The 576,716-nt window shown below is 41.9% G+C and overlaps 6 protein-coding genes across 31 annotated transcripts; 3 read left to right on the top strand and 3 right to left on the bottom strand.

The window, feature by feature from the left end:
• Window positions 1-35,527: 35,527 nt before the first annotated feature.
• Kcnk10 (potassium two pore domain channel subfamily K member 10) lies at window positions 35,528-161,988 on the bottom strand. The gene is made up of 7 exons (XM_038338114.1): window positions 161,937-161,988; window positions 107,795-108,129; window positions 90,648-90,765; window positions 81,369-81,529; window positions 42,102-42,288; window positions 38,102-38,244; window positions 35,528-36,148 (listed from the first exon to the last, which is right to left on the bottom strand). The coding sequence occupies exons 1-7, from the start codon at window positions 161,986-161,988 to the stop codon at window positions 35,528-35,530; spliced, it is 1,617 nt and encodes a 538-aa protein (XP_038194042.1).
• A 53,650-nt stretch (window positions 161,989-215,638) lies between these two features.
• Spata7 (spermatogenesis associated 7) lies at window positions 215,639-245,573 on the top strand. 5 transcript variants are annotated; one of them, XM_038337853.1, is made up of 12 exons: window positions 215,639-215,807; window positions 220,515-220,589; window positions 222,810-222,905; window positions 226,331-226,378; window positions 228,951-229,084; window positions 234,565-235,037; window positions 236,441-236,507; window positions 239,662-239,720; window positions 240,982-241,035; window positions 242,046-242,123; window positions 244,593-244,650; window positions 244,881-245,573. In XM_038337853.1, the coding sequence occupies exons 1-12, from the start codon at window positions 215,789-215,791 to the stop codon at window positions 245,445-245,447; spliced, it is 1,728 nt and encodes a 575-aa protein (XP_038193781.1). In that variant the 5' UTR covers window positions 215,639-215,788; the 3' UTR covers window positions 245,448-245,573. The 5 variants fall into 5 exon arrangements, with proteins under 5 accessions (XP_038193781.1, XP_038193780.1, XP_038193782.1 ...); XM_038337852.1 differs by having other exon boundaries at window positions 239,605-239,720; XM_038337854.1 differs by lacking the exon at window positions 220,515-220,589 and having other exon boundaries at window positions 239,605-239,720.
• Window positions 245,574-251,879: 6,306 nt separating this feature from the next.
• Ptpn21 (protein tyrosine phosphatase non-receptor type 21) lies at window positions 251,880-322,844 on the bottom strand. 6 transcript variants are annotated; one of them, XM_038336327.1, is made up of 20 exons: window positions 322,591-322,844; window positions 321,434-321,552; window positions 309,603-309,964; window positions 291,961-292,130; window positions 287,020-287,117; window positions 285,645-285,712; window positions 284,691-284,761; window positions 282,028-282,115; window positions 279,707-279,795; window positions 275,494-275,581; window positions 274,753-274,832; window positions 268,649-268,709; window positions 267,958-268,042; window positions 263,180-264,624; window positions 258,573-258,710; window positions 257,593-257,814; window positions 255,497-255,625; window positions 255,083-255,317; window positions 254,397-254,557; window positions 251,880-253,838 (listed from the first exon to the last, which is right to left on the bottom strand). In XM_038336327.1, the coding sequence occupies exons 3-20, from the start codon at window positions 309,780-309,782 to the stop codon at window positions 253,710-253,712; spliced, it is 3,537 nt and encodes a 1,178-aa protein (XP_038192255.1). In that variant the 5' UTR covers window positions 309,783-309,964; window positions 321,434-321,552; window positions 322,591-322,844; the 3' UTR covers window positions 251,880-253,709. The 6 variants fall into 6 exon arrangements, with proteins under 6 accessions (XP_038192255.1, XP_038192253.1, XP_038192256.1 ...); XM_038336325.1 differs by lacking the exons at window positions 321,434-321,552; window positions 322,591-322,844 and adding an exon at window positions 313,505-313,670; XM_038336328.1 differs by lacking the exons at window positions 321,434-321,552; window positions 322,591-322,844 and adding an exon at window positions 313,167-313,472.
• Window positions 322,845-323,003: 159 nt separating this feature from the next.
• Zc3h14 (zinc finger CCCH-type containing 14) lies at window positions 323,004-364,822 on the top strand. Of its 5 annotated transcripts, none has more exons than XM_038336090.1 (17): window positions 323,004-323,160; window positions 323,477-323,519; window positions 330,056-330,170; window positions 333,331-333,371; window positions 334,430-334,625; window positions 335,898-336,327; window positions 336,796-336,956; window positions 337,378-337,478; window positions 341,035-341,190; window positions 351,893-351,967; window positions 356,830-356,989; window positions 357,771-358,003; window positions 360,455-360,575; window positions 361,863-361,999; window positions 362,254-362,342; window positions 362,618-362,724; window positions 363,606-364,822. In XM_038336090.1, exons 1-17 carry the CDS (start codon window positions 323,125-323,127, stop codon window positions 363,610-363,612), a joined length of 2,208 nt encoding a protein of 735 aa, XP_038192018.1. In that variant the 5' UTR covers window positions 323,004-323,124; the 3' UTR covers window positions 363,613-364,822. The 5 variants fall into 5 exon arrangements, with proteins under 5 accessions (XP_038192018.1, XP_038192021.1, XP_038192017.1 ...); XM_038336089.1 differs by having other exon boundaries at window positions 323,005-323,160; window positions 362,251-362,342; XM_038336091.1 differs by lacking the exon at window positions 323,477-323,519 and having other exon boundaries at window positions 323,057-323,160; window positions 362,251-362,342.
• On the bottom strand, window positions 364,259-493,179 carry Eml5 (EMAP like 5). 12 transcript variants are annotated; one of them, XM_038336077.1, is made up of 44 exons: window positions 492,609-493,179; window positions 476,743-476,902; window positions 470,020-470,118; window positions 467,064-467,132; window positions 459,639-459,824; window positions 457,777-457,912; window positions 456,144-456,345; window positions 452,918-453,055; window positions 448,302-448,558; window positions 446,040-446,252; window positions 444,259-444,426; window positions 443,566-443,672; window positions 443,040-443,158; window positions 440,839-441,025; window positions 438,720-438,825; window positions 434,569-434,662; window positions 433,435-433,535; window positions 431,400-431,602; window positions 430,291-430,402; window positions 429,164-429,291; window positions 424,137-424,278; window positions 409,612-409,764; window positions 408,222-408,353; window positions 406,625-406,713; window positions 405,493-405,669; window positions 403,166-403,367; window positions 402,434-402,560; window positions 399,230-399,244; window positions 396,860-396,938; window positions 390,822-390,951; window positions 389,380-389,478; window positions 384,874-384,894; window positions 379,918-380,091; window positions 378,256-378,464; window positions 376,472-376,629; window positions 373,839-373,953; window positions 371,576-371,764; window positions 371,260-371,432; window positions 370,604-370,723; window positions 369,597-369,759; window positions 369,061-369,164; window positions 368,297-368,450; window positions 367,697-367,797; window positions 364,259-367,450 (listed from the first exon to the last, which is right to left on the bottom strand). In XM_038336077.1, exons 1-44 carry the CDS (start codon window positions 492,803-492,805, stop codon window positions 367,414-367,416), a joined length of 6,045 nt encoding a protein of 2,014 aa, XP_038192005.1. In that variant the 5' UTR covers window positions 492,806-493,179; the 3' UTR covers window positions 364,259-367,413. The 12 variants fall into 12 exon arrangements, 11 of the variants coding, with proteins under 11 accessions (XP_038192005.1, XP_038192008.1, XP_038192009.1 ...); XM_038336080.1 differs by having other exon boundaries at window positions 446,040-446,183; XM_038336081.2 differs by lacking the exon at window positions 370,604-370,723.
• Window positions 493,180-517,269: 24,090 nt separating this feature from the next.
• Ttc8 (tetratricopeptide repeat domain 8) lies at window positions 517,270-571,511 on the top strand. Of its 2 annotated transcripts, XM_038336806.1 has the most exons (14): window positions 517,270-517,474; window positions 537,687-537,807; window positions 538,771-538,834; window positions 538,929-539,088; window positions 539,300-539,389; window positions 539,986-540,030; window positions 547,129-547,214; window positions 551,263-551,350; window positions 553,357-553,467; window positions 563,435-563,574; window positions 565,145-565,319; window positions 565,617-565,739; window positions 568,152-568,235; window positions 570,789-571,511. In XM_038336806.1, exons 1-14 carry the CDS (start codon window positions 517,361-517,363, stop codon window positions 570,903-570,905), a joined length of 1,518 nt encoding a protein of 505 aa, XP_038192734.1. In that variant the 5' UTR covers window positions 517,270-517,360; the 3' UTR covers window positions 570,906-571,511. The 2 variants fall into 2 exon arrangements, with proteins under 2 accessions (XP_038192734.1, XP_038192735.1); XM_038336807.1 differs by lacking the exon at window positions 517,270-517,474 and having other exon boundaries at window positions 537,735-537,807; window positions 538,913-539,088.
• Window positions 571,512-576,716: the final 5,205 nt, after the last annotated feature.

The raw sequence follows: 576,716 nt of genomic DNA, 5'->3' as shown, positions 1-576,716 counted from the left end.
GCACCCAGAACGTTCCTTCTGATATCAGCTAAGTGACATCTCAGGAGCTCCCATCAACACTTTGGCAGCTGGCTGATGCCTTATGGGATCATTAAACATCCTCTGACGTGGAAAAGGGGGTGAAAGGCAGAGATTCAAGTCCGCACACATAAGGCAACAAGGGGCTCATAGACACACCAAAATTGTATGTTTTCCTTTCTTTTTTCTTGAAAAGGACAGTCCTCGATTCCAGCAATGCTCATGAGAATTAAACTGCTGTTAACCTTCACTGTTTAAGGTCCGTTCATTCCAGAGACGCTGGAGTCACTCTCTGGCTCTTCGGAGAAAACCAGAAACACACCATTTTCCTGTGTCCAAAATGGAAGGTCATTACCAGAAGCCATTTGATGCAGCCAGTGACCTTCAAGTTTTTGTCAACCTTATTTCAAAGGTATTTCCTCATCTTCCCTTGGATCCATCAATGCCAGACTCGCCAGTCCTTTGTTTCACTGTCTGCAAATTCTGGTGACCTAGTTATGGTACCCAAATCCATCATGGAGTGACAGTTTTATGAAAACCATCACCAATGTTGGTACCTATTTCCACCAGGAAGAAGTAATGCCGGAACAATCAGTTTCTAGGAGCCTTCTTTTTCTCACTTCCAAAATTTCCCTCCCCCAACCCCCAGGGAATGCTGGAGGCGCAGCCTGCTGTGACCAACAAGCCCAAGGAAACCCAAAAGTTATGGGACTAAAAATCCACTTTGTCTCTGAAAAGTAAATACAGTCAAGTGTACCTATGCAGCCCTCCACAGAGTGCATATAGAAGACCTTTACAGGGAAGAAATACCTGCCTGCAGACTGCCCGCTTAACCAGTTCTGATCATACTTGACTAGTCCCTTTCTCCATCTGTTCGTTGCCTTCTTCGTTGTGCCATGAAATCATTTGAATCACCTTTTTTGGTTCAACGACTCCCTCAGCTCTGGCTCGCATGTCCCTTCAGTGAAGGCCCTTGCAAGGATTGTTCTAACACTTTGACCGGAAGGGAATCTTCCTCACCCTGGCCAGTTAGCCAGATAGCCTCCTCATCTGCCACTTGCCGCCACAGATCTGGTTATGAAGGCTCACTTAGAAGCCGTCATAAGATTTTCAGGTATTTGAACTATTTGGGGAGGAGGAAAGAAACTTGAAGCAATATTATAGAGAAGTTTGTGCATATTTCACTATTTGAAATTTATGAAACTCAAACAGCACATCAGGTTGACCCACGTGTCTTTTCTTCTGTGACTGTGGGCAAAATAGATGTCCATATGCCACCTTTCAGTCCCAAATAACTGTGGCAAAAGAAGCCTCCAGGCCATCACTACACCATCACCAGGGGCAGCTCCCCTTGTCTGTGCATCCTCCAGATGGCTTGGCTGGCCAGACCTCATCCCAATAGTTGCTTCTTTCTCGGACAGCCTTAGTTGCTTAGGGTTACCACTGTGATGTCTGTGTAAAGGTGTTTCCTGGCCCTGCATGCAGCAGCACCTCGCTCAACCACCTACTCCCACCAAGGAGTAGGAGGACTCCCACGGGAGGACACTGGGGTGCTGCTCCCTGGTCCTTGGGTACTTATTTCCTTGAGGCATGCCTGGATCCCAGTCCTTCCCAGGAATCCTTCAAAATGGGAATCTAAGAAAAAAGTTATTGTTAATTGGGCAAGAAAATTGCATTTTGATTGGGTGTCTTCTAGCCCTCCAATGCAATTTTTGACCCCAACAAAATGTTGAATCCTTGGAATGGTGATGTTGTGTTCCCAACTGCGGTGTTTCCCTAGAGAGGAAGATAACTGGACTGGGAAGGGGAGAGCAGCGTGGGCCATGCTGTTGAACCCTTTCAGGACCCCGAGTTTTGTTAACTGTGGCACCCACCAACTCCTGTCTTCCCTTTTGAACTTGTGATGTAACTTTTCTTTTTACCCAGGAGGAGGCTCCCACATGATTTATCTTATGAAGAGGGAGAAAGGGAGGGAAGAATTGCATGTGGGAACCACGGGACCCAAAATTAGGTCCTGCTTTTGTGCATCTTGGTTGCCGAAACTCAGAGTCTCAGTTTAAACTTGGACCTAACAAAAACAGCAATAACAAAAGAAACCTTCAGGCCTATCACCATGCCAACAGTTAAAGCTTGTCAAAATCTGATGGGTCATTTTCCAGAGCTCTGGTTCGGCTTTCATGGGTTGAACATTGAAATCAGTAAAAGCCAAGGGTTCCTTCTGGGGCTTCATTACCTTCATCACCTCAAGAGCATAAGAAATACATGGGGCCTTTTCTAGGACCTACTGTGAGATTATTTTCATTACTCTAAATAAACCGAAATACCTATAAGTTCCTGTAAAACTTAATTAAGCAGCTACTAGGTACCTCCCTGGGTATGCTGGTACTTTATGGAACATCCTACATGGTGTGGTAAAAACAGGGATATTGATCAGGAATAGGAGACTTCCTAGCGGTCTAGAAAAACATACAAAGGCAGCAGTGTGATCGTTGTAAAAACGACCAACCTAAGCGTCAAGCTGAATCCAAAACTTCAGCAAGGAAGCACATACATAATTCGGCGAACCAACACTGAAGAACAAACAGCATTTATCAGAAAGGCAGTAGGTTTAGGCAAACTAACAATCCTGGATTTTCATCTTGATTTGATTTGGTTTGGTTCGGTTTTGCCATTGCGCTGTGAACAGATGTGGGTCTGCCTCAAAATCTGCTTTCTCTCGGTGCTTTCCCCAGCGCCTCTCACAGGGACACATTTCAACACTGTCCACATTGTCTCTTCCTGGTCAGAACCACGGCAGCGTTCCAAACAGGGGATTTCTCTGTCTTTAGGAACTGAGTATGGCTCTCTTAAGTTCAACAGGACAGAATCCTGGGTGTCAGGATAAGTATCCTGATGATAAGGGACCTAATTCTCAGTGGCACACCATAAATAGCAAGAGAGAAAAGTCAAATCTTATTGCAGATTCAGGACAAAAGGAAGCCCAAAATAGGACTCTTTGGAGAGTTATAAGTGCCCTTCCATTTACTGGCTTCTGTCGACTAACTTGGGAAAGTCACTGTTACCTGTGTGCCTAGCACTGAGGCTCCACCCACCAAGAGAGCACCATATATATATATATATATATATATATATATATATATATATATATATATGCGAAGACATTTTCAAACCACCAAGAAATAAACAGGAAGCAAGAACTGGAGAAAGGGGTCAGGTATGAGGTTGTAGAAGCCAGAACCCCAAAACTGAACAATTCCTCTCAACAGAAGGTCACACTCACAAAACTAAAGCCACTGACAACAGACCATTCTCCTTTCTGTTTGGGAATCCTCCCAGGCCATACTGAACTGAGTTCCTGAATCATCCGCTCTGTGATGTCCTCAAAACTGTCTGTTCAGATAATACAACCACCCCCACCAGTTAGCTGCTCCAGGGCAAAGATACTAAATCCAACAGAAGACCCACTAGCAATTTACCAGACCCTGCTACTGGCAGAGCTGCGATATGGGGGCACAGTCCCATGTCTCTGTTCCTTTTGCTCTGTTAAACACACTGACTATATTTGAGGAGGAAGAGGAGGAAAATGTTACTTAAAAACACTACTTTGTCTTTAAAAGGAGTGGTTTGCTCCACCTCTGATTAGGTAGGTGTAATTCATGTTCTTAAGTCAACTAAAAATGAGGCCATTAAACTAACAGGCATAGATTAAGCCAGAGAGTGCCGGAATACTTTTCCTTGTTTAGTAAATAAACCAGAATTTTGGACCTGTCTTCAGAGGCCACCATTGGCAGGGATGGTATGGGGTGCACTTGGGATCTCAAAAAATGTAGAAGAAATGGGCAGGCAGACAGCACCAAAGGCAGCAATGAGAGATCCAGGGAGAAGTGAGACCTAGGAAGACTCTCCATAGCTTGAAACAATGAACACATTTTTGTTTAATTCTATTCAAGTCTAAAATCTCTTCCATTAGCTCTAAATTTTAATCTCTACAAAGAGAATCAACCTTTCAAACTGAGGTTACAAAGAATTTTTTTTAAAAAAGGAAGAGTTATGAGAGGATGCGGAACCAGCAGCCAGCAAGGGGAATTCAGCATCCTCAGGAACATGAAGAAACAAAAACATTTATATATTCCAAATTCGTGAGAAAGGCCTTCATGTACTTGGGAGAAGAACTGGCTCTCGTCCTCCACAACTGAGATCCATAACCAGGTGACTTGTTACGAAGGTAACGCATCTCTCATCTCATGAGCATCATCACCTCTGCTTTCATTGGATCAAATCTCTCCAGGATTCACCAGAAGCCTGCTTGCTCACTACATTTCTCTAACAATGAATTTGTCCTACTCTCCCTCCCTGGCACTACCCTTATGCCTTCTTAAATCTAGATATCCTCATATCCTCACATCTCCATGTCTCTAGAGGGCCACTCCCTCCCCATTGGCTCCTTTTGTACTTGACTCTCTGGTTCTCTTAATAACGGGTTCCTTTCTTTCCTTCTTTTGAATCTACTCTCCTATCACTAGGGAAAACCAGAGCCTCCATGCACCGTGCTATGGCTTTCCTGTTCAAAGAAGTTCAATTAGGCAGGCTTTCTGTAAAGAAACCTGTGAGTTCCAACAGACTTACTAAGTAATGAAATCACAAAAGATGTGCCATCCAACGCTTTTAGATTTGTAGAGAACATTCTTGAGACAACCGCCCATCTTAGCTGTCCCGAAGCTCCATCCCCTTCCCCTGAGTGTCTGATATCCACGGAGTCTAACGACATAACAGACCTGTGGGGGCTCAAAGTCACCAATTTTCACAGGAAACTCACACCTTTGTTTCCAAATCCTTAATGTGTATTTTTATCATTATCTACTAGTGATATTCTAGGTAATACCTTTAAAGGAACCATTCTAAATATTCTGATCTATTTGAGAAGGCAGGGAAGAAATGGGTGCGCCAGTAAGTTCCAGAAGACAAATTGAAAAGCTGGTATTGCTCTCCAATGTTTTAATGCCCATTAGCTTCCCCAGTTCAGCCTCACGCAATAATCTTGTTGTTTTAGGCATGATGCAGAAACACAGCAAAGTTGTGATGACCAGGAGCTTGCCACTTCCTGTCCATATTTTCCTTAGGTAGGTCCGTTTGTCCCTCTCTTAACATTGATTTCCATTATCTTGAAAATGGAAATACTCAACTTGGCAACTTTCACCCTTGTTTCAGGTCCTCCCCTTCCCAGTTACTGTGTATGTCTGAGAAGAATGTGACATTTTAGTATGTGTGTACATAGTGAAATAGCTATTATAATTGAGAAAAATAACATTTCACTTAGTTAATGTGGTTTAGATCCTAATTGCCTCCCCAAATGTTCAGTTGATCAAAAGCTGTGTTTCCAATGCAGTCCTGTTTAAAGGTGGAAACTGCCTTTGGGGCTCTGACCTCATCAATGGATTAATCCATTTATGGATGCATGGTTTAATGCATTTGGAGAGAAAAGGCTTTGTTATAAAAAAGGACATGCTCCATTTTTATTTCTCAGGAAATTTTAAACGGATTTTTCTCCATTTTATTCTGCTCACCATGATACTCAATTACCTCACCATAGGCCCAAAGCAGCAGGACTCATGACTGTGGACGGAAACCTCTCAAACAATAAGCCAGAATAAATCTTTCCTCCTTCTAAGTTCTTTGTGGCAGGTGTACCGACACAGTGACAAGAAGGTCACACACACATACACACATATCCCCATGGTCACATGGTTCAAAAGCCTTTATTTAGAACTGGTAACAGAAAGCTGCAAAACTTGAGGCTTAGATTACTCTTAAGTAGAAATTAATGAGCAATTCTGGTGGAGCTCAGAAGACCATACTGCTTCCAGAAATGTCGAGAATAGTATGCTGATGATGGAAGTGAGTACTGAGGACTGAAGGAGGGGCCACTGGCATGGCATTCTGTTAAATAACATGTCTACATTTTGCCCATGCCCTGAGAATTTGTAGGGTCCTAAGCTTAAAGGTGACCGGCAAAGATGACAGAAAATTCCCAGGCAGCACAGGGCTCAGGCTGTGGTACAGGTGTTGCTGGATCCTCTTGTCCAGCGTTCCAGTGAAAACTGTGGAATATAAGCAAAAGTGGAAAGATTTGAAAAGCCTGCTCTTTGACATTTAAAGAGCACATGTAAAGTTGTGTCCAAAGAGGGTGTGGTTGCTGAGGAAACCAAATCATCCAAAGGAAGTCACGTATTTTGCACTGGGATAGTAAGAAGGACAGTTTTAGAATATCTTAGAACTGACAAGACCCTACCCATCTCAGGCCAAAGGGTGCAAACGTATAAACTGATTCAAAAGTCTTTTTTTATTAAGAGAGACCTAGAGCACTGTACGTGGGGTGGTCTTAGATGCATACCAATGCAAGAGCTATGAGATCATGCAGACTTCTATGATTTCAAAAGAAAACCTGGAAGGCCAGGCAGTGTGTGGCAGGGTCAGAATATGATTTCAGGTCCTGAGCGGGTAACACAGGTAGCTATAAGAGTAAAACGAAAGCAGACTTAGAGACCCCAGGAGGTTAAAGGTGCCAAATAAACGAAATACCTGCCAGGGGAAGCTGTAGGAAATAAACAGAGACAGACCATAAGGGAGACTATAGGTCCAGACTTTGATACATTTCCAGAGTTCAGAAATTGTTTAATGGGACTTTGATCTATTCTTGTGGCAGCTTTTAGAACTCAAATCCTTTCAGAATCATTTATAGAAAGATGAAACGTTAAGTACTTGCTTTTGGAAAGTGTCACAAGACTGATGAAAGCTGAAGGTCTATTCTAAACTACTAATGGAAAACCATTAGAGATCCTTACTAAGCATGCCAGGTCCAAGGTCTGTCTTGTGGTGTGCTTCTACTGATGCATAAATTTGATGGGCATATCAAGTTTATAATAATTTGATGCCCCACAGAAATTTTATTACTAGAGAAACTTGATGTTTTCCCCAAGTAAACCCACAGCCTTCAAAATAAGAACATGGTGAGCTACCTGACCAAGGTCAATTACCTTTTTCTTTTGGGATTCCTCCTGGTCATACAACTTCCCTTTATCCATTGGACATGGAAATAATTGTCTAACTTAGAGGAGAAAGTGATTATAAAGCAATTTTTTGTCTCCCCAAAACATCACATTCAACATCATCTTAGGAGATGAACTTGATGAGAGGAGACCAGTTTTGAGTTTTCAAGACACTCAATAATCACTAAGTTATCTGATCTTTAACCAATGGGAAGTGTGGAAATCTTACTCCAGCAACCCTGTCACCAGCACTGGAGTTACAATGGAATGTACTGCCATCAGAACTCCATGACGTCATGCCAACATGAAGTCAACATGATGCTTACACCTAAATTTTCCTTCAGAGAGTAAGCTAACCCAAACTCCAATTCTTTTCTTGAATCGTTTGACCGTAAATGGGTGGGGGCTTCTAAGGGGCAGGAAGGAGCACAACTCTAGACCCCAGCGAAGTCCTGGAAATGTAAATGTTGGTGAAAATTGGAAGAGTAAACTTATTAGTATAATTGCCCAACCAAATGAGAAATTGTTGACTGAGTTTTCCTAGGCAAATATGTCATAACCTTCATAAACGCAAGCTGAAGGAAGCACTCTTTGAGGAACCTAATAGGTCGATTCAATAAGCATTTATTGAGTGCCTTTTTTTTAACTTTGGCTTTGGGAATATGGGGGAGGGGTATAAATTAAACAAGGTTCATCTCGTGGCAGCTGTAGACTTTGATGAAAACAAGTATGCCAACAAATAGTGATAGTGGCATAAAATACATCCATTGAGTAGCAAAGCAGAGATAAAATAAAATAGATAAAAAAATACTCAGAAGAAGAAAATCCATAACCATATTCCTCATTCCACCCCCTCCAAAGGAAGCATCATAAATGTCAGCAGGTCACTTCAACAAAAGAAAGCAAGGGTGAAATCCCAGTGGATAAAGCAGTAGTACATATTTATAAAGTATAAGAGCTTCCACACAACCAAATACCAGAAGCAAGGGGGAACAGCAAGAACACAGAAGGCTGACTCCTTGAGCGGGGGTAAGGCCACAAAATTCTCTAGCACCTGTACCCAAGACAAAAGATCTAGTTCTGCAGGGAATGGAGAGCCACCCATGAATGCAGGCTGTTCTTTTCCATGCTTCAAAAATGCATCTGTCCATACTGAGTCTGCCTGCTCTGTGACCTTCAGGAAATAAGGGGTCTATTTGACTAGAGACTACTATTAACACAGAAGGAAGAGTTGTCAGAAAAATAGGCCAGAAGGAAGGAATAAGATGCATCACCTTATTGAAGTTTCAAGTAGCATCCCAAATAATTTGGATAAACTAATATCTGCACAGTTCAGATGATGCCTACATTAGCATATTATTCATCTACTTGTTCTTCCAGACAGTGTGAGTTCAAAGAAATCCACCAAGGTAAGGCTTGTCTCAGTGTGTTTGAACAACGGGACAAGAGCTGTGCCCTAGCCCCTCAGATATACCATTATAGAACCTAACCGCAGAGGAGTCCATGAGCACCTCTAAGGCTGGAAGAAGAACAGATCAGAGAAACTGGGCCCACTGTTCAGCTGACAGCCTGCTATCTATTTGCCTGCAGGCAGAGAAACCAGAGAGCGATGTCAAGTTCCCAGATGTTCCCTCTCACCCAGAAAGACTTATTGGCTAAGAAATGGAGTGGGAAGAAGCTTGAAAAGAGAGAGAAATGAATCGAGTGCTCTGGCTGCAGAGCTTTCCACAAAGACACTTGGATACAGGAATAGAGAATCTTAACTGTGGGTGCCGAAGACTCCACATCCATTGGCTATGTCTACAAGAGTTCAAGATTGCCAGAACTTGGAAGTCAGAAAAAAAATTCCCTTTCCTTAATCCCACAGGCATTTCCAAGTCCTTTTGGGTTTCTCTAGTGCCACCTAGAGGACATTTTCTATGCTTTCCACGATAATGCCTATCACTTTTCAGGAAAAGAGGGCCCCACGGGCCAATTTGTATCTGACAATGACCCCTGTGCACAGTTAGCCCTGTCCTACCCACCACAGGGTAGCTATTGCTAGGGTCCTTGGCTATAACCCCTGCACCTATAATGGGGCCTGTGTTGGCCAGGACTTTCGCTGAATTGACCTCAATTCTGCTGTCTCCAAAGAAGGTAGAACCTCCTTACGGAAATGCGTGTCTAAGGTAAGCTTGGACTTGGCAAGACATTAGAATTAATTATGCCTGTAGCTTGCTAGAAACAGGTTCCCTCAGGCCCTGTGACTCTGGGTGTCTAGAGCGATTTCATGGGTTAATCATCATGCATAAGGATTTAGTTCAATGAATTACTACTAATAAAAAGGCCCTGTTGTTAGACTTGTATCTATAGATGCTCTTCGCATGAAGTACTCACAGGGAAATTTCCTCTACACAGATTGTTCTCAAGTGCTTTAGTATACTCAACAGTTGTGTAAAATTATGAATGATCTATGCAGATATAAAGCAGAGTTAATCAGATGAAGCCCAAGTGGAGAGAAAGAGGACAGGAGGGAGGGATAGGGGAAAAGACAGACTTCTGACTTCCTGTCTTTTTTTCGCTCTGTAGATTCTTTACCACCTTCCGTTATTTTTGTGTGTAATGTGCTGCTCAACCCATCCCTAACATTCCAAAAAATGATGTATTTTTATTATGACTGGATACAACAGGTAAAGCAGATAGCATACCTCTTTGAGGACATAATACCAACTTTCTTATGCACTGTTACTAGCCATGGCTTATACAAGAAATTTAAAGTCTATGCCCACAAAAATAATGCCAAAGCAATTTACGAGGCTCCCAAGCTGCTTTGAAAGAAAGACCAAAAAGATGTTTCCTATAGTTCTTTTATCTTATAGGTTATTTGGCCTGTCTATGAAAAGAGCTACTTTTTCAAGTAGGGGTGTAGTTATACACATGGGCATATAGTCAAGTATACACATATGAGCACATATCTAGCAACTAAAGCCTATATGAGGATCATCACCTGGGAAATATCCGCCTGTGGCAGTGAGCATATTGAGTCAGGAATTTAGAAGCCTACATTGCTGCATAGAAAAGCTGAGTCTTAAGGATGTATGGGGATTTACAACTGGAAGACAAAAAGAAAGTTGCCCCATTGGAAGAGAAATTCTGCATGGAACTTCTGTAGAGTTACAGGACTATCCTCAGACATGTGAATGGATGCGTTTGGATGCAAGGTTCATGTGGACTGGTACCATGAGGTAAAGGTGGACTGGGAGGATGAGGGTCATGGTGTGTAGGGCCACATTTCAGATTTCTTGTGTGGGGACCTAGTAGTCACGCTCAAGTGGTCACCAAGGACACTCAACTGCAAGTGTGCCTGCATAAGCTTAGCTAGCATACCTGACAGTCTCTCAAAACTTCAGAATCACTCAGAGGCTGTCATATAAACGCAGAAATGAAAAGAGGTCGCCTCTCTAAGATCACAAAGAAAGCAAAGAACTTTCCATGAGCAAATTTCTGTACCCCTCCCTCTGCATGAACTTACATCATATAGATTTTTGCACTGGCCTTTTGTACCAGGTACTTCTAGAGACAGATGGAGAACAGGAGGTTGAGAAATCTGAGAATCTTGGGAAAATACAATTTCCAGAACCCCAAATTGTTTTTAAAACTGGTATGTGAGATTATTTAAGAGGTGGTGATTAAGAACTCCATGAAGAGCATAAGAGGAGAGAGGGAGAGGCCAAGCGTAAGACAGGGAAACAAGAAACTAGTCAAATGGCTTCCCTGTTGGACATGAAATGAGTCTACTGAGTCCCAGTGTTCTCGGGATTCTTGTTCATTTTCCTCCACCTCGATTTGACCCATGTCCGGTTATCTACCTTTCTCAGAGGACCTGTAATGCATGGACTGTGGCCACTGAGTGCAAACAGCATTATTTATGTGAGAAAATGCCGAGAGTGTAGTGCCCAGTAGGAAGATGTTTCTCGGAAACAGCTCTAAATATATATTCCTATTTCTTGACTTTGGAGGAGGAAGCTCAGTATGAGCGTAAATGTTATCTGGGGTAGACATGACTTCAGGGAATCTTGGCATTGCTCTTCTCTCCTTTAATGCAGTCCACATCTAATACTGAGCAGGTAATACTAAAACTTTGCATAAACTATTTTTATCAGCATAAGAATTTGGGGGGAGACAAGACCCAGGGAGTATAACTCCCATTACCAGAAATTTCCAAGCTTTTTGTCCTACTCCTAAGCAATGTGGCAACAGAAAGTCAAGAATTCCTGATTGGTTAAAGCTGGTTACCAGCCCTCCAGTTGGTACACAGGCATTTTGTAAGGAACCTCTCAGAACATAATTAGTCCAAACATTTCCACGAGCAAGTAAATTCATCTACCTAGAGCCAGATGGACAAAGATGGGTACCCACGAATGAGAAGAAGACACGTTAAAAAAAGAAAGCCAATGTAAATTTTAAATATTTAGAATTTCAAATAGAGTCCATGCTCAACATGCCCCATAAGTCTCTTGTAATCACTGTCTTCCTTGATGGCTGCCAGAGTGATGCGGGTTTCATGTGAAAAATAGATCACATTTTCTCCTTTCCCAAATCAGTGGCAGCTGCGGTGAACAACGCAGCCTGAGCCACTCCAGTGGAATACAAAGGCATCCTGGGAAAGTGTAGAGCCATGAGCTGTCCTCTTTCCAACCTGAGTCATCAACCCAAGTCTTCAGCAGAAACCACAGGTTAAGGTACCACTTGCCGCCAGAGGGCTACAAAACACACACTGTTAGTGTTCAACAATTGAAAAGCTTCTAGAACAACTTCCCACTTCTCACTGAAAACCTACTAGGAATTACCATCTGTGGGGTCACATTTTTTATTTTTAATTTTATATAATTGCGTCATTTCTCCCCTTCTGTCCTCAACGTCTCCCATAAAACACCCTGTTGTTTCAATTCAATTTCACAGCACCCTTTTTAATTATTAGTACATATATAATGAATAAATGAATATATAAGTACAACACACCAAGTCCACTCAGTGCTGCTTGTATGTATATGATTTCAGAGCTGACCATTTGGACAACAAATTAAGGAAATTGTCCCTCAGAAGACTAGGGCTCTGAAGTCATGAACTGTATAGCACTATGGTTTGCATGGCAAGTCTTAGGATGGAAACTGGGGTTATCAATCATATTTTTGTGCTCATCCACAGGCTTTCCTTTCCTTGAAGCCCCAGTTAAGTTCCTACGTGGCTGATAATAGGATGATAGGCATGCAGCATGCTAAGATGGTTGGAACATAGCCTCACGATGCTTCGACCTCTAGGCTTTTGGTGTCCTCTCTCAATGGTGTCTACTGTCCGCTGTCTGAATTATATTTTTTTAAAAGAACACAAAGCCTCTGTGCCAACTCACTACTCTTTCCCCCCTATACGCTCTTAGCATGATGTCTGACTCATGCTTTTCATACGTTAATGTGCATGAGAAGCACTTGGGGAGCCTGTGAAAAAGAAACCCTCTGGTCCTCGACTGGGCCCTATCATTCCTCCCAAATGATACTACCAGGTGTCCAGAATCCAACTTTAGGTACAGAGGACCTTGTCCTTTGCAGCCTTGCCATCCCATTGGCTGAGGTACTTCATTAAAACCACTTGTGCCTGATGGCAACCCAAGGTAAGGAAAATGTCACCCGACGATGAAGAGCTTGCCCCAAACCAGGAAATGCCGTGAAAGCAAACCGTGCTCTCTTGTGTCCCGAGCACTTATGAAAACAAAGAGGAAAAGAGTCAAGTGTGAGAGTCAGGAGGTGCGCAGGGAGGAAAAGCATCTCCAGATGCTCTAAAGCCCAGTCAAGAGGCGGGCAAAGCAGGTTCTGTAGGGCAACTTAAAGAAAACCATCCCCCTCCCCAAGAAGCAAATAAAGCTGAAACAGTTATTTCCTAGCCCAAGACCTTGAGGGAAAGCAGAAGGATGTTTCCACAGACAATGTGGGATCTTGTTACCTCTGTCTCTAGCTACAGAAGGCATTAGGCAACCACGAACGAACAAGAATGGTGCTGCCTTCCACGCTAAGAGACATCTGTATAAACGGGTGAGCCATGGAGCAGATGAATTAAATCATTTGCAGTGGTAAAAGTCTCCTTTCAGATTTCCACGGGTATAACGAGTACAGAAAGGAAGACACCTGGGGAGGAAAGTTTACGTCCTTCCTAAATGAAGCATTTGCAAGGAGCTTTCCTGACTCTATCAAAGATGCACATAACCTTTCTGTGTCCGTGAAATGGATAAGCACATGCCGGTGTCTGCATGCCACGACACGGAGAGACTCTCAGATCTATACAGTGAAGTTCGAAGGGGTTTATCTAAATCCAGCTCCCTATTTGAAGGACAACTCCCCTGGGACAAGAAAAAAAGAGTCCTTTATGGAAGGATTTCAGATGCCCTATTTATTCTAAACCTGTGGGTTCAGCTTGGCCCAGCCAGGGTGCTTCTTAATCCCTTTTCTCATCCCTCATTGTAGGGTTCACAGAAATAAACAAAGGCCAGAAGAAGAAATTTTAGCAGAATATGTGTTCCTCTTTCTTCACTGTTTACAGAAAATAGCAGATTCCCTGAAAGAGGCACAGAACCTTAGAATCCAGGAATGTATTTCAATTCAGGGGCAGAATAAGGAGCTCAACGAAGGACCAAGCACACCTATGTGATAGCTTAGAAACCTACTTCTGGTACCTGTGTGGAAGATTGTTCTTTCTAAAAGGATCATCTTTCTAGCTCCAAATCATCAAAGCCACAAGCAAAAAATAAAATAAATGGGCCTGCCCAGCTAGGCAGCCATTTACAAAATTTGAGGGAAATGTCTTCTTATTTATCGAAGGTCTGTAGCTCCCTCTAACTGTATGGATGACCTCTTTGAAAAACTTGAAAATAAAGAGAGGACAAAGGGATACATGACAAGGATCCTTAAATAAGAGGAGGGAAAGGACAATTTTGGATCCATTTTTCAATCCTCCTGATAACACACCTTGATAATGTGGATTTCTTACAGCGTCAAGATGCAGGGACGTGCAATTACAGTTAGTTGAGCAGTAAGCAGGTTCACTAAAAACCGACTGGAGTAGTCAACTCCAGTAGCCAGATTCCTCTCTAAAAACAGTACCACCTTTGAAATGTTAAAATCCCAAAACCTCATTTGGCCACTATCTGTTGCATCAGCTTCATTGATCCTAACTTCCCCAGCCTTCGCTGCCCACCAGTTTCCTGTCTCTGCTTCTTCCCTTCCTGTTATGGATTCATGGTGAATGAATCCCATTTCTATTCTTCCTTACACGATCTATGCAGCAAGCCCCTCTCTTCCAGCCCCATCTGGCCTATTACCAACCTTGGATCGGTCCAAACATTCTCCCCCTCCTACGCATCTGCCCCTGTGCTGCTGAGCACTGCTTGAGAAAGCCACTATACCAGGGGGCTCTTGCCTCCTAGAATCACAGGATTCCATGGCAACCTTCTCCCACATCCCACACCACAGCTGTCCCAAACCCTCGTCGTGGCTACCAAATCATCATCCCATCCCTGAGTCCTGTCCTCAGGAAATTGGCCTCACCTTTAGAGAAAAGTGAAGCCCTCAAAGAGACCAGACTAGATCCTCTATGCCTATGGATTAATCTAAATGTGCATCCATCCTTACCCCATCTCTTTCGAAGTACACTGCCTGTACTGGGGTTGAAAGCAACAGGCGAGCAATACTTTTTGCTCTTCCTTCCTCTCCATCTCCTCCAAAGATCCTGACAAATCCCTAGTGCTTTTGCTCTGTCCCTGTATCCTCAACTCCACACATCAAGCTATCTTTGTGTGGCTTGAAAATGTGCCCAGGTGCCTACCAAACTTATGGGGAAGGGTGGGGGTGGGGCCCCTTGATCTTCTGTTTTCTCGAGCAATTCCTCATCTGACCAAACTTGTGCCAGAGAGATCAGCTCTACTCTTCTCTTCATGGGCCTTCTTCCACTTGCCCCATCCAAAGGTCTTACTTCTTCACTGATAATAATCCGGCAGAGCACACAGGCTGCTTCTTACATATCAAAAGCAAGCTTAACAAATACCTTTGAATGTCTGCCTTTGGAGAATGCACTCTGCTAGTCCTTTCTTAAATTTCTCATCTTTTCTAGTCCAGGCTTCCAGCTTCTGACTCCATTCTGTTTTTCTGTCCTATCTCTGTTGCATTAACTTTACCTAGGTCTCCTTTGCTGGTTTTCCTCCTTTCTTGGGCATGCCCAAGATTCAAGTCTTTGAAGTCTACACGCTCAAGGAGAAGGCTCTTCCTCACTTTCATATTTCATGAATAAAATTGTGATCCCAAAGTAGTCCTACCTATTTTGATCCATCTCCTGAAGAATGCTGGTACCTCCTTCTCAGACTGAGTCTTCCTTTCCCACAACTCCAAGTCTCAATGAGGAACTTGCTAAGTTTGAGTACTTCCTTATAGGAAAGGTTTCAAGATTAAAAGACTGAAAATGGAGCTCTCAAGGTCCAGCGGAAGAGCAGAAGGAGGGACAATATGACCAAGGAAGTCAGGACCGTGAGGGGTCGGTCTACCCACTGAGACAGCATGTCTGAACTAATGGGAGCTCACCAAATCCAGCTGGTCTGGGACTGAACAAGCATGGGATCAAACTGGACTCTGAATGTGACTCACAATTTAGGCAGACTGAGAAGCCAACAATAATGGCACTGGGATTTGTCTCTACTGCACGTACTGGCTTTTGGGGATCCTATTCTATTTGGATGCAAAGCTTCCTAAGCCTGGATGAAGTGGGGAGGGCCTTGGACTTCCCACAGGACAGGGTACCCAGCCCTCTCTTAGGACTAGAGGAGGAGGGGGGAGGAGGAGTGGGGAATGGGGAGCAAGAGGGAAGTGGGAGGAGGGGAGGAAATAGAAATTTTGATTCCTATTATTTATAAGTAATAAAAAATCAGAGGAAAAAATAAGATATATGTAAAAAATAAAGACTAAAAATGAAAGAGGAAAAAGTATGTATAAACTCAGGAATGTGTAGTATTGAAGGCACACTTTTGAAGAATACAGTTTTGTACATTAAAAAAATAAGAGTTTCCAGCTCTTTTGAGGGAGGAAAGTGGTTTTTGATAAGTGCTACTTGGCATTTTTAGTAGCCTGGTTTTACGTCAGTAGTAGCGTTACGTTAGTAGCGGTGCAGGCTATTCTTCTTTTACAGAAGAGGGAAGACATACCCAATCAAGGCTCATTTTGGCCAAGTCACAAAGCTAGTAAGTACCAAAATCAAAAAGCAAGAAGATTCAAAATCAAACCAGCTTTCTCCAAACTCAGTTCTCCTGAGACAACAGGGAAATAAATGTGAGATCCTGGAAAGAAGTTAAGGAGAGGGACATTAAGACATCTGATAATCTTAGGAATACAGTGGAGATGAAGAGAAAATTGCCACAACATACAATAAACAAAAAAGCCTGGGGTAATATTTTTCTATGCCCAGTTTTCTTTTACTAGGCACCATAGAGTTCAGTATTACCTCTTTCAAGTAGCTTTGTATAAATATAGGTAGGTTTACTCTCACTTTTTTTCTAATCACCTTACTGAATTTTTTAAAAAGGAGATGAATGGGGAATCTCTAGGTGACTTTTGACTGGTTTTGTTCTGCCTCCACCCCTCCCTTTGCCAGAATTTTTCATGCTTAAATCCTGGTGCCATAACACCTAACGCTGTGGATGGCTAATTTCTGGGGGCTTGGATACATTTTACTAAGGCTTGATGGGTTCTCAAGGGAGGCGAATTAGAAGACGAATAAAACCTCCAGACAATTATTTCTTTCCTTGGATCTTTCTATAAACTTATTCTGATTCTCTATCAACCAAAATAATCTATTCTTCTATTTAGCTTCTTAGAGTATAGTATAAAGACTCGTAAGAACTACAGTGGCTGGTTCGGAGGAAGAATATGGGTATACATTGTGTGCGTGTGTATGTATGTATGTGTGTGAGTGCGTGTATGTGTATACATCTACAAAATTGTTACCTTTAAGAGAATCAAAAACTAAAGAGGCAGGTATTTTCTTTAAATGTTACATTAAGAAAAATAAAGTTAATCTGGTCAATAATAAAATCATAATGTTAGTCCAATGGCTGAAAATTTATTGCCAAATTTATCTCCTACTATTTATTCAAAAAAGGACTCAGTGGTGTAGGTCAAGACATTTTAAACCATGCCATAGTAACTAATGTTCTACTTCATTGTTTTTACATACATGCCTCTCTAATCTCTCAAGACTCTTGATGATTCACTGTGTGACAACTATGATCCTGGATCCCTCCAGGCCTTGCTCACCATCAATGAGATGCCTAGAAAAATCTAGAATTTCTCTAACCTCTTTAACTACTTTCTGCTCATGTGTGTTAAAGAACAAGCTACCTGTCTCTCTGGGATAACTTTGACCCTAATATCTTAGGAAAGTCACAGAGAAAGATAGAGAAAAATGGAGAAAACCCCATAAAAACCACATGCAGAGAAAAAAGTGACAGAGAGCTGAAGAAATTTAAAACTGGCTTTGAGATGTGAGGTGTCATCAGACAGGCAAAGACAATCTGATGCTGTGTCTCAGAGGGTGTGTGATTGATTGCGAGGAGCAGCCTAAGGGGCAGTTTAACTGAATGGAACTTTGGCAGAGGCAGGTTACTATAACAACCCCCTCTCCCCAGATTGGAGAGGGCTTTAGGGGCTTCAGGACTCAAACTGTCATTGCTCTCACATGACTCTGACCCAGCCAGCACTGACTCTGACAGTCACTACTCATCCCCACCTTGATTCCGGGCAACTTACTCATCCTAGGGCGTCCTCTAGGCAGAGCACAAAAGAGGCCCGCTATGGACATAGAACAAAGAGAAAATGGAAAGGTTGGGGTGGGGGAGGAAGGCAGAGAGGAAGGACAGGAAAAGAGAAAACTAAAATAAGCAGCAGGTTCTGTCTCAAGCAGACAGCTGAAAGATACATCCTCCATAAAATTGTAGAATGCCTGAAAACTCCAGTGGTCTCAGCATTCACGCTGAGGATGGACAAAGAGAACGCTTGAAAAGTGCGTCTGATGGACGTGAAGTTTGTCATCTCTATGGCTCTTCCCAGCTTCCACACGATGTGCCTTTGGGTACCTTCTATGGCAGGGAAATTTTCTCACTCCTTGCGTAGACCTGACAAAACAGAACATAAGCCTCTAACTTGGAGGCCAGAGAGAGGTAGAAGTGAGAAGTCGACTCTGAGAAGGGCAATTGCTATTCCAGCTAATGAAAGCTAGCGGATGCTTTGTTGAGAAGACTTGAGATTCAGCCTCTAGTTCCCTCCCAATTATCAGTACCGCTCCGCTCTCTCATTATTTCTCAGCTCTGGTTTCTCTCTAACCCAAGAGGAATCGCCGCCCTAACTCCCATTCTCAGACATATTTGCATTCTTTTTTCCTTTCTCTTCTGCTCTCACTGATCTGACAAAGAGATCCACTTGGTTGGTCTCTTCCCAAAGGATGAAAGGAGGCAGGAAAGCTTTCCTGTGCCCAAACTAGAAGACTCATACGTCAGGGACCCACGTGTTGAGACCGATGAGACAGGGTTGTTGTTTTTGTTTTTTTGTTTTTTTTTTACAATGAAGAATGGACCTTCAATTTATATGGAGGAGAAGAAGGGGATATGAGGGAGGGAGACAAACAGAGCTGAAGGAAAAGGACAACAGGGAAGAAAAAACAGGGAAGTGAGAGGACTAGAAGGGAGGGAGTAGAGAAGGAAGGGGAGATGGGAGACAGAGAAGAGAGAAAGTTGGGCTAGTGTAACTAAGAATCACATATACAGCTAGACCTGAAATGCAAACTAACAGTTTTCATCTCAAATCCACCACTAAACATCTCAGATTCTTGAGGAATAGCCAGCCTCTCTAAGAAGAGGCACTGAGACAGAGTTTTAAATAAGAAAATTGAGGTCTCAGACAGATAAGGTCCCTTCTACCTTGTTGTCAGATGACTTTCCTCCTGACAGGGCTGGGGGTGCACACGTCTTTGTACTGTCCCTCAAGGTGGTTCTGGGTTTGTGTTCCTAGACAGAGTCTTCATGTGGCCTCATCTACCTTCAGTGATTCCCCATGATCAAGAAGAATTCGTTGACACTGCATTTGAGGAGACCAGAGAGCCTGGTCATCTTCCATATGTCCGTCCCGGTTTTTCCTTTCTAGTAACACCGTGTAGCTCACTGTCCCTTGAGGCCACCCCAACTCATGGCATCTCTGTACTTTAGTTCATAGTACTGCTATGCCCGGGACTGTCACCCATCCCTAACCCCCAAAACAAGTGCATCCATGGCTCCTCACTTCTTCCTCTGCACGCGGCACCCTCACCCAAACCATACAATAGTCACATTCTGTGACTTTGATCAACACCATGGTTTTCATCCTTAATATACCATGGCCCCTCTGGGTAGAAAAGAAGTATCTTATCTCCACTCTGAGTCTACACTTAGCAACACCACTTGGCACACAGTAGACACTCAATAAATGTTTGTTGGGTAAATGGACATCAGTCACCTTCTCCCTCACGGCGCTTGAAACCCGGCTGTCCTTTACAAGGCTGCTCACTAAGTTTGAAACCACTTTGTGTGTCACTGCTCCCCTCCTGCCTCTTGACAGATGCACATTCTGTGCCCTTTCTCTCGCTGTACACCCTTTCTTCCGTCTCTCCTATTCATTCCGATTCATTCTCCTTTGCCACTTTAATGGTGCACTAAACCCCTGAGCAGCTCACACTGGTGGAACCCCAGCAACACTGATGCCACACACTCAAGAAAAAAAACTAACCCCTCAGGGTTGATCTTGGGTTAGCTGGGAGGTATCAAAAGTACAGACTTTTTATGAAAATGTCTTTCTGGGAACTCCTGGAAGAAGCGTACAAACAGCAGTTGGTTTACTATACACTATAGTACAGAGGCAGTTTGGGATGCTCAAGGAGGTTTGAATAAGTGACCCCCGGTGTCCTCTGCCTCTTTATTGGCAGGTGTCAGTCTTTGTGTTATTCTTGGAGAACCTGCAGGGAGTCTGTGAGTGGAGTCAGGGCCATATCACTGCACCCCTTTCTAATCCTAATCCTTCCTCAGTCAAAACTGAAAAGAATCCTAGCTGCCATTTGCCCTCCTCCAGACTCGCCTGGCCAGACTTGGAGAGCCCTCTCTTGGATTCTTCCACTGTCCACTCTGTGAAAACCAAAAGTGAGCATGACATTTAGAAAGACCAAATGATGGAGAAGCCACTTCCAGGTCTGTGTGTACCAGGCTTTATAGTACCTGGTAGGATACCCAAGGAGGTGTGCAGGGCAGAAGCAGGCTTTGTGGTAGTGCTGTTGATCCATGCCATAAGCACTTCCCTGACCTTGGCTTGTTCCAGCCCCAGAACCCTCTGCCAGCTTCCAGGGTTGACCCACCAGTGTGAACACTGGAAGCTGCCCAGGCCCGCCATCCAGAAGAGTGAGTGACAAAGACGTTGATGAGTACTGCATAGGAGAGTCATTCTGAGGTGACTCTCCGGACTATGACACAGAGCATCAGGGCACCGGCGCTAGAGGAGACTACTTCTGTAGTCCACTACAGTTTTCGCCATACAATTTTGCTGCTGTCAGACTTACCTGATAACAATGGCTAGCTCTTGAGAGCTATGAAGTTAAAGAGGAGCAATGATGGAGCATTCATGGAAGACAGGTCAAAAGATGAAGGTGGTAGCAGAAGCAGGAGCCTGCCACAACTGACGCAGGGTTCTTAGAGAGGTACCCTCGCAGGCAGCAAGAGGAAAAGGACCTGGCACTTGGCGGCAGTAACAGGGGACAAATGGCCCTGCTAAGGAGGCAGAACTACAAAGCATCAACTTGGATGTTTTGATTGTAATTACCCAATAGCTGGCAGGGAAAGGTTTCATTTGCCATGGGGGAAACCTCTGAAATAGGTCGTCCTTTTGGTACTTTGCCTGGTCTGGTAGGGGTGGGGCAGGAGTGTCATTTCTATGGAAGAAGGGGATATAGAATGGGAGGGCCCACTCTTTGGGGTCCCCAGCCCTTATCTTGCGTATGTATGCTCTACAACCATTACCTACCCTTTCCAAGTTCCTCAAGGCTCATGAAATGGGCCTTTTAAAAAAAAACTGAAAACTTTCACACCCAGAGAGTTAATTCTAAAGCACACACAAATCACAGTAATGTAATTTACTAAATAAAAATGCAGTTCCCATTCTCCAAATCTCTATTACACCAGCCTTACTCTGGAAGGAGCTCTTCCAGGGAGAACTGACCATGACATGGCAAGGCATCTTTTAAACAGACAGACCGTATACAGTGAAAACCTGGAGTTGAGACCAGTCTCTTACTATGCAGGAAAGTCATGAACACAGAGCTGGAGCAGAATATGCAAGAAAGGAGAACCAGAAGGGTCAGCGATGGGGAGGAGTCTCCCCTATCTCTGTCACAGTACAGAAAGAACCCCAGAATAAGAAGCTGCCCTCTTTCCTGGGGGTGTGGTTGAACCCTCCTTATAAAAGGCTCCTCGCTCTGACCTTTGCCCTTAGCTGCTGCTGAAAAGACGGGACCCTGGAAACAAGAGAGGGAAAGTCAAGGCTTCAGCTTTCCTCTCTCAACACACTAGCCAACGTGCGAGCAACTAGCCAGGGATTTGGTGACCTGGCCACCATGGTGACAGTACAGACAGCCCTTCTGAGGTGGGCCAAGCTGAAGGGCAGCCGCAGGGCACGGTGTGTTGCATCGGGCGGGCGCGCGGGGGGGGGGGAGGGGATCATTGCGTTGGCAAGGCCCCCAGCTTTTCTTCACCGCTGGTCATTGCATCGGCGGCATCTCAGCTTGGCTTCACTGAAAACTCGATGTGACTTAGCCTGCGATCCCGGAAGACCACACACCTGGAGCTCGCCACAGGCAGGTGGTGTCTTCCCGATGAAGAAAATAGTTTCTGAATTTATGGCTTGACAGCTTGCTCAATCCATTTAAAAAGTAATACAAGTGACATAGAGGTCAGGGAACTGGGACACTCTGGTTCTTCTGTTACCACCAAGGACAAAGGGGTGGCACCTGTGGAGCTTGCAGAGGCCTTGTCACCTTAGCTGTGCTGTAATTTGAATGTTGGGCATGGGGGGGGGGGGAATTAGCAGAAAAATGCCAACAAGAAGAATGAGAGAAATGGAGCTAAGCACAGGCTAGAGTTTTCTACCCAGTCCTGACATCACTGGTGATGGGTGGAATGCTGGGCAAGGCACTACCTTTTCCTGTATCAAGGACGTACCCTCAGCAAGTGGTCACTGAGGTTTGGTTGTATTCACCAGAGGGATGGTCAAACTTGAACCTCTCAATGGGTTTGATAAGTCAGTAGCTGCTAGAAGACTCTTCAGCTTCCTTTGTTGTAGAAAGATTAATACAGAGTTTTTTTTTTTTAAAAAAAAAAAAATCTTTGTTTTCTATCTCCATGTCTGGCCTCCAGTCTTCAAAGACTCACAGACAAAAGCCAAGTGAACTTCTACTCAGGTTTTCAAATATCTGTAATGGCCAAGCAATTAGCTGTGTGTTCATATTTTCCCCATGGCATCATACATGCATTATCACAGAGAATAAAAATAACCAGAGTAAAAGGGTATAAATGCCCGACATTAATAAGCATTTAATATTGACCATTAAATCGGTGCATGCTTGTACCTCGCACATACTTGGGGATTTCATACACACTATCTCTTGGAGATTCTAACCCTGAAAATTCTATCTGAATCTTTTAAAAATTCTTTTAGGAGGCCGCCTCCTTTTTTTGTCTAGTTGTTTTCTGCTGTCTTGGGGGGAATTCCTCTTGTTAGAAAATACCCAAGCGTGTAGGTTTAAAGATGCAGAAACCGAGGGGGGAACCCTCAACACCGTACGAACTGAGCCTTTGGTGGAGCTCCACATACTCTACTTGGCAGTTATCGTCCAGTTCTCTTCAGAACACAATACATGAAACCCCCACCATGGTGGGTACATAGGCAAAGGACCTGCTTTGTGATGTGGACAAAGTCACCAGACATTTCTCTGAACTGGTCTCCCTATTTGGTGGCTGCAAATACACTTGGCACCTCACTTTTGACAGATGGAGTCTGTTTGTGTGGCAGATATACTAAGCATGACTTATTTCTTGGGTTTAGCATGTAACTTAGTGCTGCTTGTGGCATCTGTCCTTACGATGCCTTGGAGCCGCTTGCGACAACTTGAAGTCAAGCACTTTTGGTATCTGGCCTCAGATCTTCAAGATGCTCCAGTAAGAGTCAAGCAGGCTTCCCATGAGTTTTCAAATATTGCCGGATAGGCTGTTTTGTCTCAGACACTGGGAAGGGCTGATGCTGCTGAGGCCACCTCCTTAGGTTGCTGGAAGCCCTGGCAGAAAACAAAGGTCACATGCATAAACCCACTTTACTCCTTGAAGGCACTCCTTAATCTCTTCAACAAAATTCCCTTTGGGTCCTTTAAACTGGCTGTGATTCGCCGCAGAGCGAGCCTTCCCACTTTAGAATCTAAATATGAAGATGCAATGGCTGCTAGGTTTTGTCCATGGTACTTGACACCAGCGTCAAGTCCGGCTTTCTTGAGTCCATCAGCTTTGCTTCTAAAACAGTTGTCCTTGCCAGCAAAATTCAGATGCTCGCTATCAAAATGGCATTTTAGTTTGTTTGGCTTCATGGACTCGGCTGAAAGAATGCCACAACAAATAACACATTACAGTTTCTCGATTTCTACTGTGATTATTGGTGTCAAACCATACTGTAAAAAGCCCTCGCTATATTTTCTTAACATCTCTCTACATGAGCCATTGTCATGGGATGGTTTTCTAATGAAAATAATATATAATAGCTTTAATAATAAAAAGGTGATGTATGGCAGAGTTCAATTAACAGTCCACTAACGTTTCTTATGATTTACTGGTTGTGTGTGTTGTGTGTGTGTGTCTGTCTGTCTGTGTGTCTGTGTGTGTGTATGTTTTAACATATCTGTTACTATCACAAGGGGGCAGTATTCACATCAACCACAGCTGAAGACCAATCAGCATACAGATTAAATTCCCACACTACAGATTTTGTGGGGGGGGGGGGATTGTCTGTCTGTTTTGGTTTTGTTTGGTTTGGGTCTTTTGGTAGTAGTAGTTGATTTTACAGTATGGTTTTACATTTGCCAAGTAATTACCATTCCTGCAGCGTTGTTTTACCTCCAACACTGCTACCTTCAACGGGGTAGTTGCTCTATACACAGGTGACATGTTTGTCTAAGAACATTAGGACATCACCCTATCACACCCTCCTGTATTTGTTCAGGGTTTATGGGGTGGATGATGTCATCACACCGGGTAGTTGTATGTGGGCGTATCTGCGTGGGGGCAGACCCAGCTGGAGACAGAAGCGCGGTGTCTCAGTTCCTAAGACCATGTGTTTTCTGGTGGTCTTAGGCAAACCCTGTGAAAGGGTAGGTTGCCCACAGGGCATTGAGACCCACAGGTTAAGGGCCTCTGCTTTAGATTGTTTCTAAAGTCATCTTTCCTAAATTTCTTAATTGCTGAGAACGTGGCCCTCCCTAGGCTTAAGGGCATTTTCTGATAATGCCTATTCTGTGCCTGGGTCAGAACAAAGTGAGCCATATTCTTATCCCTTTAGCTTGCTATCCAAGGAGTCCCGCTTTTTCCCTTTTCAGAGTCCATGCCCCTACCTGGGTGCCCTCTGATCTAATGCCCTGTGTGGGCCTCTCTCCTCTGGACTGCCCCTACCTTTTCCCTCATTTTTATCTGCCCAAGCTAAGAGAAATTTTTTGTCCTCCAGTATGCCTGGATTCCATGGTCTTTTTTTTTTTTTAGATGTTTTTGCCTGTATCCCATATCATATTCTCATTTTACTTTCATGCGGTTAGGATTCCCTCAAGGATCCAGGCACTCAAGAGAATAAAAAGGCAGAATTATTTTAGACTATTTCTGCTTTCCTTCCATTTGTGTCTGCTTCTCTTGCTTGAGTTAGGATCAGTAGGTAGATACAGGAAGTAGACTGTGAGGGGGGAAATAAGAAAAAAGAGAATCCAAGGAGAAAAGGGTTTTATGCTGTGTAATACTACCAGGCTCATTCAAATTGTGCAACCAAAATATTGTGACCTCCAAAGAGCCAACTTCTTCCCACATATAGACAGGAAGTTGGCCCTACTGGCTCTGCAGAGGTGAACGAGGGGAGGGAGCTTGCACAGGAGTAGAAACCGGTAGGTATCTGGCTCCCAGAGAGGAACCAGTCCTGCTGGGCCGGAAGACAGGCTTTTCAGCCTGGTTTGGTCATGCATCCGACTGGGTCCCCTTTCCCATCAGGGCAATCCCCAATTTCTCCCCCATCTCCCAGGAGGACACAAACTCTGCTCAGTCTCTGAGAAGTACACTCTCCTCTGCATCCTCCCAACTACCCACTAAGGCAGAAAGGTGTAAGACAGTAAGAGTTTATTGTGGATGTTCTTGGTGCCCAGTTACACGAAACTGCCTTTTCTGCCCCTTCTTTGAAGAAAGGTTTTTAGCTACTGAAATGGTTGATGCTCATATTCATAGTGTCCAGCCTGTCGACCCTCTCCTGCTTCTGCCTCAGAAAAACTATGATACAGATACAAGTCAAATAGAACAATTTAGAGCAGAAAGGAGAAAGTGGAAAAGTCCGTGTATGTGTGCAAGAAGTGGAAAAGTCTGTGTATGTGTGCAAGAAGTGGAAAAGTCTGTGTATGTGTGCAAGAAGTGGAAAAGTCTGTGTATGTGTGCAAGAAGTGGAAAAGTCTGTGTATGTGTGCAAGAAGTGGAAAAGTCTGTGTATGTGTGCAAGAAGTGGAAAAGTCTGTGTATGTGTGCAAGAAGTGGAAAAGTCTGTGTATGTGTGCAAGAAGTGGAAAAGTCTGTGTATGTGTGCAAGAAGTGGAAAAGCCCTTTCTGTAAATCGCACTTGTGCCTCCCAGAATGAGCTTTTTACCACGAATGGGAGACGGTGTGTGTGTAGGCAACCATCTCCGGCTGGGATCCCAGCTCTCCACTCAGCAGCATGGCCCTGACCCTCATTGCCATGGGCAACGAGGCATCCTCTCACTTTGTGGTACTGCGCAGAGTAGGGCCAAATTCTGTGCCCTGTCCTCCAACTTAAGGAGAAGAAGCCTGCTTCTCCCAGGGCTGTGCTTCAGTTCTCCCAATCACGGGAACTCCTCTGTATGTCTGGCATAAAGAGTCAGGATGACTCGAGCCACCATGTTCCTTTCTAGAGGAAATGAAAGCAGACCATGATATCTGCTTCGCTGGAGGCAGAAGAAGGGCATGGGGTGGAAGGGCAGAGAGAAGGAAAAACACTAATGTTTCTGTGTTCGTCAATCACATTTGCTTTCAGAAGGAGTTAGAATTCCTGTTGGAATCCATGGCCAGTAGTGCTGATCTTCTGTTTGCGTTTCACTTTGGCTTAGCATCTGTGATACATTTTCAGTCATTTGAAAGCTCACCACCGCCACCGTTGCCACCACGGCCACCGCCACCGCCACCGCCACCACCACCACAGGAAATGTCGTGTAGCGATAGAGAATACATTCACAGTATTCTCAGCACAGACACACTATGTAATTTTTTTTTAATTACACAGCGTTGGAGCTATTCAAGTTCCCCTGCTCCCTAAAGGGTACTGCCCCTACCTCTTCTGGAGAGCCTGCTTTGGTGCACTCTAAGCAGGGGGCTCTCTTAATTCCAGTCACTGGCATGCTCATTCTGTTTACTTTTGAACAGAATCACATCCCATTTTACTTCCTTCTGCTTCCCTCCCGAAAACACATGGCACAGGGTGGGTCAACTCTACCAGGTGAGAACTTGAAGATGTCCCTGTTCCCCCTCTCAAGGCCTAATCCAGAACAGGGCTCCATAAATGTCCAAAGACCAGATAGCTCCTGCATCTTTAACCAGTTACCACTGCTTTTAGTTAGTTCTCTTCCTCCCCCTTTGGGTAATAAGCAGAGAAATTTCTCTGGATTCATATCCACTTATGGAAATAAGAGTAGCTCATTATTTTCTTCCTTCTGTGGCCATAAATTTTTTTAAGAAGGAAGAGCAAGATAGTATAGATAAGAGCAAGATATATAGAGCATAAGCGAATGCTCTATATAAAAAATTGAAATGTAATAACAACTAATGCCAAAAAGAGCCATGACTTGAAAGAGAGCAAGGAGGGGTATATGAGAGAGTTTAGAAGAAGGGAAGATGTAATTATAATCTCAAAAATGAAAAGGAAAATAAATGTGCAGTTGTAAGCTGTGCTGGCACCATGTGCCGTCTTGTTTCTGCTCTAGTTACGGTTGGCGTTGGAGGTCAGCAGTCTCCAAAGTTCTCCATCATGTGAGTTCACGGATTTTGAAAGTCCTATTGTTTCCTACCTAAAGCACTGGCGAGTAATTCAAAAAGCCTATTGATGTAGGCAATTGATAAAGATGCCGGCGGCTATACTGGAAACGTCTGTAATTTCAGCACAAGTGAAGGAAGATTCTCACATATCCAAAATGACCCCAAATAATGGGAGATGGTCTTCCAAACTCATTCAGTAATGAGAGTGACTGTTCCATTGATGGGGAGAGAGAATGTGCTTTTTTTGTTTTGAAGTGTGTGAACTTTGGGTGACTTTTGGTATATAGGAAGAAAAATAATTGAAATAACAGAAATTTGAAGCATTTCAGACAAAGGCACTGAAAAGGTGGGGACTTGTCGGCCTTTCCAACTTCAAAAGATTCTGAAACAGCACACACTCGGATGTGCGCTAGCATTTTAAAACTAGTGTTTCTGTTGCAAACACTTTGCACTGTTTCGGCTCCCTTGGTTGATGCAAGTTCATAAATGTAACCAGGGCAATCCCGGCACAGTGGTCAGTATTCTGATTCCAGAAATTCTCCAGAGTTTGTTTGCCTGTCCTATTGCCCTTTGCCCCAGAGTCTTCACTCAAGGCTTCCTACATGGAATTCAGCCAAGTCTGAGCTCTCTTCTGCCAGAACTCTGCAGGTTCCTTTTGCTCAATGTTGTGGTTTATGGCATACATCTTTTTAACTCTCCCCTGCGTCCCAGACAACGTCCTTGAAAACCAGGGAAGGAGAGCTCCCTCTAGGAATTGTCGCTATATGGGGAAAAGAAAGGACAGGAGGCTGATGTGACCACGGCATCACCGGAAGGCTGTGAACAGGAGGCTGGTGTGACCACGACATCACCGGAAGGCTGTCTAATGTCCTTTAGAAGTTCCAGAGAAGCATCTAGAGAGCTTCCATAAGCAGTTTATTGAAGTGTTACAAGCAAATTCCCACTTCTCCTAAGGACAATATGAAGTGCCCACCAACACATTATTAACTGGAAAATGCCTCAACTAGTTACACAGGGGCCAAGAAACAACCTTGAGTTTCTCTCAGGAGCAACTGGGAAGGCCTGGAAGAACAGTTCTGTGGCCACAGCTGTGATCCATTACTATGAGGGCAAGCAGGAAGCCCTTTTTAATAGAATTACTACACGTGATACCTTCTATACTCTAAGAAATGCAGGCCCATTTTGCTGTCATTTTGGGAAAAAAAGGATGCTTATCAAAAGGTATCAGATTCCCTTGCCTGTGTGCTAAGACTCAGTTGTGGGGGGAAAATGAGGAAAAAAAGGCAAATACAGTCTTTGTAGTATGCTAGAAATGGTTCAGACCTCATGGAGCCCCTGAAAGCTTCTCAAGGACATACAAGAGTCCCTCCAGCATATTTTAGGAGTTCGCTACCTGGGAGTTGAATCTTAATGTGGAGTCTAACAATGTAGCCAGGTTAACAGGAATGGGAAGGTTGAGAAGGACGAGGACTTCAAGCACAGGAATGACCTGGGGTAGCAGATATCCCCGGGGAGCATAATCTCTTACTACATTCCCTGACTACATAGAGCTCCCAATTCTTTTTATAGTGATACTGGCTTTGAAATGGGCATTGCCAGTATCCAGTGATCTAAATGAGAGTTGCTCTTTGGGAAAGTCACCCTACCCATCTCATGTTTTCAACTGCTACTTGAGATTAAAAGTTTGGAATTATGTTTTTGTTTTTTGAGGTTGTGGAAAAAACTCATTTCTTTATAAGTGAACTTGATTTGATCGAGGTTTACTAAAATACTAAGGAGTTGGAGGTGAAAGGACTTGAGCCATCAGTCTTGTAGCATTCGCGTTCAAACTATCCCGCTCGCTTGTGTCTGTCCTGTTTTCAGTATCTTGTTCAGTGCAGAGGACAGGAATGGCCAACACAGTCCCTGCCCAAAGAGCACCTCATCTAAAACATGCAAGGGGAGCATCAGTGCAAATCCAGTCCAGCAAGCGAAATGGTTGAAGAAAGGTCAAGCTGGGCTGAAGGCAGAAAACTTGCTCAAGGGTTGGAGAAGCTCAAGAAAGGACTTCTTAGGGATAGCTCTTCTATTTTGCTGCAAAGAACTCAAGTTGGAATGGGACATAAGAAAATTTGACTCCTGGAAGGACCCTCGGTATAAATACATAGAATAAAAGAGCAGGCCATTTGATGAGCTCGAAAGTCACTCAAAACGGAGACAGAAGCCGGGTGGTGGTGGCGCACACCTTTAATCCCAGCACTCGGGAGGCAGAGGCAGGCGGATCTCTGTGAGTTCGAGGCCAGCCTGGTCTACAAGAGCTAGTTCCAGGACAGGCTCTAAAAAAAAAAAAAAAAAAAAAAAAAAAAGCTGCAGAGAAACCCTATCCAAAAAAAAAAAAAAAAAAAAAAAAAAAAAAAACAAAAAAAAAAAAACAAAAAAACGGAGACAGAAGAGATTAAGTTTAAGTCATGACTTAGAGCAGAGCCTGGTAGACCTTATTCTTGGATTTTATCTCAAAGGCCAAGGAGATCCACTGAACTATTTGTGTTGTTTTCAAAAAGTTGTTTTCAAACAATCTTTGTGAAATGCTAGCATGTGTTTCATACTGTGACAGGCCCAGTCGGGCAATAAAAACCTGAACCAGGACTGTCCCTTGTCAGCTGTACTCATGAAGACCGTGCAATACACTGATGAATGCGTGGTGACTTCATCATATGGAAGCAGCCTATCCTGTGGTCCTGAGCAGAGTGCCCAATCCCACCTTATGAACCACACACATCCCATAAAAGAAAGGCAAACAGGACAGGCATTAGATTGGATCTTCCAGAAGGTCTTTGTTGCAATGTTCTCCATCATTGGAAAAAAATATTACATCATCAAATAAGGACAATAGCAGCACAGCTTATTGAAATGTTACAAGCAAATTTCCACTTCTCCTCCTAAGAACAGTTTGAAGTACCCCGCAACACATTATTATTAACTGTAAAATGCCTTTAAAAAGAAGCACCATGAAATCCTACAAAGAGAAAAATAAGTAAAACATCTCCATACTTGGGTTTATCATCTGCCATCACTGGGTTCCTGCAGCTCGGGGACAGAAAAGGAACAAAGGTTTGCATACATGGTGACTTGCAGATCACTTCTAGGCATGCCTGCAGCTTCCCCCTTCCAGCCAGAGCACTAGCCACAGGGGCAAGACCATGCATCAGCCTGTGTAGCACAAGCCTACTGAGTTAATGGACTGGAAGTCTTCTCAAAAGGGCTTCTTTTGAACGCATAGGAAATTTTCACTTAAGGACAAAGAACAGAAGGGGGTCCCCAACTCAGGCACCTGTGAAAATGATAATCCCATCCAGGAGGTCAGAAACACCTCTCCTTCTCTATACCACTAAGCTGGTGTGTGCTCTACAAACATGAGGGGACCAAGAAGCACGCGGAGCCTGGAAAGGGTGATGAGATTGGCGTGGCTCCTGCACAAGGACACAATGCAGGATTCTAGAGCTTTGCCACTGTCGCAGCATATGCAGACTCAACAGCACCCGCAATGCTAAGTGAAAGTGTGACATCGCCAGTCTTCTTGGGGTCATCATTAACGAGTTTCTATGCTGTGCCAGGAGAGGCTTCCTATGTCCCCTCAGCCCCTGTCTCTGCACACAGCTGTATCCTAACAGTAAGAAAGACTGCCAGAGACGGAGCGTTGGCAAAACGCAGAGGACCACACTGCAGAAGGGTGCGGGCTCATTTTCTTTTACAGAGAGGCTCTGCAAGTTTGTTTTGCTTCAGGCCCCTTTGGTATCTTCGCTCTAATGCTGAAACTATTCTGCACACTGGATAGGTCACGTCCGTCCCCAGTTCAGTGAGCCACAACTACCTCCGTCAGAACCCTGGCACACATTTTCACTGATTCCCTCAAACCAAGCATACAGATCAATATGCAAATTGGACTTTTCCAGGAAATGACACCTCGGAAGAGGGGAAGGGGTTGTTTATTATTTCGTACAACTAGAACTTTCCACATGAAGTTATTCCCATGGAACCCAAAAAGTCATTTCCTACATGCATGTGTGCCTTTGTGTACTGGAAGGAGGGGAGGAGAAGGACATGAATCGACGTCTCAATCAAAGGGGACCTTTAGTAGAACTGAATGCAAATAGCAAAGGCTTACAATTCTTTGACTAGTCTTAACACCATGGCCCTGCCCCTAACCCACCCCACCCCCCAAAATTCCTGCATCCTGTGAGCTGTCAGGTGAAGGTGTGCCTACTAGGTCAGTGGGGATAGCCTATATGGGATGTGATCCTATTTTGGACACTGGTCCCTCAAATACATCTGGTCTCAACGACCATGCAAAAAAAAAAAAATGCCAAGGATAGGAGTGGGGCCGTTAATCAATATTCAGAGATCCAACTTAATAATTTTCTGATTAAACTTAACTCATGGATTGGGAGATGTTCTCTCAGCACACTACACAACTGGAAAAGGGTTTCGTCATAACCTGTGCTCAGTTCCATTGGTGTGCAGTTGAGGTGCGGGGAAGCAGTGTGCCCATGAGCATAGGCTGAAGTGTGGGAGAGCACAGTCATCCTAGATACCTGAATTATAGGCTAGTGATCCCTTTCACACCACACATACCACACACATACACACTGTACGGCCTTCCTTATTCCCAAACCGACAGACTGCCAGAGTGAAGCATTACTGAGTTAGGACTGGGTATGGAACACAGCCTCTCGAAACCTCCAGAAGAGAGAACAGTTCTGTCCCCAGCTGCCCAGCAAAGCACAAAATTTCCCGCTGAAGACACCAAACATGGGCCCTTGCCAAATGTAACATCCTTACATTTATTCTGGGCTTAAGATAGGCAGGGGGTACTGATGGGAAGGGGAGAGCCTGAGCTATTTGTAGAGAACACATAGCAGCTGTCTTATCGCTTATGTTCTATTGGTTATTTGCCTCCATCTTTACACGGGTAACATCCAAACAACCAATAACTACAGGCTTAGCATGTATACATGAAGAGAAATTAAATCTCTCATTCTTCAGCCTCTCCTTTGGAGAGTACTTCATAGTTTTTGAAACACCTTGCCCACATAAACTATCTTCATAGAGGGTCTTCTGTGACATCATTTAAAACCCGCATCCAACACTCAGGGAAGGGGTTATACACTCTCAGTCCAAGGTTATGCTTGATTCTCGGTATTACTGTGGTTTGATTCTCGTGAATACATCTATGCACACACCAACTCGCACACCTGTTCCATTTGATCGCTCGTGTATCTAAGACCTCTGAGCTGTCTTAATTCCTGCTGTATGAAGAGTTTCTGCATGAAAATCAAGTAAAGTGCAAAGGAGTGCTTTTGAGGGGCATTTCCAGCGGCACAGAAAAGGTGCTGTCTATGGCATCCCCAAGCCAAGAGCATACATGTATCTTCGAGGGCAACCTTAAAGGCCAGCTTTACCCCAAAATGTCATGCCCTTATAGGGATAAAAATGCTTGTCTTCTCCTCTATATCAACTGTGCTCATGAAACTTGTAAGATGTGTGCCTGCTCACACTTGCAACACACACAGCCACACACATGCATGCGCTCTCATTCACAAAGGCGCAGGAGGTGGACACTGCAGCAAAACTGCGACCAGACTCCACTGCCCTCTTGCTGTGTACTGCGGGTAAGCTCCTCCTCCTCCCTGAGTCTCTGTATCCTCATCTCTACAAAGGATTTGTAAATGCTTCCCACATGCTATGGTGAGGTTTCAGTGAGTGCCATAAAACATCCCATTCAGTGCCAATCCCATGAAAGGCACTGTGCAAACAGCAGGGAAGCTTCTTTACCAGATACAGATCCAGCGCCTGCAGTTTTAATACAACCATAAAGACAAAGCAAGGTGCCATACAGTGGAAACTTAAATGAATGAGAGCCACATGCAGTTTCATTGGGAAACTTGTCGGAATAAGAGAAATCCCATTTGTCTATCTGTCCTTTAGCACAATGAGCCAGTCATAGTAGAAGCCCAGCATCCACACCTGTATCACTGAGCCAATGTTCTGTTATGATGGAGAAGTTAGTCCAGACAAACCCTTGACAGAAAAGACCTCACCATAATGATTCTCATTTGACTTCTCAGCTCTCTAACAAGATCCTAAAGGTTTGGGATCTGGGAAACAGGGGCTTCTGGATTCCAAGAAGGGGACAGTTGTCAGCAGTGCATTTCAGAGAGATAGGCAGGGGTGATGGGTCTCCTATGGTACCAGTGGTCACGGAGGTGATGGGCATAAATTTTCCCTCAGAAATGATAGATGGTTTCTGGAAGTCTCCACTTGTGCTGTGATCTTTTGTTAAATACACTCTGTGTACTTAGTTACAGAAAATTACATGAAATCCCCAAAGGTGGTACTGAGTCTAGAAGACCCCTAGCCAGCAACTTCCTCACATTATAGAATCCTATGTTTAAGTGCAGGGTTCCAGAACACTAGCTAGCTGAACCAACACACCAACCAAATCTGATTAAAGCTGAAACGTACACATGTGAGAGAAAAAGCCTACTATGAATTTCTCCTTCCCAATAAAAATCTTTTGAAAATCATCCTCCCAAAACCTACAAGTGGGCCTTTCCTACAGTGTCCTTCTCTGAGCATTGTAACCAATAAGCAAGCATAGCTAGTGCATGTTGATCATTGTTTGCCTAGAGACAATGATAGGGGAGTTACCATTGAGTGAGTAGCAGGTGTGATATGAACAGACAAGGAAGGGTTATGTCCCCATAATAAAGGCATAAAGAAATGTAGGCATAAAATGAAATTGATAAAGACATGGCGAAATGCAAGAATGAAGTGGACTCTTAAATACTCCTTTTCAGTATTATTTTTAGATGGTATTAATGGCACTTAAGCTGCCAACAACTTAAACCATTTCAATCTTAATAGACCAGGATTGGGTGAGAGATTCGTTTTCCTCTTGTATGGAAATAGATTCTCATAGCTATGTCTACTCTAAGACACCCAAAAGGACAAAAAGCCCTGAGATGTAAAGATGCCAGGGTCCTCCTTGATGTGTCTCAAAAACACAAGATGTCTATTTTTACTTTTATTTCCAAAAAAAATAATAGGATCAGCTAGACAGAGCAGCAAGCCACTGGCATCATGCAAAAGGCAATAATTTTGGTATTTCTCCCGCCTATCAAAAGAAGTTAGAATGAAAGTGTTCCCGTAGAAAAGTGACTATGGACGCTCCAAAATCAGCTATTTTCACCTTCACACCCACTGAAGAAAATGCATGATTCGCCTTCCCACCAGGCAGTGGCTGAGGTGGTGCTTTCACCAATGCTTGCAAGCCTGCCTGAACTACCTATCCCAAGAAAAAGACAAAGTTCAGTGGGCTTCTCCCATTGGTTAAGGAGACTGCCACAGTGGGATGAGTCTGTGATTTTTTTTTTTAATGAGAAAAGCAATTGCACCTTTATCAAACGTGTGCTCTGATTAGCTTCCAACCAACTCCAGGTACCCTTGGGTCCCAAGGACATTCGTCTGGAGTAGGAGTTCTGTACCGTGGCCTGTCACAACTCAAGCTGAGGACATGCCAAAAATGCCACTTGAACCCTAGCTAGAGTGGCCGGGCCACCTGTGAACAGCTGCCCCCTTTGTGTGTAACCTATCACTAAAGGAAGGTTGAGGAATGGAGACTCCGTCCACAAGACAAGCCTGTCCTCTCAGAGGCTAGTCAAAGGAAGAGCTGCCCTTGTCTGCGTACCACGTCAGAGTGGCACTGTATGAGGGCTCTAGCCTGCCACTGGAGCTCCCCTCACAGGGACAGGCGACACCTGCTATGTGTGCAAAAGCTCCCCCTGTGTCCTGCCGCCACCATCTGAAATGAAGCTCTTATCTGATTTCTTTTGGCAGAGCAAGCTTTCAGTTGTGTATGGCACAGTGAAATATATTCTTCAATGTTATGTAATTTTGGACTAACGAGTCTATTTAAGGCACGTGTCTCAGTGTGAATATTTTTAAAAAAGAAAAACAAAACAAAAACAAAACAACAAAAACAAGACAACACTTAGTCCAACTCCAGTGTCTTTATCATTTACTCTCTGTCTTGAAGTAATGAGTTGTTCTCCAGCCCCTGGTCTTTGGTGTCCGTGGGTACCATTCCATTCTCCGTCTCAGCTTGCTGCTGTATACACTCCGTCAGCATGGCTGTGCTGGAGTTGTCTGAGTTACACATCTTTTCTGTCTCCTCCTCTTTCTTCTCTTCATCCAGAGAGTAATTCCGGAAGGTCTTATAGATTTTCTGAACATCCTCTGGTAAGGTCTTTTTGAGATCTTTGTTTTTCCTCTTGGTGAGTTTGGAGGTGGACCCAAACTTGTTGATGATGTTGTCCTCAGAAGCGCCTTGCCCATGCTTGTTGAGCTGTTCTGACCCCTTAAGGCGCAGGTTGTTGGGTCGGTTGTTGATGCTTTCCTGGGATGAAGCCTTGAAACGTCCTGTATCCAGGGCTGCAAAGACAGAACGCTTCTCTGGGGATAGCATGTCCAGAGAGTGGGCCCTCTGATCCAAGCCCAGCCTCCGGCGCTCCATACTGCGGATGGTGGCTGCTCGCTGCAGCTTGTCGTGGATCTCAACGCTGAGTCGCCTTCTGGTCTCCCGGAACTCGGCGGTGACGTTAGCTTTCCACTCGGCTGCATGGGCTTTGATCTCACCCACCTGGACAAGACAGAGGAGCAAGAACAAACTAAGAAATCCCTCTCCCTTCACGCTTCTCAGAATCCCACAGCCCTCTGGCATCCCAGGAGGGAGGTTATCTCTGGGGGAGACAGAGCAATGATAGTCTCCGAAGGAAAGAGAAAACACTTTGTCTTCTCTGGTACTGCCTGCCATCCAGTTAGTCACCCATGTCGACTGGCTGGGGATGGACTAATGAAGTAGAGAGAGCTTGGAAATTGTGACTGAATAGAGGCAGATAGCATCTAGAGGAGAGACCAGGATTTTGGTTCCACTTGCTCTCTCTATTTATTGTAAGGCCCCATTTTTTACACAAATCTGTCTCATGGAATTTCCATCCTAACATTAAAGACCACACCTCAGTCCTGGCCATAAAGTCAGTGCTCAACAAATCTTTGTCCTTTCCTGTCTTTGAAATACATCTGTCTGGGTAAGACGACCAGCCTGTCCCAGCTTCCTGAATTCCGAGCATTGAGGATAGAACTCCAGGGAAGAGCTCCTGCCTATCATGTGCAAGGCCCCAGGGTTCGATTCTGGGGTACTAAGAAAGAAAAAATATCCTGTGTCCTAGGATGTCCCCTAAGTCCTAGGCAAACTGTAATGGATGGTTAGCCACCCTCTATTAAAGTCACGCTCCAAGGGGCCTGATAACCACATTTCCATGGTTAAGATTCAGGAAAAGGGCATTTTTCACAAAGGCCATATAAAATGCTTTCTTAGAGAGTGAAGTTCTGCTGGAGACTCATTGCCAAATTCCTTGGTTGGTTAACTGACGAGGCATGAGGTACCCATATGCACCCTGCTTCCCTATACAGGTGAATGACTCGGGTTTACTATCTAGCAAAGTCTATATGGGTGTTGTCCCTTCTCTCTCTCTCTCTCTCTCTCTCTCTCTCTCTCTCTCTCTCTCTCTGTGTGTGTGTGTGTGTGTGTGTGTGTGTGTGTGTGTGTCTCTGTCTCTGTCTCTCTCTGTTAAAGCCAATATTCAGCGGGTCAGTCATCAGGGGAATCCACCTGGAAATGGGCCTGTCAGCCCATTACACAAGCTGGGAGCAATAATGGTAAGCCTAAGAACTGTGGGAGGGGGAGAGCTCCTTCAGCAACTGTCTCCCAGGTCACTTTAGACCAAGTGGATTGAGCAACTACCATTAAAGGAAGTGTCTGTCCCTCTCTTGTCCTTTTTAACTCCCTCTCCCAAATACTTATTTTCCTCTCCTCGCAGAGGAATGACATTTTGAATGTGTCTTTTCTTCTTGTCTTCCTTTTTGTGCCTTTGCCTAGATCAGTGGTTCTCGAATTGTGGGTTGCAACCTCTTGGGGAGTCAAACAAGGCTTTTCACCAGGGGTCACATATCAGATATCCTGCATATCAGATATTTACATTACAGTTTGTAACAGTAGAAAAATTACAATTATGAAGTAGCAATAAAATAATTTTATGGTTGGGGATCACCACAACATGAGGAACCATATTAAAGGGTTGCAGCATTAGGAAGGTTGAGAACCAGTAGTGTAGAGTTTCATATAAAAATCTAGGAGGAGTGAAGACTGTAGGTATCAGGAATAAAATCTGAGAATTTGACCATGGTGGGTCATGGGAAATATGGTCGTATGGCTGGCCACTGTCCAGTGACTTTCACCTCATGGAGGACAGGCCAGTTTCCCCAGGCTCCCTACAAGTCCACAGAGCCTCCCATGTGTCTGCTAACACAGACAACTGTGTTCCTCCTGCAGCAACCGCCCACCCTCATTGGCCATTTCCTTTTTTTTTTTAACATTTTTAAGAAGTTATTAAAGGTTCTAGAAATGACTACTGTCCACTCAACTTTGCTTCTAAATAGGCAGAAAGAGAATCCCTAAAATCCCCTCATGGAATCAGAAACAGGCATTTCTCAACAAGGGTTAATGGGATGCCACAGACATTTTGGGTCCTACCTCTTCTTTCGTCTTTTTGGATAAAACGCGCAGCCAGTCTCCGATCATACTAAGGACAGCTGCGAAGTAGGCAAGGCCAACAAGGATCCAAAACCACACCAACGGCTTGTACCACTCTCGGTAGTTGATGCCAGCATTTCCCCCTGAAAACAGCCAAATGGTACTTTAACATGGTCAGCAGTTGATCTTCACAGAGCCCATTCCAGTTCATGGAGAAAACTATCATTCCATAATCCAGCGAGAGCCATTAGGCTTACAGGATACAAAACACCACAAAAGCTGGAGGCTTGCTTGTAGCTTAATTTCTTTGATTCTTAACCACTAAAAATAAGCCTCAATTCTGCAACAGAGAAATGTCAGTAGCCGCTTGGCGTTATCTACTCTCACTGGCAAAGAATTGGATTTCACAGAAAAAGTATATCAGATGTCAGCCCACCTGTCATTTTGTTTTTACCAAACTTGTCTAAATTGACCTTAACACTGACTCTTGAAAGGAGAGAGGGAGGTGGGCAGCGGGAACAAGGAGAAGACAGAGTGGAAAGGAGTAGCAGGTGGAGGAAGGGGAGAGAACAGGGAAGAGGGAGAAGCCAGAAGGGGAGGGGAGAGGAGGGGAGAGGAAATAGTGGCGATGGAGAAGGAGAAGAAAGGGAGAGGAAGAGTAAGATTTCAAGCACTTGGAATTGTTTCCTTCGAAATTCTGCATGCATCTACCAAGAAAATGAGTGCGCAGAAAATGAAGTAGAATTAGATGTGACAACATTACTGAGACTTTGATCCATGAAGTAGCGATTTGCTACTAAAGCGAGAGGGATGGTGTTTACATGACGCTCATCCTGGGGTCAATTAGGCCAAGCAATTAGAATCACCATATTCTAGAGCTAAACAGTACCTATGAGACCAACTAGTTCAATCCCATCATCTCATAAATAAGGATTACAGTAAAAAAAAAAATCCATGAAAACAAATTGGCCAGTTGCCTGGCAGTATTGACTAGCTATTCCATTGAGAGAAATGGTCATTTATTCCAAATAATTAGCCAACTTATTCTAGCCTCCCTACTAGCACTGCTGAGGGCACCACTCACTCACCCAGAGAGCAGGCAGGGTGCCTCCAAGACAACTCACACGGGCGACACACTAGCAGTTAGGACACTGGGTGATGAAAGATTTCTAGCCTTTCCCCTTGGGTCATGGTTACCTCCATACCTGGCATCACCAAAGCTGTGCTGAGCTCTGTTGTTTCAAGAATACCTTGAAAAGCCTGGTGCACACCCACTGGGACTGATGGATCTTAATAAATTCAAACCTACTCTGCGACACAACCCATGAATTCTACAGCAACAAGAATATGTCTGGAGATGTGCCTGAGGGGTCCTCATGCAGAGAACCCACAGGTGAATGTAACTCACATTCCGGGGGATTTGACACCTTCTTTTCTGAAGGAAACCAGGTACATGCATTGTGCACATTTATAAGTACAGGAAAACATGATAGAAAAATAGGGAGGAAAAGGATTCCAAGCTCTGGCACAAGGGTCTGAGGTGTCTGGCATCTCTTTGCTTTGGTTCAGATGCCTTTTTCTCCCCTGCAGCCAACCTTCTTCAAAATTCATACTCATTTGATTTTCTTTGTGTGCTGGACTCATTTCTTTGTGCTCTTTCCATTTTGGATTAAGTAAATGTTTACCTTTGCAAGTCACTCAAACCCAGACAAGACTGTCACTGGGCACACACTAGCCAACAATACAGAGCACATCCTTCTGTGTAGACGTTCATCGGCCATGGCCAGAACTGCAAGCTCTGTGTGGACTCCCACTCAGAGTTGTGAACTACTGCGGTGCCATTAGGCTGTCCCAAAGTGGGTCAGCTGCAAAATGAAGCAACAATCAATCCTGAGCGGTTCGCGTTTCCAGTCGTATTCTAGTAGAGGTGATACCCAATAAGATCACAGTGATCACCAGCTCTTGGTCATGTATATCATTTGAATAGTCCAGCAATCCTCCTTGTTGGTCAGAATATTGACCCTCCCTATCCACATGTTGTCTGGGTGACTTCAACCAGAGGTGGACCAAAAATATCCAGAAAATTACAATGTCAGTATTAGACACGTGCGTGCCTTTTTCTTCTCATCAGTCACTAAACACTATAGCATGCTGACTGTTTGCATAGCATTCACATTGCATTAAGTAAAAGTCATCTGCATACAGATGGTTTCACATGCACAAGACAATGCGCATCAATTCTGGGTAAAAATTGTTTTTCATGAGGGGCCTGAGCATGTGCTGACTTTAGTGTCTACAGGATTCCCATAGCCAATCCTCTGAAGGTACCAAGTGCACATTACTAATAAATACACTGATGAAAACTCCCACTGAGTGCATTTTCCACAAATATTCAACAGGTCAATCCATGTGAGCTCTGGGAACTGGAATTTGGGGGAGACTGGAGGAATAGCCCAGCAATTTCAAAAGCACTTGCTGCTGCACAAGCATGAGAACCTGAGCTGGGATCCCAGCACCTGCCTCCCATGCTGGACATCCCGTGTATGCCTGTTAGCCCAGCTCCAGGCAGGACAGAGACAGAAACATTACTGGGGTTTGATAGCTTCTTGTCTAAACAAAAAAAAATCTGAGCCCCATATTTAGGGAAAGACCCTGCCTCAAAAGAGTGGACAGAGAATGACAGTCAAGGACACTCAATACCTGCACCCACACGCATGTGCTTATGCTCATACAGACACACATATTACATATGTATAAATTAAAGAACATGGTGCATTCCATCAGCATTATGCATGCTAAGAGACCTTAGTCTATGGAGGCCTCTGAAGAAATAGGAAGTACAGTTCTGTGATCTCTAGTAAGGAAGAGACCCACCCAAATGATAGAGGTCTGAGGATAAAGGGCCAGCATGTACCGAGACTTCAGTCCACAGCGGCTAGTAATAATAACCAAAAAGCATTAATGGGCTTCAAACTTTCCCTCAGCTCACCAGGCCACTCCCATTTTCAGGAGTGCTGTCTCTTAACAGTCAAGAGAAAAGCAGGGAGGAAAGGCAGAAACATCTGGCTAGTTCTCACAGTCGGAGCTGTCCTTTGTCCTGACTGACAGGTTGGCCAGAGCTATTGGTTTGAGATCAGGGTCTGTCACTAGCTTGCAAGCTATCTTTATTCCTCAGGTCAGTGATATTAGCCCAGACATCGTCAAAACACCAGCCCTTGCAAATGACTCTGAGAAGTGTTTGAAATTGGTGTGAAGCAGCTCTTTCTCCTCTGCTCTCACAGGTATTTCTTTTAGATTGGAACCTCATTTGACTTTCCCCAAGTACCGTCGTCTATGGATGATACAAAGGGGCGGCCTAAATATGCTTATATGCTGAAAGTTGTTTTTGTGGCTCGGTTTCTTCCTCAAGCTTTAGAACTCCATCCAGACCACTGTGGTTGGGTACTGTACACAAGAAATGACTGGGGGGATCCTGTATCTGGTCAGCAGGGACAGTGACTTTCACCTTGGTGTTAGGAGCTTTCCCCTGCCTGTTTCTACAGACCAACCTCCATGTCAACTGTTCTTGAGTCTGATCTTTGCCTTTGGCTAATTATAGCCTTTATCAAGTTGACTTGGGAAATCTTAATGCAGTTGAGAAATCAAAGATTCAGAAATTTGTTTGTCCCTTACAGAATTCAGGCAATGATGACAGCCAATAAGTTAGCATCCTAAGGAAGAGGATTAAATAAATAAATAAATAAATAGCTTGAAGCTGCTTATATCACACTGAGTTGACAAACACTGAGCCATTTCTACTTACCTCCTCTGCAAATACTTGTTAACATGATTTTGATTCTTCCCTAAGCTGTGGACCTGGACCAAAGGCCTTAGAAATGCTGGCCAACCAGATTAGAACAGGGCTAAATCCCAACCTCCTGGTACCATGATTTGGAAAAGGGCATCCAACAATGTTTTCCCCACCAAAGCTCAAGTGACTGGAAGAGTCCAGGTTGCTTACCTGCCACAAAGTCACCAAAGCCTACTGTAGTCAGAGTGACCACCACGAAGTAAATGGACTCCAAGGCTGTCCAGCCCTCGATGTATTTAAAAATGACAGCAGGGATTGTCACAAACACGATGCAGCCAGCCAAGATGAACAGAATAGTTGAGATGACCCGGATCTTGGTCTGACTCACTTGCTTCTTCTAGGATGACAAAGGAATAAGAGGAATAGACAAAGTCAGAGACAGTATCCTGGATTCAGAAGACAGACGCCCAGAAAGAAATGTTATTTCTACTGTTTTTAACTTTTCTCCAGTCATAACATGTGTATAGAAAAAAATGTGCACTCAGACATTTCCTGGTGGTCTATGAAGACCCCACATTTAAAGTTGGAGCCTATATGTGCTTTGCATGATCCCATTACTACAGCCCAATTCTGATCAGAGTCACTGGTGTAATTGCAATTATTTCCCAAGATCTTGCTGACATCGTTTTATGTGTTATTAATCTACCAGTGATCTGACATTCAGGGCTCCTCACACATTGGCAGGGTCAAGAATAATAGGTTAGGGGAGGGAGAAATGACATTGGTTTGCTAGAGGCAGTAAGATGGTCACCCACATTCTTCATGTCTCCCAACAAATGAGAGGAAACAAAAAAAATGGAGCCATAGCAGGAAAAAAAAACCCACCATCCCTCATTTATGGCAGGCTCCAACCAAGCTTTAGTATATCTCTTTATCCACTGTGAAATGTGTGTTACTCTAAGTACATGTTGAGTTGAGTTACTGCTGTGGTCATAATGTGTATTGGCTGCATCACCATACATAACAGGAGATGAGTCCAAATGAAAGGTCCTTTTCTAAAAGGTCAGTGAGACCCTCCTCCTGTGCCCACTGCTAAAGGAGCCATCATTTGGGTAGTAAAAATGCATGAAGACTGGAAATTATATTGATACAAATGAACCACACCAGCATGATCCAAGGTGGATATGCCTCACCCTTGGTAGGGCCCTCTGATGCACTGTGGTCTAACCTGCCTTGCCTCTCATGGAAATCTTCTCCGGACTCCCAGAACTGATGCTAGAGAAGATGACCCTGTCATTGAGGGACTTGAATGCCATTTAATGACATAAATATATGAAGCGGGTGCTTACCACCAGACTAGGTGGTCTGTCTACATTGCCCAGGTTATTTTTGGCAAGCAATTGGGGACAAAGTAGGAAATCTGCTTCCTGTTTGTTGCTCTCAGAGCATGGACAGGCCAGTTGCATTCATATTCTTCATTTGACTGATATAAAACAGACACCAAGAGGGGCCAAGGGACTTGCACAAAAGGATGCTGTAATGAGGGACAGAGCCAAGATTAGAATTCTGATGTAATTAAGTCTCAGCTCTGCACTTAATGATGGAAACAGCTCCCGGGTTATTCAACAATTGATCAGCTCAAAGAAAATTGCCAAAGAAAGTTGAACCTCTCTAACACAAGACATCAGATGCAATCCTTCCAAAGAACAGGCCATTTTGTGTACATTATGGGAAGACTATGGATGAAAACTAGTCAGTGTGTAAACTGTCTGGGAAAGGCTAAAGAAATACAAAGAAAGTCTTTCCCTCTGACTACTGGGAGGGCAGTTAGCATATGAAGTGGGAGCAGGCTGGGGGCAACAATTTAACCTATATGCCTGTCTCCCCATATCCTCAGGAGGGCCTTCTGGAAAAAAATGCTGATATTGATACAGCATGACCAATGAAAATATCATTCTTTCCTCAAAGTGTCACAGGAGAGATTGGTCACCTGAGAATCACAGAGGATGCCCTGCCCATTTTGTGAATTACTGTGTTGAATGACAGAGCACTGAGGGGAGGCAGCTGAGCCCCTCTGACAGTCCAGGAACTTACTAGTCTGGCTTAGTTTGTAACCCAGAGTCTAAAATGAGATTTTATGGCAGGTTATTATGTTCGTCTAATTGCTGGCAAGGGGAATTATCACCCCCCACTTTCTGTAGATCTTCCTCCTGAAATGCATAGTGAAATTAAAGTGAACTAAATGTTTATGTAATACTTGTCAAGTCCTAGATTAGAACGTGAGCACAACTCTCATCTGAATGAGAATGTGGTTGGCAAAGAATGGTGGTGAGTATGTGAGATGCTGGAGCACTATCCCATTTCCTGAAATGGGCAGGTGTGGGTTTGCTTGACGGAGGCGAAGGCAAGCATAAAGCAAAGGCTGGGTACTGGTGCTTGGTGGCATCGTCTGTTAGGGGGCTCACTGGCAAGGTAGACGTTTCTCCTCCTGCTTCCTGCCCACACCGACCAGACTGTTTCTGGACTCCCTGGAACTATGCTCAAAAAATATTTGGAACATTTGATTATTTGAGGAATGTGGAAGACTTAAGAAATATTTTTGCATGACTTTGACTATGTAGAGAAATAATGCATATATCCACATTGGATTATCAAAACAAGAGATGTGTGCCTCAAGTTGTAGGAATGTCTGTTATTCTGGACATTGTTTTAGTGCTCCACTAGATAGCAAGGGCAAATCATCAACTGCCTTCATTGAACATCAGCTGTCACTCTCAGACAGTCCAAACTCATGTTTTGACTCTACGAGAAAATGCTCCTGCTATAGAAGGACAGTCTAAGGATAGTCTACCTGAGCCACAACTTGTCCCTACTGAGTGGCCTCATGCAAGCTGCTCAACTTCAATAAAATGGAGATAGGAAAGTCTAGCTTGTGGAAGTGGTTTAGAAGATGAAACCTGTATAGGAGTCAGTGCAAGGTCTCCCAAGTACTCAGCGGTTGTGAACTGGCACCTTGGGCATGAAGGCTCAAGTCTTCCTTTAATGTAAGCAGTGCCAGACTTATTGCTTTGCTATGTTGATGAGAAATGTCTCCTCCTAGCTTAAGACGGCCTCCACTCTGGCTCAGGAGATCACTGTCCCTTGTCCCTTCCTAGATACATTACACCACACAATCACATTTTCAATATTTCCTTTTTCTTTGGTTTTTCAGTGTCAACCTTACCTGAGACTCTCAGAAAAATCTCAGCTCACAACATTGGTAGCAGGATTTTTGTTTGGTTGTTTCTTTGGTTGGTTGGTTTGGTTTGGTTTTTTTCATTTGCCTTTCTGTTCACTTCCTCATCAACTTTCTGAAACTGCTAAGAGCTGGCAATAGCATTTGGGCTGTGAGAAACAAGCTGCCAAACGGACCTGAGAGAGCCGAGTCTCACCCTTCCTGTGTTCGCAAACCCTGTGTCTCAGGCCACTTACAGAACGAAGCTGTTTCCCTGGTACCGTCCCTAGGCAAAATGATATGACGTATGCACCAGTGGTTGTCTGTCTGCATGCCATGTTGTAGCAGAAGTGAAAGGCTGTTGGGCATTTCTGTCCCACTCTTGTTCCCCACACTCTGTAGACTGGTTAGGACAGAGGACTTGCTCTTCAGCTCCTTCTGCAGAGACTGTTACAAAACACTAGAAAACACCGTTGGACCAAACTAGTTCTTGTATCAGCCGATGCTGACTATAGGAACTCTTGTAAAACTCAAAGTCCATCTCGTTGTGTGCAGCTCTGCTAAGAAACAGGAGCCTCATAGCATGAGGAAGGACCAGCTTGGATAAGAACGTGTGCTTGCAGCTCTGTTTACTTACTTCAGCCCTCGGGAGGCCAACCGTATGTCCAATTACTGTGGGCACCATCCCTTGCTTGTTTTGGTTTATAGAAACAATGTTATTTTAGAGAGCGTGCAGATATTTCTGTTCATTCACTGGCTATTTTTTCCATTTCATTTTTTTTACTCCTGTGTAATAATACCTGCTTTTCTCCTCATTTTTATGAGATTTCTTAGAATTTTGACATAGACTATCCAGATTGTTCTGTCTACCTTAAGAGTATTTTTAGTGTGTGTGTTTTACCCAGGACGTTGGGGATTTTATCCATAAGACATTGCAACAAAATTGCCAGAAATAGGAGCTAGACATGCCAAGCCCTCCTTTGTGGTGTAGCTGGGCTTTGTCGAGATTCACATATGTCACCATGGTAATACAATTGAGCTGAGAATAATTTCTCCCCAATGGAAAGACAATGGGCACTGTCTTGGTAAAGGTCGACTTTTATTTTCATTTTGTGTTTTCTGCCAATTTCGTCTGAAAGGTCTAAAACAATAGTTGCACCATGGCAGCAAAGAGCCACACAGCATAAGCAACCCTAGAGACTTAAAGAAGTCTGAACACCATTTTCCATAACCTCCATGGTGGCGATACTCCAAACACACATTAGTGAGCTCATGAAGAAGAACCTCCATGGAGACCACATACAACCCCTAAAGTTCAAATATGCAAATGGACTGAAAGGCCTCAAAAGGTTCCATTTCTGTGCTGGGCCCTTTTGGGACCTTGAACTATACCCCAGCCCCCAGGAAAAGCTGAAGGTCAAAGAAAAGATGAAGGCCGACACCCCAGTCCCCCAGAATAAGCTGAAGGCCTTGGGACCCCTCTTCAGGGGAAGTATTAGCTAATGGAGAAACCTAAGTTACACGAAGTTGCTGGCTGCAGCCTTTTCCCCTACCCGTAGTCATACAGAGAATGTTGACCACCCAAGTTTCCCTGTCAGCTAATATTTCAGACAGCCCCTGCGGTTAGCAAAGAGTCAGCAGATGCCCAGAAGATATAACTGGGGGACTGTTGCTATCTCCCTTAGACAATAATACCTATCAGGAACTAATAGCTGAGTTTCACCTAGTCTTTAGCCAATTATGATATAGGATACATAATTTTGTATTTTGAGACTATAACGTTGTGACTGTTTTGTGGTTTTTCTCTTTATAAACCCCTTACAATAGTAGACGGGGTCCTTCTCCCGGCATCTGCTGTGTCAGACTATGAGGCAGAGGACCCGTGCTAGCCCGTACTTTGATACAAAACCTTGCTTTTGCATTTAGGAAGTATGGCTCCATGTTGGTCTTCTTGGGGGGATTCTAGAACTCAGGTACAACAGACAATCTGTATATCAATGTACATACAGAGATAGAGATGAATAGATATAGACGTCTTACATCCAGCCTGATACATGTCATGGATTGGTCAACTCAGTACAGTTGAAACCCAAAGGGAAATGATGAAATAATATACTAATCCCTGTCCAGAGACTTCCAGGCTTTCTACCAAATGCCACAGATTTGAAGCTGGTACTGCCCCATTTTCTTTCTTAGTGTTTTGCCCAGATTGTGACCCCAAGGGAGACCACCAAAAACCAGAGACCGGACTGTAATTAGCAAGGTTTTATTTGTAAGCGTAAGACGAGCTAGCTTAGGAACTCATCTCCAACACCCCTTAACACCCCTTGCAGCAAGGTTGAGAGAAGTCTGAGCTCCTCTGTGGAGTTAGCTTTTAAAGGCAGGAGAAACACAAGCAGCCCTTCAGGGCGGTTAGCGGTGTTTGAAGGTCTTTGCTTTCTCTCCCAGCTTGTTTTTGTTCTTAGAGCAAGGCCACCCTGTTTCTGAGTCAGGCCATCTTTATCAGCCTGTACCAGGTGGCCGGCATAATTTATCAGGTGGGATGGGGGAAGGCCACTATCTTCCTGGGAACAAGGTAGTCTGGGTTTCTATTTTTAAAACATTCTGCTAGGAAATTTCTTCTCGAACCTTCGATTTCCAACAGCTGAGCACCAAGGGGCTGGTTTTATCTAAGATGTTAACTCCAGCTCTGGCCATCTTCATCTCCAGGAGTTTTGGGTTTATGCTAAACTATTCATGGTCTTGATGCACGCCTCTGGCCGCTCAGGTATCTTAACCTCTCTGGGTGGCTGCTACAGGTATTCTAATTTCTTAGAGAAATCTTGCCCTGGCCTGCTGGAGAGGTGAGGTTGCAGATTTGATTTGTAGTCACATTATCAAAGCAGCTGGAGTATCTCTTAACTCAGTTCTTACTTTCTAAAGATATGTTAATCAGAATATCCATTTCAACATCTCTGGGCTTCAAACTTCCGTGCAAACGATATTGCTCATTTTCACATTCACAGGCACTCCTTTGTGTTATATTTTAGAGATTGTTTTCTTTTTAAAAATAAATCTAGCTCAGCTTTAACTCATTTTTCTTCTTTCCTTGCACTAAAGTACACAGTCGAAGGTGTATTTTCTCAGTACAATCGTTGTGTGACATTTCCTAGAGAGCTAGGGCACAACAGCAAAGCAAAGTGACAGCTCCATACAAGTCTGGCTTAGCACACCAGAGTGTTCACTGGGGTTATGTACAGGAAAATAGGAGAGGAGTTACTTTTAGGACCGTGGATGATTCAGAAGAAACTGCATCACCAGAAAGCTCACCTCGGCACGGCTGGCAGATCAAGCTGTGTTCCTGGAGCAACCTGCAGGATGCTCTTCCAATTGCAGATGCTCCTATAACCCCTTTGGAGAAACTTTGTGAATCTTGTAACTTCCAAGAGCTTCCTGTGCCCTCAAGTTTCCCCAAAATTCTGATAGAGTTCAATTAATTAGGGTTTTCGAAGCCTCCCTCCTCCTTCTAGCAGGGAATGTTTTGATTCAGAGGAAATAGCTACATGTGTTCTTTTATATAATTTTCCTTATCCTCTTCAGACAATTTTTTTTCAACATTGGATTTTTCCTGCTTGATTTTTGTGGGACTTATTTATTTTTATAAAGCTAATGGGGGATTGCCAAGCTTGTGTAGTTGTCCTCACATCTTTGCACGATTTTCATACAGCCTATATTTTAGGTCCGTGCCTCCTCCAGCTGGGCATCAAAGTTATAATCATCCTTTTTTGAAGGACATAGGACCAGGACCACCAGTACAGGATTTCTTGGAAAACCTACTCCATTTACCGATTGCATGTGTGTCGGCTTCCTTATAAACTGAAATTTGACTGTCTTTCATCTGCACTCTCTTTACAAGAAGTTAAAGCAGGATGAAAGATCCCTGCTTTTTCCATCCGTAGTTGTATTATCGGTTTGGCAGCCACAATGTTTTCACGATGAACATATCGGAGAGCAGTGTTGCCCCTGGCGTCCCTGACATTTGAATCTGCACTATGTTCTAGCAGACTAGATCTTCTCCTCGCTGGTGTGTAGTCTAAGTGTGAGTAGTGTTGTTGTAGACTGTCACGTCCATGCAGCACCTTCTACTATGGAAGGTACCTGGTCTAGATTTCTCTAAGCACAATGGAACAAGCTCTTGTTATTTCTTATCCTGACCATTTCGCGTCAAGTGCATCCACCATCCTCCACTTGCAGAGGACCACCAGCTGGTGGATTGGCCTTCTCAACCCCACTCCTTCCTGCTGGGATATCCAGCGCAGCTCCTTCAGAGGTCCACTTCTCAGCTTCCTTTTTCCTATTTCCTTCATATTTGGGGCAGCATCCTGATCACAGCCTTTTTTTTTTTCCCCAATAGAAAAGCGTGGGCCTTCAGCTTTGGCACTTTTTCTTGTGAATCAGTCCAGCACAGCAACAGAGTAAGGGCTTTCTGCTAAGCCCCACCCACTGCTTCTGTGCTTTCTCCTTTTTCACTTTGACCTTGGCTGTGCCCTGACAGCAGACCACCATTTTGACGGGTGAAGCTAGAAATTCTCAGTGTGACCCTCTGGTCTGAACAAGAGGACTCTGACTTGTGTACTTCCAAAGCACACTCGGTGTGGCCTGCCCCACGCTTATGGTGGCCCTAGACAGGGTACTGGAAACCCCAGGCCACCTGCTGGAGTGCCAGCAGGGAGTTCTAGACAGAGAAAGTTCTGGGAAGAAGAAAGGCAGAGTCTCCAGCCAGATGTGGAGAAGGCAGGCTGGGGAAGATGGAGATGAGGCAACGGAGCCCATGGAAGAACGTAGATCTAAAACTATGGGCTAATTTAAGTTCTAAGAGCTAATTAGGAACGTGTCTGAACCAAAGCCAAGATTTCATAATTAATAAGTCTCTGTGTTATTTTTTTGTGAGCTGGCAGGGCCCAAAGGAAAATTCAACCTCACAACTCTGGGTATATATTAGGAAACCCGTCTGTTCACAGCTAAACCAGTATTCACCAAATGTTGAGACAACATTGAGCTTCAATTTCTGTTTGCTTGTTTGTTTTTCAAGACTGTGTAACAGCCCTGGCTGTGCTGTAACTCACTTTGTAGACCAGATTGGCCTCAAACTCACTGAGATCCGCCTGTCTCCCAAGTGCTGGGATTAAAAGTGTGTGCCACCACCGACCAGCTAAGCTTCAATTTCGATTACCATGATTTTTTATTGACTCTTTGGAAATTTTACATTATGCCTCACAACACACCCCGCTCTTTTCCCAGTCCCTCCGTATCTGCCCCTCACCCCTGTAGTGTCCCCTCCAAAAGAAAAAATTAAAAATATTAATTAAAAACAAAAACAAAAAAACCCACTTCAGCCCTCCACCTTTCTCCTCTCCAGCACCTCTTCACTTGCCTGGGAGGCAGTGGGAGCTGTGTTGTGTCGCGCAGTGTACCCTTTGGTCCACACAGCTTTGCTTGCACGAGTTCACTGAAATGAGTTGTTGGTCTGATTCTGACTCAAGGCCTCTGGTACGCCGTCAATACTAGACCCTCACCAAAACTCCCCTGAGATGTCCTGCAGCTGCCCTGGGTCACTCAGATCCTGCAGCTATGTTTCCTAAGGACCAGTCCCTTCACATATTCCAGCAGGTCATAGGTAGGATAGATGTTGGGGTGGGCCAACTCAAAGCCCTCAATGTGGGTCTGGATGATAGATGATTTGGTGGCCACTGGGACCACCCCCTTCAGGTGAGGGAAAGAGCCAGTTCTTCTATGCCCATGCCATTGGAGCCAGCTCTCCCACGAGGGGCAGAAACAGTTCTGTTGTAGTGGCCAACAAGGGGCAGCGCCAGCTCTCCCAGGGTCAGCAGAAGGGCAGTGCCGGATCAGAACAGTCCGGGTATTTCAATAATGCATGGTTTTTTTTTTTTTTTTTTTTTTTTTTTGAAAGAGGGTTTCTTGGTATAACAGCCCTGGCTGTCCTGGAACTAGCTCTTGTTAACCAGACAGGCCTCAAACTCACAGAGATAGACCTGTCTTTGCCTCCCAACAGGGGTTAAAGGCATGTGCTGCCACCCCCCCCCCCAGTTCACTATGCATGGTTCCTATGGCCCCCTGTGGTAACATGGGCCATGGAGACTAACGTGGACCCCAGCTGCGACAGGACCATGGACCCATGCATTGCCCTTGGCAGTACCTTAAGCCCAGATGTCAGCATGGCCGGACGTGGCAGTGCAGGTCATTCAGATTTATATGGTCCCTGTTGTCATGACTCAGCCATATAGTCTCAGGTAGCTGATCAGACCCTGGACATCTGCATAGCCCTTGGTGGTAAATGGAGTCACAAGCTTCAAGTTATTTTTAAAGATCTGTTTGTTTTATTTATTATTTTATTTATTTATCTATTATTTTAAGCATATGGATGTTTTGTCTACTGTTATTTGTAGTTTTTTTTTCTTTTTTTTTTTCACTCTTTACTCTTTGCTCTTTGGGGACCTGGTCACTCAGCTCTCAAACACAATGACTCTTAGTTTTCCTTAGAAATGTTCAACCTTAGCTTGGCTTGTTTCTAGTCAGCTTTTCTTAAATTATCCCATCTACCTTTTGCCTCTGGGCTTTTCATCTCTCTCTCTATTGCATTTCCCTTTCTTTACTTCTTGCTCTGTGGCTCACTATGTAGCTGGATGACTGGCCCCTGAGATCCTCTTATCCTTCTCCTCTTTTGACTCCTTGAGCCTCTCTTTCCAGATTCTGCCTCCTAACCTCTCTGCCTGCCAGCCCCACCCATTCCTCTCTCCTGCCTAGCTGTTAGCCATTCTGCTCATTATTAGACCAATCAGGTGTTTCAGACAGGCAAGGTAACACAGCTTCACAGAGTTAAACAAATGCAATGTAAAAGGGTGCAACACATTTTTGCTTCATTGAACAAATATTCCACAGCATAAACAAATGCAACACATCTTCTTCAACTAATATTCCACAACACTTATTAGTTTATACTTGCTGTAACAAAGAAGAAATGTGATTTATTGGGTTCTTTCAAAGACCACGTGCACCCCCAACTACCCTCTACCAGTACTCCCTGGTACCACCACACTTTGGGTTTTGAAAAACAGTGTCTCTGGCCCCTGACTCAAGAGTCGCCACATAGCCTACAGCAGATTGGCCAATTCAGTGCTCTCTTAGTTTTAACAATGCAAAATGTTTAAGTGTCTGGGGCTTGATAGTTGGCACAGTGGCTAAAGAGCAACTGACTGCTCTTCCGGAGGTTCTTCCTAGGTTCCATCCCCAGCACCCATGTGGCAGCTCACAACCACCTGTTAAGTCAGTCCCAGGGAATCTGATACCTTCTTCTGGCCTGCATGGGCACCAGGCACACAAACGGTGCACAGAATACATGCAGGCAAAACATTCCTCCACATAAAACTTAAAAAGAGAGCTTGAATTAGTCCACTATGAACTAGGAAATACATGGGAGCATCTGCTGTGCTGTGAGGTTTGGCTTCCTAAAGAGAAGCTACTTCCCCTCTTTAAATTGTGGGTGCTCACCATGAAGAAACAGTTATCATACTAGATCAGTTGCGAGCGAGGGTGCAACGGATCTTTGGATAAAGTAGGACTTGACAAAGCCTTGAGTCCTGGCAGAGCTGTGAGGTCAAACATCCACTCAATGGCTGTGAATTGTCTAGGAACTCTTTACTCTCTTCTTCGTCCATCTCTTACCCTGTGACTGGTCGCTGAAACCACTGAGAGGTCGGAAAGCAGTCGGAGGACCTACACACAACTCGGCCTGTGTGAGGTGTGGAAAGAAAGTGTGTGTGAGCTTCTGGTGGGCTGCCTGGAATCACCACTGATCACATGCCCAAGAGTCAAGGTAAGTAAGAAATGGGTCTGCTAGAAGACATGCAGGAAGCTTCCAGGATCAGTCAGATTAACAGTAAAACCAATAAAAGATGCCTTAGTGTTATCAGGAGATGATGCTCCACCAATTGTTTCTTTCTTCCCTTCCCTCTTTCTCACCCCTTCCCTTCCCTTTCTTCCTCCCCTCCCCTTCCTCTTTTCCCTTCCTTTTTTTTCCTTTCCTCTGTCCCTTCTCTCCCTCTCCTTCCCTTTTCTCTTTCCCTTCCCTTCCTTCTGTCCCTCTCCTTCCCTCCCCTTTCCCTTCCCTTCCCTCCCCTTCCCTTACCTCTGTCCCTTTTCCTCCCTTCCCCTTCCCTTCCCTCTTTCACTCCCCTTCATTTCCCTCTGTCCCTTCCCTCTTTTTTCCTTCCCCTTTCTGCTTTAGTTTCTTTTTTATAGACAACTATTCTTAGTATGAGCACATGAAGCTAACTGGGAACATAAAATTGTTCTTTTATAACCACTTCTTCACAGAAATTAGAAACAGAGATCCTTTAAGACAAAAGGAAAGGTATCAGGTCTTATGCTCATATCATGTTAGAACAGTTAGAACATGGCATTTGCCTGGCCTTAGCGAAGCTCAGCTTCAGATGACCGAGGGACAACCCCCAGTGCTGTACTAGACCCCAAGTCACATGGCCCCATGCTAGGATAGAAATGAGTTAATGGGTCTCTTTTATTCTTGTTGTTAACATTTTATTTGCATTCCCTTCTTTAGTCTGGTGAAAGGAATCCCCACCCAGGATAGAATCTAAACGGACCTGGAGTTAAGAACGGACTCAGCCAGTGATCAACATGGAACATGTAGGAGTTTCTATGGTGGGAAGGGCTGGGTGGCAACAGTGCACACACCATCTGGTGTTAAATAAGAAGAGCAAGGAGTTTCTCTCTGGGGCTGGTGGCCACAACAGTACTATTATGTCCCATTTCAGGGGAGTCCCCAGGATGCTTCTAAGCAGCAACACGACCACTGCCACCACCACCACCATCACCATCACCACTAACACCATAACTACCACTATTGTCACCATTACCACCATTAAAGGACTCTCTAAGAGGCCTGAGCATGACTGACATGGCACTGCCAAGTCTCGTCTTCTCCCCTCCCCTCTGCCTTGCTAACTGTTAGATTACATTAATAAAGCCAGCCCCCGAGGTCTGTTCCCTTATCAGCTACTTCCTTTTGCCTGACTCCAAAGTCCAACTATCAGAATACCAAGGTCCAGCAATCGAAATTCATTATTTGGCTACACTGGCTAGCCTGCCCAATCAGAACATACCAACTCACCCTAGTACAGTCTTCCCCTTTTTTCCTTAAAAAACATTCCTGCAGAAACGCCTGCTCTCTGATCCAGAGGCACCACCCCCACCTCCACCACTTGTCCCTCCGGGGTAATAAATCTCCTTTGTGCTGAGAATTTGGTGTTTGGGTATGTTCTGTGCCAATTCTGAGTCCCATTCCCCCAACCGTCATGACCACCATCACCACCACCACCAGACTGTGACTTTTGCTGAAACCAACCTTTTGACATCTCTTGAATCATTCTTCATGACTGGATAACCTTCCAAGTTTGGTTCTCCAGCTTTCCTGGGATTCAGCAGGTATCTAATACCTCTACTCAAGGGTGTTCCTTTATGGAACATACTTGTCTGTTACTCCCTTATCACAAAGGAAGAACTCACCAAGGATACAGTAATGTCAAATGTTTCAAAGACAAACTGGCCAGTGATATTATATGGGACCATCCCATTAAAATCATAGGCCGCCATTTCTGGAAATCAAGGGGGAATTTGGTTTCAGTCCCTTGGAGGCAGGCCAGGGACACAGCCCAATTAGATCTTTTGATGACAGGCCCACAGTTCTGCACTTCAAGAGCACCTACAGCTATAGCCAGGTGTGACACAGTCCCTGTGGGTAGCATAGGAATAGAGGAGATAAAGAAAATAGCATGTTCATGACCTTGCATATTTCTCCCAGAGACAATAACACAAAATGCCTTTGGAAATTACACACACTATCTGTCTTCTGCATAAGGGGTGATGGCTACACCCTTGAGAGAAGACTTGAAGTCTGTGCTTCCCACAGCACAGTGCCTGGGCCTTCGGAATCCTAGGGATATTTGCCAAAGGTGGCAGCAGAAGCCATGCGGACCTGATCTTCTTCCAACTCAGTAATTGCATCCTGCCTGCTCTGCTTGGTCACCTCCTCTTCCCGCGAAGTGGCAGTACCTCCTCCTGCGCAAACCTGATGGGGAAGCCCCGTGGCTGGCTTATGCGCACCTACAGATTCTCCTCACCCCAGCCTGTAATAGCAATGACTCTGCCCTCCACTCTCTAGAAATGCCTCCATGTTTGCTGTTACTCAAATGACACACCAGCGTGTGCTTTTGTTCGCTCTCTTATCCAAGACTGTTTTTTGTTTTAATATAGTGGTTTTGGGTTTCTGGGAAAATGGAGGGGAACGAACATCGATCCCCATGCCTCCACACATACAAAGCCTCTCCTGGTATCCCTACCAGAGTGGTACATCTGCTATAACTGATTGTTCTGCAGTGACTTCTCAGTTACCCAAAGGTCATTTATACCAGCGCTCACTCCTGTGCTGTGCAGTGTACAGTCATGGATAATGGCATGTATCCACCATTACAGTGTCACACAGGGTGCTTTGCCAGCCCCAAAATTCCTCGTTGTACCTCCCTCTCCACTCATCTTGTACTGACTTCCACTTGGTGATAGGCATGCATACCTCTTACACATCTCGCGGCTTCATCGAGTTGGGTTTTGTTTTGTTGCTTTGGCCCCTTGAAATTCTGTTCCATATGTAGGACACTGTTCATGTCTATCAGACTCCGGCTCATTCCTCAGAGCCTAGTTCTAGCCTTACCTCCTGCAGGAATGACCCTCTGCTACCCTCTCATTAAACTTAGCATTTCTTCCCTGCTGTGTTCTGTGCGTGCTCCCTGTCAGTGAGGCTGCTCAGTAGGCCTTGCTATCTGTCTCTTTCATCACCTTATTACACAATGCACACCTCCATCTCTGTGCCATCGGTGCCAGAACACTGGACTTATTTTTCTGCTTGTAGTTCCTAGCTTTATGTCAACCTGACACAAGCTAGAGCCATTTTAGAAGAGGGAACCTCAAGGGAATATTTACGGGCCAGCCCGTGGTGCATTTGTTTGATTAATGACTGATGTAGGTGGGCCCAGTTTACTGTGGGCAATGCCATTCCTGGGCAAGTGGTCCTGAGCGCTACAAGAAAGCAAGCTGAGCAAACCATGAGGAGCAAGCCAGTAAGCAGTGTTCCTCCATGGCTTCTGCTTCAGTTCCTGCCTCCAGGTTCCAGCTTGAGTTCCTGCCCTGGCTTCTCTCCATGATATACTACAATGTACATGTGAAATAATCCCTTTCCTCCCCAAGTTGTTTTGGTCATGGTGTTTTATCACAGCAATAAGAAACCCTAAGATGGGTATTTCCCTTCTAGTTTAGTTCCTGGAGAAATCGTGGAGATAAAATAATCTAAGAGAAATAAACCTATGCTTTTGATAAGAGATAAACTGTCGGGGCTGTGATGGAGGAGTGTCTATGTGTTACTTTCATTATTAATAAAGATACTGCCTTGGCCCTTTAAGAGACAGAAAATTAGGTAGGCAGAGTAGACAGAACAGAATTGTGGGAACAAGGAAGTAGAGTTGGGGAGACGCTTCAGGCAGTCGCCATAGTGAGTCTCCATGCTTCTCCTCTCCGAGATGGACGCAGGTTAAGATCTCTCCTGGTAAGCCACACCTCGTGGTGCTACACAGATTACTAAATATGGGTTAAAGGAAGATGTGAGAATTAGCCAATAAGAGGCTGAAACTATGGGCCAGGTAGTATTGAAATGAATACAGTTTCCGTGTAATTATTTTGGGCAAAGCTAGCCGGGTGGCGGGACACAGCCCGCCGTTCCTTCTACAGGGCTGGAGAGATGGCTCAGAGGTTAAGAGCACTGATTGCTCTTCCAGAGGTTCTGAGTCCAACTCCCAGCAATCACATGGTGGCTCACAGCCATCTATAATGAGATCTGGTGCCCTCTTCTGGCATGCAAGCATACATGGAAGGAATGTTGTATACATAATAAATAATTTTAAAAAAAGAGATAAACTGTCAAGACTTTATCATGTGGAGTTCTAGATAAATATATTTGATGGGGAGATACAGACACACATAATATCTGTTGATTAAGTGATACTAGCATAAGAGCTGCACCAAGGGGAGGCGACCTCAGTTGTCTGCAGGTAAACAGACACGTAGGCAAATTCCCAGATGGGGCACAAGGGCTTCCTAGAAGGTTCTTCTCCACCATCACTTAGACTGTGCCACCATAAGGGATGGCTTATAGGTCTGCTGGAGTGTTCGTGGTTGTCACAGCTATAGGTACAATCTATCACAAAGTATAACGTTACTACATTCCATAGATGTTCTGAGCACACCCCTGATAAAACTGTGTGGTCATCTGAGCCAACAACTCCACTCCCATGCAAACTTCTGCATTCCATGGGGAAGATGTTTTTTACAAGAGTATAATGTAGGTAAATTTGGGTTTGTGCGTGTGTATTCATGTGTGTACAAGTACACGTGTATACACAGGTGCACTTGCCCATGTGTGTGGAGAGCAGAGAACAAGTTCCGGTATTGTTCTTCAGGCCTTTGTGTGGGGGAATGAGGTAGTCTGGCTGTCCTGGAGCTCACTGAGTAGGACAGATTGGGGGACAGTGAATCCCCAGGGACCTCCTGACTCTGTTTCCCCACGTTTGGATTACAGTGCATTCTACCACATCCAGATTTCATTGAACCCAGGTCTTTGTGCTCACAAAACAAGTGCTTTATCAATTGAGCCTCTCCCCAGTCCCGAATCAAGGTAAAATTTGATAAGGTTGGATTTTAGTTAGTTAGATCTGGCTGGGAATTGTTCTGTTTTGAAAAAAACAAGTCACTAGGGAAAAAGAATAGAAATCCCTGGCAGTCTCCAAATTACCAGTCCAACCAAGAGGCAGTCTGCCTTGAAAGCAAATGCATTTGGAGGTTCCCCAGCCCTCTGCTTTCTCAATAGCTCACGATCAAGCACTTATTACTGAAACATAGATTTTACTCTAAGACATTTTCATTTTGCCTTCCTATTATAACAAGGAAATAATCATGGATTTTCACAATTATGTGTCTAGTAAGCTGTAATATCTATAGTATTCACTTCAGTGAACTAAAATTCTGTTATTTTCTGAAAAGGGGGATATCATGTGTTTCCAAACTACCAACAGAAAGCAAATTATATATTTTAAGAGAGTTGACAAGTCTGCAGAATTACACTTCTGTCACCTGAGGAGATGAAAGACTCACACGTAAATATTATTTGTTATAAGCATTATGAGATGGGGCCAGCTCCCCCAGATGAGCCATACTGTATGAGAACCAGCTATACTTCAAAAGCTAAGGTCTCTCTTCCTCTACTGGCAATATTTGCATCTGTTGTCATTTTCTATATAAAGATATGTGAGGTTAGATTTGGTAATGTTCTTTTTTCATTTATCCATCAAACTGTGGATTAAGAGTCTTCTGAGTGTCCAGCTTTGTGGCGGCTCCTGTTGATAAGGTGACAACCAGGGAGGAAACATGACATCGCCCTGCTCTCAAGCTGATAGGAATAGCAGGTGTCAATCACACAACTCCAAGAGTCTGTGTAGGCAAGGTGCACTGGGAGTTCGGGGCTAATGAACTGGGGGGCTGACACACTGAGAGTAGAAGGAGGGTGGGGATGAGTGGAGCACAGATATCACACGTCTTGAGACAGAGTTGGAATTCCACTGTAAAGACTAAGGCTCTTCAAACTGTCTGGGGTAAAGTGGCGCTCTTTCCCCAAACACAACCATCATGGCTCTTACTCTAAAAAAAAATGTATCACTGTAAAAAAAATTTAAAGAATTATCGATGGGGGTTTGAGAGAGATGGCTCAGCAGTTAAGAGAACTTGTTGCTCTTCTAGAGGACCCAGGTTTGCTTCACAGCTCCAACCTGACAGAGGACACACATTTGTAACTCCAGTTCCAGGGCATCTGATGCCCTCTGCTAGCTTCCATGGGTACCAGGTACTCAGATGGTACACAAATATGCATGTAGACAAAACACTCACATACTTAAAATAATTTTAAATTAAAAATTTTTATCAATACAAACTTTTCAAGAAATCTAGCTGGTGTGGTTTTTTGCTATTTAATAATCAAATGTAATAATTTAAGACATTTTTAGAAATAAAAACTAAAGATGAGGGATTGCTATAGGATAGAGAAAATGGGTTGGGAGGGCATGGTGAGGCAGGAGAATAGCAAACAAGGGAGGGAAAGTTCCAGAGACCAACAGATACGAGGTACCAGCAATGGGAAGAGCACTCTCTCACTTACTTACTTATTGGCTTGTTTGGGTTTTGTGCCAGCTACCTTTCTGTTGCTGTGATAAAATGCCATGACCACGACAACTCGAGGAAGGAGTCTATTTCAGCTTATAGTTCCAGAGTCCCATCACGGAGGGGAGGCATAACCGCCATCAGTAGGCATGGCAGTTGGAGTAGAAAGCCAAGACTTCAAATTCTTCACCAAGAACACACAGCCCAGTGAATCAACAGGAAGTGATGTGGAGGTTTTTAAGGCCCGCCCTTAGTGGGCAATACTTCCCCCAGCAAAGCTCTACTATCTAAACTTCCCCAAACAGTGCCACCAACTGGGGACCAAATGTTCAGATTCCTGAGACTACGAGTTATAGTTCTCATTCAAACCACCAATGGCTTCATTCAGCCAAAGGAGCATGCTCCAAAAAATCTCCACACTTAGGAAAGGCAAGTACTAAGTTAATGATCCGCAAAAGATCACTATAGGCAAAAGATCACCCCTTTTCCGCTTTTTGCCCTCTTAGAACCAGACCACAGGATATGACACACCTCCGAACTCCTCTGATTGCCCCAATAATCAACTATCACCCATTAAACTCCCCATGTGTCTCTACAGAATTTATTTTCAAGAGATGGCTGCCCTCTAGACTCAGACCTGTGCCAGTGACAATGGGGACAGGAAGAGAGCCCTGCACCCCAGAATCCAGATTGAGTCACCAGCTAAACTGTGAGAGTTGCCTACACAGAGACAATATTCCTTTTATTGAGATATGCGCCGGAAAAGAATGTTAGGACAGCATAAGTCACGCATAAGACTATGTAGGCTTTCTCCTTTCCAAGTTCTAAACCAATTTTATAGGAACATCTCTCTCTCTCTCTCTCTCTCTCTCTCTCTCTCTCTCTCTCTCTCACACACACACACACACACACACTCTCTCTCTCTCTCTCTCTCTCTCTCTACAATAAAAGTCATGCACTACCCTTGTACAACCCTCACCACCAATGGTTTTTTTCAGATTCCAATCCTATCCAAGACCTTTCTGGAACACCCTATTATTCCATGTATTTAAAAAAAGAAAAAAGAGAGAGAAAAATGGAAAAAATGAAGCATTTCAGATCTGACTTGAGAGGGAACAAAAGGTGTGTGTGTGTGTGTGTGTGTGTGTGTGTGTGTGTGTGTGTGTGTGATACTGCTGAGTGTGACTCCCCTGAGAAGCCCACAGCCACACATGAGTGTGGACCATCTTTCCATGAGTGTCTGTTTACTGCCAAGCTTAAAGCTATGCCAAGCTCTCTTCTCAATAATCTCTAGGCTTCATGTTGGCTCATTCCAGAATTCTTTTCCGTAGAAACATCAAGATGCTGCACTTGTGTTTTGGCTTCTGAAAAGTATTCTTCAGGCTACCTCAGTCCCTACCCCACTGCCACTGCTGTGAGTATCAAATAATGTTTTTTTTTTTTAAAAAAAAAAAAAAGAAAGAAAAGAAAAAGACAGGAAGGAACGGGAGCCCATTTTCTAGGCAGGAGACAATCCCGTCAATTCTTCAAACCATCTGATGGTGGCTCACAGAAGCAGATGTCACACGTTCCCACAGCCATCTGGATGGGTCTTCGTCCCTTTGTCCTTGAGGGAAAGGTTAACAAGCCTGCAAAGGGTTAGTAGGTGAGAGACCCGCCCCTATCTCAGGGCAGGACCGAAGGGCTCAGAGGAATGGAGACGTTTTTTTAGAGAGCAGCAGAGCTGCAGCGGCAAGAAGCAAGGAGCAGTGTCAGGATGGGTGCCAAGAAGGCAGGAACACCCTGCAAGCACACCATATGGCATTTATATGCCATGCACTTCATCCTAAATGTTGATATTTGCTTTCTGGTTCGCTCTTACTGCCAAATCTGTTACAGTACTTGGTAAAAAAATCTTTTTTCTTTTAAAGAAAACACACCAAAGCTTCTTGTACCCTATTTTTAAAACCAAACAGAAGTTCCTTTTCCTTTTTTAAAGTGGATGACACACATCCCTGTTTCTGTCTGAAGTAATCGGCAAAGCGATATCGGCACTAGAAGGAAAAGACTTATGGGAAATGTAAACACACAATACTTATGTGTACCCCGTCAGCAGAGCCAGGAGTAGATTCATAGACAGCCCAACACCAATGGCAATGACCCAATATCAGACCTTCAAACCACTGTCCAGGCTCATGGAGAGGAATGGTTGCTACTGCTCAGAGCAAAATTCCTTTCTGCCAAGGAATGGGGAAAGAGGTAAATGGGACATTGCTAAGTAGAGAATTGGTGGAAATTACACGAGAAAGATGGGAGACACATCATTTGACCTCAGCAAAATCCATCTTCCGGGTTCCTTGCTGAGGCGAGAAGGATCCACGATCCTTGTAGAAGAGACTTAGCTCTTCCTCTGGTGTCTTTTGGCACCATTTTTATAGTTGATAAAAATGCAAAGTGGCCTTATTTAATGCACAGCAAAAGCACAGACAAGCTGTGAGGCAATTGCCACATGATCCAAATTATCTACGCATCCCTTCCTCCACACTCCCAGAATCTCTTTTGATAGTAGGATTTCTGCAAAAACAGTTGGAGGCAATGAAGGACAGGTGAGTTTGGAGAATGCCACAATGACAGGGACATGATCTTTGGGGCCCATAGAAGTCAACTAACTCCACAACCAGCCATCTTTATTCTCCCTTTTGTATCTGACTTTGCAAAGAGCTCTCTGATCAAGGCTTTCTCAACTTCTCTTCCCAGGGCAGTGAATGACAACTGAAATTTTGCCCTACTCCCTGTCTGTCTCTTCTGTTGCTCCCTCTACTTCCCTATCACAGCACACACTCCTAGGAAGGGTTAGTCAGGGGAACCACAGCAAGCCTCTCCTCTCCCGTCAGTCTGCCAGGAAAATCACATACCCTACAAACCCTGGGTATCAAACCTGACTCATTTCCCTTTGTCCTCTAGTCAATTGAGCCTGTGTTCACACTGTGAACACACGCTGTTCATACCTCCAAACACACTGAGCTCAGCACCAAGCAGGTACTGAAGGATGCAACACAAGTCTGGTACAGCACAAAGCTCCAAAAGCCCTCTGCTTTAAGGATCCTAATCCACTAGCAAGGTAAGACATATGCAAGCGATACTCAGTCTAAACGCAAGAGTCCGCAAAACTTTCCTATGGTTTCCCGCAACTAACAGAGGCCTCTTCTGGCCTCTGTGGGCCCTGGATGCATATGGTGCACAGACATGTATGCAGGAAAACACTCAATCATATAAAAATAAAAGGATAAATCTTTTTAAACGTATATAGTGAACCAAGCGGTGGAACATGCTTTCAATACCAGTACTTGGGAGGCAGAGGCAAGGCAGATCTCTGTGAGTTTGAGGCCAGCCTGGTCTACAGAGCTAGTTCCAGGACAGCCAGGATTACACAGTAAAACCCTATCTCAAAGAAAAATAGTAAAGAAAGAAAGAAAATTATATGGTGGTTGCCAGAAATGGGAGGGAAGAAAAAGGTGGAAATTATTGCCAAATGAGCACAGCTTGATTTGGGGAAAGATTAAGTTTTGGAGATGGATAATGGCAATGATTGTGCAACAATGTGAATATAATTACTACCTTGGAACCAGACACTTGAGAATGGTTGAGGTGGAACAGTTCATACTGTGTTATATTATTACAATAAAAATAATAAAATAGAGCCGGGCGGCGGTGGCGCATGCCTTTAATCCCAGCGCTCAGGAGGCAGAGGCAGGCGGATCTCTGTGAGTTCGAGACCAGCCTGGTCTACAAGAGCTAGTTCCAGGACAGGCTCCAAAGCCACAGAGAAACCCTGTCTCAAAAAACCAAAATAATAATAATAATAATAATAAAATAGATATTCAACTAATGGCTGAGAAATTGTCAAGATTTATTTTTAATTTTAATTATGCATATGCATACGTGCCTGCATGTGGGTATGTGAAAATGAATGCCATGCCTGTGGAGGCTAGAAAGGGTGTCAGATCCCCTGGAGCTGGAGTTAACAGGTGGTTAAGGGTCACTCATCATAGGGGCTGGAAACTGAATTTAGTCAGGCCGCCTGCAAGGGAGGCCAATATGGACTCAACCTGTGAGCCATGTCTCATCAAAAAGCCTCTCCCAGAATGATTTTATCGGGAAATGGAACCTCCATGTACAGATGACTATGACCAAGACGGGGGTCAGCAAGGTGGTTCAGCAGATCAAGGTACTTTCCACCAAGCCTGACAACCTGACTTCCATCCCTAGGACCTATATGATTAAAGGAGAGAACCAACCCTGCAAGTTAGCCTCTTATCTGCACATTTGCATGTACAGGGAGTGCACAGGCACACACACACAATGTAATTTTAAAATGTTAATTTCATGAAGAAAAAAATGAACGATACAGAAACAGAGTACTGATTAGAAAAGCCAATGTACTTCAGCTTTTATCATATGAAAATACCTTCTGAATGTTAAAAAAAAAATCTATGATCCCCATAAAACATACATTTTGGTACCAGCTGACACTATGCTTTGAAGTGAATTCTTGATGAATGTTCTATTCATAATTGAAAAGAGGCAACACAATGTGAAGGAGTAACAAGAGAACTCTAGTTACTGAAAACTGCACCTCAGGCGCCTGAGGATCCACCACACACAGCTCAAGAACTATATAGCTGCATGCTAACAAAACCTAAACCTCAGCAGAAGGCATCTAAGACATGGCTAAAGCCATTAGGTCAAGCATGCTGTAATGCACAAATACAGCCCTTCTCAGGGTGTCAGAGCAAAGCATCGCCCGGAAATAGGAAGTGTCACCTTCACGGGACATACTCAAGTCCTAGGCAGGACTCAGTTCAAGAGATCAACAGTCCAGGGGTGAGGGAGATGGATCAGTCAAGAAAGAGCTTGAGTTTAGATTCCCAGCACCTACATAGAGCAGAGTATAGTGGGACACACCTATAATCCCAGTGCTTGGGGCAAAGGCAGGAGGACAGGAGAATCCTTGGTGCTCGATGGCCAGCCAGGTTATCTGAATTGGCAAACTCTAGGTTCAGAGAAGCTGCTTCAGAAAATAGAGTAAACGACGATTGTAAAATGCACCCAAAGATGACCTCTGACCTCCACACACTGGCACTCACACCCAGATGCACTTGCACATGCGTACACACATACACACACACACACACACACACATACAAAATATACACATATATGATGTGGGAGGTGATATATGCTGTGAATATGTTTTATTGTCATTGATTAATAAAGAAGTTGCTTTCGGCCAATGACTTAACAGAGTAAAGCCAGGCTGAAAGAGAGGGGGGGGGGGGAACAAGTCAGGGAGAAGCCATGTAGCCCCACTGGAGACAGACACCAGAAGCTGGACGCAACTTTACCAGGTAAGCCACAGCCACGTGGCGATACACAGATTAATGGAGATGGCTTAGTTTAGGATATAAGAGCTAACTAAAAATATGCTTACGCTGTTGATCAAATGTATTTCAAATAATAGAGTTTCTTTGCGATTATTTCTGGACTAAGCAGCCAGGAGCTAACACATAGTCTCACTCAACAAATCACATATGTGTTTATACACACATATGTACATTAAAAACGTTTAAAATGAGAGAAAGCCTTCTACTGGCAGTGCATCAATGTGACTGAATGTGCCTGTCATGCCATCACCTCCCAAGGGAGCAACAGTTCAGAAGTCAGTACCTCTCTCAGTAACAATGTCTACCCTCAGTAGTTTCCCTTCCCTAAGGCCCAAAAGCCCTAAAGCTATTCAGAATTCTTCAGTGGTTTCAGTCACGTGGGCATTGTCCGAGGTGCCGTGCTATTGTAAACACACAGATCACATGCCCAGCTCCAGTACAGGCAGCCTCAATAGCAGGGCTTGTCAGTTTGTAAGCTACACCAGTGAGCGGTTATTTTCTTATTTTCTTGGTGTACAGAAGTAGTATAGTATGCTTTCTGTCACTGTGACAAAATATTGGAGAAAAACGAAGAAGGAAAAACGCATTCTGACTTCCTCTTTGAGTCAGCCAGTCCCATTACTTTGGGTAAGAGGTGAACCAGAGCCTTACGTCAGGGAATGGGTGTCAAAGGAGGCTGCGTGCCTGACAGCATCAATGAGACAATGAGACAGCGCAAAGGAAGCCAAAGGGAACAAGACAACCTCTCCAAAGTCATAGCCCTAGTGACCTACTTTCTCAGCCTAGTCCTACTTCATAATAGTTCATTGAGTTATGAGTCTGTCGTGGTTAGGGTTTCTATTGCTGTGGAGAGACACCATGACTGTGGTAACTCTTATAAAGGAAAAACATTTCATTTGGGGGTCACTTTCAATTTCAGAAGTTTAGTCCATTATAATCACAGTGAGAAGCATGGCGGCTCACTGGCAGATATGGGGCTTAGGAAAGAGCTGAGAGTTCCACATCTGGATCCACAGGCAACAGGAAGTGAACACTGAGACACACTGGCAAACCTTTTGCTTATGAGACCTCAAAGCCCACCTCCACAGTGACACACTTCCTCCAACAAGGCCACACTTCCTATAATGCCATTCCCTATGAACCAAGTATTCATGAGTCCATGGGGGCCATACCTAGTCAAACCACCACAGATCCCATCTGTGAATTAATCCATTGATGAGTTTAAAACCCTAATAATCCAGTCATCTCTGAATACTACTGAATTGGCGACCAAGTCTTCAGTTTATGAACATCTGAAGAACATGTCAAACCCAAACCATAACAATTACCATGATGCTAATGTCAAACTATAAAAGAAAAAAGGAGAGTTGGAGAGATGTTTCAGTCTGTAAAAGGCTTGCTGAGCAAACATGACTCTCTCTCTCTCTCTCTCTCTCTCTCTCTCTATATATATATATATATATATATATATATATATATATATATCCTCAAGACCCAACCCATGTAAAAGCCAGATACAGCACTGAATCCCTACAATTCTAGAGTTCTAGAGCCTGGTTAGAAACAGTAAAATCCCTGGGGGCTCAACTGGTCAGGCAGTCTAGACAAATTGGCACACTCTAGGTTCAATAAAATACCTGTCTCAAAAAAAAAAAAAAAAAAAAAAAAAAAAAAAAAAAAAAAAAAAAAAAAAAAAACCTCACCAAGGACGACATCTGAGGATGTCAACTTCTGGGCTCCATAGCATGAACACATATACCCTCACACACAGAGAGAAGGAGTTTTCACATCAATAAATGTAATCTAAAATAAACAAAGAGTTTGATGGAGCAGCCAAGCATTACTACCCTACTACCCTACTAAGTCAGTTCCTTGCAGAAGAAGCAAAGCAGCCTATGAAAACTGGTGATAAGGGGAGAACACGGGACTCATCTGCCTATTAAGTTGATTTTACGATGTCAGTAAAAACGAGAGTGCTGTTAAAACACTCTCATTACATTACTAACTCAAGAGTTGCTGTTAATTCTAGATGCAGGGTACCGTGGGGGCAGAACTAATACACTCCTGGATTTCAAGTAGCCCCAAATTGGGACGATAGAAAACATTTTAGTGAATAGGACTCCTGTGGCTCTAAGAAGCTCTTCGGTGGACAAGACCTAGCAGACAATGAAATCCCACACAGTTTTCTAGATGGTGCCCTCTGCTGGACAATGCTTTTGGATAAACTCCTACAAGTCTCCCTTAGGGAGCCACAAACAAAGAAAGGGCATAGCTAAGGTGGTTCGCCGGCTTCCTTTTAGACCAGTGGCTTTAAGGATTACAACCTGGAGATCAAATCAGTTTGTAAAATTGTCATGGAATATCTTCTTTTGAACATGACACTCCAACCAACTTCACTGAGACAATGGGGTAGGTGTCACAGTGCTTCAGCTGGTAAGGACTTACCACAAGAGAGAGGACTTTAAAAACCACAAGGTCCGACCATGTATTCTACTTCCTGTAAGCAAATAGTCCACTAATGCTATTTTTTCCACATCATGATGAATCTTCTTTCTGGAATGGAAAAGAGGATTGCAAATGCCAGCAAAGCAGACAACAGCTGCTTATGGGAGTTCAGAAGCCTTGGGGAAGGCTAGCAAAATCTCACACAAACAGTTCTTGAAAGGAAGAAACATTTCAGCCTAGCAAAGCAGACCCTGGGGTTAGAACTAAGTCAAATCTCTAATGGGAACTAAAGTCTTCCTGTTGCTATCCTCCAACTCCATGACCTTCGAAACTCTTTTAGTGCAACGCTAAGGCTAGCAAACCAAAGAGTCTAGAACCTGGAGAATGCCTTTGGAAGGCAAGGCCAGATGTCTCAGCTCCCCAGGAGGCTTGGCTTTGAGCTGTGTCCTTCATTTTCTTCTGTAGAGTAGGTGGTACCAAGCACAGCAATGGACTGGAAGAAGAGAGTACAGGATATTCCCATCTATGAAGTACTTGGAAGAATAGCAGAACCAATCAGCTTTTGGAACTCTATAGGTCTCTTTTCTGTAAATCTAGCTTGTGTTGGTTGCATGGTGGTATCCAGTGGGAACAAGAGTTGTTCAAATCATAGATTAAACTCCACAATAGAGGAGATAAACATGGAGATACACACTAAACATAAACTACTTAGGGAGACACGATGGGTTCGTAAAGAGAAGCAGAAGCTATGATCCAATTCAACATAATGAGAGAATAAAATTAAACTCATTGAAAATGGATAAATGCAACACCAGTATCAACTTGCTCTCAAATGTCCGTATTATCTGTCCCCAGATCTTATGAAACCTCCCAGCATTTTTGGGCTGTCAGACACTAGTGACCCTTACAAGAGAAAAAGAGAAGAATTGGCTGTGTCTATGTGTGTACTCTCGGGTAAGGGGACATGGGCCAGCATCTTTTCTCTCTCAGTTATTGCCTGGGTAGACTGTGGATAGATCACAGAATCAGTCAATCTGTCCTGATCTCATTATATTGGAAGGATGGTGATGTTTTAGAGATACACCATTTATTTATTCTGGGTAAAGTAAGCAGCCCTGAGTCTAGCACACCATAAACGCTCAGAGCAGATGAACAACATTGGCACCAGTTCTGAAGTACCACAACACTCCTCCTGACCTCAGCCAATGGCAAACCCCAGACCCCCTGCAAGGGCCTCTACACACGAAGTTTCACGAGTGATTTCCCATCCTGAAGAACAAACAGATACCCCAGTAATATGCTGTCAAAGTTTGCCAGAGAGACAATGTTAAAGTTACCTTTAAAACATTGAAGAAGTTGAAGCTGGGGCAATGGCTCAGTAAGCACATCCTGTATAAGCATGAGGACCTGAGTTTTGATCCCCAGAATCCATAGAAAAAGCTGAACAAGGTGGCACATTACTGTAACCCCGTCACTGGGGAGACAGAGACAGGAAGATCCCCAAGGACCAGTGCTCCAGCCTTCATCAGTGAGTCTCAGGTCCCAGTGAAAGACCTATCTTAAAAATAAGACAGATTGCTCCAAAAGGATGACACCCAAGGTTAAGATCTGACTTCCATGTAAACATGGGTGTGAACACAAACACACACTCTCACACTCTCACACACTCACACAAAGAGAGAGATACACACAGAAAGACAGACATAAACACACACTGAGAGAGAGATAAACAAGCACACACAGGAGAGAGAGAGAGAGAGAGAGAGAGAGAGAGAGAGAGAGAGAGAGAGAGAGAGAGATACACAGAGAGAGAGACATAAACACACACTAAGAAAGAGATAAACAAGCACACACACACACACGGACACACACGGACACACGGAGGGGAGGAGAATGAGAGGAAGGGGTTGACCACTGTCTGAAAAGTGTTTTACTTAATTATACTTTTGTGAGGGTTTGATAACTCTGCTCTTTAAGATGCATTTTAAATCCATTAAAACCCCCTGAACTGATTTCAGACAACAACAGGAAATGCCAAGGGGACACCGGTCAGTTACTAAGGCTAAGCTGAGAAAATGGAAGACTATTCCATTAAATTAGTTCCCATCAGCTAAAGTGAAGGCTGAGACGTTTGCCTGCTGAAGAATCATAGCTGAGCCATCCATCTTTCCCTCTAACTGACTCATCAGAGCCAAGCCTCGGGGCATTCTCCTTTCTCAGTGAAAAATGACCTCATTGCCAGAGCATAAATCTTCAAAGTCCTCCTTTAGGACCCAGCTGAAACAGGAGTGTCCTTGGTAGTGTTGGTGGCACACTAAAGAAGCGGGTAGCACCATTGATTTAGACACTACAGCTCATGTGGAAGATTCCGACGAGAGGCCAGGATGCCCACCTTGTGGACTGTAAAGCAAATTGGCCCCTTCCTGTCCACTCGGGTCGTAACTGGGCAAGTTTATCTTACAATGGCATTAATTCTGTCTGGAGACACTGGGGCTGGTGCAACTATGGACAGGATGACACTGGCATCTAGTCAGTGGAAAAAGCCAGACCCACCTTATAAGACACAGAGAAACCTGTGCCAAAGAATTACACAGTCCCAAACACCAGTCATACTAAGATGAAGGTAGCCGAAGCAGCAGGGATGGGGACACACCTGCAGCCGTGTAAGGATTTCCCATAATCCCTTAGAAATCTGAACACAAACATACATGCACTAATATACAAAGGTTTTTAAAAAGAGTCACAGTTTATTAAAAGTCACTTTTCAAGTTGATTTTAAGTATGGGGATTATGAGAAAGGCACTCGAAAAGAAAGTAAGACAAACCCAAGTGTGGGTATGAGCTTCTCAAGAGGAAAATCACAATTAAGTGTCTAGATAGATAGATAGATAAATAGATAGATAGATAGATAGATAGATAGATAGATAGATAGATAGATAGATAGATAGATACAGATATAGAAGAAGGTAATTTTGGTGGCTCTCAGGATACATCTCAAAGGGCTACTAAGAAGATTCTTTATCTGTCTCTCTGTCTCTCTGCATCTCCCTCTGCATAGTTCTCTGTCTCTGTTTGTCTGTGTGTGTCTCTGTCTGTTTGTCTCTCATGTGTATGTGTGTGTTCTCTGTGTGTGTACTCTGTGTTTATGTGTGTGTGCATGCGCACGTGCTTTGTGTGTGTCTCTGTCTGTCTCTCTCTGTGTGTGCTCTGTGTGTGCTCTGTGTGTGTCTCTGTCTGTGTGTTTGTTTGTGTCCTCTCCTCTCTCTCTCTCTCTCTCTCTCTCTCTCTCTCTCTCTCTCTCTCTCTCTCTCTCTCTCTCTCTCTCTGTGTGTGTGTGTGTGTGTGTGTGTGTGTCTGTGTGTGTGTGTGTGTGTGTAGACTACAAAGTGGCTTTGGGACTGCCTTGGATGGGATGACAATCTACAAAGTTAAAAAACCAGGAGCCACTAGAGTGTGCAATGCATTTCTGGTGAAATTTCTAGAAAATTGCAGACGTGGGGAAAGATTCATGAGCAAGCACTAACTGTTGGGAGCTTTGCAGTCTAGACTCAGATCAGCACATGATGACCTGCCCAATGGGGTTCCTCAGGGCAAGGCACCTGTAGAAATGGACTCTTACTTGGCAAGGACCAATAATAGTCCATGAGACAGCACAGGAATTTGCAAAATTTGAGCAGCTTCCAGACTCTGTTCTCTCTCTTTATATTGGTGATCCTTTGGGTGATTTTTAGCTTTACTTTGTCAGTCACACACGCAACAGCTGTAATTTTTCCTGGAAATTCTGTTCTTTCTTGAATGTCTTCCCCTAAGATTCAACAGGGGGCTAATGTTTCTCGAATCTCTTATCTGGAATTACTAACTGCAACTCCTAATCCTGGGAACTTTTCTGACTCAATAGAGGTAGTTAGGTACATAGTCTAAAACAACACTTAGAACCTTTACAAGACCTTACAGTTCTGAAAAGAGGAGTAGGCATGCAGACACAAAATAGAGAAAAAGTCTCAGGAATACACATAGTACCAATGTTGAGAGTAAGCTCCCTGGACACCAAGCATAGAATCATTGGTAGGATCTGACATGTTCCAAGAGGAAAAAAACACAATGCAGAATGTGGATGGAGAGATCCATCTTTGCCGTACGTAGGAGCTTGTATTGGTGAAAGAAGTATGGTATAGTGAAATGGGCAAAGAGTGTCTTTATTAAAGTCTGCCTTTTACAGAGAGATTGAGACGCGGGACCCTCTTGTAGAAAAGGGAACTCTATTAAAGCCTATCTTGCAGACATTAAAGAATTGTCTGGGTTTGAATATTATTGCCCTTAAAGCATTGTACCCTTGTCTATTACTTTTTAACTTTGTAACTGGAAGTCGCTGCCAGCTGCCATCAGTGCTGTGAGAGCAGGATGTGTCTGGCTCGATATTTAGTCTAGCCTGCAAAAGTGCTGAATTTTCTGTGTCTGGAATGAGGTTATGTAGGGGGGAGGGAAGGTACATTTTGGGAAGCATAAAGGGTACCAATGATGGATTTCATAATGATTACAATGTATTCCTTAAATTATTCCTTAAATTTGACTTCTTAAAGTCAAAATTAAATGTCAATAATAAAACTGTTCATGTAACCAACCCTCGTAAGAAAAACTCTTAATAGAGTATTTTATAATCAAGTATAAATATAGATGGGGTCACTTGAGTGCAATCCACTTGGTGGTTAGAAGTTTTTCTTGCACTGATGTCCCTTCCGACCTCAGGACCTGAACCTGAGCCAAGACTGAACCCCGGCAATTAACTGTTGTGGATTTCTTGGTTCTCTGCTGGTAAGGGTTTCCAACCAGACTCCAGAGTGAGGGGCTCCTTTTCTTTCTCACAGCCCTATTATGTCCCCTGCCTTTCTATGCTGTCTCATAAGCGATCCTGTGTTAGAAGAAGAGAGGGAGGACTGCCATAGGAAAATTGCACCACTGACACTCATTAAGAGAAACCGTAGTCTGCTTCCTGATTGTCATTTCTGGGCCACTCCAAATGTACACTTTAGCCGACCATTAATGCTAGATAACATCCCTAAACTAATTGGGAAGAGATCTGGTTGGTAAGGCTTTAAAAATATTTGTCTTCCCTCTTCTTCATTTTAAAACCATTGCCTCCCACCTCCTTCCAGCCCCTTAGGGAAAGAAAAAGGTTCTTTACATACAACAGAATTTTCTCCCTGGTAAAAACAAACTCACACCAAGAAACATTAATCCTACATCTGCACTTGCCATGAATTTGTGAGTATTGTGTGCACTAGAGTAAGTGTGCCATCAGCACACAAACATGCCCACACACATGCAGAGGCCCTCTCACGCCAAGCTATACACTCAATTTACCAATATTACATCCTTTCTCTGCCACTGAACTTCAGTCTTTTCTTAGACTAAAAACTCAGCCCACCACTCTGCCCTCATCCCTGCCTACTGATGTACAAGGCTGGCACACTACCAACAAAAATTAGATGCTGTAATTGAACCTACAGAGCTGAAAAATAACAGATTCAGAAACAGTTTTTAGCTGCTTGACACAATAATCCTACATTAACTCATTTGCTGATGGGTGTCATGTCAAGAGATAGAAGCCTCCTGCCGAGTATGTTCTCCTAAGTGTTCCTTTGATTCGTGCCCCAGAATGTGATAAAACATTCTAGAACCCTGCCTCCCTCCACCTGTCCTTTCCTGCAACACACAGAGATGGACAAGCCTGGGTCATCATTAGAAGACTGTCATCAGATCCTCTGGGAATTTCACATCATGCACCCCCATCACACTCATGTCCCAGTGCCTCCAAGTTCACCCCAACCTTTGTAACCCCCCCCAAAAAAGGAAAAACTTAAACACACACATACATGTGCACACCCACACACACATACACACGCACACACACACATACGCATGTTCAATTTTTATTATCTGTATACTCACTTGAGTACCGTCAAAAATGAGTCCCTCCACTCCCACACCTCTGCTCCCCCTTTTCCAGAAGCCATACATTGTAGAGAGCTACCCTTCAGCATCCCCATCACACATTTCAAGAGTTCTCTTTGGTGACGTGCTGTCTATTACCTTTTTGGGGGTCTGTGAGTAGGGGTTGTCACAGAAGCCTTTCATGTCCTGCCCCCTCAACCATGCACCCATAGCCTCCTTACTCTTTATAGTCAGCTGGAGAACAACAGATCACGGGCCTCCACACGGGTACTGGTGAAAGCACAGACCACGAGCACGGCCCCTGTTTGTGGTAGGACCGCGGATCCAGACATGGCCTTGGGCAGCAGGACAAGTCCGGACATCACCATGGCCACAGGAGGCAGCAACCATCACCCTTTCTTAAGTATTTGGAAGGCCAGGAGTGTCCTCAAGTTTCACGGTGGTCGATCTAGGGCAACATATCATTTCTAAGCTGTGCCCAGACTCCTTTGCCTCAAAAGACAAACAAACATTTCCATTTTATCCTTGTGGGGTGGCAAGGCTAAGGAAGAAAAAGAGTGTCCTAGGTTTTAGAAGAAATATCAGAAAGCTTGCTGGTCTGATAAGAGAAGGGAAGTGCCTCCTCCAGAGGCCAAAGTCCAGCTCAAAGAAAAGTGTGGGATCCAATCCAAACCTCATTTGGCTTCACTAAACCATCTTATCAAGTGGCGGCCAACATTGCCCAGCAGAGCTGCAGGGGGAATGAGGTTGCTCACTTCTAAACCCTGCCTTGAGATCTAGCACTAGGTCTGCTCAACCTCAAATAATTATTCTTCCCTGCTAACCACCCAGATTTCCCTCTTTGGGATGGCAAGGGGAGCTTTTTTTCTCTTAACTAGCAAGGTATGCTAAAAGATCTCAAACTCCACATTGGCTTCATGATGTATTTAAAACACTACATCTGATAGTAAATATTTCTGGCTCACTCAGAAGAGGCCTAACAGGATTACTGGTTCAGAACTAGACTGTGCCACTAATTGAACTCATGGCTTGAGGGTGGCGGCTTCACAAAAGATGGGCTCAGTTTTCTTCGATGTGAAAAGATGAGTCACAAACACCAATAGTGTGTCCCAAAAATGGGGGCACAGGCCTTCTGTATCTAGATTCCTAGGATGTTTGCCATCCTAAAGGTGTCCCAGAGAGCAACCCAAGAAATATGCCAATATCAGTTTCCATATTCACAAATATTTCTATCTCCTTTGGGGAATGAGTGACCTTCTCAAGACAACGGCCTCTCCCTGGATGTCAAAACTCTTAAAAGCCAGTGTGATGTTTCCAGCTCTCCTCCTATATAGGCTTCAAACCTGGCTTGGGTAGGGGTAAGACAGGACTGTTTGTTCCTAGAGCATATGCCACCAGCCTGTCCTAGTTGATCCAAGGGTCTAAAGACCAGGCAATTTACAACAAACAGGAAAAAGAGAGAGTTTTCTGAAAAGTGACTCATGTGGCTTCCTGTTGACTGACACCAGTATATGCTGATACTTGCTTGTCCTGCCTTCTCGGCTCACAGAATTCCAATTCCAATCATTCAAACAAGGTGTTCAGTCCCAAGAGATGGGAGATAATTCCTCTACTTCTAGAGTTTTCAAATTGTAGATGGAGCGGCAGGCTGTGTCCTGCCACCCAGCTAGCTTTACCCAAAATAATTACACGGAAACTGTATTCTTTTAAACACTGCCTGGCCCATTAGTTTCAGCCTCTTATTGGTTGATTCTCACATCTTGCTTTAACCCATAATTAGTAATCTGTGTAGCACCACGAGGTGGTCGCTTACCAGGAGAGATCTTAACCTGAGTCTGTCTTGGAGAGGAGAAGCATGGCGACTGCCTATGGTGACTGCCTGAAGCATCTGCCTTCTCTCTCCCAGAATTCTGTTCTGTCTACTCCACCTACCTAATTTTCTGTCCTATTAAAGGGCCAAGGCAGTTTCTTTATTAACCAATGAAAGTAACACATAGACAAATGACTCTCCTCCATCACCAAATTCCAGCAAGCACCAGAATCACCTGGAGATCTTGATAAACACAGATCACTGGGCTTCAAGCCCTCCAAGAATATCCATGTCTAGCATGTTTCCAGAAGGTAATGATGATGCAGACTGCTCAGGGACCACACATCAAGAGTCACTCACTGGTCAAAGTCAATTCAATCGCCCTTTCTTGGATGCTTGCCTTCCTAACCCCTCTTACAGCTGGGAATGGTCAAGTGATCCATTTCTACTAGATGAGACAGAAAAAGAAAAAACTAAGCCACGCTTGTGTATGTGTATACACCTGCCTACACATGTACACACACAGTACATATGCAAACAATACAACGAACTTTATACCCTTTACAAAAATTAACTCAACATGTAACACAGACTTAAACTGGAACTATGTAACTAAGAAACACCCAGACAACAGAAGAAACCTAGCTGACCTCAGGCAGGACTCGTAATAACCTTTTGAATAAATACCAAAAGCACATGCATGAAGAAGTGGTCAATATGCTAGACTGTGTGAAAAGAAATCTGTCATGCAAAAGATGTAGTTAGGAGAATAAAATGACAAGTTATGCAGAATATTTTCTGAAGTCACATCTAATGAAGTCACATCTAATAATCAAAATATTTAAAACTCAACAATTTGAAAAAAAACAACTTGACTTAGATATGGGCCCAAGACATTAATAGAGCTCTATTAGCTGTCAGATCAGCATGTGAGAATATATCCCACGTCATATGTCATTTGGGAATGGCTAATTGAAATAAGGAGTGACCACAACGCACTGATTGGAAAGTATGCAGACAACACCAAATGTTGTCAGGGAAGTGAGGCAACAGGAAGGGCAAACTCTCATTTGTTCTTTATAGAAATGGAAAGCGGTGGTGGTTTGGGAAAACAGGGGGAGGTTTCTTAACATGAAGCATGCTCATAAATCCAGTGCCGAAGACAGAATGTCTACCATGCCTGCAGAAGATAAACTACTTCAGTGCCCAGGCCCTGTGACACAGTGACCTATTGCTCCCATAATTACATAATGTAATATGGCTGACCTTTCAGGCAGATTGGGGTCACTGGCTTAATCTAATCTGTGAATCTTCAAAAGCAGAGACCTTTCCCCCAGATGGGCCAGAGTGGAAGTCAAAGTATATCCAAAGTATTAGGAGGATGCAGAGCATCCTTGGTTTTGAAGCTGAGGGGGCCCGTGTAATAAAGCATTTGGGCAAAACTGAGAAAAGGGCTCTGTGATAGCCTGAATGTAATTGGCCCCCATAATTTCACAGGGAGTAGCACTATTAGGAGGTACGGCTTTGTTGGAATAGGTATAGCCTTGTTGGAGGAAATGTGTCACTGTGGGTCAGGCTTTAAGGTTTCCTATGCCAAGTGTCTCAGTAGACTTCCTGTGGCCTGCATATCAAGATGTAACCAACACCACATTTGCCTGCATGCCGCCATGCTTCTTGCTATGAGAATAATGGACTGAACCTCTGAAATCATAATCTAGCCCCCCAAATTAAATATTTTCTTTGTAAGAGTTGTTGTGATCATGGTGTCTCTTCATAACAATTAAAAACCCTAACTAAAACAGGTTGTACCAGAGACTGGGTGGGGTATTGCTGTGACAGACCTGACCATGTTTTTGTTTGGAGGAACTTGGACTTTGGTACCTTGGCTTATGAAAGCAGTGGACTGCTTTAAGCACTACTTAATAGACCACACTAGTAGGAACATGGAAGACAGAGGTGCTAAGTTATTTGAACTCTTGGAGGCTTACTCAAGAAATTTCAGAGAAAAACTTTAGTATATGGCCTAGAGATTTTTCTTGCAATACTTTGGTGAAGAAAGTGGCTGCCTTTTGCCCTTATCTGAAGAGTCTGCTTGAGGCTAAAGTGAAGAATTTTGGATTCAGCTTTGGATTAGTTCAATCGATAGTGGAAATCTCGAAACAAATTATTTATATTATATAGACTCTGTTATAGACTCTATTATAGACTCTGTCGCATGTGGTTTTTAGTGGTAGCTCTAATGAAGATTTATAAAGAAGAGGAGCAAGCTAAGCAGGGTAAATTATGAAATGAAAATTTTGAGGAGGAATGAGGACCAGGAAGTGGAATAAAGCTAAATCTTGTGTTCAAGAAGATGAACAGATTAAGAAATAAAATAAAGGGAATGGTGATCTCAGGGCAAGATCCCACCCAGCTACGTTTTCAACTTGTAAAAAGGAACTAAAGAAAAGTTTAGAGCTGGGTATGGTGGGGCACACCATGAATTCCAGCACTGGGAAGATGGGGGCTGGTAAATCTCTGAGTTTGAGGTAAGCCTAGTCCACAGAGAACGTTTCATCACAGCCAAGTTTAGGCAGTGAAGGACAGAACACTGGTAAAGATGTAACTGAATGAGGGGGCCATGTTCCAGCCCCAGGAAGCAGCAGAACTTGGCAGCTTTGGCCACGTGGTTCTGACTTTAGAGTCAAGCACAGAAGAAAGGAGTTATGGAATTTGCCTCCATCCCAAAGAAAGTCACCGAGACCAGGCATGTGCCAGAGGTGTCCCTGAATAGAGGCCCAGAGAAGACATTGAGTGAAGCTGTGGAGTTGAAGCCTGGACTGCCTTGGAGGACCTAAAATGTGAGAGATGCCAGTGTTGTGGGATACCTGCCGAGGAGAGCCGCTAACAGGGAGCCGAAACCGCCGAAGAGAAAGAAGTGTGCTCCAGTGAACAAAGCTGAATGGAGTTGGAGATTTGAAGAGCATTTTGGCATCAGACATGGAGATGCAGAGTTTAGAGTTTGCCCAGCTGGTTTTAGGTCTTGCTTTGGCCCAGTGTTTCCCCTCTATGATGCCTTCCCTGTGATTTGGAATGGTAATGCATATCCTGTGCCTTTATATATTAGAAATATGTGATTTTCTTTTTTATTTTGACTTTACAGTTAAGAGACTGTAAGAATCTCAGAAAAGACTTTGAACTTTGTACTTTTAAACATTGTTGAGAATGTGATCGACTAAGGGGACTTTTGAAAATGCACTAAACGTATTTTGCGTGATGATATTATTACAAATTTATGGGGGCCAGGGAGTGAGATGTGGTTAGTTTGAATGTAATTTGCCCTCACAATCTCATAGGGAGTGGCACCACTAGAAGACGTGGCTTTCTTGGAGTGGGAATGGCCTTCTTAGAGAAAGTGTGTCATTGTGGGGGCAGGCTTTGAGGTGTCCTATGCTCAGGATACAGCTGAGCATCTCAGTAGACGTCTTGTGGCCTGCATATCAAGATATAACCAATACCACATCTGCCTGCATGCTGCCATGCTCCCTGCCATGATGATAATGGACTGAACCTCTGACGTTGTCATTAACCCACCCCAATTAAATGTTTTCTTTATAAGAGTTCCTGTGGTCATGGTGCCTCTTCACAGCACAAAAAAAAGAAAGAAAAAAGAAAAACTAACTAAAGGCTCCTACTTACAAACCATCAAGGAAACGGGGTTTTCTGTCCTACAACCACAAAGAACCTTGTTTGTAGCTATTTCCTCCAGATGGAAGCATTGCCTTGTGGGAGATGCAGAGAGGATCGCAACTCATGAAATTCCCAGTATTTGTGAGGACCCTGCTGAGGTTTAATAATCAGTAAGCAACTCCTGAGAAGGAGACTCGTCGGTAGTCTAGCTACCCACAAACTGTGCAGGGAGCTCCACTGTGCAGCGTTTGTAAGTTGTCACCTTTAGAGGTTTTAGTAATGCAGGTGCCTGAGTCAGTCATGCTTCCATAAGTAACCCTTTGTGCACGCTCCTGTAAGCAACCCCAAACTCAGCTAGCCTTAGATGGAATCATTGCTTTGGTTTGAAATTACTTCCTCCATCTAAGTTGAATAGAAAGAGTACCCACCCCAGGAAAAGTAAGGCAGTAATTACTGTTTTCCGAATATGAATGCACGTGGAAGCAGGAGCTTCATCTGGCCCAACACCTTGACTTTGGCCTTGTTGATACCCTGACCATGGAAGACATGGCTGCTCACCTTCCTGAATAACTTCCTGTCTTTGGCGGTGCTGCAAGGACCTGAATGGGCCATCAGCATAAAAGTGTAATGTGGAAAGGCTCAGACCTGACCCCAGAGTCTACTGAAGGGCCTTCTGGAAACAACTCAAAAGAGAATAGCATGCTTCCACTTGTAGTCTAGACTGCACTACAGGAGAGTGCACTCCCACTTTGGTTGGCAAGCAGTAAAATGATTGCAATCTCTTGCCTGACGTAGAACACAATAACTAAATCTGCTCAGGGCGACTTAAAAGCTACAATTCAACCCTTTCTTCTATGACCAAGGAAAATGAAACCAACAAAAAGGGGAAATACCAAATCCGTCATTTCTCCATGGGAATGCTCTAAGAAGATTCTGTTTCTTCTGAGTCTTCAGCCACCGCGTCCATTTCTCCCTAACTCAAAGGGCTGTGCCGATGGCTAAGAATCACCTCTGAGGAGTTCAAAACAGCCCTTTGTAGACAAAGTCCCTGTGTCTGGAGTTAAGAAGACCTAAACCTGTGAGAAACTGAGCACCATGGTTTCCATGGTGACCGCTGAGGAGACAGGTGCACATTCTAATGAGGTTGGCTATTCAGCCAGCACCCAGGGAGCAAAGGCTGTGGGACATTCCAGAAAAATTCACAAATACACAAAATCTGAGTGAGTGGCTAGCCTGCCAGCGAACTCTCCTCTCAGAGGGGACAGCAGCTCTGAGCTCTGTTTCTGGTCCTGGGCCAAGTTTCTGCCAAGCCATTATTCCATTTAGCCATCACCAAAGCTTTCTAAAGTTGTTCTGTGCTCTGTTGCCTTTTGCTGATGAAGAAATGGAGGCAACTTCACAGGATGTTGGGTTTTTGAATGTGACTATGGCCCAGCTATGCATCTGATGAAGGACAGAAAGACATGAGAATGACATCAAAACCGAGTAAGAGCGCAGAAATGGCTAAGCTAACCACAAGTTTTATGAAATCAAATGACTAGGGATGAGTTAAAGGGCACTGGCAACCTTAGATCCCCCACATCTATCATGCATGCCTGCTACAGAGGTCAAACTTATCATCATTAGCAAATAAACTCCTTAAGTTAAAGTTCTGAAGAGGAAAATAGGTACTAAGATAATAGCAATGCTCCACGCCTTAGCATAAAGGAGAGAACTGGTGTCCTGTTGTTGAGGGAATGTTCAGCATTGAGAGGCAGAACAAGGAGGAGCCATGAAGCAAGAGACATGAAGCACAGAATAGAGGACAGAGAAGTTCAGAATCCAGGATCCCCCGGAGACACTGCAGAAATAAAACAAGTGAAGGCATTCTAACAATGAAACAAAATGCTTGTATTTCTCTGTATCATTTTTAAAACAGTAGGGAAACCATCTCCCGTCTTTTTCATTTGTTAAGTATTTGTATGTACATGAACACATGCACGTGCATATGTAAACATAACCCATAGGTGGAGGCTAATGTGATCTTTAAAGGCGAGGCCTTTAAGGGGTTAAGTCATGAGGGCTCCTCCACCAATAAAGTAATAGCCCTTACAAAAGAGTCATCCTCCAGTGTCAAACCCTTTTTCCTTTCCACCCATCCTCCACATGAGGTCTTAGAGCCCTTCTCTCTAGAGGTCACAGTGACAATTGCACCTTGAAAGGGGAGCGCGGCCTCTCACCAGGCACCTGAACCTAATCTTATACATCGAGTCTCCAATCTGTGGGAAGTAACTTTCTGCTGTTTAGGTGCCTTCCAGCCTCGGGCTTTTCATTAGAGCAACTTAAACAGACTAAGGCATTTAGTGTGCCTCCCCTCTACTGGGGATATCCGTGTTGGTAGCCCACACTTAACCTTCTTCGATTTTGTACTCACACACCACCACAAGTACTTATACCACCCACCACAAGGCAGGAAGTTATTCCAGAAAAAGACATTTAGGTACAGTCCTCTTTCTACAACTGGCCAAAAGATAAAACACAGTCATAGCATCCAGCTGTTTCATTTGGACAGAGCCCTTGCTGCTGCTTCTAAACCGTATTAGGCCAAAGCCAGCGAACCCGGTAATGAGAGTTTAAATTGGCGCAGTACTCACTCGGAAAACCTTTTCCACTCTTGCAATGCTTTTGCCAAAGATGGTTCCAAGTTGGTCTCCAATTCCAGCCAATAAGAAACCAAAGAGCGGAATCCCAAAGATGGCATATAAAATACAAAAGATTTTGCCTCCTTCAGTGCTTGGAGCAATGTTCCCATACCCTGGGGAGAGAGAGTGGAGAGAAAAAGAGGGAAGGCGGTGAGGTGGCAGAGAAAGTAGAGCGTTGACCAAAGAATCCTCAGAATTCATGTTCTCCAAAGCCCTTTACATTTCAAAGCAGTGCCCCCTCGCTTCTCGCTATATAAATAGTCTCCGTGTTTCTGAGAACTTAATATATTTAAGAAATGTGTGGTCAGCCTGAATTGCATTTCTAATGGAAAGTCATACTTTCCTCTTAAGAAATATCACACATCATGGACACAAAAAGTTTCACCTTTGCCTCTCTAGACAAAAGCCCTTTCTTATAGTATCATCCCTCAGGCATCCCCTTTGCCTGGTCTCACCGTGCTCAACATCAGCTCATGTAAAGCAATAGGTGTTGAACATTAAAGAAGAAATACGGTCTACTACAAACTCAGATGGGACAAAAGGCTTGTCTTTCCCTAGCCCAGAAAACCTGATGAGTAAGCAAAGGCTCTGTGTCTCTTTCCCCCATTGACAGTGAAGTCTAGTTGTGCCCAGCTCTCTTTACTAGAAATGGCACATAGTCCCCAGATCTCGTATCTCCACCCACTACCCTTGCACCCAGAACAATCAGAGCCAAATAAATGTTTGTGGATGGAATCGATGTTTGAACACAAAAGATTCTATCTATAGTCAGGCCAATTAAAATGAGTTTCACAGAGAATAGTTGTTCGAAAATATGAACATCGGCATTCTTAAGAGGCTTGCCATCATGTAAGTAATTCAAGTATCATGAGTATTAGACTTTGTAGTGGTTCGGAAGAAAATAACCCCCATACGCTCATAGGGAGTGGCACCATGAAGAGGTGAGGCCTGTCAGAGGAAGCATGTCACTGGGAGCAGGCTGTAAGGTCTCACTTAAGCCAGGCTCATTGTGACAAGTCACTTCCTGCTGCCTGAGGATCCAGATATAGAACTTTCCACTCCTTCTCCAGCACCAGCTGCCTGCAGGCCATGCTTCCTGCTATGATGATAATGGACTAAACCTCTGAAGCTGTAAGCCAGCCCCAATTAGATGTTATCCTTTGTAAGAGCTGCTGTGGTCCTGGTGTCTCTTCACAGCAATAGAAACCCTAACTAAGACAGCCTTATTCCGTATAAATGGGGCTTATAATATTAGTACAATTTACATAAGATGTAATTGGTATTCATTTTCTTGACAATTAGCCTTACATACTTAAAACGGCCAATTAATGTTCTCCCCCAATTCAGACAGCTTAAGTGAAGCCTGGTTTTGAATCCATGCAATGGATGAGGTATTGGTCCATGGCAAGAGACACATTAGAGAACATAGCAAAAAAAGAACAAAGTTTTCAACATGACGAGAAAAGAAAATACGTTCTTGGTTGTCCATCATTCATGCTCCCATAGGCCTGCAGAGTTCGCTGATAGACTCTACTTGGCATGAGTCACTTGGCTATTTTCCTTAACAATTTTCTGTTCAGAATCATTCAAACCTCTTACCACAACTTATTTAAATATCCCTTTCCATTTCTTAGATGAGTGTGCAGGCAAGACTTCCTAATCTTATTTTCTTTTGCTCACTATCATGTTGATTTAAATGTGCAACAAAGCTCCTGGGACTTTTTCTCTAATGCTTTCAGGAGTTTACACAAAACGATCTTGCCAAGCATACTCACCTAGATTAGTCTGATTTTCACGGACCTATTCTGTTAGAAAGAGAACGAGCATGCCTCTGCAGCTTCCCATCATAGGGGCTGGAGGTGAGCCTTGGAAACATTCTAGAAACTTGTAGAGACACTAATAATTTTAGCTTGACTGTCTCACAACAGCCTCGTTTCGGGGAATACAGATTTTCTTTTAGCCTGTCTCAGAAAAATATTGCAGACGTAGGCAAATTGAAGCCCTGACCCTGCTGAGTGTGCATTTATTCATCCAGACAAGCTCTACACATGTCCTGAGTGTGCTCACAGAGGATGCAGGCGTCACCCTAGAAGCACCAGCGAAAAGCAAGGAGGTTTCATATTCACCTCATAATACCCCCACTGTCCTTAGACCTGTGGAATCTCTCCAAGACTTAGGGTATTGAAAACATTAGAGGAAAATGTGAACTAGAAGAGTATTTGGTGGTAGCAGTAGTAGAACTGACCAATATTTCGCAGATTAGAATACCAGAGTAAAATAAAATTGAAGTTCTCCAGTAAGGGTGTTAATAAGGCAATATTCAAATATGTCATGCATGCACGTATGAATGTATTAATGTATACAGTAGATACAATGTGTGTGTGTGTTTGTTTGTGTGTGTGTGTGTGTGTGTGTGTGTGTGTGTGTGTGTGTGTACCATGAGCTGCATTAGCTCAATGACTTAAGTGGATCCATGATCATGGCAGCTAGGTGGTAAATGCAGTGCTTCTTAGGCAGCAAAATACCATTGAGGTTGAGAAATAGAGAGTTTACCTGCTGCTCGAAAAGAACCAAACTGGCACATCAGAAATAGACATAGGGAGAGCAAAGGCAGTCCAGAAGTCCCTCTACCAACTAGGGCTTCTGACTCTAAGCAAAGGATGTCCAGCTGAACAGGAACACAGAGAAACAACGAGGTTGTTGTAGCAGAGGACCAGATGGGTCTTGGTTCTGATCATCCCTGAGTAGAAAGCATCTCAATGTCCTTAAGGAAAAAGCAAGTGTTTTTTTTTAAAATATTTATTTATTTATTATGTATACAATATTCTGTCTCTGTGTATGCCTGAAGGCCAGAAGAGGGCACCAGACCTCATTACAGATGGTTGTGAGCCACCATGTGGTTGCTGGGAATTGAACTCAGGACCTTTGGAAGAGCAGGCAATGCTCTTAACTGCTGAGCTATCTCTCCAGCCCCCAAAAGCAAGTGTTTAAAGACATGATCCTGAGACACAAAGAACTTTCCACATGCTTCTTAGGTGCCCAGATCATATCTGTGCCACACCGTGACTGTGGAAGCCACCTGTCCACACCGGGATGTTCTATTGCATGCAGGAGCTGTGCAAGTCAAACAGGACCTCACACTCAGAAAGGCCCTGTGTTGAGGGCAAAAAAGTCTTTGTGCACATGGATAAACACTGGGGAAGCCAGGAAAAGCTAAACACATAATTTATTTTTTCAGTGGAATGAGGTATATAGCTGTTCTTCCTAGAATGCTGGGAATGGCTGTAGTTTACATCCTGGTGATTCTTGGTTGTCAGATGAGCCAGGCTCTGACCTTATTTCCCACAATTTATGCTTCAATTGTTCCAAACTTAAATCTTGAACATGACTTCCATTCCATAAAACTCATCCTTAGGAGTGATGTCACTAGAACTTTACAGCTAGGTGACTTCTATGTTATCTTAGGGTCAGGCCAATCTCCCTAGACCATAAATCTTGGGCACTATATCTGAATCAACAGTACTTGTCTTTGTGAAAAAAAGCAACATCTACTTTGCAAAGAATCTCAAGGTAAACACGTCTTAAATTTATTGCTTACTTGGGACTGAGTTAATTGTTATCAGAAAACATCTTTTCGAAATTGTTTTGTGCTTAAATATGGCTAAAGTAAATGATCTGGCGTCAGACTCTTGAAGTCCTGGACTCGCACCAGCTACCTAAATCAGATTGAATTGAGATTCATTCTTCTCTTGCCTGTATTATTTCCCTTACAGCTGTAAACCCTAAGAGACCTTCCATAGTCCTACGCTTGATTAAATGTTCTGATGCTACCATGTTGATATTCGTAATTACTTTTTAATAATGAAACACGTGCTTCCATTTTGCACCAAGCCCTGCTAGTCCTGGTAGGTGACACTGGGTGAATGACAGAAGACTCCACTGCTTATTTACTGTGACCTAATGGGTAAGTTAATTAACTCTTCTGGGTCTGATTCTTACCATTAGTAATAATGTGATCATTTCCTGCCTTTCTGGAAATGATGGTCCATGTGAAAGCATCCACACACAAGAGCAAACATCATCTCTCCAGCTTACAAAAGCTGGTTGCCATGGGTCCACCAGCAAAGGCAATAATCAAAGGCAAGAGGGGCTTCATATCAGAATCAGATATGAAGAAATAAATAGTTGCAAGGCACCTTTGATCCAGACCAGTCTTTTTTCTGGTTTGAACAGGTTCCTAAATGTATTTACTTTGCTGGATGACTATTCCCAGATGCGCAGCGGAGACCAGTTCCAGGAGCCCGTGCAGATAACAGAGTTCAAGGATATTCTATTCTCTTATATAAACACCATATTTGCATATAAACCTAAACACTTTCTCCCATATAATCTAAACTACTTACAATAGCTAATGCAATGTAAATGCTATGTAAATTGCTGTTAGACTGTATTGTTGAAGGGATGATGAATGGAAAAACAGTACAGTGTGCATACATTTTTTTCATTTGAATATTTTCAGTCCATAATTGGTGGACTCTATGACATGAAAACACAGATACAGAGGGCTAATGATACAAGCATAGTCTCTGCATATATCAGCATACAAAAGGCTCTTTTGAGAAGTGTATAGATACTGAGTAATAGGGTCACTTTTCAGAAAAGACCTTTCGTACATATGTAACTTCATGCTGCTCATGAGAGTCATGAGGAGAGCCCTGCAAAGTTCTGTGCCCTTTGACAGAGCAAAGGACTTTTCCCTTCTTTGAACCTTTCCCAAGGAAACAACTAATTTCCTGCCTAAAGGTTTGCACTGTGGTGTTAAGAGGGTCACAAAAGTAGAAACATATTAATCCCTCCACAACATGTGACTACAGTATGAAAAGTGAGCCCAAGGGGGCCATCGAAGACGGGCTTTGCAATGAACTCCAGAGCTCTAACATTGCTAATAAGGGAAGCGTGAACAATATTGGCTTGCAAACTATATGATCTGGAGCAAGCAGACCAGGATATGAACTGCCAGTTAATGAGATAAAACTTCCTGGGATAACTGTTCCACTTTCCTGACTCCTGGAGAGTGAGCAACTTCTCAGAAGCAGCTGAAGAATGACCACCCCTGAGATTACTTACAAGCCTCTTTGCAAGTCTTGAAATGAACTTACCATAAGTACATGGCTTTTTTGGCAGTTTGTTTTCTCACCTCATTCCTACTTACATTGCATCAAGACATTTCATCTTAACTGCTCTAGCTGTCTGGCTTTGTTATGACACTTTGGAATTAAATTTTACTCAGCTAAATAGTACTCAACTTAGAATTCATTATGTCTTAGTTAAAAGAAAGAAAGGGAAAAGTTACACAGGACAAGAACCCAGCCTGCTATAATCTTCGAGTGGTGGGTTATATTTTTGTTTAGTTTTGTTTTTATCCTTGCTTTGTAGTGGTTGCCTGCTGGTAGCCAGCATCTTTGTGATTTGGAATACGGGAGTGATCCTATATATACAACTGCTTAGACACAGTGGCCAGCCTATTTCCACAGAGGTAGCAGCCTCTCAAATAGCCAAGACGAGGACACATGAACCCAGGGGCTCATCTAACAGGGGAGCTCAGTCTAAGACTTAAAGCAAGATCATGTGGCCCAAAGATGGCAGCTACAGTAGCCAAAAGAATCAGTCACTTGTCATGGGGTCAAAAGATACTCATGGACCCTTTATCAACTCTCTTCTGTCTGTGTACATCGGTTAGAAATGTCTAGATTATAGAAAATCCAATGTAGACTAGCTTAAACCTAAACAAAGGGAAATCCCTCTGACTCTGGAAAAATAGAAAATTTAATGTTTCTTAGTACTTTTGCAAGTAGCCCCATTCAGAGCTCACAGGCCGTGAGCAGGATCCACTTACCTCTAGCCCTTTCCTTACCCCAGCAGGGTTAGCTCAAGTCTAGACAGAGTAACCTACCAAGGGAAGTGAGGGGCAGGGGCTTGGCTCTTCCTTCTCTGGGTTTGCCACCAGGGAGGAAGTAAGGAAGCCATTTCCTCTAAAGTTCAAGCGAAATCCCTAGAAGTTCTCATTGGCCATCTTTGAACTGATTATTCTGGCCACAGACAGAATTGCTTTGTATAGATATCATCATTCGTCTCCAGAGCTAGGGCTCATGAGTGGAAAGGGAAGATTGTAGATACTGTTGTTAGGACAAAGATGAATTTAAAAAATTTATGAGTGATGGGTGGTCAGAACACTGAGTGTCAATAAATACCATTAGTGCTTTTCTGAAAGCCATACCGATACTTCAGAGTCCAGCATAGATAAGGTCCTATCAATATCTCAGAAAAAACTCTAATTTAGCAATTTCATACAACAAAATGAATAGGGATTTTTCGTCTATTATATGTAATATCCCCTAAAATCTCATGGATCCAATACTGGCACTTGAGAGCCTTTTCCAAAGTAAATCTTTTGAAATGGCCAAGACTTTCTCAGTTTTAATTCTCTTACAAATCCTCTTAAAATACATGATGCCTTTCTTCATTCTAATAACCAGACTGTCAAACACATTCTAACATGACATCATTCTTTTCTGATGGATGACTACAGTGTCCTTGGATTCGCTGAAGTTCATAGCACATGAGGGTCCAGGCCACACGCTTTCTCTGTTGGGTGTAGGGAGTTTGTGAACTCCAATGGCCTATCCTGATTTGGAGGTCATAAAGGCTTCTAGGTGCAGATCTATATGCATAATGGACCCTTGGAACTCTGACAATAGCTGGTGTTAATGAGTTTAAGAATTGCAGATGTGAAGGTTCTATGGTGATATGCAAGATATTCATGAGTATGGCAATAGGATCTGGACATTTCTGGCACCCTCTCCTCAGCTGCCCAAGAAACTAGCTGGGGGCATCTTCCTGGACACCTAGGAACCCCTCTAGAGTCAAGTCTCTGCCAACCCTAGAATGGCTCCCTTAATTAAGATATATAATTCCTTGTTTTCATATCCACCCTTCCTATATCCCAACCATCCTATTCCCCCAAGCTCTTCCCATCCTCCACTTCACACTTTTCTCTCCCCATCCCCCCATCCCCCCATCCCACCCCACCCCCAAGTTCCCATTTTTTGTCCGGCAATCTTGTCTACTTCCAATATCCAGGAGGATAACTATATGTTTTTCTTTAGATTCACCTTCTTATATATCTTCTCTAGGATTTTTTTTTTTACAAATTATAGGCTCAATGTCCTTTATTTATGGCTAGAAACCATAAATTATGAGTGAGGACTGAGAAACCAAGGACAACGGTGATGAGCATGAACTCTACAGCATGGACGGGCTCACAGTGAGCCTTGTCAGTTTGGTTGCTCACCTTCCTGGACTTAGGGGGAGCTGGGAGGACCTTGGACTTAACGTAGGGAACCCTGATGGCTCTTTGGCTTGGAGGAGTGGGGATATGGGTGGAAGGGAGGGGAGGGAAGGGGGAGGAGGAGGGGAGGAGATAGAAATTTTTAATAAAAAAAGAGAAAAAAATAAAGAAAAAAAAGATGAACAAAACAAAAAAAAAAGAATTGCAGATGTGAAATAGCTTGCCATCTAATTAGATTAGAGAGTTGGTGGTTAATTTTAGGAGTTTACTTGCCTGGATTGTGACTACTCAGAAAACTGGTAAAGCATTATTACTGGATGTGTCTGCAAAAATGTTTCTAGATGTTTCCACAGGGCATTGTCATGTGAGTATATGGACTAAGTTTGGAAGATCCATCCTCATTGTGGGCAGGATCATTGGCTGAGGGCATTATAGAACAAAAAAGTGGAGGCATAGAAAAGATATCTATCTATCATCTATCTATCTATAATCTATCTATCGATCTATCGATCTATCTATCTATCATCTATCTATCTATCTATCATCTATCTATCGATCTATCTATCTATCATCTATCATCTATCTATCTATCTATATATCTATCTATCTATCATCTCTCTCTACCTCTCTCTGCCTGTGTCTCTCACATAAGCATATACAACTCAGAAACATTTTGCTTCTCCTACTCTTTGACATCAGAACTCCAACCTCTCTGACCTGTAGTCAATAGGATTTATACCACTGGCCTTGTGGATTTTCAGCCCTTTGGCCTCATTCTAAGAATTGTACCATCAATATCCCCGGATCTGAAACCTTTGAACTCAAATTAAACTACCCAAAAGCACCCCATGGCTTCTATTGCAAATAGCTTGCCAAATGGACCTGTCTTGGGATCCTGATTGCAGAAGCCAATTCCTCTGCCCCATGTCTATGCACATATCACTTAAAGTTGACAAATCACATGCTAGAAGCCACACTAATTGTGTTAAGGCAAACACTGAAAAGATGGTAAAATTGTGTCAGCTAAAATTGTGTGGTGGAGAAAGATGGGAAAGGGAAATGTCATCACTCATAATCAGGATCTATGCATACTGGCTAATAACTAGAACATAAGGTTATTATATACTATTATAAAATAACCGCTAAGACAAAATTCACAGTACTTGAGTATCAGAAAACAAAGAATGCATAAAATAATGCTGACACTGTCACAGAAAGACAGTAGTGACAGTTTCTATGAGGGTCAGCTGCAAAGAGCATGTGCAAGGGTCTGCTCCAGGCAAATACCCAGGTTTTTATGTAGTCAAACTATCCTAGGAAGATATCCACAAGGAAGTGGACCAGAAAGGAAGAAGGAGACCAATGCTTCCACTTGCACAGTGGGAAGCTCAAAAACAATCCCTAAAACTAAAAATTCTAGAAGTAGCAGTACCAGTTTGGTATTTAAGACCCCAGAGATGGGCACTGAAACCATCAGACAAAGAGATGGAAGTTATTTTCTCCAGAACAATAAAAAACTAAAGAGGGGGGGAAGGTGTTTTGTTCCCCCATACCCAACTTTGTAGAACGTTTTCATACCACTGTATGAATTCTACGAAGAAGTGCCATCTTTACAATGGAATCTGAGCACAGCAGAGCAATCTGAGTTCAACCGGTCAGGCCGTGCCTTCTCCCGTTGCCTTGGCATTAGGTTCCTTCGGTTGAAATGCTCTTCATTTGGAAATCTCTACCCTGCTCTGGTTTTTTACTAAAAGTACTCCAACAGCTGTGTTCACTGGGCCAAGTAGGGAGAATCTGGTACTACAGTTTAAGAAGACAAATTTTCTCTACCCACTCCTCAGAAGGGTCTGCAGAGGAAAAAATATTAGTAAATGGTTGGATACCTATGGTCGTGATGACAGTTCCAGCAAAGAAAAAGGCACTTCCGAGGTCCCAGTGGCTGCTGCTGTTGGAAGAGTTTCCTACCGGGCTGACTCCTGCATTGTCAGCATCGAGCGCATGCTGCAAAGAGAGGGAAAAGCACAAGTAAGCATCTGATAAACTGCCATGCTGCTCAAGAACCTGCGAGGAGCTAGACACTGGCGATGAAGCAGAAAAACGTACAGGCTTCAAGTGGCATACCATACACCCGTGAAAATCAGAAGAGGACGTTTAAGTGAGAGAAACATCTAAGATTTAGAGTATTTATATAAAACTTTACATAAGTTTATATAAGACTTACAAGCATGGGTGGCCTCAATTATATGAAATGCACACACACTGCTGTGTGTCTGGATAGATAGAATTGTAGACATCTGTCTACAAGTGCTCGTTTCTGGAAAGGCAGGCTAGAGGGTTCTTTTTCACTCACCCTTTTCTGTGTTGTTAAAGTGCTTTCCACTGAGTTTCTTCCAATAGTAGAGGAGTTTAAAACTCAGGCACCAGGTCAGATCAGCTTGGTTCTGCCTGTTATTAATACCAGAATCTTAGATATTTTACCTCAACCTCTCTAAGCCAAATTAATTTGCTTGCAAACTGAAGGTGAGACCTTCCCTTGCTATAAGGAATTTTTATTTTGTTTTTTTCCCCCCCAAGACAGGGTTTTTCCATAGGCTTGGAGCCTGACCTAGAACTACCGCCCTGTACACTAGGCTGGCCTTGAACTCACAGAGATCAGCCTGCCTCTGCCTCTCGAGTGCTGGGATTAAAGGCGTGCGCCACCACTACTCAGTAACATAGTTATAAGGCTTTAATGAGGTGGTCCCTTTAATATTCTCAGCCCATGACTGTCTTTGTTAGAATTTACCAAAGACAGCCATGTGATTCAGGGACATGGCTGTTCAATGTATAAACATCATAAAGTGGACCAACACAAACAAAAATTACTATGATATCAATAAGTTTACTAGGGCCACCATCATGTACGTGGCCCATTTTTGACTGCACTGTTATGCAGTGCGTGGCTATAACATCAGTTCCCTAGGTATCATTGTGGTGCTCACCCTCACCCCCATATATCACTATTTTATTACATTATTGAAATTGAAACTGTATTTGGGGAGAAGGGGTGTGCAGGCACCACAGTGCACAGATGGAGTGCAGAGAACAGCCTGTGGGAGTCAGGTCCCTCCTCCCAGCATACAGGTTCTTCTGAAGGAACTCAGATAATCAGGATTGGCAGGAAGCCCCTGTTACCCCAGGAGCCACCTCACCAGTCCTGCCCTCATTTTATTAATCAGCCTGGACCAACTCCTCAGTGACCACTGGAATCCCATACTCTGCCTCAGTATGGCCACTACATCCTCTACAATGATGACCCATCCTCATCAACCCGCAATGGAACTGTCGCCAGTCATTGGGGTGCTCTCTCACTCCCTCGTGCCTTTGATTACACTCTGCCACAAACTATGCCCACCAAACAGGTCTAATTAAGGTCCTGCGTCTCCCCAGTGCCTCAATCTACATATCACTGCTCCACATATTATACATATTATTACTCCCCTTCCTGAGTTTATGCTTGTGCACCAATTTCAACATAACCCTAAAATTCGTCCCCCACTTCAGCATGAGCAGAAGAAGATAAATCCTCTCGGGAGCCCTTCCTGAGCTGGTCCTGCCATCCTGCTTCAGGTTGGGTGCGGAGGAGTTGATATCATGCATCCCAGGCACCTGCAGTCCACAACTGTGAACTGTAACAAGAAGCCTTCCACCTAGGAGCTCCAAGGAGGAGGTGACAGGGGCATGAGCTGATTAGAGAGATTGAGACTCCATATTTTGGGCAAAGTTGGAACTGCCCAGTGTAGAGAGGGCAAGGCATAAACAATAAGACACATTTCTGTGTCCTCAACAGTGCCCGTTAAGCTTGGCTCAGACACACAGTGGTTGTCACACATTGGAGGACAACTAGAAAGTCCTTATTCTCTTCAGTATGAATGCTTAATGAGATCACTCAAGCTTTCTAGGACAGGGATAAGTGACCTGTTCTATAAACCGCCACACAATGAATATTTTATTTAGCCTTGGCGGGTTACATAGAGTTTCTGTTGTTTATTTTTTTTCTTTCTGTCCTCTTATAAATAACTGCTTAAATATGCAAAAATACCTTTCCTACTTCAGAGGTGGTATGAAAAGAAGCTGTCGGATAGATTTTGCATGTAAATAAAACTGAGTAGGTGACAGGGTAAAGACAGTCTCTGTTTTAGTCTTTAGTCCTCCTTGACCCTAAGGAAATGAAGCACTATGAAGGTTAGAGCTAGCGGTGGTTTCTGACATAAACGCAGGCACCCCAGAATTTAGCAGCAGCTGCATGGGCTGTGAAATGGCTTGAATCAGCGCCGGGTGACAGGACTACTTATTAACCCGGCGCTGCATTCGGATCTACTGTGCAGTGGTACACGTACACATGGGTGTGCATGTATGTGTGGCGGCCAGAGGTCACCGTTGGGTGTCGTCCTCTATCACTCACCAGCTTGTCTTAGAAACGAGATCTCTCACCGAGCCTGGAGCTCACCAACTGTCTAGACCAGCTGGCCAGCAAGCTCTGGGATCCACCTGTCTCCCCTTCCTCAACACAGGTATTGCACATGCATGCCATCACACCTGGTCGTTATGTGGCTGCTGTGGTCCTGATACTTGCACCTCAGGCTCTATGCCAACTAAGCCATCTCCCAGTCTCTCCTCTGTTTTTGAGGGAGACAGGCGGGGGAGTTCTTTCCAGTGCTAAACCTCACTTTCATTGTGCTGTGTGAGAGCTATCCAACCACGTCAGACAGTCTTAACCGAGGCTTAGATCCATCCTCACTATCTATCCACCTCCGAAGACGCCACTCACGAGTGATACCTCCAGGACAGTTCTAGGCCTCAGTCACTCGGGCTTCAAATCACACCACCAATACCTAACATTTCCATAGAACTTGAAAGAGAGTTTATGTTCAGCCGAGTCTCCCAGTGCTGAGAATTTCCCACAAACATCATAAAAAAAAAAACCCAGTGCCACACATAAAACATGGATTTGCAAGAAAGACAAATGGAAGTGATTATTGCTGCATCGAAAGATCTGAAGTAAGATGCCTCTTCAAGATTCACTTTTCTTGAATAATGCAGTTAATGGATATTTGATGTTTTTGCATGCAACCTTCAAAAGAAGTGTTTATCAACTGAAAGGGAAGGAAACTAACACTCTTCAAGCACCGGCATTGAGCCAGGCACATAAGAAGTACCACCAAGTTTACTCTCTACCCAAATCCCAAGAGGGTGCTATCGTTCCCACTTCAGCAATGCTGCAGCAGGCATGGGAATGTTAACTAATACATCTGAGGTCGCAAAGCCAGGAAGCAGTGAAGCCTTGACCCACACCCTGTCTAGCCCAAAGCGAATGGTTTGGCTCCATTCTCTACACACGATACCCAGAATGCACTCCTTTTCCCCATCCATCCCCATAACCATATGAAGATCAAACATGGCCATTGTCCTAGCACATAGGCAGGAGGGAACCTCACGGCGGTCAGTAGCTTGGGTACTTGCTAGGAGCACCTCCATCTGATAGTTTTATATCTGTGAAGTAAACGCCCTTCTTTCCCCTAAACCATATATGAAGTGGGCAATGTACACAAATGCCCAGGGAAGCCATTCTAAGGAAATTGTATAAAAGGGTTGCTTTGGGCCCACTGATAATTTGGACTAAAACCACTAGGAGCGAGACTTGGAAGTAGAAAGAAGGTGAAAATGTGCTTTTCAGCGAGCCCCCAAATTCTTGGTAAGGTTTTAGATACTTGATTCTATGTAAAATTAAAATGAGGTTAAAATGACCAGTAAACCTGGTTAAAACTGTTATCACTTGAATTTGGAGGATCAACTCTTTAAATTGTAGCTGATAAAAAAAATACTGCATTTCTGAGGTACCATGTATATGCTATACTTTGTGTAATATTCAAATACAGCAAACATACTTATACCCCCAAACAATTATTATTTACTTATAGAGAAACTACTTAAAATTTATCTAGCATTTTTAAATTATATATGATAGGCACATTGTTTTAACTAAATAGCAGTAATTCTGAATGAGTCTATGGTTTTAACATTAATTTGTATTTAAAATTAATTTTATTTAAAATTAACTTTATTAATTTTTAAAGTACTATCCAATGATTTTAATGGTCTGAGCTTGAGTAAACACTATATAATTAAATGAATTTTTAATGCTTTTATTATCTTTGTATTCATGCCACCAAAGTCAAGCTAAAGCTGGGTGTGGAAGTATGCACCTTTAATCCCAAAACTTAGGAAACTGAGGGAGAAAGAAGAGGAGTACAAGGCTACACATAGAATTCTAGGCCAACCTGGGCTTCACGACACTGTCTCAAGACAAAAAGCAGGAGGGATATAAGAAATCATCCAGGAGATCATGAACATTTGAGCAATGACTCAACAGTACTGTGTACATTGAGTTTAAAAGACATTACATGGGGCTGGGGCGACAGCTCAGAGGTAAAGCACTTGTCTCGAGGTTTAAGGCTTTAGCTAGATTCAACTCCAGAACCTCCAAAAAAAATAAATAAAGTTGTAGGTGGTGAAAATTCAACCAACATTTATATCAGTTTGGGTCACAGCCTCTGACTTGGTGAGCATGTTCTGTTCACCTACAAATTCAACCACAATCAAGTCCAAGAGGTCTTAGAGTAGACAGATGGCAAGGGATGGATAGATGATAGATGGCTGGGAAATGAGGTATTGAGAGATGAGAGATAGAGAGATCATAGGAGATGGTAGGCGATAGGTATGCTATTGATAGATGGTTCATAAGTAGAAAGATAGACAGATGATGGATGGATGGATGCATGAATGGGTGGATGGATGGATGGATGGATGGATGGATGGGGAGGGAGAGAGAAAGAGAGAGACTACTTATAAGAAGACATTACTTTGTATTCTAATTCCACTCTTTGTTGATATTCCTGTTTGGCCCCTGAGTTGGAATTCTAGCACCAACCCAGCTGCCTAGACTGGGTTGGGCGACTCAAGAGGGCACACTACAGCAAGTATTGAAATGAATGAACAAGCTAAGGTAAGGGACATAAGCGCACAATCTTTCCTGGGAGAGGAAAACATTTCTACTTCATAGTATATGAGATGGCCATTAAATAACAACCACCACCCCATAAATACATGCGTGGCCATGTGAAATGATTTTTAAAAAAAAAAAAAAAGAAGGAGGGGGGAAACAAAAACAAGAAAGGGAACTGACTTGGAGGAGGGCATAATCTAACAGAATCTGTATCTCTCTCCCGGCACCACTATATTTCTGCACCATGCAGCGAAACCACAGGGAAAGTATAAGAGAGAAGCTATAGCCTCCCAGAAAAAGCCTGCTGTGGGGTAAACAGGGGAGGGAGAGGTGACTCCTCCTTGCAGGACCCCTCGCCAGGCTCCTCTGTCGGGATGCTGGGATGTGTAAATCACACTTCCATACAACACAAGACGCCATCATGAGCGTTAGCACTGCACAGGGATAAATGATGGCCCACAGGGGATCCATAACTGTCTGGGGCTTTTCTTCTATGATCTGTGTGCTTGGTGAGATCATCTGTTTCTTTCTCTTCTTAGGAGGCACCATGAAGACAAACAACCCAAGAGCCGTAATCACCTGCTTGTCTTAGATTAGCTGAAGAAATCAACAGATTTGCGCCACACGCATGGGCGCAGATAGCTAGGGTAACCGTTGGATTTATTGTCCTAACCAGGACATTTCCAGAACAAAGACTGCATCTGTTAAAAATTAAACTAGAAACACAGCTCACGTGTAATCCTGGCCACAGTCATTTTGCTAATAATTTACACCACAGGAGAAAAAGAAAAGACCATATCTGAGGGTACACTCACAGCTCCCGGTCCCCAAGGTTCGTCCCTACAGGGTACCGTCAGTAAAGGAATTGATGAATTGGATATTTGGTCAGGGGGGTGAGGTGGCATGGTGTGTGAGTGTGGGAAGTGGCTTCATACGCATACTAAAAGTGAGCACGCACTCAGCTATGAATGGACAGAGAAGGAAAGCCCTAAGCCCAGTAAGAAAAGCACAGGAAACCGCATGCCTTACAGCCCAAAACACCCTCGGTGGTTCAAAACTCCAACAGTGGGGTGGTAACCCGCCCTCCTTCCTTTAACGATAGAGGTGAGAAGCAGAAAGATGATATTAATTTGTTTGCAAACCTCTTTCCTCCTTTCTCCTGCCTCAGAAGTACTCAACACATAAATATTTCACAAACTCAACAAGGAGTATGCTGGGGCTGGGGGAGGGGAATTTAGCTGAAACAGAAAATCAAACAGCAACGCTGAGAGCCAGAGGAAGTCTGGAGCCCTGCTCAGCTAGGCAGGCTGCCAGGGTCAGAGACGTCCCCGCCTCAGTACAGACAGGTAGAGACTGATAGAAATGTGACTCTTGCAAATATAAATAAAGCCACAAATATTTGGACTGTGCAAGTCACCCAGCTTCTGAACTTGTTTTCTCGTCTGTAAAATGAGGAAAGACTATCTCCCTTACGAGGTCGTTGTCAAGGCTTTTGGAAAATGTAGGAAACAAAGCCTGGTGGTGGTGGCGCACACCTTTAATCCCAGCACTCCGGAGGCAGAGGCAGGTGGATCTGAGTTCAAGGCCAGCCTGGTCTGCAGAGTGAGTTCCAGGACAGCCAAAGATACATAGAGAAACTCAGCCTTGAAAAACTTAAAAAAGAAAAAAAAAGTATGGAACAGTTCAGAGAGCAAACTCTCATTTGATGATGATGATGATGATGATGATGATGATGATGATGGAAATGAATCCCTTAAGTTCCTATGAGTGCACATATTAACCCAGCCCACACAATGACTGTGTCTCCACGGGACATGTGAGACTGAGAATAGTGAGGGACCTGGGCCACAGCTCACATTTGGAGGATGGCAAATCTAGCCAGTGATGCTGTTAGAATGGTCACCATGAAGAACATCGAGCCAGACTCTGGAAAGTTGGATCTGTCTATCCTGAGGTGTTTCTGATTCCCTCCCCATCTCAGATCACTCCGTTCACCACACCTGTCACACACCAGGTCTGGGACATCTCAACTGCTTGTGAGAGAACTAGAAGAACAGAAAGGAGGCTAAGATCATCTTCTGCTCAGGCAGAGGGTCAATGTGATGTTAGACCTCTGCTGGCCTGGGAGAATTTGACACAATTCAGAGGCCACCCTAACTGCACCACCTCAAAGCCCTCAACAGCCCACCCCACCCCACCCCATCTTCCTGAGATGTGCTCAGAAAGACAAAGGGAGAGGCACCCGTGGGCTATAGTGACTATCACCATGGGGTTTCTTTCCTGCTGCTTTGAATATTCAGTTATGTGCAAATATTAGCCTTTCCTCAGATCCCAGGAGAGGCGGGTAGCAAGCTTTCATCAGGACTTTATATCCTGACCATAAATCTAAAGCGAAAGCCACCTGCAGAAGGTAGATGAGCAGCAGATCTATTTATAGGATTAGAGAAACCCAGGATGAGCCAGCAGACATCCCTAGCCCACAGTCTTAAGACAACCTAGACTTTCTCATGATCCCAAGTAAATCATTTGATCAAGGGGGAGCGGGTTCTAAAGCTCAATTTATTAATGCCTGAATATAATGACTAATTTAGCTAGATATTGTCATGGAGAACCAAAGACATTGGGGGGAGCTTATTTAACTTCTTTCTAAATTGTGCCATATGACATTGTAAAATTTCTCCCCCCACCTGATTGTTCAGAAGAACAAAATAAACCACAATGAAAACACCAAGTCCACTAAGAAACTAAGAATATATGTGTCAACACTGATATGACCAATAAACTCTCAGACAAAATAAACATTACCCTTTCATCTTGGTTTGGGCTCAGTCTCTACAAACCAAGTAACACATTTTCAAGTAATGTTGAAAATTACCCTGGTCTCGAGGAGAATATCCAATGGATGCTCCACAGTCTGGCAAGATGGCTCAGCAGATTGAGGCACATGCTGCTAAACCTGACTGTCTGACCCCTGGGATCCACATGGTGAGAAAGGGGTGACTCTTGAAAGTGTTCTCTGATTGCCACAAAGGCTCGGCGACATGCGTGCCCCCCTCCACCAACACTCAATAAAAAATAGAATTAGGAGAATAAGAATAAAATAAATAATCAAATCACTGACTAGTCTACGTAAGCAATATGAGCATAGAGAGAGTATTAGAGAGAGCCTGAACTTAGTAGATGATTAAAACTATGCCTCCACAGAAGGAGAGAGAACATGAGCAAGGAAGTCAGGTCCGCGAGGGGTGCGCCCTCCCACTGTGATGGTGAGGCCGATCTAATGGGAACTCACCAAGGTCAGCTGGACTGGGTCTGATGGAGCATGTGATCAAACCAGACTCTCTGAACGTGGCTTACATGGAGCGCTGACTGAGAAGCCAAGGACAATGGCACTGGGTTTTGATTCTACTCCATGTACTGGCTTTGTGGGAACCTAGACTGTTTGGATGCTCACCTTCCTAGACCTTGGACTTCGCACAGGGCAGAGAACCCTGACTGCTCTTTGGACTGGAAAGGGAGGAGAAAGGGGAGTGGGGGGAGGGGGAAGGAAATGGGAGGAGGGGAGGAGGGGAAATTTGTATTAATAATAATAATAATAATAATAATAATAATAAACAACTATGCCTCCAGGGAGCTCCCTTGCTTTCACTGCACTTGACTCCATTGCTTGACTCCTTGTTCTTTATTGTTCAACCTTGACCACAGCCCAGTAAAGAATGAGCCTACACATACCCCCAGCTTGTCTCTGATAAGCACAGTCTGATTATGGGGAAATAAGTAAGTTGTGTAAATCAGAGACACTCCAAAGAAAGTTCTAGAATACCCTTAAAAGTAATGATAGTAGCCAGCATTTGCAATATGCTAGACTCTTTGGTTATCATAAAAGCTCTAGATAGCACGTCAAATTCTTTTCAATGAGAATACTCTCAAACGAGACCACAAAAAGCAGAAGTAATTTGTTTGGAGGTATGATAATTAATAAGGAGCAAGGCTAAAATGGCTTAAAGTCTTTAATGCTAGCCCTCTCCTGTCTTCTACAGGCAACTTTCTATTGAGTTTCTAAGCATTTTTCTAACCTTCATCTGCTCTTTCACTGCACAGGATGACACAGACAATTCAGAACTGACACAATCGTTCGCATTTTAAAGAACCCCTAAGGTCAATCTTGGGGGTCATCCCGAGCCCACAAGCTTCTGCCTCTTCTTCCTATTTCTGTTAAGAGAAAAAGAAATGTTCCCAACACAGACTGAAAATCTACCCTTAATGATAGCTTTTGTACTCTGAATTTCAGACAGAACGTACTGGCCTAGTCCTAATACCTATGTTTAGACACAAAATCATATTCCTGCAGAAGCCGGCTAACAACCAGTCATTATTGTCTACCCCACTCACGGGTGCATGACCCCATCGCAGGGGGCCTGGAGGTCAAGTCTGAGACTCTCCCTTCCCATGAATGGGAGCCTGAGTGCTTCCTAATCATTTAAACCAATCACATTGAACTCCATCCAAGCCAAGTCAGTCTCCTTAACCCAGAAATAGAGCATTGTGGTTAAAAAAGAAAAGTTTCTGGAGCCATGCAGTCTTGTCTGCATCTCAGTTCTTCCTCTGACCAAAGCCTGAGCGCACTGTCTGCTTTTCTGTCCCTTGGTTGCTTACCTCTCTGAGGATCCCCAGGGAGAATAGATAGATGAGGCACACTCCCAACACAGTGAGCAGCAAGCACCAAGCCTAGATGAGCGAGCCGTACAATTTCTGCTCAAGGCTCTTGAAGGACAGGCAGTGTTTGCTTCATACTTTTTAGAACTGCTAAAGTCTAACGTGGGATCTGCTTCGTGACAAGTAGTCAAATATTAATTATCCAAATGAAGAGCACGGATTAGAAAAAATAAGAACGACTCTACAAACCGCCATCAAAAATTCATTATTCCCCAATATATACAGCAACACCTTGAACAAAAGCCAACACCGGCACATTTGTGTAGAAAAGAGGGCTGGCTAGCATTTATTTCTGAGTTTGTGGTATTGTTTTTCTGGGAGGTTTTGGGTTTTGTTTTTGGAACACTGAATCTTTGTTTGCTACTTTCCAGGGCCATGCCAATTTCTATTAGCTCTTTAATATCTGGCCTAGAAGTTTGAGATCACAAAACAGTGGCAGAACCAACAACCCCAGGAGGTGGCGGGGGAGGGGGAGCAATAACAATAATGAAGTGGAGGCCTGCACAGGCAGGCCAGGGGCTGCAGGCCTGATCCTGCACACACTGAACAATTTTCTATGTGACTGATTTGCTGACGAAAGGGCAGCCCCTCTGACTGCTAGTCACCAGCCAGGGGGAATTATGTCATCCCTCAGAGCCATGTCCCTGGGCACTAAGAACCCAGCTGTCACTGTCAGAGGTCACCTGTCTGGGCTGGCTGGATGAGGAGCAGCCTAGGTTAAGGAAAACGCAGAGATGACCTGGTTTGGGACTCTGAAATCACAGCCTGGTGCATGCATATCTCAGAAGCCATGCGTGGTGGTTTGAAAGAAAATGGTCTCTATAGGCTCATAGGGAGTGGCACTATTAGGAGGTGTGGCCTTATTGGAGGAAGTGTGTCACTGGGGTGGCCTTTGAGGTTTCAAAAGCCCAAGTCAAACTCAGTGACTCACTCTGCCTGCTGCCTGCCAATCTGGATGCCGAGCTCTCAGATACCTCTCCAGCACCATGTCTGCCAACCAACTGCCATAATGGCCACCATGGTGCTAATAGACTAAATTTCTGAACTATAAGCCAGCCCCAACGAAACAATTTCCTTTATAAGAGTTGCCGTGGCCATGGTGTCTTCTCGCAGCAGTAGAACATCGACTAAGACACCACGCTTACCTTAAAACGGTTTCATTCCTAAACATGTGGAAACTCAGGGGGTTGCAGCACAAGCAAGACAGAAAGATCTTTGGGAGACGCACTACTGGCAACCAAACCAGAAATGAAGGACTTGCAGTTCCTAGCAACCAAAGAATTTTCTGGAACGGAGGACTCATCCTGCCTCGTCTGTTTTGAGGCCTTAGGTAGAACATCCAGTACAACAAAAATATAAGATTTTAAGAAGAGGATTTTCTGGCCAGGTAAGGTAGCACATGTCTATAGTCTCTGTACTTGGGGGAGAGAGAGGCAAGGGGTGCCCCAGGATCTTAGTTTCCCTTTTCACCCCGATTTTACTTGCAAATATGTATAAGATAATTAATATTCATAAGGCTTGCCTCTCCCTTTATCTACAAATATAACATGTTTAAAGCCAGGTGAATAACAAATAATTGCTCCAGACGTACAGAACTGGCCCAGTAGGTCATCTTAGTTATAAACCCCAAAGCCCAAAGATGCCATGGGTCTCTGAGCCGCCATACTACCCCCAGGATCTGGAATCATGTCCAGAACACAGTGACCGGCAACACAGTCACCAAATGAATGAATCAGTAAATGTAACCTGTAGCCTTAGAAAATCATGAGGACTGACCGTGCAATCACCCCACCTTTGATTCTAAAGGGACAGCTTTGTCATCTCTCATCCTCCTCGCATCCTTACAATAACAGCTGTGGCCACTGTGATCAAAATGCTCCCACCCAGTTCCCTCAGGCAGCTGCCACGTCTTAAATTCAATCCTCTGACTAAAGCATGGTGGGACCAAGGTCAAGAAGATAATTATTCAGAGATCAACTGTCCATCCCCAGGATCTTGTCATAGACATTGTGGTCAGAAGATTACAAGTCCATGAGGGAGGGAGGAGACAGTGGCACATGCCCAAAGCCAGGCACCTAGACTCACATAGAAGCTCCCCCGTCGAGCCATTAGAGTGAATTTCCCCTTAATGGGGAAGTGTTTCTCTTGATCTTGTACATATTCTACAGGCCCATAGTGGGGACCTAATTAAAAGAGCCTGACTCTGAAGTTTAAGAAGGCAAGATTCAAGTCCTGCCTGTTCTTATCCTACCACTACAGAGGCGCAAGAACTTTGCCCTTTATAAAATAGGACAGTGAGAATGGCTACCTACATGGGCATAGAAAGAGCCACATGCAGCCAGTAATACAGAAACACCCTAGCACTCAACCATACCACTAATATTCAAGGAAAGTGCCAAGTGGTACTCATCAAACATTGCTCATGGTCTAGGTTCTGAGTAAAGCACCTGAGACTCCACTTGGAAATATTAAAAATACATGCAAGATCATGAGTGGGTTGATATGTGGCTCAGTGGGTGATAATACCTGCTGGCCTTCCAGAGGACCCAGGCTCGGTACCCAGTAAACACAGACTCACAACCTCATGTAACTCCAGGTCCAGAGGATCTAAAACATTCTTCTGTTCCCCTCAAGTATAAACACACACACCACACACACACATACACACACACAAATATATACATGCATATAACACAAACACACACAATTACACACATGCATACATACACTCATATACATACACACATACACACATGCATACACACACTCATGTACATACATAAATGCATATACACGCATACACATACACAAATATACACATGCATACACACACACAAACACAAACCACCTAAAATTGAAAAAGAAAAATCATAAGGTAAGATCCAATAAGAAAGTTCCCATTTGCCAACAGAGTCACTGGACCAGCCATGGAGGGAAAGGAAAAGTAGGGTGAGCAGTGTCCCATACCCCACCACAGTCTGGACCAGGCCTCTGTTAGGCAAATGGACATTACGGGATTCTCAGTACGGAAAGGCAGCCACAAACAGAAGATGCCAGTGTTAAGGTCTATCTATCTTAGGCAGCAGTGGGGTGTCAAGAAAGTCAGTGTTCTGGCACTGAGGCAGCCCCTTTACACTTATTTTGCTGGGATAGAACCAACCTATACCCAAGAAATGTTTTCTAATAAGGGCAAAATAAATCCTTGTTACATTCAGGCACTTAGAATGGGAGAGGGGAGAATGTTCTCCCTGGTGGAGAACCTTATGTAGCTAGAAACATTCTCCTTTAAAACGCCTCCCCTTCTGAGTGTGTATCTATCAGAAGAAACATCTGCCAAGTGACCACATGAGTTCCACTAAGGACATAAAGCACCCAAGAACTCAGATCCTGATAAACAACTGCAGCAAATCATCGTCCATACTGCTGAAGCATCCTTCCTTCCCCCATGTCAGTCACTGCAGCCTCCCCATGAGTTTACGCTTTGTGGACTGCAGAAGATGAATGCTTTATGGCTTTCACCAGGGCTGGTCAGTGCAACGTGTCTGATGCAATTGCACTGGGAACGGGGAGATAAGCGATTGTGACAAGGGAGAGTGTCGGGGATAAAGAAATTCTCAGAACAAATGACTTTCACATCAAATCCATGGAAACTCAGTTCAAAAGCACGTTGGAGGTGCCTTACTCCACAGCCAAAGAAATGCATGAGCATGGTCGCCTTTGCTCATTCCATTACATTCCTTGCAAGCCACATTGGAGAGGCAAGGCAGAGAGTTGGTCGGGGAAAGAGACAGCAGTTCCTGAACGCCAGTGATATGACCATTCTCTAACCAAGCCCTGATCGCGTCCGTATTCTCTGGAATCTGGGAGAGGACCAATGACTATTCCTTTTACAATAAGGAGGAGCTTAGGTTCAGTGGGTAAAAGGGCAAATCCATCCAACGCTAGCACCCGTACTCTTTGCCCTCCTTTACATTACACGATGCTGCAATATTCTCCCCACTGGCCTTCCAACTTCTCTGTTCTCCAATCCATCCTCCTCTTCGGTAAAAGACTTACTTTTCTAGCATGAAATTTCTATCATGTCTCCGCTTCCTACAGTATAAATTCCAAACTCCTCTGAAAGGCATGGGAGGGGCCTTCCCAATCCCACCCAACTATTTCCCACGGATTCATCTCTGCCTGCCTCCACCCACCCATTCCAGTTCAAGCTGTGCTGACCATGGTAGCTTTCTCTCAAGTCACTGAGATGCCCTTCAACTATGATCTACATAAATGAACCCCTCTCGCTGGTGGAGGGTATGAGATGGGCGATCAGCGTGCCTACCAATAAATTCTGCATCGTTCACTTACCACCCAGGTAACTCAGAGCATGTAACTTCACCTCCTGATATCTGTTTCCTCATCTGTAGAGAGGCACCAAAGACAATCTTTATGGAATAGATAGCTGTGGGGATGAAAGGATGTAAATATCCATAGAGCATCCCTAGACTTCTGATTTCCTGGCTTTTGGGGGCCTAACACTTTCAAATAGTTCCGATTCAGAGAATTCAGATTATTGGTTGCATGCTTCTTCCTTCAGATCTTTCCAACTAATTTGTGTTAGACTAGACTACTCCTTATGCTGTATTTTGTAAGCTATTTAGTGGTCTCCCTGGTTTCTACCCACAAGATATCTATAGTATCTCTGCTGTATGACAACCGAAAATATCTCTACATACAGTCAAATGCTACCACGGAGGCAAATTCCATACTTCCATACCTCCCTTGGGAAATACCACTTTGAGCCTTGGGTTACAGCTCAGTGCTAGAACACTTGTCTACCATCTGCAAGACTGTGGGTTCAGTCTATCAATTCCAATACTGGCCCCATAGAAGAACTACTGTTTGCAGCTCCAAGCCAAATGAATGCATCCATCACCAGCCTCTTTGGAGTGTTCATCATGCCACAGTGTAAACCCTTCCTAGTGAATTACTACTTTTAGACTCCCAGCATCCAAAGGGCAGAAGAGTTTACATTTTTTTTTTTTTGATAATAAAAATTTGAGTTCAGGGAGGCTAGCAACTTCCTCAAGCTGTGTCTTGGTCTCGTCCTATCTAACTCCAGCACCCATTTCATAACTTGCTCCCAGAGGAGCTCCGTAGCAATTTCAAGAATGAATACATAGACTGATACACGAACCGAAGAAGTAATGAATGAGGCCATCTCCTTCATAATAACTATCATTTTCTGACTCTCGGGGACAGTGAACTATCAGTCTCTCAGACGTGCCACAGTATCAAAATGATTCAATTTATCAGAAAATCCATCCCAACTTTGGTTATTCCAAAGGATCTGGGCATTTTGTCAGAATTTTGCTGTTCAAATACTCTGTATTTGTTCTCAGTAATGTAAACTATGCCTTCGAGCTTTGATTTATCACATTTTCAAGTAATCTGCACTGAAATATAAATTTCTATCCACTGGTCACTCCTTTCCAACAGCAGTGAGATTTCTCCAAGAGATCACAACTCACAGAAAAACCTTTTAGTTATGAAGGAAAAATCACTTTTAAATATTATGCTTCTTAGAAGCTCTACATCCAGTGCTGGGCAGGGATGAAGTGTGCAGTTGTTGCACTAATCCACAGGTGTGGATGGTTGCATACACATGAAGTATCAAGATTTGAAGGGCAAACACAATGACCTGATTCTTTTTTGGCAACATTTGTAGTAACTAAAACTATTTAATGTGTATTGTGATAAATACTATAGATAGGCATGATAATAAGCCCTATGTCATAGCAGACAGACTAGAAAATATTCCAGGTCTAAGGCTGATACTCAATGAGTATGGAGGGAAGAAACAGAAAGTTCTTTCTGCTAAATGCAAGGCACTCCAGTACTTCGTAAGTAATGGAAAGGTTGAATGCAGGCACGTATTTGAGAGAGAGAATCAAGTTCATCATAGAACAAGATTTGTGGGTTCAGTGAATGACGCAGGATACTACCCCTTACTCTGAATCCCAGATAGCTGACACTCGGTGCTTAGGAAGTTACTCAGTCCTTTAGAATGTGTTCCTTCTAATAATGCCAATAATAAGGTCAATAATGCCGTCCTCGAACACTGTGTTAGTTTCAACACCACGAAAAGTATCTGAGGAGGTCAACTTAAAAGAAAAAAGAGTTGTTTTGGTCACTGTTTGGGAAGTGTTAACCATGTTTGCTTGGCTCCATTATTAAGGGCGTGTGTTGAGGCAGAACAGCATGAAAAGAAGCATGTAGCGGAGCAAAAGCTACTCATCTTATGGTTGCTAGGGAACTGGAAGACAGGGCAACAAGAGTCTGCCAGGACAAGATCTGCCCTGAGATAAGCAGGTCCCAACCAACCTCCTATTTCCATCAGACACCACCTCCTAGTTTTGCCTAGTAATGCCATCAAGGTATGAATTCACCAATGGATTCATCCACTGATGAGATTTGGTCCTCATGATACAGTCGCTCTTAAAAGTTCATCAGTTGTCAACCAAGCCTTCAGTGTTTAAGCCTTTTGAAATACATTATATCCAAACCACAGCAATCATTGTTGTAAAGATGGTATAAAATAATATATGTAAAGTGCCCACTTCCTAACAGATGTCTATAGCACTATGCCAATTATTACAACATCATCTTCGGTGTATACACAGCTCATGTAACAGAGGAATCATAGAGGTAAACAAACCATGACACAATCTCGCTCATATGTAGAATATAAGAGTTGATCTTAAGGGGTGGTGATATTAGCTTGATCATTAAAATGAGCTCCAACCCCATAATCCATGAAAAAAATAACAAAAAAAAACCAGGCATGGTGGTATACACTTATGATCTCAGCACTGGGGGGCAGTAAGGAAGATCCCTGGGGCTGACCAGGCAGCCAGACTCGCCTATTTGACTAGTGCAAGTCTAGTGAGAGACAATGTCTCAAAAATAAGGTATATGATTCCTGAAGAATGACAAAATCAGAGTAAATCAACATGTATTAGTGGACTTGTATTTGAAAAATCTAAAATCCTTTTGCCCGCTGCCACCTCTGGTCACCATATCTGAAAATGTATGATACATAACACAGCCTAATCTCATGTCATGGTCCCTCTACACCTACACTGGCAAGTCCCTCATTTGCTGGCTTCTTTGAAGTATAACACATGTGACTTCCGCAGAGAAGATTTCCCTGACCGACAAAGGCTATATCTGGCCACCATCCATTGCCAAAGGCTGCTGGATGTTAGACATACACTCCCAGCTCACCTGGATCAATGTCTCCAGCTCCTGCGGGCTCACACAGATGTGATCTCTCAAGAATTCTGCCTTCTCCAAGGCGATGGTGTTCTTCTGACTGCTCTCAAAGGGTTGCTCCAATGCCCGGAAGACAAGGCCACCTGTGACGAGGTAGACCACCACCACCACAAAGATGGCAACCACTGTTTTCCACTTCATAACTGTTTGCAGGCCTCCCTGGGAGGCTCCTTCCATCCTGGCTACCACCGTGGCTCGGGAGGAAATGGAGAGGCGGGGAACCGGATGGTGTCCGTTAGTGGCACTCTTGGGCTGGCACACTGGTGGAGCTGCTGCAGGCACGGCCACTGAGGAAGCAGGTAGAGAAGAGGAGAGAATTTGTTCATCAGTAGAATACACTAAACTCATCAGAAACAAAGAACATATGTCTTCCTTCAGCCGCCTTTCCAAATGTTAGGATGAAAAACTGGTTTACCAGGGCTGCAGGTGGAGAATTTGATCTGTTGTTAAGTACCTGGTTTTGGCTGTTAGTTTTTTAATGAGTTCTAGAAAGTGAGCATCAGGAGTCCTGATTCTAAAGGAAAAGACTAGTAGTGAGTTAGAAACACTTAGATTGTCCTACAAGGACCCAAACTGGAAAGTTATCTATATTTATTTATACCTCAACGCCTCTCTCGGCTCCCATGTTCAAGTATGTACAAATAATCATACTTGAAAAACAAACCTATTATTCAGACTGAAGAAAAGTAAACAGAAGAGAGATACACGGTTATTCTGTTCAAGTACAAAAACAGAGAAGAAATGGACATCTAGTGACTTTAACAGGCCTTGAACACTGGGAAAATGGTACTTGCAGGCATGAAGTCCAGAGTTTGAATCCCTGGCACCCATAAAAAGCCAGGTACAAGCCGGGCGGTGGTGGCGCACGCCTTTAATCCCAGCACTCGGGAGGGGCTGAAGCAGGCAGATCTCTGTGAATTCAAGGCCAGCCTGGTCTACAATGAGCTAGTTCCAGGACAAGCTCCAAAGCTACAACAAAATCCTGTCTCAAAAAAAAAGCCAGGTGAAGAAGCCCATCCCTGTGACCCTAGCACTGGGGTTGGAGACAGGCAAATGCCTGGTTTGGGTTAGTCAACCAGTCTATCCAACCATTGAGTTTCTGATTCATTGAGAGACTCTGATTCCAAGCAATAACATAACAATAGGAAACACCTGACTCTGACCTACACACACACACACACACACACACACACACACGCGCGCGCGCATGCATGCAAACAAATCCACATACAAACATATAATCATACATACATATGCCCCCCAAGCAAAACAAAAGATACACACAAACACAGAGAGGTAGGAGAGTGCATAATTAAAAGCCTCTCTTCTCACTAAGAAGGGAAGATGCTGATCCCAAGCTAAGGAAGAAGGATCAAAGGTCAGGCACAGTAGAGAGTTTGGGGACTTGCCAAGATAGGTGGCTATAATTGGGGAAGGAAGCAAGAGTGATGGTTTATGTCAATTAGCCCTCTTGCCTGAAAAAAAAATAAGAAGAATAAAATAGATCCCGAGTGCATTGCTTAATAGAAAATGCAATGACTTTGGTGTAACCACTCCTGAGCTATTAGCAATGGAATTTTTTTCTCTAGTTGTCATCCAATAAGATGCCACTGGAAATGAAATTTCCCCTGGTGCTCGGAACACAGAATTTGTTAAGGTCCCCAGGTCTCTATAAAGGCAATTTCATTACCGTAGAAATAAATACATTAAGCTGGCAGTTTCTCTGCCCGTGCAGGAGGTTAGAGGTAATGGCACACGCTACAGAGTTCTGTCTTGTGCGTCAATGAGCAGTCACGGCACGTAGATACATTCTAGTTTTCATTGTCCTGACTCTCATTATGGCCTCTGCTTGGGCAGCACCCGGGCTGTTGTGAAAATAAGGTATTAGCGCATACACGTGACAAATAATACCGCCCCAGTGGGGCCAGTCTGCACCACACCCAGACTGGTGTTGTCACGGTGATTCTGTCATGTCACTCTACGTTGAAAATAGGCCTGACCTGATCAGGATCACACCTGGCTAGAGGCGTGGTTGCTTAGAAAAATCTATTTCTATAAATATCTGCTTCCTTGGGCCCTAGAAATCCGTTTTTGTCTTTGAAACCATGATGATCATGCACCTTTTACTAGATATTACTCTGTTCAACAGTTACTCGATATTAAATTCTTCTTGGACTTAATGTGAAAACAATATTCTCTGTGGTCTCCACACTGCCTAGAAATCAGAATCATCCAGACAGGCATTCTTTTCTTTGGCCCTCCTCTAAAGGCATTGAACTTGGGCTCCCACTTGCCCTCGTAGACCCTCTGGATAGTCTTTTTGGTCTAGGACAGTTTGCTCCAGCACTTCTGCCTCTCCATCCATGACTACAGCCTCATGCAGGCTATCGGCAAGTCTTGTCTAGAACAACCTAGTAGGTTCGTAAGTCACTTCCCTATCCCCGCTTCTACCCAACTGAAACCTTACTTCTTGACGCACCTCTTCCCATTCACCCCAAGGTTGGCAGAAAAAAAATACCCACATCTTAACCCCAGCACCTGTGAAAACACTACCTTATATCACAAGATGTGAGCAAAGATGCTGAAGTGAGGAGATTATCCTAGACTGTGGGTGTGGTCACAGGACCACGGGACAGCAATGCAGGTGGAGAATAAAGGCAAAGGCATAGGTTGGAGTGAGTCATGCAGCTGTGAGCCAAGAGATACGGTCCCACTAGAAAATGGTTCTCCCCTACAGCCTCCAAAAGAAACCAGCTAATTATAAATTGCTGGTTGAGGCTGCTATGTTTGTGGTCCAAAGAAATAAACATACTCTGCTAGATTAGTCTCCCTGGCCCAGCACCGACTGCCCCAGGCTTCTAACATAACAGGCTCACCTCCCAGATTCCTTGTTAGACTAACAGATCTATAGTCAGGCATCGTATCAGCCCCCTCTCTTCTGTGTCCCCAGGAATCAGCATGGTGACTGACGCACAGTAGGCAGCCAATCAATGATGACCGGATAAGGCGTTAGAGAGGGAACGAAGGAGAGTTGGCACAGTGCAATCACACGCACAGTGCAGAATAAGCATTGTCAAACTAAAATTAATGATGAGGCACCAGTAGAGAAAAGCTGGCCCTTGCACACAGCAGCACCCTGTTCTAACCACCGCACAGCAGCCCCGAATCTGCAAACTCATACCCGCATGGTTCTCAGCCCAAGGTTGCTTCTTCCTCTGTGAAATCTTTCTGGTCTCTTCTGTGCAGAGTCACCATCCTGTCTCCACAGCCTGTCTTCCCACGAGTCTATGCTTTTGGAGTCAGAGATCATCACTCTTCCCTTGTCTTTCTTATTTACACAGCTGTGGTTTTACTATGTAGCACAGGTTATACTTAATCTTGAAATTCTGTCTCTGTCTCTTGAATGCTGGGATGAGAAGTGTGTGCCGTGACTCAGGGGAAAGTGCATCTTCGGTTCTTGGTATAGCGCCAAAGAAAGGGTGTTTGTTTCCTATTGCTGTTGTCAGTCATTGCTGAGACATCAGGCCTTACACTGGATCTTTTAATTTGCTTTGTGCCCTTGGCTTCTGTTCACTTGTGGATAGATATTAGCCAGGTTCTGAGTTCTAAAATTTCAAACAAGGCTGACTAAGGGATGCCAATCCTTGGCCACCATGATCACTTCCCACCAAGGGCAACTGGATCATCTGACATCCCTGATCCTAAATACCATATGTTCCACCTCTTCTTAGTGTCCCCTAGAGAGGAGCCCTGTAGTCCTTCCACTGATGTCCTTATAAAGCTCTGAAGCCACCAAAAGTAGTCATGGCACCATACTCCAAAGAACTGGATATGTTATGATTAAAACAAGTGTGTAAATTAAATATTAAAATGTTAAACTTTTTATTGATTTTTATTGAGCTCTACGTTTTTCTCTGCCCCCATCCCTGCCTCTTCCCTCCCCTTCAACCCTCTCCCAAGGTCCCCATGCTCCCAATTTACTCAGGAGAACTTGTCTTAAAATGTTAAACCTTTGAGTAAATGAATAATCTTGAAGTTGGACATGAGATAGACAAGCTAACCGGACAAGAAAAAGACATGACTATGAGAAAAATAAAAGCTTATGGTTAACTAGCTTTTGCGTGCATTTGGCCCCACATGTATTAAATCAATCTACTTTGTATATTACAAAATAAACTTCCAAAAGACTATAACATCACATAAACATTTTAAAGGCCAAATATATTGCACAGTATAAAGGTAAATTTTCATGTGCTATCTAAAGCCTTAATGTTGAAAACATCAGGAGCCTTTGTCTACACAGGCCATAGACCCTAAGGAAGAGCCTCCACTCTTAATCTACTACATAGACATCATATTAAACTGACTCTTAAAGACTAATTGTTCCAGAGTGCTGCATCTCTCAACCCCCATCAGAGAAACTTCTTTTTGCAGTAGATCCCATTAGCACAGGGATACACAGCATATCGAGGTGAGAGAATGAATGAGAGCAGAATTCTCTGCCCTAAATGGGATGACTACATCACAAGCCCTCTTCCCAAGTCTCAGGGATTGTTGTGAGAGAAGAGACACACACACAAGAGGATACAGGCAGCAGTAACAGAACTAGATAGACTTTTTTTTTTAAAAAAAAAAAAGGACGTAAGAGTTGGATGGAAAGTTAAGAAGCAGATCTTGCAGGAATTTGGGGAGGGGATGAATATGATCAAAATTCATTATGTATGAAATTCTCATGAAACTAATAAAAAGGAGAAAAGAGCAGATGCTGGAAGCAAGGAACCCTTCCCTTTTATCCTTCAGAAAGCTCTCTGACCAAGGAAGAAGGAAAACAGCAAGCATCTAAGGGCATTAACAATACTGTAGACAACAAGAAGGCAGACTATGAGGCCGCTATTGTTCATGCTATAGGATAAACATGCAGGCAGTGGGAACAGGAGGCCAGAAGCTCATCCAGGGAAAGGATGCAGGGGCTGCTCTACCCGGAACTCTGCCTTCAGGACTCCAGCTGACTGCCTTGGCTTCCCAGTGCTTTCTGCTGATTTCAGTGTCTTGGTGATGTCTCTCTGCTACTCTTTGTTCATTAACTCAGAAGCCTCATAAGAAGGGGCACACTGTTCTGCGCAGGACTCTCGCTGGGAACCCCCAGCTGGCTGCCTCCCATGGGCTTCCCCAAGCCAATTTCTGCTGAATGTTTGTAGCCCCAGCCCCAGTTTGATGATGTTACCTTTTTGTTTTCTGAATCAGGCTATGCCCATCATCTCTACTCGAAGTGTGAGCACCCGATTTGGTGATGTTTTCCTATCTAATTGCTATTTCTCTTTATCTGCTACTCCACATTGATTCTTCTACATTTGCTTGCTTACAAACTCATCCAAAACTATTGTAGGTAGATCTTTTTCCAGCCAGTACAGAACAGATGGTTCTAGAAATCCCAGCACTCCCAATGCTAGGTGGAACTAGACTTGAGAATGGTCTTTCAGGCTTTAAGCCAGTTCTTTGTACCAGTTTGCTAAGGACTGTCCCCAGGAATAGAGTCGGAATCAAATCTGAAAAATGGCTCAGTGTGCAAAGCATCGGAGCAGAAAAACAGTTTTATCCCCAAACCATCAACTGGGTGACCTTGAAACTGTCACTTAGCTTCCCTGTTTGCTTGTCTGCGAAATGTAAATAATCACATCACTTCTTTTTAACATTATAGGGCTCTCAAGACCAGCAAATGAGCTGCCCCGGTTTGCAGACTGGAGTATATCTGCAGATGTCAGGATTCCTGGCGGGGACTTCAGAACATTACAAAACCTTTTGTGCATTTGACTAAAAATGGAGTCGGCTGCTTTAGCAAATATGACTGCACGTTTCAGCAGCTAGAAATGGATTTGGAGTCTGCTTCCCCTTGAGGTCAAATAAATTTTCAGAGGGTATTTTCATTACTCTGTTTATTCTCAAAAGCTAGAGTAGCTCTCACTGTCGCAGGAAGTTGCCTAGTGACCTGAGATGAGTCATGATCGTCTCTGTCTTCTTTTACAAAGAAACGAACTTGAATAGGGTCATGGTGGTGGTGGTGGTGGTGGTGGTGGTGCTGGTGGTGCCGGCAGTGGTGGTGATGGTGGTGGTGCTGGTGGTGCTGGTGGTGCTGGTGGTGCTGGTGGTGCTGGTGGTGAGAGCCCCAGCCAATGCTTGCCACTCTAATAAACACTGTTAACACATTGCATTGAAAATTTCACACTAGCATTTAACACATGATGTGTGTCCAGATCCTCCCAGAAGCAATGCCAAAAGGGAGCTAAATGTGCTCATGAGAAAAGCATACATGAAAAGAAATGAGGGAGTGTCAGGTTATCTAGAGTAGCCAGCAGACACTGTTAGTTTACCCTTGAGTAAAGAAGGGGGGAATGGTTATAAGCATTCTAGGCCATCTGCAGTCTAAGAAAGATCTGGAAAATCTGTCAAAGAGTTCTTGAGCCAAAGTCAGCCATCCAGGAAGCTCTGGGTCTTGCAAGTTTCATCCAGGCTGAGAGGAGCTCACAGGAAGCACACCTTCTGTACAGCTCCGGCAATATTTCACAGAAGCTTCCAGCAGCTCTTGGTCGATTACACGCCCTCCAATGGGAGGCCTGAAAGTGCAGCTTAGGGCCATCACAGCTCCGCCACAAAGATAAAGACGTTGAGATCCGGACAGGCTGGATGACTAAACCAAGGTCAAGTGGCCGGGATGGCCCAGCCCGGACTGCAGCTAGAACAGTCTGACTTGGGAGTTACCTCAGCAGTGGAGCGTAGGAAAGGAACAATTAAGAAGCCAGGCCTTTCTGTTCAAAACTCAGAAAGGAATTTGTTTCAGACAGGCATAAAAAACGTTTTCTGGTCTGTGGGGGATTCTCTTTCTACTTCCTAGCAGTGATAGGTGTTGGAGTGCATCAATAACGAATAGGTCCTATAATGCAATGGCTTATCACACTTCACAGCTCCCAAAGAAAAGTATTCAGCAGTAAAAGGGCCACAGAGAACTGATGAGAAAGGAAACATTGGGAGGGAGGTGGATGTGGTCAAAATATATGCATACATGTATGAAATTCTCAAAGAATAAAGACAGTGTTGGGAGACAACTCCCTTTCCGTTCATTTTTAAATATTTTCTCATGAATATTCACAACGTGTCGTCATTACCTGTGCGGGGGAGGGGACTGGAAACAGGAGCACAGGTGGAAGTCAGACTTTGGACGGCTGAGTAACTTTCTAGTAATTTTATATTACTATATATATTACCCGCGTCCTGTAAACTTTACTGTATTGTTTATCCTTAAAACCAATCAACAAACATTTGAGCTTGCCTTGTACCATGCTTGGTACTGGGAATACGTAAACAAGTAAGACACATCCCTTGCCTTCAGAGTGAGCAGTAGAATTTGGCGCCCACCTGTGCACACATGGATCTCACTTACGGACACAAGGCTTTTCATGGAGAACAGTGACTCTAACCTATTTTCCTTTCACGGGTAAGGAAACTGAAGCCCAGAGAGACTATCTTGAGTGACCTTTTTGGTAACAGGGGCAGGCTCGACTCTGTCTCCAGATGCCTAGCCTTGAGGGCCTCCACTGTCACAGTGTTGGAAGATAACAGCATCCGAAGGTCTAAAGATCTATGGAGAACCTGAAACAGCTCCCTCAGAGCCTCCAGCCTCACCCAGCAAAGTGGGTTTGCCTGGTAATCCAGGTGGAGTGCAATTGTGACTGCTGGTGGACTCACCAGAAATGGCAATCCAGTCCCCCTACCTCCCTCTCTCATCTCCTTCTTTCCACCACCAAAGCCTGAAATCCTTCTCAAGACATTTGCACATCAGCCCCCACCAAGTATCCTACAAACCCCAGCCTAAAGCTCACCCAGACTCCCTAAAGGGCTTCCCCCAGACCCAGGGTGTTTAGAGGAGGGTAGGATTGGTGAAAGAAAACAAATCCACCCCCAGCACTCCAACCACACCTGTCCATAACTATTAAGGCAGTCAGCAGCCAGAAGCCAGCCATTAGAAGGGAGTGTGCCAGCCAAGGAGTCCAGATACCCCAGCAGCCGAACATTGCTTGTCGTGTTTCCATGTGTCTCCTGTGTGTGAAGGTTCCTTACTGTAAAGGCAATGGAGCTAGTCCTTTTGAGAAAGGCAATGCAGTCCACTCTGTATATACAATCAGCAAGCCCACAAAGGGACACTGGAAGGGGGGGCTATGACTTGGAGTTAAGCGCTGTTCTCTCTACCCCATCCTTCCCAAAGCTTCAGTAGCTTCTTACAGCTCCACTCACAACCGCTAGGCTATGGAAGCAACCTAGCAGTCCGTCAACAGAGAACTAGTTAAGGAAAACATGGGCTATGTACACATGGAGTTGTTTCCAGCCATAAAGAATGAAATTACATCACTGCAGAAAAATGGATGCAACTGGAGATAATTACATCAAGCTCATTAAGTCAACCTCAGAAAGACAAATATTACATGTTTTCTCTCATTTGTAGACCCTGGATTTTACAAAGGCATATATAAAATCGTGTACCTATAGATAGCAGGCAGGTAGACGTGAGACTGTCTAGAAGAACAGCGGGGACTAGAGGGTGGGAGAGGGGAGAGCAGTGGAATCCAATGGAAGGACCCAACGTATATTATAAGCAGGTATGAAAATAGCCATAAGTAACTCAACACAACAGAAATTTAAAAGATTTAAAACTCCAGCATTCCCACCCATCCTGAGGATTTAAAAGCAGTTATTAGTTGCTGGGGGAGGGGAAGATATCCTACTTAGTGCTGCAGCCACTGGTAAGTTGTCCAAGTTCCTGAAATAACCCCTTCTGCCCATGTCATGATGAAACTTATTGAGTCACAGAAAAGAAGGTCAAAGGGGAGGATAATTGACATGGTCGAAATATATGTATGGAAATGGCGAAGTGAAACGCATTATTATGTATAATTACTATGTAATAATAAAAACCTTTGAAAAATAAACTCAAGATAGAACAGACCAAGATCTAAGACTCTAAGGAGCCAACTGAAAGAGAAAGAAGTGGCTAAGAGCAGGCTGGCCCCCTGCCTCATCCCTGCCCTCTCCAGTCGCCTCAGCAAGATGCCCATTTTCCTCTCACCTGAATCACTGCCACAGATTCTAGCCCCCTCTCCTTTAGTTCCATCCTGAACACCACAGCTCCCTGGAGCTCTCCAGGGAAGCAGATCTGCTACAGGTAGCACAGGGCCGGGGTAAAGAGCAGACTCTCCATGACTTGCTCCAAGACTCCCATCCAGGACTTGGCACTTACCTATCTCCACGTCCACTATCACCCACTTCCACACCCCGTGAACAACCTTTGCTCCAAATAAATGCAAACCTGTCCACACTAAGCCACCTAGTGATACCACTATGGCCTTGTTTCCCCATTCCCTTCTTCTTACTCCGTTTTTGATAAACTTCTAGCAGCTCACATGTGTCACCACCACTGGGAAGTCCTCCTTGATCAGCCACCCCCCAGGAAGGTCACACACCCACCTCTCTGCCTCAAGGTAGAATTTATGAGTGCTTATAAGTTGGGAGTTCATGACTAGATTTTGTTCCACTCCTGAATTTATCCATTCATCCATACCAGCACTTATAATACTGAGTTCCTATATCTGCTTCAAAGAGAAGTTGATGTTGGTAAATCAGCATGTAAAAGCAGTTCTGGCTATTGTATGTTTTCAGGGGCAGACATCCAGACTTGAGTGCTAAAGCTCTCAGAAGACAAAATGATCTGAGGACCATAGGGTGCCTGGTTTCTAGGAAGGAGTAAGGAGACACCGCACTGCCTTCCAAACACTCGGTTCTCTCAATGGAGTGCTAGAACGCTGTTTTATTCATCTATATAGAATGACTTTTTTGATCAAAATGAATCTATATAGTATCACCAATCACTCGTAGGGATTCTTCTCTCATTCTAAACAGGAAAAGTTCCCCTCTGGTCTGCCTCCCTTCTGACTAAGAAACTTGGATTTGAAGACACCCAACACTGTGAGGCTCTTCTTGCCACGCTCCATTACTGCACACCCCACATAGGATGAGTATAAAGGAAATGGGCTCATTTGAGGCTTAATGGACCAGCAACTCCATTTGGAGGACTAGTAAGCACATGGTTTCTCCTGATCTTCCCAAGATCTTCTGCATCTATTAAAGCAAAGCCATAGCACAAAGCAACAGCAATAACAGGGTGAGAAGGAGCCCAGAGAATAAGGCTTTTAGGGCTCAAGAAATGGTCACCCAGTCTACCCCCTGCTATGAGTTTACAATACAATATAGCTCCATAGTTCATAAGAAGCATTATGGGAGGCAGAAAGCAAACACTCTGGAAAAAGAGAGATTAATTCCCCCATTTTGTTCTTCTGCAGACTCTGCTCCAAATACACCCCTTCCCTCAACACGGGAAGACAAGGGAGGAGAATGCTCTTCAGAAGGGTCCACACATGGAGGCAAGGCATGTTGCTACTCAATGAACATGAGCCTTCTACATCATCCAGAGTGGAAAGGACTGTAGGATCCATGCAAATAATACAGCAGGCGTGCAATAGCTGTGTTGGGTGGGGGTGTAAGGGTACCGGGGCAAGGAAATGCTTTAGAGAGAGGGTGTTCACCAATATAGAAAGAGGATCAGAAGTCTGTCATAGAGCAAGGCAGGGGAGAAAGGAAGGGAAACAAGCCACAGGTACAAACACACTAGACTGTGAGCCAGTCAGGGATACTTAAAACATAACCAGGTCTGTAGGCCAGGAGGCAGGATTTAAAGGCAAAGCTGGAAACAGAAGGAGGCATAGTGAGTTTAAGGCATAGTGAGCATGGGGAGCCATTAAGGCCAACAAAACAAGAAGAGCCACAAAATCCTATGTGGGGCAAGTGAGCTGTGTCTAGCAACAGTTGGAAAGAGTTGTGAAGGAGAGAATATGGTAGATGTTAGTGGGCTGGAAAGATGGCTCAGCTATTAAAAGCACTTGCTGCACAAACATGAGGACCAGAGTTCAGGTCCCAGCACCCATATAAAAGCTGTGTTTGGTCCTTTGTGTGTCTGTAACAGCAGATATGAAGGCAATGGAGATAGGAGGATGCTGGGGCTTGCTAGATGCCAGCATGGACAAAAACCGCAAGCTCCTGACTCAGCAGGAGACCCTTTCTCAAAATAACAAGGCATAGCGTGATAGAGGAGGATGCTTAATGCCATCCTCTGATCTCTTTGCCAAGCATGCACACCTATTCACATGTCTGCAGACACTACACATGCTCAAAAAAAAGGTAAGTTTGCTGGGTTACATTATGCCCTTAACTTAGGCAATCACAAAAAAAGACAAAGGGAGAGGAGAGAAACAAGGGCTGTTAAGTAAATAAAACCCACAGAACCCCATGATCAGTGGAAAAGCAGAAGTGTTGGAGGGGGCAGTCACAGAGCACAGTGTTCTGCAAGGAAGAAAATGCAGGAGACTTGGGTCTACTGTCCCACAGCACATCCAGAGGAGCTGTCCCAAAGACACCAAGCCCAAGGAACTGGAACTCAGTGGGGAATCCATCTGGACCCCTGGGTATGAGTGTGATGAGTGTCTACGTAGTAGGGAAGCTGCAAGACTGAAGGAAATAGTCCAGGGGGAGCCGTAAAGTGAGAAGAGAGTAAAAGATGAGCTCAAGGGAGCAGCATTTAAGGGACAATGAATGAGCATAATGCACAAAGGAGGCTGAGAACAGAGAGACAGTGGGGAGGGCAACTCAGAGGTAGCTTCTCAGACAGAGCGATGATGGCTCTTCTACCTGTGGCACATACAGCATCGTCCATTAGGCCTAGCCCACAAGTGCGGATCTGTGCCAGATGAATTTTTCCTGTCATAGATAATCATATGTCTGTCTTCACCATATCCCCTCCCTGATTACCGGAAACCCTTCTTCAATGGAATACCTGTTCTAGAACTTGTGGGTTTGCTAGAACCCTTGAAAGCGGATAGGTTGAATTTATCACTACCCCCCCCAATAAAGTAAACCCTCTCCCACCCACTCAGGCACAAAGAGCCTGGGACCCAGAGTAACTCCTGTATTTGCTGGGTTGGGGACCCAGTTATCCATTGTGCTCTCCTTTGTCCTGACCCCCAAGGTCAAGACTGTAGAGATGAACAGCCCCCACTGGGGGTTCTTGTGGTCTAACCCAAAATACTTCTGTAATATGTTTTGATTTATGCCCCCATGTTTTTCCCTCCACTATCTAAATTAACGAGAACACTTTCACAGGGAAAAATCATTCCCCATATTCTAGGATTAAAAATAATACACACAGTTGCATCGCCTAAAATATCTTCTTTCCCCTGGGATGGAGTGCTTGAAATCCTATTTTGAATACCACTGGCAGGGCCTTTCCTTTAAGTTAGAGGTTTCCCTCTCCCAGGAGTCTTATAAAAAACTGTTACCTCTCTTTACTGGGTCCCCCCCATCTAGTCTCCAGGCGACAGCCAGGAAATCCCGCTAGGAACCTTACCTTGCTGTTGCTCAAAACCCCACAGCACTTTCCAAGGCTTCCAGTGCCCATGTGCACTGGGCTCCCCTCGTTCCTCCAGCCTTCTTTCCCCTCTGCACGCTGCTCTCTCACTCTGTAAAATCTTCTTCAGACTCAAGTAGACCTTAAATAGCTGTCTGCTATCACCGACTTTCCTTACAGATCCATAGTGGGAAACAAGCTAAACCCCCCCTCCACCTGCTAAAATGTTTTTCAACCTATTATTAGGAGGAAAAACCCTACAACTTCAGTCTGTAACTCGTTCTCTTGTCTAGGAAATCTGTTCTTCACGTCTCGATCAATCACGCCAATATGGGTAGCTAAAGAACTGTCAACAAATGAGAGAAGCACACTGGTATTCATCATGGCCTGGACATTCAGTGTATTTGCCATTTATCATTCACTCGGTGGCTGTCTACTCTGCACCAGGTATGCTCCCTCGCACCCCATGTCCAGGCCACTACTCATGAGGAGGTTGCAAGAAGCATCCTTCAAAGTGCAAAGCCCCCAAAGAGCAATGCACCTAAAGAGCAGGTGTCTGTGAGTCTAGAGTTTGGGGGGAGGGTCATTGTTGTTGTTTTGTTTTGTCTCTTTACACAGCCCTGCCTGTCCTGGAGTTCACTGTGTTGAGCAGGCTGTGCTCAAACTCACAGAGACCTGCCCACCTCTGCCTCCTGAGTACCGGGATTAAAGTGTGCTCCGCCACACCTAGCTGACCCTGGAGTTTCAATCTCTCTTGCTCTCAGCTTCCTCCTCTCCTCTGATCCACCTTCCCATTGTCCCATCTCAGTCCATTCTGAAGAAGACCCATCCCCCACTCCAAGCCTCTGCTCAGAACTTTGACTATTTCTTCAGTCTCTTGGTGCATCTGCCTGCACATTTTCCTAGGACCCCCATACTCCACATGTGACTTTTGGGTAAATTATATTAATCTCCACAAGAGCAAGGCCACCCCTGCTCCTCTAAGACTCAGGCCTTCAGCCCCTCCATTCCTTATCTCCTTTGTGGACGTTAATGGTAGACATGAATTCTCTTCCTGATTCCCCATATCTTTTCATCCAGACCCCCTTTCCCCACCACTAACCCAACAACAAGCTACCCAACACCAAAGCCCCTCATGGCCTCTAGTTCACACCACTACCATCATTCCCCACCCCATTTCACCAGGGGCTTGTAATGGATCCTCAAAGCAGATCTGCTTGTGATTTAGAGCAACTTAATTGACTTAGAAGAGACCCAGGAAGAGAGTGGGAGAAGCAGGAAAGCAAGAAGTAAGTAAGGGAACAATTCCAAGTGAAGTTCCCGTCTTTGCCTGAGCCGGGCGGGGGCGGGGGGGGGGGGAACTCCAGAGTCAGAATTTCAACTTTGAAGCCTAGGAGCTGGGCTCTCACCTTGTTACTCAGTCAGTACTCGTATATGGGAGAACCTCTGGGGATGAAAACTCCTAGAGGCATCAAGAAAGAGTTCCTAGCAGACAAAGGAAGGCTATAGGTACAAGCCAGAGAGAAAGTACACACAGAACTAAAGATGCTGTACAGGGAAGAGCCGATCTGACAGACAACAACATCTATGTGAAGATGCAGGAAGAAGGCAGCCATCTAGGGACATTGGAACAGGCCCTCACAGGACACTGAGTCTGTCCTGACTTTGGACTTCTCAGACCCATGAGAAATAAATTTCTGTCCTTTCAAAGCCCATGGTATTCATTACAGTTGCCCAAGCTACTGAGATTAGCTTGAGCATCTTTTCCCTCCTACTCTCTCCCAGTTGGCCTCGGATTATATTTTGCCTCTGCTTTCTCCTCTGTTATGTCTCCCTGCACCCCCATCTCTTCTGCATCTGGCTTAGATTTCACGTTCAACGTTTCTCTTCAACCAATAGACTTTCTTTCCATTAATCCTCTACAATGTGATAACTAGCCTTCATTGTCATCTTAACCAGATTTAGAATCACCATAGAAACACACCTTTGTGCCTTTGAGGGTGTTTTCATAAAAGTGTTTAACAAAGCAAAGAGGCCCTACACTGAGTGTGGGCAGTACCATCCTAGGGCTGGGGCTTGAACTGACGAAAAGGGAAAGAAACCAAACACCAGGCACCCATCTCTCAGCTTCCACTCAACCACTCAAGCAACCACTGCAAGCCCCGGCTGTCCCAACTTCCCCTTGAACGGTGAGCCAGGATAGACCCACTATTTAGCTCTATCAGTTATTTCGTTGCAGCATTGAGAAAAGTAACTAGTGCATCCCAGAACATCTGGAAGTGCTCCTCTCAGAACTGCTTTCTTTCTGTCCTGCCTCTACAGGTGGGATGCTGAAGGCTTCAGGAGAAATGGCATCACCTTGGGAATGGCTGTCATTTTCAATCCGCAGGATCCTTCATCAGCTGGTCCTGTCCTGTTTCCCTGCTGTCATGATAAATGTTATGAAGACACCAGGTTAGTCTCACTCTAAGTAGACTTGATACAGATATAGACACTCTGCAAGATACCTATTTACAAAAGGATTTTCTGCAGAAAGTGTTAAATAGTGTACTCAGCGTACACCTAAACTGGACTTGGCTTGTATCTATATATTTTAAATAATAAACTATTTGTGTCAAATGAGGTGTGCCTTCCCCATTGCCCTCTTCCAGGTCACTGAGATGAAGGCTCAATGCCCCCAACAGATTCTGCTCTGCAAGCAATCCCAGCTAACCCCATTTGCCAGCCTGGTTGCTCAGGGCTCCCGGTTCATTGCAGCCACTTGAAACCACCTTCAGACAAACTTCAGTAGAAAAGAAATTGTTTAGATATGTCTTCCTTCACTGCGCCTACTAAGCTGCAAAAATAAACAAGAGCCGCCAAAGGGAGAAGACAGTTTGTACAAAACAACCTACAAGACGGCTTCACATTTTAGCATCGCCCTCTGGGTAATCGCCCCTATAAAAAGGTTCCTCTAAATGCACATCCGTACTGCTGACATCAGCACCATCTCTGTGCCTTACTGTGCTAATGCAGCTCTCAGAGGCGAGGAGTGGGTGTGGGTTGGAGGAAGAGAACGACTAGAAAGGAAAGGATGCCCACAGTGTTACTCGTGAGGCTGCGGAGACAGTGACGTCGGAGGCATACGAATCCATTCATCTTGGGAGTTTTGAGATAGTAATAGCTGTGATTAGGGAAGTCTTCAAGGAATCAAGAGACTAACTAAAAAACTTGAGGAACTAGATTCCCTGCCATAAGATGGCTCTGTGGATTCCCAGTAACAGCCGGGTCTGAAAGATAGTCTGGCCTCTGCTGAAGGCACGAGTCAGCACTGACTGGGAAATCTTGGGGCTGAACCAGCCTCCTAGGGAATTTTCCACACCAGCTGCTGAACACCTCATCCCATCCCCAAAATATCCTATCTGGATAGCAATTTCTTCTGCGGGGGGGGGGGGGGGGTAAACTCTCCTCAGGAGGCGCCTTAACAGTGGGCCCTTCACCTCTTCCCGGTTCTTCTCTCAGTGATCCCACTCTCAATGCACATAATATAAATGCCTCGGTTAAAAGTCCAAAATTGGAATTCCACAAAAGTTCACCAAGCGTCAGTTGTAACTGGGGCACCAGATGCACAAAGTTGAGCAACAGAGACCATGTTGCACAGGAGCTGAGCAACTGAGGTAGAAGTAATTACTTGACTGTAGGGAGTGGAGGGCAGTACCTTCACCTCTACCTCTGCGTGATGCAGAAAGGGCTCAGCCACTCACCCTAGGGCTCAGAGGTTACACACATTCTCGTGTGACTCTTACAGATAGCTGCCAAACTTCATGTAGCTCCTTATGCTCTTCCAGGGTAGCAGGTCCAAAAGCAAGCGCGGACAGAAGTTTGCTCCAGTGAATGACATTTTTCAAGAGCCAAATGCTTTCTCACCATAGCTCCTCAGACTCAAGACAGTTAACCAGGCAAAATCTCTATGACCAGTTAGATGCAACCGAATAGCTACTATAAGCATATTTACCTCCAAGGACCAGTGAGATTTATTATTTGAAAATCTAAATCAAATTATATGTTTAATAGTAACACATAGTAGTGTTAAGTAATTGGTGTAGAATAAAAGAACTCCCATGGGTTTAACTGAGTGTTAGCTGCTAATACATGATCCTTCAGTATAACACAACCAGGGGAAACCACAAGACAAAAAGGGCCATTTTCATAGAAAGTAAAATCTAACCTTCAGGTTCTCAGGTTCGAGCCAAGGAATAGAACGTTTGCAGAAAATCCTAGCTCATGTTTAATTCATCAGAATTTTTAATTCGCCTTGGGCTTCATGTCCTTGAATTGCCTCTAAAGAGGTCATCTGAAACAGGCTTGTGGTTATGCCTCCCCCACCTCATAGAGAAGAGGAGAAAAGAAAGGCAAAGAGATTGCCATACCCAATTAAAAGAGCAAATGACTCAGCCGGGCTCTTGCGGAATTTGTGGGCCCTTCTGAGAGTCCATTGCCACTTAAAGATGTTTGATGGCCCCTCAGAGGCCAGTTGCAGTTAGACCACCATGCTGAGAGGCGATCCACTCAACAGACATTTGCACCATGGACACGAGGTGTTTGATCCAACAAGCACATGTCGAAGTCCTCAACTTCTCTGTGTTATACGTATGTTATACAGTACAGGCTGGTCATTTCCATTCAGCTGCCAATATAAACCCATTTTCTTCATGGACATAAGTACATGGTACAGTTTTTTTTGTTCTCTCCTCCGCTCTCTTTCTCTCTCCTTTTTTTAAAGGTCAGGGTCTCAAGTATCCAGGCTAGCCTCAAACTGCTAATTAACCTAGAATGACCTCGAACATTCAGTCCTCTTGTTTCACGTCCTGAGTTCTAGGATTGCAGGTGTGCACTACTACTGGTAGCTGGCTTATGCGGCAGTGAAGAACCAACTCAGGACTTCAAGGGGTACTAGAAAAATACCCTACCAGCTGAGCTACAGCCTCAGACCACACTTCAGTTTCTATCAAACCAGCATTTGATGAGAACCTACTATGTGCTCAGCACCCTATGTGATGTTCTAAGAGAATTTAGTGTATGCATTAATTATCCCTAGAGCGGTGGGTAAAAATCACCATTTTAACCACTGAAGAGTGAGCATTCAAAGGTGAGCTTCCATGTTCAACAAAGAAGAATGCAGGGCAGCTAGTTAAATTTATGCTTTACTTAAATAACCACAACAAAAATTTAAGAGTATCCCAAGTTTTATCTGAAACACACTTATCTTAACTCTTCTTCTGTAATTCAAATTTCACTGGCTGTTTGGTATTTTATCTGCCAACCGCAAGTTACCGGACTAAAGAAGCACAATCATCAGCCGGGCGGTGGTGGCGCACGCCTTTAATCCCAGCACTCGGGAGGCAGAGGCAGGCGGATCTCTGTGAGTTCGAGGCCAGCCTGGTCTACAAGAGCTAGTTCCAGGACAGGCTCTAAAAAAGCTGCAGAGAAACCCTGTCTCGAAAAACCAAAAAAAAAAAAAAAAAAAAGAAGCACAATCATCAACCATGCAACTCACAAGACAAAAGCGAGCTAGTAGTACCATGCTCTGTGCTATGGTTTGAAGATGTTCCCCAAAGTTCATGTGCTGGCAACCTGATGGCCAAAGTGACAGAGCTGAAGAGTAGTGCCCATAGGAGGTGAGGAGCTTGGGAAGTGATTAGAGCATGTGCTTAGCACGTGTGGGGCCCTAGGTTCCATCCCCAGCATAAAACCCCGGAAGGTAATCTGACCACACACGATCTACCCTCATAAGTGAGCTAATCTCACTGGCCAGGGAGCAGGCCTTTTGTAAGAGTGGGTTTGCTGCAACAGCCTGTTTGGTCAGGCTTACATATGTAAATAAATGTCATTAGGTCATTACAATTTGAAGTATAAGGTACCACTATTGAGTAAATGGATTCTTCTAGAGTTAATGTCACCCTTTTATGATTAATGAAGAAACAATGAACATTCAGACTCGTGGTAGATAATGCGCTATCTCACGCGCAGCCTCTTAGTCACCCTTGTTTTATCGTCATGTGCATGAGTTGGCTAAAATGCAGTGACTACCTCTCTAAAAACCAACAGCGAAAGTAACTTGGTTAGGTTCCCTCTCCTCTCCTTCTCTCCTTTCCACTGTGGATAACACAGCAGGGAGGCCATAGATGCCAGAATCTTTTTTCTTTCTTATTGAAAATAGATGTTTTTCCATACAATATGTTCTGACTATGGTTTTCCCTCTCCCAACTCCTCCCAGATCCTCCCCCTTCCCCACCCATCCGAATCCACACCCTTTCTTTCTCTGTCCCATTAGAATACAAACATCTAAAAGTCATAAGAATAAGATAAAGTAGAAACAAACAAGGATAGGGACAAAACAAGCAAACAGAAGGAAAAGAGCCAAAAAGAAGCGCAAGAAACACATATAGACACAGAGACAGAGACACTGGTGCCAGCAGCTTGAGTTCAGACTTCTCGACTTCCATGACAGTGAGAAATAAATTCCTTCTCTCAAATAAAAACTGAGTCTGTGGTATTTTGTTATAGCAGCAGCAAATATACTAAGACATTGAGTGCCAATAATGGAAATGTGTAAAAACGAGCAAGCTTCCACTTCTGTCACACAACCAAACCTGCCTTTGTCAAAATATCCAAGACCTCCACATTATCAAGTCCTAGGGCCACTATCATGGTCACGAATGGCTCAGTCTCACAGCTGTAGCCATGAGAAGCCATCTAGAATAGCATCTGTACCCTTAGCATGACCAGCCTCATGGCTGTAGCCATGAGAAGCCATCTAGAACAGCATCCGTACCCATAGCATGACCAGCCTCATGGCTGTAGCCATTAGAAGCCATCTAGAATAGCATCTGTACCCTTAGCATGACCACCCTCATGGCTGTAGCCATGAGAAGCCATCTAGAATAGCATCTGTACCCTTAGCATGACCACCCTCATGGCTGTAGCCATGAGAAGCCATCTAGAACAGCATCCGTACACTTAGCATGACTCCAGAGTCTAGAAACAAGGCCTCTGCCTCCAGTTCTCCCTCCCCTCCCAATACTCCATCTCTCATTCTTTACCCCAGCCTTCATTCTGTTTATGTTCTTTTCTCTCTAGAAGGCCTTCCCTCAACCTTCTATGAATAGCCCCTTCCTTCCTTTTGGGTCTGTGTTTAAATGTTACCATGTCAGAGAGGTTTTTTTCTAGCCACTTTAAATAACCTCATTAATGTTGTGTTAACTTGGCCGGGTCCCATGATGCCCAGTTATCCATGCAAATGTTCCTTAGAAGGTGCTTGCTTTTAGACTAAATCAACAATGAATTCAGTGGACTGAGTAAAACAGTTCATCCTCCATTATGGGGCGGCCATGTCATCAGCTGCAGGACTGGAGAGAACCAGATGGCGAGGTTTTCTTAAGTAAGAAAACTTCCTTCAGCCTCCAGACTCATCTCCCAGTGAGAATTCTTGGGTTGACGTCCCTGGTTCTTGAGTCTTCAGACTTGAACTGGAACTAAACCACTGGCTCTCCTGGGCCTGCAGCTTGCTGACTCATTCTGCAGATCTTGAGACTTGCTCACCTCTACAGCCGTGCAGGCCAAATCCTTATAATTCAAAATACATTCACAAAAATCCCCTATGGGCTCTGTTTGTCGGAAGGACCTTGGCCACCTCATTGTTCTTTATTACGGCAAAGCTCACAGCAGTAAAAATACAATTTATAGCCTACGTTAAATATGCCATTATCCCCAGAACCTGCCCCACTAGATTACAACTCCCCATGGGGAGAGATTTTGTTTGCTGAGTTCACTCTTACACACTAAATGTACTTGACATAAGGGAACACTTAGTAAAATTAATACTTCAGTGATTAAACAAACCAAAATAAAGAAGTTTGTAGTTAAATAGTTATAGCAAAAACATAGTCATATAATAATCTACTTTAAAGACATTTTGGATAGCACCTAACCCAATTTCTTCAATCAGAAGATCTGAGTAACTTGCCCAAGGCAAATACCAGAACCCAGATACAAGGATAGCATTTATCCAGCTCTCAAGTACAAGCTCTATCAAGATATCTTATCATCTTTGAGTTCTGTTGCAAGGAATTCTGTGAAAGAGTTGCTGGGGCCATGCTGTCATTTATTTGGAAACTCGGCTTGAGTCTCTTAGTTTGGCACTAATAAGTCCTTCGGTCTCTTCAAGATCCGGTCTCTGGTGTTCAGGGTTGCACTTAGTGCTATGTGAGCAAAAGGAAACTAGCCAGACAATACCTCAGCATCTAAATGCTGAGGATTGGGGGCTCCTACTTTGGGAGACTATCCTAGGACAATCAGCACGCTGAACCAATCAGCTGCTGGTATGAAGGATAACTGCATCTACCCCAAGGATTCTATATAATACACTATATCAAAACATTCACATCATTTATTCCCAGGAATCCACTCAAGATTCCAGATGAAGCACCCTAGCTGAAAGGCACATGGAGGAATGACCCAGGAAATGACAGTATGTAAGATCTCTTTATTCTGATGACCTGGGAGCTTGGTATCAAGCTGTCCATGCTGAAGCAGCGATGGTGGCTGTGGTCCACAACCTCCCAATGGTGCTGCCATAGTGCATCATTCTAGAAAGTGCCATTTACACACAGATGCACACTATACAACCAGCGCAGCCATATGTGGGACTCCTCCCTGAAGGCTTGGTTCAGCTCAGTGCCAAGCTTATCTGGGACTGCATTACAAGTGTCCTTGCATCCGAAACTTCACATTTATTTTAATCCCAAATGAAGAGTTGCTATGCATCTATAGAACTCCACTACCTGCTCTAGGAAAGTGAGATTGTCATACTTTAAGATTATTTTTAATCTGTTCTTACCTAGCAAACTTTGCTGTGTAGAGATTAAGATCTCAGTCTGATTATTCTTTCTGGCATGTATTTATGTATACAGCTAATAGCGAAATCCTAACAGACATGTAATCAAGCTTAAATGTGTGTGTGAGGGGGGTATTATGTAGGTGTGGTATATGTTTTGGGGTATGTACACATGTGTATGTGGAGGTCAGAGGTCATTGTCAGGTATCCTTCTCTTTGCTCTCCATTCTTTTGGTTTTGAGACAAGGGTTCTCACTAAATCTACAGTTCATGGATTCAGCTAGACTGGCTGGCCAACAAGACTCGGGGATCCACCTGACTCCTTCACCTACTCCAACATACTTGTCTTAGTCAGGGTTATTATTGCTGTGATGGAAAACCATGGCCAAACAACTCGGGGAGAAAAGGACTTCTTCACTCACAGTTCTGTGTAACAGTTCCTCATCAAAATCATTGAGGGCAGGAAACTCAAGCAGGAACGGGCAGGAATGTGGAGGCAGGAGCTGATGCCGAGGCCACAGAATGGTGCTGCTTACTAGCTTACTCCCATAGCATTCTCAGCCTGATTTCTTATAGAACCAGGATTACCAGCCCCAGGGATGGTATCACCCTGGGTACTTAGCCTATTGAATAGCTATTCAAGCACTTAGTAATTGTCAGCTATAGCTGTGATTAATTAACGGGGAATGTCTATAGAATGGGAGATGTGCACCTGAACAGGGGCTACAATGCCAACTAAAGAGTTACCATTAAACTCATTTTCTGTCTTATTTTGACTAGTTTTAACTATCATGGGGGATTGTCAGCAGCCTCTGTCTCCCCAGAGGCCAGTTCATGGAAAGGCAAAGCATTTGTCTTTACCTGTTAGCTCGCCGACTCCCCATAGCTTCTCAATATACCCCCACAGCTATTAGCACAAACGCTTGCACAGTTCAGAATCCATACAACTGTCCTCGGTGTTCATTAAGTGAATGAAAGGTTACTGACTGTGACGACTCGGTCCTTGAATTCCAAAATAATTCACCTTAAGAGCACTTAAGACCTTTTAATTAATAAAAGACTACACCCTGACCTGAAGAAGACACCCTGATCTCAGAGCATGACTGGAATTTAGAAGTGTATTGAATTCTTTTCCTTAATATGTTTTTATTAATTCTTTGAGGATTTCATACAGTATGGTTTGATCACATTCACGCCCCTGCACGACTCCTCCAAGCTCCACCCCCCCCCCCCGCTACAGTACCCACTTTTCCTTGTGATCTGTCCTGCTGTCAACACATCTAGTCTATTGTGATGCCCATTGCTCTTGTGTGGGAAGTCTGTCCCGGGGCGGTTGATCTATTAGGAGTCACATCCTTTAACACAATTGACTTTCCTTCTCCCAGCAGCTAGCAAATGCCAAGAGATCCTCAACTATAGATGGGACTGCATGCTCACCTCCCCAAGGCCTTCATGCTGGGATATTAGGTGGTTTAAACTTGTGAAAGATTTTATACATGCCTTCACAATCGCTGTGAGTTCATATGTGCAAACGTCCTGTTATGTCTGGAAAACATGGTTTCCTTGATGTTTGGGGGATCATGTATTGGATTCTTTTGGTCAGGTGATCTCATAAATCACCTCCTGCTTAAGCTCTGGGCCCAATGCAGTTTTTCCAAAACAAAAAGACCACAAACATCTCTCCCCTGCTGTATTTATTTTAATTCTACCCAAGGGGATGTAGAATCTAGCTTACCTCTCCTTAAAGCTGAACAAGATATGACTAAGGTAGAAAAGACAGTCATGCCACATCTGTCTGGTTCTCCTGGGACACTAAGTATTGGACTTGATAGCCATGTTGTGAGGAAGTCCAAGGCAGCTCACGTGGAGAGCCACTAAAGGCGGATCCCCTGTAGATGTTCAGCCTCAGTCACACAAGCTGCAATGACTCCGATGATTCCAGCCTCCACTCTCCAGCATCCCACAAGTCCCCTTTGCTTTCATATCTTCCCTGGTGAAATCACAAACATCACGGAACACAAGCCATCCCCACTGTGCTGCCTAGATTTCTAAAGCCCTACATCTGTGACTATAATAAAGTGATTGTTTTCTGCCACTAAGTTGTTACAACAGCAACAAGAACAGATCAAAAAAAAAATTGAATCAGGCCAAAACCCGATAATAGAACCCAAGAATCCTATCTATTGGCTGGTAAACAAGCTGAAGCAGAGTTCTAAAGCAACACCACTGTGTGCTGCTCTTGCATCTATAAAGTATACCATATGGAGACAATAAAAACTGCTGTCATTCATGGAGTGCATTTATATTGCTGGCATCATTTCCAGTACTTTTCATGCATTGACTCATTTCAGTATCAAAGTTTCTTTCTGAAGTAAGCACAGTCGCTACTACATTTTACATATAGGCAGATTCTAGACATGCCTCTAGTAAGAGGCATGGCTTGGAATTGAACTTCGCCGTCTACCTCCAGAGCCTGACAGAGTATACTTGGGTGCTTCGGTCTTACGCTTCATGAATAATAAATGCGAGTCATCTAGCAAGTGCTTGGCAGACTGTCAACCCTCTATGAAAATGTTTCCTTCCTTCCTCAACATTGACATCACAGTTTAAATTGCCACGCTTCCTTTTGTTTTAAGACCTGGGGATGGTAGCTGTTGGTTTCTTGGTAAGTTTCAGGAATGTCTTTTAAGGCAGGATCTCACTATTTAGCTGTCCTTGAACTAAAATCCTCCTGCTTCAGTCTCCAAAGAGCTGTAAATACCAATGTGCACACTACAGCTCACTACCAGAGACTGCCAAATTTTTTTAAAGCAAAAAGTACCCCCCTCAGAAAGCAAAGTGTCTGTCTCTAACACTGGATTACATTTATTGTCTGTCCAATATATCTGTTCAGGTATCCAACTAGGTGCTCACATTAAACATGAGTAAATGAGAAATCTTGTTTGAGCTAACGCAGCATCCTCAAATCTGCTTCTTCCCCAAGACTTCTGTGCCTCGCTTAACGTTGCTGTCATTCTTCCAGGGACTCAGCCCGATCTTTAGTTGATTTTGACCCTCCTCTGCCTTGAGGCCCACAACTTATCAAGCAAACTCTGACACCAAAGAGATGTTGATTTCCACCACGTCTCTTTACCCCTGAATCCAACTGCCACAATCTAAGCCCCACAATCCAGTCAACACTTGAACCCAGTCCATCCACCACCTTGTTGAAAACCTCCATCCATGCACTCCAAGTACAAACAAACTCATCAGATTAGAGCTTCACGTCCTGGCTCTTGCCTATGTCTCCCACTTGGCCAGCTGCCACCTATGTGCCCCTCAGTGGCACGGGTTTCCAGTCTGTTCATCTTATCTCCAAGCACTGGGACAGTGCCCTTAAATCTTCATGTCTGACATTTCCCCCAGATCCTTACCAACAGGCTCCTTCCCAACACTCCCATCTCTTTGCCTCATGGCAAATGGCCAATCTCCCTACCATCCATTTTCGAGCCTGTATCCCAGTTTTAATTTCCCCACAGCTCTTTAGTTTCTTTCTGAAACTATACTCTGTGCTTGTTCATTCCGTGCCGCCTTACAAAAAAATAAATATTCCACCTAAAGAGGGGTTTTTTTTTTTGTCTGTTTTATTCGTTGCCTATATCCCAGTCTATAGATTAGTGTCTACTACATAGCTGATGGCCAATGAGCGTTGGTGGAGATGAATGGATAATAAACAGGCAGCATGTATACACAAAGGAATTTTATTCAGCCACAAAGAAAAATGAAATTATGAAATTGCGTGGAAATGGATGGTACTGGAAAATATTATATTCAATAAGGCAGTCCAGGGTCAGAAGCACAAATACCACACATTCTCTCTCCTATGCAGATCCTAGCTTCTAATTTTTATGAGTGTTTATTTATAAAGAGCGAGTGTTTGTCGAGGCCAGGAGACTAGAAATGAGCCCATGAGAGAAGAAATGAGGGCCGTCAAGCAAGTGGAAGAGGAACGGTAATACGACAAAATGTGACCTGAAGGTAGAAGGAGAGATATTGGGGTGGGAGGGAATAAGTAGGAACTGGGACAGGAGGATGAGGGAGAGGAGAAGGTGGGGAAGGACAAATCAAAAGTATGTTTGGAAAAGTTACAAGGAGGCCTGCTAATTTTAAAATAAAATTTTAAATAAAAATAAAAAACATCAAGACACACAAATTTGTTTTTAAATGTTGAGCACAATTAATGAATCCTCCAACCAGATCATAATTCCATGGATGTCAGAAACTAGCAATTGTGAGTCTCAAATTCCTAGTCAAATGTCTATCCCATGAAAGAGAAGGGAAGAGGGGAGGGAAGAAGGGAGGAGAAGACAAGACAGGACAGAGGAAACTGAGAGAGATAATAAAAAATAACACGTAAGAGAAGACTGCCGTTGTATAACTATGGATTTTTCTAATTTTTGGATTTTATAGATGAAAAGTCTAACAAACATTCAAGAATAAGTTACACATATTATTCATCTGATCAATCACCATTTTAAGAAAATCAAGGCTGTCCTTTTATTTTTTTTTCCTCATGGTTTATTTTTTTTATATTTAAAAATTTCCATCTCCTTCCCTCCTCCTCCCCCCTCCCTCCCCTCCTTCTCCCCCTTCTCTCCCCTCCTTCTCCCCCTTCCCTCCCCTCCCCTCCACCCATACCTCCCCTCCCTCCCTCTCAAGGCAATCACCATTTTAAGAAAATCAAGGCTGTCCTTTTAAAAAATCCAGAATGTACGGACTCTCACCCTTACGCAAATGTGTCTAAAATGCAATCATGCAGTCATACCCAAGATCAATGGTGTCACCAAAGGGGATGAGAGACAGACGCCAATCTTTGGAAATCTGAGAAAGAACACATCCCTACTATAGCTACTACTGTGTAAACAGCCCACCAAACTGCCAGGTAGCCCGTGGAAGCTGGGGTGGGGTGTTTTTTCCTCATGTCACCAGCCTCAGCACACTCAGGACAGAAGCCTCTGCAGCTTCTCTTCTCCCCCGGGCCCCGTCAGCCAGTCAGTCTCAGAATCCCAGCGAATCCCAGCTGGGGATGTAGCTCTTGAAATAACAATCCTGGGAGAAGGGAAGGGAAGGAGAGAGGAATAGGGAGAGAGAGAGAGAGAGAGAGAGAGAGAGAGAGAGAGAGAGAGAGAGAGAGAGAGAGAGAGAGAGAGAGAGAGAGAGACTCATAGTCTGGAGTCCAGCCTGCACCCCTGCCTTGACTTTCATGTAAAATTTTTGTTTCTATTACCAAAGGAGATCCTGTCCGGCAAGGAGACACAATGAGGCCTTAAAGAGTCAAACTCTGGAGCAGGAAAGATGGTTCTGCGGTGAGGATTCAGCTCCCAGCATTCAAATAGGTGGCTCTCAACTACCTGTAACTCCAGCTCCAGTGGATCTGACACCCTCTTCCAGCCTCCTCAAGTGCTTCCTGCGTGTGTGTGTGTGTGTGTGTGTGTGTGTGTGTGTGTGTGTGTTAGGTAAAATACATCTTTTTAAAAATTTATAAATGCACGTCAAATGCTGCCCTTTCCCTCTGACTCACCTGAATGAAACTTCTCTTCTGCCTTTGAGAACCACCACGTTCTTCAAATCGGGAATCACAAAAACAGCTTTGCACTGGGGTCTTTCTCTGCTATTCACACACTCCCCCGGGTAGAAAACAGACCCCATTATCACAGTGATAGATGAATTACATTCCATTCCTTTGAATGCAAGTCCACTATCGCCCAACTGTCAAGGACATGAAGGAGTGGCTTTGGACCCTCCCTGGCAACCTCTGCCCCCCACCACTCTGCCCACAGGCCCTCATCAAGGTGGCTCTGTGATCCGCTCTGCTTCGGCTGCTCAGTCTGCAGCTACTGTAAAGAAGGTTTACACCCTGTCTGCAAGAGGCAGAACATGCACAGCAGAATGATAAATTATACAAGCTAAACACTCAAACTAACTTCGTAATAGTAGTCTCCCGTGGGAGGGGGGTGTGTGTCCTCTCATCACTAAAATGGGATTTTTTTCTCTTACCCTCTTCTCTGCACCTTCATTCCCATCCTTGAAATGGAATCATTACCTTCCCCTCAGCACTGTGGTAGACTTCAGCAAGACACTTCCCAGCAAGTGCCTAGCCTAATGTCTTGCATAGTGCAAACACTCTCACACCTCAACTCCTCTGATTATTACTGTCACTGTCCTTACATATTTATTTGATGCAAGCCTTGTGACCAATTTCTTGTTCAATTTCTGTGACCACTTGAAGCAGAGAGGGCCAAACACAGGGTAGACACTTAAAAGATAATTTTTAAATAAAAATGTGGTACAGTAGGCAGAATAATAGATTCCCCCCCCCCAGATGTCTTTTTCAGCCTCTAGAACTGGTCAGCTTGTTACTTTACATGGTAAAGGGACTTTACAAATATATGATCGAGATGGCGGCATGGCTGCAGATTTTCTGAGTGGCCCCAGGGAATGGCAAGGGTCATTGAAAGAGGAAGAACAGGGGGCTGGAGAAATGGTTCATTGGGTCCTAGAACCCATGCAAGGTGGCTCCCAGCTTCAGAGGAGCTAGACGCGGCCTCCACAGGCACCTGCCTTCACATGCATGCACCCACACACACAAGCAGAGATACATAGCAAAAAATTATAGAGGAGGGAGACAGGAGGAGGGAGGGAGCAAAGGCAGAGCAGGGGAGCGAAGACCAAAAGGAAGGTCAGGGCACTAGAGCTAGGAGGAGGTGTGCTCCTTTGGGGAGTGAGGAGGTGTGTTCCATGTGGGGAGTGAGGAGGTGTGCTCCATGTGGGGAGTCAGGGGGTGTGCTCCATGTGGGGAGTCAGGGGGTGTGCTCCATGTGGGGAGTCAGGAGGTATGCTCCATGTGGGGAGTCAGGAAGTGTGCTCCATGTGGGGAGTCAGGGGATGTGCTCCATGTGGGGAGTCAGGGGGTGTGCTCCATGTGGGGAGTCAGGGGGTGTGCTCCATGTGGGGAGTCAGGGGGTGTGCTCCATGTGGGGAGTCAGGGGGTGTGCTCCATGTGGGGAGTCAGGGGGTATGCTCCATGTGGGGAGTCAGGAGGTGTGCTCCATGTGGGGAGTCAGGGGTTGTGCTCCATGTGGGGAGTCAGGAGGTGTGCTCCATGTGGGGAGTCAGGGGGTGTGCTCCATGTAGGGAGTTAAGAGTGTTGCTCCTTATAGGGAGTCCTCCCAACAGCTCCAGAATGGAACACAGCCTTGAGAACGCCTCAATTTCAGCCCCATAATGACTATTTAGATTAAGTGACCTGAAAAACCATGTGAAAATACAAACTCATGCTGTTTTAGTCACCCAGTTAGTAGTAGCTTGTTATAGCCAAGGGATGCCTGCTCCAGGCCAGCCCCACATTTCACATGAATGTTCTCCATATGCATGAAGAGTCCAGCCCTGAGGGTCAGCTCTTGCCACAGTTTAACAGAGGCTCAGAAAAGTTGGGCAACTGGCTTATTAATGCCTAGAGCTTGGGTCCCACTTGTCTCACGTTCTCAGACTTGAAATAGACATATGTCTATGTCTATGTCTAGTGTCTATTTACGCCTGTGAGTCTTGGGTCCCAAATGATTGAAATGCACAGACACTCTTACGCCACCACGTGCACAAAAGTTAATGAAAGATTCTGACTGGTCTCCACAGCGTTGATTTCAGCAACAACGAATGTATCGCTTTCAGGACCAATTCCTTACTGAAGCATGCAGGGTGTCTCTTCGTCTGCCTAGACTTGCATGCAACTTCAGGGATACTGACGGACTTTCTGCAGCATTCTTTCCTTAGAAAACATTTAAATGCAGTCACCTATGTCCTTTCAATAAACCTCTCATTATGCACTCACTAATATGCTAAATTAGAATACACCCATTTTCTTCATTGCATGTCCTGCATTGTATATGGGAAGTTCTAAAAGAGGGAATGGTGAGAGTTTGTAAACCTGTTTGTCACCCCACCAAGACAACATACAGCATGCAACAAATGCTTATTGGTGGCAATAATTATGATGACCAAAATGGTAAAAGCCCTACTCCACATATCATTAGAACGATGGTTTTTCTGATCATAGGTTAGAACTGTCCTTTAAATCTAATTACATATATATATATATACATATATGATATATACACCCACTGTTTTTCTCTGTCATATGAGTGGGTAGAAATTAGTGACAGGCTTAACTGGACAGCTTACAATCTGTCTTCGCTTCCAAATGTTACCTTTGGTATTTGAAATCTTACAGTCTTTGGTATAAATTTATCTGGGCTCTTCAAGTAGCTCATAGGAAATAATGCAGTGACTTTAAACAATGAAACAAAACATCTTACACTTCCTTAAGGTCCCTGTGATAGAAAATCTAAAGAAAATTCATCAGTAGAAAATATCTCCCCAAATATTTCAAAAGTAATTAAAATTGTTCATCAGCTTCAAGTATGGATTTTGAGCCCATTCTAAAGCAAGCTTCCCAAAAGATCCTGGGCTTTATTAATATGCCCAGGCACTGAATTCTGGAATCTTAGACACAATAGCATTTCTGGTTTTTGAATGTCTGAATAAAGTAACGAATTTTGTTTTGTTTTGTTGGTTTTTTCAGACAGGGTTTCACTGTGTAATAGCCTTGACTGTCCTGGAACTCCCTCTAGAGACCAGGCTGTCCTCAAACTCAGAGATCCTCCTGTCTCTGCCTCCCAAGTCCTGGGATTAAAGGCATGGGGCACCACTGCCCCACAAGTAACATATTCTTAGCTCACCAGGCAAGCAACTACTTCCCTGTCCTGTTAGCATGTTTTTGGTCTGGTCCATTCACCTAGACTCAAACACACAGAAATTACCTCACGACATCTGTAGAATCTTGCTCAGAAACCATGATTTTAGATCCTGAGGCTTATTCCGTATCATTCTTCCTAGTCTCCCTGCCAGCTTTTGGGGACCAAACAACTGGATGCAATGTCCACACATCTTATGAGATTTGGGGACACGGAGCAGCACAATGAATATGAAGTGGATGCTCCTGTCTGTACACCACAGTTAGAGCTCCGCTCTCACCATTTCCTGTGTACTGTCAGACAAGTCACCTGCCAGTTTCATGCATGAAGCAAGGCTAGAAATGGTGCTTATCAAATACCCAGCTTGTGGGATTTTTTTATTACTGAAAGTAATAGTGTCTTTGAGATGAGTAATGGTCGAACCTGGATAAAGTGATGTTGCTTCCCCTATGTTAGCTCTAGGCACTGCTGGGTACCCTCCCTGGCCTTGATCTCACTTGGTAATCTCCATCTCACACACCGCAGCCCTTGCTGCTGTTTCTCATTCTCCTTGCTGTTTGGTGCCTGACAGAGTCATGCTACATGGCTCACTTGAATTTATATAGCAAGTTAGAAAAGGAGAGAAGATGCAGGGATAGAAGATGCTGGAAAGTGTCTCTCAATCTTGCTGTTATTGTCTACACAGCAGGAACTGTTCATCTACCTTCTGTTTCTTCTCCCCTGGACCTGGACATCCACCCATCTGAGTTCTGGTGCCCTTTGACCTACCTCAACCCATAAAATCAGAGGCTCAGCAAATCAAGATATAATGCTGATCAAAGTATGGTGCCGGTCTAGTATTGTGCGAGTATTTCTTACCAAATCTAGCACAACATCAGTCACAAAATGTATCTTTTTTTGTAACTCAAGAAAATGTAAATGTCCAATTAATTTAATATCATTGATTTAAATATGTATATCCTATGGCTGAGAATATAACTCACACCTAGAGATTTTGCTTGTTGTGTATGAGACTCTAATTTCTACTCCTATCCCTGAAAATAATAAATAGACAAACAAATAGGTACATGGATTGCATTCTAATTTCAAAAGCATTAAATAGTCAAAATGGATTTTAGAATTAATTTTGGATAACAGAACATTTCGCTTGATGCAACATAAAATTATGAAATGTGGCTGCTCTCCTGACTTCTTAGACTCCTGTGTAGAACCCAGTAACCAACAAATAAATGTCCCCCTTAGTGAACTAATGTATATGTGAATACATGGATTTCCTATAGTCAGATTACTGTAAGTCACTGTTACCTAAAAAGAGGATTCTGGTGAAATAAGAGAATCAGATACTCATCACTTCACCAGCCATCCACTTAAAATGAATCTTTACAATAATAGTGGAATCCAACTCTACACAGTGTGTACCCACTACATTAAACCTTGGTCCAGTAATAAAACCTAAAACTTCAGTGTCTATTCAACAGACAATTTTAAAGACTATTAAAGGCTATTGTGTGTTTAAGTGCTCAATATCTGAGACTGTACGATGTAGGGTACTTATTTAGAAACATCTGGTGGCATCCTTGGAGTGTACTTGAGTTTCCTAGTAGCTAGGAGACAGCAACAGCATCTCTGCTGATTGAGAATGTAGATCCATTTAACAATGCCATCTCCCTTCTTTTGTACCACCAAATTAGCTGTAGACCCGCAGCTGTTTCCTGGCATTTAGCCAGTTCCTGCATGGTGATGGGGATAAGGACCAATGAGTCATGTTTCCCAAAGATGTTTCCATCAGAAGAACCCAGCCTCCGCTCTCTTCACAGAGTTACCTGCAAGAGTTGCTTTGTCCAATTCATTGCCATTAAAATGGGTACCTCTCATCTCAGGTGCTACAGGGATGGGTATCAGATGGAACAATTAAAAGATCAAGAAAAAATACCAGATGAAAATAGAATGAATTGAGAGATGAAGAAGGATATGGTATCTATGTTTCTGTGGATGGATGTGTGAAAACCAGAGGTAAACAGTGAGTCATGTGTCCTCCTTGATTACTTTCCACCTTAATTTTTGAGACAGGATCTCTTGCTGAACCTGGAGTTCTTGGATTCAACTAAACTGATTGGCCAATGAGCCATCCCACCCAGCACTGGTTTTACTCCACTATTCCCAGGCCTTCTGTGTATGGTAGGGATCTCAGCTCAGGGTGCAAATGAACCATCTCCCATTGCCTGGGTTTTAAGCATCCAAACATTCACAGAGTTCTCTGGAGAAACTTCTGTCTTACTCTTTGCTCTCCAGTGGGAATATCAAATCCCAGACAGAACATAACCGCCATATAGTTTTTTGCATCCACAGCCCCTCAATATCAGACCCTTGTCAGGTAGAAAACATGAGATAAAAACAGATAAAATTGCCACGTAATCGCCCATGACTATGAAGACATTTAAGAATAAATACCTACTTGATGGACAAAAATCATCTACTCAGGGGAGCTATATGCATGAACTCAAAGTGAGTGTGGATGAGTGTACAAGACCTTCAAAATCTCACCAGACAGAATCCCAGCACTGAAAGACAAGGTTGGTGTGAAGTCCCACCTCTAGCTGAGGAGCTATTGGCAATTAATAGCTACTGGGCAAGGAGGGGCCAGTTTTAAGGGTATGACCCCCAGTAGGTCAACTAAACACCAATAAATAAATAGTATGTAGGCAATACAAACTGAACTCGATGGTTTGGAAAAAATGACATGAAATCAGGGGAGCAGGGAATAGGGCTTGTCTGAGAATAGTTGGTGGGGGAATAAATATGATCAAAATACAATGTATAAAATTCTTAAGGCAAAAATATTTTAGATGTGTTATTCTTGAGATTTCTCACATAATGCAGTGGGCCAGCTTCACAGGGAAAGTTAACCTTGTTCAAGTTCAGAGCAATAATGCCTGTGTTCAGCTCACTATCTTGCCTCTTGGCCATGAAAATCTACGCAGAAATGATACTGCCACTTATCCTTGAGCATACTTAAAAATTAAATGGGAAATTAACCGCAGCCTGGACTGCCTCTGCTCTTTCACAGGAAGGCTAATCTGTGCGTCAGACCAACTGCCTGCCCCATTGTACACTAGAATTGCAATCATTGTCTCCGTACCAGACAATCACTGTCCCCACTACCCATCGCTCACAGATGACACTGAGCTCCTGGTAATTTAAGAGAAACAACTGCCTCTGCTCGGTTAGTCACCAGCCAATGTCCATTTCTCTACACTATATACACCTTTCTATTCCACTCTCCCCGGGGCCTCTCTAGCCTCAGACCTGGAGCCCAGTGACAGTTCACGGCCTCATTATTTCCCACCCAGGTGACTGCAGTTCCTTGCTGCTTTCTTTTCCTCTTATTTAGACAACATGCATGCACCCCATTGTTTCCAGAAGGTTAACTCATCACATGCGCTAGCCTTCCAAGGCTCCAAATTGTCCATTGAAATAAATCTATACTCAATCTAGTACCTCAGGGGTACACAAAGGCCACAAGAACCCAGCTGTCCCACCTGCTCTCATATCTCCACAAAACTGGAGAGTTTTGCTTTTTCAAAACTAGTACCTGTTTCCCTCTTTCGTGCCTGATTGATTCCCTTCCTTCTGCTGGGCACTCCCTCGATCATTGCATTTGCACCATCTCCTCCTTTAGAGTCCATCTGAAGTGCTACATCTCCCAGAGAGCCATTCCTGGGCAGTGAACTCTGTTTCCCCTAAACTTCAAGCATACACCAGTTGCGTCTCATCTGTGGTCCTATTCTACTCTGCCTCCCACTTCATCCTTTGGTTTCCAGTTTATTGCTCCATAAACCATGATAATCTCCTTCATATTCCCCAAAGCATCATGTAGTCCCTGGCAAATACTGGAGGAGTAAACTGAATTTGAAAAGAGGTTACCCAGCCCTGATTGCGGACTGAGAGCTCATGCAGTTTCTCCGTTGGAAGAGCTGTTGTCAAATGGCATACATAAGAACCACTATCCCATGCAGTTGGAATTGGGAGCATAAAGCCCATTCACATCTTACTTTCCTACTGATGTGATATGCTCCAGTCACTTAGTTCCAAATCCATTAAGACTAAAGGTTAAATGCATTCACATTTTCACTTTTTATAGCATGTGAGGTTGGACATACTAAGCATTTAATAAATGTAGGCTGAATACCACATATTTGGTTCCATTCTTGTTACAACGAGAGAGAGAGAGAGAGAGAAAGAGAGAGGAGAGAGAACAGAGAGAGAGAGAGAGAGAGAGAGAGAGAGAGAGAGAGAGAGAGAGAGAGAGAGAGAGAGAGAGAACACTTGAGTTAGTCACCTTTTCCATTACTGTGACAAAATATCTGAGAAAGGCACCTAAAGGGAAAGGTTGATTTCAGTTTGTGGTCTCAGGGGCTCCAATCTACATCTGGTTTCAATGTTCCAGAGTCTATGGTGAAACAGACAATTATGGTAGAAGGGTGCGGTGTAGCAATGCCCCTCACCTCGTGGTAGGATCAGAGAGAGTAACAGGAAGGGACAGGACCAAGACGAACCCTTCAAAGACACATACCAAGAAACCCACATCTTCCAATGAGGCCCTGCCTGTCATAGTTCTCAGCATCTCCAAAGGATCTGTTCAGATTTTAAAACCATCAATTTTATTAGGGCAGAACCTTGATGATCTAATCATCTCTGAAAATGGCTCTAGAGACAACTAATTGTCTAGGTTACCAATCCAATCAGGTTGGCACTTGAAGTTACCTGTCTCAGAACCGGAATTTAGTAAACAATAGTGGCTTCTGTAGCTCCAAAAGCACAGCATACGAGTATGCAAAATAATAGTAGGTGAAACACTACTACTATACAGCCCACTGGCCGCAGTCATTGGTTTATTTTACAGCAAACAATAGGAAAAATAGAGCAATAGAATGCCTGTGATCACATAGATGCTGTCATCTGAAATAAGACCATATTTGTTTGTTTTTTATATGGTTGAATAAATTTAAATAAAAGAATTAAGTACACATCATTGCTTAAAGGAAAGCTGATCTTTTAAGTCTTTAAAAGTGAAATCTAGCTAAGTGTGGTGGTACATCTGTAACCCCAGAATTTAGGAGTCTGAGGTAGGAAAATCAAGAGATTGAGGCCATCTTGGCTTTCATAGTGAGACCCAATCTCAAAATTCCTAATTAAATACAAAGTGATACGAGGTAATACTAGTGAAGGGAGGACAACAGAGAAGGAGGGAGAAGGAAGATTCTCGCTAAGGATGCTGGAAAAAGACATGGGACATCATATATATGTATATAAATATATCAAGTTATACTAATTATATAAGAAGTTATACTACTTGGACTGATTAAACCGTAGGTAATACTTCAAGAGCCATAGACTATAAAAACTCCAGTACCAGGCATGAAAAAAGAAACCTTTTGAATTTGTGCTCAGGCGAGTCCAAGAGATCCCCCAAATAATATAAGCTATTGCTATTGCCACTGGAGGTCTCCTAGTAGTTGAAGGTAGGTCTCTTGCTGAAGACACCATGTTCTTTGTACATAGGACTCCCAGAATTTGACCAGAACGTCTTCTTTCTGAGAAAAGCTCTCATAGGACCAGACGGTGATGTGCAAGTTACTAAGACTAGGGACCAATCAACAGTCCTACCAAGCTGTAACACCTATGGACCATAACAATGACCAGCATGACAAGCTATCCCTAAAGGGGCAGTAGTAGTATTTAGGTATTGGTGATAACCAATGGTTGTCTATATGGACTTACGGTCCACTGAACAGGATATCAATCATACCTGGTACTGTAAATCTAGCCAACTAAACCTGGCTATTGAGGTCATGAGTCTTGGAGGAGAACCCACTACCGCTACTTTCCTGAAACAAAAAAATTCCTAAGCACAGTCTAAACACCTACCCTTCTACCCACAGTGTGGGCATTGCCCTCATCAAAGAAGCTTCTTTCTACCATTGGCAGAAACCATTACAGAAAGGTACCACTAGTGAAAATACAGAGAACAGCTGACTTTTGGGTGCACATCACCAGTTGATAGATTTGCAATACAACTCCGGAACATAAAGCTCAAGGAACATTGTGGAATGGAAGACAGAAGGGTTATAAGGGTCAAAAGACCTGGAAGTATGGTGGTCTTGCTGAATTACCACACAATGGTAAGAGTGCATCTTTGGGATGTTACAATGAGAAGATGATCTCATTAGGGATTTCTCTTTTAATTTTTTTTTACTTTTTCTTTATTTTTTTAACAAAGTCTCACTCTGTAGCATGGGCTGACCTCGAACTCTTGATCCACTTGCCTCAGCCTCCTGAGTGTTAGTATTACAGACATGTGCCATCATGCCTTATTCCTCCCTAATACTTTTACAAAACTCAGCTATACCTGTCATTAATCAGGGTAGAAGCCAACAGTCAAGGAATTCTTGCCTGGAAACTAATTTTATTTACACATTTTTGAAATACAGTCAACCACATATCCTATCCTTCCCTTTCTTAATCTGCTAAGGGCTACTTTAATCACATGAACAAATATAGACCACATTTACAATGCTTGCTTTGGATTGACTCAGACCTAATGTAGATTCTCAACTACACTACTATTTACCAGAGTCTTGGGAGAAGTTCACAGAAAACACTCATTGAAAGTTCCTTGTACCAGACCCTATGACCAACCACCTGAAGTCTCAGTATAGACAAGGAGTAACTATATTTCCCCACAATGCAAACCTTGCCAAAACTAAGTGCTACAACATATGTAAAATATCTGGCACTGTTCCTGGTCCACAGTAACCATATGCATCAGTTGTCACTGTGGTCCCCATCATCATCATCATCATCACCATCCTTGCCGTCCTCATTATCTTCAATCTTTGCAAAAGCTTGAAATGCTGTTAGCTGTGTTTGCCTCCTTAAAAGTCGCTGCTCTCTCAATGTCAGGCAGATATCATTTTAGTGGTTTTAGTTTAGTAATTTCATTAGTTTCAGTTCATTAAGTTACCAAATAGAAGTTTTTTCAGGGAATGATAGGCCTGATAGAAAGAATAGTAACAGAAGGTGACTGGTGAGAGCGGGTGGCTAGAGTAAGCTCTCTGGGGATACGACATTTGGTCTGGGATTTCAGAGGCGAAGAGGAGCCGGTCACACAAAGACTGGATAGAAGAGAATTCCAGGAGGAAATGTGGGTTTTGGAAAGGTCTTTTAATAAGAAGATTTTGGAAAAGGAAGAGGTCCAGAGGAAACTGGGGAGAGGAGGTTCTGAACAAGGCTGTGGGCATGGGCAGGGTAGCAAAGTCACTCCACAAGTCTTTGCAGGCCGGCAGCAGGAGAGACTGCTTAGCTGAAGTGGTAGGCTAAGAACATCAGTGGCTAGGAACAGAAATGAATAGACCAATATGAAGGCTCTGTCAGCCATCCAACCAAAAGGACACACAACTAAGAGAGTGGGGTAAGAAAAAGACAGAAACAAAGATCCTAGGTGTGGTTTAGAGGTCCAATGGATAGGACCTGCTGGTGAATAAAATATATAAGGGTGAGAGGGGATCCAGGAAAGGAAGGACTTGTGGTCTGACTGGATTTTATAAGGTGGTACCATTGCCTAAGATAAAGCAATCTGGGGAAGAACAGCTTTAAAATGTGGAGTCTATAACTCTGTGATGGTCTTCTTGGTGAAAAGGGGCCTTAGGGCATGTGAGTAGAAACATCAAGGGGGCAACTAGCCAAACACACACACACACACACACACACACACAGAGAGAGAGAGAGAGAGAGAGAGAGAGAGAGAGAGAGAGAGAGAGAGAGACATTATGGCATTTATATGGCACTAAAGGGCAGCTAAGATCAGCCAGGAAGACTCTAGAGAACCAAATGAGAAGGACCTCGAGCCTAAGCATCCAATCACACAGAGATAAAGCAAAAGAGAAATAACCAATAGGAAAGCAGGGAGTAGCAAGATTAGTGAAGGGAAAACCAATCCTGTTGCAAACCATAATAAAATGCCTTCTTATTAGAAACATAAAAAAAATGCTTCAAAGTGTCCAGGAATGTGGGGCAGACATTGACTGAGACTTTTATTCTCACTTTCCTTCCTTTTTGCTAACATAACCAATTTTACTTAAAGATTGGCTAAATGGTAGCATATCAGCAAAGATGGGCCCCACTTACAGAAGCAAGGAATGGTCTTCATTGTTCTGTGTTAAGAAGGATAAAACAGTCCCCTTTGCTAGAGATGGGGTTTAGGGTTATATGCAAGAAGCATGTGAAGGACTTTCAGGAAAATGAAAAGTCCTTCAAGACAGAAGAAAAAGAACAAAGTGGGAGGGAGAGGAGAGGGAGAGGCAAGGGAGAAATAGGAAGCTAGAGATAGAAAGGAAAGAGGAGGTATGGTGATTTGAATAAGAATGGCCCCCATAGTTTCATACATTTATGCTTAGTCACCAGGGAGTTGTACCATTTGAAACGATTAGGAGATATGGATTTGTTAGAGTAGATGTGGCCTAGTAGAAGTGTGTCCCTGGGAGTGTGCCCAGGGTCTCAATCCCTGCAGATCAGGATGGAGCTCTCCACTGCTTCTCCAGCACCACACCTGCCTGCTGCCATGCTCACCACCATAATGAAAATGGACTGAGTCTCTGAAACTGTTCAGCCAGCCCCCATTTAAATGCTTTTTTTTTAATGAGTTGCCTTGGTTGTGGTGTCTCTTTACAGCAATAGAACAATGACTAAGACAGTAGGGAAGGAGAAGAGAAGGGGAAGAAAAGGGAAAGGGGAGGAGAAGAAAAAGAGAAAGGAAAAGAAAATCCCCAAGGAGAGGGAGAGGTAGAGCAGGAGCCTGTCACTTCCTCATTCCCTTCACTGCCTTTATGGTAAAATGGCCTCAGCAGCTCCAGGGTCTTTGTATTGTCATCTAGGACCTGTGCTGGTATGAAGCAAGGAAGCAGAATAGGAAACTGAGTGAGACAAGAAGCAGAAAGTTCTTGATGGCCTTAGAAAACAGCTGAGTCAATCTTGGAACAACTTCATTTGGTGAGAAGCTGTTTCTCCTAACAGTCAGTGCCCACGTTGTATCAGGAAATTCTAGCAGGGTCTTGGCCAAATGAAGCACTAAGTATCTTAAGGCATACTCAAAGAACCACACTGATGAAGAAATCCTCACTGTGAAAGCTGACCCTGGGAAGCGGTAGAAAGTGTGGTAAGTGAAGACAGGATCCTTAGACCACTCTCTCCAGAAATAAAATGACAGCTAGAGGAGATGGAGGGTCGAGGAGAAGGCATGTGATCCTGAAGCCCACTTAGACAGGGATGGGAATATTTAAGTGGAGAGGCTGATCTTAAAAGATATACTTGACTCATTAAGGAATGAGAGGGTCCAAGAGGGCACTGGGGCAGGGAGCCTGGCAGAGTCAATCACATCAGCAAGGTTGTTCTGACTATGGTTTCCCAATGATATGTAGAGTGTTCAAAATGCAAGCTGTCAAGACATAGCCAATGCATCCCTCCAAGTCCTCTGTGTTCCTCTCTTCTAGTTGTTTCTCTCTACTGTGTTATGTCATTGGATGTCTCCGGACCTCTCAAATGGACCCTTAAGGGCAAGGACCATCTCATAAATATATCAGTATCAATCATGGAGACTCGCACAGATGTTCATAATATATTAAACTGAAATCAAGTCTCAATGTGATAAGAAAGACAGTTGTCTCTTATTATTATTCACAAGTTCTATTTTCATCTATTCTTCTTTTTGAAAATTTTATCTGGATCCCTGAACAATCAACATTGTGGTGCTTTTATGGTCATTTGCAGACATGAGGTAAACAATGTGGGGGAGACATCCAGCCACAAGGCATACCTTCTGCTAAGATCAGCCAAGGTGTGCTCTGCCTTCTCATTTAAGCTTTCATAGTGTAAGCATCTGTGTATTTATGATTTCACCGCCTAAAATCTCCAAGCATACATGGAAGTGCTACCTAGAAAAATGGGGAATGGTGATGAAGGGCTTTAGAGGAAAGCTTCATCCAGGCGCATGTGGCAGGGCTGCAGCCAGGAGCTCAGTGTGAAATGAACCAACAGTACAAATTCAATAGGATGACAGTCTATCCTAATCACTTGATGAAAACGTTGTGACCAGAGGTTAGCAGGAACCTAACCCTGTGCTTCCCACAGTGGCAATGGTTTGCATTTGCTAATTCGGTATTTGTAGCAACTTCGTAGAACATGATAATTATTGTAAATAATAGAAATCAACTGCACTTCATTTCTCCCTCTGGTGAGAAGAAGAATTATAGGAACAAAGTGGTTTGATGAGGCTCAGATGAGCCTCATCGAGCCTCAGCTTATCCCATTCTTGTGGCTCATTTTCCAGAACCGGGACTCAAGGAATATGTCTTGGGGAGAGAGTGGCTTCTTAGGAATAGGCTATATTCTTTGAAAGCTGTTTGCCTTAGAGACAAATTAGGTATCCTGGGCTACTGCACCCTCTCCCCTCATTCCACCATCAAAGCTGGTGCCTGCTGCGTAAGGCAGAGACATGGGGGAGAAAAATGCTCACCATATGTCTTCCTTTGAGCTCCCCCAAGAAGCTGAACCTACAATAAGAATGTGTAGTTGTTTGGGAGGTGCAAAAAGCACCATTAGGGAATTAGAGAAGAGAGCCACAGATGGGAAGGTTGCTAAGAAACCAATTAAAGGTACAGCATCAAGTGAGTTATCACTGTGAGGAAACTGAGGACCTGTGCAAAACATACCCAATGCAGGGGGACTGGGGGGCGTTGATACACTGTCTCCTCCAAAGAATCAGTCATTATTTGAGGGTCACTCTTGATGTCCTAATTCCCCAGTCCTCTTCACCTTTCATGGGAACAGCAAAGACGATTCAAGCCCCAAAGGGACAAAAACATGCCAGAGTAACAGGCAGAAGACTGTCAAGAGCCAGATGTGGCAGTCCACACTTGTAATTCCAGGGGCCGAAGCCAGACGGTGGCAAATTCATTGACAGACAAGGCTACATAGAAAGACCCTCCCCATAAAAAGGGAGCGGTCAGGGAGTGCTGAGGTGGTAAAAGTAAGAGTATAAGGGTGGAGCTTGGCGGGCGTGTCCTGGATCGCACGGCAACGACAGTCATGCATCAACTATAACCAAGAGTGGGGTTATTTTTACGAGCAACCTGCTAACTTGGTTACGTTTTTCAAATACGTGGCAAAAAAAAAAAAAAAAAAACGGCGCTGCTAGAAACAGCATAAGGGGTGAGTTGGTCATGTTTGACTCCCTGTGATCCAAACACCTCCAGAAACAGCTTGTGGGAGGGAAGATTATCTGGGCTCTCGATTTCAGACAGATCTCCGCCCATCAGGGAGGAAAAACCGCAGAGAAGAAAGCCTGTGGCAGAGGCTCCTCCCATCACAGCGGACCAGGAAACAGAAGAGGGCGAGAACCAGGAGCCCGGCTAGCACTTCAGAAGTCCGACACCCTTCCTAACCTACTTCCACCAGGCAGACCCACCTCCTCAAGCTCCACAGCTTCCCAAAAGAGTGCTATCAGCTGGGGGGGGGGGGGGGGAGGCAGAAATAAGCCTATGAAGATCGGTGGAGACTCAACCCTTAGCAAGGACGAATTACTTGTTTCAGCTTATTGCCCCAGAGGGTCAAACCCATGCTTGTTTGTCTCCACGCACATGGGCAGGGCATTATGCAGCGGGAATATACAACAGAGGAAACTCAGGTTGAACAGAAAGCAGGCATGGTCTGAGGATCTGGGTTTATCCACATCTCCAGCAATGAAGTCCTCATGGTGCATTGAAATTATTTGACTAAACACCTGTCTCGATGACCAGATTCTGACTTCTCTAATTTCTCTGGGTGCTCAGAACTCAGGACTTTTTCACAGTCTGTATCCCAGTACCCAGCCCATTCCTGTTTCAGCTCACTTGAGAAGTGTTCAGAATCCCCAGATGGATAATACCAACCAAAGACATCCTACAGCCTATGGGAAACAGTGGTAAGTGTGAAAACCGGAACAAGGGACTTACAGAGCTACCCCAATCCAGCCCCCTGTGGCTGCTCTGTTCTGCGCTCTCTTATAACTGGAGCTGAATACGGAACTTATTGCCTGATAATCCGGCATTCATGTGCCTATAGAAGCTGTGTTCTCACCCTGCCAGAGAAAGGAATCAATGCGTCATAGTCTCTCATTAATTCAGGCTCAGAGGAGGACTTCTGAGCTGAGGCCACAAGGAAGGACAAGCAGGGAGGGGGTCCATTATAGTCAAAAGCAAAATACCACAATGTTACAATACCTCCGGTCACACCAGGAACAAAGCAACAGCCGGCATGGAGGGGATGCTGGCAGTCTTATTAGGCCTGTTATGTTGGACCGACAGCTGCATGCTTCCATGAATCATTTGAAGTTAGGAGAATATGGACACACCATAGCCTCCCATTTATTGATTTGTTCACTCCAAATGCATAAATTACCATAGAATCAAGGGCTGAGTGACAAAGCCAGAGAAAAGATTCTTTCAAGTAAGAAATTGAATATGCAACAGCCATCGCTCCCCAGCGCACCTCCCCTTTGCATAATTGGTTCGCATAACCAAAGATGTCATGAAAAGTATTTTTTTCCTCCAACTGTATGTTTTTCAGCTCCCATGAGTCCTATAAGGAGACCCAAATGTCTCAGTCAGGTCGAGTGCCCAGCACTATTCTGGCCACATAACAGCTATCCATAATAAACATTTGCTAAGTCTATTGTGCAGTTTGCAAGTGGTTTAAATAACCTTTAAAATAAACCATTAGCATCATCTTCCTGTGTCACACTATTCCTGGAGATCCCGTCATCCTTAATAAATAAACAAGCACCCCATCTATCACCTGCTATGCTGGTCATAATGTGACCACCATTGATGTCACCACGCTGAAGTCACCATAACACACATCAAAATCTCCTGACAAAAAAAGAGCAGTGTTTGAATGTACCCAGCCACGTTGGCTTTCCCTCTCCCTGGGGAACACATCCAAAGCTCTCAGCATCTCACCTGGCTGCCAGCGAAGCGGCATTGTCAACATCACAGAGCGAGAGCCACTGCTATCAGGAGCAGTTGGAATCACACCTGCGGCATGGGCACACCCAGCCTTAGGAAACTTTTCACAGTAGAAACAGAAATGCTGAGTGCATCATGCATATGTAGCACAGGCCGAGATCATAACAAAGCCACTGTGGATCCAGGAGCTGGAAACAGGGCTTCCAGAACCCTCCCGGTTCAATTCTCAGCATCTACATGGTAACTCATACGTAACAACAGTTTCAGGAAATCCGCCGTCTTCTTGCCTCCACAGGCACCGGGCATTCAGGCAGCAATGTACAGGTAAAAATATCCATACACACAAAATTAAAATTAATAGAAGAAAAGAAAATTGGGCCTCCAGGAGTGTACAGTTAAGAGAAAGTTAAAAGCAGCAGGGTAGGGCTGAGGGAGTGTTAGCATGAAAACAGCAGTGTCCGCTTACAAAACCAGTGTGATGCCATGCTGTGTAATCCCAGCACTGGGTGTCACAACAGGCAGATCCCTGGGGATCAAGGCCATCCATCCAAATCATTGAGCTCCAGGTGCAGTGAGAGATCCTACCTCCAAAAACAGGGGCAAGGACTATGGAAGAAGATACCCCTAATCTAATCTCTAGGCTCCAAATGTGTCTATACGAGAAAGCAATCACAGCTGTACACAGGTGCAAGCACACACACACACACACACACGTACACAGACACACACAGACACAAGCATCAATGGGACAAGAAGATGGCTCAGTGAGTAACGGGGCCTTACTACCAAGGTCTGACTACCTGACTTTGATCTCCAAAAGCCATGTCTAAGGAAAGAACCTAGTCCTACAAATGTTCCTCTCTCTCTCTCTCTCTCTCTCTCTCTCTCCTCTCTCTCTCTCTCTCTCTCTCTTCTCTCTCTTTCTCCATATGTATGTGTATATATCTACACACATAATATAATATATACATATGTATATATGACAAATAAATAAATACACTTTAATGTTAAAGTATCAAGGAGGAATCATCTATGGGGGCAGAGGGAGTTTCAGGTTGAAAGACCAGAGGGCAAAATAACAGACTGGGAGCGGGGTGGAGATTTTACAGAGTGATCATGCATGGGCATCCTGAGATTCCTTCAGCCCTTAGTTACCATGGCTACAGACAACATAAGAGCTGGCTCTAATACAAGACTGGAGCTTTAGGCTGCCTCACAGAATCCCCTCTCCCCCGCCTTTGACCCTTTGCTTGTCACTTTGTGTGAGGAATGATGTACTCCACCGTTCTCTAGTTCTTGGTCCTGCTCAAGTCACAGTGGCACTCCAAGGCACCATGCTCACACTGTCTGTGCAGAACACAGAAGAGCCGGACCTGCCTCAAATATAAATCGCATGAGGAAGGAACCAGGTGTGTGACGGGGGGGGGGGCGGGGGGGGAACGCATGGGAGCCCTGATGCAGCCTCCTTCCAGGAAACCGTTTATTCAAGATGACAGAGAAGATGCAACAGTTTGTCAAAGAAAAGCTGACTGGAAATATGACAGGGAGTGCCAACAGTCCTCCTCCACCAGCATGTCGCTGTGTGCCTGTCAGCCAGGCACACTGTCCCTGACATTTTAGGGAGCTCATGTTTAGTCACACGATTCAGATAGTGTGTCACTATTGACATGAACACCCAGTCCCTAACATTTGGATTGCTCACACGAGAGACCACCCTGCTTTTTCTGGCTTTATTCAGTGGGGTTTGTTTGGGTTTCCTGTTTTTTTGTTGTTGTTGTTGTTATTGTTGTTGCTGCTTGTTTGTTCTGAGGCTAGATCTCACTATGTAGCTCAGTCTAGCCCAAAACTCAAAGTCTCAAAGCCTCATCTTCCCAAGTGCTGGGATTACAGGTATAAGCCACCACATGTAGCCAAAGACTGGGCTTTCAGCCACTAAATATATAAAACAGGGTAGCTTATGAAGAATCTTCAAATAGGAAAATTTGAGTTTTCCCAATCAATCTCTAGCTTTCCCAGTGAGTTAAAAAAGAGTGTATTATATAGCCTTCTTTATTTTGGATAATCGTTGACAGAGCATCGTCATGGTTCTCATATAAATAGCTCAGTAGATACTTTCTTTTTAGATAGTTGTGGCAATGAAACCCAGGCCCTAACACACACAAGGCCTGTTCAACACTGGGATTATTTGGTGGCCAATGATACAGTAAACTACTCAGGGCCTATGAGGACTCTCCCAGAGGGACTGGACAAGCACCACTCTGCAAGATTATTTCGTGATAACCTGTCGTTCAAGTTGTTGCTGCTGTTGTTATTGCTTTTTGGTTTTAGTAATTAGACTAGTTTTGTTTTGTTTTGTTTTGTTTTTCAGTGTTTGGGATTGAACTTGGGGCCTTTTACATACTAGATATGCCAGGCAAGTGCTCTGCCACATGGTACATCCCCAGACAGGCCTGACTTCCCTTTTTCCTTCAGAGCATTTGTTGAAAAGACTGTATCTCAAAAAACAAAAACAGTTTTATAAATCATAGCTACATTTATCTCAACTGATCAACTCAATAGCTACAAAGTGTTATTGTAAGATGTGTTTTATCGTGGGGTGGGGGGGCACAACTAAGGCTTAAAGGGGTTAAGTGACTTTTCCAAGTCCACACACCGGTCTGGTGTTACTACAGCAACAAAACAGACTAAGACATTCAGCCAATAAAATCAGTAGGGCAAGAGCTCAAACTCAAACATTGTGATTGAAAACTCTATTTCATCTCTGATTTTTTTGAAAAAAATATCAGAATAGCATCATAAAACTGAACTAAGAGAATTACGACCCCAGGAGACTCCCAAGAGGGGTGTCCTGTCATGGACCACCTTCCCTGGAAACCTGGAGAGTGATCCAGATGTATCTCAGGAAGCTGGGAGCTGGAGCCTTCACACCGGCATAGGGCATCCATCATCTATGCAGTGCCTGGAAGAGTTCTGGATGCATCGTCTCACTTCATGTCATCTGCCTAACGAACCAAGGATGTGCTGGCTGTACTTTGTCCATCTTACAGGCAAAGAGACTAAGTCAAAACCAAGAAATCTCCTCCAGTCAGTTACCACTAAGCAATGCAGTTCAAATTAAGACCAAAGGGACTCAACTGATCAACAACTCCATTCTCTTCTTTTCTATAGGTGCAGCAGCAGAGACAGCCCTGGAACTCCAAACCAATCCTTCCACCCCCAGCTGCCATGATACACAAGGAGACTTCTTACCTTGAGCCTAAATTAAATGATTATAACGTGCATTTAATCTCTTCTCAAGCCGTTGTGACCTAAGTTCTTTCCATACATCTCAAACTCTGCAGTGAGAAATGAATGCTTTAGCCTAAAGCAACAATCTCAACTAGTAGGTTCAGGATATGGCTCAGGTTGGTCTGTGGTTAATATGGGTGAAAAATAAAGCATCTCCAATTGGCAAAGAAGGCAAATAAACTTTTTCTCTTTAATCTTTTCCTCTTGTCATTTATTTAAAAATTTACCTAACTTCTTTTCTCACATGACCAAGTTGGTGAATGTTCAATTGTCAAGTATCAAAACTGACACCCAGCACCCCTGTTTGGCCCACCAGGCTCATATCACATTAAAATGGATAAGTTATGGGGCTCAGTGAACTAGTTTCTCACTGTACTGAGTTCGGACCCCCAACATCTATGTAAAAACAACAGCACACATCTGTAACCCCAGAACTAGGACTGTGAAAATCCCTGAAGCTCCTGACCAGCCAGTCTGGCACAGATGACTTCCACTTACTGAGAGACCCTGTCTCCAAAAAAGTAAAGAGATTAGATAGATGACAGATAGATAGATGATAGATAGATAGATAGATAGATAGATAGATAGATGATAGATAGATAGATAGATGATAGATAGATAGATAGATAGATAGATAGATAGATAGATAGATAGATAGATAGATGATAGATTGATAGATAGATAGATAGATAAAATTAAGGAAGGAAGGATGGAAGAAGGAAGGAAGGAAGGAAGGAAGGAAGGAAGGAAGGAAGGAAGGAAGGAAAACCTGGATAATATCCCCTAACCTCCACACACATTCATACCCAATATCACATGCACAACATACACAGGTTAAATTACAATATTTATCTCTCTCCAACTGGAATACTTTGTGGTAGTTCAGGAGACCTCCAGTCTACTTATCTATATAAGAAGCTTATTTTCTGTGTGGTGTACTTGTTCCTGGCTTCTGGGTCATAATTACAAGAACTGGCACTTTAAGCTTATCTTCAAAGGCCTCAGTGAACTCAAAGTTCTCTTTCATCTGAAAAATAGTCTCACTGTGCCTTCTGCTATCTATTTAATAACTAAAACTCTCTATATTGAATAATTTAGGGAGGAAGTGAGACTATTATATAGAGGCAATAGCAACTGAGACCTGAACTCTGTAAGAACAGGGTGAGGACATAGGAAGGAAGGAAGAAGGGAGGAAGGAGAAGTTGCCTGTGATGGCTGCTTGTATGTGGTAGCAACAAACCCTGTAGACTCATACAGAAGCAAGAAGACCAAATTTACACTCAAAACTTCTATTTCAACACTTTCAGCCATTAATGTCCATAATTCTATGCTTACAACTATTAATGCCCTCTCCTCTCCCACCTCTCTAGGGCTGAAATGGCTAAGAAAGAGCATTCCCTTCATGGTCACCCCTTCTTTGTCCAGGCTGGGGTCCTCACACTTCTCCAGCCTCATGTAAAGTTGAGAAAGTCGGGCTTCATTGTCAACTCCATGGCACTCGGTTCTAGACACTTGGAAGAATAAACAGAAATCTCAAGTTTTGTTCATAAATCATGTTCTGCAGAGTAAATATGAGGTCTCTGCTTTACCCATTCTAGGTAACAGTGACATGTCTCACAGACAACACTAAGCTGCTGTGGAAGACCCAAAGAATCAGAGTCCAGAAGAGAAGGAGCCAGGTGGGTGTAAATCAACATAGTGACCTTACTCCCAATGCCACGTTTGGTTTCCATAACCAAGCCTGTGGATGGGCCCTAAGCAGATTTAACTCGGTGTGAGCCACCACGAAGTACCCTTCTTAACAAAATCTGCAAAGAGATCATCATTTTTATTCATGTTTCTGCTCTCTTCAAGGGACTAAACTGAAGCCTCTAAATTGGCAGTGGTCAAACTACTTCTTCCCGCTCTATCACTCAACTCTCTCTCTCTCTCTCTCTCTCTCTCTCTCTCTCTCTCTCTCTCTCTCTCTCTCTCTCTCTTTCTCTCTCTCTCTCTTTCTCTCTCTCTCTCTTTCTCTCTCTCTGTGTCTCTCTGTCTCTCTGTCTCTCTGTCTCTCTGTCTCTCTCTCTCTGTGTGTGTGTGTGTGCGTGTGTGTGTGTGTGTGTGTGTGTGTGTGTGTGTGCACAGATGTGTTAGAAATGAGATGAACGGCAAAGGTCCACATGCCCTGTCTTCATTCCACAAAGAAAGAACCAACCATGCTGTAAAGGAAGCTTGAACCAAATCTCAATCCAGAAAATCTCTGAAACACCATCCTGCTGTACTTTCCGAGCTAATTATGGTGATTTAGGCTCATTATTAATTGCATTTGGAATGCTGATCTTCTGAAAGTTGGATATTAAATCAGAAATAGATGATTCCCTTTCCAGAAAAACTAAACTGTGCGAATGTGTGTTTGGAAACATGCTAATGAAGGCAGCACTCGTGGGACCTTGCAGACTCAATATAGTTCCCATTCACCACAGACTGATATCTTCTCTTAGGCAGGATGGAAGGTAGGCTTCTACAGACCGACTGCAACAGGTCTGCCAGCCAATGCAGGTGCAAACTCCTGAAACAGCCCACAGCTGGAGTCCTACCCCTCTCTCAAAGAGATTTGTCAGTATGCTGTTGAGTAGGAAGCAGGGATGACCTTGGAAATGATAAAGACCCTGGAGGGAAGAACTGTGTCTGGGAAACTGCTCTGGTAGAGGCCGACGTCGGCTTGGGTCCGTCTCTGTTCTGCCTATTTGAAGTTTGGAGGCCCCAAATAAGCTGTTTATCCTTTTTCTAACATCCTGGCTTTCCCAGCAGTAAGACTGAACTCTAATATCTGCAAAAAATAGTTGCTTGAAGAATAAATGACATCATTTGTTAAAAGTGTTCTGTAAACTGAAAAGTGCGACACCAAACGTGAAGAAGGCCTTTCTGGAACTCTACACGGAAAGTGCAGCTTTTTAAAGAATCCAGCTCCCGTTCTGAGGTTTTACTCATTTCTCAGGTGTATTAAAGGGTCCGAAAACAGCCACAGCCCCATTATTAACTGAATACTGACCAGGTCTTTGTCTGGCTGGACACGCCCATCTGGCAACACTACCTCACACTCATACAGCCTTTCAGTTCCTGGAAAAGGGGAAAAGGAAGACAGCATACTACAGGCTTGAAAAATGGAAAGGAAAGGAATGTGGGTGTCGGTTCTGGGCCATGTTATCGAAGATAGTCTTCTTCTAGCCTTATTTGTATTTTGCGGTTTGCAACTTAGAGGCATCTAGAATTTCAAAATGCACAGAGCCTTGGGTCCCCTCCAACCCCGCCCACCCACCTGTCTGTCATTCATGCAAACGTCAATCTATCCATCTACCTATCTCTCCCTCTGCCTAGCTCCCCTCCCTCTTTCACCCATTCCTTTCTCCCTCTACCCATCCAATTCATCGTCCATTAAATCACGGGTTCATGAGTGACTAAGGTTTGCCAGGTACCTCCTGTGGCACTGGAGTACAAGAATGAACAAGATGTGGAAGAGCCCTGGTGAAGCTCACACGCTAGTGAAGGAAGCTAACATCCCATGTGATGGTATAAGGAAGCAAGATGGTTCTAAAGAGCAACAAGTGCCAGAAAGACCCCGAAGCAGATGACATCTTATAGAACTTGGCAGAGACAGGGAACTGGGTTCTCCAAATAGGCAAGAAAGCCCTCTCAACGGAGGTAACGTGTGTCCTGGGAGTCAAATGGGAGCAAGGAGCCCAGGTGTATGACTATTTACCACAAGCAGCTCTAGTACAGATGCAAAGGCCCTGGGACAAAAACAATCTGCTTTTTTTTTTTTTTTTCAGAAAAGGAGGAAGTGGGGAAGAGGAGAAGGATAAGCCACTGCCCAAGTACTCAACCATCAGAACTCGGAGGGCGGTGTGAAGAGAAAAGCTAGAGAGATAGACAAAGGTCATGTCAATGACTCTTCTCTGTATGGGAAGAAAGTAGGGCCTTAGAGAAGTCAAACGAATAGCCTGAAGTCACATGGCTACTAAATACTACAATTGCCTCCAAAACCTAATTCTTTTCCACCCCCAAACCTTGAGGTTTCTACACTATATTGATCCACTCGCCCTAAGCCATGAGAACATCCTGTGTTGATGCTTCTGGGGCTTAAAAGCCTTTAACATACTTTAACAGCAAGCAAATCCCAACTAGGCAGGAAAGCACCAGTAAATGATTCTGGCGACTCTGAATGCATACTGCCCCTCTTCTCGTCCCTGTACCTCTTCATTCTCTTTCTTCCTTTTTTCCCTCCTTCCAATGAGTTTTTCCAGTCCCTGACTGATGGAAGACTTGCCAGGCAAGAGTTTAATGTCCCAGTTGTTCATGATACACAGGCTAGAAGAATTCTTAAAGAGCCCAGACTCTAGTCCAGTCCCACCACCTACTAGCCATGCAACTCTGAGCAAGTTAATTGGCCTCTCTTTTTCTCGGACCCCTCACTTTTAAAAGTGGGATAATATTCTCCTTCTAAGATGTATGTCAACATGAAAGAAACTAATATGTAAAGTATTTCATCCATACCTGGCACTTAACTCTAAGACACACCCACTCTCCTGCCTCATAGCCAGACTCTGGACACCTGCATCTTCAGAAACTAGAGGTGCGACCAGATCCCTTCAGGGAAAGGCAGCTTCACAGTATCCTGGCAAAGGTCAAATAGGCCAGCAACATACCATCAAATAAAAGCTGGAGAAATGGAGCCTGGAGACTGACTGCTCTTCCAGAGGACCTGGGTTTAATTCCTGGCATTCACATGGCAACTGGATAATCATCTGTTGTTCCAGCTCCAAGAAGGATATGATGCCTATACTACCAGCCTCCATGGACACTGGTGCATGTAGAAAACAGATATACACAGGGAAAACAGCCATACACATAAGAGAAAATAGAGAAATTTTCAAATAATGAAAGCAAACCAGAAGGAGCGACCAGTGAGAAAGAGGGAGGAGGGCTGGGGGTGGATAGTTGGGGTGCAGGATATGAATATAAGTAAAGTATAATGATATATATGAATGAAGATGTCATCTGGAAACCCATTCCTCATACGATAACTAAATTTTTAATTAAAAAAGAGAAGTGTGAGGATAACTGAATGAAATAGTGAGCGTGAAGCACCTGGCACGCTGGGCTGGCTCATGAGATGCTGTTATTTTTATTGAGGTGTTTATTTTTAGCAGCCGTGTAACTGTAGAAGCTACTCGTGTGCTTTTCTTCCCCATATCAGACTGTGAAATACAGGGAATTTGTGAGAAGCACTTGTCGCTGGGGCACAAGAGGCTATTACAGAAATAAGTTTTCAAAGCCAAAGCCAGCATCAGAAAGACAGCCCCTCAATGCTCCTTCTAACAGAATTCCAGAAGCTACCTCCCCTCTTCCAGAAGCTACCTACACCTCCCAGTCAATGCCTGCCCCCTGGGGACGTCTCACCCTGGAGTGGGCTACTTCTTTCTCCACACCAGGCCTGCCCCCACCGCCACCCAGTCCTTCAGAAGTCGCACCTGGGTGCTTCTTTCACAAATCCTGTGGACTTCAGGTCAGCACAGCGAGTGGTCCCTCATCTCTCCATCCCCACAGCCACCGCCTTGGTTAGTGCACCACTGTATCTGGTCCCCACAGTCCCATTACATGGCAATGGTTTTGTAACTTAGTTCAGACCACATGGCTCCAGCTAAAACTTTTCAAGGCTTAAGATAAAGACCCGTCTACCTCCATCCCAAACCTGACTCTGTCATCACCACCACCACCAGAGTCAGGTTCCCCTAGCCACACCTCACAGCACCTGCTCCTTGCTTTCTCTCTCCTCTGGGCAGGGGATGCTACTTCCAGCTCATCAAATGCACGCAGTCCATCTGCTCTGCAACCTTTGCCCTACAGTTCCCCCATAGAAGGCAGACCCCCTTCTCACTGGCCAGTTAACTCCCACTCTAGGTGTCAGGCCAGCACAGTGTCTCACAAAACCCTCCTGGGCATCCCCTCCCTCGGCCTTTGTCAATCTGCTTTGTTTTGTTTCAGGCAGGCTAGAAGCCCAGGTTGACCTGGAACTCTCAATATAACCCCATGTTAGATTCAAACTCATGGAAATCCTGACTCAGCTGGCATTGCAGGCATGAACCACCACACCCAGCTTCAGTCTTTCCTATTAGACTTTCTACAATCCCCACGGTGCTCACAGAACATGCTACTCCTCCCTGCAGCCACTAATTTTGACCTGACACCCACACTGTAAATTCCAAGAAGATACATATTTTGTCTGTCCTGTTCTGACTTTATTTCCAGGACCAGGACTGCACCTGGTGGGAAGCATGTATTTGACAAATCAATATGACCTGTAAGAATTAAAAATAAAAGCCAAATGGCACTTCTTATTTCCAGAGATTTGGAGCCCAAAGAGAAGGCTGGGGCTGCACTGAACGTGTTTGCAAAATGAAGGGCAAGGTCTCTTCACTCGCTTGCCAGCCAGTCAGTTCATAAAGCACACACAGTCCACAAAAAACTTGCTTCTCTGGTTCCAGTTTGGGGAAAAGAAGAAACGTAGGCATAACGAAATTTAAACGGAGTGACTGAGCGGGAATTAGATATGATCAAAATGCATTGTATGAAATTGTCAAAGCCTAAATAAAAACATACTCTTTTTTAAAAAAAAATTTAAACACACAAAATTTTAACTCTAAGACCCACTCAAGCACTGACTGCCTGTGTATGAGCTAAGGGGTGATTGGACATACGGTTTCAACTTCTCCTGTTCCCATACAGGTCACTAAGAGCTGTAATAATATCTGTACATTAACATCAGAAGCAGTAGTCAAGGTCAGGGGTGTGGTGCAGTCGCACACCTGTCTTAATCCTTTTACAGGAAGGGAAAGTGACCCCCACTCTCCTAAAAGTGTACCAAGTCATTGTGTGAGTGGGTACACTGTAGATCCCTTCGTGAGCCCTTCCCAGACCCACCATTGTGGAGGAAAGGCACTCCCTACACTCTTTCTACAACCTGAGCCAAACTAGGGAGCAGGATTAGTAATAAAACAGAGCAAAGACTCCGCAGGCCCCGTGGGCTCCATTATTCTACATGCCCTACGAGAGAAGTGCCACCCCCAGGGACAGCTACTGCAGATCGCAGCCTCAGATGCTGCCAAGAAACCTGTCCCCCTGAGGATACCCGGGCAGTGTGGTGCAGTTCCAGGTCCGGTGAGAGGCACCCCACCCATCTGCCAGAGAGACAAAGATCACCAGAAACAAAGGACACACACACACACACACACGGACACACGGACACTCACAAAGTCAAAAGCGAATACCAACACTCGGTGATATTTCAAAACAAACAGCCAGCTTGGTATATCTTTAAATAGATTGTGAAACCATCCTAGAGGGACAACGATTATGTGACAGGCGCGATCTGAGCTCCGAACCCACGCTGCCTCCGCCCTCCTCCCACCCACGCTGCAGTTGCCAGGCGCATTTCCCAGCCTCAGGACGCGTGCTGCCGGGAGCAAGCTCATCCACGCCTGCCAGTGAGGGACCTGCAGGTGGAGGAGAGCCAGGGTAGCCCGAAGTAGGCAATACCAACCTTTAGGATCCCAGTTCACCTGCTTTCTTGGCGTCTCGATTGGAAATTTCATTGCTCCGTTGCCCACGGGGGGGAGGGGGATGAAATGAAAAGAATCAAAATAATAATAATAAAGTCTTCAAGATTTACAACTCTTCAGTTAAACAGACCAACAGAATAATTTGTTAGGATGGAGGAACATTGGAGTGGCTCGTGGGGAGCCCCAAAGAAAGGCAAGCGGGAAAATACTAGCTGAGGAAAGCACCGGGCACTGGCTTGGGTGTTTGCACCGGTTAAGGAGGTGGCCAGCTGCTGCCCTCGTGGGTGAAAGAAAAAGTAAGATCGGATGCTGAGGGTGGTTCCGAAAGGATGAAAGAGCGGGGTCGCTTCTGCAGAAGCGGTAGGAAGACGCAAAGCTGAGCAGCCACGGGGCTGACGCCGAAGAGAATCCCACCGCAGAGTGCCTCGGGTCCCCAAAGGCGTGTTCGTATCCCCTCTCTCGCTTACACACACACGCGCACACTACACACATACACACACACACACACACACACACAGGCGCGCACACACCCGGCCGCGCGCTCGGGCGGGCACGTCAGCCTCGCTCGGCTGATCACAGAGCACTTGCCCCACCCCAGCCGCGGCTCCTCGCCCCCGGGCGACGCCCCCCACTCCCCACCCGCTGAAAGCCATTGGATGGAAGGGTGGCGCGGCGCCCGGGGGAGCTAGCGGCCAAGGCGACCCTCCCCGTGGCACGCTGCAGGTGCCGCGCCACTGCGGGAGAAAGCGGGAAGCGTGTGGATCCGGACACCCGGGTCTGAACGCTGGGCGGTGGCAGACCTGTCCTCCCCGGGCTGCGGCGCAGCGGTAGCGAGCAGAGGGCGCGGCTGCTAGGCTGCTACTTACTGGCGCGGCCACAGCGTGCTCGGTGAAGTTGCAGCCGGAGACACGCTTGGCTGCCTGGAAGGCTCTGCAGGAGGCGGAGGAAAGGGCCTGCCGCGGCCCCACCGCAGACCTCGGCCTGGGAGGGTGACCTCCTTTCACCGCTCCCACCCGGGAACCTGCTCTCTCTCTTCTGTCAGTTCATTTTTGGTACTCCACTCCCTGCTCCCCAGCGAGGTTCTCTCGCCTGAGTCCCGAACCCATGTCCCCACTGCGCTACTGAGTTGAAGAGGCCAGCACTAGCCATGAGCCTTTTGTTCTGGGACCGCTTTGCATCTGCTGCTATCTCACTGCACCTAGTTCCCCAGACCCAGCTTGGTCCCTTCCCCAGCTACCTGCAGAGGGGACTGGGGCTCATGCTTGGAGGCTAGGGAGATGGGTTGGGGAGAGGCACTGAGTCCCTGGGGAAAGTCGAGTTGCTAAGGCTTGGTGACTCTGAGAAGCTGAGGAGGTGTCCCAGGGAACCCTTGAGAAACAGCACCAAGGGTGGGTGCAGGAAGACCTTAGCCATGTTCACAGAGAGTTAGGGCAACATCTCACCCCATAAAATCGAGGTGTCCAGAAAAGGCCAAAGGTACTAGGGTGATCTTGAAAGAGTCACCCAAGTATCAATATGAATTCTGCTTACTAGTCCCCTGAGATGCCTAGCGAGAGAGTCTTGCACATAATAGGTGCTCAAAAAAATGTTTGCTAAAGGAAGGTACGATTAGCACACTGTGGTGTTGGATAGGAAGTTCAACTCAGTACCCTTGTGTACCCTGCTCTATAAATTGCTAAAGTCACTGTTCTTGCAGAATACACATACTGAAGCCTTCTGTATACTATTACGGTGCCTGGTGCTGACCACCTGGCAAAGAGTAAGACTGAAGTGAACCTTTTCTTCACAGAAGGTCAGGTTGATTGCGATTGCCTTAACACATGAAGAGAAAGTGGTAACTGCCCTATTCCCAAGTCTGCCAACTATGGTCCTAAAACCATACAATAGCCTTGAGGTTCGTTGAAGTTCAGTTCATTTTATCATCCCCCCCACACCACACACACACACACCACACACACACAAACACCACACACACACACACACCACACACCACACACACCACACAACCATCAGCACATCCAAACCATGCACATACCACACACACACACACCACACATACCACACACACCACACACACATACCACACCACACACACACCACACACACACCACACACACAAAACTACACACATACCACACCACACACCACACACCACACACACACACACACACACCAAACCATGCACATAGACCAGACACACACACACACCACACATACACAAACACACCACACACACAGACCACACCACACACACACACCACACACACCAAACCACACACAGACCACACCACACCACCACACACACACACCAAACCACACACATACCCACACCACACACCACACACACACCACACACACAGACCACACCACACACACACCACACACACACCACACACACACCACCACACACACCACACACACACACCACACACCACACACACCACACACACCAAACCACACACATACCACACCACACACCACACACACACCCACACACACATACCACACCACACACACACCACACACACACACCGCACACACCAAACCACACACATACCACACCACACACCACACACACACCACACACACCAAACCACACACATACCACACACACATACCACACACGCATACCACACACACACATACCACACCACACACCACACACCACACACACACCCTGGTCTTTAAGTCCAAAAGCAAACTCTATGGAGATCACAGGGGCACTGGCTGGGAAGTGCTTTGTCCCTGACTTCATGAACAGCCCAAGCTGGAGCTTGAGTTCTCCGCAGAGCAGAGCAGGTTCGAGGAAAGCTGGCACCATGGTGAAGTGCTGCTCTGCCTCCTCAGCCCTTTGGATGGATTCCCCAGGCGCATCAGGGCTGCCTCCTCTGGGCTGTTTCCACACTTGCCCTCCTTGGACTGTGAGGACGAACAAGGCATGAAAAGAAGGCAAATTCAATGTCTGCATCCCCCAGTTGTGAGCCTCAGGGACTCTGGTGTGGATAGGAATTCCTTACCCAAGCCCCCAAAGCAGAGGCTTCCAAGCACTTCCAAGCCTCACTCTGTCCTCTCCTGCCTGCATCCCCTGGAAATCAGTGAGGAATAAACAGAAATGCACCTTCTCTCCAGATCCCTCCCAGGTGAGGAGGCAAAGCAGTTTACTTAATGCAACTTCACCTTCTCTTATCTCTTCCTTCATCAGCTTCCTCCATCTCTCAGAGGATGCCTTCCCTGGCCTCTTTTTACAGAGGAGAGACTTCTGCTCAGGGGGATAAAGAGATGCTCCCAAGGTCACAGAGGGGAAATCAAACCACAAGGGTACTTGACCCAAACACCCATAGTTTCTATACCAAAACCTTGGTGCCCAGGATCATGACTCTGATCAGAAGGTTCTTTTGAGTAATGACGATTCTAATATTGGACTACCCAACACTCCAACCTCCTCCCCTTTGTAGAATGGATAGGCTCTCCTTGTAGTCAGAAGTCAACATGAAGGAATCCTATCACTACCCAAAGTACCATTTTGTGGAACAAACTGCTATCTTCTGATGCATTAACATTCAGCCAATCAACAAACACAGAGCATTCCTTGGGTACAAAGTTGCAGGTCTTCTTTAGAAGTGATTTTGACCTCTGGGTAATGAAGGACCTCCCCACCCCAAGAGCATCAGGACAGCTGGAGGCTGGAAGACTTGGGGCAGACCCTGCTGGCCTGGGGAAACAGGCTGAGTGTTTAGCTCCTGATTGGGTTAAAGTCTTGCTCTGGTCACTGGCTTGGAGGACTATCTCTCTACTGAATCACTGGATTCCTTCCCTCTTCCCTTTCCCTGGCCACTCACCTCTGGGTCATTCCCTCATCCCCACTCTCATTCTCCCTTCAGGATGGGTTCAAAGACGAGTTTATGGAGGAGGGTGTGGAACAAAAAGAAATTCAAGTATCCTCCATTCAATGCATGTGAAATTAAATGCAGTTCTTCCAAAACTGAAGTGCAAGACCACCCCCCTCAACCTACTTAGCACATTAACCCCTTGTGTGCCTCCCCCGCCTCCCACGTTCCCCCACCCCCACCCCTCACTCCCCTCCCACCCATTCCAGCTTCCAACAAAGTCAATTCTTGCCCGTTGGTTGGTTATTTGCAGACTGATTCCACTTACCCAAAGGAGGAAGAAAGAAGTGGCTTAAGCAGGGAAAACACATCCACAAAAAAAGCAGCGCCGAGTGCTTGGCTCTCGCTCTGCGCCACAACAACTTCCATGGCTATCGCTGCTGCGGGCCAGTTAGGTCTGGTGGAAAGAGCCCGCCCGCCTCGGGTTTCTGCCGCAGGAAAACAAGGTATCTGGCGGAAAAACCGCCCTGCACTTGCTCTCGCCCAGGCTGACAGAGGCGGCATTCAGGGTGCATTGGGTCCTCCGTCCTGTCCCTGCAGCACAGAGTAGAGTTGCCTGCCGCACTCTTTGACGCTAGCTGAGTGGCCTGGCGTGGGAGGGCTGGGGAAACCCCAAAACCTCAATCATCTCTGGTAACGAAGTTTGCCTGAGTTGGCAAGCCCTTAGGCATCCCTCAGTCGCAGTCTGAGCTGACACAGTGTGACCTGAGGGGGCAGAGGGAAAACTGTTCAGCCAGAGAAGAGTTGAATTCTACTCAGGGGTGAGGCACAAAAATTTCCTGGGACAGCGGATCATTGGGGACAATAAAGCACCTAGGGGGATTCTGCTTAGCTAAAGGGAGAAGGGTGGTTCTGATCAAAATTGACTTTAAATACATGGGAATGGGTTCATGCACCCATTGGGTTTCCTCATTGCTTCCCCAAACACAGAAGAAATACCCCCCCCCCACCTCTTCAATACATGAGAGACACCGCCGGGTCCTCTTTTCAAAAGACTTGAACTTCATTTGCATGTTGTTTTATGAAGATATCACCTGGACACACAGACACACGCACGTGCGGGAGGGGGATAAGACACCCATTCATTAGGGAAAGGAAAGGTTAGCCACTGGCACTACTTTTTGTTTCCAAGACAGTGTCTCCACATAGTTCTCAGCATGGTTCTTAAGCCAGTCTTACGTTTCAGGTGCCAATCACCATCTGGGAAAACCTACCCTTAGGTATATGTTGCTCTAATCTTGAGCTGTCTTTTGGCGTGTAAAAGCCAGAGACATCCGCAACAAAAAGGGCAAAGGGTGTCAGATATCCCTGGTAACATGGATCTGGACTGCCCAGGAACAAGCCGTGTGCGCACATCCTGCAGACTTCGCTTGCTGACTCAAAGCTCTGGTTGGGAATTAATGAGAATGACATAGTATGAGCTCGCACGATGTTGTGATTAAAGCTTCCGTCTGACGGAGATAAGTCATAACCAGGCACAGTAGCCTTCCCTTGCAAGCGCTCTCTGTTTTAAATCTTAGCTGTAGGAGAATAATATGTACACTCCCATTTGGGCATTATGCCAAACATCTTCACCAAAATGAATAAGCCATAATCCCGCTTCTCATCTTACAGTTACTACCTTTCCCTGGGTTACTACCAAAACAGAAGCCTAAGGGTGTTGTGTTTTGTTTTGTTTGCTAAGAGCTTGAGCTGGAATTGTTTTTTCTTCATCTTTTTATTTTGAAAACTTTCAGGCAAGGCTATAACCTCAGTTACTTGGGAGGCTGAGGCAGAAGGACCTCAAGTTCAATGCATGCCAACCTGGATAACTTAGAGATACTATATTACAAAATAAAGTAATTTTAAAAGGGATATAACTCAGTCATAGAGCACCTGCCTAGCATGCATAAATTCAATCCTTATTACAACAAACCGAAAAGGAGGAGAAGAAGGAGGAGGGGGGAAAAAGGAAATGATAAAAGATTATAGTTCTTTGGTTAAAAAACAATCAGGGTTGTGGGCCTGCGGAGGTGGTTCATTGGGTGAAGAACAGGCCTGAAGACTGCTTACAGATCCATAGACCACACACAAAGTCAAAGCTGGTAGCACACTCCTGTAATCCCAGTTCTTGCTCTGAGAGAGGAAAGTTGTAATAGGCAACTCTTTGATGCTCTTGAGACAGCATATTTGATGAGACAAAAAGACTCTGTTTTAAGCAAAGTTGTTTTAAGCAACACTCACTAGAAATTGCCCTCTGACTTCCCTGCACAGACCCACATTCACACACACACACACAGAGAGAGAGAGAGAGAGAGAGAGAGAGAAAGAGAGAGAGAGAGAGCGCACATGTGTGTGTTTTAAGAATCAGTACTATGGTTTAAGTGTTTCTACCCCTCCAAAAATGTTAAAACATAATCCCTAATGTAATGGTACTAAGACCTGAGGCCATTAGAGGATAATTAATATGGGAGAGCTCCACCCTCATGAACAGGATTATACCCTTTACAAAAGGGCTTGCAGGTGCCAGGTTGGCCCTTTTTACCTTCAACCACATAAGAATGCAGCAAGAAGACACTATCCTGGAAACAGAGACAAGTACTTACAAACTATCAAACTTGCTGTCACCTTGGTCTTGCGTGTCTCAGCCTGTAGAACTGCAGAAATAATTTCTATTTGAAAATCATCCAGTATAAAATATTTTGTTATAGTGGTTCAAATGGACTAAAACAAGCAGGATATAATCATGACTGCATTTAGTCACCATGCCTACACATATTCCTTGATATCTACTGGGGATTGGTTCCAGGAACCCCATGGATACCAAACTCCAACGATGTTCAAATCTTACGTAAAATGTCAGATCATCTGCATAAAAAACTATACTCATTCTCCATTCTACTTTATCCTTTAAAGATTTAATTTTAGCTAATTTTATGTGTATGTGTGTCTGTGTTGCATGTATACTGTGTTTATGTCCTAAGATGTCAAAGAGGCCTTAAAGGTAGAGTTACAGGAGCTTATGAGCTGCCCAATGTGGGTGATGAGAAACTGGACTCAGGTCATCTGGAATAATAGCAAGTGCTCCTAACGAATGAGCCATCTCTCCAGAGCCTCTCTCTTCTACTTTAAACCATCTCTAGACTACTTACCTACCTAATACAAGGTAGGTGACACTGGGTAATTGCTAGACTGTATTGTTTAAGGAATAATGACAAGAAGGGAGTGGTGCGGGAGAATTGTCTGTATTCTGTCAATCATGTTTTAAATAAATGCTGATTGGCCAGGCAGGAAGTATAGGTGGGACAACCAGACAGGAAGTAAAGGTGGGGCAATGAGAACAGAAGAATTCTGGGAAGGAGGAAACCCATTCCTCTGCAGTCCTGCCCAGATCACCGAAGAAGCAGGGTGTGACCTGCCCTGCTGAAAAAGGTACTGAGCCATGTGGCTAACATACATAAGAATAGTGGGTTAATATGAGCTACAAGAGCTAATAAGAAGCCTGAGCTAATGGGCCAATCAGTTTATCATTAATATAGTTCTCTGTGTGATTTTCTTTGGGGCTTACCAGCTGTGGGAACTGGGCAGGACAGAAACCCCCACAAGCAGTCCCTCCTGCTACAGGGAGTGTGCACATACTCAATACAGATACAGTTCTTTAAATATGTTCTAAGGTTTGTTCAATCAGTGAATGTAGAGCCTACAGACAGGAAAGGCTAATATTTGATATGACCATATTCAAAAATAATTTCTTTACTTTTTTAGTACTAATAGTTTTTAAGTTTTAAGTTTGTTTGTTTGTTTGAGGATTTTATTTTTGTTTTTATTTTGTTTTGATGCAGTATCTTATTGTGTAGCCCAGGGTTGTCTGAAATGCACTAATGTAGCCCAGATTAGGCTCAAATTCATGGCAATCTTCTTGCCTCAACCTACTAAATGCTGAAGTAACAGGCATGAGCCACTATGCCCAGCATAATATTTAAGGATCTTAATTTTTTCCTAATAATTTGTTTATATTTATTATATGAGTATTGGTGTATTGCCTACATATATTTTTGTGCACCACACGGGTGCAGTGCCCACGGAGAGCATCAGATGCCCTGTCATTGAAATCATACACTGCTCGGGAGATGCCGTGTCTGTTCTGGGAACTGAACCTGGGTCTCTGCAAAAGTAACAAGTGCTCTTAGCCACTGAGACATCTCTCCAACCACAGTAGTATTGGTTCTTCAAAAGACCTTTCCAAAAATAAAGAGCCCAAATTTATTTCCTTTCTGCTGATTAAATGTCATACTGTATGAAAGAGAAAAACATATATTTCCAGACCAGCAAGTACTTAAAATGACTTAGTACTTTCTGAGATGGCCCCCCAAACTCCACCATAATATTCTCAGAAAATGACTGTATCTCTACTCACCAAGTTTCTACCCTCCTTACTTACAGAAGTTACCTTTGTTTTTTTTTTTTACTTTTTTTTAATATTTATTTATTTATTATGTATACAGTATTCTGTCTGTGTGTATGCCTGCAGGCCAGAAGAGGGCACCAGACCCCACTACAGATGGTTATGAGCCACCATGTGGTTGCTGGGAATTGAACTCAGGACCTTTGGAAGAGCAGGTAATGCTCTTAACCTCTGAGCCATCTCTCCAGCCCCTTACCTTTGTTTCATATCCCCCAAAGGCCAAGTTTCAATGATGGGTGTTTTCACACATGTACACCAAGATGACAGGCATGGCTGACATTTATTGAATTGAGAATAAGAGCCTTAGCAAGGTCACATAGTAAAAGAATATGCTGTTATTCGCGTCAACTGATATAGGATTTTCGTTTGAACTCAAACTTGAAGACAGACATGTTTTCAATACTTATTTGTATTTGGGCAAATCTTAGTCCCAGAGTCTTTAAGCTTGGCAGAATTAAGAATACTTTACAGAGACTTACCGCCTAGAGATGCTGGTAGAGTCTTCCTCCATAAGCCAACGACATAATCTGAAGAGTAGAAAAAAAATCTCCCCAGTAGCAATGGAATATCGCCTTAGCCTCTAGTGTGGCAGTTCTCAACCTGTGGGCTGTGACCCCTGTAAAGGGTCACATATCAGCTATCCTGCACATCACATTTACATTATATTCATAACAGTAGCAAAACTGCAGTTATAAAGTAGCAACAAAATAATTTTATGGATGGGGGTCATTATAACATGAGGAACTGTATTAAGGGGTCACAGCATTAGGAAGGTTGAGAACCACTGGTCTAGTGGGAAGAATGAGAAATAATTGTCATTTTTGCTGCTTCTAAAGCTAATACTTGCTGTCTTAGTTAGGGTTTCTATTGCTGTGACCATGACAACTCATTTAAAGGAAGAACATTTGAGTCGCTTATATTTTCGGTGGTTTAGTCTTTTATCATTGTGGTGTGACATGGTGGCATGCAGGCATATAGGGTGCTGGAGAAGGAGCTAAGAGTCTTAATATCTTGACCTGCGGACAATAGGTTGTAGTCTGTCTTAGGCATAGCTTGAGCTTAGGAGACCTTAAGCCCGGCCGATATAGTAGCACACTTCCTCCAACAAGGCCACACCTACTTCAGCAAGCCATGCCTTCTACTATTGCTACTCCCTATGAGCTTATGGAGGCCAATTACATTCAAACGACCACACTTGTTTAGTTCAAAATTCCTGGAATGGGGGCAGCAGCAGAATCACCCAGCCTATCCCTGCTGCAGGGCTCAGAGCAGCAGACGCCACTACAAGGAACCTATGGAGAGAAGCGGAACTGGAGATGTGATGGTGGTGACATATAAGAGACAGGACTGAAGTCGACATGCTGTTGTTGCCCAGTAGAATCTACAGGGTGGTGTGCAGCAGCCTGGAATGATGTAGGAGGTTCTTCTACTAAATCCATTTAAAAACCTGAGAGAATATAATTCTAAACACACAGGAAAAAAAAACAGTTTAGCACAGCTTTTTGCTATTTGCTGGTGGCATGCAATAAAGAGATTTTCCTGACTCAGTGATAGCATCAAAAAAAAAGCTGCACAGTTTTAAAACGCCGGCTTTCTGATGACCTCTGTGGGAGACAGAGCATTCAGATGGGGTTTGTGAGTAAAGTGCTATGGTGTGCCTGGAAGGGGGGCATTGCACACCCAAGGCTCAAAGACACAAGCATCTCCACTATGCTAGCGGTGCAGTGCACACAGCTCAGAGGCACAAGTGGCTCCGCCATGTTGGACTGGGCTGGCAAACAGGCAGTACCTGTATTTGGCCTGGGATTGTCACAGCTTAGATTCTTAAGAGCTTAACATTTTAAAAGCTCTTCAAGACAGTAGAGAATTAAAGACAATGCAATAAGACAGATTCAGACATAAAAGACATCTAAATAGGTCACAGTGTTGAATAAATGTATGTAGACTTGGGAGAGAAGAGAAAAAGAGTATAGAAAGTCATAAAATAAAGTTAATGCTTAAAAAAAGGGTAAAGTCTTTAAAAAGACAGAGTAAAGTAATGGAGTAAAAATAAGCCACATAAAAATGGAAAATTCACCAAGAGTATAGATTCTATATATTATTGTGTTTTCTTTAAAATTTTTGACTGTGAAGGAGCTAACTGCAGAGAGACATTTCATTATGTGTGCTGCTAAGCTAATACAAGATCTATATTATAAAGGTATCTTGACTTCAAAATTTGGGTCTAAGGGTAAGGTGCTTTGGAAAAAAGGTTTTTCTTTTGTTTTCACAGAAGATGAGCACCTGTGCATTGCTTCTAGACCAATATGGTATGATAGACCATGCCCTCCTGAAAGGTTGCTGTAAACACCCTCAAAAATTACTTCACTCAACTGCCAACTGAGATGAACCTAGCATACAGGATACACCATGAAAGACCTGATTAACAGCGCCCCCATACAGCACGAAGCAGTCTGAAGAGAAAACACTATGCCCATATTCCCAAATTTTGTTTATAAATGTTCTTTTACATTTAAAGGGAAATATGATATAGATATGAATAATTTGCATTGGTATGGATTTTGCTTTATTGATATAAATTTAAGGTCAATTTTGTTATATGTATATGTATTTCTGATCTTGATTAAGGTATTGTGATGGTGTAGCTCATTTAAAAATGTAATGTATAATTAGGAAATATAGGTTGTTAATGAATAATCATTGATAATAGTCAAATTTGTAGTCATGTTAGATTTTCTAGATGTGCATAGATATATTTCAGATAAGCATTCTTCATATCTTTCAAAGACTACAGAATATGGCATTTAAAATGTTTTTACTAACTTAGGGCTTTTCATGACAATGAGACATGTCTGCTTCTGGCAGTACCAATCTTCTTCAAGAGGAAGATGGGCATCAAAGAGGCTCCTTATGGAGTTGGTTGGCCATATGGGCAAGAAACTGCTCTTGCCTGGACTGATGCATAAACTGGACATGGGGAACCCATAGAGAGAGGACTGCTGAACCTGCCAAAAGGTGAGATGATCCTTCGGGGTTCCTGATTCATAAAAGAGTCTGTGAGACATTCTGCAGGACACAAAAGAAAGTGACTGAACTGTCTTTGAAATTTCCTGCTTCATGGAAAAGTTTTCTAGATACTATGGGCCTGTAGGCTAAAGATGGATACCCCAATGGTACAGAAGAACTTTGGGTGACTCTATAGGCAGTGAGATGTCTCTGTCATTTCTAGAGTTTTGGAAGTTGCTTACTTCTTGTTTACTTAGGTAATATTATATTCTCTAGAATCTTTGATGGAGTTGAAGAATTTATAGTTATAGTTTTCCTTAGTTATGATAAAAGATAAAGTAAATATAAATATTGTAACTGTAATTCGTGCTTGATAACTATTTTGTTGTATGTAATTTTACTATGTTAAAATGAAAGCCTTTCTTTTTTGTTTAAACAGAAAAAGGGGAAATTATGTAGGAGGTTTTTCTGTCTATGTATTGCTTTCATTGGTTGAATAAAGAAACTGCCTTGGCCTTTTGATAGGGCAGCCCTTAGGTGGGAGGAGTAGAAAGAACAGAATGCTGGGAAGAAGGGAAGTGTGGCAGATGTCATGAAGCTTCTGCCTGAGACTGACACTGGTTAGAGTCTTTCCCGGTAAGCCACAACCTCATGGTGATACACAGATTGGTAGAAATGGGTGAGATCAGGATGTGAGAGTTGGCCAAGAAGAGGCTAGATATAATGGGCTAGGCATTAATTTAATTAATACAATTTCTGTGTGATTATTTCGGGTGTAAGCTAGCTGGGCAGCTTGGATGACAAGCAGTCCTCTCATTCCTGGAGTTTAAGCAGGTGCAGACTCAACCCCAGAAAAAGCTTCATGGGATCGACTGGGCTCCTGGCAACAGCTGAGGTTCAAAGTAAGAAAAGGTTCACTCTCTGAATCTGATCACCCAGAAGAACCACCATAGTCCATGTTGCCACAGGAGGTCCTATTAGTATCTGTGGTCCATAGTGTGGCTTCAGGCCATGTTGAAACCTGAGATCCATGTGGATGTAAGCTGTCTCTACCGCTGACTGATGACTTGGTGATATCCTCCTGTTTTGCTGCCTGGGGGCCATGTTGATGTGATTGGCAAGTATAACCACTTAAGGCTATGATGATGCCCAAGGTTCATACAGCTGCTGAGAGCCATGAGCAGGACAGTGTTCCTGACATGACCAGAAGTCATATTGATGTTTGTGCTGTGTTACTACTGAAGACCAAGAGGATATCTGTGGTCTGGGCTGCTGCCTAAAGCCATGTTGATGTCTATGGGCCCTGATAAGCTACCCTGACACTTGCCAGCCACTTGTGGTGCCCAGAGTGGGCCTACTCCAATATCTACCTCATCTATGACCTGCTGGAGTGTGTGAAGGGACCTGTCCTGTGGAACCATAGCTGCAGAATCTCTATGACTCTGGGCAACAGCCAAATATCTGAGAAGAATCTCTGTGAGGGCCCAGTATTGATGTTGTAGCAGAAGCCAGAGAGAGACCTTCAACAAGGCCAAAGACTCATTGCAATGAACATTTACAGGTAAAACTGTATGGGCAAAAGGGTACACTGTGTGACACATTGCAGCTTTCAGTGTCGCTACAAAGAACAAATTACGTGATGTACAGGAAAGTCAGAGGAGCAGAGTGGCTCAATTTTCTTTCCTACTTCTCCAATTCTGTCCCAAGCATTCAAAGCTGCTGTATGGCATAAAGCCAAGGTGTGGTCATCATATACAGATTGCCTTTGTACATTAGCATAGTCTCCCTCTTGAAAAAGTTAGTCTTGAGAGATTTCCATACCTCTAGCCCTACCTCACTGTTTGATGGTCTTATCTTCATCTTTCCACCGGGTTCTCCATTGTAATTGAGGACCAGGCTCCAAGACTTCTCTAACCAAGTCTCTCCAGTCTTTAGGAATAATTCTATTACAAGTTGATCTTGAGTTTAACATCTGCTTCACAAAAGGTAATACATGACATATAAGATTATCACTTCCTTGAATCTTCTTAAATTTATTTTCATAGAAGTATATTCAACCCTTGCAGTCTTGGGGATATCTCTCATTTGGAAGTTGTTTCTGTAAGGTTACTGGATAAATTAAAGTTGGCTGTTTGAAAAATCTTAGTCTGTTTCTCTCTAACCCTAAAGTGCAATGCTGATAATGGCTCCCCTTTAAATTCCTCTGTCTGGATCTGAATATCTTTATAATCTGCTTTGATAAGTTTTTATACAGCCTGTATCTTGACACTCATATCAACCAATTTTTTTAAAGAATAACCCAAGAATTATCAAACCAACAATAAAGATTATCAAAATGATAATTAACATTATATCAATCCCAGTTAAATTGATTATCCATTCACTTAATTGTCTCAATTTTAGATCATCCATTGTGTAATCATAAAGAGACCTAACTCCCTCCATCATAATAATATTTCCCTTTTTTATTGTGGGAAAACCTTTTTTTACTTTTTAAACTAATTTCCCCCTTTAAGAATTCCAAGTTGTCTCACCAAATCTGCTGAGGATATCAGAGAAATGTGGAGCATGTCATGTCTGAACAGAAATCACAGGCAGTGCACAGCCTGGCTGAGAACAGCTGCAGCTGCTAGCATGTAGCTATGAGCTGAGAGGGGCAGCCCAAGGAGAGGGTGTCTAGGGGAAGCCCACAGCACATGGGGGAGAGTGAGCCACCTGTTGAAAAATGCACACAGGCTTGTGCAGAAGAAGCACGTGTGGTGGGAGCTGCCTGAAGGCAGAGTCAACCAGTCTAGGGTAGGTAAGTCCTGAGATGTTTGGATCCCAGGTGCTTCTGCAGTTTGGGTGGCAGCTGGAGACTGTTGTGAAAACAGAAAAATCCCAAACTAACTCAGAGTCTGGAGAAAAACGAAAAGAAAAACTAGTCTGTGGGGCGGTGACTCTGTTAGAGTACAAACAAGGTATCACCACAAATAGACTTTTCCAAAATATAACAAACACCAGTAAAGTAAAAATCTTTTCTTGCTGTTTTATTTTAAATCTCTTCAAGTTTTCCATTACATAGATTAAAAAGAACATTAGTATCTTTCCAATATTTTCATGTATTATAAGTTAAATTGTTCAGCATTCTCCTTGCATCTCATAATTCTTTTCACCCTTTACCAATAAATACAATCACATGGCCAAGTCATAATTTTGTGTTAGGAAGGTTGCATGTGCTCATGTGTATGAAGGTTGGAATTCAAGATTGAGTGACATTCTTTAGGCAGCATCTACCCACTTTTCTGAAACTAGGTTTGTCATTGGCCTGGAACTTACTTGTCTTTGTTGAGGGTTTCTATTGCTGTGAAGAGACACCATGATCACAGAAACTTAAAAAAAAAACTTAAAAAACAAAAAAACCTTTTAATTGGGTTAATTGGGACTGATTTACAGTTTCAGAGATTTAGGCCATTATGTTGACAAGATGGCAGACATAGTTCTGGAAAAGGAGCTGAGAGTTCTGCATCTTGATTTGCAGGCAACAGAAAGAGACTGTCCTGCTAGGTGTAGCTTGAGCATATGACACCTCAAAGACTGCCTCCACTGACACACGTCCTCAAACAAGGTCACACCTACTCCAACAAGGCCATACCTCCTAATAGTGCCACGCCCTACAGGCTAAGTACTCAAACACATGAGGCTATGGAGTCATTCCTATTCAAACTACCACATCATCAAATAGAGTAGAGATTGGCTAATCTCCTCCCCGGCACTGGGGTTATAAGTGTGTGCTACCACACCCAGTTTTTTCACAATGGTTCTAGGGATTCAGTTTAGGTTCTCATGTTTGCATAGCAAAGTTCTTTCTTTACCAACTGAGCACTTTCTCCAGCCCCCTATAAACTTTTCTGGAAAAAAAAAATCTTTTTCACTGTAAATTCCAGAAAAGAAAATTAGAATGTCTTAATTTCTTCTGGAAATCCTTTACTTATAAAATTGTGATCAGTAATTGACTATGAAGCATTTTGTCAACTTATACACACTTCAAACAACTACCCTCCACCGTCAGGAATGCAATCAAGTAAAGTGTTGAAAATTGCCCCACTTCTTCACATACAAAATGGGTAGTAGAGAGTGTGGCTGCCTCCACCTATAGGGTTATTGTAAAGACATAATGGATATAAAGGGGCTTTGCAAACTCTACAGAAATTTACAGATAAAAGTACTCATCTCCACGAGTCTTTGTTCTGTAGTTTCTTCTGAACCTCTGCCAGGCATATAACTATTGCTTTTCAAGAATGCTTCATTTATTTCTCATAACAGTCCTGGAAAATGAGTACTATTATTAGCATGATTGCATTTAACTGGGCACATAAATATTTATTGGGACAAAACTGGAGCCTGAAGCAGGAGTGTTCTGACCAAGTAAACACAGTCAGAGATAGAAAAGGAGAACAAACCACAATTATCTAGCTGAGGCCCAGGACCCACTAGTCTCTGAGCCAAACTCTATTCCCATGTGCTGCTGATCACATGAGGTTGTTTTTATAGAGTCAGTCTCAGTAATGCGGTTGAAACCATCTCAACACCTTTTCCATCAGATGGCCAACTCCCCACCACCAAGTACTGTCTGATTAGATGATTATCCTAAGAGAAATGTGTTTTCTGTCTCTTTGAGAACTAACAACCAAGCACACCTTCTGATCCCTGAGGTACCTGTGTTTTGATAGCAGGTGAACTTATAAGGCAAGATACTGAACAATAAATCCTAAATGATTGGATGTAATCAGAGAGAACTACTGGGGAGAAAGTAAACTGAGAGTAAGTAAGAACATCCACGCTGTGTCCTTGAAATGCCACTACTCCTGTAGCTACCTTCGAATACTTACATAAGCATCCTTGTTTAAATCTGACAGCTTTTCTTTCTCATTAGTTCTTTGATTAGTTCTTTTTATTAGTTCTTATAAATTTCTTCATACAATATTATTCAGAACATATTCATCCCCTTTACCAACACCTCCCTATCCTCCCAGCTTTGTGTCTTTTGGGTTTTAATTCTAAGCTCCTCAAATACAGTCTCTGCTAACTATATACTCTTGGATTTGTGGTCTTCCACAGGAGTATGGCCTATCTACCAGGGGCCATACCTATACGAAGATCTACTATCCCTCTCCCAGCCATTTATCAATTACCAATAGCTCCTCAGCTAGGAGTAGGACTTGGTGCCCACCTTCCTGCTCAGTGCTGGAATTTTATCTAGCTTAAGCTTGCACGCGTCGTAGGCATGCTATCACAACTTCTGGGAGTTCATACGTACATCTGCCCTGCTGCGTCTGGAAAGCATTATTTCCTGGTGAGTCATCTACAACCTCAGCCTCTCATAATCTTTCTGTGTCCTCTTGTGAAATTATCCGAGCCTTGGGGAAAGGACTCCGTTCTTCACAGTCTAGCCTGTTAGGCAAGATTACTGCTAGTTTATATGATAACTTGAGAAATGTACCCCCTTCAGGTCAAAAGCGCACAGTGGTGCCATCTTCATTTAAAGACAGTGCCTTTGTTCTGTTGTTCTGAGGAACAACCTTGAAGATGAAGGGTGGAGAGCCACAGGAAGGGCAAGCTGATATTAGGAAGCACAGCAGTATATCCAGAACTGGGTTCTAATCTCAGATCTCACTAATCCCCCCCCAGTCCAGTGCCTGTATCGGATACACAAAACTGTACAACTGTGTGCTCCAGCCATTCATCCATTCATATGAAGCATACTGGTGGGTACAGAGAGGAGAAATACATGATGAGTTCTCATCATTTGAGATCAAGGAAGGTTCACTTTATGTTGTAGACGAATTTAAACTAACTCTAGATTAGTTTTAGGGAAGAAAATACACATTTATGTTTGTCATTTCTGAACATTTTAAACTTTTTTCCTAATGTGAGTTTTTCTTTGTCTGAAAAACATCAAAATAGCTTAACTCTGCAACATCATAACAATGTTCCGCTTTAAAAACTAAGCTTAAACATAGTATAAAAACAATGCCTCTATTGCTTTAGAGACATGAATGATGGAAATAATAAATTTAATTCTGAACTACTAAGGAGATTCGTGTTCTGCCGCTGGTCACCTAGGGAACACACTATTTTCATGACAGCTACTGGAAGGACACGGAGCTCATACATTTGTGATGGTTTTTGCTTTGCTCTACCCTACCCCTGGGAGACAGCATCATCTATTATTTTCTGAGTTTGGTGATAGACAACTTTATTTGAAATATAAGCTCATTGGAGATAGGATATTTCTGGCAAATAGAATTTTAAAAGCTGACTACAGGGACTTCATCTATTGACTTTTGTATTTGAAGGGGAAGTAATTTGGAGTTAATGCATTTATCCAGTCCCTGTTCTTTCTCTATGGAAAACTAGAGAACTTTATAATGTTTCTACCACTCACAGAGATCCACAGTCCATAGAGATGAAATTTATTTATAAAATCTGTTTGGGTTTTATTTATTTATTTATTTATTTGGTTTTTGGAGACAGAGTTTCTCTGTGGCTTTGGAGCCTGTCCTGGAACTAGCTCTTGTAGACCATGCTGGCCTCGAACTCACAGAGATCCGCCTGCCTCTGCCTCCCTAGTGCTGGGATTAAAGGCGTGCGCCACCACTGCTCGGTTTCTGTTTGGGTTTTAATGGTGAATCATGAGATTTGACCATTAGGAAAGTTCATTGAATGGGAGATTTTAGACTAACAAAACACCCAAAGCTGAATAATTTCTAAAACATAGATCTTTATTTAGCTCATGATTCTGGGTAATAAAAAGGCCAAGAGCATCTCTGGCATCTGTTTGGCATTAGATGAGGGTCTTTTCAATTATGGAAACACCTTGTTTCTGTTTTATTATTAAGCAACTATTTATGATACACTTACTCATTTGTTGACCTCATTCTCCGACATCTCCCCAAATTCTGCTTGTGTGTGACCTCCTTGGCTCCCATCAGCAACTTCAGCAACTTCAAACTTATCCTTCCACTGTCTCTCTTATGCCTCTCAGGAAAAACGTACCCTCTCCTTAAAATCCATATTATGCCAGACATGTCAGCTGTGACGTGTGCTGTGAATCATCACTGTCGTCAAATATCAGACAGAAATAATACAGGAAGAAATGTGGGCTTGTGTTTTAGAGGGTCCGGTGGATGATCTCTTGTCCCATGAGCCTGCAGAGAAAGAACATTGTCATGGTGGAGTTTGTGACTGGAGAGGGCTGGCTCTGAAGGACCAGGAGTTTGGGAAAGGGAATGCTGGCACTGAGCTGGTTTACTCCTCTTTTCTTTTGTAGTCTCTCTGAACTGTCCATGAGCTGGCATTGCCCACACTCCAAGTGAGTCTTCCTCTCAGTAGATGTGAGAACGAACCCTCTTGATGCCTCACAATTCCATTTGTAGTTCTTAATCCAGTCAAGCTGAGCATCGAAGCCACCATTCTACAAGTCTCCCCAATATCATCCAGTCTATTTGTTCTTGTTCTAATTCTCTAGCTTTCTGTAGTTTATAACAAGTGTGTGCTTGCTGTTATGAATATTTATATTTTTGCACATGAGTTAGGAGTGTTGTGATAGAGATGGTAACAAGTGATTTTTTGGTCAGCCTTGCCACACACACTATGGGAATTGCGAAGTCACTTTAGCTTTCTGAGTCTTTTTTTAATTATTGTTTTTGTATGTGTGTGTGTGCGTGTGTGTGTGTGTGTGTGTGTATGCGTGTGTGTGTGTGTATGCGTGTGTGTGTGTGTGTGTGCGTGTGTGTGTGTGTGTGTATGCGTGTGTGTGTGTGTGCGTGTGTGTGTGTATGCGTGTGTGTGTGTGTGCGCGTGTGTGTGTGTGTGTGTGTGTGTGTGTGTGTGTGTGGTTTGATGTAGGTACTGGGAATCAAATCCAGGTTATCTGAAAGAACAACAAGCCCTCTTGACCACCAAGCCATCTCTCCAGACCTTCAAACTCTCTGAGCTTTTGCTAATCAGCAAAAAGTGTGATATTCTGAGTCCATTCTGTGTGTCTGCAGCATTTCTCTAAGAAAGAAATCATCTTTTCTAGTTTTTCTCTTTGTACTGGACCTATTTTTAATGTCACATAGACTCTCATTCAACAATGCTAAGACTCTCTTAGGTAGGACTGGTCTCCTTGCTCTGGGTTGACTCCCCACTTCCACCACAAATGGAACACGAGCTGCATATATGATGGGAGCAGATCTTTGAATTCAATGAAATCTAGATTTTTTTTTTAAAAAAGTGCAAACTGTGTATCTTTACAGTGTCTCCATTCCTTCTCATGATAGTGTACATCCTATCCCTAACTTCTCATATTTCCTACTGTGCCTTCTTTTCAGTTCCTTAAGACTCTAAGTATAGGACTTTGCATGCATCAAGTCACACTCTTTTTATTCTTAATGCCCTGGTCTAATAGTCTATTGCAGTTTCTATTTGTGGCTCATTATTTTACAAGCTATAGTTCAAGTAATATTGATTTATTTCTTTTGATATTGGTTAAAAAAACTTTGAAGTATTTAACAAATTATTACTATTAATAAGAAATCGGAAGTCAACATCAGAGCATTGGACTGAACTCCCAAAGTCCAGTTGAAGAGTGGGAGGAGTGAGAATATGAGCAAAGAGGTCAAGACCATGAGGGGTTCACCCACTGAAACAGTCTACCTGAGCTAATGGGAGCTCACCAACACCAGTCAGACTGGGAAGGAACAAGCATAGGACCAAACTAGTTCCTCTGAATGTGGTTGACAGTTGCATGGCTGGGGCAAACTGAGAGGCCACTAGCAGTAGCACCAGGATTTATCCCTACTGCATGTACTGGCATTTTGGAATCCTATTCTCTTTGGATGGATCCCTTGATCAGCCTAGATATAGTAGGGAGGGAGGGCCTTGGACCTTCCACAAGGCAATGTGCCTTACCCTCTCTGAGGATGGGATAAGTGGGGTGGGATGGTGTGTGGAGGGAATGGGAAGAGAGGAGGGAGCAGGAACTTGCATTGATATTTTTTTAATCTAATAATTTTTTTAAAAATCGGGAATCAGATAACAGGGTAAGAAGCTGAATGATCAGAGAAGCTGTAAAGCAGCCACCAGTGGCCTCCTACCTCTCTGTTCCTTCCTTCAAAAAAGCCAAGATCCTCTTTAAGCCCCGCCTTACTACTTCCTCAGTCCTCCAACCCTTCTACGGTTAATTTTGGTCAGCTTGGTGGCTAGCTCTGCCCTCTGATTCAAAACCAACTTTATTATTAGAATGCAATCAAAATATTACACAACAGCACGTGGTCTCATAGTCAAAACCAGAGTCACATGTATTTGTTTTTTCTTTTCAGAAAAGTAACTCTCAAAGCATCTACCCGCATCTCATGTGTACAATTGCTCTGCCCAGCCGGCTGAGTTGTATTTGAGTGGACCAGATTTAGATAATAATAAAAGGGCATCATGTGTGTATGTCAGGGGGCGGATAGCAAGTACCCATTTGATGGGAGAAAACGATTCTAAAGTCCAGAACAATACTTAACATCGTAGAACAAAATGTGTCTCACTTCAGGACCTTGGACAGTAAAGAGTACTTGGCCTGTAAACCCTGGCCTCTTTCAGAAGGAAGCTTGTGGCACATTTTAAAGTCTGACTTGCATCAGACACAACACTGCTGCTTTTTCAGATAAAGAAAAATTTTTAAAAACTGCCTATTCAAATATAAAGGATGACTATTTCTAGGCGTTCCACTCTGAACTCCTTTCTAACATAAATAAATGTAACAAAACTAATGTCTGAACATTCTATATGTCGGGTTAATTGAATGCCAAGATGAAACCTAATGATAAAAATATATATATCCCAGACAGTGGCAAATGAAAACTTCAGGGGCACATTTTGAAACTTGGGTTTTCATTGTTTCCAGACATGTATTTAAATTTTATATATATATATATATATGTGTGTGTGTGTGTGTGTGTGTGTGTGTGTGTGTGTGTGTGTGTGTGTAAAGTTTTAAAACTGATTATTGTAAATTTTCTGTGGCTCGCATTTTACTGGAGTTAAAATTCAGGATGGTAAAGTCTGTGAGGATGGAGGAGAGCAAGACACTTTAAGGCACTGAGTAAACTCAGGCAGTGATGACAGGGTTCTTTCACTTGGGTAGTAAGTGGCTTCCTTAACTGGTCTGTTCTTGTTCTTAAAGTTTAATTGATGACACACAGTTCTGAAGAACTTCATGTGAGCTGTGTCAGAAGGAAAAGAGTTCAGTATCAATGCCAACCAAGAAATATAAGTTAAGACACAGGGTGCTGTACCTCTTCTCTCAGACCGACAGAGATTAGAAAGAATTCCAAGGGTGTGGGGGACCAGGCATTTTCATGTGCCACCAGAGGGAAAACAGTTTGGTACAAGGAAGGCAATTTGGAATTATCAAAAGCCTAAAATAAAATGATGAGGCTGTATATGTAATAACATGCAAGCACATTCTCAGCTCATTGTTGGTGGAAATCAGCTTATTGATGTATACAAACATGTATTTATGAAAAGCAAACATATATCTGAAAGGACACATACCAAAATATCAATCTCAGAGGGTAGGATAGGAACATTTGCATTTTGTATATACAGCTTTCTAATGTATATATCCAACATAAATGAGCAGTTCTGTTTAAAATCTAACAGTTTTGGGCTGGCTAAATGGCTCAGAATGTAAAGGCATCTGCAGCCAAACCTGATGATGGGAATTCAATTCCCAGAATTGAATGGAAGGAGAGAACCAAATCCTTTAAGTTGTCCTCTGCCCTCCACAAGCATGCTGTATTCTGATCTTACACACACACACACACACACACACACGTAGTTAAAGAATAATTCAGCTAGAGCTAGGGACATGACCACCATGAACAAGATCCTGGGTTCAATCTCCAGCATGGTGGATAAACTAAATGATAATTTACCCAACCAATAGAATTCTAGAGGGAAGGACTGCTTGTTTCCACTCTTTCAGGATCCATATGTGACAAATAAACCTCCATCATGCTTAAGATACTAATGGAAGGGTGGTGGGGCTGTAAAGCTGTGGACAAGAAAGGAAATGGGCTCAGAGAAGCAGCAAAGGGGCAGCTCTGATGCCCCAAGAGAATCCATCTATTCTGGAAGGAAAGGACCACCATTTCAGAACAGAGCAAGGAAAGGGATATGATGAGATTTGTGAAAATTTTATTTAGCTGGTTTTAATTACTCTGTCTGTCTTCTGTGTGGAAAACAGAGTAGTGTGATGAAAAGTCAGGAGCTACTAAGACCATTAAAACCATCATATAATGTCAGTTCAGGGGGAAAAAGTAAAATAATGGGATTTAAATGTCAAAAATCATGATAGTAGGTCATTCACTTTCTTTTGTGTCCTGCTTGTCTAATTAGGACAGCATACTGTCAGCAGCAAAGGCAGGGGCTTTTTCTTGCCCAGTGGCTTACTTTTGCCATAAAGAAAGTAAACTCCTTGTGGAATTTCTTCAATGCCCATTATCTTCTCCGAAGTAGATTGGTACTACCAAGAGCAGACATGTCTCATTGTCATAAAAAGAACAACCTAGGTTATTAAAACATCTTAAATACCATATTCTGTAGATCTCTGAAGTGTTTGAAGATGACCTGTCTAACTTAAATATTTTTGTTTGACCTTGAAAACATGCTTAATGGGACTACAAATTTGATTATACTACATGACTAATTATTAACCTCCATTTCCTTATTATCCTAAACAATTGGTAATAATAACTTTCAAAGACTAGAAATTTGCATTACATTGTCAAATGGGTTATATATACCTTGAACATATACAATATAATATATGTTATATATACAATATATTTTATACAATATATCTATTATATATACAATTCCTTGAACAAGAGTAGAAATGTATGTCCAGTATGTTTTAACAAAATTAATCTCAAATTTGTATCAATATACAAAATTTGTATACAATATGCAAATGTACAATCCAATGTAAATTATTTAAAACTAGTAGTTGTTTTTAAAAATAGATTCAATATTCTAACTATTTATCTTATCATATCTATATCCTATGTTTTTTCTTTTCAGAGTAGATTCAATAATCTACTCTTTTTTCTTATCATATTTATATCTTCTTTTTTATTTTCAAAACAAGAACCTTGCAAATAATCTCCTTTGTTCAGCTTTTTTTCCTGACCATTACAATAAAAACTTATAACCAATACATGTCTTACAGCAGGATCTCAAGAAAGCATTTCCTCAACTGAGACTCCTTCCTCTCTGATGACTCTAGCTTGTATCAAGTTAACATACAAAAACCAGCCAGTACAACTGACCCCTTGTCAACTTGACATAAAACACATCACTCTTAAACCACATCCTGACCTTTCTTTTTTTTCCTTTTTTTTAATGTTTTTTTTTATTAAAGATTTCCATCTCCTTCCCTCCTCCTCCCCCTTCCCTCCCCTCCCCTCCACCCACACACCCACTCCACCCCTCTCCAAGACAAAGAGCCATCAGGGTTCCCTTCACTATGTTAAGTCCAAGGTCCTCCCAGCTCCCCCTAAGTCCAGGAAGGTGAGCAACCAAACTGACAAGGCTCACAGTGACCTTTCTTATTCGTCCCCAAGATTTAACATTAAAAATATAAATAACTTTAAAAGTCCCACAGTCTTTACAAATTCCAAGACATTAAAATTTCAGTCCCTTTAGAATAGCCGATCTTTTTTCAAATAAAAATTCTTTTAAAATTCAAAGTTTCTCAGCTGTGGGCTCCAGTAAAAATCCTTTCTTACTTCAAGAGGAGAAAAAAATCGGGGTTCAGTCACAATCATATCAAAGCAAAAGCAAATTCCAACCAATGGCTGGGATCCACTTACAATCTTCTGGACTCCTCCAAAGGTATTGGGTCATTTCTATGGCTCCACTCCACTGCTGCTGCTGTTCTTGATTCATCCCACGGTATGGGCATCTCCAAAACATTGGCATTTCCTGCTGCAACTGAGCTGGACTTTCACCAATAGCCTCTCATAGGTTCCCTTCATGATGTCAAGAGTCAACGTTTTTGCATGGCCCCTTCAGTCCTGTGCTCTCAACTGCCACTGAGGTTGTACCTTCACCAACGGCTTCCTGACCTCTTATCGTGCCAAGTCTCAGCTGTTCTCCATGAAACCTTTATGCCTTCAAAAACATTACCACCTGAATACCACTTACATGTTACCAAGCCCAGCTGCCCGCATGTGGTACAACCTTGACCACCTCTGGAAGATAGCTTCTCTGTGCTCTCAGGAAATTTTTCCCGGCAGATCTCACCTCAGTGATAATACTGGTCTCTTCTTCTTTTTTTTTTTTTTTTTTTTTTTTGGTTTTTCAAGACAGGGTTTCTCTGTAGCTTTGGAGCCTGTCCTGGAACTAGCTCTTGTAGACCAGGCTGGTCTCGAACTCACAGAGATCCGCCTGCCTCTGCCTCCCGAGTGCTGGGATTAAAGGCGTGCGCCACCGCCGCCCGGCTCTTCTTAATCACTGCTTACTCATTAGCTCCAGTCAACCAGCATCAATTGTTCCACAAAGGTTTTGCTCTAGTAGCTCTGGTATCTTGTTAATCACAACTGATTCTTCAGCCCCAGCTGACCAGAATCACAGACTCTTAAATCAAAATAACAAATGGTTCCGATAGAGTCTTCACACTTCCCTCCGACACTTCACAAGCCAGGCCTCCCTCCTCGGCACTGCTCTCAATATTATCTCCCAAATTCCACAGAACATCCCACAGAGCTCTTAACACTCAATGACTCTTCTAGCCCAAAGTTCCAAAGTCCTTCCACAATCCTCCCAAAACATGGCCAGGTCTATCACAACAATAAACCACTATGCAATACCCCAATTTGTTTTAGTTAGGGTTCCTATTGCCATGATGAAACACCATTACCAAAAATCAAGTTGGGGAAGAAATGACTTATTTGTCTTATCCTTCCAGCTCATAATCCATCATTGGAGAAGTCAGGACAGGAACTCAAGCAGGGCTGGAACCTAGAGGCAGGAGCTGATGCAGGTGCCGTACAGGGAAGCCGCTTACTACTGGCTGGTTTCCCCTGGCTTTCTCAGCCTGCTTTCTTATAGAACTCAGGACCCCCTGGCCAGGGATGGAACCACCCACCATGGTCTAGGCCCTCATCATTGATCATTAATTGAGAAAATGCCCTACGGCTAGATCTCATGGAGGCATTTCCTCAGCTGAGGCTCTTTCCTCTCTAACAACTCTAGCTTGTGTCAAGTTGATGCACAAAACCAGCCAGTACACTAACCAAACATTTGTACTGTGCTAATCTCATAAACAAGCCTGTCTTAATTACTGTTTTATGTATTGCTGTGAGGAGACAGCATGACCAAGACAATTCTTATAAAAAAAAAGAAATTAGTTGGGATCTTGCTTACAGTTTAGAGGGCTCGTCCATAAGCCTCATGACAGAGAGTATGCGAGCATGAGGAAGGTAGGCATTGTCCTGAGCTGTAGCTGAGAGCTTTTACATGCTGATCCATAGGCAGCAGCCAGAGATCAAGAGCCAGAGCCTGGCACTGGTCTTTAAAAGCCCAAAGTCCACCCTCAGCAACATACCTCCTCCAACAAGGCCACAGCTCTTAATCCTTCTATGGGATGTTTGGTGGAACTTGAGAGGTAATCTTGAGAGCAGTGCAAAAAATGGAGGCCTGGCTTGGGAAGTGTCAGAGGGAAGTGGGAAGACTCTATCCAGGCCATTTGTCATTTTAAGAGTCTGTGGCTCTGGTCAACTGGGGCTGAAGAATCAGCTGTGATTAACAAGATCCCAGCGCTACTAAAGCAAAACCTTTGTGTTACTGGGACAATTGGTGCTGGTCGGCTGGTGCTACTGAGTCAGAAGTTTCAAGCTTTCGAATACATGAGCCTTTGGGAGCCTTTCGCATTCAAACCGCCACAAAGCCATAAAGGAACATAACGCCCTTGGTCTAAAATTACAAAACTATTACCTAAGACAATATTCATGTTGTAGGGTTAAGGTTTGATTTAGAGCAATACCATTATCTTTCTTTGTGTATCACAGATAACACTGAAAATACCATGTGAGACGAATTTTTGCAACAGCTTGATGCTCATTGGATTTTCAGTGTGAGAAAACCCGACCCTAAGCATCTTAATGGTCCAAGAAATTTACAGGTGTAGGTTATTACAAAATAAGTAATAAAAACCAAGTCTCAATGATTTTAGCCATGGCTCGGTTCAAAGGGTTCAAAATGCTCCAAATCCCACTGTTTCTTAGCTTCACTGTCCTCATATACACATATTTAATTTTACTGGCCCCACTCCTTGCTGCAGACTGCACTGAGTAAGTGAACATAGGCAGTGCTGGAGAGCTCGCCTAGACAGTGATGGCAGAGGAAACTGGCAGGACTGACCAACCCAGCTACCACCCAGGCCTAGAACAAGGGCTGTGAGTTGACCAAGCCCAACATCCACCTCATCTATGAACAGTCGGGAGTGTGTGAAGGGGTATGAACCTACAGATCCAAAACAGCAGGATCTCCATGACACAGGACAACAAAACGATATCCAAGAGGTGTCCCAGTGAAAGACATTACCAGTGGTATAGCAGAAACCAAAGGCCTCAAGCCAGATCAATGACTGGAGGCAATGAATACTTACAAGTAAAGATGAATGGACTAACCGGTAAGCTGTGTTATTCAATGGCCCACACTACAGCTTCCATGGCAAGATTCTTCTGCTTTGTTTTTGTTTTTGTTTTGTTCCTTTGTTTTGTCTGGTTTGGGGGACAAAATTTTTAAATTTGGCTTAGATTTGAGGGGGAGGTTGCAAAGGGACAGGGCAGATGCGAGGGGACAGTGAGATAAGTGAGATGGGAATGCGTGATGTGAAATCCACAAAGAATCAATAAAAGTTAAAAGAGAAAGAAAAGAAACAGGAAAAATGTTATGTACTAGTATGACTGTGTGTGGAGATGGGAACATGCATGATGACCAGGGGATGACCTTGTAACACCCGTTCCCTTCTTCCGCCTTTGTGTGTGTGCTAGGGTTAGGCTTGCACAGTAAGTGCTCTTCCTGGCTGAGCCATTTCCCAGGCTGCTCTGCTTCATTTCTAACTTTGCTTTCCCCAGGATCAGCCCAAGGGCTGTGAGGCATCTACAGCAGTCACCTTCTCATCCTCAGACAGCCGAATTCTCCAGAGAAGGCTTCCTGGGAAATTCTTACATGGTCTGCTCACATGTCAGTGCTTCTGAGTCGGGTAGCATCCAAGGAATGCTATGCTCAGCTGGACAGGCCTGAACTGTTGGCTCAAGGCCTCAGATGAAGCTGATGGAACATGCCACACTATCAGTTGTACGTTTTTATTATTCTAGTAACTGATCGGATGCTACCACTAAAAGGAGTAGCATGTGCAACCAACAGTAGTGGCAGCCCTCCCCGGTATGTGGTGATCTTGGGGCAATTTTATCTCTGAATATTAGGAAGTTGCTAAACCAAAACTCAAGCCGAAGTTTTTAATTTTAAGTGAATCTCACTATAGACACCTTCCAAAATGAGAAGCATCATGGTTCATTCTAGCAAAGTCCAAACAAGATCACTATCTCTTTCTCTTTTTTTGGTCCTTATTTTCATATTCAGTCTTAATCCATCTAACAGTATGAAGAGACGAAAATAAAATGATCTCAAAGTTGTATTAAGTACATATATTTGTGGAGGCTGATTGTATATGATTCAGATTTTCTTCTCTTATTCTTTTGACTTCTTTTCTTTTACATTTATTTTTGGGTGTGAGTGTGTGTGTGTGTGTGTGTGTGTGTGTGCCTTATTTCATAGCACACATGTAGAGGTTAGAAGACACCTTGCAGGAGTCAGATCTTCCACAAGATGCATCCCAGGGACTGAACTCAGGACAGGTTAGGGCCCTGAGCAAGCACCCTTACCCACTGGGCCATCTCACCAGCTAGTCCTTCAGTCCTTAGACGGGTCTACCTTTCTTCTAGGTGATACAGTATGGCTCTACATATCCCCCTTGAGCTCCACGGAAGATGTTAGAACCTTTAACCAGGCAGTGTCTAGTAGAAGGAGATGCTGTGGGTCCCACCCCTTTCCTCTTTCTCTTTGCTTCCCACCCACCATTTGAGGGTCAGCTTTACCCCACCCTATGTTCCCCACCATGATAAAGTATCTTATCACACACCCAAAAGCAATGCGCCTTCCGAGGACTGAAACCTCCAAAACTGAGACTTAGATAGATTTTTCTTTTAAGTTATCTTGAGTATTTTATCACAGTGAATGGTAGTTAACTAACACAGTGTCATTAGAAACTTTCAGACTTTAATATACAGTAGTTGGAGGTGGATGGTAAACATCACACTTGAAAACATCAAAGTAAGGCCTACCATGAACTTGAACACTTAAGATTATACAGCATATAAGAAAACGAAGATACTACCCAGTACGAAAAATGAAATAAAACAAAACCCTCTTACCATTAAGGGAAGGATAGACGGCCATTTGTACACATGTAACACAAAAGACACTATTCAAGTGGCCAAGACACGGACAGGAAGATATTCAACTTTATTAGTCACCATTGAATTGCAAATTAAAGCCACTACCCAATTATTGAAAAGTAGCAAGTGTTGGGGAACATACACAGCAACCCAGACCTCTCATTCGCTACTACTGTGAGTGTAAATGGCAATCTTCTGGAAAGCTCCTTGACAGACCCATTAATTCGGGAACATGACACAGAAAGTATCACTCCTAGCTCTATCCCTAAACAATACGATCACAAATGCTCATTAGAAGCCGATTTGTCACAGTCCAAAACAGAAACCTGTCCAAGTATCTATCAACAGCAGAACAGATCCATAAATTGAGATAGATTTGTGCATTTTAATAATCTGCAGGAGATGAACAAGCAATAATTATGAATAGCAACAAGCGTCTCACAAAGATCAATTTGAATGAAGGACTCCAGACCCATGAAGACGTGGAATGTAGGCTGTATTATTCCATTTATGTAAAAGTCCAGTCTGGTTGAATGCATCTTTGCTCTTAAAGACTGGCTACCTTGGGGCAGAGGGTGAAGGGACAACTAGAGTCCCAAAGCAGGACTTGGCCACAGGCTATATCTCTGTCCTGGATGCTAGTTGTACAAGCGTGTTATGTTGGTGATATGGAGGGAGTTGGAACATGAATTTATTTCTTTAAATACATACGACACTTCCAAGGTTTAAAATAAGGAAGGAATCGGCTAAGTCTTCTTCCTGTCATTTCCTTTCCTTTCCAGTTCTCTGGCAGTTGAAGATGCCTTTCGCTGTTAAAATACTTGTTCTGTTTTAACAAGTCGTGGGTGGTTGCTATGATCGCTTGATAAATGGTTTACACAGGGTTTTGAGAAGTGCAACATGAATGTCAGTATTAAGCAGCTGGGGCACAGCACAATCTTCTTTTTTCATAGGGATCATGTTATTGAAACAAAGTATCCTTTTTTTTACTGTCTAAGGAAACAAAAGTTGGAGCATTTTTACTCAGCTTTCTCTGTATAGCAGAACATTGAGAAGCATTCCTAACTTCAAGCTACAGATCTGTTCCTGCGAAGGTCACAATTAGAGTCAGTACTTGAAGACAGGAATCAGATATAGCTTCCATTGTTGGCCCTGAAACCACTTTTGGAATAACAAAGCATACCAAATCTGTTTCCCAGTAGTGGCCTTTGCCTTGTAGAATAGCTAATGGTCAGAGATGAACCCCACCTTCTTCTGTGTGATCCCTCAGGTCTGATCAGCCTTCACTCTCCATCCCTGAAAATAAATACTGAGTATCAAAGCAGGCAGAATAGACCAGCATCCAAGGAAAAAGCTGGAATACCAGGTCAAGTACTCTGTTATTTAGAATAATTAAGTCCCTGGGCCATCCAAGAAATAAGAAATCCAAAGGAGTATAAAAAAATCAAAAAAAAAATAAAGTGAGGAGTCAATGGGTGGGCTTTCATGAAAGGCTAAAACAATGGAGGGCATGTGTTCAGCAGTAAATTGTTTTATTCTAAGGTTTTCATGCAAGGCAGGAGATTCACACTCATGTCAAATATTAGGAAATCAAAGCAAGTTGAAAATAATGATTTTTCTGTCTTTCAGAAGCTGCTATATCTTTCAACATACTAAGAAGATTCCCATTTTCTTAAAACAAAGTTCTTATGGTAATGTTTTTTCAAGATTTCTCAGAATTTGTAGATCCGCTTTCAAAATGAATCAGACACTAAAGTTTCTCAGCTTAAACTCTGAGGAGCTCTGTGGTGAGCTACATGGGGACAAGCAAGATACTCATCCTGCTGGAGGATGCGGTTCAGTGATAGAGTGTTTAACCATCAAGTGTGTGTTTAGCCATCATGCAACGTGCATGCATGTTCAAACCCATGGTGTCAAAAAAAAGAAAGAAAAGAAAAAAGACCTTCATGACTCCCCAATCCCAGGATGACTTAAAAGCACTCCACCATTTGTGTTTTCATAATTGACTTCCATCTGAGCTTTATTTGAGAAAAAATAATTAACCCATTTGAAAATAAAACAATGCATGCTTAGTAGAAAACTTATCTTCTGGTACAATTATCCTTGAAACTAAAAGGCTTGCAACCGAGGAAATGGAGACCATCAGATTAAGTGATTTCTATCTAATTCTATGGCTACTCAAAGAAGGGACTAGGCTAAGATCTTTTTCTCTAACCCTGACCTGAATGGACTCCCCAAATTCCTATGTGCCCATCACAGCGCTTGCAGTATAGTAGCTGGACATCTGGAGTCTGGAATGATTGCTTGCTTATCGATACAGCCTTTCTAGGTTTAGGTTATTCTTCATTTTTTTTAAGTTTCTTGGGACAGGGTTTCTCTGTGTAACCACCATAGCTGTCCTGGAACTTGCTTTGTAGACCAGGCTGGCCTCGAACTCATGGAAACCTGCCTGCCTCTGCCTCCCAAGAGCTGGGATTAAAGGAGTGAAGCACCACACCCGGCTTCTAGGTTCTTATACCTCTGTAGTTAAAGCTCTTGATGTCAGAAACCATCTGCATTCTGATAAGGCATAGCATGTTACATGAAGTAACATGGATAATAGAACCAAAGATAAACTATCAAGAGTCTACCTCCTGTCCACACCACAGTACTATTTGCGAAGAGAGAAAGGAAATCACTAGCTAAAAACATTGAATCGGTGACAATCTGGAATCCTTCAACAGAGCCAAAGCTGCCATGGGAACTAGATAGCTTATTTTTGGAGCTAATATAAACCTCTTTAAATATATATATTTCAGTTTTTTAAATATCAGTTCAAAAATGCCTATGTAATTAGATACTAGTTTTTTTTTTTATTTTTTTGAATGCCAGTTTAGTTTCTAAAAGAAATCTATTATGATTAATTTATTTACCTAGTTTGGTATCTAAAGGGTTAATTACAGATAGGAGCCTCTATTTTTAGCTGCTACTAGAGACAGGCTGACATTCTATCTAAAAATAGCCCTGTCTTTCGCACCATTTTTAACCCTGTGAAGAAAGACTCACGCCTAAGGATAAGCTTAAATAGCTCATCCTCAGTCAAAACCATGGCAACCGGTACACAATCCGCATCCATTATCTCAACCGGTAGTCCTTAAGATGCTTTAATCACAAGACAGGAAATCTGCCTTGTTTGGATGTCACATGAGGGTAGATTAATAGTACAGGACACTCAACCACTGACTTTTATTTGGAAAAGAAAAGACATTTATGATGGTATAAATTTTACTGTTAAGGAGAAACAAAAGCCATTTTTATTATTTACTCATTTATAAATGCAACTGCCTTACTTCATAAAAAAGAACCGTGGTCATGTTAGAGCCTTCAAAGGAGAGACAGAGAAAGTGAGAAGTAGTAGGGACAGACTTTCTCTAGTTGTGACTACATCAACAGCCATTTGGCTGTCCAGTTAAATAACACAAATAAAGCAGGATCCTGCGCAGTGGCAGGCAATACCTGAGTAACACTACTGTGTTAGGAAACTTGAAAGCACTTTTATTTGTCTTTCATTTCGGATCGAAATCTGTGGTTTTCTATTATTCTAAAATCAATACACACCCAGACAGATAACCCAAACATTTTAGAGGCCTACAAAGATAGGTTTTAGTTTTAGATTGCTCTAAATCATTCACAGGCAAATGACAAAATTGTGATATTGTCATTCTGGCATTCCTCTGGACACAAAGCATTTGGATGCTGTAATCATGTTACATACATGAGATAACACGTTACATTATTTACTCAGCCTGCTCTATTATATTCTCATGCATGAAAAGACCACATTTTATTTAACTTACCCTCTACTTGGGAATAGTTAAGATATTTCTAGAATTTTGCTATTGTGAGCAATACTACAGATATTGTGCAATAGGTGAATACCTCCATAGGTTAAATTCCTAGATGTGGAAGAATGCAAAGGAAAGTGGGGAAGAAGTGAAACTTTGGCCCCAACTCATTCAGATTGCACCCCACAAAGATTGCACCAATTTCTATCAAACAGCTAGACATGAGCATCAAGTTTCTTCACACCTGCACCAATGGTAATAATCTCTGGCTTTTTTTAATCTATTTACATCAAATAGATACAATGTCACTATATTTTAATTGCCTTCCCCCAACCAATTCCTAACTTCATGAAGGGGAAGGAGCACAATTAAGTTCAATGAGACCGCTTACCTAGATGACTTTGATAGGCACTTCTAAGCTGAGCATCCTACAGTTCTACAAAATGTTCTTTTTTTTTTTTTTTTTTTTTTTTTTTGGTTTTTCGAGACAGGGTTTCCCTGTAGTTTCTAGAACCTGTCCTGGAACTAGTTCTTGTAGACCAGGCTGGCCTCGAACTCAGAGATCCGCCTGCCTCTGCCTCCCGAGTGCTGGGATTAAAGGCGTGCGCCACCACCGCCCGGCTACAAAATGTTCTTAACCACCTTCTCATTAATCATAGACAAGGTCCAGGGGAGAGGGGCTACACTGGAGCGTTTAGTGGATATAAAGACAATCCTCTGAAATGACTTTTTTTTTTTTGGTTTTTCGAGACAGGGTTTCTCTGCAGCTTTAGAGCCTGTCCTGCCCCCAGCACTCGGGAGGCAGAGGCAGGCAGATCTCTGTGAGTTTGAAATGACTTTTTATACTCCTTTTATGGAGGAAAACTACAGGGCTCAGAGCTGTTTATGTGCAGAATCAGAGCACTTTGCCTGACTAGGAAGCTGAAGTTTTTCACACCATACCACAGTGTATCCCGTTGGGACTCTTGCCTTCAGGAACGTAGCCTCCTCTGAGGCAGGGTTGGGGATGGAGAAATGACCACAACCATACAGAAAGTAAATCCAGCCAGGAATAGTGGTGTGTGCCCTTAATCTCAGTACTCAGGAGGCAGAGGCATGTGGATCAATGTGAGCTGGAGGTGGGTCTGGTCTACATGGTGAGTTCCTGGTTAGCCAGGGCTACATAGTAAGACCTTTCCCCCACCAAAAAACTAATAAAAAGTAAAAATAAATGGTAATTCCAGTTGTATCTTCTGATTCCTAAGGTCAGGTCCTTTTCCTCAGTCACCCCACCTTGACAGCTATCCATTTTATGACACCACCAGTAATAGTTAATATTGATCACCAACTTAATAGGGTTTAGAATCACCTAGAAGGCACATGTCTGGGCATGTCTATAAGGACATTTCCAGAAATGTTTAACTGAAGGAGGAAGATCAATTTTGAATGTGGGTGGCACAATCCCGTGGGCAAGGCACAGCACTGATTAAAAATTAATAAAGCAATAGAGCATCTGTCTCTCCCTGCTTCTGAGTGGGGAAGCTCTGTGGTCACTCATTCTCTAGCTGCCATGCCTGCCACACCACGATGGACTGGGTTCCTTTGAACTGTGAGCCCTAATGAAGCTTTTCTCCTGTAAGCTGCTTTTTGTCAGGCGACAGGTCACAACAATGAGAAAAGTAACTAATATGCTGTCTTAAACTTGATGGATGCTCGATACTGCTCATGCTTTTGCCAATATGCCTGTCTCTGTGTGGCTAAAAAGGGGACAGTTTTCTTATTGTGGACAAAGCAGTGTCTATGTTTTGCACTATCTGATACTGTCCACACAGCTAGAAAGCTTTGAGCCTCAGGATTTGACATATACCAGAACTAATAACCCTGTGCCCTGCCAAGCCTAAACAGGTTAGTGCTATAAATCCTAAGAATCATACTATGTTTCCTAGATATAAAAGAACACTGGGTTCCAGGGTACAACTGAGGCAAGAAACATTTCTCAAGTTCTTCATTTACCCTTATATAAGTAAATTGTGGCATTTATTTATTTATGTGTGCATGCATGTGCACATGTGTGTGTGCACACATGTGTGCAAGCATGCATGTGCCACAGCACAGGTATGGAAGTCAGAGGCCAATTAGTGGAAGTTGGTTCCCTTCTTCAACCACGTGGGTCCTAGAGATAAAACATGGGTCATCAGATTTGGTCAAAATTACCTTTGCTTGCTGAGTCATCTCATCAGTTCTGATGAAATTATGACATGTTTCATCTTTGGCTTTTTCTCCCTAGACCTTTGATGTTTCTGAGTGTCTTTGGATTTCATGGAGATGATCACAGTCATTATGTTCACTAATGACAACATACTGAGGCTGCTTTAACAAAATACCATACACGTGGGCAGTTTATTAATAACAGAAATATATTTCTTACAGTTCTGAAGACCAAGATGTCCAACATCAGGGTGTTGGCAAAACAACGCAGTGAGGGTTCACTTCCTAGTTCACAGGCTGAACAGGGCTGCTCACTTTTGCTGTATCTTCACATGGTGAGGACACCTCTGGGGCCTCTGTTACAGAGGACTCTGCCCTCACGACCTAATCACCTCTCAGTGGCTACATTCTTACGATCATCAACCAGGCATTAGGGTTTAATGCATGAATTTTGAAAAAAAACAGAAATATTTAGACAATAGCGATGAGTAACTTATATTTTCAGTAGTTCAACATTGCTTTGAGATGACATGGTTTGGATCCTAATTTGTTTAGCTACTGAGTTATTAGAACTAATACACAGAACCAAGCAGTTACTGAGTTCTGGTTACATTCACTTGTGACCCAACAGGTCCAAATGTTGGTGGCTTGTGTGTGTCTGCAATGACCTAGGACTCTGGTTCTACATTAGCGCTCTTAAAAGATATTGTTTAATGCATGCCTAATATTTTACATAGTATGCATTAGCTTTTTCCAAATTAGTTTTATAAATATATGACACACTAAAATCCAATGGTCTCTGAAGGCAAAAATATCCCCTCAGAAACAGAAAGCAATACTATTCCATTGTAAAATTCATGAAAATCTTACTTATCAAATAAAACCAGACAACATTTCCACGTCCTGTCTATGTAGTTCTGTTCTTTGATTAAGCTGGGGAAAGGCTGATTTGAATATACCTGTGGGTTTTCCGGGTCCTAGACTACGACAAACTCTAGATTATGACTTACTTACTTATGAGGTTTCTTACTTTCTTTTTTAACTATTCAAAATATTTTTCATATATATATTTGATCTTGTTTTCCCCTCCCGCCACTTTCCCCCATCCTTCCCACCTCCCTACCACCCAACTTTATGTTCTCTTTCTCTCTCTTCCTCTATCCCTCTCTCTCATTCTCACACATTCTTTCCAAAACCACAAATGTGCCTTCCAGGCACAAGGGGACCGATGCACATATGACCTCATAGAGACAATGCAGCACACACGAGACCTGCACAGGGTCAAGCCAGATGGAGTCCCAACACTGACAGGGGCAGTCCCACCCCTAACCAAGAATCCATTGATGGCAAGGGGGAAATCTGTTTTCTCCAGAGGAATGTGTCACTGGGTATATCATCCATACTCCAGAGTATAGGCCTTATGTCCAGGAGTAGTGACCAACACAAAACTGACTCCATATTTGTTTGTCTGATTTGTTTTGGTGGGTTCTTCTTAGGTTATTTTCTATATAAAGGAGAACTCCTCCTGAGTGGTGACAGGTCATCAACTCAGGCTCTTCTTTGTATTTTTCCATCTCTTTTCTTCTATTCCAAAGGACTCAACAACAAAAAGTCTGACAAGATCCCACTGTGCTCATACTATGGAGCCTCGTAATGGCATGAAGTCATGAGTGCTGAGTGTGTTCTGGCTTGGGTTGGCATAAAGAGATCATTTCCAAGAAATAATCAGGATTTGTACGGTGGTATTAGAGATGCTTCCTGGCAGCTGAGGTTTAGTGGCACAAGGGCAGCTTTCTTTTCTTCTGGGCCCATTTTCCCCATGCATTTGTCACCAGTAATTTGCTCATGCAGAGGACAAAGCAGATGACACTACAGGGCTCTGGGGAAGAGGTGAGAGATGCTCTCTGAAGATGTGGAGTGGAAGGACCAGTTGTGGTTGTCAGGAATTCCACTTTAAGTTGTGACTGCAATGTTGATGTCTGAAGTCTGGCCTATTTCCTACAAATGATGTCCTGTTTGGGCATCAATAGACAAGCACTGGACTGAGCTCCCAAGGTCCAAATGAGGAGCAGAAGAAGAGAGAACATGAACAAGGAAGTCAGGACCGCGAGGGGTGCATCCATCCACCGAGACGGTGGGGCTGATCTAATGGGAGCTCACCAAGGCCAGCTGGACTGGGACTGGTGGAGCATGTGATCAAACCGGACTCTTTGAATGTGGCTGGTGGTGGGGGCTGACTGAGAAGCCAAGGACAATGGCACTGGGTTTTGATTCTACTGCATGGACGGGCTTTGTGGAAGCCTAGTCTGTTTGGATGCTCACCTTCCTGGACCTGGGTGGAGGGGGGAGGACCTTGGACTTCCCACAGGGCAGGGAACCCTGACTGGTCTTTGGAATGGAGAAGGAGGGGAGGGAAGTGGGAGGAGGGGAGGAGGTGGAAATTTTTAATAAAAAAAATTGACATGCAGATAATCAAACCAATAGCTTCTTCTTCCTATGCACACTGATAAACTCTATTCCTCAGCATCCCTTGAGTTTATAGTTAATGGAATATGAACATAGAATGACATGGGACATTTACAGGCCTGGCTCATGCAAACCTCCATGGAAGTCCTTGCTCTCACATACACCATCTGGGTGTCCATGCAAAGTCATGGATGAAAAACTGAGGAAGCTCCATATGCCATATCCTTGCAAGACTATGTGGAACTCGCTTGGGCCACACTATTACCCCTATTGATTGGCATTTGTATACAGAAAATTAATGTCGGTGTAAAGTGGTGGGGAAGTGGGTAGGGTTTTTATGTTAGCCAGTACTGACTTCTATAGCATGCAAGAGCCCTGGTTATAGATTTGGGGGAAGATTAGCATAGAGATGAATCGTCCTTCATGTAACATATCAGGAGGCACATGATTTCAACATGACATACAATCAGTGGTAACTCTAAATTATATATACATATATGTATATATATAACTATATACATAGTCATATATATCAGGCTAACCTCAAACTTTTCTGTGTAGCCAAGAATGATATGATATGATCCCCCTGCCTCATCCAATACCATGCCTAGTTTATGTGGTGTAAGGGACTAAACCAGGATGCTGTGCATGCTAAGTAAAGCACTCTACAGCTGAGCTATATCCCCAGCACAAGGTTTCTACATTACAGACTTATCTTTCCCATTTCTTAATCTACCCAATACAAGTATGCTATCTTTATTCTTCGGTGAGTTACATATTTGGATAATTTGCCCTTTACCAAGTATTTTACCGACTGACCCATCTCCAAGCCTCTGCTTAAGTAGTTCTATTATCAGTGTTAAAGTATCAGAGCACTGGCTTCTGCTGGTAGCAATACCAGTGACTTAGTCCCTATTATCCTAATAGATTTATGTCCTTTTAGGCTTTTGTAATTTCTAGTTTAGACTAAAGTCACTAAAGGACATTATGATACTAGGATCTTGTAAATAATAATTGTAATGATAGTGATAATGAAAACAGATAAAAGAAACCAACAACTTATGGGCTTGATGCAAGATGCTTCCCCTCCAGCCTGTGTTCCAAGGGAGCACCAACCAGAGTAGTTTACTTTCTCACTCCTAAACTCTTCATTTGTAATAAATCACCATGGTTTAAGACCATGAGTAATTTTCTAAGAACAGAATATCAGTGAACTCACCAACAGTGGGCCTGCCAGCTTCCATACAGCAGCCTCAGCTTGGGCTCTAAAATAACTCTGATATTTTAGAGTTCGGGCCTTTGTCAGAACGCAAGGAAAGGCTGAGCTTTAAATAAAACCACATTTTCTGTGGATCTGGAAAACTGAAATCACAGCTTTTTTAAGAGAATAGTTTCATTTTAAAACTTGGGACACTGATGCTCAGAGGGAATGCCATGCCCAAGTTAAACATCCAGCCAAGACCGTTTTAGCCCAAGGAACCCCGTCTCATAATTAATTTCATTCAGTAATGTTTCCATAATATTTCCAAACCCCAAGCCTTGTTTGAATAATTATTCTGGAAAACTCCAAGTGAAAAGAATGCAATTCTCTAATAAACGTGAATATCGCTTTGGTTCAGATCAAGTTGTATATCAAATTCCATCCCATGTGAAAATGCCAAAGGATAAGAATAAAATATTGTTAAATTTTCAGCCTAATCCAGGGTGGGCATATTGTATTGATTAAATACTCCAAGAGATCCATATAGTTAGTTTATAGGAAACTCTACTTTGATGGCATAACCTAAACAATATTAAAAAAAAGTCTGACAATGACTGGCCAGGATTATATATGAGTAATGGAAAATCCAAATGGTATTTCTCTTACAAAAGTCAAACCTGGGAGATTCACTGAACTGTGTAGTGAGGAGCTGTGGGCCTGCTTTTCATCCTGCCCTGCTCCCGGCCACTGGCTAGCTTATGTCCCGAAATAACAACACACAAACTGTATTCCTTTAAATACTGCCTGGCCCATTATTTTCAGCCTCTTTCTCACATCTTGACTAACCCATATCAAATAATCTATGTAACACCATGAGCGGTGTCTTACCGGGAAATATTCAGCATGTCTGACCTGGCGGCTGGCTTCATCGCATCTGTCTCCCTGAGGAGAGGCATGGCGGTCTATTAACTTAGGAGAGGCGTGGCATCTGACTGAGCCATCTACCTCACTTCCTTCTTTCTGTTCTGTCTACTCCACCCACCTAAGGGCTGGCCAAGGCAGTTTGTTTATTAGCCAGTGAGAATCCTCCATCAGAACTGCATGAAGCACCACAATGCCAGGGACTCAGATTCTCTGGTTTTTAACTGTGTTAAGGATTAGCCTCTTAAGGTTTAAGATATTGCTCTAAACCATGCCACTGAAACTGTTCCAGCCAGGAGAGAGGAAGATATATCCCTTCTATAAAGGGCATGCCCATAGTGTTACATGCAAATCTCCTATTTTATGCACTAAGCAGGGTTTGCTCTAGGTGCATCCTAGAAGCAAGGCAGAAAGAGAAATGTGCTTTTGACTCTGTTAGGCTCAACTGACAATTGGGAGTGCTGTAATTAAGCAGCGAAGTCGACACAGGTACCTGAAACAAGGAATAGTCTCCGTAACTTCTCAGAGGATCTCTATTTCTTCCATATAAATTCAAAGCAATATTCTCAATTGTTTAGAAAAGTGTGCTTTTGCTTAAATGATCATCTTTGGGTGGCCATTACTGAGCCTACTACAAGAAGACATGAGGTTGAGTAAGAAAAAGGTATTGTCTTTTGATGAAGATTCTCCCCCGCCCCCATGATCAAGAAGAGGATCTTCTTCTTAGAAACCAAGGAAGGTAGCCCCCGAAGGATCATCCATTGGTGGATTTGGAGGTGCCTAGAGCTGGGGCCTTCTGGTTCCTTCCTCTGTTTGCATATCTGTTATTACTCAGCCCATCTACCTACCTAACTAACCCCTTGATGATTCAGGCCTAGGGGAAGCATTCTAAAGAGACAGGGCACGATTGGGGAGGGGTCCTCAGGCAGAAGCTAGTCTCTTTCCATGCACCCTTCTGATTCCAGTCACCAAGAAGTGTGCACAAGGTTCACATCCCTGCAGGTCCGTGGCCTCCAATAGAGCCAGAGACTGTAACAGAAAGAGGTAAAAGGGCCAGTGCATTGCAGCAGTGGGGAACAATGGGGGCAGATGTGCTTCTTTTGGGGGCCAGGCCTTGTAACATAATGAAGGCAGAGGTTGCTGAGGGTGGAACTGCCACCATCTTACCAGAGTTATTAGAATCCGAGCCTGTGTCTGGCAGCCCTGACAAGCCAGACTCACCCACATATCCCTAGTAAATCAGTTAAAAGAGCCAAATTAACAGTGAGAATCAGAAAAGGGAGGTTTATTCAATGTGACCACACAGGAAAGAGGGCAGAGATCTGGTGACTTTCAGGTGTTTTTTCGGGGCTCTGACATATTAAGGAATGGGATTAAGAAGAAGGTCAGAGTGTGCATGGTTCAGCAGTCGGGTTCAGCAGTCCCAGTCAAGGCGTGATCCACTTATCACTGGCCAGGTCCAATCTCCACTGCAAGGTGGTCTAACAGATTGCAAACATTGTATTACCTCTCTTTTAGGGAGACACATTCCCTCTCTGGCTAGCACCAGGCTTCAGCCTTTTCCTTCTCCCAGCCTGAGATTCCTGGAAGATGCTCCAATTCCTCGAGGTGTCTTGTTTCAACAATCTGACAGTCAAAGGCAGGAACACAACTGTCTCTTTAGGGAATCGCCATGCCTGTTAGTATGGGGGCAATAAGCGGGTACATTGTAGACATCACTCGTTTACACTGAGCCGATAGACAAGAACAGTACCAACTACCCAGTAGGAAATAAGACACCGCGGCAAACACGGAGCCAGGCTATTCTTCCTTCTCCTTCCTCCCCTCCTTAGCACAGAGCAGCCATGCACAGGAGGAAAGATGGGTGCACAAAAGCAAACTCTGCTCTCTCCAGCCCACGCCTCTGGAGCTGTGGTGGTTTGATGAAATCACCACGGGCCCATAGCAAGTAGCACTATTAGGAGGTGTTGCCTTGTTGGAGGAAGGGTGTCGCTAAGGTTGGACCTTGAGGTTTCAAATGCTCAAGCTAGGCCCAGCATCACTCTCTCTTCCTGGTGCCTGTGGATCCCATGTAGAACCTTCAGCTACCTCTCCAGCACCTGCTTAGAGCTTTACTAGCAAGGGAGATGAGAGAAAGGCACGGAACTGTTTTAATAACAGTTAGGTCAGGACCCAAAGAACTGCAAAGAGACTAGCTTTCTCACAGGTGGGACTCAAAAGTTATTTGATGCTGTGACTGAGCAATTTCATATTAAATAACAAAACCTCAGATGAAAGGAAAAATGTTCTGAGTTGTTTAAAAAAAGCAGCCAGTAAATGCCTGCCTCCAACAGTAGCCCTTCACAACAACTCAGCTCAGGAATTTACTCTGGACACGATGCTATTAAAAGATGTCTCTCTTGGCGGTGGTGGCGCGCGCCTCTACTCCCAGCACTAAGGAGGAAGAGGCAGGAGGATGTCTGTGAGTTTGAGACCAGCCTGGTTTACAGAGCAAGTTCCAGGACAGTCTCCAAAGCTACAGAGAGGAACTCTACCTCAAAATAATAAATAAATAGAAGGTATCTTAGACCATGACGTACTATATCATTTACTATATAGTAAATGATTTATCAGGACTCTTATTGCTAATAACAACAAAAAATAAATTGGCTCACACAACTGTCTAAAGACGTAACTCACTTCAGCCAGAAGTATATTTGGGGAGGGGTAAAGCAATGTCTTCAAGGCTGCCCCTCCTTCCAACTCCTCCTCTTCCTCCTTCCCCTCTTCTTCTTTCCTACGGACAGCAAGATAGCTGTTAGTAGCCCAGAACTCATAGCTCCTAGTTATAAAGAAGAAAAAAATTCAGTGAGCAGTTCTAGCAACGATGTGCCAAGAAGGATGGGTGTGCTCTGGGGAAATGGGATGCTTACAGCTACAGTTCTGAGTGCACCTCTTATTTGGTCCCTGTAACCAGCGGGCTGGGGGTGTTCTGCTAGGCTAAGAACACATGGTCCCTTCCTGTGATTATGAATGGGTAGGAGAAGTGAGGTGCTGGGAAGGAAAGAAGGTGGGGCCCATATCCTCTAAAGGATACGAGATGGATTTCCCAGAGGAAGCAAAGGGAAAAGACGCTCCTCGGACAGATACAGCAGGTGCTCACGGCAAATACCTTTCCTGTGCCCGATCAACTGTAAAAGAACCTCAAAGGTCACTTCATAATAAAAATTTAAATATGAAGAGTAAATGTGTTTTGCATGGCCCCTGTTGCCAGGGCAACTGATGCTGTAAAGCTCTTGCTTCTCTGCTCATGGCACTTCCTCATGTACCACAGACAGACAGCACCCACACCTTACTACTAAGAACGTCCACTGATCACCAATGTCCTCTCTTCATCAGCCTGTCCACTAGGACCTGGCAGAAGGCCAGGGAACTAGCTGACCGAGGCTCTAACAGTCTGGTGATGAGCGTAGACAGCCCAGCTCCCTCTAGCCTGGCAAGGAAAATGCATTGATATGCTCTTTACTGTTGCCCGAGTTCCCTGGAGGATGGAATCCTATCTGCCAACAGTGGGAAGTTGCTCAATAGCAACGCTCCCCCCTCCGCCCATTTTATTTATTTTTCTGCTTTTTCTTCTTCTGTCACATGTTTGTGTCCTCATGCAGGCTTAGTGAGATCACATTCTACATGAATTACTGTAATTGAATCCTCAATCAAGGTCAGCTTCGGGAACAGCAAATCTGACAGTCAAGTACTATGTAAACCACATGTGTGTGCTGCCTCTCCCGTTAGTCTCATGGCCGTATTGTTGTTTTGTGGATGAAGGAGTCAGGTCCTTGATTAAGCTCAGGCAGACAATAACAACAAAGCCAGCATCAAAGTAAGTTGATTCCCATCTATGCTTAGGGCTTTTCTCTGCCACTTGCCATGTTATACAGTCTATCTCTATAGGCATCCAGGTCCTGGTGATCCTGCTCAAAGCAGCTAAAAGCTCTGAGATGACCTAAGAGGATGTAAATGAATGAGAGAGAATCCCATCGTGTTCTGAGGGAAACAAGTGAGCCAAAAAGCATGTGCCTTGCCCATAATTATTACTGAAATATGTGGCAATTTTTCAGTTTATGGGAGTCATTGATGTTATTTTTCCTACCTTTCCTAAAACAATAAATAAAAGCAAAAGAAAAGGAGCTTTCATTTCTGATACATATTTTTCCAGGGTAAAATAAATGTTTCTCATCTTAATGCCAGTGGCAGTCCTTCTTGGTTAGGGCAAAGTGATCACCTTAAGGGAGGGAGAGAAACTGGGCTCAACAGTGCCCTCTGTTATGTCGGAGAATAATGCACGCTGTTCTTTAGAAAAAAGAGTCTAGCTGTACAGGCTGGAGAGATGGCTCTATGGTTAACTGAGCTCAGTTCCCAGCACCCAAGTCAGTCAGAACACAGCTGCACTTAAGCCCCAAGGAATTGGAAGCCTTCTTCTGGCCTCCACCTGGCACCTGTAGTCACACACCCAATACATACACGTGCGAGCGCACACACAGGCATACACAAATGCATAATTATAAATAAAAAAGTCTTCTTTTAAGACTGTGACTCTGGGCCAGACATGGTAGTGTACACCTATAGCCCCAGGGTTTGGGAGGCAGAGGCAGGCTTTCTGTGAGTTTGAGGCCACCCTGGTCTACAGAGTGAGTTCTAAGTCAGTCAAACCTACATAGTCTCCAAGAAAACACTGTAACTCTAAACTATTTTTATCTCATTTATTGAGGACAGTTTTGGGACAGGTTTGTCCAAGATAAAACACTTAAGCAAATTCATCTCCATTTTGTGTGAACATAAGTGTTTATAGAAATCACTTTTAGGCTATTTGGGGTAGCTTGTGCTAAGGAAGTGAACATTATTAATCAAGACACTGGGATCCTTTGTCTTGCTGCCCATTCCCTGACTTAGTAGAATGAGCACGAAATCAGGAGTCAGAGAACAAGATTTGTAGGCTAGTTATTCACCTTCTCCAGTATCCTCCTGGCTTAGTGTTCGCTGGCTTCTTTCTCGCCCCTCTGAAAGCTTTCTTAAAGACAAATTATGACAGTCCTGTTCAGGCAGCGGCTTGCCATGTGGGACCCCTGCTGATGGGAAGACACCCATGGGCTCTTACAGGCAAAAGTGTCTCATTATGATGAACAAATGTGCAGTGAAGAAATAGAGAGGAGTGAAATGATTCATGTGCTGTGAAGAGAGACAGAAAGGAAGAAATGAAGGCGGTGAGGAGTAGGCTGATGGGGGAGGTCTGCTTGCCACCCTGGGCCATGGTGATGTCCAGGCCCAGGATGCTGCCAAGGGCCATGTCTGAGTCCCTGGTCCTACAGCATCCATGGTCTGAGTGGATGTCCAAGGCTCCTGTTGTAACCAAAGGTCATGTGGTTGCCCAGGGTCTGATCAGCCACTTGGGACCATGTTGGTGCCCAAGGGCCATGCCACAGCTGGGGCCATACAGATATGGATGGTACATACAACTACCTGGTGCCATGGCAACTCTGGGCCAGGGCTGCAGCTGGGGCCCATGCCTGGGTCCATTGACCTACTGGATCCAGGGTCTATCTTGATGTCTGACTCTTGTTGCCATAGAGGGCTGTGCTGAATTCCAATGATCTGGTAGGCCACCTGGGGCTGTGTGGGTGTCCAGGGGCCATGCTGCTGCTGGGGCTGTGTCAATCTGGGTGGCCTTCACCACTACCTGGGGCCATTGTGACAACAGAAAAGCTCAGCCATTCCCCAGGTGTGCTTCCCCATCACCCATGCCCACAGCCAGGCCTTGGGTTGGCTGGAGCTCACTGCAATGAACACTTGCTAGTAAAGCTGTTTGGACCAAAGGGTATGCTGTATGACACACCAAGGGTACCAATGCCACCAGGATGGATGAGGGGGTGTTGGAGAGGCAGGAAAGAAGAGGAAACCAAGAGTTGATTTTGTTTTTGGTTTTGGGTTTTTGGGGGAGGGTTTTGTTTTGTTCTTTCTTATTTTTGTTTGTTTTGTTTCTGTTTGATTTTTTAAAATTTTCTTTTGTGGGAAGGTGCTGCAGGGGTGAGAAGAGGATATGGGGGTACTGGGAAGTGAGCAGAACTGGGGTGCATAATATGAAACTCCCAAAGAATTGATAAAGAAATTAAATTTAAAAAAAGATATAGAGAGAAAGGAAAAGAAAAAAGAATAATAAAAACAAATTATGGACAGAGAGCTAGCTTGGTGGTTAAAGCACTGACTACTCTTCCAGGGGATCCAGGTTTGGGTCCCAGCAATGGCGGTTCACAACCGCCTATAGGCAACCCAGGGAACTTGAAACCCTTTTCTGACTTCCATGTGTACCAGGCATGCATATATCTGCATACAGGAAAAAAAACTCATACACATAAATCTTAGAAAAGACAATTTTATACTCTTGGATAATTTTGGTTTTGCTTTAAAACATAAAGACTAAGAACACTAATTGTTTACAGAAAAGACTTCAGAGCAAGCAAAAGAAAATAGGGTGAGTCAAGTATGAGACAGAATGATGTCTGAGGGGGTCAAGGGTCACATTCACCCACATTCTCTAAGCTTGTCTGCTTAAGTTCTAAAGGAATTATTTCTAAACTAGTTATGGTGTCTGAATATGAAATGTCCTCCCATTGCCTCAAGTATTTGGTCAGGTAACTGGTCTCTTTATGGTGGTGGTGTTTGGAGACAGTTATATAAGGTTTTGGACACAGACCTTGTTGGCAAACATAGAGCCAGAGGGCAGGCCTTATGGGTATAGCTTGGTCCAGTCCAAGCCCAAGCCCTCTGTCTCTTCATGCAATAAGGCATGGACAAGTAACCTCACGCTCGACATGGCCACAAGTTGTCATGAACCTATGAGCCGCACTATGCCTTCGCCATCGTGATGGGCTGTATCCTCCAGGTGTCTCTTGGAAGATATTTGGTCCCAGTGATGAGAAATGTAAACTCCAGACCCCCTTTCTTAAGCGGAATTATCTGGTTAGATGAACAACTTGGCTGTGCTTTTTGTTGTACTGTATTTGGAGGGGTGACGATGTCATTTGTAAACGGAGTAAAAATAACTGGCTCCTTGGGTTCAGCATCCTACTGACATGTTGTGACAATTGACTGGCAGAGGAAGAATATAAAAAATGCTCTTAAGCTAGAAGGACAGGTTACCTAGTAACCAACGAGTGAGTTCTCTTCACAGAGACTTGTTCTCTTAATTGGATGAGAAGATTTGAAGAACCCAGCTGGGAAGAAACAAAGACAGAGGACTGTGGCAATTATCAGCAGACCCGATGTCTGAAATCTTGGCAGCCTCAGACAAAAGGTCATAATACGGATCAATCTTTCATTGGTAGCAAGAAGCCAGTCAAACTGCCTACTGAGACACACTTTTGTGTTCTTTTTAAACACAGGAAAAATAAAAATGAATTGTGGAAATGAGCATATTAAAAAGTATAGGGAGGGATGAAGAGAGAGCTCAGCAGTTAGATGCCATCAGCTGCTCTCCCGAAGGACCTGGGTTTGAATCTCAGCACCTACATGGTGGCTCGTGGCCATGTGTAACTCCAGTTCTAGGGGACCCAACATCATCCCCTTCTGGCCTCTATAGATACAGAACATATGTTTCACAGACATACACATAAAATTAAAATAACTCCTTTTTTAAGTGCAGTGGAAATACTGTGGCTTAGTAATGTGTGGTGGCTCAGATCCATAATCCCAGCACTCAGAAGGTAGAGGCCCAAAACATCATGAGCTAGAATTCAGTTTAGGGAAACCTTGTCTCAAAGCAAACAAAAAACAAGGGCTGGGTATATCTTAGCAATAGAGTGCTTGCCTGTCTAGAAAACATAAGACCTAGAAGCTAATGTTCAAAACCCAACACCACAAAGATATATAAAACCTTATTTGGTTTCACAGCTCATGAAAACAATCAGGGCAAGATTCTGCTTGTGTTCAGGAATCAGTATTCTATTGCCTAGGAGAATTCAGAATGATCACTTGGGGTCAGTAGATATTATTACTCTGTCTGGTATACCTGTATTACCATTAGGCACATATTACTTCACAGAGAATTATAGACATTCCTACTCTCTCATGCTTTAAACAATAAAATTAAGAAAAATCAAATTATGGGTTGGCAAGGATGAAGATTGTTTTTATCCAGTGAGGACGTTTAGATAATAACATAAGCTTCCCCTGCTCTTGAAAAAGAACTTCTTGTTCTGCCTTTAACTAACCAAAACCCCGCCCCAGAGACATTTCTTACAGTGTCTGCACCTTACAGCCCCTGGGTAAGAGCTGTAGGTTGATATTGCTTGCACATGGCTCATTTTCCTCACGAGGATGAAGCTTAAACCTTTCCTAAAGCCCCCTCTAGTGACAAGCAGAGAATTAATCCATTTCAGATCAATACCAACACACTTTAAAGTTTCATCTTCTCTTGGCTTTTAAATGAATCACATTGATTGAGAAACGGCTGAAAAACTGTAGCATGGACTCTCAAGGCTTCATCCATTCCCAAAAGGGAAAGAACTTTGTACGGAACTGAGATCACACAAAGTTCTCACACGTCTTTGAATTCTATGTGTCTTTACTTGGTCCTGTGGATAACTCAAAAACATCTCATAATTTTTCTTCTCTTCTGTCCTTTAAGAACTTTAAGATTAAGATTAGTGGGGGGTGGCTGGAGAGGTGGCTCAGTGGCCAAGAGCACTGGCTACTCTTCCAGAGGACCTGGGTTCAAGTCCCAGCACCCACATGACAGCTCACAACTACCTAAAACTCCAGTGCCTGGGGATCTGATGCCTTTGTTCCTCCATGGGTACCAGGCAAGCACATGGTGCACAGACAGACACAGGAGAAGACAATAAAATTAAACAACGAAAGTGTATATTTAAGGTCAAGAGAGATAGTTCGGCAGGCAAAGTCACTTGCTACCAAACCTGCTGCCCCACACAGTGGAAGGAGAATACTGCTCTGTAACTCTGACACGCAAGCCATGATATGTGTGTGCTGACATGCATACATGCATACACAGAACAAATAAACACAATGTAATTTAAAATGTAAAATTATGATAATATTTTATAATATCTCAATAAAAACAAAGGTAAAGCCTGGACCTTTTGTCTCGTGTCTTTTTCTGCATTCATTGGATAATTTTCACTGATGCATCTAGGCATGTTTAAAGAGGAAAGCACCATTTATAGGAGGCTTATTTCCTGTTAAAAATAAGGGTTATCTAAAAAATAGAAAATAAATGTAAAATAATAAAGCATTTAAAATATAATAAACATAAACTACATGTTTTATTAGGTTGGGTGGTACTGACTGTTTATACATAATTTATTTTATGTTTCTCACTATCCCAAAGGCTTAGACATAATTCAATAAGAGAGATCTGATTAAACCATTAAAAAAAGAGAAGAGAATTGGCTCAACAGTTAGGACTATATGCTGTTCTTGCAGAGGGCCTGAGTTCAATCCCAGCACCCACATGTTGGCTCATAATTGCCTGTAATTCTAGTTCTAGGAGAGCCAAGTCCTCCTCTTGACTCTGAGGCACACACACAAATAAAAAATAAAAGTAGAATATTGAAAGCCATATTCTCAGTAAAGAGAACTAAAAAGATAAAAAAAGTAGCCTAAAATAATATCAAGTATAATACCAGTGTCAAATTGAACACAATTAAAATATCAAAACTGAACACAAATCAAAATTTTGAGCATCTTTTCAGCTCACACACACAAAATCAAACCATTGGCCTTCACCTGAAAATTCACTTAAGAGGATAACATATTTCTTTCAAAATCATAGATACACCAATTTCTGAATATAAATAACAAAAATACAGTACAGGAATAATTTTTGAAGATGAAGTCATGCTGATACATTCAGTAAAAGATCTTCACAATGATGCCTCCTCCCCAAGATCAATGCAACTGGTACTGATCCCCCAGTGTAAAGGAACACGTTGGAAGCTTACCCCTGCAATAAGTTCATACCAGCTGTATACCTGTGGCCAAGACTTGGATTGTCCCTGAGAAAAGGTATCCTCTTGTTCACATACACAGTGTAAAAGCCAAGGACAAATTAAATTTCACCGGCTGCAATATATTCACCACGAAACGGTAAATCATAGACCCTGTTGCACATTCATCCTTGAAAGAAATGGGACAACATAACTACTTTAAAGGAAAACTGAAGTGGCCCCAGAGAAAGTCAAACACCAGGCAATGCGGACTGCAGGGCCCTCTCCACTCTCCTGTCCTCCCCCAACCAAGAAGCCTCTTTCCTACTTCAAAGCAGAATATACTTTATCTTTTATTGAAAATAGATGTTTTCCCATATAATATATTCTGATTACAGTTTCCCCTCCCCTTTCTCCTCCCTGGTCCTCCCCACCTCCCTTCCACCCAGATTCCTATCCTTTCTCTCATTAGAAAACAAATAGGCATCTAAGGAACAATAATAAAATACAACAGACAAATGAAAAGCAAATGAGAATAATATAAAACAACCAAACTAGAAAAGGAACCAAACGAAAACCACATATAGATGCAGAGATCCATGTGTTTGCACACACAGGAATCCCATAAAAAAAGCTGGAAACCATAATATATAGGATAAGGACCTAAAGCAAAATACTTTTATACACAAGTCTGCTTTGATGTGAGGAGACAGCATCTCTTTCTAGTGAACCAAATCCTTATGTTACCTTCCTCAGTTCGCTTTAGTTAAATATAGCAAACGCTTACTGGGAACCTATTGTGCACAATATTATAAGGGTTGTGGATTTTTAAGCTGCTAATGGTGCAATAAATGCCTTGGGGATCTCAGCATTTTAACAATAAGTAGGAATAAAAGTTTGTGCTTTCTGCATAATATCCAATTGTGTCTTTTAAAAGTCGGTATTTTTATCTGTGAGGATGTGTGTGTGTGTGTGCGCGCGTGCGCGCGCGCGCACACGCGCGCGTGTGGGTGTGCACACACCAGTGCAGGTGTCCTTGGAAGCCAAACGTTTCCGATCCTCCGAAGCTTGAGTTACAGGTAGTTGTGAGCTATCTGATGTGGCAGCTGTGGACTGAATTGGGGTCCTCTGCAAGAGCAGAAGGTGATCTTGACGGCCGAGCCACAGCTCCAGTCCCCCTTGTCCCCTTGGTCTGTATCATCCTACATGTCTCAGATACAGAATCACCACATTTTAAGTCCAGTTTTTTTCTCCTCCCTATGTCTTAGAGAATCACCACTCTAGATGTTGTTATAACTGGGATTCTGGTTTTCCCCCCTTTTATTGTTATAGGATTTCTGATTTACTTCCCTAAGTCTCACTCTCCTCACTTGGCTCTTCTGAAACAGAAGTCTTAGAAAAGAAACCTGGTATCTGTTTAACACCACATTTTCTTGGTCAGCCACGATGCGTATCATAATACTTGAATCTACACAATTTCCACCATCCCTTTCATTTACAAAAACAGGGACCTGTGACTCAGCCAAGCTTAAAATTTAATTCATGAACAAAATTGTAAGTTGCCCTAGTTGGATTTCTACCGCTGTGGTTAAGCATTACGAGCAAAAGCCACTCGGGGATAAGTTTATTTCATCTTATAATTCACAGTTCATCATGAAGGGAAATCAGGACTGGAACTCAAGGCTGGAACCTACAGGCTGGCCATGGAAGAACACTACTTACAGACTTGCTCCTCGTGGCTTGCTCAATTTGCTTCTCTCTACAACCCAGAACCACCGGCCCAGGGATAGCACTGTCCAAAGTGGGCTGGGCTCTCACGCTCAATCATTAGGGGTGAAAATGCTCCCCCACACTTGCTTACAGGCAAACTGATGGAGGCACTGTCTCAATTGACCTCTTCCCGTTATCCCACCCCTTAAAGTCCATTCTCGAAAACAGTCTCCAGACGTCTGCTTGAATGAACTAGCAAACTCATTGAGTTCTTCAGTGGCATAGCATATCTCCTCACGGTCTACACTTTCATTCCCACCTCTGGGGTCTGCTTAACCTAGTCCTCAAGTTACAGGCCTAGAGGCAAGGACAGGTGGCTCCCGGGGGAAGTCAGCACTGTTCTTTCTGACATCTCCTTTAGACAAAGTCATCACCTGCTCTGCAAAAGAGGCAGGATCAGTTTCCTCAGGCAGAGACAGAGAGGGCAACGACGAAGGGGGTGGGACTAGAGTGGGGTGTGGCTTCTGCTAAGGGCTGGAAGGATTCCTCAGGCAGAGTGGGCCCAGCAGAATCTGAGGAGTCAACACCCTCCTCCTCCTTAGGGTCCTCTCCCACATTGCCATCCCCAGTCACAGGGTCCCACTTTCTTCCCAGTCAATGCCTCACTTGAACTGGTAACACACTCTGAGTCTAGGAAATAATTTTCACATTGTAAGTCAGCTAATCATATAATAGGGGCTGTGTCTGCCCTGAAACTCGAGCTCCAAGTACAAGATTCTCTATCAGGGTGCACTTAGGAACCTTGCGACTGTTTGTGTGCATCTGGAGCTGGTCAATTTTATCACAGCCTCTTTTCTTTTCTTTTTTTCTCTTTTCTAATTTTGTCCAAAGACGCTAAATGGAATCAGCCAGTAGCATCATTTTCCTTATTTTTCCACAAGCTCAAAGATTTTTATACAGTCATTAAATTCTTTATAGCTCACAGGAGGTGGTGGATTGAGAGCATCAAACGCACGTGTCTAAGTTCTTGGAACGGTTCACACCATGGACTATTAAGTGTTCTCCATGCTCCCGGAAGAGTCTTTAATAAGCTTAGCATTTCATCCAGTTGGAGAGCTACCTCCAGTTACTACCCTGACCACTAGAGAAACTCATGCCTACATTTCTGTTCCTCCAGAACCACTGCTGGTACCACAGTTTGTTTTAGTCGGGGTTGTCTAGAGGGACAGAACCAATGGTATGAGTGTGTGTCTGTGTGTGTGTCTGTGAACTTAAGTCAGCTTACATTAAAACAGCAAAATCAGCTGAGAGGCTGAGAGTACAGTTGTTTCTCTATCCTCAGGTGCCTCTGTAGCCCACAGTGACTCTCTCACTGGGAAGGCTGGCAATTCAGTTGATGCCTCAGCAGTCCCCATCTGGTGCCAAACCCTGAAAGACTCCTGGAAAGCTGCTGGTCCTTGGTTCCTGGTGGGAAACTGGTTCTGGCGTAAAAGGCTCCAACCATAGCAGCAACAGGGCACCATGAAGAAAAGCCAAGACAGCAAGACATGCTCTATCTTCCTTTTTTGCCATGACCTTAAAATCTAGACAGCTATAGAAGGTAGTATCCACATTCAGAGTGGGTCTTCCAAATCACTTAAGGCAATCAGAACAATTTCCCTATTCCAGAGATTGTAAATTATGGCAAGTTACCCTTAAAATCAACCATAATATAAAAAAGCTCAAAATTCAGATCTTACTCAGAATCCAGCAATTTTTTTTTCAATGATAACAGAGGTTCTCAGATAGGATGCAATTTCCTCCCCCAGGCAACCTTTGGTAATATCTAGCGAGATTTTTGATTGTCAGGAGTTTGGTTGCAATGAGTAGGTTGTTTGTTTTCTAGTGGGTAGAGTCCAGAACACAGAGTCCGGGAACTATATAACAACCAAGACTTACACATCCTGCCCAAAAGTTCAAGAACGGGTTGCTGAGAAACCCAGCGCGGCGGGATGCTTTCTGCACGCCCTCCACCCCATTCTGATCTTATTTCCAAGGATTCACAATGAACTACTGCAAAAATAAACAACTTGTAGAGAGCCGCGAACAGATTGACCTTTTTTCTCACAGCCCTCTTCCATTCAAAACGAAACGGGATTTGTAGCTTTGAGATAGAGAGAGAGCGAGGAGAGCAGGTAAGGGACACAGAATGCAGAAAGGAAAGTCAAAGTAACGTTTACAAACTAAGATACGGGTTGCTGGAGATGACTCCCTGGTCAAGAGCGCCTGAAAGTTTGAGGTCCTGATTCGAATCCCAGCCACCTATGTAAAAAGTGGGATGGTGACAGACACAGATGCGACGCTCCTTCCTGACAGCCGTTCACTCTGGGAGACTGAGAGAGCAACGGAGTGGCACCAGCGCCTCTTTTCCAGTCCGCTGCCTTCCGGCTGAAACCTGGAGAGCCTCGGGGAGCGGGCGGGGCGGGGCTTGGGGCACGCGTCCCCTTGGTGTGACGTCATAATCGGCCGCCTCAGAACCGACCCTTAGCAACCGACTTGGCAACGGTCTCTGTGGCTGCTGCGGCCCCCGCAGGCTAGTCTTTCCAAATCTCTACTGCGGGGGCCAGGCCGGGTTAAGAACCGAGGGGACGCAGAGCAGCCCCCTCGAAGGCTGCAGGAATACTAAGCATGGATGGCAGCCGGAGAGGTAAGGGAATGCGCGGGTTCAGGCCGCACCCTGGCCTTTCCGGTGGCCTGCCAGCTCCTTCTCCAGTGTCGCGGGGTGATGACTGGAGCTGGACAGGCCCGGGGTCCTGGGAGAGGCCCCGCTTGACCGTCTCATTGATCTGCTTTATGGCCTTGAGTTTGTCGCCTTGCATCCATCCCTTGATCTCGGGGTCCTGCAGCCTGTGTCACCTCGGTATCATCTAGACAGAAGACCAACCATGGCCTTTAAAGTCCGACCTGAGCCCCAGATTAGGCCGGCCTCTTTCCCAGAAACGACCCCCAGTTTCCTCATCTCGAACGTAGGGGAAAAATACCCACGCCACGGAGTTCCTGGGGATTAAGTGCAGATAATAATATAGCAAGCTCCTGGCTCATTCTAAGTACTTAGAGGTGCATGAAGTCTCCCCAGTCACTTCCCCAAGAACTGACTCACCCAGAGCTGGTTATATAGTTCGATCCTCCAAGGTGGTGAGCTGGGATACCTCATTTGTAATAATCTTACAATGTGTCTGGTTGGTGGACTGAATGTTTACTAGCCCAAGACTACCCATAATCTCAGTGTACACCTATTTACCTTGACTGATACTCTGAGACAAGTGGAGTGTGTGAAGTAGTTGGTGACCCCTATCCATAAATCTTTACAAATCAGCCCAATCGAAGTTGGAGCTCCACAGTCTAAGCAAGTATTTAAGAATCTATCTGCTGATGGTGTCTTGAATTAAGTCTCGCTTTCAACTTTATTTTAAAATAATAGGTCAAACTAACTTTAGTGTAGAAAGTCGGTTGACAGGATAATCAGATGCCACACTAACCTAAGTTCTAGAAGAAGCAAACCAAAATGCTCTAATGGTCTTCAGAAATGATTACAAAACAAACCTTTGCTATGTTCTACGCATAACCAAACACCTGTCTACTATACGCACACAAATCTTGTTAAATAGGTATTATTCATGTTTTGAAATAGAACAAAAGATTGTAAATAATCTCCCCAGTATCACAGTAGGTGACAGAACAAGCTTTGAACCCAGACTAAGAATGTAAAACCCCTGAGTTAATTCTTTTACTTGCGCAGTATGGTGGGGGCATTTGTACATTAATAGACTTAGTAAGTTTGGGGTATTTATTTTTAAGTGGCAAATGTAAAAGGGTTTATTCTTTATACCTTACCCAAGTGGCTTTACTCTTAGCTCATAATATATAGTAATATCATTGTTTCTAGTTTTGAACTTGTAAAATAAATGTTATACTCTTTATTTAATTTTTTTACTATTAAGTCCTTTTCATTTTAATTGTTTGGATAGGAATGTGGTATACATTTTTTTCCCACTCCCCTCCACCTTCCACCCTCCCTCCTGCCTTCTACACTGCCACTTTACTCTGGAGATCTTGTCTTCTTTCCTCTTCCTAGGAGGATCCATGTACGTCTCTCTTAGGGTCCTCTTTGTTACCTAGGTTCTTTGGGGTTGTGGCCTGTAGGCTGTTTGTCTTTTGTTTTATGTCTGTTATCTACTTATGACTAAGTACATATCATATTTGTCTTTCTGGGTCTGGGTTACCTCACTATAAATGTTATATTCAAGTACCTGGGCTAGTTTTCATATTCTATAAATAAGTAACTATAATTGTTATTAATCACATATTATTTTTAAGTAACCATTAATTTAGCTGAAGCTTAAATGCTTAATTTTAATTAAAAGTAAATGTCTTAACTTTCGTTAATTCCTTCAGGCATTTCAGAACATAAAATACTAAAGATACCCGAGGGAAAGTTCCTCACTTGCTTTCAGTAATCACATTTTTTTTGTAGGTTCAACCTTCAGAGTGGTGATGTAGCAAAAAGCCACCAGCTTGAAAAACAATAGGTCTTATTTCTAGTCTTTGATATCGGCTAATGAGATCTTCTTCTGCCAGTTACTTTACTTTCCCGAGCCTTAGTTGTTTGTAAAATGGGGAACTCGACTTGATATACTGTAAGGCTTTGTTACCAACGTCTAATGGGAGGAAGGAGGGAAGAAAATTAAGAATATTGGTCCACCGTCGTTTGTATTATCAGTAACCTGTGCTGGAAAAACAAGAGGAGACAGGTAACCTGTTAGGACAGCTAGCTGAAAAGGGACTAGGAAAGATTTCCTAATCTGTTGCTCACATGGAGATACTTTTATAAATGACCTATTCCTAAAGTTCCAGCAATTTGGGGGAAATACTGAAACATCTTTCCCCCCTCCCCCAGTGAGTTTTCTTCCACTTGTTAGTAAAATCAAATTATATAGGAAGCCGAGCTGAAGTATTTGACTTTCCTGAAAGACCATCAGTCTCATGCACCAATTTTTAGTATTAGTTCAGAGAATGTTCTTTTTCTGGCCATTTGGTTTGAGACTACTTTTGGATCATCCTGGGTCCAATCAGGATATAGAAACTGTGTCTGGAGTGATTTAAATGAGGAGTATAAAGAATTGTTAAACAGTTATAAAAGTAGTTATAGAAATAAAAAAGTTATGTATACTATTATAATATGTTTTATCTATTGAAAGCGGTAGATATAGTTACTACAGTATTATCTGCATAGTTGCATTGGGCAAAACAAAAGTCATGTAAAGAAACAGAAAAATACACCCCATTCAAGGGAGCAGCTCCTGAGAGGGCTCAGACGAAACAAGCCATCTGTTTCTCCCTTCCGCTCTGTGAGTTTGAACATGACATTTATCTGTTAGGAATGTTAGGAACCAATGAGTACACATCTTGATGTAAATAACTGAGCAAGAAATCACCCTGGTTTGATCCTTCGCACCACCACACCAGAAAAAGCTGCCTGGGGACACAGTATTTATTATGTTCTGCACACTAGCTACATTAACACTAAAACTATGTTTTGTTTGTTTTGTTTTAAAGATTTTTCTGTTTTTTGTTTTGTTTTTCAGAAAGGGTTTCTCTATGTAACAGCTCTGGCTGTCCTGGCTGAACTTTCTTTGTAGACCCGGCTGGCCTTGAACTCACAGATCCACCTGCCTCTTCCTCCTGAGTGCTGAGATTAAAGGCGTGTGCCACCACTGCCCTGCTGTGGTGAACATACAATTACATTTTGGAGAAATTATTTTGTGATGAGCTCTATGTAATTTTCTAATTTCATGCAGTCTCAAAGACCAGACATTATTTTTACATTACTGGAATTCTCTTTAAATATATCATTTAGTTGGGTACATTTGTGTGTACGTAATTCTGACTACCTAGAAGGCAGAAGCAGGATCAGGAATTCAAGACTAGCTTGGGTAGTATAGGAAGACCTAATCTCAAAGAAAAACTGATAAATATAACCTAAAATATGTATTACCTCAAAACAAAACATTTAATGGTTCGGTAGTGAACACAATAAAATCAGTATTTATCACATGACATAACTGATATATTATCACTTGACCTAGTAAAACTGAAGGCTCAGAGTTAACTGTTCTTAAAATAACTTAGTTTTAAAACAGTTCAGCGGTAGAGCACTTGCCCAGCTTGCAGCCCCATACAGAAAATACTCCACATGTATGCATATGTGTAGGTCTGAAGCTGAAGTCAGGCGTCTCTCCTCAGGGTTTCTCTACCCTTATTTTCTAAGACAGGGCCTCCCACTGCTTTAGTTCTATTTCTGTTGCTGTGATAAAATAGGGAAGCCACAGCAGGAGGAGCTTGAAGCACTAGTCACGGCCACAGTCAAGAGCAGAGAGAAGCAAGGGCATGTGTGTTTCCTGCTCAGCTCAGTTTCTCTTAGTTCACGGCCTGGCCCCTGAAATGGGACTGACTTCATTCAAGTCGGTCTTTTGTCTGCAGTTAACACAATTAAGAAAATTCCTTTGTGGCTGGAGAGATGGCTCAGCAGTTCAGAGCACTGTTCTTGCAGAGGACTCAAGAGTGATTCTCAGCATCTCCTTTCAGGCTCAAAACCCCCTTGAACTCCAGCTTGGGATCTGATGCTTCTGGCTTCCAAAGACACTAGTGTTGCAAGTGTACACATACACACACGTCTTTAAAAGTAATATTCCTCACAGGCATGGCCAGGCTAATGTGATCTAGGCATTCCTTCTTTGAGATGTTTCACAGGTAAATCTAAATTGTGTCAGGCTGACAATTAAAACCATCAGTTAGTGAACTTTTGAAGTTCATTGGTTCATCTAGTGTGGTTTGTCACTGCCAAGGAGCTGGCTATCTATGCCCACCCCTAGCCACTCCAAGGCTGGAGTTACAAGCATGTGCTGCCATGCCTGGCTTTTTATATGGATTCCAAAGTCAAGTCTTTGGTACTTCTGTGATGGCCACAATCTCCCCAGCTCTGTTTTATTTTCCCAAAAATGAAAAGGTTGAATCTCTGGTCATAGGATTTTTGTTTTTGATATGTTACTGCTGGTAGTAACATGGCTTGTGGTTTGGTTTGGTTTGGTTTGGTTTTGAGACATGGTCTTATTATATAGCCCTGGCTGGATCTGAACCCTGTGTAGACCCAGCTGTCCTGAAACTCACAGAGGTCTGCCTGCCTCTGCCTCCAAACCACTGGGTTTAAAGGTGTGCATCACCATGCCTATCTGAATAAAAGTTTTCACAACTTTGTTTAAAAATGAAGTGTGTTATTTTTAAAATATTCTATATTGTTCTTTGTGAACATTGTATTTCATGTGTCCTAATTCGTGGTTTTTATTGTTGTTGAAAGTCAGAGCAACCTCTGTCCTCCCCAGATACAGTCCACCATGCCTATTTACAGGACACTTGAGCACCAAGAGCAATGGTAAGTGAGCTACTTAAAACTGGCTGCATTGAAAGACTCACTGTTTTCTGTGCTGAGAAATCACACGACCTGATGAAAGAGTTCTCCTAATGAACGCTTGTACCTCACATTAGTAATTAGAATCAAATGCTGTAGGTGTTCTTTAGACACACTTAGGGGTCCTAATTTCAAACTCTTACTGTGCCCGGCCTGAATGTGGACTTAGCTGCCTCCTGCTTCCCGCCCTGCTACAGCCAGGCACTGCTTTTGCCAGCACCAGGTCTGGTTTAAGCCGTACCTGCCTTGGAAATGATGGTTATCAAGAACAAAGACAGCCCTAAAGAAAAGCTGTGTAGAGAAATCTTGGATAGAGTCTCAGCTAACATTTATGGGTTGCTGAGTCTCCATGGCCTGTGATGCTTTTACGTTTTAAGGTTTTCAGAGTAAAATTATAGCGTTAACTCTAAAATAATTTTTGTAATTATAACTTGAAAGCCTTTGTCATAGGTTTTAGGAAACCTATTGTTCTTATTTTCATGAAAAACCCTTCATACTGTCCCCTCTAAATATCAAGAAATGATAAAATTTTCAATTATTTCATTGTATTTCTTTGTACCACTGTGTATACATAGAAACAGGTATGAAAACTGATTTGAAAAAAAACAAATAAAAAGCCTTTGAAGCAATGTCTGGTGGCACAGACTTGGCATACCAGTATCTGGAAGGCTGAGGCAGGGGAATACCAAGTTTATGGCTTGCCTGGACTACAGAGTGAGGTCAGGGCCATTCTGGGAACTTAATGAGACCCTTTCTCAAAATAAAAAGTAAAAAGAGTACTGGGAATACCGCTCAGAGCAGAGTGTTTGCATAGTATGTGCAAGACCCTAGATTAATCTTCAAGAAAACACACGCACACTCTGAAACCAGACTTAAACATAGAGAGAAGAGCAGAGTGGAGAGTGCAGTGTGTTTGCTAACTCTAAGAAATGCACTTGCAGAGCCGGTCAGCACCGCACCCTTTGTGAGGAATGTGACACAGTTCTGTGCCTCAGTTTCCACTTTTATTCAAAGGGTTTTCCTGGCAGAGGAAGTGGAACAGTGCGGGCAAGTGCCCCTCCAGGCATGTCTCCCTCAGTAACATGCTTCTGTTATGCAGGCTCTCTAAAAGGATTGATTGAAGTACTAAAGGATAGATCTAGGAGGGGATCTAACTTTCAGTGTGGGAAGCCCCTTGTTTTTCAAGCCCTGTTCTATTTCATGGTTGAATTTTTTTTAAGCATAAGCTCGTATGACTTCTCGAAATCTTTTCAGGGGGCTGGACAGACAGCTCGCTGGACAGACAGCTAAAGCTCCTGCTGTGCGGATCTGAGAGCTGGGCTCCAGAGTCCATGTCAGTGCACGGTTGGGTGACAGCCGCCTGCCTGGAGACAGAGCCTTGTCAGCCAGTCTGCCTTCAAATGAAAGACCCTACTTAATAAATGAGATGAGAGTCATCAAGGAAGATTCCCGGCACCAACACACACACACACACACACACACACACCCTTGCATACCTATATGCACCCACACATTTGGAAATACACATATACATGCAAAAAAGTGTTAATGTTTAAAAACATGTCTGCATAGGACTTTATACTTATATTGGTGTTCGCTGTTTCTAAGAGTTCCTTTAAACAGTCTGAGCGGGGGTGGAAAAGTTGAACAGCATAGATTTTCTGTACCTGTGCTTAAAGCAGTCTGTGGATCTTGATCCCAGCTGTAGAGACAGAGATACGCCTCTCAGAGCAGAATTTTTGTAGATAGTGTTAGGATTTGAGGTTTGTTTGATTTCCTAAGCTCAGTCATCTGTTCATAGGCAAGCAAGTGACTAAAGACTTGTAGTTATAAAATAAAAACATATTGAATAGATAGTAACCAATTCTATTATTAGTAGATGAAAATTATCAATCTATTAATAGATTATAATCTAGATTATTTTAATTGATTATATTCTGGAATTTCTTTTCCAAATTCTCAAGCCTGTAAAGCTTAATTCTTGAGGTTTGAACCCAAATGATGAGTTGCCAATCAGTGTTAGCAGGGCAAGACGAGGGCTGGGTACAGCAGCCTGCACCTGTGCTCTCAGCCTCCTCCCGTGAACTCCAGGACACGACTAAGGATGACTTCCAGGAACTGTGTATTTTGTGATGTTGTATTAAAGTTTAAATATGTAATGATTAAATATGTTTTAATTTTTAGCTTTTTGCACTGACTCCTCTTCTCTCAGACTAACCACTCTCCAGCTGGTCAAGAATCACATGGCTGTTCACTATAATAAAATCCTTTCAGCCAAAGGTAAAAATGTGCAAATTTGAATTTTCTATGCCAATTTAAACCCCAGCTTCACTTCTCATTATGACAGACCTGTGGCCAAAGTTAATACATTATCTCAAAGAGGATTTGTTTCTTAAAGTGAGATGCCGACTACTGACTATGTCGATGACACATTTTATGTTAATATTACAACCACATAATGCCTAGACAGCTCATTTAGTGTTTTCTTCTAATATTATTTTGTTGTTAGTTATTGATAATTTTTCTATTTCTGTTTAAAATTTTATGAGTGTGTATTGGGGCATGTTTGTGTGTGTGAACAAGCATGTATTCAGATACATATGTGTATATATGTGCATATGCATATAGAAGCCAGAGGTCCACCTTAGGTGTTATGTGTTGAGAGCCGTCCACTCTATTTTAGAGAGTGTCTCTCACTGAGTCCTTGGATTTGTCATTACAAGGCTAGACTAGCTAGCCAGCAAGCCCCAGAGATCTTCCATCTCCATCTCCCCAGGGCTGGGAGTACAGCAGTGTGCTGCCATGCCTACTTTTTCTGTGGATGCTGGAGTCCTCATGTCCGGAGGTCCTTGTGCTTTCATAACTAACACATTAGTGACTGTGCTGTCCTAGGCCCTCTCTCTGTTTACATTTTTATAAAGCATGGTCTCAATATAAATCCCAGGCTGGCCTTACCTCACTGTTGTGCTTTGGGCTCCCATGATAGCAGAACATCATGCCATCATGCCCAGCTAGATACTGCATGTGTCATGCCACCATGCCCAGCTACATACTGCATGTGTCATGCCACCATGCCCAGCTAGATACTGCATGTGTCATGCCACCATGCCCAGCTAGATACTGCATGTGTCATGCCACCATGCCCAGCTACATACTGCATGTGTCATGCCACCATGCTCAGCTAGATACTGCATGTGTCATGCCACCATGCCCAGCTACATACTGCATGTGTCATGCCACCATGCTCAGCTAGATACTTGTCTTTAATATCAATTTATAGCCTGCTTTTCACTTGGGAAGTTATACAAAGATGGCTGCTATTTTTCCTTCCGTCGTTGATTTTATTAGGACATAACTTACGTAGACTAAAACACACTAGTTATAAGTATGCAGGGCAATCCTTTGAAAAGTCTATCTCTGTAAGTGCTACCATGTTCACAGTAAACTAGAGGCCATTTAACTGCATGTATGTCAGTCTTCCTGCCACTTGCTCTTGTTCAGTTCATGAGCAAAGACTGCTGTGCTTATTTCAAATTGATGCTTAAAACAATAAAAGGATGGTATTTGTAGCATTTGAAAATAGAATGATACTTGAATTTACTGTTCATAACACAGTCGTGTTCATTCTTTTTATACTGGCTATGGCAGCCTTTGGACTGAAATACAAAGTCAGCTAGTTGTGACCAGCTGTGTCAGTTGGCAAAGCAGAAGCATTTATTCTCTGCCCTACAATAAGTGTGCTAATCCTGGCATGGGACTTCTCCGCGATCTCAAAAAGCTCCCCCTCCTATCTCTACAATCAGTTCCTTCCCCTCAGATCCCCCAAGCTAATATCTACTCGCTTTTCCTATAGTCTTGCCTATTCTAGAATTTTATGTTAATGAATTATACGTAGTTATACTTTTGGTCTCACTTTTTTCAGTGTGCGTCATGCTTTGTTGCATCTGTGTTATGTTTATCAATATTTCTTTCTTATTTTTGGGATGGGGTCTGTGTGTGTGTGTGTGTGTGTGTGTGTGTGTGTGTGTGTGTAGAGGCCAGAGGATATCCTCAGATGTCCTTCCTTCTTTTTGAGACAGTCTTTTCCTGGCTTGAAGCCCACCCCTTAGGGTAGGCTCGCTGGCCATAAGCCCTGAGGATCTGCCTGTTTCCCCAGCACCAGGGTTCTTAGTGTGCATCACCATGCCTGACTTTTGTACATGTTTTAGGGTAGAACTCAGGTCCTATGCTTTATAACAAGTAATTTACTGACTGAGCCATCTCTATACCCTTAACTGTATTTATTTTTCTTTATAAATTATATTCTAACTGGCATTCCATGCCTTTAATGCCAACACTCAGCAGGCAGAGATCTCTGAGTTCTAGACCAGCCTGGTCTATGTAGTGAGTTCTAGGACAATCAGGGCTATATATAGAGATCCACCTCAAAATAACCAAAAAAAAAATTTTTTTAAAGTATTCCATTTAATGAATCTGGTGTAATTGATTGATTCATTCATGACTTGGTGAATATTTGGGTTGTTTTGACACGGTTTGAGCTTTAGGAAATGAAGTCATTGTAAGAGTTCACATACAGTTGTGAACATAGGTTCTGTTTCACATGAGTAAATTTATTTTGCTCGAATAGGTCTGTATGTTTATGTGTACATTTAGCTCATAAGCAAATCCCTTCCAGAGTGACTGCTGGTCCGTATTACCGTGGTGCTGCGTGCTCGTCAACACTCTCTGTTGCCAGTGTAGAGCAGCAGCTCTTTGTGAATATCTACAAGTTTAACTATAAACTTTACTTATTTCACTAATTTTTTTTTACTGACTTAACCTAATGTTTATTTACTTTTTTGTGACATGGGATCTCAACTGTGTGGCTTTATGAGCTAGAGTTTAAAATGTTTAGGTTATGTTTTAAACAATAAATAATTGAGGAAAATAGCATATCGTAGCATCAAAATCGTGTAAAGTTCAACTTTCAGATATTTTAAAATTTGTGTTTCTAGCAATGTGTTTAAGAAGTCATCCTCTAATCTTAGGGTTTCTAAATTTGTTTTCTCCTAGAAGCGTTCTACTTTTAGCTCTTCCACTTAAGTTTGTGGTCCATTTTGAGATTTCATACAGTATATGACAAAAAGGGTATTGGTTTTTGCTTACTTGTATATAAAATTTCTGTTATCAATTACTGAAGAGATTATCTTTTCCCTGCTGAATTGTCTTGGCATCGTTTAACCAGATGCATAAATAAGTCTTGAGATTTAACTTTTGATCTCCTTATCTACTTGTCTACCTTCCTGTCCACACCAACCTGCTTTGTGGTCTCTAGTATTGCATTAAGTCTTGAAGTAGGTAGTGTAATGCACCATTTTGTTCTTTTCTTTCCAGTTTGCTCTAAGATTCCACTCAAGTGCATTGATGTCTATGGTAAAAACATGGCATTAGGCCGTCCATGTTCTGTTCATTCTCTTTTTAGTCTTATATATTTTTTCTATGGTTTATCTTGTGATGTTTTCATCTTCACCAGTATTTTCTTCTGCATTATCTAAAGAGCCATTAATCCCACATAGTATTTTTTAGCTGTTCTTATTTTTGATCTCTAGAAATACAATAAAAAAGCAAAGAACTTCAAGTCTTCAGAGATTTTTGTGATTTCTACATTTGATGTTTCTCATTATTTATAAATATCAAAAACATCATTAAATTTCTTTCTCTTTCAGCTGCAGTGGACTGCTCAGTTCCATTAAGTGTGAATGCCAGCATCAAATGTAAGTAACTTTTGAATATAATATCACCTTAGAAAGATGATGATTTACCGTATTTCTAAGTGTTCACTTCAGTGACATTAAATACATGTGTGTTTAGGAGAGACAACATTATCATCCACCCACCCTCGGTCATGTGTGATTCCCTGGGAACCACGTGTCCACATGTGGTGTGGGCATACAGATATTCTGAGTATATACCCAGAAGTGAAGTCTGTGGAACACCTAGTAATTCTTTTTGTGCATTGTTGGGAACTTGCATGGGGTTTTCTCTAACATCTGCACCATTTGACATTTCACCAGTCACATGCAAGGCCTTCAGTTTCTTCAGATAAACACTTGGGAGTCTTGAGGTAGTTGGGTTGGTTGGTTTATTTTTGTTTTAGGGATTTTAAAATGCTAATGTTCACCAGGCAGTGGTGACACACGCCTTTAATCCCAGCACTCAGGAGACAGAGGCAGGTGGATCTCTGTGAATTTGAGGCTACACTGGTCTACAAGAGCTAGTTCCAGGCCAGGTTCTAAAGCTACAGAGAAACCCTATCTGAGAACCAACCACCCCCCAAATGCTCATGTTCTCCTTGTTTTCAAGAATAATTTATTTTAAAAAAAATCCAATAATAGAAGAAAAAAACAGCCATGTAAAGATGAAATATACACAGAGAGTCTAGTTTATGTATATTATTGTGTTTTCTTTGAATATTTTGACTGTGAAGGAGCTAAGGACATTTCATTGTATGGGCTGCTAAGCTAAACCAACCTATATATTTTAAAGGTATCATGACTTCAGAATTGGGTCTAAAGGTATGTTGTTTTGGAAAAGAGTTTCTACTTTTGTTTCCACAGAGGATGAGAACCTGTGGAATTCTTCGAGACTAATGTGGTTTGATGAACCAAAACAACCTGAAAGGTCTTCATGAATACCCCAAAAATTACTTCGCCCAATAAACAGCAGAAAGTAGTTTGGAGAGAACTTTGCCCAAATTCTCAAATATTGTTTATAAATGTTTATTTACATTTAAAGGGGGATATGATATAGAGGTTAATACTTTGCATTGATATGGATCTTGGTTTATTGATATAGATTTGGGCCAATTTTATTGTATGTATGTTCTGTTCTTGATTAAGGTATTGTATGTATGTTCTGTTCTTGATTAAGGTATTGTGTTTGTGTAGCTCATTTGGAAATGTAATGGAAATACAGGTTAATAGATAATCATCTATAATAGTCAAGCTTGTAGTCATGTTAGGTGTTCTAGATATATATGCAGATATATTTCAGTTAGATAGATATTCTTCAAACCTTTCAAAGACTACAGAATATGGCATTTAAAATGTTTTAAGAACTTGGATTTTTCATGATTGGTGCTTCTGGCAGCCAATCTACTTCTAGTTCAAGAAGATAACGTACATCAAAGAGACTTATGGAGTTTGTTAGCCATTTGGGCAAGAAATTGCTCTTGCCTGGAATGCTTGATTAACTGGACATGCAGGACCCAAAGAGAAATGACTGTTGAAATTGACTAAAGGTGAGACTGTCCTTCAGGGTTCCTGCTTCATGGAAGAGTCTGCTAGACATTCTGCAGGACACAGAAGAAAGTGACTGACAAACCACCAATATAGGTGGAACTGTCTTTGAAATTTCTGCTTCATAGAAAAGTCTGCTAGATACTATGGGCCTGTGGGCTGAACATGGATGCTCCAACATTACAGAAGAACTTAGGTGACTGTCCAGGCAGCAAGATGTCTCTAACAATTCTAGAGTATTAAAAGTAGCTTACAATGTACTTCCTGTTTACTTAGGTAATATTATATCCTTCCTGAGTCTTTGATAGAGGTGAAGAATAGTTATAGTTTTCCTTAGTTATGATAAAAAATAAAGTAGATATAAATATTGTAACTGTAATTCTTGCTTGATACCTGTTTTGTTATATGTTAAATTTTACTATGTTAAAGTTCAAACCTTCCTTTTTATTTAAACAGAAAAGGGGAAATGATATGGGAAGTCCTACTGTCTATGTGTTGCTTTTATCAGTTAATGGATAAATCTGTTTCTGTCAGTGGCTTAGCAGACTAGGGCAAGGCGGGAGTCAGGGAGAAGCCATAGAGCCACCAGAGGAGAAAGAACCTTGCTAGTAGGCCACAAGCCTCATGGTAAAATATAAAATAATGGAAATGGGTTAATTCTAGATGTAAGAGCTAGCTAGCAATACACTTGAGAGGTTGGATAAGCAGTGATTTAAATAATATAGGTTCTGTGTGATTATTTTGGGAGTCTGGGAGGCCAGAAATGAACAAGCGGCTTTATACAACAGATTTTAGTCTCTTATAGTAGTGTAAACATGTTTAGCAATAAAGATATACCAGCTGTGCATGGTGCTGTTGGCCTCATGTCCCACGCTGGAGTGAGAATCTTCCAGGCGAGAACTTCTAGACAGCCAGCCTATGTGATGAGAAGTGTCCAAAGAAAAAGGGCAGTGAAAGGGAGAAATCTTTGACTTTATTAATGTAACAAGACCAAAAAGTTAGTTTTTGTGTTTTGTTGCCAATTTCAAAGTTTTCCTTCCTTCCTTAGATGCAGATCAGCAGCGAAGAGAGAAACTAAAGAAAGAATTAGCACGATGTGAAAAGGAGGTTAAATTAAGTAAACCCACAATGCAGATCAGTTCTAAGATGAATTCCAAGTTCCTTTTTAACTCTCTACAGAAGGTAAGCTGATTCTTCTGCTCTCTAAAAGCAGATGTTTCTAAGGCACGTTGGTGCTGCAGCCTGGCTGGGGACCGTTTTCAGTAGCTTTGGGTCAGCAGATTGTGAGCATCAAGCACCAAGTGACTCTACTGCATGCTTTTCAGGCCCCATCTCCTCACAGCTGCCTGCCAGGGGGAAGCAGCCATGAGCAATTTCAGAAATAAATTCCTAGCTGTATTCCACACAGGCTCCACTAGCTAGAAAGGATGATGTCTCAGACTTGGGCTGCAGGCTGTAGTTGGCTGACCTGGACTATGGTTTTATTTTTTTTTTTTTTTGACTCTTCTCTAACATTTATTTGAAGAAGTGGTCTTTTGTTCTTAGTTTGATGAGAAGTGTTTGCAGTTTTCAGAGTCTCTCCCATGAATAGATCATTTTTTTTAATTAAAAACATTTTTGATAGAATGTTTTGATCTCAATGGGCAATTTTATCCAGTGTTCTTTTTGCATTTCTTGGCAATGATGATGTGATTTTCTGTTTCATCTGTTAATGTAGTGAATGACTTGTGTCCTTAATATAAACAGATCTGAGCTGTGATACATTTGCGTTTCCATCCTTCCTTCTTCCTTTTTTTTTTTTTTTGATGTTGTTGTTTATTTGGTTTTTTGTTCATCTTGTTTTGAGACTGGGTCTCTGTGTGCAGCCCTTGTCCTGGAACTCATTCTGTAGACCAGTCTAGCCTCAAACTTAGAGATCCGCCTGCCTCTGCTTCCTGAGTGCTGTGTTAAAACATTAAGGTATTCTATATTGCTGGATTCAGAGGCAAACGTTTGTTTAGGATTTTGACATCTGAACACTGTTGTTACTGGTGTACCTTTTTCTCTCTGTCTGGTTATGCTGGCTTCAGTGAACAGAGCACTGTTTCCTCTTTTTCTATATTCTAGTTTATAGAAGTTGGAAGTTATTTTTTATTTAAAAGTTTTTCATACATTTTGATCATATTCTTTACCCTCCCTTACCCACACAATTTCATGTTTTTTTTTCCCCTCTGTCTCTCAAAAAGAAGAAAGAACAAGATGAAAATCAAAGCAAACAAACAGAAAAGACAAAAAGTGCACAAAAACTAGTTCATTTTGTATTGACCAACTCCTAGGCCTGGGGCCTGCCCTGGAGTGTGGTTGATCCACCCAGTGCCACTCCTAAAAACAGATCTTCCCTTTCCCAGCAGCTGCCAGTTTCAAATGCCTTCTTAGTTAAAGGTGGGACTCTCCCCTTCTCCGTGCTGGGACTTTGGTTTGAACCTGTGCAGGTCTTGTGTGCTGTCACAGTCTCTCTGAGTTCATATGTATACTAACCCTGTTGTGTCTGAAAACGCTGTGTCTTTGGAATCATCCACTACCTACAGATAGTACCGTCTTTTCACCTCCTTTCCCCATAGTTCCTGAGCCTTGAGGGGAGGTGTCTGATAAATACAGTCCCTGCACATTGTCTCTCTGGGTTAATTACTGTCTCTTGCAAGACAAGCTTCTCTGCTGAGGGATGGGTAATAGATACACTGATCTGAAAATTTCATAACTTCATTTTTCTGAACAGCTGTTTTGATTTCCATGGAATTCAACACTAAAATGATCACTTTTGCAAACTTTAGTACTGTAGTGAGCCCACATGTCTTCATCAACCCGTGTGGCGTTATCCGCTCATTCCGGTGGTGGGTCTTTCATCTCTAACCCCAGCCATTGCCTCCAGCTCACAGTATTTTGCTATGATTGTCAGATTCTGTATTTTTTACCCACAACTTTAAACCACAGTCATGATACAGCCAGGCAAAGTAGTGCATGCCTCTAATTCCAGTTAGTGGCACACTAGGGGATGGTTAAGATAGGCTTAAGGCCACACGGGGCAACATAGTGAGCTTTTCTCAAAAAAATACACTGTTATTATGCTTAAAAAATAATAATTGTTTAATATCACCAAATACCATGCTATGATTTCATATACTGTCTTATTTTTGAGTTTATTGGAATTGAATTGGTATCTAGTTAACTTCAATTGATATTTTTTAATCCATTGTTTTCCTTCTCCCATGCCTTTTATCACTGTGTAGTTTATATATGGGGGAAATCTGAGTTAGTAATAAAGTTTGACTTAAATTTTGCAGAGTTCTAAATGATGTAAAATTTCTGCTGCAAACTTGTGTGGGGAACAAGGTTTCCAAAGGCCTGCAGTCTCTACTGAGTGCCCGGGTTCAAGATGGGCAAGTTTCGCAGTTGCAGAGTAGCCATTGAGAGCCCATGCTCTCGAGTATGAGTTCCAGCCCTGCCATCCATGGTATGGTTCAAAACAGAAAAGGAAAGGAAAGGAAGATGGGAGGGAGGGAAAGAAAGGAAAGAGAAGAGAGGAGAGGGAAGGCAGGCAAGCCTACTTGGCAGGACAGCTTCCCCGTTGCTTACCAAGCACCAGATACTGTCCTTTAACTCTTGGTCTTTTCAGTACACGGACACGGTATACAAGCAGGCAGTGAGAAGGACTCGGGCATTGGAGCCTTTCGGGCGGCTCTGGACTGTTTTCCTGCTTGAGAACTATGGAGGAACTAAAAGCAGTTTTTAGTTAGACAGTGACGTCATACCCTTTAGAACGACTACACTGGCTGCAGTGACCAGCAGACCAATTACAGGACGGCTGCAGTGATCTGGGAGAAAAAGTAAGAGCTGACCAGGGCATTATAAAGAACACCAGACATACGGGTACAGGCGGCTCATTATTTAGAAAGGAGAATTGCTAGGTCTTGGTATCTGACTTGATGATATGAAGAGAAAGGCAGAAGTGAGATTCCCTGGTTTGTGATAATAGGATAAGGAGCAGGTTTTCTTCTGGGGTAACATTGATAAGAGGCATGAGTTTACTTCTTTGGCATGTTCAATTCACAGTGCTTAGGAACATTGAATATATTCAGGAGACAGTTGGATAGAAGCATCTCATTCAGGAGCAAGACCTGGGAGTCGTGGGGTGGGGGCGGCAGGTAGGGTTGAGAGTGAGAGTCTCCTGCACTGTTCTGAAGACTACCTTTTAATCTCTCCATCCATGATGCACTCTCAGGTAGATTTCTCTTTTTTTCAATATTTATTTCATTGTATGTGTATGTATGAGTGCCTGCATATATGTTATGCTACCTGCCACATGCATGCAATGTGCCCTCAGAGGCCAAAAGAAGACATCAGATCCCCTAGAACTTGAGTTACAGATCGTTTTGAACTGCCATGTGGGCCCTAGGAGTCAAGCACAGGGCCTCTGCAAGAATAACAAATGTGCTTAATCTCTGGGCCATCTGTTCAGCCCCTATATTTTTATGATTATTATAATTGTTAGTAATTCTTTAATAATCTCTAACATTTTATGTACAAAGTAATAATTTTGAGATGAGTTTGTTGAAAATTTTAAATTATATATTTTAATATAATTTATGAATCACTTATAATAAAGTAAGATAAAATAAACATTTTAATATGTCTATTTTCCCTTTAGTATCTGTAATTCTGTATCTTGCCTGCCTCCATGACAATTCATTTATGCTTTTATTCCCTTTTTTATAATTCCATTTAGAAGTAATAGTAATCTTTATTTTGCCTACATTTTTAATAATCTTTAATAATTAATACTTTAAATACAGCCAAGTTATCTTAAATTATGAGTTTGGGTAGTATATTTTAATAATTGGGTTGATTTTATGGTTAACAATATTTATAATAATTATAAAATATTTTCATTGAAAAGATAGTTACAATTAATGATGCTGACTTTGCCTCTTAGTATTGTAGCAGTTTCTGCAGACACATGAGCTCATATTTCAGAACCCTGGATTCTCACTGCCTGGGCTTTCCCACTCATTTCCTTCTCTCACCCTGGATCATGTGATGCCAATTTTCAGGACTCTTCCAAGTGCGTCCCTTCTAGCTGCTGCAGTTTAGATCTTAGAACGCCACTTCTGCCTCTACCCCTGAGAAGGATGTATTCCTCACTTATTCTGTGCTTGGAAATTGGGTAGATGTTCTTGACATGAACTTTGCATAAATCCAAATCACAGAAACAGTTTATAGCAAATCACCTCACATACCAGCATAGTGGCATCAGAGCAGGTGGGCAGAACACCACCAGACTGCTTGTTCTAGAACTTTCCAATGGACTGTTTTTCTAGTTGGAGTGGTTTACCAAAGTGTTACCCATATTCAATGCAAATATCTTTTCAGGCTTTGCCATATTTAGAACTAAAGGAAACAACTATATAATCTTGTTAAAGCAGATCAGTAGTACAGTTAATTTTATACTACAGTCTCTTGATTTCCAAGGGGAGAGTAGAATACAAGGTAGGGTTTGAGATAGGAAAATAGACTTAAGTTTCATGCTTTCGATTAACTCAAAAGCAGTGTGCCAGCACATATCAGAAAAGAGTATTTCTTTTTCCTTATTTTTTTCCAGTGTTGGACATTAACATAGGACCTTGTGTATGCTAGGCAAATTTCTTTTTTGTCTGTTTGTTTACATTTACTAATTATGTGCTTGTGTGTGTCTGCATGTGTGTACATGTGAGAGAAAGACAGAGAGAGAGAGAAAACTTGCGGGAATTGGTTCCTCCCTCCCACCATGTGAGATCCAGGGATCACACTCAGGTTTTAGGCTTGGCAGCAATCACCTTTATCTACTTAGCCATCTCATTGACCCCCAGCTCTGTACTTCTGTCCTTAGCGGTTCTTTTTGGTTCGTTTTTGTAAAACATCACACTGATAAGGCTTATCGGGCAATCTAATGCTTTATGCATTTCTCCCTACTCTAAGCTTAGCTTATACCATTCCTCTGGATATAAATAATTCTTATGGTTATTAATTAATAGCCCTGTAAGATTCAGAAATATCTTTTCAAAGAGCCGAGCCTTTTGTACATCAGCTGTAATATGAACCCAGTTCGGAAGCGGTTTTTTAAAGCTAGTGTACTTTTGAGCAGTAACCCAAGGACTCACAATTTAATGCAGAATACTCACTTTATTTTGTGTTTTATTTTGGGAAAGAAAGGTTGGAAAGCTAATTGTGTGTCTGGATGTGTTTCCTTATTTAGATATATCCGTTTGTAAGTTAGCTGACCTGTACATTATCAAGAAAGGAATTCAGATCAATTTAAGATTCCTTGTGCTATAAACAAGATTTTAAATTAGTTTTTCAGGTGAACATAGTATATGGCATAGCAAAGAGCAGAGGCCCAGAGTCAGCTGAGTCTGTGACCCTGGCCCCCCTTTTCCTCTCGAAAGCAAGGGCAGGGCAGGAATGTAGCTCAGTGGTAGGAAACCTGCGTAGCAGCTCAAGGCCCTGAGTCCAGGCCCATCATGGGTTGGGGGGAGGTAATGGTCGTACTTTCTCACAGAGTTGGAGGCAGGGCACATGTATAAATTAATCTGAGACTCCCCAGTTCCATGAATTTGGTGTAAATGCTTACTGTCAATCAATGTTCTTAGCCCTCAGGGGAACCACAATGTCGGGGTGTGTTAATAGAAGAAGTGACAAGACATCCATCATTGTCGAAGTCACTGGTCCCTTCTTCAGATGAACTGCATCTGCGTCATCCTGAGCTGAATAAATTCCTCGTGAATGGCACCCAGAGGCATCCCAGCACCTCCCCGCTCAGCCTGGCTTACACAGGATCTGCTCCCAGGAGTCCGTGCTGCAGCCATGGCTGTGACAGGAGGCCTAGGAGTGCCTTCCCAAATGCCCACCGCTTCCGGCTGCTCATCTCCAAGTCCCCCAGTGGGGACCTTTTGGAAAAGCACTCTGACTTCTTCTCGAACAAGCAGCTGCCGTTCACCCCACGCACTTTAAAAACAGAAGCGAAGTCCTTCCTGTCACAGTATCGCTACTACACACCTGCCAGAAGAAGGAAGGGTTTTCCAGATGGGCAGACGGAAGCTGAAACCCAGACTGAACTAAGCAGGTTTGTATGGCGCGCCCACAGCTGAGAGCAAGGCCAGCAAGTCAGGGGAAATGATTAATAAGCAGTATTTCTTGCTTTGTTGTACACTTTATCTGCAACCTTGAGATCCAGCAGTGCCTTTCACGGGAATGAATGGTACAGCTGTCCAGTGCATCTTTAGAAGCAGCGCAGTAATCAGAAAACGTAGCTGTTAGATTTGTTAAGCTCCAATGAATGAGTGCTGCCTAAGTTGTTGTAAGCACAGCTCTCGAACTTCTGTGTGTTTCTAAATGTTGTTTTCAGAGGAGTCTTAAGACACATTATCAGACAGCATTGATGTAAATAAATATTCGTGTTAACGCTGGCAAACCAGTGAGGCCCAGGAGGGAAAATAAACATTGATCTGGTTCCCCGTGTCTCTCCTGGCACATGTCCACACCCTGGGTAGGAACAGCTGCAGGCGTGACTTAGACAGTTGAGGAGATATCTGGAAGTTAGAATTTGCCTTGATTTTGATTTCTGTAGTGGATGGTTCATGATATTCAGTATCTTTGCCAAGTGATTATAACTTATTCCATACTAGATTTTAGTTATTCAAAAATCAAACATTGCAAGACTAGTTTTATGAGTGGAGAAGAGGTGCACTGATGGCAAATGGATTTGATTTACAAAGGGAATTGGACCTGAAACAGAGGAGAAATGAAGACGTCATTGCTGGATTTGACAACACAGACACTAACATTGAAGTGAGACTGAAGGTGGCGTGGCTTCTGTGCAAGGGCGACACACACTAGGTGCAGTCCATGTTTGCACGAGGACGGGAAAGGGACAGCTAGGGAGGAAGGGGCTAGGGCAGAGTAAATAGAATGAACTATGGGTTTGCCTGAAATTGTCGAGAACAAGTTTAATCAGTAAAGAAGGAAAGAAAGAAATGAAGAGATTGTTTTATATCTTTTTAAATGTTAAAAGGATAGTCTCATTTCTCTTAGCCCATTGTATATTTAACTGAAGTCTATTTTTCAAGCAAGGAAAAGGAAGTATATGTGAATCAAATCATGTCTATTTCCAGATCTATAATTAAAAATTACACATTTTTGTAAGAGTAAATAGGTGAATTTCTTTCAGTTATACCATACCTTTTTTTCTTTTCTTTTTCCCTTTCCTTTTTTTTTTTTTTTTTTTTTTTTTTTTTTTTTTTTTTTTGAGGGGGCATGGTTTCTCTGTAGCTTTGGAGCCTGTCCTGGAACTCGCTCTTGTAGACCAGGCTGGCTTCACACTCACAAAGATCCACCTGCCTCTGCCTCCTGAGTTCTGGGATTAAAGGTGCATGCCACAACCGCCCAAATCTATACCTTTTTCTTAATAGTAAAGCTTGTCACTGTGTATATAAAGGAGTAACAATCATTTCTTTGTAAATGTTACAGCTTTAATTCTGAGTTTGGGACATCCGAGACAAAGAACTCAGAGGACTCAGAAGTGAACATAAAGCAGGTAGTAACCATGAGGTCTTTCTGTTGGTGCCTTCTGAGTTTCAGATGATTTGACTTATGTAGAATGTAGAGAGCTGTTTGGACTATCAAGAGTGAAATAGAATGTAGTCAGCATGCGAAGGCTTGCCTGTTTGCAGTTGTCGAATGTGCTCTCTGAATGGTCAGATGCATCCTACCAATTCTAGGGAGTCCTTTGTTATTAGCACCTGAGTGGTTCCCTGGCTGGCTGGTTGGCTAAACAGGTGGGTGAATAAAATATATTAATGACATTTTCAAAAGTACAGATTCTGAGAGCCAGGTATGGTGGCATTTGCCTATAATTCCAACACTTGGTAAAGGCAGGAGGATTATGACTAGGAGGCCATCTTGGACTATACAGCCAATTTAAGTGTGGCCTAAGCTGTCTAGCAAGACTGTGTCTCAAAACAACAAAGGACTGAACTATAGCTTGGTGTTAGAGAAACTGCTTAGCATTTGCAAGGCTGTGTTCAGTACCACAGCACCCACCCTGCAGCGGCACACACAGAAAAGTAGACAAGGTACTAAAGGTGCTGCCAAGGCTACCTATATAACAGTTTGCATTGGCAATGCCTATATTACAAATCATACATCATAAGGGAGTCAGTATATACCATTCTCTTACATTTGACTCTACTTTTATGAACTTTATTACATTGTATCTTAAATGTTTAGCAGTGATTTAATATATCTTAGCTTTAAATATGATTTCTCAAGCAAAGTCATTTAATTTGAGTCATTTCAACCATGGATTATGTCCTAACTTAAATGCATTAATTCTAAATATGGTTTGCATGTTTAAATGTCAAACACAGACTCAGGGATACAAAATTAAATATAATCACATTCAACTTCTTTTTTCTTTCTCAAAATGGGTAGGAACTTATGTTTTTACATCTCAGCCATTAATAGTTTTTTGACAGGGTTCCTGGAGAAAATAGCCTCTGAAAGCTAAGTGTCTTCCTGAAAGAATAACTAACTGCAGGGTCCTTGGGAGAAGGCACAGCAGGCATAGTTCTAGCCTGGGAAGGGCTTGATAAACGATGCCTATTTTCATCTTGAATTTTAGTGAAAAGAGTTAGCCCTGTAGATAACTAAGTAAGTTAACGCAGGGCAGGTGAGACTGCTCCCCAGATAAAAGTGCTTAGCACAGAAGAGTGACGCCCCAAGCTCCCTGGAGTCCTCTGCCGACAGAGAACACTGACTCCTAAACGTGTGTACCATGGTGTGCTCACGCCTGCACTCACACAAACATCATACATCATTCTCATCTTCATAACATTACTTATGGTGGCGACTGAAATTGGAAGAATCTCAGTTTATTACATTGCATTCTGAATGTTCATTCATAATCCTTCAAGAAAAATGGATGCTCACAGCAGTCTTGGACTTGAGAAAGCTGCAGTAGATCTATAGTTTAACCACACTTTTAAAACTGTAAAGCCTTTTGCATGAATCAGCTTTGTAGGACTGGGAATATAACTTACTTGATAGAGTACTTGCCTAGCATAAACAAAGCATGAATTGGTGTAGTAGTGCCTCTTTTTTTAAAAGTATTTATTTATTTTATATACATTGGTGTTTTGCCTGCACGTATGTCTGAGGGTGTCAGATCTTGGAGTTACAGACAGTTGTGAGCTGCCATGTGGGTGCTGGGAATGAACCTGGGTCCTTTAGAAGGGCAGCCTGTGCAATATTCTTAACCGCTGAGCCACCTCTTCAGCCCCAACAGTAGTACCTCTTGTTCCTTTCTTTCTTCCTTTCTATTTTTGTTGTTGTTTGTGTGGGTTCTGTTGGTTTTGTTTTGAGACAGTGTATATCTAAGTAGCCCTGGATATCCAGGAGCTCACTATGTAGACCAGGCTGGCCCACCTTTGCATCTGTGTGGTCACCTGCATCTATGTGTGCCATGTGTATGGCTGGTGCCCAAGGAGGTCAGGAGAGGGTGCTGGATCTGCTGGACTGGAGTTAAGGGGTTACAAGTAGCCAGGTCGGCACTGGGAACCAAGCCTTGGTCCTCTTAACCATGGAGCCGTCTCGCTAGCCCAGCAGTACATGATTGTAATTCCAGTGCTGAGATGTTAGAGGAGGATGGTCAGAAGTTCAGAGTCATCATCAGGCACAAAGGAATTTCAAGGCCAGCCTGAGCTACAGGAGACCTGTTTGAAAACAGAACATAATTTTGTAAAGATTAATGCAAATAAAATATTATTTGTGACACATCAGAAGAAATCTGTTCAAGTGATGTGCCATCGTTTTTTTTGTTAATAATGCCCATATGCCATTGCTACTACAGCTGCTTTCATGTGTGACATAGTGGGTATTTGAAACAGATGTGCTTTTGAATTTTTAATAATGTAGTCAATGAATTTTTCCCCAAAATTTACTTAAAAGCTGCAAATTTGTATCCCTTTCATGGGTTTCTGTCTTACTTTTGTTAGTTTTTGTTTTCTTATGTGGGTATGCACACGTTATGTGTAGGGGTGATGTCTCCCATCCAATTACTAACCAGACCGGCTCTGCTTCACTTCCAGGATCAGACAAGATGGGGCACTTTCAGGGTGGTGTGGCTAACCAGGCATGGTGGCACACACCTTTAATCCCAGCACTTGGAAGGCAGAAACAGGTGATCTCTGTGAGTTTGAGGACAGCCTGGCCTACATTAGCAAGTTCCAGGATAGTCAGAGCTGAATAGTGAGACTTTGTCTCAAATAAAGTAAAATAAAAATGTAAAAGGTGTATGGCTGTGGTGATGAGCCTCTCTCCCAGGTCCCCAGGTGACCTGTGAACTGTGACCTCATACTTCCTCCTTTCAGTACTGGGGTCACAGGTGCAGACTCCTCCACAGTCTGTTATTTATGATTTCCTAATGCCATTTAAAATGCTTCTTATTAACGTGGGTAAACTGCTGACTGGATAGGCTATTCTTTTTTTGTTAGTCTGTTTTAATATATCAGGTACTTTTTGTATTTATTTTTTATTAATATTTGCTGTTTTCTTTCAGAACATAGTTTTGAAACAAAATTAACTTTTTTTTTTTTTTTTTTTTTTTTTTTTTTTTTTTTTTGTACCACTTCCAGGCACTTAGTTCCATGGCAAATGGTGCTGAGGACAAAAACCTTCCTTTACCTTCACAGGGGCAAAACTTAGGATGGGACAGGATTAAAGATGGCACTCTGCAGCATTCCTCCCAAAAGTGAGTGGCACCTTATATCTTTGGGAGGCTTAAGGCCAACCTAGGTCTCAGAGTGAAGCCCTGCTTCCATTTGCTTTCCTGTGTAATACATACAGCATTTCCCCTAAGTACTGTTTTAATTCCATGTGCTAATGTATTTTAGTATTACACAATTCTGTGGCCTGTTAGTAAAGGTTAGACTCAGTTGTGCTAATGTGTTAGTAAAGGGGAAGGGACGCTAGTGTGCAGTAGTTGCTGTCTCTCCTCATATTAGAGAAGACTGTCCTCAAGGCCCATCCTCTGGCAATAACGTTAGCCAGTTTCTATGACACCAACCGTGCTGAAGAACCTGACCTCTGACCTCACCATCAGACGAGCTGTGCCACTTGGAGGCCACAGGCTGGCTCCCAAGTGAAAGTGCTTGCCATGCAAGCCTGATGAACAGCTTGCTCCCCAGCACCCGTGAGAGGAGGAGAGAAGTAACTCCTGAAAGTTGTCCATACACACACACACACACACACACAATAATTAATAAAATTTTCAAAAGCCTTGGGGGCTGGAGAGATGGCTCAGAGGTTAAGAGCACTGATTGTTCTTCCAGAGGTCCTGAGTTCCCAGCAACCACATGGTGGCTCACAACCATCTGTAATGAAATCTGGTGCCCTCTTCTGACCTGCCGGCACACATGCAGACAGAACACTATAAACAAAATAAATAAAAATCTTTTTAAAAAAATTTCAAGAGCCAAAATTTGTGCTGTGTAACATTCCCACATGCCAGTGTTTGTCTGCTCTCCTGTTGGGAGATGCTCTTTAACACTGCATCCCATGCCTAGTGACTGTGACATCACACCTAGCAAAAATGTGGGCCAGCAAGCTTTGGCTGTCAGTTGATTTCCAATGTAGGAGACTGGATATGAGTTGAGGGGAGAAGAATATTCACAAGGGGAGAATGAGGACATATTTTGGAGCAGACAGGAAGAAAATGCACAGACCCTTGAGGGCCCATCTTCTCCCTTAGCCCTTTACAAGGGACATCTTGATTTCTAAGACTATAGTAGGTTGAGTACCAACTCTGTCCTTGAAAGTCATTGCCCAAACAGCACATTAGCACATGTGCACACACACATGCATGCGCACTCCCACAGAACTAAATCACAGATAGAAAAATACTTAGAAATTTCAAAGCATATAACTACTAATGTAGACAGAATATCAATCCTGGAATCTGTGTATGCCTTTGTTTGCTGCTGTTAGAACATTCTCCCTTTCTCTTTTTCTAGGACACTCTGTGAGCTCTCTACACAGCTTTCTTCAGACAGTAAAATCTACCCTGAGTAAGATCACTCTGACCTCTTCTACCTGAGTGGGAAGCAGAATTAAGATTCAGGAAAGCCTGATCAGATAAATTAAGATGGGAACTCATCTTTCTACACCCAGCTCTGCAGTATTGATCATTTAATCCATGCTGATGGACAGAATGTTGGGCATCTTATCTTTAGTGAAAATGTGTCCCTAAGTTAATAATATCTACTAATAATTTCTAGTAATTGCTTATTTTTATAAATTAAACTAGTAAAGAACCCTACAGGAAAGGATTTGGAGCTCAGGGGCCTCTTGGGAGGTTTGTGGCCGCTCCGCTTCTTTGCAGACTGTGTCGTCTTTGCTTTCAGTGGTTACAGTACATTCTTAAGTTACAGCTTTTAGGAAAATAGTCTGCTTTATAGTTTCATTTATTTGTTCTTAAGCAAGTTCCTATGGATTGGTTTTTAACACGCCGGTTTACACAACCACCCGTCCCCAATTAGTCTCCAACTGAGTAAGTACTTGCCATTTCCATTCATTCCCGAGTTTGAGCTAACTAGAATCAATGACTGTAGTATCCTAACTTTCTTGTAATAGATACTAAAAGTTAGACATGAGGTAGTATATCATAAGAAATGTGTCCAATTAAAAAAATTACTATTACATTTTTCATCCATAAATTTGCCTATTAGAAATTCTTTTTTTATAAGGATTTTGAAACAAAAGAAAGCAGTCTTTCTAGTCAGTAAATTTCCCAGCTTGAACACAAGATGCTGAGCAGGGCTCGATAAGCATCACGTCCCTGCTCCCCTGGGGGGGGGAGGGCGGCTCTTTGTCTTTTTGCTGTTATGAGTGTTCCACAAAGATAAAATTTTACTCCATTGGGTGATATTTTCTCACTTCTATGTTTTCCTTTTTGAACATGAGAAAGCAGGTTTGTTTATAGTATTCATGGGCAGCAGTCCCTGTAGTGGTGATCTGGGTGCACCTGCCTGACCTCCCATCCATGTGATGTCTCTGATGCGCTTGTGTTCCTCTGCAGTGAAGAGGAGCTGCTCTACCTGGACTTCATGGAAAATGTGACAGATGAAATTTTGAAACTTGGTTTATTTTCCAACAGGTTAGAGATTTTTCTTTTAATGTGTGTGGGAAATGTACATTGAATATTTTTTATATAGTAAGATTTTTTAAGTTACTTATTAGGATATAAAAAGTTATGTTGCTTCTTATGATTATATTTTTATAATTGATTGTAAATTATAAAGACTTTCATCTATACACTACAGAAAACAATAGAGATTTTTTTCATTTAAGTATTATTATATCTTAGTTATATCAAACTGTATAATGAATTGAATTTTTGCTACCATTTTGGAAAACCTCCGTAATTCCACTTTGCTATCACAAACTCTTATGGGAATCAAAAACAAGCTTTCAAAATTTTATTACACTTATGTGTGTGTGTCTGTGTGTGTGGTCACACGCCACAGCATGCTGTAAGGGTCAAAAGACAACCTATGGGAGTCAGTTCTCTCTCCACCGTGTGGGTCCTGGAGATTGAACTCAGATCATCAGGCTTGCTGTCGAGGACCTCCACCTGGTGAGCCATCTTATCAACCAGCAACATGTAAGATCTAATAGAGACAAAAGAAAAGCTCTTTGTGTACTTATAGGAAATGGACAGTTTGAGAAACCAAATCAGCCGCTGTGTTGCTTTTGGAAGCTGTGTGCTGAGTGCAGCTCAAACACTGCTCTGTCTACAACCACTGAGCATTCGATTCCCCTTGATGTAGCAGAGCATAGGACTGCACAGCACACTACACACAACTGCAGCCATTGCGGTGGCGATTTATAGCCCTTTATAGGGTTTACTTTTTAATGAAGGAAGACATTTTGTTATTGGAATAAAAAGACCAGTGGCATTTGCCAATATTGTCATACCTCTTTTCATTTGAAAAAAAAAAAACGTTTAATGGGGGCTGGAAAAATGGCTCCGTGTTTAAAAGTACTTGCTATACAACCATGAGAACCCAAGTTCAAATCTCAGCAACCACATAATGAGCCAAGTGAGTCTCATGCAGGGCTATAACCCCAGGGCTGTTGAGGGTGGGGGAGTGGGCACAGACTGGGGGATTACTTGGGTGTTCTGCTCAGAAGAATCCTGCCACAGAGGAATAGACAGAGAATGTTAGACACTGATGCTGTCCTTGACCTTGAGTACACACAGGCATGCATGCTCACACATACACATACAAACTATTAATTTTAAGAGTTGCATAGGAGTTTTGTAGAATAGATATGTCGAGCATTACTGGACTACACATTTTAGAAGGCTAAAATGGTAACTTTTATGTTTTTTTTTTAACCACAAAACCAAAAAGTTTTACATAGCATTTACATTTTCCCTTAAACATTTATATTTTCCTTTAACTTTGGTTCATAAGACTAAACATAGAACCATCCTGAGAAAGAAACTAGAAGGTTCAAGAATAGGTATCCTCAGCCTGAAGGATTCTCGAAGTACATCTGTTGATCAGAGAGTGTATGTGTGTGCACGCGCATGCGTGTACCTGAATATGTATTACTTAATCCCACCTACATAAGCACAGGAAAAAGCCACGGTGCACATATTCCAGAATGTGAACAGTAGCTGTGAAGAGTAGGATACAAGTTTCTTGGTCTTTTAAAAATGACAGAATAATCCAGACCTCCTATTCTTCTGGTGGGCTCATCTCACTGAACACTATGAACCCTGGTAGCTTGAGTGACCAAGAAAATCAGTTGTTGTTTTCAGGAAACCTTTGGATAGGTTAGTGTGATTCTGGGCCTGGTGTAGAGAATACATTCCCTGAGGCTAGTCACGTCTGAGTTAAATTCTCTGAAGGGTTTGTGACTGACTTTAGGGAAAGGAATCTCATCCTAGAGATGTAATACAGTTTTTGCAGGGCCTTCATACCCTGGCTTTGGCAGGGAAATAGGTAACATTGTTTCTGTGAGCCAGGCCTGGTGGCACAGGCCTTTAGTTCCAGCAAGGAAGCAGACCTCTGAGTTCCAGGTCATCCTGATCTGCTTAGAGTTCCAGGCCAGCTAGAGCCTCATAGCAGACCATGTCAGGGACGGGCAGAGGCAGATTGTATGTCTAGCATAAGTACCTGGCACACATTTGGAGGTCATTGACCTATCATCAATGGAGTGTATACTTAAGGAACCATGGTGAACCAGCTCTATGAGAGCATTTTCTCTAGGGTGTGGGGAAGGAGCACAGGGAGCTTTTGGTGTCTGTCTTACAGAGAGAGCGCTCTGCAGGAAGTATTGTGTCTCACCTAAAACACTCACAGAAACAGAAACAGTACACAGTTCTTCAGACACACTGGTATCTATTATATAACTTAGATGTGTAACTGAAGGCAGGCTGCCTGCCGGGTTAGAGAAGTAGACAACAGGAAAGATTGGTCTCCAGCTGCACAGAGAAAATGATTCATCTGGAAACCACTTTCCAGCCTTTGTCAGCTTTTATATTATGTTCCTATTTTACATTGAATGGGTTATCTGATTTTAAGATGTTAATATTTTTCTTGATCATTTTTAGGTTTTTAGAACGACTGTTTGAACGACATATAAAACAAAATAAACATCATTTGGAGGAGGTTTGTCTTTCTTTAGAATTTTATGTTTTTGTAAAACATTGCATAGACCATAAAAGAGCTCATTTAAAATAGGTTCTTTCCCCTGCGTGCTTTTTTTGAGGGGAAGGGGCGCAGGGGCTGTGGAAATGTTAACCTCTGAGACTATCAGCACTGCACACAGACATGGTTTAGTTTATTAACTTAGCTGTATAATGATCCTCATAATTGCATATTCCTTTCCAAAATCCTAGGGGAAAATGCGCTACCTGCTACATGGCCTGAAGGTTGACTTAGGCTGCATATCTGAGGAAGAGCCAGCAAAGCCGCGTGATTTCAGAATGTTGAATCAACTTGATTTTCAAAAGGCTCTGATTTCAAAACCAAATGAAGGTACAAGCAATGATGATACAGTAATTGAGCAAGAACGTCAGCAGTTCCAGGAGGCTCTGGACATGCTGTCATCTGTGCCGAAGGATGAAAACAAGATGTTCTCTTTACCGGGTGAATTTCTAATACCTGTCCGTAAATTGGTGGATTCCGAAAGTGTTATAGTTCAACAGGTCAATGATGAGTCAGATCTTAAGGCCTCAGCCTTGGATGAAAACAATCCAAGTATTTCTGGCAGGTTGATAGACCAGGAAACCTCTGTGGATGTCATTGAAGGTGACAGTGACTCTGAAAGGGTTGAGACTTCCAGGGAATTATGTTGTCTTAGCACAGCACTGTCCCCATCTGTACAGTTCCCCAGCAAAGATGGCAGTAATCATGACAAGCAATTACCGACTCTAAAAATCATGGAAATGAGCATTGAAGACTAACCTTTGGATCTTCACTAATAAATACTCCATGTGGCCAGTAACTCAATATTACTTTTCTTGTTTTCCTTTTTTACATATTAAGATTTCTGTATTTTCAGTGCTGTATAATAAATTACCATAAATTTAGCATCTTGAAACACTACATATTTATTATTAATCCTATTGTCTGTGGTTCAAGAATTGAAACACAGGACTGATGTCTGCTCTACTCCGGGGCTCAAAAGCTACAATCTAGGGCTGTGATCTCATTGGGAGGCTTGGCCGAGGGGTTCTGCTTCCATGCTCAGTTGGCAGAATTCTTTTCCTTGCACCATAGATCTGAGGCTTCATTTGGTTTGGCTGGCTGGTGGGCAGATGACTGCTCGCCATCCCTGCCACGTGCACTCTCCTCAGGCAGGCCACAGCCTGGCTGCTTGTTGCTCTGTGAAGGTGGAGGAGAACCATAGAGACTGCTAGCAAGATGGGTGATTCGCCAGCACTTCCTTTTTTAGCTCTTGATTAGAAGCAAGCAAGACATGGGTCTCTTGCATATTCAGGGGTAAGGGGATGGCACACAAGGGTGCAGATGCCGGAGGGTGGGAACCACTGGGTTACCTGGGGCTCTTTGACCGCCACTTCTAAAGTTGCTTTTCAGAGGAACATGTTTGACCCAACACAGTGGCCTCATCGTCATTGGGAAATAGTTTATAATCTGGGATGGTCTTAAACATTACATCTTATACTGTACGGAGGCTGGAGGATTGAGAGTATCTGCCCTTTGGCATGCCAGACCATTTTTATGCTTTAACTCTGAATCCAGTTTTTTTGACTTTGGAGCCTTTATCCATTCTAATGTTTATACCTTTTAGGACATGTTAATAGTATTCTTTAGTTTCTCTTTAAATTTTGTTTTAAAAGATGAGTTAATATAATGAGGGGTGGTCTACACTTAGCTGTGGACATAAGGATGAGTATGTAGAATGCAGTTAAAGATACTGGTGTGGGAGTTTGAATGTAAGTTCTTAGGGGGTGACACTATGAGGAGGTTTGGCTTTATTGGAGTAGGTATGGCCTTGTTGGAGGAGCTAAGTATCTGTAGGGGTGGGCTTTGAGGTCTCTTTGGCTCAAGATACCCAGTGTTCCAGACCACTTCCTGTTGCCTGCAAGACGTAGAACTCTCTGCTACTTCTCCAGCACCATGTCTGCCTGCACACTGCCATGTCCCACCGTGATAATGGACTGAACCTCTGAACTGTCAGTGAGCCATCCCAATTAAATGTTTTTCTTTCTAAGAGTTGCCATGGTCATGGTGTCTCTTCACAGCAATAGAAAGCCTCTCTAAGACAACAGGCTTAAGGAAGTGGCAGTAGTAGGTCTTCCTCTAGGTTCTATGGCCGTGGGTAGTTGGCTAGATTTACATTACCAGGCGTGACTTACCTCCAATTGAGTGGGCCTTAGACTCAATTACACAGCTTGGTTACCCCCAAGATGTAAGTGCTGACCCACAGGTTCCTTTGCACTGCCTCCCCCAACCCACCCCACTTCATATCAACTTCCCACATCCATGAGGTATTAATATGAGATTTTGGGAATAATCACTAAAGGCTGTAGTTGAATAGTAATGTGTTTGTATGTCCCGTTGACAAGAGATCAATTGCTCTGGCCAGTTTTGTCAGCTTGACACAAACTACTCATTTGGGAAGAAAGAACCTTAAGAGAAAATAACCACGAGATTGTGGGCAAGCCTGTGGGGCTAATGATTGACGTTAGTGGGACTGTCCCACTGTGGGCTGTGCCACAGCTGGGCAAAGTAGCCCTGAGTTGTATAAGCAGCAGGCTGACCAAGCCATGTGGAACAAGCTAGTAAGCATGCCCTCCATGGCCTCTGCTTCACTGAATTCTGGTTCCTTCCCTGACTTCCCTCAGTGATGGAGTTGTAAACTGAAACGCGCCCCCACACACACACACAAATTCTAACTACCATTACTGTACCTTTGGAAATATCTTGCTGCTCTAGTCATTGTGGTTCATAGGTGTCACATCTGGATAGGACTATTGGTTGCTCTTCTTCCTTGGCAACTTTGCATGGCACCTTCTGGTACTCTGAAAGCTAGTCCAGGGAGAAGCTTCTAGCTCAACCACAGTTCAGTTCCTCCAAGTCCTGAATCTAAAGCTTGTGGTGTCATCAGCAATAGGGACTTATATTCAAACTCTGGGAGAGAAGCAAGGGCAATGGCAATAGCCTATATTGTTTGGGGGATGTCCAGAACTCCCCTAACCAACTCAAAGGGATGTTTCCGATGTTTAACTCTTAAATTACATAATAACTATTTTAAGCATGGTGGTTTGAATGAAAATGGCCTCATGGGCTAATGTTTAAATACTTGGTACCCAGTTGGTGACTGTTTTGGAATGATTAGAAGGTGGCCTTGTTGAAGGTAAAGTGTCATTGGGGGCAGGTGAGCTTGAGGTTTCAGTAGGCTCAGTGCCATTCTGGGTGCCTCTCTTTCTCTGCCTACTTGTAGATCAAGATGTGAGCCCTCAGTCGTACTTGCTACCATGCCTTTCTTTGCTCCATCATCACTGGCTGGTTTTGTTACTTTTTGTTACCATGATGAAGTACTGTGACCAAGCAACTGTTCTGGGAAGGATGAGGCAGCCTTTTGGAGGGACAGGCTTTGAGATTTCGAAAAGACTGCTATTCCCCGTTCTCTCTCTCCACCTGTTTGTGATGAAGATGTGAGCTCTCGGCCACTGCTCCAGCACCAATGCCTACCTGCTGCTGCTGTGCTTCCTGTATGATAGTCTAGCCCTTGGAAACTGTAAGCCCAATTAAATGTTTTTCCTTGGTCATGGTGTTTTGTCATGGTAATAGAAAAGTAACTGTAGTGCAATTTCTAATTGGTCTTAATAATAACAACCAGAGGCAGACATTGGGGGCGGGGTCAAAGCTGAAAGATCAGAGAAGCAGAGCAGCCAGCCACCACTTCTCATCTCTATACGAAATTCTCAGAACCAAGGGGGCAAGAGCCTGTCTCAACAAATCCTCAGCCTAAATGCAGTGAGCTCCTATCACCTCCCACCTTATATTCCTCTCTCCTCCCAGCCATATTCCTCCCTGTCTCCACCTCCCTAGTGCTGTGATTAAAGGTGTGAGCCACCACATCTGACGCTTCTCTTTTAGACTGGATCAATCTTGTGTAGACCAGGGTGGCCTTGAACTCAGATCTATCTGCCTCTGTCTCCCTCTGGAGTGCTGGGTTTAAAGGTGTTTGACACCATTGCCTGGCCTCTATGGTTGACTAGTGACTAGCTCTGCACTCTAATCTTCAGGCAAGCTTTATTTGTTAGATATCAAAATATCACCACATGTAACAAATACAGTAAGAAAGATTTGTGTTGGGCTGGAGAGATGGCTCAGAGGTTAAGAGCACTGACTGCTCTTCCAGAGGTCCTGAGTTCAATTCCCAGCAACCACATGGTGGCTCACAGCCACCTATAATGAGATCTGGTGCCCTCTTCTGGCATGCAAGCATACATGGAAGGAATGTTGTTGTATACATAATAAATAAATCTTTTAAAAAAAGAAAGATTTGTGTTGTTCAATGTCCATTAATTTCAAGTGATCACTAATCTTAGACAACAGTAACATGTGACGTTTGGACTTTACTAAAAGGTGGGCTGTGGTAGTTTGAATAGGAATGGCCCCATAGACTCCTGTGTTTGAATGCTTGGTCATAGGAGTAACACTATTAGAAGATGTGGCCTTGTTGGAGGAAGTGTGTCACTGTGGGGGCAGGCATTGAGGCCTCAGAAGCACAAGCTGCACCCAGTGTGGCACCCAGTGTCTTTCTGCTGCCTGCAGATCAAAATGTAGAAGTCTCACTTCCTTCTCCATCACCATGTCTGCCTGCATCCCGCAACGCTTCTTGCCATAGCAATGATGGATGTAATCTCTGAAACTGTAAGCATGTCTGATCACTACAATAATGCATAGTCTACTTTCAGGTTAAAAACTAAGGCTGGTATGAGAGACAGCTCAGTGGGTAAAGAGAAAACAGACGCTGCTTCAATAAGGTGGTCGGAGAAAACCGCCTCCTAAAAGCCAACCTCTCATCTCCATACACACTGTAGTGCACACAAACACAACACACACACGTGCACGAGCACCCACACTTTTAATATAGGATTTAAGATAGGGATCTGTTTTAATCATCAATATAATGAAAACTGTTCACTAACTCCAGATTATTAAAAGTACTTTATTTTGTAAGCACACATCACCGATCTAAATGGTTTTGGAATCTGTTCCGAAGACTTGATTTCGCTACACACACAAAATGATCTCCAGATGGCCTCTAGACGGCGCTGTTGCCTTGGTAATGCTGCTGGCTGGTGCTACAAACTTTTCTTCCCTTCTCAACCCTGGGACCACAAGAGGGAGGGAGGGTATGGTAGGTACATCCAATGGGAAAGGTAGACAGAATGCTTGGCCAAATCACCTCTCACCCCACCTCACAGCCACTTTCTCAAGCAGCATTCATACTTGCTTCATGATCAGTTCCGTGAAACTCAAGCCAATCTGCCTTCCATTCTGAGTCCCCACTGACTGGCAGAGCAGGGAGAACTCATTCTCTGATCTCACCACCAGGGGGCAGCAGGGACAACAGTCATTCTGTAAATTTGCTGAGGCTACAAGGTGGTGAGGTTACTTCCTACCTTACACAACCCAGCCCCAACCAGGCCCTCGCCTCACCCCAGTCCACCCCTCTCCTTGGCTCTGGGGACAAACTAAAAGAATTAACACATCCACTTACTGCATCATTTGCAAAAGTAAATGTGACTACCTCATTCGCATGCAATAAGCTTTTAGAATGTGTTTATTGAGGAGCAGACACACACACAGATGACGATGCCGCTTATGCAACCAGAGACCCTCAAGTGTCCCCTGAAATCCGCCATCCCACCCAAACTTGCAGACTCTGGACTTCACTCTCCTTCTTCTACACATAATTAAAGGTACCAGGACCAGAGCCCTTATCTGCAGGAATTTCTTAAGTTCCTTTAAGAGAGTTCCCTCAGCTGTCACTCAAAAAAGACCCATCTGAAGTTTAGAAATTTTTTAAATGAATTTCAAGTAAAAGATCATTTTAGTTTGTTTCATATGCTCTTTTCTTACTAAATTTATATACAAGAGAATTTTCTTTAAAAGCCTGGCGCTAAAAGCCTTAGTCCCAGCACTCAGGTGGCAGAGGCAAGCAGAGTAAGGAGTTTTCAAGACCAGCCGGGCCGACACTGTAGATTCCAGGCCATGACAGTAATGTGTGTGTGTGTGTGTGTGTGTGTTATATATATACTAAAAAAATTTACTTCTATCTCTACACCGCAATAGAAGAGGAAAAGATTAAAACAGTAACGTGTTTCCCTGTTTGCATTTATTCACATAACTCTCCAGTAACACGCCTGTACACTGCAGACCTCCAGCTCAATACATATGGTTATATTTTGTCGATTTCCTACGATATCAATCTATCTTCCTATCTGAAATGAATTTAGCCATGCCATGATACCATATAGTCCTATATCACAACCCTGTCCTCCACAGCTGGGTTCCTAGATAGACATTTCTCTTCCTGGAAGTTTTTTTTTTTAATGGTTTATTTATTTTTATTTTCTGTGCATTGTATTTTGTATGTGTGTGTGGGAGGGAGTCAGATCCCCTGGAACTGGAGTTACAGACAGTTGTGAGCTGCCATGTTGGTGCTGGGATTGAACCCAGATCTTCTGGAAGAGCATCCTGTACTCTTAACTGCTGAGCTATTTCTCCAGCTCTCTTTTCTGGAAGTTTCTAAAGAAGCACACCTGTTTAAAACATTAATTAAATTCTAGGGGTTTGTAGATGCTTCACAGTAGGAGTTCCTGAAGAAAACAACTGGTCACAATTTAACATTTTAGTTTATACTCTGAGTGCCTCCTAGGCTTAAAAACACAACTAGAAATTCCAACACAAGCCCCCAGGAAAATCCGGAATTTTCCCCCAAGAAAGCTGGTGCCAGAAATACCAAAGTTAACTGGTGGAAACATTGGTTTGCAACTGTTTGTGTGAAAATGTACATTTTGATATTTTTGATATGAAATCAATGCCATCAAGGAACTAAAAGCCTCGGTGATACACTGTATAAGTCTTACAGACAGACAGTAACATTCTCAACTCAGACTGCTCAGTAATATTTGAAATGGCCCTCAAAACTTACATTATTCCAAAATTCAATAATGTAGAGTGTTTTTACTCAGAAATTTTCTCATTTGCTAGCTGTAATTAAGTTTAAAATTAATGTTTCGTAGAAGTGATGTCTGTCAAGCATACAACATTTGAAGAGTGACAGGTTTACACAGTGTAATTTTGCCCTGAAGGAATTGGCTTATCACGGTATTGCAGCACGCACACAAACATGCCATATATTACTCTTTAATTAAAGTTTTGTTTTACAATATGTTCTTGTCGGTGGGATGTTTCCAGATGTCTAAGTGTGATAGAAAAGCATCTTCAAACAATGTACCATTGGAAGAAAAAGTTTCAGAAAACGTATATGTCCTTCATATGGAACATATACCACCCAAACCTCCAATCCCGTCCTGGGGCGCGCCTTCCATGTGAGTTTACTGGGTTTAGCTGGGCTGACACATGTCTGTCATGGAGGGTGAGGCTCACCACAGAGTGAAATCAGAATGATGGCAGAACATCATCATTTGGGAGCTAAACCTAGACCTGACATTCTACAAGGTCTACACAGTAAACCAAATTCGGGGGAAGGGGGCTCAGATAAAGGTGCCAACTTGTCCTCCACTTCTCATAAAGCAAGCTTAGCCTGGGCCAAGGACAGCACTCTGCCCTTCGAAGCTGACCTGGTTCTGACCAGCAGGATGTGCCCAAAGGGGATGGAAGAGGAGGACCAAGTACTTATAACTGATCCTGAGGTGAGGACAGGATTAAGGTGCTAAATTCAAGTACCCCTGAAAACCATAGCAATTTCTGGTGGCCCCATAAGTTTGGGCTGTGGTTTGGAGAAAGGAACCATTCATTAACTGTTCCCTTCTTTCAACCAAAAGAAAATCAAGCCTCTTCAAGGCTTCTTTAATGATAATATAAACCTGAACTTTTTTGTAGGGGGAAAATTATAAGGAACCCAAATAAACAAAGTACATCACTGACAATGGTAGACCTTGACTTCCCTGTAGCCCTCTGGGGCTCACCTCCAAGCTCCCAAGACCCCACTCTCCATCCCAGCGTGACTATAGATAATACTGCATTTCTGTACCGACCAAGCCATCCTGCGTGACCACCACAGGTACTTACTCTCGTCCTGGCCATCTTACATACTCATAGCCCTTCTCTTTGAATCAGTGTCCACTGTTTCAAATATAAAGCCGCATATATTAAATTCATTTTCAACAAAAAAGTGCTTAAAACCATCCAATGCAATTGTTCTTCATTTTCAACCAAGAAAATCAAACTCATTTATGCTTATTGATAATACTGAAAAAATAGTGAATATGATTCTTTGATTTTAAATAATGTGCCTTTATCCCCAACTTCACATTAACTGACTCAGTATTATAACAACGTGAGCTCTTATTTGGAAAATATAGAAGGTACAAATATATAGAACTTCTAGGATAAAAAAACATTCTGAATATAAAAATGCTTTCTATGTTTCAAAATAATACTTTTAGATTCTCTTTAGTTTTGGATTTGGTGAATAAACCACTTAGTTCCCTGTGGGTTTTGCTCTTAAACAAAAGCTAATAATGGTTTTAAATACAGTTAGTCAAGATCCACTCAGTCTGTGGATTGCCCCACAGAAAAGTTCAGTCTAACTAAAAAAACAAAACTATTTAGTCATAAAATTACATTATCAAAAACTAGCTTAAGATAGAAATCTGTGTGCCTTAATGATTGCCAGAACTGCCCAGTGCAGCTCAGTAAGACAGAGAACCGTCTAGGAAATACCGTCCCCGAACGTGTGCAAGCACCGCAAACAGGGCGGGCGAGGCCAGGGCACCACACCTGTCCCGAGTCCCGCGCTCCCCTCAGCCCTTCACGCCACGCCTCCTGTTCAAACAGGAGCTGCACAAGAGCTTCTCTCTCTCTCTCTCTCTCTCTCTCTCTCTCTCTCTCTCTCTCTCTCTCTCTCTCTCTCTCTCTCTCTTCTCTTCCCTTCTTTCTTTTTTTAAGCTGTAAACACTTCACATGATTGGGTCCCCATATGAACATGTGGGAGCTTAAATGAGCCTGGAGCTTCTGAGGAACTGCATGAGAACTCTGTACACAAACGTGTACTGGCCGAGCGTCTGCACCAGCATCATTCTCTGCTGTCTCAGCGTGTCCAGCACTCTGGGGATGTCCAGCACCTATGGAGAGAAACTGTGATGAAGAGAACATTCTGAGGGGCAACAATACTGCCAGGCAGGCAGTCCCTGTCTACCAGGGCGCCTCCTGTGAGAACCTAAGATCTGATCTGGTTTAGCTACAAATGTCCATGTGGATTATTTCTTCAACAGTCCCTGGCTGCAGCATCCTGACTTTTGAATCAATTACAAGTCAATCACCTCACCAGATTCTCAGATTCAACAAAAAAACAGTATGCTAGGCACTGCCAGGACCTGATCCAATGTTTCCCACACAGGCCACTGGCCAGCACTAATTGCTAGATGTGTTGTGTTAATGGTGTCACAGGAAACCCTAGATAAAAGAATTAAACAGCCTTCCGTATTATATGACCTCTGGATCTTTACTATGACAGTTAGAGCTGAGAACCTTGAAGCCAGAGCCTTTTATAAACACTGAGCATCTATCTTGTGGTCACGTGTCCTAGGAAATGTGCTCAGAAAGATACTGGGCCTCTATGCCCCTCTCCTTCCTAGCCACCAACTCTCGCCACCAATGTAGAACTTAGCTTAAGTCATCACCTCGTTGTGCTCCAGACAGGCAATCATGATCTCTGACAAGATGACGACCCCAGTTCTTCCTACGCCAGCACTGCAGTGCACCAACAGTGGAGGGTTGGGGCTCTTGGGTTCACTTGTACTGTTTGTATGACGACGAACAGACTGGATCTCTTCAAGGTATGCTGTGAAAAAAATCAGTGAAATACAAAAGTACTCAGAGACAATGGCATATATAAAGCCAACAACCATCTCTTTATTCTCCCCACTGAGAAGATTGCAGATAAGGAGCACTGGGCACCAAGGGACCAGAGCCAACTATGGTGACTGCAGGCAAGTCAGTGCCTCAGCCCAAACAAGATGGAGGAGATATGAGTTAGCTGTAGCATTCTGCTTATGGCTAGCCATCTCTTAAGAACGCCTTCTTGGGCTGGCAAAATGGCAGGGTGGGTAAGGGCACTCACCAAGACTGATGACCCGAGTCAATCCCCAAGAGCAACATGGTGAAAAGAGAACAAACTCTGACCTCTACAATTGCGATGTGGCGCGCGCACACACACACACACACACACACACACACACACACACACACACACCCCTATAAACCCATCTTCTGTTAAAACAAGTGCAAAGCTTCTATGAAACAACAGAGAGGGACTACTGTAGAAACCTGAGACGAACCTAAGCTGCCCATAAACAAAGACACTTACATAAAAATCCTTTGAGATCTTCGGGACAGCCATGCTCAGGCCAGTCTGTGTACTGCAGATGCCAAACTGTCCTCTCCTGGCCTGTGAGGAGGTGCTTCATCTTCAAACCTGTCGTGGCATAGCAGCCCGAGTCCGTGCGGAAGCGAGTTGTGATCTTAAACCTTCCATAGGTGACAGTGTTGTGCCTTGAGCCAAGTCTTGGCCAATACCTAAAGCTCTTCTCCCTGCCACCCTCCTGTTAAAGACAGGCACAATTCAGCAGCGGCACGAGAGCCAGACTGGGGCTCTCCTCACTCAGGCCTTCACGCGGGCCACAGCCTCACCCTGCTTTTCTCAGGTCAGTGCTCTGGGTGGTTAGCATTAATGGTTCTTTGGAGACCCAGAAAAAACCCACCGAGAGGAATGCGCACTTACCTCCTCTGCTGTCACCATTGCTATAATGGTGATCCCCTGTTCCCACACCATCTGCCAAAAGTCCTGGCAGGTATTCTGTAACGGTCCCTGTGTGGCAATATAATCCCACTCAATTCCACTGACAGAGACCTAAAATCAGAGAAGGTTAAAAGCTTAGTGTATGATGGAATATATATATATATATGTATGTATGTATATATACATATATATATATATACATATATATACACACACACACACACACACACACACATGAATAGCTGTTGGTGTATTCGTGGTAACACTAAAAACTGACTGGGCTATTCAGCAGAGGATGGATACCTCTGACTTCTTTATAAACATATACACCATGAGTTCATATGATATCCATGTGAATTAGAGCAATCTGCTCACCTCTCAATTTCAGTTTTATCTACAAAATGAAATAACTGCCCGTCCATAGGGTTGCGAGGACAGAGCGGATGTATGCAATGTCTGGCTTGTTTGTAACAAGTACACAGCTGCTCCTGCTGTGATGCAAACAAAACACCACGGTGTCCCAAATCACAAACAATTTGCTGCGATGAAATATTAAATATTCTTGGAAAAGTAAAATCAAAATCCAAGCTAATGCCAGATATCTTCTATTTAGCACTCTAAATAGAAGTTCTCCGTCCCGAACTGTGTCAGGATCGCTCTCCAGCAAGGCTTTCAGCCCGGAAACCTGGACTAACCTGTGTTCTACCGGTAATTGCCAACAACCATTTCTTTCTGAGTGCCCATTAAATGTTAAAGCCTGTGCCAAGCCCTGTTCCACACTTCCTCCCTCTAAGGCTGCCAGGCCTCAGCACCAACTCTGGGCCCTCTCACTGGGCTCCCTTTCAGCAGTAGCTTGTGGGTGGGCACAGGTTAGCACAGCAGTCGGTTAAACAAATGGAGGTCTTACAGTTGGTGAGATCTAGGAGCTGACTCAATCTGCCCAATTCTGAAGTTCATATTCTTTCCATGACCCCTCAATTTGTAGCTGAAGATTTTGAAACATGACTACAAAAAACCACAATGTTATTCCATTTTTACCCATCCAGTCATAAGAGATGGGATGAGTTATTCCAAAGGTATGTTTGGTTTCTAAATTCACAATACCCATACAAAAAGCAAGGCAGTACATGCATTGATCCCTCAAAAACCATTGAGCATGCCTTTAATCCCAGCACCTGGGAGGTAGAGGCTGCTCTCTGTGACTTTGAGGCCACCCTTATCTATATAAACTGGCCAGTCAAGAGGACATAGAAAGACCCTGTGTCAAAAACCAAAACCAAATATAAATAAATAAAAGCCATTAAGCAGCACACACAGTAAGACTTAATAAATCCATGGAGGTCAGATGGCTATCAAATATGACGTGGAAGCTAAAGAAAAGCCAGGCACAACTCAATCCCTGGAAGGGGTGTTCTCCTTTCTGCAACAGAGAATCCAGCTAGGTGGCATGAGCCGAGTCTCTGTGCCACCGCCTCCCGCTGTAGCAAGTGGAACACCACCCAGTTCCCCAGTTGACAGCATCAGACTGTTCTGGGGAGTGCTTCTTTAAAGAACAGAGTGATACTAGAGATCGCAAGGGAGACAGGACGGATGGTATGCTCCTAAGCAAAAGCTTGTGTGAGCGTCCTCCAGAGTCCCAGGCACAGGGCTGGGATGCAGCTCAGAGAGCACAAAGACCTGGGCTTGCCATCGCTGGGGAAAGGAGGACATGAAAAGCAAAGTAGGCACATTCATTACATACAACGCACACAGTTATGTGATGGGGTAAAACTAGTGATTCCGATTCGGCAGCTCCTGTGAGAACTGACAAGCCCCCAAAGAGTCTTCAGATTTAGGACAAAGTTCTACTGGCAGACAATGAGATGCCCCAAGTCCCGGCCACAATATGGGCGCAGACTGGCTACCACATGCAGAGTGGACATGATCGTGGCTGCGCCTGGACTCTCTAGCTTATAATACAATTGTCACAATGACTCCAAATGGGATGTTTTCGCAATACAGAGCCCAGTGTAAATCTTAGATTCCTACAAGTCAGCCCTGGACCGCAGTGCTGGTGTCTGCCCAGATGCTCTTCTCACCTTAATGTGGGACGCGTTGATGTAGCCAGTGTTGTTCTCCTTGGTTGGTACCAGCTCTACTCTCGCGTCATCATAGGGAAGCACATCTTGGAATCGATTTCTTTCTGCATTTTCAGGCAGCCGGGCTGTTGAGCACTCCCCATCAACCAGCCGCTTTTTGAGAATCCTTTCATATTCGGTGAAGACCATTCCTTGCTCCAGGCGCTGTTCCAGAATCTTACACTAGGAGATAGGACACGTGTGATGAGTGAGTCACATGTCACAGTTGAGTGGACTTTTGAGATCTTGTTTGCTGCTTCAAGGTCTAGCATTTTCAATGATTCTATATGAAACCAAACCAAAATTTTACAAGTCACAAAAATTAGAAAAGACATAATGTTTTTGGCAAGATGTAGAACACAAAATTCAGTTTGAAAGTGAAAGCTAGCCTAAGGCAGTCGGTTAATGTCTAAACCTATGGTCAGCTTTGTGATCGCTAAGAAACAGAACTCTGAAATAGCCCAGATTTTGTGAGCAAATGCTCTTATAACAGAAGTGTATAAGACGCGAGAGCAGCGGTAGGTGTTGAGGGCCACCTGCAGATGCAGCTAATGAGGAAATAAGCACCTGTCTTATTTTAAAATAATAAGATCTCAATTCAGTATCTAATTTTGGTTTAAAAACAAGATGATTTCCAATATAATGAAATGTCTGCTTTCTCTTCTATGTATCTGTTTACACATGTTCTTACTTTGAAGAACTAAAACAATCAAGAACCTTTAGAAACAAAAAACTTGATCAACACTGGGGCCTGAAATTGCTTAAGACATTAAAGCCACACATTCGTTCCAGCTGTGACCCAGATAGCAAGAATTCCTAGCATTCATTTATGACTATTAAATTAGGCCAGAAAATTCACCAAGATTTCACGAGGGCACTTCGGAGTTGCCGTCATGATCGCTCCGCGGAAGCAGAGAGCCCGGCACCCTGCAAGCACTCACCCGTTCGTCATTTGTGGCTCTGGTGGACGCTTCCTTCCCTTCATCAGGCAGAGGCAGTCGGGACAGGGAGAGTCCATTGAGGGCAGCCAGCTTAAGGGGACCAATTTTCTTTGCATCTGCTCGAGTCTTTTTCATTCCCTGTAAGAAAATATTTACACACATACAGAGAATGTACCCAGATGCAACCCTTTCAAAAGCGACGTCAGTGAGCTAAAGAGGAAACAAGGCAGAGCTCTCCCTGCTAACACCCAAGGAGCGAGCCCTTCCCACACAACCGCCCAACTAGCTTTAGGAGGAAGACGTGTCTTTCAAGGCCAGAGCTCTGATAAGGCCTCCAGATAGAAGGCTTTGGCTCCAATTGGTTACAAGACTCTGTTGCAATGAAAGGTGAGGCTGTGGACAGGCAACATTCTTACAGAACTACCCAACTTTAAAATGTGACAGCACACAGAACAGAAAAACAAGATTTCAGTGGGCTGTAACAACCTTTTTCTTTTCTTATTTTAAGACAGGGTCTCACTATGTAGCCTTGGCTGACCAGGAACTCTCTCTACACACCAGGCTAGCCTCAAACTCACAGATATTCATCCACTGGGCTCTGCCTCCTGAGCGCTCAGAAAAAATGCCTGCGCCACCGTGCCTGGCAGCCTTTACTATTTTTTAAAACAAACAAACAAAAATTTAAATCATTCTAAAAGAAAGAAAGGAAGGAAGGAAGGAAGGAAGGAAGGAAGGAAGGAAGGAAGGAAGGAAGGAAGGAAGGAAGGAAGGAAAACTGCTTCCACATATTCCACTCGAGTCTTGAAGAACAATGTGACCTGGCTGCCCCCAACAGTCCCATTTCTAAATCAACACACACCCGGCTGCAGTCTCTATCAGCAGTCCAGAGCGGAAGGGAAGCGTCAGTGGAACACTGTCCTAGCAAAGTGATGCTTCCCAAAGTTCTCATGCCTGGTCACTTTCTTCTCGGCGGCAGGTAAACCTGAGAAGAAGTCTCCTCGAACATTCTGCAGAGTTACAAGTCCCAGTATTCAAAGAAATGGTTTCCTCAGTTCTTAGAAGGAAACCAGCTTACTCCAGCTCTGTAAGCCTAACAATGCCACGACACCAGGACTGGAAGCACAGAGCAGAAACAAAGAGAAAAGCCATTTTGGTGGGGAAGGAAATGCTATACTGTAATTGGAGAGTATGTGTGGCCCTGGGCATATATGCGGAGGTGGCTAGATCATGGCACCGGGTATCTCCTCTACTGTTCTATCCCTTTTCACTGAAGGCAATCTGACTGCCCAGAAATCTGCTGGGGTCTACCGACCTCCACCACACAGTGCTACGTCTTATAGGCTCCCACAGTCTTGACTAGTTTTCACATGGGGCTAGGGATTTGAATTCTTGTCCTCGTGACTAGACAGCAAGCATCTTACCCAGAAAGCCATCTCTCCAGCCTATAGAATATTTTTTAACTTCATAGTTCATACTGCTTATGAGCTTCCCACATAATGCAATTCAGACTTAGAATGAGCAGAATCCTGGGTGTAATTAACTAACATCCTCAGGCAAGTCACCTTTGCCCTAAAGCCTTACCTGAACAGAAATCTAGAAAGGGAGAGTGTGTGTGTGGGGGGGGGGGGGGGGGGGGTCACAACACAGACTGACACCCTGGCTAACATGTCCTGAATATAGTCTGTACGGAACACAGCTGTGTGCTGCAGAGTTTAACAACCAGCTCCCAAAGGGAAAGGTTCTTCCTTCCCTGGTCATTTCCGTGGTGCAGACACTGTCACTTCCACGCCCCAACTGCCTAACGCTGTCATCTGGCTCACAAGATTCCTAAAGCCGCATAGTATTGGCTGACTCAGTGCACTCTGCCTGAGATCCAGACAGCCCACACTGCTGAGCCAGATGACGGTGGTTCAGCACCAGCTGCCATTATCCTTACCAGGCCCATGGTTTTCAATGCCAAATCTGCAGGGCTTCTTAGGTGAGAACCACACTGCCCAGGCCTAAAGAATGCATGGAAGACCCAATTTTATGCAGATGGGTGAGCACCCAAACCAGTCTGCCTTAGCGATAACAATCTAATCCCTGGAGGTGGAAGCCGTGGGTGGGGGAACTCTGAAGTGTCCCTTCTCGTCTGCTACTTTGCTACTTACTCACTGTCTTCTGGGGGTTTTCTTCCTCTTTTCACTTTAGCTCGCTTTAGTGCTGTCTATTGACAGTGACAGGATTGTGTGATGTCACCACGAAGGGGTCAGAGGCCTTCTCAACTCATGGGAAATTGGAAAACTAAACTGGTGATACATTACAAACCAAGCTAATATTGACAAAGCACTTACGGTGTTTAAAGGTTTATTTTAGTCTCCCAGAAACACTGAGGTCATCGCATTTACAAATGAGCAAACTGGGTCATGGAGAGACTAGATAGTTTGTTCAGGGTCACTACTGCCACTTTTATAAAAGAATCAGTTCAAAACAATAAAAAAAAAAAAGTCTTTCCTTAAAATCAGTTACATGGAAGCATTTGCTTCAGCAGATAGACTTCCACGCCTACCTGCAGTGAGACTTAATGCTGACAAATGCACAGAAAAGAGTGACGGTCCCAGGCCGATAAAATGGAAGCCGAGGGATGATGCATGAAGGGTCTTGCCCACTGATGAACTACAATACCCAGCAGGGCCTATACTCAGACCCAGGGTGTTCACTGCTAGGGCCTATATACAGGATATATATACGCCTCTGCATATATCCTTGGGTAGGTAAGATCCCTGTGCAAAAAAGAGGCCAAAAGACGGTTCAACTATACAACTTCGCTAAAAAGTCTTAAAATGTAATGTGAAAAGAAAATTTGTATTTTAAGAAAAGCAACTAGATCAAAGCCCTCAGTGTAAGCTGAACCTACCAGACCCTATCAAAATATACTAAACTTCTCCCACCTTGATTTATTAGTACATTTGTTGGACAATCACAGAAGATAATGGCAAGCTGTGTTACCTCAAGAGATGGGGGGCTAGGGAGGTATGGTCCCCTCAACTCTTGGGAAGTTGGAGAATTAAAGGGGACTGTCCTCAATGCAAGCATCATTTGGAGAACTTGCGCTCCACACAAGAACGGTAGGCAGGTCTTACTGCATTGTCATGGAAGGCCCTATCCTGCTGGCTCAGGGACTCAACAGTGACTGTGGAAGTCCCCACACTGTCCCTGCCCTAATACTGCTCAGCCTGTTCCCTCTAACACGGTCCGCTTCAGCAATGGCCTTTGTATACTCAGGAATAACAAAACAACTTACAATTCCATCCTTTAGCCGAGTAAAAGACTGTTAAATCTGAGCCCTTTCTTAGGGTGTTTTCATGCGTACTGATTTGGCATAAGCATTGTGATCCTCTGAGCTTCCCAGCCTGCCTGGAGGCCTGCATCACTTCGAGGCCCTCACACACTAGGCCGGAAGTATGCTTGCAGTGGCTCCTCAATCTCTGGGTCATCCTAACAGAGATGAGTCAAATGGACCCACTCTTCCCTTCGACTCGGTTCCAGTGCAGGTCATGGGTCAAGAAGTGAGGGCCATACAAGCTGCACCCCTGAGCCACGCACCATGGTGATGAGTGGACGCACCAAACAGGACCATAAAGGCTTAGTCAGAGGACGAGAAGTCAAAAGTGACTCAGTGCAGAGTAGCCAGGCTTTACAGGGGTTCCTACTCAGTAAAATGCTACACAGAGTGGACCTGGACCCAGAACGCAGTGGAGGAAACGGGCAGGTGGAGAGAAAAGTGAGCTGAAAGTTCCAGTCGGCCACTCACTAGTTGATGACCTTGGAAAAGCTACTTGGTATTTCTGAGTCAGCGTCTTCATCTGTGAAAGACTACCAACAATGGCTCATTATAAACTGGGCACAGCAAAGATGAAATCTCCACACGTGGTAAACGTTCTGAAAAAGACAGCTACAGAAAACAGCTCTGGCTCCTACATTTTGTTTTAAATGCGTAGGAAGCGCTTCCCCTTGCTTATTAGACGGAGCAGCAAACAGCCAGCGTGTCTACAAGGGCCTTCTGTTGAATGCCCGGTTCGCTCTCTCATTCTCGTAAAGAGACCGACTTTCCCGAGTCCGGGGTCACTTTCCAGCCCACAGAGGCCATGGCCAAGACAGTCACACAGGATCCAGTCTTGAACCTTAACAACTACATAAAGACTTAGGGACACAGCCTCGGATGCCTCTCCCAAGACATGACTTGGACAAAAAGAAGAAACACTGTTCTGGGATGCCTTGTCACCCCACAGTATTTTAAGGGGGTGGGGGGAAGGTGGTTGGCAAAGCAATCTTGGCTAGAGTAATGAACTGTCTTCTTCCTCAACGTTTTATTAAGACAGCTCGGGGAGTCTTCCCGCCCTCTCCCATAGACCTCATCTCGTCACCCAACTTACCTCTAGCCAAGCCCACCACCACCCTCACCAGCCCACAGCCTTTCCACACGAACTCACACGTGCCCCAAATAAGACAAAAATCAGGGCTGACAGTTACTGAGAACCCTTAGTACTGAGGGAAGAGGAGACAGAACTCAGATTCAGGGGCCTCTCATCCACACCTGAGGCACCTCTACTCCTGGGCCAGCTTACCCCGAGTGGCGGAAGTCCTTCCACAATGTTCTTCTTCCCAGAGAGGAGATCTGACACTGGCCTTTTCTTGAGAGAGTCCCTCCTAGCTCGGTACCTCCCCGAAGTCGTGAGGTCAGATTCAGACATGGAGGGGGTTAACAGCCCATCTCTTCGGGGCCGATGGGTGTCCACAACCAGGGGGACGGTGCTGATGGCCTTCACCCTCTTCTCAGGCTCCGTAAAATGGGATTTGGGCTCAAGAATATGCAGAGGGCCGGCGACTGGAGTTGCCGAAGCACAGGGGTAGCTCAGCTGCTGCTCCTGGGAGTAAGCACCAGCCAGGCGGGGCTCAGACAAGGCCGAGACAGCGTGTGCTCTGCTGCTGTCCTCGTCCAGGTCCTCCTCCTCCTCGCTGCTGTGTATCAGCATGGTGGCATCAGAAAGGGACTTCTTGTGGCTGTATCTGTCACTTTCCTGCTCTTCGCTCTCCTCTTGTTTTGTTCTGTCAGAGAAGACGCTGGACTGGGAGCCTGCTGAGCAAGTCCGTGGAGCCACGTCTGCGGCCGAGGCGGACATGGTCCTCTCCTTGAGCCTCAGGCCTTCAAAGCCGTGTGTGAGTCCCGCAATTTCAATACTGTTCCTCTTCTGTAGGTAGGCGTGCCGGGCTGCTGTGAGGGGCTCGCTGACCTCCTGCAGGGAATGGGCCACAGGCAAGCTGTCCTCCTGGAAGGTCTGCACTGAGTGGTGGACACGCCTGGTGATGAGATCCGGATTGCTGCTGCTGATGTAGAGGTGCCGGGACAGGTCTGGGGTGCTGTTGGCGGGCCTCGGGTATGGGTACGGTGGGGGTGGCCGGTACACCTGGGTTCTCATAATGTTTGGAGCGGGATAGTCGTGGGCCTGGAGCTGCACGTTGGTCAGCTCGGGCACACTGACGGCACCCACCACAGGCCGCCTCTCAGCAGGGTAGGGATACGGAGACTGACTGTGGAAGCTGTAGTTCAGATTAAATGGGTAGTGGGCCGACTGGGGAGAGGTAAGGTGTGCATGCTCCCGGATCTCAGGCTGGCTGTAGACCAGGGCGTCGGGCCTGCTGTATGCATAGGAACTGCCGATGTTGAGGTTCCGCAGTGAGTGGCTGTGCCTGTCGGCATGCACCAGGCCTCTGTTGAGCTGCTTCATCACAGTCTCGTAGTCGGGGGTTGGGCGGTAAGAAGGGGGGATCAGGGCACTGTGCCGATGGGATGGGATGTAGTCGGGCCTCATGACATCACTGCCAGTAATACTCGGGTTGGAGGACATCGGGGAGGGCTGCAAGTAGGGCTGAGGGGTATTTAAGGAGTTCGTACTGTGTGCACTGTAGACGCTGCCGTTGCGGATGCGACCGCTGAGGTCAATCTGGGTTCTGTCCAAACTTGTCTGGGAGTGACAATAGAATCCATTCTTGCTGGGCACAAAGATGTTATCTGAGGAAGGAAAAGGTTTTAAAAGATCTTTAAAATGTCTTAATTTGGATTCATTACTCCAGCACAATACAGAGCTAGCCCTGGAAGAACTTATAACTTCTCTTGCTATAACGACACAGCTTCAGTGCACTAAGTGGCCCTGGGAGCTTTAGCATCCTCACCTATAGGATGGGGCAAGTCTGCCTGCTTAGATCTCACCTCTGGGATGAGGAGGTCTGCCGCTGAAAATGAGGTACTTAGGATCTGACCAAGTCTAAGTCCAATACTGAAAGTATAAATCGTATCACAAAATAATCTTTCTTGCCGGGCGGTGGTGGTGGTGGCGCACGCCTTTAATCCCAGCACTCGGGAGGCAGAGGCAGGCAGATCTCTCAGTTCAAGGCCAGCCTGGTCTACAAGAGCTAGTTCCAGGACAGGCTCTAGAAACTACAGGGAAACCCTGTCTCGAAAAAAACAAAAACAAAAACAAAAAAATCTTTCTTCTGACAAGAAGCAGGCGTTGTGCAGCACTGTGAAACTCAGAGACACACTGTTGAAGCACTGAGCCATGGTGGGTAGGCGCTGAGCTGGGGCAGGAACCAACAATCTGTGAACATTTCCTTAAGTAGAATTTTAGTTTGCTTGCATAGATTCTTCTTTAATGAAAAAACCCCACTATCAAAGGGCACCAGTACAGCAGGTACAGAGCTTTCCTGTCCAACAGGGAGGGCCACTGGTCGTTGGAACACCACCAAAGGCCCAGAAGCCAAGAAGAACCAGGCTAAGGTAGCTGGAGTTGCACCACCCAGCCACCAGTTGAGCAAGATGTGGATCCAGAGCTGCAGGCTCAGGCTACCAATCCTACAGCGCTGATGTGCCTGGCTGGACTAGAAGAGGCCGTCTTTCCTCCACCGGACCTACACCTCAGCAGTCAGGGCCTGCAGAAAGCATTGTCTGGGTGATTCAGTGGCTCCATGGGGGTGCGATGTCTGATAACTACTGGACACATTGTATTGGGCATGCAAGCAGCTCTGGGAAGGCCATTCGCATGCCTCTTGCCTGCTGTACTCAGCTGCCTTATCCCAGGCTTCTCCATCTGCAGACTTGGCCATTGCCAAATCTCTAGATTCCTTTTTGGTTACAGATTCCTCACATGGGTTGTCTAGACCAGTGTGACACCTACCGGCCTAGTGACCCTGCCTCCAGGCTCTCTAAGAGCACACAGGACTATACCCCTTCATCCCTTGGTGCCAAACACATGCATGTGGCTAGAAACAGTAAGGAGAAAGTGAGCAGAAAGTTGAGAACCAGTTTCTGAGGATCCCTCCTCCCATTTCCCCAGTGCCTTGACCTACAACATTACAGACAGAAAAGGCTCCTCCAGTCTGAGACCCCGATACAAGCTGACATGGAACAAAGCCTACCTGCCAGGATACAACAGACAAGGATTCTGATCAAGAAGTAAAGCCACTGAGAGTTTTAAATGTTGTTAGCACAGCAGAATCAGAACATCCTGGCTGAACAGGAGCATGTGGGTTGAACAGGAAGATGGTTGGGATAAGGGTGTGTGGGTGACAGAGAAGAGGGGCAAAGCCAGGGTCCCCCAAATAGAACAAGCTAGAGAAGAGTAAACTACCTGCGGGAAGCTAGATGAGAAGAACAGTAAGGGAAGATTGAGGAGCACAGACATGGGCGAGGGATGATCACGCATATAGGGAGGTTAGCTGGAAGCTTTCTTCAGGTGAGTTGGGGATGCAATTGCTAATGAAAGGAACAAAAGGATAAGGACCTTGGTGGAGCAGGGGGACAGGGAGGCAGGGGTATGGAAGACAGTGTATGACACTACAGGTTATGGGTATTTAGCTGAGTGGGGAATCCACAGAACCAGAAGAGTGACTTCATCATAATAAAGAACCATAAAAACAAACAAACTTACAGGGTAAAGCAATGAGTTCCAATTTAATATTCAGTTTGTAGCAAGCCCTGCTAGTTGACACCAGTTCCTGAAAGACAATTATTGACTAGGGAGCCTCCATGCAGGGTGCCCACCTGTCTGACTGTGGGAAACAAGGCATGGGTGGAGCATGGGAATGATGTCAGGGTGGGAAATGAGCATCTGAGTCACCCTTAGAGGACCTCTATGTGAAAGAGCTGCTGTGGAAGCCCCCTCAGGAAAGAAAGACATCAGACAGGTCTTGTGACACCACCTAACACTAACAGGAAGACGACCTATGGGTGTGGAAACCCCGGAGAGGGAGTAAGGGGAACCAATGAGCTGGAGCATGGAGACATCACTCTCAGACCAAGTGTGGTATAAAGGGAAAGATAAAATAACCCAAACCACCGTTTGAAAAAAAAAGAGAAGAAAGAACAGCAGGGTCATCACAGACCCAAGTCGTAGAATGAACAGCACAGAGACAGAAGGCAGAGAAGCCTTGTCCCCATGGTCTGAGAGGTTACGGTACAAGTACAGACAGGTATGTGCAAAGAAGAGGGGACAGGAATAGGACAGGTCCAGAGGACAGTGAGCTCGTCACCATTGTTCTGCTCCGCGGTTGCCTTCCTCACTGTGGGGACATCCTCAACACTGCACAGAAGATCTAGTTGTCTTTCTGTCTCTCCAGACCCTACGCCCTACAGAACAGGCAAGGGACTCCACTTCCCAGCAGCCGGAGCAGCAGACCCAGTCATAGCTGGAACTGATGATAGCCAGCCATCCCGCTAGACCTGGAGCGCTCTGCTCAGTGCCCCCAGCATGTTCTCTTAGCAAAATAATCGTGATCAAATTATGAGCAAAGGCCTTATTTCCACTATTATATTCTAAGCCTCTGTATACAGAACTGCTCATCTGGCCTTCAGTGGTTAGAGGTTACAGACAAATGTCACACAGACGGTTGAGATTCAGCATGGAGGTGCTGCTGTACACACACAGCTCAAGTACCAGTGAGATGTGTCAGGCAGGGATAAAAACATTTCTGGGTATCTTCTGTAACAAACAAACAAAAACAGCATTGTTGCTTGCTCAAAATGGTGGCACATGTCTGTAATCCATCACTTGGGAGACGAGAGCTGGAAAAATCACCAACTTAAGGGAAGCCTGGCCTAAAAGAGACTTCCAGGGCGGAGGCAGCTTAGGGAGTTGTCACTAGCTACACTGGGGCTCAGCTGAGCCACACACATTTCAGGAAGAATGTGGTTTCAATGGCTTCTTCTGGGATCCCAGGATGGCTATAATCAGGACAGTTTGGGGCACAACTGCAATAAGAAACCATCCAGACTTCAAGATCTCTAGGTCTTCACAGAGTTACTCATAGATACAGCTGTGCACGGCTTTGCAGACTCAGTGTACTTTACCTTGGGAAGAAGCAAATGGCTCTGTATAATGTCCATTATAATGCAGCTGGGGTGGGGGAGGCATCGCATAGGGCTGGGGTTTAGGCTAAGAAATGGAAAGTTGGACATAGAGTTAAAACACATCGCCCATGTCAGAAAGGTAAAGTCATTCTTTGCTGGACTCTTTCTCCTCACTAGAAAGACCTTCTGCAGGAGTTAAATGTATTATAAATGGAAAATAACCACAAAAATGGACGAAGTCTTAACATATCTGTCAGTTCCAACACCGCCCACATGACAAAGTCAAGCCCGAGGCACTGACACCAATGATACCAGACAGCACAAGAAAGTCTGCATCCAAAAAGTTATGAACAAGAAGGAATGGATACAAGCCTCCTTGTCTAAACTCATGAATAGAAAAAGCTTTTATGTACTACAAACCCTATAAGACAAAGTCATCAAGTAAATTAAATACCTACTTAGGATTTAACTGGCTAACCAGTTAAAATTCATAATATTTGGTTGTATCTAATATTTGAACAAACATAATAATATTAAGGTGAACTTACGGAAGTTACCATATCATTGAATAAAAATTATCAAACATCAATACACATTTATGGTTCAAACTCAACATACTGCCCAAAGCATATTTTAATTAAAGAGAGTGGCATCGCTAAGAGAGAAGAGGTGATCATGTTCCTTCTCTTACCAGAGACATCCTGGAAGATGAGCCCCTCCTGACTGAGTTCAACGTGGCAGCCTGAGTTTGCCTGTGGAAGAAGACAGCTGTGAGCCCAGCACACACGTCCCACTCTACGACAATAAACCAGATCTAGGAAGGAAGCCAGTGTGGCTCCCACCTGCAGCTGCAGCATGCAAGGGGTCTAAGGTGTGCTGAGGTTCAGTGTGGTGGCTCCCACCTGCAGCTCCAACATGCAAGGGGGCTAAGGTGTGCTGAGGTTTGAGCCCTGCTATGAGTGAGGTCGGTCTGGTGGTGTCTGAATTACAGGTTGTTAGGATACAGACAGAGGAAAAAAGACACTGTCACAAAACAGCAATAACCAAGATATACAGACAAGTAAAAATGAGAAAGATTCTAAGGCAAATGACAAGGTCGAACGTGCCATAAATTACAGAAGAGAGTTGTCACTTCCTAATGTAGGACTTTACAGCTTTCCCAGGACAAAAGGACACACTTCTTTTTGAAAACACACACACACACACCTCTTTCTTTGCATTTGTTTTACTGAAGTGTGAGCGGGCATGGCATGAACACGTGCATTAGATTCTTGCTAATGTTAGTAATGCCCATAATTTTGTCAAGGATTTTTAATTTACCAAGAGAGTGTGTGATGCACAAGTGATTAACACATCCCATGACAGTGACTGGTGCTCTAAGGACCATTACTAAAGCTCTGTCATCACAAAATAACAAATAAATGTACTGACTTGGCGACTGTGCATAAGGACGCCTCTTTTCTTCTAAACTAGCATTATTCTTAGCACTCCGATAACGTCTGTATTACACTCAGAATATCTGCTTATTTTTACAGGACCCTTAAAATAAAGAAAACTATTGGACATTAGGATTTTCCACTAATCAGTAATGCAGTAATCAGGCAATGACTATGCACTTCTGAGGGGATTTCTTTAAACCACTCTCTTTCCTGTGCCTGGGAAGTATTCAGGGTGCTGGAGAATAATGCACATCTCCTTTCTTTCCATTTCCTTTCTTGGCAGTGTACTTCAGGGCTTTATTGTGCAGCTGTATCTACTTCCTAATAGACACGTCTATCTTTCCAATATCATGCCAAGTATTCAAGCCTGCAGGGTGCTTGTGGGTTTTTCTAGAGTACCCCTTAAATATACATAAGACGCTGATTTTTGATACTTTGAAACTTACGTTGCCTCTGGGTACTCGCCATGGTCCAGCCTAGGTTTAAAGAACTGTGTTCAGTCTATCACTGGCTCAGCATCTAGATGATCTGAGCTTTTAAGATCATTAAAGCTGGGTACGGTGGTGCATGCCTTTACTCCCAGCACTTGGGAAGCATAGGCAGGCGGATTTTTGAATTGGAGGCCAGCCTGATCTGCAGAGCTATTTCCAGGACAGCCAAGGCTACAGAGAGACCCTGTCTCAAAACAATTCCCCCTCCAAAAAAGCATCATAAACTCCACAATGAGGAGAAGGAGCTGCTGATAGGACACACTTATTAATGAACACCTAACCACATCTCCACAGCTGGCCAGCCTGGACAAGATTCCGTCTTCTGCATGCAAAGTACAGAATCCAAGGATGCAGGGATTGAAAGCAGAGGCAGCCATTCTTATTCACTGGCATCTTGCTGGCAGCATCCAGTGGGAGGGCAAAAGCAGAAGCCACTTCTGCTGAAAACAAAGCAAAGGAGCACCAACCACATCCACCTGACCTAGGCAACCCCGCTGCTCGCTCCCTCTCCGCTCCCCAGTCGCTAGGGACGCTTTCTGTGCTGGTTAGCAATGCCGAGGATGGAGGCGGCTAAGGCTCCTAGGTCAATAGCTAGAACGTGTGCACTGGAGAAGGTAACGAAAGGCTGTCAGCTCGAGTGAAATACATGATCTTGCTTGGCGAAACTGTGCAGCCTGCATCGGTTATCTCGTGGAATCTGAACAACACCACCAGGGAGGTCCCGTCATCGGTTTTACAAATGAGGAAAGTGATACTTAGATTAAGCAGATCACTCCTGGTCACATGGCAAACAAGTGACAGAACCAGCATTTGAACAGGCAGGTCTGTTGGATGCCTGGGTGGAGTTTCTGACAATCATCTTCCTGACTATGTCCTTAGCCCCTACTAACTCATAAGCTCCATGGAGGAAACAGACAAACCATGGCACAGGCAGTACCCAGCACACGCCTGCGCACAAGCAGCCCTTGCCTGTGCTGAACACAGGAATGGCACAGTGAGTGGGGACAGAAGTCTGTGTTCAGTGAACATTTCTCAGGTAATATGTCTCAGTGGGTAAAAGCACACGCATGTAAACCTAGCAACACGAGTTCAAGTCCTGGATCCTACAAGGAGTCAGGAGAGAACCAGCTTCCAAATGCACTCCCACACACACCAAATTAACCAACTAATTTAAGACTGTTCGCGCTGTCTCACTCGCTCTGTGAGCCTTTTTTCAGCAGGCCATTTGGTTATTTGATGCCAGCAGAGGGCATGCTTTGACCACGTGTTAGATGGTGGAAATACCTCAGGATGTTTGTCTCAATGTCTTTCCTCCTGGGCTTTCCTTAATAAGATGGTGAAAAACAAAACCTCCCCATTTTAGGGTAGGGCAGAGGTCACATCCAGGCCACCGTAAGGTCCCTGACCTGGCTCTGGATCCCTACTCCGACTTGCCACTGTGGGCAAGCAGAGCTAATCCCCGGCAACAGGCAGTATGGACGGTTAAGGGCTGGCCTCACTGGAGGTCACAGTGACCATCCACCCAAGCACCTGCACTCACCCGAACCCCAGGAGAGCTGCCTGTCCCCAAGCCTTACTAGGAAGGGCGTGTGACCCATCCCACTGCGGGGCCTGTGACAGCCCTTCTGTCTCCTAGAGCTTCTTCTTTCCACCCTCCTCCTTCCAGGGTCTGATGGACCCCGTGAGTCCTTTCCAGTCTTCTGCAGGCTCAGGAAGCCAGAAGGAAAGGAGGGCCCTGCATCTTCTTCCAGACCCATGAGCTAACCACCAACGGAGGACACTGGCTGCTGCCATGTTTACGCAGAGCCGTGAGCTACAGGGCTAGCTCATCTCCCTGCACCAGCCACCAGCATGCGGCTGACTCTCCAGAGAGAGGCTCTTGGACCTGTCTCTCACTTGGTTTTGCAGCCTGATGGGTACAACTCATACATTTTTTTGGGGGGGGGGGGAGAAGAAAGCCCCTAACCCAGGAAGTTTTGTGCCACCCTGCACATTTTTTTCCTCATATAACTGAGGAAGGCTGATTATTGCCAGCCCAACTCTGGGGCTTGAGCTATTAGAAGAAGCCTTTTGATCTGACTGACATTATTATCTCATTTAGTTTTTAATATAGTCCTGAAGGATAATCAAGAGAAGGTCTCATTATTTGTGTTTACATATATAAACCAATGGGAGACTGTAAGCTACATTAAAGGATGACCCTGTTACCTCCAGTGCCTTGTCTGGGTGGGGAGAGAAGTACCGGATCCTGTCACTGTAAATATCGCCTGGGCCAAGGTTAGATGAATCGCAGCCACCCCACACGGCTGTACTACAGACAAGGTCATAAAGGAGGGATCTGTAGAATAATCCTTTTGTACACTGTGAATATCCATTACTTTCACTGGTTAATAAAGATGTTGATTGGTCCATAGTAAGGCAGGATAAAGTTAGGAGGGACAGACCAAACTGAGGATACTGGGATGAAGAAGGGCAGAGTTGCTGGCAGACGCAGAGAGACCAAGATGGCATGCCATACTGAGAAAAGATATGAAGCCACGTGGCAAAGCATAGATAAGAAATATGGATTAATTTAAGTATAAGTGTTAGCTAGTAACTAGCCTGAGCTATCAGCCGAGCACTTACAATTAATATAAGCCTCTGTGTTGGTTAATCTGGGACTGGCAACCAGGATCGGGAAAGAAACATCCGCCTACAGGGGGATGTGGATACTATAGGAGAAAGTGAATCCTTTCTATGGAAGCAGGCCCCATCTCCAAACCAAGGGCCAACTCGGACACACAACTCCAGTTTTGTTAACTGCCATCACCCCTCACTTACCCAGCTGGGCCATGAGAACAAGGCCTACCAACACCTCAAAGTCTTTGTAATATTAGATGCCACTAGAACTGTGTTGACAGTCGTCAAGAAATAGCTATAAAAATGGAAATTATTTTCAGCTTTCTTCCCCATCGAAACATGAAATGTTAATAGTATAAGCTCCATTTGCTGACCCAGGAAACAAACATGTACAGTGTAATATATCTGTTTTGCACAGAATGACTATATATAATTATACTAATAGTTCCTGGATAGGCAGAAATTAAAAACAAAATTTGGAAATTAGTCCTTCATACATAGAAGTTCTAAAGAGAATCAAATATTCTTCATAGAAGAATAATGTATGCAGTTAATATCATCTTTGTGGCTTTACTCACATTTGGCAATATTCCAAAAATTAGATTTCTAAGACCTCAACAATTCCCACACATATTGCTTTTTCTCTCTGAATCTTGAAATTATTAAATAATGAACTGACAAAATACGCTTTTGAAAGGCATCAGCCACAGCCCAGCACAGGTTTACCAGAGGGCACTGAATGTAATGGTTTATTACTGTGACTGCAGCTACTATTTTCAAGAAAAGAAATAAATTGAGGTGATGATGGCTTATTACAAATAGTCTTAAATTTATGAAAAGTTTCAAAATGAAAATATTTTGTTTATTATTTGGATATAATTATTATATGCAGAAATAATGTCACGACGCTCATCTTCAGGGAGCCAGGCCAGTCAATGGTGTTTCCAGCTCCAGGACCCCTGGACCCCCTGACTGTAACACTCTCAAACACAATTTCCAGAGTGAGCAGGCGGCAGAAAAGGCAGCCATGCCAAAGAATTGGTTGACTGTTACACGATAATGGTTGGAAATGGACACACGAAGGCAAGCATCATGTTTTCTCTCTTATGTAAGATTCCCTGCAGGGTGGGTGGGGGCTGGTGAGAAAGTAGGAGGAGAAGCTGCCTGTGGGGACTCAGGTCAATAATCCCAGCAATTGGGAGGCTGAAGCAGGAGGATTGCTCAAAGTCTGAGGCCCACCTGGGCTACACAGTGAGTACTGAGCCAGCAAGAACCACAGGGATGAAGACCGGGAAAGAAGCGTGGAGCTGGGCTGCGAGCATGACCAGCAGCAGGCATCCTATATGCATGTGTGAACATGTCGGAAAGAACTGACTTTCTACAATTCACATATATCAAAAGACAAATCTTTTCTCAAAATGCTGACCAGGACACTGATAAAAACTATAAAGTATACAATTCCCAAGCCAGACATGGTAGCTTTTTATCCCAGAACTCAGGAGGCAGAGACTAACAGGTAGATCCTGGTGAGTTTGAGGCAAGTTCCAGGCCCACCAAGCCTCTACAGTGAGATCCCATTGCAACAAAACAACAATAACTCTCAGACTGGGAATTATAGCTCAGTGGTAGAGTGCTCGCCTAGCATGAAGTAGACCTTGGGTTCAATTCCCAATGCCCCAAAGCAAAGGAGAGAAAAGGAACAAAAAAATTCCTTTCTTTTTAACTTTAAGGGTTATAATGGTTCTAATATTATGGAAACTGGGCACAGTGGACCATTCTCATAATCCAGGAGACTAAGGCAGGAAACTCCCAAATTCAAATCCAGCCTGGGTTACATAGCAAAACCCTGCCAAAAAAAGAATAAAACTAGTTGAGAAAAACCTTAGAGGCATTTTATAGCTATAAGAAGATGTCCCAATGCTAAAATGGAATGTAATTTCATAAAAGCAAAAGGACTGTGGTATCAGAAAAAGATATCATTTGATAAAATTTGCCATTCTGGACAATGCAAAGAAGTTTGGGATTAAAACTTGGAAATCAGGGCCAACAAAATGGCTCAGCAGGTGGAAGGAGCTTGCTGTCAAGCTCAAAGAGCTAAGTTCAATCCTAGAACCCACATGGTGGAGAGAACTGACTCCCCAAGTTGTCTGCTGACATCTACACGTGGCCCCGACACACACACACACACACACACAAAATAAATAAATAAATGTCATTTCCAAATTCCCCCAGCAGGAGATACTCACAGGTCGCACTGGTTTAGTCTGTAAAATCTGTGCCGTGCAGCACACAGTCTCCACACGTACTTGGCTGTTTCCATGTCTTCCTGGCAAAGGAACATGCGCAGAGTGGCAGAGAGGCACACAAAGGAAACACTTCTAACGCAGAACTGCCCGAGAGCAGACCTAACCGTTACGCATCATGGCTATGCCATCTCCCATCCACCTTGACTTTCATTTCCCAGCCCCGCATCTAACTATGAATGTGGTAAGAATTTAATTATGAAAGCAAAGTAATCTGTTCAAACAGTTTCTAAATGATTTGGAATCTTAAAACACACTTGGTTTGAATATGTCCTATTTTTATATAATATCATCTTTTATTCCTGAGAAACACTAGAACTTTTCAAACTGAATGCTTGCCTAGGGTCTTCATATTGCAAATTCCAGTTAAGCAGCACTGTGCAGCTGCTCCCCAGCAATGGCGGCCGGGCTCGTTTTCCCCTCTACTTTGTCTCTTTATACTTAATCCAAAAGTCACTTGGATCCAATAATATGAATACAAAGACTCATTTACTCAACAATATTTAATGTGCAGCTGCTTTTTGCCAAGTGCCATTTGTAAAATGTAAAGCGTTAACAGTTTATGCTATACAGAACTCTAAATTAGTGCCACACCCCCACCCCAGCACACAAACGGGACCGGAGAGGTACTGACTTGCTAACTCTTGGGGAAAGCAAGCCATGAAGATTCTCTGTGTTACTCACAGTTTGAAACTGGATGGTCTCCTCTTTACTTGCCAGCTCCAATGCAAAGAAGGACTTGTTGTGAGACATGTTAGCAATGTCGTGCCACCTAGAGAACAACGGAGAACAGTGAGCACAGGCTGGGACAGGAATTATCATTTTTCCTTAAGCTTGGTACATGAGCCAACACCAGTAACTCATTTTTTTTTTTTTTTTTGGTTTTTCGAGACAGGGTTTCTCTGCAGCTTTTTTAGAGCCTGTCCTGGAACTAGCTCTTGTAGACCAGGCTGGCCTCGAACTCACAGAGATCCGCCTGCCTCTGCCTCCCGAGTGCTGGGATTAAAGGCGTGCGCCACCACCGCCCGGCTCAGTAACTCATTTTTGAAATAAAGTAGTTTCTTCAGCTAGCACACATTTTCTAACTGAAATGACAACAGCTAGTTGCTAAAAGTAAAGGCATGTGTGGGAAATGAAGGATGAGGGTCTGGGAGAAACAAACCTCATGTGGTGCTTTGAGTGAGAAATATCCCCACAGGCTCGTGCATTGGAGCACCTGCTCCCCGCTTGGTGGTGCTGTTTAGGAGGTTATCAAACTTTCGGGAGATGGGGCCTTTCTGGAGGAAGGGGGGGGGGGCTTTGAAAGTTTATAGACGAGTTCCACTTGTGTGTGACTTTGTGATCTCGGCTTCCTGCCTGGCCACCTTCCACCAAGCCTCTTGCCCTGCCTATCCTGCCATTGTGGACTCCAACCCTGGGAAGCTGTAAGCCAAACTAAACATCCTTAAGTTGCTTTGGTCTGGTATCTTATTTCAGCAACAGAAAAGTAAGTGATACACCTAATTTGCTTGATAAGCTTAACAAACACCCTCACGTCAGCTTGCTGCTCAGGCCTCACTGTGTATTGACCAAACATTTTAAAGGGCATCTATTATCACAATGATGATAATTGTGCCAGGCCCGAGGGATGCTAAAATCAGAACGGTGGTGGTCCCTGAAGAGACCTGGGAGGCTGGAAGAGCAGCAGACAACACAAAATCAGACATCATGGTTAGCAGCAAAGGTCAACAGGACAGAGCAAGGGGGCGAGTGAGAGACGTGCACTCTGACAGCCCATGGGGGAAGAGAATGCTAGATGCTCTGGAACCAAAAAATTAATTTTTCTGGGCATATTCAGTAGGAAATGAAACCTATCCTGCATCTCCTAACTTTATCATCTTCAGCTTTTACAGACCACACTTGGTTTTTATCACCCACCTTTGTAACGTTATCAGAAGGAAACTCACCAGAAGAAGATAAAACACTGAGCCAATCAGTTCTCTCCAGAACCACCAGGGAATAGAGGTGTGGCTAATTCTGGATGTGAACATAAAACATTTCAAGAGGAACTCTATCCCCTCCCACCAGTGCAGAGACACACCCAGGGCCTCGAAAACACGAGGTGAGTGTTTTACCACTGGGCAATATCCTTGCTCCCCCATCTTTAATTGGGGATTTTTGGACTCTGGATATCCAGTTTGTATTATATTTACTTAGTTAAAATTTGTTAAATCAAAATTCATTTACTGATTTAGAGCTCAGTAGTTAACTGTGAAGATTACTTGCATCATCTCAAATGAGGAGAATTTGAGAATTCCTTTGCAGGGAAGAAAGCAACCAACTGAATGCCTTCGGTTTCCATACGGCCTCTAGGTAGTGTCAGTCCTGCTGTCCGAGTGAAGCCCTGATCCATTTTCCTCTCCCTGTGCCCCAGTTCGGCATGTTGGCAAGACTTACTATAACCAGGTTGGGGACAAGAGCCCGCTTGCCTCAGGAAGCAGCCCTGCACAGGCAGTGCAGCATAGGACTGGGGCTCTGCTCCCCAAGTCATGTCTATTCTGTGTGGTCACTGTCACTCTGGATAATTCAGGGCCCAAAGAAGAGAAGGAAGAGATGCCATTTTAGTGAAAAAGTTCTTAAAGGGGAAAACAGTTCTCAAGAATAAAGTGGAAAATAGAAGAAAAAAAGCTAATAGCTTTTAAAATTTAAAAGAACGAGAAGGGAGGGAAGGAGGGGTGAGGGAGGGAAAGATGGAGGGAGTGGGGGGGAGAGAGGGAGGAGGGGGGACGGAAGGGAGGGAGGGAGGGAGGAAGGGAGGGAAGGGAAGAAGGGAAGGGAGAGCAAGCGAGCAATGTGCCTGGGAGCCATGCCTTACATACAAAAGCTGAGTTCTAGTCTAGCTATGCCTGTCAGTGGGTGACTTTGGACAAATCACTTGGCTTTTCTAAGCCTTCATTATCTCATATGAAAACTGGCAGTGATATCTGCTACCCTGAGTTATTATGAAGATGATGATGACATGAGCATCTGGTTTCTGATAAATTGCACTCAATGAATGTTAGACACAAAGGAATCAAGAGACAAAAGTGGTATATACGCCTCACTACTGGATGAAAACAATATAAACCTGTTTTTATTTAAATCAATTGAAAATCGAGTAAAAGTGCAAATGTTTTTACAACATCCTAACACAGATTTTCTTTTTTTTTTTTTTTTTTTTTTTTTTTGGTTTTGCGAGACAGGGTTTCTCTGCAGCTTTTTTAGAGCCTGTCCTGGACCTAGCTCTTGTAGACCAGGCTGGCCTCGAACTCACAGAGATCCGCCTGCCTCTGCCTCCCGAGTGCTGGGACACAGATTTTCTAAGATTACAGATTTTAAAGAATTATAAAGGTAAACAATATAACGTAACTTAGTATGTTTACAATATAAATAGAGGAGATCACACTGGTCCTGACCTGGAAGCTTCCTCCCTGCTGGCTAGCTTTCCTAGTACCTGAAGGTGCTCTGCAAGGGGCTAGGGGAGGGGAGCCATCAACAGTCTTACCCAGCTGTGAATGCTGCAGCTACAATGACTGGCATGGCAAGACATGCCTACAGGGGCAACAGTGTTGCAAGTGTTCCAGGGTAACCAACCGTTTTCTGGCTGAACTGAAGGCTAGATCCACACGGGCAAAGAGGATAGAATGGCATACAAGAACCCAGGGTTGGGGAGCTCACTGGACAGAAGGGAAAACCAACCATTTTGCTAAATGGTCAGAGAGTGTCAAACTGGTATCTCTATCCCCACTGATTAGTTGCCACTCTCAGAATCCTTAGAGAAGTTTCTTGGTGCTGGGGACGGTGGCTGGTGGGTAGTTAACACAGAAACTCAAGCAGGTCAAATGCAGAGAGCAAGTGTTTGTGGGATGCTCACCCACAAATGGAACATCACACCCACCCACCCCCCCCAAGGCTCAGGGAACATCAGGAAAGACAGATTATAAAAGCCAAAGTTCAGGGAGGAATGGAGCGAAACGCTGTCTTCTAGACATGAGAGGGCTGCTGACATTTGTGAATTCACAGCAGCTGTGTTTATCTGCATAAGAGCAAACCCATGCCCACCCTTTGCCGAGGAGCTACTGACAGTAGATAGCTTCGTGGGGTAACCACGCTCCAGTGTATGGCCGGCCCCATGCCCATGAGCACGTGGGCTCCATGGGTTTCAGATATATTATGTATATGGGTACAAAGACGGGGAGTATATGTGAGGAGTGAGGGGGAAATATGGGGATGGCGACTATGATCCAAAAACACTGTGTGGAGATATGAAAACTCAAAGAATTAATAAAATATTACATGTCCAAAAAGATGTAATTGGAACACAGACTCCTACGAAGTGATTTGAAGCCATCTGCAAATTCACTTCTCAGAAACTGCGCGCCACCTCAGCACATCCGTACCTACTACATACACCCCGAGGGCTGAACCAATGAGCAGCTGCTCTTTATAACTGGGAGAATCAACTCTGCGAAAAACTGAGGTTTACTGAGATGCTGGCAAGGTAGCGATTTTGTTACACACTACAATCAAAAGAAAGCCCAGATTTTCCATAGTGAATAAACAGCCCCAGAAATAAAAACTCACATGAAAAACAAAACAAAAAACAAACAAACAACAACAAAAAAAACCTCCCCATCCAAAGCAGGAATGGCTTCTCTGTGGCAGCAGGGTCACACGATTGTAAGCATTTACTACCAGGCCATCACTATGAGCTCCTTTTCTGCACATCTGGTTTTAAAGACAGTAACGAATCAATGAACCACTGTATTGGGTAACATTTAACTCTAGGAAAAGAATATCTCCATTTTCTAATGAGAACTTAGGGGAGACTTGCCAGCAATCACTACCTTTAAGTATTTAAAACAGAACAGAGAACTACCTGAACACCACAGGAGGCCGGCCGTCCTTATGTTTCACAAAGATGCCGTCGAGACACGCCCCGATTGACATGTCGCATCCTTGGCTATCCTAAAAGAAGGAAAAAGGGAAGAAACACTTGGGAAACGGGCCTGTATGGACAAAAGCATCCACCTCACTGAACTTGTTTGCCAGATAGAAGACCTGCAGGATAGCCACTCAGAAAGACAACTGTCAGAATGGTGCAAACTCATTACCCTGCCAGTAAGGATGGAGACAGGAGGAATTTGTTCTTTTTAAAAATGACAGATCTAACGGGAGACCACCAAGTCCAGTTGGAATGGGACTGATGGAACAGGGGACCAAACCGGACTCTCTGAATGTGGCCGACGGTGGAGGAGGACTGAGAAACCAAGGACAACGGCGATGAGCATGAACTCTACAGCATGGACGGGCTCACTGTGAGCCTTGTCAGTTTGGTTGCTCACCTTCCTGGATTTAGGGGGAGCTGGGAGGACCTTGGACTTAACATAGTGAAGGGAACCCTGATGGCTCTTTGTCTTGGAGAGGGGTGGAGTGGGGGTATGGGTGGAAGGGACGGGAGGGAAGGGGGAGGAGGAGGGGAGGAGATGGAAATTTTTAATAAAAAAAAAATGAGAAAAAAAATGGCTTTATTACAGCATTATTTGTAATAGCCAGAACTTGGAAACAACCTAGATGCCCTTCAGTGGAAGAATGGATGAAGAAAGTGTGGAATATATACATATTAGAGTACTACTCAGCGGTAAAAAACAATGACATCTTGAATTTTGCATGCAAATGGGTGGAAATAGAAAACACCATCCTGAGTGAGGTAACCCAGGCCCAAAAAGATGAACATGGGATGTACTCACTCATAATCGGTTTCTAGCTATAATTAAAGGACATCGAGCCTATAATTCATGATCCTAGAGAAGCTAAATAAGAAGGTGAATCCAAAGAAAAACATATAGTTATCCTCCTGGATATTGGAAATAGACAAGATTGCCGGGCAAAAATTGGGAACTTGGGGGTGGGGTGGGATGGGGGGATGGGGGAATGGGGAGAGAAAAGTGTGAAGTGGAGGGTGGGGAGAGCTTGGGGGAATGGGATGGTTGGGATATAGGAAGGGTGGATGTGGGAACAGGGAATTATATATCTTAATTAAGGGAGCCATTCTAGGGTTGGCAGAGACTTGACTCTAGAGGGGTTCCCAGGTGTCCAGGAAGATGCCCCCAGCTGGTTCCTTGGGCAGCTGAGGAGAGGGAGCCAGAAATGTCCAGATCCTATTGCCATACTCATGAATGTCTTGTATATCACCATAGAACCTTCACCTAGCGATGGATGGAGAAAATGACAGAGCCCCACATTGGAGCACCGGACTGAGCTCCCAAGGTCCTGATGAGGAGCAGAAGGAGGGAGATCATGAGCAAGGAAGTCAGGACCGTGAGGGGTGCGTTCACCCATTGAGACGGTGGGACAGAACTAACGGGAGACCACCAAGTCCAGTTGGAATGGGACTGATGGAACAGGCGACCAAACCAGACTCTCTAAATGTGGCCGACGGTGGAGGAGGACTGAGAAACCAAGGACAATGGCGATGGGCTTGGACTCTACAGCATGGACGGGCTCACTGTGAGCCTTGTCAGCTTGATTGCTCACCTTCCTGGACTTAGGGGGAGTTGGGAGGACCTTGGACTTAACATAGTGTAGGGAACCCTGATGGCTCTTTGGCCTGGAGAGGGAGGGAGTGGGGGTAGAGGTAGAGGTGAGGGGAGGGAAGGGGGAGGAGGAGGGGAAGAGATGGAAATTTTTAATAAAAAAATGAGAAAAAAAACCAAACAAACAAAAAAAATGGGTTTATTATTACGTTTACTTGTTTACTTTGTATATGGATGCACGCGTGCCAGAGCGCACACGGAGAGGTCAGAGGTCAACCTGCGGGAGTTGGTTTCCTCCTTCTGTCTTGAGAATCCCAGAACCAAGCTCATGTCATCGGGCTTGGTGGCAGTGCCTTAACCCTCTAAGCCAAGATTAGACCCTTAAGAACTCTATTTCTGGAGCCTACCAAAGCACAGATTAGAATACAGGATTGTGTTTTACTACAGATTTCTTGCCAAAAAAGAACCCAGTCATGCTATTTTCTCAAACAGCTAAGTGTCATACCCATCTGTTTCCCCTGCTGTCCCCCTACCCACCCACCCTGCTTTTTTGTTTTTTTAAACAGGACCTCACTCCATTTCCTATTCTATTTTCAAATGACTCCCCTGTCTCAGCCACCAGAGCAGCTGGCAGTACGGGCAGGCAAAGCCACGCGCAGCTTACCTTGGCAGGGTAGCTCTCCTCTCCATAGCCGTCCATTCTCTCTACTTCCTGCATATACAGCATCTCAGCCTCCGGAGCTGTTAGCCCTCTGCAACCCAAAAGGTGGTAGTGAGAGTAATCCCAAATCTAAAATTTTTAAACAATGCTTTTCTTAAAAGCTATACATCAATTTGGAATAACATTTCAAGCTATAAGCATCTGTGACTGGGCATATTGATCCTCTAATACTTATCAAAAACTGTCTACCTATGAAGCACTGTGCTAAATGCAGAGGGCAAGTTTGTGTGTGTGTGTGTGTGTGTGTGTGTGTGTGTGTGTATCTGTAAACCTAATGCTTTAGGAAAGCAAGAGGAGAAGCAAGGGATGAAGCAGCTCCCAAGATATCTTCAAGGCAAATCCAGGAGTTTTTACTTAAAATTGCAAGCAGTTGCTTACCTATGCTAACATATCAAGAAACACTCAGAACTTAGAATGTTGGTTTAAAAGCCGAATGATGGGGCTAGAGAAATGGATCTCTGGTTAAGAGCACTGGCTGCTCTTCCAGAAAACCTGGGTTAGATTCCCAGCACCCATGTGGCAGTTCACAATCAGCCTTAACTCCAGTTTCAGGAGATCTGATGCCCACTTCTGACCTCCACAGGCCAACACATGATACATGTACATACATGCAGGCAAAACAACTCATACATCTAAATAAAATAAAATAAAATAAAATGTTTTCAAATACAAAATGACAAATGTAAGAAATAAGGGCAGGAAGAGGCCAGACGCAAATCCCTTTCAGCTCAGATGACTGGAGCAGCACAAAGATGAAGAAGGAAGTGCACTTAAACCCATGGCCTCCCCGCCTCACTGCTGCCCCATCCCATGTGCCCAAGGTGCCTCACACTGCAGCCATCCCAGACTCTGCATTTCTTTGAATATATTGTATTCCTCACATTTCTGAAACTTTGTGCACGTAGATGCCTCTTACCATATCCCTATCATCCACACATGGGCCTGGCAATCACCACTCTCCTTAGGGCTCGGCGTCTGACCATTCCTCCTGTCAGATTTTGGGTCTCCCAGTGCTGGCCCCTGCCCCCATGCAGTCCTAACACACTCTGCACACCTCCACTACTCACGCAGTGGGTTGTGCTGCCTAGCGTTAAGACTGCTGGGAACACATTCTTGGAAGGAAAAGAATTATTCTGTTTATCTTTAAGCGAAACCATCCAGCATTCTACGTCATAAGGATAGAAAGTATGCATGGGTTCCTAAGTCTTGTTATTTAAATAAAAGTACAAATGAATGAAGTAAAATGAGAAAAAGCAGGCTAACACGTTTCTAAGGGATCAAGTGCACTAGGAGAAAAATGTTCACGAAGACATAGAGGTGAAGGGTAGGATTAGCAACTTAAGGAGAGCAGGAAAATACCCATGAGAATGCAGGAAGAGATGAGAGAACGATACCTTCGGAAGGTCACTCTTTTGCAACCAGCAGGGTCAGAGAGAGACTACAGGCGAAGACCGCAGGTTACAACCAGACACATCTACTTTGAGTCACTTCTACCAGACACCAGAGACCTGAGTCATTCTGAATTTAGTTTCCTTCATCTCTAAAACGGAGGTAATATTCTCCTTAAAAAATATTCTCGCCGGGCGGTGGTGGCGCACGCCTTTAATCCCAGCACTCGGGAGGCAGAGGCAGGCGGATCTCTGTGAGTTCGAGACCAGCCTGGTCTACAAGGGCTAGCTCCAGGACAGGCTCTAAAACTGCAGAGAAACCCTGCCTCGAAAAAACTAAAAAAAAAAAAAAAAAAATTCTCCTTAAAGAATACTGGAGCCGGGTGGTGATGGTGCACGCCTTTAATCCCAGCACTTGGGAGGCAGAGGCAGGCGGATCTCTGTGAGTTAGAGGCCAGACTGGTCTACTGGAGCTATCGGAATATAACTTTATATAAAGTATTTGGAATGCTGTGTATTGGCTTAGAGTAAGAGCTAGCATCTTAGGAGATTTTTACAGCCAACAGAGAGTGACCAGCATAGACAAACACATGCAAGGATAGTCAGGGCAACAGACATGAGGACTCCCCAGAGGACAGAAATGCTGCTTTGAAAAGTATACAGGGGAGCAATGGTCACGATGATGCATGTCTGTAATCCTAGTATTTGGGAGGCAGAGGCAGCAAGACAGCAAGTTTGAGGCTAACCTGGTTCTCAAAAGTCTAAACGTCAGAGGATGTAGCTCAGTGGTAAAGTGTCTGCCTACCATGTACAAGGCCCTGATTCAAACTCTAGCACCATTTACAGGAACGAAGAGGGGAGAAGGGCGGGGGGGGGGGGGGAAGGAAGGAAGAAGGAAGAAAGGAAGACAAAAAAGAGCACCCGGAGGGCTGAATTGTATAAGACAAACTTCTGTAGTCATACACTAATTTATCACACTTTTAATATATGGGGCGATGACTGGTACCCTAAGGACTGGCTGCTTTCAGTATCTTCCCCCTGCAATTCCTCATTGGTAAATGGATAATAATGGAAATGATGGGGATGCAGGTACTTAGAACAGCACTTGGCACACAGCGAATGTCACTCTAACAGCAAACAAGCCGCAGGAAAGTTTAACACACAAAGTATGTTTCAGACTCTAGCAGCCATCAACTGTGCTCTTTTTCCTAGTGTTACCTGTATTTCTGATGCAGCAAGGCCACTTTTTGAGTTGCTTCTTCCAGCACTTTTTCATCCTGCAGCCACCCCTGCGGGAAACACACAGCAGTAAGCACAAGCATTCTTAAAGACTGAACCATCTTTCACTTCAGGCAAGCCTCTGAATAGTGCTAACATTCGGGGGGGGGGGGGGGGGGTTTGCAGTCTGTACAGTCACGATGCATCTAATGAATTACGTGGCTTCTGCTCAAAAGCCAAAAGATCTGCCCTGCCTTCCCAGTTCCTCCCAGGGGAAGTTTCAGCGGAGGTTTAAGTAAGGTTGGTAACATTCATTCATCAGGCAGTTCTGAGCTCAGAGCTGACCCGCTCACTCTGAAGAACATTCTGCCCTCCTCGGCTGTTTCAGTTAGATGTTCACATCAACTTCTTCAACAGTAACTTTAGAAAGTACAAGGCAGGGTTTTCAACACTGATGGAAAGTCAGGTTCATTCCAACATTAACTTTATGATTCTTCAAAACTGAAAACAAATCCCTCTCCTTAGACACACAATTAAAGGAAGGATATCCTTAGGCACAGCAAAGAACACCCTTTTTTTGTTTTTGGGTTTGGTTTGGTTTGGTTTTGGTTTTTTGACACAGGGGCTTACTACATAGCCCTGGCACCTGGCTGTCCTGGAGCCCACTCTCTAGACCAGGCTGGCCTTGAACTCACAGAGATCCACCTACCTCTGCCTCTCTAGTGCTGGGATTGAAAGCAAGTGTCACCACTGCCCGGCCTAACTACCCACTTCTGTTCCTGTGAATTTACAAAGACTGCAACAGGGAAAGACTGGAACATGAGCCGTTGACAAAAGGAACTGACTTTGTAATGTTAGTCCTGTTTAAAACATCTACCATGTGAACATTCATGGTTGCTAAGAGCATAGGAATAAGCCATGTATTAAAATGCTCAATGTCAAAAGAAGTCTTACCACAGGGAGCAAGGCAAATTTCTGAAGAAAGTCTTGGGATTCATACTGATCAAAGTCACCAAAATCAGCTATGTAGAATGATAAACATACACATGTTGATTACATTTTTACAACAACACATTTGCACAACAAAAATCAGTAACTAAATGTGAATGACACACTTGTGCTTCAGAAGCCAAATCTGTGCAACAGATAACAGGGCAAGTTTTCAGAGTATCTTTTAAAAGTTATTAGGTAGATTCATGCATCTTGGCTTGGGAAAATATGAAGTGAGACAAGGCCGCCCTGAATGTGACATGTGCTTCTGTGCAGGTAAATGTCAGGAGGAAACCAAGTGGGGAAAGGGAATGGAGCCCCATGAATGCTCAGGTTTAGGTAGTATATAAGGAATGGCCCACCACAGTGTCAGATGTTTGTTTATCTCAAGACAACAGGTGTCCGTGCCTGCTAGCATCTGGAAGAATTTTATCATTCTTTCTTTCTTTTGTGTTTTATTTTAAGACATGGTCCCACTGTGTAGACTTGACTGGTCTGGAACTCTCTATGTACAAGAGACTGGCCTTGAGCTCAGATGCCACCCAGCCCAGCTTACTTTTTTTTTTTTTATTAAATTCCAACTCCATGGTTAAATGCCAGTTACCAACTGAAATAATGCACCAGCAGAAATTTCCCTAGTGCACAGATATACACATAGATATATACACTAGGCATGTACAATGTTGAATTAATTAAAAAATATTTATGAAACACAAAACTACTTCTATTATGAGTAATGGATGCTCTAATCTGAAATATATTATTTGAGAAAAAAGAAATGGGATGTACTTGAAACATAAACGAATGTAGTTTCATGAAACTCATTGATAGAAAGATCATTCCTCCCAATATTAGGATCAAAACAAGTCTTGGAGTGAAATTAAAACTTAGCATGTTGGGGCTGGAGAGATGGGTCAGAGGTTAAGAGCATTGCCGGCTCTTCCAAAGGTCCTGAGTTCAATCCCCAGCAACCACATGGTGGCTCACAACCATCTGTAATGGGGTCTGGTGCCCTCTTCTGGCGTGCAGGCATACACACAGACAGAATATTGTAAAAAAATAAAATAAAACTTAGCATGTTAAATTATTTGATTTTTCTATACAAACATACACTTGACATATTATGTAATAATTTTCCAGAAATGTCTACAAGTCTCACATTTCATTGAAGTAATGCAAATTCTCTTCCTACATCAAAGCCCCACCTAATGGCATAATATTCCACGGATACATAAATACTAAACAATTCGTACAGGAAATCAGTTACTTTCAGAACCCTCTATAGTTGTTAACACACATCTTACTCTGACAGATTCACGCCTTCACATGCATTGCTCACCTTGAACAGCTAAGCCAGCTAGCTGAATGGCTTGTTCTAACGTACACGGAAGGTTTCCTTCCAGAATATCTTTCTTCAGCTGCAGGTAATACTGATACCTACATGAGAGGATGAGTGTATGAAATCAATTTCACTATAACTGGACCACAGTGCACTTTACCACAGGTTACCAGAGGAACATAAACTGTCAAATAGAACTGTAACCCTAGGTGTTTCAAAAAATAAAAAGAATGCCACTGACAATATAAGTGCATCATTTATTCTGTTTAATGAGATGACTTTTTTTTATACTTGCTTTAATTATTTCAAAGCTAAAACCAGGGTCCAGGGATGTATCTCTGGGGTAAATATTTGCTTAGGACGTGTGAGACTAGCTTCATCTCCACAAGCCCCACACCCTTCAGAAAAAAGCAAGGTTAAAGTCGTCTATAGGACAGCTTACCACCTGTCGTGAACCCTGTGAAACAGTCCTGTTTAATCCTTTACAGCTATCTGTTCTTTAGTTAAAGTAAGGAAGGCACACACTCAATAACCAGTCTTTACCTTTAAACCTCTCTTGTAACTTGGCAATATGAGACTATAGGTATTTAGTTAGATAAAAACTTCACTAGCCGTTGAACACAAAACTCAAGGAAAATGATTCTTGATACTAAGCTTTGTGTGTGTGTCTGTGTGTCTGTGTGTGTGTGTGTGCGTGTGTGTGTGTGTGTGTAAAGAGTAACTTCTAAAAGTCTTTCTTAGCATTCCATAACATAAGCCACTTCTGTCTGTCCCCTTAGTGCCAAGTGCACATAGGTTTAAGTTCCAGCTCTCCAGTTTAGGACTCTGCATGACTTTGGGTAAGTCACAGCTTAGACTCACAGCTATTACCAATAAAATGAGGGTATAACCATCCCTTCCCGGGCCAAGCATCCCCAAGTGGCCTGCAGAAAGCTGCTGACGACACTGGCATGTGCCGGCCCTCGGGCGCCAGCGGAGGCGGTCAGTGTTTCATCAGCATTTCCCACCGGATAAAGCTCCAGAGCGAAAACGTGATGCTTCCTTTTGCTCCTAGGTCTGCCATTGCTCTACAACGTTCTAGACACTGGAGATGGTTAGATGTGGTCCAGTGTCTCTGCCAGTGCCGTTTACGATGCCTTCTCAACCGGAGTCTCTCTAAGTTTGGTGCCTTTGAGCAGTCCAAGCATAGCCCATATCTGAATTCTCCAGAATTCATATACAGTCTCTTTTTTTAAAGATTTTATTTATTTATTTATTATGTATACAACAATCTGCCTCCATGTATGCCTGCAGGCCAGACGAGGGCGCCAGATCTCATTACAGATGGCTGTGAGCCACCATGTGGTTGCTGGGAATTGAACTCAGGTCCTCTGGAAGAACAGTCAGTGCTCTTAACCACTGAGCCATCTCTCCAGCCCCCTCATATACAGTCTTATGTTACCTGTAGAGCTAGGCTTTAAGCCTCTGTTCTTTGGTACCAAATGGCCTGACCGACACACCATCCATTCAAATAAAAAGAATTCAGACCCAGTCTTTCTCTTCTACCACCTAGCAGATGTCATGGGTTTCCAAAGTCAGCGAATAGAATACTAGGAACTCAGGGTCAGCGGGGGAAGCTGCAGCTTTCTTTACGGCTTTCAAATGCCAAGAGCTTGCATCCCGGGAGGTATATCTAGTAGCATGCTCCACATACCCCATTATCATTATTCTAGACTTTTCTATCTCTGTACATAAAAGCCTTGGAATGCAACATTCATAGGCCAAACTGAGCTTTTAATACAACCTTTTCTTACCTTAGCTTTGAATGGGTTTTACTACAAGAGCCTATTCTTCCATATACGCTGCAAATTGTTCACTGCTAGTTCAATATCCTTTATGTAAACTCTCATGTGAAAATTCCCTGGTAAATGACATACCAGGAAAGTGTCACACTGACAAGCAAGCACGCTCCAGACTGGCAAGCAAGAGAAGCCTCTTCCCATCAAAATCTATGGGAATTATGTAACACTATCGTTGTAAGTAACAAAAAATGGCCTGGTGTCGTGACCAGTGGGGTCACACACTACCAGTTCGTGAACGTGTAAAGCTTCAATCTAGCCAGTCATTATTCTTCATTATTCTCAAAATTTCCTATCTTTTGCAAACAGAAATCCCTGTAAGTTCCCATCATACGAGCGACACTTTTCTGCTGCCTTGTGGCCACGTTTTTCTGACAAGGCCTCACGTTCTGAAGACATGGTTCAGAATTTTTTTTTTTTTTTTTGGTTTTTTTTTTTTTGGTTTTTGGAGCCTGTCCTGGAACTAACTCTGTAGACCAGGCTGCCCTCGATTTCAGAGATCCGCCTGTCTCTGCCTCCCGAGTGCTGGGATTTGGGATTAAAACTATGTGCCACCACTGCTCAGCATCTCTGCCTTTTTTTCTTAAAATACTTTTGAATTTTTTTTTTTTGTTAAATCTTTAGGGAAAAAAAACTATCTTTTCTCATTTTACATGCCAAATCCAGTCCCCACTTCCTCCCCTCCTCCCACTCCCTCCACCTCCCTTCCCCCTCACTCCTCAGAGAGGGTAAGGCACATTGCTTTGAGGCAGGACCAAGGCCCTTCACACTGTATCTAGGCTGAGCAAGGAATCCATCCAAAGAGAATGGGCTCTAAAAAGCCAGAACAAGCAGTAGGGATAAATCCTGTTCCCACTGCCAGTGGCCCCACAGTCTGCCCAGCCATACAACCGTCACCCACATTCAGGGGGCCTAGCTTGGCCCTATGCTGGTTTCCTCAGTGTCAGGCCAGAGTTGGTGGACTCCCATTAGCTCAGGTAAACCATTTCAGTGGGTGTCCCCATCATGGTCTTGACCTTTTTGCTTGTATTCTCCTCACTCCTCACACTCTTCAGCAGGATAAACCTTTTCTTTCATCTCCAGGTATTATCTGAGGCTTCCTATTCTCCCTGCTTTCCACAAGCCAAACACCCCAACTAGAAAATTCCTTCTAAAGTCTACCAAGAAGCCCAATGTTTCCTTCTTTAGTCAAAGCTCCACCCCCAAGGAATCCAGAGCTTTAAATGAAATGTTTGTTATCTGGGGATACTCTGACTACTTCTGTACGTGAACTGCCAGGTCCACCAGGCTATGAGTGAGCAGCGCCTCCAGGCTACACTCAAATGACACCTGACTACTCTCAGATCACAGAACAGCTTCAGTAAAGGTTTAAGTGAATTAAGCGGCCAGTTCATAGTCTTCCTCGTGGCTTACACTTCTCTCTTCAATATTTATATTTCAGACCTGTTCACAGTCCGTTCATGCCTATACCTACTTCCTGACCTCGGTTTCCTAGTCTTCAGATAATTACCTGGCACATTCAAACAGCATTCCAGGAGCATGAGGCAGCAGCAATTCTTACATCTGCAGGGCATTATAGCTCGCAAATGGAAGGTAAAGCCAGAGAAAACAGGGACTTAAGATGCAGAAAGAAGATAAGACACGTACACAAATAACCATAATAGGAGGCTGTGACACCAACCACAAATCCAAAGATAGCACAGGGTAAACAACGTGCACCCCATCCTGGGGCATCCCAGAGCTTCACAGAGTCAGATGGATATGAGAAAGACACAGGACACAAAGATAAAAGGTAATGATGTTTAGGACACTGACGTCACCCAGCCTGGCTCCAAAGTAATCTTATTAAGTAGAGTTCAAAAGATAAAGCAGTGGTAAGTTTTAGACAGCTCAGGCAAACTCAAGCTTTCACAGTTTGTATTCCCCCCCCTTTTTTTTTTGGTGTTTCAAGACAGGATTTCTCTAGGTGGTCCTGGCTGTCCTGGAACTAACTCACTATGTAGACCAGGCTGGCCTCCAACTCAGAGATCCGCCTGCCTTTTGCCTCCTGAGTGCTGGGATTAAAGGCGTGCACCACCACTGCCTGGCTATATATATATATATATATATATATATTTCTTAGATACTGGAGGAGTAAGCATGGACCCTGAGTATGCCAGGCAGGACCCTCCACGGGCACAGAGCTTCACCCAAAGCTTAAAAAAAAAAAAAAAAAAAAAATCAAGACTTGACTTTTCTTACTATTTTGTTTTGTCTTCAGGAAACTTTACAAAAGAATTTGTAAGAGCTAAGTTCTAGAGCTAACCTAAGTGTTCATCAGCAAGGAAAGGATAAAGAGAATAAGGACACAAGGGAATGTTTTAAAGCATAAGGAAGAATGAAGTTATGGTATTTGAAGGAAAATGGGTACAACTGGAGTTAATCACATCAGGGGAATTAAGTCAATCTCCAAAAGACAAAAACTGCATGCTGTTTCTCTCATTTCTTAACAGGGTCATTTATTGTAAGCGAACATGGAAGCAGAAATGAAACTGTGTATGGGGCACAAAGGGAACTGATGGGACAGGAAGGGACACCAAAGGAGCATGCGCTGAGTGTAAGGCCCCTTTGCACGGAAAGGACCCATGTAACCCAGGAGGCTGAAACAAAGCCAGACACTGAGCTCCTGCACTGTCCTGTCCTTCTGCTTTCGCCCCTCTAAGTGTATTTAGTGCTGGTGTCCTCTGATCAAGTCTCTGTCGCTGTGTCCCCTCTGTCCCCATGAGCTCCCTCTACAGAATACAGCCCTGGAGGACAGAACACAGAGTTTACACATTCTAAATCTCTCCTCTCCCACTTCCTTATTACAAGGAACCAGAAGCAGCACAGCGAAGACCTTAAAGAGGATATCGTAAGAGTTCACCAGGGTGAGCCGACCGCCTTTCCTGTGCCTTTGGGCCTGGTGAACCATAATTCAGTCTGACACACCACATTCCAGAACCTCCCTAGGAATGCGGTGACTAAAACTGCGGGCTGGAGGGCAAAGTCAGTCACGGGCTTTTATCTGAGGGCCTTTGACCTCACCAGACTACTTTCTCAACCCAGGCGGCAGGGAACTTCTCACCTGGTAATCTCCTGCTGCAGCTGGGAGACGGAAGGCACGTAAAACACCACTCCAAAGTAGACAGTGGGCTCCAGCGCGTGTTTATCCAACTGCTTCTTCAGGGGCTTCTCCAAATCCACCCAGCGACGCTGGTTCTGCTTATTGTAGTACCAGAGACTGAAGTAAGTGACCTGGAAGGAAGGAGGGAAGGTCACTGAAGCAGGCAGTTGTGCACAAAAAGATTCCAAAGATTTCCACTGCCAAAGATCAGGGACCAAGTGGCAGTGGCCTCTTACTGCCTCTCAGAAAGGCTTATAGAAGAAGAAGAAAAAAAAGAGGGAATGCCAAGCTCCATTTAGAGAATAGTATTCAGGAAATAGAGGCGGGAAAAAAAAAGATAATTGTATGCCATTTCTTAAACTAAAAACAAAAATGCTGAAGGAAAAAAAAATCCTGATTTTTTTTCCATTACCAAAACGCTAGTTACCATTATGAAAATATATTAACACGTGTGCACACTCATGTGTATGGAGTTCAGAGGATGAGTCGTAGGAATTGGTTCTTTTTCTCTAAAATGGGTTCTTGGGAATAAAACTCAGGTCCTCAGGCTTGTGAGGCAAGAAATTTTCCCTACTGGGTCATCCCAGCTGCCCTATGCTACTTAAAAGCCCTCTACCCAGGATAACCTAGCTTTTCACTCCTCTGGGATTTGACTTCTATATAAATAAACCTGCTTCACGTAAATGTCAGACGTCTAGCAACAGACGCAATGACAGCTCTACCTTGCCCCTCCAAGTGCCTTAGATAAAAATTCAAAGCAACCGAGATGTTTTAAATTCCCAGTTTAATGTGAAGAGTGAACTCTGAATTAAAGAGCAGATGTGGGTGGAGATCCCCCCGCCCCCGCCCCCGCCCCCACCCTGGGTGCAGGTCTATTATTCTCTCTCAGACAAACACAGACCAAAATCACAGTGCAGTAAAGGGACCTAAGGGGATTACAAACTCGCTTTGAAGTTTTGGAGCACAGTAAGACTGGGGGCACATGCCTGTGACCTCAGGACCCAGAAGGCTACCTACCCCATCCCAGGGCACACACACAGAGTAAACTGGCATTCAGACTGCACTTGATGTATTAAAAAACTATTGGGATAAGTCAGTAGCAGCCCTGGCCTGGTCAACCTGAATGGGTATGAAAGCACTTCACAGAGGAAATGGAAGCCTCTAATCACTGCTAATATTGATCTCAAAATCAGTTCACAGATCAGGCCATTGGAAAGTCACAGCTCGGCTACTATAGACTCTAGAGCGACATTGTCAAAGAGAAGCCTGTGCAATGACGGACCTGCTCCCTGTCTGTCCTGTCCCGGCTGCAGGCGCAGCGAGTGCCTCTAAGAGCTGTGTGCTCTTAGCAGTGCTCCGTTATGCTCCAAATGAAAGAGCTGCACAACCATACTGGGCAGTTTAACTTCACAGCACCAGTAAAACTTTTAAAAAGAAAACAACTCTGGTTATTTTATTTGACCTGCAATACTTATTAAAATAAAAATGAACTTTAAGCCAGGCATGGTATTGAATGCCTATATTTCCAGTATTTAGGAGACTCAGGCAAGAAGACTACAGTGAGTTCAAAGCCATCTTGGTAGGATACACAGTGAAACCCACCTCTAAAAAATTTTAAATAATTAATTAATTAAAGTTAGACATGGCAGCTCAGGCCTGGAAAGCGGAGGCAGGAGGATTGTGCCTAGGCTATAAAGCAAGGTCCAGTCTCAAAAAGAATTTGTGTGTGTGTGTGTGTACGTGTGTGTGTGTGTGTGTGTGTGTGTGGTTTTCTAAGACAGTGTTTCTCTGTGTAGCCCTGGCTGTCCTGAAACTCACTCTGCAGACCAGGCTGGCCTTGAACTCACACAGATTGGCCTGCCTCTGCCTCCGAGAGCTGGGATTAAAGGCGTGCATTTTAGTGGGCCAGAAAGATGGCTCAGCATCACTGGGTACTCTTGCAGAGGACGCGGGTCACTCACAACCATCTAAATTCCAGTTCCAGGGGATCCCATGCCCTCTTCTGACTTCTAAGAGCAGCATGTATACATGCAAAATATTCAAACACATAAAATAAATCTAAAACTTAAGAATTTTTAATTTCCATGGATATTCTCGACACATCATTTTTCCAAAGAAAAAAATACCTTCATATTAGTCGATCACTTTCTACAAGTGGAATGTTCCTACTGTTCCTTTATTTCTACAAATAGAATACTGTAGAAATTCATAAGTTTGGTTGAATGAATAGTCTCTTATTCCTGTCACCCAAGAACAAACAGTTTGATCATCATATATCCATCTGTATCCCGAGAACCGTAGGCACAAACCTCAAAGTCAGCGAGTCCGCTCACTGTCCACAAGGCACCCTTACCAGGATTACGTGGAGCTCCTGGTGCTCTAGAAAACTGTTGAGTTCCTAGGTAATTCTTATGCCGCTGAAGATGGGCAGCATTACAGCTACCACACTGCCCGCCAGCGTTGTACAGGCGGTTTACACAGCCTACGTCTACCTACGCAGGTGATGCCTCCAGCTTAGCACTCCTGAAGTTGAGGGAGGACAATCAAATTCATCTGGGCTACAAAGTGAGTTCCAGTCCCACCTGCCACACACACACACGCACACGCACACCTATGCTTGAAAAGTTGCATGGGTGTCAATTTCTTTTTACTCCATGAAGTAAATAAGGTGAAACGTTCAGGTCCACTGCTGTTTTCTGTCGCCCATGGATCACATTTCTGAGAAAGCAACTACTGTTCCTGCCTTTCTGCAATTACAGAGCGGACAGAACCCTGGCTGAACAGGAATGGCTTGATGCTTCTATTCCGAGTTCTAGGCTTGGTTTCCAGCAGGCAGATGCTAGCTGTGAACTGAAAGAAATCAGTCCGGCCTGTTTCCTTGAGCACAAGATAACTCAGAACCCCAGCATGGGACACGGGTGGGAACCAAATGAACACATGTTGCTGTGAAAAGGACATTAAAATATGCATTTGTCTTTAATTTTTTAAATTTTAATTAAATTTATTTTTTAATATTTCATATAATATATTTTGGTCATACTCCTACTTAAGGGATGATTTTGTTTTGCCCACTCTGCCAAATACCAAAAAAACCCTTAATTATTGGTTCCTTCCCCCCAAAATCTTTTCTACTTCTAATTTCAAGAATTTGGATGAGCAAGGCGGTGCTGTTGCACATTTTCAGTCCCAGAACTTGGGAGGCAGAAGCAGGCAGATCTCCAGGTTTGAGACCAGCTTGGTCACACAGTGAGTTCCAAGACAGCCAGGGCCACACAGAGAAACCCAGTCTCAGGAAAGAATAACAGTTTAGAATGAATATAATACTTTTTAAGCACATATGCCGATTTTGTCTTCCACCCTAGGACCCACATTTGGGGATGAACACGGACCGCGCTTGGCCTACTCTGCACACCACTTCCAGTCCACATTTCCATTCAGTTTTGTCTGAGAAAAAAGATCTCACTGTGCAACTCAAGAGGACCTCAGATTTACCATGTGGCCCAGGTTGGCCTCAAACTCACAATCTTCCCGCCTCTACTTTGTAAGTCAAACATTTTTCTTCTATAATGATAAATAAGCCCAGAGTAGACACACCATAGGGCTGAAAACTGTGTGGGCGGGTCATGAAAATATACCCTCTCCTGGGACTGGAGAGATGATCACTGGTTAAGAGCACCAGCCCAGGTTTCAGACCCGGCACCCACATGGAGGCTCACAAGCATTTGTAACTCCAGTTCCAGGAGATCTGATGCCCTCTTCCGGTCTCTGCAAGCACTGCACGAACATGGTACACAGACATAAATGAAGGCAAAACACCATATACATAAAATAATAATTTATTTTTTAAAATTAAGTATATCATCTCTTAGCCAGGCGCTATGGCAAAGGCAGGCGGATCTCTTGAGCTCAAGGCCAGCCTGGTCTACATGGAAAGTCCCCAACTAGACCTTGATTCAAAATAACAAAAGCAACAATAAAAAGAGAGGTAGAGAAATTTATAAAATTTCCGGAGACCAGCAAGGATAATAATGATAAGCTGTATCCCAACACAGTTATCCAGATGTTTAATTTCCTGGATACAGAAGAATGGCTTGCTTTTTATCAAGCTTTATGGTACCCAACTTATCTGTAGTTTCTTCATCTGCAGCAGATGTCTCCAAAGCCAAATACACAAGCATTTTCCACTCTCGTCCTTGTTTGTATCCACCCTTATTTATGGTATGTCTGCCAGTAACAGAGAAGGTAACTGTGTTTCCTCTGGGAAGCTCTGCCTCGGGGCAGTTAGGGAACAAATCCACCCTGAATTCACACTCCAGGATCTCTGTCAAGCAGCTCTTCAACAAGGGACTTCCCCAGCAAGCCCCAGCTCTCCACAGGGGCGCTCTGCCTTCCTCAGAAGGGCATGGAGAACCACAAGAGTTCAGCCACTTGTAATGGCCTTAATCACTGCTTTCCCTTCGTGTCTCTGTACTCCCCTACCCACCTTCCAGAACTTTCTTGATAAGGGCCTTCGCCTGATTATGAAATTCTTCAGGTGACTCTTTCTGTCTGCTCTTGTGTAAAACACACCCTAACAGAAGCTTCCCCAACACTGACGCTTCTGGAATTCTTACAGAAATTTATTTACAGTGATTGTTAACTAGATTTCTTTTGTTTTAATATTTTTATTTTATTGTATGTGTATGGGTGCATACCAGTGTGTGTCTTGTTACCACAGAGGTCAGAAGAGGATGTTTGATGCCTCGAACCGGAGTTAACAGATGGTTCTGAGCTGCATGTGGGTGCTGGGAATTGAACCCAGGTCCTCTGGAAAAGGTGCTCTTAATCACTGAGACACCTCTCCAGCCCCTACGAAGCCTTTTCAGTGCCAGATATTTTACATTATTTATAAATTCTCACTACTGCTCTCCTTCATTTGTAGATCGCTGCCTGCTGGGTAACTAGAGCAAAGACAAAGTTAAAGGGCTTGGTGTCTCTTCAGACAACATGGCTGCCTCCCTCGTCATACAGTGAACAGAGACCAGCTGCTCTGGGCAGGTCCACATCCGAACAGAATGCAAACCTCTTACTAATTCCCTGGTCATTTCTTGTCTAATTATTTTAAGACTCTTTTTTATTGTACTGTTTTTAAAATAGACCAGGGAGATACACAAATTAACTTTTTAAAATAGACCAGGGAGATACACAAATTAACTGGAGGTTTTTTTTAAGCCACTAGTGCATTATGTTTAATAAAGTTAATCCCATGTAAAATTGCAAATATAATTTTACCCTGGTGCCTCTCTTCAACCTGCTGAAGTTAGAAGGTTTTTCGTCAGGACAGAGATGAGAGGAGACAGCCCAAGATAAAGTCGATCCCAAGCAGAGATCACCTAACAAAGGTGCTTAGCAAGCTCTAAGCTAATTCTAGCCCTGCGCTGACCTCCGCTGGGAGTCTGCCATAAATAATGAAGCAGGGAACCTCTTCCCTTCCCTCTAGCAGATGGCAGTGGTCCCTCCCCTTTCTGTTCAGCTTTTCTCCGTATTCTTCTCACTTTAATCAAATTACATACTCTGCATTTTATAGGCAATAAGACGTGGGAAAGTAACAAATATAATTATACTCCACTTGATCAAACTGCAGTCCAAGTAACTGAACTCAGAATGTCCGAGTTCCGTCACTGTAGCTTTAACACTTAAACATAGCATGAAATGATAAACCAAATCTGGAGATTTATTAAAAGGAAGTCCAAGGGGGGGGGGAGGGGAACAGGACAACTGTCTGCTTGGATAAACCGCTCTCATTTTCCCATTACAATCCCAACTGGATACTTTGAAGCATGTGATCACTGTAAACAAGATAATGTTAAAACTATATTCTTGGGACTGAAGATTTAATTCCATGATAAAGACATTCCCGAGCAAGTTACATCGCCTGCACTCAAAGAAAAAAAAATTCTTGGGCTGGCGATGTAGCTAAGTAGTTGCGTGGGCCAGCCATGATAATCTAAGTCTGGGCAGAAAGGAAGTTCTTTACTTCCAACCATTATCACCTGGGACTCTGGCCACCTTTAAATGAAGTCTGGAGTCTCAATAGTTTACCCTGAGACAATGCCTGTCAGGCTGAGATTACCTGACCCCTACCCAAGAGCAGACCATTCAAAGGAAATTCCTGGCATTCCAAGCACTGTAAATAGAAACACCTGCCAGCACTTCACCAGGACACCCCTAGACAAATGTCAGCCAATCAGGGGTCCTGAACTCTCTGGATATTCCAATATCCAATATTCCAATATCCGGAGAGTTGGACGTGCGGAGAGACTGAGTTTGCAAACTTGATTAAAATAAAGGCTCTTTGCTTTTGCATATGGAACTCGGTCTCCTCTGTTGGCTTTTGTGGGGACCCACGGGTTTGGGCGCAACAGCAGTAAAACACAGCCACAGCACATAGCAGGCTGGGGGGCTGATTCATACCACTCAGCTAATTATAAAAATAAAACAAGTCCATCTGTATTTCTTAGATGCCCTTCAGCTCACATTAACTGATTACCTCCTAGGTGTCAAATGCTACTCTGGGTGCAAGCAGACAGCACTGAAGCAGAGAAAAAGAGTCCCTGTTCTCCCAGGGCTGTGTCCTGGGAGTAAAGACAAGCAATGCAGACGTTTATGCTGGCTAAGATGCACCCAAGGGAACCTATTCCTCATATTGGGTTGCCTTACCAAGTCTCAACAAGGGGAGGAGCTTAATCTTACTCCAACTTGATATGCCATGTTTTGTTGATACCCAGGGGAGGCCTGCCCAAAGGAGGAATGGTTTGGGGGTGGGGAGGAGCAGAGGAAAGGTGGGGGAAGGAAATGGTAAGGGAGATTGTAGTCAGGATGCAAAATACATTAATAAATTTAATTAATAGAAAAAATAGATGCACCCTAGAAGAACATTTGATTCTGGGACTAAAATACCAACTTGTTTCTAAAGAGTAAACTAGGATTAAATAGAAATTTTTAACATATATAAACATTGTATTCCCCAAGATAGGAGTGATAACCAAGGTGAGTACACACGGTTTCCCTACAAAGGCAAGTGTATTCTGTGTACTTCTGTACAGAAAGTCATTCTGGTCAGAGCTCACAAAACTGAGGGCAGTCAGAGCTTCTCATTCCTTCATCAGTTTGCACTACCATAGGGCCATTCTTGTACCTCATCCCAATAAATGGGTTACGGGTATTTTGTTTTTGTTTTTAAATCTTGTAAATTTCAGACCCTTTGGTCCTGTTTATGAGCTTAACTCAAACATCTATGTTTTCTTTAAGATTCATTTTTGTATTTTATTTTATGTGCACTGTTTGCCTGTGCATATATATGTATACTGCGTGTATGCCTGGTGACCAAACAGCCAGAAGGGGGTGCTAGATGTCCTGGAAGGATCCCCCTGGAACTGTAGTGAGCTGCCATTTAGGTGCTAAGAACTAAACTCTGGTCCTCTGAAGTGCAGCTAGCACTCTTACCCACAGAGCCATCCCCGCTGGCCACAGTCATTCCTTACTATTACACATGCTCCATGCTAGGCATGCTGGCCCACACCTATCATACCAGCACTTGGGAGGTACAAACGGGAGGATCGAGAATTCAAAGCTATTTTCTGGTACACAATAAGTTCAAGGACAATTTGGGCAAACAAAGAGGGCTGGCAAGACAGTTCTGCGGGTAGAGGCACTTTTTGCAAAGCCTAACAACCTAAGTTGAATCATAAGTTCACATAAGTGGAAGGAGAGAACCAACCCCCACAAGTCATCTGGCTTTGATATGCAAGCTTCTGCATGCACAAACCCACACAAATGCATGCACACACCCACACAAATGCATACCCACACAAAATAAATGTAAACAAAAGGGATCTTTTTTTGATGTTATACTATCCTAACATAAATTCACTTTAAAAGGTATACTAGCAGTAAAAACACAGAAAGTCAAATACGTAACTGTTCAAACAATACCTGTGGATACAAAATATGGGGAAAGGAGAATTAAAGTTATTTTCTAAATAATTTACATCAAACCTGGCAGGAAGAGAGATGTGTGGTGGGTATTTTAATTCTCAGTAGTACACCTCCAAACTGTCATAATTCTCCATTTATCTTTTCTGGCTCATTTCCCCTTAGTATATTGCTATGATCAATAAATTTACAAGATGAAAAAGAAACTGAAAAAGACTTAAAGAAAACTAGCTCAACACTAATTTAAAAAACATTGTCACCCAACAAGCATCTCCTGAACACTGCTCACCTTTGGCTCCTCATTGGTTAGGCAGCAGAGAAAGCAGGAAGTCAACTGTGGGCTCCAGTAAGCACATGTGAAGCACCAGACACAGCTTGTAGACAGCCAGTGTCCCCCCAAATCTATCTTTCAGGGACTCAAACCCACACCCATTTTGTTCCCTCCAACTGCAGCTAAATTGAAGAGTACAAAGTCCAAGTTGTTGAAAATGTACATTGATTAATCAAGTCAGAGCCTGAGCAATCTAAATAGCATGCAAATGAGCCAAGACAAGCTGATCTTAGATTCAGAAAGAAAAAGTACCAAACATTGTGATGCATATCTATAATACCAGCACTCAGAAGGCTGAAGCAGGAGATGGCAAGTTCAAGATCAACCTGAGCTACATAAAAAGACCCTGGCTCCAAAAGGAGGGAGGAACAGAAAAGGGACAGCAAAAACAAAGAAAAGAGGCTTTTGCCACCCGGTATGATATTACTGTGCATTGTCTTAGCCTGTTTATTATTCAAAATAACTACTCTGTCTACACAGCACTACACACTGTGCAGGGAATCCGAGTGACGCACAAACCCTTGATGAATCATGTATAACTCACATTCTAACTCTTCTTCAGGACCTGTATTTTCAGGATAAATTTCAACAGGATCTGGATAGCTTACTCGTTCATTAAAAAATAAATGAGGGTTAGGCATGGCGTACACCTGTATTCCCAGCATTCCTGAGCCTGAGGCAGAAGGACCTGGAGCTCTAGGCTAGCCTGGGCTACATAGTGAATGTCTGTCTCAAACCACTGGGTCTTGGAGATGGCTCAGCAGGTAAATAAAGACACTTGCCGAGCCTGGTGACCTCCTGAGTTCAATGCCCAGGAACAGCATGGAGAAGGAGAGAATCAACACTCACACACACACACATTAAAAAGAAAATAAATAAAGCTTAAACAAACAAAAAGAGCCCAGAGTCTGTAATTTCAGTCAAATCCAGGAAAGTGCTCTGATTTGGAGGCTAGCCTGGTAAGTTCTAGGCCATCCTAGGCCACAGAACGAGACCTTATTTGAAAATTTTAAAAAGTAATTAAATAAATAAGCTAGGAAAAAGCTCAGAGATACAGTACTGGCCTTGTCTGTTTAAGGATATGTGTCTAATCCCCAACACTAGAGTGACGGCAGAAACAAGAGAAAATTTAACTAGAAAGGCAACCTAACATTTATCAGTGTGCAAGCTGCTTGAGGAACAGAACAAGAAAATATCTGCAAACCCAGCACACTATTAGAAAACAATGAGTCCTTGTTATTAGAATAGAAAATGCCATATTGAGCTAAGGTGCACATCTGACAAGAAGAATGAACTAGAAGGTTCGATAAATAAATGGCCCAGGAACTCAATGTTTACAGGAAGTGTGAGTCACCAGCCCAGACACTGCAGATCTGTCACATGCTCACTATCCCGTGGGCACAAAGGTGATGCCTGGTAGACAACACAAACATTGATCTACGATGCATGTCACTATGGAGGACTCTCACTCATGACCTCCCTCTCTGCCCTCTGGGAGCCTTTTGCCCCATCAAGGAAATGAAGCTGGCAAAGAACCACTGAGTTGGAGGCTAGCGTGGATGGATCCCAGGCAAGACCGGCACAGAATGAGACCTGAACTCAAAACTCCAATAAACAGGCGTCCGGAGAGATGGCTCAGGGGTTAAGAGTGCTGGATGCTCTTCAAGAGGACCTGGGTTCTATTCCCAGCACCCACATGGTGGCTCACAACTGCCTGTAATTCCTGTTCTCACGATCCAGTGCCCTTTCTTCTGGCCCCTCACAGGCACTGCACACAAGTGATGCACAGACAGCATGAAGGCAAAACACCCAGATGCACAAAACTGAGCTAAATCAACCAAAAAAGAAAAACAAGAGAACCCTACTCCAATAAATAAGTAAATCAGCGCTGGCTAATAATGATGATGATGATGATGATGATGATGATGATGATAAGAAATGGTCTTCCTGAGCCCTATGAAGGAAAGTCACAGAAGAAAAAGAGTTCTGTTGGTCTATAGACTGTCTGAGTAAGTACAGCCTACAGCCATCAACAACTGTCTCAAAAAACAAATAAGAATCTGAAGGTTCACAACACATAGAAATGCCGAATTTTTGAGGGATGAAAATGCTGTCTTCATCTTTACAAATTAAGTACATGTGTGGAAATACTCTTACTATACTCCAGAAATAGGTACAAGTATTTTGTGTCAAGTTTTAAAAATGAAGGTCAGGAGGCTCAGACAGGAGGCTAGGAGTGAAGGGCAGTCTGGAACATACAGTGAGAGACCCTTCTGGGACTGCGACAGAACGGGGTGAGTGCCCTACCAACCTTCAGGACTTGCGGTGAGCAAACACATGCTCCAGTCACCTGCAAATTCCAATACTGGAGCACACGCATCTTACATTGTTAGCCCTTTGCTTTTTGTTCCTTGAGACAGGGTCTCAAGTATCCTGTGCTGGCCTTGAGCTTGCTTGGTAGTCCAAGATGAACTTGACCTTCTGATCTGCTTGCTTCCACCTTCTCTGGGGCTGGGATTACAGGTATGGGCCACCATATTCAGTTTTATGCCTTGCTAGGTACTAAACTTGGGGTCTGTGTATGTCAGACAATATACCCTAGTAGTTGAGCTACCCCGATCTGCCCTTAAGTCGATTAAACATCAAACTAAAGTTGCATAAAACTCTATCATTTAAGTAAATGGGTTTCCAAATTTGATAACAAATGATTCTATATTATGTATTTCAGATGCATACAAATATCCATGATTATTCATATGACCCTCTTATTTACTTATCTTTTATGTTATTTTTGCTATCAAGACCAAAAGTACCTTCATTATCAAGAGAAAAGTAACAGAATGGGACTGGCAAGCTAGCTAGGGAAGAAGTTTGTCCACAACACTGACGGCCTGAATTTGTGCCAACTCCAGTAAGTTACGCCCTAACCCCCACACATGCACCAGGACACATGCGTACCCACACCCACACCCACACCCACGAAATCAAAATTTAAAAGATTGTTTAACAGAAATTTAAAAATCAAGAAAACTTCTTAGTCATTTATGATTGACCTTTGGAGTTTGAAAACTGTTCAGGTAAGAGGTCGATCTAAAATTCCAGTCCCTCCGGAAGGTTCCGTAACTCAATGAAATACTTATCTTTCTTCATACCACAATCTTACCTAGCATACAAATATGTACCCAAATTCCATGTGACTACTCATCACAAACATTCACAGGTGATGGACTCTTTCTTAGGCTTTGGTTATTTAATGACACCAGGCAGAAGACAGAGCATGCATGTGAAACTTCCACGTCTTCTGAGATTCCAGCGGAGATAAGACCATAGGATAGCTGGAATACCTGACCGGCTGATTTGAAATGGAACACTCCCAAGCCAAGAGCACTTCCTAAAGGGGGGGAGGGGAAGCTGACCCTGCCTGACACAGCAATCTCCCTCAGCGTCAGCAGAGCTAGCAGGGTCTATGTTTCCAGAAGAATCCCCGAAGAGACAGTGAAAGGTGTGCAGCTCTTTTCAGGGTCACCCGTGCTCCTGTAAGTAACCTTTCACCTACGCTTCATAAGCAAGTCCAATAAAGTCATTGGCATCACCAATAAATAAACAGCAGGAGCTTAGAGCACTTGTGTCTCTTGTGAAGGAGCCTGGTTAGATTCCCAGCACCTGCACGGTGCCTCACAACCATCAGTAATTCTAGTGCTAGGGGATCGTACACCCTCTTCTGACCTCCATGGGCTCCAGACACACACGTGGTATAATACATACATGCAGGTAAAATATGCATATGCACAAAACAACATAAACTTTAAAAAGTCATATATGTGTATATATATATATATATATATATACACACACACACACACACACACACACACACACACACACACACATATATATATATGGTAAGCTGTGGCCCATCCATGACATCCCAGCTACTCCAGAGGCTGAAGGGGAAAGATGGCAAGTTTGGGGACAGCCTGGGCTACATACCAAGACCCTGAATGAAAGAAAGAAACAGCAAATATGCAAGAAAGAAATAGGGTGGAGAAGAGGAGGGAAGGGGGATGAGGGAAGGAAAGAGAAAAGAAAAGGAGAGACCAAGAAAAAAGAAAAAAAAGGAAAGGGGGAGAAAAAGAATGGTGTTTTTGTAACTGTGTACAAAGTTTTGGAAATGCTCCACTCTCCAGGAAATGAAATCACAGAGCAGAGCAAAGCTGACCAAATGAATGGCAATCATACTTATCATTCTAGGTTTAGAAAACCAACCTTGTGGTTTAAAGTAAACGGCTATTCATTCAGGAACTATGTGCAATAAGGAGGCAGGCACTATTCTAGACACCAGAAATACAAAGGGGAACAGCAATCCTGTTCCAATGGAGTTTGCATGCGAAAACAGAAAGTACTGAGGTCTTTGACACACTAAATGCTACTTAAAACTCATTTCATAAAGAGCTATAATAAAGCACAACCATGTAAGCAAACGCCCAAAGCCAGGAAGTAAAATGTAAGAGAGAAAATTTTATTTACATCATCCATCTTCAAAAAATGCTCTGACAATAATTTTAGAGGCTGCTTAACATTCAACTCAACTTTAAATGAGTTAGTCATGTGCACATGGAATAATCAAAGAATATTCTCCCTAAAGCATCTACATGTGCTAAAGTGCGCACGCGCGCGCACACACACCCACACCCACACCCACACACACACACACACACTAACTCTTTAAAAACAGTGAAGGTGTAAGAATTAGGGTGTAAAACTGCCCCCTTCTGGGATTTCACAACGTCCCTGTATCCTAATTGGGATTTTAAAACTTGGAGAAGAAAATGTAAATTTAAGTCACATCAGGACCCCAAAATCAAGGTGGGATATACAAGAAATAAGTTTGCAAGAAACCTAATCCAATCCATTGTAGCATAATATTGTTAAATAAGACTTTCTCTAAAAGACATACTCTAAAGAAAGTAATATAAACTGGGTCCAATATTTCACAGCCTAGGATCTGGGCTGGGCCTAAGGGAAGCAAAGAGTAACTTGACGTTCCAACACTCTGCTGTTGGCAATGGGCAAGGACACCGCACCAAGGACTGTGTCAGCTTGTATGCAAACAGTGGTTCAATTGTGGCGGCAGGCTGCCATTTCAATATTTGAGCACTGCGCAAGCAGCATGACCAACAGTGCAGGCTGCAAGGTATTCTGTGCATGTGAACTCTCCCAGTTAATTAACAGAAGAAAAGAACTCATCCAAAGAGAACTGGGCCAGTTCCTGCTGCAACACGGGTCACAGAAGCACAGCGCCGGCACAGCACAGGCACCACAAATGAAAACAAAAGGTTGGGCGTGGTGGCTCCTGCCTGGAATCCCAGGACTGCCCGGGGCTGTACAGTGAGACCTGTCTCAGAATAAAAATGACAAGTCTAATGGCTAACCCATTGAGAGTTCCCTAACAGCAGGTGCTCTGCTCGGTGCCACACTTTAATATCAAATTCTTTTCCTGTCTTTTGTTTTGTTTTTCGAGACAGGGTTTCTCTGTGTAGCCCTGGCTGTCCTGGAACTCACAATGTAGACCAAACTGGCCTCAAACTCACAGAGATCCATCTATCTCTGCCTCCCAAGTTTTGGGATTAGAGGCGTGCACCAACACTGCCCAGCTTTAATATTAATTTTTTTACCTTTCTAATTGATTTATTTATTTTTTATTGAGCTATATATTTTCTCCACTCCCCTCCTTTCCTCCCCACTTCCCTTCTACCCTTTCCCACAACCCCCATGCTCCCAATTTACTCAGGAGATCTTGTCTTTTTCTATTTCCCATGTCAATGAGAAATATTAAATTTTAAAACCACCACAAATTCTCAATTTGAAAAACTGGTAGACATAATTTAATATTCAGTGAGTGACAAGAACTGGTATCCAATCCGACGGGACTGCAAACTGTCTGTGGACTCTACTGCCAAACAGCCTTCTGAGGAGCAAATTGAGGCAGCTCTGCTGACATACTGGTCCCAGGGAAGGGACTTTTCCCCACTCAAAAGAACCTGCATGGTTCTGAAGGCACTAGGATTCCCTTCTGAAACCACACCCTTTTCAAGGCAATACCTCTTCCAGAGGCCTTGCCTCCCATGCAGCCTCCTTTTGGGCGGGAGGTGGATCACAGACCACAAAAACAAGGGCTCTTGGCAGCTCCATGCTGCAGTTTAGGTTACTGAAGGGTCCTGGTTTTGCCTATCATCCTGAGGGAACCGGGTAATCCTTACTTATTTTTGGTTATGATTATAGGGGTTTGTTATATTATTGTCTGTTCAGCTGATTTCTGAAACAGGCTCAGGCTAGCCTCAAACTTAAATTTGAGATCTTCCTGCCCCAGACTCCTGGGTAAAATACTAATAAATGCTAAAGTCCCTGGCTCTAGCATTATATGGCATTATTGTAAAGTCTTTATTGTTGCATTACAGAAGCAAATGGTATTTAAGTAAGAAAAAGAAATAATTTTTTCCTGCATCTTATATCTGACAGCAGCAAAACTCTTCACACAAATGTAGTAAACCTAGGCTTGCCAAACAAGGGCGCTAGTGAGAGAAACCAACACTCTGGTCGCTCTTGTTTGAATCTTACACACACTGAATGGACACAATCGAGGAACAGGTGTTCCCCCACTCAGATTATCTCAGAACAGGCATTTGGAAGGGTTAGGCCTGGTGTCCAAGACATCTGTTTACACGTTACAGAGTGGACCTTCTGGAGCTTTCCAAGGGAAAGTTTGCTGAACTTTCCAATCGTGACTGTTGCTAGAAGCCAAAGCAGCAGACGATCTTTCCAAGGACAAAACAGTTCCTTAAGAATCATGCCTGTTCTCTCGGTGTGCTCTGCTCGTCTGTTAAAAACTGGCCTCAGAGACTAATCACAGGGGCACATCCCTACAATCCCAGCACTCCTAAGACGAGACAGGAGGATAAGCAATTCAGGTCAGCCTGAGCTACATAAGAATTTCTCTTTATAACAACAACAACAACAACAACAACATTTTAAAAAGAAGGAGAAGAAAAGAAATCTTGGGCTGAGGGCATGCCCATAGCGGATAAAGCTGTTTAACTCCTGCGCAGGAGCCTCTAACAAAAGACGGCAATCTCCCTAGGCTGCTGATGCTTCTTTTAAAATTTCTTACTTTTATTTTATGTGTGCAAGACTTCTGCCCGCATAGTGCATGTTTATATACTATGTCCATGTCTGGTGCCCACAGAGGCCAGAAGAGGGTATGATATCCCCCTGCAACTGGAGTTAAAGGTGGTTGTGACCCACCATGTATGTGCTGGGAACCAAACCCAGAGCAGTCAGTGCTCTGAACTGCCTGGCCATGAAGTCTCCAGCCCTTAACAGAAGAAAAGCAATGGTGGTGAGCTCATCCTTCCTATTTACTGAACACACTCTATGCTTTGGTTACAAAAATGAATGCACCATAATCCTTAGGAAGCTGACTTTCTGAGTGTGAGGGGAGACCTGGTGTATTTTGATGAACTTTATGGGGGTAGGGGGAACAAACTGGGGGTGGGGTGCAGAGATGAGTGAAGTACAAAGATGGCCAAATAAATGCAAATAAGCCGGATAGTCCCTGAGGCCCGCTCTCCCAGACTGTTTCCCTCTTTCCTATGTGGTGGACCTACCAATTCCCTTCCAAGGCTTCCCTATGCTGCCTCCTTCTGAGCTCCCCGGACAGCCTTGCCTCTCCGCTGGCTTCCGTTCACCCAGCTGGACTGAGACTCCCAAGCCTCTCTCCTTTAGCCTGGATCTCTCGCTTGGCCCCCCCAACAAAGGATACCCACATCTTTGATCAACATCTCCTGCGTACCGACTGGCACCTCCAACCTAGCACTTAGGTCGCGAGCTGAATGCAGCTCTGTCTCTTTTACTCTCTTAATTTACTCTCTTAATTACAGCCCCCAGGATCTACTGAGAACCTGAGAACCAACTACGACTCCTGGCTAACTCTCCCCCAGTTGTCTGGTTGGTCCTCAAGATCTCCAGCTTCCACCCGTCTTCTCTCCATCCAGAGCAAAGGTGGGTGGCTACAGTCTGCATCTTAGCTACTGTTTGATCATACTCAAAAGGACTCATTTAGGCAAAACCACACCTTGGTCTAAATAGCCTACGTTATCTTCCCCATTCCTATCTAGGTAAGTCGAAACCTTTTAACAACAAAATGCCTCTGTTACTTTTATAGGAATTTGCAGCCTGACAGGACCCCTTTGCCTAGCCTTCAAGTCGCAGCTCAGATATTGCTTTCCCTAAGGAGCTTTGCCTCCGCTGCCTCCCCCCCACCCCACTCCTATGAGAACGAGCATTTGTGCCTGCCTTCTCACTGGACCTCCACACTGGGGTGAGCTACTGGAACCTCTCTACACGGCTGGCACTTAAAAGTTTTCAAATGATCAACTGATTTCTTTTTCTCTAGAACACAGTTTAACTATTCCTGACTTCGTATGAACTACAGTATCTGCGTGGGGTTTCCAAATACAACAAGAGTCGTTTAAGAGCCATTTCTTCTTTTTCTTAGCCATGGTCCAAGCAGCCAAACACAGGGAGGGTCCCAAGTCTAGAGTTCTTTCTTTTACAGTACGTACAGCAGAACTTTAAATTTAGGACCTTGTGGGGATGTGCGAGGATGCCACAACTTCCTGCTTTCCTACGATGACTGTAATAGACAATTAGCACTTACAGTTTTATGTGTGTGCTTTAAGCCACAGCCACTCTGAGAGCAGACTGTGCTGTTAAACCCATAGTTCTGATGGAGGAACTGGCGCTCAGAGATATCAATAACTTGCCTAAAGTTATAGAACTAGTTGGTGAAGAAATTAAAATTCAAACTTCTGGCAATATGACTCTAGAATCTCCACTTGGGCAACAGAAAACAGAAAATGAATGCGGTACAGATGAATAACTCCATGCACGCATGCATGAAACCAGTAGACTGGCCAGACTGACCCAACCAGGATTTGATAGTAAGTGGGAATGTGGATAACACAAAATACATGCATATTTGATTCTCTACAGCCTTTATGGAAGGCACAGGATTCAAACACGTTAAAAAGATAGACATTGTAAATTCTCTTAGGAGTGCCCCCAAGGAGTAAGACTTTGGCTCCAATCTCTTCCTCACTGGGAGGGGAGCTGGCAGATTCACCATCCAGCAGGCAGAGACAGGATTTGCTTCCAGTGTCAGGCAGGCTAGGATACTCAGCCACCATGAGGTAAGGAGAGAAGACATGCCCGAGAAAGTGCAGCCTCGTTTGCAGCTTACCTCCCTCAGCTCCAGTCTCTGGGCTACAGCTTCTAGGCTCTCCTGGCCGGTGCTCTCCACAGACAGAGTGAACTCCACAAACTCATTATTAAGCAGCTGGATCCGTGCAACCAGGCAGCTCTTGCTGGACACAGTGTAGCGCCGGGTGCGTTTCAATTTCAGCCCAAATGGCAGTGGCATCTTCTCCCTTCGACAGTGGAGGGACCAGGAAGGAGCAATCCAGCAGTGATGGAGCCAAACAAAAGCGACCCTCTCGTGTCAGAACAAACTCTAGTCTCCAGTTGCTCACCCAACAGCCGCCGCCGTCATTAAAAAGCAACCGAGTCTCCGAAGGCCAAGCGATGGGAGCATCCACGCCAGCGCTGAGGAAAGAGGGAAGCAGTTACTATGGGCTTTGCCATTAAAATTTTAAAAAGAAAAAAAAAAACAAAAAACAAACAAAAAAACCCAGATGTAACTGAATCTAAAGAATAAGCTCTGCCTCTCTGCTGGAATAGGAAAGCTCTAACAGGGGGGTAGCAGGAAAGTTTATCAGGAGGGTTGAGGGTGGGGCCCAGGGTCAGACCCCACCCCTCATTCTACCACACTCACTTCTAGAGATAGCAGCCCTGGCTGTTAGGATTAAATGAGATAATGCCCAGCACCTCTAGAACGGCAAAACATTAGTGGCCGGCTTGCTAGTTTGGAGGAAAGGTTTTTTCATAGGTAACTCTCTCGAGTTTCCCAAGACTTAGGTGTCTTCAGTTCCCGACTGTGTTTAAGTGCAGAACTGGTCCTTCAGGCAAATTAACCTTGAACCCCAAATGGGGAGAATAATCCCATCTTTCTAACATATGGCAACTGTGAGGTTCAAAGGAGATGAAGTGCTTAACAAGAATTTCTAAAGCCCCTTCTGCTTCATCATTAACATCACCACAAAGATTTGAGTATAAACAAGTTATAAGCACCCTAAAGACGCTCCTTCTCGAATCTTAGCATTCTGAAAAGCGTGCTCTGGACTCCTCTCCCGGGTAGGAACACCTAAGGAGGCTGTGGACGCTCACCTAAAGAGAAGGGCGAGGTCCTAAACGCCATCCTGGTTAAAGAGAGCAAGCAAGACTGGGCAAGCCCATGTAGCCAATGCAGCGGAGAGCCTCAGCTCCGGATCCTCCGAGTCCCCTCCCTGGGAGAAAAAGCTAGTGGCGTTGCCGGGCCAACGGGGAATGTCGGAAGCCTCGCGAGCCCCGGAACCCTCCGCCTGCGGCCCCGTTTCCGGGCGGACGTGCTCCAAAGGGACCGGCCCCCTGTGCTCGGAGGAGGGAGGATTTAAAGGGGCCGGCGTTAGTCCTCCAGGCAGGGAGAGATTGGTCGAGCAGTTTGAGGTTGTATCCACGTCAACAGCAGCCCCCAAACACGCTACTTTTCAAACCGTACTTGTTGATGGTAACTTCTGCGGTGAGATAAACTGGGGGAGAGAGACATCTCGGGATTTTTATGCCAACTAGAGTTATTTTCTCCTAAACAATTTGACAAAAATCTCAGCTATTTCCACCCCTCGCACTGCTGTCAGTCTCACCCTCCGCCCCTTCCTCCGGGGACAAATCGTTTAGCCTGGCAGGGTCCTAGCTGATTACCCGATTTGGGTGCGAGACCGCGCGGTGGGGCAGTCTGTCCCCAAGCCTCGCCAGGCAAACAGAACCCAGGCCTCAGCAGAAGCTGCTCTCTCGGCCTCACACTCACGGGAACCTAGCTGGGTATCCTCCGGCTTTCTCCACTGCTCCCAGCCTTCTTTTCTGTCCTGCTCGCCAGCCTGAGACTCAACCCCTGAGGTCTGAGCACTCAGGCCTGCGAAAGGACTGAACTAGAAAATGAGGTTTAGACTTTGCCAAACTTAACGTCTTGGAGTTCCGTTCCACAAATGTGCGCTGCCGTCTCTGAGCACAGGGCAGATGATGAGCATCTTGAGGAAATCTAAGACGAATCCTAAGCCGCCTCTGCCCTTAAGGAGATTACAGGCATCTATAATTATATTCAGAGCTGTATCGCTAGCAGGGATATGGTCAAAGTTTCTAAATTTTTGTTTTGCTTTTTGGAGCTCTATAGTGTGGTGATCTCCCAGCCACCATTCCGGAGAGATAAAACAAGCATAAAAACAAGGGGCAGAGAGGAATGCCAAAGGGGAAAGTGGAACCTACAACATTACTTTAACATTTGCTGAAAGCCTTCCTTGGGTAAAAGCACTGATCCATAGAAGGAATGGGAGTGGGGGCTATAATAAGAGAGTTTCGATCTGCAATATTTTTCAAAGTTCTTTGTTGTTTCAGAGTATAAACAGATGAAGCAGAAATTTTAAAAAAGCAAGAAATTGAAAACACTTGAAAAAAAACCCACACCTTAAACAAGCTTTCAGCCAGAAGAGAGACCAATAATGTTTCTGTAAATTTAAAAACAAAAACCATGGTTAGTATGCAAAGGATTATCGCCAAGAGATAAAGTTGTAGGTTTCAGACTTACAATTGTGGTAACTGGAAACATTAAGCAATGTGCAGAAAAAGATAGCTTCATATGTCCAAAGGGATGACATCTTATTGGGTCCTGACAAATGTGTTAATGTCTTCACTGTGAAGATGGAACTATGCCTTAAACACAGTATACTACACTACATAGCTTAATTATTAACTCTAGTTCTGATTAGGTAAACTCAAATTTCCAGTTGTTCCTGAGATTGGAAATGTTTTACAGCATTGGGAAAGAGGAAAAGCCAATTTTTTTCCTCTTTTCTTTTGGCAGTTGTTATAATTTGCTTGTTATATTTCTGTGTTTTTCCTCCTAAGAATATCTGGTTTCTTGGTTACTCATATAAAACCCACTGTGGCAAAAGTCCTGCTTAGTAACTTTAAAATTTATAATTGATGAATATATCTTAATGATATCATAAGTTCTGTTTAACTACTAATGCCAGGAAGTAGAAATTTAAGGTACTCTGGGGAGAGCTGATTTAGGTGTCAACTACTAAATGAAATAGGCTATAAACAGCCTTTAAAGGAAAAAAAACAGTATAATTTCTCTACAAAACTATTTCATTGCTGAATAAGAAAAATATGCATATTAAATTCTGCTTCATAGGTCTGCTCTGTTAGTAAGTTCATTTTTATTTTCTTGTCCATATTCCCCTCCAAACGTTTCTCAAATCCACTTTAAGCCTGAATCTCACGGGATACCCACCCCAAATCACTCACCACATGTTCATGGAACCTTGCCACTATTCCTTTAGCATTAAATAATCACTGAAAAGGAAGTATCTGGCATTTTTAGAACTTGAAATGAATCTCATGTCTCTCACAAAAGATTTGTGCATTGGTAATCTACAGTTAAATGGCCTACAAACAAAACAACTATTTTCAGAGTGAAATTGCTGAACTAAAAAAGAAAAAGAAAAAGAAATCTTTCAGTAACTATTAGCTCGTAAATGTTCACAACGTGTTTTCTAGCATTATCAATTATCATAAGGTTTTCTCATCGGGGGCTGGGGATAAGACTGGCGTGCTCAGAGAGGCCAATCTAATCAGGGTTTGCAAAAATTACCGAAATTGCAGATCCAAGAATTCTCCAGCAGTAAAGACGCTTTACTCCAAAACCGAAACAAGGAGTTGCCAAACAGTTCTTCCTTTATGCCCCTTGTCGCCAAAGTTATCAGGCAACTTTCATACTCCACATTCCGAAATAGTCCACATATTCCGAGAGGCACAAATATGCCCAAGATTTCAAACTCTGATCCAGAATTAAACCGCAGTCATCCGCGGAGGAGTCCGGAATAGAAGTTCCAGACTCTTTTTAGAAATGACTCTAGGAGATCAGAGCGAGCCTGCGAAGCGAAGACTTCGCTCTTTGTTACGCCCCTGCCCGAGTGCCCCGCGCCTCACCTGCTCCCGCTCCCGCCGGGTCGGGGCTGCGCGCCGGCTCTGCGTCCCGCCTCCCCGGGCTCCGCTCGCCCGCCTGCGTCCGGGCCCGTGAACCGACCGCACAACTTGCCCGCACCCGCCCGGCCGCAGCGGGACTCGCTGGGGAAGCTCAGGGGCTGGGGCCGGAGCTGCGGGGCCCGCGTCCCTCCCCCTGGGCCGGGCGCGCGGATCCGGGGAGGCGGCGGCGCGTGACCTCAGAGAGCTGGAATGCGGGCGGCGGGGCGCGGGGGAGGCCGGACAGCTGCGCCCGGCCGCCGGGGAGGGGGCGCGCCACTGCTGTTTTTAACCGTGTGACCAGTTATTTTAAGTTTCCAAATAAAGCTGAGCTTTAAGAAATAAAAAATAAAAAAGGAAGGGAGGGGGACGTTATTTTGGGTCCAGGTAGAAAGGGATCTGGTGCTTTATTTGAGTAGGGGGTCTGTAAAGTAACTGGAGTTACTGGTGTATTATTGTACATTGCTGAAGACGGTTCAAAACGTTCCACACACACACACACCCCCACTTAGTGCCTGCCCCTCCAGTAAGTACACACCGCTCCTCCGTAGGAACTCGAGAGAGAAGCTGACGTCTGACACAAATGGGCATGGGGCTGGAGGTACTGCTTCCTCGGAATCCACTTGATGGGAGCACAGAGCATGCGAGAGAGGAGAGTTCTAGAAATAAGGGTGACCAGGGAAGTTATTCTAGACCTCAAGTTCTGATAGCTGAGCTTTACCTTGGGGACCACTGGGAAGGACTAACAAACCCGAAAGGTAGCTATGGGAGTAGTTTGGAGGGAAAGAGAACTGGGGAGCTGACCCCACCCCCACCCCCAGACAATTGAGACTCCTGGGGAACAGGATCCCCCAGAGAGAACAGTATGCATACTCAGGGCAGAATCAAGCTTCGGGATCAGATTGTTTGGATTCAAATCCCAGCTCCAACCCTTACTGGCAAATCCCCTAGTTTTTGTGGACTTGCTTCCTCTCCCCAAAGCTGGGAATGATCGCGATCCAGTAACCTTGAGTAAAATACGTGTGGAAGGTTTCACTCAATTCTAGGCCCAGCTACCAGTGCTCATTATTACATTGGATTCTGGCTGCCCCTCATCGTGGGCACGTGGCATCAGCTCCTCAGTGTCTTTCCCTTTCAGCTACCCCATGGTTTAGTTACCTCTCTCTCTCTCTGGTTTTTGGTCCTTTCCAGTGATCTCCCAAGGTGAAGTTCAGCTAACAGACCTCTAAGGGTGATCTAGAATGGCTGGCCCCCTCGCCACCCTTACTGCTCTCTTCTTCCCGGCATGCCTGCTGCTCCCCATCGAGAGGATCTGGGTGGCACCTCCAGACCCTTCCCATTTGTGTCAGCCGTCCACACCTCTCCAACTCAATCCAGGACTCTACTTCCAAGACACAGTTCTAGCCACCCTGTAGCTGTGGCACTTGGCAGGATTATTAAAAATTGTTTCACGGAGGCTTCTTTTATATCTCCTAGAATTATGAGGGAAGTACTGGGCAGACAGTAGGCACTAAATAAAAACGTGTTAATTGAATCGGGAAGAAAATGAAAGAATTTTAAAAATAGAAAATGATCATAAAACCCAAGTGGTGCTTTAGACAACTGAGCTGAACTCCTTCGCAGCCTACAAATGTCAGCTCCCAGCCATGCACGTAAGCTCTATTTTCCCTCGTGTTAATTTGGCAGAAACATCCCCACAGCAAGGCAGGAAGACAACCCCTCCCAAGTACTGGGTATAAGACAGTCATTAACTTACACTTCCCCCGAAAGAGAGTGAGGTCATTTATATAGTTCAACCCCAACATACACAAAATAATTAAGTACAAGCCTTGCCAGCCTGCCTGCTGGACATCCAGGTCTTTCTGGAGATGGTTATTTCAGTCCTCTGTATCCGCACAGAGATATGGGCTATTATACACATGTGCACATGCTTACTTCTTTTTACCCAGAAAGTGCTACATCATACACTCCTACAATTGAAGGTAATTCTTTTCTTCGTTTTTTGTTTGTTGTTTTCTAGAGACAGGATTTCTCTGGGTAACTTTGGCTGTCCTGGAACTCAAGCTGTAGACCAGGCAAAAGTTATACTATTATTATTATTATTTTGGTTTTGAGACAGGGTTTCTCTGTGTAGCCCTGGCTGTCCTAGAACTCAGAGATCCTCCTGCATCTGCCTCCTGAGTGCTGGGATAAAAGGCATGTGCCACCGCCACCAGGCAGTAATTCTTATTAAAATATATAAATGCAAATCAAAAAGAGTGTTGAAAAGATGATGGTTCAGCAAGTAGAGGCAAGCACTGTTCTTTCAGGGGGGCTGTGTTCAATTCCTAGCTTCCGTGTTAGGCGGTTCATAACCTGCAACTCTAGCTCCAAAGGGGACCCAGTATCTCCAGTGTCCGCTGTACCTGCACTTGTACGCACATATCTACCCCTTTCACACACACATGCAATTAAGGGTAAATCTTCAACAAAACTGTAGAAAGGAAGGAAGGAAGGAAGCAAGCTCTGACATAAAATAACGAAAGACAAAATTATAAGCAGGGACAAAACTGTGGTCTGGGAGATCCACTGACTACTACTTTTTTTTTTTTTTTTTTTTTTGGTTTTTCGAGACAGGGTTTCTCTGTGGCTTTGGAGCCTGTCCTGGAACTAGCTCTTGTAGACCAGGCTGGTCTCGAACTCACAGAGATCCGCCTGCCTCTGCCTCCCGAGTGCTGGGATTAAAGGCGTGCGCCACCACTGCCCGGCTGACTACTACTTTTTAATGATGTATTTTTGTGCATATACATGTTTGTATGTATGTGTGTGCACATGAATGCAAATGTTTTTGGAGGCTGAGAAAAGACACTGAATGCCCTAGAGCTGGAGTTGCAAGCCCAATGTGGGTGCTAGGAACCCAACATGGGCCTCTGCAAGAACAATCCATGCTCTTCATTGCCTCCAGCTCCTCAAACAGTATTTTCTTAGTTCAGTTAATTCGCTTTGGTTCTTGGGGACCATCCATCATATATTACTACATGAATTATCATTCACTGTAAGAATCCATACTTGCTTTAGCCTACAAAGACAAGAATGTCTAGAGATAGGGCGGAGATCAGAACCAACAAACGGGAGATGTTAGGGCTGGAGAGATGTCTTGGTGGTTAAGAGCACTTGTTGCTCTTGTAGAGGACCCCGGTTCAATTCCTAGCACTCACATGGTAGCTCACAGGCATCTGTAGAGCTGGTTCCAGGAGCCCTGACAGGTGCAATCACCCCTTTTCCTGAAATCTTGGCCCTCATCTCTGATTCCCTCACTCAGCGCTGCGCTAGGTACAACACCTCCACACACTCAGGAGTTGTAGTAAGGAGGAGCGGGCTGCGTCCAGTCCCAGACTGGCTTACACCCGGGCCCTGCAGGCTGTTTGTCCTCCCGGCCACTTGGCTAGCTTATACCCGAAATAACCATACAGAAATTGTATTAATTAAATTACTGCCTGGCCCATTATCTCTAGCTTCTTATTGGCTAATTCTCACATCTTGATCTAACCCATTTCTTTTTTTTTTTTTTTTTTTTTTTTTTTTTTTGGTTTTTCGAGACAGGGTTTCTCTGCAGCTTTTTTAGAGCCTGTCCTGGAACTAGCTCTTGTAGACCAGGTTGGCCTCGAACTCACAGAGATCCGCCTGCCTCTGCCTCCCGAGTGCTGGGATTAAAGGCGTGCGCCACCACCGCCTGGCGATCTAACCCATTTCTAATAAGCTGTGTTCAGCATGAGGTCGTGGTTTACGAGCGTGAGTCTAACCAGCGTGGCCTGAACCCACGACCCTGGGATTAAGAGTCCCATGCTCTACCGACTGAGATAGCTGGGTGGCAAAATGCGGCCCGCTCCTCCGTACAACAAGTAGTGGTGATTTTTGAGGACCAGTTGTCTTGGACTTCAAGAAAGTGATGTTGGCCACATTTGCATTTAAATGGCCAGGACAACAGAAAGGGTGCCAGCCTCCTAGCCACAGAGACTGACTGGTGTGAGGGCGATTCCCAACACTCACACTCGGGCTTCGTTTTAAACAATTTTATTTATTATTTTCTCTGGCCAGGGTGGGGCTGTTGTATGGAGGTCAGAGGACAACCGTGTGCAGCTGGCTCTCTCCGTGCATCTTTACTCACATCCCAGAGACTGAACTCAGGTGTCCAGACTCGGATCACGGGAGGGAGGCAGTACTGTCGCCCGCAGGCCCCGAGCATCTATAGATTCTGATCCAAAGGCAGACATACCATTGAGATTCAGTACTGAAGAGAAACATCTGTTCTCTCAACCTGTACTAGAAGCCGGTGGTTTGCATGGAGATAGACAAACAAGATGCATGTCTTGTCCCCTCAAGGACTCATCCTGTGAACAATACGCGACGTGAAGTAAGAAAACTTACACAAAGGTATAACCCAAACAGATTGATAATGCCTAGTTAATCATTGTGAGGATCCTGTTTGAGTCTGGAAAGACAATACAAGGTCACTAAACATTCAAGGAAAATAAAACCATTCCAAGCTGGGGAAAAACAACCACCTCTGCCTCCCTTCTTCCACAGGCTGATAAAGCAGGCTCTCTTGCTCTCTCTCCTCTCTCTCTCTCTCTCTCTCTCTCTCTCTCTCATACACACACACACACACACACACACACACACACACACACACCATAAAATCCCTCTGAAATGTAGCCCTGAGGGAGGACTGGAAACACAGGGGACACCATTGTTAGAGAACTTAGGCTTTGCAGAGCTGAAGCTGGCACTCAGGCCCTGCCAGCTTCATAACCAAGGCTCTTTTTCAGTTTGCTCCTCTATCTGGAAGGTGGCCAAGAACCCTCTTAGCTGGCACTGTAGTTCATTGTGATCTGGCTCTCATACTATCCCTTAGGAGAAAAATATGCCATTTGTCATGGGGCAGTTTATTTTTTTGTAAGACTAATACTTCCAGTCCCTTCAAGGATGTGGATTGTGAGGTTGCATCTTACAGGGAAGCACCCTGAACAGCCTCCAATCCCTAAGTGCCACTGGCTTAGTGGGGACACTCTCTCTATGACTCAGACTCTTTATCATCTGAGATCTGAACATGTTTGAGTTCTCAAATACCCTGCAATTCTCTTCCATAAATGTAAGCTGGTTGTCCTAAAAAGAGAACCCTGTCTTCAATACCTTTAATAAATTCCTTGTTATAAATTAAAAACAAAACAGAACAGGATCTTGCTGTGTTGCCAGGTTGGACTTAAACTCATGATGTTCCTTCCCCAGCCTCACAAGTACTGAGACTGCAGACATGTGTCACAATGCCTGGCTATGAATGTGTGTGTGTGTGTGTGTGTGTGTGTGTGTAGGCCAGAAGTAGGTGCTGATGTCTTCTTAATTGTTTTATATCTTATTTCTAAGACAGGGCCCCTCAGTGGACCAAGGACTTACATATTTGTCTAGACTAGCTGAACAGCAAGCCCTAGGGGTTCCCGTCTCCAGCGCCCGAATTCTGGGATTACAGGCACATAACACATGGGTGCTGGGGGCTACTGAGGTCTTTATGTATGGCAAATACTTCACTGACTGTCTGACTGTCTCTCCAGACTCTGAGCACCTTTCAGTGGAAATGCTCCTGGCTCTTTTTACACAAGATTTTCCAATAGTAACTAAATTGTTGAATGCCAATTTGCTTAAAGTTCAATAATGGTAAAACTTGTTCTTGTTCTTAGTTATGGAATGGGGGAGAAAAGAAGTTAAAAAAAAAAAAAAACTGGGCTGGAGAGATGGCTCAGAGGTTAAGAGCATTGCCTGCTCTTCCAAAGGTCCTGAGTTCAATTCCCAGCAACCACATGGTGGCTCACAACCATCTGTAACGAGGTCTGGTGCCCTCTTCTGGCCTTCAGGCATACATGCAGAGAGAATATTGTATACATAATAAATAAATAAATATAAAAAAAAACAAAAACAAAAAAAAACTTACCTGGCTTTTGCACTGTGTGATGAGTGCAGAGCCGCGGTCCTGCTCACCTGTGGGCTCTGGCTCCTACCACAGTGTCTGGCTCAGTGCAGGCATTTAATTTTTAATCAACAAACATAACGCTGGTGGGAGTCAGGCACAGCTCGAAATGCTTTGCAAATAATAACTTACCTCCTCCTTATATAAGAACCCTCTGCAGGAGAAAACAGTATTCTATCAGTGCCACGGAGGAGCGAACTGGGGCTCAAGGAAAAGAGGCAGCTTGCCTAAGGCCTCAGAGAGCGCGGCTCCAGGGTCCCCGTTCTGTCACTCGGCTCCTCTCATCAATTTTTCATGACTCTATGGTCACTGGATTTACCCAGGAAAAATGCCTTTGTAAATTAAGTCTCTGATTTATTTTAATCTATAAGTATTTGATGTTTATTATGTGTTTACCATTCCGAAAGAACTTCTGTAAAATATAAAAGACACACGGGGCTCAGTTGATCATATTTTGCTAGGGCGAATGAACATATACATAGAAAACATATGCTATCATATTAGTTTCCATATAGATGACAGAAGAATTCAGAAGATGACAGGCAACTGTCGAAGGGCCCGTGGCAGACAGACTCTAACCCTGTGGTTCCTGCTCTTTGATAATGCCTGTGATTGTGGGTTGCTTTAACTAGTGGGTATGGTAAAGACAAGAGATTTTGCAGATATAAAGAAGCTCCTAATTCACTTGATCTAGGCATCAGGCTAGATGAACCCAAATGAATGAGATAAAAGTCCTTGACAGAGGAACCAAGGTGTGCTGGGAGGGGATTGTATCTTTGCTAAATTAAGGGAACAGCTACTTGGCAAGAACTGTGGGCCATCTTTTTTTTTTTTTTTTTAGACCATTTCTTCTAGATCATAGATGGCAAAAAGATGGAGCCTTTGCTCATAAAGATCCCAGATCCCAGGAAATCCTTTTCTGATAAGGAGCATGACATGGGATTCTCTGTTAGTCAAATCCCATGCGAATGCAGCCTGTCTGCCAGCTCTGAGGAGGTCTGCCTAGACTAACTGATGAAAACTGCAAGATGAGAAACATGTATATTCCAAACTGCTACACCTGTGCTCACTCGTTATGCACCAAGAGCTAGCTAAGGGAAACTCATTCTTAAGGAGCTGGGTGGGGATAGTCGGTGCATGCCTGTCATCCCAATACTGGCATGAGGAACAGGAGTCTGAGTCCAAATGTATTGAGGCCATGCCACAAAGCTAACACCAGAATCAAAAAACAAAACATACTCCAAATCACTTAGAAACTTGAGGATTGTGGGGGAGAAAGGTAACTTCTCTAAATATCTATGCTGAAGAGAAAAAGAAAAGATTCTTCCATGTTTTGAGATCAGGGACAAGGAGAACTAAAGAAGTCCACTGTAGAAATGCAGTTGCCTTGGAGGTGATAAAGACAGCTTTGCCCTGAGAAGGCTGAATTTAGAAGGGAATAAAGCGGACATAGTTACTTAGGATTTGGGAGCGGGTGTTCAGGCGAGAACACAAGGTAAATGGTGGAGCTGGTCTTTATTAGCCTGGAAATGGCAAATGAGATAGGTGAGAGATTGACCTACTGGTCTCTAGGCAAGGGTTGCGTATGCTAAAGAACTCTGAGATCTGTTGGGATCAATCACTCTGAGGTAAGCTCCTCCAGTGTGTGCTCTGAGCACCCCTTGACACCCCATCTCCCATAAACCAGCAAAGATGCTAGGAGTTCGACAACTTGACACCTATCAGCGGCTATTGGACTGTCCCTTGCTGCCCTGGATGCCTCGACCAGACCAACCAGACAGACTACTCTTAACTCCAGCGCCTACTGTCCTGAAACAACCATGCAAAGACTGCAGGTGGTCGTCCCAGCTGCGGAGTGCTGGGCTGCAACCAAGGCTGTTTGAAATATTTTGTACCTGACGGTTTGCGATCCTGAGCCTCGAAGAACTTCAAAGGAAGCTGCAATTATTTCTTCCCAGGCCGGAGGGCAAGCAGTTCTCCTTGTGGTTCAGCAGAGGGACGGCTGCAACTGGGGCTAAGAGGCAAAACTGTGATTAGTCCAACACATGGCTGGGCTTGGGCTGAACAAATAGCTGTGATTAAGCCCAACCTCCCAATTTGAGCTCCATAAGCAGGCTACTCCGGCCTGGGAGGTACCCTCCTGTGCTCCTTCCGCTAGGGTTGCAACAGTGGGCCTAACACCAGACTTTCTGTCAAGTGCTCCTTTCTCCCCCATTTTCGGTTGTATGGATCAAGAAAGAGGCAGCAGATGGAAGAGCGAGGGAGCTGTTCGGGAGAGCGCTGCCAGGATAAGGTGGAGGGGCGGATGTAGAGAGGGACAGCAAGAGGTGACCAGAGAACCTGCAGAGAACTGTCGGATCTCCAGGGACAAGAGAGTCAAGCGACTGGGTGAGAGTTGTAACTGGTTGCCACCAAGGCCTGAGGACCTGAAGGAGGCTGCAACCCCAACCTGTAGGCCCAAGGAGCTCAAATACATGTAGGGCTGAGTTCCACTATCCCAGGAATGCACACCAACTCTAACACTAGAGGGCAGCACTTGCCGCTCGCTTGTAACACGAAAGGGCGCCACTTGCCACTCTTCATGTTACCTGTAGCGGGCTGATTGCTAACAAATAGGGAGTCCTGGAAATAAGTGTCCTCCAAAGAAGCAGTTCAGAGAGGAAGGGCAGGAGGAGGATTAATCCTGGGTAAAGTACACTGGTGATACTGGGGTGGGGGGGGGGGCGGGAGGCAGAACCAAAGCCAGGAGAGCAAGGATGTTTAAAATTAAAGTGGCCACACTTCTAATCCCAGCACTCAGGAGGCAGAAGCAGGTGGATCTCTGAGTTCGAGGACAGCCTGGTCTACAGAGAGAGTTCCAGGATTATCAGGGCTACACAGAGAAACCCTGTCTCAAAAAACTAAACCAAAACAACAACAAGAACAACAACAACAACAACAAAACAAAACAACAACAACAAAAAAAAACCACCACCAACAACAAAAACGCTGTAGAATTAAAGGCATGCTGGATAGGTTCTGCTGCTACTCTGGATATTGCCCCTCCACTCACCAAGTCTAACTACAGACAGTACATCTTCTAGAAAACAGTCTTTTTCCTGGAAGAAAATGAAAACTTCAAGAGTTAACAATCTGTATCGATCCCATACTTGAGGTTAGATTTGAACTCAGATCAAGACCCATGATGTTCGCGCTATCCATCCTTATAACCTGTAGGAAACTAAAATCAGTTAGAAATCACAAAAGGGAAGAAAGGAGGGTCCCCTGGTTTAGGAAGGCATAGGAGAAGCCAGGTTACCTGCACGCCATTATTCTCTGTGCGGCCAGCAGAGGGCGCCGGAGCACAGGTCCCGGACCCTCCGGGGATGTTTTTGCGCATGCGTGCGCGCAGACGCATGCGCGCTAACTCGCGCTTGCACGGGGGCGCCAGCAGGGGCGGGGACACGCAGCGCGCTCGGTCGGTAGGAGGCGGAGCGGCGGCGGCGGCGGCGGTGGTGGCGGGTCAGGCTGCAGGGTGGCAGCCCGCGGCGGGCTCCAGGTAACCGAAGCGCCGCGCAGTGCTGACCCGGCCGCCCGCCGCGGAGCCATGGAAATCGGCACCGAGATCAGCCGCAAGATCCGGGTGAGGCCCGCGTTGGCGGGCGGCGAGCGGGCGGTTGCCAGGAGTAACGGGGCGGGTGGGCCCGGCCTGCAGCGTCTCCTCGGCGCGGGCCGCCTCTGACAGGGCGCAGGCGCGGCGGCTCCGGGGACATCCGCGGGCCCGTGGGAGCCACCGGGGCGGCGGAGGAGGAAAGCGCCGCGCGGGGGTCGGCCGTCCCCTCCCCCACCTTCCTGGGCGGGGAGCGCGGTGGGGGGGTCGCTTTCTCCTGTCGGGGTTTTCACAGGCACCTTTGCTTTTTTTTTTTTCTTTTTTTCCTCTCTCCCTCTTTCCTCCCCAGAGTGCCATTAAGGGGAAATTGCAAGAATTAGGAGCTTACGTGGGTAAGTTGGTTCTTGTCATTCGCCTAAACATAATGTAGGCCTTGCAACTGATTGGATGTCTGAGTGAGTCTGCCAAAAGCTCTTTGGGTGGTCTACCTTGAAATTGAAGATCCCCTGGTTTCCTCCACCCTCGTTTCATTGAACCGTCCATAGCAGCACCCCGAGTCCCCACCCAACTCCACCCCCATGTCCTGTCTAAAGCTTTATTTTCAAATAGCCTAAGCTTTTTCTTCCGAGGCAGTCGTTTTTCAACCCATAATGTTTGTTCGAATCTTGTTCTGTTTTTCTGGTTACTTTCGTCATGACCTTTAATTTCAGATCTATTATCTTGGATATGAACACTTGACGCTTCTGGCGTTTGCCACAGAGCTGGTTCAGTGAGTTTTATGTTTTAGGTTTTTTTTTTTTTTTTTTTTTTTTTTTTTTTAATATTCTTCCTACTCGAACCTGACTGCGAAGTTCATTTTCCTCTCTTAAAACGAGTTTACTTTGGACAGTGTGTAGCTATTCCATATATACAGTAAGTCACCACTAAATGTAAGTGATAATGTTTCCAGTTGTACAAATAGAAACAAAGGCTTTGGATACTTGAACTGGGTTGTAGGAAGAGGCCTGATCTGACTGTACAGCTAGTGGCTACAGGTATAAATTGTGGGTAACCTAGGTGTCGGAGACCTTTACAGGCCTGTGCAGTCAAACTTGTTGTCATAATAGTTATGAGGCTTGGCTTTGCGCTGTGTTCACATTTGGATTACATGAAAGCAGTGGTTAGAAAGCGAAGTTTAAAGGGTAGTCATGCCAAGTTGTCCTAGAATTCTTAGTCAGATTACTTCTTGTAGTTGAAAAAGGAAACCAGTTCCATTTAGAATGTTACTAATGAAACAGTTGATATAATGTTTTTAAAATTGGCTTCTGAACTGGGAGGTGGTGGCCCAGGATTGTAATTCCAGCACTCAGGAGCAGAGGCAGGCAGATCTCTGTGAGCTCCAGGCTGGCCTAGCCCTACAGAGTGAGTTCCAGAACGCCCGTCCTTTTAGGATTTGATTGTGAGTACATAGAAGTGCTCGAAAGCAGTGGCACTCTGAGCTGATAGGCCTGTTTTAAGAAAGCTAAAGTTGTCAGTTGACTGTGGTAGCAGCATGTCAACGTGATCTAAGCTAGAGTCATTTGGGAAGAGGAGGCCCGGGTTGAGAAAATGCCACCAACAGACATGTTCGTGGGCAAGGCTGTGGGTTATTTTCTTGATGGGTGTGGGAGGGCCAGTTTATTGTGGGTGGTGCCACCCCTGGTCTGGTGATTCTGGGTGCTTAAAAAAAAAAGGCAGAAAGCCAGGCATTGGTGCCACGTCTCTAATACCAGCTCTCACCTGTAATCCCAGCACATGGGAGGCAGAGGCAGGCAGATCTCTGTGAGTTAGAGGCCAGCCTGGTCTACAGAGTGAGTTCCAGGACAGCTAGGGCTACACAGAGAAACCTTGTTTTGGAAAACTTGAAAGGAAGAAAGCAGGCAGAGCAAGCCAGGAAATAGCACTCCTCCATAGCCTCTGCATCAATTCCTGCCTCCAGGTTCCTGCCTCCAGGTTCCTGCCTCCAGGTTCCTGCCCTGAGTTTCCTGGATGATGGACCATAGCTGTAAGATGAAGTAAACACTCTCCTCATCAAATACCTTTTGTTCTCTCACAGAAGTGGAAACTTTTCTACCTTCTAAGAAGTGATAAACTGGTTTTGTGCACTTAGGTATTTGGTAAACATGAAAAAAAAAAAGCCAATAGTTTTTATTGCCAATGACAAGTTGAACTTTCAAATGAAATTGAAAGTTTGGGTTTACCTCTGTGAAGTGGAGAGCTTCCCAGAATGGAGAGAGTTTTTGTGATGAAAACACAGGTGCAGCACTGGCTTCATATACTGAAATGCATCAACATGTCCTTGGTTCCCAGCTCAGTAAACTGGTATTTTCCAGGTGACCAGTACGCATTATTAAATATGCAAAAGCTGAAGGATGCATAGGTGGATTTCCTTGCAACAGTACAAAGAGTTCATTGGTGGTGTATTAGATTCTTTATTGCTAATAAATTGCCCCTTGAGTTTTTGAATGGTATCCATGAGATATAGAAAGGCTGTTAAAATACTCCAAGTATGGACGTGTAGGTCTAGATTTTCTTTACAGTCCCCAATATTAAACAACTTGATCACACATTAGATGCAATAAACAGAGATTTAGAATTAATTTTCTTTTAGACCAGACAGCAAAGAGATTTGTGGAAGTAGAAAGAAATACCACCCTTAGAGCTGTGGTTTTTGTTTGTCTGGGAAACTTTAGTTTTCAAAAAAACTATTAAGTTAATATAATTGGGCTACCAGCATGTAATTAGTATATTAATAATTAAATCCTTTAAAAATTCTCCATTTTAAATTCATGTGGTTAATATTAGTAGATACAATTCACATCAACCAGAGAAGTACCCTGAGACTGAATAGGCTAAGAATTTCTAGTTTATGAATTATAGTTGATAGGTACATTCCAGGTTTGTTTCAGGATTGTTGTGACACTCCTCGTGGGCATGAAAAATGAAGCTGAACCTGGACCTTCTTAGGTTTGTTTCTTTCATTTAACACTTACTGGGCTCCAGCTGTGAGAGATCTCCCTCCCATGTGGCAGATTAGCATATGGCCAGTGTGAGACATAAGCTCCTGTTCATTGAGGCAGATTCATTCCTATCACTTACCAGAAATTCTAAGCCAATTTTTTTTGTTGTTGTTGTTTTTTAAAACATTACCTTATAGTTATATTTGTTTCTGAAAATACTGGTGGAATTGGGGCGATGGTATTGCTCTGGGAGAGTACTGCACTAGAGCCTGTCAGTAGCAGCCTGAGGATCAGGGGCTCAGTTTTGGGGGTCCTTGGTGCTTCTGTTAGGGAAGGATGGATGGTCCCACCTTCCCTCCTTCCCCTTTACTTGACCCTAGGTTCCCATAAACTCTTAATACCATCCTTCCCCCAAATTGGAAATTCCTTAAAGCTAACTAGTTGATGATGGGTTCTAGCAAAGGGCCTGGTGTTTACTATCAGTTAACAGCTATCGTCTTCCAATTCTTTGAAATAAAGCATGGGCTTTTTTAATGTTTGCAGAAGTTGGCTATACCTCGCTGTGTGGAACAGGGTGACTTTTGTTTTCTTTGAGGTGGAATCTCATACTGTGTAGCTCAGGCTGGCTTGCCACTCATGATATAGCTTGTACCAGCCTCCAACCGATCCTCCCGATTCCGTCTCTGGGTGCTGGGGTTGCAGTCACACACCACTACTAGTCCCAGTTCTCACAGTTCTTTATACCTGAAAAAAGTCCCAGAGCTCTGGAAGGTTATGAAGACAGTTTTTCCTTTTTAAAAAAAAAAAAAAGTTTATTTATTTATTATGCATACAATATTCTGTCTGTGTGTATGTCTACAGGCCAGAAGAGGGCAGCAGACCTCATTTACAGATGATAGTGAGCCACCATGTGGTTGCCGGGAATTGAACTCAGGACCTTTGGAAGAGCAGGCAATGCTCTTAACCTCTGAGCCACGTCTCCAGGCCTGAAGACAGTTTTTCAATAATTATTTGAGTGTTTGTTTTTCAAAATATTGGCTGGGGTCCAAAGAAGAACCACCATTCTTTAAAGCAAATGTGGTCTCACCTGTGCTTCTGTGGAGCAGCTCAGTGCTGCGGCATTTAACAGTCCAGTGTGTGTGTTTGTTTGTTTTTTGTTTTGTTTTTTTAACAGACTTAATTCACTTTTTATTTTTCTTGTATAAAAACCTTAATGTGGTAGCCACAGCTGGAGCCTGGATCCTCTGAACAGAGACTCTCGTGTGGTTTTCACATGTTGGTCAGTGAATTCCCAATAAGGAGACTTGGTGAATTACAGTCTCTTTCCAGAGGTCGGGGTCAGGTAGCTGTAGGTCTTAGAGATGGCATCAAAGGTGGCCTTGGCAAAGTTACCCAGGGTGCCAGTTTTCCCCTGGCTGATGTGTAGTAGTCATCAATGCCAGCCATCATCAGTAGCTTCTTGGACACAGGAACAGAGGCTAAGGCAGTGCCTCTGGGGGCAGGGATGAGTTGAACCAACACAGAGCCACAGCAGCCTGTTAATTTGTTTGGTACAGTGTGGGGCTTGCCAATCTTGTTCCCCCAGTAGCTTCTCCATACTGGAACAATGGAAAGCTTGGCCAAGATGATGGGCTCCTCGGATCCACCTTCATGGAACACTTAGCACCAACGTGATCATTGCAGTCCCCAATAACAACGAAAGCTAGTCTGCTGGCCAGCCCTAGTCTGCTTCTTACTGGCGTGATCTTCAGAACCTCATCCTTTTTAGGGACTCTCCCAGGAAAAAATAATCTCAGATTCCTTAATGGCCAAGGAGAACGGGTAGATCTCTAGGGATTTGATCTTCATATCCTTAACCAGGTGGCCCAACTTGGTGAAGACTCCTTGTCTTCGGTTTTACCTTCGCAAGCCACGTGGCCTCCACCATGACTGTGGCCCCTAAGACCGCTACTGAATCCTCCGCGCAAGCCACCATGGCCTCTGGGTCTTCCAGGCCCCCCTGCTGCATCGGCGTCATTCGTTATTTGGTGTTATTTCAAGAAGCAACAGTCCAGTTTTTATTCACACTCCAGAGGAGAGTTCTCTAAACCTTCTTAGCTTTTACTGCTGCCCTCTATTTCCAGTATGCTAATTCAAGATGTATTTCAGAGGTCTATCTGGACTGTCAAAGAATAAATAGTTTATGGTCACATGCTAATTTTGCATTAGGTTCTTAATTTCCATTGTGTTGTATACTCAGAATACAATATGTGAATTCTAAAGGCTTTGCTGAGAAATAATTGATAGTTTAAATTGCACATATTTGAAGTACATGTTTTCTTATTAGTATATTTGCCATGTTTTAGTTTGTATATACCCAAAACATCACCAGTCAAATCTACTAGACTGGGTATAGCTCATTGGAGACTGTCTAACATTGTGTACAAGCTCCCATGCTTGAATCCAAGCACCACTTAAAAAAAAAATAATACTCATTAAGTCTTCTCCCTTCCCAAATTTTCAGCAGCTCCTTTGGCTTTGTAACCCATTCTTACTCCCTTTTTTTTGTTCCCATTCTATACCAAGACAACCACTGATCTCGTGAAATTTCAGAAAACGCAAGTTGATACAATGACAGTCATTTCATTGGCACTGTGAGAGGAAAAATAGCTGTCTGCCCAAGTGTCTTAGCAGTCCTTTCTGTTCACACTTTCTGAGTTAGTATGTGTTGGATCATAGTAGGTATGTCATATAAATAAAGATTAGTTTATTTATTACAATTACAATGGGAGCTTTTTTGATACTTGGTCACTTTATTTACATTTCCTTCTTTATTGCATGCTTCCATGAAATACTGCCTTCTCTTTTGTCCTGCTTCTATACTGGAGTTTGGATGTTTTCTTTTTAATGATTTATTTATTATTTTGTATGCATTAGTGTTTTGCTTGCATGTATGTCTGTGAGAGTGTTGGCCCCCCCCTGAAAGTGGAGTTACAGTCATTTGTGAGCTGCTATGGGTGCTGGGAATTGAATCTAGGATCTCTGAAGAGCAGCCAGTGCTCTTAACATTTGAGCCGTCTCTTCAACCCCTAGATGTTTTCCTTTGAAACAGGTGTCTGGCAGATGAACCTTCCTTTCTGTTTATGTGGAAGACATGAGTATTTTAGTCATTAGGAAATTTTAATAAAGACATGTTTGAAGCTGGATGTGGAGGTGTATGTTAGTAATCTCAGTATTTGAGAGGGCAGAGGGAAAAGAATCCTGACCCTCCCATGGGCCATACGTCTGGGATGGGGCAGGGAGACACCTACTTTTTTCAGAAAGAAATTAATTTCCTTATCACTTTGCCGCTTTATTGAAGTGTTGGGCTTTTTACTGGCAGTCATTATGTAGGGTTGCCACTGTCCGGAAGAAAAGTTGAGTTGCCTTTTAGCTTTTTTTCCCCTCCTTTGATATTAACAATTGAACTCTTGGCATTGTACATACTACCGAGTTCTGTGTATGTAGTATGTAGTGTGTATGATGTTGCTGGAAGTTTATTACATGGAGTAATTGAAGCCTACTTTTACTAAGCAGAAGCATATTCTCTAGTGAAAGTACTGTGTAAGAACAGAAAACTAAACAATACAATTATTGGGGATAATAATTGTACCTTCTAAAAGTGTCTGAAGTTGATGAGCATTGAGAAGACTTCTTACAAAAACTGGTACATTCTCTCAATTGATTCTGTGACCCAAGATGCCTAATTTTATCACTAGAAATGCAGTTTCCTCCAATTCCTGGCCTTCTAATATGGAAGTACTTTTGGCATAAAGGGGGAAATTGGGAGCTGAGCTTTCTTGTCCAGCCTATGTTAGAGTGAGGTACCAGTTCTCAAGGCTGCTTCTCTGTTTTTAAGCACATTAATTTTGAGCAAAAAATAAATATTGAGGAAACACTTAAAAGTTTGGTATACTTTTCCTTTTAACTAGATGAAGAACTTCCTGATTACATTATGGTGATGGTGGCCAACAAGAAAAGTCAGGACCAAATGACAGAGGACCTGTCCCTGTTTCTAGGGAACAACACAATTCGATTCACCGTATGGTATGTTTCTGAATATCTGCCTCAGAGCAAAGTCAGAGTTGGTATTCTGTATAGGAGGAGTTTTCTGCAGTCTTGTGAGGTTCACTGTGGAGAGGCGTTCTGTGGGCTGTGCAGCACAAGCCTCTGGAGGTTTCTCCATCTGTCGGTGGGAAATAGTAAGTCACCTGCTCTCTGTACTTGTGAGGATAACTTTGCTGGTGCATCAGAGTGTTTACAGATATGCCTGCACCAAAGGCGCCCTTGATGTGTGTTCGTGGGTTTGTATTATTGCCTTCTACATGTCATCATCCCCTCCCGCCACCCTCTCCCCACACTTCCCAGCCCAACCACTTACAAACAGTGAGCTCCGCATTTTGAGCTATGCTTCCTTTTGGCTTTCATGGGGATAACTTTTTTCCTTTTGTTTTTGTTTTAAGCTTGCTATTCCTGACACATGCATGTCCTCATTTGACAAACATCTCGGTCATCTTTACAGTTTGAAATTTCAAATAAGCAACTTTTTTCATATAAAATATTTATGATTTGAATTACCCTTTATCAAACTACACGCTCCCTTAGTTGAGAATAAGCATAAGATTCAGTTTAAGAAGCCCAGCTTCAGTTATCAGGCTTAAGGTAGAGCAAGAATGGGAAAGGATAATTAATGCTGTCTGAGGACAGGTAGGAGACACTCATAAGAAGGCCCACTGACTTAAGACCCATCAGCTAGAGTGAGACCTGATGATGGAGCAAAACTGAGTGAACACTAAGGGAGACTCCCTGTTCACATCTTGACTCTTAGGGAAAGAGTATCTATCTTCACAGTGTTTTGGCAGCTGTATGCCTTACGGCTCTTACAGCAACACTACTTTGGAAATCTGCAGAATTTTTTGCTTTATATTGCATAGTTTGGAGTGCATTATTAAGAGTACAGTAATCCTTACGTGTTTAACACACTGCTTCATTGTGTATATATACCCTCTCAAATGATCGTGGTGTTCTTAACTGAGGGAATTATACTATGACTGTGAATACTTCTTTCTTTAAAGTCATCAGTAGTTCAGGAATTTGTTTCATAAGTATTGTTGTAACCTGACCTTTGACTAAACCTTTAGATCACTTGGGGTTTGCAGCCCATCTGAACCAAGCTAGAAGACGGGCCTCATGGGTTCTTTCTTAGATGACTTAATGGAATGCTTAAGACAGATTTCATAATATACCATTAACTTAAAATCAGTTCTCATCTTGCTCCAACTACAGTCTCACGTGCACTCATGCAAGGAGTGCGTCTTCTCTTTGGCTGGCGCTTGACTTTCATCAGTTCACTGATGTTACTCAGACCATCCTGATTTTAATTGTTTTTTTGTTTGTGTTTGTTTACCTATGTGGACACACATGGATGTGCGTGTGTGCGCGTGCGTGGGGGGGTGCATGTGCATTTGTAGGACTGAATTTGATGTTGGGTGTCTCACTGGATCACTCTCTACTTTAGTTATTGAGACAGGGTCTCTCACTAAACCCAGAGCTCAGCAGTTACTGTTAGTCTACCTAGAAAGGTAATCCCAAGCACCCTGTCTCTGCCTTACTTGAAATGCTGGTGGCTTTCAACACCTATCTTTTACATGGCTCTGGGCATCAACTTCAGGACCTGGACCTGCACCCCACCCTGCCCAGCCCTACTCTTGGGATTTTTTGTTTTTGCTGTCAGTTTTTTAACTTTACACTAAGGTCTTTCTCTCTCTTTCTCTCTCTCTCTCTCTCTCTCTCTCTCTCTCTCTCTCTCTTTTCCTCATCCTAATTTTTTTTTTTAAATCCTGAAATAATTGTGTTCATGAGGACACTGGCATGTGAAGGGATTCTAAATGGAACAGTAGGAGACTTCTGGTGTCTACGAGAGGATGTTGAAAGGATAGCTATGCAACTATGTCTTTTCTAAAACTATTAAGATGAGTGTGAGCCGGGCGGTGGTGGCGCACGCCTTTAATCCCAGCACTCGGGAGGCAGAGGCAGGCGGATCTCTGAGTTCGAGGCCAGCCTGGTCTACAAGAGCTAGTTCAGGACAGGCTCTAGAAACTACAGGGAAACCCTGTCTCGAAAAACCAAAAAAAAAAAAAAAAAAAGATGAGTGTGTTACAGCAAGGTTGTAGCCTATGTGCTTAATTTTGAAAATAGAGTAAAACGAGATAGCATATTTTAAAATTCTTTAGTAACTTTTTTTTACCTCTCAGAATTACATTGTTCAAGAAGCCACGTAATTTTATTAAGCCATGTAAATAGTTTAAATATTAGCCACTGGATTAGGGTGTTCATAATTCAGTGGTAGAACATGTGCTTACTGGAACATGATCCTTAGTTTAACCCTGTGGAGAGGGTGAGAAAGGAGGGCGAGTGTGAGACGCGCGCACACACACACACACACAAGTAAAACAGTTGTGGCAAGCAGTATTCTATGTTTGGGATAGTTGCTTGTTTTACTGTTAGCTTATTGGTCTTTAGTCCTTAGAAAACAGTGACTTTTTTTTAATGAAGACTCGTCAGATGATGTCTTTGTCTTTTTTCTTTGGTGCTGGGGATTGAACCCAGGGCTTTGTGTGTGTTTTTTAACATTCTGTTCTGGTTCTGCTGATGCCTTGTAATCCTAGCTACCTGGGAGACTGAGGTAGGGAGGTTCATGAGTTCAAGGCCAGCCTAGGCAACTTAGACCCTGTCTCAAGAAGTAAAAAAGAGAGCTGTGGGTGTGTCTCAGTGATATTAGAGTGCTTGAATGGTATGTAAACTGCTAGAGGTCAAATTTATAGGACTTACACAAGCTGCTGTGCTTCTGAGCTGCCTCCCCACTCCTATTCTTTAAATACTTTATTTAACTTTACTTTATGTGCATTGGTATGAAGGTATCAGATCCCCAGGAACTGGAGTTACAGCTTACAATTGTAAGTTGCCATGTGGGAGCTGTAGATTGAACCTAGGTCTTCTGGAAGAACAGCTCTTAACTGCTGGGCCATCTCTCCAGCCCCTCCCTACTCCTATTGTAAGGCCTTTTAAAGAAAAAAATAATGTGCAGTTGGAAAGTCCAATTCAGTATTATTAAATGCCTTAAAAGAGCTAACCTGAATATAATGTCAGATTTAGAGTGGCAATTAAAATGTTTATTAAGGGAGGCTTTTTTTGTTTGTTTTTTTAGGCTCCATGGTGTATTAGATAAACTTCGCTCTGTTACAACTGGTAAGATTTGTAAAATTGAGAGCCTTTTGAAATTTTTGCTTGTTATAGCATGTGATCCTTTCCTTTTTAAAATTATTTATGCTGCTCTTGGAAAAATATCAGTCAATTTAAGAGGTGTGATTCATTTGAATTGTAAGAACATTGGCAGTAATGGGCAAGACTGCATTATGTATCGAAAGGAAGTAATTATAAATGTGCCCAAACCTTAACCTTTAAGAGACCTCACTGCTTTATAATTGAAAGTTATCTAAAGGTCTAATATCTACAGTCATTTAATAATTAGTTAGATAAACTATTATGATGTATAGGAATGCTATTCAACAACTAAAAGTAATCTGGAATGAGATGAGAAAACACAAATATTATCCTAGTATTTAAAACATGTGGATCCTCTTGCAAAATAGTAATAATAAATTATTATTAATAGTAGTAATGATAAATGTTACTTATTGTTGTGGCAGTTCTCCTTTAAGGACCCCATTCCCCACATTTTCAGCTGTCTTTTATCCCCTAGTGCTTAAAATCTCTTAATAAACACCAACTGCTTTTTAAATTACCACGTTTGAGGAACTAGACATGTAGCGCAGTTGGTAGAGTGCCTGCCTAGCACACAAGAATCCCTGGGTTCAGTTTCTGGCACTGAAGAAAACAGCCATGGTAACACGTTCCCAGAATTCCCAATACTCCAGAGGTAGGAGCAGAAGAATGGGAACTTCAAAGTCATCCTTGGTGGTATATCCAGTTACCTTGGACTTCATGAGACCTGTTTTTTGTTTTTTTTTTTTTTTTTTTAAAAAAGAAAACAGCTGGCCGGTGGTCATTTTGGGACAGAGTTAGGTGGATCTCTGAGTTTAAGGCCAGCCTGTTCTACAAAGTGAGTTCCAGTACAGCTAGAGCATTTACACAGAGAAACCCTATCGTGAAAAAAGAAACAAAAAAAAATACTTTGAAGTTATTACTTTAAAAAAAAATCTTTTCTACATTATTGCTTTTGAATTGGTGATGAGAGGAAGGAAAGATAAGAACAAGATTACCAAGGTCATGCATTTTCTTTCCAGAGCCCTCTAGTCTCAAGTCTTCAGACACCAGCATCTTTGATAGTAACGTGCCTTCAAACAAGAGCAGCTTTAGTCGAGGAGATGAGAGACGGCACGAAGCTGCAGTCCCTCCCCTTGCTGTTTCTAGCTCTAGGCCTGAAAAAAGAGATTCCAGAGTTTCTACAAGTTCACAGGAACAGAAATCCACTAATGTCAGGTAAAGTCCAGTGTCTGCTATGGTCAGATAGGCGTGTGAATGTGACACTTATGTTAGATATTATGTCCATTAGTTCCTATTTCAGCAATTTTTGGAGATAGTGAAATGATCCCAAATTAGTTACTTTTTTTGTCATTTGTTGCTGTTACAAAATCTTGTATTTGGAACATCTTGTATTTGGATCAGAGTTCAGAAGGCTCTCAGTTCCTCACAGCTGTGGAAGCATGATAGATAGAGTTCATGGTAGCAAAAGCATATGAAAGAGATTCCTAATATAGGGGACGAGGAAGCAAAGACAACTAAACCAGAACCTGGGTTGGATATTACCAGCAAAAGTCTGTTCTTAGACACTCATGACCTATATTGACCAATTGGGCCCTGAGTCTTAAAAGGATCCATAGCCTTTAAAGTAGCGTAGTGAACTAGGGATCTAGTATTTAAAACATGAGCATGTATGGGACATTCCAGATTTGTTATTTTGTTTTTATGTACATAGGTGTTCTGTCTGCATATATGTCAGTGAACCCTGTGCATGCCTGGTGCCTCTTGAGGCCAGAAGAAGGCATTGGATCTCCTTGCACTGGAATTACGATGGTTGTAAGCCAGTGTGGGTGCTGAGAATGGAACCCAGGTCCTCTGGAAGACCAGATAGTGCTCTGGCCATCTTCCCAGCCCCCTCCATGTTCAGACCATAACAGATCGTGAACAAGTTTTTGAATAAACTAATGGTGAACAGAATATGATTTTTTTAAAAATGTAATAAATAAAAGTTTAAAGTATGAGGACTCGGAATGGTGGTATAAGCATTTGATTTTTTTATTGTTTGGTATTTTGCCTGTATGTATGCCTGTGTACCTGCTCTTGTAGCACCCATGGGGTTCTTCAGAGGGCTTTGGAGCCACTGGAACTGGAGTTACACATAGCTGTTAGTTGTAGTGTGAGTGTTGGGAATCAAACCTGGATCATCTACAAGAGTTCTCAGAATCACTGAGCTATCCCTCCCGCCCTGGTACAAGCCGTTAATTCCAGCACTTGGGAGGTAGAGGCAAATGGATGGATCTTAAGCCAGCCAGAGCTACATAGTAAGACACTGTCTCAGAAAAAGAAAGAAAAGAAAAATTAATGAATGAATATGATTTGAAAACAGTTTGAATATTAAAAAACCTTCCATACTTTATCATTAAAATTTTTTTGAGTAAACATTCTTTGAAGTTTTCAGAATAATAATGCTTTGGTTTTGTTGAAATGCTTTGCTTTATTTTGTCTTGCTAGACATTCTTATGATGATGGAGCTTCAACCCGGCTAATGTCAACAGTGAAACCTCTGAGGGAGCCAGCACCCTCTGAAGATGTGATTGATATCAAGCCAGAACCAGATGATCTCATTGATGAAGACCTCAATTTTGTGCAGGAGAATCCCTTATCTCAGAAAAAACCTACAGTGACACTTACATATGGTTCTTCTCGCCCTTCTATTGAAATTTATCGGCCACCTGCAAGTAGAAATGCAGACACTAGCACTCATATAAACAGGCTGCAACTTCATCAGCAGCAAAACAGTACTCACGCTGCCAAGCAGCTGGATGTGCAGAACAGCCAGGTGTATGAAGCAGGACGCTTGTGTGAACCGGAAGTGCTGAGCAGCGTAGACGACACTTACAGCCCCTTCTTCAGAAACAACTTGGACAAGATGAGTATTGAGGTTTGTATAGATTGTACATAGATTTTATCTTAACCAGGCCAGACACTGACAGTTGTTGATTCCAGATGTGACCTAAGCAACTAAACACATTGCATGTTTATTTTAAATAGTGTCCTCTTGGACTGGCTCTGTATAGGAATTTTTATGTCATGCACATGTGCCTTGTAATTTTAGCAATTTGAGTTAGTTTTACCCTTCTTTGTCTTTCCGATATCTATGTAGATATATTATGTCCATTTTAGACTTAAGCAACCAAATAACTCAGTTTGAATAGTTTATCTAACAGTGCTGTGTGTAACCATTATAAAATAAGTTCTTTTGACTTAGCTATTCGAGGAGATATTTTCGTTTATTTTACAAGAAACCCAGCCCTTTCAAGTCTTAAAGTCATCTTAAAATGAAAACAAATATTTTTGTGATAGAACTTTGTTTTCACTGCAAGATAAGCTTAAATGTATCTCATTATAGGACGAAAACTTTCGGAAGAGAAAGTTGCCTGTGGTAAGTTCAGTTGTAAAAGTAAAAAGATTCAGTCATGATGGAGAAGAGGAGGAGGAAGATGAGGATTATGGCTCCCGGATAGGAAGTTTGTCCAGCAGTGTGTCGGTGCCGGCAAAGCCTGAGAGGAGGTACCTGGGTATAGCTGTAAATTAATCTTCAACTGCTTGATGTGGCTGCAGAGTTTTTGTTTGTTGCTTGAGCAGTGTTGGGGAAGAAACCTGGGGACCGCATGCTAATACTAGCTAGCTAAGTGCCCTGGCACTAAGTGTCTTACAGCATCACTTGGGTTTTAGGAGATACAACTATTAATGAAAAATGACTTGCTTAAAATTGGAGAGAATTGCAAAGACTAGAGATTAATGAGGGAAAAATGTTAATATGGCATCATTTTTTTAAAAAAGCGATAGGGTTCCAATCTAATTGACATGTTCTAGAAACTATACTGTGTTTAAAACAGAAGGCTATATAGAAACAGCGTAATAGAAGGTTAGCATGTAAAGAATTGAAATTTAAAACTTACAAAAATACCTTTTCTTAAAACTCTTTTAGACCTTCTCTTCCACCTTCTAAACAAGCTAACAAGAATCTAATTTTGAAGGCTATCTCTGAAGCTCAAGAGTCTGTAACAAAAACAACTAACTACTCTGCAGGTAATTTCAGTGTGTCTGTTTTTACCATAAGAGAGTGCTTCCTGAGACTGAGCGTGCTTGTCTTGATGTTTAAAGCAAAGGCTCCTGCCAGGTACAAAGGCCAGAAGGAAAGTCTTCCAGAAAATGGCTTTAGAGGTTTCAGCAGTTGGAGAGGCTGTCAGAGGAGTTCTTTCTTGGAGCTCTGTTCTCATATGCATAAACTAGATACTACCCACAAATTATACAGGTAATCTTGAGAAAGTTCATGGCTTTCATATTAACATTTAGCTCCTATGTATGTGCTTTTGTAGAAAAGAACAAAATTGGACAATAACAAGTTGCTGAAACTAAAGAAAGTTTTTATTTACTCTTGCCATGCAGCAGATTGAGCTCATCTGCTTGGAAAGCCCTGTTCCACTGAACCACACTCCCAGACCCAATTTCTGGTGTTTTTGTTTTTTGTTTTTTTTTTTTTTTGTTTTTTTTTGTTTTTCTAGACAGGGTTTCTCTGTGGTTTTGGAGCCTGTCCTGGAACTAGCTCTTGTAGACCAGGCTGGTCTCGAACTCACAGAGATCCGCCTGCCTCTGCCTCCCGAGTGCTGGGATTAAAGGCGTGCGCCACCACCGCCCGGCTCAGACCCAATTTCTTAAAAACTAGTATATCATAGACCAGTCTCTTTTCCTTGATGGGACCTTATAATAGAATGTAAAACAGAGAATTGTTAATTTTTACCCTAATAACAGAAGCACTAAAATCATTTGGGGTCACATACTTGGTGTCAAGAGTTTATAACAAAACTTTTTTACAGAAGACTCTAAAATGCAAGGCAGTAGTTGTTCTGTGCTGCTGCTGCATTCTGGACTTGTTCATCTGCTGAAGCTAGTGGAGAATTTTGTGATAGAAATTGCCAACTCTGAAATATAAGTTTTTATGTGAATTTGGTGGACGTTCTTAGAGCTTTCTTCTACTTGCCCTTTGTCACCCATGACCCCTTCTGGAAGCGAAGTAAATGATTCTTGGTACTCACCTTCTGCTTCTCCTCATCCCTCATTTAAACTTGAGCATATGGCATTAAATAGATTTGGGATGGTCAGGGGAAGAGGAGTGTGTGCTCCAACAGTCTGCCTTTACATTCTGCTGGGAGAGCAGTGACAATTGCTTAGAATTAGAATTTAGAGAATTTCCGTGACCTTGAAATTCCTTGCTTTGTACACTTTTTTTTCCCCACGTTTTTGAGTATTTTGCTTGCATAGAGTCCATAACAGTGCATTGAATCCCTTAGAGCTAGAGTTACTGATGGTTGTGAGCCACCATTTGGGTGCTGGGAATCCAGCCCTAGTCCTTTGAAAGAGCAGCTGTCTGAGCCAGGCCGTGGTGGCACACGCCTTTAATCCCAGCGCTCAGGAGGCAGAGGCAGGCAGATCTCTGACTTCGAGGCGATCCTGGTCTACAAGAGCTAGTTCCAAGACAGGCACCAAATCTACAGAGAAACCTTGTCTCAAAAAAGCCAAAAGAAAGAAAAAAAGAGAGAGAGACAGCATCTGTACAGAAATTAATATGCCTTCCTACTGAGGAATCATGCCAGATACTTAAGCATGAATATAGGAGGTCTGTATTGTTTCTGGCTAATGCACAAAATGGGACCAGCTTTAAACAGAGCATTTTACTAGCTTTATAGCTATGCCTTAGGCTTATGCATTCTATGTGTACTGTCATCCTTAAATCTCATTAGTTCCTGCCTCTAAGTCACACTTTGAACAATTTAGAGAGGCTACATACAAGTCTGGCTATTTGGACAAATGGGAAATTTACACAGCAAAAGTATTGTCACAGTTACTTAAGTATATCAGTGTTTTGTGTCTGTGTCCCATTCTCCCATAGTAGTTATTGAGGGTCATTCTACTACCCCATGGCAGAATTAAACTTTTCCTGGAAAGAACCAGGGCTTGATGGCAGTCTGGGACTTAATGGGGAATGTTACTCAGTGCCCAGTGCTTGCCATTAGAGACCTGTTCTTTGAAATGGGGATGAGCCTAAGGGCAGGTTGTAAATTAAGTTGATTTCCTTTTGTTTTGAAAGTAGAGGTAACTGGAAGCATATTAGTGACCAAATCTTTTCGGGAGAAGTTTTTTTCTTTGTATTGTTTCATTTGAAACAGATTCCTATTATGTAGCTCAGACTGTCCTTGAACTCATTATGTAGACCAGGCTGATCTGGAACCCAGCCGAGATCTGCCTGTCTCTGCCTCCCAAGTTCTGGGATTAAAGCTACGTGCCACCACACCAGGATCTTAGTGAACAAATTGTTCACTAAAACAATAATAGAAACATTTCTCGGCAAACCTAAATTTTAATTATGTTACAAGTATAAAATTGTCCTTTCCACAGCTTCTAACAAGTCTAGTCAGTATACTAAGTTTTGAGTTACCTCTCCTTGAGCTTCTTTGTGCAGCTTACTACCCAAGCAAGTTTAGTAGATCCTGTATAGCATAAATTTATTACTAACAGTTTATCCTAGATCACAGCCAGTGCTCTTAACAACTGTCTCTCCAACTATTTCACAAGTAGACTATTGGGCCGTAGAGATGATTCAGCCCTGGCTGCTCTTCCAGAGGATCTGGGTTTAATACCAGTACCTATTTTGTTGCTCAGAACCATCTGTAACTCTTCTGACCTACACACAGGCTCCAGGCATGCACATAGGTACACATACATACAGCAAAACACATAATTCTAAAAAGGAAATTTAGAAAGTAGTTGGAGATTCCCACATTTTAAGAACTAACATTAAGCCTGGTTGTGCATGCCTGTAATCCTAGCACATGGGAAATAGAGGCAAGAGATTAAGATCATTTTCAATTTAGTGAATTTGAGACCAGCCTGATAGCTCAGCGGTTAAGAGCACTGCCTGCTCTTCCTTCCAGAGGTCCTGAGTTCAATTGCCAGCAACCACATGGTGGCTCACAGCCATCTGTAATAAGATCTGGCGCCCTCTTGAGGAAGAGACCTGATTGTCCTCATCAACTTAGACCCTGAAACCCAGTATGGAGAAGTCAACAGACCCGCCATACACGGGCTGCCCGTGCATTGCCAGGGCATACATTTCATTTTCATGTCATTCTGGTCTACAGTGAGACCTTGTCGCAAAAGAACTTTTAAAAAATAGCATTGAAACATTCTTTACTTATTTACGTTACAGTTTAAAATCACTGTAAGACCCTATCACCGCATCTGGTTTAAAATGACTACATACATGATAAATTGTATTGTGACAGACAGGTTTTTGTTTTGGGTTTTTGAAGCAGGCTTTCACTATGTAGTTCAGTCTGGTCCAGAACTCATTGTAGATCCATTGCCTCGACTTCTTTAGTGCTAAGACTCAAGCTTTAGATGCTGTTTACAAGACAAATAACTTGAATGTCTTTCTTGGGAATATTATAAGAAAAACCAGTTTCTTTGTTCTGAACTCCATAACTAATCTGAACCCGAGGATAGCATTCGTATATGTGTTGTCAACTGTGACGTTCTGAAGTTGTAACCGTGATTATATGTTTGTTTCTTTTGTTTTCATGTGAAGTTCCACAGAAACAGACACTTCCAGTTGCTCCCAGAACTCGAACTTCTCAAGAAGAATTGCTAGCGGAAATGGTCCAGGGGCAAAGCAGGGCCCCCAGAATAAGTCCCCCTGTTAAAGAGGAGGAAGCGAAAGGAGACGGTATAGAAAAAATTCAAGGTAAGAGTTAACCATTTTATTTACAGTTTATCCTTGGGATACTAAATATTTTCAAATAAGTTTTTATGAAATATTAGTTACATTATGAAGAAAGTGACCAATTGTATACACAAAGAATGAGATCTTATAGAGAACTCAATGCTTTTCAGACATTTTAAAAAGTAGAGAGATTGTTGGTGAACTGCCTTGACTGTATCCCCAGACTTAATCATTAAAGATTTTTCTCAGGATTAGAATAGTCCTACTTAAAGATTCATCAATATGTGTTTGTCTAATGAATGTGTAGACGTCTGGAAGTGCATGCTTGTAAAGGTCCTTTAGAGCCTGTGGGGCTAGTTTTCTCCTTCCACCATGTGGGTTTTGCACGCACATGTTACCTGGTTTGGCACAAAGCGCCTTCACCTGCTAAACCATCTCTCTAGCCTTTCTTTATCTGTCTGCTGTCCCTACTCCTATTCCCCCACCTTAAAATCTCAAGTTTCCTTGAAACTTCCTCCTAGCATCCTGTCGCAGTGTTTTTTCCTATTTGTCCTGGTGGCGCTGGTTTGGCTTTGATGCCTGATGCCTTGGAAACAGTAGCTTTCACTAAGTGTTGTACTTCTTTGTTCATTTTTATTTCTACTGCCTCTTTTTTTTTCACCTTCTTTCCACCCAAGCTTCTACATACCAAAGTGCAACTCTGTCGTGTGACTTGGTATGTCTCCCCACTCTGTCCCATCTTTATTGCCCAGTACTGACGCCATTATTGGATCTTCCACAGCTGTGTTAATGGTCCTTTGGGTGTGCTTGCTTCTCTGCTACTTCCATACCTGTTCTTTCCATTTACAAAAGAAGAGATTGATTTGTTTCTTTTATCACTTTTTCTATTAAGGTCATATGTAAAGGGGCATCGGTATCTTCAGTGTCTTTACTGAACATTTTCTTAAATATATTTTTAGAGAAGCATACACTGTATTTTTTTTATTGTATTTAATCTACATTCTTTCCCCAATGTCTCCCATACCAACTCCCAACTTTTTCTTTTTGTTTGTTTGTTTTCTTTTTTTTTTTAAATAGCTCACTGGTTCTAATTTGTGCTGTCCGTATACTAATAGGTGGCAGATTATCTACTGAAAGTTAGTCAACCTACGTACCAGGGGTCATACCCTTAAAAGAAAAGTGACTCTTCCCTCAGAAACCATTATCTTCTTAGTAGCTCTTCAGCTAGGAGTCAGGGCTTGTGAACCACTCCTTGTTTCTGTCAGGAATGGTTATTGGATTAATCTTGTGCAAGCAGCTGGAGCAGCGCTGTGACTTCATGAGTATAGTTATGCTGGCATGTCCAGAACACAGTTTTGCTCTGTCTGCCTTTAAAATATGTAGAATTCCCACTACTTATTACCTCTGCAATTATTACTCTATAAGCTGCTGTCTATGACTTGCCTAGATTATTGGGATAATGGCCTTCCAAATCTGTGCCTTCTTTCTCATTCTCTTTAAATTTTTAACATTAAAATTATATCATTTCTTCCTTATTCTTTTGAACAGAAATCACACTGCTCCGCTGCTGAAAACCCCTTGGTGGTCCTTTTTTGACTCCAGTTTTCCACCAGTGCCTTCCCTGGCCTTATCGGCTACCTCCCTGTCACTCCCCTCAGATACCCTGTCTCTTTTCTAGTTCCACATCTTCATACTCACCCCCCACTACACCACCAAAAATCCCTTTTCTCCAGCAGGTATATGAAAATTATGTCATTGTTCTGTTTTGAAGTCTGTACTCCTCAGGAAGTTCATTTGAGACCTTGTGTTATATCTGCAGCCAATATTTGCCCATCTTTTTTCTACTCTCAGGGGTTGTTGAAACCTTGTCTGTTATGATCCTGTCCCTCACTCCCTTCTTTAAATCGATGATCATATTTTTTAACTGTACAATATCGTGGTCATTTTAGAGTATATATACTAAGTATATATACTTACATATCTTAACGTATGCATTGTGATGCTGAGCATAGTAATCTAAGAGTGATAGTACTACTATTAGTATTAAGTATTATTAATTTAATTGAATCTTTAATATTTTCTTTGGTATCTCAGTGAATAATGTGCACACAGTGCTACATTTGGAGATGTGTTCCTGTTTAAGTGCTTTGCTTTGTCTTTATGGGCTCTCCAGAAGAAATAACCGTAAATGAACATGCAAATACTTTGAAATATGTGATGGGTTCTATTTCAATAAACCCATGCTTCTTGTTTTTATCTTTTTTCTTTGAGAGGGGGTCTCGCTGTGTAACTCTGGCTGTCCTAGAACTTACTATGTAGACCAGGCTGGCCTTGAACTCTCAGAGATCCCACCTGTCTTTGCTTCACTGGTGCTGGGGTTAAAGGTGTACATCACTGTGGCCAGCTAAACTCATGTCTTTTGAAAATATTTGTCATAAATTCCGTGTAAACTGCCAGGTGGTCCAACACTCAGGAGGCAGAGGCAGGTGGATCTCTGTGAGTTCAAGGCCAGCCTGGTCTACAGAGTGAGTTCCAGGATAGACTCCAGAGCTACACAGAGAAACCCTGTCTCGGGAAAGGAAAAAAAAACGTTCGCCTAGATGGCAAGCTGGGTGAGCCATGCTTGTAATACCAGATACTTGAGAGGCTAAAGTAGGAGGCATGCAAATTAGTGCTTCCGTGGGCAACTTAAGACTGCCTCAGAATGAAAAGTGAAAATGCTGAGGTCTCGTCTCAGTGGTGGGGTGTCTGCATGAGGCTTTAGAATCAGTCAGCCCCACATATGTAGCTTTCTTTTAACCTGTTTAGATAACTTAGTGTTACTCAATTTAGGTTGGACAAAATTATCTGATACAGGGTTTCTATTCAGTGTAGAGTAGTAACACTGTAAGTATACAGTATTAACTGCCTACACCTGTGATCAGACACATCATAAAACACATGGCTTAATGCCTCAGCTGCCCAACATTATAAGAGATTATCTTATACTTAACAGCAGCCTAAGACTAGGCATATAGTCACAGCGCAGTGTATTCTGAGTATATTACTTTCACACCATGTAAAGTTGAGAAAATGGAAGTTATTAATGATCATAAGGTGGGCGCCTGTGTACTTGATATGTCCTACTGGACAGGAAGCACTGGAAGATTATTACTGAAGAGGAGTGTTGTGTTCTGAGGAAGGAAACTCACACCCACTTTTCTCAACTGCCCTGCTTGAAGGTAAGCATTGAAAAGTTTTGTATTACGTGGCATTATAGACAGTTTCACATCTATAAATATTTGATGTTTGGTATTCTGTGTGTGCTTATGTACGTACATGCATATATACATAGAACAGTATACTGCATGGAGTTCTATAACTTTTTGCTCCATTTAACAGGTCATAGAGACAAGTATAGTAACATAGTAATTGCAGAGTTTTGGGGTGCTAAATCCAAGCCTTGCCCTTTACTAGCTGATACAAACCTTTCTTTGCCCTAATTTCCTAATCTGTAAATAGGTATAACAGTAATCTTACCTATTTCACCAGTATTTTAAAGAATGTGTTAAAATATTCAGGTTTCTCTGTTAATGGACCTTTTTATGGGACTCTTTGGAAGAGTTTTTTCAGTTTTGTATGTAAAGCTGGCATGGGTACCACAAGCAATTCAAGGGTCATCTGTTAGGCTATTGAGTACCTTGTTTCTGTGTGACCTCTGTTAGGCCACTCCTGATGTTGTCTTCCTGGTAGCTTGCTGCCCTGGCGAATGAGCTGGTTTGCAGATAGTTCTTAATGAGGATATGCTGTTCTTAACACTGATCTGGATGTATCTGTCAGCTGGGTGATCTTAAATGCTATTAGAATTCAAAGCCTTATAAGTTTTGTACACTGTCTTCTCTTTGAATTAAAATTTAAAGAGTTATATTAATTTATAGGTAAATAATATTTATATAACGATTGTTTTACATGTTTGCTCTAACAGCTCTCTTTTGAGACAAGGATTCTCTTATGTAGCCCTGGCTGTCCTGCAACTCTGTAGACCAGGCTGACCTTAAACTCAGAGCTCCACTTGCCTCTGCCTCCTGAGTATTTGCGTTTAAAGGTGTGCACTGTCATCACCCAGCTCTTTTTTTTTTCTCTATAATTATGATCTGTAGCTATTTGACTAGCAAACCAAAGGCTATAATTTTGGGGGCGTGTCTTTCTTTTTTTTTTTTTAATCTTTTCAAAACCAATTTGTGCTACCCCAAACATTCTTAGATTTGTGGTCTTCTAATTGAGCCTTACTGGGGGCTATACTCTTAAAGAAAACTGACTCTGCCTTTCCCTTGCCAGAGGTAGGATTTTGTTCCTCCCCCTCTATGCTGGAATCTGGTTTGGGCTCAGTTATCTCAACCACTGTAGTAATGTAATTGGTTAGTCCCATGTTGTTTGCACCTGTAGGCATGTCTTGCCAGGCACTGGTTATTGTTGTAGTTTCCAAGTTTTATATAATTGATTACTTTTCTCCTTTGGTGCATGGTATGAAACTAGCCAGTAAGAGTAAAACTTGAGTTGTGAATCAACTTGATTTGATCATGTCCTGTGACTCTAGAATGTGGTATCTTCAGCTATAGGGTCTTACCATCAAGTTCTGGGCAGTAGCTAAGAGCATTGACAATAACCTGTAATGTTACTGGCCAGTAACTCCAAAAGAAGCAACTCATTCCTGGCACCAAGTTTTGTTAGTCTCTGGTGTTGAGTAGGAGCATTGCTTTGTTAACGAGGTGACTTCATTTTAACTCTGAGCTAGGAAACATCTGTGGTGATAGAGATTTCCATGTGTCTGTTTTTGAAAGGTCTTTATTGTCATTTATCTCTCCCATACTTCTCTACCTTGCCATCTGCTTCTTTATCCCACCTTAATCCTTCCTGTTCTGTTATTTCACTTTAATCCTTTATAGTAGTCCATTCTATCTCTTCTTCCTTCAAAGTTCCTCTCCATGGCTCCTTAGTAATTTCTTGACCTCTATGAAACACACATATCTGAAGATTCAAAGCTAATGTCTACAGATGGAAGAAAATGTAGTATTTGACTTTCTAGGACTAGGATACCTCATAAGGATTGTTTCCAGCTTTAAAAGATTTTCCATGTAAATGATTTGGAAAACTTAATCGCCAGTAAGATAGCTGGTGTAATTTATTTAAAAATGCTACAAAGAGAAGATATGCCATGTCACAGGACTCACATAGGCAGTTTATTGGAAGAGGAGGCGGGCGGGGGGGGGGGGAAGCAGAGACCAGTCCTTGGGGACAAGAGTGGCAGAAGGGAGAGAAAGAGATGGGAGGTGGACAAGGCCTTTAAAAGGTAACAGTGAATGTGCGCAGGAGATGCTCTCCGTAGCTGCAGCTGATGATGTATCCCATCAGGACCCCAAGGGCAGGCCAGTACAGATGCCTGAATATTTACAATAGCAACTGTCCAAGTCAATAAATAATTTCAACTTGGTCTCCATGGAAACTCCCTACTTTCTTTTTTTGTAAAAATTAGCCACTTGAATGCTAAAATTCATCTGGAAATAGAATCTAGAAGAATCAAAACTATTGAAAATAATACTGGAGGTGGGGTTCTGTTTCTGGATTTGAAAACATAATACAAAATGCATAATGAGCTTGACTGATGTGAAGTTATGCACACACTGAGGGGCAGTGCCGAAGTCCAGGTAGCCATGCGGTCCTCATCAGTTGATGGAGTTGTTTTGTGGTGTTTTTTTTTTTTTAAACAAGTGCAATAAAACAATTCAGTGAAGAAAGAATAGTGTTTAGGGGGGGCTGGAGAGATGGCTCAGCGATTAAGAGTATTGCCTGCTCTTCCAAAGGTCCTGAGTTCAATTTCCAGCAACCACATGGTGGCTCACAACCATCTGTAATGAGGTCTAGTGCCCTCTTCTGGCTTGCAGTTGTACACGCAGACAGAATATTGCATACATAATAAAATAAATAAATAAATAAATAAATGTGTTTAGCAAGTATTGCTGGGTCATCTGCATGTCTGAATGAAAAATGAAAATGTTGGGGATCTTCCCAAATATATAAGAAACAGCTCAAAATGAATCAGAAGACCTGCATTGTTGAGATAATTATAAGATTTTTTAAAAAGATACATTTATTTATTTTACATATATGAATGGTCTATCTGAACGTGTGACTTTATGTCAAAAGAGAGCATCAGATCCCACTATAGGTGGTTGTGAACTACCATGTGTTTGCTGGGAATTGAACTCAGGACCTTTAGAAGAGCAGTCAGTGCTCTTAACCTCTGAGCCATCTCTCCAATGCCAGTTATAAGACTCATAAGGAAAAAGTAAGTATAAATACATGTCCTTGAATTAGGGAGTGGTTCCTAAGAATACCAAAGCACAAGAAGCAAAAGAAGAAATAAATTAGACCACAAAATAAAAACCTGTTTCAGAGGAAATTGTCCAAAAACGTATAATGGGAGAAAATATTTGAGAAGCTTATATCATATCCAAGGCAACAGAGATTATTTTTCTGTTTTAAATGTAACACCATTTTGATTGTTTGTTTGAAGTGGTGCTGAGGAATGAGTCAGGGTCCTCTATCCTAGGCAGGATCCACTACTGAGCTGCGCCACCACTGTCCCTCAGTTTAGAACGGTGCACAGTTGAAGTGGGTTACTGGGTCAGTTTTAAGAGATTGGTCTGTGATTGTGAGTCTAGTTGCCTGCCCTGTAGAAAATGCCAGGGCAGTGCTGTCATCTGCTGCTATCAGAGGAAACAGAATTTAACATCAAGCAACTGAACATAATCCAAAGCTCCATACTTGCTTAGTTTATGGAGTAGCTCTTCAGGGTTCCTAACACATGAAGTAAATAATAGAAAGTTCTTTGAGTGTCATGTGTCTCTGCTCAGCCAATCAGAATTCAGGATTATTTTGTGTGTAATAATAGAGTTTATTTGCAGAGGAGCTGCTAAGTAGGTAGGACTAAAGGACACAAGTGTTGGTGCCAGTGCTCTTAATTTTCAAAGGGAATATTACTGGTCTGGTGTGCTCAACTTTTCACAGTATGAATTCTTACTCTAGAATTATATCACCTTATTTTTTTATTTATAGGTTTTAAAGTAGTTGCTAGCACTTTTAAAGGTGACTCTGGTGATTACTTTTACTTTTGATGAAATAATTTAATGGCCTATGAAAATGCCAAGAACTTTATGACAATGTCATCAAGGTTTCCATCCCCATCTTTACCAGCTTTCCTCTCACCAGAACCAGCTGACTTATGCTCTCTGACAAGTGATTCTTGTTCACTAAGCGAGCTGGACAATATTTCCCACCTTTTGAGGAAAATAGCAACTGATATCAATGAAATTAAAGGAATGAAAGCAGCTATTTTGACAGTGGAAGCAAATCTTTTTGATTTGAACGTTAGAGTGTCCCAGAACGAAGCAAAAATTTCATCTTTAGCGTTTAAAATGAATGATTATTCAGCATCAACGTCTGAATGCAACAGAGAGTTGGAAGATTTTCAAGAGAGAATAGAATTTGAATCACAGTCAAAGGCTACTGATGTAAAAATAATTGGCTTCCTAACAAATACTGAGAAAGGTAAATTTTATGTCTTAGTTGCTGATCCTTAGATGTTTCCACACTATAACTAGCTCTGGTATAGACGCAACACCGCATAGAAAAAGAAGTTGGAATTTTCATGAGTTGGAACTCTATACAATAACTTGGCAGTCTACAATGTATCCAACTTCAGCAGTGCCTTTTTGTTGCCTTTTTGTTTGGAGGTGCTGAGGACTGAATAGAACTCTTTGTACATGCTCGGCTAGGCAAGGGCTAGGCAAGGACTCAACGGGTTATAACCTCTTAAAATTGTTTTGGGGAGTCAGCTGTTTTGGCGCATCTTTAATACCAGAACTCAGGAGGTAAACTCAGATAGATGTCTTGAGTCCAAGGTTAACCTCCATGTAACAAGTTCCGCGCCAGCCAGGCCTTACATAGTAAGACACTGTTTCAAAAAAGGAGGGGGGAGTGTTTTGGGTAAGGTTTTGGCTAAGTTACCCTTGGTGGTATTAATTTGTGATCCTCCTACCTTGGATTCTAAGTGCCACCATTCCTTACTTAGGGTGATGCTTTGAAAAGATGTGTAAGTAAAACTTGAGAGGAAATTATTCTCTTCAAGTATTTCTGTTGTGTTTAATTTCATTACTGGTTCTGTAGCCTATAACATGTTTGTAGGTTGTCCAACAGGAATACAGCTTAAGCAAATGATCTATGAATTAAGGTTAATTCTCCATGATTGTTTTTGCATGGTAATTTTCAAAGGAATTTGTTCTCTCTCTTTTTTTTCCTTCTGAGACAGGGTTTCTCTGTGACTTTGGAGCCTGTCCTGGAACTAGCTCTTACAGACCCAGCTGGCCTCGAACTCACAGAGATCCACCTGCTCCTGCCTCCCGAGTGCTGGGATTAAAGGCGTGCACCACCACCGCCTGGCGGAATTTGCTCTTTTGCACACATGAGAAATACCTTAATAAAGAACAGTTGGTAAAAATGTTAACTTGAGTATACCTTTTAAAACTTAAAAGCACATTGTAGTGATGTACCTGACACCTTATTCAGGCCTCTGTGAGTACTAGGCACACATGAAATGAACATGCATACATTGATGCAAACAGTCACACCTTCAAAATAAAAATAAATGTTAAATGATTTTGAGTATGTGAATGTAAGGGCTCTGTGACTCTGACATCTGTCACTATTAGTAACAGCTCATCTGGCTGACTAGGCAGATAAATCTTTCTTCACGGCTCCATTTTGAATCTCTCCCAAAGCTGCATATTTAGTTGAAGAGAACAACCTTCCCTGCTAGAACCCTCCAAACAAGCACTCAAGAATACTAGTATGAATTAGTATTATGCTAGATAAAATCTCCAGAGTAAATTGGAAGGGGGGAGAGAACATGAGGGAACAGGCTGGTTGAGTTGGGGAAGGGACAGAGAGGGAGAGCAAGTAAGATATAAACAGAGATATCTTTATAGAAGGAGTCATAATGGGATTAGGAAGAAATCTGGTGCTAGGGAAACTCCCAGGAGTCCATAGGTGTGACCCCAGCTAAGACTCTAAGCAATAGTGGAAAAGGTGCCTGAGCTACCCTTTTCCTATAATCAGATTAATGGCTTCCCTAATTGTCATCATAGAACCTTCATCCAGTAACTGATGGAAGCAAATGCAAAGATCCACAGCTAAACACTGGTCTGAACTCCTAGAGTCCAGTTGAAGAGAGGAAGAAGGGATTATATGAGCAAAGGGGTCAAGATCATGATGGGAAAAGCCACAGAGACAGCTGACCTGAGCTTGTGGGAGCTCATGAACACTGAATGGACAGCTAGGGAGCCGGCATGGGACCAAACTAGGCCCTCTGAATGTGGGTAACAGTTCTGTAGCTTGGGCAGTCTGGGGCCACTGGTAGTGGGACCAGGATTTATCCTGGGTGCATGAACTGGCTTTTTGAATCCCATTCCCTGTGGAGGGAAACCTTCCTCGGCCTAGATACAGAAAGGTGGGGCTTGGTCCTGCCTCAACTCAGACTTTGTTGACTCCCCATGGGAGGCCTTACCCTCTCTGAGGAGTGGAGGGTTTCGGGGAGTAGTGGAAGGAGGGAAGGGAAGGGGAACTGTGGTTGATATGTAAAATGAAAAGAAAGCCTTTCAAGTAAAAAGATTTTAAAAAGAAATGAACATTAATAGCTATTTTAGGAAGAAGTACTTTATCTGATCAACTAAAGAAAAGGAGATGTATAAATCTAAAAATTACATCAGTGGTTCTCAACCTTTGGGTTGCAACACCGTTGGGTCAAAAAACCCTTTCACAGAGGCCACCTAAGACATAGATATTTACCTTACATTTTATAACAGTGGCAAAATTACAATTATGAAGTAGCAGTGAAAATAATTTTATGGTTAGGGGTCACCACAGCATGACGTATGGTATTAGGAAGCTTGAGAACTACTGAATTATGCTCAGATCACATCACTTGATGACAGGACTATCTCCTTAGGTTATGTCATCCATCATTGGGAGGAGTCTACTTTCAGAAACAGGTCACTATCACATTACGAGAAGATGCTTGTTGGGCCACTGTTGAGCAGCTGAGCGTTCTTATGAAGCTCATGAACAGTCTTATATGCAGCCGGCGGAGGATCTAGATTGCAAATTCCGAGTGTCATCCTTGTTCCATCGTTCATTTTGCATCTGTCTATGCCAGTTTGTCTTTTAAGAATTTTATCACACAGTAATTGTGGAATATGTTTTGGCTTTGGTTTTAAGTTCCCACATGTTTTGCTATTTTCAAAGATCAGGAGGTGGTCATGGGGAAGGGGAATTAGTGTGGAGTATGTAGTAATTATAAGAGTTCCAGAAGCGACTTTCCATACCTATTGTAGTTGATTGTCACCCCCTGGTCACAAATGACTAACTCCTGTTTTATTCCACCCTTTTGTTTTTGCCACATTTTCTTCAATCCAAGAAGACTGGCCGCCTCACATATGAACTTCACTACCATTTTTGGTTTAATCCAGCTTTTTGTTTAACAGAAATATGCGTGAAGACTTAATATTAGCAGATTTTGTTGTAGAAGTTTTATTTTTAAGATGTTCAAATAAATTCAAAGATTAATTTCTGGGGAATTAATGTTGATATTTGTGTTAAGCTTAGTGAAGTTTTAAAACTTGTATTCTAGGCACTCAGCAGAGGCAGTTATTATCCCGACTGCAGATTGACCCAGTAATGGTCGAGGCAATGGAGATGAGTCCAGGTGGGTGATGTTTACATTTTCACTGTCATGTGTCGGTGTTGTGTTGCCATTCCCATTCCTTACACCTCACGCAGTGTAGCATGTAGCTCTTAGATCCTGCCCTAAGACAACACAATTAGATTGATGAAAAGTTTTTAGGGCCGGGATGTAAGATCTACGTTTCCTTCATGTGTGGTGTTTTTGCCTCGTTCATGAGCTCTCTTTCTCCATGCTTTGCCTCCTTGACTCTTAGCTGCTCACCTTGCTGCTGTGAAGTCAGCTAGAGCCCCTAATCCACCTTCTCCCCTATGTCACTCATTCTTGCTGTCTGAACAGCATGTGTCCCTAGCTCACCTTCTCCCACCTTTGCTGTTTTTCCAGAGCTGATTCAGCACCCCTCTCTGCGCCAGTTCAACTTACCCAGTGTGCTGACATCACTGTACAGTCTCCTTCTCAGGGACCACTAACCACTTTTCTAAACCTTCTGACAAGCAAGTCGACTCACTCCGATGCACACCCCGTGGCTGCTTTAGGATGGAGTGTGGTCCTTATTTTTGTCTGTGTCTTTGCTTTCCCATTCCCTGCCAGGTCCACATTCAGTGCTTAATAAATGCAGGGAATAGTTGGATATCTGAAACTTTAATTTTCTTTTTGCAGAGTTTTATTATGTGGCCCAAGCTGACTCCAACTTGTAGTCCTGAGTTCATGTCCAAGTGCTGAGATTACTTGTGCTGCCACCGTGCCTAACACTTCTTTTCTTGTGTTTCCCGTGAAGCCGTCCTTTGTTGGAAATCCTGCTCCTTGATTCCTTTCTTTGCTTTCTACTTTTTAAGTCATCTTCCCCTCTCAGAACTCCACAATCATGTTTCCCTAGTTCTGTATGTCTCAACACATGCCTTTGCTCTCAAAGGTTGATCTCTATCTAGATTTCAGGTTCTACCCATCTGAATGGGATGGAGTAGCTATACTTCCAGCCTTAACCCTATTTTGCCTGCCTTCTGCCTATTGAGTGCTGAGATGCCCGACCTTGCAACATTGCATACAGAGTTTCCACATAAGAGTCTTGTTTGAAGTGCCCGCTTCATCAGCTCTTGGGCGTTCCTTTTTCTTTTTTCCTTGTTTTTTGCTGTCATTGCACAGCTCAGCTTGAAGCATTAGGTACTTCTATGAGGATAATGAGCGAGCAGTCTTTCTCTGTTCATGTTCCTTCGTTTTGTTTCATACACAGAATACTTGGGGGGGGGGGCATTCAAGACAGGGTTTCTCTGTAGCCTTGAGTCCTGTCCTGGAACTAGCTCTTGTAGACCAGACTGGTCTTGAACTCATAGAGATCCATCTGCCTCCCAAGTGCTGGGATAAAAGGCGTTCGCCACCACTGCCCAGCACATATAATACTTTCTTATTTCCTTGAGGATATTAAAAGTAGGTTTTGACATTTTTCTTTTCCCTTCTTGGTCTTGTTTTCTCTTAAGTTGTTGGTTTTAGTTTTCATGATAGAGACTTTCTGCATGTAATTCCTTGGTTATCTATTTAAAAAGAGAATCAGTGAAAAGTTGATTGGTATTCTGGATTCCTGTATTGGTTTGTGTGTGTTTGGACTTTGTTTTTGAATGTGGATCCTGAGTGGAGAATGATTTGTCATGTCAGTCTGGTTTGAGGGGCCCCCTGGTTACTAATGCTACTTCAGCCTTCTTAGACTGATCAACTGTACCAATAAAAGTCTTCCTAATAATAGCCTGATTGTCAAAGTTCACATAGCTCAAGTCAGTAGAGGAGGACCTTGGAGAACCCTTAATATTAATTATTATATAGTGTTTTCTTAATTCCTCTCCCTGTTTCACTACAGATTTATTTGAGCATGGCTGGTCTTTCAGGAAATTATTTTCTAGAGTCCCACCTTTTCCAAGGGAGGGGATGTGTAAAATGGGTTAGGGTTTTCAGGAAAGCTGCCTTTTTAAACAGTCTTTCACAGTGTTCATTCTTGTTACTTTGTTGTGATACCTTTCTGTCATAGAGCTAGGTAACTCATCCCTGCTTCTGCAGCAGTGATGGACAGGAGAGTACAGACCTGGTCATTCTGAAGTCTTCTGGTTGAGGTGGGAGTGGTAAGATTCCAAACAGAAAATCGGTGTGTGGACTGAGACTTCCGGAAAGGCTCATTGCTTCTGAAGTGGACATCTAGCATGCCTTTCTTTTGCCCTGCCCAAGGTCCCCTTTGTTGTTAGTTCTCAGTCTTTGGAGAACTTTGTGTTCTAAATTAGATAGCTTTATTGCTGTCTCAGAATTAGTTTCTACTCCTGCTTTTTTACTTTGAAAATATGGCTGTCTGCCTTTTATTTATGGGTGTAGACCTTTTTATTTAAAAGCAAAACTCTTCATGACCATTTTTGTTAGGCTCCAGAAAGGGCTAGAAAGTAAGTGCTCCATCTCAGCTCAGGTCTCTACCTAGACAAAGTGTTAGGTTTCTCTCTGCAGTGGTTCATTGTCACCTGGTGCCTGAACTAAGCTGTAGCGGGCAGTGCATGGATGTGTAGAGTAGAGAAATCTAGTTCTTTGTCCATCTGTGTACTTGTGGCATGCACTTATGTATGCATGTTTATGTGTTGGGTTCACATGAATGTATGTGCATGCCGAGGCTTAGGTTGATGGTAGGAATCAGCCTCCATCACTCTTCCGCCTTATTTACTGAGGCGGGGTCTCAGGCAAACCCACAGCTTCCTAATACGGCTAGTTTAGCTCTGAGAGTCCAGTCTCTGCTTTCTGAAGCTGAAATGAAGAGGTGGATCACCAGTCCCACCTGATAATTACGTGGGTTCTGAGGGATCCAAACTGCAGTCCTCATGCCTGGCTCAGCAAGTACGTTAGCCACTGAGCAATCTCCCTGGCCCGAAACTGGACTCATTGGACTTTTCCCTAAACTCGGTAGCCTGTGGGAATTGTGTTCCAGTGTTCTTTTGGCTTTTTATCCTTTTGTTCTCATTGCCTTTCTTTCTCCTTTGCCAGCCCTTCTCCCCTGATGCTCTATAAATGCTAACTTTCTCTGTGTTTTCTTGTCAGCATTATTTTTGTCTTTTCTGTGCCCTGCTGAGGTGTGAACTGGTGAGGGCAGCAGTACCACACAAAGTGCAGGAAGGTAGGAAGGTAGTACAGATTCCTTACACCGAGTTCTGGGCTTTGCTCTAGGTAGCCAGACACACAGTGAGTTTTTAAGAGCTTCAGACTGCCTCAGTAACATGGGAGGAACACTGCCAAGTCAGCTTCTTGGTGGGCATCAGTAACCGTTGATCACGGTTAGACACTGACTGACACTGCCACTCTTCTCTCCAGAGGTCAGATTGCAGATTTCTACCTTCCTTTTAAATAGGTAGGAACCCCAGAGGATTTCACACTAAATAATTCTAAAATTGATGTTTTTATATTGGCTTCTCCTCTCCCTGTACTTGTAATTTCACCTCATGTCTTCTTCCACCCATTTCTTGTGCTTGCAGTGCATGTGAAGTCCTGTGGTTGATGGAGTGTGGAGCATGTGCTTTTTCTTTGTCCTGTGCTGGAGGAATGGGGAGGGGGGGACTTTTATTTTTATTTGTTTACTTATTTCAGACCGGTTTTTACTTTGTAGGCCTGGCTGGCTTGGACTCACAGATACCCTCCTGCATCTGCCTCTCCTGAGTGCTGGGACTAAAGATCTATATAACCGTGCCCAGCATGGAAAGAGTATTTTAGCTATTTTTTTCTGGAAATCTGTTGATATTGTTACTTCCCTACTCAAGAACCTCTTATTCTTTCCAGACCAAAATCCAAAGTAGTGAGACATGTGATCCATCATTACATTCTTTCATAGCTAACCCCCCTCCCATACCATCACAGACATCTTTTTAGCTATCCCACACTTCTTACCTTTTCTTCATACCTTGTGAAAGGGCCTTCCTTGCTCTATGTTTTTTCTTTGCCTGTATTGGCTCTCTGACTCTCTCTGCTCTCCTCGAACTCATTCTTTTAACACTCATTTTACATATTCATCTTCAGCAAGCTTTTCTTTGGAGGAGGTGCCTCCCTCATGTTTCTACCAGCACCTCTTCATTCCCTTTCTTGGCTTTGCTGTTGTAGAATTGTGTGTGTCTGATTTTCTTTTCCTTTTTATGTACGTACCTAGCACAGTCCTTGGTTGCTCAGTAAATAACCATTCAGTGAATTAATAGCCTGAAGTTTGCTCTCTTTATTTGTTGGCTTTAAAAGACAATTAGTTTTTGTCATATGATGCATACTGATAGGTTATCATACCACTCAGAACTCACTCATTCTGTGAAGTGGTCAGTCTGTAGATACTGGAGATGATTTGAGCTTGTGGCTTGTACTGAAAGTGTGACACACATTCATCTTAAAGTTCCATTTCAAAATAGATTTCTGTGTACAGCTGGGTAGAACTTATGCTGACTGAATTCTTACCAGGCAGTATTTTCTGTAAATAGTACTGTGAAGAATGAACAGAACCCATTTGGAAAAGTAGCTCAACAGTTTTTGAATCATAATTTTTAGGAAATACTAAGATTCTTAAATTCCTTCTGGTTTTGAAAAAAAAAAGTAGCTTTTCTTTTTACTGTGTACTGTTAATATCCCAAAAGATGTGCTATAGGAAGGCCTTTCTCCAGTCTAGGCAGAGAATGTCATTTGCAATGTGCCACATGAGGAAAGGACTGTCTGAGTTCTCTGAAAAGATGTTTGGAGTAAGATTGACATTCCTATTTCTGAGTAGAGATTAGTTGTGATTTTCTTTACAAGTAATTTTAATAATATAAAAGATTGACATTCTTCTCACATGTGTGGTTTTGAGAATAAAAGGTATATTCAAAAGTAAACATTTATGGCCAATTTTTTTGGCTCAGATTACTATGACATGGAATCCATGGTCCATGCAGACACAAGATCATTTATTCTGAAGAAGCCAAAGCTGTCTGAGGAAATAGTAGTGACACCAAACCAGGAGTCGGGAATGAAGACTGCAGATGCCCTTCGGGTACTTTCAGGACACCTTATACAGACACGGTAGATGGTTTTTTTTTTTTTTTTTTTTCTTGTGTAGCTATTTTGTGTGATTAGATAGTGCAGAGCAACTGTTAGTTCCCAGTGTCCCTGTTCCTGTAGCTCCCACTAGATGGTGCTTTTATTGAGTCACGGTTAGGCCATGAATTCAGTTTTCACAAACTGGAGTTCATCTTTCTTGTTCAGAAATCCATTAAATAGAAATAAAAGCTCAGAGTATAATTGGACTCCATTGATTGATAAAGGTTTAGTGTTCTGTTTTGTTCTTAAATGTATACCCAGAGAATCAAAAGCTGGGTAACTGAAATCAGAAAATCCTTCTGCAGGATGTTAATAGTGAAAGCTTGTGTGGTTCCTTCCTGAGAAAGAGTGTGCAGTAAAGAAACAAGTGTACAGATGACAAAGTCAGTGTAAAAGTGAAGCTGATGGCCAGGATGCTTGGAGCACCCATGCTAATTGTTCTTTGGCTTGGCTTGGTTTCTGGTTTATTTCCATATTGACCCTATAAGGATCAAATGGACAATGGAGTCAAAGTTGAGAGGATATTGTCATTATTAATAAGTACAGGCTAGAAGGTTACTGGTGATACTGCTGCAATTGCTGGCCATAGCCGTTGCGTGTTAGCAGGATTCTTATGCTATAGCAGGAAGTCAGGCTTAAGACTGTCTTAATGAACCAAATGCAAAAAGCAAGGGAGTAACAGTTCTGCTGAAGAGGACTTTAGGAGGCTCAACATTTTGTGTTTGTTTCCCTAATTCTATGGTATTTTTTATCTGTCTGGCAGAGATCTTGTACAACCAGATAAACCTGCAAGTCCCAAGTTTATAGTGACGCTGGATGGTGTCCCCAGCCCCCCAGGATACATGTCAGATCAAGAGGAGGAGATGTGCTTTGAAGGAATGAAATCCGTAAACCAAACTGCAGCCTCAAACAAGGGACTCAGAGGTCTCCTCCACCCACAGCAGTTGCATTTGATGAGCAGGCAGCTTGAGGACCCAGATGGTAGCTTTTCTAACGGTGTGTTGAGAGCTCAGACTTTGCCTTCTCAGCCCACTGTCATTGAGAAGGGAGTCTTGGCCTATTTCTCTGTCATGAGGGAATTATTGGTTTGAGGCCCCACTTACATTTCTATTCAGTAGCCTCTTTTCTTCTGTTACACAAAACCACCAGTTTATTCATACTCTCCCTGTGCTTGTTCCTGGGTGTTCTGTGATGCTAGTGTTAAAATGAAGTCCAGTCATCGGGACCTACAGTATCTCTATATTGTGGTTGCTGAAGGATGAACCATCATTCTTGATGCATCGGTTGCCTTTTCCTTGAGAAACTTTGCTTTCCTCATGTGCCAGCAGCCGTAAACTTAACTTGAGAGAAAGATGGATTTCAATTTTGGTGTTTTCAACACCTTAGTATTGTTTCTCTGAATGGAATTTCTTACCTAATCGGACCGAATGCTTGTTCGGAGTATCAGAAAGACCTTATTGATATTAGTACTCAGTGAACTCCATTCCGATGGCACCATGCTTTTAGGCAGCCATTTGTGTTTCCAACACTTCTTACCTCATGGATGCCAGTGACAGGTGTGGTACCATCAATCCTTTATGCTTTCTTTCCTTTTTTTTCTTTTAGATTTATGTTACGTATTTTGTCCACATGTATGAAAGTGCAGCAGCCCGTGCATGCCTGCTGCTGCATCAAATCCCCTGGAAATAGTTACAGCTGTGAGCTGCCACACAGGTGCTGGGACCTGAACCTGAGTCCTCTGCAGGTTCAGAGCACTGCAGCCAGTGCTCTTAGCCACTGAGCCTTTTCTCCATCCCCCAATTATACTTGCCATTCCTGATTTAGATACACTTCTTAAGCAGTTAATTATTAAATCCTAAAAATGAACAGATTCAAGGAAAAAGCAGTAAATTTCCAAGTCTTTCCTTAGTAATATTTTTTGACAGAGACATAAATATACATTGATAATTTTTCTTCGGCCACTAAACATATAGTAAACTACACAGATCATGAGTCCACAAGTGAGAAACACTTTTGAGAGGCGTTTCCTGCTGTGAGTCAGTGTCTTGGTTTGTAGAAGAAACTGGAAGTGTGACCCTAAGTAAAGCAAAATTTTAACAGTAAAAAATGCAGTAGGGAGTGCACTTTTTTTTTTAAATGGCCCTGCATACTCTGTTTAAGGAAAGTTTAGTGTTACTGCTTAGTTGCTTAACACTTGGCTCTTTTAAGACCCAGTTTCCTTAAAGGTGAGTTTCGGTGCTAGGCCTTGTTGATATGTGGGATGAAGCCATGACAATGTCAGTGTGTGAGTGCTGTGGCCCTTGTGGAGACAGCTGGGATGGGTAGAGCACCTCCTTTACTGTTGCTGGACACGGGCTGAAACACTGTAGCAGTGAGGACATGCTGTTGCAGGAGAGATGCCTGGGGATCCTGGAAACTGCTCCTTACCTAGTACAAGCAGGGACTTGAGATTTTTGTCTTTAGGTTGTTGGTCTTTTGGTGGTGTTTGAAGGCGCTAACCAGTCACATGCACCATCTCCTACTGCCCGTCACACGGCAGCACTCTACAGCTTTCAATACAAAGTGAATTTACCTCTGAAAATTCAAATGCAGAGAGTTTAGTAACATGAAGTAAAATGTCAGTATTTTGCTTCACATTTTCTTCACTAAGAGAAAGTCATCTTGTAAAAAACCAACTTTTTAAAACAATTACTTTTGAGTTAAAAAAAATACTATTTTTGAGTAGCTACTTTATTTTTCTGGCTGTACTGCTCTTTCGTATCTAGTCTTTCCTTTGTCGTGGGTCTTATGTGTGTACCACAGTCTTGTATATAGAGCAGTGCAGAGATGGGACAAAGATCATCTCAAAGTGAGTGAGGTTCCCCCTTCCAGTGCTATAAGTTTTCTTTAGAAATTCTCAATAACACTAATATATTATAAAATAAATTTTTATTTTTCTTTTTTGCTGTTAGGAGATGAAGCCTTATGGATGCTGAGTAAGCATTCATTGCAGGGCTGACCTCCTAGTCCTCTTTTCAAAGTAACATAGACACAGATCTGTATCAGACATAACACAGTAGTTGGTAAGGTTCCTGTCTGCACCATATGATGCTGCCGTGTTCTCATAGAGGAAGGACAGAAGTTGGGTTTCTAGAGCAGTATCACCTTCTTTATCTAATAATCTGGTTCTGAGCAAGGTGACTTTCACAGATGTTAGATTTTTGCCGAGGTGTCTAGATGAACTGCTACCATGCAGAGCCAGATGTGCTCACCAGAGCTTGGCACCACTGCTGCAGTATAGCTGAGGTGAGAATTGGCATCCTAAACAATGTGAATAGATAACACGTAAGACCCAACGATGGGTTTCTTTGTATGATGTATCAGATCAAAAGGCAGCAGATAAGGTCTTCATGTGTAATAAACCCTTTACTGAAATCATAATAAGATGTTCTTAATTCTTCTTTGAAGCTGAGATGACTGACCTGAGTGTGGCACAAAAACCAGAAAAGCTTCTGGAGCGTTGCAAGTACTGGCCTGCTTGTAAAAATGGGGATGAATGTGTATACCATCATCCCATTTCACCTTGCAAGTGAGTAAGAATGTCAAATGGGTATTTTGCATATTAATCTCTGCATCCTACTTTTTCTTTTCCTTTGTAGAGAAGTTTCATAAGTAAATACTTGATACTTAACTATAACCCTCCCTAGAGCGTTGTGTGTGTTGAAAATGGTTGTATTTGGTACCGATGATCCTGAAATATCTGGGTCCCTTGGGGTCCCTACATATCACGTGTAACTATAAATCTGTATATATAATTTGTATATATGTGTTCACAGGCATCATCCGTTTTATTTAGGTTGGGAGTAAATTGAGTTATATGAGTAATGAAAAATATTGTAGGTGTGGATTAGTTTTCCTTGCCAACTACCTGACATAATGCAAAGAATTTTGTGAGATTGTTTTTAGGTGGTGGTTTTTGTTTGGTCGGTCCCATGACTGGATTATGTCCTTTTTTTTTTTTCTATAAACACAGGTAGTATTTACATGTAAGTACACATGTAAGGACTATAGGATGAATCTTTCTATAGTACAGTGCCTTGCACTTGAGCTATGCTGTTTTTTAATTTACTTAAGATTTGGGGCTGGAGAGATGACTCAGTGGTTAAGAGCACTGGCTGCTCTTCCAGAGGACCCAGGTTCGATTCCCAGCACTCACATGACAACTCACAACCACCTATAACTCTAGTTCCAAGGTATCTAACACCCTTACACAGACATACTTGAAGTAGAACATCAATGCACATCAAATTAAAATAAATGTATTATTTAAAAAATGAAATTCAGAGTTAAAAAGTAAGATTTGGATATTCTGCTAAAGTAGAATGACTCAAGACCTCTATTCTGTGATGTCTTACATTGAGGTTCAGCATGGTAGAGTTCTTCCAGATGTGAAATACAGTATTCTATTTTGGTATTTAGCTTCATTTGAAAAAGTACTAATTGCTTCCCCACCACAGGGGATTGAAGCTAGTGCTTCACACATATTAGAGACGTGCTCGCCACTGAACTATGTTCCTAGTCCAGTTATTTCTGTGTGTGTATGTGAGAGAAACAGACTGGATACCACATGTGTGCTGGTGCCTCCGGACGCCAGAAGAAAGCATTGGATACCCTGAGCTTTGAGGTCCAGGCAATAAGATGTAGCCACTCAGTGTTGGTGCTGGGAACTGAACTCAGATCTCTAGAAGAGCAGGAAGTGCTCGTAAATAGTTAAGCTATCTTCCCAGCCATGCATGGTGATTGTGAAGTCCCTCTACAAAACCTAATAGTCATTGAGAATGTTAAATATGAATAATAAACTGTTTTTGTTTTGTAGAGCCTTTCCCAATTGTAAATTTGCTGAAAAATGTTTGTTTGTGCATCCAAACTGTAAATATGATGCAAAGTGCACTAAACCAGATTGCCCCTTCACTCACATCAGTAGAAGAATCCCAGTGCTGACTTCAAAACCAGGTTAGTGACTATGCACTGCTGTACTTGGGTGAAGACGTAGAAAGAGCCATTTTCCGGCTCTAAGTGAAGTGAAACAACCAAAGAATAGTTTTAGAGACTACAGAGCAAATCTGTCCTTCCCTGCCATTTCATCTTGACTGATAGAGAAAACTTGGTACTGTAAATTGAGTCTTACTTTAAAAATACCAGCAGACTGCTTTAAAAAGTGTTGCCACATAGATTTGACCATTCTTCATTTTGATTCTTGTTAGTAGTCTCATCACCAGCACCGTCTTCTAATGGTCAGCTCTGCCGCTACTTCCCAGCTTGTAAGAAAATGGAATGTCCCTTCTACCACCCAAAAGTAAGACATGTCACTTTCCATTCTGAAGTTTGGGTTTCTCTTCTGTGCACATTTTATTTTTGTTTATATGTGTGGGTTTGTGCACATGTTAGCAGATATCCTGTTATGATTCTGCTGAGATTTGGTGTCTTGGGAGGAGGTATATTTTTTAAGGCTTTCAGTGGTATTACAGAGGGCATTACGTTAGTTACAGTGGGCTGCTTATGCTTATCTCGTGCATATTTCCTGTATTATCTTGCAAATTTTGTTGAAGCTTTGTTCCTCTCTCTGTTTAGCACTGTAGGTTTAATACTCAGTGTACAAGACCAGACTGCACGTTTTACCATCCCACCATTACTGTACCACCAAGACATGCCTTGAAATGGATTCGACCTCAAACTAGGTGAGGGTTTAAGTTAGCGTCTCTAATTTTAATGTCATTTAGATTTATATCCTGTGTATAAGCACACAAATCTGAGGGAAATTGAATTTTTATCTCTTCTGTGCTTTTAAAAATCAGACAAGGATTTTTTTTTTTTTTTTAGCAAAAATGATTTACAACATGAACTACATTTACCCAGAGCTGACTTTGTTTAGCCAACATCATCTCCAGATGAGTTCTGTTTTTTAATCCAGAGCACAGTGAATAATAGGGAGCCACTGAATCCACCTTCAGCCCCTCTAACTTCTGAGCATCAACAGTACAAACATAACATGTAGGCCAGCGGATTGTCTATGTGTATATATTTTAACACACTGCTCTACAGTCTCAGATCAGGGCCAGGGAGACTGCTTAGTCTTTAAAGTATTTGCCTCACAAGCTTGAGGATCTATCCGTGTTTGATCCCCAGAACCCATGTAAAATTGTGAACATGCACTTGTAATCCCAGAGTTGGGAAGACAGAGAGAGGCAGAAGGCAGATCCTTGGGGTTTGCTAGTCAGCCAGCCAGTCCAGCCTACTTGATGAGTGCTCCAGGCTACGGAGAGATGGATAGTGTTTGTAAGGATGACATTTGAGGTTGTCCTCTGGCATCTACATGCATGTCCATACATGGTTTAAAAAGTAAAAGAAATCCCAAGTCAGTTTTCTTAGACTTTAGTGATGGCAAAATACTGAAGTTTCAGAACATTTTAACATGGCCTAGAAGTTAAATTGCATAATTTTAAAACTTTAATCACCTTTATGTAATTGAATTCTTAAAAGAATAAACACCTTAGCTAGAAGTTTTGTATTTGTGTGTGGAACAGTTAATTTAAAAAAATTTTTGGTTTTATTTATTCAGCGAATGATGCCATAGTCCTACCTGGCAAGAAGATCATGGAGTTTGAAAGCTTCCATCTTCTATGAGAAATACTCTACAGAACTTGTCACGTCTTTGAAATTTAGAATATATTGCTTTCATAATATGAATTTTATTGCCTAACTGAAGTGTCTAATTTTTCAAGTTTGTAAGTTTATTAAGTGGTTTCAACATTTTTTGTTTGTTTTGACGATGAAAAAGACAGTTTTGACTATGAAGGAGACAGTTTGAAGAAAAGCCAAAGTCTATTAAAACATTTACGGCATGTTTGTACATTGCTGTTTAACATCATTTTTGGTAATGGTCCTGTAGCTTAGGGCTGTAGTGCCCGTCAGAAGGCCATTGTCCTCACAGCTGAATCGCTTTTCCCAAAGATGATGCAGCGTTTTCTCACTGGGTTACAAATATTGCATCATCTTTGAGGAAGTAGGAGTGGCCAAAATACTAAGGCAGGTTTGAACAACTAATTTAAATTTTGTTTTTAATGTCTGAATCAATTTGCTTTGAAAAACATAATAGAGTCTTAGTTTGAGTGCTACGCTGGTAGAGTGGACTGAGACCTGCCTTCTGTGAAAGTAGTGGCAGGTCACGTAGGGTAAACGTGGTTGGAGTGACAGATGCAGAAACATGAACCATTCCTTGAAACGCTTCCATTTACTATAGCATATAATTTAAAAATAATTTTGGGGGTACTACATTATCACAAAATCATACAAAAATTTTATAAGTATATACAGAAAGTTTCAGAAAACAGACTTTTAACTCACAAGAGTATAAATAGACATATATATTCCCATGTTCTGAAAAATAGAAATAACTCCACAGAAAATATACTTAGTTACTCCTAAAGATCATTCTTGAAATGTAGATTTAAGTGGTATATTTTAAATGACAGAACTATATATAATTACAGAAATCAAATGGATAAACATCACAATAAGATGAAACTTGGCCACTGTATTATGAAGTTTTATGTGTGTGGTTTTTGAAGCTGTTAAGGCAAGAAGTGTCAAATGTTTTAAATAACAGACAACTGATTTTTCAAAGACTTGATGTTTTAAAAATTAAAGTGTAAGAGGTGGTTAGTAAAGGGGATAATAAAAGCTCAAACATTTTCAGGACCAAATTTAAACTGTTAAGTTACATAAAGGATGGATAATAAAGTCACGCCTATAAAAGTCTGTGTTTAACACTGTGAAGCCAGCCCTTCTACTGCTGTGGTCATTGCCTTTCCATTGAGAGATAAAAGCGTTAAGCTAATTATTCAACCATTTCAGAAGTTGGCCTTGGCCATGCTAATCCCATAGAGTAAAGATCAGAAAGAGCAAAAGGACAAAGGAGACAAGGTCCTAAAGCTGCTTGCTGCAAAGGGTCAGGCGAGGTGGCATTTCTTCATTCTGTAAGTGCATTCCATTAAATTTAAGGCATTCATTCTAGCATTGCATCTCAGCTGAAAAATTTTGTTGAAAATTGTGTGAATTTCCAGAACTATGCTTTTTAACTATCACTTTCTAAAAATGTGCATAGATGTGTTCTCCTAACTGTCCAGTAAAGACCAGAAGTGGGGGGACTTAACTGATTTAGCTTTTTATAAGAAAAGAACATGTGACAATCCATTTACTTTCTGTTATTTAGTAGACAATGACCGTAAACACATTTAAAAAGTGGGTTTTTTTTTTTTTAAGGTAGAGTCTCACATACTTCAGGCTATCCTCAAATGCAGTATGTAGGCAAGAATGTGAATTTCTGATTCTGTGCTTACACCTGGGATTATAGACATGCCCCATTTAATGTGTGGTGCTAGGGATTAAATCCAGGGCTTTACAAATTTAGGTACACACTCTACCAACTGAAGTACATGCTATAGCTCCACATTTGAATGGTTTGTTGTTCAAGACTGTGGTTTATAGACAGGCTTGCTCTGACCCTAAAACAATTAACTGGACTACTACTTCTAAATGAAACCACACAAGAAATCACACAGAGAAAAGAGTGGACGTGGTTGATGATGCAGAGTAGCAGAGTGCTATGTGCTTTGGCATGCATTTACATAGGGAACAAGTGGGATGACAGCAACTGGTGGCAGTCTTGGACTATAAATTCAGATAGAGCAAGTACACACCATAATTCTCTGGATTCAAAAACTATAGGGCAGATTGTATATGATTCATCATCCTTTCTACAGTTGGTGGTTAATCCAGCAAGGACTGCCACTTTGGGGGACAAAAATAGAAAGGAAGCAGTCTTTATGATTTACTTGCTTAACATTATGGACTTTTATAGAACTGAAAATTTTCTGTAGCTAAAAGCTGGCTAGCTGTCCAGAGGGGAAACCTTAGAACTATAATATATACCATGCTTAAATTTGAAGGCAGTTTTCTTTTTACATGAATTCTTTAATTTATTGACTCCCATTTTATGTAATACCAGTGTATTCCAAAGCGTGGCCTAATACAGATGGACCATTGGCATGAGCAGTGGGAGAGCTCATGCTCTAAGTCTGGAAGTTTCTTCATCAGCCTTCAGCTTTAAAATTTGCCAGGCTCCAAGCACTGCTTAGACAAAAGTTCTCTGATGCAGTGTGTTCATTCTGGTTTTAATATTCACAACTTTTGAGCCATAGAAAACACAGCAAACCAAACAGGATTCCAGAGTCTTGGGGGAGGGAATCTATGCTACAAAGATAATCTGCACAGTAAAATAAAAATGGAAACAACCAGTAGGGCGTCCTCGGTGTCGTCACATGTAGAAAAATAAGTTTCACACGGCAGTCTACTGGAGTTCTCACGCTGAGGAAACTAGCGAGGCTAAACAGCAAAGTCCTGGAAGGTAAGTCCCAATCTTTGGCAGCATTAAAATGGAAGGATTCTGACCGAGTTCCTGATGATCCTGGAGTCATTCATTTTGGAAAACAGCCTTACAGGGTGGCATACATCTAGTTAAACAGCTTGCTTCAATACAAAACTAAAAATGTATGCCCAGTGTTATTCGTGTATGAATTTAATGCTTTTGTTTACACAATAAAATGTTTATTAATTAGATCATACCTTTAAATATGCAGTATTATCTTTCTGTTAAGAGCTATTGCTATCACAGAACCTTAAACTGTACATTTGGAAATGAACGTTCATATTATCACTTTCCCATTAATGCCATAATTTTGTTTCAAAATTTTATGGAGATGGCTCCGAAACAGAGATTGACAGCTCAAGCATGAAAACGTAGACGTCATGCTGCTGACTGGATCTTCTCTCAGCAGTCTGGGGAGCAGTGTCCTCTGCAGAGGGCACTAAACTAATGTTTAAGAAACATTTGCCAGGAAAGCTTATATAAGTTCCCCTAAGAAAAATGTTTGCAGTTTTAAAACTGACACTTTACGACGATGGTCACTTACTTACACCTTTCCTTGTACAAGGGTGAAATATTTCATTGAAGAAATGTTAGAAATGAGAAAATTTTCATTTTTTTTTTTAAGACTGCTGTACCCTAAATCTCCTGGGCCAGTCTGCCAAATTACATACTCCTCAATAAGAGGAGGATGGCTTTTATCAAGTAATTCAGTCATTTGCAATGTAATTATCTGGCAGTGTACAGATTATGGGTTGGTACATACAGTAAGCATTTTGAGCTGTCAGTCTTCTGCTGAGTGGATGATTCTCTGCATCCCTCCCTGTCACAGTCTTCAGTTAGCACCACTGGACCATGCAGAGTTTGGTTTTGGTTTTTTTTTTGTCATGGAACTGGTATTGAGGTGAGATTTGTTCAGTCTTCTCAGCATCATCCTGGCACTTCAGTGAGGCATATGTACACATTTCCAGACAAACAAACTGCAATCAGAAAAAAAGTGACAAGGAGTTCATCACATTCTAGGTTTTTAGATTTTGCCAATTTATCTTTCGGATCACATGTACAGTAACTTTTTTGTTTATTTGAGGTTAATGGCTTTGGAGTCACTGGCTATATTGCCATCTGAGAGATGCTGGCTGTATTCATTACCAGTGCTGTATAGAGTTACGTTTGTAGTCTTCACTAGTACTGAGGTGGTCATGCTCTTCCTGGACTGAAACACTGACCTGCAGTCATCGCCTCCAGCACTGACAACATGTCGATCACCACTGGTAAATCGAATATTCGTCACATGGGGAGAATGACCTAAGAATCGCTTGTGCTTTGCCTAAAACAGAAACAAAACTCCCTCATTAGTGACAAGAGTAGGGAGGCAGACCCCCGGCAGTTACTGCAAAGAGTTTACAGGTCTGTGTACGACAAACTAAGTCATTTGGGTAGTCATATCTACAGGACCCTGGAAGCTTTTCTCTCTGAAAAAAGGGGGTAGGGTAGAACTTAGTAAAAGCTCATCAAAATTTGTCTACGAGTTTCCAAAGACTATAGGGAAGATTTTTTTTTTTTTTTTTGAGACAAGGCTATCCTTGAATTTGGAAATCTACCTGCCTCTGCCTCTGGAGTGCTGAGATCAAAGGAAGGCATCACCATACCTGGCCTGGAAGATTTGTTTTTAATAGCTTTTATTTTGGGTGTTGGAAGTTTGAGAAAACCTTTGGAAATGAAATTTTAGCTACAGTAGTATCAGCACCATAACCTTTTACATAATGTGGGAAAAGATGAATCATCTAAGATACAACTAAAGTAATACAAAAATACTAAACACTTACAAATTTTTCTGGGCATGGAAAGTCATATAACTTAACCATGCCAAAGTCATCTCCTGTCACAAGGCTGATTCCTGAATGAGATACACAGGCACAGGTGACATCTGCTTTCTCAGCATGTCTGGACCAGATTCCCATTACTTCATCTCCCAGAATGCTAGGTAGAGGGAAAACAAATGCACCACAGAAAACAGACATTTTAACCATATTAAACAAAAATAACAATTACCTCTGCCTCTCAAATGCTAGGGTAAAGATGTGTATCGCCACATCTGGCTCTACCAGCTGCTTCATTACTGTTGATCTCTTAGGAAAATGCCATGACATATTCAAGGTCATTATGCTAATGCTTTTCAAAAACTTGTTTGAGCCATGGAAACTGATAAAGTGTAGGATAGTATTTAAATGGAAGGGTCCCAGAATCAACATACTATTTATTTGTTGAGAATTCAAGATAGGATAACAAAATCATGTATTCCATCATGAAATAACTTCAAAAATAGACTTTGCTACTTTTGTTTTTGAGACGGTTATGCAATATATCCCTGGCTAGCCTCAAATTTGCTATGTAGATCAAGCGTGCCTTGAACCTGAATCACTTCTGCCTCTCATACTCTGTTCTTAGGACAAAGTTGAGCAACCATGCCTAGGCTAGTTTCCTGCTTTCTGCTCAAACGTGGCCTTGTTCATGCTACTGAGCCACATTCCCAACCCATAATTTCCAACTTCTCCAACCTCAAAAATCACTTAAGTGAAGTTTTATTTACCTTGTCCAGGTAGCCCATGTGATCCTATCAATGGCAGCATGGTCTACAAGGTGTTTTCCTGAAGGCACTTCATAGACATGCCGTTTATAACAGCCACTAGAAACCTGTTCTCAAGACGAGAGGAAACATCCATTATTAGTAGATATCTTTGTTATGTGTCATCATGAGGACGTAAAAAATCAAAGCATGGAAGGAAGGTAATGAGATGGAGGTGAGAATAGCAGGAGCAGAATGAGCGGATATGCACAGCAATAAACAACAGAGGCCACCATCTACTGTAGTTGGTATTCCTGCTGAATGATGAGATTCTAAACACTTGCCACAAATTATCTTCTGAGACAATGGGCATGATAGTTTTATATGTAACCCATAACATGTACACATAAATAGTAAAGTTCAATTTCACAGAGCAGGATACAGAATACAGAAAAACAGATTAGTGAGTTCAGGTACAGTCCCTGGGGCTTTAAATGCATTCACTAAAGAAATATACAAGCAAATATCTTTAGAAAATGGGTGCAGTATTGATGCTGTACCTGGAGATGTCTGCTATCTGCAGAGAAGTCCATTTGAATGACAAAGCTTGGAATGTCTTTGCAGTAGCTGATTCGGTTAAGGGTGGGACCCAATGTTAGGTCATAAAAGTCCACTGAGTTCTCACTAGAACCCACTGCCAAATACCGGGAATCTGGACTAAATCTGAATGCATAAAATGTTTTAAAAAAAAAGTTAGGTCCCATGTAATTGTTCAACTGTTTTTAATATCAGGGGCTTACTCCAGCACCTGAAAAATCAGTGTGTTTGATATGGCTTTAAGTTACCTAGGAGACATAACTATGCAAGCACACAGATTGCATTTGCCTAGTAACAATTAGTAAAGATTTTTACAGTTTGCTTATACTAAATATCTCGTCTTCCAATTCTAATTTTAAAATAAGTTGTTTTGGTTTAGTTTGGTTTGGTTGTTTTGTGACAGGGTTTCTCTATGTAGCCCTGGCTGTTCTTTAGACCAAACTCAGGGATCCACCTGTCTTTGCCACCCAAGTGCTGTGATTAGTGTGCACCACCTTAACTGGCTTCAAAATAATCCAAAATCATTCCAGAATTGCTAAATTAACATACTTCATGAGATAGAAAAATGATGTCTTAATATCCAAATACCAGTCAAATTAGCTCACTTGGGTTGTTAGGGTAAAATGACAACTCTAAGCTGGAAGAATATTTATTAAAAAGGTAAATCACAAAAGTTCTCCCCTATCAGTCACAGGAAGCAGTAGGGTACAAACTGAGTCTTGAAAACTGTCCCAGGAGTCCTGCTGAGTAACAATAGAGACATGGAGAGGTGAAGAAAAGCCTTGAGATTTCTTTTATAAAAAGGGTTTTACAGTGGAAAACACCCATTTTTGACAGACCCAGACCCAGGGTAGCTACTATGAAAATTAGTTTAAGCACTAAGAAAGGATCAAGAAAGGGTTAAAGGCCCTAGAGACCATTCAGTAGTAGGTAAAGTAAGTAAAGTCTCCTGCTGCCATGCCTGACAAACCTGAGTTCAGTCCCCAGAATCCACATGGTGGAAAGAGGGGACCAGCTTCTACAAGTTGCCCTCTGACCACCACTTGTGCACCTTGTAGTATGTGCATGCCCACATATATACATGGCAAATCTTTAAAAAAAAAAAAGGTTTTTGTTAATTTGAATTCTGGGAAATAGTTATTTAGTAGTGCCTGAATGAATGAACTGGGAAAGCAAGGAGAAGCTCTGGGGAGGAAGGCCACAGTTGACCTGTGAAGCCTTGCTGGGATTAAGCAAAGGTATTTTAACCTTGGTTTTTAAACTTCTGGATGGCTGCTGGCTCTCATATTAATGGCACAGACCAGTTCTCAGTAAAGCAGTTTACTGCACATGTCTAGTAGTTGGTATCATAAGATAGGTGAGGTTCATTAGGATTTTTTATTTAGCAATAAGAGTTTAAATATAACCACACCAGTATGCAGCTTATATAACATGTATAATTTGCTAGGGGTGTAGCTCAAGGAGCAGAGCCTTTGTTCATGGGTATCCTCCATACTGCAAAAATAAATAAGGAATTACCTGTCAGGACCTATTCTGGATGTATGGGCAAGTTTTTTTTTTTTTTTTAAAGTTTATGCTGGTCATTGTAAAAATCAACCAGAAAATTTATTTCATCTGTTGACTAACCTGATGTCATGGATTGCACATCGCCTGTCTCTCTTCTTTCCCCATATTTTCAGAGAACTCACAAGTAATATAATAAATTCTCCATTTTTCATTCCAATAGCCACCATGTCCCCTTCAGGGCTATAACACACTGTCCGTGCAGCATGTCCCAAATTTACTTTGTTTAGCATCTTCTGCATAAGAAGCAAGAGTCACAGGAAACATTTACAGTTGAAACCAATTTTCCTCAAACCTCAATATCAAGCTAAAGCTAGCAGTTGAAGATTTGCACTTCTTAAAAACTATAACCTCTCATTAAAAAACTGTATATACCTACTTTATCAGCAATATCCCAGAGTCTCACTGTTCCATCTTCTGCAGCAGAAAGGAAAAAATCCCTGGAAGGATGTGTTGCTAGTCCCCATACTGGCCCATCCACATGACCATTAACTAAAATGTTACATGCTGCATTTTTCTCTCCAACTTCAATTATTTCAGCATTCCTTGTTCCAACTAATATCTTGCCCTGAAACACAGAGGGACCAATCCACTTAATGCAATACAACAGTTACATGCTTTGAACTAATCTAATTGCAAAGTAATCGTTATCTCATACAAACGTTTCTCTTCCTAGGGACACACAATGGCAACATCTCTGGGCTACTGCATGGCAGAGTCTGTGCTAGAGACAACTTCTCTCTACGGTGATATATCTATACTCTTCAATATTCAGAGTTTTGGCTTTGACTATGATAATATTAGGACCTCCAGAGTGGGAAAAAGTGCACTGAGACACAAAAAGAACTAGAATTCATTTTTTAGTTGAAAAGTAAACTGCTAGGTTTGGTGGCATACTCCTGTAATACCAGCACGTGTTAGGCTGGGCATGATGACTGCAAGCTCCAGGCCAGCCTGGACTACACCGCAGAGCCTGTCTCAGCAGAAGAATGTTTAAATAAACTTAACTAGGATTTAAGTATACAGATAGGACAGCACACACATTTGATTTACAGGCACACAGTACAAGTGCATAACAGTTTTCACAGAAATCTATGAGATTTTGTTTCTTTGGGGGGTGGTTTTATTTTGTTTCATTTTGTTTTTTGTTTTTTTGAGACAAGATTTCTCTGTGTAACTGTCCTGGCTGTTCTGGAACCAGCTCTTGTAGACCAGGCTGGCCTCAAACTCGCCTAGATCTACCTGCCTCTGCCTTCTGAGTGCTGGGGTTAAAGGTGTGCCACCACCGCCCGACATGGTTTTGTTTTTTTTTTTTTTTTTAAAGGAAGCAGAATAGGGGAAATTAAAGCTGAAAGAGAAAGAAGGCCCTCACTCAGGTTTTGTTTGTTGTTGTTGTTTTGTTGTTTTGGTTTTTTTGTTGCTGAATGCAAATCAATAAACAGAAAACAACCCCCACCCCAAACATTCTGGAAGACTTTATTTTTTGTTTGTCTGTTTTGGTTTTTTGAGACAGGGTTTCTCCGTGTAGTCCTGGCTGTCTTGGAACTCACTCTGTAGACCAGGCTGGCCTCTAACTCAGAGCTCTACATGTCTCTGCCTCCTGAATGGGGTTAAAGGCAGTGCCCAGCTAGTAAGACTTTCTAAAAATAAATAATCCCTTTTTCTGAGCTGAACTCAGAGTGCCACAGATGAGTTGAGTGTGTTGGTGCACATCTGTAATTCCAGCACTCAGGAGGTCGAGGCAAGACCACAACATAAGTGACCTTTGAGTTCACCTTCATCAGCATTCATCTCTCACTCATAAACCTAAACGGTGCATCTCAGAAGCCACCTTAAAATCTCATTTACAAAGGGAATTTCTTTAAGATAAGTAAACTAGCTCATTTTAAAATTTAATTTGTAAATTTTAATTTTAAAACTTTGCTTAAGGGACTAGAAGTACAGATTAGATTAGCACTTTAGAACAGTCGCTGCTCTTGCAGAGGATATGGGTTAGATTCCACAGCGCACAATGATCTATAGCTATAGTTTCCGGGGATCTGATGCCCTCTTCTGGCTTTGGTGGGCACCAGGAACACACAAAGTACACAGATACACATGTAAGAACATCACCCATATACACAGAACAAACATCTTAAAACAACAAGCTCTGTTTAACCTTGAACATAGCTGCAACCTTTGGGCAACATATCGTAAAAACTTCCAAATCCTAAGAGCTCTCGTGCCTGGCTAAACCCCTTCTCTATTTCATTCATGCTGGCTTCCCCAGACATTCCTTTCTGCATTACATGTCAAGACCCTAGCCATATGTGAATAGAGGTCCCTAAGAGAGGAACTCCTCAGGGTATGGCCAGTAGCATGGGGAAATGCTGCTGCTGGAGACACATGGAAAGAGCTGCTCGAATAAAAACGAGTCAGTGGTGAGGATTTTCAACCTATCTTACCATAAGTCAATCAGAAGATTCAAGACAATACAGAGGTTTAAAGAAAACTCGCTTAGACACAAGTTTTCTGTATTAGTAAACAGTGGACATAACAGCACCCTATAAATCAAGTATAGGTTATTAAGTTACAAAGTGCAGGGATCACAGCACAGCTGCTCTATTTTCTGCTGCATCGCACTGGCTCAAGGAACACCTTACTTTGCCTCTGCACACAGACCGGACACAATCTGTGACTTGTCCTGTCTCAAGCCTGAAGGCCCGGCATCGCCTCAGTTCCTGGTCCCACAGTTTAACTGCACCTCCTTCCTTTGACCTAGGTAAATAAAAACAAAACCCAAATAAGTCTTTATAATTGACTACTACAATAATTTTCATTTTAAACAGAATGTTTTAAACACCCTATTTGTAATTTCTAGTATTATAAATTATCAGTCAAGTTAAGGATACATACTGTATCTCAGTCAGTGTGCTTCCAGTTTGGTAAACTTTATTTTGTGAAATATTTTCTTCTGACACAAGCATAATTTTAGTTAGTCCACTTTATATTACAATAAATTTCTCATAATAATTCTCCATTAAGAAAATGCAGAAAAGAGGATTGGTTTGTTTTCAAAGACTGTGTGTGCACACATACCATGGTGTGCATCTGCAGGTCAGAGAACAAGTTTGGAATCTGTTCTCCCTTTCCACCTTTACCTGGGAATTAATTCATCCCCAGGCATGTATGGCAAATGTCTTAACCTGCTAAGCCATCACACCAGCTCCACAAGATCTTTTTTTTTGAGGGGGGATTGAGACAGGATTTCTCTATGTAACAGCGCTAGTTGTCCTGGAACTCACTCTGTAGACCAGACTGGCCTCACAGAGATCCACCTGCCTCTGTCTCCTGAGTGCTGGGATTTAAGGCTCGTGTCACACGCCTAGTTCACAAAACAATTTCTAACATTAGAAAGATAACTGAAATGCAAAACAAGAAAGAGCATTATAGATGTTGTGCCATAGAATTTACTTTTAAAGGCCAAAAGGGCAGCACATTTATTAAATATCCTACAATTATTAAAATATCCTGTTATAGCAGGCTATTAGTAAAGTGTGCAAAATGAGGTGGTATGGGGGAATACAAGTATTTGGAGTAATATACAAAGGATAAAATAAAGCCATTTATGGGTTTTTCTCTTAAAAAACTGAAAAATAATTCCTTCATTTTGCCTTAGGAGAAAATACACCTTTCCATTAAAGAAACAGCAGACCATATGTGCTCAGTAGGTAACTGTGCCAATCTGTAGCAAAAGAACTGAACTTTGTAGTTACTGTGTGTCAATTTTTAATTCCCAGAGGACTACACTGGTGGCAAATGGCTTTTATCTGTTTTTTGGGGGAGGGAGGGTAGGGAGCAAGTGGTTTGAGGCAGTCTCATTGCCTTCCTGAGGCAACTATCTATGTAGAGGTTGGCCTCAATAAACTCAGAGAGATCTGCCTGCCACTGTTGCCACTGTGCTGGGATTAAAGGCATGTGTCATTACACCCAGCTTTAATTTGATTTTTTAGAAGATTTATTATAATTTTTAAATTATGTGCATACATATCTGGGGGTGGGGAAGTCTGTGCATGTATGAGTGTAGGTGCCCTCAGAGTCCATAAGAGGGCCCTGGATCCTTTGAAGCTGGAGTTACAGGTAGTTCTGAGCTGCCCAGCATGAGTGCTGTGCTGAACTCAGGTCCTCTGCAAGAGCTGTACATGCTAATAACTGCTGAGGCATCTCTCTAGACCCTTGATCCTATTTTATTTCTTTCTTTACTTTTTGGTGTGTGTTTGTGTTCCTGTGCATGGATGTATGTGGTCACAGACTTCTAAACATTTCCACCACCAGGTGTCAGTCCTTGCCTTTCCACCATGTTTCAGATAGGCTTTCTCTGAAGTTGATCCAAACAAGCTGGTTGGGCTTCTCCCTGTGGGAAAGTGCCAGGATTACACGTGCTTGTGCTCCTTGGTCTGGCTTCTCCGGCTTTTCTGTGGGTACTGGGTTGGTCCTCAGGCGATCAGGCACATAGAATAAGCACTTTAATTCACTGAGCCCTCACCTCAGCCCAGAAATCAATTTTAAGTATCTGGTTACTGTTTGGATATTTGAAAGTAATGCAGACAAAGGTCTTTGCTCACGCTTATGGCTGAGGTCATGTAAGAATGATTTCAGAAACTGTCTTTAGCATTCTCTGTCTCCTCTTTCACTACTGTGACTCTGAGCCTCACAGGGAGGGAGGCAATAGGGAATGAAGACATAACTTGGCTTCTAGAGTAAAGGTTTCCCTTCATGTCCTGTCAGCAATACTGATGCAGGCACACAAGGACTAGGGACATCATTCTTAATCAGAAGCACAGCTGCCTTTAGCCATCTCAGACAAGTAGCACTCTGGCTGCAGTTCAGGTTTATCTAAGATGCCCAAAAGTTGGCTGGCAAGATGGCACAGTGGGCAATGAGACTCCAAGCAATTGACCTGAGTTTGACCCCTGGAATGCAGATGGTAGAAGAGAGAACCCATTTCCACATGTTGTCCTCTGATTTCTATACATGTCCTGGGCACATACTTCCCTACACCCCCATGCACAAAATAAATTAAAAAAATAAGTGAAAACTAAAATGTAAAAAAAAAAAAACACATTATTTAAGACAAGAATTAAGAAAACCTCAAAAATGACACATAACGAGCAACAAAGGAGAAGTAAATGAGCAATTAATCTGTGCAGCCTAGAGGAGGCGAGAACACCCAACTGAGGCCTTGGGTAGATCACAAATGCACACACAGTCAGTAAGGGTATGAAAGAGGACTCACGGCCTTTCCTTGCCGCCAGTCACGATCAGCCCGTCTCGCAGGGTGGTATACATGGCAAACACAGGCCCATTGTGTGCTCTGGCCACCACTCTACACAATATGTGATCTTTCCACACACAGACATCACCACTGATGGTACCTGTAAACGTCAAGTTATTCTGAAAAGGAGTGGGGAAGGGGGGAGACAAACTCATCAAAAGTTCAAAGAGAGGTCGAACAGATGTCATCCTCTATGTGAGCGGAATGCTAGTTCACCTGCTTTGACAAAGCACATGCAAAGTGGAGTGGGCAACACTGGACCCAGGAGAGGGAGTTGAATGATGCTTAGTTCCCTTAGGGCCTTTTCCTTTCCTAAATCTGTCCTTTGTTAGTGGGACTAGCCTTGGACAAATCTTTCCTAAAATACTATAACTCCAGCTGACACTTTTCTTTGAGTCAGGGCCCTCCAGCGGTCCAAGAGCTAATCCAAAGGTCACTAAACACTAAGAGCGAAAACAAGGGGTGGTTAGGAATAGGGAGTGAAAAATAATGAGTTTGCTACAGAATTTTGTCACAGAGTGTAAATCTATTATCAAAGTGAAGACCTCACTAACTCCTGCAGATCTAGGAAAGTCGCTACTTGGTGCCTCTCTACAGTTAGAGCACACTTCAGCTATGAACACCAGCATTCCTCTCTCCTTTTCTCTGTCCAGTCTCCAACATGGAGTCATCATGTGACATCTGAAAAATTATTAAGCTGAACATAAAGCTATCTTGTGAGAAAATATCCTGGCCACACTACTGCTTCACACATTAAAAAGCTATTTTTCTCCTGTAATAGCTGTGAAGTTTATTATTTACTTTTTATTTATTTATTTTACCAAGAATGGGCACTTGGCTGCAAAGTAACTTTATGAATAAAGAAAGTTCATCTACAAACATGGACAGATCAAGTGCCAGGATTATTCCAATGGGGGTTTCCTTCTAGAAACAAATGGATACTCTTTTTTTTGACATTTCTTTTTTTTCCTCTTATATTAAGAATGAACAAAAGGTTCCATTTGTTTGATATTGTTAGTCATTTATTTAAAATATTTAAGTGTGTTCAACTGTTCTAAACTTGTAACTTTCTTTCTTAAATGTGTATTTCACATTTTTTAAAAAATCTACTTCATTTTCTGTGGAATTTGAAGAGAATTTGAAAAGCCTAGCCAGGGCAGGGTATTAAAGGAGAAGAAGTGGTTATAAACTACTACAGACCCAGGTGGATGGGATGAGAGACAGCAGGAGACTCTTGAACACTCCACTGAGGGCAGGGACTGTGTTCTCTGGCCTCAGCTCCCTGCTCCCTTAGATCAGACACTGGCCCCGAGTACTTCCAGCTACAAGATGGACAGTGGCTCTGGTGACAGAAAGTGAAGGAAACACTAAACCCCAGTGCCCTGAAGACACTGAACATGGCTTTCCTGGTTTCCTTTTCTTTTACTATAACACACGGGAGGTGCACAAGGAAGCACGAGGATGGCTGAGATCGCAGCTTGTGGAGCGTGACAAGTATATGACCAATGAAGCTTGGAGGACGGTAATGTTCCAAGGGTGCACACGTGTGACAGTAACTATCTCATTCACTTTCTTATGTTTAATGTCATTCACTCCTTAACGTTTAAAAGGACTAGATTTTTTAAAGATGATATATCCTTGACCAGGATTTGCACTGACTAGTCAATGGTAATGCCGCTTATGAATATACGGCAAGAAAACTTCAAGTCAAGACACACCATCACACAGCATTTTAACAGACATACTGCACCAAATGCAACAGCAAGCATCGTCTGCATCCGGGCATCCTCCAGTGTGCTCAGAAGCCCCTTTTTGCTGAGAAGAGCCCTTCCTGCCAGGGTCCAGAATTTCACGTGCTTTATACCCACAGAGACAAACTGGGTATCTGAATCTGGTCGAAATTCTGCTACAAAAATACGTTGGTTGTGCCCAGCTCTGCTGGCAATTCTGGCCCCTGATACAGAAGACACAACAAAATTTCACAGGTTAGTATAAGAACCTAGCTAATTGCCAGAACTGAACAGTTTCCTCTAATCGCATAGCTAAGAACAAAACAAAATAACCCAAACACAAATGCTTGCGAGAAGGCCCTGACACTTGCTCTACTACCTAACAATCAAATGACCTATAATCACTGGTACACAAATCTTTACAAGTGACACATGTTTATGGGCTACTTTGTGACAATTTAGGGGCCATTTTAAGGACCATACCTTTTTCTATGTAGTTACACTAATTTCTCATATAAATTAAATGATCTGTCTAGAGTGTGTTGGGGAATTTATTCTATTGGTCTTCCATTCTCAATCCCAGGACTCTCAGGAGGTAAATGCAATGAATTCCAAGCCAGCAGGGGTACAAAGAGAGACCCTGTCTCAGAACAGAATTTGTGTGTGTGTGTGTATGTGTGTGTGTGTGTGTGCGTGTGCGTGCGTGCATCTTATCATGAGTAATGGATTAATGGATGTGGTTCAGAGTCAAGTCACCTATGTAGTATGTGCTGTGGGGGGGTATATGTATAGGTATATGAATGTTTATGTGTGTATGTATGTGTATGTGTGTGAATATAGGCATGTGTATGAGTATATGCATGTATATGCAAGCATGTGTGGATATAGGGTATACGTATGTATGTTTATATGTGCATGAGTGTTGTGTATGAGTATATGTTATATATATGTGTGTGGGGAGCATATGTGTGTCATATGGTTATGTTATATATGTATATGTGTGTGTTATGTATGAGTTTTCTGTGGTGTGTATCTGTGTGTGTAGGTGTGTGTTATGTATGTGTGTTGTGTATGCATGCTTATGCATGTATGCATTGTGTTTATATGTGTGTAGGTATGTGTTGTATATGTGTATGTTTCATGGGTATGAGATGTGGTTCAGTGGGAGATTATCTGTGTAGCATGTGCCAGGCTCTGGGTTGGATCTCAATACACTCTTGAATTTGATATGTAACCCTAGAAGGGTTTCAAATTCACAGTAATCCTCTTGCCTCATCCTCCTGAGTACTGGGATTAAAAGCAAGTGCCCCATGCCTTACAATTTTCATTTTTTACTAAAATATCTCAGAACTAATCAAATCATTACCAAAACACAGTTTCTACTGAAAGGAAAAATTGCAAATCATTTTTAATACTAACTGGTTTCATTATTTCATGTTTTGTGAGCTTATGTCCTCACTGGGGTTTCTTAAAGGCACACATACAGTGCTACCAACTGTGTGCTATATGTTTGGTAGGACCATAACGAAAAATGGCTTCAATTCCCAACTTAAGGCAAACGCTAAAAGAGCATTCATACAGTCCTAGTATTCTTGTGAGCTTTTGTTGGCTTGTTTTGGTTTATGTATGTGTTGCTTTGTTTTGGTTTTTTAATCACACAAACGAAAAGAATCCTACCTTCCTGCCATCTCCAAATGGTAATGGTGTGCTCTGGGTCCAGCCCCACAGACAGCAGCAGCTTCCCAGTAGCACTGAAGCTGACGGAGCACACACCCTTTGAATGGGAGCATCTTAGTATAGACAATGTCTGCTTGTTCACTGCATCCCAGATGTGCACAGATGGGGCTGTAGCTGAACAAAGACAAAATCCAAGTGTTACAACCATTGTCAAGTCACCACTTCAGAAGCCAGAATAAGCATACCTAGGAAGCATGGAACTATGTACATAAGAGGAATGTAGTTTATAATAGCTCAAAACTGAAGCTAAATTTTAAAAAGGAAATAAAAAGGAGGAGAAAGGAAAGAAAGGTAAAAATACAGAATCCTTCAGGATATATGGTAAGTTGTACTTTCAAGAAAATAACATTTAGGCAAAAAATTCAGAATAATAGTAAACAGCTCGTCAAACAAGGTGTGTATGAGAGCAGAAGGCAGCAGTCAGTGAGAGGACCACAAGCTTCATACATGGCAAAGCTCTGGGGTGGAAAAAATCTTCACAGAGGTTATACTGAAACTGTAACATTTAACACAGTACATATGCTACATGCAAGTGAACATTCAATACTGATATCCTCTGAAAGCAATGCAAAGCACACGCAGCTGACAGGCAGCTAATGGCAAAACAGCTGGACAGATCCCATGGAAAACTAAACTATATGGATGGGAATCTGGGAAAGGTTACACACACTGTGAGACTTTTGAAAACACTACTTCACTGGAAAAATAAATCCATTAATATTAAGAGGTATATTACTTATCCTTTCCTATATAAATTCTTTTGCACTCCTTTCTGCTCCTCCTGGGAAATGAACCAAGGGCTTCATGCTCAGAGAACAAATGATTACCACTGAACTACATCTCAACCTGCTTCTCTTTATTGTCTAAGCTATCATAGTTTTGTGTTATCTTCTTTTCAAATTATAACCTAAAATTGAAGTTAATTCAGCAGCTAATTCAGTCTTGGAATATAAGCATTCTTACTAAAACACTCAAAATACTAAAGTGCATTTTCTTCTAATTATAAACTGCAAATATAGAAAAACATTAAAGGAGATAAGCTGCCTGAAATTATTTTACATAGGAGGAAATTCTGGCCTTTAGAAAACAAATTTCAATAAATTTGGACATTTTTCAATATCTGCTATTTATAATGCACAAATGATAAATCTAAGAAACCTTCAAATAAAGCAGTTAAAATATGTTAAAGTAGAGATATGAAGGCTTGTTCAGATTTATCCAGCTGTAAAACTTTAAAATTATAAAGATATATAAAAGTTTACCAATAATAAAATGGATTACTTATATTTGAAAATGTTGGGGACTGGAATGTATGTCAGTTGGTATAGTGCTTTCTAGTATGTATAAAGCATGAATTTTGATCCCCAGAACAACATAAATAACATGTCTGTCATACACCTTTATTTCTAGGTCTCAGAAGGTGGGGACAAGAGAATGAGAAATCCAAAGTCATCCTCATAAAAGGAGTTTGAGGCTAGCCTGGGATACATCCACTCTTAAGAAAAAGAGGGAAAGAAGAAAGAAAAATTTGAGTATTGAACTGAATCCCTCATTCATTAAAAGTCAAAGTACAAGCCAGTGAACAAGCCTGCAAGATTAGATGGCTCAGCAGGAAGAAGGCTTGTCACCAAGCCCAAGGACCTGAGTTTGATCCCCAGGAGCACTAACTCCCACAAGATGTCATCTGACCTCTGCGTGCATGGAGAGCACACATCCAAATAAACAAACAAATAAATGTAATTTTTAAATTTAAAAGTGAACTTACCCTACAAAATGGTAAGGAATATATTGTAAAATGACTTAAATCAAAAACATAAATATGGCTAGGTGGTGGTGGGACACGCCTTTAATCCCAGCACTTAGGGGACAGAGACAAGCAGATCTCTGTGAGTTGGAGGCCAGCCTGGTCTACAGAGAAAGTTGCAGGACATCCAGGGAAGTTACACAGGGAACCCTGTCTCAAAAAATCCAATAAATAAGTAAACATATAAATAAATAAATGCAATAACTACTATTTCTATGGTACAGTTTTCTGGAAATGGTAAACATTAAACATTAGAATGCCTGTTTACAAAAGGTTCCTCTGAGATATTCACAGACTATATTTGCCAGAATACAATAGGATAGACAACATATTTTTTTTTCTTCTCGAGACAAGGTTTCTCAGTAGCTATGGAGCCAGTCCTGAAACTCGTTCTGTAGACCACGCTGATCTAAAACTCACAGAGATCTGTCTGCCTCTGCCTCCCGTGTGCTGAGGTTAAAGGCATGTGCTACCACCACCCAGTTAGACAATAAACTCTTAGTAAATTATCACTAAATATACTGCAAATTATAAAGCATTCTACCTGTCTAAAATTCAAATAGCAAGTCACTGTCAATTGAATTACCAAACATGTGCATGTGTGATGTTCTGGGCCTTCTGGGTGCTAGGTAAGCACTGTACCACTGAGTCACATCCCCAGTACCTGCACTTCTAAAGACTTTATAGACAAAGAAGATGTAAGAAGCTGATAGCAGGGATGTAAAAACTGTACTCTGTTGTTATGGGACACTACACATTTGGACTACTCTAAACTTACATCTGTAACAGTATTTAACTGCAATTTTATTAGTAATTTTGGCATAAATAATGAATAAATTAATATCAATTTATAAATAATAATCAATATTAAATACAGTGTTTTATTGTTATATATTATTATAATTGTTAATATTAATTAATTTATAATTAATAATAAATAAATAATAATTTTTGGCATTCTGAGCTACTGGTGTCTTTTCCCCATGTCTCTGCCCAGATCTTGAAGTGTTTCCCTATAATTTCCTCTACCAGTGTTTTTAATGAACGAAAATGGGGATCGTTTTATAACATAACATTTCAGCTTCTAATAAATGAAAATGGGGATAGTTTTATAATATAAATTTTATTTGTATCATTTTTAAGTGCACACAGTGTGTGTGTGTGTGTGTGTGTGTGTGTGTGTGTGTGTGTGTGTGGAGGGGAGAGATATAAGGTTGTCTGGTTAGTTAAAGGCAGTTGTGAACGGCATAACGTGGGTTCTGAGGACTGAACTCAGGTCCTCTGCAAGAGCGATGTGTGCTCTTAGCCTTTGAGCCTTCTCTCCAGTCCCCTTTAACAATCTAAGAGTTTCAGGTCTCACACCTAGATCATCAACGCAGTTTTAGCTGATTTTTGTACAGGACAAGACACACAAGACACACAGATCCACTTTAATTTCTACATGTGGATATCCAGTTTTCTAGTAGCATTTGTTGAATCTTTTTCAAAAAAAGACACACGCACGCACACACGCATGCACACATGCACGCACGCACACACAGACAGACATACAGACATAGTTATTCAGGCTTGTTGATGTATGTTTGTAATCCCAGCATTCAGGAAGCAGAGGTGGGAGAATTTCTATAGGTTTAAGGCCATACCAGTCTACAGTAAGCTCCAGGCCAGCTGAGCAAGACTCTATCTCAAAATAACAGCAACAAGCAAGCAAGCAAGCAAGCAAACAAACAAACAAATAAAATCAAAACAAAGTAATATGCTATGCAATAGGCTTCTATGTGGCTCTCCAATCTGTAAATTCATCATTGTGGAACTCTAACTTGTGCACAGTGCTGAACGTCAGGTGCAGTCTGCTGTAACTACTCCACTCTGCTGAGATCGACCAAAGCTACTGCAGATGGCATGCAGCAGAGCACCGCTGTGCTCAGTAAGATTTTATGTATGTATAGAGAAGTTTAAATTCCCTGTAATTTTTATTATGAGTTTTCTGATTTTCCTCAAATATTCAAATTAGTTTAAATAAGGAAACAAAACAAAACTATCTGCAGTTCATGTGCTATAAAATCAAGTGCTGTGATAGATGTGGCCCAATGGTGGCAATTACTACTCTTAAGTGTAGCCAAGGAGCAGGGGCCTGGCTTGCTGTGCTTAACAGATTAATAGTGGACTAGTTCAAGCACAACAATCATACTGTATTCTAATGAGGGGCAGAAAACAGAAGTCTTTGGGGAATATTTTGTACTAAATTGCTAATGTTTATTGTGTTACATAAGTGAGAATATAGCCAAAAAATCTAGTTATTATAATATAAAAACAATTGATATATAAAAACTATATTAATTAAACTGTTATCTTAAGTACATAAAGCCATAGTCCAATTAGTCATAAAAATTGTTTTTAAACATTTAAATGATTTTTGATGTAATGTGTTTAACAACAAAAATAGTTCATAAATTAATAGATTTTCTACTAGCTCTATGATGTTAGCAAGTTATTGACTACATGAAGAATTTGTGTGATAACTACATAATGTGATGTAAGAAAATCTTCAGGATAGCTCCAGGCACACTTGAGAGGTCAAAACACTTATGAGTATATATGCATGTGTGACTGTGTGTTTAGACAGGCAGGTATACACTTGTGTGTGGAGGCCAGAGGTCAGCCTGTGGCTTCACTCTTCTGCAGGTACTATCCTGAGTACTATTTCTGAGACTGGAGCTTGCCCATTAGGTTATGTTGTCTGATGAGCAAGCCCCAGGGACCATCCTGCTGCTGAGATTCAAGTGTGATGTCCCCATAACTGGTATTTTCACATGGGGGGTTCTTAAACTCAAGTACTCATGCTTGTGAGACAGGCATCTTACTGACTCAGCTATCTTTCCAGCCCTGAAACCATTGTTTAAAAATACTATTATTTTTGAAGATAAAAAATGATGTTATTTGTCATGACTATTCTATAAGCTGTATGTGGAGCAGTAAGATGTTTGGACTTTTAGGGGGGAATATGATTTTTGTATGCACATTATTACTTATACTTTAGCAATTACTACTATATACTATAACTAAAACAGAAAGTATTCAAGTTTCCTTACCTGACATGTCTGCTGAATCACCTACAATAAAGAATCAGTTTAAAAAGTTATCCATAAATAATATAATAATAGTAAATTTGTAAAACACAACTATCATTTTGTTATTTAAATGACAAAATATCCTATACAAAATTAGGTTGTTACATCAAATTGAGTAGACTGAGAAAAAGTACTTGCTTTCACTATCTACAAATGATCATTCAATCTTTCTTTGGGCACATTTAATGATATACATAAAGTTCTAATCATAATAATTTATAAAGTAATACTGATATGAACCTTTTTGGGTTTATAAAATGTATGCTTTGATGCATCTGTGCCTGAAGGAAAGAGTTATATCTGAGGAATGTGGCAACAAAGGTTATTAAATAAACCAACAAGCAAAAGGGGGTCTTCATTATATCTAAAGACTTTCCACATGTGTTACACTGGATTTCCATCTGAGCCAAACAGCTGCCATCTTGGGGTATTTAGCTGTGCCCACTTTCAAAACACCACCGCAGCTTTGCATGATGACTGTTTGCATTCCCTCATAGAGGGACCATGAGGGAAGACCATGAGACCAGTCACTCCACACCACCCATTGTGTGCAACTGAGTGCAGAATAAAACCAGGTGGGAAATCCAAGCAAAGATACTCAGAAAAAGAAGACAGAGTAAGGGAGATGCCAGCAGTTGCCAGAGAAGCAAGATGTGAGGTAACAATCCACAAACCTCGTGGTAAAATATAAACTAGTAGAAATGGGTTAATTTAAGTTGTTAGAGTTAGTTAGTAATAAACCTGAGCTAATGGACCAAACAGTTCATAACTAATATTAGCCTAAGAGTGGTTATTTGGAACTGGTGGGCAGGAGAGGAATCTCCAGTTACAACTGAGCCCTAACTACATATGGAGTTAGCTCCTCATGGAGGAGCTACAATATCTAGGTTTGGGGAGACCAAGGGTTGGGGCTCTATCTATGCAGCTATGGGAAAGCCATCATCCCTGCTGGATGAATTCTCCTATAGGGAATCCACACCTATGTTCTGTAAGTAATCCCAAGATTGGTTCCCTAGAGTGAGCTTTGATGGAATGGTGCCTGGTTTATTGTGGAGACCTTAGAAGAAGGAAAAATGTTGCTTATGACTCCTTCAGGAAAGAATTTTATAAACAATATGCATAAAAGAAAACTGTGAAAGCTTATGTTCATATTTATGGTGTAATATCTATGAGCAAAGTTTTAAAGAGTAATGGTGTGTATCAAGGATAGTAGCAGAAAGTTATATACCCACTGAAGATACATGATGGTTTCATACATCTATCAAGTCTGATACCCCCCTATGTGAAATAATGACTTCAAGGATAAAGTGATAACACAGGCATACAGGTATCTTTATAAGGAATATGAGGCAAGAATGAATAAAGTATTTTGACTTTGCCATTTTTAGTTCTAAACATAATCTAATAATCACCAACTGGTGAAAAGACTTGATACTTTGTCACACAAAGAAAAGCTGATAGAATGGGGGTGTTTGTCTTAGAGGTCGTTTGTCATTGGATAGTCTGAGATAAGACAATGTATTATACATAAAAGCTGGAACATTATAGCCTAAATGATTATACTAATTTAGGTACATTCCTCTGATGACCTGGAAGGACTGGTATACATCTGGAACTCACTGGAGTTTTGGGATATAGAACACTGCTGTCTCTCCGCAGAAGACAGGTACATCCCACACCACAAAGGACCGTGGAAGCACTTATTTGAGGCCGCTATGGAATGAAATGTTTGTGTTCCTCCAAAACTCCTATGATGTCATGCTAATTTCAACTACAGTGTTAAAGGGTGGGATCTTTGTGAGGAATTAGGTCATGTGAGTGGAGTTCCACAATGAAGATCAACATAAGCTAAGATGATAGATAAATAAGGAAGACAATATAGATATAACAAGGCCATCTGTAACATAGGGAGATGGCCTTTACTACAACCCAATCATGCTGGCACCTTTAGCTTCCAATTTCCAAAATGGTAAGATATGTGTTGCTTGCTTCCTTCCTTGCTTGCTTCCTCGCTTGCTTGCTTGCTTGCTTGTTTTAAAAGCACCTCATCCAAGTATTTGTTCTAGTAGTCAAAACTGGCTAAGATGTATCCCAAAATGGAATCCCCAAATCCAGTGAAAGCTAACCACCCCCTAAACTTCCTTTATGAATATACATGCTGGGTGTACAATGTGCTACTGGATGAACAGACTCTGAGAAGAGGCCGAGCAAAGCCCAAAAGTAGGTTCAGAACTATTTGGTAAAGAATTCAAGGATTTCAAGGTTCAAGACATAGTCCAGTAGAGAGAAGGCTTCTCCTGGAAAGTATACCCCACTCCTATAGAATATAGCTAGGAGATGTACAAAGTGATCTTCTAAACAAAAATCACCAGGGGAAAGTCAATGGGAAAAAACAACTGCTTACAAAGTTGGAAGGTAAAGTTACAGATTAGATTTTCTATGTACCCAAGAACAAAGGCCAATGAGAAAGGAACCACAAAGAAATTGGCATCTGTTCCATGTGAAGGACCACTTTATAAGTAAGCTTTCTAGGGAGAAGTTCTATTACTTTATTGGCTATAAAGCTATGGGAGCTCAATCCTCCTGCCACTAATTTCCAAATGCTAGGATTACAGGTTTGTCACCAGATCTGGTCCATAATCTATCCATGTAACAAGCTGGTGTCCCACACATAACTGTAATCCAAGTTCTAAGTAGGGTGGAGACAAGAGGATTACTGGAGCTTGTTGACTTTCAGCCTAGCCAAGAAAATACAAGCCCCAGGTTCTGAGAGAGACCCTGCCTCAAAGAAATAGGTGCAGAGGGTAACAGAGAAGGACAACTGATGCCAGCACTCTCTGTCATGTGCTCAGACACACTTACACTGACACACATACAAATAAATAATAAAACTGTATAATGATAAATATGCATGACAACACTAAAACAAAATCTATCACTTTGTATGTTTACTTTAAAAATTCTTTTTTGTTGTTTGGTTGGTTTGGTTTAGTTTTTTAAATATTTATTTATTTATATATATATATATATATTGAAGGGTAGGTGGTTTGCATTTTAATGAAGCCATTCATTACACACAAAGGAATTACTATTTTGTTTTGCAAATTTAAGCATTTTGCATAATTTGTGAGGGTATTTTATTCAGTAGATGATTCTAAAATTGCCCTATTATTTTGGCAAAAAAAATGAGAACAACAACTTTCTAAGTAAAAATGACTGGGGGCTGGTGGCCCAGCGGATAAAAGTGCTTGCTGCACAGCCTGAGGATCCGGGTTCAGTCCTTGGGTCCCTCAGTCAAGGCGAGAGCTGGCTCCCGGAAGTTGTCCTCTGACCTTTCTGTGTTGCCCTTGTAGCACGTCGAGTCTATTTATTCATATTTTACGTACATTGGTGCTTTGCCATGAGTGTTGGGTCTCCTGGAACTAGAACAGTTATGAGCTGCCATGTGGTTGCTGGGAATTGAACCCAGGTCCTCTGGAAAAGCAGTCAGTGCTCTTAATCACTGAGCCATCTCCCCAGCCCTGATTTAGTTTTTCAAGGAGATGGTTTCTTTGTGTAGCCTTGGTTGTCCTGGAACTCACTCTGTAGACCAGGCTGGCCTTGAACTCACAGAGATCTGCCTGCCTCTGTCTCCCAAGTGCTGGGATTAAAGGTGGACACCACCACTATCCAGCTTAAATACTGATTTTTTTTTAGAAAATTCTACAGAAGGGAAAGTGTTCCATGTATTGCAGCTATAAAAACAAACAATCTAGAGGAGAACAAATTCCTGACTAACAGTATTTGCAGAAATAATTAAGATATTGGGAAAACAAGAAAGCCAGTAAAATGAGTATAGCAACTAAGGTCACTGAGACCCCCAAAACATGGTAATTTCAATAGTGTTTACAAGTGTACTTGACCGCCCACATCTGTAATGCAGTATCATGGTAGTTTTTACTGTCAATTTTAACAGACCTGCTATCCTACTCATAGAGCCACGAACCTTTGTTTTTTGTCAGAAGTTAAAATAAACCACAGGCACATTTCAAACTGTTGGTGAATCTGATCAATGCTAATGCCAAAGAAACATTTTTAAATGCGAAGGGATTTTCTAACATAAAACTATCTGCAGTTTCTCTTACCCAACCTAACCTTTGCTAAACAAGGGTTTATCCCCATTGGTCTAGTTAATTTCTTGGCTCTCCATTATATTCTTCCTCCAAGGTTTGAATTTGACCACTTGGCAGACCAGAAATTCCCACTAAAGGTAAAGGTCAACTATTTACACAACAGTTTGAGCAAATTCAGATAAATAATAGAAAGCTACCTGACAGCAAACATAAGGTAATCAGGCCAGGTTCCATATACACACATGCATTCTTAGCAGTTCACAATTCAATACACTTCGATTTTTTCCTAGGGTATTGAAATCATTAGAACAAAGTAAATGTTTCAGACTATTTCTTTTGAAATATAGAAACATACCTACTTGGCCAGTTGCCACTATGTTGATAAATTTGGGGTGCTGATTTACAGTGAGGCACAGAATGTCATCATTATGTTCCTGATAAAAACTCTGAGTCCCTATAAAGAAAGAATTTGAAAGTTAACTTTGAAAACTTTAAGATGCAAGAGCCAAATGTACTTATTTAGTACAATAAATTAATTTGCTCATTCAAAATTTATTTTGAGCATTTACCATGTAAGTGATTACTAGCAAAAGGATGACAAATGAATTGATAATCTAAAGGGATCGAGGCCTGAAAAGGATAAACCACACAGAGCTGAAGATACCAAATGCCACGAGAGACAGATAAACAAAAGGCTGGGGATGTAGCTAATTGTGCAGACACATGGTTCTTCTGAATGACGTGGACTGTAATGAAAGTCAGCAATACAGATGGAAAAGTAAGCAGGTACTAGGATTATGGAAGACTTTGATTAGTTTCCTATCATCTTCCCTCTGATTTTGTAAAGAAAAAAATTTAGTAGAGTCACAGGAAAAGCAAAGTAACTTCTCACTTATTAATCTGGGTGCTCTTTATTCATATTTCACATTCAGATTGTAAGTAGTGGTTTTTGATCAGAAAGCTAATATGGTTCCTCTCACAGTACTGCCAGTGAAGGGACCTTTTAGAGTTTCCAACAACAGTCCATGAAGAAGATAACAAGACTAAATAAAATAGGAGGTAAAAATAGTGTGGAAATGAAGTCAGGACAGCAGCTTGGATGTAGATTATAGATGATCATGAACAGCAGGTTTTCCACAACCTCAACAGTTACACTAACACAGCTATGTTACTTACACTTCCTCAAAGCCCCTGGTGGGGCAATACACACCTGCAATCCCACAGAGACAGATGGATCATTATGAATCTGAATTTGAGGCCAGCCTGGGCTACATACACAGTGAATTCCACACTAGACTGAGCAACAGAACTTGTCTCCATAAATAAGACAGACAGACAGACAGCAGACAGACAGACAGACAGACAGACAGATAGAATAAGCAAACAAAACTTCTCAAGTTGAAATGTGTTTTGTGTTTTCCAGAGCAGAGGTGTAGTGAAAGGAACGAACAAGTAATTATAGGCTGCTGGTTAAATTGGTGGAATATAAACTTGTAGACACTTCTCTGAACATTACAATGTAACCCCAACTGATGAGAAACAGTCAAAACCAATGTAGGGCAGAGATAGGCAGATCTCTATTAGTTACAGCATGAGGCCAGCCTGGTCTACATAGCAAGTTACAGACCAGTCAAAGCTACAGAGTGAGACCCTGTCTTGAAAAAGAAAACAAAACCCCCAAAATTTAAATAAAACAAATAAAAATACTATTTGTAGCTTTAACAAATAATTTTAAGTTGCTAGATAAGAAGTTCTAAATTAAAGACAGTGTGTGTACAGGGAATTAAGACTTCCTACCTGTAGCAACATTGTGCAGAATTCCAACAGAGGCAGTGTGATAAATTATATCATCACCATCATTTAAGTAGTGCACATTGTTCCTGCAGTCTCTGCCTCGATAGCCAAAAGCAAGCTCCAGCACAAGGTCCTACAACGACAAAACCATTGCACATGGCATCTTTTTTCAGTGTAAATGTTCTCTAGAGCTCTGTGATACAGACCATACTAGAATTTTCTGTCAAAAGGAGAATGCGCTTTAGATATTTTATGAACTGCTAACACAAAATTAAACTTGACATTTAAGTTTTCTTTAGCCTTTCATACTTTTACATATACATCACATAAAATACATATACACATACATACTTTCTCTTCCCCCACTATCCTCTTGTCCCCCCCCACTGAACCCCTTCTTCTCCAAAGTCCCCTCTTACTTTCAACAACACCCATATTCTCAAATATTGTTTATAAATGTTTGTTTACATTTAAAGGGGGATATGCTATGGAGATTTGCATTGGTACAGATCTTGGTTTACTGATACATATTTAAGGTCAATTTTGTTATATGTATATTTCTGCTCGTGATTAAGTCATCATATTTGTATATTTAAAAATGTAATGTATAGCCGGGCGGTGGTGGTGTACGCCTTTAATCCCAGCACTTGGGAGGCAGAGGCAGGCGGATCTCTGTGAGTTCGAAACCAGCCTGGTCTACAAGAGCTAGTTCCAGGACAGGCTCCAAAGCTACAGAGAAACCCTGTCTCGAAAAGCCAAAAAAAATGTAATGTATAATTAAGAAATTTAGGTTAATAGATAATCATCTATAATAGTCAAGCTTGTAGTCTATGCTAGTTAAATTTTCTAGATGTACAGAGATGTATTTCAGATAGATAAGCATTCTTCAAATCTTTCAAAGACCTTCAGAATATGACATTTAAAATGTTTAAGAACTTAGGACTTCTCATGACAGTGAGACACATCTGGTCCTAGCAGAACCAATTACTTTAAGAGGATGATGTGCATTGAAGAAGCTCCTTGTGGAGCTTGTTAGCCATTTGGGCAAGAAACTGCTCTTGCCTGAACTGCTTGATGATCTGGACTTGAAGAACCCAGAGAGAGATGACTGCTGAACTTGCCTAAAGGAGAGACGATCCTTTCGGGTCCCTGTTTAATAAAAGAGTCTGCTAAACATTCTACAGGACACACACATAAACACACACACACACACACACACACACACACACAAACTGACAAACTGCCAATACAGGCAGAACTGTCTCTAAAATTTCCTTTTTTTGTGAAAAAAAATTTTTTTGTGAAAAAGTCAGCTGGATACTATGGGCCTGTAGACTGAAGATGGATGCCCCAACAGTACAGAAGAACTTTGGGTGACTGTCCAGGTAGCGAGATGTCTCTTGTCAATTCTAGAGTATTGGAAGTTGCTTACAATGTACTTCCTGTTTACTTAGGTAATATTATATCCTTCTGGAGTCTTTGATGGAGTTAAAGAATTTATAGTTATAGTTTTCCTTAGTTATGATAAAAGATAAACTAGATATAAATATTGTAACTGTAATTCTTACTTGATACCTGTTTTGTTATATGTAATTTTACTATGTTAAAGTTAAAACCTTCCTTTTTTATTTAAACAGAAAAGAGGAAATGGTGTGGGAGGTCCTTCTGTCTATGTGTTGCTTCTATTGGTTAATAAATATAGAAGCTGCTTTGGGTCTGCTGATAGGGCAGAACTTAGGTAGGCAGGGAAAAACAAGCTGAATGCTGGGAGAAAGAAAGGTGAAGTCAGAGAGGAGCCATGTAGCCTCACTGGAGCCAGATGGAACTTTAGCTGGTAAGTCACAGCCACGTGATAATACACAGATTAATAAAAATGGGTTAAATTAATATGTAAGAGTTAGCCAATAAGAAGCTAGAGCTATTGGGCCAAGCAGTGATTTAAATAATACAGTTTCTGTGAGATTATTTTGGTTTTGGGTGGTCGGGACGAACAAGCAGCCTGCAATACACATGGCATCCTTTCTCAGCCATGTTCACTAGAGCTCTGTGATACAGACCATACTAGCATTTTCTGTCGAAAGGAGAATGCGCTTTAGATATTTTATAAACTGCTAACGTAAAATTAAACTTGACATTTAAATTTTCTTTAGCCTTTCATAATTTTACATATACAACACATAAATACATTTACACACATACATAATATACTTTATTTCCCCCACTATCCTCTTATCCCTCTCCACTGAACCCCTTATCCACTTATCCCTTCTTATCCACTTATCCACTGAACCCCTTCTTCTCCAAAGTCCCCTCTTATTTTCCCATCTCTTGGTGTCTCATTACCTTTGACTGCTGTTTGTGTTTGTGTATGTGTGGCAGTTATTCACTTCAGAAAGAACAATTTACCAGGAGTTGTACCCCTGAAGATCACGATTTCTTTCCCCCAGCAACCACTGACTACAACTCCTCAGGGGCCTCTGAGTCTGTTCCCTATTGATGATAGAGTATTGATGGGCCCAGTCTTTTGCAGCTGTGACTTCATGGGTGCAACAGTCATTACACACACACACACACACACACACACACACACACACACAACTTATAAAAAGGGGATGGGAACCATAAGGTCATCTCATTCCAAGAGAATAGATTTAAGTTTTTATGTGTTAAACATTGATACATTTCTTTTTAAAAATTTATTAGATTTAAAAAAATTCCAATCCAAGTTTGCACTCCCTCCCCTTCTCCCATTCCCTCCACACTCCCACCCCAACCCCATTTAATTCTCAGAGAGAGTAAGGCATATTGCTTTGTGGAAGGTCCAAGGCCCTCCCTCCCTACTATATCTAGGCTGAGCAAGGTATACAACCAAAGAGAACAGGATCCCAAAAAGCCAGTACATGCAGTAGGGATAAATTCAGGTGCCACTGCAAGTGGCCCCTCAGTCTGCCCCAGCCATGCAACTGTCAACCACATTCAGAGGGACTAGTTTGGTCCTATGCTTGTTCCTTCCCTGTCCAGCTTGAGTTGGTGAGCTCCAATTAACTCAGGTAAACTGTTTCAGTGGGTGAACCCATGATGGTCTTGACATTTTTGCTCATATTCTCATTCCTTCCACTCTTCAACTGGACTTTGGGAGCTCAGTCCAGTGCTCTGATGTGGGTCTCTGCCTGTTTCCATCAGTTGCTGAATGAAGGTTCTATGTTGATATTTAAGATAATCATCAGTCTGACCACAGAGCAAGTCAAGATTTGGCCCCCTCTCCTTTATTGCTTTAGGGTCTTAGGTGGGATTATCCTTGAAGATTCCTGGGAATTTCTCTACAGCCAGGTTTATGCTAACCCTATAATGGCTCCCTCAATCAAGATATCTCTTTCCTTGCTCTCATCTCAGTTCTTCCTCCATCTCAACTATCCCCTTCCCTCAAGTTCTACTCAACCCTCCCCTTCTCCTTTCATCTTCCCCTTCTACCCTCCCTTCTCCCCCCACCCCCATGCTCCAATTTTGTCAGGAAATCTTGTCTGTTTCCATTTTCTAGGTGGGTCTATATTAAGTTTTTCTTTAGGTTCACCTTATTACTTAGCTTTTCTAGGATCATCAACTATAGGATCAATGTCCTTTGTTTATAGCTAGTATCCACTTATGAGTGAGTACATACCATATCTTTTTGGGTCTGGGTTACCTCATTCAGGATAGTGTTTTCTAATTCCATCCATTTGCTTGCAAAATTCAAGATGTCATTGTTTTTTACTGCTGAGTAGTACTCTAATGTGTAAATGTGCCATGTTCTTCGGTTGAGGGGCATCTAGGTTGTTTACAGGTACTGGCTATTACAAATAATGCTGCTATGAACATAGATGAACAAAGGCTTTTGTAGAATGATTAAGCATCATATTACATATGATTGGGTATATGCCCAAGAATGGTATTGCTGGATGCTAAGTTAGGTTGATTCCCAATTTTCTGAGAATCCGCCATACTGATTTCCAAAGTGGTTGTACAAGTTTGCATTCCCACCAGCAATGGATGAGTGTTCTCCTTACTCCACATCCTCTCCAGCATAAATTATCATTAGTGTTTATCTTAGTCATTCTGACAGGTGTAGGATGGTATCTCAGAGTTGTTTTGATTTCCATTTCCCAGATAGCTAAGGATGTTGAACCTTTCTTTAAGTATCTTCTGGCCATTTGAGAGTCTTCTGTTGAGAATCTCTGTTTAGTTCCATACTTCATTTTTAATTGGGTTATTTTGAATTTTAACGTCTAATTTCTTGAGTTCTTTATATCTTTTGGAGATCAGTCTGTCTGATGTGGCATTGATGAAGATCTTTTCCCATTCAGTAGGCTGCCTTTTGTCTTATTGACTGTGTCCTTTGCTTTACAGAAGCTTCTCAGTTTCAGAAGGTCCCATTTATTTATTGTTGCTCTCAGTGTCTGTGCTACTGGGGTTATATTTAGGAAGTGCTCTTCTGTTCCCATGCATTGAAGACTACGTCCCACTTTCTCTTCCATCAGGTTCAGTGTGGTCGAATTTATATTGAGGTCTTTAATCCATTTGGACTTGAATTTTGTGCATGGAGAAAGATATGGATCCAGTTTTATTCTTCTACATATTGACATCCAGTTATGCCAGCACCATTTGTTGAAGACGTTTTCTTTTTTCCATTGTATAATTTTAGCTTCTTTGTCAAAATTCAAGTGTTCATAAGTATGTGGATTAATATCCAGGTCTTCAATTCGATTCCATTGGTCAACCTCTCTGTATTTATGCCAATACCAAGCTGTTTTCATTACTGTAGCTCTGTAATAGAGCTTGATGTCAAGGATGGTGATGCCTCCAGAAGTTCCTTTATTGTACAGGATTGTTTTGACTATCCTAGGTTTTTTGTTTTTCCATATGAAGTTGATTATTGTTCTTTCAAGGTCTGTGAAGAATTGTGTTGGGATTTTGATGGGGATTGCATTGAATCTATAGACTGCTTTTGGTAGGATTGCCATTTTTACTATGTTGATGTTACCTATCTGAAAGCATGGGAGATCTTTCCATGGCTCAGCCTTTAAAGGCTAGGCTCACAAACAAAAACATTGATACATTTATTACAATCAAAAGAATGTGTCAGTTACTTGTTCTATGTCCAAATAAGAAACCCAGGAGAACCCAAAGCTGTTCTGACAATCATAAGTAAAGGTCTGGCAGAGGCTCCTACAACAAGGAGTATTCCTTTTCATTGCCTTATGGGTGGTGGGAGGGAGTAGAATCATCTGTATTCCTGCAGCTGTACACTTTCTCCATGCTGGATCTAGCACAATGTGCTTGTTTGCTGCTGACATTGGCCTTATGAACTGTCTATGAGGAAGTTTCTTGATGGAAGAGAGGAGGAGAAACACTCTCCATGTGCCCTATATATTAAATATATCACATGGGATAAAAAGTTCCAGAAATAGTGTATTTTCTCGTTAATTTATAAAGTCAATTTACAAACTATAAGACACCACCAAGGTGTCTGTGCTTCCCTATTCACTCATGAAATCATTCATATAAATTTACATTTAGACGTTCTCCAAGACATAGACCAACTCAGGATATTATTTATTTAAGAGTAAAAGACTCCATGAGTTTGTGGGCTTTCTGGGAGCCTTCTCAGCTTGGTTGATCACCTTCCTGGACCTGGGGGGAGTTGGGAGGACCTTGGTCTTATCATAGAGTAGGGAACCCAGATGGCTCCTTGGCCTGGAGAGGGAGGGGGGGTATGGGTGGAGGGGAGGGGAGGGAAGGGGGAGAAGGAGGGGAGGAGATGGAAATTTTTAAATATAAAAAATAAACCATATTAAATAAAAAAAGAGTGAAAGACTCATTTGAAATTAAGAGAAGCAAAGGGTATCAATCCAAGTTTCAGACCTGAATAATAATTAAGTAAACAACTTTTACAACCAACCGAGCAAAGATAATTCAATATACCAAGTTTCATGAAAGTTAAAGGCAAAACTTGAAGGTTCCATAAAAAGGAAGCTTTGGAATATTGGGAACTTTGTTTCCCTTACCTCTATGGGTCTCTTCTTCTTGCCAACATTGTTTGACTGAAGTTTCTCTGGCTGTGGTGGGGCCCTACTCACTGGGGGCCTGGAATAGAGGGGTGGGAAGGAGGAAAGACAAAATTACCTGGGGCTTCTGGGTCTCCCAACCTGCCCTCCAGAAATGTCACCCTCCCCAAAGGGAGCCTACTTTCATTTTACTGTGTTTTCTGTAGCTTGATAATTTCTAATGTAGAAAGAAATAATATTTTTATTTTTTATATCTTTGGTCTGCATCTCATAATGAAAATAATGTAGCATAAGAACAAGATAAGAATATTAGTTTGACAGACTCAAAGCCAGAGAGTTAAGATGTTCCTTCAGAGAGAGGGAAGTGGGACAGAGGTGGAGAACAAAGTGTCTCTGCTCTTTAATTAAAGCAGAAGAGAGGACAAAAACACAAAATTTGGTCTTTTAAACATAGCAAGGAGAGGGTTACCTGGATCCTCTTTACAGCAGCAGAGAGGAAAAGGAAAAAGATTTTAACACATACCTGAATTTTAAACATTATTGCAGAATCTCACATAATAAAATATTGTTAGGTTTAGTACAGATAAACTGTATTGCACACATTAAAGGTGTATTTTTATTACTGTTCTTAAGCTTAAATTAGTTCATTAATGGCATATAAACCAGAAGATTAAAAAAGAAGAAAGACATGAGAATTCAGAATGTTTTGCAACACTCTTTAGAGGGTCATTCATCGACTGTTCTTAAGAAAGGAAAAGATGACCTTAGCCAGGTGTCACTGGGGCTGCTTTTAAAGAAACTGTCCCATGAGACCATCCTGCAAATCTAAGAAGGTTCTCCAGGTACCAACTCAAGCAGGCAGATTCAGTCATTCAAGGCCTTGCTGAGTTTGGGACTTGGCAGCAAAGCAAGTATCATTTAAAAGAAGAATGCCAACTGAGCACATGGAGACTTGTCTATAATGTCACCACACTCTGGGAAGCCAAGGCAGGAGGGTTGGTGTGAGTTCAAGGCTAGCCTGAGCAAGACTATTAGTGCCAGGGCAGTCAGAGCTAGACAGCAAGACTGTATCAAAACAAAACTACCTTTATCTCCCCTTCCCCAAAAGAAAAATTCTCTTAATAGCAGAATGAAGCTTGGCAGGTGGTAGGTGACGGAGATCCCAGCATTCTGGAAGCTAAGGAGAAGGAATCTCAAATGCCAGCTGGCTATGTCTACACTTTAAGCTTCTGCTCAAAACACCAAAATAAAATAAAACAAAAATACAAGGTTTGAGGATGCAGCTGTGTTGGAACATTTGCCTACCACCTGAGGCCTGGATTCAGACCCAGGAGTGGAAAGAGAGTGATGATAACATCATCTAACATAACTGGAAGGATCACAGAAGTCTTCCATAGCCTTCCTGTCAGATGGTTGGCCAAGCACACTTGCCATGGTGAGGTTACTTCACGTAAAAAGCTGTCCATATTCAAGACAGCAATTACAACTCCACTTAGCTTCATGTTTCAGACAAGTGATTCCTAAAGAACTGAGTGCTCTTAGCAACAGCCTTCCAACTTTCCCTCACTCTGGTTTCTTCTACGGTATTCAGAATGGCTAGGATTTCCTTCATTGTGGAACTCAGTACCAAACACTACTTTCCATACAGAACTAGGTCTGGATACTTCATTTCTGTTAAATTCATGTAAAATTATGTGGGCCTGTTCAGAGGTCAAGTCATACTCTAAAGTCATCTTTGCATATTACTCTGTTGAAAACACAATGAATTTCCAAGATAATTAATTTCATTTGCCAAATTATCCAAGGATACTGAATGGGTTTCTGAACAATCTGGTCTCAAATGAAGTTTTCATCCTTAACTCCCAGCATTTTTTTTTAGAAAGTAGTATCTTCTTACTTCTAAAATTGACTTATTCCTATGATGTTTCCTTTAGAATTGCTCTGAGGACATTTTCATCTCACTGAAGGTAGTTGCAAGCCAGTGCTCCTACAGCCTTTTTATTCATGTAATTTTGTTAAACACAAAATACCATAATTATCCTATTTTTTAAATGGATGAGTATATTAAACATCATTAAGTGGAACAAATGTTTATGAAGTGAATAATCTTCCATTGATAAATATATATGATTACGTTAGTTTTCATGGGCATCTAAAGAAAGTACTAAAATTCATGGATTCATGAAAAGTCATTTGTAAAATTATAATGAAGGCCTACTTACAAAATAACAATCACATTTAATTTTCTAATCTTTTTGTCAGGTTTAAGTAAATGTTTTATAGTAAAAATTAATATCTTGACATACTCTAGGGATCAAAATAGAACAATAAACATTTTAATAGAATATGTTCTTTAAAAAAAACACTTACCTTACTACCCCCTGTCTTTGAAAGAAAAAGGAGAAGAAAGTGGGAAAACACATAGGAAATTTATGGTGAATATACATAACAATAAGCAAAATAAAAGCAACATCAAAAGAACTTTAAGAAAACACAAAATTTCTAATTTTATAACAGGTTTTGGATATCTTAATTAAAATACTAGAAATTGATTAAAATTAAGTACCTTAGGTACAAAATATTTGCATAAAATATTTATTGAAAAATAAAGTCATATCATTATCAAAATCATTCAGAAAAAATCCACAAAGTATAAACTATAGTAGTAATGAAATGTTATCAGAAATATTTCCTTTGAAGTAGATGATTCGATGCTTAGCTGATTATGAAGTAACTGATTAATATTTAATGACTAACATTAAAATATGAAACAACTATTTAAATAGCTAAAGTATACTTTGAGTAATATATTCAAAACTGGCAGGATAAGTATCTCTTTTGATCTCCATTTAATTTATTATTTTTTTGTGAAAATGAGGACTCTTATGAGCCACATTAGTGACATCTGTCTCAACATTTTCAAAAGAATTTAGCAGAATTGACACTACAGAAATTGAGAATGAAATGCAAAAAAGAAAGTTCAAGAATAATTCTGAGAAGTTAGCTAAAAAAATCCAAACTAGAGCCGGGCATGGAGGCTTCCACCTATAATCCTAGCACCTGAGGTGCAGACGCAGAAAAAGTATGCAGAGAAAGCAAGTCTGGGGTGCTGTCCACAGTGAGATCCAGGCCCGACTGGGCTACAAAGTCAACAAACAAACCAAAAAACCTAACAGAAATGGTTACAGCAATGAAAACATTAATTTCAAAAGAGGAAAATATTTCTATCTGCCATCACATGAATGGCTTCACCAATGAAGAGAAATCAGCTTTACTGTGACCAAGTGTCGTTTCCAGAGTAAAGTTAGGTTATATAACAAACTGATCTGAATGATAACATTTCTTATTGAAAAAAATCAGTAACTTATGAAAGAGATGATGGTACTTTTTATTTTTATTACTTGGAAGATAAAATTTCCTTAAATAATACTAATTCTTCAAATATTCAATTTATGAAATCATTATTTGTTTATTTATATGTGTTCCCGTAATTAATAAATATTAAGGTAATACTCTTTATTTTGTGGATATTTAATCTCAGGATTAGTATTTTAGGCTACTCTTTCTTTTATTTCAATGAGACAAGCTCTCACTTTGCAGACCTGGCTGACCTAGAAATTGCTTTGTAGAACAGGCTGTCCTCACGTTCACAGAGTTCTGCTTCTGCCTCCCAAGTGCTAGTGTCACCACATATTACATTTCACTAGATGAGAGTGTGTCATTAGTAAAGATATATTTCTTAATTATTAATATTTAATTCTTGAGTGTTTTATTTAGAACTCGAAATAATCCATAGATAAGGATTATAGCTCTCATTCTGCCAAAAGTGAAGACACAGATTGAGAATAGACTAATATTTTTCAAAGTCAAATAACTGATAAATGACACAAATGGTTGTCTTAGCCTTTTGTCTGATTCCAACTGTATGAACTTAGCACTAGACACTATCTTCTAGCAAGCTGCTTTACCCTGGAATTTTAATATAAGTATTCAGATCACGGTTTGAATGACTTTTCTAACAATTTTATACTTTGCTTCTTTACACGGAACAAATGCACACCTCCCTCTGACTCTTCTTTAGATTACCACCCACTGTGGTTACCTGAACATTTATAGACACACTGAGCACCTGAAGCAGAGCAGAGCTGCATTCCCTGGGAGCACTGCCAGCAGTGAGTCCTAGAGTGCCTAGTTGTCTCCTTCCCCATTATTAGGTACAGCTCACCCCTAACTTCACCTCTATCCCTGAACATTAAACCCATGTTTCATGTTATTTGCTTTTCCATCAAACATGAACTTCTTATAGTAAAGTTTGCTTCATCACAGCCTTTTCTGGAAGTCACTGCTATCCCATCCACCATTACCTGTTTCTCACCTTCTCTGGACAATGTCTCGTATTATTTCTTAAAACCTCTTCTCTTGTGAAGTCTGCACCATTGGCTCAGTTTGTTCTGTTTGTGGTTCTTAGAATAGAGCCCAGGCCTCACACATGCTGGCAAGTACTCTATCACCGAGCTGCACATTCAAATTCCTAATGCCTCTTCACTGTTCTCCATCCTTGACTAGAAATACATTAGGCCAAATTCTCTTCTCAGCAAAGACTTTACTAAAAAGTTCTCTGCTGGGCTGGGGAGACAGCTCAGTCAGCAACGTACTTGCCTTACAAGCATGAGAGCCTAAATTCAATCTTCAGAACCCGTGTTAAAAAACAAAACAAAACGCCAGGCGGTGGTGGCACACGCCTTTAATCCCAGCACTCGGGAGGCAGAGGCAGGCGGATCTCTGTGAGTTCGAGGCCAGCCTGGTCTACAAGAGCTAGTTCCAGGACAGGCTCCAAAGCTGCAGAGAAACCCTGTCTCGAAAAACCAAAAAAAAACCCAAAAAAACAAAAAAACAAAAAAAAAACAAAAACAAAAAAACAAACAAACCAAACAGGTGTTAACCCTGAGACTTCCTGGTCAGCCAGACTTTGATATTTTGGGAATTCTAGCCCAGAGAGAGACTTTGTCTCTAATGAATTAATGGGTGGCTCCTGAGAAACAACAGCTACCAGCCAAGGTCTTTCTCTGACCGTCACCAGCACTTGTGTTCATATACAATCACACAAACCTGTCTTGTATGTACATATAAAAAAACACACAGGAGTTTTCTTTTTTATAAAATCACTCTGAATGTGTTGATTCTACACCAAGACCAGTAATATCCAGTAAAGAAATTCCACTTCAACTCATGTTGTGGGCACAGTTTTTGAAATAATGGCATCTGATCCTGCATTGAGGGCTTTTAGAGACTGGGTCACACCTAATCTATCACACACAATTGTGAACGTCAGCAAATAAGATTACTCAATCATAGTAACTTTATATATGGATATGACATTCCCCGAACTCCTTGTAAAGACAGTGCAAACACCAAGAGCACTTAAGGACAGTTTCTAACAGTGGTTCACAACTGCATAATTCAATATATTACTAGCAGCGTCTACAGAAAATTTATATATAATTCAATTTTATATATAATTCAATTTTTTATAACATTATCATTTTCTCACCTAACTTTAAGTTTTATTATTACCTCTCATCAACTGATGGCTCTTTTTGTTGCAAATGAGGCTTGACTCCAAGCATTGGGCGGATATTGGTTGATAAGGCTCTGATGGTGTAACTGATTTCATTCTCTCTTGTCACATCACTGTCATAGCCTACCATCAAATACAGTGGTTATCAGACAATAGCAAGGTGATCACTTACATTCTTATAAATTCCATTTCTTCCAACAGTGTAAAATAAATTGTTAAAGCCACATTACTAAATATGGAACTAGAAAGATTTATGTGAAGAATATTTAGTAATACGTAATAATGTCTACTAATTATCACTAATGATGCACTACAAGCTACAAATATGAACTCAATCATCTCATTTTTATTAAAAATATTATGAACATAAGGGCATAATTATAATAGTATATACTTTCAACTGTTAAGTGTGGGTGGTTAAATTATTCATCCGATGTTTTTATAATTACTGATATTACTGACATATTAAGAAAATAAAAATTATCTTAAAATATAAAGCTCAATAACATAAAAAGCTTTTAATAGCACTTAAAATATCTTACAGATGGTGAATATCTAAGCCATCAATATATGCCAGTCATGAATCACAAAAACAATTTTGTTGTAAACCTGACCCAAACAATAATAACACAGTTGTTCAAACACTATTACTACTTATTTTTAACTTCTGTAGTTTAAATCAGTAGTTATTTTTTCTGTTTTTATTAAGATATTTTAAAATAACATACCTCCATCTTCTTCAGAATCTATATCAGATTCTTCACTATCACAAGACTTTTTTTCTCGATAGCTCTCCATTTCGTTTGTCCACACCATTAAAGACATATCTGCACCTCCTAGGGTTACCAGCATGCTGTCATCATAAGTCCAGCGAACATTTGTGACATGTGTGCTGTGAGCCACATACTTCTTAAACTTTCCAAATTTTCCCTGAAAATAAAACAAATTCAGACATGCTTTCTAAATTCTAGCACTGAAACTTTTGTTTGTAAAGTTTGATATATACATATACATACACACACATACACACACATATATAATATGTATACACACAATATATTTCACTTCAATCCACTGTGCTCTCTTTGGTAAGTACCACCTACACATAGTTTCTTTCTTTCTTTTGTCCTTTGATGTTCCATACCTGCTAAGTAGGCAATAGGTACTCTACTATAGAACTACATCCTCAGAATTACATTTCCCTTTTAAATACCAAGTGAATTGTAAGTTATGGACCCAGGAAAGATTAGTTATGCAAGTAAACTATAAGCAGGTTTTAAGTGAACATCTTTTCAAAGTTGTTAAAGTTTCTTAAATAAATAAAGCATGGTAGTCAGGGAGATAGTTCAGCAGATAAAGGAAAGGCACTTGCTGCCAAGTCTGATGATATGAATGTGATCTCTAGACGCCATGCTGAAGAAGGAGAGAACCAACTTCAGGAAGTATCCTCTGACCTCTATGTGAGGTCACACACATGCTCATAGACACAGACATATATGTGCACATATGCCCACCAATCCCCACATCCAAATAAATAAGAAAAAAAATGTGAAAACCTTTTTAAAAGTAAGCAAAACATAGTGAGTAGCAAAATCAGTGAGTTCTCGGGGTGGGGGGAGAGAAGACAATGAAAATGAGAGGGCTGGTGAGATGACTGAGCAGACAAAGAGACTGGCCACGCTACCCGGTGACCAGAGTTTAATTTTCAGAACACTTGGTGGAAGGAGAGAACTGACTCTCCAAGTTGTCCTCTGGCCTCCATATGTATACAGGCCATGAGGCACATGTGCTATTCCCCACAGATAAATGTAATAAAGACTCCTTTTTTTTTTCTGAGTAAGTGGGATACTTATTTAGTGGGTTATAGAAGGGAAAGGAGGACAGGGAGAAGGGAGAAGAGCTAAGAGAGGCAGAAAGAGAGAGACAGACAGACAGAGACAGAGAGACAGAGAGACAGAGAGGGGAAGGGGAAAAGTGGGGAGAAGGGAGCAAGGCAGAAGCTGCCTCTTCAGGGGAGAGATGGAAAAGGCCGACCCTTTTATTTTTATGTTGAGGAGGAGTCTGTCTTCAAAGCACAGAGTTTCTCTAAAATTGTGTGGTTCTTGCTATAGTGAGCTCTCCCCTTCTTCTCCTCCCTTCTCCCATTGAGTCAAAACTCCCTGTCTGGGATTTTATTTGAGTGCCCAAGCTCCCAATAAGAAGTTTTAAACCTATGTTTTCATTTCAGTGAGTATCTAAAAATGCTCATATGGGCAGCTGAGGTTACCATGAATGAAATATCATGATATATTTTTAACATCCCATTTCAAATTTTGTCTATATTCATATTGATGCTAGATTATAATCTATAACATAATTTATGACAACTAGGAAGTAAATACTCTTGCACTCTATACACAAGTTTTATTTTTGTAGTAAGCAGAGCCTTACGTTTTACAGTAGTATGAACAAAGGTTAGTAAAAAGATGAGTTGAACAATCAAACAACACAGCCTTGGTAATGTAGCACTGTAAAGAATCTGTACTATCTGGTTTCAGAAAAAAATCATGACATTAATCAGTGTTATTTAATTTTATTTAAATATTTAATATTTAATTGCCCTCTTTCCTAATGTAAAACCTACACTTATAAAGTTTATATTGAGTCCTAATGATATATACTTAAGTTATATTTATACTTATAATTACAAAATTTATTTAATAGTGATAAAAAGAACATTGAGGGAGAGATATTTATATATTTAATAATGAAAAACACTATATAATATAACATACAAAGCAAGGCACTGTACAATATGTAACATACAAACTAAGGCACAGTTTAGTAAACTATAATACTTATTTTAGATAAAAGCTATAAATATGATGCCAAGAATAGGAAAAACAATTCTAAAGCTCTGGTGATACAGCATTACTTATTATCTACGCATTATTAATGTTAGTAAGTAAAAAATACACATATTTCTATTCATTATTAATGTTAAAACAATGAAATCATGCTACTTTCACCACTTCCATTACAATGATCATTAGATAAGTTAAAGAAAAACACATACTTTAGCCGGGTATCTAAACAGTTTCACGAATCCCAAATCATCTCCTGTGGCTAGGACCATTTTGTCACTGGTGAGACAAGAGGCAGTTACATCTGTGACTTCTCCAATTATTGGCCAAATTCCCTCACAACATAAACCAAGGACACTTGTCCATGAGGCCCAACTAATTTTTTCCACCTAAAAATATTTAAAAAATGCTGTAAGTTTCTAATATTTAATATGCAAAGTCTAAACATTTCTCTGTCACTGCTTAAGATTTAACAGGAAAACTGCCTTTTATAAACTGGTTTTATAGCTCCCCAGGCCCACCACTAGCAGAGAATTTCAACATGATGCTATTCAGGACATACTTACTATATACATACTATGTGTCCTAGCTGCTGAAAAAAAGTGATAAGTAAAACTGCTTCTTACTGCAGATTAGCCAAAACCAATATTTACTATGCATCTAAGTCTCTATTAATGTGTCATAAACATGTTTTCCAATTAGTCTAGAAATTAAGACTCTGAGAGTCTCTTTCTTTATTTAGCCCCATTCACATCGAATCTGCTGAGCATTTCCTAGGTCATGCCAAATTAGTAATATTATAAGACACAAGACTGAGAATAATTTTCTTTCCTTCCTCCTTCCCCATCTCTGCTCTCTTCCCCTCTCCCACCCTCATACATACCTGCAAGAACAAATATCTTAGGTACACAGGCTTCAAAAGATGTCATGCACACGGTACTTCAAAGGAGATGGCACATCCTCTATTATTGTCCTTTTAGGACAGTGATTCAAGTGCAGCTAAGTATACAAGTTTTTATATTCCTTTTGTTTTCTTTTTGTAAACTCTGTGTAACCTAGAACTCACTGTGTAGACCAGGCTGACCTAGAACTCATAGAGATCTGCCTGCCTCTGCCTTCCCAGTGCTGGGATTAAAGGTCTGCTCCACCAGGCCCAGATTCCTTCTTTTAAAAAGTTTCCCTTTCCTTTACCCATCTAGGTATCTATGTAGCCCAGTAAAACAAAGCCACCCACAGACCTATCCAAACAATGTGAGAATAGTCATCACGTGTAGGAAGGAGGTCTTAGCTTTCCAATCAATGTCAATTATATAAACATCACTTCAAGCATCACCATCTTCCTACCTCTGTACTGGGGATAGTTTGTTTTTTTCCTCTGGGAGCTTCAAAGAATAACTGCTCTTTAGCACCAGTGTTGACCTGTAAAAGCTTTCCTTAAAAGAAAAAATTTAAAAGTTACAAACATACATATTAAATACATATAAATACAAATATCATGACCCTGAACCAAAATTCCCAGAAAGAAAACAAAACATAACGTGTGATAAACATCTCACAGGCTAATCAGAACTTGTGTAATTTTCTAGGGAGAGTGGAATATTCTTGTCTGGAGACAAATTATCGTGGGTTAGCTTTAGTTCCCTAAGAAGTCACCTACAACTCACCTCTGCATGAGACCTGGCATGCAGACTATTTGTGACTATTAATTAGGTAAATCCTTTTAGGACATTCATAGCCCTAGCTTCCACCGACCCAGAGACTAATGTCTGCAGGCAGCATCTGAAGCCTTAAACAGAGCTTCCTCTTTGCATAACCCATCTAATCTACTTGGTCTAAACACAAATGTACTTTTTAAATGTATTGATTTATAACTTTCCTGGCTTTATGATTATGTAAACTTCATGTAACTGTTACTACCTTGGGACATGGTATTAGGAGTAAGCTGAGTCTGTGTTCCTAGGCGATGGTCACTCATATTTGGCTCCAGAATAAGCAGTCTCTTACTCCTTATGAAGTTATAGCTATGTCTTTGCATGGATATTTGTGCTTTGTTTGCATTTTTTACACAAAAACTTAAGTTTGAGGCATTCAAGAGACTGTGACTAGGACAACGAACGCACAAGTTCAAGGACTGCCTGGACAACAGAGTGAATTCAAGGCAAACCTGTGGGATTCAGTGAAACCCTATGTGAAAGTGGAAAATGAGAAATGGGGTAGGAACACAGCTCAGTGGTAGATCACCTGCCTAGCATGAGCAAGGTCCTAGGTCAGTTTCCTTTATAGTGAATACATTAATATCATTGCATTTTCTTAATTCCCTTATAATTAAATAATTTCATTCATTAAAAAGCTTATTTTTATGTAGGAAAATTGATAAAACTATTTTACTTGATATGTCCACTAAAAAAATTTTTCTGTTAAAATTGCTTCAAATTTTTAAAAGTACAAGTAAACAGTTTAAGGATATTTGAGAAATATTAATCTTATAACATGAAATTTACAAAACTGAAAATGCGAGATAGCCTTTAAAATGAGGATATTTAACATTTGTTTGGACTTTTCAAAGTGTTATATGCTATACATTCTGCAAAGAAGTTCTCATTAAATACTATCCCACAAGATTATGATGATTTTTAGAAAACATATAGTAAATTAAGTCATGTAAGAAATGCTTTTTAAAATCTTCACTAACATTTCTATTTCCAAATTTGAAATGTGTGAAACTTACCTGACAAAACCCAGAACATTATGACTAAATTCTTTCTTGGATAAAATTGAATCACTTTAAAATTAACTTCTTAACACCTACTGTACTCCCATCTGAATGACATGAGATGAGCTACTGAAAAGTCTAAACTTTACCGCGCTCACCTAGGGCTCCTGTAAAGACCTATACCAGCGCCACGATGCTCTTACCAGTATCCAGTCACCGAAGTCTTACCTCTGGAGTCCCAGTCAATGTGGGTTATGTAGCTGGTGGCTCCTTTGCAGATGCCCACTCGTTTACTGCTCATCACATTGTATATATCTATGAAGCTGTCGTGGGACGCCACGGCTAGGTATTTCCCAGAACCTACAACAGAAACATTTGCTGGGTATTTCCTACCTGTGGGAGGAGTTTAACTCTGCAACCAGAGGTAACTCTACTTATCTTTTGGGGAAAATCTTAAGTGTCCAATAAATTATATTATAATCAGATGTAAATGTTGATATCAAATGGCAATATATTTCTTCAAGAATATTAATAACAAAAAATGAAGTGAATTTTCTTAGTGTATACATTAGTTCAGTGTATGACAAATTTTATTTAATTTTTTTTCAATCTTACATATTCTGACTTTGTTTATTGTTTTTCTGGGGAACAAATCCAAGGCCTCATGAATATAAGCACAAATCCTCTCCCACTAATGACACCTAAGCACTGCCTTCCCATAGAGCTATTTTGGACAGCAAATTTTAAAGAGTCATTTATGTTCCAATTTTGATACAAACATAAACTTGCTAAGTTTATGGGAGAAATGGACATGAATCAATATAAGAAATGTTTTCTTATCATTAGTAATTTAGTCATTTTAGTCAGCACTGAATCAAAGAAATTGGTAACATGAAATGTGCAACTTCAAAAGCATTACTATATCAAAAAGTAGTTATTTGTCCCCTTTTATTTGCAAATATGAAAACTAAAGTCCACTTAAATTGTCCTGGCCCCATGTCATTTGGAACGTTAGTGGCATAAGGATTAAGATTAAACAAGACATTTGTACCTGGCAAGTACAGGGCTCTTACACTTCACCCCGCTGCTTGATCAAAAAGTAAAATTCTGGACCTGGAGAGATGGTCAGTGATAAGAGTTCTAGCAATGAAAGCGTGAGAATTTAAAATCGCATCTTCACACCCATGTAAAAGTTGGGCATGACTACACCCTGTGAACCCAACACTGCTGGGGTCAGAGACAGGAGGACCGTTGGCCTTGCAGGTAGCCTAGCTTCAGGTTCAGTAAGGAATTGTCATAAAGGACTAAAGTGGATGATGATCAAGCAGGGCACAACTCTGTCCTCTACAAGTATACACACAACACATGCATATACACTACAAACTGAAAAACCACGCTCTCTCTCTCTCTCTCTCTCTCTCTCTCTCTCTCACACACACACACACACACACACACACAGAGAGAGAGAGAGAGAGAGAGAGAGAGAGAGAGAGAGAGAGAGAGAGAGAGAGAGAGAGAGGTCTGAGGTAAAGTAAGTTGGAAAATTATTACATGTTGATACATTTACTCACTGCCAGATTGATGCAAATAATAAAATATAATCTCAATGCAATCTTACCAGGTGAAAACTGGACATCTGAAATAACATCTTTTCTGTGGTGGAAGGACACGAGATCCTCGAGAGTGTCTGCATTTGCCATAAAGAAGCTTCCATCATTGAGACCTACAGCTAAAACTTTTCCGTCAGGAGAAAAGCAGCAGCACCTCCCACCTGAAAGAGAAGGAAAGCAATAGGTAATTTCTTGTCACATATACAAGTTTAGAGTATGTGCTTTAAGGGCCTTTAATTACACAGAGGAACCTGTATTTATTATGGCCTCAAATCAACATTAAAAATAAGTCAAGAAATTCTGTTAAAACAAATGAGTTTCTAACCTTAACAAGAATGTACAGTTATTTACCTTAACAGAAAGCTGATAAAAAAGAGAATTCTTAGCTAATAAAAAGCCAATTGTTGTAGAATTTTAAGGTGTGTCACATTACGCTCTGAAACATTAGTTTAACAATGTAAAGATGTATAGCTTTTATTTATGTTGCATTTGTTTAACTCTGTGAAGCTGTGATTCTTTGCCTGTCTGAAACACTTGATGGTCTAATAAAGAGCTAAACAGCCAACAACGAAGCAAGGAAAAGGACAGGTAGGGCTGGCAGGCAGAGAGTATAAATAGAAGGCAAAATCTGGAGAGGAAAAAGAAGCAAGTTAGAACAAGGAGAGAAGGACATCAGGGGCCAGAGACCCAGCTACCCACAAGCCATGGAGAAAGATATAAAGAAAGGTATACAGAAATAGAAAGGGAAAAAGTCCAGAGGCAAAAGATAAATGGAATAGCTTAAGTTGAGAAAAGATGGCTAACAACAAGCCAAGCTAAGGCCGGGCATTCATAAGTAAGACTAAGCCTTCATGTGTGATTTACTTGGAAACTGGGTGATGGGCCCCCAAAAGTCAAAAGTGTAAAACAACATTTGGCATTCCAACATGGCTAATAGAAAATCCAACTATAGCCAATGACCTAAGTGAAGACTGGGGTGGGAGGCAAGAACTATCTTTGAATGTTCTTTAAAACAAAATTTTTGGGGGCTGGAGAGAAGGCTCAGAGGTTGAGAGCACTGGCTGTTCTTCCAGAGGTTCTGAGTTCAATTCCCAGCAACCACATGGTGGCTCACAGACATCTATAATGAGATCTGGTGCCTTTTTCTTGCAGACAGAACACTGAATACATAATAAATAAATCTAAAAAAACCTAAAATTTTTTAAAAATGAGGACATCTTTGTAAAAATGCTTCAGAAATTAAAAAAGGACACTGGACAATTATTAGTTTAAGCTAGGAAGATCTGTTTCAAAACTAAATAAAATATTAATATTGTTTATTAAATAATGTTAACTATTAATTTTAAAAGCAGTCAGAGTTACACTGATAAATAAAGAAATAATAATGAGCTTATCCTAACAGCAAGAGATATGGCAAGCAAAGGAAAACCCTAAAGATTACTAGCATGTAATCTGAGGGATAGGGTGAGGTTGTTACAGAATGAAAAATCAGACTGCACTGGGAATAAGTAATCATCTAATTATCAAGCACGTATCCCTTTAGTTAAGGATGCCTAAAAGAAACTCAGTAGAAAACATGATGAAAGCCATCTGACATATTAACACTTCTCGGGAGGACATGCTAGAGATACAAATGGGGGATGACAGTATGCTGGTGGTGGTTATAAACACGAATCTGGATAGAACTTGTCATTTATTACAAGCCAACCCAAAATCCATACTTCCTTTCCCTGGTTTTTTTTTTTTGATATTAAAGAAGAATGATGTAGATACTTTGTCAGCCAGCATGATTTTTCCATAGCAGGAAGGTCATTAAGAAGTGCCTCTACAGATAGTGCAGGGATCTCCTTTGCGAACGTTCCACAAGCATTGTCCAGGAATCCCAAACTGCTACTTGACATGACGGAGCTGAAACCTGTTATCCTGTGACCTGAGTTTCCAATCAGGACTGTGTTGGTTAGTTTGTCAACTAGATACAAGATAGAGTCATCTGAGAAGAGGGAATCTCAAATGAGAACACGCTGCCATCAGAATGGCCATGGGGCATTTTCTTGACTGGTGATTGATTTGAGGGGTGCAGCCCAGCCCACAGTGGGTAGTGCTGCCCTGAGCAGGTAGTTCTGGGGTGTGGAGCGAGGAGGAGCCAGGAGGAGCGAGTCGGCAAGCAGCACTCCTCCATGGATCCTGCTTCAGGTCCTGCTCTATCCTTTCTGATGGAACTCAGCTGTGAGAAGAAATAAACCCCTTTCTTTCCAGGTTGCTTTTGGTCATGGTCTTTACCACAGTAACAGAAACCAGATTAGGACAAGAACTGAATTTGAGGTCAGGACTGCTCTTATTTACATGACTATGATTTGCAGGGCCCTTACTTGCATGGCAGAAATTGTACAACTGGAAATTACATGTACAATGGGGTTAATATGATCTCAACAGTGCATAGAAGCCAATGTGGATTGCCCTCCTTTTACATGGTATGATTTACATGCCAGGAAACTGCACACCAAGCAGCTCAACCCAACCACACAAGGACTTTAAACTGCAGCCATGTTCCTACAGCCGTATCCTGCAGACAGTATTCTAGTTACTGCTCAGTGTGCAGACCTTTACCACATATTCAATACACCATTCTTCTTATTGCATAATTCCTTCCCCACTAATGTAGTCCCTGGCCCAATACCACAGGAACACTGCAAGGCCAAAACTGAAGAAAGGGACCTTGCCTCTTTCTTCTAGAGCAGTGGGTCCAGCAGATGGATTTACAGGGATTGAGGTGGGGCCGTAAATGACTATGATGTTAGAGCAGAAACTTTCCTAGACTTCTGGTAAACTCCTTTACCATTGGCAGAAACAAGGCCTTCTCCTTGAAAGAGATCTGAATTTCATCCTAAGGAGGCCACTACTTCCTATATGTTCATTCCTTTTTCATTGTCCACTGTCCCTTACAGGTACATCTGCTTTCTTCACTTGCTCCTTTTATACCCTCCAGAATCCTCTCTTCTGTCTTTTAGTAATTAACTGCCTTTTAGTAGGTATCACTTCATAACCTTTGGGCTGAGCATTCTGAGCCCAACAGGAAATGAAATGTCAGTAATTGAAAGCACAGAGAAGCACCACAATTAGCCAGGTTCTCTCCGGCTGCTGACTGTGATGACTATCTACTTGCCTTGGGGAGCCCAAGTGGCTCCTCCTATGAACACTGTGCTAATGATGATTACAAGAAAGGTGATGTACAAAAGATTCTGAATGCATAAATCATTTACAGAGAAAAGTAACCAGCTCAGGTCTGAAGTGTTCAGCACAAGTTAGAATCATTAAAGCTTCCACAAGTTTAAAAGAATTCCTGGAGAGCTGCTTGGCCTGCAAGGGGACCTGACAGTCTGCAGGAGGATCCATCGTTCTTTGGGGTGAGTGAGGAGTGAGTGCCCGATCCGCGGCAGCTGCCCGGAGAGGGACCACCGACTCTCCACAACTCCCCCTGCCACCAGCACACTTCCTGCTCTTCCTCCAGGGGTTATTCTCCCCGGATACTGCCTCTCTCTTCCTGTCCCTTCCCAGCTTGCACCCAGAATCCTCCCCCCCTCCCCCTGCCTCATCCTCCCGTCTTTGGGGCCACAAAATCCCACAGCTCAGCCTGTTTGGGCTCTGGGGACCTGGAATTGAGTGCACCCAGGCCGGTGGGAGGTCCCCTCCTTCATTTGACTGCCCGGAGCAAGGTAGGCCTTTGACTGAGAGCTGCTTGGCCTGCAAGGGGACCTGACAGTCTGCAGGAGGATCCATCGTTCTTTGGGGTGAGTGAGGAGTAGGTGCCCGAACCGCGGCAGCTGCCCGGAGAGGGACCACCGACTCTCCACAACTCCCCCTGCCACCAGCACACTTCCTGCTCTTCCTGCAGGGGTTATTCTCCCCGGATACTGCCTCTCTCTTCCTGTCCCTTCCCAGCTTGCACCCAAAATCCTCCCCCCCTCCCCCTTCCTCATCCTCCCGTCTTTGGGGCCACAAAATCCCACAGCTCAGCCTGTTTGGGCGCTGGGGACCTGGAATTGAGTGCACCCAGGCCGGTGGGAGGTCCCCTCCTTCATTTGACTGCCCGGAGCAAGGTAGGCCTTTGTCTGAGAGCTGCTTGGCCTGCAAGGGGACCTGATAGTCTGCAGGAGGATCCATCGTTCTTTGGGGTGAGTGAGGAGTGAGTGCCCGATCCGCGGCAGCTGCCCGGAGAGGGACCACCGACTCTCCACAACTCCCCCTGCCACCAGCACACTTCCTGCTCTTCCTGCAGGGGTTATTCTCCCCGGATACTGCCTCTCTCTTCCTGTCCCTTCCCAGCTTGCACCCAGAATCCTCCCCCCTCCCCCTGCCTCATCCTCCCGTCTTTGGGGCCACAAAATCCCACAGCTCAGCCTGTTTGGGCTCTGGGGACCTGGAATTGAGTGCACCCAGGCCGGTGGGAGGTCCCCTCCTTCATTTGACTGCCCGGAGCAAGGTAGGCCTTTGTCTGAGAGCTGCTTAGCCTGCAAGGGGACCTGACAGTCTGCAGGAGGATCCATCGTTCTTTGGGGTGAGTGAGGAGTGAGTGCCTGAACCGCGGCAGCTTCCCGGAGAGGGACCACCGACTCTCCACAATTCCCCCTGCCACCAGCATACTTCCTGCTCTTCCTGCAGGGGTTATTCTCCCCGGATACTGCCTCTCTCTCCCTGTCCCTTCCCAGCTTGCACCCAGAACCCTCCCCCCCTCCCCCTTCCTCATCCTCCCGTCTTTGGGGCCACAAAATCCCACAGCTCAGCCTGTTTGGGCTCTGGGGACCCGGAATTGAGTGCACCCAGGCCGGTGGGAGGTCCCCTCCTTCATTTGACTGCCTGGGGCAAGGTAGGCCTTGGTCTGAGAGCTGCTTGGCCTGCAAGGGGACCTCACAGTCTGCAGGAGGATCCATCATTCTTTGGGGAAGAGATGGGCAGGCGCCAATGCAGGAGCTCCTCCAACAACATGAAAGGCAACATGACATCACCACAAGCCAGACATCCCGAAACAACAAGAATTGAACACCCTACCCCAGAAGATATAGAAGAAACCGACATTAAACAGTACTTTATGAAAATAATAGAGGACCTTAAACAGGAGGTAAAAAACTGCCATAAAGAAATGGAGATGACAAACAAAAAGGTAGACGAAATAAATAAATCTCTCAAAGATACCCAAGAAAAACAAGAAAAACAAGAAAAAGCAATCAAACAGGTAAGGGAAACAGTACAAGACCTGATAAATGAAATGGAGGTATTGAAGAAAACACAATCTGAGGGACGACTGGAAATGGAAACTCTGAGTAAACGAACAGAAACTTCAGAGACAAGTATTTCCAACCGAATACAAGAGATGGAAGAAAGAATCTCGGACTCGGAAGATACTATAGAGGAAATAAACTCACAGATTAAAGAACTAAACAAATCTAACAAATTCTTAACACAAAACATTCAGGAAATCTGGGACACCATGAAAAGACCAAACCTAAGAATAATTGGGGTAGAAGAAGGAGAAGAATTACAACTCAAAGGCCCAGAAAACATATTCAACAAAATTATAGAAGAAAACTTCCCCAACCTAAAGAAGGATGTTCCTATGAAGGTACAAGAAGCCTACAGAACACCAAATAGACTGGATCAAAAGAAAGCATCCCCACGCCATATAATAATCAAAACACAAAACATACAGAATAAAGAACAGATATTAAGAGCGGCAAAGGAAAAAGGTCAAGTAACATATAAAGGGAAACCTATCAGAATTACACCTGATTTCTCAATGGAAACCATGAAAGCCAGAAGAGCTTGGATAGATGTGCTACAGACACTTAGGGAACATGGATGCAAGCCTAGACTATTATACCCAGCAAAGCTTGCATTCACCATTGATGGAGAAAACAAGATATTCCAGGACAAAAACAGATTTAAACAATACACAGCCACAAATCCAGCCTTGCAGAAAGTAATAGAAGGAAAATCACAAACCAAGGAGTCCAACAACGCCGACAATAACTCAGGCATCTAGCGACCCTTCACCAGCACAACTAGAAGAAGGGAAACACACAAACTCTACTACTAAAAATGACTGAAGTTAACAACCACTGGTCATTAATATCACTCAATATCAATGGACTCAATTCACCTATAAAAAGGCACAGGCTAAGAGACTGGATACGAAAACAGAATCCAATATTTTGCTGTTTACAAGAAACACACCTCAACCACAAAGACAGGCACCTACTCAGAGTAAAGGGTTGGGAAAAGGTTTATCAAGCACATGGCCCTAAGAAACAAGCGGGTGTGGCCATACTAATTTCCAACAAAGTTGACTTCAAACTAAAATCAATCAGAAGAGATGGAAAGGGACACTTTATACTCATAACAGGAAAAATCCTTCAGAATGAAGTCTCAATCCTGAATATCTATGCCCCTAATATAAAAGCTCCCACTTATGTAAAAGAAACACTTCTAGAACTCAAGGCAGCCATCAAACCACACACACTAATAGTTGGAGACTTCAACACTCCTCTCTCACCAATGGACAGGTCAATCAGAAAGAAACCTAACAGAGAATTGAAAGACTTAATGGAGGTAATGAACCAAATGGACTTAACAGACATCTATAGAACATTCCACCCAAATAGGAAAGAATATACCTTCTTCTCTGCGGCTCATGGAACCTTTTCGAAAATTGACCATATACTTGGTAACAAAGCAAACTTCCACAGTTACAAAAAAATATTAGTAACCACCTGTGTCTTATCGGATCACCATGGATTAAAATTAGAATTCAACAACAATGCTACCCCCAGAAGGCCCACAAACTCATGGAAACTGAACAGTCAACTACTGACCCACACCTGGGTCAAGGAAGAAATAAAGAAAGAAATTAAAGTCTTTCTTGAATTTAATGAAAACAAAGACACAACATACTCAAACCTATGGGACACAATGAAAGCAGTGCTAAGAGGAAAGTTCATAGCACTAAGTGCCCACTTAAAGAAAACGGAGAAAGCACTCATTGGTGACTTAACAGCACACCTGAAAGCTCTGGAAAAAAAAGAAGCAGACTCACCTAGGAGAAGTAGAAGACTGGAAATAATCAAACTGAGGGCAGAAATCAACAAAATAGAAACACAGAAAACAATCCAAAGAATCAATGAAACAAGAAGCTGGTTCTTGGAGAAAATCAACAAGATTGACAAACCCTTAGCCAAACTAATCAAACGGCAGAGGGAGAACACGCAAATTAACAAGATCAGAAATGAAAAGGGGGACATAACCACAGACACAGAGGAAATTCAGAAAATCATTAGATCTTACTACAAAAGCCTGTATGCCACAAAATTGGAAAATGTAAAAGAAATGGACAGTTTTTTAGATAAATACCATATACCAAAGTTAAACCAGGACCAGGTAAATGCTCTAAATCGTCCTGTTAGTCGCGAAGAATTAGAAACTGTTATCAGAAACCTCCCTACCAAAAAGAGCCCAGGACCAGATGGTTTCAATGCGGAATTCTACCAGAACTTCCAAGAAGACCTAATACCTATACTCCTTAAGGTATTTCATAATATAGAAACACAAGAGTCACTGCCAAATTCCTTCTATGAAGCTACAGTTACCCTGATACCTAAACCACACAAAGACTCAACCAAGAAAGAGAATTACAGGCCAATCTCACTCATGAACATGGACGCAAAAATTCTCAATAAAATACTGGCAAACCGAATCCAAGAACACATTAGAAAAATTATCCATTACGATCAAGTAGGCTTCATCCCAGAGATGCAGGGCTGGTTCAACATACGAAAATCTATTAATGTAATCCATCATATAAACAAACTGAAGGAAAAAAACCATATGGTCATCTCATTAGATGCTGAAAAAGCATTTGACAAAATTCAGCACCCTTTTATGATAAAGGTCTTGGAGAGATTAGGGATACAAGGGTCATTCCTAAATATAATAAAAGCTATTTACAGCAAGCCGACAGCTAACATCAAATTAAACGGAGAGAAACTCAAGGCTATCCCACTAAATTCAGGAACACGACAAGGCTGTCCACTCTCTCCTTATCTCTTCAATATAGTGCTTGAAGTTCTAGCAATAGCAATAAGACAACATAAGGAAATCAAGGGGATTCAATTTGGAAAGGAAGAAGTTAAACTTTCATTATTTGCAGATGATATGATAGTATACATAAGCGACCCCAAAAACTCCACCAAAGAACTCCTACAGCTGATAAACTCCTTCAGTAACGTGGCAGGATACAAGATCAACTCCCAAAAATCAGTCGCCCTCCTATACACAAAGGATAAGGAAGCAGAGAGGGAAATCAGAGAAGTATCACCTTTCACAATAGCCACAAATAGCATAAGATATCTGGGAGTATCGCTAACCAAGGAAGTGAAGGATTTATTTGACAAGAACTTTAAGTCTTTGAAGAAAGAAATTGAAGAGGATACCAGAAAATGGAAGGATCTCCCCTGCTCGTGGATTGGGAGGATCAACATAGTAAAAATGGCAATTCTACCAAAAGCAATCTATAGATTCAATGCAATCCCAATCAAGGTCCCATTAAAATTCTTCACAGAGATTGAGAGGACAATAATCAACTTTATATGGAAAAACAAGAAACCCAGGATAGCCAAAAAAATCTTATACAATAAAGGTACTTCTGGAGGCATTACCATCCCTGACTTCAAACTCTATTACAAAGCTACAGTATTGAAAACGGCTTGGTATTGGCATAATAACAGAGAAGTTGACCAATGGAATCGTATAGAAGACCCGGATCTTAAACCACAAACCTATGAACACCTGATTTTTGATAAAGGAGCCAAAAGTACACAATGGAAGAAAGAGGGCATCTTCAACAAATGGTGCTGGCATAACTGGATGTCAACCTGTAGAAGAATGAAAGTAGATCCATATCTATCACCATGCACAAAACTCAAGTCCAAATGGATTAAAGACCTCAATATTAATTTGAACACATTGAGCTTGATAGAGGAGAAAGTGGGAAGTACTCTGCAACAAATGGGCACAGGGAACCGTTTCCTATGCATAACCCCAGCTGCACAGACTTTAAGGGCAACATTGAATAAATGGGACCTCCTGAAGTTGAGCAGCTTCTGTAAAGCAAAGGACATTGTCACTAAGACACAAAGGCAGCCTACTGACTGGGAAAAGATCTTCACCAACCCTGCATCTGACAAAGGTCTGATCTCTAAAATATATAAGGAACTCAAGAGACTAGACGGTAAAATGCCAATTAACCCAATTAAAAAATGGGGCGCTGAACTGAACAGAGAATTCTCAACAGAAGAAGTTCGAATGGCCAAAAGACACTTAAGGTCATGCTCAACCTCCCTAGCTATCAGGGAAATGCAAATCAAAACAACTTTGAGATATCATCTTACACCTGTCAGATTGGCTAAAATCCAAAACACCAATAATAACCTTTGCTGGAGAGGTTGTGGGGTAAGGGGCACACTCATCCATTGCTGGTGGGAATGCAAACTTGTGCAACCACTTTGGAAAGCAGTGTGGCGGTTTCTCAGGAAATTCGGGATCAACCTACCCCAGGACCCAGCAATCCCACTATTGGGAATCTACCCAAGAGATGCCCAATCATACAACAAAAGCATATGCTCATCTATGTTCATAGCAGCATTATTTGTAATAGCCAGATCCTGGAGACAGCCTAGATGCCCTTCAGTGGAAGAATGGATGAAGAAACTGTGGAATATATACATGCTAGAATACTACTCAGCGGTAAAAAACAATGACATCTTGAATTTTGCAGGCAAATGGATGGAAATAGAAAACACTATTCTGAGTGAGGTAACCCAGACCCATAAAGATGAACATGGGATGTACTCACTCATATTCGGTTTCTAGCCATGATTAAAGGACATCGAGCCTATAAGTTTGGGATCCTTGAGAAGATAATAAGAAGGTGAACTCCCAAAAAAGATATAGTAATCCTCCTGGATATTGGAAGTAGACACGATCGCCAGGCAAAATTGGGAACTTGAGGGTTGGGCAAGACTGGGCCAAGGGAAGATGGGGAGAGAAAAGTGTGAAGGGGAGAGCGGGGGGAGCTCGGAGGAATGGGGTGCTTGGGATATAGGAAGGGTGGATATGAGAGCAGGGAAGCATATATCTTAATTTAAGGAGCTACCTGAGGGTTGTCAAGAGACTTGACCCTAGAGGGGTTCCCAGGTTTCCAGGGAGACGCCCCCAGTTAGTTCCTTGGGCAGCTGAGGAGAGGGAGCCTGAAAAGGCCAGTTCCTATAGCCATACTGATGAATTTCTTGCATATCACCATAGAACCTCCACCTGACGATAGATGAAGAAAATGACAGAGCCCCACCTTGGAGCACCGGACTGAGCTCCCAAGGTCCTGATGAGGAGCAGAAGGAGAGAGAACATGAGAAAGAAAGTCAGGACCGTGAGGGAACTCCAGCTGGCGACAGATGGGGAAGGTGACTGAGCCCCACATTGGAGCACTGGACTGAGCTCCCAAGGTCCCGATGAGGAGCAGAAGGAGCGAGAACATGAGGGAGAAAGTCAGGAACGAGAGGGGTGCGTTCACTCATGGAAACGGTGGGACAGAACTAATGGGAGATCACCAACTCCAGTTGGAATGGGACTGATGGATCATGCGACCAAACCCGTCTCTCTGAGTGTGGCCAACAGCGGGGGCTGACTGAGAAGCAGAGGACAATGGCTCTGGGCTCTGATTGTTCTTCATGGACGGGCTCTGTGGGAGCCTTCTCAGCTTGGTCGATCACCTTCCTGGACCTGGGGGGAGTTGGGAGGACCTTGGTCTTAGCATAGAGTGGGGAACCCTGATGGCTCCTTGGCCTTGAGAGGGAGGGAGAGGAGGTATGGGTGGAGGGGAGGGGAGGGAAGGGGGAGAAGGAGGGGAGAGAAGGGGGAGAAGGAGGGGAGGGAGGGGGGAGGAGGAGGGAAGGAGTTGGAAATTTTTAAATATAAAAAAAATAAACCATGAGAAAAAAAAAAAAAAAAAGAATTCCTGACACCCGATGGTCCAGAAAAATTAAACACAAGTTTAACTTTGGGAGTAAATTATAATGTCAATTTAATAACACAGCCTCACCATATTCCTTTTGTGACAATTGGGAAACTGAATGGGAACTCTGAAATTTTGAATGTGAACATTTGGTTGGACTCTGCCAAGACTGAGATCTCAAACTTTCACGTAATTCTAAGTCTGTCTTGCCAATACACATAGTTTGCCTTTCTCTAACTGAGAAATATGACTGGAAGCAGCTGCTTGTAAAGAAACACTCATCTTTCTGAAGAAATGTCAGAACCATGCTGTGTTGTCTGTCACTAGACTCATAGCTTGGGCCAAAATATAGCAGTCTTTAGAGCAGTGTGTTTCAACCTGTGGGTCACAACCCCCTTGGGGCTAAGTGACCCTTTCACATGAGTCACATAGCAGATATCCTGCATATCAGATATTTATGATTCATAATAGTAACAAAATTGTAATTATGAAGTAGTAGCAAAAACAATTTTATGGTTGGGGGTCAGCACAACATCTGTATTAAAGGTCAGAGCATTAGAAAGGTTGAGAACCACTGCTCTAGAGCAAAGATGAACAAAAGGAGTTTCATGTTATAAGCCACAAACTAACCATCAAAACTGTTCAGCTCTGCGGTAGCAGTACAGCAGCCCTAGATGACACGGCACAGAGGGCATGGATGTGATCCAATTCAGCTTTACTCTCTGCTGAATGTGGTGGCTCAATATAACTTTAGTACTGAGGAAGCTGAGGCAGGAGGGATAGACAGACAGAACAAAACATCCTCTATAACCAGAAGAGAGGATGGGCTCAAGCTGATACACAGGTATGAAGCAGGATACAAAAACAAGAAACATAATGGCATCATGAGAATGAAAATTGTCCCCTTGAAGCTTCTTGCAAGCTAGTAATCAAAAATTCCAACACAATGGACCATATTTGCTCTAAAGGCTTTCAACATAGAGACAAGGTTTTTTTTATTCATAAATACTTTCAAATAAGAATATTAAAATACCAATGAACTAGGTTTAAACCCTAAACCTCTATGACCTCAAATAAGGCTTTATTGTTTTCCCAGATTCCTCTGAGAATGTCAAACAGGACTATTGCTTCTATCTTTCTACATCCCTGTGACCTAAGTGTTTACTTTATGGATTATAAACCTGTCATGTCCTTCAGGAATCTCCAAATGATTATAAAGTTTCTTAGCAACTCTTTGGTATATACAACTATTGGAAAGACAATGAAGTGTGCCTCTCTTCAAGAAGCCCACAAACATGCTTTTGGGTGTGTCTTTCTTCCCAGTTGCCCCTCTCTTAAGCCCATGCTTAAAGTCACACTGAAATCTCTTAATAAAACGTAACTCTGCTTCATTCTAGCTCCTCTTGAAAAGAAATTTTTCTGCAGCAGGAATTTGAAAAGATTTGTACCACCTATTCGTGTACACTGCTTCCAATTTCCAGGTCTTTCTAAACCTGTTATTTTATATGCCATTTTGTTTCTGACAACAAGACAGAGACAAAGCTCTATATTGATACCCTTGGTAGCCTGAGAAATTATTTTCAGAGACCGCCACTAGGGCAAACCCATGATTCTTGGTTTTGATGTAGAAAAATGACAATTATTAAAATGAGCTATCAGATTAAATATTGGACCGGGACGGTTCATCACTAGAGATCTACAGAGATGTGGGGCTGGGGGGGGGAGGGCATGGAATGAAGAAAGACATGGAATGATAGCAAGAATCCAGAAGCAGAAATTCCATAAAAATCCAGAATTGATTATAATTAAAAACTACAACTGCAGGATATAATAAGAACTGTTGTTTTTGTTTGTTTTTGGGATGGGGTCTTACTGTACAGCCTTGGCTGGCCTGAAACTTGAAGTCATATCAGCTCTACTGAGATTACAGGTGGTCAACAGCACACTAAAGCTGTAAACGGGAGCTTTCCGATGTATAATTACAAAAAGAAGTGTAAAGGGCTGGTAAATATTCACAATATATTCATTTCTTAGACTTTAAAGACTGTAAACATTAGGCCATATCGTATATCTATACTTTTGTTTGTTCTCTGATTACTATAAAACTGAGTCATTTGTCAAAAACTTTTCTTATGAGAGCCCACTTCCATCACCGTCTCATAATTAACTCTATATAACATCAGTAATCTTATTATATTAACACAAGCAGTTGTCACAAATACCGCCAGGTGTTATGGCTCACACCCTTAATCCCAGCACTCAGGAGACAGAGGTGGATGGATCTCTGTGAATTCGAGGCCGGCCTGATCTGTAGAGTTTGAGGCTAGCTAGAAAGGCATAGTGATATTTTGTCTCAAAAAAGAAAGTTCACACACATCCTTTGCAAATTAGGAAAATCAACTCCCCCTCTTGAACTAATGCTGAATAAAATAAAGATACCTAATTAAAAATATTTAAATTCAAAAGCAGAGAATCATAAATTTTGCCTATAACCTAAGGCAAAGAAGTACTCCTTGTGAGTATTCAGGCATCTGTACTGGCCTGCCCTTGGGGTCCTGACAGGATACATCCTCAGCTGCAGCCACTAAGAGCATCTCCTGTGGACATTCACTATGTTCCCTTTTAAAAGGTGAGCCGTACCTACCTCCTATTTTCTCCTTCCTCCCTCCCTCCTCTCTCCCTCCCTCTCTTCCTTCCTTTCTCCCTCCCTCTCTCCCTCCCTCTGTATGTGTTTGTGTGTGTACCTTTCTCTCTCTCTGCTTCTCTGACTCTCTGTCTCCCCTTCCCCTTCTCTCTCCCTCTCCCTCCCTACCTCTCTTTTCTCTTCTGCTGCTCCTGTTTCCAGAGGCCAGGCTCTCCCCTCTCCTCCCTTTCATTCCCTTTTAATAATAATAATAAAAACTCGTCATGTGAACTCTGTTGCATGGCATCTTTTCTCTCATAGTGCTTATTAAAAATTACAATACTCCTAGTGGAAACCACTAGCATTGACAGACAATTTTTCAACATTAACAGAAAATAAAAGGTCACAAACTTAGGAAGCATAAAGCAGGATGGATCCAAGTAGACCCAGATACATGCCCAATGCTGTTAAACTACAGACCTGTAAGAAAAAGCAAAAGAGCAGCAGAACCCAAATAACGTCATCTACACCAAGAGCTCCAGAAGCAATTACAAGAATTCAAAACGGAGTCAACTATCAAAATAAGAGCATACTACTGGACCGGAGAGGGCAATACTTCACTCCAAAGGGTATTACATTGTTAAAGAGAAGTTAAGCAACAGTAAAAAAAAACTGAATAAAATCACCCTGCCTTGGACCTCTCCCATGACTCTGCCCTTGGAATGTCATGAGTTCAGCACAAGGAAAATGAAGGAATTTCCAAAAAATCCTTTACTAGAGACACTCTATGGCTCTTTGTGAATGTCAGAAAATTGTGACGGCTTCATCTTTGTTGAAGTCTGAGAGCCTCTTACCCTTTTTCAGTTTCCGGACTGCCAGCATACAATGACTAGGAGAGAGGTCCCATATTCTTAAGGTTTTATCATCACTTACAGTAGCGCAGATGGGCAGATAAGGATGTGTGGCCAAACCCCACACCTCTCCTTCCATGTGTCCCTATAAAGAAAACACAGTTAATCTCAGCGTAACCTGAAAATACATGAATATGATAAGGAACTCCACAGACCAGCTCACCAGTGGAACTGATAAAGAGATCCAAGTTCAGGAAAGCCCTGACATGATTTCAAGGAAATAAAACAAATAAAGGAACATTTACTAAAGAAAACCTGTTAGAATTTGGTCAATATAGTGATGGCATATGTACTGGATTTCAGTACCTCTTTATTAGTCACAGCTCATCCACATGGAAACCAACACAGACTCTTGCAACCCAGAAACCTAGCTTTGTCCCCAACTCCTGGTTGGAGGGTCAGCTTCCCAGGACAGGCAGCATATGGATTTCTCCACCCTGAACCAGCTGCCTGTTGGAGGATGGATGTGTGATGTGCACAGCTGACAAGTAAAAACTCCTTTTTCCCCAGCCCCTGTTCCAGATGTCAACTCTACTTCGAGTGAGTGCTACTGAGAATAAAGAAGCCCCATTGGAACTCAAGAAGACCTGAGATCACTGTCTCTTTTTCCACTGTATGTATTTACTTTCTAAAGCCTGCAAGACCCAGAAGCCTTCTCTTGTTCTTATACTCAACTCCAGAGCCCGATTCTGATATTTTGCCTCTGTGCAAACTGACTTGTCTATGTTTTTGATTAGCATACCATCTGAGTTATGAAACTCCACTGTTCTTGAGAGCACATTTAGAGAGGATTGTTTTCTGTGTTCTGCTATAGAGTCAGTTTTTTTATGAAGAGATTGGGAGTTTTTGTTTTCTGGCTTTCTTCTTAAACCATGAAGCACTAATTCACAAATCATTTTATAAAGCTTGATACCACAACCAGATAAGAAAAATACAAAGCAATAACTCTTCTAAGAAGATTACTAAAATCGTCTACAATATATTAACAAACAGAATCTACCACATGTAAAAACAATTATACACTGCAACCAGGAAAGCAAGGCTGTCAGTCTTCAAAATCAATTAATGTAGTAAGTGTCACAGAATGAAGATCAAAATGCCATGAACATCTAATAGACACATAAAAAGAATCTGACAAATCCCTCCTGGCTCATGATTCAAACCACTTAATAAATTAGAAATTAAATCACGATTCCCTAATCTTAGCAAAGAGCATTTGTGAAAAACCTACAATTTCATTATGAAAAACCCACATGCCTATTTTATCATCACTCAGGAAGCTGAGGCAAGAGGATAGCTGCATAGTCAAGGCCAGCCTATTCTACATAGTGAGTTCCAGGCAAGCCAGGATAACCTACAAAACTATGTCTCAAAATAAGAAAGGAAGGAAAGGAGGGAGGAAAGAAGGGAGAGAACAAGGATGGAAAAGAGGGAGGAAAGGAAGGAGAGGAGAGAGTGAGGGGAGGAGGGAGAGAAGGAGGAAAGATAGGGAGGGAAGAAGAGGAGGGAGAGAGGAAAAGAACAACAGAGGAAGGGAGGAAGTCTCCTTCAGTGAACATCACACTTAGTGGTTGATAGCATAAAGCTTTACTTAGACCAGGAACAGAAGCAATAATGTCTGTTCTCACTGCTTATATTCAGTGTTACAATGGAAGTTTTTGGTGCAGGACAATTCTGTATTCTGTCAATTATGTTTTAAATAAACGCTGATTGGCCAGTAGCCAGGCAGGAAGTATAGGTGGGCAAACCAGATAGGAAGTAGAGGCAGGACAATGAGAACAGGAAAATTCTAGGAAGGAGGAAGCCCATTCTTCTGCAGTCCTGTCCAGACACCAAAGAAGCAGGATGTGACCTGCACCGCTGAAAAAGGTACTGAGCCATGTGGCTAACATATTCTAGAATAATGGGTTAAGATAAGATGTAAGAGCTAATACAAAGTCTGAGCTAATGGGCCAATCAGTTTATAAATTATGGAGACCTCTGTGTGATTTTCCTTGGGAAGTTTACTGAATGCGGGAACTGGGCAGGACAGAAACCCCAACAGAGCAGACCCTCATGTTACAAGTTTTAGCCAGGGCAGCTAGGCAAGAAAAATAAGTAACAGCCACCCAGAACTGACACGAGGAAGTGAATCAGTTATTTACTGATGACAAGATCTTGTACCTAAAAAATTATAAAGAATCTACTGCAACATTAGAACTAATAAACGTAATTAGCAAGTCTATAGGACCTAAGTTTCCATTTACAGGCTGTGTACAAAATCAACTGCTCTGTGCACTTGCAAAGAATGACCTGAAAATAAGATAAGAGAATCCTGTTTAAAACAGCATCAAAAAATAGGAAAAAGCTTAATAAGGCCATACAATGAAAACCATAGAAACTAGCTCACCGTACTTAGAGATCTTAGTGACTTAAGAGCTATTTCGTGTTCATGAGAATTTGCTCCCATTAAGACAGATCCCCAGACTGATCAACAGACAGCACTACTACAAACACTGCTGTCTTAACATCCTGTTAGGGATACACGTTCCCATACTTTTAGTTAATATAAATTTGTGTTTTCTATATTTCTATCATGGAGAGTGTATCAACATTTTCTTCCTTATTCTTATTTTCCTTTCTAGGTACTTTTTACAAAGAAGATTATGTAAAAAATCTTATCAAAGTATGGATTATAATCATACAGAATTTATATTTTATTTAGATCCCTTATATCTTTATTAAAATTTAATAGTTTTCTTAGAGCAGATCTTCCATATTTTAACTCTAAAATTCCTAATTATTGGAATAACCAGTGGGAAGGATCAGACACACCCCCAAGTCTGACAATCTGATTTTTATTCCTAGATCCCAAGGTGGAAGAGGAGAACTTAACACCCCAAGTTGTCCTCTAACTTCCACACACATGCCATGTGCATTGTCCCCCAAATCAATGAATACATGTAAAAATAGGAAAAAATACTGGTCATTGTATAGTTTTATTTTATGAATAGTATTTTCTGTAATATTTTATTTGTATTGATAGTATAAAGAAATACAACTAATTTCTTTATGTTCATTTTTAAACTCATATGACAGAGGCTCTCTGTTTTAATTTATTAGCTCAATATCCAAGGTACACAGTTGTAACAGCTGAAATTACTACTGCTTTTCTTATTTCCAACAATTAAACCTTTGCTTGATTAGTTTCACTAGACTCACGAAGCTTTTACTCACACATTTAGATAATAACAGCTAAGGCAAAGCTATCAGGAATCCCCATGTAAAGAAGTGAAAAAGACATTAAGATTTTATCTTATAATAAATATAAAATAATAATTAAATAATAATAATAAGATAATAATAATAAGATGGCTTGGGGTGTGACTCAATTGTAGAATATGTATTCAGCATGAGACCCTGGACTAAATTCCTAGCACATTTTCCAAAAAGATGTATTGAGAACAATTTTACTTAGGAGGCCATTAGGACAGCATCCACACTTTAGGTGCTATGTAAGCATCCTGAAAGCCAACATAAACACTAATATGAAACTAGATATTTTGCCAAAGAGAAGCCATCAATGGACTCTAATCAGAGAATCTGATTAGGTTTGTTTTATCTAAAATTTCCTCTCTCTTTTACATATTTTCAATTAATCCCTGAGAATGCCATGCACATAAACAATGTATTTTGATGTTTATCGCCTCTCCAACTCTTCTCTGCTCCCCATCCCACACAATTTTTTATCTCAATAGATATCATTTCTGATTTTGAAATTTTTTTCTGTGAAAATTTAAAAATTCTTCTGTATTCACGTTTAAGAGTATTTGTAGTAATACCATCTGAGTTCTCATAAACAGGTAGAGTACCATGACTAGCCAGGCATGTAATGAATGACCCAAGGAGGAAAATCATGAGTACAAGGCCAATCAGACTTACATAGACACACACTCTTCCCTATTACACACACACACACATACACCAGTAACCCCACAATGACTTCAGTATGTTTTTATTTCAAAGATATATTATGTAGGTGAAATTATTAGTACATGTTTTGCCTTTTACACAATCTCATTCACAGGGTATTAACAATAAAGCACCAGCTTGGCGGTGGTGGCGCACGCCTTTAATCCTGGCACTCAGGAGGCAGAGTCAAATGGATCTCTGTGAGTTTGAGGCCAGCCTGGTCTACAACAGCTAGTTCCAAAACAGCAAGGACTGTTATAGTGTTACAAAGAGAAACCTTGTCTCAAAAAATAAAACAAAACAAAAACAAAAACAAAAAAATCCAACAACAAAGATACAATCAAGCACCAAATAAAGCATGAGCAGTGCTTTGTGTGATCTCTTTGGTGTCCTAACAAGAATGAAGCAGAGAGTTAAAGAAATATGCCTGTATTAAGAAAGGAGGCAGAAACGGGAACAGGGGCAAGTCGATCTCCAAGATTCTGAGGCAGGTCTGGTCTACACAGCAAGTTCCAAACCACAGTGAGACTCAGTTTTTAAAAAAAGTTTATTACTGAATTTCCACTAGCTTCTTTTCACTGATAAATACTTTCAGCAATACAGTTTTAGCATATAGTCATGCTCTCCTTTTCCACTTCTGTAAGCTATAAGCTTAAGACATACTTAACCAAGGAGTTTCAGAAAAATAAGTATCTCATGTTTAACAAATGCTCCCAAAAAAGTAAAATCAAACATGAAATGAATGTCTAGATCAAATATATTATAACTAACTTTTATCCCATTGATTTAATAATCAGTGATAAAGTTTTACCTAAATATTGGCAATAATTCTGCATGAGAACATGTATATCAATTTATTGATTATGCCTAGTCGCTGAACTAATTTTGTTTGTATTAACATTAAGAAATGTCTTCCCAACTCATTCTGCATTGTTTTCAGCAGTGTCGATTCTGCTTCTTATATTCTGACTGAAAACACGAACTTCAAAGGAAAAAGTGCATATCAGTATTTACAGTACCTGGACCAAAAGTGTTATTGGGCCACTTTTATCCACTTCTAATATTTCACCATTCTTTGTGCCAACTAAGATATGACCGTGTCCTAATGATATGGCACGTATAGATGGGTTATCTTCCAAGAGCAGACCTGAAATGTTAAATGGAAAAGTTATTGTAGGTATGAAGTTAAGATAATTCCAGAATTTATATTTTCCAACTGATGCTTTTTGGGTGGTAAAAATCACATTATGAAGTTTTTTTATATTTAAGAAATTCTAGTAATACACTATTTCCTTTAATCATTCAATTTGTTAATCTCAGAATAAGCATAACCACATAGAATTTTGTTCTATCCAGATCCCACACTACCATTCTGATAACTACTTCTTTGCCTCATACATTACCAAATCATCTTCTTTCTGTTTCCCTTAGGTTATTTATAAAATCCAAACCAGGAATTCTAATTCAGTGTAAGATATATCCCTTCCCCCGGGGTGTCCTAGGCAGGCCCCAGTAATGTATTGGCAAGCATGGCAGATCTAGTTCTTGCAACAGATCTTGTGTGAGGAGGTTTTAGAAAGGGAGAATTTAAGAAGGCAATTAAACTTTCTGAAGAGGGAAGTGAGGATGAAGTCATTTAGAATAAATCCTGTTTGAGATCTGAATAGTGAGCATGTAGTTCTGTCGTTGAGAGAATAACAGACTCTAGGTAACAACTAAAAGCTTGCAGAAAGGCCTCATGATCGGTGGGACTGTGGCATCATCCCTAATAGGAAGAAATGCACAAACAAAAGACAATGGAAGACCTTCATGGCTAGAGAGATCAGCATAGGTCTCTCCTTCCACTGTGGGTTCCAGGGACTGAACTCAGGTTGCCAGGATTGAGAGGTAAACTCAAAAATGCAGCCTGACAGCAAGCTCCTGAATGCCGATAAATGCGAAGGTTAAATGTTAAGGGTGTCATAGTTCATATTTCATCAAGTGCACCAGAGAAAGGAGCGGGATGACTCTGGTATCAAGTTAAGTGATTTCTATGCAATTCTGATACTCATCAAGAAAGGAAATATATTTCTTGTGTTCTGCTTCAGTGAACGAGCATATTGATGAATAATTAGTCTCTTCCTGAACAGACTAAATATGAAATCACCTTTAGATCCTGGGGCTAAATCAGCTCTTTTGATAGCATAGGTCTTAAGACATCTTTCAAAGGAATCATCCCAAAGGGCTACTACACCGTCTTTTCCTCCAGTTACAAATCCCTATAAAAACAGAGTCCCAGTTAGTAAAGACCAAAGTTTGTCAAAAAAAACGATTGCCTGCTTTATATTGAAAAAACTAAAGAGAAAAGAATGTAGATGAAAGTCACAGCTTCTGAGTTACAGGGATTAGTATAAGCATCTATTATAGTTCTCAAACATCAACACAGAATCTATAAAGATATTTATAGTGATAACAGGATAGGATGCCAAAAGACCAGTTTCTAAAGTGGGTGATGAGCTATGACTGCCACTTTCAGCAATCACACACCCTTCCAAAGCCTCCTACTTTACCCTGGAAAAGAAAGAACAGCAACGGTACTGAATAGCATCTAATTATACAGAGAGCACTTAGCATAATGTTGACACATAGCAGAGCCTTAATATAGTAAAGTTTCATTTTCTTTTCTTTCATAATAAAAATTTGTGTGTGCATGAGAGACAGCTTTTCTGTGTATGTCAGAGGACAACTTTTGCAGGTTGGCTCTCCTTCCACAATGGGTACCAGGGGCTGAATTAATGTTGTCAGGCTTGTGCAGTGAGTATTTTACATGCTGATCCATCTCATCAGCCCCTTCTTTCGTTCTTTTTCTTTTTGAAACAAGTCTTTGTTTATAGTCCAGATTAGCCTCAAACTTCCAATCCTCCTGAGTGCGGAGATTACAGACATGAGCCACAACTTCTAGCAAAAGCTTTTTATTTGTTATTTTTATTTTTAGACAGGGTCTCATGTAGTTCAGGCTATCCTTGAACTAGTTATTCATTCAAAGATGACTTCGAACTTATGATCTTCCTCCATTCATTTTCTGAGTCCTGGGGTTACAATCATGTGCCACTATGTGACTTTTTAATCATGTTTTTATGCAGCATACCTATCTCATATCGTATTTAGGGATTTGTAAAGAAAGAAAAACACAGACTATAGTTGGGTAGCCAAGTACAAACCAGAGCTCCTTCTATGATAACTGTATTTAACTTAAAATTACTTTAGGTTACTTACTTTCTCCAATGCATGCATACTGAACACTGGCCCATCATGGGCTTTAACTGTTTTTACAAGAAAGACATCTCTCCAGATGCACACATCTCCTGTGGATGTTCCAGAAAAAGCCATCTCTTCAGTCCATCCATACACTGCACACATCATTGTGTCATTTTTCCCCAGAGAGCCTATGTAGCCTTTTCTTCCAATTAATCCTCCCCCTGATTCATAAAAAACAAATGTGAAGGTGTTGCTTTCAAAATTACACAGCTTCAAATAAATATAAACTTGAGATAAAATGGCATGAGAATCCAGTTTAGCCCCATGCATAAGGCATTTACTTCAACTAATAATTTGTCCCAAACTATGCAAGCAAAGGGTTAGATAATACTTAAAGAAAACAGGAATTACTTCTACTTGTCTAATGAACTCTGTGGATCTGACCTCTGAAAATATGGAAGATTGAAAATACACATCAAACCTTATTAACATTTATCCACTTATGATTCAGTTCCAAGGCTATTAGATATGTTAGGAAAAATGTTACTCAACTACAAATTTTTAAGATATGTATTTACTTTATTTTTCTTTTTTATAAGTGAAGGGAGTCTGTGACAAGTTATTTTTTTATGCGCATGTGTGTTTTGCTTATATGTATATAAACCTATGCACTGCATACATGCAGTGCTCAAGAGGTCCAGAAGAGGGCACTGGATCCCCTGCCAGTGAGCAGTTTTGTGGGTGTTTTAAACTTGGGTCCTTTGGAAGAGTAGCAAGTGCTCTCAACCACTGCGCCATCTCTCCAGCTGCTTAGTATTTACTTTCTTTAAATCTCTCATTTCAAACAAATATGTAGACAAGGGGTGTGAGCATGCGTGGGTATATGTGTGTGTTTTCTTAAGTACTACTCAGTAGGCATTTTCAGTTCCAAGTAACACGGCCAAATGAAAAGCTCGTTTAAATTTATGGGAATGAAACCCTAAGTTCTATTCACTTCATAATTGTAAACACTATGATTTACTGAATCTCTGGTACAGCATTCAATACATATCTGAACCATTACTTCAAGTCCCATATAATTCACAACTTGGAAGTCAAGTGAATTTGGGAAATGTTACCACAAAGTTTGTTGTTTTCTGATGTTTCACTTCTTACACTTAAGCATTTTCTCTGAAAGTTTTCAGTTCATTGAGATTTCCATGCCACATTGCTAACATAAATATACTATTCTACTTGAAAAAGAGGTTTTCTTATGGTAAATGGAAGTTTATTTCAAATTTGTGATTTATAGTTACAATTGACTAAAGCAACAGTATTTCTGTATTACTTTATAACGTACAAGGCACTTTTACAAAATTTTTTTTTTTTTTTTGGTTTTTTTCGAGATAGGGTTTCTCTGCAGCTTTAGAGCCTGTCCTGGAGCTAGCTCTTGTAGACCAGGCTGGTCTCGAACTCACAGAGATCCGCCTGCCTCTGCCTCCCAAGTGCTGGGATTAAAGGCATGCGCCACCACCGCCCGGCACAAAATTTTTTAAATTTTAGTTTAGACTATAAAAGGGAGAGATCTGTACATTAACTGATTAATCCCACAGGTTAAAGCATCTTTGTTTAAAATGTACCAAGACAAGAGCATCCTTTAAAAATAAAACTTTTTCTTTTAGATGGTGGTGATCAACCAGAGCCTGAGAAATGCTAGGAATGCATTCTACCCCTGACCTATTACCCCTCCCACCCATGAGGTTATCTTGGATAATGTTGGATTTACAGAAAGATGTAAAATAACAGTGTTTCTGCATAATCTGTTATCCAGTTTCCCTAAATATTAACATATTAACATCACTGCCCCTTTGTCAAGACTAAGAAAAAATCATTTACACAGTGCCATTAATTTGAACATCAGGCCTTATTCAGATTTTAGCTTTCTAGAAACTTTCCTTCTCTATCTCAAGATCCAGCACCCCAATTCGTTATTTTAAAATAATTCGTTAAATTATTTTAAAGGTAATGTTTTTTTTTTAGCATTTTAAAAAAGTTAAAAGGAACATTTCCTTACCTGCTCTACGCCAAAACTTCATATGTTTAATTCCAGCTGTAATTAGTTTATCAGACACATAGGGGTTCATCTTCACAACAAAAATCTTCTCTTTACTCCCTCTGAAATGAACCAGAATGTATTAGTTCTGCAGAGAATCCATCTCAAGACAATTCACTTCCTAGCTTAGACAGTTGTTTTCTGCTGGTCTCTGACATTCAGGCTGTGAAATCATTCATTTGTACATTTCTCACCATGTATGTTAACCTGCTCAGCAGACTCTCCAGGCAGGATAACAGTGAAAACAGAACTTCACTTAGATAGTACCCATGAGGCTCACTGTCCTGTGCCCAGAGAATGCTGTCTATGACCGGAATTAAAGAAATTTCGAAACAGCAATTCATCACAATTTAGCATACCCTTCAATGTTCCTTTTAGTACATGTTTTGGGGGGAGAGGGGTATTCATTATACAATATATGTGTCAGAAGTGAGAGGACAACTTGCAGGGATCATTTCTCCCCTTACAGCATACAGGTCCTGGTGATCAGCTAAGGTTACGTTTGGTGCCTCTACCTACTGAGCTATCTTACCAGGCCCTCAAAGTTCCTTTCAACTACTGTGTCCTTGGATATCATCTATATACTCTGCAAAAGTATTCATATTTTAAGTATTGTCACATCTCACTTTGAGGGAGTAACAAACTTTAACTGTAACCTCCAGCACTGTTGGCTACTTCCCCTTCAAAGCACTGTTAATGTTTTAGTATAAGTCAAATCATGCTCAGTTTAGAGGACAGAAATGAAGAAAATACTAGGAAAACAACATATAATTTCTTTTTTGATATATGTACATATTTCTCAATAAAATGTATGCTTCCCAGTTGGTATATACTGGTCTTTAATAGAATACACGCTTTGTTATTGCAAATTGAAATAGTAATTTCCAATGTTCTATTAAGGCACATTAAAAATGGGTACACAGGGATTAAACCTACAAAGAAATAATAAAATCATTTACCTTTTAGCTTGATTATATTTATTTAAAGGTAATAAAAGCTGATAATCATAAAAATCTTACATACTAGCTTCACTTCAAAACAGTGAAGTACATGACAACATTAGGGTTTTACCAGCATGGTAAGGGTTCTCCCTACCTTGCCAGTGAAAGTTTCTCCCCTTTCTTCCAGTCCCACAGTACAATGGTATGGCTGTCATCTATTCCAACTGAAGCTAGGCGTTTCCCATCAGCTGTGACAACCAAAAAGATGAGATTCTGAAGTCAAAACCATTTAATGTGTTTTCTAGAGCCGTGGGCTCTCACTTGAATAGGCCCTCCATCCCAAGTCTCACATGCTGGATGCTTAGCCCCCAGTATGATGGTGTAAGAGGATAGAACAGTTACAATATGGGCCTGGTGTGAGGGCATTAAATGCTTAGTGCTCTTCCCTAAGGAAGGTATAATGTTCTCTCAGGAAGAATTAGCTCTATTGTAATGGTTGTTATAATAAAAACAAGTTTAACCCTTAAATCTCCCTGGCTTCCTGTCTTAACATGTTATCTTTTCCTTTTTGCACCTACAGCTCTGGAGGGGAAAGTATCCTGGCCTGTCGGGAAGTCAGGCTATACCTACAGCTGTGAAGGAAAGGTATCCTGGACACATATGGCTCTGGAGGGAAAGGTATCCTGACTATCAGTGATCCACTAGCTAGAAGTATCAGGTTCTTTCTGTTTTTAAAGATCCATTTGAAGTTGTTGTATCCTATCTTTCACTACACTTGATTGGTTGACACAGAAACAATATTCTTCCCCAAGAAAAAGACAAAGACCATCTCTCTCTGCTATTAGTAAATCTAATCCTTTCTAATTTTGTAGTACTATGGTGGCCAGCGAGTCTATTTGTGCCTGAAGGATATAGAGCTACCTGTTGGAAATCCTGGATGAAATGCAAAGAAAGCTGGTGGTAAATAGCTAGGAAAGTAGTCAGTCCTGCTGTTCCAGTGGCCACACCTGCAGTTATGCCCAGGGCTGCCAGAAAGGGTATGACCTGGACTGCTCATTTGTTATGCTGTGCCACTATGGGCTTGGTGGTGGGAATTGGCAAGGGTTTTTCACAAGGTACCACCCCTAATTTAGGAAATAGGAACACCAGGGCACAAGTCCCAGACCCCCCTAGCAGGCAAGCAGTGATAAATTTGAGTACCACAGAGAACCAAGACATTGTGAATGTCTGGACATAGGGGTTGGGTGATAATACTAAGGGTAATGATATTATTGCAGTCTGCAGAATCCAGAGTGCTCACAGGGTGTGTTCCTGAGGAGTTAAAGCAGTCTGTGATACTGAAGATAAGAATGTGAGAGAGATAAGGGGTGGCAGCAACATTTGACTCTAAGCAATTAACAAGTAGTAAGGTGTGAGAATTTAATAAAACAATGGGTAAGGCCACACATGGTGGTTGCCAGTTTGACCATGGAGAAACACATAACCAGCATTTTCCAAAGAGGTCCAAATAATAAGAGTATTATTCAATAGCCAAGAGATAGTGTGATGGGGGAGTGGGATCAATATAATCAAAAAAGAGTGTTATTAAGAATGTAGGGATCTTCAAAGAGCTTTGGACCACTTCTTCTAATGTGTCTATACCCAGGAGTTGAGAGAGCAGGATGTGTACCCTCTGCATTTTGAGTATATCTGTTGGGTGGCTGTGATAAATGCTTACCAATGACTCCCGTTTTCCATCTGGGCTGCACTGGATCCTTAACTATGATGCATAAAGATTCCCTGTTCTTTATAAAGGCAGAGTGTTTTTCTGAATATGCATTATGTCTCTTAGAGGACCAATAAGGACAGCCTCCATAGGTTTCTGGCCTGTATTGACATTAATCTCTAGTTTGATCACAGAGAGCAAGCATAGGGGACAGGTGTCCTAGCAATCCATTTTGGTGTTATAGGGATAAGTATCTCTTTTTTGGCAATCTACTGGTGAGCAGTCTCGAGACTCTACTACATGAATGGTCTGGTTGAACTGCTGGATATATGCTTCTTGAACCTCAAATCTCCACAGACAGAGTCTGCTAGCTTATAGGGGTGAGTGGAAAGAAACAGGAGGAGAAGAAGTAGGGCATGACCCAATAGGATTAGGCTTGAGTCTTCACAGGTGTATGAAGTCTCATTCTTCTGAGAACAGAGGCTGGTAGTCTGTAATATAGCTTTAAGGATTGTCTCCTTACTAATTGACAGGCATGGTAAGAGCTATTAATTCAGCCTGCTGATTTATGGTTTTGGCTGGAAGGGTCTGTGCTTCGACAACTATGGTGTCTGAAGCCGTAACATATCCTGCTTTATGTACTCTTTCACTCCCACCATGATGCTGTCTGTTATGTTGTGACACAGCCAAAAAGACTCTCGCCACAGGTAGAATTAATGGAGTCACTTGACTTGAATTTTCAGTTTCTATAACTGAGCTATCCAGGTCTCTGCTTTTATTAGGACTCACCTTAAGGTGTTTTGTTATAGCAATAGAAAATTCACTAATAGGCTACAGCACTATATTTAAAAAGTAATGATAAATGTTAGGCATGTATACAGCCATGAAATGAATCAGAATTTGGAAGAGAGTGGGGATAATGGTTCTTTTAACGTGTGTGTGAGGCGGGTAAGTCAAAGGACAACTTAGGAAGGTGGCTCTTTCCATCCACCTTCACACGAGCTTTAGGGATGGAACTCAGGTTGTCAGCTCAGGCAGCAAGTGATTTTACTCATAGAGGCATTTTCCAAGCTGGGATAATAGGTTTTTAAATTATTACCATACTTGACCTAAGTTACTTTATGCATTCATTAGGTTGAGAAGAAGAAGGCTGGGGACAGGTGGGAAATGTATAAAAAGATGGATATCCTAAATATCCTGTGAGATGATTAGCACATAATGTATGATGTATCACAACATCATATTAGGGCCTGGGGGTAGTTCAATGCTAGAGCACTTGTTTGGTGTATGTAAAGTCTTGAGATCCATTGCTGGCACCACACACATTAATCGCCATATGCCCCATCAATATAAACAGTTATTATAGGTCAATTAAAAATAAAACCAAAATCTGTATTAAGAAAATAACAGATTATTAAATAATTAAGATAAAACAGATCTATTTCAATTAAATTCACTATTAAGAACTCTGTTGGGGGCTGGAGAGATGGCTCAGTGGTTAAGAGCACTGGCTGCTCTTCCAGAGGTCCTGAGTTCAATTTCCAGCAACCACATGGTGGCTCACAACCATCTGTAATGAGATCTGGCGCCCTCCTCTGGCGTGCAGGCATACATGGAGGCAGAATATTGTATACATAATAAATAAATAAATCTTAAAAAAAGAACTCTGTTGGGACATAAAAACTCAGTGACTATGAAAAGTAAGTAAAATGAAAAACATCTAGGTTATGCTGTCACTAGTGTAGCTGCTTTTGTGAAGGCCAAGTTTCAGCTGTCCCTGTTACCAAACAATAATGACTATATTAAATACTGAAGCAAATGATTTGAAACATACTGCCAGAAGTGCATGTGTTTACAGCTTATAAGGTCCAAAGTGTAAATGAACCTTTTCCACTCTGCCTCACTTTTGAAAATATTAGTTGTTCAGTGCTACCAGTGATGTTTTGTTGTTGATCCACTCAGTCTGCTTTACATTTTCTTGTTTCTTGACCATTAGTACTCTTGAAAATGTATGTATACATATGATTTCCCCCCATATCTTATTTATGAATAACTGACTTTGGTTAAGGCAACAAAAACACATAATATATACTTCTTCAATAAAATATTTCATTCCAATCAACACAACAAGTTTCACTGTAGGTATATCTGTAGTTGCTAAACTGATCCCATGAACTAAAATTATAAGATGCACTGAAACTGCTACTTAATATAGACACCTATGAAACATTCTCATCTCATTCACACTAAACATTTTTAAAGTTTACTTTAAATCTGTAAAAGATTAACATCAAAATTTGCCCAAAGGGAAGGTACATATTACAAGAGTAACCATGACAATTTTAGGTGTTTTGAATGAAACCATTTTTATTCTGATATTAACATGAACATTTAAAAAAGGCTTTACAGTTATAGTCATTACACTGTAATTATAAACAAGCCAGAAAATCTAGCTTAATCATTATTTGGTTAGAACAGTATGCACACTTGATAAAAACCGCGAAGGCCATACTTAAACAGCAAGCTTAGGTAACACTGATTTAAACACTATATATTCCCTCTGTGTTTTGATCATTCTTTTTGAGATAGAAGAGTCTTACCTGAGAAATCAACCGCACAGATGCCATATTGGTGGTAGCCCTTTAATATAGACAATGGTTTAATGGTTTCTGTATCCCATATGTGAATTGAGGGATCTCTACCTACCTGATAAAGATACAATTATAAAAGCCATTGTAAACAATTACTTTTATATTTGTTAAAAGGAAACAAAATACCTATATAGCCTTTATTTGTCATGGAAATTTATTCAGTTAGAAACAAAAAGAAGAGTACAAACATGGTATTTTTCTTCTTAACCTTTCCTCAAACGCTAGGAGGGATTGAAGAGAGCAGAGTGAAGAGATAACCAAAGAAAATGATACAAATTTGTGAAAATGAGAATGGCACGGTATGATCCATTATTTTACTAACTAAAAACATTCTGAAAATGCTAATAAAGGGGACTGAGGTTGTGGCTTACTGATACAAGCCATGCTTAATATGTATGCAGCCCTTGGTTTAATACCCTGGGCAAAACAAAAACAGATAATAAAGCTAGGCACAGTGTCTCCAGGAATATTACAGAGCTATATATGACTCTTTCTATTCCTTCTACAATCCATCAATAATGATAATAAATGATTACTAAGTACCTATTATTGGCAGGGTTACTGTGATAGGCACTTTAAGTATTGTGACATTCAGATAACTTTGATAAACTCCTTAGAAAAACAGTACATTAAGAACACATGGTATTATATACTTGAAAATAAAATAAATTTCAAGAAAAGACTTCATGAAACAGATAACATATAGTAGAGCTATGACTTCAGCAAGTATATATCTTACAGTAAGAGAAGTAAGCAAAAATATTCTAGATTAGAATACTGGCATAATCAAAATTCAGAAAGGGTTAAAGTACTAAGCATGTATATGAAACCAAAACGGACAATAGCACTCTGATATTGTTTTTCTACTATATACTGTTTTTTTATTGGTATGTATTATCTAAAATAATGGGGTTGTGACATTTTCACACCTATGTAATGCACTTTTGAGCATATTCACCCTCCCATTACTGGCTCTTGTTCCCCTTTCCCTAATCCCTTTGCTCTTCCCAGAAGGTAACCCTTTGATTTGCATACCTTCTTTTAAAATCTAGACTATGGGAACCTGTGCAATGGTCCACTGTTACCCCCAAGCCTGAAGAATGAGCTCAATCCCTGGAAACCACTTGGTAGAAGGAGAGAACTAAGTCCTACAAGTCACTTTTAACCTCCATGTGTGCATGTGCACGCATGTGCTTGCGCACGCGTGCACATACACACACGCACGCATGCACACACACACCATAAATAAATGTAAAATCTAGATTCTAAGGATTGGGAAGATGGTCCAATGAGTAAGAACATTGGCCCTACAAGTATGAAGATCTGAAGATCTAATTTGAATCCCTACTGTCTACTACAAAGTCAGTATTGTCTGTGGCTGTAACCTCAGAACTGAGGAGCAGAGATGGCAGATCTCCAGAGCTCACTGGCTAGCCCACTGGAGCCAAGAAGGTGCTTCCCATTCAGTGACAGCCCCCTCAGTCTCCATCTTTTACTTGGAGGGTTCAGAGCATTTACACTTGGGGTTATTATTAAAGAGTATGTGCTGAGTTCTTCTTTCTTCACCTTAGAAGTTTTCTGAATACAAATTCAATAATGTTTGATTGATAATTGTCATTTATTTACTCTTCTAGTAACGTGTATTTTTTTTCCTGGAACTTGTGTTTATCTTTCTGGTGTTATGTGTTCTTTAGTTGAGTGTTTATCTCGCTGAATTCCCAATGCGCTACCTTCCTTTCTTTGTTACTGCATCTCTTCTTCATGGAAGAAACTTCAAACATACCTTCTTATTCACCCACCCACCCCCAGTCTTCTCATCCTATTCATCTTTAACTTGGTGCTCTAGTTTGGATGTGAAGGGCCCTCTAATATACACATGAGAGTTGATCTCTAGCCCATGGCTGTTATCAGAAATGATAGAACTTTTAAGATATAGAACTGAGTCACTTGGAGTATCACCTCAAAGAGGACACTAAGATTATGGTACATAAAAATAAATCTCAAAAACAAGTTTTTGCAAAGGTTGCCTATCTGATTTATTGTAACATGGTCTTTTAAGGGAACTTACCTGGCCTGTGGCCACATAGTCCTTCAAAGGATGAATAGCCAGGCACAGAATGTCATCATCATGACCCAGATAAAAACGCTGTGTGTTCTGTTGTCTATTATAGATAACACCCACTGCTGCCACATGGTACACAATTTCACCAATTTGAGTGTAGAAAAGATTACTTCGACAGTCATAACCTCTGTAACTAATGCAGAAAATAAATCATGTACAATGCATTTTAATCTTTCATTTGATCAATATTTAATATACAGAGAAATAGGTATCATTCAGATCACTTAATTTCTGGTCGTAAGGGAACTGAATAGTTAAAGAAAAATGCCAGTTTCTTAGAATCTACATACTGTTATGAGTCTCTCTAGTTACAAATAGCTAAATCTAGGCTAAAGTATTCATGAAAGATATCAGGTACAGAAATTTCTGTATTCTAGTATTTGCAAAAACACTATTAAATTTGTATTCTACAATGCAAAACCACTTCCTTTTATACACAATAGAGTAAGAAATGAATACATATTTGTATTCAAATATTTCTGAAAGTAAATATTATTTATAGGGGAAGGAAATGACACCTGGGTACAAGCAGTAAGGAGAAGTGAGAAGACTTCAAGAAGCACTTAGTTAAGCACAATGTTGAACTGTGACAATGTAATAATACATGTCCCAACAGTAACTTTAAGTGATAAATTGAAATATTTACATATTTTAATTAGTTAATTAAAATGGTTAATACAATCCCATCAAAGACAACCTTGCTTTGTGATTCAAATAAGTCCAATTCACACAACACAGTCAAACAAAAATATCATCTATTTTAACACTAGAAGGTATATTCTTTATTTTTAGGGTTTATTTTATATATGTGTTGTGTGGGTGGATCTGTTAAACGTGTGCAGGTACCCTTGGAGGCCATAGGCGCTGGGAACAGAATTCACGTCTCATGGAAGAGTAGAAAACCTTCCTAACTACTGAACTATCCCTGGAAATACTTTTCATAAATAAATTCTTTACAAATTCTTAGAAAGTATTAATAATCTGGTGAGAAAATGCATGTTTGCTGAGGGGAGAAACTTGCTGCTGTGGAGCTAAAACATGAGGCCTGTACAGAATATGCTCTGATGGATGCCAGAAACTAAGAACAATTAGCTAAACATTAAATAGACAGGCAAAGGGTCAAAAACACTGATTACAACTTATGCTAGAGAGGTTGTGGCATAAAGGGAACACTCCTACATTGCTGGTGGGAATGCAGGCTGGTGCAGCCCCTTTGGATAGCAGTGTGGCGATTTCTCACAAAATTAGGAAACAACCTTTCTCAAGACCCAGAAATACCACTTTTGGGTATATATCCAAAGGATGCTCAATCGTTCCACAAGGACATGTGCTCAACTATGTGTTCATAGCAGCATTGTTTGTCATAGCCAGAACCTGGAAGCAACCTAAACCCCCCTCGACCGAAGAATGGATAAGGAAAATGTGGTACATTTATACAATGGAGTACTTACTACTCAGCAGAAAAAAATAATGACATCTTGAAATTTGCAGGCAAATAGATGGAGCTAGAAAACATCATATTGAGTGAGGTAACCCAGACCCAGAAAGACAATTACCATATATATTCACTTATAAGTAGTTTTTAAACATAAAGCAAAGAAAACCTGGCTACAATTCACAACCCCAGAGAACCTAGACAACAATGAGGACCCTAAGAGAGATATACATAGATCTAATCTACATGGGAAATAGAAAAAGAAGATTTCCTGAGTAAATTGGGAGCATGGGGATCATGGGAGAGGGCTGAAGGGGAGGGGACAGGACGGGAGGGGAGGAGAGAAAATGTATAGCTCAATAAAATCAATTAAAAAAATAAATAGGCAGGTAAAAGGGGACTCAGGAAATTCCAATTTAGTCACATTGTAGGAGAGATCATTATATCCTACGTTTTTTAAGGTGAGATGCCCATTTATATGAACTTTCAAAAAACAGTTTTTAGAAAGTTAATCAAGACTTCCATGGTGGCTCAGTGTGTGCCAGACAATGCTTTCCATCATCACCGGCACTGCTTATTTATTCCTCATTGTGACATTTTTAGTCAGGCACCAGTTTGAAGAGATGGAAACAGACACACAGCAAGGTGACTTGCCAAGCTTATAAGTGCAAACTCAAATTCAAACACACAAATAAAAAATAGCATTTTATACCCATGAATGAAGTGTAATCGAATACTATTTCCAGGAGCACGTTCTCTTCGTTTAGAAGTAGCACTTTTCTGTTTTTCTTTGCATTGTTCTTTAAGCTGAGGTAGATCTTCTTTGTAAACCTTAAAAAAAAGTATGCACATAACAATACGATTAGGGTAGGTATTAATAAAGATGCTCATATACTCAACGTAAGTTTCAGATGTTGGTAAGAGAACGCTTTTTAAAAATTTAGTAGTCCAAAAACTTTTTACTTCATAAGAAAACACTTCAAAGGGAATGTGGTGGTCTACTGTGACAAAATTCTACAGACAAGCAGAATGCAGACATACTTAGGTCATCAAGCATTTAATAAAAAAAAGACCATTTTATGCAAGTGTGCTATGATATTTACAGGGGGGAACTGAAAGAGACATTCATTACTGGAAAAATTAAAGCCATAAAAATTCACAACAGATATGAGTAACAGAAATCAAAACAAAGAATGTGAGCTTTTGGGGGACAACATCATGGGCTACTAGGACATTACCTGCCGGTGGTAAGTAAGCTGTGTCTCTTGCTCAATCTCAGAATCCAGTTCCGGAACATCAGATAGATCTGAATCTGATTCATCGCTGTTGGACTCAGCCAGACTTTCTGTACATTTTTTAAAAATAAAATATCATTTGATTAAAGATTTACTTTCAAAACAACAATGTAAAATTAATAATTAAGGGATGATTCTGTCAGTCTGACATGGAAAAAAGCCATAAAATAATAAAATGAAATTACCTATCCAAGTGACACGGATGTCAGTAAACTGTACTAATACAGATTATCTTCCTGTCCACTCACTGCAAACTCAACAGCTCCTTTAAATCCCTCCACTGGCTCCCCAATGATGGCTACATCAAATTTAAATGTATATGTAAATAAGTGAATATAACCTATAGTCAACATTAACAATACTACACACAACAGATGAACGTTTTTTCCTTTGGTAGCATATACAAAACCTAGGAACCTGTATCTCTGAGATAAAGAATCATTGGTTTTACTAGTAGAACTATTACTTTACTCATTTGATAAATTAAATTTCAACCCAATTACTTCCCATTGTACACTCTGTGACACCTGACTTTAAAGATATAGGCCTATTTTAACTAAAAGTTCTGCTATTAGTAAGCTTTTATGGTAAAATCATTAATTTGGAGCTATGAATGAGGAAGCTATTTAAGCTTACCTTGGGGTGCTATGTGAAGAGCATCTTTTAATTTTCTTTCAGGAATAAACTTCCACTGAAACACAGAGTGATCAGCTCCACCAATAGAAATAACCCATTGATAATCATGTGACCATCTGACATTGGTTACATGAGCTGAATGACCAATATATTTTCTAAACTTGGCCCCTATAACAAAAATATATCTTTAAATTGATAAAGGCCAATACACAAAATACCACTTTATTCAAACTATTACACAACTACTTTATTCAAACTATTACAACATCAAACCATTATCTTAAGTATGACCAGATGGGAAAATGATTTAAAATAATTAGCTAAGTGAACAAATGAATAAACTGAAGGGTGCAAATGTTTCCTTTACTGATTTTACAGTGTATTTTGGTAGGACCCACAAAAACTGCACTAAGTTCCTACTGAAGACACTATGTGCTTTCAACAAAGGACTTGGAGGAATACAGCTGGTTCTGACCTCAAGCCGCCTCTCTGAAGACCAGCTTTCATAATACCAGGAGGTGCTACAAGCACTGGCCAAGTGAGGCAAGCTCACCAGTCCTACCAACTGTGACACCTATGAACTCTAAGAATAAATAAGATAAAAACTTGGGTCTAGTCTCTTCAGCTACATAGTAAATTTGAGGCCAGTCTGGGTTACAGAGACCATCTCTCAGAAAAAAAAGAAAGGAACTGACTGCACATTGAGAAATGATACTTGCAATCCATAAAAATCATAAATCACCTGAACTTACTGGAATATATCAACAATTCAACAAAAGAAGCAACCATATAGCAAAGAGAACTCTGACACAGGAAGCACAGAAACCTCCCCCACAAACATCTGAAAATGAAGCTCAGTCTCATCAGTATAGATTTTAATGAGACTGCAAAATATGACTTACAGTACCTACATCTGCAAACATTAGAAGGACGAATGGTCAGGCCAAGTGCTGAACAGGCTGTGAGCCACAGCAAACTGACATTTTCTTATAAAGTTCAGCATCCATATACTCTATCGTCCAACAGTTTCACACTGTATACACTTCAGAGAAACTTATACATGTTAACAGAAGACTAGAAATAACTCATATGTCAACAAATGGGAAAATAGATGCATAAACTATAACATGCATTTACAACACTATTATATTATGACAGTAAAAAACCCAAAAGTACATGAAACAATATTGATGAATCTTTTTTTTTAAAAAAGCATCGAATAATGTCTGATGTCTTACATGTCCTGTGGTAGAAGATTAGAAACAGGGGCTTCCCTCACTAAAAATACAGCCAGCCTTTATTCACAGACTCGAATTACTTATGTCCTTAGAGCATCTGACATTCACAGGGAGGAACTGGCAGAATGAAGGGACTGCAGGGTCTTGAATTCATCATCAGTGCACATGCACAGTATCAGTACAGCTTGGTTTCTATGAAAACCCAGTCCTTAAGTTGGATTGTTCACTATAGACATGGATCAAGCTACTTCAGCTGCTCTCATAATCACCGTTATGGAGTTGTCTTTAATATAATGTGTAGTAACTATCAACAAATCAGGCGAAAAACCACTACTGCATGTTATAATGAATTCATGGATAATTTTTAGTAAAAATTTCATAACTAAAAAATTGGAAGAGTACAATAATTTTTAAAAAGATAAAATAAAGTCTACACCAATTAATATACCCTCTGAAATATTAATTTGTATCATTTATCTAGACTATGTAAGAACATAACATCTTTTATGAGAGGGTTAATTAAAATATTAAAAAGAAAGATACCTTTTCTTAAGCATGGATATCGAAATAATTTTACAACTCCATAATCATCAGCTGTAACTAAAACCTGGCCAACATAATTTCCATCCACTGAATTTATATCATTGATATCAGAATACTTGGGCCAAATCCCATTGACTTCAAGGCCTGAAACACATGTCCATGAAGCCCAGTGAACACCTTTTATTTCTTCTTTACTTGTGACTTCCTTTCCTCCTAAAAATAAAAGTCTTCATTTAAGAAATTACTTCATTTGATTCTTTTCACTCAAATGTAAATTTTAACACCTTATACCTAAGTTAGAGAAGAATACATGAACAGATAGGTAAGTGTGGGTTAGAAGAAAAAACAAAATTAGAAAAACTTAAATGTTACTAACATCATATCGGTTTAGAGAGTTTGAACGTAATTATCAATTCAGCAGGTTCATCCATATGGAAAAAAGAACTGAATCGTATTAAAATCATGATACAGATTAGTGACAACTGGGTAAGTTGTGAGAAAAAGCAAAAGATGCCTTTTTTGGGGATTGTCAAGGTCTTGGTTCTGAGGAAGCTATGAGGTAGAATGAGATCCTCCTTCTGACAACTGGTGGTCTCTGAGCTCTCCTACATCACTCCTCATCTTCAGGACAACTCTGAACCGACTGCTCACTGTACAGCTGCTGTCCCAGCACAGGAGAAGAAAGTGGGAGCAGAGAAAGAATCTAAGGGGTCTACTAATGGCAAGGGCTTTAATATTTTTTACTAAACATATTCTGTAATATGTTCAATAAAAAACAAAACAAACAGAAGGGATGGGAGGAAGGAAGAGGGAGGAGGAAGAAAAGGTAGAAGGAAGGGGGAGAGAATAGTGGAAGGGAAGGAAGGAGGGGATAGAGGGAGATAGGGAAAGAGAGAAGGAAGGAAAAGAAGAAAGGGGAAAAGCTATGACAAAGTGACAAATCAGGTATTAAAAAGAAACCCAAGATATATAATTGGGAGGGGGGCTGAAAAAGACTAAAAAGGAATGATCAATGGAGGGTGATATATTTGTGTTAGGTAAGAGCTTTAGGACTCACATCATTAATGAAAATCTTGGGTAAAGATGCATTGATTTATTATGCCACCAATCTTATTAAATAAGTTCTTATAAGAGTGACTAATTCACAAAGCACCACATTAAGTAGAGGTGTAGAAGGTCATTTTGAGAGGTTTGGAGTTTTAATTAAGAAGGGTTTACAGTGCTGGTATCCAGGAGCTGGGAGAGGTGCTGTGATGGGGACATGTTCTCCAGGGCACTAAGTCCCAGGTGTGCATGATGAATTCTGAGTGTCCTTTCCGAATGTACAGTGCAGTAACCGTTACTATTCACACTGTATTACTGCATGGTATACTTGAAATCTGCTAACAAAGATCTTGAATGTGTCTACTACACACAGAAATACAATACCTGTATTAGGAGACAGATATGACAATTAGTGTAATTGTGAAAATCATTTTACAATGTCCAATGTATGTACATTTTTTTTTTAAAAAAAAAATCACACTGGGCTGGGCATGGTGTCACACAATTTAATCACTGCACTTTTGAGGCAGAGACAGACGGATCTCAGAATCTGAGACAAGCATGGTCTACATAGTCAGTTCCAGGTTAGCCAGGAAACATAATGAGACCTTATCTCAATTTTTTTTTAAAGAACACATTGGAGGCTAATCAAATAAGGTTTGTTCACAAGAACACATGCTATGCTCAGTTCTAAGTTATATGTATGTGAGCTGTGAATAATCCACAGAGATTTCTGAATTTATATAAGATAAAAATAGGAAAGTCACAACACACTGATAAGCTAGCTATCACTTTTCAATGAAGTGATGGGATTTATTGAAGGTTATCAATGAGATTACTGATGTACAAAGAGCACTTTGTATTAACTGTTTTAGTTACATACTTTTTGTGAACACATGAATTGGGATATTTGTAGGCTAAAATAGAGTGAAGCAAAATTTGTATGTCAACAATACAAAGAATTAAAGGATAGAAACTTTTAAAAAGATCACATTGGAAATTTTAAATGTATATAGTTTTGAGTCACTTACAACTCAATATTCTGATGGGAAAGAATTCTAAAGATATTTGTCTTGTAGAAAAGACCATAAAGCCTGAAGTAGCTCAGATTACTCTGCCTATAATCAAATATAATTTACAATTTACTCTTAATGAAAATGTAAATACCACAGACATTAAAAGTCAAGGAACTATATGTAGTGTGCTGGAAAAGGTCACCTGGCATCCTATACAGAAGCCGTTTTCCACTGCCATCATTTGTCTGTAAATATCTACTATCTGAAGACCAGTCCAGATGAGTGATGAAGCTAAGTGAACCAACACATTCACCAACTTTTTTGTAACGCTGAGCAACGCCATAGATGTCAACTGAGCTGTCATTGCAGCCAACAGCAAGATAAGTGCCATCTGGAGAGTATTTCAGCTCATGGATTGCCTCTTTCCTGTCTTTAATATGTACAACTTCAGTCATATCTCTGTGAAAAAGAAAAAGATCATATGAGAAAAAGTCACAAGAGAATTGTAAAATGTCCCCCAAATACTGAGGCTCCATCATATATTTACAAACTGGGACATACATGTAAGTAAGGAGTAAGTTAAGTAGTATCTGCTTGGGAATAATTATTTTGCTGACAAGAAATAAATAGGAAAAAATTGGATGATGTAGTATGTGATGATAGAGCACTTGCCCAGCAGGAAGTCCTGGACTTGACCCCCAGCACTGAAAAAAAAGTAGAAGAGAAAAAAATGCTAAATTTCAGTATATAAATAACCTTATTTTTAAGTACTCTACAGCGCTACTGTATTTCTGGATTCAGATAATAAAATATTTAGTCAAACTTTTTAATGATAAAAGTTCCTTGTAAATACTGAATTTATAGAATATTCTTAAACACCATAATTTTCAAACACATTTTTGTAATGAGCCAAATGTATAAACTGACATTTGGGAAATAAGGAAAGCATGAAAGAATGTATCACTTGAGCAATATATTTGAATAAATATCTTTATATAACTGCCTTGGTTGTTTTTATTCATTTTTCCCCACTAGTGAATTTTATTTCAAATGTTCCCTTTTCTTAAGAGTTTCATTATGTAGTCCAGGCTTGTAGACAGACTGCTCGTTCATTTCCCAGCCACCCAGACCCTAATAATAACATAAAACTATATTAATTACAATATTGTTTGGCCAATAGCTTAGTCATATTTCTAGCTAACTCTTACATCTTAAATTAACCCATTTTTATTAATCTGTGTATCGCCATGAGATTGTGACCTACCAGTAAGGTTCTGGCTGGTAGTTGGCGTCTTTCTGCTTCAGCAGCTACATGGCATCTTTCTTGATTATTCCTACTCTTTCTCTCCATATCTCTGTTCAGATTTTCCACCTGGCTTTACTCTACTAAGCCACTGACTGAAAAAGCTTCTTTAATAATCAATGGTAATAAAACATATTCATAGCATACAGAGGGGAATCCCATATGACAGGCTGGCCTCAAACTTCAATCCTTCTCAGCTTCCTAAGCACTTAAAATACAAGTAGACACCACCATGCTCTGCTTAGTTTATTATTTTAAAAATAGACCACAATTCAGTCATTTCCCCTAGGATGCCTTAAAAGGAATCTCCAAAATAGCACAGACATTGGTAACAGTCATAAAAGCGATGGACACTTAAGTTTAACACAAATGAGTTTTCAAACTTCTAGAACTGGAAGTAGTCGGGAGGACAGAAACATGGGGAATGTGGGCAAGAGGAAGGAAGGATCACTGCTTCTTGGCAGTAACCATCTCTCCATATAAATTCTGTATTCGGGGAGGAGGAGGGGAGGAGATGGAAATTTTTAAATATAAAAAAATAAACCATGAGAAAAAAAATTCTGTATTCGTTATTTGAAATGCTTCAGGTTGGCAATTTCAGAAGCAGAAGCATGTTTCTTCATTCTTAAAGTTTTTAAATGAAGGTCAGAGCAAACATTCAAATTCTTTTAATAGCACTGAACACTTAGGTTGCTTTAGTACAAGGGATTCAAAACTAAACTGACCTTTCATGAAAGATGGACATAAAATAACTATGATAATGTACAGCAATTGCTCAAGAGAAATATGTTAAACTGTAAGAAATACTGAAAGGCAGACTAAGACTAGATTGAAAGCAGGAAGGAGCCACAGCAAGGTACATCTGACTTGAGCATAAGACACGAGGCACTAGCTAAGTCTAAAAGAGGAGAAACGATTCTTCAGGAACAAAATGCAGCAACACAGAAAAAATAAAGTGTGTGGTCTATTTGAAGAAAGGTGCACAATACGATGTGGAAACAGAAACTACTAGGAAGAGCAGAAAACAACGAAGCTAAAGATAAACTAATAAAATACAGTACAACCAAATAAAGAAAAGCAGACAAATTTTACAGGGTGAAATTTTAGGAACTACAGACACAAGCATTCATCAGCAAGCCCAGGTTCATCCCCACAACCTGGTCTAGAAAGAGGAACAAAATGACATCATGTAAGCAAGTTTATCTTGCCAACATCAAGGAGTCAAGTATGTTCCCAGCACAGGGTCTCGTTGAAAGCTCTATATAACTCCATAGGCTTTGTCTATTTGTAGCATGCTGGGAAACTATGTAGGAAATGCTGATTAAGGTTAACCTGATCAATACGGCAGTTATAAATCAAGATGACTACAGCATGTCAAACTGAAACCATGTAGAAAGATGAAAAGTTTTAGAGACGATAGTAATGACACAATAACGTAGATGTATTTAATGCCACCGGACATCTACAGGAACTGAAAGCAAATATGACATTAAATAAAAACAATTTTAAGAAAAAAAACAATACATCCCACTGTAAAAGATTTACTTTTATTTTTCTTACTGGGAATCAAACCCAGAGTCTTATACTTGCTGATCAAGCACTCTACTATTTAACTACAGCCTATTTATTTATTTATTTAGAGTCACAGAGTTAAGTAGGCTAGCCTTGAACTCAGGCTTTCAACTCACAATCCTTCTGCCTCAATCTACTGAACAGTTAAAATTACAGCTAAGATTACAAGTCCGCACCATCTGGCTCAGCTGTGAAGAAGTTTTGAATAGGTGAAAAAAGAAAAGAAAAAAAAAAAACCCAGAGTGAGGTACAGAAAACAGATCAGAGAGATGGACCCTCACACCATGTCAAGGATTAGAAACTTCATCCTAAGGAGCAGAAAGCCTTTGGAGAGAGGATGGATGCAAACTAATGTGGCTTAAAAGAAATCTCTAAAACCAAGCTGGAAGTGAGTTGGAAACTTCTTCCCTGCTGTGGCTTCCACTGTGCCAGGAGTACTATGCAGGTTGCTGTAGGAGAAAAGGCATCAGTGACCTTACCTAATCACTCACAGATAGAGGGACACATAGGGCCCTATCTAAATTACTCGCTATAGACATGTATGCTAGGAGAGCGGCTTCTTCAGTTATGTAGCCACTATGGTCCCGTCAGGCTCCAATAGAGTTCCAAACCCATGGTCACACCATGGCTAGTTACTCTGGGTGGTCAGAAAACAAAGGAAAAAGAATGAGTGTGAGAAAAAGATGTATAGGGAAGAAGAAGGATTGATAGTGGAGGTAGAAAGCTAACACAGGGCAAGGAATGAGAGTAATCAGAATGCATTATATGTGTATGAAATTGTCAAGATACAGAAGGACTCTCTATCACAGCAGCAGGGAATGGTTTGAGGTGGTAAAGAGAGCAGTCAGGAGGGCTGTTCCACCGATCCCGTGAGGAGATGGCAAAACCTACACAGAGTATAACAGTAGAACTGCACGGAAGGTAGTGAACTAGACAGCTTCTGTGGAAGCAACTCTTAAACAAGAAAGGCAAAGTTAAAAAATGAATTAAAAATTTCTAGGTAGAGGATTACTGAGCTGGAGGAGAAAGATTTCATAAACACTGATTTGTGAACATGCTATGGCTCTACAGTACTGTTTTTAATGACTACAAAAGACAGAAACTCAATGTAATTCAACATAAATAGACACAGCTTTAACAAATTCTGTTTGTTTGTTTGTTTGTTTGGGACAGGGTCTACCTATACAGCCTTGGCTGGCTGGAACTCAGTAGGTAGGCCAGGCTGGCTTCAAACTCACAGCAATTCACCAGCCTCTGCTTCCTGGTGCTGGGATTAACGGTATATGTCACTATGCCCAGCCTTTTAATAAATTCCCTAAGCATTTCTAGTTAGACAAATGAGAGGATACAGGCATTTTTCAAAGCATAAAGATATAAAAAGCAAACAAAACCCTACTCCATCATTTCTCATAGCCTTGAGGATATTTAACAACAAAGGATCATAACTGAAAATAATACTACCAAGAGCAAATCAGGGCTCAAATTTGTAGTTTACACTGCAGCTACCGCTGCACTAAGCATTCTTTCTAAAACTAACATATTTCTTTTCCATGTATATATCTGTGAACCTGTTTGAGGTTATCTGTACTACATGAGTGCAGGAGCCTGCAGAAGCCAGGAGACTGAGTCAGATTTCCTAGAACTTGGGGTTACAAATAGTTGTGAGCCACCAAGTGGGTTCTGGGCAGTTCCTCTGTAAGAACAGAAGCTCTCTTAAACACTGAGCCATCTCTCCAACACATTTGCTAAGCATTCTTAATGTCCCCAGATAAAACTTCTTGAGTTTAATTTTCCAACAAAAAGTATGTTCATTTAATGAGGTATGTTCATTTATTTGGCACACATATAAAAGAAGAGGGTATCCAAGCAGGTAAGAGCAATGAGTACTCTACATTCTAACAAAACAGTAAATTACTGTTTCTGCTTCTACTTTAATAGCATACCTCACTCTAAGGACAGTGAATGACCCATCCTTCATTCCAAGAGCAAGATGGATTCCATCTACATTGACAGCAGCGCATCGAATCGGTTCTTCCATATTACATCTTGCTATTAAAGCATGATCTACAAGGCTCCAAATCCTATACAATTTAATTCAAAAATAAAAATAGTTAATGTATACTGTAAAAATGATAATCTATATAAGAACATTAAAGTTAAAATAATCCAGTTTAAAGTAAGACATTATTCTAGTGATATTTTGTTTGTACTCTAAAAAATAAAGCTTGCCTGAAGATCAGAGTAGCTAAGCCATTAGTTAACCATAGAGGTCAGGCAGAGGTGGCATACTTCTTTAATCTCAGCATTCAGGAGACAAAGGCAGCTGGGTCTCTGTGAGTTCAAGGACATCCTGGGCTACACTAGATTGATCCAGTCTCAAGAAGAAATAGAGCTCACAACTTTGATCCCAGCCCTAGGAAGGTGGAGACAGGAGTGATAAGACTGGTTGAAGAGAAGTGGATAAGGTGGGAGGAGACAGAAGCTCAAATGCAGTTTAAGGACTCAATCTGAGCGTGCAGTCTGAGGTTTTGTAAAGAGAGCAGCAGTCTGAGGATTTGTAGGGACAGGATCACCCTTTGGTCTGAGTACTGGTAGAGGTAAGAACTAGTGGCTGGCTGCTTTTTCTTCTCTGAACCTTCAGTTTTCACCCCCCTAATATTTCACTCTGGGTTTTTATTACTAAGACCAATTAGAATTAGTGCGAGACATTTTTCTCTATGAAAACAGCAATGTTATTTATGATTAAAATGAAAAAGACTATCAAGAATTTTTTGTTTTTAAAATAATATAGCAGGGATGGTGAGATGGCTCCAAAGGTAAAAGCACCATAATTCCCAGAACCCACTGGAAGGAGAGAACCAGCTTCCAAAAGCTGTCCTGACCTCCTTGTGTGCATGGCATTCATGAGCCCACACTCACACTCTGACATACAGAGGCAATAATGAGCTATTGTAAAAATACAAAGACATACTGACATCACATGATTCAATTGTTAACCTTAGATTGATTAGTAATCTCTATGTTAATCAAAAGAGAGCTATCTATTTCCTTAAATTCAATATGTAAGACTGGGCATGGTATTACAAACCTTTAATCTCAGCACTGGTGAAGCAGAGACAGGCAGATCTCTGTGAGCTGGAGGCCAGCCTGGTCTACAGAGTGAGTTCCAGGTCAGCCAGGGCTACACAGTGAAACCTTGCTTCACACACACACACACAAAAGGATGTATGTTGTCTTTTAGATGGAGCACTTAAAATATTCAAATAAGATAACTAGACTTCACATCAAAACTTGATACTTGTGGACTTGAGACCTGGTAAGTGACTCAGCAGTCAGAAGAATGTAGTGTTCTTTCAGAGGACCTGAGTTAAGGTTCTAGCACCCACATAGGTATCTTGAAACACCTGTAACTCCAGCTCCAAGGGATCCAATACCCTCTTCTCACCTCCATGGGCACTCAGTACACATGCAGCATACACAAGCATACACACACTTACAAATAAAAAATAAAATAATAGAAAAATAAATGGCCACCATGTTAACACAGTGATGAAACTTAGGGACTGTAGCTGAAATATGTACAGGAATATTTAGAACGTTCAGCTACATATGTTATACTAAAAAAGCTGTAATTTAACAAATAAGCATCTACTCCAAGAGGTTAGATAAAAGATCAGCAAAGAAAAATATATTTTTACAATTTTTCATAGGCATATTTTTTTAAAAATCACTGTTTTATAGGAAAATAATTTCTGTAAACTAGTTATAGTCTTTCATATCCAAGATATTTGCTAATTCCTTTAAACTTAATTTATGTATGTGTTTGAGCATAAGCACACAGGTACCAAAAGACAGCTCCAGATACAGGTGGTTGTGAGCTGTCCAATATGGCTACTGGAAACCAAACTCTTGGCCCAATGAAATAGCAGCAAGCACTCTTAACCACTGGGGTATCTTTGCAGGTCCACTAATTTGTGGTGATATTTTATTTGTACTACAACAAATAAAACTTTCCTGAAAATCAGAGTGTGGAGCTAGCTACTAGTTAGCCATAGAGGCCAGGCATTGGTGGCTCACACCTTTAATCCCAGCACTTGGGAAGCAGATGAGTCTCTGTGAGTTCAAGGCCACCCTGAACTACACTAGATTGACCTCAAAGAAAAAGAAAAAGGCAGTGGTGGCTTACACCTTTAATCCCAGTACTTGGGAGTCACACACCTTTAATCCCAGCATTAGGGAGGTAAAGACAGGAAGGGATATAATTAGGGAGAGAGCAAGGAATATAAGGCAGGAGAATACAGGAGCTCACCACATTCAGTGTGAGGATTCGTGGAGATAGGATCTTGCCCCCTTCAATCTGAGGACTAGGCAAAGGTAAAAAGTCTCTCTAGTGGTTGGCCCTTTACTTCTCTGGTCTTTCAGCATTTACTCCAACATCTGACTCTGGGTTTTTATTATTAAGACCAATTAGAGTTTGCAATACACTAATTCCCTTTAAATTCCATGAATTTATTTCCATTTTCTTTGGATTTTTTCCTACAGATAGAGTCATCTGTATAAAAATAGTTTCTTTCTACTGACTCTCCTTTATTCCCTCCCCTCTCTTGCTCTCACACCCCTTGCCCCAATCATCTCTATTTGGCCGTTCTACACTGGTGAATCACTATCTTTCCTGACCACAAAGTTTCATTGCTGCAACATTAAGTGCTTTGTTTACTGAAGATTTCTTGTTCTGTATCAGAAGTGTCAGTAAACAGATCCTCTGGGACAAACCAGGAGGCTGGATGTTTTTATAGACTGAAAACTAAAAATGAATTTTATAAATTTTAATTGTTAAAAATCATAAAAGAATAAAATTTTGAAACGAGAAAATGCACAAAGGTCAGATTTCATGTCTATAAATAAAGTTTCATAAGAACACAGACACACTCATTTGTTTACACATTGCCTACACTTACATACCATCACAGAGGTAGATCTTAGAACAAATTTTACACGTATTTATTTGTGTATATGCATCTGCATGCCTGAGCACCATGGCAGGTCAGAGGCATGCATAATCCATTTAAGGTGTATGACCACAAACATGTTCTTAGTTGGTAAGATACTAGTTCTTACAGTCTGAATTTGAAATTGCTTAGTCCCTTACCTAAGAAATGATTTACTTACCTGACTGAACGATCATCACTTCCAGTCACGGCCAAAGGTTTAGTAGGATGAACAGCAAGTGCCCAAAGTTCACCTTCACAATGCCCTTGCATAAGTAGGAAAGGTTTATTTCTTTCATGCACAACAATTTCAAAAATTTCACTGTCCTGTGTTCCAACTAAAATGTGGTCACCTCGCCAACAAACACTCCTCACAGACAAACCTGTAAAAAGCACATTTAATACCAATATTGTAAATGTCAGTGCTACAGTAATAAAATGCAGTTAAAGCCGGGCGGTGGTGGCGCACGCCTTTAATCCCAGCACTCGGGAGGCAGAGGCAGGCGGATCTCTGTGAGTTCGAGGCCAGCCTGGTCTACCAGAGCTAGTTCCAGGACAGGCTCTAAAAAAAGCTGCAGAGAAACCCTGTCTCGAAAAACCAAAAAAGAAATGCAGTTAAATTGGAAATTAATTTTTATATCCTTTATATCTTGATTATAAGACAGAGCATGAAAGTCTGGGTGTACACTCCCATTGTCTTCAATTGTTTGTATTCTTTTCCTTATGAAACAATAGATTTCTTTTTTGTATGCCTAATTTCTAACCACCTTTAGATACACTTTTTCCTTCTCCTTGCTACACAATTCCGAGAGTCAGATTGTGTTTGTATTTAAGCTCTCACAAGCACTCACAATGCTTAAGTGCTCAGGACCTGCCTTTAGAGAAGTGCATTGTATGTTTTATAAGAATCTGACTTCTCACTGTATTTCATTTCTTAAATCTGCTTATCAACATATTTAAATAAAGAAAATATTCACTTTTATTTTATCTGCATTGTCCACAGTTACTGTTCGGCCCTTATGAAAAACATTATTTTTTATACAATATTGCCAATATAATGATACCATATATCTTATAGTATCTTCAGAATAAAAGAAAAGGAATGACATTATTTTCTAAGCTTCAGAATAATGCTCATCTAAACTAATAAAAATAGAGTAACGGCTAACATCTAAAAGCTTACTATGTACTGAAGAATCTAAATAATTAATGTGAATTAATTCATTCAATACTAGGAGATATTCATAGTGGCTTTAATTTACAGGTGAGGCTAAACAATTAGACTGGAGTTATATACATCTCTCCAGTGGCACCAATATTATTTAAATAATGTTTTAAGTAAATATTATCTAAATGTGTTACTTCCAATCTTAGTCTTATAATTCAATGAAATAGTAGTAACTAATATGTTACACTGAGAATTTATTCTATTATGCCTATTTTTAAGTCCCCCTAATTGCTGAAAAAGTAAATTCTCTGAATAAAGAAAATTGACTTAAATCATCAATAACAAAAGTTTACCAATTCCCAATATATTTCAGTTGCATAATTATTTGGCAAATAGTTCTATTTGGCATTGTAACAGTAAAATATTTTTCAAAATTCACAGGTAAAAAAGTAAATGACTATCAGATGTCTCTGTTGGTCTCATTACAACAGGCATTAGACACACAAAAGAACCTTTGTCATGATAGTGAGCACAGCTATCAACAAAAGTCCTCCAAGAGAAATGTATAGAAGACGTGTGTACACCAAAAGACAACCATTGGTGCACTCACAATTTTCTTAGCATAATGCATTCATTTTATTATTACCTTTGTATCCCTGGTCTGTTTCCCTGAGATCAATCACAGTAATTGGTTTAAAAGTTAAATCCCAAAGACGAATACAGCCATCTCTGCCACCAGTAGCAAAGCCTTCTTCACAAGCATTCATACTAAAAATTCCCGCCTAGGTGAAGGTAGAAATCAATTTAGCAACATAAACTTCTTAAGAATATCTACTAGGCTGGGTAGTGGTGACTCACACCTTTAATCTCAGCACTTGGGAGGTAGAGGCAGGTGAATCTCTGAGCTCAAGGCCAGCCTAGTCTACAGAGCAAGTTCCAGGACAGCCAGGGCTACACAGAGAAATCCTGCCTCAGGGTGGGGAAGGAGGAAATCTACTAAATAAATAAAGGCAAAAAAAAAATCACTCAGCAATATTTTATTATGAAACATAAATAAATAAACATACCAATAACATATCAAAAATATAATCCATTATTAGAAAGTCAATATAGAATTGAGGCAGTATTTAATAATATGTATATAACAAAAGAAAATTAAATATTATACTGTATATAAAATTAATTCTAAAAACTCTCTAAGTGTAATAAATGTTTACAAATCATAGTACTCATGTGACTGCATTATAAGACCGTTTCATACATGATAAAAAAAACTATAAACCATAAAGGAAAAACCTTTTACTTTTCTGCGCATGTATATGCAGTACTAGGTTTGAACCCAGGACTCCACAATGCTAGATGAGCATTCTATTTCTGAGCTACATCCATGGCCCCTACCTGTAATGTATATATTGAAAAACTACATATCTCTAATATATGAATGAACAAAAATCCTAATACAACCAACTAAACAAGAGTAAAAGTCAAAAGAATAATAAAAAATGAAGTTAACATTTTTCTTCCAGAAGATAAGCAAAAATTTTCAACACTTCATACTCTACACTGAAAAATATGAAGAGAAAAAACTAGTGTTTTTACATGCTAGAGATTATAATATGAATTACCACACCTTTAATTTAAAAAACTGTTATTTTTATTTCCAGATACTTTGCTTACAGCAAGAAATTCATACATGGTTCTTTGGCACGTCAGTACTTTCCAGTTGACAATCTTACCATGTTCATGTTAACCAACCCCCTTCACTGTTTGAGGAGGGAAGATTCAACTGCTAAACAGTCTGAATTAAAACTATACAAAAATTGTTAACAATACTTTTTTTCTAATTTAATTAAATGAAAATCTCATGAATTAAAAAAAAAATCCCAAGGACTAGAGAGATGGCTCTTTAATTAAAATCACTGGCTTCTCTTCCACATGAGCTGGGTTCAATTCCTAGCAGCCACATGGAAGCTCACACTGGTGTGTAACTCCAGTGCAGGAGATCCTACGCCTTCTCCTGGCCTCCAAAGGTACACATACATGGTACACAGATATACATACAAGCAAAACACCACATGCACAAAGTAAATAAATAACAATTTAATCTATTAAAATATTAAATCCCTTCTTCCCTGGATTAATGAGTCTATGGTTTTGGTTTTGGGTAATTTCCTATATGTTCCAAACTGCCTACTGGTTAAGATGGCCTTAACACTAGCTTTATTTTACTAAAGCTAATCCTGAAACTCTATGGCTAAAGTCAACAAACTTTACTCACCACTCCTCTGACACTGTTACAGTAATGGTAACAAGATGATAATTAAACTACATTAATAAATATGTATGAGTCTAATTGCATGGTTCTTCAATGAAATCTTAAAACAAATTGTTAGAAGAGCATTTTTCAAGAAACTGAACAGACTAACAATAGGCTATATTAGATAGCTTGTTTTAAGAAAGGTAAGTGGTAAACATCTAAAAGTATTTCAAATATTCAAATATACTTACAGTATGGGCTCCTTGTATTGTTCGTGTAAGATTGATTCCTTTCCAAACATATATATCTCCATTGAGTGCACCAGAGTATGTTAATTCATCCCGAGCACAGGCTAGGCACAGTATTGTCTGCAGGTCACCTGTTTTACCAAAAACTCCTCGTTTGGGGGTCAGAGCATTTCCACACAAACTCCAGAACTAAAATGTATACAGTATAAGCATATTATCAAATAATGCTTATAAAACCAAGTAAAGTATTTTCAATAATTCGATGCTATACTATGGCAGCAGACTAGAAATTACCTAAAATAGTTGTCTTATGATAAAATAACATTCAATGTTTATATCCTCATCCTTGTGTTGCCACAAGCTGTTATAGCAGATTAGTCACTAGTTTCAATCTTTATCTGTAAGAGTAAGGAATTTGAGCTAACATTTCCCTTAAAGCTATATTTAAGTGGGGAGGGGATGGAAGTGATGGGTAAGGGAATAGGTGGAGGAAGATTAACTAACTTGAAGGAGGTAAAAAGCCATATGGAAACCTACTACTTTATACACTTTCTCTCTCTCTCTCTCTCTCTCTCTCTCTCTCTCTCTCTCTCTCTCTCTCTCTCTCTCTCTCTCTCTCTCTCTCTCTCTCTCTGTGTGTGTGTTTTCATACAAAAGTATTAAACCGGAGTTACCCTACACAGGGAATAATGTTCTCCCAGAAGCTATAAGATGCCAAATAAAAAGAGCAGGCCAAGAATAGTTGTTCTAATATGTTCTAGATACTCAAAACCAATTTAGGCTACTCCCACCACTTCTGGTTGCCCACTCGAACTTGACAGTAAGACCATATTGCTGAAGATAAAACACACTTTGGACACATAGAAATCAGATTAACACTAACCAGAAATTTTCCTCCCTGCTTGCCACCTTTCATGGCATCAGGAAATGTTACATAACTCGCTTGGAGGAAAAAGTCATCAAACAGTCTTACCCTGCTGTGAACCCATAATTTTAATAATGACCATTCGTCATTCCTTGAGTGCAATAGTGTCATGGATGTTATTGAGTTAACCAACCACTGAGTGAGAGGAGTTCCAGTGCTGGGGAGAAATCTGGGAGAAATTAGGGAGAGGAGCACAAGTGGATATGATCAAGATACACTGTATAAATCTATGATTTCTCAAAGAATTAATACAAAGGATCTTATATTTCAAACACTGTTTTTTTAAAAAATCTAATGTAATTTGGGTTAAAAAGTTGGGAGTGAGTTAGGAATGAAAGTGAAGACAATTGGGAATATAGTTCAGCTGAAGGTAGTTTGCCCAGTGTCTGTGCAAGGCCCTGGTTCCAATCTCAAGTGCCAGAAGGGTAGGGAGAACATTATGTTGAATCTGATACAAACAGTTAAGATGGGGGAGAGGGCTGAAAAAAAAGAATGTATGTCATTTTCATGGATAGTCTCAAGCTGAATAACAGCTCTGTTTATAAAGCTTAAAAATAAGATACCCATTAGAAACAACCGATTTAGCCTTGGGAGAGGACAGATTCGAGCATGAGTCGTCACAGCCAGCCTTATTATTATTCAGTGTTCAATAAATTTTTATAGTTTGCACAGAGAAAAAATATGAATGTGGTAAGGCAGAGATCTACACATTAAATTGTTCTAAATAAAGAAACTGGATCCCTAGAATATTATTTTATAAAAGAGTAAACTACCATTTAATATATTTTAATATTGCATCTTTAAATTTTAAACTCTGAAGCATCACAGAACTAAAATTTATGATACTTAACCATTCATGTAGCTAATGAGTACTTGAATGTGTGAAATTTTATGACTTCTACCTAAAAGCACCATCCATAATTTATATTCACAAAATATAAATTATGTGGTCTTGCCCTTTCCCCCAGTCCCAATTTGATTCTATTATTTTCTTCCAGCTCAGTGACTGTCAATCTTGGCTTCACATTAGAATCACCTGGGGAGAGTTACAATTCCTGAACACCCACTGAGATGAAATAAAATACAATCTTTGAGGAAGAAAGTCTAGGCTTCCAAATGCTTTTGAGACTCAGCAGGAGCTAATCCCTCTGTTCTAGAATCCCGATCAGTACTGTCAAATAGAAACTCAATGAAAACGGAAATTTCTCCCTCTCTTCTTACGTGTGTGTGTGTGTGTGTGTGTGTGTGTGTGTGTGTGTGTGTGTGTATGGATAAATATATGTGTTTATAATGTGTGTGTATATAATATATATAATATGTCATGTATGTGACATATATATGATTTCATACAGTGAACCCCAGAAATATATGGTTCTTGAGTATTTGAAATGTGGCTAATGACTGAAGAAATGAATTTTAAATTTCATTTCATTTGAGCTTATACTTAAATTCCTCTATGTCTTAGTGTCTACTTTACTAGGCAGTACAATTTTAGATCATCTTTGGGATTTAAGTTTCCTCGCATGTACTGCTGGCACTAAAATACCACTTTACTACTCATTGTCGCTACCAAAGGAAAAGAAATGTAATTCGTAATATAGTTTAGTCTCAGAAGATTAGCTCTTAAACTAAAACTAAAAAAGTTTTAGCTTTAGGGGATTCTGGAAATGGAAAATCTAGGTAAACAAAGACTCAACACCAACATAATACAAGAGATGGAAGAGAGAATTTCAGGCATTGAAAATATGATAGAAGAAATATATACAATGGTCAAAGAAAATGTTATATCCAGAAAATTCCTGACACAAAACACCCAGGAAATTTCCAAATTTTCACTATAATGGAAAGATTACCCATGCTCAAGGATCAGCAGTAGGATTAGCAAGGTAAAAGTGACCATCCTACCAAAAGCAATCTACAGACTGAACTCAATCCCCATCAAAATTCCAACACAATTCTTTACAGACCTGGAATAAACAATATTCAACGTCATATGGAAAAACAAACAAACAAACAAAAAACAGTATAGCTAAAACAGTCCTGTATGATAAATGAACTTCTGAAGGTATTATCATCCTTGATTTCAAGCTCTATCAACTACAGAGTTATAGTAATAAAACCTGCATGGTGTTGGCATAAAAACAGATTGGTTGATAAATAGAATTGAAGGTGCAGACATAAATCCACACGTTTATGAGCACCTGACTTTTGTTTTTTTTAAAAAAAGAAGTGATAAATATACAATGGAAAAATGAAAGTATCTTCAACAAATGGTGCTGGTCTAACTAGATGTCAACAAGTAGAAGAATGCCAATGGATCCATATCTATTACCCTGCACAAAACTCCGTCCAAGTAAATCAAAGACCTTAACATAAAACCAGGTACACTAAACCTGGCAGAAGAGAAAGCAGGGAATAGTCTTAAGAGCATTGGCACAGGAGACAGCTTTCTGAACAGAACATCAATACTGCAGACACTCAGATGAACAATTAATAAATGGGACATCAAGAAACTGAAAAGCTTCTGCAAGGCAAAGGACACCATCAATAGGACAAAACAGCATCCTATAGAATAGGAAAAGATTTTCACCAACTCCACATCTGACAGAGGGCTAATATCTAAAGTATTTAAGAACTCAAGAAACTAGACATAAACAAACAAAATAATCTACTTTAAAAATGGGGTACAGATCTAAACAGAATTCTCAACAAAGGAATTTCAAAAAGCTGAGAAACACTTAAGGAAAAGTTCAATATCGTTAGCAATCAGCAAAATGCAAATCAAAACGACTCTGAGATTCTATCTTACACCTGTAAGAATGGTTAAGGGCAAAAACTCAAGCTCTTGCTGGAGAAGATATAGAGCAAGGGGAACACTCCTCTATTGCTGGTGGGAATAGAAACTTATACAGCCACTTTGGAAATCAATATGGTGGTTTCTCAGAAAACTGGGAATCAATCTACCTCAAGACCCAGCTATACCACTCAAGGGCACATACCCAAAGGATACACTATCATACCACAAGGACACTTGTTCAACTATGTTCATAGTGGCTTTATTCATAATAGCCAGAAACTGGAAACAACCTAGATATCTAACACCCAAAGAATGGATTTAAAAAATGTGGTACCTAGCCGGGCGGTGGTGGCGCACGCCTTTAATCCCAGCACTCGGGAGGCAGAGGCAGGCGGATCTCTGAGTTCGAGGCCAGCCTGGTCTACAAGAGCTAGTTCCAGGACAGGCTCTAGAAACTACAGGGAAACCCTGTCTCGAAAAACCAAAAAAAAAAAAAAATGTGGTACCTGATAATAGCTTATGCTGGAGAAGATGTGGGGTAAGGGGGATACTCCTCCATTGCTTGTAGTAGTACAGACTTGTACAGTTACTTTGGAAATCAATATGGAGATTATTTTTTGGAAAATTAGGAAACAATCTACCTCAAGACCCAGCAATACCACTTTTGGGTATATATCCAAAGGATGCTCAATCATACCACAAGGACATGTGCTCAACTATGTTTATGGCAGCATTATTATTCATAATAGCCAGAGCTCAGAAGCAACCGAGATGCTCCTCAACTGAAGAATGAATAAAAAAAATGTAGTACATCTACACAATGGAGTAATGGAATTTAGCAGAAAATAATGACATATTGAAATTTGCATATAAATGGATGGATCTAGACAAAAACCATACTGAGTGAGGTAACTCAGACCTAGAAAGACAAATATATGTACTCACTCATAGTGGCTTTTAGACATAATGCAAAGAAAAACCAGTCTACAGTCTACAACCCCAGAGAACTTAGATAACAAAAAGGACCCTAAGAAAGACGTAAATGCATCTATACAGGAAGGAGAAAAAGACAAGGTCTCCTGAGTAAATTGGGAGCATGGGAGAAAGGGAGAAGGTAAAAGGGGACAGGGGAGGAAGGGAGGGTAGCAGAGAAAAATGTATAGGTCAATAAAAACAAAAAAAGAAAATGTGGTACATTTACACAATTGGAGTATTACTCATCTTTTAAAAACAATGACATCATGAAATTTGAAGAACCAGAATAAAATCATTCAGAGTGAGGTAACCCACACCCAGAAAGACAAATATGCTATGTACTCACTTATAAGGGAATATTAGCTGTAAAGGATGATCATGTTACAGTCCATAGACCCAGAAAGGCTAAGTAATAAGGAAGGTTCAAGGAAGGGGCATGTTGATCTCCCTAGAAAGGGGAAATAGAATAGATTTTGCAGGCTGATGGGGGCAAGTGGACATGGGAACAGGAGGGATCAGGTCAGGGGAAGCATGAAGGAAGAGAGTACTGGGAGAGATGATGGGAACTGGGGGCATATTAGGGGTAAGGTAAAAACCTAGTGCAGTAGAAACTCCCTGGAATCTAGGATGATGACTCCTAGTAATGGAGGATACAGATCCTGAACCAGCCATCTTCTGTAACCAAGCAAGGCCTCCAGTGGAGGGACAGGGACATTAGCCAGTCACAACATCTTCAACCTACAATTTGTCCTGCTTGTAATATGTTCTGGGGTAAAGGTAGTGCCAAGCTTGTGAGAGGGGCCAACCAACGACTGTTCCAACTTGAGACCTACACCACGAGAGGAAGCCCACACCTGACACTGCCTGGAGGGCCACAAACCAAAGGCTGGATAGCCTAGAGACCTAAGACAAAACCAAACAAGACTGGCACACACACACAAAGGTCAATGAAATGATTTCTAATGATATCCCGCTATACTCGTAGACTGGAGTCTACCATAATCACGATCAGAGAAGCCTCATCCAAAATCTAGTGGGAGTCAATGCAGAGACCCATGGCCGAACATTAGGCGGAGCTTGGACAATGCTGAGAAAGAGGTAGAAGGATTGTAGGAGCCAGAGGGGTCAAGGACATCAAAAGAACACAGCCCACAGAATCAACTAACGAGGGATTATAGGGGCTCATAGAGACTGGAGGGACAATCAGAAAACCTATATGGGTCTGACCTAGGCCTTCTGCATATACATTATGGTTGTGTAGCTTGGTGTTCTTGTGGGACTCCTAACAGTGAGAATGGAGGCTGTTTCTGACTTTTCTGCCTGATTTAAGGCCCCTCTCCTCCGATTGGGTTGCCCCATCCAATCTTAATATGAGGGTATGTGCCTAGTCTTATTGTAACTTGTTATGCGATGTTTGGTGGATATCCCTAGGGGGCCTGCTCTTTCCTGAAGGGAAATGGAGGAGGAGTGGATCTGGAGGAGAGTGGAGGTAGGGGGAGGGATTGAGAGGAGAGGAAAGAGGGAAAACTGTAGATGGGATTTATGAGAGAATAAATAAGTATTTTTAAAGTTTTAGCTTTATTTACAATATAATCATCAGTCAGATCTCTTTATTATTACTTTGCCAACTACTTATTATTTAATATAGCATATATTGTATATGACATATATATCTAATAAGTTTGTGTATATATACTTATATATTTCAAGTACTATATCAAAAATCAACTTAGATAAAAAGACAAAGATATCTATCTTCTTAGAGCTTAAAATATATGCCTGACCCAGAAAAGAATGTCAGAACATAGATTCTTACTCACTAGGAATTAACTTTCCAGGAGCAATTATATAAGACAGTAGAAGAGAAACAAGTATTTGCACCAGTGATTTAAAGCTAACTATAAACATAATGTGTGGTTGTTATCTCTTAGAGGCCTGTTCTTTTCTAATGAGACAGAAAGGGAGTGGATCTGGAGGGAGGGGAGGCAGAGAAGTACTGGAAGGTGTAGGGGTGAAAGAAAAACTATAACCCTGATATATTGTATGAGAAAAGAATCCATTTTCAATAATAATGTAAAGAATGTCACCACTTTATAGGCTTCAAAATATAACTACAGTAAAACTAAACCTATAATTTACATAAGCAAATACACAGTAACTATCAAGGTGGAAGTCCCTTCAGGTAGCAAACATAGAAAAGACAACCCTAGTTGGGTACTATGAAAAGCATTTGAACATATGCTGCCTTTTAAGTCATCAACTCTAAGGATGGTAGGAACTGTCATAGCTGCAAAGTGTGGGGAAAAAACCCTGACTGTGGTTAACTGACTCACACAGGTTAAGTGTCTCTAAGTGACAGTAGTGATATCCATGTTGCTTCCACAAGGCAATATTACCTCTGCAGATGAAACACTCTTAGTTTATTTGATTTCCTATTTTTACATCTTACTTTGCAAGTGAAATATGAAGAAACAAGATGAGCACAGTAGAGTCTATCTTGCTAGACTATGTTTCCTAATAGGGAGTGACTCATCACTTCCCTTATAAAGCTTATACCATTATAATGTCTATACATTAAGCACTTGCTAGAGTAGACATAGTATTAAAAGGTTGACATTTTAACACAAGTCTTGTCAGAATCTGTAACTGTAATAAATGGCTAACGGTGTGATGTAGATGTAGCCACAGAGAACCGGGAATGCCTGCTACAAAAGAAGGAAACTTCTTGTACCTTGATATGCTTTACACCACAGCTGACAAGTTTATTTGGCTGGTACAAATCCCAAGAGATATCAAATATCTGCAAATAAATCAAATTGATGGTTAAAATACTCAGTATCATTTAAGAATCCTGCCCAAATAATGAATTGGGATAAATCCTCACCTATCAGAAACTATAGCAGCCTTGATAATGATAAAAATTGTACATTTCAAAATCTTATAAGAAAAAATAAGTATGATGATAAGTAATAAAGGCAATTTGTTAGTTTTGTTTAACTTTACAGAGCAACTAATGGAGTAAACTTTAACACATGTAATTTTAATTGTTAAAGAATACTTGGATCCAAGTAAGTAACATGGGTAGTTCAGTAGAACTAGAGCATGGGGTAGATGCCCAAGAATTGTTACAGAGGTAAAATTCCAAATGGAATACTCATATACTGAGACATACAGAATACTTCTACACTTTTAATCAGAACACTTTAAGATCCAAACATTCATTTCACAGCCATACTTAGCCTTCATTTTTTAACTTTCTCTTTGTTTATAGGTCAAACAGAATTAACTTGCATTTTCTTAAATTTTGTAGTCCCTATGATTTTATTCATATCTAATATTCCGTAAATTCAAAGTACACACAAATCACATTGTTACAAGAACCTTAGGTGAATCAGAATATCTAATAGAAACAACAATTAAGCAATAAATGAAAGAAAATCCATCACTCATTTGCTCTGCTATATAGGTTGTTCCTCACTAAGTTTCTTTGGTCACTGTATAATTTAACCTAAGAAGTCTGTCATCTCTAAAACTTTACAAAGCGATGCTCTCCAAAGATATTAAGAGTACACCAGACCAGACACTGCTTAACAGCTCACCATAACAGACATTACATGGAAACACACCAATGCATTTTTTAGCTTTTTGTTTTTTGTTTTTTTTTTTAATTTCAGGGCAGAGTTTCTCTGTTTCTTTGGGGTTTGTCCTGGAGCGAGCTCTTGTAGACCAGGCTGGCCTCAAACTCACAGAGATCCACCTGCCTCTGCCTTCCGAGTGCTGGGATTAAAGGCGTGCGCCACCATCGTCCGGCTGCACTAATGCAGTTTTAATATAGTAATGACAACATTTTTAACAGTCCATTATCATTCAACACCATTTTTACAAAAATTGGTTTGTAAATTCAAGGTACAAATTTGTGAAGTACTTTGATGTGGTCAGTTAGAACAAGGTTGTCTAATAAGATATGGTAACATTTTAATAATCAGTGGCCATGTAATAGGCTCCTTAAAGAATTTGTGAAAACCACTCCAAACTGTAAAAATTTATGAAATTTCCTACAAAACATTTACAGATTTTTACAAACTAGTATCACTGACTATCATTCTAGTCTGGTTTTAAAAAAAAGACAAGAATTTATCTAAATTTTTGTCTAGGTTCATAAAATCACAGTATTTAATTTAAAAATCGATCACAAGGCCAGGCATGGTTGTGCACACCTTTAATTCCAGCACTCGGGGCAGAGCAAGCAGATCTCTGTGGTTTTGAGGCCAGCCTGTTCTACATAGTGAGTTACAGGACAACCAGAACCCTGTAGAGACCCTGTCTTAAAAACAAAGAAACAAAATCTTGATTACAAAGCATTCCTTTTTGGGTTTTTTTTGGGGGGGGGTTCTTTTTTGAGATAGGGTTTCTCTGTGTAGTCCTGGCTGTCCTGTCTCTGTAGACTAGGCTGGCCTTGAACTCACAGAGATCCACCTGCCTCTAAAGGCATGCATCACTACCGCCCAGCTACAAAGAATTCTTTGTTTGTTTGCTTGTTTGTTTATTGTTTTTATTGAGCTATGAATTTTTCCTACTCCCCTTCTTTCTTCCCCTCTCCCCTTTACAAAGTATTCTTAACATTAATCTTATATAAACATATATAAAGCATATTTTCACAAGTTTCCAAAATAAAAAAATGTTAAGTCTCTAAACTTACTTATTTATTTTTATTTATTACATAGCTGGGATTAGCCTTGTGCATGCTAAGCAAGCACTCTTCCACACAGCAACATTTCTAGCATAATTTTAAATTTAAACATGCAATATCATTTTCCCTTTAACTATAATACCTATGCAACATACTGGTAAACCAAACTAAACAGACCACATAATCTTAAAGTCGATATGTGAATAATTTATGTTTTCATATATACAACTCCTCAAATAGTACAAATTAAATATCTGCAGTTTTTAAATAAATATTAAATTTTAATAAAGCTGTTTAAAAATGAAAAATGCATGTTTTTAATGAAGCAAGCATGCAGACAAGCTTCAAACTAATGCTCTACACAGTGGATCATGTGTTTTAGTCCTATTATAGATATGCAATCTCAGGTTTTTTATTATATTTTTATTTACTTATGTCCATGTGTATGAAGGCATCTTTACCAAAAAGCCATCTCACTGGCCTACAATCTAAGGTTTTATGGGTATTTATAATTGTGTAATTTTAACTTTACTTTAAAAGTTTATTAATATTTCACATATCATAAAGTTCCTCATTTACCCAGGTGGTAGTGGTGCACATTTTTAATCCGAGCACCTGGGAGGCAGAGGCAGGCTGGATCTCTGTGAGTTCGAGGGCGAGTTCTGGGACAGCCAGTGTTCCACAGAGAAACCCTGCCTCAAAAAACAAACATACAAAAAATTTCCTCATTTCAAGTATGCAAATCAATGGGACTTAGTATGCTTACAGAATTGTTCAACTGTAGCTGTACTTAGTTTTAGACAATTCTATCACCTAAAAAATTCATTACACATTTTCCTACCCTCTCCCTACAACTCTACCATTTTTTTTTACAAGTTGTACAATTTGTATTACCTGTGGGTATGTGACAATGACAAGACACAGACGAAAGCCCCCGAACTCTCTACCAGACTTGTCCTGCCAGGTACTCATTAGAAAGCCCGGAGGAGGTACTCACTCTGTCAGTGTGACCAGGAGCCATAGACAACATTCTCCCCCTTTTCCAGTCCCAAACACAAACTGCATTCTTTGAATCGAGCCCAACTGAAACCAAGCGCTGGATTTTGTCCAAGAAGTGCAGGAGGGAATGAAAAGACAATTTAAATAACTACCACATTATAAATGGCAAATAAATTCTACTTATAACATCAAAATATATGCATTCACATTCATATTTCAGGCACCTTTTAAGGCAGATCGGTGTATTCATCCCATTAATATTTGTACATGCATTTAGTTTTTCATATGCAGTAAGAACTTTTAGTTCTATGAAATCCATTAAGTAGCATAATCAAACTCTAGCAAAAAGCTAAAACTTCTAAATAAACTATAAACACATCTTTTTAAATGCATTGTTGCACTGTCAAAAACTGAAGAAAAACTGAGAACAAAACAAAGGATCCTTGGTGTGAATCCTGAAGGGAAGAAAATATTTACTATGAATGAACCAGGGGAAGCCTGGTTACCCCAGTTCTTTGGGTTGGTTGGTTTGTTTTACTGAAGATTAAAGAAGAGTAAGAGAGAAAGTCTAGAGAATCTACCCACGATGGTGATTGGAACTGCAGCCTTTAACTAGAGGAATAAATTTCTCAGAACAGGGAACTGTGGAACAACTGTGGGAAACTGTGAAAGAAAAGAAAACTCTCCCTGAACATCTAAAAGCAGAATCAGCTTTCTTATTATTGTATGATGTAAGTTTACATTGGTCATGAACCCTGAAGTGGGAAATTCTTTTCAGAGGGTTTCTAAGGTTGGGTGTGTTTTCGAGACATTTCAGTAGCATGGAATGGGCAATATAAATCCAACATAAGGGGATGAAACTTTTAATCCATCCTTCAAAGAATCCCAACAGGTAGGTATTCAAATAAAAATAAGCTACACAGTAAAAACAAACCAGACATTTGGCACAAATACAGGGAAATGCGACCATAAGAGAAGATAAGCTTGTTCCAACAATTAGTAAAATACATAACACTGGAATTAGATAAACAATATAAAATATGCTAAACATGCACAGAGAAATAAAATTAAGGCTTTGAAACATCTGCATAAGAGCATAGAATAGGAAACTATAAAAAGTGTCCAAAAAGATATAAAGAAACACAGGACTTTTTGAAAATAAAACTAGATGAAGTTAAAAACTCAGTGGAAGAGTTCAATAAATTAGAAAGAGATAAGAGGACTCAATTTGGCAGGAGTTATTAAGACTAAAAGGGTTAGGAAACATGAAGATGGAATTCTAGCCAAGAAGGACCACCAGGGTCTGAACTTGACTACTGCTGTGACCTTTAGAAAACTGTACAAACATATATGAAACAAATTCTAACAGTAAGCAAGGCACCGTGAATGATGAAAGAGGGGAGGAAAGAAATAAAGTGAGTTTTACAGCTGCCTCAGTTGAGAACATAAGAGGTAGCTTTTACATTGTAGTACATAAAGGTAGAGTCTTTTAGCAATCAACAGGTTTGTTTATTTCAACTGCCAATGGCCTAGGTTTCAGAGGACAAAATGGCTAGAATATGCAGGGCACAGATAAAGAAATATGTCTACAGATGAGATTTGAGAACACCATTCTTCCTGTATACAGGGCAATAATCTTAAGACAAAGAAGAAATTCCAGAAAAAGAACAATTAATGGGGAACTAAAGGCAAACAATTTGAGAACATAAGTGGTCAGTACTATCGCAAATTTCCAATAGCTACAATGGAAGGGAACTCCATGGGTTAATTAACGGCCTCGGGATGGCCATACCTTAGCAGAGAAGTTAAAACAGTCATCCCAGAAGTAAAGCTACTATAGGTCCCCCAATTTCCCACGGTACAACATTTAAAAATTAAGCTTTTCACAAGGACTAAGGAATTTAATGACCCATCAGAACAATGTCCAAATGTTTTAAGGGTGCCAACATGTAAATCATTTTAAGAATTATATAACATACACAATGTCCAGTATCTAACAAAAGCTTTTCACAGATAAAGAAACAATTGTGTGAGTCATCAGAGGACCTAAAAATTATGAAAATATTTAAAAAGAGAAGATACTATCTGTGAAAGTGTTGGATTAGGGTGGTGACTCAGTAGGTGAAGTACTAGTTATACAGCATGAAGACCTGAGATTGGTGCCTAGCACTCAGACAGAGAAAACAATCACTATACAGCAGCACACACCTGCTAACCCTCTGCCAAGGAGGCAGAGATGGGAACTCCTGGACTTCTACATGAATGTTTGATATCTTCATCGCTATTTACCATAAGTCATACATAATTAGCTTTACAAATCTATGTTCTTTGTTCAAATGAAAAATACCACCGAGTGCCCAGTCAGAACAGCTTCGCCTGGGTAGAATTATGATTTAAACCAAATGGGATTAGTTCTAATATGGACGGTTGTGCGGTCTCGTTTATTCTGTAAGAATTAACCATTTTGTTGTTATAAAGAACATTACAAATTTTACAAATGTAAACTGATACATTTTATTTTTGTGCCAGTTTGTGGGCTTTTCACAAAATTAGACTTAAAAACTACTTCATCCTTAGCTCGTTCTAGAAATGAACAGAGTTTTAACTATAATTTATGTTTCTGTTAGAAACTCTTGTGGGTGCAGGAGATGGCACATGGGTGACGTGCTCACTGCATAAGCCTGAGGACATGACTCAGAGCCCCAGCACCAACAGGAAAAGCTGAGCACTGAGGAATGGATCCGTAACTCGGGCACTGCAAAGCAGACACAGGTGGAGCCAGGCTCTCCTCGGCCAGTCAGCATAGCTGAAAATTTGGGTTCTAGGTTTAATCAGAGACTGTCTCAAAACATAAGGTGGTAAAACAGTTGAGGAAGACATCTCAGTGTTGTTGACTTCTGGCCTCTACATGTGCCCATACAGCCAAGTATATTTGCATGTGCGTGTGTGTGCATGCGCGCACGCACACACACACACACACACGTACACACACGATTTTTAAAATAATGAATACTATATTTTTATAATATGTGTCTATATTTTTAGGTAAACTATAAGGTAAGTTCCCTACTACCTCCTCCCATTGCTGTATGAAACTTCAGTCCCTGTTTATTACAGATTTCTAGAAGTAGACTTTTCAGGCCTTAATTATTCTCAAGAAGACAGGTTACTAGTATTTATATATCTATTAAGCTCATTTAAAAGAAAGTCTTTAGGAAAAAAAGAACATTTAGTATTGCTACCTAGTAGGGAATTACTGAAAGAATGAATCCTAAATTATCACATATGCTTTTAATTCTAGCAGAAAATGAAAACATTAGACAATATTTCTTACTAATTATCTCATAAAGAGTTTTATAAATGGGTATGTTTGCTCAAATATACTTTTCAAATTATGACATTAAAATAATTTCCTTATCTTCAATTTCAAAAAGTTCCTTACATTAACTTTACTCTTCAAAGGATGAATCTCTTGATAGATGAACCACTGCCTCCTAACTTATATGTTTGGTGAGAGAGCTGGGTGGGGGTGAGACCAGACTTTCCGAGGAGCCTGACAAAAATCTAAACCTTAGTTTTGGTTCACTAAAATCTCCTGAACCTAACACTGGTGCAGCGTCTGGGAAGCCTCCCAGAGACCCCCACCATACTGAGTGTCTGATAACCTGGCCCGCTAGTAAGTGAGCTCTCTTTGTCTTGGTCTGTTCTGTTTCTTGTTCTGTGGTCTGTGGTTTTTGTTTTTGTTTTTTCCCCCTCCTGGAGGCTCGAGCTAACTGAATCTGGAGGCTGAGGTTTGCCTAGCAGATGTGCTAATGCCAGCAAAGGAGGCTGTCCTCCAGACAGCAGCTATACTGCTGGTCACACCACCAAAGATGGTAACAGCCACACTGCCAGAATTTCAGCTTACACTGACCAAGAGCTCCATAGAATTTACTCATGCACACTTACATGGAGGAAGAATAGTTCAGGACCCCCAATTAACAAATCATCCTCCCACAAGACTTTGCCACTCAACTAGTCCAACAAATACACCAACCAACGTACTCACTTGGGAGAAAGGAAAATATGGAACCTCTTGAGAAGAGCACATCTTAAGGCCTTTGACCTTAAGGTCAAAACAGCAGAAGCCATAAGGTGATGTCCCACCTGCCATCTTGTCAATGCAACAAGTAGAGTCACAAGAACTGGACACCAGGAGAGGAGCTTGGCTGGGTGCCAAGTGGGAGATTGACTTCACAGAGGTAAAGGCCTATATGGCTATAAATATTTGCTAGTTTTTATAGATACTTTTTCAGGATGGACTGAGGCTTTCCCAACTAAGCATGAGATGGTCAAGAAACTACTGGAAGAAATTACCCCGAGTGCTCTTGGGCTCCAATAATGGACTTGCATTCATCTCTTAGGTAACAAACACAAAAACTAGTTAAGGCTATAGGGACCAATTGGAAACTTCACTGTGCTTTTTGTTCCCAAACTATGGGCCAGATAGAAAGGATGAACTGGACCCTAAAGGAGACCTTAACCAAATTAGCCCTTGATACTGGCAGTGACTGGGTATCTCTCCTCCCCTTTGCTCTCTAGAATGTTCACAATTCTTCTTACACCCTAGGCCTGACCCCATTTGAGATCATGTATGTAAGGCCACCACCCATTCTGATTAATCTTAGGGCAGAATTGGTGGCTGAATTTGATGACCAAAAATTTTCTTTCCTTCCTACAAGTTCTGTCTCAGGTGCAGAAACAACTCTAGTCTGAACTGTGTGCAGTCTATGAGAAAGCACTGTCTCCAATGTCCCACAGGTTCTGGTCAGGAAACCTGGTGATCATCACAGATCTCTACGTCCAGCTGATACAAAATACAAATAGCAATACAAAGCCTATAGATTCGGAATGAGAGAGCTGGGGGGAGGCAGACCAGGCTCTCCTAGTAGCCAACAGAAATCTAAGCCTTAGTTTCAGTTCACTAAAATGGGACAGAGCTAAACACACAGTCCTCAGAAAAACCACAGCCTTTTGCTAGCTCGGCAGGTACCCCATGGCCCCTTTTGCTGGCTTAGCAGACCCCCAAAGCCCCTTTGCTGGCTTAGCAGGTGCTCCCCAGTCTCCTGATAACTAAAGATAGCTTTCCCTACCCTGCTGCTGGAAGGTCCCTAACCACTAGATCCTTAAACCAATCAGCCCCCATACTAATCTCTCCTCCACCAATCAGTCCCAGATTAATCCCTGCTCTCTGGAGTTCCCCTAAGTCCGCTTAAAAGGAGCTTGTGACCTTCTTTAGGGGTTGCCAAGAGTCACCCCAATGTTGCAATTAATAAAGCGCTCTTGATACTGAATATGTAGCTGTTGATCTACTTTGGGGGCTCTCTCGGACCCTAATGTTTGGAAGGCAGTAAAGCATTGTTGTTAGAAACATGAGCTTTGAAGTCTGAGACCTGGTTACTGCTCTGGTTCCACTCATTAGCTGTTAACCTGTAACAAATTATTTAATCTTTCTCAGTCTCAGTGTCTTTTTCTGCAAAGCAGAGATGATAACAGAATCTATTTCATATGGTTGTCATGAGGAGTAAATGAAATAATGAGGTTTAGGAAAATGCCAAGTACATAGTGTGGACTCCATATCTCTGGTTTTCAAAGTTTAAATTTTAACAACATGCCCTCATGAAGACAAGATGATAAAATACAAGTATTCACGATTTTTCATAGCTCAAAGTAAGCATGATGAAGTGCTTCCAAGCAGTAAACAGCATGGAAGCAGTTTCTCCTTAGAAGGGACATCTGGGCAATACAATATATTACAAATAAAGGGGAAACTTTAAAAATGAAGAAATTATATCTAAAGAATAGTCATGATTTCTCATAGTTTAAAACATCTTAAATTTCACAAAACCCGTGTAAAGGAATTTTAAACTAATTTTGTACGTTTGTTTAATAATGCTTTATACTCCTTTGATGTAAGGAAGATATTCTTTTAAGAAAGAAAGTGAAATTCTAATAAAATGTAAAGAACTTGAAGGCTATTAGCAAACATGGGGCATGAATTGGGTTTTCACAATTGCTAATCACCATGAAACCTAAAAGCACTTATACTGAGAGGCTCCAGTGAAGTCTTCCCAGATCCCTTACCAGAAAGTCAGGAATCCACACTACTAGGAGGTGTTATGCCTCGGGGAAAAGAAAGGTATCTGCTGACTATAATTTCCTCTAAGACACTCGAACTACAATCTAAATCTAGAGTCTAGATCTACAACAATAATAAAAAGTAACTCACAGATATTGTTTCATTTTCAATAAAAAGATAATTTTGAAAGGAAAACTGTAAAGTAACTGAAAATTAAAATATACACAGGTCTACTTACAGAAACTTCAGAAACTTAATTTTCCTAAGTTACTTCCATATGCACTACCTAATACCTTACCTCTAAAATAATTACAGACAAAAAAAAGTTTTCTGTAACAACCAGGTAATATTACATTGAATGAGAATTTCTTTGACTCTTAGAACAATTTGACTGAGAAAGTTCTTTGTAATGATTAAAACAATACCCCTTGTTGCTTTATTTTTGTTAGCTATGTCATCTACCCATCTCACTTATACTTTATCACCTTTGAATAAACAAAAACTTTTTATCAATTTTTTTCAATTCTTTATTATAGACTAATGATTTCTTATAGCAAGCATTAAAACAAAAATTGTTAAGAAAGAAGAAAAATTATCATGTACCTGTCCATCCAAGTCGAATGCTAAACAAGCTATACCATGTGTATGAACATCCTTCAGAACAGACACAGTCTGAACAGTGTAAGAATCCCAAACACAGATGTATGGCTCTTTCCCAACTTGTCCTGTTGCTACCAACACTCGCTCAGGATGCAGTGCAAGACTAGAAAATAAAGAATAAATAAGTAAACAATAAGACTTGAAAATTGCTTATCAATTTTTTGTAGCATTTGATATAGATATTTGTACTTACAAATATCAACATTAGACTTTGTTCATCTTAAATAATTTGTATTCAGAAATAATTTCTATAAAAATTTTTACTAAGAATACTTAATAATATACTACATAAAGTTAATGATAAACTAATTATGGCCTTCATAAACTGCATACAGTATACATAAACTTCTCAAAAAAAGAGATCTCATAAAAGATCAAGAGAATTACAGTAACAAATTTGTAACAACCTGTCTATCACATGCCATTTTTCATTTGGTATTCATGGTTGTATCATACCATTTCTTTTATTGACTAATACTGGACTAAATCTAGGAGCCGGGAAGATGGCTCCATGGTTAAGCACTTCCCAGGAGACTATGAAGATTGCAGCTCATACTCCTAGAACCCACTAAACACCATGTGGACATGGCAGACCTTGGAGAGCAGAGGATCCCCAAAGCAAGCTGGTTAGCAAAAAATACCTATCAGAGAGCTCCGTGTGTCACAGAAAGAACCGGCCTCACTGAATAAGGTATAAGGGCAATCAAGGGTGAGTCCAACATGAATCTCAGGCCTCCACAAGCACTCATATCCATAGGCACATGCACCCCAAACATGTGCACCCACTAATATGCATATGCAAATGTACATTATAAACTATATTACACATACAACAGTCCCGCCCTTTACTGCCCTGGGAAAGCCTGGCCTTACCTCTCACTGCCCACTACAGCAAGAGAGCTGGCCCCTGCATTCAGGAGAGAGGGCTCCCACCTCTCACCACAGGCAAGAGAGGATGAACCTACCCTGAGGGCATGCATGGAGAGGAGTTGACTTTACCACCTCAAGGGAGGCTGGTGGCCCCAGTGGCTCTGATCTGACTAACACCTAGGCCCACAACTGGGCCTTGGCTTGACCTCCCATCTGGGTCCTACTAGAGCTTGTGAAGGGACTGGTCCTGCAGAATGGTACCCACAAGATCTCCAAGACATAGGATACCCCAGAAGAGCTCTGGTGAAGATTTAGTGAGGATGGTGTACCAAAAACCAGAGGCCTTGAACCAGACCAATGACTCATTCCAATGAACAGCTCTCAGTCAAGCTCATGGGACAAAGGGATACAGTATATGACACACTGAAGCCTCCAATGCCATCAGGACGGATGAAGAGGTGATGAAGAGGCAGGAGAGAAGAAGCAGAGATTTTGCTGTTTTGGGTACGGTTTTTCGTTCTGTTTTGATTTAATGGGTTTTCTCTTTTTTTTCTTTCTTTTGTTCTTGCTTTGTTTGCTTGCTTACTTTGTTTTGTTTTCTTTCGAGTGTGGAGGGATGCAACGGGAATGATGGGATAATATGTGGGGGACTTGGAGGTGAACAGAATTGGGGTATATGATTTGAAACCCAAAAAGATTTAATAAAGAAATTAAAATAAAGGTAATGTCATGCTTTAAAGGGAAAAAATGAAAATGGGGGGGGGGGATGGCTAAATCTTAATGTCCAAAATGGCACTTGGTAGCACTTGCACTGTAACAGTAATAAAATTTAATCTCATTATAAAAACAGCAATATGATATGGAATTTACAGAAAGTAGTCAACAAGTCTTTAAGAGTAAGACAAAACCTAACAATTAGTAAGATCTATGCACATACATCAGCAGAAGGCAGGAAACAAAATATTCTAGATAAATGTTTCTACAAGTGAGTTTAAAGTATCAGGCTTGCCTTCAAAAAACACTCAAATGCATTTCTGTACACTAGCAGAAAACAAAAAAAATCAAGAAAATAATAGAAGCACCAACAACAGCAAATATACAATAAACTTAAGAAAGTTATTCTTTCTATACTGAAATCTAGAAGTCCGACTGCAAGTCATTTGAAAAGGTCTAAACAGAAAAATCACATCAGTTCTAGGCTTGAAAGAATGTAATAGTCTCAAGGTGGCAATGCTTCCTAAATTGATCTAAGGTCAACAGAATACCAGTCATAATTAAATAAAAATAATACAGGAAATTGGATCCTTTAAATGTTATTTGTGGGACTATAAATCTAGAGCCAGTTTGAACAGTTTAGCAGAGTTACTATAGGATGTAACAATTCTATTTCTAGATACATTCCTAAAAGGAATAAAAACATATGTCCACACAAGTCTTGTATACAAATGCTCATGCCAAAATTATAACAGCAAAAAAGTGACAGCTCAAATGTTCATCAACTGAATGGAGGAAAAAGAAACAAAGTGCTAATAGCATATTGCAACAGAGATGAACTCTGAATTTTAACACTACACGGAAAAAAATATACATATAAGTGCCTCCCATTCTATGGATTCATTTACATGAAATGCCTGGAATAAGCAATATTCCTGACATTTTGGGGGGGGAACACTGCACACAAATATCTTTTCACCCCCAAAAAAGGAACCCACGAGAGATCAAAGTAAAGATCATACCAAAGTTCAACTTAATGAACCAAAGTTTTATTGTCACTAACAGGAGTATGAGTGAGGAGTCACATGGAACAAGGATGAGTTAAAAGCAGCTGCATCACTGAAAAGCTCACCCCAACAAGGGTGACAACTCACAAAGGCTGTAACCTTGTAGCTCTTTACACAGCCTGTAGCAGCTGCCAGTCTAAGAATCTCCCTCCAGCTCAGCTAGTCTCTTCATCCATCAGTCGTTCACTTCTTTTACTACTCTGACAAGGGCCTCCAAGGATTGTCCAAGTTTATGTTCTCCCAGACCATGACTATTTGTTTACCTCCTAAGTCTCATGAGCACCCCCTTCCTGCACAGAAGGAATGTTTCAATTCTAAGGAAAATGCCACACGACAAAGACCCATGCCACGTCCAGAGAAAACATTTAACAGCATTCCTCTCCTTCCTCCAGTATCAATGGGTTCTCCAAAAGAGCCTATAACTTCCCTAGCCATGGGTTTTGATCATGTCTACAGTATCAGGCATGAACTCCCTCCTGTGGCCTCAAATCCAATCAAGAGGGTGGTTGGTTACTTCTATACATAGTGTGGTGGTTTGAATAAGAATGGCCCCCACAATCTCATTGATTTGAATGATTAGTAACCAGGGAATGGCACTATTTGGAAGGATGAGGAGGTGCGGGCTTACTGGAGGAAGTATGTTACTGGAAGTGAGCTTCGACATTTCAGAAGCTCAAGCCAGGCCCTGCGGCTCTCTCCTTCCTGCTGCCTGCAGATTCAGATGTAGAACTCTCAACTACTTCTCTAGCACCATGTCTGCCTACATACCATCACATCAAGCTCCCTACCACGATGACAATGAACTAAACCTCTAAAGCTATAAGCCATCCCCAATTAAATGCTTTCCTTTATTGTAAGTGTTGCCATGGCTGGGTGGTGGTAGTGCATACCTTTAGTTCCAGCACTCAGAGGCAGAGACAGGTGAATCTCTGTGAGTTGGAGGCCAGCCTGACCTACAAAGTGAGTTCCAGAACAGCTAGGGCTGTTAAAAAAACAAACAAAGAATAAAAAATAAAGAAAGAAAAGTTGGAACTGTCATGGTAACTCTTCACAGCAACAGAACACTGACTAAGACACATAGTTTTGCTACTGTTGTATGAATAGACATATTCATTTGGAAGGTCAGTATTGTAGCAAGTAGGGTCTACCACTATATAACAATGTAAAAGAGTTCCCCTTTTGCCACATCCACACCAGCATTTGTTGCCATTTCTTTTTCTTTTTCTCTTTTTAAATCTTAGCTGTTCTGGCTGGGATAAGATGAAATTATAAAATAGTTTTTAAAAATAATTTTATGTTTTAAATTATAATATAAATACATAATTACCCTCCTTTTCCTTTCCTTCTTCTAACCTCTCTTATGCACCCCTTTTCTCTCTCTCAAATTCATGGCCATTTTTCTTTGTTATTAAATATATATTTCTTTTTTATAAATATTTATCAACTTAAAATTCTAACTTTTATTTATGCTCTCCTTTAATGGCAGGACAAATACACTTACACATGAATAAATATATATTTCTAAGTACATAAAACAATCTTCTCATTATTGTCTGTATAATGTTACCTACATGTATATAATCTCAGCGTTGACCACTTGGTATAGGATAACCATTTCTCCCTCTCTCCGCATTCCCCAGTTTCCATGGTCCTTTGTCTAGGATTGAGGCCCTGCAGGATTTCCCCCTTCCATGTTAGCATGTCCACTGATGTCATCCTTGTTCAGGTCTTGTGTAGGCAGCCCTGTTGATAAGACTTCATAGGTACAGCCTCTCTGATAAAGAATCCCCCTTTTAGAGTTGTTGAACAGAGCTGTCCAGGAGACTCTCAAAACATTACAGTCCATTGCTGTTGCAATTGGTTGCCTCCTAGAAATGGAAGACAAGTGCCTACTGCTAAAGACAACATGTTCTTTGGACACAAGACACAGAGGACCTGAGCTGGACCTGACCTGAAAGCCTTCTTCATGAGGACTATTTTTCATGGTACCAGTGGGTACCAGGAAAGTTTCTAAGAGAGGTAAGCAACCAATAGTCTTACCTAGCTATGACAGCTATGAACCACAATAACCAGCATGGCAATAGTGACACATATATGTTGGCAGTAACCAATAGCTTTCTAATTGGACTTAAGGTCTTCTCTACAAAAGGGAAGCCATGCATGGTAGTGTAAACTTAACATAGTTTTAATCTATACTTCACTGATCACTAAGGATGTTGAACACTTTAAAAAGTTTTTAGTAGTCATTTGCATGTCTTTTTTAAATATTTTGTTCAATTCACAGCCCATTTTAAAAACTGGGTAGTTTGTTTCCTTGGTGATTAGTTTTGTTGATGTTGTTGTTATGTAGTTATCTGTATACTCTATATATTAATCCTCTGTCAACCGTATAGCTAGCGAAGATTATCTCACATTCTATGGTCTGACTCTTCTCTTGATGAACCATTTCCTTTGTTGTAAAGAAGTTGTTGGGGTTTTTTTGTAGCACAAATTCTAATTGTTCTTAATAATAAAAACTTGGAGTCAGCTATCAGGGGGTGAAAGCCGAAAGAACAGAGAAGCAGAGTGGCCAGAGTTCTTACCTCTACCAATGCTCATACCAAAGGGGTGATTCTGTCCACAGACTGCCTCCTCAGATTGTGTCCTCCAACTCCATCTTCAGATTGACTGCTGCTCAGACTACTGCCTTAGGTTGTAATGAGCTCCTGTTTCCTTCTGCCTTATATTCTTCTATCCACCCAGCCATACACTCTTGTCTCCACTTCCATAGTGCTGGAATTAAAGGTGTGTGATCCCAAGTGCTATGATCACCCTTGTGTGAGCTGTTTCTCTTTTAGACGGGATCAATTTTGTTTAACGCAGGGTGGCCTTGAAATAACAGAGATCTGTCTACCTCTGTCTCCTGAGTCTTGGGATTAAAGGTGTGTGCCACCACTGCCTGGCCTCTAGTGGTTTAGCTCTGCACTCTGATCTTCAGGTGAGCTTTATTTGTTAAAACACAAACAAAATATCACTACATTTTTTAGTTTCCTAAGATCTCATTTGTCAACTGTTATCCCTAAGCTACCAGAGGCCTATTTAGAAAGTCCTTACCTGTACCTATTTTTGAAGTGTACTCTCTACTTAGTCATCCAGCAATTTTAGGGTATCAGCTCTTATATTAAGGTCCTTTATCCATTTGAAGTGCTTTGTGATGATTACAGGTAAGGATATAGTTTCATTTTTTTGAATGTTAAAATCCATGTTTCCCAGTACCATTTGTTTAAGATGTCATCATTCCTCCAATGTGTATTTCCAGCATCTCTGTCAGAGATCCAGTAAACATAGTTATGTTGATCTATATGTCTGTTTTTGTGCCAGTAAAATGCTGTTTCTATTACTATGGCTCTGTGATACACTTTAAAACTAGGTATGGTGATGCCTCCTGCAATATTCTTTTTTGGATCCAGATTGCCTTGGCTACTCTTGGTCTTTTGTACTTCTGTACGAATTTTATTTTTTCTATGTGAAGAAAGGTTCTGGTATTTTGATTGAGGTACTCAAATCTGTACATTGCTTTTAGTGGGATGGCTATTTTCAGACTATTAGCCCTGTCAACCCATTAGCCTGGGGTGTCCTTCCATCTTGTGGTATACTCAATTTCTTTCTTCAGCGTCTTAAAGTGATTATGCTAGAGAGGTCTTTCCTTTCCTTGGTTAGGCTGGTTCCTAGTAATGGGGTTTGCTCTTTGTTTTGTTTTGTTTTGGTGTGTGTCTCTGTGTGTGCTGATTTGGATTGTTTCCTTAACTTTTTTCAGTATGTTTGTATGGTTGTCATATGTATAGAAGAAGACTACTAATTATTATGTGCTAATTTTGTATTTTGTCACTTTAATGAAAGTATCTCTCAGTCCTAAAAGGTCTTTGGTGGAGTCTTTTTTAATCACAACTGGAACTTTATCTCAGTTGTTTTCATAATTAGGATTCTCACAACACGTGAGCGTGTGTCATCAGAAATTGCTTAGAGTATTTCAGCATTTCACATTGTGTCTAGGGTCTATGGCTCCTTCCTTTCTCTGAGTTCCTATATCACCAGCAACTTAAAGCTGTTGTGTAACTACCCGATTTCCCACTCATTCATCAATTTTTGTTTATCCTGTTATTTTAAATATGTAGTTCATTTTGAAATTTTATTATTTTTGTACAAATAACTTGATTAGTTTATAAAGTGCATTTTTATATGAGAACACAGGTACTTATTAATTTCTGATAGTCCTTTTATTTTTATTTGAAATTTGATCTAACAACATTTACCTATGGCAGTTCAGCATATGATAAATTTCACCTTATTATTAGGTATTACTGGATATGGAATTTTGAATACTATCTGTTAGTATTCAGGCTTTTTAAAAAATTACAACACTCTCTACCGCAAAGCTTCTTATATAAATAAAATTGATTTCAAGATCAGTTCTTTTTCTTTTCTTTTTTAATCTTTTTTTCTATTTATTTTACATACCAACCACAGTTTCTACTCCTTCTCCCCACCTCCCTTTTACCACCTCCCCCTCCATCCCCTCCTCTGTCTCCATTCAGATGGGATAAGGCCTCCCATGGGAATCAACAAAGCATGGTATATCAAGTTGAGGCAGGAGCAAGCTTCTTCCCCAGGCATCAAGGCTAACAAGGCATACCACCATAGGGAATAGGTTCCAAGGAACCAGTTCAGGCATCAGGAACAGGTCCTGATTCCATTGCTAAGAGCCCCACAAAAGACCAAGCTACACAACTGTCACCCCAATGCAGAGGGCCTAGGTTGGTCGCATGCCGGTTCCCTAGCTGTCCATCCAGAGTCTGTGAGCTACCACAAACTCAGGTCAGATGTCTCTGTGAGTTTTCCCATCATGATCTTGACTCCCCTTGCTCATATAATCCTTCCACCCTCTCCTCAACTGGATTCCCAGAGCTTAGCCCAGTGCCTGGCTGTGGATCTTTGCATCTACTTCTGTTAGGTACTGGACGAAGGCTCTATGGTGACAATTAGGGTGTGTTGGTGGAGTCTTGAGGTTCTTTTATATATAGAACCATCATGTGCAAACAAGGATACTTTGTCTTCTTTTTCCTACTTGTATCGCTTTTATTTCCTTCTCTTGTCTTACTCCCTCTAGCTAAAACCTCAAGCACTATATTGCTTGGATCAAGAATTTAAATTCCATTCTCACTACTATTTTTGTAGTTACCACATAATTCCATTAGCCTGTCCTAATGCCTCTATTATCACCCTTATCTTGTCTCGGTGATCTTCATTCAGGTCAGCATTCATCTTATATCAGAACTACTTCAGTAGCCTTCTGACCATCCACCTTCTTTTCTTTATTGCTCCCTTTTAGAGCAATAAAGAAAAGCCAGACTGATTTTAAAAAGAATGACTTTTTTTTCACTTGTTTTACTGGTAGTAGGGCATGCGACAGAGTGTATGTATCAAAGGACAATTTTGTGAGTCTGTTCTCTATGTGGGTTCTGAGGATCAAACTCAGGTCAGCAGGCTTGTATGGCAAGCACTTTTACTTGCTGAGCCATCTCAATGACCCCAAAGGAATCTTTTCAAAACAACATAAATCTGACTTTACCATTCACTTGGTTACAACTCTCCAACAGCTTCCCATTGACCTAGAATAAAATCGGAATGGAATCCCTCAGGATGGTCTCAAGCCTTAACCTGTACCGGTTTCCTTCTTGTTCACTCTAGCCACATACGCCTTTCTGTCCTTAAAAAAGTCAAGAAAATTATGCTTTTAAAGTTTTTGTCTAGAATGATGTCCAAAATCTTTGCCTCATTTATCCTTTATGTCAAACGTATTTTGTTCTGAGAAGCTTTCTCTAAACTCTCAGTGATTAGAATATCAAAATATTCTAATTATCCTAATTATCCTAATCCCTTTAACGGTAATTATCAACTATTTAAAATTACTATTGTATATATATATATATATATATACGTATATATATATATATATATATGTATATATATATATATATATATATATATGGGTGTTGGAAAGATGGCTCAGCAGTTAAGGACATAGACTGCTCTCCCAAAGAACCTGGGTTCAAATCCCAGCACCCACATGGCAAGTAACAACTATCTGTAACTCCAACATCTGACACTCTCACACAGACTTATCTGCAGCCAAAACACCAATGCACATAAAATAAAATAGATAAATAAATAAAAAGAACGAAAAAGAAAATTACTATTTATATATGATCTAACTCTTTCCATTAAAATCTCCATGCCAACCAATAGAGCAGAAACTTTACATGCACACACTTTCTTCACTTTGAACTCTAAGCATCTAGAGAATGATAGTACATGGAGTTATTCAGTCAGTATTTATTAACTGAATTTCCAAACGAGCTGCTAAAGTTCAAAAGAAATTTTAAATAAAATAATCCTCAACAAAGAACAACCCTTATGAAAATTGCTTTCATCCCGTACTTTATAACAACAAAAACTTTAACACCACCTAAAAGTGTGGGGATTTCCCATAATATTTGGAAAAGCTTCTGTTATATTAAGCAAAAACATAATCTATCTGTTACATACAATGTGACCTGAACTGCTCAAGACTGAAGGTACCAAAAAAGTAGACTCCCATCCCCTATCACATACTGAAAGGAGTATGAAATACAGCATTCCACACTGGAGGCAGCAGTGTCCTGACGAGGAAGTCCTCACAAAAGATTCCATATAATGGGAAGGAAAATGAAGACGTGCCTTCTTTAGTTCTGAAGTGAAGGTGCTACACAGTTTCCAGATTATTTTCCCCTCTCCCTTCTCTGCCCTCTCCCTTGCTCATTCACCCCTTCTTCTGCTGGTCCTCTTCCTCTCCCCATCTATGCACTGCATGGCTGTCCTGAAGTCAGCAGTCTCCTTTGCCAATAGCACTGCACCATGATGTTCTGCCTTGCTTCAGCCCCTAAGCAACAAAAGACACTCAACCTTCAACCGTAATCTCTGAAAACCATAAGTGAAAATACAGATTTCCCCCTTTCTCAGGAACTGTGTCACAGTTATGGAAAGCTAAGTATGGTAGCAGTGTAAGATATAAGAATCTGCATTTCTCCTAATGTTTCTATTGCTAATCTGAATTACTACTCACGCTGTGAGTCTAAGAATGAGAGCTTCCAGTCACATGCTATTGTTTGGTTGTTTGTTTTAAATAACAAATAGGAGCTGCTGGAATATCCTAAAGGGTACAGATTTATGTATTAATAACAGCCAATTTTGACTTATTTCTGAATCTCCTTTCCCCTGATCCTTTGGATATAATAGTCTCCTGGACAGGCTTTATAACTGTAATGTAATAACCATAAGACAGCTAACATCTTCACTAATGGGAAACAGGCTTGATCATATCTGATGTCCCCATACTCCTCATTTTCCCTTCTGTTCCTCTGGTTACATTTTTGTTATTTCATTTTTCATCTCCCCTGCATTTGAATATTGGAGCACAACAGAAATCCATTTCCAGATCTGTTCTATGTCTATACTTGCTGGTCACTTCATGGAGACTCATGGCTTCATTACTTACATGCTGATAATTCCAGTTTATATTAGCCATACTAGGCTGCTTCCTTGAGTTACAGGCATAACTGTTCAGCTATCTAGTTTATGACCCCACTTACTTGTCTATGAACTATCTTAAAGTGAACTCTTCTAACACAGGGCTTTTGATTTTTCCCTTTCTCCACAAACAGAAAATACTTTTTACAATCTTTCCCATTTAATTAATTGCTAACTCCAATTCTCCAACATGTTCTGATAAAAATTTCTGTGATTATTATTGATCTCTTCTAATTTACAGCTGATTCATTAATCAACCATACTGCTCCTATCTTTAAAATACACCCATAATTTTACCTTTCTCACTGCTTTCACTGTTACTCTTCCCAGTATCTCCTGGTGGGTCCAAGTTACCAATACTTCTGGAAAGAACTACAACAGGCCCCTCAGGGGTTCCCCTGCTTCCCTCCTGCTCCTCTTCTCCAGTATATAGAAGCCAGTGTGACTTTGCCATTCTCTAAGCCAGTAACTTCATTAAATTGTTGTCTTAGTCAGTGTTCTATTGCTTCAAGAGACACCATGACCACAGCAACTCTGGTAAAAGAAACCATTTAAGTGGGGCTTGCTTATAGTTTCAGCAGTTTGGTCTATTACCATTATGGCAGGGAGCATGGTGACACACAGGCAGGCATGGTGCTGGAGAAGTAGCTGGGAGTTCTACATCTAGATGCAAAGGCAGCAGGAGGAGAAAGACACTGGGCCTAAAAGCCCACCCTCAGTGACACACTTCCTCCAACAAGGTCACACCTCCTAATCCTACTCAAGTAATGCTACTCTCTAATGACTAAGTATTCTAATCAAAAAGCCTATGAGAATCATTCTTATTCAAACCACCACAATTGTTACAAAAAAGTTTCTAGTCGCTGGGCGGTGGTGGCACACGCCTTTAATCCCAGCACTCGGGAGGCAGAGGCAGGCGGATCTCTGTGAGTTCGAGACCAGCCTGGTCTACAAGAGCTAGTTCCAGGACAGGCTCCAAAGCCACAGAGAAACCCTGTTTCGAAAAAAACAAAAAAAAAGTTTCTAGTCTCAGAGAGAAAACCAAAACTCTCTCAGCAAGTTTCTATACAATCTACTCCATATCATCTTTACCTCACTAAACCCAAGTTCATGCTGCTCCAGCCACACCAATTCTCTTACTGTTCCTCAAATCCATTAGGACTTCTATTTCAGAGCTTCCATAGAGAAGAGTCCCTTTGCCTAGTCTACCCTTTACTCGGATTTCTACACAGTATAGTTCCTCACCTCCAAGTTTCTGAAGCATCACCTGAACAGTGAGGCCTCCCTTCCACAGTGCCTAAAATGTTCTTCATAGTCCAGATTCTTTCTCCTTACTTTTACACACACACACACACACACACACACACCAATAAAAAATACTATTTTTCCATAAAGAGGACAAAATCATTTTGACAACAGTTGGAACTTAAGATCACTGCTAAGTAAAATAAAATAAATTACAAAATCTTCCACATATATGGAATTGTTTTTTAAACTGATCTCATACAACTTGAGAGTAGAAGGGTGGTGATAAGAGACCAGGGAAAACAAGACAGACGGTATGGATGGGGAAAAGATTATCACTGAGACCTAAGTTATAGTTAGGAGTAAGAAGTCTGGTACTTCACAGTAAGATGGCTCTAATAAAAATGTACTCTGTATTTCATAAAACTAGAAGGACTTTTAATGTTTTCACCAAAAATAAATGATAACCATTTAAGGACACAAATGTATTATACAGATTTAAAGGTTATAATTAATACACACACATATCAACAGTTGTACAACTTTTGGAATTTTTTTAGAAAGTATCTTAGTAAGATGGGCATGACCAAATGTGTCAAATGGTGACAAAAAGTCAAAAAGATGTAAACCGATAACCAGCCACTGCATTTGGCAATGTGTTGAGTCACTGGTGACCCCGAGAGAAATGGCTATTACAAAATAGAACCAAAGGTAAATGGGAGGGAGAAGAAGGCAGTAAAACAACTTCTAACTCTTCTGTTCTAACACAAGAGTATGTCAGATGATAGCACTATTTCTCAGAAGAATTAAGATGAGTCTTTAAGGAAAGAAATAGCCTTTTTCAGGAACAGATGAAATTCATTTTTAAACATTTCAAGTTCTAGATCTATAAACTGTGATAACTGAGTAAAAGAGAGCTTAATGTAAAAACACTCCAAGTTAACTATATCCTATCCATGGTCCTTCCTGGTATACATAACTTGAAAACATTTGATAATATTCACTACTTTACCGAATAAATATTGATGGGCAGTAACAAGGAAAACATAATTTAAAAGGTATAAAATCCTTTGGAAAAAATTCAGTTAGAAAAAGTTTCAAAACTTTTTTTTTTAAAAAAAAAGTTTTAGAACAGGTCATTTATAAGCATCTTTTGATAAAACTAGAACTAGCAAAAATATTATCTTAGAATAAAAACCATTGCTAATACCAAACTGAAACAACAGAACTCGAAACACATGCACATGTGCACACACACCACACACACAAAGAAAAGGCCCTGCATTATTTTGACAATGAAGTTCACTTCCAAACATAAACAAGTTACTGGAATAAATACTAGTAAAGGATAAATGACCAGAGCAGTTTAGTACACAAAGATATAGAGCAAAAGAAGGAAGACAACTAACTATAAGCAATGTAATAAAATGATGCGATGTCATATAGAATCACCTTGAGTCATCCTAGATGACAGTAAGATTATAGAAGGACCAAGTAACAGACTATACAAATTTTACAACTAGTATAGCACTTATATTTTTAAAACCACATGACAATTACCTGTTCATTTTAAAACAGTCTTCATCTGGAGTTATATTTCACCAAAAAAATCACAAGCAAATTTTAAGTAAATGTGGGAATTATAAACAGAAGTTTCTGTCCTGCCTGGTCCTATAGCCATTCAGTCCCAAAGAAACACACAGAGGCTTATATTAATTATAAACCGTTTGGCCTATTAGCTCAGGCTTATTATTAACTAGCTCTTACAACTTAAGTTAACCCATAATTCTTGTCTATGTTTAGTCATGTGGCTTGGTACCTTTTCTCAGTAAGGCATTCTCATCTTGCTTCCTCTGTGTCTGGCTGGTGACTCACTCAGCCTTTTCTCTTCCCGAATTCTTAGTCTGGTCACTTTGTCTATACCTCCTGTCTCACTACTGGCTAGTCAGTGTTTTATTAAACTAATACAAGTGACAAATCTTTACAGTGTACAAGAGCCTTATCCCACAGCTGGGAATAAAACTGATGAAAACATTTTCATTATTAAGGCTAATATCATAACATTGTTTTCTACTATCCATCACATTTATGAATGCTGTATCTTCTGCCATGAAATAACTGAACAATTATTGGAATAGTTTCTATGCTTACAGGTCATGGACTAAACTGAAAAAAAAATGGGTTTTAATGTTTGACTGTTTTATTTCACAAGAATAATCTGTCATTACTATCTGAAATACAATTTCTAAAGCACTTTGATTTCTCAATTATATTCTTAGTATTGTATTAAATCTATGCCACAATTTTTACTATGCTGTATGGTTCAGATTTTACTACCCACTACAACTTTTCAGGAAATCCTTTTAAATTGTCATAAATTATATAAGAATGTTTCATTTACACAAATCACAGACATGTAGAGTATGTTTGCTGTTTGGAAGTATTTTGAGACAGATGTATAGGTTGCACAACTCTTGCAGAAGGCAAAAGTACGACCTTCTTTATAGTTTACTGAAATGAATTATAAAAATTGCAGTCAGTGTAGCTCGGTGATATGGCACTTGATTATGTGTAAGGCCCTGGGCTCAATCTGCAATATGAAAAATAAATAAATAAAAAATTCAAGCAATGTGGAATATAACTTCTAATTAGTGTTAGAAGAATGGAGACATAACTTCATCTCCCTCAAATAAATCAAATAAATCAAGTTTAGGAGACCCTCCATATAACAGGGCTCTCACAAGGAGTAGAAACAATGGAACTGCACTCTCTATAAAGAGCTCAACGTCCTTCACACCTGCGCCACTCTCCGAATTTAACCTCAGACTATCTGGAGGGGGCTGCAACTCAAAGCTACTTGATGTTAGTAAAGTTAGAGACCAAGTCCTTGGAGAAGGACAGACATGACAGGATTGGGGAAAGAAAAGAGACTGGGAAAAAAAAATCTGCTCTTCAGGTGAATAAGAAGATCAGTAATCACTACAACTTCTGTTCAAGTTAGTGATTTTGGTTTTAGGTCTAAAGCCCTCATCAGCACCACCACAGGAAAATCCTAATTTGAGAATAAAATTGCTTCTCAGATTCCTTTCTAAAAAGTGGAATCTAGTAAACCTTCACTGCAGTGTCTATAAAAACCAACTGAGTAATATAAGACAAGCCCCCACCATGCCTTCCCTACTCTACAATTTCAGATTCTGTTTACTTTCCCTTGGCTCCATCCTATCTGACCTTCTGTTTCCATTAGGCCCTCTTCCCTCTTATATATGTATAGAGAGCCAAAATAACACAACTTCATGGAATTTCGGCACCAGCGCGTCTTGCTTACTAGGCATCAAACCACGATACTTATTTGAATCTTGTGAAACATCCATGAAGGAATAAAATTAAACCTGATCACAGAACCTGTGTTAAAAACTCAGAAACAGCAACACAAACACACTCTCAAATTTTTCTGTTATATAGTCACTTCGATAGAAGGCAGAAATGGGCTTGGGGCAATTATCAATTCTAACGCTCCTAACTTAGAAGTTCGGCGGAGATGCTGAAAATTAGCCTTTGAATGCACTGCTTCCCAGAGAAATGTAAACATCACGACCAACTTTAAGATGCAGATCAACAAAGAGCAAAATACACACACCCTGTGACTTAAATTATAAACAGGAAAGCAAATTTAAGATGACTCTGTTGAAGATAAACAACGGGACTGGAAATCAGTGAGGTTATTTCTCACCTAAGACTTATACCCTCAAACTCCCTTCCAGTGTGAATTTTAACCTCCCGTGAACTGTCTTGCGAGAAATACTTAAGTTTCTCTGCCAATAACTGCTGGTAGTGAAACCTGTACTAACAAGTATGGCCAAGAGTCGAGCACCCTCCTGGGCACCGTGTGATGCGCTCCCCAAGTCCAGCCTCCGCTCTGCGGAGCTTGGGTCGGTTAAGTATTTTCTACCGCTGGCTCTCTAAGATCTCCTTTAACGGGAAACCAATCACGGGTCTAAAAAAGAAAAAGTGTTAGCCAAACAACCTTTGGACAAGTTTCTTGACGTTGATGGAATGGGAAAGGTCACAAAGCCATGGAGGTGACTGCCCTGCGGATCGTCCTCACGATCCGGTCGGGAGGAGGCTTCCCGAAAAACAAGGAGCCGGGAAAGCCGAGTGCTCAGTAGATGGGCTTGGGATCAGATAGACGCGTCTTGCTTCCCTGGGTGATGCTCCTTTGCAGGAGTGGTCACGACTTCCCCGAAGGACAGGCCGGTGCAAACTCCGGGAGCGCTTGGCAGGGTTGACAGCGCTCCCGGGAGCCCATACCTGATGATGTCGTCGCTGTGGCCGCGGTAGAACTTCTGCCGATGCTCCCGGGGGCTGTACACCACGCCGACCCCCGCCACGAAGTACACGATCTCCTTGGCTGCGGTGTAGTAGAGGTTGTTGCGGCACTGGTGGCCCCGGTAGCCGTACACCCACTCGAGCCGCAGGTGGCAGCTCGGGGCGCTCCGGGCCGCCATGTCGGGGCGCCCACCCGTCGCTGCGGTTCGGGCCCGCGGTCGCCGCCGGCTCTGGGCGACCAAAGCTCTCCCGCTGGCGGCCCGGACGCTCCTCTAAGCCGAGCCCGGCAGGTGCATCTCGCTCGTGTGGCCGCCGCCGCCTCAGCCCACGGGCGGGAGGAAAAGCCTAGCCTCACCGAACATGCCGAGGGCCGCTAGCCCCGCCGGCCGTCAGGGAGCCTCGCGCGTCTCGGAGCTCGCCGTGCGTCTCCTCAGCCCTGCGTCTAGGCTGAGAGACGACCCAAGTCGGGGAGGCCCGCCTCCAGCCCGCCGCTTCTCAGCCGGCCCAGCGCGCCCGGCTCCCCGCCAGGGTCACCTGCGGCGCTCGGGTCCAGCAGCCGCCTCGCCTCCCACGGCCCGGCGGTGCCGCGCCGCGCGCTCCCGATCCCAGCTGGGGGGCGGGCGGGAGGAGACGCGCGGCCCCGCCCTCCCGGGCTCTTGCCCCGTCCTTCCCCGAGCCCTAGCCCCGCCCCTCCCGGAGTTAGAGTAGAATGGGGGGGGGGGGGGGCTCCAGGCTCAGCCGCAGCCCTCCCTACTAAGATCTAAGTACGCGTTCCCACCCTCGCGGGACCTGAATTCCTTACCAAACCTCTCAGAGCTGGATTGCCGTTGCTCGGCTTTCTTGCCCTGGAATCTGAGCGACCTCAGCTACTTCATATGCTTGTGAATTAACATCCCTTAACCACCTCCTCCATACCTTATGTGTGTATTTCTGCTTATTATAGTGCTCTTTGGTTCATAAATTTGTCAAGAATAAAATCCGACCTCGCAAATGTACTTTTGACACATTAGATACAATGTCCTAATAAATAGTGCTGGCTCCTGCCTGGATTTGATGATACTGTTGCTGAACAGGCCTCAAACTCATGATCCTCCTGTTTCTGCCTCTTGAATGCTGGGATTACAAATGTTTGTCACTGCCACCACCCCCATCCCCACTCCCACCGCCAGACGTTCTTTCAATTGCTGGTTTGGATAGCAGCAATTATATCATAATTAAAATGACTTCTTGAAGGGCATGTTTTAGCGTAATTGTGAGATCAATTTACTTAAATTTTAGAACACACTTCAAATAATTGTAGCTAGGTAGACCACTCCCGAAAGAGACACTGACTATGTAAATTCAAACACTACATTTGGAAAAAATTAAATATTTGTTGCTTTACATATGTAAAATATTAATTACTAGCTACATATTATTTTATGAAGCAGGATGTAGAATAAGAATTTCTTTCTGTACCGATTTTTTTCAGCACAGTGTTTTACAGATCCCATGATACATATTTAAGAACTTCAGATTAATAATAGATTTAAATAATTTATTTTCCCATTATCATATTTTCCATTGCAATTTTTAATGACCCAAGGGTAGAGTATGAAGCAAAAACATTCTTAATTAAGCCATCCTCAAATGACAACTCCAGACTAAAAGAGATGGCTGAGGCACAGAGGTGGCTAGAAAATGAACCACTCATGAATGCCCAAGGAAGGAGACCAAATCTGACCAGTTCTTATGTGCTCTGTTACTAGCGTCAGAGCAGAAAGGGCAGTCAAACCTCTGCTGCTAGATGACGTGTTTGCTGTCACTCTCTGAAAGTCACGCAAATATAATGTGGCAACCAGACCCCAGACATGTCTTGGATCAACAAACGGACACCTAGTGGACATTTGAAGTAAAAGAACCATAATCCCTTGGTAATCCGTTTCTTGAAATGCAAAGTCCTAGTATGAAGCTGCATGTTCCAGATACTTGAAGTGTGTTCTAAAATTAAATTAGAGTTTCCTGGTGCTGTTCGCATGTCAGCACCCTGCCATGCATCCTTCAACCTAGAAAAGAAACAGAAGGTCGGCACCAGGGCAATGGTTCAGAGGAAAACGTGTTTGTTGAGCAAGTGTGAGGCTTGGATCTGCAGGTCCCTAAGTGCTGAATGCTAGAGAGGCAGAGATAGGTGTATCCTGGCCTTCACTGACCATCCGGCCTAGCTAAAAAGACCGAGGCCCAGGTTCAGTGAAAGAGTTTGTCTCGAAAAAAGAAGATGGGGCCAGCAAAATGGCTCAGCAGATAAAGGAGCTTGTCACCACACCTGGCAACCTGAGTCCCATTCCTGAGAACCATGTGGTATAATGAAGAACCAACCCTTCACCCTCACAGGTTGTCCTCTGACTCCCACTTGTACATATGCCCCCCATAATAAAAAATATATAGTTTTAAAAAATTGAATAAGATGCACAGAGGAAGATATCCAACATGGACTGCTGGCCTCTACTCACACATGCAAAGGCAAGTATACATGCATGTGTACACACACACACACACACACAGCAAAGCATGTAAAACATAACTAAATTCATGATATTCTAGCTACTGACTTCAGGCAGTTATAAATTTTAATATTTTAATTTCTACACCCATGCCTTTGATCACTCTTATTTGGACATAGACTTTATTTCTATGTCAACCATTAAATATAAAACAAAATATTATGTACTCACAGTAGCACTCCTCTTGGTTTTATCAGAAAGCAATCATTTTCTGATACCCATACCATATGACTGTGTTAGTCAGAGGTTATTTGGTTGCAAACTGCCTTAAGAGTAAAGAGAATTGCAATGTCTCAAAGACTGAAAAATGCAAGAACTGGCATCAATGTACTTGAGCCCTAGGATGCCAGTCAGAACCAGTCATTAGAACTAGCCCAGATTGGTTTGGTGTTGCTTCAGTTGCCAGACAAGCAAAATAATTGTCAACAACTCCATTTATAGACCAATCCCCCTTAGCTCGAAATCCCTAAGAAATAGCTTTAATTTTTGGCCATCTCCTGGAAATTAGTAGACATCAACTTCGTTGTCTCTAATTAGCTGACTTGGGTTATGGATGCGACAGAGGAGTGCCAGGTGTGTCAAAGCCGCAGTGCAAGAGGATGGGGAAAACCAGCCCTTCCAGGGGTATTAGCAGATTAAGGGATGGATGCCTTTAGTGATCCTCAGGGTAGACCGGGATGCTCAGTCATCCCCATCTCCGTTTACCAAACCAGAGACACCTGCAATTTAATTAAAAAGCAGGTGTAAAAAAATGCAGCTCTGAGACGAGGCTCCCTCTAACCCAGACTGGCACCCAAAATTCTTCCTGTGAAGGAGCACCAGATGTCAGACTGGCAAAAACAACAGATGTCCCATGCCTAAGAACAATGGTTCCGCGAGTCTATTAGATTCCACCCGAAGCTCTTAAAAATTGACATATAATCCAAATAAAATATGTCCCATACCAAATTATCTTTTCCTGCACATCTGCACTCTTTAATCATTGTCTCTTTCTGTATTGAAAAAAAGATCAGTATTATCTTAGGCAGATAGTCAGGGTGAGTTGTCTCTGACCCTCACTGTTTCTCACTGCCCATATCTGGCTCTCTGTTTCAGAAATATCACTGACTCCCATCCTGTCTCTACATCCACACTCTCCCAGCCTCCCTACCCCCCGCCCCGTCACCACAGTTTGATTCGGATTTTAATGATCTCTTCCGTAGAGTCGGCTACTTGAATTATCTGTAGAAAGAAAGTCTTGTATCTAATCGTGCCACTTCCCATCTCTCGAGAAGCACTTCAGCACTGCCTGTCTTAAGATTTAAGATGGCCTTGTTCTTCAGATTCATCCCAACAGAATAGCAAAAAAATTAAAAAGTAGAGATTTGTGTGTTAAAATATTTATTACAAGCCGGGCGGTGGTGGCGCACGCCTTTAATCCCAGCACTCGGGAGGCAGAGGCAGGCGGATCTCTGAGTTCGAGGCCAGCCTGGTCTACAAGAGCTAGCTCCAGGACAGGCTCTAGAAACTACAGGGAAACCCTGTCTCGAAAAACCAAATAAAATAAAATAAAATAAAATAAAATAAAATAAAATATTTATTACAGTGCTTGCCTAGTTTTTACTAAGTTCAGTATTATATTTTTTAACAAGGGCTAAAAATATTTACTATAACACAAGTTGGGAGAATGACAATATAGAATCTAAACTGTCTAGACAGAAGGATAATTTTTAAGCAAACTCATCCAGCTAATATGGAAAAATATAAAAATCATTGAAAACTGTTTTTTTTTCCTGATACATTCTGGCAGCGATGAAAAATTTCTATAATAGAATGCATAAAATTTTTAGGCAGAATACAAAATAAATGTATATATATAGAATGAGCCCAGTTATATAATATAATGACAACTGGAACAAAAGATACCAATGTGCTGAGATTTGTGATACGGGTAATTTTAAAACTATTCTGGGTATATTTTGTGAGAGCTTTAAAATATATGTTAAAAGAGAAACTTATTTTTTTATGAGAAGAGAATTGTGTTTGTTTGGGAAAATACCTGAATGGTGCTTGGCCCAGAAAAAGAGATGCTAGAGGAGCCGAATGTGGGCAGGAAAATTCTGCATGAGGGATGAGGATGAAACGGTACCTCCAGGAAGATGAGGGTGGAATGAAGTCAGAGAGATGACAAAGTCACTACTCACTCATGAACTGCTGGGTAGATTTCTATTTTTTTTTTTTAATGGAAGAAATGGAGTTTCTCCTCCTCTGAGTTGTTGTGTGGGAAGCAATGTCACATGAAAAAGTCCTTAACTTGTCAGAAAGGGATCAAAGGAAACCAAGAACTCTAATAAGAAAATAAGCTTGGAGCTCAAGCCGTACTAAACTCTCTAACTCATAGGGAACTGCCCACCAACATTTTCTTATTCCTCTTAAACCCTCTCCCAAAGTCCCCATGCTCCCAATTTACTCAGAAGATCTTGCCTTTTTCTACTTCCCATGTAGATTAGATCTATGTATGTCTCTCTAAGGGTCCTCATTGTTGTCTAGGTTCTCTGGGATTGTGGTTTGTGGGCTGGTTTTCTTTGCTTTATGTTTAAAAATCACTTAAGAGTGAGTATATGTGTTAGGCCGGGCGGTGGTGGCGCACGCCTTTAATCCCAGCACTCGGGAGGCAGAGGCAAGTGGATCTCTGTGAGTTCGAGGCCAGCCTGGTCTACAAGAGCTAGTTCCAGGACAGGCTCTAAAAAGCTACAGAGAAACCCTGTCTCGAAAAACCAAAAAAAAAAAAAAAAAAAAAAAAAGAGTGAGTACATGTGATAATTGTCTTTCTGTATCTGGGTTACCTCTCTCAAAATTATGTTTTCTAGCTCCATCCATTTGCCTGCAAAATTCAAGATGTCAATTTTTTTTCTGCTGTGTAGTACTCCATTATATAAATGTACCATTCCTTATCCATCCTTCAGACCAGCAGTTTTTAACCTATGGGTCATGATCCCTTTGACAATTCTCTATCTCCAAAGATATTACATTATAAATAATATATTGACATATATTATATATAACACATATAAATAAAAATATAAATATAAAAATAAATATATAAAAATTATTTATTCATTTATGGCCGTTTACGTTGCATGTATATCTGTATCCCACATGTATGCATTTCCAGTGGAAGCCAGAAGAGGTATCAGATCCCTTGGAACAGTGTGGTTGTTAGTGCCATATGGGTACTGGGAATCAGATCCTGGTCCACTGAAAGAACAGCCAGTTCTCGTCAGTCATCTCTCCAACCTCAGCCAGTTGAGCACTTTAGTTACAGTTTGTGTACGTGTGTATGTATGTGGTTTGTGTTTGCGTTCATGTCCATGCAAGGATATATGCACATGCACCTGTGTAAGCCAGAAGGCAACTTTGGGTATCATTTCTCAGGACAATTCATCTACCTTTCCTGAGACGTGTTCACTCTCTGGTCTGAAGTTCACCCCTGAGTAGGTTAGGTGACTGTCCAGCAAGTCCCAAGAATTTGCATATCTCTACCTCCCCAACTCTGGGATTACAAGCACACAGCCATCACATTCAGCTTTTGCTGTTTTTTATTGTTGGTTTTGTTTTGTTTTAACATGGATCCTGGGAATTGACTTCTGAACACAGGTCCTCATCCTTGCAAGACAAACATTTTACTGTTTGAACTAACTGCTCAGCTATTCAATCACAATATTGTATATATCATTAGGAAACTATAACAAAGTAATATAAAACAATAGGTATTTTTGAGTTGTTTATTAAATAAAAGATTGGTGTTTTGTCGCCCCAAACTCCCAACCTGTTTTAGCAGACTTTTCTCCAGCTACTCTCTTCTTCTTCTGAGCTGATTCTATGTCCAGCCATCCTACATTAATGATCATTCCGAAAATTAACCAGGCTTCTCCAGAACATCAAACATACTTGTGGTACAGTCGTATGCTGGGCTCTAACCTCAAATATCTACTACCAACCTAGAATCCTATTGAATCTGAAGCCCAGTCCAGATTTGGACTGTATGCTGTCTTGTTAGGGGTTGAACTGTGTTTCCCAGTCCCCAGTGATCACGAGTTGAAACCCAAATCCCTAGTTCTCTAGAATTTGACCTTACTTGAAAATTTCATTGTAGATATAAAACACCCCAGAGTAGGTTGAGTCTGATGTAACCAGCATCCCTACACAAAGGGGAGACTTGAACCAAGAACCCCGCAGAGGGAAAATACCATGTAAAGATGAAGGCACCAAGGGATTTCCACACCCATCAGAAGCTAGCAGAAAGGCATGGAAGGAATCAAATCGTTTCTTTCATCCATTCCTCAGAAGGAACCGATCATGCTGAGAGCTTGATCTCTGGTCTGTCTTCCAGAACGACATCTACACGTTTCTGGTGTTTAGGCCACCCAATTGGTTGTGTAGTTGGCTTGGCAATGAAGACACTTCTCCAAGGTTTCCTGTGACAGTCCCATCCACAGTCTCCAGAACTGGCTTCCCTTCATTTCTCTAATCCATTTTCTAAACTTGTGCAACCTTATAGTAGCCCTGATAAAAATAAACAGAAATAAACAGTTTTCTGTTTATTTTTATCCCTATAGTATGTATGGGGGAGAGCGTGCACTTATCTATTTTCTCTTTAGGGTCTTTGGTCTTGCTTCTTAGCCAATATTTTAAGCTTAGACTAGGCAATGGTTAAGGCACCAACGTACCAGGGATGGACAAACAGAGCAGGAACCTTGAAGAAAAAGGATGTGAAGCAAGGAAAACTATAAATCCAGAATAATATGTAACACAAAGAGGCATTATTTCCTGGCTGCCACCTTCTAATTTGTGAAGAGAGAAAGCAAGCTAAGCAGGCAAGTGCACCTACCTGGTACATGTGATTTCCTTCATTCAGTACAAGGAGAAACTGTGCCCTAAATTATTCCGTAGGAAACAGAAAAAGGTGAATTCATGTGTTCATCTCTCTCCAGTCATTTTTTCTAACTGGTTAAAGGTCATCATGTGATGTAGTAGAGTTAGTGCCCACCATTATAGTTCCATCAGCCAGCTTCGTCTGTATGAATGTAACCAGTCAGGCTCCCTGAGCCCAGATCCCCACACAAAGAGTGCCAGACAATACCTGTGTGGCCGAAAAGGAATCCTACTCAAGCATCAGGAACCTAGACGTCTTATAATGGACAGTAAACTTGTCTGAGCTTTGCTCCAAAGGGAGATGCCATCTTTTATCAAATGGACAATCATCAATACTCCATGGTCAAGAAACACTGTCTTTATTTTCTGTGGTCATTTACTCCACAAGTGTTCATCAATTCCATGCAAAGCGGTCTAGGGCATGGGTGGTCAGTGCCTCCCATTCCAAGATATGCATAAACATGAGATCCTTACTGAACATGGTCTCCTAACACAGATCCAATATGCTGCCACAAGATACTGATTTCCTGATGGGATTAAACTACAATAGATTTAAAACACATTTTTTTTCAGCAGTTGGGTCTTTACCCTATCCCACTGGGCTTGAGCCCAGAGCCTCACACATGCTAAACATGTGCTCTGGTACCTCGTCTCTCCCATTCCTACAACTGAGAACACTCAGTCACAGCAGACAAGAGAACACGGTACAGTGCTAGCACACCTGCTAAGAAGTAGACCTTGACATCAATCTAATAAAACACAAGAATTCTTTGCTCACTGAACCAGCAGGATATTTTCAGGTCCATAAACAACTATCCTCAAGCAACAGTGCTGTAGGGGTTGGAAGACGCGGTAACTGTGGATACTGGCATAGATTCGGAGAACTGTCATATATTGTTGGAGTGGTTTTCTGTAGTTACTGCTGAATTGTTTCAAGTTACTTCACATCTCTAATTTCTTCAAGAACATCATTAAAAGTCCTACCATTGAACAGCACTTCACAGAAAGAAAAGGGCTAAGACTCACCACAGTAATTATTCCTAAACAGAAATTGAGCACCCATGTGTGAATCATTAAGTTTGGTACTATGGGGGAGTAACATAGACAATCAAAGTACATGCTGTTTTAGAGGACTTATGTTCAGGCAAAGAAAGAGCACCCTCACCTATACAAACGGGCAACATCAATCTGTTGAGACCTCAAATAGAACTAAAAAGTGAAGTGGGTGGGTTTGATCTTGACTTTGGCTAGTATGTTCTTGTTCAGCTTTAGATATTTGTACTCCGAGGCCTTTGGAATTGGCATGATAATTACACATTGGCTTCTGTGTCCTCAGTACTTTGGGTTGGGGCTGAGCCTCTTTGAAAATGACAGATTGTGGGACATTCATCTTTATAAGGACACATGATAAACCACTACAACAATTTGCTCTCTCTCTCTACATATATATACTGTTGGTTTTCTTTCTCTGGGGGAATCTATTAAAGAACTTAAAATAACTATGACTAATATGTAAAAGAATCTGGCAGAAGAACGTGAATAACACACACAAGTAATAGGAAATTTCAGTAGAAGTAGGAGCTACAAAAAATCTTTAAGAAATAAAAGACGCAACATCAGAGATGAATAATTCCTTTAACATTTTACATTTTTACTCTCTCTCTCTGTGTGTGTGTGTGTGTTTGTGTATGTGTGTGTGTGTGTGTGTGTGTGTGTGTGTGTGTCTAAGACCAGAAGACTCACTATCTGCTGAGCTAGCTCTCTTGCCCAGGAATTTCTTTAGTATATCCATCATCAGACTGACACCACTGTGGAAATGATCAGTGATTTTAAACTACACCAATAAAAATGTCCAAATTGGAAAGACAAAAAGGGAGTGGAAAAGAAAAACAGGCCATTTAGAAGCTGTGTGAGATAGCCAATAGTCTAACATACTAATAGACGTGTAATTGAAGTCTCAAGAGAAAAGAAAACAGAGACAAAGACATATATTTAAAGAAATGAGAGCCGGTAGTTTTATAAAGCTAGCTACAGATCCAAGAAGTTCAGAAAAAAATCTCAAGAAGGATATGTGATAGATGATAGATATAGATAGATAGATAGATAGATAGATAGATAGATAGATAGATAGACAGACAGATAGATAATCTCTTTGATACATCACAGCCATTCCATTGAAAAATATGAATAAAAACAATAATATTTTGGTTGCAACAAAGGTCTTAAACTTCCCGTAAAAAACATCCAAAACTGGATGTGGTCGCCCAGTATAATCCCAGTTCTGGGGAGACTAATGCAGAAGGATGGGAAATTTGATGCTGTCCTGGACTCCATGGTGAGTTTAAGACCAACCTGAGCTACAGAAGCCTTGTTCTCTTCACAAAAATAAAAAAAAAATAGAATCAATAAATCGTCTACTTTAAAAATGTCACATATACCAAGAGAATAAAATGAAAAAGAAATGATCCAGGTGTGGTGGTGCACACTTTTAATCCCAGTACTGGGGAAGCAGACGCAGGTCTGTGCGTTCAAGGTTAATGTGGTCCCCAGTGGCAAGTTCAAGGAGCCAGGGCTCCTTGGTACTTGTAGCAGCAGTAGAGAGACTGTCTCAAAACCCAAAATGGAAAAATAGAAATAAAGCAAAACAAAACAAATGGACTTTATTAGTGGTTACAGTAATTCAAAAAATTTGTTAAGCCTTTGAGAGTGCTAATAGCTTTCAATGGAATTTCCAAGCACTTCAGTTTCTCAGAAGGAAAATTCCTTTGAGGGCTCCATGAAAAAGCATAGCCAGATGCCTTTAATCCCAGCACTTGGGAGGCAGAGGCAGGCGGATCTCTGAGTTCGAGGCCAGCCTGGTCTACAAGAGCTAGTTCCAGGACAGGCTCTAGAAACTACAGGGAAACCCTGTCTCGAAAAACCAAAAAAAAAAAAAAAAAAAAAAGCATAGCCAGTCAATTTGAATGATAATAGTAAACGAGCTAAGAAATATTTCTCATTCTGCACCTTAGGAATCTTGAAAGTGATGATTTTTCAAAATCAGAAAAGCAACTGTAAACTTTTTGTCACAAGCTAAAATTTATCAAGTTGTTTTAGACTGGATCTCACATAAGTACAGTTTACAATGTTTTTTCAAGACAGGGTTTCTCTGTGCAACCCTCCTGGCTGCCCTCGAACTCACTCTGTAGACCAGGGTGAGTCTCACAGAGAGCCACCTGCCTCTGCCTCCCAAGTGCTGGGATTAAAGGTGTGAACCACCGCCAATCGGCTTAGAGTAATTATCGATGGGAAGTTTTTGTCTCTTTCTTTTTTGAATTTTTTAGATTTAATTTAATGTGTATTACTTGCATATATATAAGTGCACCATGTGAGTGTAGTGCCTACAGAGGAAAAAGAGTGTATCAGAACATCCAAAACTGGAGTGACAGGTGGTTGTGAACAACCATGTGGGTGCTAGGAACCAAACCTGGGATGTCTGCCAGAACAACTTCATCAGTGAGCCACCTTTCCAGCTTTCCTTTTAAGACACCAGACTGGCATATATGATAAAATATTACCATATATTTTTATTTTTATCCATATATCTTGATTCCTCAATATTGACATTTATCCTATTTCCTTGACCATCAACCGATTCCTCATTCTCTCATATATGCATGTGTGTGATTTTATATATATATATACACATATATACATATATGTATATATATATATTGAATATGGCCATTTTCTATCTTTGTTTTAAAAAATATTTCTGAATATATTTCACAATTACCAAAATAATGAAATCAATATTGCCATGGTAGCATTACTTAATCTATAAATCTCATCTCAATTTTTTTCAATTAATGTTTCTTATAGGAGAAAACTTAAAATTTGATCTAGGTCTTGCTTATATCTTGTATTTGGTTTCTATGTCCCTTCTGGTCTGCGATAGTTTTTGTCTTATGGTCCATCGCCTTCACACCATCTTCTTGGACCTTGTTCCTCATTTGGTCTCTCTCATTACTAGATTCAGTGCAAACATTTCAGTGGTGCAAGAGGCAATGTGAGTCATATCAAGAGACTCACAACTATTCATTCCATCATTGGCCTTATTGACTTTGTTCCCTTGGTTAACATGATCTTTCAGGTTTCTTCACTATAAAATTATAATATAAAAATTATAATTAATTAATATCATGTATGAAGAATTAGTCAGATTTTAATACCAAATTTTTGTTTTATCATTGGGATGACATTAACTGATAGTTATTACAACTTGTAATCTTCCCAGGGATAATAGCCAGAAAGAATATTTGAGGTGTAATACAAAAATTATAAACTACTGATTTATAATATCATTATGTTGTTTTCTGATTGAATAATAAAATGCATGTGTCAATACTTTCCAACTATACTTGTGTCTTAGTTAGGGTTTCTATTGCTGTGATGAAACATCATGACCAAAAAGCAAGTTTGGGGAGGAAAAGGGTTATTTGGCTAACACTTCTGTATTGTACTCCATCACTGAAGGAGGTCAGCACAGGAACTCAAGCAAGGCAGAAACCTGGAGGCAGGAACTGATGTAGAGGCCACAGAGAGGTGCTATTACTGGCTTGCTCCCCATGACTTGCTCAGCCAGCTTTCTTATAGAACCCAGGGATACCAGCCTAGGGCTGGCTCCACCCACAATGGGCTGAACCCTCCTACATCAATCACTAATTAAGAAAATCCCCCACAGATCTATCTATAGCCCGATCTTACTGAGGCGTTTTCTCAAAACTGAGGATCCCTCTTCTACAGTGACTCCATCTTGCACTGAGTTGACATAAAACTAGCTGGCACACCATGATGCTCCTTCAACTCCACAGGACATCTTGGACTGACAAAGAACTCATTCAGTAGAGTACGTGCCTTGCATATACGAGCCCTGGATTCAGTCCCCAGTGCTGCAAACAAAACAAAACTAATTTCCGATGGATGCTTAGAATAACAATCTCAGAGTTAATGACTTTCAGTAAATATACACTGAGTGATAGCTATTTATCATGCTTTGCTCTAAGGACAGGGACACAATAGTGCACAAAAAGATAGAAATCCTTATTCTATGAAGGTTATGTTCCTGGGCATACAACAGACAATAAATATGTAGACAAGCATGTCTGTAAACAAAAATAAAGAGGAATAAGGAGATGAGTAGTTCAGAACTACTAGACTTGTCTGAAGAGGATGAAGACACATATCCCAGTAGCTAATAATATCCATTTCTTTCCTTTTCACACTATAATCAGCAATTGTACTATGACTTGGTGACTTGTTCCACTTCTCTTTCCAGCACTGGGTCTAAAGAGCACATCTGTCCTGTCCTTAACTCACTGACAAGTAATATGACTAAACCCAAAGTCGATGCAGACAGGAAAGAATGACAGTACACTCAGGGGAGGGCAGTGGGTACTGCGGGTAACATTGCATGTAGGTAAAGATGTTTGATCTTCATGTAGGGAAGATATAAGTGTATAGTTGGTGACAATAATACAATTCACTCTGGCATCCTGAAGGAAAAGCAATCATATGCAATTTGTTTTCCTGGGAGGCTGTGCAGAGACATTTATTCACCCCAAATAGGACACAAGCAGACCTAAAGATTATTCCACTGACATCCAGTTGTCTTAGTCACTGTTCTATTTCTGTGAAGGGACACGGTGACCATTGCGACTCTTATAAAGGAAAGCATTTAATTGGGGGCTTGCTTTCAGTTTCCGGAGTCTAGTTCATTATCACCATGATAAGCAGCATGGCAGCAGGCATAGTAGGCATAGTACAAAAGAAGTAAGTAGTTGAGGATTACATCCTGGTCTTCAGGCAGAGACTGACACTAAATCTGGTATGGACTTTTGAAACCTGAAAGCTCATTCCCAGTAACATACTTCCTCCACCAAGGTTACACACCCTAACCTTTCTAACCCTATCAAAGAGGTCCACTTCCTAGTGACTAAGCATTCAAATATATGAGCCTATGAAGTCCTTTCTTATTCAAACCACCATACCAATTAGTGAACCAATGAGCTTTTTGGGGTTGCTTCCAGAAGTATGAATGAAAGGTTAATGACAGCAGCATTGATGACTCAAAAGTAGTCATATCACAGTACGTTCTCATCCCAGGATGAGTGAGGACTCAGGGAGACTAACTCACTGAAGTTCTGTCTTCAGTCAACATACCTCCTATATACTCGAGGAACCCAACCCACAGGTCACTAGTAGCGGAGGGCAGGAGAGAGCAGCAGAAAGGAAAGGCAGGAGGGCCTCCTCCATTCCCTCTAAGAGGGACTGCTAATAGCTCCATCACCATAACTTGCAGACTACGGTGGTGTTTTGTGTTGCTGTTTTTCAAAATAAAAAATTTTGAATGTCACAAAGGCAATCTGTGCTCCAATGTGGCAATTATCACTGCTTGATCAGCAATGTGACAGGATTTAGAAGCACTTTGGAGGCAAGCCTCTAAGTGTAGCACAAATAATAAAAACCCAGAGATAGATATTGTGACTCAAACTGAAAATCAGAAAAGCAAAGCAGCCAGCCACTAGCTCTTACCTCTACCTTAGACAGCAATGGGTGAGCCTACCTCTGTAAATCCTCAGACTGAGACTGAGCCTGAGACCTCTCTCCTCCTGTTTTATATTCTTTTCTAGTACTGGGATTAAAGGCATGCATCACCACCACCCAGCCTCTGTGGCTAACTAGTGTTGTTGCTGGGATTAAAGGTGTGTGCCACCACTGCCTGGACTGTATGACTGACCAATGTGGCTGCTTTCCACTCTGATCTTCAAGCAAGCTTTATTTATTAAAACACAAATAATATACCACTATATTCCCCTTTTGTCTAAAATAAAAAGGCTATAACTAATATAAGAAAAACTATATACAATAAGTACAATAACTATATACAATATATACAGGCATTAAATACATTAACAATGTCTAGTCTTTTGCATTTGACAAATTCAGAGAAAATACTTCATATCTATCCTATCTTGAAGAGTCCAAAAGGTTGTACCTAACTCATTTTCTATTTTAATTTACATTATCAAATTATCTTTTAATGTCTCTCAACCTTTTACACTTCACACCTCTTTAGTGAGTTTCTTTTCTGAGTTTGGTAAACAAGAAAAACTATAACTATAACTAGTCTTCAACTCCCTCAGAGACCCGTGAAGGAAATAATATTAACTGAGTAAGCAGAAAGAACAAGCAGCCAACTTCCAAAAATGTGAGAAATGACAGAAACAGTTGACTGCCTGGATAGTCACCCAAAGTTCCTCTGCAATGGTGGGTCATCCATCTTTGGCATACAGGCTTAGAATATCCAACAGACTTTTCTGTGAAGCAGGATATTCTGGAGGGCTGTCCCTCCTTGTCTTGACAATGTTTGGCAGTCACTTTCTTTTGTGCTCTGCCTCTCCAAGTAGAACAGCATACTGTCAGCAGTCAAGGGTACTTTACTGCCTATTGGTTTACTTTTGACACAAAGAAAGTAAACTCCATGAGGGGTTTCTTCAATGCCCATTATCTTCTCTGAAGTAGATTGGTGTTGCCAGAGCAGACATGTCTCAATGTCATAAAAAGAAAAAATAACCTATGTTATTAAAACATCTTAAATGCCATGTTCTGTAGGTCTCTTAAGTGTTTGAAGATGACTTGTTTATTTAAAATATATCTCTGTTTGACCTTGAAAACATATGTAATGTAACTATGAGTTCGATTATATTAGGTGACTAATTACTAACCTGCATTTCTTTATTATCCTAAACAGTTGATAATAATAACTTTTAACAACTAGAAATTTGCATTCCATTCTTAAATGAGCTATATAGGTACAACACCTTGAAAAAGATTGGAAATGTATGTCCAGTATGTTTTAACAAAATTAATCTCAAATTTGTATCAATAAATAAAATTTGTATACAATATACAAAAGTCTAATTAAATGTAAAATGTTGAAAAATTGGAGTTGCTTTTTAAAAGTAGATTCAATAATCTACCTTTTCATCATATCATATCTATATTCTCCCTTTTGTCTTTTCAGAGTAGATTCAATAATTTACCCTTTTCCTATCATATCTGCATCCACTTTTTTCTTTTAAAAACAATAACTCTGAATCTAGTCTCCTTTCCTTCTGACCATAACCAATAATAACTTATAACCAGCCCCCTCCCCCCACAAACAATGACAAATATCCATAACTCATTGAACAACCATAAACCACCCATCCCACCTCTTGGGAATGTGGGAGTCATATTCTTAAATTTACTTCCTCCTGTCTGGGGCTATGGTATCTTTAGGGGATCATGAAAAGAAAAAATTGGGTTAATTGTCAAGTTCTGGGAGAGGTAGTTTTATCATTTGTTGTTCAGTCTCTGTGTAATGGAAAGGTGCAGGGCTTATTTCAAGTTCTGGCTAGAGTAGTCTGTTAGGCTGAATCATCTCACCTAGCCACCTCGAAATTGTTCTGAGCAATTTTTAGTTCAAAATCGATTTTTAGGTGGTGTTTTTCAGCTCAGTGGTGTTATCATAGTCCTGGAGGGATTGTTGTGGGGCCCCATCCTCCTTTTGGAGACTTCAAAGATCAATGTTACGCATGCTCATGGTTTACTGCAGAAAACTGATAGAGACTCAAACCTGAAATCATGTACAGGAAGGTAGAGAAAACCCTTTTCTAGGATAGTTAATATTCTATATGATCATTAACATCATGACAAAAACCTTAGAATATATATATATATATATCTTATAAATTTTATACCTTAAGAAAAACTGTTAAAGAGTCAATATAAAACCAACAGATTATGAAATTAGTGGCAATAGAATAGTCCTTAAATATTTGTTTTTCTTCTGTCCTATATCACGTAGCTCTTCTGACATGAAACAGAGATTTTGAATTTCACTTTAATAAGCATGTTTGGGTTTAGAGAAGGAGAGAGCCACATTCCAACTGCAAAGACAGCTTTAATCTTTAATTAGACTGGGACTACAAAAAGACCATTTGCATTATGTGCCTGTAGAGTATAGCAGAAACAAACATTTGGGAAGATTTATGAAATTTTATCCTGTTGGAAATGTGATACACCAATAGGCTAATTTATTCTTTTTCTTGAAACATTTTTTTCTGTATGATTTGTCCTTTTTCTTCAGATGTCATATTTGTCCAGTGATCTTCAGATTCCTCAGCCGAATGCTTATATTCTCCTGTACCTCAGACTGAATTGGGCAATCCTGCCTCCATGAATCCTCAGACTGAGACTGAGTCTAAGACCTGTCTTCTCCCATCATATATTCCTCTCTAGTGCTGGGATTAAAGTCGTGCACCACAACTCGGCTTCTAGCTAACTAGCGTGGCTGCTGGGATTAAAGGTGTGTGCCACCACTGCCTGGCCTGTATGGCTAACTAGTGTGGCTGGTTTCCACTCTGAACCTCAGGCAAGCTTTATTTATTAAAACACAAATAATATATCACTATATCTAAGCATGTTTATTAAGTTATTTTTAGATTGTTTTACCCAAATATAAATGGTACTGTAAGAGTAAAGATATATTTTAAGTTTTAATTACTATGTCCTAAGAGAGACACAAAACAAAATGCCTCTCACCTGTAAGCCCCTTGCCCAAGGACAGATACTTTCTGAAATGCTGGGGGATACTTATATAAGATACAAATCACATGTTTTTGCTCCCCTAAACGGGTTTATTTGACCCAACAGCACTGGATGTAGTTGATCACATGTAGGCAGGAGGTTCGTAGACAGGAATTGCATCAGTATTTATGCCCCTAATTGGATGTAGGCAGGAGGAACACAGGCAGGAAGTACATCAGGATGCATGCTTGTTCCTGATTGGACCTGGTGGGAAATACAGTCATCTTATGGGTTTGCCTTTATAAGCCTCTGCAAAAGGTCACTCACTGCTACTTTTTTGGTGATGGTGGGGGAAGTCCTGGGGTAGACATGGCCAGAATTCATCATCTTGGCCAGTATTTAATTAAAGCATGTTTCAAATTTGGCTCAAAAATTGTGGGAGTGGTCTTATTCTTGCATGCTAGGATTAACAGTGCCAATTCCATAGTCTGTAATCTGAGACTAAATAAAAAAGAGAAAGCTAGTTGAACACCCACGTACATCTCTAGCTGCTTCCTAACCACAGGTGCAATGCAATTAGTCACTTATTGCTCCTACCACTACGCCTTCCATACCATGATGAACTGTATCCTTTCAAACCATGACCCCAAATAAGGATAGCCTTCATCAGAGAGCTTTTGTCAGACCACTGAGGAAAGTAATATGGAAATATTGTAAGAAGGAGCAGGAGTGTTGAGACCATGTGGTTTTTAGGCTTTTGGAACTGGTTTGTAGAAGGCATTTAGAAGAGTTTAGAGCTCTGGGCTCCAGAGACCATACAACACTATAAGGAGAGACTGATGGGCCATTCTAGTAAGAATTCAGAAGAACAGAATTCTGAGACAAATGAGGACAATGGTAGGCTTGACTCATGGGGTTCAAAGGGGCAACACAAAACCCATAAGAAATTAGACTACAGCCTGGAAAAAGATCCTGCTACCTTTTATCCATGCAAAGAAGAGTGAGTCTCAGTTCAAAAGCATGGACTGATTTGGTGGAAGAAGTTTTAAGAAGGCATAGCACAGAGGCTATGGTATAATCATTGCTCTGGCTCTTATCCAGGCTTACAGTGAAAGAGAATAGAAAATAGTGCAGGAAAAAGAGTGGGAGCAAATCCCAGTAGTTAAAAATGTGGCTGCTGGTTGTGTGTGTGTGTGTGTGTGTGTGTGTGTGTGTGTTGAGCAGGTACAAGTGTGTGATTATATGTACATGTGTAGAAGCCAGAGGACAACCTTAAGGAATCATCCTATTTGGTTTTTGAGGCAGGTTTTCTCACTAGGACACGGTGCTTACTGACTAGGCTGGGCTCTCTGGGAGTGAGTCCCAGAGATGTGCCTGTCTTCATTTTCCCAGGGCTGGTACTATAAGTGACCCATAACTTGTGTGATGTTTATCTCTGAAAAGATAACCAGTGATTTAACAAGTAGTTTTTGAGCACCTTTTGCATGTCAAACACTAGGCACTGAAGATGTAACAAAGTCTCTATTCTTGGTGTTTATACTCTGGGGAGAAGACTGGATATAAATGCATGGCAATTATGTTCAAAACTACATATGAAATATAGCAGGTAACATGAAAGAAAACCAGAAGCCGATATGTTTCCATTCAGATACTATTTCAGTAAGGAAAAAAGGACCTAATGTCAACTTCAAATACAAAGAAAAAGATGAAGATTTAGTTCAAGGAAAAAGTTGAGATGTTGGGGGTAGAGGACTGCTGTCTTATCTTACTTTATATTGCTGTGATAAAGACCATGACCAAAAGCAACTACAAGAGGAAAGGGTTTATTTGGCTTACAGATCCCAAGTCACAGTCTATTGACAGAACCTAAGGCAGGAACTCAAGGCAGGAACCTAGAGGCAGGAACTAAACAGAGACCATGTGAAAATTCTGCTTATTAGCTTGCTCTTCATGGCTTGCTCAATCTGCTTTCTTTGTTTATTTTATTAGAATTTTTTTTTAAAAAGTTCCCACTCCCTTACCTCCTCCCATTCCCTCCACACACCCTCACATCCCACCCCATCTAATGCTCAGAGAAGGTAAGGCACATTGCCTTGTGGAAGGTTTAAGGCCCTCCCTACTATATCTAGGCTGAGCAAGGTATACATCCAAAGAGAATAGGATCTCAAAAAGACAGTACATGCAGTAGGGATAAATCCTGGTGCCACTCTGCCACTGGCTCCTCAGTCTGCCATGCAACTGTCCACCACATTCAGAGGAACTAGTTTGGACCTATGCTTGTTCCTTCCCAGTCCTGCTGGAGTTGGTGAGTTCCCATTAGCTCAGGTAAACTGTTTCAGTGGGTGAACCCATGATGGTCTTGACCTCCTTGCTCATATCCTCATTCCTTCCACTCTTTAACTGGACATTGGGCGCTCAGTCCAGTGCTCCAATGTGGGTCTCTGCCTCTGCCTCGATCAGTTGCTGGATGAAGGTTCTATGGTGTTATTTAAGATAATTATTAGTCTGACTACAGGGCAAGTCAAGATCGGGTCCCCTCTCCTATATTGCCCAGGTCCTAGGTGTGGTCATCCTTGAGGATTCCTGGGAATTTCTCTAGAGCCAGGTTTCTGCTAACCCTATAATGGCTCCCTCAATCAAGATATCTCTTTCCTTGCTCTCATCTCTGTCTTTCCTTCATCTTGACCATCCCATTCCCTCAAGTTTTCCTCTCCCCTCCCCTCTCCCCCGACCCCCATGCTCCCAACTCTGCCTGTCAGTCCTGTCCATTTCTAGTTTCCAGGTGGGTCTCTATATATTTTTCTTTGGGTTCACCTTATTACTTAGCTTCTCTAGGATCATGAACTATAGGTTCAATGTCCTTTATTTATAGCTAGTATCCACTTATGAGTGAGTACATACTTTGGAAATCAGTATGGCGGAAAATTGGGAATCAACTTACCTCAGGATCCAGCAATACCACTCGGGCATACACCCAAAAGATGCTCAATCATACTACAAACACATTTGTTTTATGTTTAAAGCAGCATCATTTGTAATAGCCAGAACCTGGAAACAATCTAGATGCCCCTCAACCAAAGAATGAATAAAGAAAATGTGGCTTCTTTATGTATTAGAGTACTACTCAATGGTAAAAAAAAATTGACATCTTGAATTTTGCATGCAAATGGATGGAATTAGAAAACACCTTCCTGAGTGAGGTAACACAGACTCAAAAAGATCAGCCTGCTTTCTTATAGCACCCAAGACCACCTGCCCAGGGGTGGTCCCAGTCACAGTGTGGTAGGCCTTCCACATCAGTTATTAATCAAGAAAATACTCCTGAAGATTTGCCAAAAGGCAATATGATGCAGACATATTCTCAATTAAGGATTCTCTTTTCCCAAATGGTTCTAGTTTGTGTCCAGATGATGAAAACTAACCAGCACAGCCACAAATAGAAAAATCTCTGAGATGACATTGGAATTGGAAAGAATTCATGCTAAATTCACTTAACGGAATTTCTGATGAAGGTAGAGTAGGATGAGCAGACTACATGGGAGACGGTGGAAAATGAAGAATAGATCAGATATAGAGTTAGTCAAATATAAGGATGAGATTCTCTGTAAACCATGTTAGCAGTATTCTTAGTACAATCGGACTGTGTAGGAATGAACGCAGAAACCCAAGGTAAGGACCAAGTAGTGAAAAGGCTTAAAGAAACCTAAAAGTTTGGTAAAAAGAAAGGTGGGGCCGGGCGGCGGTGGCGCACGCCTTTAATCCCAGCACTCGGGAGGCAGAGGCAGGCGGATCTCTGTGAGTTCGAGACGAGCCTGGTCTACAAGAGCTAGTTCCAGGACAGGCTCCAAAGCTACAGAGAAACCCTGTCTCGAAAAACCAAAAAAAAAAAAAAAAAAAAAAAAAAAAGGTGGGCACAGTAGCACATGCCTGTAATCCCAGCACTTAGGAGATGAAGGCAAAAGCATCAAGAGCTTCAAGACTAGCCTTGGGTCCACAGCTCAAGTCCAGCTTGAGCTATATATGATCCTGTTTCAAAAGAAAAGGTTTGGTAATGGAAAGATATTTAGTGATTTGGAGAAAAATGTGGCACAGAATGACGTGACATTTCAATGGGGGAACTTTCTACAGTGAGGCAGCAGGATGCCTGGACAAAACTATGGCCATCACAGTTGTAAAATGCTCTTGCTCAGCCCATCAAGGTGCAGCACGGAGACTGGAGTCATGGAAGTATGGGGTGACATACACTCAGAGAGACAGTTCACAGCTAGAACCTTGGCATTTTCAAAGTGCAGGGAGGAAGTTTGGGTTTGTGGTAGTAAAGCAATTTGTAACTTGTTTTTTAAAGACCAGTACTCTAGCCTAATCAAGATACCTTCTTCATCACCCTTCCCTCACACATGCCATGAGTCTTTGTGGACAAAAAGTAGAGATGTAAGACATTACTGTACTTTTTAAAAGTTCTTATATTTTGCATTTCAAGTATTTATGCTATGATTCCTTATGTATGTCACACGTAGAAGATGTTATTTAAAGAAACTACTTCTTTTTATTTGAAAGCATGTTGAAGGATTATGCTATGATTCCTTGGCACTAAACAGAAAAGGGTGCTCTTTCAGCTCATATTAACTCCCATTGGGATAATATGGGCCAGGGGCTGGTTGTTCCACAAACAGAATTTATACCAACAATGTTCTAATCTTACTTTCATTGTTAAAAATTAGTTCAATTTCAGACTTTAGAATATGGTTTGCTAAACACAAGAAGCCTGCTAGAAAAAGCAATTGAATGAACTCACTCTCTTTATGTACTCAATTTAGAGCTGTTCAGACTACTGGACGTGGTTTGAATCAGAAAGACCCCATAAATATTCCTAAGAACACCTAGTTGGATCAACGTAGTGAATGTGTAATTGCCTGTGAAATTCAGAGTTAAGAAAGCAAATTTAGAATCAAAGGAGATGGTTATTAATTGTGCTTTTTGTTTTTGAAGTCCATTTCCAGGTAGTTATTCACTGGACGGCTGCGGGAGGAAAATGGATCTTGGCAGATGGTCAGCAATTTGAGGTTAATGTAATATAGCTCCTATGTAGAAATTGAGAAGATTTTTAGTTTCATGGAAGCGATCAGTTTTGTACGGCTTCCTCATTTGCAGTTTGCTCTTATTTGAAGAAGAGTTTGAAGGAGAATGTATGTTTAAAGATTGCTGAATACTTGGAATGCCAGTGATATTGGCAGAAAATTACTGAAATATAAATAATAAGTATGGCCTTAGGTATCATTGTTAGCTCTTTAGTTGTGATAAGCATATTGTAAGATATTGACAATGGGAAGAGCCAAGTAGGAATACATTGATTGGGCTTAGTGCTATCTGCACAATGTTTTAAAATGCAAATCTCAAATTATTCTGAAATAAAATATAATGTGTATAGGGACGGAGATGGCTCAGAGGTTAGGAGCACTTGCTACTGTAGAGAACCCAGGTTCAAATCCCAACACCCACACGGCAGTTCACAACACTTAATAACTCCAGTTCCAGGAACCAGACATCCTCTTCTGGCCTCCGCAGGCACTAGTCATAAATATGGTGGACAGGGCTGGAGAAATGGCTCAGTGGTTAAGAGCACTGACTGCTCTTCCAGAGGTCCTGAGTTCAATTCCCAGCAACCACATGGTGGCTCACAGCCATCTATAATGAGACCCAGCTCCCCCTTCTGGCCTGCGGGCACACATGGAAGGAATGCTGTACACATAATAAATAAATAAATCTTTAAAAATAATAAATAAATAAATAAATATGGTGGACAGACAAACATGCGAGCAAGGCACTCATACACATAAATAAAATAATCTTAAAATTTAAAATATATATGCATGTACTGTAACGGCCCACACCTTTAACCACAACAGTCTAGAAGTTGAGACAAAACTGGTCATTTTATAGTCAGTTTTCCATAGGAATCTTCTTACACTGTATCAGAAAATAAAAGGCCCTGTGAACTGCTGAATCTGTCAATTGCCAACATATGCTTGACCTTCACATACATGGACTGCCTTACTGGGACCTTTTCACAAATTACATCCCTAGAGTTACCCCCAGCAAAACACAAATGGATTAGTGTTAAACATCACTGTAAAAACAAGTTTTATCATTATTCACTTTCAAGATGCAAAAATTCTAGACAGATTGCTTAGAAAAGAAAAAAAACCAGAAATATTCACTATCCATTCCTTAGTTTTGACATTTATACTTCAGTTTGATATCTGCAAAAGCTACTTGGTTAAAATATAGTGTCTGCACTGTCATTCTCTAGTGATTTGAGAAAACTGTAAAATAATTCGTCTTTATTGATTGTTATCTCTGAAAAGAAATTTAGACACTATCAGAAAACACTTTACTATGGAGATTTTTTTTCGCTTCCATCTTCCATCATGGTAGGAAGGAGGCAAGTGGATGATCTAAGAAGCCACCCCCAGACTCCTTGCCTCATTTCTGTATGACTGGCTTTACCACGAAATATTTGCCATCTCTGTAAATCTGTAGAGGAAAGGAGGCAGCTCCCGAAGAAATCGTACTGGGTCTGGTGAGTTAGCTCAAGGATTTCAACGATAGAGTCTTTACCTAGCACATGTCAAAAACCTCGACTCAATCTTCAGCAAGGGAAAAAAATACTGTGCACACAAAAACGTTTGCCAGATGACACAGGCGTCCGAAGATGGTGTTTCAAAAGGGTTTTTTGTTTTTGTTTTTGTTTTTTCTGTAACGTGTGCCAAATGTTTGTTACCTCCGCACGGGGGAGGCTGCACTGGGGGCTAGCCAAAGATACATAGCAAGACCCTGATACCAAAAGAAATCAAACAAAATCGAAAAATCAAATTCCCTTTTCCATAATTATCTACCTTGGAGGAAATGCCATCAATTTGTAGATTTAGAATTCAAAATCAACACCCTGACGTCATACAGCTCCCTAATTCCGGGCAACTTTAGGCAATTAATTTTTCTTTTTGGAGTCTATATCAGTTTCTCATCTCTAAAACGAATGGATTGGACCAAGCAATCTCTCAGATCCCCTACAATTTCAACACTGAGGCGGGGTTAGACGGAAAACTACTGGAGGTATTTTGTTTTGTTTTTTGCTTTTTTTTTTTTTTTTTAGGGTAGAGGAGAAGCTGTTTCCGCATTTATGTTTCTAGAGTTAGAAATATGAGCTCAGTAGGAATGAGTGAAGGGGGGGGGGGGGTGGTCACAACCCAGGTCAATTTAGGTAGTTTACGCATTTACTGGGCATTCAGCGGGGCGGTTGCTAGGCAACTGCATCTCTTGTACGCGCGGAGGCCCCCAGACAAGCTGCCTAAGTCACTTCCTGTTTTTGTTTTGTTTTAAGGAGTGGTGGCTTTTCAAAATTAATGAAAGCTGTTGTCTTTAAAAGAGCACGGTTTTTTTTTTCCAGCCAATTCTGCGCAAACTCTCTGGATGAGGTCGGCTCACGGCGGCTTTTCTTTCCCCTGTCTTCAGGCGCGCTGTGGACACCTTTCAAGCCAGGCCCCGCCGCCGCTGCGCGTTGCCAGGCAGAGCCCGAATCCTCCCGCTCTCTGCTCCTGGACCCCGCCCTCCCTGGTCAGGGCTCTGGGCCCTGGACCCCGGGTCACTGGAGCGTTGTCCCGGGCCACCATGGGTTCGGAGATGGAGCCCCTGTTCCGGGCCTGGAGCTATTTTAGGCGCAGGAAATTCCAGCTCTGCGCCGATCTATGCACGCAGATGCTGGAGAAATCCCCTTATGACCAGGTACCTGCTGACCCCAGGCAGTCGGTGAATTCTCTTGCTATGGCTGTGGGCTCTGGGGGATCCTTGTGTCCCCTGGGGTAGCCCTGGGAGGAGGGCCCTAAGCGAAGTTACCTGTGTGGTCCGCAGAGGCACCCAAAGCAAGACTCTTTGGAGTCCTGGATGGCGGGTCCCTGGCCTTTAAATCTCCGGGAATCCAGAGTTCTTTGCCTTGACAGCTCCTGCTAAACTCCAGCACCCCCTTTCCAGAATTAGTTACATTTAAAGGGACTCTGTTAAGTTTGTGAGGAGCTTTGATAATTCATTGGTCATCCACTGGTCAGACTCTTGACTTCGTTGATTTCTAAAAAGGAAAGACGTAAGTGAACAAAGATCTGAGACGCTGCCCCCTTTAAACACAGCTATCTTTTGGTTCAGATGAAGCATGCGATTTTCCTACCTCAATGCCCAAGTGTTGTCAAGGAGCTTTTGTTTCTGAGTCAAGAGTTCAACTTGAGACAAGATACAGGATATATTTATTTTTAAAGAAACTGCCAGGGCAAGAGAAACTATATTTGTAGGAAGGAAAGATAGAATCCCTCTAAGAGAAAATGATAGTTTTGATTAAAGGGAAGTTTAACAGTCCAGCGTGAGAGTGCACTTCTTTCCTCTCCGTTCTTGGGAGGTAGAGGCAAGAGGATCAGTAGTTCAAAGTAATCCCCCGCTAAGTAGAGAGTTCAAGGCTGGCCTGGCGAGGTAAAAACCTGTCTTTAGAAAGAAAGGAACAGTGTAGTAATGTTGTGTACACTAAACGGAAAGGGTAATAATGAATGGGAGAGGTACAATGCCATTGAGCAAATGGCTCCTGGAAGAGGAAGAAAAATGGGAGGTTAATAGTAGTTTGGCAGTGCTTCAAGTACATGCAGAGTGCACCCATACAGTTCTGATTCCCCTGCTTTTCATCTGGGGGGGCATTGTTATGGAAAGGTGGGGAGTTAGAAAAGCAGGGATCTGAGTGTGAAGGCTGTTTCTGGGCTCTGCTACTCTCTGAGCAACTGGATGTAAGGAACCTAGTGATTGCATCTGGCCTGCCCAACAGTGGTGGTGCTAAGCGAGCTTCTGGTGTTGGTACTCATGCTCATTAAAGGACTGTGAGTCTGTAAACAAGTATTTTTCCAAGACTGTGTCTTGGCCCGTCAGTCTCACAAATGCTGCTAAAGACATTTCCAGTAAAAGTTTGGAAACAATAAGATAATATAAGATCTTGTTACCTTTGTTACGAGGGAAGTTTGTTAAGAAGTTTTGATGTATCAGACATTGTTCTGGCACAAAGATTCTTAAGAACTTTGCCTGTTGTTTCCATTGAGTTGGGGTGTTTTCCACAAACAGGATTCCCAAGAGCTGCTGGCTGGAAGTTTCCTCATTAATGCCAGTGAAAGATAGACACGCCCTTCTTAGAGATTTCAGATGTGCCCAAAAGGCCCTGAATAGTTCAGAAGAAAAAAAAAACCTGATTTTTGCCAAATTTTATTGACTTAGAAATTTACTTATTTAGAAGCTTATTTGAGTACTGATTTTTTTGTCCTTTCGGCAAATGTACTTCTTATTTGGAGTAGATATTGTTAGCAAAAGTGTTCTTATTAATGGGTAAGAAAGACTCTATGATCTGGAGATCATAGTGACATTCAGTACTACACCTGTGACCTGAAATTTTATTTGTGCTGGATTTTGGGTCAGGACTCTTTGTGTTCATTTCAGTGACCATCTATAGACTACTTATGATTTCCTAAGCATAAGTTCTATAAAGTAAATAATTTTCTAATACTTAAAATGACCTTGTAAAGTATGTAACAAAAACAACAGATTTGCTTCTGAGAATTTTATTGTACCATCTCATTTAATCCTCAGCTACTTTAGGGCTTGGAATTATCTTTCCCCATCTCATGATACAGGACACAAAGCTAGCAAAGCAAGCCCATTAGGTTGCCACTAAACTTTTCAAAACTACATCTGAACTTTTCCCATTATATTTTCTTCTTACATGCCTTCTCTCTACTCTCAAGATTTTAGCTGATGTGGGATTTTGACACATCTTTGTGGTTGGATTAAAAGCTCTGATTAGTCCTGAGGTTAAAAGTTCTGATTCTGATTTAGCCAAATAATAAAACTTATTTGACTGGAGGGAAACAGGAGGACAAATTTCCTCCATTGTTTGACGTAGATACTGTTTGGGAAAACCAATAGCCACAGATGTGGTGCTTTTATTATAGTTAGGAAAGATTTTTTTTTTTCAGGAAAAATGAGAAGACAAAGTAAGTGCTTTGTTTACAGTCTCATATTTTCAGCTAAAGAAGATAAATGGGTCTTAGTGTGGTCTCTCGTATTGATCTCATTATGTCTTACCCCCAGCCTGAGACTGTTTGTGAACATGTGGTTTCAATGATGATGATGATGATGATGATGATGATGATGATGGGATCCCACTGGGGATGCTGCTGTAGGTACTGCTGGGTGATTAGCATGGCTAAGTTCATCATGGGGAGAGATCTTATTAGGTTCTAGCTTATTACATCAGTCTATTTTTTGTGGATTTGTGATAAGACTTCATAATGTGATACATAATTTATACCACAGAAGAGTTGTCCTTTGTAATTTATTGATATGAGCAGGAGTTATACTCAGTTTGGGTAAATATGTCTTAGTTAGGGATTCCATTGCTATTATAAAGCACTGTGACCAAAAGCAAACTGGGGAGGGAAAGGTCTATTTGCCTCACATGTGTAGTCCATCATGAAGGGAAGCCAGGGCAGGAACTCCAGGCAGGAACTCCAGGCAGGAACTCCAGGCAGGAACTGAAGCAGAGCGCGTGGAGATCGGTGTTTACTGGATTGCTCTTCCTCATGGCTTTTCCAGCCTGCTTTCTAGACCCCTTAGAACCACCTGACCAAAGTTAGCAATGCTCACAGTGATCTGGGTCAATCATTAATTATCATCAGTCATTAATTCTCACCACCCCACAAAGTAAAAAAATGATGCAGAGGTTTGCCCACAAGCCACACACACTCTCTCATAGTTCTCTCTTCTTAAATGACGCTAGCTTATGTCAACCTGACAAAACACTAGCATTTCTTGAACTTCCTGCTTTCAGAATCCTTTCGGTTTATTTTAATTGCCATCCCTGGGCTATCAAACTGATTTTAGTGTGAATGAATTTCTTTGGAGCAGTTGCCAGACATGTAGTGAGACAAAGAAATGCAAATGCTTTTTTTCTATGCCAGTGGGTTCATTTTGGCCCTGCTTTTCTCTCTCCTCAAACACAGGTAAGAACTTTTGTATTCAAAATTTTTTCACCTTTGATTTCTTAATTTTATTCCATATAGATTAAGGAACTTTGGTAAAGTGATTTGACATTTTTTACTCTTGTAAGCTGGGCCAGGAAACTTCAAAAGATAATATATGTCTTTGTATGTGGACCTATTGGATGAAGCCTGTCTCTGTTTCATCTGACTCATTTTTTCCCCTCTCACAGGACTAAGAATTGAACCTAGAACCTTATGCATACCAGGCAAATGCTCCGCCGCTGAGTTGCTTCCTCTCATCTGCTTTTATTTCACATGGGATACCTGTGAAATAGTACCATCAAGAATCCTTAGTGCCTTACATTTTTAGTAGGACAGATTTCATTTATTTTTAATTCTAGCCAAAGTTAGGATAAGTCAGGGTAGTTGGGCTTCTCACAGAAGCATCCAGACCAGGAACAACATGTTTCTTGTTTTATTTGGCTACGGAAGGGCCAAGAGTGCGGTGAATATAAGATATGTGGTTTTGGTAATGGAGAAGCGTTCTAAGAGAGCATGGCTTGTGAATTCTTTTCCCAGAAATAGTATGATTTACAGTGAGAGACAGAAGCCAGGATCCCTAAGCTTGGAGGATATGAAAGTTGGGTCTCCTAAGAGTAAAGACAGAGAGATAGTGGGCTCATTTATCATAGTTTTCTCCCATTAGAAAAAAAAAGATGACCAATTACAGTGAGGATCCCTGTCTTTTGTTTTAATTGTGACTAAAAATGTGGCAAGAAGTGATTAGATGTGAAAGGAGGAGATGCAAAGCCACCCTGGCAGAGCAGTGTGACCTAGAGGGAGGGCTGGCTTCCCAGGCTCCTGTTGATCGTCCTGATTAGTGGCCTAATCTGATTACTGTTCTTTGTATTCCATATGTCAGATTAATGGCCTTCAAGACAGTGCTGAATGTGGAGGCCCTCTGTAACAACACATTCCGTACAGCATGGAACTTGGATAGGCAGTGGGGTTTAAAAGAAGACACTCTGTTCTTGAACAGGGTAGCTTTCTGAAGGTGGGAATATTTGGTGTGTTCACTTTCTTCTTTCCTGCCCTGAGTCTCCCCTTACACAGACAGATGTTACAAAGAGGAAGGCAAATGATTGGAAGATGAAAGATAGGAAACAAGTTGTCTTCAGTGAGTGAGTAGTGCAATGATTTGATGGTACAGCCCCACCCCCCACCCGCCCCAGTTTGCCTTTCTGTCCAGTTACCTAATTTGGGGCCATGGAGGCTTCATCCTTTGGTTTCATCTGTATGTGCCAGATACTTGGTTGCCTGGGTTTCTGTCCTCCCAGATTATACGGAATGCATTGCCACCTGGCTGCTTGGTCACTTAACCTCCTAGCCTTTTGAAACCCGCCCATCTTTGTTGCCTTACAGGCTTCTCCTTGCTGCTATTACTAAATTCTGAATGACAGTGCTGCAGTTTTACATCTGGGTAGGCTCATTAGCCAGAGTAAGTGTTGGTGATAATTAGGAAGTTGTGTTCAGAAATATCTGGAGATTCAGTTCCCTAAAGGAATAACAATAGCGTAAGAGAGAAATATCCCCCAGGGAGGAAGGAAAGAGGCTGTGCTAGGTACTTTTCTAGTTGCTGTGACCAAAATACCCGACAAGAAGCCATTTAAAGGAGGAAATGTTTTTCTTGGTTTACAGTCTTAGAAGATACAGTCCACTGCGGTGGGGCATGCATGGTGGCCGCAGCAGGAGACTAAGGAATCACATTGCTTCCTACTGAGAAAGCTGAAAGTAGTAAATGCTCATTTGTCAACCCGCTTCTTTCTTTGTATTCAGCTCAGGACCCCAGCCCATGGAGCCGTGCCAACAATATTTAGGATGGGTCTTCCTACCTCTCAATTGACTTAATCTGAGAAATCCCTCATAGACTCGTCCAGAAAATGTGTCTCCTAGGTGCTTCTGTCAAGTTGACCATCACTTTAATCTGTCCCAGAGGCAACCTGCTGGAGAAGAAGAAGAGTAAGAGTAAGAGCCAATCTCCATGAGGTTTCTAGTTTTTACAGACATAGTTGGAAAATTCCATAGGCAAGAACAATGATAATATGCATATCAAAACCACAAAAAGTGCAGATAGAACTTGACAAAGCTGTACTCCGGAACAGGTGACCCGACCCAGGGAAGAGCCAGCATCCAAGGGGAAGTACCTGACATTCCAAACCATTAGATAAAGTTACAAACCATCTCTGCATACTGGATTCACCCAGTCTCTTCATCTAATCTCTTTGGTGATAACCAGCTTGGGGGACGTCCAGATTTGTTTGTTAGCAAAGGTGGGGCATGCTGCCTTCCTGCTCAGAGCCTTCTATGTGGTCTGTCAGCAGGTAATTTTGTGGGATTGACTCTGTAAATTTGCCTGTTAGAACAAAGAACAAATTTGCCTGTTGTCACTCTAAGGCCTCATGGTGTAGGGGAATGAAGAAAGGTCATTCTGTTGCCCTGCAGAAGTCACACTACTGAGGTGTTTTGGAATGAATCCCATTTTGAATGGAAGAATCATGGCTTCACAGGTTTCCACAGATATGACAGCTACTTTTCCAAAAGACAAGTGTTCTTGCAGCTCTGCAAAATGGGTTATTTCATATGGACATGTATTTATACACTTCCTGTGGGTCTGTCTATTGGTCTGTCAGCTGTGCATTCCCTGTATATAGTCTTGTAGGCTTTCTCCTCTCCTCCCAACCTCCACTTCCCCTCTACCCACCCCAGTTCTTCTTCTCCTCCATTTCTATTCAGAAAAGAGCAGGCCTTCCATAGATATCAACAAAACAGAGCATATTAAGTTGCAGTAAAACTAAGTGCCTCCCCTTATATTACAGCTGGACAAGGCAATATGAGGAATAGAGTCCCAAAATTCAGCAAAGAGTCAAAGACAGCCCCTTCTCCCACTGTTAGGAGTCTCACTAGAAGACCAAGCTGTACAACTGTCACATATATGCAGAGTGCCTAGGTCAGTTCCATGCAGACTCCCTGGTTATTTGTTCAGTCTTTGTGAGCTCCTTTGAGCCCAGGTTAGTTCATTCTGTGGGTTTTCTTGTGAAGACCTTGACCCCTCTGGTTTGTAAATCCTTCCCTGTCTCTTCAGCAGGATTCCTTGAGCTTGGCCTAATATTTGACTTTAGGTCTCTGCGTCTGTTTCCATCAGTTGCTGATGAAGAAGCCTCTCTGATGACAATTGGACTAGGCATCAATACTGTTGGTCTTTCTGGGTCTGGGTTGCCTACCTCAGGATGATTTTTTCCAAGTTCTGTTCATTTGCCTTCAAATTTCATGATGTCATTGTTTTTAACAGCTGAGTAATACTCCATCGTGTAAATGTACCACATTTTCATTATCCATTCTTTGGTTAAGGGGCATCTAGGTTGTTTCTGGGCTCTGGCTATTGTGAATAAAGCTGTTATGAACATAGCTGAGAAAGTGTCTTTGTGGTATGGTTGAGCATCTTTTGGGTATATGCCCAAGAGTGGTATAGCTGGATCTTGAGGTAGATTGATTCCCAGTTTTCTGAGAAACCACCACACTGATTTCCAAAGCAGCTGTGCAAGTTTGAACTCACCAGCATGAACTCTCCAGCATGAACTGTCACTTGTGTTTTTGATCTTACCCATTCTGACAGGTGTAAGATAAAATCTTAGTGTCATTTTTATTTGCATTTCCCTGGGTGCTAAGGATGTTGAGCATTTGTTTGTTTCTTGGCCATTTGAGATTCCTCTGTTGAGAATTCTCTGTTTAGGTCTGTACCCCATTTTTAAATTGGGTTATTTGTTTTTTGATTTCTAGTTTCTTGACCTGATATTTGGCAAAGAAGCCAAAATTATACAATGGGAAAAAGGCTTCTTCAAATGGTGCTGTTTTAACTGGATGTCAGCATGTAGAAGAATACAAGTAGATCTATATCTGTCATCATGCACAAAACTCAAGTCCAAGTGGATCAAAGTCCTCAACATAAATCCATATACACTGAACCTGATAGAAGGAAAAGTGGGAAATAGCCTTGGACACATTAGCATAAGAGACAGCTTCCTGAATAGAACACCTGAATAGCTTGGGTACAAAGACTGACAATTAATAAATGTGATCCCACGAGACTAAAAATCTTCTGTAGGGCAAAGGACACTATCAATAGGACAAAATGGCAGCCTACAGAATGAGAAAAGATTTTTGTCAATATCGTATCTGACTGAGGGCTGATTTCCGAAATATATAGAGGAATGAATTTAATCACACAAAGATATAATTTAGACAGACTCCAAGTTAAAGGCTGCAATGTTTTTTAATTAAAGTATTGCCCTAACTTTAAATTAAAATAATTTTAAATTAAAATTTAGCTTTAAATTAAAATGTTTAATTGAAATGAAAAATTCTTTTCTCTCATGGTTGTGCTCCTGATGGGCCTTCAAATGACACGTGCTTGCCCTTTGTCTGTCTGTGCCTTGTGGTGGTCAGTTTTCCTCTCTTGATATCATCTCACATACTTAGCATAGGGAATACTTTCAGCTCAGGGCGTCTAGGCTTAAACACTGCCTCCACACCTTGATCTCACTCGTAGTGAAAATGGTACTATACCTATATGCCAAGGAGCTATGTGAAGGTTTTCACTAATATGTGGTTAACAACCAAAAATATTAGCTCTTGTTTCTGTAAAGCAAGCATCAAAACGAACATACGAAGAAAGGACCCTTCAGAGAAATATAGTATTTATTAGGGAATAAACAAGGGCTATTACAGTGGGGAGCACGTGTGACATTGAAACCACGGACAGGCTAAAGGCAAAATGAGGAATGTTACATAAGTTATTTTGAAACGGTAATCCTCGGCTACAGGGTTAATAACAAGGGCATTCAAAAATGTTGACAATCCAAAACCACTGAACCACTGAGACTGTGGAAGAAGTTTAACGTTGAATGGACAGTTTGGGGGGTAGAAATTTTCTGTATTAGATTTTAGTGGTCGTTGTTTGAGGCTGTATATCTGGCAGTGTTTTGTGACTGTTCTTGTTAAGAGGTATATCCTCGTGAGATCGTCCTCTCTCTGCCTGATTTTTCATTACACCTTGACATAAGCAGCTTCATTTTGATTCTGACCACTTTTGTTCTAGAGATACTTACGTGCAGGGTTCTGTTATTTCATGTTTTTCTGAGAGTATTGTTGGTCATCTGGAAGGCATCTGTGAAGAATCTGTCTAGTGGAATGGGTGGTGAGAAGATGTTGAATATAGTTCTTGAACCATTGTTGTTTAAGAGATCCAGACAACTCTCCCCTTCCTCAGACTTCCTTCTCATTTCCCATGTTTTCCACCTTACCTCTTTCCCCTCCACCTGAGTCCTCTGAAATGTGTTCACTCCATAACTACAGCACCTAGCACATTATGTTGTGGTTTATTTAATTTTGCATATTCCCCTGTAGAGTGTTTGCAGCATCTTGGGGGGTGCCAGAACTGCCGGGAACAGGCTGTGAAATGAACATGTTCTCTGTCTCACACCCTTTTCGGCCTTGCCTCTGTTTCCAATCCACATTTTCACCCACATAACCGGCCCCTGCTCTATCCTCCCCACCCTCTAGGCCTCTCATTTTCTTCTCGGACCATCTTGTTTTCCTACCTGCTCTTCACCTGCAGTCACACATATATCCTCAAGGGATAGATGGAAAAACGGTAGAGAAATCACAGAGTCCTTCATCAATAAACAGAACCCAGTGAGGCTGAGTTGGTGGCTTCTGTTTGGGCCACTGGAGGAATCTAACTCCTGTTGGTAGAATAAGGAACACCAGGCAAAAGCTTTGCTAGAGATTTCTGTTCCTTTAGTTGTTTGCTCTTCCTTTTCAGACATTGTCTGCAGTCACCTTTGATCTTTGTTGTTGATCTTTCCCACTGTCTCAGTGAGGATGTCTGCTGCTGTGGAGACTCCATGACCTCAGCAGCTCTTTTAAAGGAAAGCATTTAGTTGGGCGGCTTCCAACTCCGAGGTTCAGTCCATTGTCATCCTGGTGGCATGAAGGCAGACTTGGTGCTGCAGCTTGAGAGTCCTACATCTTGACTGGCAGGCAACAGGAAGCGAACTGAGATACTGAGTGTTATCTTTAGCATATATGAGACCTTAAAGTCCCCTTCCACAGTGACACACTTCCTCCAGCAAGTCCACACGTACTCCAGTAATGCCATACCTCCTAATAGTGCTACTCCCTTTGGAGGCCATTTTCTGTTCAAACCACTATACCCATTTAATTCTGTATTGGTCCTGTCTTATAGATATTCTAAACTTAATTTGGTTTTTCACTTTTTGAGGTACTAGAGATTATGGATCCAGGGTTGCATACTAAACATACCTTATACCACTGAGATGTACATCCAGCCTCCCATCTAAACTTTACTTTTTACTTTGGCACCCCTTATTATTTCTGGCTTTTAAGAAAATTTAAATTTCCAATAATCTGATAAAAAAGTGATCTTGGTTCACACAAACTTGTATAACTGTATTAGTTACTCCTCTCTTTGCTGTAGCCAAACATTAACCAGAGTAACTTAAGGGAGGAAGGGGTTTGTTTCGGTGCATGGTACTGTTTGAAAGATTTTGCTGGGGTATATATGCTGTAAGGGGGGAAAAATAAAGAGACAAGAGAAGAAAAACCCCAGGAAAGCTGTAGAAGGAAAGTTAGGAGGAAGACGTCAAGAGAGACAGAACGGCCAACCCCAGAAGAATCGAGTGGAACAAGCAACAGAAAGGAGACTAAAAGGAAGAACTAAGCTTTGGCCCTTAGAAAAGTCCTCGTGTGTTTGTCCAGGGGTTTTTCTGCTCTGTGTCTTCCTCTTCACTTTCTCTGACCTGCTGAAGGCTTGCCATTCATCAGCACCCTGGGTGAGGTCCTGCCATGTTGGAGGGGAGTGTGTGTGTGTGTGTGTGTGTGTATGTGTGTGTGTATGTGTGTGTGTTTCCCTTTTCGCCAGCCCCAGAAAGTTAAGTTTTGCCCCCCCTACCACCACCAGCCCCCCCCCCCCAGAATTTTTACTCCCTCAGATAGAAAATTCAAGCTGAGTGATGAATTCGCTGACTCCGTGGCTCTCCCTCACACCCTGAGCTGCTGGACGCTGGTCCTCAAGGCAGTGGTACTATCCCATGATGGTGCTGCCTACACTGGTATGTGTCCTCCCTCCTAGGCTAAATCTTTCTAGAGGCATTCTCACAGATTCAGCCAAAGCTGTGCTTCCTTAATGCCCTAGGTATTTCTTAGTTCAGTCAAGTTACCCATCTAAATTAGTCATCAACCTTGAATGGATTGTTTGCTGTCTTTAAATCTGTTTTCTTTCTCTGTTTTGTTATCTCTGGATGATAATTTTTGATTCGTATTCTTGATTTGTGTAGACTATTGTTATGACATTCAAATGAGATTGTCACACATACACAAGAAAGAACAGGAAGGTGCGTTTCCAGGATCTGCCATCTCCCCCCCTCTGTCTCGCACTGCTGAAGTATGAGCCATGCTTAGGAAATTGGTGCTGCTTTTAGATCCTCCTTACATGCACTACATTGTGAACTTGTAGTTGCTCTATGCTCTCCAGCTGCTGTTTTGTGTTTGGTTTAGTACATTGTAAGATCCTCTCTAAATTCGGTTCTTTGGGGCATTCATTGTCCAGCCTGGCTTAGCCTTTTCCTCTCGTGTCCCTGTCATGCACCATGCTAAAGAATTCACATATCTACCCACAGTTTGCCCTTTGCTTGTGCAGATAATGTATGTAATATATCCACAGTGTTCCTTTCAGATCGTAGCATTAGAGCAAGGATTTTTTCTGTTTCTTAGCATTTTCTCCACTAAAGCACGGCATACATGAAGTGCTTGGCAGATGCTGCTGCCTAGACATGGAAGTGTAGATGTCTGATGTAAGATCTGATTTCACGGATGGGTTCCTATTTAAGTTGGAAAGAAAAGATTTAGATGCCACATTTGTCAACACCCAGCACTAATATAAAATATATCGTGTAGTCTTTAAACATTTCTATAAGAACATTGTAGTTAGAATTAATTTCTTACTATCAGCCACTAATCTTATCGTCGTTATGTGGAATCAAAGGTTTATATTATGTGGATTTTCCTTCTGCCCCAAGAGTGATTAAAGTCTAAATATCTTACTTTTGGAGGCAAGGAAATAGTTCCTTGGTATAGTTTAAAATTACTCTTATTTTCGTAGTTATTGAGTCATTTTTCATGAATAAAGTTTATTGAAATAATTGTTTTTAAATTATTACTTCTACTTTCCTTTTGTATTGGCTTTTTAAAGTGTGTGTGTGTGTGTGTGTAGGTTAGGTGGTAGCCAGAGAACAACTTTTGGGAGTCAGTTCTGTTCTTCCACCATGTGGGTTCTGGATTGAAATCAAACTCAGGTCTTCAGGCTCGGTGGCGAATGCCGTTACCCACTGGGCTGTGTCATGTTTTTTTTTTTTTTTTGACTTCTTTAAACAAGTAATTGAGCTACATTTTCTCTGTATTCTGGATAAGCAGAACTTTCTGTTTTTTTTTTTTTTTTTTTTTTTTTTTTTTTTTTTTTTGGTTTTTCGAGACAGGGTTTCTCTGTGGCTTTGGAGCCTGTCCTGGGAACTAGCTCTTGTAGACCAGGCTGGTCTCGAACTCACAGAGATCCGCCTGCCTCTGCCTCCCGAGTGCTGGGATTAAAGGCGTGCGCCACCACCTCCCGGCCAAGCAGAACTTTCTGATTAAAAAAAACAGGACTTTTCTGTGTATGTTATGTTTTTGAGAGTACTTCTGGAAAAAGATTGCAATTTCTGTTTCCAGGCCCAGGGACATGAGTCTTAAAGAACCTGCTCTGTGAGCATGAGGACCTGCGTTCAGACAGTCACCATGCTCAGAAAGACTTGCTGCGGCAGTGTGTGGGGGTGAGCCCAGCACTGGGGTGGGGAGCAGAGATAGGTGAATCTTAAGGCTTGTTGGCCAGCCACTCTAGCTGACTTACGAGCTCTAAGTTGACTGAGAGACCTTGTCTCAAAAAAAGTAGGTGGAGAGCAAATCAGGAAAATACCCAAAGTTAGCCTCTCTCCTCTGCATGCGTATACTCAGGCCAAGGAACCCACCTTGTGCATACATTGCACATGCACATGTGCAGTATTTAAACTTTCACTGAATCAGTATTCACTAAGATTTTTGATTTCAGAAATTGCATGTCTTAAAATGTTTACAACCTTCTTCATGCTTTCCAGGAACCAGCTCCTGATTTGCCAATGTCGCAGGTAAAGGTTTAGCTGCAAACATTAAAGAGTAGCTTAGTTGCTATTGCTTATTTGCTACTGAAGATTAGAAAATGTGCTGTGTATCTGCTCATAGTATTAGAAATTTAGCTGCGTCTACCAGCTGTTCTGTTCTTTAGTGCATAAATAAACTTTCATTTTTCTAAAGCTTTTATTTAATAGCCTTGTAGAACTAATGTGACCTGCTTATTAAGACTTGAGCTGATAGCAGTTGCCAATATTGAGTAGAATGATGAAAAAAAAAACCCAAAAACCCCATGGTGGTAAAAGGAATCAGACTTAGGAGGGAGCCAGGCTGTCAGCAGAGGCACAAGTATCTACAGAACTGTGATGGACAGCAGAGATTTTGAATCCAGTAGTCCCACGCTGCTTGCTTCTAACCGACCTGGTAGCTCTAACAGGGAGGACAAAGCTGTCCCAGTGAAGAAGGAAGAAAGAGAGAGGGAGAGAGGGATGGAGGGACAGTGGCCAGATTGCCATGGCTGCTGGTTAGAGATGACATTTAGAGAACCGCTAACTGGGTAAGAAACAAGAGACTGAGTCAGAAGGCAACTCTGGAAGAGAGGTTTGGTTTGGATCTAGCTGTGGAGGATAGTACGTGACCAGTGAAACTTTTCGTCCAAAAGGCTTTCTATTGAGTCTGAGAATAGGAGAAGAGATGCAGAGAGTAGGAAATCAGAGAGCTCAAATGTTACTCCATGCTTGCCTTGCCACATGAGATACAGCGCTAGCAACGTCATGTAAGAGAGTGACTCGAACTTCACCCAAGGTACTTATGATAGTGATCCAGTCTTTCAGATGGGAAAACAAGTCAAGAGGTATTCTAATGGTGACCTCTGTTTTAGACCAACACTGGAAAATGCCCCAAATGTGATTCTGAGCTCTGCATAGGCTGACATTTGTCTTCTGAAGATTATATTTTATATACTATACATCTAGTTATTTCAAGACAGATCTAATCAGAAACTTAATGTGTTTCCAAATAAATGAGTATAGTTTTGCTCTTCGTCATTTGGAAGATTTTTATTAAAATTAAACTGAGGCATTAGTAATTTGCGTTGTAGACATGACTTAAAGCTGGCAGTGGTATTTAAAAGTTTCAGACTAGCAAGAAGTTTCAAGAAGATCTTATTTGTAGTAACAGTTTCCATTTTTATTTCTGTAGATTCAATTATCCACCAGGTAATGATGTAAAAAGGAGCAAGGCTGACCTCATTCATATTTTCAGATTGTTTACAACTTGAAAAGAAATGAGACTTATGCTTGCTCTTTGCCACTGAGACAAAAATAACCTACGAAAACAACTTAAAAGAGGAAGGTTCAGTTTTGCCTCCTGATTTTTAGAGGGGCCTCTGTGGTTGGTGGCTGTTGGTTTAGAGCCTGTGGTGAGACAGAAGGACATGGTGGCAGGGTTCAGAGAGAGTGAAAGGAATTGGGGACAGGATATGCCCTACAAAGACAGGCCCCTGGTGTCCCATTTCTTCCTGCTAGACCTGTCCCCCACTCCTAATAGTCCTGCTATGAGGGCAACAGTGGAGTAATCTATTGCTGAGATTGGTACCCTTATCATCTCTCAATAGTGCTACCAACTGGAGACTGTCTTCTATACATGAGCATTGGAGATTCCATCACCAAACACTAAAAACGCCTCACAGGGACAACTTAATATATTGTGCCTTGCCGGGCGGTGGTGGCGCACGCCTTTAATCCCAGCACTCGGGAGGCAGAGGCAGGCGGATCTCTGTGAGTTCGAGACCAGCCTGGTCTACAAGAGCTAGTTCCAGGACAGGCTCCAAAGCCACAGAGAAACCCTGTCTCGAAAAACCAAAAAAAAAAAAAAAAAAAGTATTGTGCTTAGAATTTCATTTTACAGGCAGACTGTCAGGTATCTCTACCAGGTTTTGTAATTTTGTTTTGCTTTTTGTTTTAGTTTTTGTTTTTGTTTTGAGGCAGGGTTTCTCTGTATAACAGCTCTGGCTATCCTGGAACTTGCTTTGTAGATCAGACAAGCTGCAAACTCAGAGATCTGTCTGCCTCTGTGTCCCAGGGATTAAAGGTGTGCTCCATCACTGCCTGACTCTCTACCAGTTTTTTTATGATGTTCAAATCATATCAGAAAGATTATTTTCTTGGTTAATTTATTCTAATAATCAATAATTATAAATATTATAAATAAATAATAATTATTTCTCACATGCCTTAACCTGTTGGCCTCGAATTACTTAGCAAAAGGAACAGAATAATTAAAGCATGTTTTTCTCAGCTAATTGAGTTTTTATTTCATAAGTGAAATTGGATTAACCTTAAGCTGGCAGGTCTTTGCCTCAAGGGTGTGCTTTAGACATCTCAGGAGGTGAGTAACTTGGGTGACCCCTGCCAGGTTGACTGTGCTTAGTGGAGGGCCCCCCATCCAGCTGATGGGTTTTAAGAAAGGAAAAGAAAAAAAGAAGAGGCCATCAAGTCGGGAAGGTTGCGGGGCCTGGGATGAGTTGGTCAAGAAAGTGAATACGATCAAAATGCTTTGTGTGGGATGATCAAAGAACTGATAATGCAATGTGTGGAATTATCAAAGAATTGATAATGCAGTGTGTGGGTTGATCAAAGAATTGATAATGCAGTGTGTGGAATTATCAAAGAATTGATAGGAACTGCAAATGAGATGTGCAGGCAAGTAAATTAGCATGGTGATTACTCATTTAGATTGGGGGAAACTGTTCTTCTTTATAAAATGTCCTAAGCATCTTTTTAGCATTTTTTTGTTGATTCTATAGACCTTGTAATACAAATATAGTCACTTGCATACATACCTGGTCATTTTTTAAGCTGGATGACTGCACTTATTCAGTTGAACATAACACATAAAACAAACTTGTAGTTTTTTCAGATTTAAGGGAAAATTAGAGATTCCTGTGTATGCTTGATCATGTTTCTTTTATTTTAATATACAGAGGATTTTAGAACTGTAAAACATATTTGGCTTATTTCCAAAAAAGAATTTTTTTAAGCCAAAGCCCCATCTGCTGTTTTCATTAAAATCTCAAGAACTGCTCACATTGCCAGGAGTAGTGGTGGTTTTTTCTTTCTAAATACTCTGATGTGTAATCCAGCAGTAACATGTGATTTTCAAGGTCAGTTTTTGTTAGGACAGAAGAAAAATCAGGAAGATTAATTTTTCTGAAACACTGATGAAATTTTAAATTGAATAATGTGTTCTAGTTCAGTTTCTGTTGCTGTGAAAACCACCATGACCAAAAGCAATGTGGGGAGGAAAGGGTTTATTTCATCTTAAACTACTTCCATATCACAGTTCAACATTGAAGGAAGTCAAGGTGGGAACTCACTCAGGACGGGAACCTTGAGGCAGGAACTGAAGCAGAAGCCATGGAGGGGTGCTGCTTACTGGCTTGTTCTCCATGGCTTGCTCAGCCTGCTTTCTTATAGAACCAGGACTACCTGACCAGGGGCGGCACCACCTACAATATACTGAGCTGCCCACATTAGTTATTAATCAAGAAAATGTCTACACTGACATGCCCATAGGCCAATCTAATAGAGGCAATTCTTCAGTTGAGGTTCCCTCTTCCTAGGTAGGTCTAGTTTTTGTCAACTTGACAAAAGTTAAGCATCATAGTTGACCCTTTATCTTCTTGAATCACAGACATATCACTGCCTAACCATACTTTCTCTCTTGTTAATCCCAAGATCTCGTGTTATTACAATATAAAACATCATTTAACTTTAAAAGTCCCACTGTCTTGTAAAATTTTCAATACTTTAAAAGTCTAAGATCTCCTAAAAAAATTAAAAATCTCTTAACTGTGGCCTCCTTTAAAAAGAAAAACAGCACTTACTCTTTTATTCTAAGAGGAGGAACCAGGACACAGTAACAGTCAGAGAAACTAAACTCCGACAGTGTAAATCACTCATTGTCCACCGCCTAGGATTCACTCATGGTCTTCTGGGCTCCAATGGTCTTGGATACCCCCACCCCCCGGTAACTTTGCCACCATGTGCATGCAGCTTTTCTCACAGGCTCAGGCTGACTCTCCTCCATGACCGTGACATCCCCAACATGCCGGGGTTTCCACTGCAATTGAGGCTGCACCTTCACCAGTGGCCCCTACTGACTTTCTTCAGGGAGACGCCAACCCTGCCACACATTACCAGCCCTCAGATACTCTTCACGACTCCCTTATGCTTTTAAAGTGTGTACCATATGTGAGAGACTCCTACACACTGCCAAGCGTGGCTGTCAGCTTGAGCTGCAACCTTTGCCCTCCATGGACCACAGCTTCTGTGTCTGACCCTGAGGAAGTATTTCCCAGAGGAGTTCATCTCAAGGATGCTCTTCTCTTATTAATCACAACTGATTTTTCAGTCCCAGATAATCCCAATAAAACTAATTTTTCAGTTCCATAGATTTTTTTAAATCCAAATGCATCACACAAACAGCCCAATAGAATATTTGAACTGACTCTCAAACTTCTCTCTAAAATTTCATGAGCCAGGCCTTCATTATCTGTGTTTTCGTCAGCATTATCTTCCAGCCTCCCGCAGAATAACCCATTAACTGCTGAGAACTCAGTGATTTTTCTGACCCAGCGTTCCAAAAGCTGTCACAGTCCTACCCAGGAGACGATCCAAGGCATAAAATCCACTTGGTCAGATCCATCACCGCAGCACCCCATGTTCCTGGTTCCAACTTCTGTCCTAGTTAGAGTCCTATTGCTGTGATAAATACCAAAAACAAAAACAACTTGGGGAGAAAGAGATTTGCTATGGCATGTCCCAGTCTGTCTTTGAGGGAAGCTAAGGTGGGAACGGATGCAGAGGCCTTGGGGGAGTGCTGCTTTCCGATTTTCTCTCAAAGGCCTGCTCAGCCTGCTTTCTTATGAAGCCCAGGACCACTGCCCAAGGGTGGCACCACCCCCAGTGCTTTGAACCTTCCCACATCAATCATCACACAAGAAAATGCCTCGATGACTTGCCTCCAGGCCAGTTTGATGGGAGAAGTTTTCAACTGATGTTCCCTCATCTTAGTTTGTATCAAGTTTACAAAAACTAAGCAGCAACGTATGTTTTATTTCAGATCTCTAAAAGATCGTTTTGTGTGTGTGTGTGTGTGTATGTGTATGATATGTGTATATATGTAAACGAATGTATGATATGTATGTATGTGCATATATATAATGTATGAGATATCTATGTGTGTGTGTGTGATATGTGTATGTGTGAGCATGTGAATGCCACAGCACATGTATGGATATCAGAGGACCATTTGTTTAAGACCGGGCCTCTTGTTTGCCACTGCTTATAACAGGTTAGCTTCCTAAGAACTTCTAGTTCTCTCCTGTCTCCTTCTTGGCTCCACCATTCAGTGCAGAGATTGCAGATGTGCATTCCATGCGTGCTGAGGACCTGAACGCCAGTCCTCTGTCATGCTTGCACAGCATCATTTTACCCACTGAGCAGTCTCCCAGTCTCTACAGATCTTTTAATATCAAATTTTCATAGCATTGCTTCCATTTCTTAAGACTTAAGTATTAACAAGCAAAATTATCTTTCTAAAGACTGAGTGCACAGAGAGTGAAAAATAGATGTTCCTACTGGACTTCTGATGCAGTTATCTATTTACCCAGGGCAGGAAGAATCATGGATTCGCTTCCCTTGCTTTGATTATTTCAGCAAAGAAAATTTACATAATCTTACCATTTAAGAGGTTAATAGGGAGCTAGATATCAAGCATAACAGATTGGACTATGAAATAGTGCTAACAACTCAAAGCTAGTTAAAATATGTTCATGGATGTTTAATAACTGATTATGTAAATGATGCCTAAAATTATAAAAATTTGACTTTTAAAAACTTGATGTAATATGAGTATGGTGGTACATGCCTATAATTCCAGCACTCAGGCTAAACCAGGGGGTCTAGAGTTCAAGAACATCCTGCTTATATTGTGAGACCCTGTCAGAGAAAGAGGTTGGTGGTTAGGTGAGAGAGGAGGGCAGATTGGTTGAGAAGCATTTAAATTAGACTCCAAGTCATGGTCCAGAAGCTTCATTGGCTCCTCATTATCAGAATAAAAACCCCTGACCTCACGGTGACACACATGCTCTCTGGCTGGTCTCTCAGTCCAGACGGTTTCACCAGCATTCCAACAATCACAGCTACTGGGTGTTTCCAAACACACTGTGAGCAGGTTTGCCTGACCTCAGAGCCAAAGCCTTCATCACTGTTATTGTAATCATCATTATTTTGAGACAGTCTTATGTATTACAGGTTGGCTTTGAACTTGCTGGGCAGTCAGGGAGGAACTCCTGAGTGCTAGGATTACAAGCGTACACTACAATCTCGGCTGTTCTTTCTTCCTTTCTTTCAACCATTTTCTATAAAACCCATTTTCTTCTACCACACACTTGTCACCTTATCACATACTGCTGTGTGTTTTGCTGTTTAATCCACTGGATGACAGTGTGTTGAGGAATGTTAAGATCCATGTTGTGAGCTTGTTTCCCACTCAGCCTGATAGTGGGTGTATAATCTAAGAGAGCTTTAATAAAAAGCCTAAGTGGGCAAAGTTCTGTACATGTGGGGACTTTGCAGACATCCTGCAGCCTCATTGTTTCCCTCTTGAGGTCTGATGGCTTCATTCAGCCTACCTCATAGCCAGACTCCTGGTATACTGAGCCCCAGTTCCTCCCCATTCCCGTAGACTGTAGAATCAGGTCTATGCCACCACTTCCAGACTCGCGTTCCTCTCAGATTGTGCAAGGGACACTGAGCATCATCGTCTTTGGCTTTTATTCTGGAAAAAGAAAGGCAGAAAGGTCAAGCTTTTCAGTAAAGCAATTTCACATGTTTGGCAGGAAAGTTAAATATGTACATCTTCATGATGCCCTTCTCAGGCTCCTACTAAGTAGATGATGCTTTCAGCTTAGAGCTTTAATTACTTTTCCATTCTTCGTTCTTGTCAGCCAGTTCTCCCGACTAGATCACAAAGCAGTGATTTAGAATCTAGAAAAATTGATCTTAGCTTGAATCAACCAATATTTCCTGAATACCCAATTATGTATAAAAACCTAAAAGTCTAAAAAATGCAAGAGTGCGCAAGGTTGAAATGCTTGTATTCTGGGGAACAGGGGCTAACACATGCTCAGATAATCATAATACTTCTCAAATATGGTATGTGTAGAAGACCAGAATCCTAAAGAGAAAAGTGTAAGAAAGACAAGGGGATGCCTGGGGGTTGGAAACTGAGAAGGACTTCCTGGATGTCATTGTCCTGAAGTAGGACAGTAACAAAACACACCTAGCTTCTTACCAAAGCTGGGTGAGATTTCTAACTTTTTATCTAAGATTTTAAATTTATTTTAAAACAATCTTCTCATTTTACATATCAGTCAATCCCAGTTACCACTCCCTCTCCTCTTCCCACTCCCCCTCCTTCCTCCCACCCACTCCTCAGAGAGGGTAAGGCTTTCTATGGGGAGTCAACAAAGTCTAGCACATCACTTTGAGGCAGGACCAAGGTCCTCCCCACTATATCTAGGCTGAGCAAGGTATCCAAAAGGCCAGTTCAAACACTATGTTATTTTACCAAATGTTTTTTTCAATGCTTTTTAGGCAGCTTGGATTTTGAAAGCACGAGCGCTGACTGAAATGGTGTACATAGATGAAATTGATGTGAATCATGAAGGGATTGCGGAGATGATTCTGGATGAAAATGCCATTGCCCAAGTCCCACGTAAGTACTTATTGAGTTGAGTTAAAGGAAGGATATGGTATAGAAGAGGAACATGTGTGTATATATTTCTGTATTTTATATAAACACATATATAATGGAATTGCCTTGGAGTCCAAGTCAGGGTCATAATATAAATAAATGGTATTGGAGGAACATCATAATACATGTTGGTCTGTTGGTAATTTGTTAGTTGTTAAGATCTTCTTTTCCTCATTGACTTGCTAAAACATGTAAATTCTGGACACAATCTTTTATTTGTAGACATTTGTGTGAAAAATAATTAACCTTTGAGTCCAGAGCCATTGATTTAAACTCTGCTAATAGGGTGACCTCTTAGCTTAATTCCTTGAGCCTCTGTTAACTGGCTTAGTACTAAACCTACCTTACAGACCGAATGATAACACGAATCATGTGCCAGGGGCTCAGTGGTCAGAACACAGTTCAGGAATGGAGTCATGTTAGAATTCCGAGTGCTTGTGAGAAAACTCTAAGAAAACAAGAATGCTATGACCCCAGTTTCTTCAAAACACAGAATTGTTCTTGGAATGGGTTTTCATGTTGCTCCCATGTGTAACGGATAGGAATGAGTCTACTTCAGCTGCCGTTGTTCATATCCCTCTATGAAAAACATGTTTTTTCCACATAGGGCTTGTCCTTGTGGTTGAACATCTCACTCATGTGATTTGTTTTAAGCTCAGAGTGTACACTGTGTGATACTCTGAATAAAGCTGGCTATTGCATGAGACTTTACTCTGCCTTGGTTTTAGGCCCCACTCTACCAGGTTCTTGCCGCCAACCAGAACAGTAAACACGCCCTGATGATGAGTCTCAAACTCATTTCCTCAAAGCATTTCCTGCCATACCCTCTTCTTCCCATGCCAGGATAAGTCTGAAAACTAAGTTGCTAAGTGTTTATAAAAATTCATAAGTAATTCATAAGTTGTTAACCATCCTATCTTGTAGGCCCTGGCACATCTTTGAAGCTCCCTGGAACTAACCAGGCAGGAGGACCGAGTCAAGCTATCAGGTCTGTATTTTAGTTCATCCCTCTGTCTCTAAATCCTGACCAGACTTCCTTTAATTGATCTTGTTTGTGCTATACCAGCTGTCAATCTCCACAGGCCAATCACTCAAGCTGGAAGACCCATTACAGGTTTCCTTAGGCCTAGCACACAGAGTGGAAGGCCCGGTACAATGGAGCAGGCCATAAGAACACCCAGAACTGCCTACACAGCACGACCCATCACTAGCTCATCTGGAAGGTTCGTCAGACTAGGGACGGTAGGTTCTGTCAGCTCTCCCAGGACCTTGTATTACTCAAGTAACTTTGTGTTTCACTAGTATTACAGTGGAGAATTAAACAGAAATTCTGAAGGTAATTCTTGTTGTTCTATAATTTCTATAATTTACTATAATATTTATGCAGAAGAAACTCTATTTATGTTTCAAGAGAAAGTTTTCAATTTCTCCTTCTCTTCTTTTACTCTCACAGGCTTCCATGCTTACAAGTCCTGATGGACCATTTATAAATTTATCTAGACTGAATTTAACAAAATATTCCCAGAAACCTAAGTTGGCAAAGGTATGTGTGTGCAAAGATTGCAAAGATTCTAAGTTATGCAGTAATGATAGAAACGTGATGACATGGTTTGTAGGAAATGAAGAATTTAGTTACTGTAACATGTAAAAATTCTCTTTGTCTTGAATTAGGTACAATTGATCAGAAATAAGTACATATGTAATTATTATAGGAAAGTCCCTTCCCCTGGTTCACAACAATAATTTGCAACAAAGAAAGCAGAGAGGCAGAGTCACCTTTGCAGACCGAAGCTTGAGGTTGTCTGGACGCGGATGTGTTTGTTTTTCGGCTTGGACTGTTCTCAGAAAAATAATTTTTCAACTCTTGTATGATTTAAGGATATTCAAAAGGATGGAATATAATATGCTTAATTAGAAGTTAACTAGGCCTCTCAGTATTAAAAACAAAATTTATTGTGAGTTGCAGAATTTTAAAATGGGTTATTATGACAAATGGCAGTCACATTTATTATTTACCAATTTCTAGCACTTTAGAGTATCCTGCACTTTGAGTCAACTAAGTTTTGAGTTTGTGTATAACAATAACAAGTGTTTTATTAAAATAAAACTGAGTATATTTTGACATTTTGTCTTTTCCAGGCTTTATTTGAATATATTTTTCACCATGAAAATGATATTAAGATGGTAAGTGATGAATTCCTGTTATTTTCTTACCTAGTAATTTTTCAGGCTTTGGAGATTTAGATTTTGAAATATTCTATTTATTTCCTTAAAAAGGAGGAATCATTAAAAATGCGAGGAACTGAAAGTTTCAGTTTCAGTGAGGACATTTGTATAAATATAGACAGGATAAGACTTATGCCTGGTTCATAGATTATGTAGCTGTCGTTAAAGGGCAAGATAACTGAAAATACCATATGCCTGTTAAAATGTTTTCTTTATGCTAATGATACCACTGATCCATTGGGTTTTTTTTTAGACCACAGAGTATTAGAAGTTAACTAACATGAATTTCTGCTGTCTTCTGCCCCCAATTTTATGAAGATTTCAAACACACAGAAGCAGAAATAATAACACAAAGAGCCCACGTTACTCCTATCTAGCTTTAGCTAGAGTCACTTTTCATGCTAGCTTCTCACTAATGAATTTTGAGGTTATATGCATCTGATTTTCCAAATTTGCCTCAATTTATATAAGCCAACATGTAAATGAGGAGAAGTCTCAAGAAGTTGTTTAAGTCAAATGAAGTCAATTCTATAATATCGGATAACAATTTCCCCAATTTCTTATCAGTCCAGGAAAAACACAATGTTCACTTGTTGAGTGTTCAGGAAAATACTTTCCTCAGTTATGTTTCCTCTGTGTCAGCCACAATTCAGTGTATAGGGCAGGCTAATGAAAATATGATACCACACCTGCTTCTGTAAGCTGTCCATTCTAACATAGAAACTAAAATTGACGTAAACTGGCCCTAGGAGTGGAGGTGCCTGCGGTCACAGCACTCAAGAGGCTGCATCTGGAGAATCGTGAGTTAAGACTAGTCGGAGCTACAGAGTAAGGCCTGTGTGAAAAACAAAGGAGAGTTGATTGCTAGACTGAGGAGAGCCAGGGAAGACAGGCAGTGATGGATGCTGGCAAACATCCACCGAGTGAGCAGGGTTTCCTGGAAATGCGGCAAAAGAACTGTAAAGAAATGGGAAACCATGAACAGAGACTGGAACAATCACTGAATAAGACTTATCTTTAAAAACGAGGGTACCAAAGAGACAGTATAAAGAAATGACTGAACTTGATGATGGGCTTGATGTTGAGTACATCAAGGGAAGGGACACCAGTCAGAGCTGCCACCTAGGATGCTGTGAGCGTGATTGATAGCTTTACTGACAGACCTGGGATTGACTCATCAGATTATTATGAAGCTGCGTAATTGACTCAAAGAGTTTTGTGTTGGATGTGACTCTGGGAATTTGTATCTCTGTGTGGAGATACAATTGCATGCCCTGAGGAGTAGGGTACAGGTATACATCTAAGAGCCTAGGCCAGATACATAGAATGTGGGACTCACCTGTGATGAAGAAGTCAAGTGTGTGGTCACATGGGGAGCAGTGGAGTCTAAGGTTAGCGCATCAGTAAACAACCCAGTGGTTTCGCTTGCTATACAGCTCATAGAGGCTTTTAGTCGAATGATATGTAGCGCTACCCAAATCTAATCCATTTCACAAATGAGCAAATCTCTAATTATTAAATTGTCACAAATCTGTTTTTAGAAGGGTTTCTTCTCTTTTGTTTTCTGAAACAGGATCTCACAATGTAGCCCACACTGACCTCGGACTCTCACTCCTGCCTCTGCCCGCCAAGTGCTAGGATTACAGGTGTGTGCCATCACATCTGGCTTTATACTTTTGAAGAATAATTTGTTTACTGGGGAAATATCTGTTCTTTCATCCAATGTCATTCTGAATGACACAGCATGTCAGCCGCCATTTCAGTCCTGAGATCAAGGACAGAGGGAGGCTGGCCAACCCAAGTCTTTGCCCTTTATATTTATATCTGCAAATTATATTCTCATTGACCTAGAAATAGAAATGCAAAAGGGCCTCTCTTTCTTAATTACCTGTGTAACTTAATAACATTGGTGTGTGGGTCTGTGCCACACTTCCAAGATGAGAATCCCCAGGGGAGGTGACTCTGCTGTTGTTAAGAACTCCACAGGCAATGCTAGTGTTGAGTGATGGCTGGGAACTACTGCTCCAGGAGGTATGTTGGAATTACAGAAACACTAGGAAACATTTATTCAAATGTAGGAAATAGAGTTGAGGGCGCTTGGCAGCATTTGAAAGCTTAAATTCCATATAACAACCTCACCAGGGAAGGAAGTTCATCAAAAGAAATTAGCAAATTAATAGAAAGAAAGCATAACAAAATGACCTTTAAATATATCCCAGGAATAAGAAAATGATGCCAAATCTTATTGGGAGCCAGAGTCTCCTTTTATAAATTTTGTAAGATTATGTTCATGAATAATGAAAGACTTAATATATTCAAAACAAGCGGTGCTGAGCAGAATGTAAAACTCTTTGTGGTAGATCTCTTTGAATCATTAGATGACAACTGGGGGAGCTTGTTTGGGGACATTCTTCTGTGCATTGGGTTAACAAGTTACTAAAATTTAAACTAGTTTAAACTAGGGCTGGGGGATGGCTCAGTAAAGTGCTTGCCTCATAAGCCCGAGGACCTGAGTTTCATCCCCAGAGCTCACATGGTGGTGTGTGCTTATAATCTCAGTGCTGGGGCAGAGGAGACGGCACTTTCCTGGGGCCTTGCTGGCCAGCCTAAGCTAATTGATGATCCAGCCTTAAGACCCTGTCTCAGAGAAAAAGAAGCTGGCTCTGGCGGGATGACACTCAAGGTAGACCTTTGCCTCGCACATGCATGGACATGTGCACATGTGTACATACACATACAAGCAACTTTTTGGGTTAGATTTGCGAAGCAATCACAATGGTAAGAAATCGACTGGTCCTTATTTGTAATTTCTATATAGTGGTGAGCAGGTAAAAATGTACCGACAGGGTGATTTTAAACATTATCTGTCATATTTAAAAAAAGATTATCTGAATATTTTAGAACACCTTTTCTGGCATATATGTGGTATGTGTATGTGTTCATGTGTGTATGGACACACATGCATGTCATTATGTATGTGCTTGCATACACATGGAGGCCCGAAGTTGATGTTAGGTATCTTCCTTGATCACATTGTACTGTTTATTTGGAGGCAGAGTCTCACGCTAAACCTGGACCTTGCCGTTCCAGCTAGTCTAGCATACTAGACTTTGCCCCACACTATCCTCCCCGCCGCCTTGTGATCTGGGATTATAGGCAGCTGCGCACCACACACAATCAACTTTTCTGTGGGTTCTAGGGATCCAAACTCTTGGTCCTCATGTTTGATCAGAATGAGATTTACCCACAAAGTCATTTCCCCAGCCCTTAGAGAGCTTCTTATGGGTATAGACATGACCCAGTGAAAGATAATTGGGGGAAATAACAGGAAGCAGGTATTTTCTTGCTGACAAGAAATATAAAACAAAGGACTTTAAAATGTTTAGGGACAGTGTTATAAATTATTACAAATTATAGATAATGCTGTACTTTCAGTTCTCAACAATTGTCAGGAAAAATAGCTTTATTTGCGATGATCACTATAGTGTTAGATACGGCAGAAGAAAATGCTTGGAAAGCAACATAAATGCTCAGTGCTGGAAGATAAATATGATGTTATAATGAGCAGCTGAATGGACTTTCATGAAGCCAGTAAAATAATAGTTACCAAAATCACAAAATTGCAAACATTTATTTTCTATTGTTAAGTCAAAAAGTATCCATTCAGGATGCTAAACAGAATTATAACTAAATACATGTGCACATATACTAAGACGGATACTTGGATTATTTCTTAAGAATAGGTTTAAGATATCTTCATTCCGTGTGTGCTTGTTGAATACCCACAATGCATCAACCAAACAGGTCGGCCTCCTGGCACTAGTGGAGATGATGTCTCATTTTATATTCTTTTTTCAAACTTTTCATCTGTTTCCTGAATTAATAGCAATTGTTGCTATTATAGACTAAGTACCTCAATAAATTTACATGCTCATAATTGGGCTCCCGCGTTTTTTTCATGTGCTAGTCACTCCAGTGTGGAACACTTAGGAAGGTAGTTCTTTTGGTTTTTCCTTGGTGAAAACTACAAACCTTCCTTTCCTGTTTGCACTTGTGAGATGACAGGTTTATTCCTTAAGCAAATAATTGCTGCAGCCCTTGCTTTGCTGCTGTGACTGACTGGAGGAGCGCTGAGGACATATGCCTGTGCCTGCTTCCCACCCTCACCAGCTCGCATACTCGCGCCCACATCCTTGCTCACAGTGCTCCTTGGACCAGACTCTTCCATTAACATGTCATTTTAGGTTTTATCACAAATGTTAGTTCCCAAAAAGGATTTAGATAATGAGCACAAACCGGACATTTTTTAACCTTTTATATTTTTTTAACGTCAGCTGTAAAAAGAAAAAATAAAGATTCTTTTTCAAAAGCATGCTAATGAAATCAGAGCTGCTTTCATATGCATTACCTTCAAATTTGTTGTTGTGACAAAACACCATGACCAAAGCAACTTAGAGAAGGGAGTTTATGTCTGTTTAGGGTTCCAGAGGGTCAAGTCCATAGAGAAGGAAGAGTTCATGTCAGCTTAGGGTTCCAGAGGGTCAGAGTCCATAGAGAAGGAAGAGTTCATGTCAGCTTAGGGTTCCAGAGGGTCAGAGTCCGTAGTGCTGACTGGAGGTCGTAGACAGGCGTGGCAGAGAGAACAACTGGAAACGACTCTCCAAGCTGGTCTCTAGTGACATCCTCCAACAAGGCCACACCTTCTAAACCTCCTCAAACAGTGCCACCAACTGTGGACCAAATGTTCAAGTACAGGAACCTATAGGAACAGTCTCATTCAAATTGCCTATACTCCCCTGGGTTCTCTATCTCACTTGCTCCAGGGGAGACCCTGGGGGAGTATAGGGACCTTCAGAAGTCATCACAAGAATTCTTGTCTAATTCAGCCCAAGTTCTCATGTAAATAAGAATTGCTAAGATGTAACTTTTTCCTGCCATTTTTATTGTCTCAGCAATTTATATTTTCTTTAGTTGGATTAATGGGAACATCTGGTTCCTCCATGGGCAGATTTGATTCAGGACTGTATCTGAAAGCAAACTCGGCCACCAATCATAAACACTGAATCTAGCCTTAGGAAGTCAGGGTATATAAGCATTCAAATGGAAGATTTTCAAAAAAAAAGCAGAAGGTTTGGTCTGTTTATATTAAACATGGCAGTGAATGTGATCTGCTTGCTAGGAATGGTCTTAATAAAGGTTGAGTCAGAGATAATGTGCAAAGATATTTGCAGTGCATGCCTGAATGTAGCCCTCTGAAAACACACGTTTCCTAGTGTTTCCAGAGATAATGCCACTTGAAGTCATACTTCTCGCTTATTTTTTTGTCTCCACTTTTATTTCTGGCTAGAGGGGAAAAGGAAAAATAAGCACATGAAAGTATAATCATATTTGGCTTGTTTTTCATTTCCATAACCTGCAAGTAAAGATGTTGGTTTTTTAGGTCCATTAGAGGCTCAGCATGGTGACACCATTCCTGGATAAGCAGTTTGCATATTCAGAGGTCTCCCCTGGAGCAAGTGAGATAGAGAACACATGGAAAAGTAATTAATTTTGCAATAGTAGGTTGAGGGGACTTTTCTGGCATTAATTTCAGAAGAGAGCTGATATTAAAGAGGACAGTAATAGGGGATGCACTTTGAGATAATAGAACTGAAACATCCAAGTGTTCCTTTAATGGAACTGTTGGCTCTCATGATTATATTAACACTGACTCCAGAATAAAGCAGTCTCACTATTGGGAAGACAAATAAGTATTAAAACTCAGAATTCTCATTTAACTGATAATTCCAGTTCTACTCAGTGAATCTTTAATAGAACTTTTAGATTTCCATGAACTTCAAATTTGTGTTAAAACTTACTTACTCCCTTTCTCCTCTGTCAAAAGGTTTTCCACTTCCTCTCTCTAAAAATCCCAACTCTTAATTGGTTGCGTCTGGTCTGACCATGTAAAAACACTGGAAGGAAAAAGCTCCAGAAGATACGGGATTGTGGCAGGGAGGTGACTGTGGCTGAGCACATATGCTCTTGTCAAGGACCAGAGTTTAGTTCCTGCTCCCAGCACCCACATCTGGAAGTGCACAACCACCTGTAACTCCAAGTCCTTGGATCTGATGTCGCTGGTCTCTGCAGCACCTGCACTCAGACACATGCGCGCATACACAGAAATCCTTTTAAAAAGATGTCAAATAAGCAGTTAAATATGGAGGAAAATGTTAATTATTAGAAGGTAAAGTGACATCAGAGCCTTGAGTTCTGATCATTGAAGACAGCAGGAACCCAAGTACTGACTTCTTAGCCTCTTCTGTGCCATCCCACGCTCTGAAGCCCCTTTCTTTCTTGTTCTGAAGTCATGTATGCTCCTTAACATGGAGGTTACAGGTACATGGTGCCATACCCAGCTTTCCTGAGGACTGGGACCTGAACTCATGTCTCTTGCCTGCCCAGCAAGCACTTTATCTTCTGAAGCCCTCGCCCCAGGCCCCATAGCAAGCCGGTGCCTCACCTTCCTCTGCTGTAGCTAGTGATCATGATCAAACCCAGGGTTGGTCATGCAGATGAGGCAAATACCCTGCTCCTGAGCAATGGACCCCACTCTTCCAAACCCCTCTTCTGTTTACTTAGCTCACCCTTCTCTTTCTCTACGGCTGTGTTTGAAGTGGGGACTGCCGCTGGACCCACCTTACATACAGAAAGCTTGGCATCCCTGAGTTTTGAGGCGTTTTGAATCTTTAGAGAGTAGCTACAAAGTGGGAAGAGTAAAATCCTAGTGTTTTAAATTTCAATTTTATATAATTAAATATATATCCTGATTTATTGTACATCTGCTTCCCTTTGGCCAATATCTCCAACTTCTGTGCTGCCAGCCCTCTGGCCTGGAACTGATTATTTAGGGGGAATTTGTGGGGCCATCTGGAAACTTGGGCAACTGGAATTTCTATCTAATTTCTAATACATGTTTTGATTGATGCTAATTATGTAGTTTATTTAATTATTTATCCTCCTGCCTGCTTGCCATTAGAAAAGCATTTTGTAATTGGAAATGAATTGTTTTCAAAGGCTTTGGATTTGGCAGCCCTTTCCACAGAGCATTCTCAGTACAAGGACTGGTGGTGGAAAGTACAGACTGGAAAATGCTACTACAGGTAAAACCTTCCCTCTGTGAAAGTCTTAAAAGTGGAAATATTTTTATATCATCCAGTATTATAGTAAAAAAATAACCAAGTTTCCTCATGAAGCAGTGGCAACTTGGGCTTATTTGAGCAAACATTTTCTGGACCATCACATGACAGCGATAAGGACATGTGCCCTGAGAACTTGTCATACAGGAAGCTGAGGCCAGAGCTCACTTGTCATTTTCCATCATGAGCTGGTTGGCGACAGACCTGGGCCTAGAACCCAGTGTTCACTTCAGTCTGTCCTCCTGGCTTCAGGTCCTCACTTACACAAATGCCTCACATCTGTAGGGCACCCTGCAGAGCTCGCTTAAGACTCACGGCATCTGGAGTCAGCTGCTCAGCTGATGAAGATTGAGCCTGGCCAATGTGAAGCAAGTTGTCGAAATTTATAGAGCCAAGAAGTGATACAGCAAGAATTTCCACTTCCTTTACTGGTTCTGATTGTTTTATCAATGCTTTATTTATTTAGTTCTGACAGAATGTGGCCATGCATCCCAGACTGGCTCTCATTTTCCTCCTGCCTCAGTCTCTGGAAAGTCAACGTCAGCAGTCGGCCACACTCTGCTCCTATTCCACAGCCTTTGTGGCCTTTCTAGGACCAGAATATTTTTTAAATGAGCTTAATGTTTAGATACATCCAAAAGAAAACAAACTGAGAGGTCAGCAGAGGTGTTACTAATTCTAGTGCAATCTGACGCTTGCTGCTGATATTCAGAAAATTTAGAACCTTTGGGGAAAATGGAAAGGAAGAACAGTCATATTTTATAATGGTGAAGTGCTTTTTATTAGTAAGAATTAAGATAGGCTTCAGCTGTTGTAGTGACCATCGGCATTTCTAGACCAGCGCTCTGTGAGGAAAAGGAAGAAGTGGGCGGAAAGCATGCTTGTGCTGTTGTGGAAATTAAGGTGACTTTCCCTTTATTAGACACCTCGCATACAGCTCTGAATCATTTTCCCCACTAACAAATTTAAATGTGTTTTGTATGAGAGATAATGTGAGATCATTATAAACGTTAAAATTTTATGAGTTTAATTCTTAAAGACAGTTTTATCATCTTGAGCTTCTATACAAAACCTCGAGATGTGGTTAATAATTAAAGGAAAGCATAACTCAGGCGCTTTCTACTGCCCATAGGTGATGCCATTTATATGATGGGTCTCCTTTCAAATGAGTGCATTTTATCATGTTAAATTATAGTTCTGTCCTTCAGAACCTCTTTACTATGTATTCAGAGCTCCCTTGTTCACAGTCATCCACTTAGCCAAATATTAATGAGCAACCTCTCTCAGATGGGACCACAAAGATTTATTAGATGTTACTTTCAGATGCTGAGACAGACAGCAAATAATTATTATGATGATTCCTAATATTATGGAAGAAAGGGCATGACACACTGGGAACCCAGAGAAAGAGCTTGTGATGTCAACTGTTGAGGTCAGAATTGCTTTACTAGAGGATGTAGCCCGGAGCTGGCTTCAGCCTTTGGTCCTGGCCACTAAATCCTACTGACCTGACCTCTGCACTCTTCATTTCCTCTCCTACTGCCCAGCCCCACTGCAGTGCCCTAAATCTGGACATTTCGTTTTCACTTACTGCAGTGGTTCTCAACCCTCCTAACACTGTGCCCCTTTGATACAGTCCTTCTGGTTGTGGTGACCCCAACCATAAAATTATTTTCATTGCTACTTCATAACCATAATTTTGCTCCTGTTACGAATCACAATGTAAGTATCTGATGTGCAGAATATGTGTGTCGTGACCCCTGTGAAAGGGTCATTTGACCTCCAAAGGGGTCGTGACCACAGGTTGAAGAGCACAGACAGCTGCTCTTGGGCTCCTTGATGACTTCAGTTAATGTAGTCTAGTGCTGCTGCCCCTGGCTGTGTGCTTTCTCATGCTTCTCACTGCTTGCATTGTTATGTCCTTCCCAGTTAAATGAATTCCCCAGCCTGTCCCTAACATGCTATCCACTTTCCTGTCTGTGTGGTATATCATACGCTTCTCCCCGGAAATGCACACCAGCACATACCCAACATGCTATCCACTTTCCTGTCTGTGTGGTATATCATATGCTTCTCCCCGGAAATGCACACCAGCACACACCCAGCATGCTATCCACTTTCCTGTCTGTGTGGTATATCATACGCTTCTCCCCGGAAATGCACACCAGCACACACCCAACAGTCGAGTCCTCGTCCACTAGGCTCTTGATTTACTCACTCTTCCGCAAGCAGTTTTCCTCTTGGCCATCTGAGTCAGCCAACACATTTAGCCCTTTTCTGTCACGGCGTTAAGGGCATGCTTGCTATCCTCTTCATTTTCATCTCTTTAACATCGTGAAATGTGGCACGGTGATGCTTCACAGCTGTGTGAGCTTCATTTGCAGAGGAACGGTTGGCAGCTGTGGGGCACTGTCTCTCTGGACTCTTTGACATTGGCCTGAGTTTATGAACATGACTGATGTGTCATTTATTTATTTATTTATTTATTTATTTATTTATTTATCTATCTATCTATCTATCTATCTATCTATCTATCTATTTATCTATTTACTTATTTTTGATGTGTCTAAATGTGTTTCTTGAAAGTGTGTGTGTGTGTTTGTGTATTTGTGTGTGTGTGTGTGTGTGTGTGTATGGGGGGAATAGAAAGAGAGAGAGAGAGGATGTGTGCATATGTGGAAGCCAGAGGTCCTCTTCAGGTGTCATTCCTTAGGTGCCTTACACCTTTTTCTCACATGTTCTCTTGGTCTGAGGTTGGCCAATTGGGCCAGGCTGATTGTCCAGTAAGGTCCAGTGATCTCCCCACTTGTCTCTGCCTCCCCAGCATTGGAATTACATGTGCATGTCACTAGGCCCACATTGTATATGGGGGATTGAACTCTGGTCCCCATGCTCTATTTCAAGTACTTTATCAACTGAGCAATTTCCCCATTCCTTAGATATCTTTGAATATGCCGTACTCTGTTCTTTTGTTCAATAATTTGTGTGACAAATTCATTTTATTGTTTATTATTTCTATTTCTCAGAACTTTGGGTTCTTTGATAATATTTTATACATAGTCTGTGAAGAGGAAGGGACCTTTAACTTTACACTAATCTGTTGAAGTCACCTCACATCACTTTAATTCCATCTGACAGCAGCTGCTAGTATATCAGCTACACCAATGCTTGATTGAAGTCTAGATCATGAAAAAAAATGACCAAAGCTATTCTTTCCAGACTGCATGTGAGATTAGCACCATGGAGATCATATTGTAAATAATTTTCAGTATATTTTACAGAACAAGTATATCTAAGTAGCTCATAGATTGCTAAGAGTGAATAGTTATCAGAAAGCAGAACAGGTCTACTCAGGACAAGCTGAATGAAAGTCATATGTGCTTTGGTGAATGTCCTGGTCGTAACCGTGCTTCCTGGGCCACAGGGGTGGACATTGACATCAAATCAGTCACTTAGGCAAGGATCCAGTTTCAGATTCACAGAGGAGCTGACACTAAGGGCAGAGGAAAGCAAGATCTGTAGAAAAGTGATGCTGTAGCTGTAGGATGCAGCTGGCGATTGTTGCTTTCATTAAGATGGTATAGGATAACTAGAGGGGGCGGGGCTTGTCTTAGGGAAGGAGATGTTTTCAAAGAAACGCTGTCCTTTAGCTCTTCAGCAGAGTGGCAGCTCCACAGTTATCCAGGTCACTTGCCGTATGTGAGCTGATCATAAGCTCTCGCAGTGGTGACCTGATGTGACCCTGTTAGAGACAGCGTGTGGTCCTGCTGCAACACGCTTGTAGTCTTTACACCATCCGAGGCTTAGGTATCTCATGACTCTGGGAGACAGGTGACTTCTCGCTAGCTTTTGTTAGCATACCTGTTACTGTCTGTGTGCCCAGCATCACCTGCTTTGGTATATGCTTGCTCTAGGGTGAGATGTGACTGTTCATATCCTCAGGGTTGGAAAAACAATGATGTAGTATTAATTTTCCAATTGCATGTCTGATTTTTTAAATGGCTTTTTCTAGGTTAGGAATGTACCGTGAAGCAGAGAAGCAGTTTAAGTCAGCCCTGAAGCAGCAGGAAATGGTAGACACATTTCTCTATCTGGCGAAAGTAAGTAAATATTCTTAACTTGAGTGAAAACTGTCTACTTAGGGTGCTGGCCACTGAATGGGGTAAAGTTGCCAGTTCCTTCTGGAATATTTGGCAAGTTAATATGTTCAGACTTATTTTTTATAGCAAGTGAAAAATAACATATGGAGGGTACCCACGGCACAAGGAGTTGATGGCTGTGGAAAAAGAAGAAAATCCCTTTGACAGATTGTTTTTTAGGACAGAAGGAAACACCATAGACTCACCACCCTGTAGGTAACAAAAAGGCATTTTCTGCAATCTATTTTGTCGCAAACCTGAGCAGGTTGTAGAAAACAAGCCCCTTTGTTTTCAAAACAGGATTTCACTGTATAGTCCAGATAGACTTTGAACTCACCATCCTCCTGCTTCAGCTTCTTGAGTAGCTGAGATTCCAGGCCTATGCTAGCAAACCCTGCTCTAAGAACAGGGACCATTTTGTAGATTGTTTTATAGGACATAAGTTACTCATCTCTGAGCATGATTCAGTATAGGATATTGTAGCAGGCTTGTTAGTAAAGACAGGTTCATTTAACCCATAAAGTAACCCTACAGGGTAGGTTTTATACTTTGTGCTGCTAAGGAAAATGAGACAGCAGGAGGTCAAATTTTCAGCATCACTGAGCTGAGAGCAGCAAGCTCAAGTCCACTGTGCTGTTTGATGTGACTGTAGCTCCAGTACTGGGCCACCTATAATTTTCAGTGCAGATTGAACATTCCTAATCTGGAGTGCTCCCAAATCTGAAATGTACTGAATGCCACCATATGATTGCCACAAGTGGAAACACGGGTACAATAAAATTATTGTGTAAAACTGCCTTACATGTAGATGGAAAAACATCAGTGAAACGGCTGGAGATGGCTCAGCAGTTAAAGCATTTGTTGCTCCTCCAGAGGATCCAGCTCGATTCCCAGCACCCACATCATGGCTCACAACCATCCAAACTCTAGTCCCAAGAGATCTGACACCCTCTTCTGGCCTCCAAGGGTTCCAGGCACACAAATAGTGCACAAACATACATGCAGACAAAACACCCATACACAAAGTAAAAATAAAAACATTTTAAAAAAATCAATGAATTTCACATTTAGACTTGTGTTCTGCAATACCCCCAGAATACCCCAAAATCAGAATTTGAGCATACTTCTGTGGTAAAACATTTCCGAGAAGGGAAGCTCTACTTGTATTGGGATAAAGTCATCGCCTGAGCCTCATCAAGGCCTCTTTGAATGAAAACACTTGCTGAAGTGGTAGGTTTTACATTATTGTGGTCTATCTGTCGAAAAGTTTCCAAGTGTGCTGTGCACAGGGAAAGAGCAGGGAAGGAGGAGAAAGGGCTGTGAACTGCTGTCTTCTGGGCGAAACACAGACGTTGCAATCATGATCTCATAGCAGTTAGAATTGCTTGCATGAGCCTAAGCCTAAACTCAGTCAGTCACAGTTGAACAAAGGACTTGTAAGACCGCATTCCATCCCGCTGAACTCTTGGCTACCGGTATATTCTAGGTGAAGGACAGTCATTGTCTTCAGTTGTGTGTCCACCGGTGAGCCCTCCAGGCTCCTGTGGGTAGCTTGAAACCCATAGTCATGCACGTTACCCTGGTTGAAATTAGTGAGTCAAGAGACAAACCAAAAAGATGTGAATATCAGAGAAAGACTCATAGGGAGTGGAGGGTTGGTGTGGGCAGCAGGAAAATGCTCCCCTGGCCCTTTCTCGTTTATGTATTACCCAGTCTTTGTGACAATAATATCTCCACAGTAAACATTTCTTGGGGTGATGAATTTTATGTATAATATGCAGATACACTGTAAAGTCATTATTAGAATCTAATTATGTCTATGAAAATTCATTAATTTCTTGGGAGAAAATTTGTTTTTAACCAATAATTAAAACTTGTCATATAAATGCTATTATTTTAAAAACCAGTAATCTTATTGAAATAAATTTTGCTTAAAGTAATCTTATTGAAATATATCTTGCTTTTAGGTTTATATCATACTGGATCAACCTGTGACTGCTTTAAATCTATTCAAACAAGGCTTAGATAAATTTCCAGGCGAGGTGACCCTGCTTTGTGGAATTGCCAGGATCTACGAGGTAAGGTTCACATTATTTTTAAGGCTGGTGTAAAATTGAGGTTGTGTGCTACTTTAAAAAGCTCATAGGCCCTTGGGGTCCTAGTAGGGAGCAGTTTATAAAATTAAGATCGTTGGCAGGGATTCAGCAGTATAAGGAGAGATTTTGCTGTGTGTATTTAATTCAGCTAGATTTTTATAATGAAGTATTTTAAACACCCAGAGGTCAATGATACAAGACAGGAACTTAACTTATTTTTCCTGCATGGGTAGCCTGTTACCTCAGCACACTTAATCCTTTCCCAAGATCTGTAACACCAACTATGTGGGGGTTTGTTTGTTTGCTTGCTTTTCCCATTTCTGGTAGACATGCCTGAGCCTTCTATCTGTTTCATTGGTCTGTTTACCCAGCCTCTTTCCAAGCTCATTCTAGCTACATTTCTGTAGTTTTCTAATGGTAGCTGGTAGGTTTACCCTGTCGGGATTGTCTTCACAGTTTGGACTCTTATTCTTATACAGTTTTAGATTCATGTTCTCAGATTCAGTAGAAAAGTTTCATTAACTTCTCTTTCCTGCTAATTATTATAGCATTACAATAATTCCGAGGCTAGATTAGGTAATCCTACCCCCTGGTTTTTCTCTTTTACAATTGAAAATTTATCTCTCTGCTTTTCCATGTTGATTTTAAGACTGGTGCCTTGAGAATTATTTTTTTTTAGCTTTGCAGGCATAATGACTTAGATTGATAGTTAATATTTGATTGACAGCATGGGTAAGCAGGCTGCCTTTCTTTCCATTCTCAAGTATGACATAACTCTTTAGTTGCTTCATTCATTTTTGTCCTCCGGTGAATGTTTTGTGAGCATTCCCAGAAAGGTTGTCGGGGAAGTCACCAAACCACGCTAAAATTCAGTCCTTTCGTTAAGACTCCCAAAACACAGCATACAACATCCAGCAAGGAACATTGTATTAGTGGGAAAAAGACACAAAACAAATTCAAAAAAGTAAAGGGAAAAGGCTCGAAGGCAAAGTTCAGAGGAAGCAAGGGATAAGCTTCTAAAAGATCTCGGCTAGTGCAGTGTTAATTGACACTACCAACATCTACTTATCCCAGCTAGGGAACCAGTGACAGACAAAAGTGCAGATACCACCAAAGTCCACATTGGGGGACCAGTGATTTTTTTGGGGGGGGTGTTACTTATAGGAGTATAGATGAAGGGTTACTTATGAGGAAATAACTCATAGACAGTTGCATCACCAAAGCCCACCCCAGCCTGGGTGACAGCTCACAAAAGCTGGAAACCGGGAGCATGCTGCCAGCTCACAGGCTGGAGACTTGTCTGTTTCAGGCAGTGCAAGTGGTCTGTGCTTTTCCGTGTAGGTCTGCTGATCTTTGCTTCTCCTAGACAGCTGAACTGGTGCCTGCTTCCCCCAGGGGAGTTGGCTGGTTCATCTTGTCTGAGCCTCTCCTAGGCAGCTCAGTTTTCCTGAGTGCTACTCTTGACAGTGGATATATGCTTGGGGAAAGAGGAACCTAATGCATCTGGTCAGTTTCGGGGACTTCCTGAAGCATTTGAGTTGCTCACTTTTTGAGCTTAATAGCGTCCCTGCAGGATAGAATGTTTCAGCTCTGTTCAGAAGAACACCCTTTTAATGTCTCTGTCGGGTAGTCACAACATGGAGTCACAAGGAGCACACTTAATACTTCCAGCAACAAGTTGTGACAACTCCCGCAGAGTGTTGTCTGCCAGGAGTCTCATTAGAGACTGTGTGTGGACACCATATGCCTATCATGTACCAGAATTAGCATGTATCAGCACAAACCACACGGTACCAATAGTGTCGCATTAGCAAGGCTCTTGTCATCTGGGGAAAGTTTGTATGAGAGCAGGAATCAGCTGAGTTCCCCAGTACATACCTTCCTAAGAATAGCAACCTCAGGCCTTCTGTTAACTCTTCCATGCACACGTGTACTCCTGGGTATAACATGAATGGATGTACTACTATGAATGGATGTATTGCTACAAATGAAATGTTGTAATTTCTATTTGATGATGGTGGATAAAAATGCATTACTTTTTAAAAGTCAGTTTGATATTAGCCATTCTTTAAATTTCAAGATCTTATTGACAGATTCTATTAAATATCTTTTTATAAATAAAAGAATCAGTTTTAATAATTTACTTTAAACATTGTTTAGAACTTTTAATACAATATTAAACACATATATCTCTGTCTTCTTTTTTATGTTAGAGCTTAAAATTTAATATAAGGCATTTACATTAGACTAAGAGCAAATGTTTAACCACATCTGAAGTAAATTACAGATCTCTGTTTTCTTTAAATTCCTTGGAAGATGCTACTTGTAATATTTTACAAACAAAAGTGGAAGAGATTGAGGGTTTCTATGTCTAGATGATATAGATGATAGCTTGTGGATGATTTTTATTTCCTTATACCTTCTGTAGGAAAGAAAAAAATAAAAAGGAAAGGAACATGACTGTTTCCAGGTTTCAGCACCAGATGGATGGGGAGGGGAGAAAGACATAAAAACAGAAAGGAAAGGCCATGACTGCTCCTAGGTGTGGTGGAGGAGGAAGGTTACTATAGACATGTGGGAGAGCGTAGTCAGAGGCAGGGACATCTCGGAGAGTCCAGAGGCCTGAGCTGTGCCATGTGAGGAGACAGGGAGCAGGGGAGGAGAGAGAGGGGAGCCAGGTACAGCAGCCAGGAGGCCCACAGGTACAAAGTGAGCGCTAACCAAAATGGTTACTTCATATAGGGAAGAGCAGCCCAGCTCCCAGGATAGGAGTGGAATGTGACAGCCAAGAGGACCCTGTAACCTGCAGGGGCTAAGGGACGCAGACAGAACCCACTGGTTAGGTCTACTTTGTTATGTTAAATCGGCACTTCAGCCATTTGTCCTGGGTTTGAAACCCAACACTCTATTTTTAAAATTTTGTATGAGAAACTTGAATTCTGTGTTTTGTTCCTTTGATTTGATTTCTCAAGACAGGGCCTCTTTATATAGCCCAGGCTGACCTGGAACTTACAATGTAAAGGTTGTCTCTGGACATGAGGTGATACTCCCCTCTCAGCCTCTCTAGTTCTGTGTTACAGGTACAGACTGCCATACCCCACTGACAAATTACTTTTTGAGTGAAAATAAGTAATTTTTAAATTGTCTAGGAAGAAGCTTCCTTTCTGAAACCTAACTTGAATACACACACAGAAGACTTTGGCCAGTCAAATCAAAATGTCATTATTTTCTATCTTTACTTGTTGTGACCTTAAATAGGTGGAGTATGAATGAACCTTTGACCAAGATGCCTAGAAAGAAAATAAAATAGAGTCACCCATGGAAGCCGGACGATTCTTGCTATTGCCAATGGTGGCTACTCTGGGTGGTGATTAGACCACTGGACCCTGCCCTTCGCATCTCTCAGACTCTTTGTCCTTCCTTTTGACAGAAGATTTAGCTTTCAGCGTCTTTAATTATGACTGCTTTTCAGAAGAATTCCGTCTATGCCTGTCTGCTGCAGTCACTGTTGCTAAGGCTGGGATAGGCCAAGGCTCTGAACAGATTCCCTGACTGGCCTTCAACTCTCCATCCTCCTGCCCACATCTCTGGTGTGCTGGGGTTGCCCTTGTGCACCACAACACCCAGAGGTCCTACAGATAACAGTCTTTTATTGGCTACCTTCTCCCTTCTCTTCTGGGTGGAGTTGGCAGCAGCAGGAAGAGGAGTAGACAGGAGAATAGCCTACTTGCAAGGACACTGTAGAGCCCCCCATCCTCCACCCTCCTTTGCAGTTAATTTCCTTTCTTCCAAAGCTTACCACGCCAGAGCCAGATTTCTGGAGGATTCCTTTGCTCTTTGTGTGACAGTGGTTTGGAGGATAATTAGCTAAGTCCTTAGTTTGTAGCCACACCGCATTTGCCTCTGAGGACTTTGCTTTTCTCTAGGGTTTCCCCTGTTGTGTTCCTTCCTTACTGCTGTGTTCATTCTGTCATGGTCTGAGTGGTTCCTGCTTTACAGTGAGCATGTACAACCCCTGCTTCCTTGCATTTCTTACAGACACTTGCTTAAGTTATGCATCTTTATTAAATTTTTGATGCTTTTGAAATTTTTTGAGGCATTTTGGTAGAAAGGTCCTCATTTTAACTATTCGTTGCCAAAAAAAATATCTGAAATTAGAAACCTAATCCTGGAAATGTTATTCTAGTGGCCTTTCAACTTTATTGTGTGTGGAAATTGCCTCAGGCATGTGTAAGAAGTATGGCCCATCAATCTCTGTCGCAGGCCTTTGTATTTTGAATGCATTTCTTTGCTATTCTGAGCAAAACCACTGCAGAATTCACATCCTTGAGCTATTTGCAATTTTACTTCAAATAATTCAGCTGTAAGTATAGTTCATATTTCATGAATTGGTTCAGAAATAACCACTTTAAAAATCACTTAAACTAATATCAAGTTTATTGCACACTTGAGGCAATATTTACATACATGGAAATGTTATTTTAAGTATATGCTGTTAAGATCTATTCTCGAACTATTATGATTTAACCAGTTCTGATGCAGGAATAAGTTTAAGGACAAAAAGAGACACCACGTGAAAATTTAGGATGTGACAAAGATTGAGTTACTAGATATTAATTAAATACTTTAAAATTAAAGCAAATGAACAAATGTTTCATGTATTAAAACAATGATTTCAGCCAGATTTAAGCTGTGTGTATGTGTATACATGTATGTGTACTATGAGGTCAGAAGTCAACCTTGGTGTGAGGCCGTAGGAGCCATCTCACTTGTTTCTGAAATTGGGGCTCATCAATTAGTGTAGCCTGGCTAGTTGCTGCCTGGCTGGCCCATAAGCCCCGGGACTCCCCTTGCCAGCACTGAAATTACACACGAGTCACCATAGCTGGCTTTTTAATGTGTTTTCTGGGCCTTGAACTCAGGTCCTCAGTGTTTCTGAGACAAGAACTTTACTGACTGAGCCATGTCCCGAGCTCTCAGATTTAGACTTTTAAAAAAGAGTTAAAACTTCAAAACATGAAACTCTTCTGTTAAATATCCTGATGAAAACAACTTAGGGAAGAAATGGTTTATTTAGCTTACAATTTTAGATTAAAACCCATAGGGGAAGTCAAGGCAAAAACTTAAGCAGCTAGTCACATCTCACCTCTAGTTAAGAGCAAAGAGAGAACAAAGCACACCCTAGCTTGCTCTCAACAAGCTTTCTCTTTTCATACTGTTTAGAACACCATGCCTAGGGGGGAATGGTGATCCCCATGATGTGTTGGATCTTCCCTATAGCAATAGTCAACACAGCCCCCACAGACATCACATAGGTCAACCTGGTCTAATAGTCAACACAGCCCCCACAGACATCCCATAGGCTAACCTCGTCTAATAGTCAACACAGCCCCCACAGACATCCCATAGGCTAACCTGGTCTAATAGTCAACACAGCCCCCACAGACATCCCATGGGCTAACCTGGTCTAGGTAAATCTTCGTTAAGACTTTCCTCCTGGGTGATTCTCGGTTGTATCAAGGTGAGAGTTAAAACCATCCAGCAAAGAAACCATGAACATTAAAAAAAAAAAAAAAAAAAAAAAAAACCATAAGCAGATTCTTGGTATAAATTAGAATAAGGAAATTTTTTTATTTATTCAGTTATTTGTGTGTGTGTGTGTGTGTGTGTGTGTGTGTATGGTGGTTTTACCTGGATGTAAGTCTGTGCACCACAGTGCATGTTTGGTGCCCGTGGCCAGAAGAAGGCTTTAGATACTTTCGTGAGCCATCATGTGGGTGCTGGGAATGGAACTCAGGGCCTCTGGAAAAGCATCCAGTGCTCTTAACCACTAAGCCACCTGTCACTTCTACCTGAGGAAAATCTTTTTATTCAAAATCAAGTAATAAAGGCATAACAGGAAAGACTGATGTGTGAGAACTTTCATTCCCTACATAGATGTCCTATATACCAAAACCAAGCACAGTGGTGCATGCCTTTAATCTCAGCACTGGGGAAGGAGAGGCAGGCGGAACCCTATGAGCTCAAAAAATAATCCTATGTAGAAAAAAATTAAATAAAATCAAACTTAAAAGGTTAGGATATCACCCAGTGAAAATGCCTGTTGTGCCTGGGGTAGATGGCAGGTGAGAGTCCGGTGAGTGTGGTAGCCTCACCAGATGCCACCTCTGGATCTTGGGCTCAGCAGCCTCCAAAACATAGCTGAATACCTTTCTATTCACTATAGATTATTCTCCCTGTGCTATTCTGCGACAGCAGCACAGAATGCCAGTGATAGAGGGCAAAAGGCAGGCTAGCTACGAAAATAGACACGGGACACACATTGGCAGCTCATAGAAAAAGCAAGTGTGATGTCTCATATGTTAAATGCCCCATCTCTGTCAGAATTGAAGAGTTAAAAGCTAGACCAGCCATAGGTCACTTCCCAGTTGATTGGATTGGCAGAGGTGAAAAAGTTCCATAGAACCTAGGCTCTCAAGGGTGTGAAGAAACAAATTCCATGTGTGAGCACTGTTGATGGTTGAAACGCAGTTGATGCAGCCCTCCTGGAAGTTTTTATAGTCACCAAGGAGAGGTCAAACCAGGTTCTTTGGGGGCACTTTTACTTTAAGAATTTCCCTCTAGTAGAGTGTACAGCTATGTAAAGATGTTTTATATCTTGTTCTTTTGATTAAAAGATGTAAAGAAACCAAGGTTCGCTGAAAGGAACTGGGTAGTTTATGAGTATGTGACATGTTTTGGTCAGAAAAATACAAACACACTATGGGCTGGTGTGATAACTCAGTTAAGAATGTGCTTGCCTGGCAAGCCTGACAGACGGCTCAAGGTCAGTCCTCAGAACCCACAGAAAAAAAGGCCAGATGTGGTGTGCACGTGTAATCCTAGCACTGGGGAGGTTGTGACAGGAAGATTCCTGGAACCCAATGGCCAGCCAGTCTAGCTAAACTAATGAGCTCTAGTTTCAGTTAGAAACCCGTTCTTAAAAGAAAATAGGGTGAGCAATAGGGGAAGTCACCCAGCATTGGCATCTAGCCTCCACATGTACACACACACACAGACAAATGTGTGCACAAATAATGTCACACACAAGAAAGAAAAAGTGCTCTGGCTGGCCATTGGCCACTTCACTGAGAGAGAACCATGCATCAGTGCACTTGGTCTTCAAGCACCTGCAGCCTAACCCAACTGGGATTGCAGGCCAATGAGTTGCCCTGTCGTAAAATTCAAAGTGCTTGGTAGTTGAAGAGTGCATGTACACACCCATCTATATGCATAGTAAAACACATGCACACACATATGCATATAGACACACAAGACCCCTTTTCCATATTTGAACATCTCTGATATGGGACTGCATCGAACGAAATGTAGCATCTTTCCTTGCATTACCATGTGGTAGTTGTACAAAGTAATGAGTTTCATGTATTTTGATCTTATTTACCACCTCCTTTCTGTCTTGTGTCCCCCTGCCTCCTTCCCCTGGTCATCCCTCTACTTTTCTGTTTCAAGTCTGTTTTTTTTCTTAAGTCTAGATTCCATGTTTGAGAGAAAACATACTTGTCTTTCTGAGCCTTAACATGATGATCTCCAGTTCTGTTTTCCTGCAAATGACATAACTTTGTCTTCTTAATGGCTGAGTAGTATTCCATTGTGTTGATATACACCACATTTTTCTTTTGCTCCTTGTAGCCAAGTAACAGCTGCTGTGTAGTTTTCCTTATCTGCAGACCTTGTAAAAACCTGGTGATTATTCCATCTAGCCAACATGGTGAAGATGGTAATTACTTCTGATTGTTGCCTGAAAGCTTTTATTGACACCTGCTGGTTAAATCCAGAAAGCACAGGCATCGGCCTCCCAAAGCAGGAGCTTGCAAGGGAATCCTGAGCAGTGATGGGGAGCACTGTCTGGAGCATTGTAGTGGATCTTAACCCTCTTCATCTCAAAGATGAGAAGTAGGTGAGGCTACAGATATGTATATCAGCCAGATATGTTCATTCTATACTATGTGTCTGTCAAGGCTGCTCACTGTATCCCACAGACATATAAAGTTATTAAGAAAATTTAAAGAGCAAAACACTGAGTGCACAGACAGTACACGGATGACCAAGTAAAATGGGGACTTGGAAGAATCTGACTGTGTATGAAAGAACTTACTTTACATACTTCTTTCTATGTATAAAGATGCAATGTGGTCTGGGGTACAAGCCTGGTCACGTGAGTCTTGTACCAAATACTAGTTCTGTGTTTAAAGAAGCAGTGTGTGGTGCTTCTTGCAGTTGTCAGGGTCTTTTGAATTTGATTTAAAAATGGTTCAGATCTAACATTAATAAGAGTCCTCCTGTGGTAAGACCAAGTGTGTGGGTGATAGTGGGTGTCATGTAGCTTGAGAGGCAGAAGAGATCTGTGTGAAGCTGAACATAAAGAAAGCTTTGTGGAGGATGGACTGGTCCTTGAGGTAGATGTATGAGGTGGTACCTTTATTAATAGTATCTGTTGAGCCAGATGTGGTCACATCTGCCTGTAGTCCACCTACTAAGGCAGCTAAAGGATGAGGATAGCTCAAGCTCGGGCTCAAGTCCAGACTGGACAACATGGTGAGAATATGCCTCAAATTTTAGTAAAGCTAGTATTATGTCATAGACCTGCTAACTGCCCCATCCTGGAACTCAGGACACACCCCTCTTGGCTCTGGGACAGAGCTGACAAAATGTGCTGTGATTTTTCCAGCACTCAGAATGAATTCAGTTCCCTCCCTTCCACTTAGAGCTATGAACAAACCCGGCCCCAGTCCTTGGACTTAGGACAACTTTGAACTATGTACTTTTACCTAGTGCTTCCCTTTCTTGTGGCCCCTGGAATGTAGGCCAGGCCAGGTTAGAGCCTGGTATAGAGCTTACCCCACCCCATCCCACCCCAAGAACCTGCAAGAGGCAGCAACCACCCTTGTCCTTGAAGGACCTTTTCCTTCAGGACCCTCAGGCTGCACATGGTGGGCATCTCACCTGATGAAGCTCCATTTTGGGAATTGAAGGTCTCCCTTGATGCAGTCTCTCCTGATGCTTCCCTACTTTGGGGGCTATGGTGACTGTCCCTCATCAAAATGCTTTCTCCCCAAATAAAGGCCATTTTGTGCCCACTTCTTTCTGCAAACTTGATTTCTTTTGTAGGTTGGAACAATTAGAGACATTTATTTGTGTTTACTAGTGTTTTACAAATGAATACAGCAACTGCAGAAGGCTCCTTTGTTTTTTTTTTTTTTTAACCTATGTATGTATTTCAAAACTAGGTCTGGGTGGCTTTTGTTTCATTCCTAGATCTGGTCTTTCTTTGGCCTTGTCTTCCTGTTTGGTACAGCCTGTAGTCAGCCACCAGGTAACTCCTTAAACAAGAGGCAGCATGTTTGGGGCATGCCGCTGTTTCTAATCCCCTGATGGCCTCTCAACTTAGTATGAAGTCTGAGGCTCTCCACATGGCCTCAACAGGTTCTGGCTGCCCCTTCTCCAGGCTCACTTGAAAATGTTTCTTCTAAGTGTTTTCATTTTAGGCCTGTGTGCTTTGGTCTCTCTGCCAAATGATACTGTTCCCCCCGACCTCCAAATGCTGGCCCCACCACCTCTCTTAGTTAGACGGCTTCTTCCAAGGTGACTGAGAACAAGCAGCCCCTGCCTCCCTTTCGCTCTCCGCTCACCCCACCCCGTTTCTTTCCATGGCTCATCCTTCCCTGACATTACACTGACTCACTTGTTTGTCTTCCCCACCAGCTGTCATCTCCTTGGGGACGATGACTTCATGTTTTTGTTCGTAGTTCATCCCTACTGTCTAGAACAGAGTCTGACATATGGCAGGCTCGAAATAAATACTGTTGAATGAACGAACTTAGTCAGAAAAAAAGGCAGCTTCTTGTCCAGTGTTAATAAAACGTTGCTCTTCTGTCTGGATGGGGACTAGGAAATGAACAATAGTTCCTCTGCGGCGGAGTACTACAGAGAAGTTCTGAAACAAGACAATACTCATGTGGAAGCCATCGCCTGCATCGGAAGCAACCACTTTTATTCTGACCAGCCAGAGATTGCGCTCCGCTTTTACAGGTGGGCGTTACATTGCGTCTGCAGCCAAAGTCGGTGAAACAGTACAGGGATGGAATGAAAACGTAGAGAAATGCTAGAAAGGCCACATGTGTGTAAATCTAAGAACTGCATCTCTTGGCTGCTTCCTGAGGTTAAAGTGGTATTCGGTACTTTGTAGGTGTGCAGGCTGGCATCCTGGAAAAACAAACCTGTGTGGCCACGTTTTCATTTTAGCTCCATGTGAGTTCATGCTAGTTGTCAAGAAACAACAGAGGCTAAAGAGCTTCTTGAAATAGTTCTTGCTGTCACTGCCCCTTAATACCACAAAGCCTAAAGACAGGGAGCCTGGAGCAGGAAGGTTTGCAGGTGCTCTGTGTTCTGAACCTTAACAAGGACGTAAGACAGGGTTGCCTGTTCTGTGAGACATTTTCAGCTTTTCCCAAGTATATTATAGTCTGGTTTTGTTCTGAGCACATACTTATTTTATCCCTCATGTGGCTTCTAAGCTACACTTTTTGATATTACGTTTACTGTTTATCTGTGCATGTCAGGGAGGTGTGCATGCTGCACGGCCTGCTTGTAGGCTAGCTCCCTTCGCTCCAGGGCTCTCCTTCTACTACTTGAGTCCTTGAGATCAAACTCAGGTCGTCAGGCTTGGGCACAGACGCCATTACCCACCAAGCCATCCCACTGGCCCCTAAAATTCACTTTCACCTGGTGGTTTCAACCCTTGTAATATACAGGGGCGGACCGGCAGCTGACAAACTTTTCCAAACACATGCTGGAAGCGTAAAATAAACAGATGCCACCCTGCACTTGTGCAGCTGGCCGTCCTCTCCACCCCGAAAGTGGGTCATGGGCTTCTCAAGCGGTTGGGCTGGCTTTTCATTTGTGTGTTTGAGCGCTGTCGGATTAATGATGCAGAGAAGCAAAGTGGGGCCCTTGAGCTTCCTTGGGACAGCTGAGTGGGGACACAGAAACCCACCTCCAGTAACACCTTCCGTGGCAGAGGTTCCCTGGAGTGAACTTGCACCACACAGTACACAGCAGAACCCAGGGCACTACTGAAGGCTTGGTGGTAGCATGGAGCACACTCGTCAGGTTGGAGAAGGTGTCAGGGAATTCCTCACAGGTACTGAGGCCTCTGAAGTAACATGTATGAACTTATGTGACCATTTCTCCTTTCTTTCTAATAAAGCTTTTGCAGGGAGAAAACAAAATAAAACAAACCACTTTCCCTACCTTGTCCCTGAACACGTGCCCTATGACAAGTTATAAGCATTGTTTAAAACATTTATGATAGCCGGGCGGTGGTGGCGCACGCCTTTAATCCCAGCACTCGGGAGGCAGAGGCAGGCGGATCTCTGTGAGTTCGAGGCCAGCCTAGTCTACAAGAGCTAGTTCCAGGACAGGCTCTAAAAAAACTGCAGAGAAACCCTGTCTCGAAAAACCAAAAAAAGAAAAAAAAAAAAACCATTTATGATATGCTTGTGTTAATGTTCGCCAGGGGTCCTAAAATTATTAAATGAACTGACTTCTAACAACGTTGGTAAAGGTAGTCTAACAGCACTTTGTGCTCCTCTTTGCAAAGACGCCTCTTGCAGATGGGAGTTTATAACTGCCAGCTTTTCAACAATCTGGGGCTATGCTGCTTCTACGCCCAGCAGTATGATATGACTCTGACCTCATTTGAGCGTGCCCTTTCCCTGGCAGAAAATGAAGAAGAGGCAGCTGACGTCTGGTACAACCTGGGGCACATTGCTGTGGTATGTTTTTTGTGTGTGTGTCTATGTGGTGCATGCGTGTGCATGTTTCCTGTTAAGGAAAAAGTCACCATATGTTCCTGTGAAGAAATTCTCAGACATAGTAAATCCAGCTGACAGTTTGGAGACTTGCGTCATTTTATATCTCCAAGTTAAACTCATGCACAGAGCTCACACTTCCCTGCTGTGATTGTGCTGGTTTTCTCTATGTAGCTGGAGAGATTTATATTCAAAATGAGGGGCGGGGTGGCGTGGGGAGCCTGCGGCTTCATGTGTGCAAACGTGCACTTTTCCTTTCAGGGAATAGGAGATACAAACTTGGCCCATCAGTGCTTCAGGCTGGCCCTGGTCCACAACAACCACCATGCGGAGGCCTACAACAACCTGGCCGTGCTGGAGATGCGGAAAGGCCACGTTGAACAGGTCAGAGAGCTGCATTTCCTCAGAGGAAAGCTGGGACACTTAGCCATCATTATCTGTTACACTTTTAAAATAGCTCTAGGGTCCAACAGGCCTGGTTCTTAATCCCAGCTCTGTTATTACCAGCTGTGTAGCTTTGGGCACGTCACTTCACTTCTCTGAGGCCAAAAATGAACATTTGATTTATGGGAATAACGTATGCCTCCATGGTCTTCCCACCTGAAACGCACTGTCTCCCACCTGTGATGTAGCTGCTCCTGCCAGCGCCCTGGCAGCCCCCTTTTCAACCCCCTTCTCTTTCCCCTCTCTGCCACTCCTGCACCCACACTGTCGGCAATCCTGTCACCCCAGCTCGGTGTGACCTCTTCTCTATCCCATGTTCATCTCTTTCCTGCACACACACACACACACACACACACACACACACACACACATACACACACGCACACCCGGTGGGCACTTTACTGACTAAGCCATCGCCCCCACACCCCCACTACAAGGGAGAGTACCGAGTGTCTTAATGACAAATGAATAAGGCAGTAGCGCACCCTCCTCTGGTTAACCTAATGGATTTTGTTATAAAACGATCGTTTTATTAGTGCTTTTTAAAAACCCTCCAGTTCCTTCTCTTTCCATTTGGACTAAAGCCCAGGCGTCCTGGCCTGGCCTGGCCTGTGCAGGCCCTACATTCTGGTCCCTACCTTGGAGACTATATCCGTGTGCTCCTTTCTTATCGGCTTTAGGTGCATGAGCAGTCCCACTGCTCTACAGACACACAGGGCTTTGCCTCCCTTCGGGCCTTTGCAGTTCTCCAGATCTTGCCGTGACAAGTTTCTTTTCGTCACTTGAGCCTTAAGTGCCATCTCCTTGGAAAAACCCAGCATCAGTCTAAGAAAAGCCCTCGAGGCCTTGCGGTGTTTCCTTTTTCTTGGTTTACTAGCTATTGGTATGTAGAGCAGACTGCTGGCTGTTGAAAGCAGGGACCGTGTCTGTTATGTAACTTCTGCGTTCTCAGCACCAGAAACAGCACCTGGCATATGGGAAGTCTGAGTCAGTGTTGCTGAAGGGGCCGGGGACATGGCTCAGTCAGTAAAATGCTTGTCACACTAGCTTGAGTTCAGATCCCCAGCACCCACTTAAAAAGCCACTGCAGCCTGCATCTGTACCTCAGTACTGTGAGTACTGTGATTTCAAATGTGTTGAAAAGTTTTATATTCACCCCCATTTTATTAGTAAAATCTAGAATCTACTGTCTTATATAAGTTGGTGTTCTTTTTTCCATTTAAAAAAAAATGATGCATGAATTTGTTCTCAGGGTTTTTGGGTTGCGGGGGGTGGGTTGTTTAGTGGCATCGTATGAACTGTGGTACACGCATTACCATCTCCTGTTATGCAAAACATGGTCTGTACAAAACATGATCGTGTGAAATGTAGCCTGTTTCATGCTTTGAGTACTTGTGTTGGCTAGTCCATGCCAACCTGACACAAGGGAGAGGCATTGGAAAGGAGGGAGCCTCAGTTGAGAAAAAAAAAAAAAAAAAAAAAAAAACAAAAAAAACGCCTCCGTAGGGCATTTTCTTAATTAGTGGTTGATGTGGGAAGACCCAGCCCATGGTGGGTGGTACCATCCCTGGGCTGGTGGTCCTGGATTCTATAAGAAAGCCATGAGGCGCAAGCTCATAAGCAACACCCCTCCAAGGTCTCTGCATCAGCTCCTGCCTCCAGGTTCCTGCCCTATTTGAGTTCCTGTCCTGGCTTCCTTCAGTAGTGGACTGCAATGTGGAAGTATAAGCCAAATAAGCCCTTTCCTCCCCAGCGGGCTTTCGGTCATGGTGTTTCGTCACAGCAATAGGAACCCTGACTAGGACAGTACTTTAGAGAAAGCTTGCCACTGCCTGCTGCTATTTCACGTAGCAGACCACTCAGCAGGGTAGTGAATGTTTGCTCCATCTCATCCAACATACAACTTGGAACTTTGAAATGACTGTGAAATGTATTGATGTCAAGTCATTATGAGGGAACAGACTATTAAAGCCGCCGAAGTTGATCATCAACAACAAAGCTTAAGTCAAGAAGACTTTTTTTAAGCTTTGAGAAGATCATATTTCAAATTATGTATCATACTGAAATGCCAACTTTATGAGGCAGTGGTTCTCAAATAACTTACATTACCCTAAATTTTCAATTCTCTTATTTCTTCTTTTGAAGTATGGATCACTAACATAATTTTGCCAGGCTATCCAGAGTAAGCTATATTTTGTTACATCATTGCACTTCCTGAGGAATGTCATTTGTATTTTCCATGGGATTGCTTAAGTTTCTGTCCCAGGTAAGTTTTGTTTTAACCTAAAGAAGTCATAGCTATAGTCTAACATGAGCTCATATGGCTGCCTTTTCCTCGTCTCTTCCCCACAGGCAAGAGCGCTCTTACAGACGGCATCCTCTTTAGCACCCCATATGTATGAGCCACATTTTAATTTTGCAACAATCTCTGATAAGGTATTTTCTTTCTTTATTAATTTATCATCTGACACATTCTTGATCTTTCTTGGTTAAAAAAATACATATTGAATACATTTTAAACCTTATCTTTCTGAACAGAAGGTTGATTATTTTCAATCTGAAAGAAATGACTTTTTAAAATTTTTTATCACAAATATCTTCACTTCAGGAGATTATGTAATAAACTTTATCACTGGGTATTGACTAAAACACCACTATAATTGCAGAAGAAATCTCTTACATTTTAAAATACCACATTTAATCACTAAAGAACACTTGTTAGATAATTCCTGGCCCAAGAAGGATTTATAATAGACTTTTATAGCAAAGGAATCCTGTCCATTATCTTCAGATCATATTTCCACCACACCTTTCTCAAGATTGTTGTGAATTAAGACTGGTAGTGAATGCTGTTTCATTATGAGCAGTATGGGGGGAAGGCAGCTGTTAATATTCTGTTGCCAATTAGTTAATATCCAGAAGTCAACAGCAAGAGTGAGCTGTTTTCATAAAACACAGACAAACAAGCCAAGGCACCAAAGCATCTCAGCATTTTTACCCTGAAAAGCAAGTCTGTCTTGAGGATTAAGAGACAGTTCAAAATGTTTGTGATATAAATACAGGGTTTTATTTACTAAAGACATAAACACTGTATCTTTATAGCATGATCGCGAAATTATCCACGTGTCTGTTTTGAAAATAGAAAAAGCTCTCACTCATGTTACAATTTGGGGGACAACTACTAGATACCAGCTTCTGTTGCAGCTGCTTACTTACCTTCCTGAATTCTCTGCAAAACCCCATCAAGGTTTCTTTGCTGAGCCTCTCTGTGTTCTAGGCCCTGTTGTCAGCATAGAAGACATAGCAAAAAATGAAGCAGACAAAAACTTCTGCTTCTTGATGCTTGCATTTTCATGGAACCTGAGGCTCACAGAGGATACAGGGCATCCATAGGACTGGGTGTGGAGGCTGTAAAACTCTGGGTGCAGGAAGCTAAGGCAGGAGGGTCCCTAGTTCAAGGTTAGACCAACGAGATCCAGTCACAATAAAACCCAAACAGCAGGGGTCTTTGGGGATGAGTCAGTGATGAATAGCACTTGATGCTCTTCCAAAGGACCAGAATTTGGTTCCTAGCACCCAGGGCAGGCAGCTCACAAAAGCCTGCAACTCCAGCTCCCGGAGATTCTGCATCTCTGGCTTTGGCAGCACCTGCACACACATCCACATACCCACACGCACTCACACCTATACATAATTAAAAATGATAAAAAGTTAACCTGAAGCAAAACAAAGACGCACCTTAAAGCCACCTAGCAACATGAGATTCCAAACTGAAGCCCAGCTCCCATGATGCCCTTCCATCTTGCACTGCTCCATGCTGCCACATAGTTAAAGGTACAGACACTTTCTTATAGGAAGGCCAGCTCACCTGAGGATCAGTGTACCTTTATGATTCTTAGCTAAAAGAATTCTTAATTCTTATAAGATAGTTCAGAAAAATATTGTAAAATATGAGTGATGTTGGCAATGTTTTGATATATTATAAAATGATAATGTTGACAGTGTTATGATTTTAAAAGGAAACCATTTAAATATAAAATACATACATATATATATGTTATTAAAAATCCATCAGAGTTGAATCATACAGATTTTTTGTGCACATACTAAAAATTTTCTGTCTTTTCAGAAGTGCATACATGAATGAAGGTAGATTATTTTTCTTTGGTACTGGGCATAAGAAGAGTTCACTTAACATTAGAGATACCCTTTAAAAACGTAAAAACCAGTATCTACCCTGCATTGTTGTGTTTAGTATCACTTAGAACCCCTCAGAACATAATTTATATCTTTTAAAAACAATTTATTTAATTTTATTTTATGTGCATTGGTATGAGGGTATCAGATCCCCTAGAACTGGAGTTACAGATAGTTGTCAACTGTCATGTAGGTGCTGGGACTTGAACCCAGATCCTCCGGAAGGGCGGCCAGTGCTCTTAACTGCTGTGCCATCTCTCCAGTTACCCCCACCCTGTCTTTATTTTTTCTTTATCTTTTTTGGAACAGGGTTTCTCTGTGTAGCCCTGACTGTCCTGGAACTTGCTCTGTAGATGAGGCTGGCCTTGAGCTCACAGAAATCTTCCTGTCTCTGCCTCCTGAGTGCTGGGATTAAAGCTGTGTGCTACCAGTGCCTGGCCTTTATATCTTAAGTTAATATATTTTACTTAAATTTTCTGCCTAAGAGATACTATGCTAATCGAATGTCTCTGTTGGATGTTTTATTTATTGTAGCTCTACAAGCTGGGTCTTTGCAAAAGCCCTTTTATACTTACAGTGCTCTTAGCAACAGAGAAGGAAAACACGCATTTCTGATTCATAACTAAACAACTATAATGGAGCATATGTTATTTATATAATTTTATTTACCTCTTTGTTTATGATGGATTTAAAATTTAGATAATTCTAAACCGAATAATTTACTTTTGAGAACTCTTGGCATCTTTCCAATATGTAGATCTTATTCTGTTCCTGATCTGGTATTTCCTACAGATTGGAGATCTTCAGAGAAGCTATGTTGCAGCTCAGAAGTCTGAAGCGGCATTTCCAGAGCACGTGGACACACAGCACTTAATTAAGCAGTTAAAGCAGCACTTTGCTATGATCTGATCCGTCCTCGAACCAAATATGTCTCCACGAAGGGCCAGTGCACAGGAGAGAACAATGTCCACATTTGTAGCCATAATGTCATGCAGACCTAAGAAGGTAGCTTAGAAGACTGCAAACCAAGCCTGGCAGTGGTGGCGCCCACCCTTAACCCCAGCTCTCAGGAGGCAGAGGCAGGCGGACCTCTGAGTTCTAGGCCAGCCTGGTCTACAGAGTAAGTTCCAGGGAAGCCAGAGAAACCCTGTTTTGAAACAAAGAAAAATATTGTAAACCAGAACCTACTTTAAGAAGTTTGTTGTTTTATAAGGTAATATTTTAAAAGAAAAATTTAAGTATTTCCTAGTTTTGCTTTTCAATTAAAAAATTTATTGCTCGATAAAGGCGCTTTTAAACATTACGTCACGTATGGGTGCACTTCAGCCGTTCTCTCCCCACCCCATTATTCCCTTTGTCCCCTATCCAGTGTCACAGCCACTTTCATGTCATCTGTACGTCTGTTAGCTTAAGTTTCTAAGTAAAATCTAGAGGCCACACTTTAGAGAAAACATAAAATATTTGTTTCTATAAAACTGACTCAACTTGTGTATATAAAAACATTTTTTCACTTTTCATGAGTTTTTATTTCATTTATCTCTGATGATACAAATTAGTTTTAGAAGCCCATTAATCTTATATATCAAACTGTTATTTTAAGTTTACTTGAAATGATGCACCACTAGTATTTAGCTAATGTGTGCCCCAGATGCCCACCGGCTCACATCTTGACAAAAGTTAGCTCAAAACAAGTTATAACAAGTTATGAACAAACTTTTTCTCCCTCCCTCCCTCTCTCCCTCCCTCCCTCCCTCTCTCCATTTCTCTCTCTCTCTCTCTCTATATATATATATGTATATATATATTCATGTATATATATATATTCATGTATATATACTTATATATGTGTATATGTGTTTATATGTATGTGTACCACACAATGATTTCTTAGCTGAAACTCTAGAATCATAAAATCAAAAAAAAGAAAAAGATTCATAAATTTGAATTCTTGGACATTAAGCCTTTCATGCTTCCAAAGGCATTACTGAGCGTAGAAAAATAAGCCATTGACTGGGAGGAAATATTCTCAAGGGCAGTATGTAGTTTATAAATAATTTTCATTGAGAATGAGATTCAAAACACGTAAAAAGGCTGGAGATGATGGCGCATGTCAGTAAACACTGAGGAGATAGGGGCAGTTTGAGGTTAGCCTAAGCTATAAAGCATGACACTATCTCAACCATAAAATAAATGGAAACCTCACCAGAAGTGACATATGATATGTGGCAAACATCCACACAAAAAGATGCTCATCTCAACCAGGATTTATCCCTACTGCTTGAACTGGCTTTTTGGAACCCATTTGGAGGGATACCTTACTCAGCCTAGATATAGTGGGGAGGACCTTGGTTCTGCCTCAAAGTAATGTGCTAGACTTTGTTGACTCCCAAAGGCAAGTCTTACCCTCTCTGAGAATGGATGGGGGGGGAGGGTAGAGTGTAGGTCGAAGGTAGAGGGAGCGTGAGGAGGGGAGGGAGTGGGAACTGGGATTCATATGTAAAATGAGAAAAGATAGTTTTTTAAAAAAATAATTAACAAAGGAAAAGATGCTCATATCATTAGTCATCAAGAAAATACAATTAAAAACTAAATTAGAATAGCTGAAACTTAAGAAATGGACCAGACTGAGTTCTGGTTATCATATAAACAGTTGGAACTTTAAAATGTTCACTTAACAGACTTGGGTGTGAATACTCATAGCAACTTTATTTGTAATAACCCCAAACTGGTAACAACCCAAATGCCTGTTAACAGGTCAGTGGGTAAACTGATACAGCCATACAGTGGAATACTATTTGCCTTTAAGAAGAATGAATTGTTGATAAAGCACATGAACGTGAATGAATATCAGAGAATTCCATTGTCTTAGTTAGGGTTTCTGTTGACGTGAAGAGACACCATGACCATGGCAACTCTTACAAAGGGAAACATTTAATTGAGATGGCTTACATTTTCATCATGGTGTGACATGGTGGTGTGCAGGCAGACATCCGTGGTGCTGGAAAAGGAGCTTAGAGTTCTACATTTTGACCCACAGGTAACAGGAAGTGGTCTGAAAAACTGAGCATGGCTTGAGCATATATGAGAACTCAAAGCCAATCCCCACAGTGACACACTTCCTCTAACAAGGCCACACCTCCTAATAGTGCCATTTACTATGAGCTTATGTAGGCCAATTACATTCAAACCACATAAACTTTGAGAAAAAAAAAACAAGAAAGAGAGCATATGCTGTCACTCCCTCCCCCTTCTATAAAGTTCCAGAAAGTGCAGCCTAATGACTGTTGCCTACAGGGAGAAGCGCAGAAAAAAACCTTGTGATGGACATATTTATTGCCTTGATGGTGGTAACAGCTTTATCAATATAAGCATACATATATCAATCTTACCCCATTGTGTACTTTATGAATGTATATATAAAATTTACAAATATATATTTACATGCACTTTATTATAGGTCAATTATGTCTCATTAAAATTGCTTTGGTTTTTAAGGAAATTATGCCCTTACCAAAAGTCATCTTTAGTATATGCAGATTATCCCTAAATAGATATGCTTAAAATTTCTTCAGATATTTAGACTGGAGAGGTGGCTCGGCAGTTAAGAGCACTTTCCTGAGAACCCAAGTTTGGTTCCTAGTACCCACATCAGAAGCTTCCACCTGCTCATAACTCAGTTCCAGGCAGTCCAACACCCTCTTCTGGCCTTTGCCGACACTCCCAATGGTACACACAGAGGCAAATATACACATTTTTTTTAAAAAAAGTGTTCAGATCTGCAGGTTAACTGACAAGGCATGATGTTTTTATAGGCACTGAGTTATTGGAAGTTATAGTTGCCTGTAAATGTTTCATGAAGATACATTGAGACCATATGGGGGAAGTCTTTGGATGAAGTGTCCTGCCTTGGAGAGTCACTGGGATTTTGACAGGGGAGGAGAAAGGTAATATATGGCAGGAGGAGTTATAGAGAGGTGTTCTAGGCCAGGCTAGTGGGTGGACATGTTTAGCAGCCACTCAGATATGGCTCTGTGGGAACTGAATAGCAGGAGTGGGCTGGTCATGAGTTCACTCTGTGACCCATGCAGGAACCGGAAAGCAGAGGGGTTGGAGTTTTACTCAGAGTTGGGAGGAAGCAAGCATTTTCTATGAGCTGATCTGTTGATGCAATTTAAAATCAAGCAGGAGGTGAGAAGTGAGATGACTCAGCTGGTTAAGCTCTCTGCTGCAGAGCCTGCAGACCCAAGCTTCATCCTTGGGACCTATGTGGGGTGAAGAGAGAGCTGACTCTTATAAGTTATCTTCTGATCTCCACAGCAGGTACACAGATACACACACACACACACACACACACACACAGAGAGAGAGAGAGAGAGAGAGAGAGAGAGAGAGAGAGAGAGAGAGAGAGAGAGAGAGAGAGAGAGAGAGAGAGAGAGAGACTAGTAAATGCAAAACTATCAAACCAAGTGAAAGAATTCAAAGTTGGATATAAATTCTAAACCAAGTTTTCTAGGAAGAGTGTGAAAACGAATCTATATGTCAGATAATAAAATAAAATGTAACCACATAGCATATGTTACTGATCAGATAATTCTCCCCTCATTTCTGCTTTGTTACACCCTTTTCTCTCTTCCCATCTGGCTAAAAAGCCTAAGAACTTCGCTTGGATAGTCGCAGCTTATGCAGGGAGCCTTGCCTCTCACAGATGGCGCCTCATTAATTACAGCTTGCACCAAGCAGTTTTCTCAACAAGATTGTTGTCAGTCTGCACATGCAGGGTGACTTGCCATGCAGTGTTTCTTTATTTCATTGGGAATTGTGGAGAAAGAAAATACTAATATTTACTCCTACAGTGTTTGTTATAATATTCAAAGTAAATGTGTAGGGCTGTGGTCATTCTGACAAGTGTGGAAGTTGAGAACCGCTTTGCTAAATGGTTCCTGAAAGCACTTTTGCCTCTAAATCCCTTGAGTCACCAATGAAGCTCCCTTAAGAAGTAGAGATAACCCAAGTGTCCCTGTAGCTGTTAAAGAACCTATCTATCAATACAACTGCAGTGAGAAGCTTCCTGTACAAGTCCAACACAGGCCTTGGGTTCCTAAAAATAGCTTTAAGTTAAAACAGGCTTTAAGCTAAAGACTCCAGTCCATCCTTTGGGTCTTTTGTAAGACATGTGTAGAGAAAGAACATCGTAATAGAGTTTAACATGTGTTATGCACCTGTTGCATGTAACGTCACAACTCTACTAGTTATCTGTTTAGTTCCCAGGTTAAAGCTGTATTTATTAAACTATCCAGGTCTCCCTAGACCCGTGCTTGGAAACATTCTTACTCAGCCATACTGACTGTCTCTTAGGCATACTACATGCAGTAAGGGAGTGGGCCTTATGCAAGCATGTGCATCAGTTTGCAAAGGAAGTAGATGATGCTGGTGGTCTGCCATAGAAATGAACTATGTTGCTCAGCTTCTCATTCTGACTCTCCTAACTCTAAAGTGGGCTTGTTTTTATCTGATCGTCCCTGACAGAATTCCAAGCAGAAAAAAAAAGTCCCTCAAGGCCCTTTAAGTGAAAGAACTCATATTCTTAGTACTGTTCTCTGATCATGACAAGGCTTCCTAGGATTATATCCTTGAAGCTCATTAAAGAGCGTCTCTCTAAAGTCTCCAGTGACCTTCACTAGCAGGAGCAGGTGAGGACAGAGCTGGGAAAAAGCTGAGGCATGCAGGTTACCATCCAAAGACTCAACTCTATGCATGAAATTTGAAACTAAAGCCTTCTTCTTTTTCTGTTTAAAATAACATTTGAATTTTGCAATTAACCCCCAAAGAAATGTGTTTTTTTTTTAACATAAAACCTGCTTCCCACATCCTCATATATGGCAGCTGCTCTGGGACAGGGGCCAATGTTTCAGCTGGTGTTTTCCCAGTGGTGTCCACATGTTTCAGCTGTGGGCAGAAGAAACAAATTCTAATCTCCCTCTGCCCCATGGACTTCCCTACCTGCCTTTGCCCTTACACAGGTGTGGGGCTTCAACTTGACATGAAGGAAGCCATTTTGAGTTATAAGAACCATGACCATGCTGAGTGACTCTGACTAGCTTTCCCCAGAATCTATAAATAGTCTGCAGAGTTTTATGACGAAGATTCTAGACCCATCAACACCAGGAATGTGTCCTGTGTCCTTGGTGTCAGCCGGAGCTAAACCAGCCTCCAACTTGGCTTGGATGTAGTCCTATGTTGGCCATTCTATCTTCCCCCTTCTTCTGATCCAGTTTGTGAGAACTCACCTGTCTTGCTTCAAGATACATTTCTTTACCTAAGTGCCCAATAAATTATACTCTGTGTAATCCCAAGTTTGTCTACCTCTTTCTTTGGCTTTGTTGCATCGTGAAGCTGGTTCAGCTTTTGCTTGAACACCAGGGCCCAAATTCCCATCCTGGCACCACCAAGCAGCACCTTCTGTTCTGTTTCCTTACCAAAATTTGCCCTGTCTGTTTCTTTCATAATGACTGCCAACTCACTGCCTAATCATGATAGTTTTGTTTCTTCCTTTCAAATAAAAGACTTTGGTGTTTTCATGTAAGATCCTAGGTGCCATGACAGACTTATAGGAAAGAGGTCTTGGAACAAGATATTATGCATCATGTCACCCCTATACAAACCATTCTTTGTAAAGACACAACTCTAGGTAAATCTAGTTTTAAAGGTAATGCTATCATG

This window comes from Arvicola amphibius, chromosome 7, assembly GCF_903992535.2.
Source record: "Arvicola amphibius chromosome 7, mArvAmp1.2, whole genome shotgun sequence".
In the NCBI taxonomy this organism is placed as follows: domain Eukaryota; kingdom Metazoa; phylum Chordata; class Mammalia; order Rodentia; family Cricetidae; genus Arvicola; species Arvicola amphibius.
This window is presented reverse-complemented; position numbering and strand designations above follow the sequence as displayed.

Bases quoted from the DNA above. Each gene is read 5' to 3' on its own strand.
- Eml5 (XM_038336077.1), bottom strand. From the start codon at position 492,805: ATGGCGGCCCGGAGCGCCCCGAGCTGCCACCTGCGGCTCGAGTGGGTG. The intron at 434,663-438,719 runs GTAAGACTCTTC...TGGTTGTCACAG, and splicing joins CTGTGCGGTTGATTTCTCAG to CTGATGGGAAACGCCTAGCT. The intron at 384,895-389,379 runs GTATGTTTCTAT...TCTTTATTGTAG, and splicing joins AGTGGCAACTGGCCAAGTAG to GTGATTCAGCAGACATGTCA.
- Spata7 (XM_038337852.1), top strand. The intron at 222,906-226,330 runs GTAAAAATGTGC...TTTCTCTTTCAG, and splicing joins TAAAATCCTTTCAGCCAAAG to CTGCAGTGGACTGCTCAGTT. The intron at 226,379-228,950 runs GTAAGTAACTTT...TTCCTTCCTTAG, and splicing joins TGTGAATGCCAGCATCAAAT to ATGCAGATCAGCAGCGAAGA.
- Kcnk10 (XM_038338114.1), bottom strand. From the start codon at position 161,988: ATGAAATTTCCAATCGAGACGCCAAGAAAGCAGGTGAACTGGGATCCT. The intron at 108,130-161,936 runs GTTGGTATTGCC...CTGCTTCCTCAG, and splicing joins GGTGAACTGGGATCCTAAAG to TGGCCGTGCCTGCAGCAGCT. The intron at 36,149-38,101 runs GTAGGACCCAAA...TGTCTTGTCCAG, and splicing joins CCAAAAAGACGAAAGAAGAG to GTGGGTGAGATCAAAGCCCA.
- Ptpn21 (XM_038336327.1), bottom strand. From the start codon at position 309,782: ATGCCACTGCCATTTGGGCTGAAATTGAAACGCACCCGGCGCTACACT. The intron at 292,131-309,602 runs GTAAGCTGCAAA...CCTTCCTTCCAG, and splicing joins AGAGACTGGAGCTGAGGGAG to GTCACTTACTTCAGTCTCTG. The intron at 275,582-279,706 runs GTAGTTCTCTGT...GTTGTTCTCTAG, and splicing joins CGGCCTCCTGTGGTGTTCAG to GTGGCACGACATTGCTAACA.
- Ttc8 (XM_038336806.1), top strand. From the start codon at position 517,361: ATGGGTTCGGAGATGGAGCCCCTGTTCCGGGCCTGGAGCTATTTTAGG. The intron at 540,031-547,128 runs GTAAGTGATGAA...TTGTTTTCAAAG, and splicing joins ATGAAAATGATATTAAGATG to GCTTTGGATTTGGCAGCCCT. The intron at 563,575-565,144 runs GTGGGCGTTACA...CTCTTTGCAAAG, and splicing joins ATTGCGCTCCGCTTTTACAG to ACGCCTCTTGCAGATGGGAG.
- Zc3h14 (XM_038336089.1), top strand. From the start codon at position 323,125: ATGGAAATCGGCACCGAGATCAGCCGCAAGATCCGG. The intron at 323,520-330,055 runs GTAAGTTGGTTC...CCTTTTAACTAG, and splicing joins AGAATTAGGAGCTTACGTGG to ATGAAGAACTTCCTGATTAC. The intron at 360,576-361,862 runs GTGAGTAAGAAT...TTTGTTTTGTAG, and splicing joins CATCCCATTTCACCTTGCAA to AGCCTTTCCCAATTGTAAAT.